The 566847-nt window shown below is 41.4% G+C and overlaps 6 protein-coding genes and 1 non-coding gene across 18 annotated transcripts; 4 read left to right on the top strand and 3 right to left on the bottom strand.

The window, feature by feature from the left end:
• The first annotated feature begins 5288 nt into the window (after positions 1 to 5288).
• pgd (phosphogluconate dehydrogenase) lies at positions 5289 to 16012 on the top strand. The gene is made up of 13 exons (XM_029664550.2): positions 5289 to 5397; positions 6065 to 6140; positions 6383 to 6562; positions 6932 to 6997; positions 7098 to 7216; positions 7458 to 7527; positions 7632 to 7766; positions 8050 to 8239; positions 11541 to 11671; positions 13142 to 13275; positions 14141 to 14240; positions 14843 to 14965; positions 15444 to 16012. The coding sequence occupies exons 1-13, from the start codon at positions 5390 to 5392 to the stop codon at positions 15561 to 15563; spliced, it is 1452 nt and encodes a 483-aa protein (XP_029520410.1). The 5' UTR covers positions 5289 to 5389; the 3' UTR covers positions 15564 to 16012.
• Positions 16013 to 28876: 12864 nt separating this feature from the next.
• tardbpa (TAR DNA binding protein a) lies at positions 28877 to 33341 on the bottom strand. Of its 6 annotated transcripts, XR_003864039.2 has the most exons (7): positions 32579 to 33341; positions 32095 to 32258; positions 31844 to 31999; positions 31570 to 31740; positions 31339 to 31450; positions 30419 to 30565; positions 28877 to 29699 (listed from the first exon to the last, which is right to left on the bottom strand). XR_003864039.2 is itself a non-coding variant. In XM_029664547.2 (6 exons), the coding sequence occupies exons 1-6, from the start codon at positions 32817 to 32819 to the stop codon at positions 30471 to 30473; spliced, it is 939 nt and encodes a 312-aa protein (XP_029520407.1). In that variant the 5' UTR covers positions 32820 to 33341; the 3' UTR covers positions 29763 to 30470. The 6 variants fall into 6 exon arrangements, 5 of the variants coding, with proteins under 5 accessions (XP_029520407.1, XP_029520408.1, XP_029520409.1 ...); XM_029664547.2 differs by lacking the exon at positions 28877 to 29699 and having other exon boundaries at positions 29763 to 30565; XM_029664548.2 differs by lacking the exon at positions 28877 to 29699 and having other exon boundaries at positions 29763 to 30565; positions 31366 to 31450; positions 32579 to 33340.
• Positions 33342 to 138846: 105505 nt separating this feature from the next.
• Positions 138847 to 391899, top strand: casz1 (castor zinc finger 1). Of its 7 annotated transcripts, XM_065020716.1 has the most exons (23): positions 138847 to 139031; positions 140861 to 140917; positions 202896 to 202999; positions 274453 to 274505; positions 351726 to 352307; positions 361340 to 362273; positions 363829 to 363894; positions 365541 to 365627; positions 367011 to 367101; positions 369920 to 370084; positions 372529 to 372701; positions 373230 to 374122; positions 377794 to 377929; positions 378462 to 378525; positions 379531 to 379685; positions 379826 to 379948; positions 381099 to 381422; positions 381972 to 382170; positions 383131 to 383302; positions 385027 to 385175; positions 385825 to 386056; positions 387016 to 387333; positions 388215 to 391899. In XM_065020716.1, the coding sequence occupies exons 5-23, from the start codon at positions 351770 to 351772 to the stop codon at positions 389510 to 389512; spliced, it is 6117 nt and encodes a 2038-aa protein (XP_064876788.1). In that variant the 5' UTR covers positions 138847 to 139031; positions 140861 to 140917; positions 202896 to 202999; positions 274453 to 274505; positions 351726 to 351769; the 3' UTR covers positions 389513 to 391899. The 7 variants fall into 7 exon arrangements, with proteins under 7 accessions (XP_064876788.1, XP_064876786.1, XP_064876789.1 ...); XM_065020714.1 differs by lacking the exons at positions 138847 to 139031; positions 140861 to 140917; positions 202896 to 202999; positions 274453 to 274505 and adding an exon at positions 297873 to 298306; XM_029664541.2 differs by lacking the exons at positions 138847 to 139031; positions 140861 to 140917; positions 202896 to 202999; positions 274453 to 274505 and adding an exon at positions 334547 to 334716.
• Positions 374149 to 374231, top strand: trnaa-ugc (transfer RNA alanine (anticodon UGC)). The gene has a single exon. It is a non-coding gene; the product is annotated as a tRNA-Ala (tRNA).
• A 16347-nt stretch (positions 391900 to 408246) lies between the features above and the next one.
• pex14 (peroxisomal biogenesis factor 14) lies at positions 408247 to 511726 on the bottom strand. Its single transcript, XM_029664538.2, has 9 exons — positions 511619 to 511726; positions 502042 to 502086; positions 465561 to 465645; positions 444953 to 445078; positions 439857 to 439942; positions 433399 to 433501; positions 418783 to 418880; positions 412271 to 412362; positions 408247 to 410795 (listed from the first exon to the last, which is right to left on the bottom strand). The coding sequence occupies exons 1-9, from the start codon at positions 511652 to 511654 to the stop codon at positions 410306 to 410308; spliced, it is 1161 nt and encodes a 386-aa protein (XP_029520398.1). The 5' UTR covers positions 511655 to 511726; the 3' UTR covers positions 408247 to 410305.
• Positions 511727 to 512115: 389 nt separating this feature from the next.
• dffa (DNA fragmentation factor, alpha polypeptide) lies at positions 512116 to 527894 on the top strand. Its single transcript, XM_029664536.2, has 6 exons — positions 512116 to 512453; positions 522711 to 522869; positions 523193 to 523350; positions 523598 to 523793; positions 524066 to 524193; positions 525314 to 527894. The coding sequence occupies exons 1-6, from the start codon at positions 512360 to 512362 to the stop codon at positions 525524 to 525526; spliced, it is 948 nt and encodes a 315-aa protein (XP_029520396.1). The 5' UTR covers positions 512116 to 512359; the 3' UTR covers positions 525527 to 527894.
• A 1047-nt stretch (positions 527895 to 528941) lies between these two features.
• On the bottom strand, positions 528942 to 537380 carry masp2 (MBL associated serine protease 2). The gene is made up of 6 exons (XM_029664537.2): positions 537295 to 537380; positions 536266 to 536488; positions 535751 to 535928; positions 533049 to 533180; positions 531622 to 531818; positions 528942 to 531440 (listed from the first exon to the last, which is right to left on the bottom strand). Exons 1-6 carry the CDS (start codon positions 537300 to 537302, stop codon positions 531276 to 531278), a joined length of 903 nt encoding a protein of 300 aa, XP_029520397.1. The 5' UTR covers positions 537303 to 537380; the 3' UTR covers positions 528942 to 531275.
• Between the last annotated feature and the right edge of the window lie 29467 nt (positions 537381 to 566847).

Below are 566847 nucleotides of genomic sequence, written 5' to 3'. Positions count from 1 at the left end.
TCTGGTATGGGCAGGCATAAGCTACAGACAACGAACACAATTGCATTTTATCGATGTCAATTTGAATGTACAGAAATACCGTAACAAGAGTCTGAGGCCCATTGTGAGGCCCATTTTTTTAAGGTATCTGTGACCAACAGATGCATACAGTTGAAGTCAGAACTTTACATATACCTCAGCCAAATAAACTTGGCAATATAATCAAATCAAATGTATTTAAATAGCCCTTCTTACATCAGCTGATATCTCAAAGTGCTGTACAGAAACCCAGCCTAAAACCCCAAACAGCAAGCAATGTAGGTGTAGAAGCACAGTGGCTAGGAAAAACTCCCTAGAAAGGCCAAAACCTAGGAAGAAACCTAGAGAGGAACCAGGCTATGTGGGGTGGCCAGTCCTCTTCTGGCTGTGCCGGGTGGAGATTATAACAGAACATGGCCAAGATGTTCAAATGTTCATAAATGACCAGCATGGTCAAATAATAATAATCACAGTAGTTGTCGAGGGTGCAGCAAGTCAGCACCTCAGGAGTAAATGTCATTTGGCTTTTCATAGCCGATCATTAAGAGTATCTCTACCTCTCCTGCTGTCTCCAGAGAGTTGAAAACAGCAGGTCTGGGACAGGTAGCACGTTCGGTGAACAGGTCAGGGTTCCATAGCCGCAGGCAGAACAGTTGAAACTGGAGTAGCAGCACAGCCAGTTGGACTGGGGACAGGAAGGAGTCATCATGCCAGGTAGTCCTGAGGCATGGCCCTAGGGCTCAGGTCCTCAGAGAGAGAGAAAGAAAAAGAGAATTAGAGAGAGCATACTTAAATTCACACAGGACACCGGATAAGACAGGAGAAGTAATTCAGATATAACAAACTGACCCTAGCCCCCCGACACATAAACTACTGCAGCATAAATACTGGAGTCTGAGACAGGAGGGGTCAGGAGACACTGTGGCCCCATCCGATGATACCCCCGGACAGGGCCAAACAGGAAGGATATAACCCCACCCACTTTGCCAAAGCACAGCCCCCACACCACTAAAAATAAACATCCTCTCACTGTCAACTGCATTTATTTTTAGCAAACGTAACATGTGTAAATATTTGTATGAACAAAACAAGATTCAACAACTGCAACATAAACTGAACAAGTTCCACAGATGTCACTAACAGAAATGGAATAATGTGTCCCTGAACAAAGGGGGGGTCAAAAGCAACAGCCAGTATCTGGTGTCTCCACCAGCTGCATTAAGTACTGCAGTGCATCTCCTCCTCATAGACTGCGCCAAATGTGCCAGTTCTTTCTGTGAGATGTTACCCTGCTCTTCCACCAAGGCACCTGCAAGTTCCCGGACATTTCTGGGTGGAATGGCCATAGCCCTCACCCTCCGATCCAACAGGTCCCAGACGTGCTCAATGGGATTGAGATCCGGGCTCTTCGCTGGCCATGGAAGAACACTGACATTCCTGTCTTGCAGGAAATCACGCACATAATGAGCAGTATGCCTGGTGGCATTGTCATGCTGGATGGTCATGTCAGGATGAGCCTGCAGGAATGGTACCACATGAGGGAGGAGGATGTCTTCCCTGTAACGCAGAGCATTGAGATTGCCTGCAATGACAACAAGCTCAGTCCGATGATCCTGTGACAAACCACCCCAGACCATGGTGTAACGATCATTCCTTTGAAGATGAACTCGAATTCGACCATCACCCCTGGTGAGACAAAACCGAGACTTGTCAGTGAAGAGCACTTTTTGCCAGTCCTGTCTGGTCCAGCGACAGTGGGTTTGTGCCCATAGGCAACGTTGTTGCCGGTGATGTCCGGTGAGGACCTGCCTTACAACAGGCCTACAAGCACTCAGTCCAGCCTATTGCGGACAGTCTGAGCACTGATGGAGGGATTGTGCGTTCCTGGTGTAACTCGGGCTGTTGTTGTTGCCATCCTGTACCTGTCCCGCAGGTGTGATGTTCGCATGTACTGATCCTGTGCAGGTGTTGTTACACGTGGTCTGCCACTGTACGTCCTCTCTCCCTGTAGCGCTGTCTTAGGTGTCTCACAGTACGGACATTGCAATTTATTGCCCTGGTCACATCTGCAGTCCTCATGTCTCCTTGCAGCATGCCTAAGGCACATTCACGCAGATGAGCAGAGATCCTGGGCATCTTTCTTTTGGTGTTTTTCAGAGTCAGTAGAAAGGCCTCTTTTGTGTCCTAAGTTTTCATAACTGTGAACTTAATTGCCTCCCGTCTGTAAGCTGTTAGTGTCTTAACGATCGTTCCACAGGTGCATGTTCATTAATTGTTTATGGTTCATTGAACAAGCATGGGAAACTGTGTTTAAACCCTTTACAATGAGGATCTGTTGAGTTATTTGGATTTTTAAGAATTATCTTGGAAAGACAGGGTCCTGAAAAAGGGACATTTCATTTTTTATTTGCTGAGTTTACATTTAAACTCAGTTTTTCACAATTCCTGACATTTAATCCTAGTAACAATTCCCTGTCTTAAGTCAGTTAGTATCACCACTTGTCAGAATAATAGTAGAGAGAATTATTTATTTCAGCTTTTATTTCTTTCATCACATTCCCAGTAGGTCAGAAGTTTACATACACTCAATAAGTATTTGGTAGCATTGCCTTTAAATTGTTTAACTTGGGTCAAACATTTTGGGTAGTCTTCCACAATATTCCCACAATAAATTGGGTGAATTTTGGCCCATTCCCCCTGACAGAACTGGTGTAACTGAGTCAGGTTTGTAGGCCTCCTTGCTCACACACGCTTTTTCAGTTCTTCCCACAAATATTCTATAGGATTGAGGTCAGAGCTTTGTGATGGCCACTCCAATACCTTGACTTTGTTGTCCTTAAGCCATTTTACCACAACTTTGGAAGTATGCTTGGATTCATTGTCCATTTGGAAGAACCATTTGCGATCAAGCTTGAACTTCCTGACTGATGTCTTGAGATGTTGCTTCAATATATCCACATAATTGTCCTTCCTCATGATGCCATCTATTTTGTGAAGTGCACCATTCCCTCTTGCAGCAAAGCACCCCCACAACATGATGCTGCCACCCCCATGCTTCACGGTTGGGAGGACGTTCTTCGGCTTGCAAGCCTCCCCCTTTTTCCCCCATACATACCGATGGTCATTATGGCCAAACAGTTCTATTTTTGTTTCATCAGACCAGAGGACATGTCTCCAAAAAGTACGATCTTTGTCCCCATGTGCAGTTGCAAACCGTAGTCTGGCTTTTTTTATGGCGGTTTCGGAGCAGTGGCTTCTTCCTTGCTAAGCGGCCTTTCAGGTTATGTCGAAGTTGTACTCGTTTTACTGTGGATATAGATACTTTTGTACCCGTTTCCTCCAGCAACTTCATAAAGTCCTTTGCTGTTGTTCTGGGATTGATTTGTACTTTTTGCACCAAAGTACTTTCATCTCTAGGAGACAGAATGCGTCTCCTTCCTGAGCGGTATGACGGCTGCGTGGTCCAATGGTGTTCATACTTGCGTACTATTGTTTGTACAGATGAACGTGGTACCTTCAGGCATTTGGAAATTGCTCCCAAGGATGAACCAGACTTTTGGAGGTCTACAATTTTCTTTCTGAGGTCTTGGTGGATTGCTTTTGCTTTTCCCATGATGTCAAACAAAGAGGCACTGAGTTTGAAGGTAGGCCTCGAAATACATCCACAGGTACACCTCCAATTGACTCAAATGATGTCAATTAGCCTATCAGAAGCTTCTAAAGCCATGACATTTTCTGTAATTTTCCAAGCTATTTAAAGGCAACTTAGTCACTGTCAATTTAGTGTATGTAAACTTCTGATCCACTGGGATTGTGATACAGTGAATTATAAGTGAAATAATCTGTAAACAATTTTTGGAAACTTACTTGTGTCATGCACACAGTAGATGTCCTAACCACCTTACCAAAGCTATAGTTTGTTAACAAGAAATTTGTGGAGTGGTTGAAACACAAGGTTTTATGACTCCAACCTAAGTGTATGTTAACTTCCGACTTCAACTGTATCTGCATTCCCAGTCATGTGAAATCCATAGATTAGGGCCTAATGAATTTATTTTTATTGACTGATTTCCTCATATGAACTGTAACTCAGTCAAATATTTTAAATTGTTCCATGTTGAGTTTATATTTTTGTTCAGTATATTTTCGTGGAATGAACCAGCCTCTACCAACTCCCATTGTTTTGCTGTTATTCTAATTATGTCTATGGGGGTTAGTCAATAAAGAAATCTAAGCCATATTGTTGGTCATTCTCTCTCAGGATCAAAATATGACAAACATTTTGTTGATAAAATTAAGTATATTTAAAATGTTTTATGGTGTCCTGAAAATAGATTTATATGTTGCTTTGATTCTTGCTATATCCAGTAGTTTCTTCTTGGTAATCCATGTATGTAAAATATTTTGGTAGTCTGAGGGTTCTTTAAAAAACGTTACACATTTTCTAACACAAATGCTATTCAGAAAAATTATGACGATACTATTGGATCACATACATTCTTATTTAATCGTTCTGAAGTTCTACATTTATATGACATTTCAGTCATTTAGAAGACACATTCAGAGCATATGGTAATAAAAAAATAAGGCTCATAGTTATATAATCTTATGATGATCATGGAAGAGGATAATATTGTCCCCTCTTTGATTTGTTCAAATCAGTGAAACGATCTCAAATGAATGTACAGATGGGGACATTTCTTTCATGAAGACTTTTTTGCCACCTATTTCCTGTTAACGTTTCCTTATATTCCTCAAGTTTCCCAGCTCTCCTGCTCTTTGTTAGGAAGAATGAGTTTCATATTACATTTCTGACACCACATAGGCTACATAGTTCTGCATGATAAACTACAATAATAGTTGTGTACAGGTCCGGCAGTATCATTTTTACATGTCGTGTTGAAAATATTGTCCTCAAAGGAGAGAAGTGAAGATTGGGTCAGGCAACAAATATAACTTTAATAGTAATGTATAACATTATTTGGAATTAAACTCAAAGTGCGTTTGGAAAAAGGTTGTTAGATTGTTTTTATATTTTTATTGGGGTCAAACATTGTGGAGCCAAATGATTAGATTTCAATGTTGTCTTGTCGTCTTGAAATTTGTGGGAGTGTAACAAAGTTATAAGAGTGACAGGGGGTTTAAACCAATGAAATATTTGATATCTCTGCTCAGTTTTTCTCCACGAATGAGAACTCGAGAACAATATGGCTTGAGCTCTTTGACGTCATCTCACATAGGCGATCCTTTGGTTTGGTTGAATTTGAGGTTTCCTCTTCAAATTGAGAACGAGGAAGTACTGTGGAAATCTCAAGAAAGTCCATTGGCTGTGTGTGTTACTTGAAGACGGATTATTTTCCTTACCAGAAACATGGCAGAGTGAGTATTGCACATTATCGTCTCTGAGAACTGAATTAATATTATTTCAAACAGCTGGCGATGGATAAACCATCTATTTGTGCTAGCTCACTCCACTTTTTATTTCATTCACTTTAGCTAGCAAGCTAGTTAGCTATCCAATACCACCCAGCAGTGTAATATGGCTAGCTAACGTTGCATGCCTGGAATTAAAAGGGCAGTCTGCCTTAACTCTCTACTAACTCTCTACTCTACTAACTAGCCTAGTTAGCCACCTAGCCACAGAAACCTCTCTGTTTTTACTCTTTGATTTAACGTTAGCAAACGTTGTTAACTAAGTGATTTGACGATGCACGCGACACATCGACATAGGTCTAGTATAATAACATTAAAATGTATCATCAACCTTGAATAGTAAATGACATGGTAATCGTGTATAGTTAAGTGAATCCTGGCTATTTAATTAACTCTTTCCTACATGATAATTTCAATCAACTTTATATAGACATGGCTTTAAAATATGCTACCTAACGTTGTAGAATTGATTCAGAGTAGGCACTAACATTACAATATTGGACAGGCTCGTATTTCTTGCTTGAGAGGCACCCTATCGTTTGTTCAGTCTCTATCCAGATGCCCTAACTAACAGATACCAGGACTCTTGACTAATATGATTTTCTTTCCACAGAGCAGATATTGCGTTGATTGGTTTGGCTGTCATGGGCCAAAACATCATCCTGAATATGAATGATCATGGCTTTGTGGTAAGTCTCATATTGCAGTTTATACAGTTACATACCCCCTAAATAGTCTGCAACATAAGTGGTAGGCCTAAACTTTTTACAGTCTTTCCCTTGCCTAAACTGTCTTACATCTATCGTAGGGTTTCAAAATTCTGGTAACTTTCCCAAACTTCCCAGATTTCCCCAGGATTTCTGAAAAACCTGGGAATTTTATTAACGTTACCAGAATTTTGCGATCCTAATCTAACCTATTCTTTCCATAGGTCTGTGCATACAACCGCACTGTCTCCAAAGTGCACGATTTTCTGGCCAATGAGGCTAAAGGCACCAAGATAATAGGAGCTGAGTCGTTGGAGGACATGGTGGCCAAGCTGAAGAAGCCAAGGAGGATTGTGATGCTGGTCAAAGCCGGCCAGGCGGTGGACGACTTCATCGACAAGCTGGTCAGTGGCACAAACAGAAAAACAGGATAGAAATTATGGGTCATGCTGTGGCTGTCAAATGTATCAAGGCTTTTTCAGTTCACCAAATCAGGTAATGGCTGGCTTGGATGCATTTGGGGTATTGAAATGCCACAAAGAAAAAATGTAGAACTAGTGAAATTTAGTCCCAAGGTTTAAAATCTCCGGTAGCTTTCCCAAAATTAGGAGGGAAAAAGCAGGAAATCCGTAATCCTTAAAACAAGATTTCTGGAAAATTTTGGAAATTTACAAATTTGCAAACATACAGTCCCTAATGTGGCTCATTTGGTTGTGCATGGCACTTGCATTAAAGTAGATTGCCCCCTTCTACCAGTCCATTTTCCTTCACAGGTCCCTCTTCTTGAGGCTGGGGACATTATCATTGATGGCGGCAATTCAGAATACAGAGACACAACAGTAAGTTTATCAGAAACACCCATTTCAAAGCTATGGTAGTGTCATTGTCAAGAGTGTGGTCTCATGGTAGTGTCGACTGTGTGTGTGTATGTGTGTCTAGCGGCGCTGTAAGAGTCTGAAGGAGAAGAACCTGTTGTTTGTCGGCAGTGGAGTCAGTGGAGGAGAAGAGGGGGCTCGCTATGGACCTTCACTGATGCCAGGGGGACACAAAGAGGCCTGGTGAGCTTTTGGGACTCTACCCTTCCCTCTGATATGGAGGGGTTGGGAATGATGGTTGATTATGACTGTGTCCCAAATAACACCGGAGTACAGACTATAATGAGGAGGAGTAGTGATCATCTGTGAGAAAATTGTCTTAATCATACTGTATTTTTAAGCTTTCCCATATTGTTCCGTGTGTCCACAATCAATGATTTAATTATTATGAACTGTTAAAATGTGAGTTTTTTTACTCCTACAGGCCACATATTAAAGAGATTTTCCAAAGCATCGCTGCCAAGGTGGGGACAGGAGAGCCGTGCTGTGACTGGGTGAGCGGAATTTATTTTTCATGTCCACAGGATTTGGCACAAAATTGCACAACTTTCCCTCTTCCCTGGCTCTACATGTCATTTGAAATGTGCTGTTTTGACAGGTTGGTGATGAGGGTGCAGGCCACTTTGTGAAGATGGTCCATAATGGTATTGAGTATGGGGACATGCAACTGATCTGCGAGGCGTACCACCTCATGAAGGATGTCCTGGGAATGGACCACGACGTGATGGCACAGGTGAGCCATTCAAAATGAATCAAAGTTTATTTAAATTATGAACCATTCCAGACACCCCTGATGACTTTCTGCTTTTGACTCCTCCGCCAGTCATGTAATAGATATGTCTTTTAGAAAAGAGGCTGAATGTCTTAGGACCGTAACTTTAATAGCATAAACCTCGCCATGAAATGGTCTCCATAGTAGCTAACTATAACAGCTGTTGATACTATATGATGTCATGACGTATCTTAGTTGATTATTCTATTTGTCAGGTTCACTTCTGCTCTTGGGTCTCCCTTAGGCTTTTGAAGACTGGAACAAAACGGAGTTGGACTCCTTCCTTATCGAGATCACAGCTGGCATCCTCAAGTTCAGAGACACCGACGGCACTCACCTGCTGCCTAAGATCCGGGACGCCGCCGGGCAGAAAGGCACAGGGAAGTGGACGGCTATTTCGGCTCTCGAGTACGGCACACCAGTCACCCTGATCGGTAAGAGAGAAACAGACAATAGTCATGAAGTCTCCATTTGGAAATTAATCGTCCGCAGTGACGTTTCTCTCGGAGGCTAAAAGTTTAGATTGCCAACAATTTTGACTGACATTTTGAGTCAAATCAAACTTGTTTTGTGTGTATGCTCTCCTTTGGTGTAGTCTACACCTTGTCGGCAAAGTGGTTATTTTCTTTTTTTGGACACGGTTTATTTTCAGTTGTACCACTCTTTATTAACTTCTTGGCGCATCCATCCCGTTAGCGGGATCATTTTCATCAACATCCGCTGAATTGCAGAGCGCCAAATTCAAATTAAATTACTAAAAATATTTAATTTTCATGAAATCACAAGTGCAATATAGCAAAACACAGCTTAGCTTGTTGTTAATGCACCTGGCGTGTCAGATTTCAAAAAAGCTTTACAGCTGAAGCAAACCAAGCGTTTATGTAAGGACATCTCTCAGCAGACAAAACATTACAAACAGCTAGAAGCAAAGTAGATTGGTCACGAAAATCAGAAAAGCAAGAAAATGAATCGCTAGCTTTGATGATCTTCGGATGTTTGCACTCACTAGACTCCCAGTTACACAATAAATGTTCCTTTAGTTCCATAAAGATTATTTTAAAATCCAAACACCTCCATTTGGTTGGTGCGTTATGTTCAGAAATCCACAGGCTCTAGCGGTCACGACGGGGCAGACAAATTCCAAATAGTATCTGTAGTTCGTAGAAACATATCAAACGTTTTTTTATAATCAATCCTCAGGTTGTATTTACAATAAATAATCGATAATATTTCAACCGGACCTTAGTTTTTTTAATAGGCGAGAGAGAGAATGTCTGCTCCAAGCTGTTGCGCATGTAAAACTCTGCTGGCACCCAGCAATCCACTGATGTGATGTGATCATTCCCGCTCATTTTTCAGAATAAAAGGCTGAAACTATGTCTAAAGACTGTTCACACCATGTGGAAGCCATAGGGAAAGGAATCTGGTTGCTATTCCTTTAAATGGAGGGAAGGCATGCAATGGAACAGGGAGCTTTCAAAATAAGAGGCACTTCCTAGTTGGATTGTCCTCAGGTTTTCACCTGCAGTATCAGTTCTGCTATATTCACAGACAATATTTTGACAGTTTTGGAAACTTTAAAGTGTTTTCTATCCTAATTATATTAATATTCTGGGCCTGAGAAATAGACAGTTTCATTTGGCTACGTTTTTCATCCAAACATCAAAATACTGCCCCCTACACTCACACTCAACAGGTTAACCTGGGGCAGTTAACAGCCTGGCCAAGAGACTTGTATCTCAGCAATGTTGGCGTAGTCATGATACAGGGTTGTGTTCATTAGGGCAACGGAAAATGAAACAAGCATTTGTTATTCAATAAGTTCAGATAGTACCTCCCCGTTTCACTCTGTTTCAGAACATTGGCTTCCATTTTGTGCATACTGAATCATTTTTATTTATTGAACCTTTATTTAACTAGGCAAGTCAGTTAAGAAGAAATTCTTATATACAATGACGGCCTACCCCGGCCAAACCTGGACGACGCTGGCCCAATTGTGCTCCGCCCTATGGGACTCCCAATCACAGCTGGATGTGATACTGCCTGGATTCTAACCAGGGACTGTAGTGACGCCCCTTGCAGTGATACCCAGCCCACAAACTACTTAGTACTCTTGTAGTGGTTTGTTTAAGAGCTGCTAATGTTTAGGCACATTAACTGACCCCCACAGTAGTGGCCCAGTCTTTGTTCTGCTGAACGTGATCAATGAAGTGTCTGCAGCCTCCCTAAGAAGATTGGAGGCTTTTCTAGTCACACCACCTAATTTCAAGTGACATAAGGGGGATTTTCAGTCTGCTGCTGCTGCGATGGGCAGTGTCTCCTAAAGGTAGCATCAGGTGGTGTGGTTATTCCAGGACAAAGCTGCCTCCAGCTAAAGACTAAAGTAGTGGAGAGATACGTCTCCTAAGTGATATTATCAAACTGGTTTACACTTGAGTTGACAACCATGTCATAGGCCTGTTATTCAGTCTTACTCACGATTTGAAAATGGAACCACAAGATTGCTATAGAAAGGGCTACTTTTTTCTGCAACAGAAAAGGAAGACTTTATAAAAAAAATTGCGGTGTGTTATTGGTATTTAATGTTGTCCCTGTATCATCAGTACAGGGAGCTCCTGTGGGAATGATAGCGGAGAGAACAAAAGGGCTCATTGTGAAAGCAGAGAACTGGTGTGGGTGGCCATGGGCCAGGGAGAGAGTGGACACACCATACAAGGCAGGCTTGGGGGGTGGATTTCAGCTCTCAATAGGGTTGCGTTCAATGTGGAGTCGGGCGCTTCGTTTAGCCTTACTCATTGTGACATCTTTTTTCTCTTCTCTTCCCCATGCTCGCCATTGCATTGCATCACTGTGGCAATATTTAGCAAGTCATGCTTACCCAACATATTTTTTTCATCATGTGGTGGGAAGTTGTTCCTTTTTTTTGAATGTGGCAAGCCCTGCTTTTACAATATAATGATGGTTACTAACGCTGAGTCATAGGGTACCTTTGTGTTGTGGGCGGCATTGTGTTAACTTTGTCGGCTAGGAACTGTGCCAGCTGTAGGCTTGTCATTATGTTTGGGATTAGTATTAAACTTGATGATGATTAAGGTATAAACGGGATGCCTATTCGATCAAAGATATAGAAGGGCAGAATTTTGGTGGTAAATATTGGAGTTGTCTGTCAGTGTCTAGTTTACAGCGTGTACAATACAATCCCTTAATGTCTAATTCATGAAGGAAGGAGAAACCCGCACTCACCCTTTCCTTCAAATATATGCCTTTTGAACCCACTACCCAAAGACCTTTTGTCACTACAAACATTTGAGCTGAGCATGCCAATTTCAGCTAGGCTATCAATTATCTTTGACAGATCACAGCTGTTTACTGGGTCATTCCTCACGTAACTAGAACAAAGAAAATACCAGGATTTGGGAGATTTTTATTAAATGTAATCCATAGTAGGGTCTTTTACATTTCATGAAAATCCCCCAAATCTTGTTGTTTTCTTTGTTCTAATTTTGTGAGGAATCACCATACGAGGACTAGAAATGAAAAGGGAGAACATGTTTTGAGGTAGACCTTGACCACCTACTTGATCTTGTCCGATTTCCTATTGAAAACATTTTCCCCATTTTGTGCCCAATGACCACGACCTGGTTTGTGACCAAATGTGTTGCTCTGTAAAGAAGCTGACTCTCTGCCTCTCGCTCGCTCTCTCTCGCTCTCTGCCTCTCATCCTCCCTCTCACAGGAGAGGCTGTCTTTGCCAGATGTCTGTCGGCCCTGAAGGACGAGAGAGTGGAGGCCAGCAGGAGCCTGGCCGGGCCCCAGGGAGCCAAGTTCAACGGGGACAAGGCCTCGTTCCTTGAGGACATCAGAAAGGTAGCCAGGCTACAGATGTCTGGGTTTCTGGGGCAATGCTGTAAAAACAAGAGTTCATCCACATATCACTATTAAAGCGCTTGTCATGTTTTCTCACCAATAGCTGAGGAAAATCACATGTTTTATTTGTAATCAGTCAAACAGAGTATTTTGAACATGTTGACTCATGCTCCCGAGTGGTGCAGCGGTCTAAGAACTCAGTGCAAGAGGCATCACTACAGTTCCTGGTTTGAATTCAGGCTGTATTCCATCCGGCCGTGATTGGGAGTCCCATAGGGCGGCGCACAATTGGCCCAGCGTCGTCCGGGTTTGGCCGGGGTAGGCAAAACAAAAAATGCTATAGCTAATTGGTGGACTCAGTTGGCTTCCTCAGTTATAGACTGTTCCCAAATAATTTATTGCATATTGTTTTCTGAAGGCTTGTGTGCCGATCCAAATCATGTCCAATCAGTTTAATTTACCACAGGTGGATTCCAATCAAGTTGTAGAAACATCTCAAGGATGATCAATGGGGGCCTCCCGGGTGGCGCAGTGGTTAAGTGCGCTGTACTGCAGCGCCAGCTGTGCCACCAGAGACCCTGGGTTCGCTCTGTCGTAACCGGCCGCGACCGGGAGGTCCGTGGGGCGACGCACAATTGGCCTAGCGTCGTCCAGGTTAGGGAGGGCTTGACCGGTAGGGATGTCAGTGTCTCATCGCGCACCAGCGACTCCTGTGGCGGTCCGGCCGCAGTGTACGCCAACCAAGGTTGCCAGGTGCACAGTGTTTCCTCCGAAACATTGGTGCGGCTGGCTTCCGGGTTGGATGTGCGCTGTGCTAAGAAGCTGGGTTGTGTATCGGAGGACACATGACTTTCAACCTTCGTCTCTCCCAATCCCGTACGGGAGTTGTAGCGATGAGACAAGATAGTAGCTACTAAACAATTCGATACCACGAAATTGGGGAGAAAAGGGGGTAAAATAAAAAAGGATGATCAATGGAAACAGGATGCACCTGAGCTCAATTTCGAGTCTCATAGCGAAGGGTCTGATGTCACACACACATCTGAGTCCGTGTGGTTCCTCATTCTGAAATTAATCTGTGGCACAACCTCTTCCAGGTCCTAATAGGCCTATGGTTATTATGTGTTAAGAGAGGATTTCCTTGTTACAGAAGTCTAGTTTCACCAGGTCATCTAACTGCAGGCATTTCAACAGCACCAGGGAGACATGCAAATCCCCTACTTTAATCTTGAAATAATCTTGTGACTTTATTCTCAATTTTGACTTTATTCTCTAAATATTGCCACTTATTCTTGAAATATTGCCACTTTAAGTGCTAAACATACAAAAATATGATCCAAGTACCACCACTCATCAAGTAAATGTTATTTTTTTAACTCTTCCGTAAATTAATCATGGAAAAGGGAACAGAATTTCTCTGCTAATTATCAGTTACTTCAAGCAAATGGTTTTGTCTTGTGTCCTGTTCAGGCCCTCTATGCCTCCAAGATCATCTCGTATGCCCAGGGCTTCATGCTGCTCAGACAGGCGGCCAAAGAGTTTGGCTGGTCCCTAAACTATGGCGCCATTGCCCTGATGTGGAGGGGAGGCTGCATCATCCGAAGGTAAGACCTAACATACCATCATCATTAAAAGGCTGTCTCCATTTACGAACGTGTGGCCACAGTGTGAGGCCATTTGTTTTATTCTTGCTGCCACAGAGTGTTGTAAAGCAGGGTTGACGAAGCCACAAGGAATGTGAGATAAGATTTCCTGGAAAATCGGAGTGGGACAAGAATGAGGAAATGTCTCCTAATCAGGGTTGCAGTCAGTAAAAAAATTAACTTTTGAAATAACTAGCTTCTCATTTTCAGTGTATTGAGAAGTCATTTAATAATGGATGCCGTTTTGTAAATTATTGAATTGGAATGTCAGTTTACATCCTGAATTGACTCAATTTGATATCACCCTAACTCTGGTGTCAAGTCATATTTGTTGTATTCTTGCTGCCACAGAGTATTGTAATGCAGCCAGCTGGTGAGTCAACCACAATGAAGAAGAGAAGGATTCCTGGAGAATCAGAGCCATACAAGAATGAGGAAATGTTGGTCTTAATGCGCAATGTGGGAAAGATGTTGCATAAACCTTGAGCAAACAGAAACCATTCATCATAACGTCTCTCAGCCCTGTGCCAAACTACACCCGACATTACTTTTCAAAGTGCAATGTGTTTTAACTGAGAATATGGTCTTGGTCAGTAGAGCAGAGCCGTCTAAAGTAGATCGGTCCTTACACTCCTGTCTGAAATGGTTTTATCCTTTTTCAGGGATAATAAAACAGTGACCCTGGGTCGTATACATTAGGACACACTGTAGCAAAATGTTTGGCACCAGAAAAGGAAAATAAACGGTCTTGTAGTCCCTCCCTGTTTGTCTGTTTTGTTTGGTGAGTAATGATGCCAGTATCTCTCTCACCATCTCTTTTCTCCAGTGTTTTCCTGGGAAAGATCAAAGAGGCCTTTGACAGGGATGCTGAGCTGCAGAATCTGCTGTTGGATACCTTCTTCAGTAATGCTGTACAGGACTGCCAGGTACAGTAAAGGAGAGTAGGGTTAATCTGCTCTAAAATGCTGAACTTGGGTCATTTTTAGCATTTTCCCCCCATAAGGGTTAAGTTTAGGATTGGGGGAGGGGAAGCTGATCCTCAATCTGCACCTAGGGGAGTAGGAAGTGATGAAAGAAAGCCCACCCCTTTGTGGCCACGTTAGCAACAAACACTCACGGCTGTTACCACCCCACCGCTATAGTAATACATACCATTTCCCAGCCCACAAAAGGAGAATATATTGGGGCTGTTAGTTATTGGTGGAAATGTGTTTTTGTAATATAGATGACATGTCATGGGCTTCTTATTCATACTGCATTTTAATTGCAGTGTTGTACATGGTATGGCCCAAGACAGGGCAAAATTTACAAAGTTATACTGTATTTGGTCTCTGCGTTTAAATAAATAAACCCCTTGTAGCTATCTAATTATGTGATTATAAGTGTTCATGTCATATTGCTTTGCAATGATCTTGTCTAATAAACTTGAAATAACTGTATTCACCATGATGTTCCCAAATCCCAGAGGGTTAGAGATTATTCTGTGTGCTTTTGCTCATGCGTGTGCTTGTCTTTGTCATGGCTGTAGGACTCGTGGCGCCGGGCAGTCAGCATTGGAGTGCAGCAGGGGATCCCTATGCCTTGTTTCACCACCGCCTTGTCCTTCTACGACGGCTACAGACACGACATGCTCCCGGCTAACCTCCTCCAGGTAACAACACATTGGATGCCACGGTGGAAGCGTCTCCTCTTACCATGCTTAAGGAGCAACTCAGTGACACAACACACCACTCTCTTCAGGGCACAAACCTCCCCCTACAAGAACATATGTCAAAGTGAAAGAGATTAAAACGGTCTTGTCACGTGTGGATGTTAGCTAAGGGTAGTGTGTGTTTGGATGCAGGGGGAGGCGGGTGGACTTTTAAGACCCTAAGACGATGATGTAACTACCATATTTAAATGGATACTGCAGCATTTAGGCCCACCCATATGCCCAGCTAGCAAGGAAATGTTTTACAAAGTTGTGAAAACGTTGCAGAACATTACAAAAACGTTATGTGCCAGCCGGGCTGTTCTGGCACACACTCTTCTGCGAGAGCATCTTGCGTCGCTTTATTGGCAAAAATATAGAAGGAATAAAACAACATTTTACTGAGGCAACTCTTATCTCTGTGTGTTTGTCACTTTAGGCCCAGAGGGACTACTTTGGAGCACACACGTATGAACTTCTGTCAAACCCTGGCAAGTACATCCACACCAACTGGACAGGCCACGGTGGCAACGTTTCCTCTTCCTCTTACAACGCTTAAGGAGCAACGCCGTCTCAAACAGGCGCAGAGACGGAAGGCCAGAAGAGATGAGGGGCATTTTCTAGCTCAAGAGGATTTATGTTAGATGTTACTTCTCTAAAACCAAGCATCAATATTTAAAGACCCCTTCCTTCAATCAGACGTATTGTATCTTAAGATTCTTAAAAGGGGTTCAGATGTACTATTAGTTTTTATTTATGATGAAGTGGGAAAAGTAATCAGTGTATGTCAACACTTCCCCTATGAGGTTGGTAGTGCAGTGCTTAGTACTGTAGGGCCCATTGCCACAGACGCGACTTCCCTCTTTGGTTTCGCCCCCAAAATTTACACCATAAACTGTCGGCTAGTTTCTCCAATCATGTTCGACCCAGAGTTCTCACAGTTGACACTGGATTAAGGTTAACCATGGTACTGTATTAGGCTAAATAAAGATTTAAATCCCTTTTTAATTAGCTTTTGTGGTCCTTACACTCCAGCCTCGAGCGAAAAACAGGATTCAGGTTTTGCTCTGTTTTATAACTGCCCAGGGTTACATTGGGCAGAACGAGGCGTCAACTGCGGCGGTGGCCCATGGTACAGTAATAAACTTTGATAAAATGACCCTGTTAAATCAGTGAGAGCATCTCTCTTTCATGAAATCCATTGAAGCCTTTGCTTACCAAATTAGCACAATTCAAACCAATTGAACAATCTTTTGTTTATTTGTAGCCTGTGTAATTTCAAGCCATTTCCAGTAGGTGGCCCTAAGACACTTGTCCCTGTGGTTCCTGGATATCAATCATGAAAACACAGATTGAACATAGACTCATATAGTCTGAAATGTGTCTTGGAAATTATTTAGTGGTTTAGTCAAGTCCATCTTGTCAGTGCATGTTTGTTCTTACTTTGAGAAGGTGTTGAAGGGTTTTGGATTCTAAGGTTACTGAACTTTTTCAAACGATTGATAATGCATCTAATTTGTTTACAACTTTACAGTATGGAACACTGAGCGGAAAAAGTTAATCACATTTGTGGAGAGAGCGGAATTGGTATCTCACCTATTGGCGATGGCAATATAGTTAACGTGTTGTTCAGATCTCAATTCACTCTGCTCAGATCTTCTCAGTGTTTTTGGCTTATAAGTGAGAAACGTTACATCTCAAGCAGGCACACAGTTTGTTCTTCCTTTAATATCAGCTGTAGCACTCACCTGTTGAAATCCGTTGGGCAATTCAAAGCTAATTTGCCAGTGCACCTGTAGCTTTGATCTTTGACGCCTTTGTTTTAGGCCTTAAATTCCCCTCATTCAGCTTCTCTAGCCATCCACCGTCACTTATTTTGGGCAGTTAGGTTCTTCCAAGAATACCTTCATTGGCCCCCATTTTAGCAATTGGCTCCTGCTTAACACTGGCACTGGCCATATCTGCCATGTTTCTTTCAACTATCTAATCCTTTCAGATCAAGATAAAGGGTTTTGGAAAAGTGCATAGGAAATGTAGCCTGGTCCACCAAAATGTAAGATCAGGATGGTCGAACGAGGCTATAAGAAAGGAGTCCACTGTCGAGTATTGACATTCAGTATGGAAGATGTACTGCCATTGTCAATCCTTTTGATGGTTAAAGGAGCCTTTATCTCTGTAGGCTTGTTGTAAATACATTCTGGTGTTCCTGTTTAGTTGACTTAACTTCTTAAAATGACAAACAAAGCAACAGTGTTTTTGCTATGTAGGCCTACAGATTAGTTATCATAAAAAGACAACATGGGTCTTCCATTATCAAAGTTAGGATCGTCATCACCACTCAACCCATTTAGCATAGCTTTGCTATTTGGATTCAGCATTGACTTTGTTAATGATTTAAATAAATATTTGTCTGGGTCGATCCTTTGTTTATGCCCACGGCTTAATTAATCCATCGGAAAAAGGAACATCGACAATTAGGGGCTTGCTGAGGAGGAAAGTGTTCTAAATGACTTAATGTTGGGTTGTAATAAAACATATGAGGCTATTATAGCTCTTTGATGGCAGTGCAGCTGGGTGTTGGTGCCGAGTCATCCTTCAGACAGTGAGTCCCAGATGGCACCCTATTGAGTACATTATGTTTGACCAGGGCCCAGATCAAAGTAGTGCACTAGGGTGCCGTTTGGGATGTAACCTGTTCAATAATGCATTATACAGTTGTGTTGAGGAAGACACGAGAAGAACCCATATTCCCAAAAACTTGAATCAAATTGGGTCCTGCAGCATACCACCTTCTTGTGGTTTTTGTATTACACATATTGTTGGGGAATGTATAGGCCTGCAATTCCTTCCAATCTGAGAAAGAGGAATGGGTGAAAGCTATATAGGGTTTAAGCCAGGATTAATTCAGATCAGCGTTAACCCTTGTTAGCCACATGCATAGCTTTTCATTGCTTTTGTTGAGGTGGTGTCAGAGGTGCGTTTAGAGCTGTCATATCAGGTTGGTCTCAGACTAGACGTAACATAGTCAATGTAAATCCATGGCATTCATGTTACATTTGGTATGGTTACATTAGAAAGAAGGTTCCTTAAGGCAAAAACAAAAGTAGGGTGGTTGGTCAGGTTGGGTGTATAATGCGTACATCTAACAACCCAAAGGTTGCGTGTTCAAATCTCTTTACAGACAACTTGGATATTTTAGCTAATTAGCAACTTTGAAACTAATTTTTAGCTACTTTGCAACCACATAGATTGCTAGCTAACCCTTCCCCTAACCTCAACCCTTTAACCAAACTCTTAATCTTAACCCCTAACCTAGCTAAAGTTAGCCACAACAAATTGTAATTCGTAACATATCATACGAAATGGATGACGGACATCCCCAAATTAATACATACCAAACATAACATATCATACTAATTTGAGTGTGACGGATTTTCATTTACAATGTTACGTATACCCGAGTCCAGGTTGGTCAAATTGGTGAGCAGCTGCTCCTGTCGTCATTGTCACGAAACCACAACCGTCCTATCCCACCCACGTTAGAAGTTCAGAATGAAAAAGAGTAGGCTATATATAAATAATGACACTCATTTAAAACCATTAAACGAAAAAAAAAATCAGCCTTATCAACATGCCAGTGTTCGAACTTGTAACGCGGCTGCATGGGATTTTTACTGATGCGTCTTGGTGCATCCAATGGCAATGTCCGTGATAGGTAACGCCAGGAGCCACTTGTGGATTTGACAGCTCTAACGCAGTTAATAGGGCTATGTGCAATCCATAGCGCTGAAGATCCCGCTACAGCGCAATTGAAATGTAAAGGGAATTTCCAATTGAGCCGACATACGTTACCAAAGAATGCCGTAAACCTAGATTCAATCAGATCAGCATTAACCCGCAGTAAACGACAATTCTATAGCATATCATTGTTTTTCGTTAAGGTGATGTCGGAGGTGCAACTGGAGCTGTCATATCATTGAGCAGCTGTTCCACATTGCGGACATTTAGTGTTGCAGCGTGATAAATTTTTTTCAAGCGAATGTTCCTGTTCTTGCATTAGCGGAGACCACATTAACCGTAAACACTGTATATTTCGGCTCAATTGGAAATTACCTTTACAAAATGAAACATTGGTTTCTTTACCCTCTAAGTCTATAGACAAGCTATGACAGAAATTCATGCTTCGGTTTAGTCTCCTTGGCACTGTTTCCACATGCTTTTATTTTATTTAACCCTTATTTTACCAGGTAAATTGACTGAGAACACATTCTCATTTACAGCAACGACCTGGGAAATAGTTACAGGGAAGAGGAGGATGAGTGAGCCAATTGTAAACTGGGGATGATTAGGTGAATGTGATGGTATGAGTGCCAGATTGGGAATTTAGCCAGGACACCGGAGTTAACACCCCTACTCTTACCGGCCATGATTGGGAGTCCCATAGGACGGAACACAATTGGCCCAACGTCGTCCGATGTTGGCCTTCATTGTATAAACGAATTTGTTCTTAACTGACTTGCCTAGTTAAATAAAGAATGACAATAAGTGTCATAAATAAGTGTACCCTCCAACACCACTTCCAGCAGCACCTGGTCTCCCATCCAGGGACCAACCAGGACCAACCCTGCTTAGCTTCAGAAGCAAGCCAGCAGTGGGATGCAGGGTGGTATGCTGCTGGCTTACCATCCTAATGTTTTAGCATTTGTGATATAAATTCCATTCAAGGCACGGGGCCAATGATTTGGACATGGTGTGCAAAAAAATGCAAATATGGGATTTGTGCCACAAACGCTAAAACGCTGACATGTTGAAATGGTGCCAGGGGAAACTAAACCAAACCATGGATTGCTTTAGCATACAGATTGAATAGAGCCCTTAGTTTTGAGATCCTTTCCTAACTTTCATCACACTTTTGTTATTTTGTCCTTACCATTTATTTTTACAATTATGGAACACATGGCAAATTGATACTTAATCAGTGCATAATTACTTAGAGGAGAAGATGCTACAAGTTGTGGTGGAGGGAGGCTTTTAAAGGAAATTACATCCACTTAATTGTGATGTCTAATTCAGAGAACATACTGTCTGTTTTTTTTTTATGTACTACAGCGTATTAACAGGAAATGGGCTCATATTGGTAATTACTCATGTCTGCGTCAAACGCTCCTGTTTGTGTGTGTGTATGGGGGTCTATAAAAATGTGGCTTGTGCCACGAGACCTGCAGCAGCTTCAAGAAAGTGATGATCATGAGGGTGCTGGTGAGTTTAGTACCCTTCGTCCTCATGGTGTGGTGTGGACAAGAGACAACGGCACTTCCCGTAGAGGATAACCTAGGATTGCAGCACAACCGGGTGAGTTGATAATAATCACTCCTTATTAAACTCAATAGCGTTTTTAAAGGTTTGGTATGAAAATGTTAGTTTCTACATATGTCAATTTAGACTTTTGGGGACAGCTCATAGTTTTGTGGTACAGTTCTAAAGTTGAGCTATGACACCACACTTGATGTTGCATGTTTGTTGTGTTGTAATATCAAGCATGAGCCATGAATTGCAACCACAAATGCCGATATTCAGGTCAACTACAGATAGTTGTTACTGGATACACGCTTAAAGTCGGTTTGAGTCGCAGGGCAACGTGTCCTGGCTGGTAGTAGTTGACACGTGATTTAGGCCTCTATTCAATCTGTAACGCTGAAGCATTAGATTCCGCAATAGAAATATAAAGGTAATTTCAGATTGAGCCAACATATTCCGCGTTTACGGTGAATACAGTCTCCTCTAAAGTGTAAACATTGCCGTTAAATTCCAATCACGCTGTAAAGCTAAAGTCCCGCGATGTGGATCGATTAGAGCCCTTAGAAACCGTTCCGACAGCAAACCTGGCTGAGAGGAAGTCATCCATTGGATGCAACCTAACAAGGACTTAATCAAGTGTCAACTCCCTCCATCCAGGATCATGCTGTGCAAATCAAATTCACCTATATAATTTATTTAATAATACATGACAAAAATGTAATTTTGGTCCAGGAGTTGACCGTGGAGCAGAGGGACCTGTTGAAGACGTTGTCGGGGCTGAATGAGCTGACGTCCAAGTATATGTATCCGGATCAACAGCTCCACAGAGAGCTGCAGGACAGATCTCTCAGAGCTCAAGTTCCTGCCAAAGTGAGATCCCCCTGTAAGAAGTTATTTTGGAAGACCTTCTCATCCTGCAAGCAAAGGCACTGGCAGACAGCTGCTGGCAGTCACAGTCCACACCCTGGCCTCTTAACCGCATTGCATGAGTAATACTCAAATTACTATGAATAAACTGCAACTAAAGAAAATCGAATTCTGATTGATGACTGTGTGATGCAGTACCTCTGCCTATACTGCATCTCTCCTAGAATGTAGGGCAGGCAAGTGGTATTATCTTACAATTGCAGTGGTCTTTCTTTATTATATTTATTTTCAGGGAATGTTTGAGGTGAAGAATTACAATTCCTTGCTATTAACTTTTTTGCATGGATTTAACATGGTTTATTGTTACTGTGTCAGCAAAAGACAACACTATGAAGCCTTCATACTGTCATTACTATTAACATCAACTGAATTACAATGAGAAAAGGCTGCAGCCTAGATAATTGCTTACCTCACATTTTGGCTTCTTGCCTTGCCTAGACGTTGCCTTCGGAAAGTATTCAGACCCCTTGACTTGTTCCACATTTTGTTACATTACAACTTTATTCTAAAATTGATTGAAATATTTTTTGTCCTCATCAATCTATACACAATACCCCATAATTACTTTTATTTTATTTAACATTTTTGCTCATTATAAAAATGAAATATCACATTAACATAAGTATTCAGACCCTTTACTTTGTTGAAGCACCTTTGGCAGTGATTACAGCATCAAGTCTTCTTGGGTATGACGCTACAAGCTTGCCACACCTGTATTTGGGGAGTTTCTCCCATTCTTCTCTGCAATCTTCTCAAGCTCTGTCAGGTTGGATGGGGAGCGTTGCTGCACACCTATTTTCAGGTCTCTCCAGAGATGTTAGATCGGGTTCAAGTCCGGGCTCTGGCTTGTCCCGAATTCACTCCTGCATTGTCTTGGCTGTGTGCTTAGGGTTGTTGTCCTGTTGGAAGGTGAACGTTCACCCCAGTCAGACCCTGAGGAGTGCTGTGGAGCAGGTTTTCATCAAGGATCTCTGTACTTTGCTCTGTTCATCTTTGCCTCGATCCTGACTAGTCTCTCACTCCCTGCTGCTGAAAAACATACTCACAGCATGATGCTGCCACCACCATACTTCACCATAGGGATGATGTCAGGTTTCCTCCAGACATGACGCTTGGCATTCAGGCCAAAGAGTTCCATCTTGGTTTCATCAGACCAGATAATCTTGTTTCTCATGGTATGAGTCTTTAGGTGACTTTGGCAAACTCCAAGTGGTCTATCATGCCTTTTACTGAGGAGTGGCTTCTGTCTGGCCACTCCGCCATAAAGGCCTGGTTAGTGGAGTGCTGCAGAGATGGTTGTCCTTCTGGAAGGTTCTCCCATCTCCACAGAGGAACTCTAGAGCTCTGTCTGAGTGACCATAGGGTTCTTGGTCACCTCCCTGACCGAGGTCCTTCTCCCCCGATTGCTCAGTTTGGCCGGGCGGCCAGCTCTAGGAATAGTCTTTGTGGTTCCAAACTTCTCCCATTTAAGAATGATGGAGGCCACTGTGTTCTTGGGGACTTTCAATGCTGCAGAAATTATTTGTACCCTTTCCCAGATCTGTGCCTCGACACAATCCTGTCTTGGAGCGCTACGGACAAGTCCTTCGACCTCATGGCTTGGTTTTTGCTCTGACCTGCACTGTCAACTGTGGGTCCTTATATAGACAGGAGTGTGCCTTTCCAAATCATGTCCAATCAATTGAATTTACCACAGGTGGACTCCAATCAAGTTGTAGAATCTCAAGGATGATCAATGAAAACAGGATGCACCTGAGCTCAATTTCGAGTGTCATAGCAAAGGGTCTGAATACTTATGTAATATTTTTATTTTATATATACATTTCCAAAAACCTGTTTTCACTTTATCATAATGGTGTATTGTGTGTAGATTGCTGATTTTTTTTATTTAATACATTTTAAAATGAGTCTGTAACGTAACAAAATGTGGAAAATGTCAAGGGGTTTGAATACTTTCAGAAGGCACTGTATTTGGGTCATTTGCATTTCGTAACTCATGAAACCACACTATCCTTAGTTTTATGCTAACAATATTTTGCCCATGGTGTGCCCCTTTCTGTCCCATAATTCGGTCCATTTACCATACCTGTTTGACTCAAAAGCACTCCAAGGCAAAAGAAACCGCTTCAAACAATGGGCAACATTCATGCATGTGATCTAACAGACCACGAGCAAAGAGGTCAAGTTTGAATGTCTACTGAATTACACCATAGTATCTTGTTTATCATACAGCCTATCCAATGGATGGCCCCTAGTTATTTTATAGATGTCCACACAGAAAATTATACATCTTAATTTCATTAACCTCATGCCTCCAGCACTCATATTTAGCCTGAAATCATCATCCCTGAGATCAGTTAGAAGATTGAATCCAACATGTCATGTCAGCAGCATGACAATCAAGCCCAGCATACAACCCACTAGACCAGTCCACCAGCTCTGGCGAGTTTAATGGAATGTAATTCCTGTTGTTTGCACTTCTCCCTCTATGCATATTATGACCCTGAATTTAAGCATGCTAATACCATGCTATTTGTTTGGGGTGGAGATTAAAGACATTTAAATGTGGTGTGTGTTTACAGATGCACGGTATTCTGACCTTGATTTAATTCCCTAATAATTCCATCACATTTACACGTGATGAAACAATGGATAAGGAACATATTTCTCTCTATATATATAGAGAGAATGGTGTTATTTACATATCTATCTATCTATCTATATATATATATATCTATATCTATCTATCTATATATATATATATATAGAATGGTGTTTTATATATATATATACAGTGGGCAAAAAAGTATTTAGTCAGCCACCAATTGTGCAAGTTCTCCCACTTAAAATGATGAGGGAGGCCTGTAATTTTCATCATAGGTACACTTCAACTATGACAGACAAGATGAAAAAAAAAATCCAGAAAATCACATTGTGAAATAAGTGAAATAATCTGTCCGTAAACAATTGTTGGAAAATTGACTTGTATCATGCACAAAGTAGATGTCCTAACCGACTTGCCAAAACTATAGTTTGTTAACAAGAAATTTGTGGAGTGATTGAAAAACGGGTTTTAATGATTCCAACCTATGTGTATGTAAACTTCTGATTTCAACTGTACAATCATTACCTTAATAAAATACAAGATCAGAGTATATTTAATCTACCAATTGGTGCTGAAAAAGAGACAAATATGCGTGTATTTAGGCCTACATGGCTTTCTTTCATTGATCCCTAATATTCTGAACGTTCTCTCCATATAGTCTAGTGAGCCTGTCGAGAAAATGTTACTGAAAGATACACCAAATTTAAAGGGATGGCTTTAGATAAATGTACTAAAAACCTGATTGAATGAAAACTCCACGAGAATGTCTGTTAGCCAGCAAGTGGGAGGGTTTTCAGCAGTTGAATTAGTGTCAGTGCTATTCGGCTTCCTTGGGACATCCCTATCACAAACCCTAACCTTAACCCCTACTTTAAACCATTTTACATTTCAGGGGACGTCCCAAGACTCTCTGTATGAGTCTGTATTACCAACATGTTTCAAGCAGACCACAATACTCCCTGTGCCCAAGAACACTAAGGTAACCTGCCTAAAGGACTACTGACCCGTAGCACTCAAGTCTGTAGCCATGAAGTGCTTTGAAAGGCTGGTCGTGGCTCACATCAACACCATTATCCCAGAAACCCTAGACCCACTCCAATTTGCATACCACCCCAACAGATCCACAGATGATGCAATCTCTATTGCACTCCACACTGCCCTTTCACACCTGGACAAAAGGAACATCTACAGTTGAAGTCGGAAGTGTACATACACCTTAGCCAAATACATTTAAACTCATTTTTTCACAATTTCTGACATTTAATTCCAGTAAAAATTCCCTGTCTTAGGTTAGTTAGGATCACCACTTTATTTTAAGAAAGTGAAATGTCAGAATAATTGTAGAGAGAATGATTCATTTCAGATTTTACTCCTTCAATCAAATTCCCAGTGGGTCAGAAGTTTACATACACTCAATTAGTATTTGGTAGCATTGCCTTTAAATTGTTTAACTTGGGTCAAACGTTTTGGGTAGCATTCTACAAGCTGGGTGAAATTTGGCCCACTCTTCCTGACAGAGCTGGTGTAACTGAGTCAGGTTTGTAGGCCTCCTTGCTCACACATGCTTTTTCAGTTCTGCCCACACATTTTCCATAGGATTGAGGTCAGAGCTTTGTGATGGCCACTATTTTAATTTCATCATACCAGAGGACATTTCTCCAAAAAGTGCCATTTTTGTCCCCATGTGCAGTTGCAAACCATAGTCTGGCTTTTTTTTGCTGTTTTGGAGCAGTGGCTTCATCCTTGGTGAGTGACCTTTCAGGTTATGTCGATTATAGGACTCGTTTTACTGTGGATATAGATACTTTTGTACCTGTTTCCTCCAGCATCTTCACAACGTCCTTTGCTGTTGTTCTGAGATTGATTTGCACTTTTCACACCAAAGTACATTCATCTATAGGAGACAGAACGCGTCTCCTTCGTGAGCAGTATGACGGCTGTGTGGTTACATGGTGTTTATACCTGCGTACTATTGTTTGTACAGATGAACATGGTACCTTCAGGTGTTTGGAAATTGCTCCCAAGGATGAACCAGACGTGTAGAGGTCTACAATTATCTTTCTGAGGTCTTGGCTGATTGCTTTAGATTTTCCCATGATGTAAAGCACAGAGGTACTGAGTTTGAAGGTAGGCCTTGAAATACATCCACAGGTACACCTCCAATTGACTCAAATTATGTCAATTAGCCTATCAGAAGCTTCTAAAGCCATGCCATAATTTTCTGGGAATTTCCAAGCTGTTTAAAGGCACAGTCGACTTAGTGTATGTAAACTTCTGCCCCACTAGAATTGTGATACAGTGAATTATAAGTGAAATAATCTCTGTAAACAATTGTTGGAAAAATGACTTGGGTCATGCACAAAGTAGATGTCCTATCCAACTTGCCCAAACTATAGTTTGTTAACAAGAAATTTGTGGAGTGGTTGAAAAACGAGTTTTAATGACTCCAACCTAAGTGTATGTAAACTTCCGACTTCAACTGTATGTGAGAATGCTATTCATTGACTACAGCTCAGCGTTCAACACCATAGTGCCCTCAAAGCTCATCACTAAGCTAAGGACCCTGGGACTAACACCTCCCTCGACAACTGGATCCTGGACTTCCTGACGGGCTGCCCCCAGGTGGTAAGGGTAGGTGACAACACATCTGCCACGCTGATCCTCAACACGGGGGCGTGCTCAGTCCCCTCCTGTACTCCCTGTTCACTCATGACTGCACGGCCAGGCACGACTCCAACACCATCCGATCACACAGCAGTGGTAGGCCTGATCACTGACAACAATGAGACAGCCTATAGGGAGGAGGGAGGATACCTGACCGTGTGGTGCAAGGACAACAACCTCTCCCTCAACGTGATCAAGACAAAGGAGATGATTGTGGACTACAGGAAAAAGAGGACCGAGCACACCCCCATTCTTATCAACGGGGCTGCAGTGGAGCAGGTTGAGAACTTCAAGTTCCTTGGCGTCCACATCATCAACAAGCTGACATGGTCCAAGCACACCAAGACAGTCGTGAAGAGGGCACGAGAAAACCTATTCCCCCTCAGGAGAATGAAAAGATTTGATATGGGTCCTCAGATACTCAAAACGTTATACAGCTGCACCATCGAGAGCATCCTGATGGGCATCACTGCCTGGTATGGCAACTGCTCAGTCACTGACCGACCGCAAGGCACTACAGAGGGTAGTGCGTAGGGCCCAGTACATCACTGGGGCCAAGAATCTTGCCATCCAGGACCTCTATAGCAGGCGGTGTCAGAGAAAGGCCCTAAAAATTGTCAGAGACTCCAGCCACCCTAGTCATAGGCTATTCTCTCTGCTACCGCATAGCAAGCGGTACCGGAGCGCCAAATCTATGTCCAAGTGGCTTCTAAACAACTTCTACCCCCAAGTCACAACACTCCTGAACATCTAATCAAATGGCCACCCAGACTATTTGCATTGCCCCCCCCCCCTGTTGTTACTCTCTGTTATTATCTATGCAGTCACTTTAATAACTCTACCAACATGTACATCCCTCAATTACCTCGACTAACTGGTGCCCCCGCACATTGACTCTGTACCGGTACCCCCTGTATATAGCCTCACTATTGTTATTTTACTGCTGCTCTTTAATTATGTGTTACTTTTATTTATTTGTAGGTATTTTTCTTAACTGCATTGTTAGTTAAGGGCTTGTAAGCATTTCACTGTAAGGTCAAATACCTGTTGTATTCGGTGCATGTGACAAATAAAATTTGATTTGGTAAATAGCTCAGGATGAGGCTGGAGGCTCTATTCAATCTGTAGCGCTAAAGATCCGATTTATAGCACTACTGACAAATAAAGGCATTGTTTCCGCAGTTGTAGAGACTGCATTACCGGCTTGATTGGAAATTACCTTTACATTTTGGCACGGATCTTCTGCAATATGGATTGAATCCAACCCTATGTCAAAGGTCAAATAAGGGATGCTTATTTTTGTCCTGTTTCACACATGTACAAGTGTGTGGTATGAAATGGAAATGTGTTTTTTGCATATCCCACTCCCCCGAGACGACCTCAGAGTGGGGTCACGGCCAGGGATCAGCCATTATTGATGGCGACCCTGGAGCAATTAGGGGTAAGTGCCTTGCTCGAGAGCAGATCAACAGATTTTTCACCTAGTCGGCTCGGGAATTCAAACTTTAGGTTACTGGCCCAACTTTCTAACCCTGTTCCTGGAGTGCTACCCTCATGTAAGTTTTTGTCACAAACCCAGTTGTAAATAATTCAATTGTTTATCAATCAGCTAATTATTAGAATCAGGTGCGCTAGATTAGGGTCAGAGTGAAAACCTACAGCAGGGTTTTCCAAACTCCCACCAATCATCAAGCTCTGATTATTTGGAACAGCTGTGTAGTGCTAGGGCAACAACCAAAACATACACCCAGGGAGGGCCCCAGGACCAAGTTTGGGAAACCCCGACCTACAGGACAGTAGCTCTCAAGGAACCAGGTTGGACATTTGAACTAAGCTCACGAGGCATTTATAAATTGTATACTTCACAAATCAATGGGTATAGATCATGAATTTAATAGTCAAAATGTAGCAAGTGCAGATTGACCCTTTAAATCAACACTGCCTTTAGCTGACATTTTGCTGTCAATTAGTTTACATTATTTGAATGATTTATGCAATTTCAAAAGTTCTTAAATCTATTAAATGAATGACTCAGATGCCACATGAAAAGTTGTGGGCCAGACTTTTGTTACAATTTGCTACCACCTGGAGGTTGAAATGTTATTAGCCATATCAAAGACAGTCAATTGGGTATGAGCCATTTAATAAGCAAATTGCACCCATTCTAAATGAGATTGGAGCATGACAGCCAGGCAATAGTCTAAATTCAACAAATTACAGAGTTGATCTATAAAAGATATTGCTCCAATGTTGCCTTAGGGCTGCCACACTGACTCAAATTTAAGATAGTGAACTTTGCAACAATTTCTGACTCTGCACCAAATATGGCGCTGGCTGCTAAAAGACATAACCTTGTCTAAACAGAGAAATACAACAAATTATTACAAATTTAAAACTTTATTTTACACTTCAGTGAACTAAAAATAAGAGTTCCATATCTGTACACAAGTGACAATTCGTGAGGGGTATACTACAAAGTAGGTTCAATTAGTTAGCCAGCTAACTTTGATAAAGAATCAGAAGCTAAACATATGTGTTTTTGGTTGTTGAGTCAATTAGAACATGCCCAAAAATGTGGGAAATATATAGTCAAGTTAGCTGGCTAACTCATTGAACCTGCTGCTGGCGAGTTCAAGAATTTTCCAAATATCTAAAACCCTGTAAAAAACTGAGTGGAGTCACTCCCCTTTACAGCCTTAAAATAATTTGAAGGTCCCATAAATCCAACAAAAAAAATTGTACATTTCGAACCACATGAAAAAGAGATCAACGGAATACTTTAACTTAAATCTTTACAATAACCGATGGCTGTATTGGGACAAAGCATAAATGAATGGCAAAAGGAATCTTTCAAAAGTAAGACTTAAGAGTCGGGTCATTCGTAAAAAATAAGACTCAACAAAAACATGGTCACTAAATAGCAGGTAATTTGTTACATAAATTAAATGTTGGCGTTGCTTTTAAAATGTACTTGTTTGAAGGTATAAAACTAAATACCTCTGCCCAATTTGAGAATGGTCTGTTATAAATTTCAGTGGGGTGATCCAGGGGTCTTGTTAGTGAGGTGAAGAAGTCCCTTTCCAGGCATAAGGCATTCTTGCAGCCCCCAACCAACAGTGCAAACTCCAGTCTTCAGCTTCCCGAAAATTGACTTCACTCTGGGGTTCAGATGTAAACCTGGGCCAGCCGTGTCCAAGGTCCCTATACATGCGAATTAAAGTGTTGGCAGTACAATTAATGTTAAGTAAAAATAAAAAGTCACTGTAAGGTAGGCAAAATACCTAGTCAAATTTTATTTGAGAATTCCCTTTGATTCACAAAACATATAAAATGCATTCAAAAACACTTCAACAAACTTTCAATAGGGACTCGTCAAACGCTCGCCACTGCACCCTCTTAAGACACACGAGTTCACTTGCACATCACGCCTCCAAGCTCCCCCAGTGCTCTCAACACAGAATCACCAACAGGTCACATTTTCACACAAAGGGGTAGGTAGGAACAAGAAGAAAATAAAGCACACAGCATTCACATCAAATCAGACAGCAAGAAAGGATACAAATATCCATAGCACTAAACATTCCACTGTATTTAAGATTAAGTTTGATAGAAATATTAGAGAAAGGAGACTTTGGGGATCTCAATATGCGATAAATGTCCTTTTGATGGTCATATGGAACACACTCGTACTTGCTTCTTCCTTTCACACTCGCACAAAGCCACAGGTTATTCTTAACTCTCGCAGACATCTGGCCCTTTAGCATCGCACAACCAGTCCTCTTCACACTTGCTTTCTTTACCGTTCGCTCACTCAGTCTCACTCTTTGGCCACCACCAATCGCATTGTTCTCAAAAGCGATACAAAAAGCAGACAAGATTTGTATATCCATGAAGAGGGGAGAAAAAAAGGCAACACCCACCGTCTAACACAGTATATGCAGAGTGAAGCTGTGTCTTTTGATGGCAAAGCATTTACACATGGGAAGAGGGGTACCGATACTGAGTTCGGTCGAACATTGCTGCCAACGAGGGGCTTCTTCCCGGGAAATTCGAAAACAGTTGGTTAACTGTTGAAGAGATTTTCATGAAGGTGTTTCCATAAAATGGTAAACAAAGATACAATCAACTGCATACAGAGATTAAACATCAAATCCAATTCCATATACACATGGTTGGGGGGAGGGGGGGCTGTCGTGATACTCAAATATCTACTTAGCATGCAGTCATCTGATGTCTTTTACAAAATAACTTTTTCTCAAGAAAAATAAAAAAAAACTACATGTGTAGTAGTTTACCACTAACTATACACTTCAACCACTCACACTCATTTCCTACAGAATTAGTCACGCACACAATTAATGTCTTCTTAACAAAACAACAAAAAAGGCAATAGTTTTAAATAGCAGAGACATGTGATATGACTAACTCTTTCTTGCCCCTCAAAATACTTACCAGATTAATCTAGAAATAAGACTTTCAATCAAAGCTCTCTACATTCCCCAACCTGATGACTTTGACTCCATAGTGCCAAAGCCAGAGCTGAACCCACTGCCGGAGGCAGAGTTAGTGCCTGCAGCCCACCCAAGACTAGCTGCGCTGGGGCTGCTGTAACTGGTGCTGCTAGAACTATAGACTTGGCTTTGATCTCCGGTGGCACTTGTCTGCCCGGCGATGGCAGTGCCTGCCACATTGGTCTGACCCTGCTGGTTAGCCAGCATACTTTGCAGAGCGGCAGCCATCATGGCTGGGTTAAGGCTAAAGCCCCCAAAATTCACCCCGCTACCGCCACTGGTCGGTATCCCTCCACGACCACCGCCATAGCCCTGACCCCCGAACCCACCAGCCCCACGATCCATCATTTGCCTACTATTATTGTGCTTAGGCTCGGCGTTGGAGATGTGCACGCTGACACCCTTGATGATCAGGTCTTCTCCGCACAATGCTGAGGCAACCTAGAGAGACGGGGACGGGTGGAGGAGATGATTCAACACTCAAACCAACCAGAGTGTAATCTGCGTACCACGTCAAGTCTTGACCCAACAGGTTGAGGAATGGCCATATGAAAACATACCTGGTCATCTGAGAAAGTGACAAAGGCAAACGCCCGGAAGGGTTTAGGAATGAAGACGTCGGTGACCTCGCCATACTGCATGAAGAACTGCCGGAGCTCATCAGTGGTAATGTCCTCTGTGCAGCGGCCAACAAAGATTTTACAGTTGCGCATGGGCTCATCAGGCCCTGCCTAACATGAAAATAAAAGAGAAAGCACTTGAGTATTTTATCTGCACAGGGAATAGAACAAAATGGAGACTTAAGGAAAATATTAAAATGAGAGTACTCCTTACATATTGATTAAATACCTTAGAGTTTGGTAGTTTGCAGTCACACCATCTTCCATCGATCATGTGTCGCTGAGAAATCACTTTGGATTGAGTCTCATACTCAGTGAACCGAACAAAGCCAAACCCTTTTGAGTTCCCAGTCTTGACATCTCTTTTGACCTGCAGAGAGTTAAGAGTGAAAATTATGATTATTGACATGTATGGTTACCTTTATGACACAACCATTAAAGCAAATCTTGATAAGGTTGTGTTACCTGCACCATGATGACTTCTCCAAAAGTGGCAAAGTAGTCTTTCAAATCTTGCTCAGATGTTTTCCATGGCAACCCAAGGATAATGAGGTCTGATGTTCTATCAATACCTCTCTTCATTTTTACAGCAGAGACGGCATCCATTTCATCCATCTTCCTTTTGTTATCTGACACAGGAATACAAAATGTAAGATACAGCGATAAGACAAAATCAAAAGGCAGTCAAGAAGAATAATTGGTCATTAGCCTAAACACGAGCAAAATAGCTAGCTTGGCAATATAAATGTTAAGTAGTACTGAAATAGTCTAGTTAACTAAGGCAAATAAACTTTTCGTACACCAACTTTAGTTAATGGGTAACTCCCTAAATGAGGCTGCATAGCTACTGTTACAAGTAAGGTTACTAGCTAGTTACGCATGACTGTGCACACTGTACAGTCAGTCAAACGTAGCTAGCTAGTACTGGTAGTTAGTTAGTATACCTTACCTTTTGGGTAGTTGACGACGTACACCAGACTACCCCAGTCATTCTCAGGTGCATGCAAGATGCCCTCAACTAGACGGACGCCTCGCATGCACTGAGACGCAGGGCTCCTGTAACGTAGGCCGCACGCTCCGGGAAACTGGGCTGCTACTGTTGACAGCAAAACAGTGCCATCATCCTCAGATGGGATCTCCATTGGCTCTTCGTTTTCATCCTCTCCCACGCGAATGTACAACTCTGCCATGGTCTCTAAATTAGATTAGCAAGTAACGTAAACTAGCTAGCTAATGGCTAATTCACGTTCACAAAGCTGATGGCGCACGCGGGGTTGTCAATTGTTAGCTAACAAGCCAGTTGGCCTAGCTAGATTAGACGCGCTTTGGAATATTGCTATCTTAATAAAATGACAAAGACACAAGTTATAATTTATACGTTCACGGGCCATGCGTCTATTTTGAAGAAAAAAACTAGATTTGGCGTCTGAGAGCTGAAAGGGCCCTCTTTTAACGGGCTAAAAAACAACGCACACTTGCAAAATGACGGGCTAGCAGCAGGATCTTGCCCGCATACGATACAAAAATATTGGACTCAACTTCTTTACTAGTTCAAAGAACGAGGTCGACCCGGTTCTTGAATTAAATTATAAAACCAGCATAACTACACCTCAAATTTGTGAGACGAAAATATTATATGAAAGTCGTCAGCTAATCTCCTTTACCTTCAAACTTCTAAAATGTCCGCTTTGCTGGTACACAAATTATGACGTCAGTTTCGTACAGTAACAAAGGAACCTTCAAAATAAAAGCCCACATTTCAACCAGTTTTGCCCACCGGGTAGATTATTAGGTCATTAGTTAGTTAAACTAGGATAGTCACCTTCAATTCTTAGGGCCCGGAAGGAGAGACAGAGTCTCAAGCCCTCTTTTCTCATTCTGTGGACCCACACCTCCATGTACTCTGAGAAACATTCCACATCTCCCTCTGAAAATACATTTCATTTCAGTGGGTTGGTTCTAGTGTTGCAGGCTACCTGTAATTTACCAAAGTTACCAGAATCTTTGGTAATTTAGGTAATTTATACTTGAACCAATTTGTAAGTCGCTCTGGATAAGAGCGTCTGCTAAATGACTTAAATGTAAATGTAATAACTTTTTAAAAAACGTATAGTATAGTATACATTTTTTGTATGGCTTGTGACAGCAGCCACACTTTAGATGTTGTAAGAATTATTTCTGATTTATAGTTATTATTTATAGTTATTATTATTCCTCTTCACCGTTTAAACTAGAAACGCCGTTCAAACTTTAAAAAGTGTAGACTGGTCTGGAATAGTATGCTTGCATAAAACTTTGTATACTTTAAACTATTACATGTTTTGTCTCATGGGATTTCCTCAGTATTCTAAAGGTCACATTGTGACATCATAACACCCAACATTCTATTCTATTCACTGTAAAAAAAAAAGGTACCTTTGACACAAATCAGCTACTTTGAATACTTTCCCAACAATTTAGAAAACAAATTAGGGCATATGAAATCTGCCTCTACTTCTCTGCTATTCAATTCTGAAACAACAACAAAAAACGACAGCTGTTTTAGTTCCGCATCAACTACTTTTCGTCTACACTTTTACAAAACAACTGAAATGTTGACCACTTACCCAGCACTTTAGACAAAAACTTAAATGGTATGACATCTTGGTCTACTTCTCTGCTATTTAAATCTGGAATCAGAACAGAACCATCTACTACCGATCAAGAGATTGTTTTAAAACAGATCAGCTGTTTTAGTAACCACATCACCTAATTTACCACTGCCATGAATTAACTACCATAGAACTTTTCAGAACTTACAAATGATAACAATGGGGGATCACATAAGAGTTATTATGCCACACAGTACTGTTTGTTTACATATAGTTAGTTATCTTTTACCTTAAGTACTGGTCTGTAGTCTGCCTTGCACAGTAGTAAACCCCCATCCAGCTGGCGGCGCTGATGTGCAATTCTTTGCTCGCCACCCCAAGCAATTTAAAACAATGTGTTGATTAGAACACCAAAGTACGGTTGAAAAATACTTTGTTTTGATTTCAAACATTCTTTTTGTGGAGTAAAGAAAGATATAATGACTTACACAACACATTCACAAACACATTCATATCTTATTAGACCGAGAGTGTATACAAGTGTAGTAGTCTTATTTGTGATGAAATATGTGATCCAACTGCCCCACACTCCAAAGTAATAAGGTTGATATAGTAGTCTATCAAAGTAATCAGATCAGCTATTTTAACATATTTAACTTTGACAAAATTTCACTGCTTACTTAAGTAAAACATTTTAAACTTCTTACACTACCACAAAAATACTTTGTGATGTCGCAAAAATATTTGTAATGGAAAATTACCATCTAGTTTATATCTGTGTCCAAGAGTTTTAAGTGGCTAGATCATATGGTTCAAGAGAAAATAGCCTAAGCATCTAATCAACAATGGCATTGTTAGGTGTGCTTTCTGAAAGCAAAGCACAACTTTAAAAACTGTTCATACTTCTTCTTATTCCGCTGGAACCTCTAGTTTCAAAACTGTTAAAGCTACCAACACTAAAACCAGGAGCAGGCTGGCACTGGTCAGTGTACTTAGAGAATGTTGGTACTACTACTACTAATAATAATACTTTTCACACTACAACTATATTTGCATAAATCTCAATGCATTACAATGGCAATAGACTTGAATGGGAAAATGCTGCTCCCTCTGGCTCCCCCACAATTCGTATCTGATTGTAATCAATGGCCATTTTTATGGTGCTTATAAGCAAATGCAAGAAGGAATTTGTGATTTTTAAAATATATATATACAGTACCAGTTAAAAGTTTGGACACACCTACTAATTCAAGGGGTTTTATTTAATTGGACTATTTTCTACACTGTAGAATAATAGTGAAGACATCAAAACTATGTAATAACACATATGGAATCATGTAGTAATGAAAAACTGTTAAACAAATCTAACTATATTTTATATTTGAGATTCTTCAAAGTAGCCGCGCTTTGCCTTGATGACAGCTTTGAACACTCTTGGCGCTCTCTCAACCAGCTTCATGAGGAAGGCTTTTCCAACAATATTGAAGGAGTTCCCACATATGCTGAGCACTTGTTGGCTGCTTTTCATTCACTCTGCAGTCCAACTCATCACAAACCATCTCAATTGGGTTGAGGTCGGGTGATTGTGGCCAGGTCATCTGATGCAGCTCTCCATCACTCTACTTCTTGGTCAAATAGCCCTTACACAGCCTGGATGTGTGTTTTGTCTGTCTGTGTCACGATCATCGTAAGAAGCAGACCAAAGCGCAGCTTGGTGTGAATGCATCATTTTAATGGATGACGAAAACACAACGTAAACTGACCAAAACTATAAATGAACAACGACCGTGACGCTATATGCAAAATGTGCTGACACAAACACTACACATAGACAATCACCCACAACCCACACTGACAAAACAGGCTACCTAAATATGGTTCCCAATCAGAGACAACGACTAACACCTGCCTCTGATTGAGAACCATATCAGGCCAAACACAGAAACAGACAAACTAGACATACAACATAGAATGCCCACTTGGATCACACCCTGACCAAACAAAACCTATAAACTTACAAAGCAAACTATGGTCAGGGCGTGACAGTCTGCCCCTGAACAAGGTAGTTAACCCACTGTTCCTAGGCCGTCATTGAAAATAAGAATTTGTTCTTAACTGACTTGCCTAGTTAAATAAAGGTAAAATAAAAAATAAAATATACCACGGTTGTCAATCAATCAGCATTAAGGGATTGAACCACCCACTTTATAAACATATATGTTTAAAAAAACAAATAAACAATTAAGACCACTTGAAAACTACAATGTACAGACAGGTATATTCACAATATTGGTCTGTAGAATCTATATATGGTGTCATTTCATGGGGGACTGGATAATCAAAAGTGTTGCTGGGCTTTTACTCCACCCATTCCATTGCCCTCAATGCAATACACTGTCTATGAATTCAGAGGAAGCTGGTGGGAGGATCTATAGGTGGATGGCTCATTATCAAGATTTAACCATGTGTTTGATACTGTTCCATTTATTCCATTCCAGCCATTCCAACCCGATCAAACATCTCTGGAGAGACCTGAAAATAGCTGTGCAGCGACGCTCCCCATCCAACTTGACAGAGTTTGAGATGATCTAGAGAAGAATAAGGGGGAAACTACCAAAGTACAGCTGTGCCAAGCTTGTAGCATCATACCCAAGAAGATGCAAGGCTGTAATTGCTCCCAAAGGTCCTTTAACAAAGTACTCTGTAAGGGGTCTGAATACTTATGTAAATGTGATATTTCAGTGTATTTTATTTTGATACATTTGCTAAAAATCTAAAAACCTGTTTTTGATTTGTCATTATGGGGTAATGTGTGTAGATTGATGAGGAAAAAAACTATTTCATCCATTTTAAAATAAGACTGTGGTAAAAGGGGTCTGAATACTTTCCGAATACACTGTATATCAAATCAAATCAATTGTTATTTGTCACACGCTCCGAATACAACAGGTGTAGGTAGACCTTACCGTGAAATGCTTACTTACAAGCCCTTAATCAACAATGCAGTTCTAGAAATAGAGTTAAGAAAATATTTATTAAATAAACTAATGTAATTTAAAAAATAAAAAGTAACACAATAAAATAATAATAACGAGGCTATATAGAGCGGGTACTTGTACCGAGTCAATGTGCGGGGGTACATGTTAGTCGAGGTAAATGGTGTTATTTCATCGGGGACTTAGAAACTTCCTTGTTTTCCATGAAAACATACATGAAATGAGTTGCAAAATGAATAGGAAATATAGTCAAGATGTTGACAAGGGTATACATATTTTTTTTAGCAATTACAGCCTTGCAGACCTTTGGCATTCTAGTTGTCAATTTGTTGAGGTAATCTAAATGGATCTCACCCCATGCTTCCTGAAGCACCTCCCATAAATTGGATTAGCATGATGGACACTTCTTACGTACCATACGGTCAAGCTGCGTCCACAACAGTTCAATAGGGTTGAGATCCGGTTACTGTGCTGGCCACTCCATTATAGACAGAATCCAAGCTGACTGCTTCTTCCCTAAATAGTTATTGCATGGTTTGGAGCTGTGGTTTGGGTCCTTATACTGTCGTAGGAGGAAATTGGCTACAATTAAGCACCGTCCACAGGATATGGCATGGCATTGCAAAATGGAGTGAGAACCTTCCTTCTTCAAGATCCATTTTACACTGCACAAATCTTCCACTTTGCCACCACCAAAGCACCCCCAGACCATCACATTGCCTCTACCATGCTTGACAGATGGCGTTACGCACTCCTCCAGCATCTTTTCATTTATTCTGTGTCTCACAAATGTTCTTTTTTTTTCAATATTCCTCTGTCCAGTTTCTGTGTTCTTTTGCCCATCTTAATCTTTTCTTTTTATTGTCCAGTCTGAGATATGTATTTTTCTTTGCAACTCTGTCTAGAAGGCCAGCATCCAGGAGTCACATCTTCACTGTTGATGTTGAGACGGGTGTTTTGCGGGTACTATTTAATGAAGCTGCCAGTTGAGGACTTGTGAGGCGTCTGTTTCTCAACTAGACACTCTAATGTACTTGTCATCTTGCTCAGTTGTGCACCGGGGCCTCCCACTCCTCTTTTTATTCTGGTTAGAGCCAATTTGCTCTGTTCTGTGACGGGAGTAGTACACAGCGTTGTACCAGATCTTCCGTTTCTTGGCAATTTCTCGCATGGAATGGCCATCATTTCTCAGAACAAGAATAGACTGATGAGTTTCAGAAGAAAGTTATTTGTTTCTGGCCATTTTGAGTCTGTAATCGAACCCACAAATTATGATGCTCCAGATACTCAACTAGTCAAAAGAAGGCCAGTTTTATTCCTTCTTTAAACAGCACAAAATAATTGCAAAAGGGTTTTCTGATGATCAATTAGCCGTTTAAAATGATAAGCTTGACAATCGAACACAGGAGTGATGGTTGCTGATAATGGGCCTCTGTACGCCTATGTCGATATTCCATAAATAATCTGCTGTTTCCAGCTACAATAGTCATTTACAACATTAACAATGTCTACACTGTATTTCGGATCACTTTGATGTTATTTTAATGGACAAAAAAATAGCTTTTCTTTCAAAAACAAGGACATTTCTAAGTGCCGCCAAACTTTTGAACAGTACTGGCTTCTAGAGAAAAAACTATTCATTATGCCGATGTAAAAGTGGGGTTCGGTTGGTACTGGATAAAACGAGGTTAGTACTGGATAAAATGACGTGTTGCTGGGCTTTTACTCCACCCACTCCATTGCCCTCAATGCAATACACTGTATGTGAATTACATATTGGCTTATAGAGAAACAACTATTATGTGCTGATGTAAAAGCGGGGTTGGGAGTTCTCAGTAGGGTCTGTAGAATCTACATATTGTGTTATTTCATGGGGTACTAGATAATACGGAGTGTCGATAGGCTTTTACTCCAACCATTCAATTGGAAAATCTGTATCGATGTCAGTTGCATATTTCTATTTGATATTGATATCATACATATGTTAGCTAGCTGGCTATGGCTATCCATCCGTTGAACTCTTCCAAGTCAAGGCAAGCTTTTTTTAACTGCTAAACTGCTTGCTGACTGTACACTATACTGCATGATTGTAGCGAGTTTACTAATGTGTTAGTTTTAGTAGCTGTGTTGACTATGACGTTACTAACATTGTTAGCTAATATGTTGACAGTGATGTAGGCTGTGTGTAGCGGTTAGCGGTTATGATATGAAGGTTTGGCTTGGAAAGGTTTCTTCGTCTGGTCACAGACAACTGATGTGTTGTGCACTGAAGTCCACAAGCGAAGGAAAAAGGTGAGAGGAGGAGAGCGCGTAGGTGCGAGAAGGAATTATACAATGAGCAAAATGTTCATGCTGTTTGTATGTGGCTGCTATGAAAGTGAACTGTGTTTGCGTGTGATCAGGGGTGTATTCATTTAGCTGATTCTGTTAAAAAACGTTTCTTAAACGGAAGCAAACTAAATGTGGATAAACATACCTGAATTTGTTCAATAGAAACTCTCGTTTACAACTGTTGGATTAATGATTGCACGCTAGATCAGCTAGATGCAGGCATGAGTGTGAATGGCGGTATTGAATGTGTCACTCTGATTACTATACATTTTTCTCTCGACCTGTGAACCCACATTATAAACTTTCATTCGTAGGCTAGGTTGTAGCAACCTCATGATGGGTATAGGTAAAATTTGAGTGTCATGTAGTAGCCTAAACCTATCGATGTAACACTGAGCTGGGTGAATGGAATATGAATGACAGTCATCCAATTTGCTGTAATTGTCACGTTCTGACCTTAGTTCCTTTATTATGTCTTTGTGTTAGTTTGGTCAGGGCGTGAGTTGGGGTGGGTAGTCTATGTTCTTTTTTCTATGTTGTATTTCTGTGTTTGGCCTGGAATGGTTCTCAATCAGAGGCAGCTGTCTCAATCGTTGTCTCTGATTGAGAATCATACTTAGGTAGCCTGTTTTCCCCATTTTTGGTTGTGGGTGATTATTTTCTGTGTCTGTGTTTTCCACACGGAACTGTTTCGTTTTAATTTTGTGTAGTGTTCAGTTTTAATAAAAAAATATGATGAACACTTACCATGCTGATCCTTCCTACTTCTCCTCAGAAGAGGAGGACGAAAATCGTGACAGTAATAGAAATAAGGCCATGCTCATCAAAAATATTATCGTCCTCCCTTACCTTAAACGTCACCAACCGCCACTGCTCCCATATACGCTACATTTATCAATAGATGCAGTGTAGATTATGTTCCTTTTATGCAAAATTGACTCAGTCGGCAAATGAATTTGAGAGAATTGTCCACTTTATTCATGAATCATGCCTTTGCCTATACTTTATTGAGATTATGATTACAAATATAAACATATTGCTTAACTTTGTACATGCTGTTAAGCAATGAGATTTATTAAAGTAATGTATCAAAACATCCCTACAGGTGTAGCCCTATGTAACGGCTTTCTTGTGGAGAAGGAGAGTCGGACCAAAATGCAGCGTGATGATGATTCATGATATTTTAATGAAGGAAAAAACCACGACAATACAAAAACAACAAACGGAACGTGAAAACCTATCTGGTGACAACTAACACAAAGACAGGAACAATCACCCACAAAACACTCAAAGAATATGGCTGCCTAAATATGGTTCCCAATCAGAGACAACGATAAACACCTGCCTCTGATTGAGAACCACTCCAGACAGCCATAGACTTTGCTAGATACCCCCACTAAGCCACACACCCAATACCTAACAAAACCCCAAGACAAAACACACCACAATAAACCCATGTCACACCCTGGCCTGACCAAATAAATAAAGACAAACACAATATACTTCGACCAGGGCGTGACACCCTACTACACCTGGCTTGTCATAATCACTTCGCCCTTTACATTCTTCAAATGCCCCAGGTGAATTTTCACACTTGGATATATCTGGTGACTGCTCTGATCCTTTGCTTTCATTTCCCTGGTATTTACGTGTTATATTTCAAGACAAACACAGCTGAGAATGGACTGCACCAATAAAAACCCATGCAACAACAGTTTGCTTACCTCAATCACAAAGTGCCATGGATTGGACTATGCTTGGTGTCATCCTTACTATGTAAGTACTGAAGTTTAAAATTGATACTCACTTTTATTTGTGTTTCTTTTTTGTTTTTAATTACCAATATTTTAGGCTATAACGTTGGCCTAGGTGTAAAGTCGATATAAATTCATCAGAGTCATTCTTTATTAGATTTTATGCCAAAATGGCTATTTGCTGTATGTTAGATAATGTCTTGGCCTGCATGTTTTGTATAATCTGTTTATCTACACAGGAATGCTTGAAGACTTCAAATTAAAGTATTTTCTTTTTTTACAACAGTGACTATTGATTTATTTGACAGTAGGACTACCCTATTTGTCTCAACTATTCTGCCTTGTTTTCTGTAGTTGTTTTGTCCTGCCTATCAAAGGGGGTGTCCTGAAAGTTCAGAAAAGAGACTGGATGGGGAACCCACCAGCAACATTAACAGGTATGGTTAATTTATCTATGAAGGGTTTTTCCCTTTCTAAGCTATATTTAGTTTTATGTAAGAATTGTATGTCAGTGTTTGACATTGGACAACTGAGAGGCAGGAAAAATAACTAACTAGGGTTGCAAAGGGAGGGTATATTACTGGAAACCTTCTAAGTTTACCAATAAACTACCAGCATTTTGGTATCTTTCAAGTTTTTATTTATATTTTATCAGATGATATAGTGACCCTTTTGGGTACTTCAGATTATCACAGGTGTCTGCAATTATCGCTGGCCCTCTGTGTGGCCTTATCATATTTAAAATATGTCAAATAAATATTATTATCAAATAAGATTATTACAAAAATAAAAATAGAATGACAAAGCTGTAAAAAATTATCCTAAATTTAAACCACCAATTTAGTGAATACCATTGGTGTTTAATATGAGGGTTTCAGCATGAAATATCCTTTATTTTTTGTACACACTTATATTCATTTGACTATGTCAATATATATTATATAACAGTTTTGTCGCCAAACTGGTGTCAGTTGTGAAAAAAGTCAATAGTTGGAAGAGTTGCAAAGTTAATTGAAACCTAGAAAAGTACATTTACTGAAGTAAATGTGGTGTGCTTGGTAGTCTTGAAATATTTATGGTTGTGAAATAGTAGTGGTAGTGATGGCAGTATTAATTATAGGAGTAGTCATGGTAGTAATAGGGTTAGTTATAGTGACCTATTTTGGGTGGTTTGTTGCTGTGGAGTTATTATAGTGGGTTATAGCAGGCTAGTATAGTGTGTTTTGAAGCTATCAAATGTATCTGTGGCAGTCCCTTCAGTTTAGAATCCTGAAGCCTGCATTCTGCCATACAACAAGCTTTATAGTTTTGAAAGTACCATGAATTTGAACAAAAAGCTGTGTTTGAAGCTATCGAAGTTGAGTCAGTTTGCATTTGAACTTTGTTTTGTTGCTTGTAGCATAAACACCTCAGTGGCAAATCCAAATGTGGCCTTTGAAGTCTATAGAGCTTTTATGCCTATTTAAAATGGTTGTGAAGTCAGTATAAAGCCCCAGGTAGCTCACTTTCTGAAGTGATTTTGTTTTTGACAATCAGATGAAAATATCACGACTGGTTGTGCTCATGCCACATTAAAATGTAATGAATTGTTACTGCTCAATGACGTCTTTACTATTAGGCCCATACATTATTTGAATCAGCTGTGTAGTGCAAAAACCAAAACGTGCACCCCTTGGGGTCCCAAGGACTGAGTTTGGGAAACACTGCACCACTGAAAAGGCACCTAATTGGTGTAACGACCCACGTACATGTCAACGCTGGTTTGGTGTTTGTAGCAGTTTGTAACAGTTCAAGAGCAGTGACGAATCCAAATATTTCCTATTCAAGCCTATGGAGCTTTTATGTACATTTAAAATGGTTATAGTCAGAGTGTAAATTATGGGGGATACACTCTGGTTATGGTTCAGAAATGATAAATGGTATCAAAAAGCTGTATACAAGCAACCTATTCCAGACCGGTCTGCATGTTTTAAAGTTTGTGTGGCGTTTCTAGCTTAAACGGTTGAAGGCCTGAATGTTTCCCATTCAAGTCTATGGCAATTGAAATGCATTGGGATCTATGCAAATGTGGTTGTAGTGGAAAAAGTATAGGTAGTATCAATTTTTAAAATGTTTTTCAAGCAACCTGAAGACAGTCAGCCTGCCCGTTTTAAAGTTGTTTTGGTGTTAGTAGCTTCAATGGTTCAAGAGCAGTGGCGAAACCAAATACTTCCCTTTCAGGCCTATGGAGCTTTTATGCACGTTTTAAATGGTTATAGTTTTAAAAAAGTATAAATGGTATCAAAATCTGTATACAAGGAACCTATTCCAGACCGGTCTGCACATTTTAAAGTTTGAATGGCATTTCTAGCTTAAACATTTACCCATTCAAGTCTATGACCTCTGAAATGTACCCATTCAAGTCTATGACCTCTAAAAATGCACTGAGATGTATGCAAATATGGTTATCTGTATACAAGGAACCTATTCCAGGCCGGTCTGCACGTTTTAAAGTTTGAATGGCGTTTCTAGCTTAAACTGTTGAAGACCAGTTACATGTCAACATTTACCCATTCAAGTCTATGGCCTCTGAAATGCATTGAGATGTATGCACATATGGTTATAGGGTCCAAAGTATTAGTAGTATCAAAAAAAAAAAAATTTCAAGCACACACCAGTGCCAGCCTGCACATTTTAAAGTTGTTTTGGTGTTGGTAAGTTTAAGAGTTTTGGAGCTAGTGGCTTTATTTCCAATGAAATAAAAAGAAGTATGAACAGTTTCTAAAGTTTGGCTTTGCTTTCAGCAAGCACACCTAATAATGACATTGTTGATTAGATGCTTTTTTCACTTACCATTAGGCCACCAAGGCAATTCATTGCCTGGGGCTTCACATCATCAGGGGGCCTTGTGAAAAAAAGTCGCAACTTACTGTTGAGAGTTAGAATAGTAGAATACACAATATTGCAATTTAGGGAGTTGGTAGTGCATCAGCAGTTTTCCTCTTGTTATGTCAATCACTGACAGTCACTCAATTGGCTCATGTCAGCTAACATTTTATAGATTGCTAGGCAAATTAGTCTAGCCAGCTATCTAAACTTGTAGTAATCATGGCTAAATTACTGACCAGTCAGGAAGGGCTCCAGGGAGCTCCCATCTAGCCTTTTGGCTTGTCAACCAGTTAGTATGAACATGGCAGAAGTCTAGGTAAATTTTGTAGAATAGCAGGACATATGGTTTATCCACTAGAAACTCATGGACAATACAGAGACATAGAACATGAATAGGTCTACTAGGCCTACTGTATACACATATAGTTTTTTTATTCAAGTATAAATTACCCTAGTTACCATAGATTGCCATAGATTGCCTGTTAATGACCCCAAATTACATAAGATTCCGATAACTTTGGAAAATTACAGGTAGCTTTGGAAACACTAGAACCAACCCACTGAAATTAAACTTATTTTCAGAGGGAGATGTGGAATGCTTCTCAGAGTACATGGAGGTGTGGGTCCACAGAATGAGGATGGAGGGCTTGAGACTCTGGCTCTCCGGGGCCCTAAGAATTCAAGGTTACTATCCCAATTTAACTAACTAATAACCTCATAATCTACCCAGCGGGAAAAACTGGTTGAAATGATGTCATTGCAACCATTAACTGGTTGTAATGACGTTATTATGTCAATTCAACCAGATTTGCACAGTTTTGCCTGCTGGGTACCAGCTATGTTACAGCTTTCAAATATACCTTTTGGCATTAAGCTACATCACATATTTGTTTCATGAACATTTCACATTTTGTATTCTACATGAGCAGTTGTGTCACAATCTAGATTAGACTGCATTGTTATGATGTATTGCCCTTACGATTGTTTTGCAATGCCTTTTCATCCCTTTGTCCTCAGTAATCAGCCTTGCCTTCCTGGATCTGCTGAACCTCCAGCTGTCTGCATGTGGATTCTCACTACACAAAGATCCTGACAAGAACTACATCTTTAGAGTTATGTACAATGGCTGTTTTGTCCAACATCAGGTAAGATAGCAGCAATGTAGGACTTTGGCTACGTCCCGATTCTGCACCCTTCCTCCTTATTCACTTTGAGATGATCTTGTAATGAAAAGTTCTTTACAAATGCAATAAATTATTATTATTATTATTAATTAAGTGTTATCTTGCACACTCTTCATCAGACATGAATTAACAGTGGTGGAAACTCCCTTCAGCCAATGCTCAAATGTGTTTACATTTGTGATGGGATGTGTGCAAGATACATTGTAGCTATTAGGCTACCTTTGCCGGACCCAGTATAACCCCTTTCTGTTTTGTGTGATGGTTACATCCTAGCAGCATGGCGACAATGTCCTTGTGCTGAATTTGGTGAAAAGAATCAACCGGTTTGGAGGTCGAACTCACAGCTTCATAATGAAGTGTCCAATGGTTCCTGCACCACCCAACAGAGAACACATTCAGTGTGATCCAGACTACATCCAGGTAAAGCTTTACAATTCTGTGATGTACGTTAGCAATATCTCTCTGAATTCAAATAAAATATTTAAGCGTGTGTGTGTGTGTGTGTGTGTGTGTGTGTGTGTGTGTGTGTGTGTGTGTGTGTGTGTGTGTGTGTGTGTGTGCATGCGTGTGTGTGTGTGGGTGATTGGGATTGGGCAGGGAGGTGGCTGTTTTGTACATAAGTTTACGATACCTTGAATAAAAGGCACATTATCCTGCACCAAATCGTATCTTTGTCAATGATCATTGTTATTGTGACCATAGCTGAAAATGACATACAGTATTCCCACAGGTGATCAGACAGATCCCACTGGACAGCTGGAACAATGAGGTTAACACGTTATACATACACTGTACACTCTGTGTGTGTAGTCATTCATTTACTGTATGCATCAGATCGTACAATGTGCTAACATTGTGTGTGTATGCATGCATGTGTGTGTGTGTGTACGTGTTGTGTGTGCACATGCACGCATTTGTCCGTTTACAGCTTCAATGGTCGCTTTCCTTGAGGGGTAATCTAATTGTAGCCCTTGAGGATGCTAGCTTGATCCAGGTATACGCTGTCATGAATGGAGCAAGCATCACAGTTCAAGGCAAGAGGAGAGAAATCTTGAGTCCAGTGACGGTAAGCTGCCACATTGTGGCCATTCAAAAAATTACAATGGAAACCAATAATGTTACAACCTAGTGGAACCAGCCTGATCGCTGTGTCCACCATTCTGATTCCACCAAGATAATAATGTTGGTGAACTGTGGAGAATTATTTGCATTTCAATGACTTATTTGGCCATCCATAAAAGGAAAATACTTATTGTAGTTCTCAAATGGATGGGCAACTTCAGATTGTTGTAATTGTTTGTTCTTGAATTAACTTGAAATGACAGGTAATGGGAAGGACAGGGGAATTTCTTGCCTTGAAGTTGGTCAGTGGACAGTATGCCTACAGTATGGAAGCTACCTGTCCAAATGGTGGGTCACGAGAAGCAACAATCATTTACTTTGCTTAGAACATCTGGTATCAGTCTACTTAAGCTATAGCCTAGAACTGTCACAAGTGTGACATGATGTTTGTCATAAATTATGGGTAAAATTGTATTTTAAGGTAAACATATTAGCCACTAATTTGTCATGTAAGTGTCTATATGATTAGCTCATAAGGCATTTATTATTGTATTAAAAGTAGTTTAAAATATGTCAGCCATGTCAGTGTTTTTCACTGTCATAAACTGTCACAGGCATGATATCATGATAGTTATGCAGCTTGTATCCCTTCAAGTTTGACTGAAAATCCAAAACAAATTGATACAGTTGTGGGCACTAAAACATTAGGTTGTGCTGTACCATTGGCAGAACAATTGCCACAATGCACAATGCATTCTATTGTCTCCTAGTGATAGCTTGCCACAAAAACCTGTACCAGTTTTTTTTCATGGACTCATTTTTTGATGCCTGCAACCACTGAATGAAATTGAACACAAACGTAATGTTAACTTCAAGTGTCTCTATGCCCACAATGTAATGCCACCTCCTCACACACCCTCACTTTTAATGTCCATAGTTGTGTCAGTGTCCAGCCCAGCAGCAGAGGACACTATAGTGCACATTTTTAAACGGCGCATGGGTTTGACAAAAAGAGGAGGCTACGAGAGTGACTCCCTAACAGTTAGCAGTGTTTCTGTGAACCAGACAGAGAAGTTCACTGTCTATGAGACCCATGACTTTATCCAAATCAGCGTCCCTACTGCCCTTATCCTACAGGTCAAGGTAGGTGTGTTTCTGTAAAGTCTGCCACTTAGCAGACGTTTTTATCTAAAGCGATTTACAGTTCATAGTGACACGTGGCTGATGTGAGAGTCACACTCACAACCCTGCATGTACTAGCATGCACACAAGACTGTAAGTCGCTTTGGATAAAAGCGTCTGATAAATGGCCCATCTTCTTCTCTAACCGACTGAGCCATAGCATTTTGACCTAAATTAATGCAATCTACACTTATCTACACTTATCATACAGTGCTTTCGGAAAGTATTCAGATCCCTTGACTTTTTCCACATTTTGTTATGTTACTGTTCAATCTTGTTTTCTTCAGACCAAATAATTTTGTTTCTCATGGTATGAGAGTCTTTAGGTGACTTTTGGCAAACTCCAAGCAGGCTGTCATGTGCCTTTTACCGAGGAGTGGCTTCCGTCTGGCCACTTTACCAGTGGTGTGCTGCAGAGATGCTTGTCCTTCTGGAAGGTTCTCCCATCTCCACAGAGGTACTCTAGAGCTCTGCCAGAGTGACCATGGGGTTATTGTTCACCTCCCTGACCAAGGCCCTTTTCCCACGATTGCTCAGTTTGGCCGGGCAGACAGCTCTTGGAAGAGTCTTGGTGGTTCCAAACTTCTTCCATTTAAGAATGATGGAGGCCACTGTGTTCTTGGGGACCTTCAATGTGCAGAAATGTTTTGGTACCCTTCCCCAGATCTGTGCCCTGACACAATCCTGTCTCGGAGCTCTATGAACAATTCCTTTGACCTTATGGCTTGGTTATTGCTCTGACATGCACTGTCAACTGTAGGACCTTATATAGACAGGTGTGTGTCTTTCCAAATCATGTCCGATCAATTGAATATACCACAGGTGGACTACAATCAAGTTGTAGAAACATCTCAAGGATGATCAATGGTAACAGGACGACCCTGAGTTCAATTTCGAGTCTCATAGCAAAGGATCTGAATACTTATGTAAATACGTTTTTTTATTTTTTTATTTTTAATAAATTAGCAAAAATAAATAAACTGTCTTTGCTTCGTCATTATGTGATATTATTGCTGAGGATTTTTTAATGTGGAAAAACGGAAGGGGTCTGAATACGTTCCGAATGCACTGTATAAAATCATAATGGTCTTTTACAGAACTGCCCCACTGACGACCGGCTTGCACAGCCTTTCTATAGGGTAGACGTTGTGCTCACGTTCAAGGAGACTAACCACAAGATGTACTGGACTATGGAGAACACTCTGCCATGCACAGGTGAGGGTGTGCTCAGTAACAGTGACAGAAACGTTATGATCAACATTAAGCCTCTGATGTAACTCTTACAATTGAAATAAAAATAGTAAGAAATATGCAACATGTTAGCTACAGCAGGCCTGCCACTTGTTTTGTTATACAGCTGAGGAATTGAGCTGGGGTAATGTAACCCCTTTCAAATATAATTCACTTGATAGTTTTAACATATTTTGAAGCTATACATTCTTTGTTTACATTGTTGTTTGTAAACAATGGAGTAATATAACTATGTATTGGGTTATGATAGGGCAAGACAGTTGTGCTAAGCTCATGAGGCATTTAAATCTTATATTCTTCAAAAATAAATATCAATCATTTAAACTACTTTTTAACAGATTCCTTGATCCAAGACTGTGCCTTTAAAGTGTCCTTTTGTAGCTAATGTTTTTAATTCTGCCTTTTTGCAGATTCCCCCAGACTGCTATCAATCTCACCTATATATTATCATACTTCAACAACATTGGACCCTATTTTGACATACACTACATCAACCCCTGCTTCCTATACCACAGTGCCCCTTAGCTCGTACTCAACAATGGACCAACAGTTTCGATCAACAGAGAAATCTCAGGAGGGCACCTCCACCTTCCCAGAAACAACATCAATTGAGAGGACTCAGGCTGAGGAAACAAGAAGAAATACATCACCCACCAGTTCCTCACATACACAGGCCTCTGGTCCCATTATCTACTGGAGTAATGTGACGTCAATGACTCCAAGTACAACAAACAAAGCAACACAGGACAAATACCAACAGACAAACAGCACAGGTAGAGTGCCAAGGATCGTCCAAGGATCGTTCGTTACAAGTCAAACAGAACCAGTAGAATTCCAAGGAGCAGCTGCCACAACTGCCACAATGCAGGCAGAATTCCATGGAACAACCAATAGAAATGAAACAGCACAAGTAGAACTCCAAGGAACATCTGTTACAAGTGAAACATCAAATGTGGAATTTAAAAGAACAACCATTGCAAGTGAAACAAAACATGTGGAATTCCAAGGAACAAACACTACAAGTGAAATAGGACAGGAGGAATTCCTAGGAACAAACACTACAAGTGAAATAGGACAGGAGGAATTCCAAGGAACAAACACTACAAGTGAAATAGGACAGGAGGAATTCCAAGGAACAAACACTACAAGTGAAATAGGACAGGGTGAATTCCAAGGAACAACAGTTACAAGTGAAATAGGACAGGAGGATTTCCAAGGAACAAACACTACAAGTGAAATAGGACAGGAGGAATTCCAAGGAACAACAGTTACAAGTGAAACAGGAGAGGTGGCATTCCAAGCAACAACCATCACAAGTGGAACGATGCAGGTAGAATTCCAAGAAACAACCAGTACAAGTGACACAGCACAGGTAGAATTACGATGAACAACCATCACAAGTGACATAACACAGGTAGAATTCCAATGAACAACCATCACAAGTGACACAGCACAGGTAGAATTCCAATGAACAACCATCACAAGTGACACAATACAGGTAGAATTCCAATGAACAACCATCACAAGTGACACAACACAGGTAGAATTCCAATGAACAACCATCACAAGTGACACAACACAGGTAGAATTTCAATGAACAACCATTACAAGTGAAACAACACAGGTAGAATTTCAAGGAACAGCCGCTAGAAGTGCAACATTGCAAGTTCTTAGAAACAACCACTAGACAGGTAGAATTCTAAGTATCAACCACTATTAGTGAAACAGCACAGTGAAGCAGCAAGTGAAAGGATGCAGGTGTAATTCCCGGAACAGTGGCAATTAGTACAACAGATCAGGTACCATTCCAAGAAGTGACTGTTACAGTTGAACAGGTGGAATTCAAAGGGACAAATGTAAGATTGGGACAAATGTAAGATCCAGAGAGACAACATGTAGAAGTGAGGCAACACATTTGCAATTCCAAGACAGCAAACAAATCTGAGGTTATTTTCCACTCATCCCCAACAACTGAGACAAAACCACAGTTCTTTTATTTTTTTTTTTTTTATTTTTTTATTTCATCTTTTTTAACCAGGTAGGCCAGTTGAGAACAAGTTCTCATTTACAAATGTGACCTGGCCAAGATAAAGCAAAGCAGTGCAACAAAAACAACAACACAGAGTTACACATGGTATAAACAAACGTACAGTCAATAACACAATATAAAAAAGTCTATATACAGTGTGTGCAAATGGCATGAGGCGGTAAGGCAATAAATATGTCATAGTAGCAAAGTAATTACAATTTAGAAAATTAACACTAGAGTGATAGATGTGCAGACGATGATGTGCAAGTAGAAATACTGATGTGCAAAAGAGCAAAAAGTAAATAAAAACAATATGGGGATGAGGTAGGTAGATTTGATGTGCTATTTACAGATGGGCTGTGTACAGCTACAGCGATCGGTAAGCTGCTCAGATAGCTGATGTTTAAAGTTAGTGAGGGAGATATAAGTCTCCCTATAAGTTGTTACAGTTATTATTCCAAATTGCTGTTCAAGTGAAGCCAACCATACATCCCACTGTGACTGCATCACCACCTCAAATCAAATCAAATGTTATTGGTCACATGGTTAGCAGATGTTAATGTGAGTGTAGCAAAATGCTTGTGCTTCTAGTTCCGACAGTGCAGTAATATCTAACAATTTCACAACAACTACCTTATACACACAAGTGTAAAGAAATGAATAAGAATATGTACATATAAATATATGGATGAGCAATGGCCGTGCAGCATAGGCAAGATGCAGTAGATGGTATAGAGTACAGTATATACATATGAGATAAGTAATGTAGGGTATGTAAACATGATATAAAGTGGCATTGTTTAAAGTGACTAGTGATACATTTATTACATCCAATTTTTTATTATAAAAGTGGCTAGAGATTTGAGTCAGTATGTTGGCAGCAGCCACTCAATGTTAGTGATGGCTGTTTAACAGTCTGATGGCCTTGAGATAGAAGCTGTTTTTCAGTCTCTCGGTCCCAGCTTTATGCACCTGTACTGACCTCGCCTCCTAGATGATAGCGGGGGGAACAGGCAGTGGCTCGGGTGGTTGTTGTCCAGGAGGGAGGTAGTTTGCCCCCGGTGATGCATTGTGCAGACCTCACTACCCTCTGGAGAGCCTTGCGGTTGTGGGCGGAGCAGTTGCCGTACCAGACAGTGATACAGCCCGACAGGATGCTCTCGATTGTGCATCTGTAAAAGTTTGTGAGTGTTTTTGGTGACAAGCCAAATGACTTCAGGCTCCTGAGGTTGAAGAGGCGCTGTTGCGCCTTCTTCACCACGTTGTCTATGTGGGTGGACCATTTCAGTTTGTCTGTGATGTGTACGCCGAGGAACTTAAACTTTCCACCTTCTCCACTATGTCCCGTCAATGTGGATAGGGGGGTGCTCCCTCTGCTGTTTCCTGAAGTCCACGATCATCTCCTTTGTTTTGTTGATGTTGAGTGTGAGGTTGTTTTCCTGACACCACACTCAGAGGGCCCTCACCTCCTCCCTGTAGGCTGTCTCGTTGTTGTTGGTAATCAAGCCTACCACTGTAGTATATTCTGCAAACTTGATGATTGAGTTGGAGGTGTGCATGGCCACTCATGGGTGAACAGGGAGTACAGGAGAGGGCTGAGAACACACCCTTGTGGGGCCCCAGTGTTGAGGATCAGCGGGGTGGAGATGTTGTCTCCTACCCTCACCACCTGGGGGCGGCCCGTCAGAAAGTCCAGGACCCAGTTGCACAGGGCGGGGTCGAGACCCAGGGTCTTGAGTTTAATGACGAGTTTGGAGGGTACTATGGTGTTAAATGCTGAGCTGTAGTCGATGAACAGCATTCTTACATAGGTATTCTTGTCCAGATGGGTTAGGGTAGTGTGCAGTGTGATTGAGATTGTGTCATCTGTGGACCTATTGGGGCGGTAAGCAAATAGTCTCTCAAAGCACTTCATGATGACGGAAGTGAGTGCTACGGGGTTGTAGAAGCCACAGATTGGACAAGGCAAACAGTAACTACCCCACCATCCTCTGCATGGTCCTTTGGTAAAGGAGAGGCCCAGATAGCACAGACTGTACCAAGGTCTGAAATCCCAAACTCATCCACTGACAGTGCCATTTCGAGTACCAAGGATACGGAGGGGACCAGCCTTTTTCAAATCAAATTGTATTAGTTACATGCGCCGAATACAACAGGTGTAGACCTTATAGTGAAAGTCTTACTTACGAGCCCCTAACCAACAATGCAGTTTAAGAATAAGAAATAAAAGTAACAAGTCATTAAAGAGCAGCAATAAAATAATAATAGCGAAACTATACACAGGGGGGTACCGGTACAGAGTCAATGTGCGGGGGCACCGGTTAGTTGAGGTAATATGTACATGTAGGTAGAGTTATTAAAGTGACTATGCACAGATGGTAACAACAGAGAGTAGCAGCAGTGTAAAAGAGGGGGGGGGGGTCAATGCAAATAGTCTGGGTGACCATTTGATTAGATGTTCAGGAGTCTTATAGCTTGGGAGTAGAAGCTGTTTAGAAGCCTCTTGGACCTAGACTTGGAGCTCCGGTACCGCTTGCCATGCGATAGCAGAGCGAACAGTCTGTGACTAGGGTGGCTGGAGTCTTTGACAATTTTTAGGGCCTTCCTCTGACACTGCCTGGGGTAGAGGTTCTGGATGGCAGGAAGCTTGGCCCCAGTGATGTACTGGGCCGTACGCACTACCCTCTGTAGTGCCTTGCGGTCAGAAGCCGAGCAGTTGCCATACCAGGCAGTGATGCTCTCGATGGTGCAGCTGTATAACTTTTTGAGGATCTGAGGACCCATGCCAAATCTTTTCAGTCTCCTGAGGGGGAATAGGTTTTGTTGTGCCCTCTTCACGACCGTCTTAGTGTACTTTGACCATAATAGTTTGTTGGTGATGTGGACACCAAGGAACTTGAAGCTCTCAACCTGCTCCACTACAACCCCGTCGATGAGAATGGGGGCGTGCTCGGGCATCTTTTTCCTGTAGTCCACAATCATCTCCTTTGTCTTGATCATGTTGAGGGAGAGGTTGTTGTCCTGGCACCACACGGCCAGGTCTCTGACCTCCTCCCTATAGGCTGTCTTGTCGTTGTCAGTGATCAGGCTGTGCCATCGGCAAACGTAATGATGGTGTTGGAGTCTTGCCTGGCCGTGCAGTCATGAGTGAACAGGGAGTACAGGAGGGGACTGAGCACGTACCCATGAGGTGCTCCTGTGTTGAGGATCAGCGTGGCAGATGTGTTATTACCTACCCTTACCACCTGGGGTCGGCCCGTCAGGAAGTCCAGGATCCAGTTGCAGAGGGAGGTGTTTAGTCCCAGGTTCCTTAGCTTATTGATGAGTAGGGGCCTGAGGTCACACAGTGTGCTGTGAAATCTGTGAATGCATTATAATGTTTTTAAAATTGTATAAACTGCCTTAATTTTGCTGGACCCCAGGAAGAGTAGCTGAATGGGGATCCATAATAAATACAAATACAAATACAAATGACCAGCCTTTCAAAGCACTTCATGGCTACAGATGTGAGTGCTATGGGTCGGTAGTAATTTAGGCAGGTTACCTTAGTGTTTTGGGGCACAGGGACTATGGTGGTCTGCTTAAAACATGTTGGTATTACAGACTCGGACAGGGAGAGTTTGAAAATGTCAGCGAAGTCACTTGCTGTGAAGACCTGGCAGCAGGTTGGTTACAAAGGTAGCAGGCAGCTTATCATAGACCAACCCTAACTGCAATTCACTAACCCTAGTCATTAGTTCCTATAGCTTAACTAGCACGTAGCCTAACTACAGTAGCCTATGTAACGCAAAATTGTAGCATTGCAAGCACTAGGCAGCTGGTTTGTGATTTGAAAGGTGCTGTGGTGGTCACTAGGCCTACTGTTGAGGGGGGATTACACAAGCAGAAGCATAGCAACCTCTCTCTGCCAGCCACTGCCCCGAGGGCAGACATTATCCAGACACATTCAAGCCTGTAGTTTAGTAAACATGTCTCAATTCAACATGGCTTGGAGCTTGAGGGACTGATGCTGAGAGGAAAGCTCCCACAGTGGTGGGACTAAAAAGTGGGACTAAAACGCCTGAAAAGAAGTCATGGAAACTCATTCACGGTGATGTTTTATCCATTTGGATTTGTAATTGTAGTTCATTATAATCATGTTGAATATTTTTCTTGTGATATTACTGAAATGCAATGGTGCATATTGTTTGATACACTATATCTCCTTGCAATGCATGGACAAATGTGTTGATTGTGTTGTATTGCCTAATGATAGTAGCCTACAGTGGATTTCATACCCCTCAATTATACAGTAGTGCATATTATTTTAGGGTTATGCATCCTGAGAGTAATGTTGGCAAACTATTGCGTAAGAACATTTCAAAGTCAAGATAAAATATTAAAAGACAATAAAATGCTCCTGTTTTCTTGCATAATCCAACATCTGCTTTGAAACAGTAACATGTAAAGTACTAGCTTATTTTTGTTTTTAATCAAATAAATTAAGCAAACATCTGGTCTACATTTCACGTTTGAGGAACTGTATGATTTTGCAGTAGCTGCAGTCAATTTATTGGACAAAAGAGGGCGGTATTGTTCATATTTTCTCTTGATTTTAAAGATGAATGGGTTGTATTTCCAGAGGGAAGCTCACAATTCTGCTAAAACTGAAGGTATTTTACATTGTTATGTAATTTTGACCTCAATTTTGTATTTCATTTATTCTTTATTTTTAAAAAAATGAACAGAAAAATACACATTTGATTGAACTGAAAGGTTTAAATGAATAGATCTATTTTATTGATATTGTATCATGGCCTATTATCCAGAATTTTCATTAAAGCATCCAAATGAATAAATAATTACTTTAAGAAATCATTTATGGTAACATTTCCTGACCATTCATAGTGAACCAAATCCTGTTAATAAATCTAATTGGTCTTCGTCATGACAAATTTGAGTGAAACATCCTTATCCATTTTGTACACCTTGGTTATTTTGCCCTCATCCTACGCACTGGAGGCTCCATCCATTATACCAAAGCACTGTTACGCAGTAAAATGCATCATATACAATGGGCTGTCAAGCAGAAAATCTAAACTTCCTTGTGCCTTTGGTCCCCATCTGGCATATGAACTTGTGAGCAGGAAACATGATAGTGCCGCAAAGTACACCAACATCCTATGTCCATGTGGCTTCTCTCTGCCATTATGTCCACCAGTATCCTTTGTCCATGTGGCCTCTCTCTGCCATTATGTCCACCAGTATCCTACGTCCATGTGGCCTCTCTCTGCCATTATGTCCACCAGTATCCTACGTCCATGTGGCCTCTCTCTGCCAATATGTCCACCAGTATCCTACGTCCATGTGGCCTCTCTCTGCCATTATGTCCACCAGTATCCTACGTCCATGTGGCCTCTCTCTGCCATTATGTCCACCAGTATCCTACGTCCATGTGGCCTCTCTCTGCCATTATGTCCACTAATATCCTACGTCCATGTGGCCTCTCTCTGCCATTATGTCCACCAGTATCCTACGTCCATGTGGCCTCTCTCTGCAATTATGTCCACCAATATCCTACATCCATGTGGCCTCTCTCTGCCATTATTGTATCCGTATAGACTATTAACTGTCTTTACAAAGTAAAAAATCCCTTTCATGTGTTTGTGTGTCTTTTTTGTGTTTTCATTTCAGTCAAAGCATATGGTTTGCACATCTGGGAGATATTCAACATGATGGCACCCAGCCCCCACACTGCGGCTGTGAAGTGATCCATACGTGGTCTTCACTGCTATCACAAACAATCCTTTTCTTGATGGGCTATGTTCTCAGAGGGATTTTAATGTGTTAGGTGAATAAATAAATGTACACAATTATTGGCATATTTACAGAAATAAAGTTCAACTTAAAACATCCACTCTCAAAGAAGGGCAAAAAGCTTCTACAGTAGTAGTTTTGTTAGTGCACTGCAACATAAACATCTACATTTTAGCCTTTGAGTTTGAGAGAGTTGAAACAATGCACAGGCGTCTTCAGTCTAGTGTGCAATTACATTTTCCAGGCACCTGTGACTAATCTGGATGTGCTTACATAACCTATTTCACTTATGTCATCATTTCTTGAAACTGTGGATGTGCTTCTACTGTAAAGAACTGACGTGGGATGTCTTGAGATTGCTCTGGTAGCCTACTGTGCATCTGCTTTTCCTCATATCTACAGGCCTGGCTGGTTGGTGAAACCAATGAACATACTCAATCTACTCTGCTGCAGCCTAAGGACTAATACCATTTATCCAAGACAACAACACTACATAAAGATAACAGTAACATACACAAAGATGTTGGCTGTGCCATATTTCCTCCGCTTTTATTTTGGTGCCCCCCCCCCCCAGAAGTCAGTGGAGTATCACAATGTTGAGTGAAGGTCGATTGGGGATCCTGTTCAGCAGCTCACAGCTCAGTGGAGCAGCTTGTAGTGCCATTGCCTCACATGTTTTGGAGAGGTGGATAGGGATCCATGCCACGGGGGGAATGAGGGAGAGGGGAGGAAGGGGATGTGGGGGTTTTCGGTGGTTTCACTGGGCCTCTTCATCTCGCTTGGAGGGTAATTACAAAATCACGGGTCAACCATGCATGTAACCACGGTTACGTTGCACAGTAGCAGATGTGCTCGTGGCATTATCGGGTGCGAGCGCAAAGGTAAACAAAAACAGATGCAGCTGGTTGCTACGGACCCTCGCCAAACTTACGCAGCCTAATTGTTCCCATGTGGGGATGGCAGAGCTGAAGCAGTAGTAAAAGGGGGGATATGCCCCGTTTAAGAGATGCCCATTGGTTTTCAATGGGAACATTTGTGAATGGACACGGGTTGTTCTTGAATTGCTGTGGCATATGCATCCCTTGCCTTTGCAACCATGAAAAACAGTATAACGTGACAAATAGTTATACATCATACATGTTTCAGTTATATTGAACTGTGTATCATTGATACAACATAATGCCTAATGACCTTTATATTGCAAACAAAATGTTATGCATTGTTTATTGTACTTATGGCAAGTCAATTGGGTTGTCCCAGTAGTGATGAGCAGAGTTGTATGACATGTTGAGCGGCAGGTAGCCTAGTGGATATAGCGTTGGACTAGTAACTGAAAGGTTGCAAGCTCGAATCCCTGAGCTGACAAGGTAAAAATCTATCGTTCTGCCCCTGAACAGGCAGTTAACCCACTGTTCCTAGGCTGTCATTGAAAATAAGAATTTGTTCTTAACTGACTAGCCTAGTAACATTTTTTTAAATGTATTGGGGATTTAGAGATATTTTTTACAAATATGAACACCCACTGGCCACACCACATCATTTCAACATGGATAATCTGGTAATATTTGGTTGAAACATTGATCAATGAGATTTCAACCTAAAGTGTATTCACTCACTCAAAAGACAGCCAAAAGTTTTTTTATCACTATGCTTTCATCCATCTAAAAGCACAATCAAATTCCAATGGAAAAACAATGTCTGACTTTCAGTTCAGTTGTCACCTGAATGTCTATCACTGCACTCTCAACCATTTAAAAGCACAGCAAAGTTCAACTGGTAATACAATGTCAGATATTTGTTTTATTTATAAAACAGATTCATGCGATATCACTGTGTTTCATCTAATAGTAGAACCAAATGACCTGGACTGCAGTTGAGATTACATTAAAAGTACAAGGTACAAGTGATCATTTTCGTTTGAGATTATGCACAGATTATTACAGCAAGTGTGAAGATCTCTACAGACCTGCAACGACCTATGCTTGCTATCTTGAACATGCACACTTTATATGATTACATAAGAAGAAGTGTATAGTTACAGTAACCTCAAAATGTGGCCATGGATTTGGCCATGGATGTGTTTAAGGTTGAATGTAACATTAGTTTGTGAGATAGCCTAAATGTAAGGCTATTTACTGTATTACAAAGGTAATATTGAATTTTGTTTGGTTGACAACACAACCAAAAATCAACATTTAAAGATTTGGTTGAGTTGGAGATGTGAATCCAACATATTTGTTAACTTATCGACAAGTTAATAGGCTATTGATATTGAATTGTGTTGGTTGTCAATGCAACCAACAATATTTATCTTCTGCTTGGATAGTGCCATCTATGCCACTGACTTAGTCTGGCTTTAATTCCTGTTTGTCTACACATTAATAATTGATACAGTGCCTTCAGTACACCCCTGGACTTTTTCCAAATGTAGTTTTGTTACAGCCTGAATTTAAAATTGATTAAATAAGATTTTGTGTCATTGGCCTATACACACACAATACCCCATAATTTCACAGTGGAATTATGTTTTAGATGTTTAAAAAAATGTCAATAAAAAATGAAAAGCTGAAATGTCTAGAGCCAATAATTATTCAACCTCTTTGTTGTGGCAAGTCTAAATAAGTTCAGGAGTAAAAATGTGTTTAACAAGTCACATAATAAGTTGCATGGACTCTCTATGTGCAATAATACAGTTTAACATGATTTTTGAATGACTACCGCATTTATGTACCCCACACATACAATTATCTGTAAGATCCCTCAGTTGGGCTGTGAATTTCAAACACATATTCAACCACAAATACGAGGGAGGTTTTCCAATGCCTCGCAAAGAAGGGCACCTATTGGTAGATGGGTAAAAATAAAAAAGCAGACATTGGATATCCCTTTGAGCATGGTGAAGTTATTAATTACACTTTGAATGGTGCATCATTAAAACATTTGCATCCCGTAGCTCTAACTCCAAAATGTTTTGGGACACTGTAAAGTCCATGGAGAATAAGAGCACCTCCTCCCAGCTGACCACTGCACTGAGGCTAGGAAACACTGTCACCACCGATAAATCCACGATAATCGAGAATTTCAATTAGCATTTCTCTACGGCTGGCCACATTTTCCTCCTGGCTACCCCAACCCCGGCCAACAGGTCCGCACCCCCCGCAGATACTTGCCCAAGCCTCCCCAGCTTCTCCTTCACTCAAATCCAGATAGCAGATGTTCTGAAAGAGCTGCAAAACTTGGACCAATCAGCTGGTCTAGACAATCTGCACCCTCTCTTTCTAAAATTATCCACCACCATTGTTGCAACCCCTATTACCAGTCTGTTCAACCTCTCTTTCGTATCGTCCGAGATTCCTAAAGATTGGGAAGCTTCCGCGGTGACACTCTATACACAAACTGTTACAGACATATTTCCATCCTGCCCTGCCTTTCTAAAGTCTTCGAAAGCCAAGTTAACAAACAGACCACTGACCATTTTGAATCCCACCGTACCTTCTCCGCTGTGCAATCTGGTTTCCGAGCTGGTCACGGGTGCACCTCAGCCAAGCTCAAGGTACTAAACGATATCAATACAGCCATCGATAAAAGACAGTACTGTGCAGCCGTCTTCATCGACCTGGCCAAGGCTTTCGACTCTGTCAATCACCGTATTCTTATTGGCAGACTCAACAGCCTTGGTTTCTCAAATGACTGCCTCGCCTGGTTCACCAACTACTTCTCAGATAGAGTTCAATGTGTCAAATCGGAGGGCCTGTTGTCCGATCCTCTGGCAGTCTCTATGGGGGTGCCAGAGGGTTCAATTCTCGGGCCGACTCTTTTCTCTGTATATATCAACGATGTCGCTCTTGCTGTGGGGATTCCTTGATCCACCTCTACGCAGACAACACCATTCTGTATACATCTGGCCCTTCTTTGTGATAACAAACCTCCAAACGAGCTTCAGTGCCTTACAACACTCCTTCCGTGGCCTCCAATTGCTCTTAAACGCTAGTAAAACTACATGCATACTCTTCAACCGATCGCTGCCCGCACCCGCCCTCCCGACAAGCATCACTACTCTGGACAGTTCTGGCTTAGAATATGAGGACAACTACAAATACATAGGTGTCTAGCTAGACTGTAAACTCTCCTTCCACTCATATTAAACATCTCCAATCCAAAATGAAATCTAGAATTGGCTTCCTATTTCGCAACATAGCCTCCTTCACTCACGCTGCCAAACATACCCTCGTAAAACTGACTATCCTACTGATCCTCGACTTCGGCGATGTCATTTACAAAATAGCCTCCAACACTCTACTCAGCAAACTGGATGCAGTCTATCACAGTGCCATCCGTTTTGTCACCAAAGCCTCATATACCACCCACCACTGAGACCTGTATGCTCTCGTCGGCTGGTCCTTGCTACATATTCGTCTCCAGGTCATCTATAAGTCTTTGCTAGGTAAAGCTCTGCCTTATCTCAGCTCACTGGTCACCATAACAACCCCCACCCGTAGCATGCACTCCATCAGGTATATCTCACTGTTCATCCCCAAAGTCAACACCTGCTTTGGCCGCCTTTCCTTCTACTTCTCAGCTGCCAATGACTGGAACAAATTGCAAATATCGCTGAAATTGAGACTTATATCTCCCTCACTAACTTTAAGCATCAGCTGTCAGAGCAGCTTACCGATCGCTGCAGCTTTACACTATTTACATCTGTAAATAGCCCATCCAACTATCTACCTCATGCCCATATTGTTTTTATTTACTTTTTCTGCTCTTTTGCACATCAGTATTTCTACTTGCACATCATCATCTCCACATCTGTCACTCTGGTGTTAATTTGGTAAATTGTAATTACTTCACTACTATGGCCTATTTATTGCATTTACCTCCTTACGCCATTTGCACACACTGTATATAGACTTTTTCGATTGTGTTATTGACTGTACATTTGTTTATTCCATGTGTAACTCTGTGTTGTTGTTTGTGTCGCACTCTTTGCTTTATCTTGGCCAGGTCGCAGTTGTAAATGAGAACTTGTTCTCAACTGGCCTACCTGATTAAATAAAGGTGAAATAATACAGGCGTCCTTACTAACTCAGTTGCCCGAGAGGAAGGAAACCGCTCAGGGATTTCAACATGAGGCCTATAGTGACTTAAACAGTTAAAAAACAGTTACAGAGCTAAGAACAGGCAAAATCCTAGCGGAAAACCTCTTTCAGTCTGCTCTCCAACAGACACTGGAAGACAAATTCACCTTTCAGCAGACAATAGCCGAAAACACAAGGCCAAATATACACTGAAGTTGCTTACCAAGACAACATTGAATGTTCCTGAGTGGCCTAGTTGCAGTTGGACTTAAATTGGCTTGAAAACCTATGGCAAGACTTGAAAATGGCTGTCTAGCAATGATCAACAACCAACTTGACAGAGCTTGAAGAATTTGAAAAAGAATAATGTGCAAATATTGTACAATCCAAGTGTGCAAAGCTCTTAGAGACTTACCCAGAAAGACGCACAGCTGTAATCGCTGCCAAAGGTGATTCTAACATGTATTGACTCAGGGTGTGAATACTTAAGTAAATGAGACATTTCTGTAATTCATTTTTAATAAATTTGCTAAAACTTCTAAAAACATGGTTTCACTTTGTCATTATGAGAAAAAAAATATATTTAATCTATTTTGAATTCAGGATGGAATTCAACTAAATGTTGAATAAATAATGGGGTATGAATAGTTTCGGTTGGATTCATGTCTCCATCTTAACCAAAAATCTAGAATAGGACTAAATCAAATCAAACTTTAAAATGCACTTTAAATAAAGTTTGATTTGATTTAGTCCTATTCTTTAAAGCTGCTATATATAACTTTTTGGGCGACGCCACCAAATTTACATAGCAATGTGAGTTATAGATCTGTCATTCTCATTGAAAGCAAGTCTAAGAAGCGGCAGATCTGTTCTACGTGTGTTAAGTTTTGCTTTTGCGTTTTTAAATTTTGATGTTGTACACCAGCTTCAAACAGCTGAAAATACAATATTTTGGGTTCCGGAAAATATATTTCACAGTGGTTTAGATGACACAATAACTCTCTACACTATACTTGTTAATTTTGTCACATGAACTGAAATTAGGCTAGTAGAATATTAACAGATTTGTAGACAAACTGGAATTAAAGCCAGACTAAGTCAGTGGCACAGATGGAACTATCCAAGCAGAAGATACATATCCTACATATGTTGATATTTGGTTGAGTTGACAACCAAACACAATGGAATATCACTAAATATCATTACATTTTAAATCAGCCAGAGCTTGAAACCCTATGCCTATTGTATTGTCTATTTTTAGTTTAATTCTGGGTTGAATTGAAACAATAGCTGTTGATGATTTCGCAAATACTATATGGGCCTAAGTAGTATCATTGATGATATACAGTATGAGTAATAAAGTATGGTCACATTTGATTTGCTCTGTAAACCTCTCCTTTCGAATGACTTCGATAGCAACAGAGAATCTATTTAGTTGTGTGTGTGTGTGTGTGTGTGTGTGTGTGTGTGTGTGTGCATGCTGATTTACCAGATCATTAGAAGAGGGGAAAGAGGCTTGACCTAATATTTCCTTTGTTGTTTGGTCAGGAAAGGGACGTTATTGTAAAAGTACCGTAAGCATAAATAGTCCTCCCGTTTCCATGACAAAGTCACAAACATTGAGCACTGAAAACAAAAGACTAGAAGACTATAAATCCAACCACTGTCAATTTTGTTTAGTTTTCAGTGTTTCAAGATAAATATGGTTTCAAAACAACACATCCACTTTTCCAAGGAGAAAGGGAAATCTGATAATTTTTTCCATTATTTTTTTCTTGGCCAGTTTCATATTCTATATTTTCCAGCCCACTCTGCCCTGATTAGTAATGGGAATATCTGATACCTTATTTTTTTACCATTGGGTCAGGAAACTCCTACAGCTGTAAACTTGTTTTTCTAACCGTTGAAAGAAAGGGCATTGTCTCAAAGTACCAAGGAGCAGATAGTTTATTATAGCCTGTCCAACCATCAAAATCAGGCATGCCAACAAAATATCTCTCCAGCTCTGCCTTTGGTAACAATGCACCATGGGTAGGATAATAAACAATGTGTATGTGTGACCATAGGGTCAGCTGCGATGAATGATCAAGAGAGGATATAATTTAAATGGCCTTTCTGTTTCCTATTGCAAAAGCTTTTTTTCAACAGTTCAAAATCTGAAAGTAAAGAATTGTTGAAATTGCAGTAAATTGTAAGTTCTGTTTGAAGGCAATGTTTGGTTGTGGGTTCACTTAAATTACCAATGAGTTGAGGTTTGATTTGGGTCTGAAAGGATATTGTACCAACCTTAGTAGGCCTGCAACAGCTTGCAACCTCATCAACAGGTTCAAGCCTCTTCGTGTAATAGCTAAGGTGTTGGATTGACAATCGCAGGGACCTGGGTTTGAGTCCTGGTCAAGCTATCCCCAAAATTCTCTACAATATCATGTCCCAAATAATTACATCTCCATGTGCTGTTCATTTCAATTTCAGCCAGCTTTCACTGTAAAAACCAAGCATGGACACAGCAGGGCAAACATGGACAAGAAGGAAATCATCCCTCTCTCAATCACTGCATCACTGAGTCATCTCCTCATCGCTGAGGGAGACGCCCGTTAGAACCCAGACAAGAGCTGCTGCCTTATCACTTCTAATACGAGAGCAAACACAGGAGTCTTTACAGCATGTTGTCTAAGCGAGCAACGCTGAGCAAGATTACTGGGGCTTTTTAGAAGCCAAGAAGAGACACCATGAAGTAGTATTTTATCTTTGCTTGCCTTTCTGTGAAGCCCGGGGATAAAAGAGCAGCCTCCGCGAGCTGCGTCTGATTACGATCTAATTGTTAACATTCACTGTGTCTTATTATCTGCCTGTTGTTGCCATACACAGAGCAGTTAGGGGCCTTTTTAGTGTTGGCAAAGATTTGAAACGAGAGACTCGTTGTTACTACCCTGTGCGTTACCGAAGTACTAGTTAGCGCTAAGGTGGCAGGAGAGGAGCCCCCAGCTCGACAACAACAACAACAACGAGAGCAACATCAACAACAAACAGGAATTGATGGCGAGCGTTTATTATCTGGTTTAATTGCTCGTCATCTGGAGGATCTGACAGTCGCGGTTAATGAGAGAGAGAAGAGGCACGCGCTGTTGGCAGCAGGCTTCATAGAGAAAGGGTGGTGTGTGGGGAGTGGAAGGGGGTTCTTGGGGAGGGAGGGCAGAGAGCATTCCAGCTCAACAGAAGCAACGGAGGCACAAGCGGAGGCTGCCAAATCATTTGTTTATCACATTATCAAAACAGTTCTGAGTTTGAGTTTCAAGGGCTTTTCGAGCATCGTGTTAACCTGTGTGTCGTTAGCCCACGTCACCACACACACACACACACACACACACACACACACACACACACACACACACACACACACACACACACACACACACACACACACACACACACACACACCACGTCAGCCCTGATGTATACTGTAATCAGATGGTGAGCATAGACAGGATATCGCAGAAATGTAGCCCCTTCCTCAATTTCTCATCTGGGCTGCAGGCCTGGCCAATGTCCAAGTAGGGACCTCCCTGACATTGTGCAGTGTCACGCACACACAGGCAGGGTTCACCAGAACAAGCATCAGGACCAGACCCATGACAGCAGGCCTATAGGGCTTAAGAGCTGTTCCTTCCTTTCTGCATTTACACATTTAGTTGTCTTGTTATTTTAATTTAGGTCATGGGAAACTAAAATGCTTTGAACCCTATTTAGCCATATTCTAACTAGTTGCTGGGTTTCAGGGAAAAGTCAAAGACACCACTTATCCTTCACAGCGAGATAGCATGTTTGAGGTTAGGAATACAGTTTCATTTTGTTTCATGCAATGGGAATGTTATTTTCTGTAATGTTTCCATGACAGCGTCGTGAGAGCTGTAGTGTGGAGACTGGCCAAGACACTAGGTGGAGACAGAGGAGCCAGTGACTGTCCCATTTCTCTTCACTGTAGATAGCGGTGTACTCTGACTCTTGCATCTTTCTTGGGCAGGTGCTCTAAGAGGAGATGGTTATTCATTTGGTAATGCAACGTCAAACATTTTAACACATTTTGTAAGAAAGCTCAAATTTGTGTTTCTTTTTAAACAAGTCCATGGAGACCCTTCATGTTTCAGTCTGTTTACGTCCATTTGGTGCCTTAGGAACACAACCCTGGTTCTAACACACATGTTCTATGGGCCTCGTTTATAAATATAAATATAAAAACTGAACTTGGCGTATTTGTATTTGTATTTATTACGAATCTGCATGCCAAGGTAGCAGCTACTCTTCCTGGAGTCCAGCAAAATGAAGGCAGTTATACATTTTTAAAAACATTACAATATACTCACAACATATTAAGAGAACATATGAAGTGTGTGCACTCAGGCCCGTACTCTACGACCATATATCTAAAACACAAAATCCATGTGTATGTGTGTGTATAGTGTGTATGTTATCTTGTGTTTGTATGCATGTGTCTGTGCCTATGTTTGTGTTGTTGCACAATCCACGTTGTTCCATAAGGTGTATTTGTATAATTTTTTTCCCAATCTAATTGTACTGCTTGCAGGAGTTACTTGATGTGGAATAGAGTTCCATGTAGTCATGGCTCTACGTAGTACTGTGCACCCCCCATAGTCTGTTCTGGACTTGGGGACTGTGAAGAGACCTCTGGTTGCAAGTCTTGTGGGGTATGCATGGGTGCCTGAGCTGTGTGGCAGTAGTTCAAACAGACAGCTAAGTGCATTCAACATGTCAATACCTCTCACAAATACAAGTAGTGATGAAGTCAATCTCTCCTCCACTTTGAGCCAGGAGAGATTGACGTGCATATTATTAATGTTAGCTCTCTGTGTACATCCAACGGCAGTGCTGCCCTGTTCGGAGCCAATTGCAATTTTACTAAGGCCCTCTTTGTGGCACCTGACCACACGATTGAACAGTAATTCAGGTGCAACAAAACTAGGGCCTGTAGGACCTGCCTTGTTGATAATGCTGTTAAGAATGCAGAGTAACGCTTTATTATGGACAGACTTCTCCCCATCCGAGCTACTGTTGTATCAATATGTTTTGACCATGTCTATTTACAATCCAGGGTTCCTCCAAGCAGTTTAGTCTCCTCAATTTCCACATTGTTCATTACAATATTTAGTTGAGGTTTAGTGAATGATTTGTCCCAAACACAATGATTTACATTTTTTAGATATTTAGGACTAACTTATTCCTTATCATTCTGAATAACTGCAGCTCTTTGTTAAATCAGAGAGGTGCATAGTGTTGAGTCATTCGCATACATAGACATACTGGCTTTACTCAAACCCAGTGGCATGTTGTTAGTAAAGATTTAAAAAAGTAAGGGGCCTAGAAAGCTGCACTGGGAAATTCCTGATTCAACCTGGATTTTGTTGGAGAGGCTTTCATTAAAGAACAACCTCTGTGTTATGTTAAACAGGGAACTTTTTATCCACAATATAGCAGGGGGTGTAAAGCCATAACACATATGTTTTTCCAGCAACAGACTATGTTCGATAATGTCAAAAGCCGCACTGAAGTCTAACATCACAGCACCCACAATCTTTTTATCATCCATTTCTCTCAGCCAATCATCAGTCATTTGTGTAAGTTCTTGTGCTTGTTGAATGTCCTTCCCTATAAGCATGCTGAAATGCTGTTGTCAATTTGTTTCCTGTAAAATAGCATTGTATCTGGTCAAACATTTTTCCAAAAGTTTACTAAGGGTTGGTAACAGGCTGATTGATCGGCTATTTGAGCCAGTAAAGGGGGCTTTACTATTCTTAGGTAGCGGAATGACTTCTGCTTCTCTCCAGGCCTGAGGGCACACACTTTCTAGTATGCTTAAATTTAAGATAGTGCAAATAGGAGTGGCAATATCTTCCGATATTATCCTCAGTCATTATCCATCCAAGTTGTCGGACCCTGGTGGCTTGTCATTGTTGACAGACAGCAATCATTTTTTCACCTCTTCCACACTTACTTCACGGAATTCAATATTACAACGCTTGTCTTTCATCATTTGGTCAGATATACTTGGATGTGTAGTGTCAGCGTTTGTTGCTGGCATGTCATGCCTTAAGTTTGCTAATCTTGCCAATGAAAATATTATTAAAGTAGTTGGCAATATCAGTGGGTTTTATGATGAATGAGCCATCTGATTCAATGAATGATGGAGCGGAGTTTGCCTTTTGGCCCAAAATGTCATTTAAGGTGCTCCAAAGGCTTTTACTATAATTCTTTGTCATTTAGCCTTGTTTCATAGTGTAGTTTCTTCTTCTTTTTATTCAGTTTAGTCACATGACTTCTCAATTTGCAGTACGTTTGCCAGACCTATTTGCCATTTTTATTGCCTAATCCCTCTCAACCATAACACTTTTAAATTCCTCAACAATCCACGAGGATTTAACAGATTTTACAGTCATTTTCTTAATGACAAACACTTATGCTATACCCTCTGACGAACCATCAAACAAGCAAAGCGTCAATACAGGACTAAGATTGAAAACTATTACGGACTACATTTACATTTACATTTAAGTAATTTAGCAGACGGGAAGCACAGCCGCAACTTGACCAGTGACAAGAGCCTACCAGATTAGCTAAATGACTTTTATGCTCGCATCGAGGCAAGCAATGCTGAAGCATGCATGAGAGCATCAGGTGTTCCGGGTGACTGTGTGATCACGCTCTCCATAGCCAATGTCCGAGTAAGACCTTGAAACAGGTTAGCATTCACAAGGCCAAAGGGCCAGATAGATTACCAGGATGTGTAGTCGGAACATGCTCTTCACTAACATTTTCATCCTGTCCCTGACCGAGTCTGTAATACCAACATGTTTCAAACAGACCACTATATTTCCTGTGCCCAAGAAAAAACAAGGTGACCTGCCTAAATGACTACCAACTCGTAGCACTCATGTCTGTAGCCATGAAGTGCTTAAAAAGGCTGGTCGTGGCTCACATCAACACCATTATCCCAGAAACCCTAAACACACTCCAATTTGCATATCGCCCTAAAAGATCCACACTGCCCTTTCCCAACTGGACAAAAATAACACCTACGTGAGAATGCTATTCTTTGACTACAGCTTAGTGTTCAACACCATAGTGCCCTCAAAAGCTCAACACTAAGCTAAGGACCCTGGCAGTGTGGTGCCAGGATGACAACCTCTCCCCCAAAGTAATCAATACAAAGGAGATAATTGTGGACTACAGGAAAAGGAGGGCCGAGCACACCCCAATTCTCATCGACAGGGCTGTAGTGGAGCAGGTTGAGAGCTTCAAGTTCTTTGGTGTCCACATCACCAACAAACTATTATGGTTCAAACACACCAAGACAGTCATGAAGAGGGCCCGACAACGCCTATTCCCCCCCAGGAGACTGAAAATATTTGTCATGGGTCCTCATATCCTCAAAAAGTTAGGGCCTTCCGGGTGGCGCAGTGGTTACCTGGTAGCTGTGCTACCAGAGACTCTGGGTTCGCACCCACGCTCTGTCGTAACCGGACGCGACCGGGAGGTCCGTGGGGCGACGCACAATTGGCCTAGGGAGGGGTTGGCCGGTAGAGATAAGCTTGTCTCATCGTGCACCAGCGACTCCTGTGGCGGGCCGGGCGCAGTGCGTGCTAACCAAGGTTGCCAGGTGCATGGTGTTTCCTTCGACACATTTGTCGGCTGGCTTCCGGGTTGGATGCGCGCTGTATTAAGAAGCAGTGCGGCTTGATTGGGTTGTCTATACCAGACAGTGTAAGAGGAAGGCCCTAAAAATTACCAAAGACTGCAGCCACCCTAGTCACAGACTCTCTGCTACTGCACGACAAGCGATACCGGAGCGCCAAGTCTAGGTCCAAAAGGCTTCTTAACAGCTTCCACCAAGCCATAAGAATCCTGAACAGCTAATCAAATGGCTACCCGGATTTGCATTGTGGCTACCCGGACTATTTGCATTGCTATTATTAACAATTATTTTTCTTAACAGGTTGGTTAATGGCTTGTAAGTACGCATTTCACTGTAAGGTGCATGTGACATATACAATTTGATTTGATTTGATGTGAAAACATATGGTATGACCTCTTATACACTATATTAGGCCTAGCCTCTGGAACTGTGGTTTTCCTAGATATGGTTACTATATTGTGATGACTACATCCGATGGATTTGGATACTGCTTTCAAACTAATTTCTGCAGCATGAGTAAAGATGTGATCAATACATGTTGATGATTTAATTCCTGTTCTGTTTGTAACTACCCTGGTACAGTGCTTTGCAAAAGCATTCACCCCCTTGGCATTTTTCCTATTTTGTTGCATTACAACTTGTAATTTAAATGGATTTCTATTTGGATTTCATGTCATGGACATACACAAAATAGTCCAAATTGCTGAAGTGAAATGAAAAAAAATAAAAAATAAATAAAAACTGAAAAGTGGTGTGTGCATATGTATTCATCCCCTTTGCTATGAAGCCCCTGAATAAGATCTGGTGCAACCAAATATCTTCAGAAGTCACATAATTAATTAAATAAAGTCCACCTGTGTGCAATCTAAGTGTCACATGATCTGTCACACGATCTCAGTATATATACACCTGTTCTGAAAGGCCCCTGTCACGCCCTGACCTTAGTTATCTTTGTTTTCTTTATTATTTTGGTTAGGTCAGGGTGTGACAAGGGTGGTTTGTTTAGTTTTTGTATTTTCTAGGGGGTTTTGTATGTCTATGGTTGCCTAGATTGATTCTCAGTCAGAGTCAGCTGTTTATCGTTGTCTCTGATTGGGGACCATATTTAGGTAGCCATTTTGTCTAGGGTTTTTGTGGGTTCTTATTCTATGTTTAGTTGCCTGTCTGCACTAGCCATATTCACAGTTCGGTTTGTTGTATAGTTTGTTCAGTGTTCTTTCTTTCATTAAAGAAGTACGTACTCTTACCACGCTGCGCCTTGGTCTCCTCCATATGACGACCGTGACAGCCCCAGAGTCTGCAACACCACTAAGCAAGGGGCACCACCAAGCAAGTGGCACCATGAAAATCAAGGAGCTCTCCAAACAGGTCAGGAACTAAATTGTGGAGAAGTACAGATCAGGGTTGGGTTATAAAAAATATCCCAAACTTTGAACATCCCACGGAGCACCATTAAATCCATTATTAAAAAATGGAAAGAATGGCACCACAACAAACCTTCCAAGAGAGGGCCGCCCACCAAAACTCACGGCCCAGGCAAGGAGGGCATTAATCAGAGAGGCAACAAAGAGACCAATGATAACCCTGAAGGAGCTGCAAAGCTCCACAGCGAAGATTGGAGTGTCTGTCCATAGGACCACTTCAAGCCGTACACTCCACAGAGCTGGGCTTTACAGAAGAGTGGCCAGAAAAAAAACATTCCTTAAAAGAAAAAAAAACAAGCAAACACGCTTTGGTGTTCGCCAAAAGGCACGTGGGAGACTCCCCAAACATATGGAAGAAGGTACTCTGGTCAGATGAGACTAAAATGTAGCTTTTGGATGTTCTTTTTGGTGTTCTCGGGGTGATGAGAGTTCTCGGGGTGATTTGTCTGGCACAAACCCAACACCTCCCCACAGTGAAGCATGGTGGTCATGCTGTGGGGATGTTTTTCATCGGCAGGGACTGGAAAAGTGGTCAGAATTGAAGGAATGATGGATGGTGCTAAATACAGGGAAATTCTTAAGGGAAACCTGTTTCAGTCTTCCAGAGATTTGAGACTGGGATGGAGGTTCACCAGCAGGACAATGACCCTAAGCATACTGCTAAAGCAGCACGTGAGTGGTTTAAGGGGGAACATTTAAATGTCTTGGAATGGCCTAGTCAAAGCCCAGACACCAATCCAATTGAGAATCTGTGGTATGACTTAAAGATGGTTGTACACGAGCAGGAACCCATCAAACTTGAAGGAGCTGGAGTAGTTTTGCATTGAGGAATGGGCAAAAATCCCAGTGGCTAGATGTGCCAAACTTATAGAGACATACCCCAAGAGACAAGAGACTTGCAGCAGTAATTGCTGCAAAAGGTGGCTCTACAAAGTATTGACTTTTGTGTGTGGGGGAATAGTTATGCACATTCAAGTTTTCTGTTTTTTTGTCTTATTTCTTGTCTGTTTCAGAAGAAAAAATATTTTTGTGTAAATCAAAAATATACACACCCACAAAAAAATCCATTTGAATTCCAGGTTGTAAGGCAACAAAATAGGAAAAATGCCAAGGGGGTGAATACTTTTGCAAGGCACTGTAGGTTGATTGATAACCTGAACCAGGTTGCAGGCTTTCTCTTTAGTGGGCAGCCTGATGAAAGCCATACAATATTTAAATCACCCAGAAAATATACCTCTCTATTGATATCACATACATTATCAAGCATTTCACACATGTTATTCAGATACTGACTGTTAGCACTTGGTGGTCTATAGCAGCTTCCCTCCAGAATGGGCTTTAAGTGAGGCAAATGAACCTGTAGCCATATTACTTCAACAGTATTTAACATGAGATCATATCTAAGCTTTACAGGAATGTGGCTCCGGATGTAAACAGCCACACCTCCATCTTCGGCATTTCTGTATTTTCTGTTGATCTTATAATCATGTATTGCTACCCCTGTATCATAAAAGCTACTATCTAAGTGAGTTTCAGAGATTGTCAGATATGAATGTCATCTGTTACTAGCAAATGATTGATTTCATGAACCTGGACTATTAACGTGGGCTAATTTTTAACACTTTTCTGGGATGCATTATTGTTTTCATTGCTTTACTGGGAAGCTTAGCGGAGGTAGAGATGCTCGGGTTATTTATGTTAGTGCAGAGTGAGCTGCACACAGTGGACTTCCTCCTAGGGCACACCCCCTCAGTGCTAACAGTATAACTCTGGTTCATAGGCATATGATTACTGCATACAATAGCTGTAAAAACTGCAGAGGCATTCGAGGCAGTAAGAGGGATATAAATTAGGTTTACTTACCTAATCTGTGAGTCTTCCAACTCCCCTGGGATAATGTAGATTTGCTGAAGCATTATGACAACTCAGCAACACAATGGTAGGGATTAAATGAGCTGGACTTGGGTCATTGGTTAGTCATTGTCTCAACATGTCCTTATAAAGCTGTGAAGGGATCCAGGAACCCAAATGATTTGGGTGGATGCCATCCTCCTTATAATAGAAACTTTGTCTCCAGAAGGTATCAAAATTGTCAATAAATGTTACACCCACAGAGCTGCAATAGTGAGAATGTGCATGAGAATGTGCTTACCTCCACGCAAACTTTAGACCATACTCACATTTTCTAATGGTTTAAGTATTGATTTGCAAGCAGGCAAGTACTGTAGGTAGGCTATTTTTCTAAATGGGGGATATGATGACACGCTTTCTTAAAAATATAATAGGAAAACATAATAAGAAGATGTAGACGTTTGCCGTTAGTGAGGAGAGCGAAAATCAATGTTTTCTGTTCTTGGAATCTAAAATAATTATACATAGGAATCTATTTCCTATTATTTATTTTATTTTCATAACCATTGCATAATAAATATAGTGGAAACTCGCCTAGCCAGAGTAGCTTTGCCTTCATGTGGGCGCTAGCAAGCATGCTAGGTAGTGCTAGGTATCAATGGCCATTGTCAACCAATCCTGTAGGGGTTGGAAGCTATGATGAGCTTTGATTGGTTACTCTCGCTGCGATATTGGACAAGATTTGCATTAAGTTCTGCTTTGCCCAACATTGGTCCTGCCCTGTTCAGCTCCCTCGCCCATTGAAAAAGAATGGGAAGCCGTTGTTTCACTTCGATGCAGTCACTAGTGTATAGGCCCCACAATTCCCCATATGTCCCATATTAAGTGTGAAATTTATGCAACGGTTATAACTAAGGCCACAGGGCTGTGACTTTTCTCCCAGTTCACTGGAATACAGAAGCCAACTGGTGCACATTGGTATTGCATCCTAAAGAGATGTGGGGCCAACCCTGCTCACAATTAAGTTGCTACTGTACCTTCATCATTGGTCAAAGAAATCACATTTAGGAGGTCCTTTTATCCAATTGATTATTTTATTGATGTGACAGTGTGGCAGATCAGGATATGTATATACACTACATGACTAAAAGTATGTGGACACCTGCTCGTCAAACACCTGCTCGTCGAACATCTCATTTCCTGTGGCGGCCGTCACGAGAGATAGTTTCATCGTAGAGCTTGATGTTTTTGTGACTGCACTTGAAGAAACTTTCAAAGTTCTTGAACTTTTCCGGATCGACTGACCTTTATGTCTTAAAGTAATGATGGACTCTCGTTTCTCTTTGCTTATTTGAGCTGTTCTTGACATAATATGGACTTGGTCTTTTAGCAAATAGAGCTATCTTCTGTATACCACCCCTACCTTGTCACAACTGATTGGCTAAAACGCATTAAGAAGGAAATAAATTCCACAAATTAACGTTTAACAAGGAACCTGAAATGCATTCCAGGTGCATGAAGTTGGTTGAGAGGATACCAAGAGTGTGTAAAGCTGTCATCAAGGCAAAGGGTGGCTATATTTGAAGAATCTCAAATATAAAATATATTTTGATTTAACACTTTTTTGGTTACTACATGATTCCATATGTGTTATTTCATTGTTTTGATGTCTTCACTATTATTCTACAATGTAGAAAATAGAACAAAATTAAGAAAAACCCTTGAATTAGTAGGTGTGTCCAAACTTTTGACTGGTACTGTATATATACTGTATTTTCCTGCTGTAGCAAACGGGGTCAAATTAAGAACCCCTATATATATTTGAGCTAGTTTTCTACAGCAGGAAAATAATCCTGCAGCAAGAGGACATTTGAATTATTATGTGTATTATATTTCATTTAAATTTTTGTAGGGGTTGATACATTTTTCATTATGGGAAATCAACTCAAGTGGAAATTACCAACTTCAAAAGTCTTTTTAAAACTCAAATACACTACAAATGTGCATTTCCTGCTGTGCAGGAAAATTCTTAGCAACAAAAGAGTGATCAAATTAAGATCCTACATCTGCACCACAGCCATTGAGTCTGAATTTAACTTGCGTTGGGTACATACCCTGCGAAAATGACAAGATGGGAAATAGAAGATTTCAAATCAAGTCTTAAATAAATCTGTATGTACTGCACAAGCAACAACGGTGAGAAGTAATCGCTTAACTTTGAATGGAACAAAATATTGTTGTACAGAAATGATATTTTTTCACTAGCTTAAATTTGTTAGTTCGTTATAAATTTTGCCTTACTAAATCTGATACATTTCCAGACTAAAATATGCCTTGTACAGGTACCTGTCTATGCCTCACCAAACCCTGTGACTTGTGCATGTACTCAAGTATACTTTAGCTGTCTAGTGCTGTCCGTTTCAGGAGCTAGACACCCAATTACTCCTTTTAGGGAGATGTTCTCACAAATGTTGCCTCCGTATATGCAGAGTACTTTGCTCTATGCCCATAAACAGTGCCAATAATAGACAAAACTGACAATTTAGATGAAGAGGAATAAGCATAAAAGCATGAGGTGCGTAGAAAGTGCATGTCATAATCAAATGACTTAATGGGTGAGGGTCCCCAGATAGATCACATGCAATTTACATCAAGAGTCAGTGTAATAAAGACTTTGTAAAACTTACATTGAAATTCAATTAGACTGTTGAATGCATAACCAAAGCCGTGAAAAATGAACTCATTGGGGGTCCCTTTTCATTTTTGCCCTCAGGCAAAAGAGACCATTAATTTAATACATTACAATTTTTTTTCACATTAGCATTTTTAAGTTACTGCGCATTTCAGTACTAATGTACCCTAATACAATAACAGAGGCTGCCAGAGACTGCATTATACAAACCAAGTAAGAAACTCAGCTACAGTTGTTACCTTGAGTAGTCAGGCCACTTTCAATGAGTGAAGCTTGAAAAACGCCCAGCCAACCAAAAAACAAACAGCGGAAAAGGACTCTATTGTTTCATTGATTCATCGTATGTTAAGTTATTATTTTGCTGCAGGCACCGCTCATGTTTCAGAATTTGGAGAAAATAGCATCGACTTCAGTTGCAAGCAGTTGGCACTTCTTCATTTAAGATATTAGCGTTTTATCTCACAATAGTGGATCTGCACCCTTCAATCAACCAGAAAGTCAAAACAAAGCATCGAGCCCTTTAGATCCTCAACCCTTAAGAGAGGCTGTAATTAAAATATATTTCATTAACTGTTCCAGCATGGTAAATATACATTTACACAGGGTCAGTACACTTTATAACACATAATGATTCCAAGTATAATTACTGTGTAACAGTAGCTATGAGAAATGTGGTAAAACGAAGCAAAGTTGTTTACTGGTTGGTTCAAGTGTGGCCAATAATGTCAAGCAGGTCAACAGCATCCTGAGGCTACTAGCTAGTAGCAATTGGATGTACAATCTATATACAATCTTTCCATGTTATGGCCCTTTTAATGGTATTGCTTTAGAATATATCATTTGTTTAATCTTGACTTAACCAAGTGGGTTAATTAAGAACCAGTTATTGTTGTCCATAATGACATTTGCCAAGGGTTTGTTGCAAGGAAGATTTCAAATAAAATTGTTCAACCAATTCACATACAATTTCATTCACACACAAAGGAATGGGCCAGCATTAACTTACTGCAGCTACAACAGGTGTACAAGACAAGTCTAGTTTGATACAGAGAGGATGGTGAACCACAATGGTACAGACCATATTCATTTGGGAGTGGTTTGAGGCAAGACTGGTATGGGGAGATGTTATGTGTGTGCACATTTTGAAGTTGACATTTTGTTTTCCAAGGGGGCCGTATTAAAATATATCACACAGATGATGAATGTTTTTCAGAAGTTTTTAGTTTTATTTCATTCTCTTATTCTCTTATTGTCCCTTGCCCAACAACACTCATTCCCAGAGAGAGAGAGAGAGAGAGAGAGAGAGAGAGAGAGAGAGAGAACAACAACTCCATTTGAGAACAATGTACAGGGCATGTTTTGGACAGGCAGTGCTGGAGATGATTTAATAGTAAGTGGACAGCTGTAGGGAAATGCCCCCCAAATTAGTTTTCCGGTATAAGACAAGAGGAGGTTTGAACACTTAAGCCAATCTGGATGACTCCTCCATCTAAGGGACAAAGGAAACCAACACAACCATTTTCACACATCTCTAAAAATAACAGCATGGGGGACGTACACGTGTGGCAGAAAGAGGGGGAATAGAGTTGTTAGTCAGGGAAAATCATGTATTATTAATGGAAACACTGTGAATGTAGTGCTTCTTTCCCTTGTTTTCCACACGCATTTTTCCATTTGTCTTATGTTGCTAAATTTTTTACGTTTTTTTTTCTCCCCACATCGGAGTGATGTTAGATATAATTACTGACTTTGCACCAAAATCACATCTGACACCACTTGGTTAGCAAATTAGAACATTTCAGAGAGGGAATAAATCTCCTGGGACAGAAGGGCATTGAAAGAGTGAAAGTAACGTAAATATTACATGCACTTCCCCCGGAAAAGTGACAAAATCATTTGAATTAACAGAAAAGATGTGAAGCCTAATTGAAAAGTTCTTATTTATATATTTATGTTTAGAGAGCTCATCAAGTTTTCGAGAACAGGATGCTCCTTGGCCACAAACACGGCATCATCATCTTCCACAGAAAAAGGCCAGGAAATGCTGAAGTGCGTTTTTGATTTATTTATCTTAACCCAGACGGATACTCCAAGCATTAGTAGGATTTTGCCATTTGGTGGTTGAAATAATGGATGGAATGTTCATTCATTTTTTATCCCCGCATGTTGTGTGAAGGGTAAACATGCTGTTTGAGATGTCTTTTCTCTGCTCAACTGTGTTTTCTCATTGTTAGAGTATAGGGTGTAGAACCTAGTCACAAAAGTGCATACAATGTATTCAAACTGAACGTGGAAAGCATTAGATGCCAACTTGACTTTCCAATAATTCTCAAGCATCTGTTTTCTTGACTAAAAATATTTTTATTTTACAATACATTGTAGGAAGACCCATGCCATCATGGAGCAATGTCAGTCAGTACATGAAAAGACAATTGTTAATTATTAATAATTTCCATGGGGGAAGCTGTTGTGAGGGCCCCATATCTCAATGTTGTTACAATGTCATATAATTAACAATCTTACACTCATTGCTAACCTTCAGTCAAGTTCAAAGCAAGCTGTTTAGTTTAATTGAGTGTTAGATAACTCTGTGTGGTCGCTAACTTTAAAGCTAAAATCTGGAAAATGGCACTTAGGACCACCACTAGTTTTGGTATACAGCTGAAGGATATGGCTGGGAAAGGTTATTCTTCAAGAATCAATAGGTGAATATCAAGAATGTAAATGACCATTGAACAGAGTCCCAGATCACATTTAAAGCAATTGCTGTTTCATAATAACTACTGTGTAATATAACAATGGCTATACTGTTTAAATGACCACTGAACAGATTTACAGATTTTTACCTTTAATGTCATTGTTTCATAATGCTCCAAGTTGTTTTACACTATATTTTTTATCTCAGAGAGCATTTCCGCAAAGAAATGTAAACAACTAACTGCAACAAGCAGGACTCATCATCCCAGATGGACTAAGTTATGCCACACCCGTACCTTACCACCAGTCATGCAATACAATGCTCTCACTCCGGACCCAGACTCCAACCCACGCACATCTTCTGATGGTGTGTTCTGAATCATTTTAATATGTCCTAATAACGCAGAGGGTATGATTGTGCTTTGCAAGCCCTCGAAGATGAAATATGTTACATTGGGGCCTGATAGTAAAGGATATTGCTTGCCGTTCATACATAATTTAACAATCTTGAATGTCAAACCAGTGGGAGCAAATGCAAGAGAAGCAACAGTACACCTCACCACAAGGTACACAACATCCTCTCAATTCTGAGTGAATGAACAGAAAAGGACATGTGTTATGTGGTATACCAAAGAACCGGGAGGAGCTTGACGTGAACCGGTACAGCATTTGAGAGCCATTGGCAAAGATGTAATGGTCTTCTTATAGCATAGCCTTTAATAAAGCAAATGTTTCCCTGGCCTGACCCTACTGTTATTGAGAAATGTGTTGCTGGACATTTTGAGGATTGGGGTGCAAGCCACTAGTGATGTGTTCAAATCAATCAAATAAAATAACATGTAAAATATTAGTCACATGCGTCGAATACAACAGGTATTCAGTAAAATGCTTACTTACGAGCCCCAACATTTTTCCAATTTTCCAATACTTACGAGCCCCCAAATTTTTCCAATTGTACTAGAATGTAAACATTTAAATTCCAGCTGCATTTTATTGGCTGCTAAACCACAGGTGAAAAGTTTTAAAACATCTTGTTGGATTTAAATCTCTCAATCTTGCAGTTCCACTTCCCCTACTCATGTGTGTGCCTAGCTCTCCTACATAACAAAAATACTACAGTTTAATATAGAATACTGTAGAATTCTGTGTAAACTGTAGTATACTGTAGAATTCTATACTACACACTGTAGCATCCCTCCATCGTGTAGTGCCTACTATAATATTTTTTTGTATACTGTAGAATTATATACTATACACTGTAATATCCCTCGATCAGGTAATGCTTACTTTAGAAAAATGTAGATTGATTGGACTGCTAGCTAGCTTTACTGCTAGCTGCTTGCTTTGGCAATGCTGGTTTAATTTGAACGTGCTGGTCTTGGGGAGCTCATGCCCGGGATTTCCTCTTAGGTTCCCCTTCGATGATGTAGTGTTTACTGTAGTATGTTGTAGCATACTGTAGAATAATTTACTCAATCCCTTGATTGATTGATTTTATTTAACTATTTAAAAACACAATACAACCACAAATGTGGATACAATGCATTTAGAAATCTGTCGAGCATAACCCTAAAAATTAAACAAAAGTATTTATATTCTGGTCCTGGTTCAAACATCCAATGTTACACATATACAACTAACTCACATGAAAAAGCAGTATAGCATACTATGGCATAAATACTTTATTATTACTATATTTATAAACTATAGTGTTTTGACTGTAGTATACTATAGCATTGACTAGTGTTTTTGCGGACATGACTGAAGTAAACTATAGTATTCAGTGTAGTGTTTTTGCAGACATGACTGTAGTATACTATATCAAATCAAATGTATTTATATAGCCCTTCTTACATCAGCTGATATCTCAAAGTGCTGTACAGAAACCCAGCCTAAAACCCCAAACAGCAAGCAATGCAGGTGTAGAAGCACAGTGGCTAGGAAAAACTCCCTATAAAAGGCCAAAATCTAGGAAGAAACCTAGAGAGGAACCAGGCTATGGGGGGTGACCAGTCCTCTTCTGGCTGTGCTGTGTGGAGATTATAACAGAACATGGCCAATATGTTCAAATGTTCATAAATGACCAGCATGGTCAAATAATAATAATCACAGTAGTTGTCGAGGGTGCAACAGCTCAGCACCTCAGGAGTAAATGTCAGTTGGCTTTTCATAGCCGATCATTAAGAGTATCTCTACCGCTCCTGCTGTCTCTAGAGAGTTGAAAACAGCAGGTCTGGGACAGGTAGCACCTCCGGCGAACAGGTCAGGGTTCCATAGCCGCAGGCAGAACAGTTGAAACTGGAGCAGCAGCACGGCCAGGTGGACTGAGGACAGCAAGGAGTCATCATGCCAGGTAGTCCTGAGGCATGGTCCTAGGGCTCAGGTCCTCCGAAAGAGAGAAAGAGAGAATTAGAGAGAGCATACTTAAATTCACACAGGACACCGGATAAGACAGGAGAAGTACTCCAGATATAACAAACTGACCCTAGCCTCCCGACACAAACTACTGCAGCATAAATACTGGCGGCTGAGACAGGAGGGGTCAGGAGACACTATTGCCCCATCCGATGATACTCCTGGACAGGGCCAAACAGGAAGGATATAACCCCACCCACTTTGCCAAAGCACAGCCCCCACACCACTAGAGGGATATCTTCAACCACCAACTTACCATCCTAAGATAAGGCCGAGTATAGCCCACAAAGATCTCCGCCACGGCACAACCAAAGGGGGGGCGCCAACCCAGACAGGAAGATCACGTCAGTGACTCAACCCACTCAAGTACCGCACCCCTCCTAGGGACGGCATGAAAGAGCACCAGTAAGCCAGTGACTCAGCCCCTGTAATAGGGTTAGAGGCAGAGAATCCCAGTGGCGAGAGGGGAACCGGCCAGGCAGAGACAGCAAGGGCGGTTCGTTGCTCCAGAGCCTTTCCCTTCACCTTCACACTCCTGGGCCAGACTACACTCAATCATATGACCCAATGAAGAGATGAGTCTTCAGTAAAGACTTAAAATGTTGAGACCGAGTCTACTGTAACATTTGAGAACTTTACTGTAGTATTCACTGTAATGTTTGTGCGGACATGACTGTAGTATACTATAGAGCCTTGCACAGGCATGAATTTTAAGCCCGAGCCCTACCCATGTCCGATTGCTTCAGTTAAATTTAAAGCACTGCCTAAAATAAGAAATAACTTCCTGTTAGTAACTCCTTTAGCTGCTTCTCTCTGTCATGAGAGAACAGTTAGCTACTTTTCTTCACTCTAAACTCTTGACAACTCAAGGAACATTATTATTTGCTGTGAAATAATCTCTCCTGTATTTGACAAGGTTGAAGCGCTTGACACCATGTTATGATCTTAGATATGACTGTACTGCGCAGCAGAGCACGAGCAAATGGCTCAACTTCAAAATGTTAATGATCAATTTAGTGATACCCGAGCCCTAACCGTACCTTAGTCATTGATGAAAAAACAGGCCCTACCCAGATGTATATTGTCGGGGCGTCGGTCTCGGGTAGCAAAGCTATAGTATTCACTAGCGTTTTTTGCGGACATGACTGTAGTATACTATAGTATTCACGGTAGTGATTTCGCGGACTTCATTGTTGTCTTTTAACAGACATGACTGTCACGCCCTGGCCATAGAGAGGCTTTTTATTCTTTATTTTGGTTAGGCCAGGGTGTGACTAGGGTGGGCATTCTATTTTTTTGTATTTCTTTGTTTTTGGCCGGGTATGGTTCTCAATCAGGGACAGCTGTCTGTCGTTGTCTCTGATTGAGAACCATACTTAGGTAGCTCTTGCCCACATGGTTTTGTGGGTAGTTGCTTTCTGTTTTTGTGTCTGCACCAGACAGAACTGTTTCGGGTTGTTCTCTTTGTTGTTTTGTCATTCAGTGTTCTGTTCTATTAAATAATGATGAACACGTACCACGCTGCACCTTGGTCCTCACCTTCTTCCACCAACAGCCGTTACGATGACTAGTATACTATACTATTCACTGTACTGTTTTTGCGGACATGAGTGTAGTATACTGTTGTAACACCTGACGACTAGGTTTAGCTAAAATGGCACAACCACCAGACTACACCAGTTACTGTTTAATGTAATTAATCATTAATCTGGCCCTTTGTACTTCTGATGGTATAAAAGAAAGAACAGTTAACCACTGTATTTACATAAACCATAAATATTTTAGAATATTGAAAAAGGTTGCCGCTATGTCGTTACGTGTCCTACGTACACTTGTAACAACCTAATCATTACGAAACTTCTATTTGATCAAAGTCACACTTAGCAAATAAGCAATTACATTTTTTGTTGTCCAAATTCAATACTCATTGACCTCCATACAAAAACTCCTCACTTGTGTTCGAGAAAACACCCCTGCTGGAAAAGACACATTTTGGGCCCCAGTTACCCTTCCAGTGTCTTCACTTCCCCTCTGTCTCGCCTGAACATGACCAACGTGTGCTTATACATTTCCTGCATGTCCTCCCCTAATAAGGGTGCCCAGGGAAATAGTGAACAGAACTTTGGTACCTAGCCTGTCACACAGTATTCTTCAGTTACAAGATTGTGACTGACTGAGGTTTAGGTTAGGGTTATGGTGATGCCCATCTACTATGGGACTCCAGTTAAAGAGTAGGCGGGGGCAAAGATGCAATTCAGTTTAAGAGTCTTTATAAACCCAGCAAAAAAAAATAAACATCCCTTTTTCAGGACCCGGTTTTCAAAGATAATTCATAAAAATTAAAATAACTTCACCGATCTTGGTAAAAGGTTTAAACACTGTTCCCCATGCTTGTTCAATGAACCATAAACAATTAATGAACATGCACCTGTGGAATGGTCGTTAGGACACTAACAGCTTACAGACGGTAGGCAATTAAGGTCACAGTTATGAAAACTTAGGACACTGAAGAGGCCTTTCTACTGACTCTGAAAAACACCAAAAGAAAGATGCCCAGGGTCCCTGCTCATCTGCGTGAACATGCCTTAGGCATGCTGCAAGGAGGCATGAGGACTGCAGATGTGGCCAGGGCAATAAATTGCAATGTCTATATTGTGAGACGCCTAAGACAGCGCTACAGGGAGACAGGACGGACAGCTGATCGTCCTCGCCGTGGCAGACCACGTGTAACAACACCTGCGGGACAGATACAGGATGTCAACAACAACTGCCCGAGTTACACCAGGAACGCACAATCCCTCCATCAATGCTCAGACTGTCCGCAATAGGCTGAGAGAGGCTGGACTGAGGGCTTGTAGGCCTGTTGTAAGGCAGGTCCTCACCAGACATCACCGGCAACAACGTCTCCTATGAGCACAAACCCACTGTTGCTCGACCAGACAGGACTGGCAAAAAGTGCTCTTCACTGATGAGTTGCGGTTTTGTCTCACCGGGGGTGATGGTTGGATTCACGTTCATCGTCAAAGGAATGAGCGTTACACAGAGGCCTATACTCTGGTGCGGGATCAATTGAGGTGTAGGGTCCATCATGGTCTGGAGCGGTGTGTCACAGCATCATCGGACTGAGCTTGTTGTCATTGCAGGCAAACTCAACACTGTGCGTTACAGGGAAGACATCCTCCTCCCTCATGTGGTACCCTTCCCTCAGGCTCATCCTGACATGACCCTCCAGCATGACAATGCCACCAGCCATACTGCTCGCTCTGTGTGTGATTTCCTGCAAGACAGGAATGTCAGTGTTCTGCCATGGCCATTGAAGAGCCCGGATCTCAATCTCATTAAGCATGTCTGGGACCTGTTGGATCGGAGAGTGAGAGTGAGTGAGGTAGGGCCACCCCCCCCAGAAATGTAAGGGAACTTGCAGGTGCCTAAGTGGAAGAGTGGGGTAACATCTCACAGCAAGAACTGTCACAGCTGGTGCAGTCCATGAGGAGGAGATACTCCAGAACTTGATGCAGCTGGTGGCCACACAAGATAGTGACTGTTACTTTTGATTTTGACCCCCCTTTGTTCAGGGACGCATTATTCCATTTCTGTTAGTCACATGTCTGTGGAACTTGTTCAGTTTATGTCTCAGTTGTTGAATCTTGTTATGTTCATACAAATATTTATACATGTTAAGTTTGCTGAAAATAAATGCAGTTGACAGTGAGAGGACGTTTCTTTTTTTGCTAAGTTTAGATTCAGGTAAGATGATACATGACAGGGAATGATTGACTGTGGATGACATGAGACTCATCTTGAAATAAGACTTGGTTGGCTTTGTATATAGTATGGTTTATCTAAAAAGAGACAGAAAGGTGCAAATAATAATGGCAATAACAGCAAAGAACATACAGTTAAATCAGCTATTAATGGCAATAATCAATGACAATATGCAAATGAAATGAGCATATAAATTGGTAACGCTATGCATAAAAGTAGCAGTGATTAACAATGAATGGCCAGAGAAGGAGTGCAATAGCATGCAGCATGGTAGGCCAAAACTATAGCAGGCTAATTTATCAAAAGCTACATAGCACATCATGGCAAGCAAACAAACAATATAAAGCTAACAGAAGTAGCAAGCATAGCCATAAAGCAGGCCTAGTCAGCATAGGAAAGGCAATGCAAAAAAGTGCAACAATTTTTAACGTGTCCACTAACACTAGAAATACCAAAGAGAACAGATCAATAGACTCAAAATTGCTGTTTGACTGAGCCATTAGCATTTCACAGCCATTAGTGTCCGATATCAAATACACAAAACAAACAATACCCTCTTCTATAAGATAAAAGGCTTGTACTTACATTTCAATGACGCATACTGGTTGTTGTTTGAGAGTTGTTTGTCATGCTCAACTACTCAGCTCTGTCTGGGTGAAGGATCCAGATTGATAGGAGGCGCCCACGAACCTAGTATTTATTTATTTATAGGGGACAATGCACATTAATCAACATCAATATTACAATAATGCAACATCCATGTTAATGTGCCGGGGTTAGCCAAAAGCTCATTTGCACCTGTAGTACCTGGGCAGGTAAGGGCCTTTACACAGCCACTATAGAATTACTCACTAAAACAATACAAAATACAAATACATTACATCCAATAATATATCATTCTAACAACAACAACACCATCATCATCATCATCAACTGTCATCTTACCTATGAGGAACCACAGATAATTCATGTGTACAGGTTGATAGATTTGAGCCATGTTTTCAAATTAAATTTAAAAAATACAATAATCAGTGCAGCTTCTCAAGTCCATGGGCATTGCATTCCAGGATATTGTAGTTCTAACAGAGAAGGCCGATTGGCCGATTTTACTGTGTCAAAAAGGAACAACACAATCCCCTCTAGTTACTGCCCTTGTTATCCTGGAAGTGCTTTCCTTGAGCATGATATGCCGCCATTGGGGTGGAGGGGCAAGACCATGCAGGATCTTAAAGGCTTGCATCTGCATATTGCTTAAAGCTGAAAGCTATCCAGACTAAATCAATTATGTTTGTAAATGATTTGACAGTGGTGGTAACTGTTTGGTTTGTTATCAAAAATATTTAGTGTTTGTTTGTAGAGTGATTCAATTGGTTTCAGAAAAATAGCTCCTGCTCGTGACCAACATGTGAGGCAACATCAGAGACTGCAACGTTCTCTGCTTCACAGAAACATGGCTAACTGGGAAGACGCAATCCGAGGCGGTGCAGCCAACGGGTTTCTCCACGCATCGCGCCGACAGAAACAAACATCTTTCTGGTAAGAAGAGTGGCGGGGGCGTATGCCTCATGACTAACGAGACATGGTGTGATGAAGGAAACATACAGGAACTCAAATCCTTCTGTTCACCTGATTTAGAATTCCTCACAATCAAATGTAGACCGCATTATCTTCCAAGAGAATTCTCCTCGATTATAATCACAGCCGTATATATCCCCCCCAAGCAGACACATCGATGGCTCTGAACGAACTTTATTTAACTCTTTGCAAACTGGAAACCATTTATCCGGAGGCTGCATTCATTGTAGCTGGGGATTTTAACAAAGCTAATCTGAAAACAAGACTCCCTAAATTTTACCAGCATATCGATTGCGCAACCAGGGGTGGTAAAACCTTGGATCATTGTTACTCTAACTTCCGCGACGCATATAAGGCCCTGCCCCGCCCCCTTTCGGAAAAGCTGACCACGACTCCATTTTGCTGATCCCTGCCTACAGGCAGAAACTTAAACAAGAGGCTCCCACGCTGAGGTCTGTCCAACGCTGGTCAGACCAAGCTGACTCCACACTCCAAGACTGCTTCCATCACGTGGACTGGGACATGTTTCGTATTGCGTCAGATGGAAATATTGACGAATACGCTGATTCGGTGTGCGAGTTCATTAGAACGTGCGTCGAAGATGTCGTTCCCATAGCAACGATAAAAACATTCCCAAACCAGAAACGTGGATTGATGGCAGCATTCGCGTGAAACTGAAAGCGCGAACCACTGCTTTTAATCAGGGCAAGGTGTCTGGTAATATGTCCGAATATAAACAATGCAGCTATTCCCTCCGCAAGGCTATTAAACAAGCTAGCGTCAGTACAGAGACAAAGTGGAATCTCAATTCAATGGCTCAGACACAAGAGGCATGTGGCAGGGTCTACAGTCAATCACGGACTACAAGAAGAAACCCAGCCCAGTCACGGACCAGGATGTCTTGCTCCCAGGCAGACTAAATCACTTTTTGCCCGCTTTGAGGACAATACAGTGCCACTGACACTGCCTGCAACGAAAACATGCAGTCTCTCCTTCACTGCAGCCGAGGTGAGTAAGACATTTAAACGTGTTAACCCTCGCAAGGCTGCAGGCCCAGACGGCATCCCCAGCCGCGCCCTCAGAGCATGCGCAGACCAGCTGGCCGGTGTGTTTACGGACATATTCAATCAATCCCTATACCAGTCTGCTGTTCCCACATGCTTCAAGAGGGCCACCATTGTTCCTGTTCCCAAGAAAGCTAAGGTAACTGAGCTAAACGACTACCGCCCCGTAGCACTCACTTCCGTCATCATGAAGTGCTTTGAGAGACTAGTCAAGGACCATATCACCTCCACCCTACCTGACACCCTAGACCCACTCCAATTTGCTTACCGCCCAAATAGGTCCACAGACGATGCAATCTCAACCACACTGCACACTGCCCTAACCCACCTGGACAAGAGGAATACCTATGTGAGAATGCTGTTCATCGACTACAGCTCGGCATTCAATACCATAGTACCCTCCAAGCTCGTCATCAAGCTCGAGACCCTGGGTCTCGACCCCGCCCTGTGCAACTGGGTACTGGACTTCCTGACGGGCCGCCCACAGGTGGTGAGGGTAGGCAACAACATCTCCTCCCCGCTGATCCTCAACACGGGGCCCCACAAGGGTGCGTTCTGAGCCCTCTCCTGTACTCCCTGTTCACCCACGACTGCGTGGCCATGCACGCCTCCAACTCAATCATCAAGTTTGCGGACGACACAACAGTGGTAGGCTTGATTACCAACAACGACGAGACGGCCTACAGGGAGGAGGTGAGGGCCCTCGGAGTGTGGTGTCAGGAAAATAACCTCACACTCAACGTCAACAAAACTAAGGAGATGATTGTGGACTTCAGGAAACAGCAGAGGGAACACCCCCTATCCACATCGATGGATCAGTAGTGGAGAGGGTAGCAAGTTTTAAGTTCCTCGGCATACACATCACAGACAAACTGAATTGGTCCACTCACACTGACAGCGTCGTGAAGAAGGCGCAGCAGCGCCTCTTCAACCTCAGGAGGCTGAAGAAATTCGGCTTGTCACCAAAAGCACTCACAAACTTCTACAGATGCACAATCGAGAGCATCCTGGCGGGCTGTATCACCGCCTGGTACGGCAACTGCTCCGCCCTCAACCGTAAGGCTCTCCAGAGGGTAGTGAGGTCTGCACAACGCATCACCGGGGGCAAACTACCTGCCCTCCAGGACACCTACACCACCCGATGTTACAGGAAGGCCATAAAGATCATCAAGGACATCAACCACCCAAACCACTGCCTGTTCACCCCGCTATCATCCAGAAGGCGAGGTCAGTACAGGTGCATCAAAGCTGGGACCGAGAGACTGAAAAACAGCTTCTATCTCAAGGCCATCAGACTGTTAAACAGCAATCACTAACATTGAGTGGCTGCTGCCAACACACTGTCATTGACACTGACCCAACTCCAGCCACTTTAATAATGGGAATTGATGGGAAATGATGTAAATATATCACTAGCCACTTTAAACAATGCTACCTTATATAATGTTACTTACCCTACACTATTCATCTCATATGCATATGTATATACTGTACTCTAGATCATCGACTGCATTCTTATGTCACTAGCCACTTTAACTATGCCACTTTGTTTACTTTGTCTACATACTCATCTCATATGTATATACTGTACTCGATACCATCTACTGTATGCTGCTCTGTACCATCACTCATTCATATATCCTTATGTACATATTCCTTATCCCCTTACACTGTGTATAAGACAGTAGTTTTGGAATTGTTAGTTAGATTACTTGTTGGTTATCACTGCATTGTCGGAACTAGAAGCACAAGCATTTCGCTACACTCGCATTAACATCTGCTAACCATGTGTATGTGACAAATAAAATTTGATTTGATTTGATTTGATATCTCAGATGTGAGAAGATCATAGCATACATAGTTTGGTCGCCTCCAGAGGAAGGAAAGGTCTTATAAACCTAAAGTTGGATAATCCAAACTTGACCGTGTTAACCACCTTCTTCACATGTTTCTTAAATGTCAAGTTGTCCAAATGACACCGAGATACCTGAAGTAAGACACAACTTTCAGATTCTCCCCATTAACAAGATCAGCTTGTTGGGAAGAATCAATGGATTTCTTAGAGAAGTACATAGAAAGTCTTGTCGATATTTAAATGCAGGCAATAATTAGTATTCCATTTAGAAACATGTACCATAGCTTCAGCTGTCTATTTTTTTAGTGTACATACAGAACTGTATCGTCTGCATGTTAACTTGTGGGCAAGCAAGTGGGAGATCATTTATAGATAGTAAACAGAAGGGGACCTAATATTGACCCTTGTGGTACCCCAGTGTTATAGTAAAGAGAGTCCGACTGAGTGTCCCCCAAACAAACCCTTTGACTTCTGTTTGTCAGGTAGGAATACATCCAAATAATAACTTCAGTGGACACATTTAAGGGAGGATAGTTTGGATAGAAGGACCTCATGATTCACAGTATCAAAGGCCTTTTTAATATCCAAAAAGACTGCTCCAACTTCACCACTTGTATGTCCACTTTAGATTTAATGCACTCCAGATTATAACAATTGGCTGTTTCGGTAGAATGGTTTGTTCTGAATCCAAATTGCATTTGATGTATGGAGTTTCCCTGAATGAGGTGATCAGTCAGATGATCAGCCACCCATCTTTCAGCTACTTTTTATAGCACTAGAATAATTCTTATAGGTCGGTATTTTTCCACCAGTGTTAGGTCATCAGATTTTAAAGCAGGTATCACTGCAGCAGACTTCAAGCATTGGGGAAGAACACATATGATGGGAAGATTAACTAATGTACAATAGTGGCAAACAGAGAATATTTGTGTCTCTTCAGGAATACAGTGAAAATACATATTTTGTTCTAGAGCTCCTGAAGAAGCTAATAATACTGTCCACTGCTGATGCTGAAATTTCAGGAATTCGTAATATTGTTTTTTAAATTATCTATGAGGTGAGAACTGTGGTCTTGAAAATCTTTGAGCCAGTTCCCTGACAGAGTCAACAAAACAAATTGTTAAAGGTGGTGGACATGAAATCGGAGTCTTGAATTAGAATCAAATTAACCTTCAATTCAGGATGGTTTTTGGACTTCTCAGCTCCTCTCCCTGGTAGTTTTCCAAATCACTTTGCCATTTCCGTTTGATTCATTGATCACTCTAAGAAAGTCTGCTTTTGCTTTTTTTATATACCTTACCATCTTATTTCTCAGTGGTGTAAATATACGTCTGTCATCCTTCTGACCAGACCTCAATGCCTTTTTAAAGGAACGATCCCGTTCTCTCATCTGCATCCAGACGTCCTCGTTGAGCCATGGTAGAGAAGTTTTCCGTCTTGGCTTATGTTGAACTTTCCTTAGTAAAACAGGTATCCGCTTTATCAATAGCTGTTAGAAATGTTCCGTATCCAGACTCTGGGTCTTCATTTCTTAACAGATCAGAGCAGTCAATTTGACTTATAGCTGAATCGTAGTTACTCTGCTCACTTTTCAGTATTTTTTTATCTTACTGTTGCACATTAATATGGTTCTTACTACAGTATATAATGTCTGCAAAAATCCTATAGTGAATAGTACAGTATACTGTAGTCATGTCCGCAAAAACACAACAGTAAACTACAGTCATGTCCTTAAAAACATTATAGTGAATACTACAGGATACTAGTCATATTCACAAAATCACTGCAATGAATACTACAATAAAGTCTGCAAAAATCACTACAGTTAATACTACAGTCATGGCCGCAAAAAAAAACTCTACCGTGAAAATTATAGCATACTAGCATACTAAAATCTGCAAAAACACTACAGTGAATACAATAGTTTACTTCAGTCATGTTCGAAAAAAACACTACAGTGATTATTATAGTATACTATAGTCATCTCTGGAAAAGCACTACAGCAAATACTATAGTAGTCTGCAAAAACACTACAGTGAAAACTATATTATACTACATTCATGTCAGCAAAAACACTACAGTGGATAATACAGTAACATTTGAAAAAACACTACAGTGAATACTATACTATACTCGAGTCATGTCCACAAAAACACTACAGTGAATACAACAGTAAAGTCGGCAAAAATCACTATAGAGAATTCTAGAGTATAGTACAGTAATGGCCGCAAAAATACTACAGTATACTACAGTTATATCCACAACACCACTACAGTCAAAACTATATTATACTATAATCATGACCGCAAAAACACTGCAGTGACCACTACAGTAAAATCTGCAAAAACACAACAGTAAATACTAGAGTAGAATCTAAAAAGAAACACTACAGTGAATACTTTAGTATACTAGAGTAATGTCCACAAAAATGCTATGGTGAATGCTACATTAAAGTCTGCAAAAACTATACAGTATACCACAGTTATGTCTGCAAAAACAGTATGGTAAATACTACAGTAAAGTAAAAATAAACACTAAAGTGAATACTTTAGTATACTAGAGACATGTCCACAAAAACACTACAGTGAAAACTACACTAAAGTCAGCAAAAACACCACAGTGAAGAAAACAGTAACGTGTACAAAAACACTACAGTGAATACTCAAGCATACTACAGTAAAGCCAGCAAAAAGACTACAGTGAATACTACAGTAAAGTTAGCAAAAACACTAGTCAATATTACAGTAAAGTCATCAAAAACACTAAAGTGTATATTATAGTATACTACAGTCATGTCCACAAATACTACAGTAAATACTGGTTATGTCCGCAAAAATGCTACAGTGTATACAATAGTATACAACAGTGATGTCTGCAAAACGACTGCAGTGAATACTATAGTATATTAAAGTCTTCAAAAATACTACCGCCATGTCCGCAACGCTACACTGAATACTATACTACATTCATATCCGCAAAAACAGAACAGTTAATACTACAGTGAAGTCTGAAAAAAACATAAAGTAAATTCTTTAGCGTACTAGAGTCATGTCCACAAAAACACTACAGTGAATGCTACAGTAATGGCTGCAAAAAAACACTACAGTGAATACTACATCATGGCCGCAAAACTCGACAGTGAATATTGGAGTGGATCTGGTTTCCGAGCTGGTCATGGGTACACCTCAGCCATCCTCAAGGTCCTAAAAGATATCATAACCATCATCAATAAAAGACAATACTGTGCAGCCGTCTTCATTGACCTGGCCAAGGCTTTCGACTGTCAATCACCGCATTCTTATCGGCAGACTCAAAAGCCTTGTTTACTCAAATGACTGCCTCGCCTGGTTCACCAACTACTTCTCAGATAGAGTTCAATGTGTCAAATCGGAGAGCCTGTTGTCTGGACCTCTGGCAGTCTCTATGGGGGTGCCACAGGGTTCAATTCTCGGGCCGACTCTTTTCTCTGTATACATCAATGATGTCGCTCTTGCTGCGGGTGATTCTCTGATCCACCACTACGCAGATGACACCATTCTGTATACTTCTGGCCCTTCTTTGGACACTGTGTTAACTAACCTCCAGACGAGCATCAATGCCTTACTACACTCCTTCCGTGGCCTCCAACTGCTCTTAAATGCAAGTAAAACTAAATGCATGCTCTTCAACCGATCGCTGCCCGCACCCACCCGCCCATCTAGCATCACTACTCTGGATGTTTCTGACTTAGAATATGTGGACAACTACAAATACCTAGGTGTCTGGCTAGACTGTAAACTCTCCTTCCAGACTCATATTAAGCATCTCCAATCCAAAATTAAATCTAGAATAGGCTTCCTATTTCGCAACAAAGCATCCTTCACTCATGCTGCCAAACATACTCTCGTAAAACTAACTATCCTACCGATCCTCGACTTCGGCAATGTCATTTACAAAATAGCCTCCATCACTCTACTCAGCAAACTGGATTTAGTCTATCACCATGCCATCCGTTCTGTTACCAAAGCCCCATATACTACCCACCACTGCGACCTGTATGCTCTCGTTGGCTGGCCCTCACTTCATATTCGTCATCTATAAGTCTTTGCTAGGTAAAGCCTCGCCTTATCTCAGCTCACTGGTCACCATAGCAGCACCCACCCGTAGCACGCGCTCCAGCAGGTATATTTCACTGGTCATCCCCAAAGCCACCTCGTCCTTTGGCCACCTTTCCTTCCCGTTCTCTGCAGCTAATGACTGGAACGAATTGCAAAAATCACTGAAGCTGGAATCTTTTTTTTTTTTAAAGTTGCCAATCCTTAAGAACTGACATGCCTAGTTAAATAAAGAAACAAAAAATTAAAACACTCCAGTATACTATAGTCATGTCCACAAAAATGCTACAGTGAATGCTACAGTAAAACCTGCAAAAACACTTCAGTGAATACTACAGTAAATTCTGCTAAAATACTGCAGTGCATTATAAAGTATACTATATTCATGTCTGCAACTACACTACAGTAAATACTAAAAATGCTACAGTGAATGCTACAGTAAAGCTTGCAAAAACAGTACAGTTAATACTACAATCTTGGTCGCAAAAAGTCTATAGTCATGTCTGGATAAACACTACAGTTAATCCTACATTAAAGTCAGTAAAAACACTACAGTGCACACTATAGTATACTAACGTCATGTCCGCAAAAACACTACAGTGAATATTACAATAAATTCTGCAAAAACACTACAGTGAATACTATAGTATACTAAAGTCATGCCTGCAAAAACACTACAGTGAATACTAAAATAAATTCAGCAAAAATACTACAGTGCATACTATGGTATACTACATTCATGTCTGCAAAAACACTACAGTTAATACCACAGTCATGGCCGCAAAAGATATATAGTCAATGCTATGGTATACTACAGTCATGTCCGCAAAAACACTACAGTGAGTAATAGAGTAAAGTCAGCAAAAACACTACAGTCAATATGACAGTAAAGTCTGCAAAACACTACAGTGAATACTATAGAATACTAACGTCATGTCTGCAAAAACACTACAGTGAATACTAAAATATATCCTGCAAAAATACTATAGTGCATACTACATTAAAGTCAGCAAAAACACTACAGTCAATATGACAGTAAAGTCTGCAAAACACTACAGTGAATTCTAAAGAATACTACAGTAAAGTCTTCAAAAATACTACAGTGAATGCAACATTGAAGTCTGCAGAAACACTGCAGTGAGTACTATAGTATACACATATAGTAATACTACACTATTTAGACCACAGTATGCTATAGGATTTTTTTTATGTGGACTCTCTCTCTCAACCTCACTCTCTCCCTCTCTTCTCTGTGATAGCCATGCACTGACGGTCCGGGGAAGAGCTGTCTATGAAGATATAGCCTGACTTTGGTACTAAATGAAATACAGAAGAGCGCTGGATGGAGGCTATTTATTTCCTTTTGAGACCTAGTCTGTTCAAAGATAAATGACTGCCTGTCTACCAAGCAAAGAGCCAGCTTTATATTTCTGACGTTTTCGTGTTTAATGTGCTGTATATTTTATATGGCCCATCTTTATGCACTCGCTGTTTAAATGTTATTTTAAAGCTCAAATGCAGTTATTGATGCTCTGGCTCGAGTACATTATGCATTATTTGTTAGTAAGCACCATTTTTGCATATTGACGGTAACAAGAAAATGCATGTATGGAAATTCGAATATAAATTGACTTATGTTTACGGGGCCCGGATTCTGCTCGCTAAGCTCTTTCTCAGAATAATATATAGTTCTTTAAATTTCTATTCCTGGGGACCACTCTTAAAGACACCCGCTTGAGGGAAAGGACACATTTCTGGACCTTTAGTTTTTAAAGAGTTTTATCTTATATTACAGGAGTGACAGATTGTGCCTCTTTCTATGGCTTTTATGCTTTGTTTCCAAAGCCACGCGGAGAGGAAACGCTATGCCAGGAGGAGAGAGCGTCTGATATTGATAAGGATGGAGGGTGGAGAAGAGTGTACTCCAATGTAATGCAGCTTTATGGTTTCCTTTTTCATTTAGCATGAGCAGTTTTTATGATTTCATGGCTTCGATGAACGGGAATGGGGAATAAAGCCAAAGGGTTGATGCAAAGACTTAGGACTCACTGAAACCACCCACAGAAAACAGTCTTTTAGCCGTGATCCAAGCCAGGGGACTCACTATATGCAGTGCCTAGTGAAAGTCTACACACCCCTTGCACAGTCTTCACATTTTGCTGCCTTAAAATGTTATATTAAAAGGGATACAATTTTTAAAAAATCCTACCGATCTACACGACCTACTCCACATTTTCAAAGTACAAAACAAATTATTGAACATTCCCCCTGGGGCATGCGAATGTCTTCTCACCTCAGAGTTAGTACTTGGTGGAAGCACCTTTGGCTGCCATTACAGTGGGTAATCACTTTGTATAAGATTCTACCAACCTTACACCACATACAGTGCATTCAGAAAGTATTCATGGACTTTTTCAACATTTTGTTAAGTTACAGCCTTATTCTAAAATTATTTAATTGTCTTTTCCCTCATCGATCCACACACAATACTCCATAATGACAAAGCAAAAACAGAAATATCACATTCACATAAGTATTCAGACACTTTACTCAGTACTTTGTTGAAGCACCTTTGGTAGCGATTACAGCCGCAAGTCTTCTAGGGTCTGATGCTACAATCTTGGCACACCTGTATTTGGGGAGTTTCTCCCATTCTTTGCAGATCCTCTCAAGCTCTGTCAGGTTGGATGGGGAGCGTAGAAGCACATCTATTTTCAGGTCTCTCCAGAGATGTTCGTTCGGGTTCAAGTCCGGGCTCTGGCCATGCCACTCAAGGACATTCAAATCAAATCTAATCCAACTTTATTTGTCACATGCACCGAATACAACAACTGTAGACCTTACCGTGAAATGCTTACTTACAAGTCCTTAACCAACAGCACAGTTCAAGAAGAGTTAAGAACATTTTTAGTAAAAGTAAAAAATTATAATAAAAAGTAACAATAAGAATAACGAGGCTATATACAGGGGGCACCGGTACCGAGTCAGTGTGTAGGGGTGAAGTGACTATGCATAGATAATAAACAGCGAGTAGCAGCAGTGTAATGTAAATTGCCCGGTGGCGATTTTATTAATTGTTCAGCTGTCTTATGGCTTGGGGTAGAAGCTGTTGAGGAGCCTTTTGGTCCTAGACTTGGCACTCCGGAGCAGAGAAAACAGTCTATAACTTGGGTGACTGGAGTCTCTGACAATTTTATGGGCTTTCCTCTGACACCGCCTATTATATATGTCCTGGATGTCAGGAAACTTGGCCCCAGTGATGTACTGAGCCATTCGCACTACCCTCTGTAGCGCCTTACGGTCAGATCCCGAGCAGTTGCCATACCAGGCGGTGATGCAACAAGTCAGGATGCTCTCGATGGTGCAGCTGTAGAACCTTTTAAGGATCTGGGGACCCATGCCAAATCTTTTCAGACTGCTGAGGGGGAAAAGGTTTTTTCTGGCGGCCAGCTCTAGGAACAGTGTTGGTAGTTCCAAACTTCTTCCAGTTAAGAATGATGGAGGCCACTGTGCTCTTGCGGACCTTTAATGCTGCAGAAATGTTTTTGTACCTTTTCCCAGATCTGCGCCTCGACACAATCCTGTCTCTGAGCTCTATGGACAATTCCTTCGACATCATGGCTTGGTTTTTGCTCTGACATGCACTGTCAACTGTGCCATTCCTATGCATTTAAATTTACCACAAGTGGACTCCAAGCAAGCTGTAGAAACATCTCAAGGATGATCAATGGAAACAGGATGTACCTGAGCTCAATTTCGAGTCTCATAGCAAAGGGTCTGAATACTTATGTAAAAAAGGCATTTCTGTTCTTTATTTTCAATACATTTGCAAACATAAAAAATAAAAATACAATTTTCGCTTTTTCATTATGGGGTATTGTGTGTAGATTGATGAGATTTTTGGGGGGTTAATCCATTTTAGAATAAGGCTGAAACGTAACAAAATGTGGAAAATGTGTCAAATATTGCTCAAGCTCAGTAAATTTGGTTGTGAAACATTGATGGAAAGCAACCGTCAAACTTTGTCTCTGATTTTCGAGCAGATTTAAGTCAGGACTGAGACTGGACCATTCAGGAACACTCAACATCTCTTGGAAAGCCATTATGGCATGTCTTTGGCATTAACATTTGTGTAATTGTCACTTTGAAAAGAATCTCAGGGTATTTTTGATTAATTAGGAACATTTTCTATAATGTTCTTTCCCTTTGAAAATGTGGAGTGGGTTGTGTAGATCTGTAGGATTTAAAAACATGTTTTATCCCTTTTTAGATTTCATTTTAAGTTAGCAAAATGTGCAAGGACTGTGCAAGGGGTGTGTAGACTTTCAGTAGGCTCTGTACATACAGGTTTTCATTCCAACCAATATCACCAATTAACAAGGCTCATTTATGTACATGGTCTCAATCTGACTATTTGATCAAAACTAACCAAAAGTTAAGGTTAGATTTTGAAATATGTCATCTTTTTCTGACTTGGGTTCATATGATTTCCAACCTAATTTATTCAATCAATGTCCAACTGATGCTCAGCTAGAGTGAAAAGTAAAGAGCTGTTGCTTTAAAGCTAGGTTCTGGGATTTGAAGACAGGGTATAGGGCTTGCCTTTCTTATACAGAGGGCAAGGGGGGGTGGAGTTGTTTTTTTACGACAGTCAAAAGATGCTTCCACAATGAACAATAAACAATTAATATTCTATTTCATAAGGAGACACATTTTATTATGAATGTTAATATGTATTATAATCCACTACTGCAACATAATGTCCTCTGATACAAAACATTGCTGGTCTCACTTTAAACTAACAACAACTTTAAAGGAATAGTAGCTGCAACAACAACAAAAAATAGTTTATAAAATGTGTATAATTATAACACAGATATTTATTATTCCTCCACAGTTTTCTTAATCTTAGCCTATCTACTATTGTAGAATCACCCAAGTTTGGTAGCCTATGCTGTTGGATGCACTTTCTGGCCAAGGCCATGGCGAGTGACAGCTCTAGCCGGGGACAGGCCACCAAAATTGTGGTCTGTCCCCGGAAATCAGGGACGTCTAGTCACCCTAACTCCATTTCACTAAAAAATTACTTCAATATCAATCTGTGATTGCTAGTGATGGCTAGCTTTGCTATCTATGCTACCAGTCTGTCTTATTGAGTGTTAGCATGCTAATAGCATACCATGCACACACAAAAAAGTATATTTATAAGGGGTATCCAGTAGGTTGATAACAATATCAGCCAAATTACCGTATATTGTAGTTTAAGAGAATTAACTAGATTTAACCAAGGATTTGATCAAGCTTGGGCTAATTTGAATAGATACCATCCATTCCCCAGTAGAAACTACGTGACCGCCGTGAAACGTCAAACTTTGTTAAGCGATCCGAGTTCACCAATGACACTAGCTAACTTTACTAGAACCAAAATTTGTCAAAACAATACATTCATGGCCACAATGTATTTCATATTTAATCAATACATTAATTTGTTTCTCTACAAGGCAAACACCCTCAGCTAGCTGCTACTACTGTAGCTAACTAAGCCGAGTAGTTAGCTAGCCCACAAACAGCGGTGAAACCAGATGGCACAAAGTAGCTAATATAACAGCTGTTGCCTGGAACACATTTTAACTAGCTAACATTAGCCAGCTACACTGTAGCACATGGGAAGAAAGCTAATAGGTGCAAGAAAATACTTTTATTGCCACCACAACGTCTTTAATGTTTCATCCATACATTCATTGGTTTCTCCCATTGACTGTACATGGATTATCCACGAGTCAAACACCCTCAGTTGGCTGATAAGCTAAAGCTAAATAAGCCAGATATCTTTTTATCCAAAGTGAATTACTGTCATGCATGCAAACATTTTACATTCCAGGTGATCCATGGAATCAAACCCACTATCTTCGTATTGCAAGTGCCATGCTCTACCAACTGAGCTCGGTTTGGAGGTGGCAAGAATGCCCTACATACATTACCCTACAAGCTACAAGTTATATTAATGTCCAGTACACCCTTGGATATAAAGTTACTTGAGTTCGAGGGATGTCTTTACTTCAAAGGGAAAAACATGTTTTATTTGTATAACTTTACAAACAGTTTAAAAAATATATTTTTTTAAACATTTTGTTTATAAATTTAAACATAGACAGAGACAATACATTTTTTAAAAACTAAAAACTAAAACATTTATCAATGTTGATATGCAAATATTATTGGGGCACTTTTTGGAATGAATGAATGTGTAGCAGAAGAGAGAAGAAGAAAGATAGAATATGTCCACAAGACACATTAAATAAAGCCTATGGCTGCATCCGTCCCTTGATCCTCACTTAACAAACTCAATTGCGATCCCAATACCGATACTACTGTTTTCAGCATCCTCTCCTCAGAAACAGAACCCCAACTCTCTACCTTTGAATGAGGGTCTATTTTTTTTATTGTCTGCATCTTGGATGCATAAAGGCTTTATTAGGGGAGCTTACAGACATAATTGCGCAGAATCAGACTTTTTGAATCTGTTTAAATGATTTTAAAGGCAGAGTGGAGAGCCCTGATTCCCTGATTTATTGTGCTCTTACCTTGGATTGATGCTTTGTTGTCCCTTCTCCATCCCTTCGCCGCTTTTACGACATCATGTTGTATCTAGAGATGTGGCGTCCCAATAAAGAGCCTTTAAACATTTGCTTGGTTTTCTATAAACAAAGTACAAAAAACTGTTAAAACAACTTATGTAAATGACTTTCCGAATTTAACAGGATTCCCAGCTATTTACACAGTGTTTATAATATCCTGAGAATATCATATGCATATGAAATGCTGACACACCTTTTTGAACAAATGTTTAAGTTTAGGTTATATACCATGTACATATTATATGAAAATATAATTAAAGATATATTTTTAAGCGTCTTTCACTCTCTTCATGAAAACTGTACTGTATTCTTATTGGAGCTTCAAAGGCACACAATGTTGGATATAGCATATCCATGCCAACTACTGTGAATGCATTAGAATACATATCTTAACCCCCATTGTCATTTCTAACTTCACTTCAGTCAAGGGCTCTGCATTGTATTGGTATCTAAATGAGGACATGGCCTGAAAGCAAGAAAAAGAGTTACAGGGACAGGTAGGGCACCAAGTAAGACATACATTTTAATCAAATGTTACACAGAACAACTCCAAGGCCCTAATACAAGTGGGCTTATTGTGAGGGGCTCTCATTTGGACAAACAAGATGACTGCATCATTCTCTAACTATCAACTCCAGCCGAGAAGCGCCTTGTGATACAGGCCTGTAAAATAAGTGATGTTTGTAAAAAGGGACATTTCTGCTCACTAAGCACTTCTACAGGGACGCTCCGGAGTTTTTATGTGCGGGTTCATGAGCTCCCAAAGCTAATGCATGCTGACACAATGTTTTGATATCATTACAACATTATACTCACCATTTTTTGAGTGAAAAAATTCCAGTAATTCATAAATATATTTATGTCAACTGCACTTAATATTGATTTTGTTAGTGTACAGATTCAATAATAAGGTACAGAGTGCATGAATATTTAAATATAATCTTCATTTCTGCATCTCCTAATGGCTTCTTCTCCTCTACACTCAATTTAAACACAATTTGGGAACTATAATGTATTGAAAATGACTGGAATTCGGCTATAAATCACATGGAGGAATATTGTGGACCTTTTATAAGATAGTTCAATATTAGTCCCCAGAGGGACCAGCACAATTAGATTCCTGTTTTTCAACTTCTCAATTATCCTCCCCCTGCTATCATTTCAGGAGATAGTGTTCTCACCCTTCTTCCTGCCGCCCAATTTCCCCTGTAGAAATGTAAAAAAAGTCCTGCTAAATGGACTAGACAACAAAGAGGATTGTTCCAAAGGAGCAAAGGTCAAGTCGCAGGCAAAAATCTACGTTGCCTCAGCTTTGCCATGCAAATATTGGTACAGATCTAGGATCAGTTTCCCCTCCCCCTCCCCCAATCCTAACCTTAACCATTACAGGGAAAATGCAAAACCCAAATTCAGTGTCTACACACAAATCAACACTGGATTATCTCTCTCATGCCGTCTTATTGTTTTTAAGGAAACCAATGGTAGGTATACAGTCAGATATTATTTAAAGCTAATGAATAAAAGTTAGAGTGAGGAGATGGATGCTTCAATTCAAGCTAGTGTAAATGAACACAACCCCTCTAATAGGTGCGTGGAGCCACAGTGTGCAATCCATATGATGCCTATCAATAATTCATCCATGGTTTGCCCTTTTGGGAGGCATTAAGGTAATGTGAAGAGCAGTCAGTCCAAATGGTTTGCAAATCCTTTTTAAAAGTATGTATGGTAACACTGAACACTGTTTTTGGTGCAATCAGCATTTTCAAGTGGTTTAAAAAGTTGGTATCACATGTATTATTTTTATTTCATCAACATTACAAAGTACAATTGAACTACAAATGATGTGAACACGCATATGTACGAAGACTCTGTAGACATAGCGCTCAGTTAAATGCAGACATGCCCAGTTCAAGAGACGCACAGTTAAATGCAGTGTTTAGATGCACTACACATATTTTTATTAGCAATGTGGTTCAGGGTGAAATGCAATGCAGACAGAAGAACATAGACAGAAGAGTGTAGTGCTAGCCTGGCCACTAGTCTGTTTCTGTTCTCTTGCCAGTCTGGCACCCAGGCTATGGTAGTGCAAAGCCTCAAAATGTATTACTACTGGAACATTAATAGGTACCCTCAATATGGCCGCCGGTCCACCCATCACAGAACCTTTATTTGAACGGGAATATCCATTCCAAGTGGACTAAAATGAGTAGGCAGTCACAGTCCCCTCACGTAGAAACCACGACTCACGTATTTCACACTTTCTCAATCTAACAGCTGATAATGGTTTGTTGTTGGAACTTCCTGTGTATGCATCATCATCTCCGAACATGTGGTTCCTGTTCACAAATCACACTTTGTTGTCTTCACTTGCCCTTCCAAAAAAAGGCCTGCTTCAGCATTAGTAAATTGGCAGTTCAGAGATAATCTTATGTGTCTTTGTGTTATACTCAAACATGTGGATGTGATTTGAGTGAGAAACAGGCTCTCATTATCACCTACAAACAATCACTAGCTAAATACTAACCACTATCAGAGCAACCAGTGTGGAAAGGATGTTAAGTGTAACCATGTACAGTGCAGTCACAATTGGCTCTCAGTCCAACTTAGTTATGATGTTCTCAAATGTACTGTGTATGGATAGGATGTGATATAGGCCCAGAATTTGTATGACTCTAGTGCTCAGTGATTAGGATAGAGCCGTATTATGTAAAGGTGGCCAGCTCAGGCGGCTAATGGGCTCCCTGTCTCTATAAGTTATGGATGTAGCCTTTTGTGCAGCAGGGTCGCACATAAAGCCCCCCCTTTTTAATTCACAGTCACCCACGGTCATGCTAAATGGTTGATGGCGGAATTGGAGGCCCTGCTTTATTCCAGTACACACACAATTCTTTCCAAAAATGGCTATTGACATTGATAAAGGATTACAAGGTGTTTCTCTGGGGTGTTTTCACAAGGTTAAATATCTCTACTGATAGTGTCTTTCTGCTGGTGTTCTAGGAAATTCTATAACAGTGGAATAAACTCCTAGAAAATATCTACAATTTCATTGCATACTGACTGATATATTATTACATCACTCATTTGTATGATGTTTTTATGTTGGATTCAGCCAGGTCACCTGTGATACAAGTCAGTATTCGATGTCCATCCATGTCTGAGGACGTCAGGAGACAGGCCAACTCTGGCAACAGTGAGCACTGTTACGTAGGTTTCGGTTTTGCTAGGGTGTTGTGGATGTGGATGGAGGATGGGCATGAAGGTTATGTTTGAATCCAGTGATATAACGTTTTTTTTAAGCCTATCCCAACCTTAACCTTAAAAATGCGGCATTAATGCCTAAAATTAACTTTAAACACTTTGAAATTTGACGTTTGGAACAACTTCGGAATTTGACATTTGAGAAACTTGGAGGGACGTCTTATTCTGATGTCAACTATCACTTAGAAGGATTGTAAATATGAAAATATTGTAAATATACAGAAAAGAAAGACATCACACATCCAACAATATTTTAGGAGGTTGAGTTGTTTTATTGACAGTTGAGTCTAATGCCTCAAACACATACGGTTTTGCTAGCTGGCAGCAGTGGTCAATAGCATTTCTAATTCTAGCTTCATACTGTACTGGAAGCCTTTCATGTTAATTGTGTCTGTGTTTCTGAAAAGTTCCTTAAAACAAAGACGCCAGGCCGGCTTCCTCTGCCAAACACTGATTGTACAATAGTTCCCTTGTACAGCACTTCATTTTTCCTTTCTTGAGTAGATTATTAAACATTTACCATTCTTTGTAATAGCCTCATTTCTGTCAGTTTTCATATTTTAATCTGGTTTTAAGGAAAACAAGATACATTAATCAAATATGACAGAACACACTCTTAATGTAATCATGCAAGGGAATATGAATTGCAAATGCCTCGCCACCCCCTCCCCCTTCCCCTCTTCCCCCAAATGTACTTCCATTAATGTTACAAAATAAAATAATCATGACCATTTTAAATAGAAATCAACTACATGGAATATGGGGGAATATTTTAAAACTGGGTTTGGGAGAAATGCGCTGAATGCGGCGGCTTAACATCAAAAGCTAGCAGCTTTGTGCTGTATGAACAAGGACTGGCGTCCGGGGAAAGGGACTCAGGACAAATGCAAGATGACACATGCATCGTCAGGCCCCATTTCCTCACCGATCGAGATGGAACACAAGTTTCCTGTGTCAAGAACAAAGATTCTCCTTTGCTTAAATGGCTCCACTAATGGTACTTCAGCAGTCCCTGGCCTCCCCTGCTGCAAACTGGATTGACAGTTGCTGCTAGCTGGGTTACAGAGGAACAAGACTGCCGAGATTTCTCTTGTATACAGCTCGGCTCAGATGGGGAGTGCAACCAAGGGTAAAGGCCTTGTTCACTAACAATCAGTAACAGGAAAGTTGTGAACAATCTGCATGGCAAAATGCATGTTTGGATTCGGTTGTTAGAAAAGATCATGTTTACTGGGTAAGACAATGAGAAACTCACCTGGATATTGGTTTAAACACTCTCTCGCAACAGGGAAATGGAGCGTTGATGTTGATTTCTCTGAGTCTAGAAACTACTGGTCACTTTTTAATTTTCTCATATTTTTTTATTGGACAGAGGATAAATAGTGGGAAAGACAGGAGGAGAGGGTGTCGAACCCACGTCAACACAGGTAGGTAGGTGAGTTCTAGACCATGCAGACCACATACTGGTCACTTGTCTTGATTAGAAAACCTTGCAGGATACTGCATTTAATAATGACACTATCTAGGGCCTATCTAGATTTGTTTTCTAAATATCACAGAGACATGTAATCAAATATGTCACTGCTTGTTTTCCATGGTTGTAGACTGGACACAAACCGAGGGCTATTGTAATACAATGGACACCTCTTGATGTACTGCATATGGCAGTGCATTGTGTTCTGAAAGTCTCCAATATTGTATCCATCCACAATCAAAACGTTGCCTTAAAGGGGAAAGATGTTGCGACGGAACATTTCAGAGACATTGTCTTTAACTGGAGAAGCACCTTTCACAACAAGTCAATATCCAGCACAGAGGAAAGGGTCGCTAATTAGATTAATTTGCCTCTTGGATCAATGTTTTCCTAGGGATGTGAGTTATAAAGGCAGAGTGGGGCATCAATAATCAAAACCAAATAAAGATGCGTGTTTGAAGAAATATATCTGAAAGTGCTCATAAACCCTATGCTAAGCACGCAAAAAAGAGATATGAATATTTAAAGATGGAGGGAAAGAAAATAGCTCAGGTAGGAAGAAAAATAGGCAGTTTTTAAAAGGCCCGACCTTGGCCGGGGCCGGACGGGAGTGGAGGAATCCTTTAGAGGGTACCTCGTCCATACTTAGCGAAAAGCAGATAATTCGTTAATGTCACGCACTTGTTGGAAATGGCAGATAAATGGATTTCGGCCATTATTTGCTGCCTAAGTGAAGTGAATGAGGAAGCGTCGCCGAGAGGACAAACTCAGTTATGACTGATAAGTGTCTAAAAGCTAATGAAGGCTGGATAGACCAAGGTCAATGGCTGCCAGTGAGGGACCTGCGTTGCTCCGTTGTCCTGCTGCTTAAATAAAGAGGGAAATATACATTGAGCTTTTAACACCTTGAAACATAGGAGAGACTGAAATATGAAATATGGGTTTGTAATGGCTTTTTAATGACCGCCCCCCAGCCCCCTATTCTGGCCCAAGATTGGAAATCGGAGGTGAACCTTGATATCACTGCGCTAAGTGCTTGTAATGCACCGTAACTTCTGGCCATCCTGTTGAGTGAGACAGTTCTGCCTTAGGAGATAAATGCTGTGGTCCCGGACAGGGTCCTCTCCCCTGTGGGGCCTTATTCAGTCGAAACAGCTACTTACTCAGACAGTTTCTGGGGTTAGGAACAACAACCTTCTTCATAGCCTGGGAGAAGTGATCATTGTACATATAAGGGCCCTTTAAAAAACTATTTTGAACATTTCCTAGAAGTTAATATGGTGTTGGATTCAATAGGTCAGATCAAGAAAGGAGGTGAGCAGAACACACAATGATGTAGGGTCTATAATGCTTTGGTTGTCACTCACTTTTTGTAAGCCCTCGCTAGAACATAGAAACTTTTCGATCAACCTTTTATGCAAAGTCCAGTTAAGAAACCATCAGTCTGAACAATAATAGAGTGAGAACCTCACATTGGTGTAATTGTTCACCTTAGGTCAAATATCCCATATTCCTCTGACTCTTAGCTGGACCCTCCTTTTGATGTGCTACACTAACAAACAGACCAATTAACAAAGTTGTGGTGAATAATCACAAAATGATTACAACGATGATGTCCACAACGTCATTTTGGTTGTGGCTTCCCTTCGTGCCACCACTTGTTTAATGTCCTCTGAAGACCTATATTACACCCCAATTAGATGGCACTCTTGTTTCCTTACATCAAGGGCTTGACTCTGCTAGCTTGTCACCCTCCCTCGGCCCAATCAATTTCATTACTCCAGTTACAGCCCCAGCCCCGGCAAAGCTGTGCCCTTAAACTTCAGCCCCTGCGCCGATCGATCAATAGCCCACGTCCCTGCCAAGGTTCCATTTAAAGTTCATTTATTTCAAGCCATCATATAAAACAAGACAGAGCATCGATGCAGCCCCACTTTGTTTTATTTGACTGAAGATTTCCAGCAGCATGACACTCCAATCTGCTCCCTTTCCACTCTAAGGGCTGTTCTGAGAACAGGTGGAAGGAGGGTCCTTTTAGAATGGAGCATGTGCTTATTGAATTTCAGTAAGACCTGGATTCATCTGTATGGATGGTTCATTCCCTTTGCATTCCTAGGATGATTAAAAAGGCTCACATTATATGGCCTTTTTCAATCAGGACTGGGTCCCACTCCAGTCTTTTTTTGATTGTAAGCACTAGTGTCTATGAAATGATGTGTCTCAAGAAAGCACTGTGACCTAGGCGAGTACGGCATGCTGTGCTGTGACCCGTGCGGGGGAAAAAAGACTGCATCTGTATAGGGTGTTATACTTATCACTGTCACCTAAAGTGTGACGTCTGGGTTTAGGCATGGCTATCGTTTAATAGCCATTCCATGACGTAGCAATAGGACTTCAACACAAAGTCACAGAAGTTAACAAAGTTATGAACCCCGATCCATGAAATATACAGTACACACTCTTGAAATGAGCTTAACAATAAACTATAATGTGCTCAGAAACTCCCAGAATTCAACACACCTTCAGTGAGCCATATATTTCCCTGTACACCTCTCCCTGTGGATTCCATAAGTCACCAGTTAATTAATTTAAAAGATGAATGGAATATAGTTGGATCTGTCTCCTCTATTACATATATAATGTCTATGCAGCTTTGGTGCACAATTACACACAGCATTTAGTTTAAAATTCATAAGGCCTAGATAGGAGATGATCATCCTTAAATAGTAAAAGCCTGCATTTCCAACCTACCTCCTTATCATTCATAGCTTGATAAATAAGTGGCAGAGTTAGGAGAGTTTTGGGACCAAAACTAATATTGAGAATTTGCCTTGAATATTGTGATCATTCCTAGAATTCACTCATATCAAAATTAAAAGTAAAAAAAAAAGATTCAACCTCCCAAGTGGCGCAGCGGTCTAAGGCACTGCACTGCAGTGCTTGAGGCATCACTACATGCCTGGGTTTGATGCCAGGCTGTGTCACAGCTGGCCGTGACCGGGAGACCCATGAGGCGGTGCACAATTGGCCCAGCATCGTCCGGATAAGAGGAGGGGCTGGCCGGTAGGGATTTTCTTGTCCTATCGGGCTCTAGCGACTCCTTGTGGCTGTCCGGGTGCCTGCAAGTTGACTTCGGTAGTAAGTTGAACGGTGTTTCCTCCGACACATTGGTGCAGCTGGCTTCCAGGTTAAGCGAGCGTGTGTTAAGAAGTGCAGTTTGGCGGGTCATGTTTCGGAAGACCAGCTTGGTTTGGCTTGGCTCAGTAGTGTGAAAAGCCCTCTAGAGAATGCTGTTTGTAATGGTGAGTCATAGTTGACTATCTAACCTGGGAGGCATCCCAAATGGCATCCTATTCTCTATATAGTGCACTACTTTTGACCGGGACCCATATGGCTCTGGTCAAAAGTAGTGCACTACAAAGAAAACAGGGTGCCATTTGGGACGCACAACTGGCAGTGAAGCTTGAGAACTCAGCCTTCCAATCATTGCCTAATTTCTGACACATGAACGTGACATCACGGCCTATCACTGCACGTGTCTCGAAGTTCACCTAGCATTTTTCCCTTAATTATAACTGTCACTAACAATCAAACAATTCCCTCAGTGGAATGTCACTTCTCGCCCTGAATGGCACGGTAACTGTCTAATCTGGCTCATTTCCTTGCAAACAAAAATGCCACATTTCTGTCTCCAATCCTCACAATTCTGATGGGGATCAGGTGAAGGGGTTTCTTACTTCAGGTGTTGGATGGTATATGCTTAATTGAATGGGAAGTCAGAGAAAAAAAAGGTATGTTGTTGGAGTGTGTATTATGTGTGGCTGTGTGGCTGTGGCTGTGGCTGCATCACACGGCTAACCCTACTGTATTAGACTTGGCAGTGAAATCCAAATCTCTGGGAGTGATTTCTTGCAAAGCTGGCCCAAATGAAACCATCTTGTTTTGATCAGGGATTCTGGCTGCGATACCAGCAGTGGGAGCTGTGAGGACTTGGCAGTCGGTTAGCATCGCAGACTGTGGCACTCGTACAAAATACACAAATATTTCCACAGTAATTATGTGTCAAGTTAAACACGCAATTGAGGGCTTGGGCTGAATGTGTTGGAGGAGGTGGGGGGACTGGGGTGAGGGCACAGTGTTAGTTGGACGCCAGGGATTGAGTGAGACCCCTAGCAAGACAAATTAGGCCATCAGACTTTGATGGGGTTCAGAATTTTTGGCTACAGCAACGTAATGGACCGCATTGTAATTGTGAACGCTCTATGGATTGAGTAACATCATGTGGTCTTGGCACGTTCCTTCTCAATGGAGAGAGGCTCTTCCAGTTCACAAGATTTCCAGTTCAACTTCAAAGGTTGGGTGGACAGCCAAGGGGACTAAGTAATCGTGAGATCATTGACTTGTCTTTTTTGCGGTCCCCTGTTTTTACAGGCACATTTGTAAATCTACATTGGCACCAGTGCTCTACACTGAAATACGATCACTGTCTTGTTCCACAGTTCAACTAAGGCAGCTGGAATACGGAATGATAGAAAGTTAGAAAGATGGACTTCAGAACCACTGTGTTCTGACATATCAGTCAGAATAATAAAGGAATGAGACCACTGAGACTAATCCCACTTCCCTGTATATCTTTGTGTATATAAGAGATATTCTATCATAAAAGGAAACAAGTAACACGTGACTTAAACTCAACATTCAGTATCAACGCAATAAGGATGACATAACAGCCATACTAATGGCCCAAGACAAATGACCATAAACTTAAACTTAAAGTAACCCCATAGATATATATCACTGATACAGTATATTGTCTATGAGTAACCCCGTTGATAACGTATGAAGTCGCGACAAAGGGCCTTGATGTGTTGTGAAAAGTGTTGTGTCATTCCTAAGTAGCATTATATAGGCTTTATGTAGGCTCTATGATCTGAAGCTGTGCCCAGGAAGCTTTTCTAGTCTATGACGCACTCATTACACCGGCAGCTACAACTCTAATCCTCCTCTACTCTCTCTCCTCACTCAGATGGATCCGGCACTGTGACAACGCTCCTCGAAAAGAATACGCTCATTAGCAAAAAAACAGCCAACAGTAGATCTCCCCCTGTCTATTAGTGTTACATTTACTTCACATATGACAGTGATTCATCACAAATACTAGCTTGGATGGCGAATCCTGTCGCTTTACACTTCTATTTCTGCTGTGACAACCATTAAATCACCTGCCACAGCTACACTACACTAATGCCACTATACCTCAGATGTGGAACCTTTATAGGGCTTCCTCATAGGCCCCGTACACACTCATGTTGTACAACTGGTGCACAACGCATTTGATGCAATGGGTGGGATACAATTGATATGTTTGTGATCGGGGAAAACAAATGCTGTTGTATCACAACCATTATAGCAAATGTGTTGTACATCTGTTACTACTTCCAACAAATGCCTTCCATGGACAGACTGACTGAGTTAAGTCTTAAATTCTTGCAGAGAATATCACGAACAGAAAAATATATTTGTCAACTTTTATCTTCAATATCTTCAGAACAGAGATCTTAAAGTTAGCCTGATATGAGAGAACAGCTGATTAGAGAGGAGTTCAAGAGATTGTTGCCAAAGTGTCCTCAGATCCTCAAAAGGTTCTACAGTTGCACCATCGAGAGCTGTGTAAACAATGTGAAATGGCTAGCTAGTTAGTGGGGTGCACACTAATAGCGTTTCAATCGGTGACGTCACTCGCGCTGAGACCTTGAATTAGTTGTTCCCCTTGCTTTGCAAGGACCGCGGCTTTTGTGGAGCGATGGGTAACGATGCTTTGAGGGTGGCTGTTGTTGATGTGTGCAGAGGGTCCCTGGTTCGAGCCCAGTAGGGGCAAGGAAAGGGACGTAAGCTATACTGTTACAGTTGCATAACTGACTTGTATGGCAACTGCTCGGCCTCCGACCGCAAGGCACTACAGAGGGTAGTGTGTACGGCCCAGTACATCACTGGGGCCAAGCTTCCTGCCATCCAGGATCTATATACCAGGCCGTGTCAGAGGAAGGCCCTAAAAATTGTCAAAAGACTCCAGCCACCCTAGTCATAGACTGTTCTCTCTGTTACCGCATGGCAAGCGGTACCGGAGCACCAAGTCTATGTCCAAGAGGCTTCTAAACAGCTTCTACCCCCAAGCCATAAGACTACTGAACATCTAATCAAATGACTACCCAGACTATTTGCATTGCCCCCCCACCCCAATATTTTACACTGCTGCTACTCTCTGTTACTATCTATGCATAGTTCACTTTAATAACTCTACCTACATGTACATATTACCTCAATTACCTCAACTATCCGGTGCCCCGCACATTGACTCTGTACCACTATTGTTATTTTACTGCTGCTCTATAATTATTTGTTACATTTATTTTATGTGTTTTTTTATCTTATTATTTCTTCTTTTCTTAATTATAATTTTTTTTCTTAAAAAAAAAACTGTGTTGTTGGTTAGGGCTTGTAAGTAAGCATTTCACTGTAAGGTGTTGTATTCGGCACATGTGATAAATAAAATTTGATTTGAAGTGAAGTGAAGTGAAAAATAAACAAAAGTATGTGTTTGAGTACCACTGGAGCGCATATGGTACGCTGACATTCTGCATTCACAGGCAGCCTCGAGCCTCTGTTCCCTCTACCCCGTATGGTGTGGAATTTTGTATTTCCTGAGGTATTTGTCTCTTATTCTTGAAAAAAACATTGTCTGTTTTTGTTTTCCTCCTCCTTTTTGTGTTTCTTTCAAGAAATGGTATGGGAATTGAGAAACAGTAGGACCCACTCTATTTCTTATTTAAATGCTCACATTGTCTATGCCAAAACACTGATTTCTCTCATTCTGAATCTACATAAAGACCACCTTCCCAGGTGTCTGCTACAGATGGTGATAAAATGGTATTTGCCTTTTGAAGGGTGTTGTCTTGGGTTTTCTTAAATCCATTATTTAGGATATCCTTGGCTAGATTTCTATTATTATGTATTTTCCTCAAACTTACTAAGTTCCTGGTTGAATTGTCCCTCTAGAAAGTTTAGTGCAAGGTATAAATTGTTTTTGAAGAGTAAATGGTAACTGTCTGGCTGAATATTCACCTAAATATTTTTTCTTTTACCCATTGATCAACATTGAGCAACGTCAAAATGAATCATCGCTGTGATAGATGTTTAGACCAATGTTCTCAAGCCCTGTGAAGCCAACAGGAAGACCCTGAGACCCCCAAGAGGTCCTAGAAAAAGCAGAGGGATAACGAACATTTACAAAAACGACAGAATGCCATCAGTAAGCCCAGAATACCTAACATGATATGGAAGAGCACTGTTGGCACACTAACATGTTTTTGAAAAATCTAAATCAAAATGCAATTTCATCCTTGGGTGTCCACAATAAATGCATGTTTATGGCTATAGCACAGCGGTTCCCAAACTTGGGGTCAGGACACAGTGTTGGATCGCATGATCTATTAATGGGGTTGCGAGGGGAAAATATAACAAATCTTTGTAATTTCATAAAATGCAATGCCTTGCATGTTGCAATGTTTAGAGGTTTGAATCCATTCAATCAGATCCGTAAGAATATACTTGGACCATGTTCGTATATGTGTTAGGAGGGCACGCAATAGCCTAAAAATGTATGTAAGCGTATACTATATAACTTTTCAAATGGTTGAGGTCTCTGGAATTTCCTTACGCCAATTTGTGTCATGCAAACCTTTGCATAACCTTTGCTCTTTGAAATGTTGTAGCTGAATGTTGCGCTTGCATTTTCCCAGAGTCTCAGGGCACCAAAAAAGAAAAGGTTGAGAACCCCAGGTCTTTATTACAGTCCAGATTTAGCCAAGCCAATGCTCATCCATCTTAAACGTTTGGGGTAACAAAACGCATCCTATCAAACGCTTCCTAATTAGGCCTACAATCTTGTCCAATACTTCGAGTGTCTATGTGTGCTATCATTTTCATTGTCCACTGAACCAGTGTTAATGAACAACATCATCAGAGCAACATATCACTTGTGAAAGATTTTCAAACCTATGTCTGCTTTAGGCCTACAAGCCAATCATTCAATCTGGCTGTCCACAGAAACTCCATGCTGGGAGTTTATGGGCTGTGGTGTATTAAATTATACCAGTAGGGGTCGCTTTAGCCGTACAATACTATGTTCCTTTATAGGTGTGAAAGGGCTGCCTTTTCACCCCTAAAAACAAACTTTCACCGGAGGCTTCTTGATCAACAATATTTTCCACACAAAAAGTGCAATTTTTCCTCACAACTTAACCTATAAACTAACCTATAAATGTCACATTTTACTGAAATTAATGTTATTGACTATTCAAGTAAAATATTATTATCAGCAGCCTACATGTGCACTTTTCAAACATACTCAAACTTTATGTAAAGATGTAATGAGCTGATTTGCATATTTTCAATTAATTGCTATTATTTTCAACACCAAACATGACCATAAATAGCAAAGCAATCGTTTTACCCTCAAATCCATGTAGCTTGTGCCATCCAGGTCTTGCAATGACATGTGGAGCTCTGATATACTTTGAGCACACTAAACTGTTTTTTGGATGCAAGGGTATGCAAGGTTATTGTGAGTTACGGGTTGCAATTAGTTTAACAAAAAATATGCCTTCAAATGCGGCTTTTTCTATGTAAATCCCGGTAGCCTACTAACGCTCTAATCTTTTAAACAATTAATAAGGCTGGCTCGTGTATGGTGACGCGCGCGGGTCAGGGTCAAGGTGTTACTCAAATTTCGTTTCATTTGCACAAAGACAGACAGACGCCCGCCCTAATGATAGTCAATATTGTTAATGACAAAGAAAGGATCCTTTTAGGACACAGACGTCCTTAAAGTTGTCTGTCTCTGCTTAAACTCGCAAATGTGGAGAGCTAGGGTGTTTTTGCAATGCAGCAATCTGCTGATTTGTAATTTAAGATACAGTAGGCTACTTTGAAAAGGTAAACTTGAAGGACTCGGCCATTTAGCAGTTTACCTGTGTAATCTGAGTGGCTGAGTTTGTGCCTTGCGATTTCCAGTCGAGAGGGGAGAAAATACAGACTAGTTTTTTTTTCTCCTTGTTTAGCATTAAGCAGTTTACAGAAAATGAAGCATTTTAAAATAGCTGTAAAAGACTGAGGTGCATCTGTCTATTCTATATTAAGCCATTCCTATCAAAACAACGCAGGGTAATGTATTTAAATACAAGTCCTATTATTTTTATTGTTATTTTGCATTTTCTCATTCCCTGCCTCGCATCTTTGGCCACCAGATGTGTCTCCACATTGAATAATTATTTCTCCTCCCCAGAGTCAAATAAATGCAATCAATATGAGTATTGCTCTCAGGCCTTGAAATATTACATTAATGTTCCATGTGGTGACATTTTAGCTGGAATTTTCAAATACATCATGAAGGCTCAAATTAATATTTATCAGCGAGAGGCTTTTATGCTTTGCAAAACAGTATTAGCGTGAACTCGAATAATCTCGTCCTATAGTCTGAGCATGGTAGAAATGGCATTTAGGCCTACCGTTAATGCATTTTAAGCTTTAACAGCTCTATGTGTAAGTTTTCGGATATTCTCAATGCTATTGCTGCATATGCATAGCCTATTAGTTGCAGAGGATTCAGTTTCTTATTTCTGTAATTTAGCCTATATTTCTTCCAATAAAAATGGTTTGTTATCCTCAAAATGATAATTCATTTGCTGACATTGTTTGTAGATATTGTATGAGTAATTCTATAAGAAATTTAGGCTACTTCTTCAATAACAGACACCAGTTTGTGCTTGTGATTCCAGAAATCTTTGAATATTTAACATCACATAGATGAGCGGGTCTCACTAGAGTGAGGGGAGGGGGACTGTGATGATAGGGGGAAGGTGATAGCCCATGTCAGGGGACGCGCCGTTGAGAATTATTTATTCAAGTATGTTAAACTATTTGTCCTTCCTATCCTTGCTGATCAGTGCAGAAAAGCGCAGGAAATTCAAAAAAGATCAATTTCTCGATATGTACTTGAACTCTGAAGAGAAAGGCGGATCCACAACACAATGCTCTTGCACACCACTCAGCAAAGACATTTGATGAAGATTGTGTTTTACGCACGGTTCCTTTGCAAGGCATTGCAAGAATCATGCTGTCAATCTAAGGAAATTGTTATGCATCCTTCACCTCAAGGAATTGCATTCTATCGTTTATTGATCTGTTTTAAATTATTCTTGTCATTGAACCCAAATTTATTCTACCATTGATCTTACAGGGAAAATATGAAACGATTTGGGGTTGCTCTTTGGTGACCCCCAGGTCAAGGAGATTTTAACATTGGTCGTATTGAGCGTAGCTCTTAACTGAAGCTGCGTTTATGCGCTCCCACCTTTCCCGCGCTGCCCTGCACGAACGCACAAAATATCCGTTAGGAAGTTAAAACAAGAAAGTCCAGCGAATCCCTACAAAAACTCTATAAAGAAAACGTCTGTCCATCAATAGCTTGTATGAGAAGGAAATGTAGCTGTCTATGGGTCATTTTTGCTTATACCCCTACTCTTATTATTCCCACTGGCATCGAACTGCTGTCCTCCCCAGACAATTCCAAATGCAGGACTAGAAAGGGGATTCGAAGGTGCTTTTGGAGAAATTGATCAGGCAACTACTTGCCTGTGCTGCCCACTTACTTAGCAGTCCCCTATATTGTCTCTATAAACTAAAGTGTGGTAGGCCTATGTGTTAGGCCTATTATGAATGAATTCACTGGGCTTTCATATCACCCAAAATCCCTAGGAAAACTATACATAAAATAAAACATGACTTTGTCAGGTTATGTGGCTATGCAAGAGGTTTTGTGTGATGCTGGGTGTAAACTTGTATTTTTACGATGTGTAATATGGAGATTAAACCCACCCTCTTTGCCGCTGAGGAAGTACCCCCTCTCAAAGGCAAGGCATGAATTACATTGTGAATATATCCCGTTGATATATTGATTGAGTGGTTAGAAACGGTGTCAGAATCCACCAAGTGTGTGGAAGTCAATAGCCTGACAGCATACAGTATGTGCTCCACAGTAGCTATACAATGATATTGGGTCATTTTTGCATTTCCCCAGTAATGGTTAAGGTTAGGATTAGGGGAGGTGAAGCTGATCCTAGATCTGTACCTATGGGAAACGTCACCCTGGAGCTAGCCTTGCTGCAATAAAGCAGCATCTCTGTGCCTCTAAGAGCTTGTACACTGAGCCAGGTGTTGCGGTAACAGAGTTCCCCCGTGGCCTACTGATGAAGAACATCTGGAGTGCTTCTGTTCCGCCACTTCTTTCCTGTCCCCGATATGACCAGGCGATGTAGCTAACAGTGCGATGCATGTCGACACATGGCTCCAAGGTCCCTTGACAGGGTATGAAGTGCTCCAATAGTCATACCTGGCAATGCTGCCCTGTTGACATTGTGCACCGGGTTTCCATATGTGTGGGACTGGTGTCAGGTGCTGGGGCTCAGAGCCTATTTCAGTGAGGAAATCTCAGGGATGCTCTTGGAACTGTTTCAGGTCCAAATGGACATCAGACACAGAAGTAAGAAAGAAGCTGGAATGACCCGTATTCATAAAGCATCTCATAGTAGGAGTGCTGATCTAAGATTCATTTTTGCTTCATAGATCATAAAAAGATTACATTGGCAAGGGTGGACCTTGCAGCACTCCTACTCTGAGGCTGCATTTAGACAGGGTGCCCAATTCTGATATTTTTTCCACTAATTGATCTTTTGACCAACCAGATCAGCTTTGAAAAATATCTGAAAATATATCAGAATTGGACTGCCTGTGTAAACGCAGCCTTTATTAATATGGGTCCTGATGGCTAAGGATCAGACTCAGGTAATAGCACAGGTGAACACAACGCCTTAAATGGCAGTTGTTGTGAAGAGAAAATACCTCAAGAACAGTGGCGGTTGGTGCCGTTTAAGATGAGGGAGTACAATATTTTTTTTATGAGCACGGCCTTATTTCTATTACAGTATTTGGACGACTGTCATTCATATTCAATTCAACCCAGCTCAATGTAGCCTGGAGCGGCAGGTAGCCTAGTGGATAGAGTTCTAGTAAAAAAAAGATTGCAAGATTGAATTCAAGAGCTGACAAAGTAAAAATCTGTTGTTCTGCCCCTGAACAAGGCTGTTAACCCACTGTTCCTAGGCCGTCATTGTTCTTAACTGACTTGCCTAGTAAAATAAAAAAAATGTAACATCAATAGGTGTAGGCTACTACATGATACTCAGATTTTCCCTATAACCATCATGAGGTTGCAACAACCCCAGCGGAAATCTAATTAGCCTAATACAAAAACCCAAAAGGTGACAGAGCTAGAGCAGTGTTTATCAGACCATGAGACATCATGAAAATCAGTCTTCCACAAGCATCTTGGGACTCATAATTTTTTATCAAATACTAGTTTCATATATTTTTTTTATGACACATCAAGGGGTCTTAAAATTCAAAATAAAATTGCAAAATTATTATTGGTATGAACTTCTTTAAAAAATTATATTTAGCTTAGTAGAGCTTACACAATAATTATGACCGGTGGACGTCCTCCAACCTATCAGAGATCTTGCAGCATGAACTGACATGTTGTCCACCCAATCAAAGGATCATAGAATTAATCTAGTACTGAAAGCATCAACTACAGCTAGCTAGCACTGCAGTGCATAAAATGTGGTGAGAAGTTGACATAAAGAGTGAGAAAGTCAAATGTTCAAAAGTTTTGAATAAATGTATTTATTTAAAAATGAAAGAGAAGCAAGAGAGACAGAGAGAGATATTTTGTTGTATTTTTTAAACTTTCACTTTCATTTAGCTAGCAATTGCAGCTAGCTAGTTTAGCCTACCCAAACACCCGGCTCAAACAGAGAGGGATGCTACACTATGTATACAAAAGTATGTTGAAACCCCTTGAAATTAAGGGATTCAATTATTTCAGCCACACCCGTTGCTGACATGTGTATAAAACTAAGCACACCGCCATGCAATCTCCATAGACAAACATTGACAGTAGAATGGCTTTACTGAAGAGCTCAGTGACTTTAAACGTGGCACCGTCATAGGATGCCACATTTCCAACAAGTCAGCACAATAACTGTTCGTTGGGAGTTTAATGAAATGGGTTTCCAGGGCCAAGCAGCCACACACAAGCCTAAGATCACAATGCACAATGCCAAGCGTCGGCTGGAGTGGTGTAAAGCTCGCCGCCTTTGGACTCTGTAATAGTGGAAACGCATTCTCTGGAGTGATGAATCACGCTTCACCATCTGGCAGTCTGACGAACGAATCTGGATTTGGCGGATGCCAGGAGAACGCTACCTGCCCGAATGCATAGTGCCAACTGTAAAGTTTGTTGGAGGAGGAATAATGGTCTGGGGCTGTTGTTCATAGTTAGGGCTGGGCCCCTTTGTTCTAGTTAGGACTGTTACGGTGACCATTTACCGCCAAACCGGTGGTGAGGTGTCATGACAGCAGTCAAATTCCACGTGACCGTTTAGTCACGGTAATTAGGCTTCTCTAAGCTCTGCTGCTGCTGATGATCATTAATAGACTACCAAACTTGCTAACCACCTGGTATTCAGCACTCTATTGTCCCTCTAATCACTCTGACATCAATGCAAATGTAATCGAAAAGCTAATCAAACACTTCATAAGAAGGCTATAGGCTATGCAATTCTGTGAGAAAATAGAGTGATAGCTTCTATTAAAAAGAGGAGGTTCCCATCAGCTTTCTATAGGCTAGGCCTACTATATTTCATTTCTCAACTTTCCTAATACTAAGCACATTGCTTCTCTTTACAACAGGAGTATAGCCTACCTGGCTGGCATGAAAATGAACCACGGGAAAAGCGTCATCCATTTGCTATTTAAGTGCATAGATGACATATTTTTTCCCCCGCATTCAAGTTCTTCCTTTTTTTTCAATATGCACCTCTGAACTGTATAAGGACAAATATGTCTGTCTTCACTTGTAGCCTGTGAGAAAGACCCGTGACGGAGAGCCATCTGAGTGAGAGGTGCTTTGAGCATGCAGCCAGCAAAAGGAAATTATAATTATTATATTCAGCCCAAGGGCACAACGGCCACTGGCCGCAAAAAGCATGATTTTTTTAGGGGGCATTATGGCCACACAAAGGGGATACCGTCTGGAAATTCGAGGCATTATCAAGTGCTTGTCGAATTGTGAATGAGAGTGTCACTTTCTGACCTTAGTTCTTTGGTTATGTCTTTGTTTAGTATGGTCAGGACGTGAGTTGGGTGGGTTGTCTATGTTCCTTTTTCTATGATTTGGGATTTCTGTGTTTGGCCTGGTATGGTTTTCAATCAGAGGCAGCTGTATATCGTTGTCCCTGATTGAGAACCATACTTAGGTAGCCTGGTTTCACTTTTGAGTTGTGGGTGATTATTTTCCGTGTCAGTGTTTTTGCCACACGGGACTGTTTCGTTTGTTTCGTTCTTTCACTTTGTTATGTTGTATTTTGTAGTGTTCAGTTGTACATATTAAAATGGACACTTACCACGCTACAAATTGGTCCGATATCTCTTACTCCTCGTCGGAAGAAGGAGACGAGCGTTACAGAAGCACCCACCACCAAAGGACCAAGTAGCGTGGTAACGGGCAGCAGCAGCGATCTCAGGACTCCTGGACATGGGAGGAGATTCTGGACCCTGGGCACAGGCTGGAGAGTACCGCCGCCCCAAGGCAGAGCTGGAGGCAGCGAAAGCCGAGAGGCGGTGGTATGAGGAGGCAGCACGGCAGAGCGGTTGGAAGCCCGAGAGGCAGCCCCAAAAATTTATTGGGGGGCGGCACACGGGGAGTGTGGCTAAGTCAGGTAGGAAACCTGCGCTAACTCCCCTTGCTTACCGTTGAGAGAGAGGGACCGGGCAGGCACCGTGTTATGCAATGAGGCGCACGGTGTCCCCGGTGCGCAGGCATAGCCCGGTGCGGTACATAGCAGCGCCTCGTATCGGCCGGGCTAGAGTGGGCATTGAGCCAGGTGCCATGAAGCCGGCTCAGCGCATCTGGTCTCCAGTGCGTCTCCTCGGGCTGGGGTACATGGCACCAGCCCTACGCATGGTGTCCCCGGTTCGCCAGCACAGCCCAGTGCGGGCTATTCCACCTCGCCGCACTGGCCTGGCTACGGGGAGCATTCAGCCAGGTAGGGTTGGGCAGGCTCGGTGCTCGAGAGCTCCAGTGTGCCTTCACGGTCCGGTCTATCCGGTACCACCTCCACGCACCTGCACGTCTCCTCCCTACAGGTGCTCCCGCCTGTCCAGTGCTGCCAGAGTCTTCCTCCTGCCCAGCGCTGCCAGTCTTCCTCCTGCCCAACGCTGCCAGAGTCTCCCGTCTGTCCTGAGCTGCCAGAGTCTCCCGTCTGTCATGAGTTGCCAGAGTCTCCCGTCTGTCCTGAGCTGCCAGAGCCGCCCGTCTGTCCTGAGCTGCCAGAGTCTCCCGTATGTCCTGAGCTGCCAGAGTCGCCCGTCAGTCAGGAGCTGCCAGAGCCGCCGGTCAGTCAGGAGCTGCCAGAGCCGCCCGCCAGTCAGGAGCTGCCAGAGCCGCCCGTCAGTCAGGAGCTGCCAGAGCCGCCCGCGAGTCAGGAGCTGCCAGAGACCTCTGTCAGTCAGGAGCTGCCAGAGCCGCTCGTCAGCCAGGAGCTGCCGGAATCGCCCTTCACTCCGGAGCTGCCGGAGTCTCCCGCCTGTCCGGTGCTGCCGGAATCTCCCGTTCGTCCGGTGCTGCCGGATCCTACCGTCCATTTGGGACCCATTGCTAGGGTCCCCAGTCCGAGGTCGGCAGCGAGGGTCGCCGCTCTAAAGAGGCCACGGAGGCGGCTAAAGAGGCGAACAAAAACTGTGGTGGAGTGGGGTCCACGACCCACCCAGACGCTCCCCTATAGATACAGGTTTTGCGTCCGGAGTCCGCACCTTGGGGGGGGGGGGGTACTGTCACGTTCTGACTTTAGTTCTTTGGTTATGTCTTTGTTTAGTATGGTCAGGACGTGAGTTGGGTGGGTTGTCTATGTTCCTTTTTCCATGGGATTTTATTTTCTATGGGATTTCTGGCAGTCCGATATCTCTTACTCCTCGCCGGAAGAAGAAGACGAGCGTTACAGAGAGACTGATGAAGTGTGTAAAGCCTGCGCAAAAAAACGAAGCAGAGCTCATGCCTTTCATGCAACTTCAAATCATGATTAGAGTCACATCATGCAGCCTTAGTTTTTATCACAACTACAGTGACATAAATAACTCTAAATTAAGCATATAGGAGTACCTGTTTCTTTGTTAACCGCTCAACGCAGAATATGTGCATGTGCCCACTCCCTCAAATAATTTGGAGAATATCCTTTCTATTTTATTCAGCTATGTTGTATTCTTCATTAAAAATATATATAAAATAATGCCAGAGAATTCTAAGCAAATCTTGTCTGTTAAATGAACTATTGTAAGCCCATAGCCATATGGCATAGCCAGATCAGCGCCTAACATAAGGACAACTCATGGTATGCTATTCTGTTCTTCTAAAATAGACAACATTTTCTTTAGACCCGTCTAAAATATATCATGAATTTTTTTCAAATGTAGAAGTTCCAAAGGTCTGTGTCAGTGGATGGTAGGCAATGTGTGGAAGCCAGGAGATTCTAAATGTCTTTATGTTAATTAACGGTCAATTACGGTGAGACCAGCAGTTATTTGCTTGACAATCACCAGCTGACAAGATTTCATGACCACCACAGCCCTAGTTCCAGCATACAATGACATTCTAGACGATTCTGTGCTTCCAACTTCGTGGCAACAGTTTGGGGAAGGCCTTTCCTGTGAAATGGTTCGTCAAGATCGGTGTGGAAGAACTTGACTTGCCTGCACAGAGCCCTGACTTCAACCCCATGAAACACCTTTGGGATGAATTGGAACGCCGCCTGCGAATCAGGCCTAATCGCCCAACATCAGTGCCTGACCTCACAAGTGCTCTTGTGGCTGAATGAGACAAAGTCCCCGCAGCAATGTTCCAACATGTAGTGGAAAGCCTTCCCAAAAGAGTGGAGGCTGTTGTAGCAGCAAATAGGGGACCAACTCCATATTAATGCCCATGATTTTGGAATGAGATGTTTGACGAGCAGGTGTCCACATACTTTTGTTCATGTAGTGTACAAACAGCATGATCATTTTACTCATTAATTCCTTCTCACATCTACGCGCTCTCCTCCTCTCACATTTACCCTTTGCTTGTAGACTTCAGTGCACAACACATCAGCTGTCTGTGACCAGGCAAAAAACAAAAAAGCCAAACCTTCATATCATAACCTCTACACACAGCCTACATTGTTGTCAGCATATTAGCTAACGGCATAGTCAACATAGCTACTAGAACTAATGCATTAGCAAACCTGCTACAATCATGCAGTACAGTGTACAGTCAGCAAGCAGTTTAGCAGTAACAGCCGGGCCCCAGGTGGCAATAAATTAATAAAACCAAAAGCTTACCTTAACTTGGAAGACTTCTAGTGTTGGATAGCCATAGCCAACTAGTTAACATAGCATCCCTTTCTGTTTGAGCAGGGTGTTTGAGTAGGCTAAACTAGCTAGCTGCATTTGCTAGCTAAGTAAGTGAAAGGGAAAAAAATACAACGAAATATAGCTAGCGCTCTCTCGCTCTCTATTGCTTCTTCTTCACTTTTGAAGAAATTCATTTGGAAGAAATGAAAACTGTTCAACAATTGTTTTCTTCCTCTTTGAGTCAACTACTCACCACATGTTATGCACTGCAGTGTTAGCTAGCTGTAGCTTATGTTTTCAGCACTAGATTCAATCTCTGATCCTTTGATTGGGTGGACAATATTTCAGTTCATGCTGCAAGAGCCCTGATAGGTTGAGAGGACATCTTATGGAAGTTGTCATAATAATGAATGTACCCAGAGGAGGACGGAAACTATCTTTCCTCCGGCTACACCATGGCGCTACCATACAGAGTGCTGTTGAGGCTACTGTAGACCTTCATTACAAAACAGTGTGTTTTAATCAATTATTTGGTGACATATGAATATATTTAGTAAAGTTTTAATGTTTCATTATTTTTATTTTCATGTAATTCACCGAAGAAGGTGGTCCTCCCCTTCCTCCCCCGAGGAGCCTCCACTGTTCAAGAATACCTCAAGACAGTTACAAGGAGACCATTTTGGTATGGATTATAACATTCATTTACACACACTACCAATTGTCAAACAATCAGCCTGTTTCAAATGCACATTATACAAAGTAGGTGACCATCATGCACTAATGCACACAGATACATGCGTGTTACTCTGTTCTGCAGATATAGGGTCGAGTTGTATGAAGTCTCAGACAAGTTGTTAATTGAGCAGTGAATTAACGTCACATAATTTATTTGATGCCAGGTGATTTTATTCATTTAAAAAGAATAAGGAGACAATTTCAACAGAACAGTAGCATAAACGTGGTATACCTGAGAGCTGGTATTAGGTAGCACTGTTTCTTATTTAATCATTAGTTTCAGAATGTTTTTAATTCAGACACTCAAAATGACATTAAAAAAGTAAAGGTTCTCAGAAATAAAAAAGTGGATGTATAGCACTATAGCAAGTAGCAGAACAATTCAATCGTCATTTCTGATTTCGGTCAAAAATATCGGAACAGAAAGAATAAAGGATTTGCACAAATGTTAGTTTAGGTCACGTGTTGGCTTTCTTTCTTTGCTAGAATTGCTTTTTGACGAGAGTGAAACATCAAGATCTAAGACAAAAAAATTGAACTCTCCCTTTAATGCTCTCTCTTAGCTGCCATTCTAAGCAGCTGAGGTTATAAAAGGGTTAAATTTCTTGGAAACTTGTCCTGCATGCTACCCAATTGAATGGCAAGCACTGTGGCTCCAAAACAGCCTGTGCGGAAATAAAACAATATATAGAAATGCACAATAGTGGGATTTAATTTTCCTACTACCATCCATTTATATAATACATCAAATGAAGCCCAAATTAATTTGTACCCAGGCTCTAAAGTAACAATGTAATCTCAGTGCTGTAGCACAGTTGCAAATGGATTTCTGTCTCTTGTAATTTTATAAGAAACACTCTGGGGGTCACCTTAAAAGATGTCGCTATTTTTTAAAGCCAAAACTATCCTGTGGCCTGTCAGCAGAAGGAATGTCGGCGATGCAATCTGTTTTGTGCCATCGATTTGTCTGGTATTGCGTCTTGTCACATGGTCGGGCTGTTAGGTCCACTGGTATTGGCAGAGATGACTAATTTTATACCCAGATGTCCATAATAAAGTTGGAGTATCTGCTTACTTGTGCTCAATCTAGTCCTTTCGAACTTCCTGACTGGTGCAGAATGATTTGAACTCTGCTAAATGTTAAAGGAACTACATTACATAGCACAGCATGAATGGAGGAGATGGGCTCAGCAGAATATGATGATCTTTCTATTAGTAGGCCTATCCCCTGGTATGCATTTAAATTTAAATGTTAGTTATTTAGCAGACGCTCTTATCCAGAGTGACTTAGATGAGCCATTAGGGGTTATGTGCCTTGCTCAAGGACACATCAACAGATTTTTCACCTAGTCAGCTCAGAGATTCAAACCAGCGACCTTTCGGTTACTGGCCCAATTCTCTTAACCGCTAGGCTATCTGCCACCTAGCCCAATGCACACTAATGAGTAAATTTGTTATTTAACGAAACCGATAGCCTCTGCCTTTTCTATTAGATAACTACAGCCTCTCGCACATGATGCTGTCAACATGAAAAGTTTGTTCATGTAGAATGCATATTCAGAGTGTAATTTATAGGGAGCAATATAAAGGCATACATGGTCAAATGATTGTAAGACCGAAGAAAAAGTTGACAGTTGACCCCATCCAAAAAAGCCACTTTTGGTCAAAACGGGTAAAGCATATATATGTATTTTGCTCTTTGTGTGCCTGCCTATACACACACACACACAGACACACACACACACACACACACACACACACACACACACACACACACACACACACACACACACACACACACACACACACACAGACACACACACACACACACACACACACACACACACACACACACACACACACACACACATCTAGGATTATAAAACACAAAAAGTGATACACAAGCATGAAAAGGTCAGAAACTTTTTTCCCATTTCTAAATGGGACAATCATCTGACACTGTGCGTCACCCAACACCTGTCAGGCTATCCCTCAGTACTGAGAGCTCCCCCACTGCCATAATATATTGCCCCTTATACTACAAATCCACTCAGCATTTTCCAAAATCTTTCATACGTCACATGATCTTACCCAAATACCCAGAGGGCCATAACTCAGTACACAACCCCCCCTTCCTGGACCACCCCGTTTTGCCTCCTTTTGGGAGCAAAGCTCACTGTTTAACCTTTGTGGAATGGAGGAAGCTCATGTATTTATTTTTTCAAACAACAACAAAAGACTCTTGTCATTCGTAGAGGTCACTTTGGATATACAATGCGCCATGATTTAAGGTGTGTTTTAAGGAACACAGGCGGTACAGACCGAGTAGCTGCCAGAAAGGGCAGTTTGGGGACATTGTGTTCATGATGTAGCCTAAAATAGAGAGGTAGTTCAAGAAGAAATGCCCCTCCAACCCCTCATATGATAGTCCAAATCACCACATCCTCCCTCAACTCGTTGCCCACCAAGCAACCCGATCAGATGGCTTGTTAATTTCCTCATTTCAGAGTTTTATGGATTTTCCAGTTGCTGCTCTGTTCATAAACAAGCATTTCAGCTGACCCCCCCTCTCCCCGCGCCTCTTTGGATGTCAGCGTTTTCTCTGAAGGAGGAATCTCGAGCCCTGAAAGTTTATAAATAAGCCTTCTATCAAGTTCCACAACAGGTGTGACCTCTCCGTGTCCTAAAACTGAACACTTTCAGTGTGTGCTATCTCAAAAGCGGGCAAAGGGATCAACTATTTACTGCCATAATACATAGAAACATTGTTCAGGCACTGAGGTCACCTAAAATACACTGCACGTGCATTAGGTTGTTTTAGAAATAAAGTTGCCCTTTTGCAAGACCCTGCCTTTTTTTGCGAGAGCCTGCCCTCTACATTTTTGACACAGTATTAGAACGCTATGCCAACATAGCAGCTGTAGCAGAGACAGACAGTCATGTAGAGTTCTGTCCCTACCAGGGGAGTTTGGGATATTCGACTGGGCTTTCAAGGATACCCCTATATCAGTTGATATATCAGTTGATATAGGCCCAATAGCCCTCATCACAACAAAATGTACAGAACTCAGCCCATGTCTCTTCAATGAACAACCAATCACACAATGTGTGGAAGTAGGATAGTGGGTCAGGACAGTTTGTGCCGTACCGCCTTCTTTTCAACAACTACATTACACATTTTGCAAGAACTTAAATTAGCTTTGGTTAAAGTCAAACATTTGATTAGATAATACAATGATGTTACATAAAGTGTCATTATGGTGGATCATAATTTATTATCTGTCCTGAAAATGTTGGTGAACAAAGTTATTGTATGTCAAATGATGTTGACATGTACTGTCATTAACCCCTAGAAGATGGAGACTCTCCTTAAGAGTCCAGTTTCTTTCAAGTTTTTTTAAAACGTAAGTAACTTCAATGGAACCTTCTCCTGATGGTTACACTTAGCCTGCCTCTAGGGGGTGGTGCATGGCCTATACACTGTAGACCTGGGTGATTTGGTAAGCATTCATTCAGTGCCAGAAGATAGAAAAAAAAGTGCCTTAAAAATTGTAACTTTTTATAACCGAGTTTGTTTGTAAATATAAACTGAGAAACAAGGGATTATGCGTAATGTTGGGTAAAATGTGCTCCTCCATGTTACTCCCATGTCCTTAAATGTTCCTTGTCTCTGTCCCTAACCGGTGTCAACTGAGAGCTGGCTTTTTGAACAGGGAGCAGGTGAGCAAAGAATGAAAGCTTGCTGGATTACTTTACATTATTCAGATGTCTCCATTGCACCCCATGATGACTTGATGAGACATGCCAAATAGTGACCTCTCCCCCAATATGCATACAAGCGCACCCACACGTACACACAAACACACGCACGCATGCACACGCACGCGCAAAAGCACACACAAACACACATGCACCTGAGTGTGCAAATGCACATGCATACAACCACAACAACAACAACAACAACAATATGACCTTACATTCATCCCTGTTGATTGAGTCAAGCCACGGAGGGATGTTAGATCTGGGTCAACCTGTACGGGGTCAACACCAGCGGGTAATAAAGCTAGTCAAGTTTAATGTGTATGTGGCTCTTGTCACAGATAAGCAGCTGAAACAGCTATTGGTGTAGGAGTGGGAAAGATAGAAGCAAACAAGTGCAAGAGGCACAGAGTACCCTTTGTCCCAGCCCTCGACATTAAAGAGTGTCAAAAGCTAATAAATATTTCAGAATTAGGTGTGTGTCAGGGGCAGGGCCCACTCTATCGGCCGTCTGCTCTCTTTACTCTCCGAGGGGGAACAGGTGCAGGCGCATGAAAGAAGATTTCATTTCTAAAATAGCATTTAGCATTTTAGCCCTTCTGGAGACCCTCTCTGGGAGAAATGATCATGTAATCATACACCGAGCTGGCTGAAAACTTCTATAGTTGATCCTCAGAGACATATGGTGGCTTAAGCAGAGAGGGGGAGAGTAGGAGAGCAGTAGGAGGAACGGTTGAGGGGGATAAAAAAAACAAAAGGATTAGGACATTTTTTTTCTTCAAAGATGGGAAGCACATTTCAGGCAACATTGCGTAAATGACGTCTATGTTTCATAAGTTTGAACATCAAAGAACAGCACAGTAGAGCTTAGTAGAGTACAGCACAGCACAGAGCTGTACAGTAGAGTAGAGTACAGCACAGCACAGAGCTGTACGGTACAGTACAGTACAGTACAGTTCAGTAAAGTACAAACATATTGTACTCAACTCTAGTATGCTCTACTGAACTGTATAGTGAAATATACTCTATTCAACTTTTTTAAACTTTACTGTACTGTAATCTACAGTGCTTAGCAAACTTTTGGAAAAAAAAGGTATTTGACCATAGACAATGTTTTTTTTATAACAGAAAACGAATTAACAACAAACTTTCAGCATGCTTATTGGGAAAGGCAGTCAACATGCTCGGCACTGATACTAATGACTGATGATTGGCTGAAAGAAATTGATAGCTTTCGATATCATTGATCATTGATCATAACCTATTGATGAAAAAACACAGGTGTTATGGATTTGCATGTCTTATCATGGATTGAGAGTAAACTATTTAATAGAACACAGAGTGTTTTCTCTAATGGAAATTCAGAGTGTGGTATGTGTGGTAAAGTGTGGTAAAGCCTGTGTGTGTATGTACACTGACGACCGAACAGTATACATGTCGGCTATGACAGTAAAATAAATAACTGACCCCCTTAACATAGAGCTCCAGTCAGTTTTACACTGGGTAACTAGCTGGTGCTAAATAAGTCGCTCTGGATAAGAGCGTCTGCTAAATGACTTAAATGTAAATGTATCTCAAAAACGAAAAGCATTGTTTTTGGGACAAATCACTCGTGCAACGCTAAACTTCATTTAGATCTATTATTGAATAATGTGGCGAAACACATAGACTCAATGGCTGCTAAAATTGGAAGAGGTCTGTTTACGATAAGGTGTTGGTCTGCTCTCTTGACATCTAAGTCGACCAGACAGGTCCTACAGGCCCTAGTTTTGTTGCACCTGGATTACTGCCCAGTTGTGTGGTCATGTGCGGCAAAGAAGGACATAGATAAATTGCAGTTGGTCCAGAACAGAGCAGCACGTGTTGCCCTTAATGTACACGGAGGGCGAATGTCAGTTACATGCATTTCAGTCTCTCCTGGCTCAAAGTTGAGGGAGAGATTGACTGCAGCACTATTGGTCTTTGTGCGAGGTGTTGATGTGTTGAAGGTACCGAACTGTCTGTTCAAGCAGTTGGCACACAGTTCGTACACTTATCGGTAACGCACAAGACATGCAATTAGAGGTCTCTTCACAGTCCCCAGGTCCAGAACAGAGGCTGGGAAACACACAGTATTAAATAGAGCCATGACTACATGGAACTCTCTGCCACCCCAGGTAACTCAAGCTAGTAATAAAATCAGATTCAAAAAACATCAAAAGAACACCTTACGGCACACTAGGGACTGTGAAGAGACACAGACATTTTTATATACTTTGAATTGTAATTTGCATTGTATTATGTATTGTATTATGCAGGTGGGTGGCCTTTCACGAGCCTTGGCTTGTGTGAGCAGGACCGGCTCATAGGGCAGGAGCTATCTCCTGTTTCTGAAGCGTGACGCAGAGGCAGGAGATGATGTAGTATTATGTAGTGTTATGTATATTATGTTTATTATGTATACTATGTATTTTATGTATTTTGTTGTTTTGTTTCCTGTTTGGACCCCAGGAATAGTAGCCTCTGCATTGGCAGCGGTTAATATGAGATCTCAACAAACACTACTGTTACTATTGTACTCTACTGTGCTGTGCTGTACTGAATTATACTATATTCAAAGGGAGAGAGAGAGGGGGATGGGTTGTTCAGACTGTTTTCACACTTTCTTTCACCACCGGACGACAGAAAGAGAATGAATACAGTTGTGAGAACATAAGAATATGCCAGCGGAAGAGAGGACTGTAGGTGTTTGGTAACAGAATGACGGCACAAACAGCGCAAACCGTCATTCTGTTACCAAACTTGGCATCTGCTCTGTTCTTCAACTAAATGTGTTTCTGTAAAATGTTCAGTGGAAATTGTTAAAAGTAGTCCTTGTGCATACATAGAGTTGTATGGTTTGTTTAACTTTGCAATCGTTGGTTTTTGTTTGACATGCATTTTAAAGTGAAAAATTGGAGTCTCAGTTTCACTCTGTTATCGTGGAACTGCCCATATGGCAAACACTTCAGCCATCACTGAAAGCAAATACACCCTTCCTGATATTTTACAGTAGGCAGGTTTTAAAGCACGTGAATATATTTAAAATATCTAATATACATGCTAGATTGATAGGCTTATTTTACAAATCGGAGGACCATATGTCTTGGACCCACTCCACTTCAATCCATTTAAAGGGGCTATACATAACTTTTACCTCTGGGGGTGCCCTTGAGCCTAAACGGGTCCCCTAAATGGACAGAAATATTGTCCAGAAATGACCTCAATAGAAAGAGAGCGACAGGCAGCTTTAAGCAATGCAGTATGTGCCACTAAAATGAGACAAACTAGATACAACAGGGCCAGGGGTCTTCAGTACCTTTTGCAAAGAGAGGGTTGCGTACATCAAGACAACAAAATAGTTATGTGGTCTCTTGCTCTATCCTGCTTTGCGAATTAAAGTGTTGTGGTATTAAGACTAATATCTTTGACATTGTCTTGTGATGGCTCTGTTTAGAGGGCTCTGTTTATTTTCATCATTAGAGGAGTGTGCTGTCTCTTGAACAAGCGGGTCGAGCTTGCACTCGCGAGCCTCTGCGTCTTGTTTTTGAGTTTTTCCATTCGAGTCATCAAATGCTGCTCGCACATAATGAGAGATGTGGCAATTAATTTTCTTTTAATCAAGGTCGAAATGAAGTAAATTGGTGCAGCCCGGCGAGCCCTCATTTTCTATTTTTTTGCAGTGATGCAAAACAAATAGGATAAAATTATGGCCCTCCTCACCTTCTGTAATTATAAAGCGTGAACGATCAGAGGGAGATGATATGTGATATACACTACCTCCAACTCTCCCTCTCTCCCCCAGAGATCAAATTTCAGCTCTTTTGAAACAGATGACCATGTTTTCCTTCCTTGCTTCCCTAATTCGTCTGTTCTTTTCTCCCTCTGCTTCGGTTACAGACAGAGGGAGCAGCTCAACATGACATTGACTGCTGTGTTGTTCTAATGCCTTTCAAATCTTATTAAAGGCCCAATGCAGCCATTTTTATATCAATATCAAATAATTTCTGCGTAAGAATTAAGTACCCTGCTGTAATAGTTTTCCATTAAAATGGGCAAAAATGGCTTTTTACCCCCCCCCCAATTCTCAAGCAAGAACTTTGCTAGGGATGTCTGGGAGTGGTCTGAGTGGGGAGGGCAAAACTGAAAACTAGCTGTTATTGGCAGAGAGGTTTGGAACTCTCTTTGTTATTGGTCTATTAACATGGTTCCAATATGTACTGGACATTCTCCCTTTTTCTTGGATCTTTGTCCAGCTATGTGAAAAGTTTGGATGTGTGTAAAACCCCTACAGAGTCTGCGTTGTTTTAATATAATATGCCCACAGCAAGCAATTATGGTGTCTGTAAGTATATTTAGTCATAGCCTATTTAAAACAAGTTGTTTAGTTTTTGTTTAGAATTTGATTCGAAGCATTCGCTCTCTTTTTAGTGAATTTGCTTATTGACAACATTTGACATGTCCATGCTCAGCCATAATACAATTTACAGTAGGCCTAGCCGCTATAGTTTTTTTATTTTACCTTTTTTTAACCAGGAAAGTCAGTTAAGAGTGGGTTAACTGCCTGTTCAGGGGCAGAACAACAGATTTGTAACTTGTCAGCTCAGGGGTTTGAACTCGCAACCTTCCGGTTACTAGTCCAACGCTCTAACCACTAGGCTACCCTGCCGCCCCAGTAGTGTCAATAGTGTGAATGCTATGTATATATTTCCACATTGAAGGCATGCAATTACTTAGAACAATGTGGACTGCAAACAGGTTCAAGTTAACATATTTAGGAAAGACGAGATAGGTCTAAATGTTTTTATTTTGTTTTTGTAAGATATTTAAACTATAATGGACTAACATTGGAATTGGAGTTGATTCCAAAGCAATACATAAAAGACCGTAAATACACAACTTGAAGCAACCACATATTTAGCCATGGAGCACATTCTGATTGGCCAGTGAGGGGCCAAGCCTGGATACACCCACAACTTGTTTATTCATCAAAACCCAGCAACTGCACTGATAATTGTGCTTGTGAAAATAGCAAAAATATTTCGGACACTCCCCCAAACCTCTTGCGCTACCGCCCAGCAGTTAGATGGACCATTTGCGTTAGGTTTGTTCAACTAGAACCCGTAGTTTCATCACAAAAAAGGTTTGATGATGTAATCTTTGTTTAGTGTCTTTTTGATTCTATTAAAGAAAATTATGCATTTGAGACATGGGACTTTTGCCACTGTTGTTTGTTCAGGGTTTTGATTTTGTGATACTGTAATGCTCAAAGAGGGCCCCACAACTCCATTTCCTCTTGGAAGTGATTGAGGAAGTAACCACCTACCTCTTATTGTCCACTAGATAAGAATGTAAGTACTGTAAATTGAGAAAACACATTGCCACGGACAAAAGTACCAAAACATTGCATTTAACATGTGCATTGTTTCCTTTCACCTGTTTTCACGCTTTAGAGAAGCACTGTTCAAGGCTGCATTTTTAACAGAGACCGTCATTTTTCAGCGTTGTCGTGAGAACTGTGCGAAAATCCCAAAAGTTTTCATAGTGAGAGTAACTCTCTGGCTAAGGAATCCACAGCTCCTGCCCTCTGTTGCTCATGTTGCGTGCATCTGTCACACCAAATGTGTCTTGGCGCAGCCTTAACCATGAGGTGGATGTGCAGTGTTGAAATGCATATAACAAAAACATATACAAAGGCTTCATAGAGCATTAGCTCTTAAGTCAGCACTGTTAGGTGGATCCGGCAACAGCTGTCCAATCTGCTATTCCCTTACCCCTCCCCAATATCCCCCATCACCTTTCAAAAATGCTCCCTGTTTACCATACATAGGCAGCTGCCACCGCTGTTAACTTCCAGAAGACAGCCGCCTGCTAGAGGACATTTGTACATGTCTTTATCTAATTAAGGTGAATGCCAGTTCCCTGGCCTCCCATGCAATGTGACTGGAAATAACAGTCGACCTTGATCAGGCTCTTGCCACTGGAGAGCCAGGAAGCGTGTGAAGGGCATGTGTCTTAATTGATCAAAATGTAAATTTTGCCAAGGAAAGTTGCCCCTTGTCTCATAAGACATTTCACGTCTCTACCACGTCAAAACAATTGTCAAATGTTATTGAGGTGGAGAGACAGTGAAATTTGAGGTTAAATGTCTTAAACTATCTCAGGGCTCTGTGACTTGACATAGCTCATGCAACCTTTGTTGTGAATTGACCCAAATTAGTGGTACAATGGCTCTCTACTCTCTCTGAATGGAGCAGTTTAGTCCTACTATATCACAATTTGCACCTTTAGTCAATAGTATTGATGAGCATAAACCATGGTGGAAAGTTAGATATCAACATTTAGCAATACAATGTCACCTGGTTCATGTTCATTAGGCACCAAACGGAAGATAACAAACAAACAAACAAACAGCAAGGCATACTAGGACTTGTCCAATGAGAAGCGCTCATTTTCAGTCTTCTTTGCGTAATGTTTTAAAACATTTTCCGCTGTGTGCCCTAATGAACATGACCCAGGCAGTGGTAGAAAAAGTACCCAATTGTCATACTTGAGTAAAAGTAAAGATACCATAATATAAAATGACTCAAGTAAAAGTCCCCCAGTAAAATACTACTTGAGTAAAAGTCTAAAAGTATTTGGTTTTAGATATACTTAAGTATCAAAAATAAATTGCTAAAATATACTCAAGTATCAAAAGTAAAAGTATAAAACTAATTCCTTAAATTAAGCAAATCAGACAGGCACCATTTAAAATGTATGGATAGCCAGGGGCACACCAACACACAGACATAATTTACAAACGAAGCATTTGTTTTTAGTGAGTCCGCCAGATCAGAGGCAGTAGGGATGATAAGAGATGATTTGGACCATTTTCCTGTCCTGCTAAGCATTCAAAATGTAACTTGTACTTTTGGGTGTCAGGGGAAAATTTATGGAGTAAAAAGTACATTATGCTCTTTAGGAATGTAGTGAAGTAAAAGTAAAAATTGTCAAAAAATATAAATAGTAAAGTAACTACATAAGTAGTACTTTAAAGTATTTTTAATTAAGTACTTTAGACCACTCCTCAGGACTGGTTAGTTTAATCTGTAGGCCTAAACTTCACCCCATCAGTTATCCTCAGGAGCAATATCATGTAAGCTATTGTATGATCACAAGAAGGGTAGGAAAAAAAGAGAAAGCTCTTTTGGATGGTTTAGCAAAACTGTTTTTTTCAAACCTTGTCCTACCATATGATTAGTTTTTAATGTATTATAATTAGTGGTGGCGAAGGAGGAGGAGTCAGTAGGGCAGGGGTGTGTTGGCTACACCCTAGAGAGCAGACCTTATGAATCAATGGCTGGTGATAAATGTACTGGGTCATTACTGAATCAAGTGATCTGCAGAATAATCTATAGATTTTTTGGTCTTCCTTAGTGTACTTCTTTATTATTCTGCATGGCAGTATTGCAACGTCAGGGGGAAGCCTTGATGGATGGCTGGGTTCTCCCTCTGCAGTGCACTGACCATGGGGATATGTTTAGGACTGTATGCAAAAAAAACAACCCAAGGCTCTTGGACTGTTAAAAATTCAGTCACCTGTTTGTTTCTTACAAACACAAAAATTACTTTTTTCTGATGTTTTGCTCTACAGTGGGATGTGCCTATATATATCACACATGGGATGCTATTTTAATCTTAAAATGTTTGCTTATTGTGTGTTATTTTTATTCAATGTTAAAATACAAGTTGATGTACTCTAATACAGCAGTCTTAACATAACATTTAAGGTTAACATTTGAAGTGACCCACTGGGCACACACTGGTTGAATCAAAGTTGTTTCCACGTCATTTCAATGACATTACGTTGAACCAACGTGGAATAGATGTTGAATTGATGTCTGTGCCCATTGGGGAGGAACGGACTGGATGGCACCAGCAGTAATGCACTGTATGGCCACATTAAGCATGTAGGGTATGTCACAATATCCAGCCAACGATAATAGGATGTGGACTTGAACTTTGAACATGTCTTTAATATTTATAAAAGACTACAATTCAAAACTGCATTTATTTCACTTGAATCACTTAACGTGATAAAGGCTATCAATTTATTGAGAGAAGTTTAAATGTAAGTTATGAAACACCATTAATACCCCCCAAAAGGCATAAGGTGAAAGTAGTGGTGGGGAATTATTCAGGTTATCCTAACCGCAAGTTGAATTGAGTGAAATCCCTAGTTTTCCTCTAGTTAAAGAGATAATGTTTTCAAGCCTAACTTGCCTGGAATCGCAGCTAGTAGAGCAAGGCCACAAAGTGTGAGTTTACAAATCCTTGCAGCCTAAACCCTACAATGAGCCTAGAGATCAAAACACTACCAACCTGTTAAGTTGACTGTGCTATCGATCCTCTAGATTCTTTATTATGTAGAACAGGGTGCATCACAAAACTGCTAATTGGCAATAATCTGTTTGTCAATAGTTCACAAGACTGCAGAATTTAGATAAGGAAAAGTTCAGGTTTAAAATACATTATCATAGCTCTTCTATTCCTATGGGCTTTGATCCTGGAATACCTTCAAGTTGTCTCATGCTCAGAATATTTGACAGAATAATGATACATGGATGGTAGAGAGAGAGGATGGAGAGAGGAGGTGAATGTTTTGCTTTTGAAAGTAATAGGTGATTGTGTGTTAAATGAAATAAATCAGACATTTTTCCAATTATAATCATTGTCAACCAAATTAATGAAACAAATTGATCAGAATGGATTAACCTGATGCCAACCCCCCTTTTTTTAAATGATAGTTTGCAAAAAGATAACCTTTCATGCCTAGATGCTTTGTCATTACTTCCATGCCACTAATACTCTATCTACTATGTAGTAGACAAAGGCTATACCATGGCCCTATCCTAACACACAAAGTAGGGTATATCATGTTGATCTGAACATGACATTGAAATGGAAGCTTCTTTTTGCCCATGTGGTCAATATAGGCTTCTCTAATTATCCAAGTAACAAAGCTGCCACCCCGCCTCTGTTTTGGTAAAAAGCTGAGGGATGGGCCTGGAGAGATGTAACCACTCTCAGACAGAGCTATGGGTGCAAGGAATGACCAGCCATGATATAAAAATGATAGTTTTTACCGTGTTTTGAGGCTGTAATGGTTGTTTACATTTACATATATTTGGGATTCTGATGGGGTCCGACATTGAACTAAGCTCATGAGGCATTTACAGTGCATTCAGAAAGTATTCATATCCCTTGACTTATTCTACATTTTGTTGTGTTACAGCCTGAATTCAAAATGGATTAAAGATTGTTTTCATCACCCATCTACACACAATACCCCATAATGAAGAGACAACATGTTTTTAGACATTTTTGCACATTTATTGAAAATTAAATACAGAAATATCTCATTTATATAAGTATTCACACCCCCAATACTTCGTAGAAGCACATTTGGCAGCGATTACAGCTGTGAGTTTTTTTGGGTAAATCTAATAGCTTTGCACACCTGGATTGTACAATATTTGCCCATCATTATTTTGAAAATTCTTCAAGCTCTGTCAAGTTGATTGTTGATAATTGCTAGACAACCATTTTCAAGTCATGCCATAGATTTTCATGATATACAGTACCAGTCAAAGTTTGTTCAGTCTGCTTTCCAACAGACAGTGGGAGACAAAATCACCTTTGAGCATGAAAATAACCAAAACACAATAACAAATCTACACTGGAGTTGCTTACCAAGACAACATTTAATGTTCCTGAGTGGTCTAGTTACAGCTTTGAATTACAGTACCAGTCAAAAGTTTGGACACACCTACCTATTCTTTATTCTTTTTACTATTTTCTACATTGAATAATAGAATAACAGTGAAGACATCAAAACTATGAAATAACACATATGGAATCACGTAGTAACCAAAAAAGTGTTAAACAAATCAAAATACATTTTATATTTGAGATTATTCAAAGTAGCCACCCTTTTACTTGATGACAGATTTGCACACACTTGGCATTCTCTCAACCAGCTTCAACTGTTATGCTTTTCCAACAGTCTTGAAGTATTTCCCACATATGCTGAGTACTTGTAGGATGTTTTTCCTTCACCTGCGGTACAACTCATTCCAAACCATCTCAACTGGGTTGAGTTTGGGTGATTGTGGAGGCCAGGTCATCTGATGCAGCACTCCATCACTCTCCTTCTTGGTCAAATAGCCCTTACACAGCCTGGAGGTATGTTGGGTCATTGTCCTGTTGAAAACAAATGATAGCGCAAACTAGATGGGAATGGCGTATCACTGCAGAATGCTGTAGTAGCCATGCTGGTTAAGTGTGCCTTAAATTCAAAATAAATCACTGACAGTGTCACCAGCAAAGCACCCCCACACCATCACACCTCCTCATCCATGCTTCATGGTGGGAACCACACATGCGGAGATCATCCGTTCAACAACTCTGAGTCTCACAAAGACACGGCGGTTGGAACCAAAAATCTCAAATTTGGATGCAGACCAAAGGACAGATGTCCATCTGTCTAATGTATATTGCTCGTGTTTTTTGGCCCATGCAAGTCTCTTCTTCTTATTGGTGTCCTTTAATAGTGCTTTCTTTGCAGAAATTCGACAATGAAGGCCTGATTCACGCAGTCTCCAATGAACAGTTGATGTTGAGATGTGTCTGTTACTTGAACTCTGTGAAGCATTTATTTGGGATGCAATCTGAGGTGCAGTTAACTCTAATAAACGTATCCTCTGCAGGTAACTCTGGGTCTTCCTTTCCTGTGGCAGTCCTCATGAGAGTCAGTTTCATCATATTGCTTGATGGTTTTAACGACAGCATTTGAAGAAACTTTCAATGTTCTTAAAATGTTCCCAGATTGACTGAGCTTCTTGTCTTAAAGTAATGATGGACTGATGTTTCTCTTTGCTTATTTGAGCTGTTCTGGCCATAATATGGACTTGGTATTTTACCAAATAGGGCTATCTTCTGTATCCCCCCCTCCGCCCTTGTCACAACACAACTGATTGGCTCAAATGCATTAAGGAAAGAAATTCCACAAATTAACTTTTAACAATGCACACTTGTTAATTGAAATGCATTCCAGGTACTTCATGAAGCTGGTTGAGAGAATGGCAAGAGTGTGGCTACTTTGAAAAATCTCAAGTATAATTTTATTTTTTTAACACTTTTTTGTTTACTTCATGATTCCACATGTGTTATTTCATATTTTTGATGTCTTCACTATTATTCTACAATGTAGAAATAGTAAAAATAAAGAAAAACCCTTGAATGAGTAGGTGTGTCCAAACATTTGACTGGTACTGTAAGTCAAAACTGTAACTAGACCACTCGGGAACAAGTTGTCTTGGTAGATTTGGGTTTAGGTTATTTTCCTGCTGAAATGTGATTTTGTCTCCCACTGTCTGTTGGACAGCAGACTGAACCAGGTTTTCCTCTAGGATTTGCCTGTGCTTATAGCTGTATTTTGTTGATTTTTATCCCAAAAAAACCTCCTTAGTCCTTGCATTCCCATAAAATGATGCAGCCACCACCATGCTTAAAAATATGAAGTGGTACTCAATGATGTGTTGTGTTGGTTGCAAACAGGATGCATGCTTTGGAATATTTTCACTCATTTAGGTTCGTTTTGTGGAGTAACTACAATGTCATTTTTATCATATCACAACCATTAAGCTCTGTAACAGTAGCAGTTTCCTTCCTCTCTGCCAACTGAGTTAGGAAGGACGCTTCTATCTTTGTAGTGACTGGGTGTATTGATACACCATTCAAAGTGTAATTAATAACTTCACCATGCTCAAAGGGATATTCAGCTTCTGCCTTTTTTTCCACACATTTACTAATCGGTGCCCTTCTTTGCGAGGCATTGAAAAACCTCCAAGGTCTTTGTGGTTGAATCTGTTCTTGAAATCCACTACTCGATTGAGGGACCTTACAGATAACTGTATGTGTGATGTACAGTGATGAGGTGGTCATTCAAAAATCATCTTAACCACTACATACAACTTATTATGCGATTTTATGCGAGCACATTTTACTCTTGAATTTATTTAGGCTTGCCATAACAAAGGGGCAGCTTCAATTTTTTAAATAATAAAAATAAATAATTCTACAAACAAAATTCCACTTTAACATTATGGAATATTGTGTGTAGATCAGTGACACAACATCTCACATTTTAAATGCAGGCTGTAACACAACAAAATGTGGAAAAAGTGTGAATACTTTCTAAAGGCACATAATAAGTTAGACCAATATTCTTCAATAATTAATATATATTATAAATGTATAAAAAGTCCAGAAATGGATGTAGCAACTAAGCATTCAAGTTTTAATGTGGCCCTTTTCTTGAAGAACAGTTTACTACACTAGAGCGACAACTATGATTTCTAAAGCCTGTCAGGCTGAAATAGAGAATGACATCAGGATTCCGTTCCAGCTTTTCCAACCGACAATTGCTACCGAGAAATTCAATTAAGGACTCCTCTTCCCACTTCGAGCCGGTCTCCAGGGCAGATCTTCCGGGCAACTCGCCCCATGTAAGAAATTGGAAAATGCAACAATAAAACAAGAAAAACTGAAAAAAGGTGCCAACTTTGATCAAGCATGCTCTCTCACAGTCCACCCTAAACACACATACCCCTTAGTTGGAATTGGAAAGTCACCGAAAGACAGCGAAGTAGCCTACAGGTAAGAGTTTTCATTTTCACCTCACTATTTTTGCATTTCCAAAGATATCACTTAAAACGCTGAGCAACATCAAAGTAGCCTACTCTTTTCTGCGTCGCTGTCTTTGACGCCAGTAGGCTACCTGCCATTCGGCATGAAAATACTCTCAAAATGATACCTTTAGCAGACGAATGGTTTAACGGTGAACAGCTTGCTTCTACAGTGTAGCCCCTACCTCAGCGCGCGAGCTGGCGGACAGGAGCAGTCGAGCGACTCATAGGTAGGCTGCTGTGCTTTTGACAGTGTCGAGCTGGGCTTTCCAAAACTTTAAAACAGACCGCTGTCAAATTCCAAACTTTCGGAAAGACTAAAAGATAACAATGTAGCCCACCATTCAATTGCCAAGTCAACTTTCTTGTGACTGTTTATTTACGCCATCTCTATCGCACTGCCAAATTATACAACAGAGATGGCTTCTTCCTTCTTTTTCATTATAGGTCAACCAACAAGAAAATAACACAGCATCAGTGGCATAGCGCAGGTTCGAGGGGTCCTCGCACGGTCGAGCAAACCCCCCCAAGAAAAAATATATGAATACAATTTTTTTTTTGCCATGGGGCAGAGGGAAGAATGTGCAGTTTTATAGCTAATCTCATGCTATTTTAAACATTCTGCCATATCTTTGAGAGAAAATGTTGCTGATTTAGAGCTAATTTCCTGCTATTTTTTTTCATGGCTTATGACGCGTTCATATGCTGTCTGGTGGGCGGACCTCCAGGGCTACTGTATTTATCAAACTAGTAGGCCTAGCAACAATGCATGGAAAAGCATTCCATATTCAATGGCAATGCAACAGAATGCCAAAGTTAAGCATGCATTTGATGAGGGTTGTCTTATCTTATCCACCCCATTGTATAATGATTAGCCTACAATGTTGCCATTATGTGTCTGCATTTTTTGTTGGACTTTGTAGGCAAAAAAAAACAACAAAGCCTCACATCGTAATGCCAACTCACAGGCACACATATTCCACCCTTTGCCTTATTAAAGTTGTTGAAGCGGCACATGACACACACACACACACACACACACACACACACACAACACACACACACACACACACACACACACACACACACACACACACACACACACACACACACACACACACACACACACAATCTACACTCTTCATAGCACATAAAATAAGACATCAGCCACATAGTGGTATTCAGTCCTGAAAGAGGAGATTCATTATACTTGTATGGCTAGAATAAACACGATTTCTCATCTTATAGTTAGTAGGTTTCTTTTACATTCAAAATATTTGCCATTTAGCAGACACTTCTTCCAAAGTGACTTAATCATACATGCATACAGTTTATGTATGGGTGGTCCTGGGAATTGAACCCACAATCTTGGCTTTGCAAGCACCATGATCTACCAACTCAGCCATACAGAATGCCTTATGGTATGATTTTTGCTCAAATATCAATGAACTGATCAGTACAATAAGCCAAGGAATATGGTGGATAATACTGTATTTACCTTAAGTCTTTACCTCATTTTCAAAGCATTGTTTCAATGATATCTTTGCATATGCCAGTGTGTATGTTACGTGTAAATGATCCCCATACAGAGAGACTAGAGAAAAGATCACTGGTACTTTAAACCCAGGAGTTCTCATATTCTCGCCGGATCTTTCTCCTTTGCTAATTATTGTGTTGTTTTCAGGGCAAATATGTCATATCCATGGCGACCAGGCAGGTTAATTGTCTTTCGCGTGCAAGGCTCCCATAAGTAATTAATTACCCTTTTTTTCCCCTTCTCCCCTGTCTTTGGTTAAACAGATCATCCAAGGGAAGCCATCTCCCATATTAAAAATGCCAGTGGTATTAGCGCACAAGGTAAACATGAAACTTTTTTTCCTTCTCGTCAAGCATTGGGGATGTTCGTTTTATATTTTATTCTGTGTGTTTTATACACATGCCATATGTGTATGTGTATAGGCATGGTTTCATTGTGCGTATCAAGCTTCGCTATGGACCAGTAGTGTAAATGCAATAGGTTTATTCCTTATTTATCTCCCATACGAACACAACAGATGAGTTTAGATGCTATTATGATGTAGGCCCATTTGTTATGAAGCTAGGGAAAACACTATCCTTGTTACCAACATATTTCAGTCTAGCAGTTTATTAAGCACATGTTGAGGAATATTATATAGTAAGTTTTGTCTTAAATGATTACAATAGTAAGCTCTCGCCAGATAAAAAGGCAAGGTACATCAGCTTCTTACAATGGCATAGTTTGAAACTGCAAAGGAAAGTTTATGCTGTTTAGTGGTGCGATGGTGCACCTGTAATTGTTGACAAAACTCTGTGATGTGGAGTTATTACGGGCTTAGTGTGCTTCACATGATCAACAGAAGTTGCAGTGCAGTAAAGTGTTGTTCAGGAGTTAGAGAGAAGAGTGGGTTGAAATTAGGCTAGATGCTGATCTTGGGTCAGTTTAGCATTTTCCTCACTAATGGGGAGAGGAAGCTGATCCTAGATCTTTACCTAGGAGAAACTTACCCCCGGAGCATCAGAGAGACCCCACAGAGAGAGAGAGAGACACACACACACACACACACACACACACACACACACACACACACACACACACACACACACTTTTCTTCTTCCTCTACTTTCTCCAAATGTACCCCCTTTTTTTGTTGATTGTGTGAAAAAGTGAACAGAAAGACAGGTGAACAGAAGGAAGGACTAAAACAGTACAGTAACATACATACCGTTTTAAGTAATGTAACTTCAATTGTTGGTGTATGGGTGTAATACATCAGGCCTCTTGATTGGATCGCACCATGCCGACACAGGAAGTATTGACTTGTATGCAGTGGCCCTTGGTCGACAGGGTGGTTGAGTCTTCTTGCGTAGTCGGCTGTCTATTGTCATACCTCCAACCTATACATATTCTGTAGACCTATCAGTCAGACAAACATTCAGGTGTCTAATTCAATCAATCAATCAAATGTATTTATAAAGGCCTTTTTTATCTTAGCAGACGTCACAAAGTGCTTATACAGAATCCAGCGTAAAACCGCAAAGAGCAAGCAAATGCAGATGTAGAAGCTCGGTGGCTAGGAAAAACCTAGGAAGAAACCTAGAGAGGAACGAGCCTCTGAGGGGTGGCCAGTCCTCTTCTGGCTATGCCCGATGGATATTATAAGAGTACATGGCCAATAAGGCCAGATCGTTCTTCAAGATGTTCAAATGTTTCTAGATGACCGGCAGGGTCAAATAATAATCACAGTGGTTATAGAGGGTGCAACAGGTCAGCATCTCAGGAGTGAATGTCAGTTGGCTTTTCATAGCCTAGCATTCAGTGGATGTGACAGCAGGTGCGGTAGAAGGAGAGAGAGGGTCAAAACATCAGGTCTGGGACAAGGTAGCACATCCGGTGAACAGGTCAGGGTTCCATAGCCGCAGGAAGAACAGCAGAAACTGGATCAGCAGCATGATCAGGTGGACTGGGGATGGGTACAGCCAGAAGTTGTCCGGCCAGGGAGTCCTGAGGCATTAACCTAAGGCTCAGGTCCTCCAGGAGGGGAGAGAGAGAGAGGGCAGGAGAGAGATTGGAGAAATAGAGGGTGCAAACTTAAGTTCACACAGGAATTACACCAGATAAAACAAACTGACCCTAGCCCCCCCGGCACAAAGACTATTGCAGCATAGATACTGGAGACTGAGACATGGGGGGTTGGGGGACACTGTTGCCCCGTCCGACAATACCCCCGGACAGGGCCAACCAGGCAGGATATAAACCCACCCACTTTGCCAAAGCATAGCCCCCACACCACCAAATGGATATCAACACAACACCAACTTGCTACCCTGAGACAAGGCGGAGTATAGGCCACAAAAATCTCCCCTACCATACAAGCCCGAGCAGGTGCAAAACCAGACAGCAAAATCACGTCAGTGACTCAACACACTCAAGTAGAGTATAGTGAAAAAGCCTGGCACGAAGTGATATACCCCTCCTAGGGACGGCATGGGAGAGCACCAGTGACTCAGCCTCCGTAATAGGGTCAGAGGCAGAGAATCCCAGTGGAGAGAGGGGAGCCGGCCAGACAGAGAATGCAAGGGCGATCCGTCACTCCAGTGCCTTGCAGTTCACCTTCACACCCCTGAGCCAGACTATACTCAGTCATAGGACCTACTGAAGAGATAAGTCTTCAGTAAAGACTTAAAGGTAGAGACTGAGTCTGCGTCTCTCACATGGATTGGCAGACCATTCCAGACCATTTCACGAAAATGGATTGGAGAAAGCCCTGCCTCCAGCTGTTTGCTTAGAAATTCTAGGAACAATAAGGAGGCCTGCATCTTGTAAACGTAGCGTACGTGTTGGTATGTAAGGCAGGACCAAATCGGAGAGATGGGTAGGAGCAAGTCCAAGTAATGCTTTGTAGGTTAGCAGTAAAACCTTGAAATCAGCTATAGCCTTAACAGGAAGCCTGTGTAGCAATGGAGTTAGAGGCTAGCACTGGAGTAATATGATCGGATTTTGAGGTTCTAGTCAAGATTCTAGCAGCCGTGTTTAGCACTAGCTGAAGTTTATTCACTGCTTTATCCGGGTAGCCAGAGAGTAGAGCATTGCAGTAGACTAATCTTGTTTTTGTCTTTTGCAGAAAAACATTTCAGATTCTTGCAATGTTACAAATATGGAGACAAGCTGCTCTTCGTATACTTTTGATATGTTTGTCAAAAGAGCGATCAGGGTCCAGAGTAACGCTGAGGTTCTTCAGAGTTTTATTTGAGGCATCACATCAAACAGCAGATCTCTTTGTTTCTTGGGACCTAGAACTAGCACCTCTGTTTTGTCCGAGTTTTAAATGTAAAAAATGTATTCTCAAGTAAGTATCTGTCAAGGTTTTGCAGAATGAACCCTGTGTGTGTCAGACCTGTGGTTCAAATGCTATTTTAAATCTTTCAATGTTCGCTTTAGCATTCCTGCAGTGCCAGATGGGCAGGGTTTGCACTTTTGCAACTACTCTATTGGTTCCATTGTGCCGGACAAGCTCAGTCAAGCTCAGCTCAAGTATTTAAGATGATTTCAAATAGTATTTGAATCCAGGTCTGGTGTGTGTTCCTTTCCAGTTTGACCTTGGCTCTGGACCTGCAGGTCTTTGATGTCAAAACAAATGTTAATAATCTCAGGCTGCAATTTGACAGGCCTCAAGAGCTAATACTATTGTTTTCTCACACTTGAACTCCCTCAATTGCCCCATGTAATGATTTTGTATCCAAATTCACACCACACAACAACGTCCATTCGGTCTCGACTTGTAAAATCTACTGCCCTCGACACATACAGTTGTACAAGTGCAAATAGTGCTTGTGTTTTTAATCATCATTATTGTTTTTATTTTAGTGCTGGGGAAATGTCCTTTTTGCATGCTTGATCAACCAGTAGAGAAATCCATTATAATAGAGGCTCAAGGTGAATTGCATCCCGAGCAATCTTTCCCTCTTCGAGTGAAGGAATTTTCCCGGGCAAAATAAACAAATCACACAGACAACAGTAATATAGGGTTGATTTTGAAGGCATGAAATAACTATCGATTAAATCCTTCAGTTCATAGATGGTAATGGCCTTTTTGGTAATTTGTTCTAGGCCCTTTCAATACAGAGGAGATAGGGAGAGAGAAGTGGAGAGAGAGAAAGATGGAGGATGCAGGGGTGTGTGTGTGTGAGAGAGAGAGAGAGAGAGAGAGAGAGAGAGAGGGGTAGAAGGATGCAGGTTAGAAAAAAAGAGAGCGACGAGGAAGAGAGCTCACAAGACCGAGAAAGGGACATGCTGCCCCTTTCCGAGCTCATTATCATTCTTAATAAGTCTTAAGGAAAGAAGGAGCATTGAGTGTAAATGCACGGTAATCCTAACACTGGCCAAGGTTAGTGGGGACGTCAGCACATGCACACTGTTCCCAGCTGGCTGCTTTGGGACAGGGGAGGGGAAAAGGAGGAAGAGAGTTAAGCATAGACGCTCAAGGAGAAAGGTGTCATTAAGGTCCTTCTTTCGAGCGTGTGCCTTTGAGTAACACTTATCATAAGACCTGCCGGTATAATGCGTTATGATGCAGTTATAATGCATTGCATCATTTATAATTTATGCCCTTATGTCTTATAATCATCTCCTAATGACACATAGACATAACATATGATAAACTTTTTATAAGACGTGAGGTTCAAACAACTTATAAAGCATTCGTAAAATGTCACCTGCCCTTCCGACTGATGTATGACCTGGAGCTGATTAACGCGGTGGCAGTCGATGATCTTACCTAGCAACCATGTAGTAAACAGTCCCGTATCAGATTTAAATCAATTGGTTTAGAAGATTTGTCTTGGCTGTTTTCCCTACCAATCAATTGCATTACTCGTTAATCATATAGATATTGAGGTCACTTCTGTTGGATATGTGTATGTACTTTGAATGTAACTTTATTCTGTAATAGGTGAATATCTATATTCTTATTCCTATACCAGATGTTACATTTGAGATATGTTAAAGGTGAAATCTGGGATTCAAACAACAAAGCGCCCCCCCCCATTATTTCGGGGTAAGCAGCAATGTAACCAATTTCAAATTCATAGTCAGAGCTATGGATGCAAGGACCATCCATGTGATCAAAATGATCGTTTTAACAATAAAAAAAAAACAATAGAACTATATAACGTTCACAATAACGTTGATTTCAAGCAATGGATTAAAACAAGCTTAGCCTATATTTTGGGTTCTGATGGGGTAAGACAGTTGAACAAAACCCATGAAGCATTTATACGTTCTATTCTTCAAGAGTCAATGTCTATAGTAATTCATTTAAAAGTTTAAATGGATGTACCAATCCCAGATTGCCTCGTTAAAGAAAAAAAAAAGAAGCAAACCATGTGACTTCTTATAAGGCTTTAAAGAAGTGGCAGCAACTACATGCTTATGCCAAGCTGTTGGGTGTGGTCCAAAAGGTGAGTGGTAAAATGTGTTGGCTAAATCGGTGCCAAATTAACTCATTAGACGGATTGCCAACCACTTGGAGTGTCCAATTGCTGCATTTGTTTAGTGTATAGACACAAGGTCAGCCTTGAATTCCGGATATTGTTTTATACACCCCTCCCTCCCCCCAAATTCAAGGCAGTGCACGTGCACAACATACTGTGTAATCTGTGTTTCGTCATTCATCAGTTAAATGAATCAGACATCTGATGACATAACATGACAGGCTTATGTTAAACCATGTTATAACCATCCCAGTTCACGTAATTCTCTTTTAGCACCAACTTATAGCAACTACTTGAGTCGACTGAAGCTTTGGAAGTGCTGAGCTTAATAAATCTCCTTATTGTATGCAGTCACTGGACGAAAGCACCAGGTATATGAGCAAAACTGTCAATATCAAACTAGCTAAACTTTTGAATTATCATATCACATTAACTGTTTATTCTAGACCTTGAATTAGTTTATAGCTAAATTGTAATGTAATGTTAGTGTTCATGTTTGGTTGAAGTGCTTTGTCTTTCTGTCACATATCTGTGAGGCAGTACTGTTGAGAGTTTAGTTGGTCTGTTTGAGAATGAACAGGCAGGGAGGGTAACAATCAAACAAGCGAATGAAAAATGATCCGATGGGCTAAGAATGAGAGGTGCCCTTTTGTCTTGTTCCAGAGTAATGACATCTCTGCATCTCTCTGTCACGTAAAGATGATTTACCCACACACAGATGTTCTCAGCCTAGTTGCTCGTGAACCTGCACCATTTTGTTCTATTTTTTGCCCTTTTAAAGGTTAGGAGTGAAATTCAAAGACTTCCCCCACTGTAAGTTTAACTCCCCTCAATCATCATTGTGCCGTTGACGTGCTGTTATTGTCTTGACTGGGAATGTGGAGAGAGCACGGAGCAGGTAGACTGGGATTGGGCAGGTATGGCTGCTGTGTGTGTGCACACGTGTTGAGGATGTTACATCAGTACTAAGATACCTGTAGGAGTATCTCTCTGGCAATAGTTACCCACACCCCACCTCCACCCCCTCCTCAGTTTTGGTTGTTGGTTGGGGCTCGGTTGACAACCGGCTCCCTTGCCCCGCCCACCCCCCAACCCCAAGGGAGCCTGGGAGGCAAAGAGACATCACCATGGTGATTAGAAACACAGCACCCCCACACAGTGGCAGTGGTCCATTGTGACTGGCGTGCGTTGAGGTGAGAGGGAACAAAATGTCACATCAACAGGTTTTTTCATGTGTTTTTGTTTTTGCCATAATACTCAGTGGGATTGTTCGGGCTCGGATTCATCTGCTCAACTACACACCGTAGAGACTGCCGGAGCGAGGGGAACTAGTGTAAAAAAATATGAAATAAAGAGAGGGAAATGGAAAATCAGCGAAATCAACATTACAACCACTGGACAAACATGCATGTTTGTCGATTGAACAAAGTATCATTTTAAGCCAAGGTAAAATAATGAAACCAGATTGATGCGATAATGGTTAAATTAATGAATCGTAGTGTAGAATCGAACCCATGCGCGTAACATTGACAACTCTACAAGGTGTCAAAAGCATTCCACAGGGATGCTGGCCCATGTTGACTCCAATGCTTCCCAAAGTTGTGTCAAGTTGGATGGATGTCCTTTGGGTGGTGGACCATCCCTGATACACACGGGAAATGGTTGAGAGTGAAAAACCCAGCAGCGTTGCAGTTCTTGACACACTCATACCGGTGCACTTGTCACCTATTAGCAGGGCTCCCAAGTGGCGCAGCGGTCAAGGCACTGCATTTCAGTGCAAGAGGCGTAACTACCGTCCCTGGTTCGAAATCCAGGCGGTGTCACATCTGGCGGTGATCAGGAGACCCATAGGGCGGCGCACAATTGACCCAGCATATCAAATCAAATCACATTTATTTATATAGCCCTTCGTACATCAGCTGATATCTCAAAGTGCTGTACAGAAACCCAGCCTAAAACCCCAAACAGCAAGCAATGCAGGTGTAGAAGCACGGTGGCTAGGAAAAACTCCCTAGAAAGGCCAAAACCTAGGAAGAAACCTAGAGAGGAACCAGGCTATGTGGGGTGGCCAGTCCTCTTCTGGCTGTGCCGGGTGGAGATTATAACAGAACATGGCCAAGATGTTCAAATGTTCATAAATGACCAGCATGGTCGAATAATAATAAGGCAGAACAGTTGAAACTGGAGCAGCAGCACAGTCAGGTGGAACTTGAAACTCTGCATCCATCAAATGAGTAGATAAAGCATGTGTGGTTGGAGGGGTGTATGCTGGGTGAAGAACATTCAGAAATCTCTTCCATTGCCTGTGAGCATCAGTGGTGAACCAGTTGTATACACAGCTCGAGCAAGACATTCCTCTGACTACGTTCCTCCATTGAGTCAAAAAAAACGCCTTATTCCAGGAGGACCATGAGCTGTTGCTATCGATAAGGTGTCGATAGCACCTCAAATGGAAGTAGATGGACTTTTGTCAGAGGTTGCTTGTTGTGAGCGCAGAGGGAACTTTATGCACGTGGCCAGATGATTCTGCATCTTTCTTGCATTCTTCACATATGATTCAGATAGTGCCCGTGGCATTTTCCTGTGAAGATTAAAAAACAAATAGTTAATTTCTTCGAGATAGGGGGCGCTCTTTTAATTTTTTGATAAAAAACGTTCCCGTTTTAAACAAGATATTTTGTCACGAAAAGATGCTTGACTATGCATGTAATTGACAGCTTTGGAAAGAAAAAACTCTGACGTTTCCAAAACTGCAAAGATATTATCTGTGAGTGCCCCAGAACTAATGCTACAGGCGAAACCAATATGAAGTTTCATACAGGAAATGCCCCAGATTCTGAAGGCGCTGTGTTCCAATGTCTCCTTATATGGCTGTGAAGGCGCCAGGAATGAGCCTGCCCTTTCTGTCGTTTCCCCAAGGTGTCTGCAGCATTGTGACGTATTTGTAGGCATATCATTGGAAGATTGACCATAAGAGACTACATTTACCAGGTGTCCGCCCGGTGTCCTGTGTCGAAATTATTGCGTAATCTCTTGGTCCATGCGCGTTCCATTTCTTCAGAGGAGAAAGTCAACTGCCACAAAGGATTTATCATCGATAGATATGTAAAAAACACCTTGAGGATTGATTCTAAACATCGTTTGCCATGTTTCTGTCGATATTATGGAGTTAATTTGGAAAAAGGTTCGCGTTTTAATGACTTAATTTGCGGGTTTTTTCTTACCCAAACGTGATGAACAAAACGGAGCGATTTGTCAACACAAATAATCTTTTTGTAAAAACTGAACATTTGCTATCTAACTGAGAGTCTCCTCATTGAAAACATCCGAAGTTCTTCAAAGGTAAATGATTTTATTTGAATGCTTTTCTGTTTTTGTGAAAATGTTGCCTGCTGAATGCTAACGCTAAATGCTACGCTAGCTATCAATAGCTATCAATACTGTTACACAAATGCTTGTTTTGCTATGGTTGAGAAGCATATTTTAAAAAACTGAGATGACAGTGTTGTTAACAAAAGGCTAAGCTTGAGAGCTAGCATATTGATTTAATTTAATTTGCGATTTTCATGAATAGTTAACGTTGTGTTATGCTAATGTGCTTGCGGATAGATTTACACAATCCTGGATACAGGTTTTTTTCGTATCTAAACGTGACGCAGAAAACAGAGCGATTTGTCCTAAACAAATAATCTTTTTGTAAAAACTGAACATTTGCTATCTAACTGAGAGACTCCTCATTGAAAACATCCGAAGTTCTTCAAAGGTAAATGATTTTATTTGAATGCTTTTCTGGTTTTTGTGAAAATGTTGCCTGCTGAATGCTAACGCTAAATGCTATGCTAAATGCTACGCTAGCTATCAATACTGTTACACAAATGCTTGTTTTGCTATGGTTGAGAAGCATATTTTGAAAATCTGAGATGACAGTGTTGTTAACAACAGGCTAAGCTTGAGAGCTAGCATATTGATTTAATTTCATTTGCGATTTTCATGAATAGTTAACGTTGCGTTATGGTAATGGGCTTGAGGCTGTAGTCACGATCCCGGATCCGGGATGGCTCGACGCAAGATGTAAAAAAATACAATTCCATGTACAGATAAATAGTTAAGCAGTTAGATTAAACATCTCCTTTGTAAGATACATGTTTTAAAATGAAACATGTATGGAAACAGGTGAATTAACACTCCTCAGTTAGCAGGCTCAAGCAAGCTAAAACCCACATGGAGGCAAAAACTAACTAGCAGAAATTGTAACTAGTTAGAATTGATTTTAACACACTTTGATGTAGGGTATTATTTACTAGTTAACAAAAAAATAATGTATGTCATATAAAATATATTCACCCCTCCCAGTACTGTAATCAAAACTTACCAGAAAGCATGTAGTCCTTGGCTCAGACAGTGTAGTAGTGTGGGCTCAATAGCATATCATTAGTGTGTAAGATCTTGAGAATCAGCTGTACATGTGATGAGAGAGTGCACTGAACATGTGATGAAAGAATCCACTGTTCATGCAGAGGGTTGCAATTCCATTGAATTGGGGAAAGTTTAACCAAAATATGCCACAAGAACTAGAATTGCCTTATGTGTATCCCACAAAAAAGGTTCACTGTTATAAGCTAACTTTTTTTAATGGATTTAAGCAAAATTCCCAAAATACCAGGATTTAACTTTCCATGGAAATTTTACGGACAGTTTCCGACCCTTTGCAAACCTAATTTAAGCTAGAGATATCAGGTTTTTTTGCATTAGATTTGTCTCTGTCCACTGCATCTTGCAAACTTCTGGATCTGCGGTGAAAGGTGGCAGAGCTGGTGTTTGTCGCACCATGAGACATCCCTAAAATCTGTCTTCTCACGAAAACGTCTGTTGCGTCCGAATGGTTTGACCTCTAAAATGACCACTCTATGACCACCCCACGACACCCAAGTGTCAGGAGACTCATCTGAAGTTGGTGTCGAAGGAAAGAAATTTCACAAATGAACTTTTAACAAGGCACACCTGTTAATTGAAACGCATTCCAGGTGACTACCTCATAAAGCTGGTTGAGAGAATCCCAAGAGTGTGCAAAGGTGTCATCAAGGCAAAGGATGGCTACTTTGAAGAATCTCAAATATAAAATATTTCGATTTGTTTATACTTTTTTGGTTACTATATTATTCCATATGTGCTATTTCAAAGTGTTGATGTCTTCACTATTTTTCTACAATGTATAAAATAATACAAATCAAGAAAAACCCTTGAATGAGTTGGTGTGTCCACATTTTTGACTGGTACTGTATATACCTGTATACCTAAAGGGGTCCTAAAATTACAAATCAAATAGCTTAATGATCCAGAGTATGGCCATCTTAAAACAATAACATTTGTCAGTTTTGAACCACCCCCGCCCCACACTTAGATTTACAGGGGTTAATCTTTTGTCTTGCCCATTCACCATCTCAATGGCGCTCATACACAATCCATGTCTCAATTGTTTCAAGGTTTAAAATCCTTCTTTAACCTGTCTCTTCTCCTTCATCTACACTGATTGAAGTGAATTTAACAAGTTTAAACATCAATAAGGGATCATAGCTTTCACCTGGATTCACCTGGTCAGTCTATGTCATGGAAAGAACAGGTGTTCCTAATGTTTTGTACACTCAGTGTATATAGACAGGGTGACCTAATTCTAGTTCATGGCCCCTGTTCACAAAGAGTATGAGTAGGAGTGCTGATTTAGGATCAGTTTATCCTTTAAATCACAATAAATAAGTCAAGAAGGACCTGAACTTAGATCAGCACTCCTACTCTCAGACACTATGAATACAGGCCCATATAGTTCCTCCACTAGGGGCAGCAGGCCCAAATACAAGCACCCCGAGCACATCTAATAGATACAGAGACCCCCACTCTAGCTGGAGCTCACTTGTCAATGACCTGGTGAGGAGACATTAGTCTCCTCAATAAGACATTGAATATGAAACAAAATTAAAAATGTGTCTGAACTCAAATTGGTATGCAATGAAAAAAGGGGGTATGACACATTCAAATTCACTAGTTTACACAGGTACAGGGCAAACAAAAAGTATAGCCCCAGTCATTACCACTGAGACTTTTCAATAATGATTTAGATGTTAATATTGATAATCGTTGGTAATATTTAATAACTCTATACTGCTACATTTCAAATAGTTTTTGCCTGACTACTCACAGCAGCATGCCCTGCTATGTACTACTACTGTGGCAATTCATTAGTGTATGTTAATATCCTTCAAACTCTCACTTGATGCTGACCTTTGGCCTTTGGGAAGGTAGTAGGGCAGTAGGTCTGTGGCCATAGAGCCAGGGTGGTGAGGGAGACTAGTTGAAGAAAGGCAGCAGGTTTTGCCGTAACCCCAGGGAAGATGGGGTCCGTTTCCTGTGACAGGCGCATTGATGCCCTTGGCCCCTAGGGTTGGAAGGCGAGGTCACCTCTCTGCCAGAGGGCACTAGGGGGTGGCATCAGACACACAGCTCCACGTCTGGCACGCTGGCACCATGTGGCATTGCGTGGCACCGCTCCTGGCCTCTGGACCTATAGTTGGAAGCAGACCTGTTGTTCCTATATGAATAACCTAGTGTCATCTATGTTTTCTCTCGGGGTCTACACAAGTGTTACTTTGTGTTTGCCAGTCATAATGGTATTGTCACGGTCGTCCTCCTCTTCATCTGAAGAGGAGAGGCGAGAAGGATCGGAAGACCAAAATGCGGCGTGATATGTGTTCATCATGAATTTTAATAAAGAAAACACTGAACACTGAAACACTATACAAAAACAGTAAACAAAATAACAACCGTGAAGCTAATGCGAGCTGCGCTGAAACAAGCCATCAACATAGACAATCACCCACAAACAAACAGTGCAACCCAGGCTACCTAAGTATGATTCTCAATCAGAGACAACTAATGACACCTGCCTCTGATTGAGAACCATACTAGGCCGAAACATAGAAATACCCAAATCATAGAAAAACAAACATAGACTGCCCACCCCAACTCACGCCCTGACCATACTAAATAATGACAAAACAAAGGAAATTAAGGTCAGAACGTGACAGGTATTACCATTATTTGAGGAAATAAATGTTTCTATCTGAAAATAGTTACATTTGAATCTTTCAGTTAGTCGTTACCATGTTTGTTAGTGATTAACGTGCACAGTAAAATTGCAAGAGTTGATTTAACTTCCATGGAGTCAAATTCAACTCTATTTTGTGGTTTATATTGTCCCACCCCCATCTTGAAGAAGAATGACTGGTCAAAGTGTATATTTTTATTGTTGAGTTAATAACTAAATAGAGTAAATATCCAACTCTCAGGGAGTTCATTAATTTGAACTCCAATTGCCATTTCATTAACTCCCATGCCATTTTACACTTCTCTGTGTTGTTTTGAATTAAGAATCAACTCCATCAGAGTACACTCTAGTTTAGTAGTTTACTATCTTTTAACACTAGTGAGTTAGGCCCTGAGTCAATTGAATGTTAGGGTTAACACCAGTAATCATGATGTCTAATACCTTATGATATCCAGCCTGATTGGACATCCAACAATCGGAACTTTACATCTGCCAGAATATGCTGTCAAAGTGATTGCTAAACTGGAAGGTACAGCATACTCGAGACGGACGACCTAGTCCCATCACTCAACTATTTTGAGAAACAGGAGCGGGGAGGCGGTTTGTAATTGTTTTAACCACTGATTGCCCTTTTAAGAATGGGAAGTATGCAAATAGCACACAGAACGGATCTACCACTTCTCTGGCTTGCTTTCTTTCAATGAGAATGACAGATATATACTCTAACTTACATATCAACATACTGCGATCATACTACATATTGCGGAAATGAACACTGTCGAATCAACTCTGATTTTATTTTTAAATGAGTTAATAAAAACATTTACACAGTGAATTGAACACATGTAGTGAGGAGCTGTGCAGATTTGATTTGATTTGATTTGATGTATGGGGATACTGACTCTGGTTACTCTTAATGGAGTTAAAAGTACTCTGTCCCAATGACCTCCAATTATCAACACGAGCTCCAGGGAATATTCACTCTATTGAGGGGCTAAGATAACTCCTGTAGAGTCAATTTAACAAAGAAATAAATGTTAAAACTATGATTCCAACTTGCCTTGATTTACTGTGTGTGACTCCTGTACTTAAACCGCTTCTTCATGTATAAAAATACACAATTCTGTCTAGGGAGAGCCTGTTTTGAACCTCTCCAAACCCCCACCCTTACCAAATAGATGCAGAGATGCAGGTCCTGGGAGAGTTTTCTATTTGGAGGCCTGATCCTCTCTGTTTTGACTTGGACCTCAACCACAACTGAGCCTGTCTCAATCAGCCCTGTGTTGTAATCCCACTTCCTCTCGGTTCAGCAAGTAAATAAAAAATGTTGCGTTTATTAGAATACAGCTTGCCAGAAGGGACTCTTCTCTCTCCCTCCTTTCCTATAGCTGCTCCAGTAATTAGCAAATTGATTAGGAGAACTTCAACACACCTCCTTGGCTTCTTATCTTGCCGTTCTAGGACAATATTGTTGTGCCGTGGGACGGCGTAAATATTTTAAGGGAAACCCTCGGCGAATCTCATTAAATGGCTATGGGGCAGAGCAGCTGTCTCCTGCTGAAGGTCCCAGCCAATTTTCTAAACTGTGATTAAAGAAAAGTTTTGGATTATTTAAACATGCCATGTCCTGTGGGTTTTGCTCTGTGCCACTGAAGTCCTTACTGACTTTTCAGAGACTCTTCTCTCCCCCTCCTCGGTAGTCTGTATCTCTCCTCCTCTCACATTGGATACATTAGTCTGACATCACCAGGGTGATGAAGCTTTGAAAGCGGTGGTCATTCTGTAATGGCGTGTACGAAATGTGACAAAGACCTCTTTTTTTTTATGTACAAATGCTAATTCTTTTTTTTACCCCCATCCCAAAGCTGCAGAGGGAAAGACTTGGTAGCAATTTGGCAGATAATCAAATTGCATTTTAAATGGAGCCGTTTAAAGATGACTGGAGTCTGCTCTCAGGAAGACACAGTGGCACAAATTAAGATGGAATAAGCTGCTGTGTGCTGAAAGGAACAATACAACAAAATCCTCATCACAATAGTTGGATGCATTTATGTAAATGGACAACTTACAATATTGGATTTGTGTTTTTTAATTAGTTAAAAGGAACCCAGGTATACAATCAAGCTTGTTTTTGTAAATGCAGACAAGAATACTGTTTTTCTTTTAATTATGATTTTGCCCTGGTGAAGTGTCACTTTTTCCTCTGTGTCCTCACAATTTAACTAATTGAAGGAAAATGCTAACAAACAAGACATGATTGGTTAACGGATGTGGCACCTTGGAAACATTCTGCTCTTAATTTCAGATTTCGGCCTGGCAGAAACGGCAAACTGCGCTCGAGTATGTTTGTCTACAAAACTGTGCTTAGGAGCTGTCCCCCCACATTTGGTATACATCATTAAGTTCTTCATAGCCAATCAAATTGTCCATTCACACGGCATTCCAGAACATATTAGTGACATCTCGTTAGCAGAAAACAGATAACTGACACACAAAAAATTGGGAAACAGGCCTGAATTGTTTATCCCTCAGAATAACTAGAAAGGGTGATTCTCACGAATTGATGAAATGTGATTTAAGTTCCCTCAAAGCCCGTCTTCCTCTGTTGCCCTCTTTGTCCCTCTATGTCCCTCTGAAAAGAAAACACTCACCAAATGAGCTGTTTACTGTTCAACACCCCTCTTGCTCTGGCTATATTTCCTGTTCACTTTAGCATTTATTCTGGGAACCAATACAGCCATCAAAACAGTTTAATATCTATAAATAAGCTATAACGGGCATCACAACAAGTGGTGCTTGACTTGTAAGTTTAAAGGCTTCTTAATTGGCTGTCATTTTCCGACTCTTCAGCAGCCGCTGCTGTAGAACTGTCTGTTTTAAGGCCTGTAAAATGCATAGGATAACAATGTGCGACAGAAACTCTGTACAGTACATAGCGAATGATGTACTGTATTTCCTCGGGTGTGTTTCAATCTTAGCCCTGTTTCCATTTGAATTTCCTAATTGACTGGTAGCTATAGTGATATGTTTGACCTGAACTCAGTGATGCACATGAGAGGAGACCATGTCAACCCCGTGACCTCATACATTGATACCCGGATCCAGGAGAATTCCCCTGAGATCCTTTACTATGATACAACTAGACAGTGTCTATGTTTTTACTTTTGAATTTGTGGTCAGAATTACCTAAATAGGCTCCAAAGTGCATAATGAGACATTGATTCCCCAGAGAAAAGAGTAAACTTTAGGAAAACTAGCTGTCAGTACTAAGTAACAGTGTGCAATCAGCATTAGGGCTCTAACCACCCAGTTTTTAATACAGTATATACATATGAGGTGAGTAATGCAAGATTATTAAAGTGACATTAAAGTAACTAGTGTTCCATTTAGTAAAGTGGCCAATGATTTCAAGTCTTTGCAGCAGCCTCTCTGTGTTAGTGATGGCTGTTTTCACAGTCTGATGGCTTGAGATAGAAGCTGTTTTTCAGTCTCTCGGTCCTAGCTTTGATTCACCTGTACTGACCTCGCCCCAGTGTTGAGAATCAGCCAAATGGAGGTTTTGTTTCCTGCCTTCACCACCTGGGGCGGCCCGTCAGGAAGTCCAGGAACCAATTGCACAGGGCGGGGTTCAGACCCAAGGCCTCGAGCTTAATGATGAGCTTGGAGGGTGCTAATGATGTTAAATGCTGAGCTATAGTCAATGAACAACATTCTTACATAGGTATTCCTCTTGTCCAGATGGGATAGGGCAGTGTGCAGTGTGATGGCGATTGCATTGTCTATGGACCTATTGGGGCGGTAAGCAAATTGGAGTGAGTCTAGGGTGACAGGTAAGGTGGAGGTGATATGATCCTTGACTAGTCTCTCAAAGCACTTCACGATGACAGAAGTGAGTGCTATGGGGCGATTGTCATTTAGTTCAGTTACCCTTGCATATTATTCATATTAGTCCGTATTATATGGCAAGAACAGCTCAAATAAGCAAAGAGAAACGACAGTCCATCATTACTTTAAGACATGAAGGTCAGTCAATACGGACAATTTCAAGAGCTTTGAAAGTTTCCTCAAGTGCAGTTGCAAAAACCATCAAGCGCTATGGTGAAACTGGATTCTCATGAGGTTTGCCACAGGAAAGGTAGACCCAGAGTTACCTCTGCTGCGGAGTACAAGTTCATTAGAATAACTGCAGCCCAAATAAATGCTTCACAGAGTTCAAGTAACAGACACATCTCAACATCAACTGTTCAGAGGAGAATCTGGCTTTCATGGTTGAGTTGCTGCAAAGAAACCACTACTTAAGGCCACGAATAAGAAGAAGAGACTTGATTGGGCCAAGAAACACGAGCAATGAACATTAGACCGGTGGACATCTGTCCTTTGGTATGATGAGTCCAGATTTTATATTTTTGGTTCCGACTACCGTGTCTTTGTGAGACGCAGAGTAGGTGAACAGATGATCTCCGCATGTGTGGTTCCTGCCGTGACGCATGGGGAGGTGTGATGGTGTGGGGGTGCTTTGCTGGTGACACTGTCGGTGATTTATTTAGAAATCAAGTAACACTTAACCAGCATGACTACAACAGCATTCTGCAGTGATACTCTATCCCATCTAGTTTGGGCTTAGTGGGACTATCATTTGTTTTTCAACAGCACAATGTCCCAAAACACACCTCCAGGCTGTGTAAGGGCTATTTGACCAAGAAGGAGAGTGATTGTGCTGCATCAGATGACCTGGCCCCCACAATCTCCCGACCTCAACTTAATTGAGATGGTTTAGGATGAGTTGGACCGCAGAGTGAAGGAAAAGCAGACAACAAGTGCTCAGCATATGTGCAAACTCCTTCAAGACTGTTGGAAAAGCATTCCAGGTGAAGCTGGTTGAGATAATGCCAAGTGTGTGCAAAGCTGTCATCAAGGCAAAGGGTGGCTGCTTTGAAGAATCTAAAGTATATTTTGATTTGTTTAACACTTTTTTGGTTACTACATGATTCCATATGTGTTATTTCATAGTTTTGATGTCTTCACTATTATCATTCAATGTAGAAAATAGTAGAAATAAAGAATAACCCTTGAATTAGTAGGTGTGTCCAAACTTTTGACTAGTACTGTGTAAATATATATATATATATGTTTGTGTGTGTGTGCATTTATAGTTTGGTACTGGTTTCCTATGTTATCGTAAGCTGTGAAGTTGTGTTATAGGCCTACTGTTTATGTTTTGAATGACTCAGCAAGAACCAATAATGATGCAGGAAGCAACCGGCCAGACCTGCTAGTCATGGGTAAAAAAACGAGTATTCTATTTACCTCCCTGAATGTTTTTCTTTTACTTGTACGTATTGTTAAATCCACTTCAATCTTTGTAGATAAATGGGAGACCGGTTAAAGAAGGGTTTTTAAGTCTTGAGATAATTGAGACATGGATTGTGTATGTGTGCCATTCAGAGGGTGAATGGGCAAGACCTAAAGATTGAAGTGCCTTTGAACGGGGTAAGGTAGTAGGTGCAAAGTGCACCAGTTTATGTCAAGAACTGCAATGCTGCTGGGTTTTTCACGCTCAACAGTTTCCTGTGTGTATTAAGAATGGTGCACCACCCAAAGGACATCCAGCCAACTTCACACAACTGTGGGACGCATTGGAGTCATCCCTGTGGAACGCTTTTGACACCTTGTAGTGTCCATGCCCCGCCGAATTGAGGCTTTTCTGAGGGCAAAAGGGGTGGGTGCAACTCAACCTTAGGAAGTGTTTGGTGTGCACAGTGTTTTAAACTGGAAGAACTTGTCCCGATTGGTGTTTTTAAATCACTGATGAAGGATTTTGAGGCTGATTCCCTGACCTTTTTAATTTGCTGTTTTGTACTCTTGTGAATTCAATGGTTTTTACTAGATTACTTGTAATTTTTCATGTTGTCTGTCTGTCTGTAATTTGTTTTGTAATGACTTGGTGCTGCCTATCTTGTCCAGGGCGCTCTAGAAAAAGAGATTTTAATCTCAATGAGCCCTTCCTGGTTAAATAAAGGTTAAATAAAAAATAAAAAATAAAAAACAAGTGTATATCACTGACATTTAGTGCCTTTAAATGAGAGATTACCATATCTGGACTGTGATACATATGATTTGCATTTGACACAGCTCTTTCCTTATGGCATTGATTTGAAAATATTGTTCCAAGGATAATGGTACAGGGGGAAATGGATTGATCAAGTGGATGATCATAAAACTGAGATCAATATTGGGGTGTGAATTTATTTTTGAACCTGAATGTAGCGTCATTTATGATGAATATGGATACACTTCCTATTAGAGACAAAGCATGGACTATACTGCACCTTCACAGAGATAAATAAAGATGAATGAATGCATATATTAGCAATCAGGGCATTTCCGGATGATGTTACCTTCCAGTGTATTTAACCTGCCATACCTGCTGCTAAGTGACTTTTCTATAACATAATGCAGGTAATCCTAAGCATTTATCAATGTTAATGTATTGACTATGAAGGTATTACTGTCTGTAGTCTAAGTTATTATTCTGATACGAGGTGATACCAGATAGAATATGCTTACATCTACACGCTACAGTATTACCAAGGGCAGCTAAGGGCTGAAAATCTTGTGCTGGAAATCTTCCTCTAATTACTGTGAAGATCTTCAAATCCCAGACCCACTGCTGCAAATGAAGTTATTACAAGTATTTTTTTTATTCATGGAAAAAATTGTAGCTTCTTAGACGAATAGGCTCTTGTTTTACAGGGAGGAAGGCACTCTTTTTAAAATAGAAAAATCCTGACTTGGTGAAAGTTTTATGTAATAGGGACTTAAAGCTTTGGGATTTGACCTTTATTTAACTAGGCAAGTCAGTTAAGAACAAAATCATATTTTCAATGACGGCCTAGGAACAGTGGGTTGTTCAGGGGCAGAGCGACAGATTTTTACCTTGTCAGCTCAGGGATTTGATTCTTGCAACCTTTCGGTTACTAGCAAAAATATAAATGGGTTTTAAATATTTTGCTTCAGAATCAGGCAAAGACCCAGTCCTGGCTCTTATGAATTTGTATTTGTTTCAGCAATAATGAGTTGGGAAGACACTGTCATTGTTTGAAGTTATGAGACAAAGACTAAAGGTAATGCAGTGGGAGGTTTTCTAAGTTCTAAATTGTCTGAAACTGAAGAATGAAAAATCACAGTTTCTAAGAATTAGTTTTATTAATAGTTTATTCTTTGATAGCTGGTGAACATGCATGCAGTATTAATCTTGGCTCAGCATCCCATTGATGTTTAGGGGCAGTGTGTGTGTTTGTGTGTCTCTACACGTGCATAAGTGCGCATGTGTGTGTGTAACACAAAGCTCTGTCAACAACGACCACACCCTCTGATCCACCTCCAGGATATTTGTTTTCCTCGTGCATTAGAGGCCCCAATACCGGGCGCCATATGACCCTGCTGGCACAGTCCCTCACTTGCCATCTCCAATCCTGTTACAGGAACAAAATAGAAGGAATTGCCTCTTGATCCCCCAAATGCCATCAGTTTTGTTAGTACCAAGATATACTGTGCAGTGTTTATTTTAATGTCTTAATAGACACTCTCACACACAGTTATTCCAAGGAAAAGTGTCCTTCATTTTGGGCCCCTGGTACACTGACAATAAAATATGGGCAATTTTCAGGTGGGGATGGCACTGTGGGAACGACGGTCAGGTAACCGCTGACGAGCTGTGGTCCTCTATAATGAACTCCCTACATTGGAGATGGTCGCCAGGAGTGTGGTTCTTCTCTGTAGGCAGAAGGTGCAATAGTGGGTATTAGATGAGGATTACGTAACTGTGGCCACAGTGTAAGAAGTTTCAGGCGCTCTGCCCAAAACATGTCATGGACTACTGCCATGTACAACAGTGTCGAGGTGGCCTCACGACATGGCAAGTGCTTGGTTAAATGATTGGTTCCAGGAGATTCTCCAATGAATTAATTGTTTCCACTCCATGGTTAAGTATGTGCTACTCTTCCCAATCGAGTGCCGGTACTTGGTTATTACACTTTAATAGCTTGCTTGCCAAACTAACGATATATAACTGCATGTGCAGGCTCAGATCAGAGAAGATGAATTGGCTATTAATTAGAGTTACGCTGAGAGGGCACAGGGGAGAGACTACTCATAGCCCTGCAATCAGTGTCAACGGGGGCCCTATTCTGACTGGGCGAGCCAGGGCAGGGCCAGGTCAGAAAGGCTCAACGTCAAACCCCTGGGAACAAGGGGTGGCCCAGCACCAAACATGGCCAATCCGTTGTTGAGTCAAACCCAGGACATGTCGGTTTAACGTCGACCGGCCACAAGTTCATCAGATAATCTGAGTCAGCACTGCCGGAGAGGCATGAGGCCGGGTGGGAAATGATGCTTGACTTGTCCGAGCCTCCTCAACAAAAGCCTCACGTCCGAAGGACTTTGAATTACAAAGTTATGGTGGAAATATTTGACGGCAGATATGATTTGTGGGGAATATTATTGTTTGGCTCACTTTTCAAGAGCTGTCTCGGAATTAGCCCTTTTATCACAATTAATTAAGATAGCCTATAGGAGATGTTCCATCTTGAGCTCATCCACGCGGGATAAATAAGTCAAGGCAGCAAGATATATGTCCCTTTATTGGCTGACATGATCTCGGCAGCATCTGTACCGGGGGAAGGCTGTCTCTGTGGCGCGACTTTGTAGAGGAGTCTCCGTCATCACTCACTCTGAATGCTTCTTTTATGACTCGTTTTGTTAAAAACCTATTTTTTTAATGCAAGGTATAAGGAGTTATGGCCTGTCTATGCAAATGAGGCAATTTTGACAGTTTGTTATTCATGTCATCGCCTTTTTAAACACTTAAAGGTATAAATTCTGTGGTGACAGGCTGCTCCGAAATTGCCACTAAATATTATTAAATATTTTAACAAGTTCCTTGTAAATATGCCTTAAATGTTTGAACGATGGGCAGAAAGAAAAATGGCCTTGCATCAACTTATTAGAGGCAATAAAATGGTGGTGATTTACCATGGATGCAGAGCAACTTAGGGCATCTTTTTTTTGTTTATCCTGTTTGCTTCCTTTGTCCTGATGTGCACATTAAACAGCCCGGCGTTGTATTAAAAGCTCACGCTTTCACAAGTCGTGAAACACCGGCGTCGGACATTCTTGAACTGGCGGTCCCTCAATGGCTTCAGGGCAATACATCACAGCAGCAGTTTTAAAGTTTTAAAGCATCCCTTTCTCCTTTACTGTTGAAAGTGTTAAATTTTGTGTTAAATTTTTGTGTGTTAAATTTAGTGTTGTCTGTGGTTATAAGAGTTAAAGGGCTGCTTCATGTGTTTATTTAAGTATCTCAGGAAATACCATCAACTTGATCTAACTATGTGTGTATTTGCTGTGATATATGCCCATTGTAACAACAATTTCAGTGTTCCTACGGAACTTTCACGGCATTCATATATCTGTCCACAGCCAAACAACCTGAATTTCAATGTAAAGTCATGGCTGCAACACGCTTGATGTTTACTGGGGGAAAAAAAGGGTTTTGCATTGAACAGCACCATCAGGCAGTTTGCAACATTCCTTTTTACTAATCTTTTCCAAGTTGATCTCATTGGTTATATTATAACTTAGCCTATGTGCTGTGCTTTTTTGACTCCATTGGTTTTGAAAAAGTTCACAGTTATAGTTATACACTGAGTGTACAAAACATTATAAACACTCTTTCCATGACATAGACTGACCAGGTGAATCCAGGTGAAAGGTATGATCCCTTATTGATGTCACTTGTTAAATCCACTTCAATCAGTGTAGATGAAGGGGAGGAGACAGGTTAAAGAAGGATTTTTAAAGTTGTGAGACAATTGAGACATGGATTGTGTGTGTGTGTCATTCAGAGGGTGAATGGGCAGGAGAAAACATATTAAGTACGTTTGTGTCAAGAACTGCAACGCTGCTGTGTTTATCACACTCAACAGTGTGCATCAAGAATGGTCCACCACCCAAAGGACATCCAGCCAACTTGACACAACTGTGGGAAGCATTGGAGTCAACATGGGCCAGCATCCCTGTGGAATGCTTTCGACACCTTGTACATTCCATGCCCCAACGAATTGAGGCTGTTCTGAGAGCAAAAGGGGGATGCAACTCAATATTAGGAAGGTGTTGTTAATGTTTTAGTGTATATTGTTTTATGTTCTAAATCATGTTATATGTTCAAGAAATCCATGTGAAATGCTCCTAAACTAAGAGGTGGAAAAAGGAATTGTCCCATTAATAACCCTTCAGACCAGCACCTTGACATCAACACCAGACCTCTCTGCCAGCTACAGCACTTATCAAAGTCAACAGACTACTGTGACTAGTCTTGTAAACCTTTACACCAGTTTAAGGAAATAGAACCCTGAACTTTAAAAAAATAGTTGTCAGTTGAAGCTGAAAACCCAATTGAAGTCACCATTGGAAAGAAATGGACAATAGTCAACTGGCAGCTCTCAAATTGACTTGGTCCCTTTCTGATGTTTCATAAAGTCCAATGTTCTCTCATGGGATGGGAGACTGCAGTTGAAGTTACTATCTATTTGATTAAAAAGTCAGGCAAACTACACTGTCAAATATTTTTTCAGTCTATGACACAATAATGCAGTGGTTTGTGGTGCACTTTACAATTGGTAAAGGCTATCCAGCAAACCAAAACTGCTTTTGTGAACGTTCCCAGAACATTTCATGAAGTTGTGGGAAAGGTGGAAAAACATTCCCCCTAAAAGTTCTAATGAACACAATCTGTCCAGTTGTGTTGATGATAAAATGTTGGTATTCGGGGTGTTGCAAGTATGTTAATAGAACATGTGTTTTATGTTATTTTAAAGTTTCCAAAACATTTCATTACGTTGTGATAACAGTGTGGGGACATTATAAGAAATAGGTTACCAAAACACAAGATCTGTCCAGTTGTGCTGACGTGTATAACATGTGTATTAGTGTGCACAAAATGTTCGCTCAATGTTTTAAGAGTGTTATTCCTATGTTCCTAGAATGATCAAATTAGGTTTTGAATTGACCATAGAGGTACTTTCATGTGTTTGTGCTATTTTATTGTTGAGGAATTTGTTTGTGTAACAGTTCATGTAGGAACACATATGGCAACATATACATTTTTTTTTTGACTGTATTTGGTTGGTAGTCACAAGCAGGGATTGAACCTGTGAGCTTTGGAGTGTTATCCCTGAAATGAATCGACTGCACCACTGGGAATAGGATTTACACAGATATAAAGCTGTTTATACCTTTACCCTGACTTCCAGGTCGGGCTCTTTGTCTTTTGCAGAGAGAAAAACAAGTATTCTCTATTATTTCTTTACCAATCCTCTTTATACACTGTAAAGTTGGGATGTTTATAGCTTGTATTTTTCCTACAAACATTATGTTCAATTATTGTGGTGAGGTGAACATAGGTGTGCATATGTACTAAGACATATAGCCATAGTTTGAATCCTCATTTAAGGATTTCAGTGCAAAGACACATCCACTGGAAACATAATGATGCTGGTGGCGCAGCAGACTAAGTAGCCTATAGGCCTGGAAGATGGCAGATTGCTGGTTCAAATGTACTTTCTGACGTTTCTTTAAAAAAGCTATAACTAGGTTTGGACAATACCTTCATCCGATATCACGATGGAAGAAGATTGCAATGGCATTTGTTTAAAAGGTTGGCGTCTTCAGGTGATAATGTTGTACACATCCATATTAGCAGGACATTATAGCAATGTTTTCAGAACTACCATTGTCGTTGAAGTATGTTTTTATTACGTTATTCGAACATCAAATGTCATAACTTTATAAGTCTCACAGGAATGTTTGTTGTTAAATGTGTTCGGAGGAATGTCTACATCAACATCAGCTGAATATTCCTGGAATGTTTTTTTTCAGCACAACTTCTATCGCTCCAAGTATGTTCATATCAAATCACACTATAACTATATGACAGTCTAGCAGGAATGTTCGCTGCATGTTGTTTTGGGTGTTTTGGATGAGGTCTTCATAAACATTAGCAGAGCACCCCTTCAATGTTTTCTCAGAACCAAAATGTAATTGAATCCAGACGTAACTGCTGATGTATGTTCAGGGAATGTTTTTGGAACATCATAACGTCACACTATAACTTTGGGACCAGTGTAGGAGTATTCCCTGCTTGTTGTTATGGGTGTTACGGATAACATATCCCATTAACGTTAGCAGAACGTTCCTGTAACGTTTCCTCACTTCTATTGCGCCCACATTTTGTTTGCGGCAGTATGTTCTAAGAACATTACAGGAACGTTGCGTTATTAAATTCCCGGGAATGTTCTGCGGTAGTTATTACAGGTGTTACGAACAACATTTGAGTGATTGTTAGGAGAAAATTCCAAGGACATTTCATTTCAAACATTTTCGGAGAAAAAATATTTGTTAATCATAAACAGTCTTTGAATGTTTGTGGGACGTTATCGTCCTAATGCTGGCTCTAATCCCAACTGGAATTGATTAGGAATGTTAGCTAATGTCCTGGGAATGTTCCCGGTTTGCTGGGTGGGTTTTGAAACAACAAGAAAAAAGGGATATTCAAAGAAACATATGTCTCTTACAGTGCTTTAGTAGGTTTATATTTTATAATCGCCATTTACAGATTTTTTTATCTGCCTGGTTTCTAATCTGACATTCAAAAAACATCAGCCCTTTTAGAGCAACCTATCATTTTGCAACTTGAAGTGGTTCATTAATAATTTATTGTACTCCAATGTCATATAAACATAGAGTTTGGCAAACTGTGAGATAATTTGTCTTCAATATTACATTGACAGTCATAGGCCTCAATGCTGAAGTTTTTCTTGTTAAATTCACGTTTCCTTGTTAAATTCAAGCTCACTGTTACCAAGTCAATCGTTCTCCATGCAAAACATACACAAACCCCTTGCTGGTTGGGTGTGGAGCCCCCGTTTCTCCAAACCTCCAGTGCTTGCCAGCGCTGTCTACGCACATCAGTCTTTCTGGTTACTGTGACGTGACGGCTGCCTTGTCAGCAACACAGCGCATCTCTCTCTCTCTAAGCCCTCTGCAAGTTTTCCCTGGGGTTGGCAGAATACGAGTGCCCCTTGTCTGACTGGCTATAACCTTGCCACCAGCTTATGTGCATGCATGCGTGTGTGTTTTTTTACTCTAAAGACTTGAACAATGATGACTCAAGCCACACAGAGTACACCTCAGGGAGAACGGAGTGAAAAAACAAGTGGATTTTGGACTGCAGTTAGATGTGAGACAAGGCAGCCGGGCAATGGGCTAAAAGCCTGGGCAGGTTTTTCCTACCGGTTCATTAGATTATGCCGTCTCGTGTTCAGGAAGTGCTGAAAGGCATTGGAGATTGTATCAGTGGGCGAAACGCAGTCCTTTGGTCCAGAGACAGTTGCCAGTCCTTTTCTTTGAAATGCCAAAGTAGTCCTCAATCCGGTTAAGGCGAGATATGATGTATGTCTATCCCCGGCCCCCTCCCCTGTCACAGGTTCCTATTAGCAGGTTAGGTACGAGGACGCCTGTGTTGGTATTTCTGCTGTCGCTCGCCTGTGTACCGCACATTAATTTTTTTTGAATTATTTATTTTCCTGACACCACCATATGGTGCTTGCAATTTGTTTGTCTTGCAGTGTGCCGAAATAAACACGAGGCCTCGATTGGCTTACCCTTGGAGTGTTTACATACGAGGCTTTCTTCAAACAATGCATATTTTTTTTGCTCTTTCTATTGGTGGGCGGGATCTATTGATGCAATTATGAGCAACCCGCTACACGCAAGATACCCTTTCTTTCCTCCAAATGAGGGAATAAATGATCAACGTAATTGGGCCAAACCGCGGAGATGTATCAAGGAGGTGCACAGAGTGAGACCCTACACTCTGTCAGTCACCGGAGAAGGCAGGAGAAGCTTCTGGAAGGGTTCTGGAAAAATGGGGTCCTGATCTTCTTGGAAATGCCACAATAAATCGCCTGGGCCATCTTCCCCAACGCATGGATGATTAAATGTGCTCCTAAACTGCCCTGATTTGTGGGGGCACCTTGCCGATTTTATTTGCCACTGTTAACATTTTCATTCCTGCATTATGCATGGTGCTGTGGGGCAAGAAACTGCTGCAAACAAATGGCCTAAGGGATCGGTGTCAACACAGTGCTGCCGTGAGGAGGGGAAAGACTAACAGCGCTGTCCCTTCTCTTTTCTACCGGTCCTCACTGACAACAAGGCAGCCTGTTGGCCAGACAATACAACGTAAAATGACCAGCAGAGAAATGCACAGCAACACTTCAAGTGTAAAGAATAAATTAAAATCATGATGCTCAATATAGGCTAGGCTTAGGTTTCTTTGGGTCTTCGTCAATGTTTCGATTAATCGATAAGGAATGGATGTTTGATGGAGTGTTCTTATGTGATTGGATAGGATGCTACTTCCTACTGCATGTATTCATTGGGGTAATTTTTACTAGTTGGCTCTGACAACCTTTGTACTGTATCGCTGATTCCTTTGTGCTTTGGGATTTCAATGTCTCCTAGCAATAACAAGTGAGTGATTAAAAACCAACTGTTTGAAAAATTCTAACTTAATGCCAGTCCTGATCTTTAAAACCTTAAACACTCAAGTGGAAATCTGTGTTTTTACATTTGTCCTATTTAGGAGTGCTATTGAAAGCGTATGGCTGGGTTGGGTTGGGTTGTCAGCTGTCTTTGCATGGGCGCATAGTCCTACACTTAGCAGGTATCCATGCTCTCACCTCCAAATGACAATGCAAATACATACAAATGACATTGGACAACGTTGTATTCCGATGTAAGAATAGATATGCAAGTAGCTTTGTAGTACGAATTCAAATTCCAATACAGAGAAAATGATATACATTTCACAAAGCTGCAGTACAACATTTGGACCCACTTGCACCATCATCTTTAAAGGCTTTATGACGCCTTCAAAAAACCTTAATAAGGCCTTCAAAGATGTTTCACTAAGGGTGGGAAAAAAAGGTTATGCCACACTTGGCAAAGGGCCATATGTAAAGACCTGTTTTTAACAGTTTTTATATAGTATGCATCATTTGTGAAGCTTCTATGTAGCCCTTATAACGGTTTTATGTAGGCTTCATGAAGCCTTTGTAACATCACCATAGCTCTACATGCTATTATGTAGGACACTATCTCAGAGCACAAAAACTCTTCAAAACAATGATGCTGGAACCATACATCATACAAAATAGTACATCTTTATCAGACATATTATTCTGGTAGTTAGGTAGACTGTATTCAATGCATCCATGGTTGCCTACCATGGGCTATAGTGTAGTCCATTGCTTCAGTTCAGTTCCATCTCTCTCCCCTGTGCCCTGCCATCAAGGAGCTCTCTGCTTTGCTTTATTAACGTTAACTAATGCACAAGGCATTGGAGAGATGGCAGATATTGTCTTTTTATGACTTGACCTTTGAGATATTAGTTTCTTTTTTGATGAATAACTGTTGTCGTGGTGGCTCTGAATGAGGGAATTACATCTCGGGTAAACAACTCGGGAGTTTTCCGATGGTTTCAAAGGTGGCTGCTGACACAGGAGAGGAAATAAGTGTACACCATCGGCCCCTTTTCCGTGCGTAACCACAGCAGCACACGATGGGGAAAAGTAGGTTTTTAGTGACTCGACTAGGAGAGTTGCACTCAATAGATGGAAAGCGGTTCATTAGGAAGGGCTTTTAGAGCATGGAAAATGACCTTTTACCTTGTAATTGTAGTCGAGGTTCATAGATAGTTGACTGGAACCATGGCGTATGTTGACAAGGATCACTGGAAACAATTAGCATTACATCTTCCCAATGTCTTCGACGAGTGGCTTTCAGTCACCACTTTATTCACACTGCTTTGCTCCACTGCCATCTCGACTCGATTATATGTGACAAATATGTAAGACAAATAAGATTTAATACACTATTAAATTAATCAAACACTGTGAGCCACAACTAAGCATAGGCTACTACTTATGTTTCTTCTCTTATAGGAAATAAAGTACAGTATGAAGTATTTTGTGAATGACAATGACAATGTCCCATGCAGTACTGGTAGATTTCAAACAGGAGGGAGTTACTATACCTGTACAATTTAACTGAATTGTCTCGCATTAAGTCGCATGGCATAGCTTCCTGGCATGAGGCGGGAGCATCCAGAAATGATGTAATATAAATGAAGTTTCATCTTATTTCTCGGCCTATGATTTAGATTTTATTTTATTTTACAATTTAAAATGCATAAAGAAGCCACACCAGGCAACCGATACATGTACCAAAATTGAAGAGGATTATATACACAAAAAGTAATGGCTTGTTTTCATTGTAGTACTCTATTTGTAAGCAAGTGGCTGTAGGGCAAAACATTTTATCAATGTGTATGTGTGTGTATATAGTGTGTGTGTATATAGTGTGTGTGTATATAGTGTGTGTGTATATATATATATATATATGTATGTATATGTATATGTATGTATATATATGTATGTATTTGTATATATATATATATATATGTATAAATGTATATATATGTATATATATGTGTATGTGTGTGTGTGTGTGTGTGTGTGTGTGTGTGTGTGTGTGTGTGTGTGTGTGTGTGTGTGCAGTGGGGCAAAAAAGTATTTAGTCAGCCACCAATTGTGCAAGTTCTCCCACTTAAAAAGATGAGAGAGGCCTGTAATTTTCATCATAGGTACACTTCAACTATGACAGACAAAATCCAGAAAATCACATTGTAGGATTTTTTTATGAATTTATTTGCAAATTATGGTGGAAAATAAGTATTTGGTCACCTACAAACAAGCAAGATTTCTGGCTCTCACAGACCTGTAACTTCTTCTTTAAGAGGCTCCTCTGTCCTCCACTCGTTACCTGTATTAATTGCACCTGTTTGAACTTGTTATCAGTATAAAAGACACCTGTCCACAACCTCAAACAGTCACACTCCAAACTCCACTATAGCCAAGACCAAAGAGCTGTCAAAGGACACCAGAAACAAAATTGTAGACCTGCACCAGGCTGGGAAGACTGAATCTGCAATAGGTAAGCAGCTTGGTTTGAAGAAATCAACTGTGGGAGCAATTATTAGGAAATGGAAGACATACAAGACCACTGATAATCTCCCTCGATCTGGGGCTCCACGCAAGATCTCACCCCGTGGGGTCAAAATGATCACAAGAACGGTGAGCAAAAATCCCAGAACCACACGGGGGGACCTAGTGAATGACCTGCAGAGAGCTGGGACCAAAGTAACAAAGCTTTACCATCAGTAACACACTACGCCGCCAGGGACTCAAATCCTGCAGTGCCAGACGTGTCCCCCTGCTTAAGCCAGTACATGTCCAGGCCCGTCTGAAGTTTGCTAGATAGCATTTGGATGATCCAGAAGAAGATTGGGAGAATGTCATATGGTCAGATGAAACCAAAATAGAACTTTTTGGTAAAAACTCAACTCGTCGTGTTTGGAGGACAAAGAAGGCTGAGTTGCATCCAAAGAACACCATGCCTACTGTGAAGCATGGGGGTGGAAACATCATGTTTTGGGACTGTTTTTCTGCAAAGGGACCAGGACGACTGATCCGTGTAAAGGAAAGAATGAATGGGGCCATGTATCGTGAGATTTTGAGTGAAAACCTCCTTCCATCAGCAAGGGCATTGAAGATGAAACATGGCTGGGTCTTTCAGCATGACAATGATCCCAAACACACCGCCCGGGCAACAAAGGAGTGGCTTCGTAAGAAGCATTTCAAGGGCCTGGAGTGGCCTAGCCAGTCTCCAGATCTCAACCCCATAGAAAATATTTGGAGGGAGTTGAAAGTCTGTGTTGCCCAGTAACAGCCCCAAAACATCACTGCTCTAGAGGAGATCTGCATGGAGGAATTGGCCAAAATACCAGCAACAGTGTGTGAAAATCATGTGAAGACTTACAGAAAACGTTTGCCCTCTGTCATTGCCAACAAAGGGTATATAACAAAGTATTGAGATAAACTTTTCTTATTGACCAAATACTTATTTTCCACCATAATTTGCAAATAAATTCATTAGAAAACCTACAATGTGATTTTCTGGATTTTCTTTCTTCTCATTTTGTCTGTCATAGTTGAAGTGTACCTGTGATGAAAATTACAGGCCTCTCTCATCTTTTTAAGTGGGAGAACTTGCACAATTGGTGGCTGACTAAATACTTTTTTTGCTCCACTGTATATATGTGTATGTATGTGTATGTATGTGTGTATATGAGCATATACACTGAGTGTACAAAAAATTAGGAACACCTACTCTACGACAGACTATCCAAGTGGAAGCTATGATCCCTTATTGATGTCACCTGTTAAATCCACTTCTATCAGTGTAGTTGAAGGGGAGGACACAGGTTAAAGAAATATGTTTAAGTCTTGAGACATGGATTGTGTGACTGCTCTTCAGAGGGTTAATGAGCAAGACAAAATATTTAAGTGCCTTTGAATGGGGTATGGTAGTAGGTGCCAGGCGCACTGGTTTGAGTATGTCAAGAACTGTAACGCTGCTGGGTTTTCCATGATCAACAGTTTCCCGTGTGTATCAAGAATGGTCAACCCCCCCAATGGACATCCAGCCAACTTGACTCAACTGTGGGAAGCATTGGAGTCAACATGGGCAGCATCCCTGTGGAAGGCTTTCGACACTTTGTAATCCATGCCCCGAAGAATTGAAGCTGTTCTGAGGGTAAAAGGGGGTGCAACTCAATATGAGGAAGGTGTTCCTAATGTTTTGTACATTCTGTTTATACACATCTAACAAATCACTCCACTAGCGTAGATTGCTTTCATCTTCAGAAATCTCCCTCCCACTCCTTGGCGTGTTGATAAAGCAATTGTGGTTGAAGAGAGCAAATATTTAAGGTATCTGCAAGTGTGATACACATCTGTCAGGCAGCCCAAGGGCGAAAACCAGCACACAACAAGGCAACAAATGCTGATCCGGGACTTCTCTGCGGCAAAATAAAATATGGCTCAAGTTTTCATTAAGGTGCTATTGATTAGCTTTTCCTGGCAATGAATTATGGGCGACATTAAATAAAAAGGAAAATATTTTTATGACTTTGCTTGGGCCATGCCAGAATCCCCCCTTGCTTCTCTTTACACTCGCCCTGACAGGCGTTTTGTTTTCTCTTGAATTCTTGTGGCTCTCATGAAACCTACAGTGAGGGTTTTTTTTCCTCCAGAAAAATAGAGGTTTGTTCGTTTTTATAATCCTTGATCTTTGAATTGATTGTGACATCATGAGCCATGAAGGACTTAGTTAGGGTTTAGTGAGGTTTGAGTACGGCCCTGTGTGAGATGGGTGTTTCAGTCACAGAAATAGAATGATTAGAATAGATTATATTTCTATGGTTTCAGTGGCAATGTGTGGACCATGCCCAAATACTGTGCAGTAAGCTCTACAATCATTTCGGTAGCAAAGGAGTTCCAAGGAACACATTGAAATCTAAGTTCAACTTTTAATCGACAGGACAGGAGACCATATAAACTACCAAAATCAATAAAACCTTTCTAATACTGCAGATTGAGGATTGTTTAACATTTATCATTTCAGGATGTGATGTGCAAAAATAGTTTTTTATTTTACCTCTCCTTTCAAGTCTTAACCTGAAGTTAACTTTTTCGTATTTTTATACCCCCTCTGTACACACATCGCATACCATATCACAATTAAAAGGTATGCAGCGGGAAGCTTAGGGAATGAAAGCGTAGGTGAAACACAGACATTATGTTTGAATAGATGAAAGAAGAAGTGTGGTTGTGAAGAATTCTCCTTCCTGGGTGTTTAAAATGAGCCATAGAATTCTATGAGCATAATGACCCGTGATTTAATATCTTGTCAAATGTCTACTACCATTCATGTATTGCAGAGCGTCATTGTGTGTGTGTGTGTGTGTGTGTGTGTGTGTGTGTGTGTGTGTGTGTGTGTAACTCTGCATGTGTGTGTGTGAAAGTGTTGGTGTTTGAGTGTGTATGTTTATGGCTAGAGGGCAGGTCATGTAGGTTGCGATGAGAGGATATATGCAACATTTAGATGTATAGTTTCAATGCTTTTTGCCATAGCTAATTCAGAGAAAGGCATTGCCTAAGTAATATGAATTATGACAAAGATTTAGTTGCGATATGGTATCGTTTTGCAGAGTAGTGGAATGTTTAAGAGTAGAAGTTTCCGTTGAAGGTAACTGACGACCGAATCGTCACACTTTTAACTCTAATTAGATAAATAAAGAATCACATTTTTAAATTGTGAGCGAGAGTTGCGCCTATTCCTGTTTTGGGGAAAATGTTTTCTGGAAAATGGCATTGGACCGAAGTGGCAAAAACAGGCACTTTTGCTGACAGGGTTGGAAGATGAGTAAAGAGGTGTGAGAGAATGAGTAATCCATTTTGGGCAGGAAATTGTGATGATATTGTTGATGATGTTGGCAAGGTTTAGAAAAAACATCCCGTGTTGACAAGTCGGGGAATGCTAGTTCCATGTGATACTGTTTACTATAAGCTGTTATCAGTATATTCTAAATCCATTCTGTACAGGAACATATTGTTAATTTCTTAATTCTCTTTTCAATTTAAAACATGTCACTGAATTTGTAGAAGCATATGCATTTGTTTGCTGTCAGATGAACTAACTCTCTCACTCCCTCTCTCTCTGCACCTTCTCTCTCTCTCCCTCTCATTTTGTCTCACTCTCTCTCTCACACTCTCTCACACACACACACCCACAATAATTCACATATTCTTATACACAAAACATTAGCATAGGTTTCAACTTTACTGCGCATCTTTGGAATGTCGGGATAATTACATCTATTCTAATAATTATATTTTTCTTAATAAGCCTTGAACCAGTCTGTCTTGTTTTGTGTTCTCAAAGACATTTTGTCTCCTTTTTTTTCTGACTGCTAGAGGTTACTGGGGTCAATTTGTATTTGACCTGGAGTGTGTTTTTTTAATTGTAATTTTCATATTTTGATTCTTTAGACTCTAACAAGCTAAAGTGATGTGGATTTAACAGGACATAAGTTAAATATTTGGATATCGTACCATTTTTTGTGTGCCCGTGCATCGGGCAAGGGCTGAGGGGCCCTTGAGGCATAGAAATCTGAGGCCTCAAAGATACCATTTCACACTCAATAGTGTTGCTGAGCCGTACAGCCCACTTGATGTGAGCCCGTAGCTCTTGAGCTTGCTTTCACTCTTTGGCTTGTTATCCCTACTGACACTTAAAGTAGAATAATTTTTGCGAGTCATATCTTAAAGAGAGCATTCCAGACATCGACTGTCCTTGCCAAGAAAAAAAATGTATTCTGTCGCTGACAGTCCTACTATTAAAACAAACATCTTGCACAATGTGTTTGTAGAGAAATTTGAGCCACACCAACTACAGATATACAGTACCAGTCAAAAGTTTGGACACACCTACTCATTCTTTATTTTTACTATTTTCTACATTGTAGAATAATAGTGACTATATCAAAAGTATGAAATAATACATATGGAATCAGGTAGTAACCAAAAAAGTTTTAAACAAATCAAAATATATTTGATATTTGAGATTCTTCAAAGTAGCCACCGTTTGCCTTGATGACAGCTTTTCACACTCTTGGCATTCTTTCAATTAACAGGTGTGGCTTCTTAAAAGTTAATTTGTGTAATTTCTTTCCTTCTTAATGCGTTTGAGCCAATCTGTTGTGTTGTGACAAGGTAGGGATGGTATACAGAAGCTAGCCCTATTTGGTAAAAGACCAAGTCCATATTATGGTAAGAACAGCTCAAATAAGCAAAGAGAAATGACAGTGCATCATTAGTTTAAGACATGAAGATCAGTCAATCCCTACCATTTCAAGAACTTTGAACGTTTCTTCAAGTGCAGTCGCAAAAACCATCAAGCGCTATGATGAAACTGGCTCTCATGAGGACCACCACAGGGAAGGAAGACCCAGAGTTACCTCTGCTGCAGAGGATATTTTCATTATAGAGTTACCAGCCTCAGAAATTCCAGCCCGAAGAAATACTTCACAGAGTTCAAGTAACAGACACATCTCAACATCAACTGTTCAGCGGAGACTGCATGAATCAGGCCTTCATGGTCGAATTGCTGTAAAGAAACCACTACTAAAGGACACCAATAAGGAGAAGAGACTTGCTTGGGTCAAGAATCACAAGCAATCACAACCAATGGACATTAGACCGGTGGGAATCTGTCCTTTGTCCTCTGTCCTTAGTCCAAATTTGAGATTTTTGGTTCCAACCGCAATGTGTTTGTGAGACGCAGAGTACGTGAACAGATGATCTCCGCATGTGTCCTTCCCACTGTGAAGCATGGAGGAGAAGGTGTGATGGTGTTGGAGCTTTGCTGATGACACTGTCTGTGATTTATTTAGAATTCAAGGCACACTTAACCAGTATGGCTACCACAGCATTCTGCAGCAATATGCCATCCCATCTGGTTTGCACAAGTCCCACTATCATTTGTTTTTCAAGAGGACAATGACCCAAAACACATCTCCAGGCTTTGTAAGAGCTATTTTACCAAGGAGAGTAATGGAGTGCTGCATCAGATGACCTGGCCTCCACAATCACCCGACCTCAACCCAATTTGAGATGGTTTGGGATGAGTTGGACCGCAGAGTGAAGGAAAAGCAGTCAACAAGTACTCTGCATATGTGGGAACTCCTTCAAGACTGTTGGAAAAGCATTCCAGGTGAAGCTAGTTGAGAGAATGCCAATAGTGTGCAAAGCTTTCACCAAGGCAAAGGGTGGCTACTTTTTTGGTTTCTACATCATTCCATATGTGTTATTTAATAGTTGTGATGTCTTCACTATTATTCTACAATGTAGAAATTAGTAGAAGTAAAGATAAACCCAAAACTTTTGACTGGTACTGTATACTGTGGGATTTCTGACATTCGTGGGCTGATATGAATTGAACAAATGCAACGAACACACAAACTTAAAGAAATTGACTGTTCCTTGTGTGTAAAGTAGTCACTTGTTTTTCAAGCTAAATTGCTGGGGGGAAAACATGACAATACAGGTGAACATTGACACTTGCAGTAGGCAGGAAAGATATTCCTTCGTCAAAATACATGTTTGTCTTGTGTTGTAGAGCCCATCTGGACTCATCTTCTTAGAGATATTAGAGCACTTTGAGAAAGGAAGACCACTGCAGGAAGAAAGAGCAAGGATCTGTTCCATATGAATAATTTATTAACGTTGTTTTATTGAGATTCCTCCACAGGTCATGTGACTGGGTATCTTGTTAACTTGTTAAACATTATGACAATCAAGATTATGAATAGACTGATTTGAAGTTGCATTACTGTGTCAATAGAACTGTTTTAGATGCGACAGTACGTTATATAACAGCCCGATGACTGCTGGCAGTTTTTTTAGTGCTCATACTCAGGCAGTTAGTGTACCAGGTGTTTTTGTCAAAGGTTTTTCCACAAGATAAATGGAAAAGTGCCATGCCTCTCAGACTTCTTATCCTATTAATATGTCCTATAATCCTCTCACCATCACCAAAAGCTGAGTTTTATGACAGAAACATGTTTTTGTCAGGCATAACTTCCAGTTTACGTTTTCGGGTAATTATAGTATTGTGCACACTGGAGTGGCACAAATTAGCACTTTGGGCGATAGATCAGTTGGCCGGGTGCCCATCACTACCTGTGTACGGCCTGGACATGAGCAGGGGAGCAGACACACGCAGTCCCACTAGACTCAAATGTTGGAAAAAGACAGCCAAAGCGTGAGTCAACTGTGGGAGTTTTTGGTTCTTTCCGTTATGTTGTAAACTAGGGGTGTATTCCGTAGGAACCAAACGGAAGCAAATGGGACGAAACGGGGAGGGACCTACCTGAATTTGTCCAATAGGAAACTTGTTTTTGTTGCAAAACATTTTCCTACAGTGTGCATGAATTAATACACCCTGACCGTACATGTATGACAGGATTGGAAGTGTTTGATCCTCTCCCTGCCCCTTCTAGAACCAGCCTGAAATAAGGATTCAAACCCGCAACACAGATGATCTGTTCAGAATTATGATGAAGAGGAGCAAGGAGCAATCAATCTGCCATTTTAGATCTGATTGGTCTGAAACTCCTATAGCGGGCCAACCCCGTATAAGATACTGTGGATTCTGTAATGAAGGCACAGGGCTGAGATAAAGTTCTCAATGAATTGTACCTGGCTACCATTTCTCAAGACTAGAGAAACCAGGGGTGTATGGAAGAGTAATCAAAACATTATCTAGGTCATCAAAGCTGCTACCACTGTTGGGATTCATCCGTAGGGTTCAGTTGGGGTCTGAAGGGTTGTGCTCCCTCCCAGAGATGTCATGAAAGAGGAGTTGATGTCGCTGCTCCCTGCTCCCTGACAGCTGAAGCCCATGGAAGGAACTGGAGGATGGAGAGCAGCGATTAAAACCAGTTCCTCCTTATTACAAGTGGAATTTCCTCCCAGCTGATTGAAGTTTGAACATATTGCTGCCATATTCCCTCCCACAAGAGGCCTGAGTTGTAATATTTTGCAGAAAGGAGGGGGCGGATGAGAGACTATCAAAGTCTCTCGCTTTCAGCATTTATTTTTTATTTTTTGCACACCATTGACCCAGCTGTGAGTTGAATTTCCAAAGCATTTAGTCATTTAGCACAAGTCGTCCAGGATAAATGGAAGGCTATTATTAGTATTTCTTACCAGAGAAAATGTCATTTCCAAACAGACTAGCCTACAGTTAAAAACAATGTGAGGAACACTACGATGAAGTCAAATATTTACGCAGTGATCTGATCAATACTCGCTCAGAATGAGTATTAATATGTAGAGTATTTATAATACAATGTGGGGGGGGAACCACAGTATGTAATCCCATGCCATTTAGCTGTTCTATGCTAAATTAATGCAATCCCCTAATGTTTAGTGTAAAGAATCAATCATGCAAAAATCTATTGTTGCATTAGCCTTGAAAGAACAATAATAATAAAAACGCTATAATGGTTTTAGCTTCCTTTCCATAAATCATGTTGGCGGGGGGGACAGAAGTGGGGGCATCTTAACTTGCGGAGTGTGCCATTTCAGTCCTTCTGAGGAGTTGAGGTGATGCTGAATATTGATATCATATTGAACAATAATCCAACATAAACTTGAGCCTTTTTTCAACCTTAGGTGTCGTGAAATACGGCGTGACAGTGAGAGTCACTCTACTGTATCTACCGGTAACTGAATTTGACCCGACACCTCTCCGCGATGACATAAAGCAGTTTTGTGTTCGATAGCCACTCAACACCACACTGTAAATCAACATGAAATGCATAAAAAAGGTGTCGGGCGTGAGATTTACTGTAACACTGAAAATCCTTTTAAACAAATATTAAAATAAAGCCCAAATCAGTCTGAAAGTCGTTTAAGAGGTCATCGCACTTCAGTTTAGAGCTGGGCACTGAAAGCTGACAGGCTGTCGGAATTTACATTTGGTATTATCATTTGATTGATGACATGTCTCACAGTCTCTTGTCTCGTTGCGTACTGTAGTGCTGTGTGTCTATGGTACAGTGTGTCTAAGGTACTGTGTGTCTATGGTACAGTGCGTCTATGGTACTGTGTGTCTATGGTACTGTACGTCTATGGTACAGTGTGTCAATGGTACCGTGTGTCTATGGTACCGTGTGTCTATGGTACCGTGTGTCTATGGTACTGTGTGTCTATGGTACAGTGTGTCTATGGTACAGTGTGTCTATGGTACAGTGCGTCTATGGTACAGTGTGTCTATGGTACAGTGTGTCTATGGTACAGTGTGTCTATGGTACCGTGTGTCTATGGTACCGTGTGTCTATGGTACCGTGTGTCTATGGTACTGTGTGTCTATGGTACTGTGTGTCTATGGTACTGTGTGTCTATGGTACTGTGTGTCTATGGTACTGTGTGTCTTTGGTACTGTGTGTCTATGGCACTGTGTGTCTATGGTACAGTGTGTCTATGGTACTGTGTGTCTATGGTACTGTGTGTCTATGGTACTGTGTGTCTATGGTCCAGTGCGTCTATGGTACTGTGTGTCTATGGTACAGTGTGTCTATGGTACTGTGTGTCTATGGTACTGTGTGTCTATGGTACTGTGTGTCTATGGTACTGTACGTCTATGGTACAGTGTGTCAATGGTACCATGTGTCTATGGTACCGTGTGTCTATGGTACTGTGTGTCTATGGTACTGTGTGTCTATGGTACAGTGTGTCTATGGTACAGTATGGTACAGTGTGTCTATGGTACAGTGCGTCTATGGTACAGTGTGTCTATGGTACAGTGTGTCTATGGTACCGTGTGTCTATGGTACCGTGTGTCTATGGTACCGTGTGTCTATGGTACTGTGTGTCTATGGTACTGTGTGTCTATGGTACTGTGTGTCTATGGTACTGTGTGTCTATGGTACTGTGTGTCTATGGTACTGTGTGTCTTTGGTACTGTGTGTCTATGGCACTGTGTGTCTATGGTACAGTGTGTCTATGGTACCGTGTGTCTATGGTACCGTGTGTCTATGGTACTGTGTGTCTATGGTACAGTGCGTCTATGGTACAGTGTGTCTATGGTACAGTGTGTCTATGGTACAGTGTGTCTATGGTACCGTGTGTCTATGGTACTGTGTGTCTATGACACGGACCAAATGGAAATGGTACAAACACCGGAAAGAAGAAACACAATGCAGCTTTGAATAGTCACCCCTTAGCTTTGTGAGAGATATTGAAATGTACCAATAACTAAGCAAATGTCACTTTTGTACAGTAGCATCATTATACAAACACACATATAGCCTACAGTATGTTTGAACCAATAACGTGAGTGAGTTTCATGAAGGTTTACAGTGAAGTTATGGCAACAGATCAACATTTAATTGTCGCATACATAGATTAGCAGATGTTAAAGTGTGTCTAGCTCCAGCAGTGCAGTAAATGTCTAACAGTACAATACTAATATACAAATAATCCAAAGAAAAAAGTAAAGATTATTATTATTTTTTTTAAATATCAGAACAAGCAATTTCAGAGTCTGGAATATAAATATGTGGTGTGTATAGACAGTATGGACAATATATAATTAGGAAAAAGGTATGTACAGCAGTAGTTATAGGATGAGCTATGTTGAGAATACAGTAATACAGATTAAGTCGTCCGTGGATCTGTTGGGGCGGTATGCAAATTGTAGTGGGTCTAGGGTGTTGGGTAAGGTGGAGGTGATATGGTCATTACGCACTTGAATGTCTTACTCCCATCGTCTACAGAAATCGGGAGCACACAGTTCTTGTCAGTGGCGGCTGTCCACGTCGGCTGCTCTGTGTTGTTTTCCTCAAAGCGGAAGAAGAAAGTGTTTAGTTTGTCCGGGAGTGAGGAGTCGGTGTCCGCGATGTGGCTGGCTTTCCCTTTATAAGCCTTGATTGTCTGGAGTCCCTGCCACATGTGTCTCATGTCTGAACCTTTGAATTGCGACTCCACTTTGCCTTAAGGAGGTCCATGTTGCCAGTTACCTTGCCATGGTTAAATGTGGTGATTTGCGCTCTCAGTTTTACGCAAATGCTGACATCTATCCACGGTTTTTGGTTTGGATGAATTGTAATCGTCACTGTAGGAACAACTACCTGATGAACCTAGTCACTGAGTCAGTGTGTATGTCGATACTATTCCCAGAGGCGACCCGGAACATTTCCCAGTCGGCATGATCAAAACAATCCTGAAGCAAAGATTCCGATTGGTCCGACCAACGTTGAACAGTCCTTACCACGGGTGCTTCCTGTTTAAGTTTCTGCCGATAGGCGGGGAGGAACAGGATGTAGGCTTGATCTGATTTGCCCAATGCCAGAATTCATTCATGACAAAGGTATTGTATGATAGTTTTAGGAGTAGGTAGACCTAAGAAAGTGCTTTCTATAATGTAGTTCCAGCCTGAGGCCTGTAGAAAAGGCTTTGCAAGTTAGCCCCATTTGAAGAGGCATCTCCATTACACAGAGAGAATACCCTCTCTTCCAGGAAGTGGGTGGAGAAGATAATACCCTGAAAGAGGGAGGAAAGAAGAAAAACAATCAAATTAATGAATATTTTTGTTGCCATAATCAGTCATTTTGAACTTAAACCAAAAAGAGCAACAAAACAAATAGTTTTTTTGGGAAAGAATACACGTATTTAATGCCTTCAAGCAAAACTAATTAAAGACCACACCTCATTTACATAAATAAGCATTATAATTTGCATGGCGGCACGAGAGAAAGGGGCGAGAGAAAAGAAAGCAATATTTTGCAGTCTGCTAATTTCAATTTATTTAAGATTTAAGCTTAATAAAGATTCATTTTGGAGGGGAAGAGAAAATAATCAAAGAGGAAATGTGAACTATCTCCAAAGATGCAGCAGCCCTATTCAAAGGGCCATTTCCGAGTCACTAGATGACTCCTAATCTGGAGTGGCACTTGCTGGCCTGCCTCCAACACAACTCCTTGAAAGGTAAAACATTTTAGAGCCCAATTTATTAGTATGCAATTCTGGCATCGGGTAGAGAATTAATGGCGGTGACTGATAATGACTGTAATCGTGGCACAAATGGGGTGTTGAAATAGCAAACAACGGGCACAAGGCATGTAATGGGGATTTTATTAATTACCTAAGGTCCCTAGCATGAGCAAGCCTCCAGGATTTACTGTGGCCGTGCCAGCCGGTCGACGATGGGTCGCACGGCCTAATCTGAGAATGAAGGGGTCAGTCCAGAGGTGATAACGGGGTCAACGTGGCACGCTACTGCACTCAGTCTAAAAGAGCTACATAATACCGTCATGGCTGGGAAGCAGGGTCTCTAGCACTTAGAAGATGAGGGGATTCCAATCAGTTGCCCCTGATATATGCACTTAAGCAGCAGGATCGTATAGGCCCCTATTCAATCAGAAGTGCATAAACAGGAAGTGATGGGTCAAGGCAAAACAACATTTTCCTCACACTTTGAGAAGGTGTTTTTGAATCGAGTTTGTTTTTGTTTCACCTAGCAAACATTAAACCGCCCATCAAATGATTCTGAAGACGTACATTTTGACAGAGTCTGACAAGTATCGTTAATTTACATTCACCTGCTTTCATTTACCTTTTCAAACAGCAAACAACACAATGCCAGTACGGTGAATTGTATCTCATTTTTCCTTTGTTCTCAGTCAGAAAAAAAGGACTGTCAGGTAGGGAGGCCCATTCACACATCAACTCATCAACAAGAGAGGATTGATTAAAAGTCCCCTTTATTACCTCCTGCATCCTTAATGGACACTATACTTTCAAAATGGAAGAAACAATTAGAGTTTTACTGCTTTGTGGGCACTACTGATTTATATAAATCACAGCACGGGTGTAAATTTTTCAATAAAAGACAGAACCACTCCTCGCATGCATAATCAGTGTGTCTACAAACACACTGTAGGGGAGAGTGGGGTATGTTGAGCCTTTTTTCAATTCAGCAACACTATGTCAAGGGAAATATAGTATTCTTTCTAATTAAGATATTGTATCCACATATATTTCAGGATGTTGTGTATCTCTGGAAATAATCAGAATTAATGTAGACATAACAGTTTTGAAAACATAGCTTGTCCATAAAAGTGGTCTCGTTGCACAATTTACCTGAGGTGTGGGGAAATTGAGCATAGGGACAGGATACGTTGAGCTGCCTTGGGGTAAGTGGGTGTTTGTGTCCTATGACAGTGGGTGATGATGCTGCTATGTCAAAGTTGAATTCATGGGATGGGGGTGTGGTAGATTGTCTATATTAAATGTATGCCTACATTGAGATACAGATCTCTCTGTTCAATATCACTTACCCTTCCATTTCTTGACCAGTTTTCTGGGACAGTGATGATATTTTGCTGTGCTAATGCATAGGCAAGTTCTCTGCATATGAGGCTACTAAGCCCACGAAACTGGTCCATGAAATTCTTGATATGTTTAGCGAGCTCAGACTCCGATAGAACCTTGTGTGCCTCTGCTACTCTATCATAGCCCCTCTTTCATACAGGTACATGTTCGTTTTCTTTTTTTGTCAGTGTACCTCTTCAGTGTCATTGTTGATCTTTTCATCCCTTGCTGCTGCTCATATTGACTTCTTCCCTTCTCTCAATTCCTTGGCTGCTACCTCAAGAACCTCAAGGAGGGCCAGACCCCTGCTTGTTTTACATTAGAATACATGGGGCACATTGCAAAAATACTATGCATAAAACTGACTAAATGTAATCATAATCATCATAATCGTATAGGGTATGGTGGCCATTTACTAATTGGCTCAACTTACCCCAAGGCAAACATTTTGACTATATTCGACCACACAGCTACAATGATACACTTTCATGCTAGGTTTAGGACCTCATATTGTAGCTTATAGAGACCCCCAGCTGATGTACAAAACTATCTACTTTGGTTTAGATACAAGCATCATGAAACCTTAACACAATAAATTGATTTGACTTTGTGAAAATGTTTTTTGGAACTAACTTACCACTTTTTTAAATGTAGTTTCTTCCTTCACAGATTCCATGAAATGATGATCACTTCCTAAATATTTGGTCACATGATTAATTTTGTTTATGGTTCCCAGGAACAATGGTTGGTTCAACTAACCCTTTGGCTCAACTTACCCCACTCTCCCCTCCAGTAGTGCACATGGCAAGTTCACACTCTTTTAAATTGGTTGGGCCCCACTGGTAAGAGCAGCAGCTTGAGGGAATATGTAAACAATTTGTATGCTTTACTACCCCTAATATTTCTCTATATGTTTGAGCCCCAAATATTTGAGAGAAATAAAAGTGCAACTGCTGTTTGGATTTTGGATGTGTGTTTTTTATGAATTAGAGGCTTCTTCCAACATTATTTTTTATTCTTAAGGATGCACATGTGCGTACACACACACACACACACACACACACACACACACACACACACACACACACACACACACACACACACACACACACACACACACATAAAGAGAGCAGCTGGGTTTTATTTCAGAGAATAAAAGCAATAATGGTTGGAAGCCTTTGAAATCATTAATAGATAAAAGAATGAGAGATCACATGACATCTGGAGGGAGATTGAAGTTTGATCGCATCTTGCGTCTGATCCATTATCCAGCAAAAAAGAGACGGATTACAATCTTCTTCTAATTAACCGTTTTGAGGGAAGCATAGTTTAGGTGTGGGATTTGATCTACACAATAATTTCCAAAGAGTCAAAATATATATCTATATTTGTCTGGACAATACACTGAACATAGATCAGTGTAAGAGGAGAGCCTGTATGGTGCTTTCAAACTGCTTCAATAGAAAATGGGGTATGCTTACGTATGTACTGGATTTGCCTATAGTATGTACCTCTCTGTCAGGGAGTGGGCACGGTACATTCTTGTGTTTAACCGATGGGAGGGATGAACATGGTACAATAGAAAATCTTGCCATTCAGGTTCAGAGGTTTTAACCCGGTCCTCAAATGTGAGAACTTGCACATACTGTACATAAGACTTTTTAAAGCTTCCGGAACTCCGTTTGACATTTCTCAGGACAGGTTGCCCCTCTTACTGTCTGAAAACTAGTTTGGCCTCCTCTGTCCTGCTGTACCGCTCTGGTACTTTTTTTTCCAAAGAAAATGAATAAAACAGCTGTAAAAAGGTCCATAAAAGAGTCCGACTACAAAGAGACGACTTCTCAAAGGACTCAAACAGATCTTCAGATACCTTAATCTAGATTGTCATCTGACTTTGTTTGATTTGCGGCAAATACGAGTTCCAATTAGCAATGGTATCAGATCTGACCTAAGTATGAGCAACTAAGAGCTTTTAAAGAAATGAATAAAGGAAAAGTGAATTAAGAGTAATTTTGTGTAATTTGTAGCCTTTTCATTCAACAGTAGTCGTCACTTTGTTTTCAGATCATATGTACAGAGATTAGGGTACGCGTTGATTACTTCAATTCAGTTGACAGGTTAGCTCGGCTCAATAGATGAAAAGGTATTTTATCAAAAGACTTGAAAAATACTTTAATTTGAAGCGCAGCGTGTACAGTCATTGACTGGGTTAGTGTCTTATAGTTTCTTGTGATCCTTTTTATCAGCAGAGTCAAAATGGTATGCGTCACTGTATTCACAAGTTCTGACTAGGTTTTCAAAACAGACATAGGTAATATTTCAACTTTTTTTAACCTTGCTTTTTCCCCTATCAAAGGCCTAGCTTTTGATTGTGTCTTTTTCAACTTCAAAGGCCAAATCCGTTGTTTGAGGAAAAAGTAGTGTAATTCCTTGAAATAGAGATCCGAGTATCAACGTCCCCTTAACACTACAGTACCGTACTGCACTTTCAGGATATAGACTGTATGGAAATATGTCCAATAAATGTATCAATTTATACAGAGTAAGTGTACATTACTGTCCGGGAAACAGAAACCTAGAGTCCCTTTCGTACTCAAAAACACTTGAAAGGAACTCCATATAAGCTATGTGTCCACTTGTAAACTGTAGACATCATTGTTGGGGGTGGGGGAGAGAAGAGGGCGAGTGAAGGAGAAAGCGAGACTAAGAGAGACTGAGAGAGGGATTGTGCCACATATCAGATCCCATCTTGGAGACTGATTGACATCTTCCATAGTGCATGTAAACAGTAATTCTGTGGCAAGAGTACTATAGGCAGTTATGAGTACTTTATAAGCTTAGCCCCTGACCTGTACCTTTTTAGCAGTGTCCAGCTGATCTCTGCCTGCTCGTCATGCTGCCTCTCATCCATTTGAATCTTTATAAATACAGTGCCTTCAGAACGTATTCGCAGTATTCACCCCACTTTCTCCATATTTTGTTGTGTTACAGCCTGAATTTAAAATGGATTAAATTGAGATTTAGTGTCACTGGTCTACACACAATACCCCATAATGTCAAAGTTTAATTATGTTTTTAGACATTTTTACAAATTAATAAAAAATGGAAAGCTGAACTGTCGAGTCAATAAGTATTCAACACCTTTGTTATGGCAAGACTATATAAGTCACAGAATAAGTTATGTGGAATCACTAATAGTGTTCAACATGATTTTTGAATAACTACTTTGTCTCCGGACCCCACACATACAATTATTTGTAAGGCCGCTCAGTTGAGCAGTGAATTTCAAACACATAGATTCAACCACAAAGACCAGGGATGTTTTCCTGTGCCTCGCAAAGAAGGTAACCTATTGGTATATGGGTATAAAAAAAGCTGACGTTGAATGTCCCTTTGAGCATGGTGAAGTTATTAATTACACTTTGGATAGTGTATCATTACACCCAGTCCCTATAAAGATAAAGGCATCCTTCCTAACTCAGTTGCCAAAGAGGAAGGAAACTGCTCAGGGATTTCACCATGACCCAATAGTGACTTTAAAACACTTACAGAGTTTAATGGCTGTGATAGGAGAAAACATTGTAGTTACTCCACAATGTTAACTTAAATGACAGAGTGAAAAGAAGGAAGCCTGTACAGAATAAAATATTCTAAAACATGCATCCATCCTGTTTGCAATAAGGCACTTAAGTAAAACTGCAAATAATGTGGCAAAGAAATACATTTTATGTCCATATTACAAAGCGTTATGTTTGAGGCAAATCCAACACATCAATGAGTACCACTATTTACATTTTCAAGCATGGTGGTGGTTGCATCAAACAGAATAAAGCTAAGCACAGGCCAAATCTGGTTCTGTCTGCTTTCCAACAGATACAATTCACCTTTCAACAGGACAATAACCTAAAACACAAGGCCAAATATACACTGGAATTGCTTACCAAGACGACATTGAATGTTCCTGGGTAGCCTAGTTACAGCTTTGACTTAAATTGGCTTGAAAATCTATGGCAAGACTTGAAAATGGCTGTCTAGCAATGATCAACAACCAACTTGACAGAGCTTGAAGAAATAAAAAAATAAGTAATGTGCAAACATTGTGTAATCCAGGTGTGCAAAGCTCTTAGATACTTACCCAGAAAGACTCAAAGCTGTAATCGATGCCAAATGTGATTCTAACATGTATTGTGAATACTTATGTAAATTAGATATTTATCTATTTCATTTTCAAAACATTTTCAAATATCAGTTCTAACAGGTTTTCACTCTGTCATTATGGGGTATTGTGTGTAGATGGGTGAAGGAAAACATTTATTTAATACATTTTTAATTCAGGCTGTAACACAACAAAATGTGAAATAAGTCAAAGGGTATGAATACTTTCTGAAGGCACTGTACATTTTTAACATCTCAGTGTGCATTTATTTTTCTTTATCTGGTTAAACACCTGTTTTGACCAAATATCCCTCCAAATCTCATGTATATCTCAATAACTATTTGGGTACACTATTTGTTTACACTTTTGAACGAAATAAAGGTAAACTTTGATTAAAAAAATAAATGGACAAAACCTCTATTAAAAAAAGAACATGACATGCCATGAACTACCTGTCCCATTCAGACGTGAACCATCTTTCAACCTGGCACTTATTATTTGTGTTTTTACCTCAATGTGCTTGTCCCATGGGTGTGTACATTTTTGCAGAATGTGAGGTCATGCTTGAAAAATGTAATGAAAAGCATTTCATGTCATGACACATCAAAACCTGTTTTTACATAAGGACCTGCATTTTTTATATCCGTGCAGTCGTCAAACGAATGTTCCTCTCTGGTCTTGTTTGTTTTTTTCTTATTATTTTTTTCCTCTGCCCTTTGCTCATAACCGGATCTGAACACAGAGAGACGGGAACAAAAACTGACAGCATTCTTTCACAGTGACTTCACCCATTTTCTCTCATCTGATACCTTTTTGGAAATCATGAAACTAATTCCCTAATTCCCTTTTCATGTACACAGTCAATCCACCCTTTTCAAATGAATTCTGATTAATTGGTACAAATTGAATGACGTGTTCGATATAAGTACACCACCTGGACAGGACGCTAATCTATTGCAGGACCTGCTATGAAATGAGTTGTATAATACATCAAAAAGTACATTTTAACTCCAGTCTAGTTTGTCCTGTCAAGTGTGTTGGCCCATGATGTATTTCCACTTCACAACAAAGTTCCATTCTACTTCCAAAGTAGTGTTCCTCGGGGCATTCTCTGTGCAGATGCCCCAGTGTTTAAGAGATGTCTGAGACAGGAGTGTTACCTCACCTGGTCTTATATTTACCTCAGATGGTAGGATTAGGAAGTAGCCATGTGGAAGATATGGCTCTAATCCACTCTTCCTCCTACTTGGCTAACACACACGCACGCATGCACCCACACACAGGCCGATTGGCCTTCTGGCAAATGCCAGATGCCTGGACCAGTTTTTAGTAGGGTGTGTGTCAAAATGGACATATCTTTTTTGATGTAAAAATAAAACATTCAAACATTTGAAAAAGGGGACCCTTTTGTGCAATTTCTCTGTTATGCAATAATGAGCCTGTGGCTGATCAGTGGTTAATGGCCGGACCCCCTATCAAGATGGTTTACTGATAGACAGCTGAGGTCAGCAAAGAAAACTGCTCTGACTCTGAACAATTCCTTTGACCTCATGGCTTGGTTTTTACTCTGACATGCACTGACAACTGTGGGACCTTATATAGACAGGTGTGTGCCTTGTCTTGTCCAATCAATTTAATTTACCCCGGGTGGACTCCAATGAAGTTGTAGAAACATCTCAAGGATGATCAATGGAAACAGGATGCACCTGAGCTCAATTTTGAGTCTCATAGCAAAGGGTCTGAATATTTATGTAAGTAAGGTATTTCTGTTTTTGATTTTTAATACACTTGCAAAAAATGATATAAGCCTGTTTACGCTTGTCATTATGGGTTATTGTGTGTAGATTGATGAGGGGAAAACAATTGAATACATTTTAGTACAAGGCTTGTAATGTAACAAAATTTGGAAAAAGTCAAGGGGTCTAAATGCTTTCGGAATGCACTGTAAATGTAGAAAGAACATATTTTACATTGTTCCCCTCAATCAAAACATTCTGTTTTCTGGGCGACTAAAACCACGATCAGGCCAAACCGTAAATTGCAATATCCTCATGATTCCTGTAATGAAAGTTTTTGCCCTGCCCCTGTGCCTGTGCCCTTGCTGGGGCCTGCTGTTGTGTTGAGCGAGCCACTCTGTTTTCCTCCTATGCACTCGAGAGAAAAATGCGTTCTGATTGTGTACTAATTCCAAATTGCGGGAAAAACACAGCTTTGGAAACTTCACCCCCTTGTTCCTATCAAAGTGAGGAGGGTCTCAGCTTTCTGTAGGTATCATTTTTGTTTCTCAACTCTCAATATTCAGCTCAATAACAACTATTTTACAACCAGTATATTTGATATGGCTTTGAGAGCGGTGCGAGCATGAATGTGCACCGGTCATTGCCAGGGCACAAGCCTAATAGGCCTCGTGGGCAGTAGCCTACAACTGCAGCATTTGTTTAGGACATGACATTTACTGTTGGATGAATAGATGGCTACTAGCAGTGGGTATTATAGGTAACACTACTTACTTCAGTCAAAAAGAGGGTGTCTTGTACTGCACCTGAAATCTGCTCCTGCATTCATCCCAGTCATCAGCAACAGACCATTGGGGTAGGTGCATGTCTGACATAAATGTGTGCGCAATTACAATGATAATTTAATATGTTAAATAAAAAATATATAACATAAACACACTTTTGGCACGTAGGCCATGGTGAAATCGAATGTTTTACCTTGTGAGGTAGGTTTTGTGGGTTTCAACATTTTTATCTAGGTCTCATAACCAGCCATAAAATAACTACCTTGGTAGTTTTATTTTATTTTCTTAAGTCTTATGTAGGTGTAAAAGCCATAAAATAACGCAATATATGTCACAACAGGTCTAAATATATGTGTCATGACAATGTTATGACCATATTATAACAGGTTATGTCAGCTGTTATGACATATTATGCTATAGTTCTGACCGTGTCATAACGTCTTTCTAACGCTGGGTGTAAAGTGTTACCGTATTATATTAACAGTTAATGATCTAGTGTTTTGAGTTTCAACTTCCTCAGGTGTTGAACCCCAAATGAATTAGCCTATGGTGTTAGTTAGTGCACATAAAGATGTATGGATTTAATCTCTATTGAACAAAAAACAATCATGCAACTATAGTCTAATTGTCAACCCAAAATTCATGACAATCACTGGATTAGGTTGCATATCAAAATACACTACATGACCAGGATGTGTTTACTTGCCCGTCAAACATCATTAATATGGAGTTGGTTTCCACTGGATGTTGGAACATTGCTGCGGGGACTTGGTTCCATTCAGCCACATGAGCATTAGTGAGGTCGGGCGATGATGTTGGGTAATTAGGCCTGGCTCGCAGTCGGTGTTTCAATTTCCCTCTCTCTCCAGATGAAATCTCGCGTCTTGTGACGGCCGGCCGCCCAACAACCTGCCCGCTTGACCCTATTCCCTCCTCTCTTCTCCAGACCATTTCCGGAGACCTTCTCCCTTACCTCACCTCGCTCATCAACTCATCCCTGACCGCTGGCTACGTCCCTTCTGTCTTCAAGAGAGCGAGAGTTGCACCCCTTCTGAAAAAACCTACACTCGATCCCTCCGATGTCAACAACTACAGACCAGTATCCCTTCTTTCTTTTCTCTCCAAAACTCTTGAACGTGCCGTCCTTGGCCAGCTCTCCCGCTATCTCTCTCAGAATGACCTTCTTGATCCAAATCAGTCAGGTTTCAAGACTAGTCATTCAACTGAGACTGCTCTTCTCTGTATCACGGAGGCCCTCCGCACTGCTAAAGCTAACTCTCTCTCCTCTGCTCTCATCCTTCTAGACCTATCGGCTGCCTTCGATACTGTGAACCATCAGATCCTCCTCTCCACCCTCTCCGAGTTGGGCATCTCCGGCGCGGCCCACGCTTGATTGCGCCCTACCTGACAGGTCGCTCCTACCAGGTGGCGTGGCGAGAATCTGTTCTCACCACGCGCTCTCACCACTGGCGTCCCCCAGGGCTCTGTTCTAGGCCCTCTCCTATTCTCGCTATACACCAAGTCACTTGGCTCTGTCATAACCTCACATGGTCTCTCCTATCATTGCTATGCAGACGACACACAATTAATCTTCTCCTTTCCCCTTCTGATGACCAGGTGGCGAATCGCATCTCTACATGTCTGGCAGACATATCAGTGTGGATGACGGATCACCACCTCAAGCTGAACCTCGGCAAGACGGAGCTGCTCTTCCTCCCGGGAAGGACTGCCCGTTCCATGATCTCGCCATCACGGTTGACAACTCCATTGTGTCCTCCTCCCAGAGCGCTAAGAACCTTGGCGTGATCCTGGACAACACCCTGTCGTTCTCAACTAACATCAAGGCGGTGGCCCGTTCTTGTAGGTTCATGCTCTACAACATCCGCTACGACCCTGCCTCACACAGGAAGCAGCGCAGGTCCTAATCCAGGCACTTGTCATCTCCCGTCTGGATTACTGCAACTCGCTGTTGGCTGGGCTCCCTGCCTGTGCCATTAAACCCCTACAACTCATCCAGAACGCAGCAGCCCGTCTGGTGTTCAACCTTCCCAAGTTCTCTCACGTCACCCCGCTCCTCCGCTCTCTCCACTGGCTTCCAGTTGAAGCTCGCATCCGCTACAAGACCATGGTGCTTGCCACGGAGCTGTGAGGGGAACGGCACCTCAGTACCTCCAGGCTCTGATCAGGCCCTACACGGAAACAAGGGCACTGCGTTCATCCACCTCTGGCCTGCTCGCCTCCCTACCACTGAGGAAGTACAGTTCCCGCGCAGCCCAGTCAAAACTGTTCGCTGCTCTGGCCCCCCAATGGTGGAACAAACTCCCTCACGACGCCAGGACAGCGGAGTCAATCACCACCTTCCGGAGACACCTGAAACCCCACCTCTTTCAGGAATACCTAGGATAGGATAAAGTAATCCTTCTCACCCCCCTTAAAAGATTTAGATGCACTATTGTAAAGTGGCTGTTCCACTGGATGTCTTAAGGTGAATGCACCAATTTGTAAGTCGCTCTGGATAAGAGCGTCTGCTAAATGACTTAAATGTAAATGTAAATGTAATTCATCCCAAAGGTGTTTGATGGGGTTGAGGTCAGGGCTATGTGGAGGCCAGTCAAGTTCTTCCACACCGATCTTGACAAACCATTTCTGTATGGATATTGCTTTGTGCTTGGTGGGCATTGTCATTCTGAAACAGGAAAGGGCCTTTCCCAAACTGTTGCCACAAAGTTGGAAGCACAGAATCTTCTAGAATGTCATTGTATGCTGTAGCTTTAAGATTTCCCTTCAGTGGAACTAAGGGGCCTATCCCTAACCATGACAAATAGCCCCAGACCATTATTTATCCTCCACCAAACTTTACTGTTGTCACTATGCATTGGGGCAGGTAGCGTTCTCCTGGCCAAACCTAGATTTGTCTGTCGGACTGCCAGATGGTGAAACGTGATTCATCACTCCAGAGAACGCGTTTCCACTGCTCCAGAATCCAGTGGCGGCGAGCTTTACACCACTCCAGCCGACGCTTGGCATTGTGCATGGTGATTTTAGGCTTGTGTGCGGCTGCTCAGCCATGGAAACCCATTTCATGAAGCTCCCGACGAACAGTTATTGGGCTGATGTTGATTCCAGAGGCAGTTTGGAACTCGGTAGTGAGTGTTGCAACTGAGGACAGACGATTTTTACGCACATCAGTACTCGGGGTCCCGTTCTGTGAGCTTGTGTGGCCTACCATTTCGTGTCTGAGCCATTGTTTCACGTAGACACATTTCCAATTCACAATTACAGCACTTACAGTTGACCGGGGCAGCTCTAGCATGGCAGAAATTTGACGAACTGACTTGTTGAAAAGGTGGCATCCTATGACGGTGCCACGTTGAAGATTACTGAACTGTTCAGTAAAGCTATTCTGCTGCCGATGTTTGTCTATGCAGATTGCATGGCTGTGTGCTCGATTTTATACGCCTGTCAGCGATGGTTGTGGCTGAAATAGCCGAAATCCACTAATTTGAAAGGGGTGTCCACATACTTTTGTATATATAGTGTATCTTGAATAATGCATTCCTGCTTGGACGTGTTAGAGGAGACCTACTTATTTCTTGAATACCCCAGTAGTCTTTTTATCATACTTCCTAATAAAGCACTATGGATAACTTTATAAGGGTCATGGGCTGGTGCCACCAACTGTAAAAGTTAGTGGCACCAGTGACACCAGGGGAAAATTAGTTGGCAGGTCGCGCAGTGATGTGTGCTTGTGTGGATAAAATGCCAGGGCCAAATTCTTCACACACACACACATACACACCTACCTCTACAGTGCAACAGAGGTGGAGACCAGTATTTCGGTACTCCTAATATGTGGCAATGTTTTGATAAACATTTGTCAGCCTGAACTCAATGAGTATGTTTACAGGCACATGAATATTTCGATATTAAACAGATTATGGCAGTAGTCATGTAAACACCTTACTTTGCTTTTCTTATTCGGCGTAAAGTCACCGTTTTGTTTTGGTTAGCAATCTTTTGAATTATTATACTGAACAAAAATATAAACGCAACAATTTCTACGATTTTACTGAGTTACAGTTCATGTAAGGAAATCAGTCAATTTAAATAAATTCATTAGTCCCTAGTCTATGGATTTCACATGGCTGGGAGTACAGATATGCATCTGTTGGTCAGAGATACCTTTTTTTTAAAGTAGGGTTCCAGAAGTGTATATGATCTGTGCATGTGCTAGCACCAGCTGAGCGAGCCTCCCTCTTTAGTGCCAGTGAAGTGAGTTGGGAACAACTGAATGTTTGAGTCTTAGAAGTGGTTTTCACATACAAACTTCATATGTTCAAACTCCGAATCAAATTTGCTTCACAAAAATAACATGGTCGCTGTGGCAGAATGTTTATTTTGATTGCCAATTTTCTGCATTCATCAGAGTGCCATCAGGTCGCCTGTTTTCAGATGTGTCCATATAAACAGAATTTTTAGGGAAATCGTTCTTGAAAAGCATGTGAACGTTTGAATCAAACTATTATATTAATCTGACTATCCACAATAAACACATTAATGTGTGCATGTAACCGTACTCAATGTACCTTGCACCTGTCATTATAGCTGTTGGATTTGGCTGTCCACACTATATTACACTTGGAATTGTTGTATATCATCAATCTGTTGGTGTGGCCGGGATCATTCCGCAAAGAAAGATCATAAAACGTTGGATTTGGATCTTTACAGTGTTGTGTGTTTTCTTTTAATGCATCTACACCCACTGAATAACCAGTAGCTGAATTTCAGATCAAGTTGACCGCTGTCATTTAAAAGTCAGCCCAGCCGTCTAGATTAGATTTCCACTGAATATCACATGCAAATGGACAGAGAAATATGACGTTAACATCTGAAATATAGCGATGAATATGATTTCCATATCATAATAGCATCATCATGCTATCACTTGGATGATTGATGTATACAATGATACCCTTAACAAATCATTCCTATCATTCCACTCTAGGACTTTATCACAACTACCATCATCTTAAATGGCCTAGTGGAAGTCTCATTGTGTTATATGTGATGCTAAGTCCATCTCATTAGGGATATAATGGGAAAATGTAATTAGCACTGGTAATAATTATTGTATTTATTACGTTTTCTGTTTATTTATCAACTACATTTCAACTGGTAATTAGCAGTAATTAGGAGTGGGTTCATTTCCTTATCTTAACTCATTATGCGTATTGTTAGCAGTTTTATCAAAACTGCTCATAATATGAGAATCTTTGGATTTACCCACTGTATTGAAAAAGGGTATTGGTTTATCATTAGCTGTAGAGTTTAAATTGTAATGGTTGTTCCTCTTAAAGGAGAAGTTCAGTATTTTACAACTTAATGTTAGATGGTTCCTCGCCCTCAGAGGAGTATATGGGGCATGCAGCACGTTAAAAATTTAATGATCAAATTAACTCAATTATTTGGTTTGACGTTACTTCAAACCATACATTTTTTACCTCATCACTCCCATGTATTTTTAGATGTTTAGCTATGGTGGCTACAGTTAGTTTGGACACACCTACTAATTCCAGGGTTTTTCTTTATTTGTACTATTTTCTACATTGTAGAATAATAGTGAAGACATCAAATCTATGAAAAAACACATATGGAATCATGTAGTAACCAAAAAAGTGTTAAAACATTTTATATTTGAGGTTCTTCAAAGTAGCCAGCTTTTTCCTTGATGACAGCTTTGCACACTCTTGGCATTCTCTCAACCAGCTTCACCTGGAATGCTTTTCCAACAGTCTTGAAGGAGATCCCACATATGCTGATCACTTGTTGGCTGCTTTTCCTTCACTCTGTGGTCCCAAGTCATCTCAATTGGGTTGAGGTTAGGTGATTGTGGGCGCCAGGTCATCTGATGCAGCACTCCATCACTCTCCTTCTTGGTCAAATACCCCTTACACAGCCTGGAGGTGTGTAAGGGGTATTTGGTCATTGTCCTGTTGAAAAACAAATGATAGTCCCACTAAGCGCAAACCAGATGGGATGGCTTATCGCTGCAGAATGCTGTGGTAGACATGTTGGTTAAGTGTGCCTTGAATTCTAAATAAATCACTGACAGTGTCACCAGCAAGGCACCATCACACCTCCTTCTCCATGCTTCACGATGGGAACCACATATGCAGAGATCATCGGTTCACCTATTCTGCGTCTCACAAAGGCACAGAGGTTATAACCAAAAATCTCAAATTTGGACTCATCAGACCAAATGACAAGTGTGACTGACTGGCTCAAATCGGTCTTATGTAGCTAAATTTGAAATTGGGTTTCTTACATTGGATAAAAGTAGAGATGCAGAGCTACAAAATGGTATATCATACACTGCATATCAGGAACAAAGGGAAAGATATTCTGCTTTGAAAGTTGATAAACTTGTAAACTCACTTTTGAGAAAAGGGCCTTTGAATGTTTTGGTACCTACTGGAGAGCTCTCCGTTGTCTACACCCATTCAGCATGGTTCACACCCTCTTAAACCAGCCCCACCCATCTCTTTAAGGATTCACATGTAAGATCATGTGCTAAACCGTGAGTACTGTAGTAAAGATTAAGACTAAAAGTGGTAGTAGCCTACAATAAGGAAATATTCCAGGTAAACAGTAATTGTCCAGATACAAATATTTTATAAATATTAGATGACGCTTCCCCAGACACACTTGTCTAAATTGATGGGTCATGGGAAAGAAATGTTCTAACCCCCAACCACATCCAGTGGTGGAAAAAGTACTAAATTGTCATACTTGAGTAAAAGTATAAATCATTTCAAATTCCTCATATTAAACCAGACGGCACAATTATATATATATTTTTAATTTTTTTTTACTGATAGCCAGGGGTACACTCCAACACTAAGACATCATTTTCAAACTAAGCATGTGTTTAGTGAGTCTGCCAGATCAGATCCAGATCAGACGCCGTAGGGATGTTCTCTTGATAAGTGTGTGAATTGGACAATTTACTTTTGGGTGTCAGGGAAAATATATGGAGTAAAACGTCTTTATTTTGGAACGTAGTGAAGTAAAAGTAAAAGTTGGCAAAAATATAAATAGTAAAGTAATGTACAGATACCCCCCAAAAATACTTAGTAGTACTTTACACCACTGCCCAAATGCCTTCACACCAGTACAATGCCTTCACACCAAATGCCTTCACACCAGTACAATGCCTTCACACCAAATGCCTTCACACCAGTACATTAGCATCCTTTATATACTGTTACACACACACTTATCACATAGTATTCCATACATAAGTTAAGGCCATGCAACCTGAGTTAGGTGCACATGTACAGTACATAAACAGATGCATGCGCTATATATTTATCTGGTGGACACTTGATAGGGTCACATGATATTGCTGTGGTATGTCACAACATCATGTTACGACCACACATATCAATATTCATTTTATATATCAATATTTTGCTAAGTCTTGCTAAGTGGATGGGTCTCTACAGAAGGTGTAAACGGTACAGCCAAATGGTTACTTGCATAGTAGCAATGTCAGAAATAGATAGTGTCAGTATAAATAAAATAATATATAGTATGTACAAGAACAATATCAATAATGATATCAGTGATAGATGAGGTAGTTATATGCATACAATCAGGGGCAAAGTGGCTGAGCAGCAGGATACAAAAAAAATAGTAGCAGCAACGTATGGTATGTGTGTTAGGAGAGAGCCTGTTTCTGTCCTGCCCTTGACTTTGGTACAGGGCATGTGATGTCCATAGCCTCTTCGTCACAAAACTGATCATCTCAAAAAGATATGTTTGTCTAGCTGTGTCGAGTCCAGGTGGTGCTTGTATAGGCAGACCATCTATGGGAGGATGGATGTCAGCATTGCGCAGCAGCTGAAACCTGGTCTTGACAGTCCGAACGCTCCTTGTTGACACCACGCTCCAGAGCATCGAAGGGAATAATAACAACAACAAAAAAAATCAGAAGACATTACAACCCTGCACAACATCAATTCACCTCTCAAGTTTAGATAAGAAGAATAACCTCATACAATGAAAATGATTTTCATCTGAAGTGCTGGTGCTGCTTGATCTGTGGCAGTGGACTGAAGTAGGGAGTCAGGTGTTGTTGCCAGCCATAGCTTTCCACCAGCACCGTACCATCCTCCAGTCCAACCAGCTGTGGGATGTTGACCCCTGTCACAGTGCTGTCCAGCACAACACCAGCAATCTCAGACAAATTATTCACTGTGGTCTTGGTGTGGCCTGTGATCAGGAAGTGAAGGTCCAGATTGTGGTGGAGCTTGTGAATGGTCCGCCAGGCACAATACCAGAGCACAAACTTTGTCATGTTTTGGCCACTGCAGTTATCACAATTCAGGTCCACACGTGTTTCCCCAAGCTCCGTAGTTGGTGAAGAAATGGTGTATGTAGTTGATGACTGCGCTGCTGTCTTTGCTTGCTTGGGCCAGCTCTCTTTTTGATGGGAGGCATTAGACCATTCTCCTTGTATGACTGGTGGAGGAGAGTCAGGCGTGTTCTACTGATGCTGAAAGACAAATTCCAGATACAAATATTTTAGCATTATTATACAATAGATGCAAAATGGCATTCTGAGATAACACAGTTCATACATGTAATGTTAGCTAGCTAGCCAGCCATCTAACGTCAGCTGGCTAGCTAACAGCAAGCTTTAACTAGCAATACAAAATGATTTTCATAGTTAGCTAACGTTAACCAAATAGGTTCAATGTTAGCTAGCAAGCCAGCCATCGAATACCAGCTGGCTAGTTAACAGCAAGTTTTAACATGCAATGAAAACAACTTTCTTACAAAATTAGAAACGTATAATATCTGAATCTGTAGCTAGACTTTTACCCGTATACATGGATGAAAGCTTCACGGCAGACCGCAACCCCTTTTATTAATTAAGACGTCCTGTGTCCTTTCCGTTTTAGTTTGTACAGCTTTTTTGGCCTGTCGGGTTCCACTGATTTCTAAACTCAGTCAACTTCTTCCGTGACAACACTGTTGATTGCTGTTTCTTCCCAATCACTGTCACCAGAAGACTCTACAATGTCTTCTTCAATTAAAATGTGTTTTTTCCTACCTAAATCAGGGATTTCCTCATCGTCTGAGAGTGTCAGCATGGCATGATCGTTTTCCAGAAAGTATTCCATCACAACTTTTTCCCACGGACCTTTGTCAGTAGCGCCTGATATATTCAGGGCAGCAATGTTATTGAGAGCAGTAGCAACACATTTGCTTATCCTCTGCAGCATAGGTAACTCTGGGTCTTCCTTTCCTGTGGCGGTCCTCATGAGAGGCAGTTTAATCAGGGCGCTTGATTGTTTTTGCGACTGCACTTGAAGAAACGTTCAAAATTCTTGACATTTTCCTTATTGACTGACCTTCATGTCTTAAAGTAATGATGGCCTGTCATTTCTCTTTGCTTATTTGAGCTGTTCTTGCCATAATATGGTATTTTACCAAATAGGACTATCTTCTGTATACCACCCCTACCTTGTCACAACACAACTGATTGGCTCAAACACATTAAGAAGGAAAGAAATTCCACATATTAACTTTTAACTTGGCACATCTGTTAATTGAAATGCATTCCGGGTACTTCATGAAGCTGGTTGAGAGAATGCCAAGAGTGTGTAAGCTGTCATCAAGGCAAAGGGTGGCAACTTTGAAGAATCTCAAATATCATTTTATTTGTTTAACACTTTTTTGGTTACTTCATGATTCCACATTTGATGTTTCATAGTTTTGATGTCTTCACTATTATTCTACAATGTAGAAAATAGTAAAAATAAAGAAAAACCTTGGAATGAGTAGGTGTGTCCAAACCTTTGACTGGTACTGTACTTTCAGGGTAAGAAACCATCTAACACTAAGTTGTAAAATACTGAACATTTCTTAAAGATACAGTATTGAAGAATATTTCAATTATTTCTCCTTTTTTAAAAGGCGCCTCAACCACAGGAGGTTGGTGGCACCTTTATTGGGGAGGACGGGCTCGTGGTAATGGCTGGAGTGGAATAACCCCATAGTGGAATGTGCCACTACACAAATTAGGTATTTTTAGGAGAACGATACCCCTTAGTTTTCTGATTCAGAAGTGGGTGGTTTCCACAACCTGTAGCTTTTCAATTCTCATTTTGCCATTGAACAAATGTTCATTAAACACTGAACGTTTTTTTGTCCTTTTAAATATCATGTCTTAACCGAAAACAATGACAAGATACTGGAGAATTTACTTAATTATTTAAATATGTATTTTTTAGGGCATTTTAGATTTTATTCAGACAGATTAGAAACATCAAATCAAATCAAATGTATTTATATAGCCCTTCGTACATCAGCTGATATCTCAAAGTGCTGTACAGAAACCCAGCCTAAAACCCCAAACAGCAAGCAATGCAGGTGTAGAAGCACGGAAACATGACCCGCCAAGCCGCACTTCTTAACACCTGCTTGCTTAACCCGGAAGCCAGCTGCACCAATGTGTCGGAGGAAAGACTGATCAACGGACGACCGAGGTCAGCCTGCAGACACCCGGCCCGCCACAAGGAGTTGCTAGAGTGTGATGAGCCAAGTAAAGCCCTCCTGGCTAAACCCTCCAATAACCCGGACAACGCTGGGCCAATTGTGCGCCACCCAATGGGACTCCCAGTCACGGCATGTTGTGACCCAGCCTGGGATCGAACCCCAGTATCGAGCCTGGGATCGAAAGCCCCTTCAAGTGCAGGTCAAGCAAATACTAGAGAAAGCAGACTGTATTGCAATCATCTCTGGTGGGTGGTTGAATGTTCGTGGGCAAGGAATAATTAACTACATCATCTCCACCCCTAAAACCAGTATTCTACAAGAGCACAGACACAAGGGACAACACACATACCGGTCTCTACATTGCAGATGAGCTGAAGGCAGTCATCAATGACCTTGGACCACAGAAGGTATTTGCACTGGTGACAGACAATACTGCGAACTTGAAGGCTGCTTGGTCTATACTGGAGGAGTCCTACCCTCACATCACACCCATTGGCTGTGCTGCTCATGCATTGAATCTGCTCCTCAAGGACATCATGGCACTGAAAACAATGGTTATACTCTACAAGAGAGCCAAGGAAATGGTTAGGTATGTGAAGGGTCATCAAGTTATAGCATCAATCTACCTCACTAAGCAAAGTGAGAAGAATATGAGCACCACATTGAAGCTGCCCAGCAACACCCGTTGGGGTGGTGTTGTCATCATGTTTGACAGTCTCCTGGAGGGGAAGGAGTCTCTTCAAGAAATGGCCATATCACAGTCTGCCGATATGGACAGCCCCATCAAGAGGATCCTCCTGGATTATGTATTTTTGGAGAGAGTGGTAAGCAGTCTGAAACCCCTGAAACCTACAGCAGTAGCCATTGCACGGATTGGCGGAGACAAATCCATCCTGTCTGATGTTCAAACTCTGCTTGCAGATGTAAGAGAAGAAATCCGTACTGCCCTGCCCACTTCACTGTTGCTCCAAGCAGAGGAAACTGCAGTTCTGAAATACATCAAAAAGCGTGAAGACTTCTGCCTGAAGCCCGTACACGCCGCAGCGTACATGTTGGACCCCAAGTATGCTGGCAAGAGCATCCTGTCTGGTGCAGAGATCAACAAGGCCTATGGTGTTATCACTACCGTGTTTCACCACCTTGGCCTGGATGAGGGCAAGGTTCTTGACAGTCTGGCGAAGTACACTTCCAAGCAAGGGCTTTGGGATGGAAATGCAATATGGCAGCCGTGCCAACATATCTCATCAGCCACCTGCTGGAAGGGGCTTTGTGAATCTGAAGTCCTTTTCCTTGTTGCCTACGTCATCCTCCAAATCCCACCAACATCATCCACCTCAGAGCTCGACTGGTCCTTGTTTGGGAACACACACACCAAAGCACGCAACAGGCTGACCAATACAAGGTTTGAAAAATTGGTAGCCATCCAGGCAAATTTGAGGCTTTTTGAGCCGGACAACAAGCCATCCTCAACAAGGTTGGAAAGTGACAGTGAAGATGAGGCCTCAGACTCTGATGTTCAAGAGGTGGACATTGAGGAGGTCCAGGGAGAAGACATGGAAGCCTGAGAGGAAGACAACCAAAGCTTTAGTTTTTAGACTATCATTTTACAAATGTATGTTGAAAACGTTTTTGGGAGATGCGATGGATCATTGGGGATCATTCAGTATTCCCTTTCTTTTGTTGTTCAGTGAAATCATCCCATGTGAAGAGTCCACTCATTGAAATCAAGTTCAATTAGTAACTAAATTGTGTTTTTTTTGTTTGTTGGAAGGATTTAATCCTGTGCAATTATTTCTACTTATGATAAGGTAAAAGGTTTATGTTTCTGTCTCCATTTGATATGGTAAATATATCCAATGCAAAAACATCTACATTTAAACGGTATTAATATACATTTTCATATATTTCCATTAATTCCCTAGTTGCAACCCCCCTTTTGCCCTCAGATCAGCCTCAATTCGTCGGGGCATGGACTCCACAAGGTGTCGAAAGCGTTCCACATGGATGCTGGCCCATGTTGACTCCAATGCTTCCCACAGTTGCCAAGTTGGCTCGATGTTCTTTGGGTGGTGGACCATTCTTGATACACACAGGAATATGTTAAGCATGAAAAATCCAGCACCATTGCAGTTGTTGACACAAACCGGTGTACCTGGCACATATTACTATACCCGGTTGAAAGGCATAAATGTTTTGCTTATTCACCCTCTGAGAGTCACACATACACAATCCGTGTCTCAGTTGTCTCAAGGCTTAAAAATACTTTTTTAACCCGTCTCCTCCCCTTCATCATCACTGAGAAGTGGATTTAACAAGTGACATCAATAAGGGATTATAGCTTTCACCAGGATTCACCTGGTCAGTCTATGCCATGGAAAGAGCAGGTGTCCTTAATGTTTTGTACACTCAGTGTATGTGCATATTAGGCACCTCTGGTATACGAAATGAATTGTACTGTAATGTGTAAAGAAGTCGCAAATAACTCAGTTGATATACAACTCTCTCTTGTATCCCTTTAGGATCCAGCTGCCAAATGATTGCCCATCAAGCAGCCATGAGCAGAGTCCAGACTGTAGCTCAACGGTAGGCTGGAGTTCAGACAGAGGTGCTTCCCAACTGACATGTGAGTCTTATTTCTCCTCCACAGTAATTCAGCATTTTTGCATGCTACACTGCCTTCAGAAAGGTTTCACACCTCTGATTTTGTTGTGTTACTGCCTGAATTTAAAATTGATTAAATGTAGATGATTTGTCACTGGCCTACACACAATACACCCTTAATGTCAAAGTGGAATTATGTTTTCAGAAATCTTTACAAATTAATAACAAATTAAAAGCTGAAATGTCTTGAGTCAATAAGTATTCAACCCCTTTGTTATGGCAAGCCTAAATAAATTCAGGAGTAAAAATGTGTTTAACAAGTCACATAATATGTTGCATGGACTCTCTCTGTGTGCAATAATATCTGCATTGTTTCCCACCACCCGCCAACCCCTCTTTTTACGCTACTGCTACTCCTGTTCATCATATATGCACACACTCTAACCATATCTACATGTACATACTACCTCAATAAGCCTGACTAACCGGTGTCTGTATATAGCCTTGCTACTCTTCTTTTCAAATGTCTTTTTACTGTTGTTTTATTTCTTTACTTACCTACACACACACACACACACACATACTTTTTTTTTCTCTGCACTATTGGTTAGAGCCTGTAAGTAAGCATTTCACTGTAAGGCCTACTACACCTGTTGTATTCGGCGCACGTGACAAATAAACTTGGATTTGATTTGATAATAGTGTTTAACATGATTTTTGAATGACTACCTCATCTCTGTACTCCACACACAATTATCTGTAAGGTCCCTCAGTCCTGTGCCTCGCAAAGAAGGGCGCTTATTGGTAGATGGGTAAAAATAAAAAAGCAGACATTCAATATACCTTTGGCCATGGTGAAGTTATTAATTACACTATGGATAGTGTATCATTACACCCAGTCACTACAAAAATACAGTTCCTAAGTCAGTTGCCGGAGAGAAAGGAAACCGCTCAGGGATTTTACCATGAGGCCAATGGTTACTTCAAAACAGTTACAGAGTTTAATGGCTGTGATTGGAGAAAACTGAGGATGGATCAACAACATTGTAGTTACTCCACAATACTAACGTAATTGACAGAGTGAAAAGAAGTAAGCCTGTATAAAATACAAAGCATAACATTTGGCAAATCAATTACATTTTTGTCCTGAATACAAAGTGGTATGTTTGGGGCAAATCCAATACAACCAATTACTGAGTACCACTCTCCATATTTTCAAGCATAGTGGTGGCTGCATCGTGTTATGGGTATGCTTGTAATAAAAAATAAACATAATGGAGCTAAGCACAGGCAAACCCTAGAAGATAACCTGGTTCAGTCTGCTTTTCACCAGACACTGGGAGATGAATTCACCTTTCAGCAGGACAATGACCTAAAACATAAGACCAAATCTACACTGGAGTTGCTTACCCAGAGATACTCACAGCTGTAATCGCTGCCAAAGGTGATTCTAAACATGTATTGACTCAGGAGGTTGAATACTTATCTAATTAAGATATATTATTGTTTAATTATTTTTAATTTTACAAATGTTAGAATTTTTCATCCACTTTGATATTACAGAGGATTTTGTGGATCATAACAAAAATATATTTTAATCCCACTTTGTAACGTACTTTCTGAAGGCACTGTATATGGGATTGTCATTGAATGTCATCTACAGTGCTGCTCTCAAGAGAGTCTTGCCCTCACTGGTGTCAAGGTAAGTCAACACTGCATGTTAGATTTTGCAACCATACTATAGTCATTTGAATCCACTTCAATATAGCATACAGTGTTACACATCTTTAAAGAGTATATTTTAGGTAAGTAACATGTATTAAGTGCCACGCACAATTGGAGTATCATTAAAGTGTCTGAATTGACCTGGCTATGTCTACTTAAACATGGGCCTGCTTTGTGATATTGCAAGCTATGGAGACTAATCATTGAGTAAGATACTTAAAGGAATAATCCACTCAAAAACTATCTTTTGGTATTTTTTTCATTAGTCCACTGTGATACAGTTCCAAAGATGTTTTGCATACCAGCAATCAAGTTTTCAAGATATAGGACTTTCAATCAACAAATTGTAATTTGTCACTTATCACGATGGTGCGTTTTGGCAAGTTACAATTTGCTTTTTGAAGTCCTATATCTTGAAAACTTGATTGCTGGTATGGAAATGTATCAACAATGAACAAATGAAAAAAATACCAAAATATAGATTTTGAGTGGATTATTCATCTAAGTGGGTTGGGAAATGCAACATTTCAATGAATAGACAGTTATTCATATGAATAAAAAAAAATGTTATGAGTGATTTGGATCGAGTATGTTTTTATTGCCTCTTTTTTTATGCAACACATAAAAGCTCTTGTATAGTACAATATCGGTGTCTGTGCTCGGTGTTGAAGTTGCACCTCTGCTTCTTGAAACAACTTAATTGTCTCAAACATGTACGCAAGCAGCACACACGAGTCATGATACCCCAAGGCCTAGATTAATTAAGATATGAAAGCCCATGAGCAGGGAACATTCAGCAGGTGCCTGTTTGCCTTGGTATGGGACTTGGTTTTGGCAGTGGTGCAGTGGCTCATTATAAATCCATAATTAAGTTACAATTTTATTTGCTTTTTTAACATATAGTCATCAGGGATTGACATGGTTTAAACTCAGATTTTGTTAAGTGCACTCTTGGCTATATTGCTACGTTATGCCCTATTCTACTTCAATCATTTGATTCTTTATTGGCTTCGTGAATGAGAAGTCATGAAGCATAATATGGTCGTGCCTTTGTTGGTTTTGACCCTTTTCCTATAGGTGTTAAGATTCAAATTTGCCATAGAGTCGTTTCTGGTGAAGCTTACATTCTCCTGATTCACTCTTAATCCTAAACAAGCTGATTTGCCCTCCCCCTCTTCACCTCGGCACAAAACAAACACAGTGGCACCCTACTAGGTGCAGGGATGGTCTCCTGAACCCCTACTGTTCAACTCATCCTGTTTTGTGGTCTGTTAGCTGTACTAAGTGAATAGGGAAAGGCAGGTCTCTGTGGGTAACGTCTGTCTTTCGAGTCACCTGCCAGGAGAGAGGGAGGGTGAGAAGCCCAGCGGGGGGGGCCTCTAGGTGGGATGAGCTGGGCTGTGGGAGAGAATCCCCTGCACACTGGGTGGTCAGCCCCAAATGAGAGGCTCCACCAAACGGGTAACGTATGCCAAGAGCTTGTTCAGGCTAACCATGCAGCCTGTGGAGGGGGGATTGGGCAGGAAATTGAGGTTAATAAGCGTGCTGTATATTAAGCAGTGGTGGGGCGTCCCCAGCCTCTGAGTGCTCAGGTCCAGCACCTCTCTTAGAGACGTTGCCAGCGAACTACAGTTACGTACACCACAGAATACTTCAGCAGTTATGCAGTGACATTATTTATTATGTAGCACAGCATGCATGCTCAAAAGAGGATTTGTTAGACAAATGCATAAAGATAAACATTAGAGAACTACCGATAATCGGTCATGCCAATATTTATGGCTGGTATTAGCCTTTCTTAGTCCATCGGCTATCAGCCCTTGAGTATCGGCGCAGCTGATTTCCCTTTCATAGCGCGAGTGCACTTGCCTCTCGTGTAAAACCCTGCAAGCCGGTGCCACTCATTGCTAGTTAGCCTGTCGTCGAGGATCCTCTGGGCTGCTTGCTAGCTACCCACTTATGCTGCATATACATTTAGCACACTTTAATAATGCCACACGAAATGGTGGAACTTTGTAAGTGATAATTAATTTACTGTTAGGCAAAACAATGTCCAAACTGGGGTCCAGCACTTTACAAAGCAATGTAGGTTCAATGCCCTAGAACTTTGTCATAGTAATGCCAAATATGCTAATTTCAAAGCCGATTGTCACAAAACATTTAGTTGATTCACTGAGTTCGCTAAATGACTTGTCTTTCCTTTGCTGAGCCGATCTGCTGCCCGAGCCGAACTGCCTGGCTACATGAGACACAATCAGCCTTGTAGTATTTGATTTTTGTAGACATCTGCCAGAAGTATATTCATCCACAAACACGAATATAATATCTTTCATATGACCACGTTTTCATGAATTTTATGATATAATTGTCAAGCCAATTCAAATGACCAGGGACATGAACACGGAAGTACAGTATGACTTAGGAACGCGTCACTTGCACACGGTATAGGCTACTTCAATGAAAATGTTGTAGATCAGTAGACCTAACATGGTCCCAAATGAAAGGGAAACTGATTGTTTGTCGTCTGTAGCCCCATAGACGAATGAAATCAGCTCAAAAACAGAATGTATGCACAGTCCTATTGAATATGAATTCACCTGTATTGTGAATAGGTCTATGCCATCAGGGGCGGCAGGGTAGCCTAGTGGTTAGAGTGTTGGACTAGTAACCGAAAGGTTGCAAGATCGAATCCCCAAGCTACAAATCTGTCGTTCTCCCCCTGAACAGGCAGTTAACCCACTGTTCCTAGGCTGTCATTGAAAATAAGAATTTGTTCTTAACTGACTTACCTAGTAAAATAAATAAGAAATTAACTTTACCCAGTTTATCAAGAGATTTATCATCAAATAAATAAATACTGTTATGCAGTTATATGGTTAAAACAAAGTCAAATGGATTATATGGTTGTATAATTAATTTGTTAATGCTTACATGGTTGCCTCTGGGAAATATTTTGCCCCCAAAAAATTGGTATCGGCATCGGCCCTTAAAAACCCACATTGGTCGTTCTCTAATAAACATCCATTATTTTGACCCATTTTGCATGCCTTATTATCTTATCTGACAATATGAAACAGAACTAGTAATCATTTTGTTGTTGTCGCTTTATTCATTTAAAAAATATATATGCAGTTAAAAGTTTGGACACACCTACTCATTTCAGATTTTTAATTTATTTTTTCTTAATTTTTCTTTTCTTTCATTTTACTATTTTCTACATTGTAGAATAATAGTGACGACATCAAATATGACGATCATCGACATCATGTAGTAACCAAAAAAAGTGTTCAACAAACAAATCAAAATAGATTTTAGATTCTTCAAAGTAGCCACCCTTTGCCTTGATGACAGCTTTGCACGGTCTTGGCTACTACATACTACAATATTTTTGGTTACTACATGATTCCATAGGTGTTATTTCATGGTTTGATGTCTTCACTATTATTCTAAAATGTACAAAAGAGTAAAAATTAAAAAACATCCTTGAATTAGAAGGTGTGTCCAAACTTTTGACTGGTACTGTATATCCATATTGTAACAAATACACAGGGAGAAAAAGGTGTAGATTCACGCGTAGAGTGGCAGGTGTTTATTTCGCCTTCACAGAAGGCAGGAATCGTGGTCGCAGGCAATGGTCATTCACAGGTAGGCAAACAGGCAGGTGAATCAAATCTAAGATTGAAGGCTATAACTGGTTCTCACAAACGAGCTAGGAAAAGGAGAGTCAAAACGAACAATACCTCACAAAGGCATAAACAGAATGAGCTGAACTAAATAAGTAGCTGATGAGACCAGGTGAGTAACTAACATATCTTAATATCTGTTATTTGTATTCATTGCCATTATTTATTTTATTTTAGTGAGGTACTTACTCGCCATCTACCTGCAATGTATGAAAAGCAATGATCCCAACACCGAGCCTTGTGAAAAACCACATTAACTTAGAGGCTTATTTTTCCTATTTCACATTGCTTGCAAATGAGTAAGATTAATCCTCAGAGACAGATTGGCCAGGAAGACCAAGGAAATTTGTTCAGGTGAACGGAGTGGTCAGCAATCTCAACAGTAGGTGTTCATTGTATATTACAACGCGCTCTCTAGTTTGTGTAGTGCATAACAAGCCATACCATTGAAACTCACGGCTTTCTCTTATTCTTTCCCCCACTGTGCTTGGCCCTAGGGAGAGGCGCGTTCAACGTGTTGTAATAAGGGTAGCTGATATAATGAAGGTCATTGTAATCAGAGCTAATGTGCCAAGGAGTCAAGACACTGTAGCTTTATTTGCCAGCTAGGCCCAGCATTTTGTGCCCATGGGGATCAGGCTGATAGTGTTATCTTTGCTAACCTGACTCTAATACAGGCCTTGCTCCGCTGTTTGTGTCAGCATCGCAGCTGAACTTTTCCCAGTGATACGTTCTGTGTGAGGATGGGGCAAGGATTGGGCTCCACTCAGCTCCATTCTGGTTAAATCCCATCCCTAGGTGTTTGGCTACTCTTAATTCAGATATTTAGAGAGCCTACTTCTCTCTCTCTCGCTCTGATTCCTTGGGAGGACAGCAGGGCCTTACATAGTCTTCCGTTGGATGTATTTGACATAAAAACAACAACATTGCATTGACGTCTGGTCTTGAAGACTTACGTTCAAGCGATGACCTCTAAATCTAATCCTCTCCTTCACGATATGCAAATGACTCCAGTTCAAACTCGATTTGTTTTTGGTAGTCTGGGACACTGAGTGGTTTATTTTCAACTATTACTCTGCAGTGTAAATATGTGAATAAGAATGCCTTCTTAAACCTAGACACTCTTCATATATATATATATAGCATATTTTGCTTCAGCCTTCATTTTATTTTCTAATAATTTTTTTAGCTTGTTTGAAATGACAGAAATAATGAGAAGTACTGTATGCAGAGCCATGTGATTTAGCGAAACCAAGACTTGAACTTTGTCTTAATGTGATATCTGAATGCGCCCACAGTGGGCGTCTGGGAATGATTGATGGTAGTTGTATTCGTATTCAAATATAGGCATTTATGTGGTTGTGATGAGAGTACAGTACTATATTTCTACCATTTCCATGATTGCAGAGGAGAATGTAGCTACTGGCAGGGATAGCCTATTCCTTTCCTAATGTCCCATCTTTTAATCATTTATTTTCCAAAAGTAGTTTTAAAAATGGACTTTAACTGCAATGACATTTATTTGATATGTAAATTAACTTGCAATAGATTGCTTATTTGTCAAGCAGTATTTGATAAGTTCAAGGAAATAAATATAGAAGGAATAGTGACTTAGGCCCCTTTTACCAAATGTACGTTTCTAAAGGAAGCTACAGATCATTGTAGATTTTCTTGTTTTCACCATTTAGAGTTACACATCACATTTATCAAGAGTTTCCAAACTCCAATGTTTGACTCGGTATTCTTTTATCCACCCCAAAGTCTGTAAAAGTGAAACAAAACTCATGCCAGTGGGCTACCTCCAATGGAAACTGAAGGTTGGCTCACAGCTCTTTCACTTTTCATAATTGCCTTTTTAACTTAACAGTGCATGCCGCCTTCTGTGACAAACATCAAAGGCCCTTCCTTATTCATTCGAGCACCTCCAGAAAAAAGAGCTGCCCATATCTAACCCCGTGCTACTCCCCTGGCCCTATCATTCAAACTCCCACCCCGGCTCTTTGTGGCTTCCAGAGGACCACAGTGAAATGATCTCTCTTTTGTTGCGCATCATTAGTTCCATCTGTTGTGCGAGCAGGCCTGTCTGTTCCGGAGCACGGCAACGTGATGGTCGCCAGGGGCGATCGGAGACGCCACTGTCCCAGCGGCTCGTGGCACGACCTCCGCTACCACGGCTGCCTCCTCCACTGCCCCCCACCGCCTCCCCTCTCTCCTCCATGACACTTTTACTCTCTGTCCTCTGTGTTTACTTATTTATTTATGCATCTGGGGAAGAACGTAATCACATACACTTTGTATTTCTCGATTGTGCATTGTATTGTTGGACGATGACTGTAAAGGACAGAAGTTAGCAAGGAAAGTGTTTTTGTTTCTCATGCTGTTATTTAAAAGTGTAATATACAGTATACTGTTATGACAAATATTCTTACTGGAGATACCAGATAAACAGATATACAGTGGTTGCTCCACTAAAAGTTTTGCAATTATGCTGCAGGACTTAGAGGTAATTTGTGGTTTAGTACGGTACCCTGCGTCACCACTTAATTGCTCCAGACCAGCGCAAGGGGGAGTAAGAGCATGGATTATTCTTTGGGGTCCTACTGTGTCTCTAACTGACAATGAATGAGTGACATAAACCCAAGTAGAAACTAATAATTGAGCACGATTTCAGTATACTTACTAAAACTGTTGTTAAACAAAGGTTTTTATTATTTTATTTTGTTAGGATTATTTTGCTCTTACTGTAGTAGTGTAGCCCACTCCCGACCGGTTATGTTGTACAGTTCCTGAGTGGCACAACGGTCTAAGACACTGCATAGCAGTACAAGCTGTGTTGCTACAGATGCTGGTTCAATACCCGTACCGGCCTCGACTGGGACACCCATGAGATGACTGTAGGTTTTGGTTTCTCTCTCTCTAAAAACAGAAATACATATAACAAATTGGCATTATTTACAAATTAGTAACAATGTCTCACCCCATGTTCAAGAATGGCCTTTTTCTCGCTCATTTTACGTTATTTGAAAATGAAGTAATCTCCAAAATATTGTTATTTTTTAAACAAATTGATTATTATTATTATTATTAATTTATAATTATATAAAAGCCCCTTGGATATTTTAGCACAGATATATTATTAACCCTGTTATTAGCAGGACAATATATATTGGTCATATTGGTCATGGCTCCCGAGTGGCGCACAATGGGACTGCCTTGCGGTTCTCCAGCTGTATCCACTGAAAGCGCGCAGGTTCAAGGCACGAGGGCAGGGGGCACGGGATGGGCCGCAGAGCCACGCAAAAGATGGGGTGGACCCCCACCCTGCCACATTGGATATGGCATCGTTATGCTTTCATTAATAAACTAATGATAAAAATACTATTTACTAAAATACTATTTTAAAATAAAATAATTAGAATAGCCCATTATGGGCTATATGCAGGACAATATACCTTTACCAACACCTTTCTGTATTCTGATACTTTTCTTTTTTCTTCTTTTTTTTAGCCCTCCCACAGTCCCCCCCCCAAGAATAAAAATACAAATAAAAAATACAATGAATTCCATTCCCCCCACTGCACAAACAACCAAGAGAATGAACTAAAGAGAAAAAAGAAAAAGGCAGAAGAAAACAGCAGACAACAATGCAAAAATAAATAAATAAATACTTTTTTAACCACTCTGGGGTAGGTGGGACGCTTGGGTCCCACATGGCCAATAGCCAGGGAAAATGCAGAGTGCCAAATTCAAATAAATTTCTATAAAAATCTAACTTTCATTAAATTACACATGCAAGATAGCAAATTAAAGCTACACTCATTGTGAATCCAGCCAACATGTCAGATTTCAAAAAGGCTTTTCCGCGAAAGCATAAGATGCTATTATCTGATGATAGCACAACAGTAAACAATGAGAGAGTAGCATATATCAACTCTGCAGGCGCGACACAAAACGCAGAAATAAAATATAAATCATGCCTTACCTTTGGCGAGCTTCTTTTGTTGGCACTCCTATATGTCCCATAAACATCACAAATGGTCCTTTTGTTCGATGAATTCCGTTGGTATATATCCAAAATGTCAATTTATTTGGCGCATTTGATCCAGAAAAACACCGCTTCCAACTTACGCAACGTCGCTACAAAATATCTCAAAAGTTACCTGTAAACTTTGCCAAAACATTTCAAACTACTTTTGTAATACAACTTTAGGTAATTCTAAACGTATATAATCGATCAAATTGAAGACGGGATGATCTGTGTTCAATACAGTAGCAAAACAAACTGACGCTACTTTTCTGGTTATGCGCCTCTATCAAAATGAAGTGACGTTCGTTCTGAGCTATGGTACTTCTTCATTACACAGAGGAATAAACCTCAACCAATGACTTCCAAAAAAAAGAAAATCTGAATGGTTTGTCCTCTGGGTTTCGCCTGCTAAATAAGTTCTGTTATACTCACAGACATGATTCAAACAGTTTTAGAAACGTCAGAGTGTTTTCCATCCAATACTATTAATAATATGCATATATTAGGATCTGGGACAGAGTAGGAGGCACAGTTTGGGCACGCTATTTATCCAAAAGTGAAAATGCTGCCCCCTAGCCCAAACAGGTTAATAAAATTAAAACAAAGGACATCACGGACAACTAAACCCATAACAGCAATGCCAACTGTATATGTTTGTGTGCATGTCTGGCACTATTACATGTACAGTTCAAGTTTCTTGTTAAAAAACTACAGTTGGCCTCCCGGGTGGTGCAGTGGTTAAGGGCGCTGTACTGCAGCGCCAGCTGTGCCATCAGAGACTTTGGATTTGATCCCAGGCTCTGTCGTAACCGGCCGCGACCGGGAGGTCTGTGGGGCGACGCACAATTGGCCTAGTGTAGTCCGGGTTAGGGAGGGCAAGGTCGGTAGGGATGTCCTTGTCTCATCGCGCACCAGCGACTCCTGTGGCGGGACGGGCACAGTGCGCACTAACCAAGGTTGCCAGGTACACAGTGTTTCCTCTGGCACATTGGTGCGGCTGGCTTCCGGGTTGGATGTGCGCTGTGTTAAGAAGCAGTGCGGCTGGTTGGGTTGTGTATCGGAGGACGCATGACTTTCAGCCTTCGTCTCTCCCGAGCCCGTACGGGAGTTGTAGCGATGAGACAAGATAGTAGCTACTACAACAATTGGATACCATGAAATTGGGGAGAAAAAGGTGTAAAAATACAATTTTAAAAAACTATCGTTTTGGCCGATCGGTTAGGACATCTACTTTGTGCATGAGACAAGTAATTTTTCCAACAATTGTTTACAGAGAGATTATTTAACTTATAAGTCACTGTATCACAATTCCAGTGGGTCAGAAGTTTACATACACTAAATTGACTGTGCCTTTACAGCTTGTAAAATTCCCGAAAATTATGTCATGGCTGTAGAAGCCTCTGATAGGCTAATTGACATCATTTGAGTCAATTGGAGGTGTACCTGTGGATGTATTTCAAGGCCTCTTTGCTTGACATCATGGGAAAATCAAAAGAAATCAGTCAAGACTTCAGAAACACAATTGTAGACCTCCACAAGTCTGGTTCATCCTTGGGAGCAATTTCCAAACGCCTGAAGGTACCACGTTCATCTGTACAAACTATAGTATGCAAGTGTAAACACCATGGTACCACGCAGCCGTCATACCGCTCAGGAAGGAGACAAGTTCTGTCTCCTAGAAATGAACGTACTTTGGTGCGAAAAGTGCAAATCAATCCCAGAACAACAGCAATGAACCTTGTGAAGATGCTGGAGGAAACAGGTACGAAGTATCTATATTCACAGTAAAACAAGTACTATATCAACATAACCTGAAAGGTCGCTCAGCAAGGAAGAAGCCACTGCTCCAAAACCACCATAAAAAAGCCAGACTGCGGTTTGCAACTGCACATCGGGACAAAGATGGTACTTTTTGGAGAAATGTCCTCTGGTCGTCTGATGAAAAAAAATAGAACTGTTTGGCCATAATGACCATTATTATGTTTGGAGGAAAAAGGGGGGATGCTTGCAAGCCGAATAATAACATCCCAACCGTGAAGCACGGGGGTGGCAGCATCATGTTGTGGGGATGCTTTGCTGCAGGAGGGACTGGTGCACTTCACAAAATAGATGGCATCATGAGGTAGGAAAATTATGTGGATATATTGAAGCAACATTTCAAGACATCAGTGTTGAGGTTAATGCTTGGTCGCAAATGGGTCTTCCAAATGGACAATGACCCCAAGCATACTTCCAAAGTTGTGGAAAAAATGGCTTAAGGACAACAAAGTCAAGATTTTGGAGTGGCCATCACAAAGCCCTGACCTCAATCCCATAGGAAAATTGTGGGCAGAACTGAAAAGGTGTGTGCGAGCAAGGAGGCCTACAAACTTGACTCTGTCAGGAGGAATGGGCCAAAATTCACCCAAATTATTGTGTGAAGCTTGTTGAAGGCTACCCGAACCGTTTGACCAAAGTTAAACAATTTATAGACAATGCTACCATATGCTAATTTAGTGTATGCAAAATTCTGACCCAATGGGAATGTGATGAAAGAAATCAAAGTTGAAATAAATCTTCTCTCTACTATTATTCTGACATTTCACATTCTTAAAATAAAGTGGTGATCCTAACTGACCAAAAACAGGGAATTATTACCACGATTAAATGTCAGGAATTGTGAAAAACTGAGTTTAAATTGATTTGTCTAAGGTGTATGTAAACTTCCGACTTCAACTGTATGCGTGTGTTCTTGTATGTGTTTATATGAATGAGAGTGTGTATATGCATGTGTACAAACACCTGCACGGCATCAGCCTCAGGCAAACTCGCAATTGTTGTAAAGACAGTGCCCCTTAGTGTCATTCAAATGTACTTTTTTGTTATGGTTTATTTGAACTTTATTTTTTAAAATTTGACAATCATTCTATCTCCCGCAGAGCAACTCCACTCCCACTTCTCTCCAATTCCACATCCCAACCCTCAGCTTCCCTCAGCCCATCCCATCTATCTCTGCTGGCCACCCTCTTCGGGTTTCTACGCAACACATATCTTTCAACTGTGCTGTGTTGTTTAACGTACACTTTTAATCTATCTAATCGAATAGAATCCACAGATTGCGAGTTGAAGATAAATACTTTTTCTAAGAGTATTAGTTATTGACTGACCCGGTCTCTCCAGATCTCCTAACAGTACTATTTCTAGGATCTAGATCAATGCTATGCCTTTTCAGCCATTCCTGAACCTGAGACCAGAAACAGGCTACCTGAGGGCAATAACAAAATAAATGGTCTATTAATTCTGTATCCTCACAACAAAATCTGCAGAGCTTTGATAATTTTATGCCCCAAATATTCAACATTTTGTTGGTGGCAAGAATTCTATATAATCATTTTAGCTGTAAAGCATGAAGTCTTGAATCTTGCATTGTTTTATGTATCAACTCATACATCCTGTACCATGGAATCGCTACATCAAAAATCTCTTCCCATCTATTTAGCAATCTGTATGGCACAGTTGTCAACATTCTGGTCTTCAAATGAAACTGGCATACTTTCCTATTTATGCTATTTTTATTTCTCCGCCAGTTTTGATCCTTTATATTGGTCAGACAGACCAGTTCCCTACCTCCTCCCGTTGCCACTTGCCTCCTCCATTTTTGTGGTGTTGCTGTAATCAATTGGTTGTACTCTTGGATTGAGCAGACCGTCCCGTACAATTCTGATAACTCCATGAAGGACATAACTCTACCATTCCAATTTACAATATCATTTAAGAACAAAATACCCCTTTCAAACATCTTTCCCATAAATGTTCTATATTTTCAGGAGGATGAAATTAAAATTGTAGCCAGCTCGGCAATGCTTGTTTGAAAAAGAGAGATACTTTGAAAAAAGTATAATTTTCAATTAATCAAAAATGAGACATGGCAATCTGCACAAAGGCAAAAAGGTAATTTTTAAGCAATGGATGAGCTTTTCTTAGTATTCTACTTGAGAACCATTTAGGGTTCAAGTAAAACTTTTGAATAAGTGAAGCTTGTAGAGAGAGGTTTATTGCTTTTATATTTAATAATCTCAACCCACCCAATTCCTATTCATTTTATCGAGAGGCACACTTTTATTTTGTCTGGTTTAGCAGATAAAGCTAAATATTTTTTACTCATATGATTTTAAAAAATGAATCATCAGAAGTAGGCAGCGCCATAAGTAAGTGAATGAACTGAGATATGACTCAGGAGTTAATCAGGGCAATTTTTCCATAAATAGACAGGTATTTAACTCTCCATGGTTGCAGGATCTTGTCTATTTTTACAAGTTTTCTATTGAAATTCATTGTGGAGAGCTTATTTATATATTTTGTAATATGAATACCAACTATGTCTACTTCATCATCAGCCCATTTTATAGGTAAACTGAAGCGTAATGTAAAGGTTGCATTTTTTAAAGGTCCAATACGTAATTTTATACTCTTATCATAATTAGGTTTTAGTCAGAGAGTACAGAACAGTTATCTAGATCTTCAATGAGACATGGCAGAGATCTAGCTTGCGGACTTAATGTAAAACTTGAGTCATCGGCATACATGGACACCTTTGTTTTTAAGCCTTGGATTTCTAATCCTCTAATGTTGTTATTGGATCTGATTTTAATAGCTAGCATTTCGATGGCCATAACGAATAGATATGGTGATAGCGGACACCCTTGTTTAACTCCTTAACAATTCAAAACTCTCTGAGAAGTAGCCGTTATTGACTATTTTACACCTGGGGTTACTATACATTATATTTAATCATTTAATAAGAGAATTACTGAAATTGAAAAAAATCCAGGCATTTATAAATAAAATCCGGTCTTACTTTATCAAATGCCTTTTCAAAATCCGCTATAAATACCAGGCCTGGCTTCTTAGATGTTTCATGATGTTCTATTATTTCTAGTAGTTGTCGTATATTATCTCCAATGTATCGTGCATGTAAAAAACCTGTCCGATAAGGATGAACAATACCTGGTAAAACCCTTTTCATTCTGATTGCTATGCATTTCGCTAGTGTTTTTGCATCACAACATTGAAGTGTAAATGGCCTCCAGTTTTTTTTTAGATAGAATGGGTCTTTATATTTGCCATCTGGATCTTGTTTTAATACTAGAGAAATCAGTCCTTCCGGCTGAGTACCTGACAGACTACCATTTCTATAGGAGTAGTTAACTTCTTCGAGATAGGGGGCGCTCTTTTAATTTTTGGACAAAAAACGTTCCCGTTTAAACAAGATATTTTGTCACGAAAAGATGCTCGACTATGCATGTAATTGACAGCTTTGGAAAGAGAAAACGCAGACGTTTCCAAAACTGCAAAGATATTATCTGTGAGTGCCCCAGAACTAATGCTACAGGTGAAACCAAGATGAAATTTCATACAGGAAATTGTCCAGATTTTGAATGTCCTGTGTTCCAATGTCTCCTTATATGGCTGTGAATGCGCCAGGAATGAGCCTGCACTTTCTGTCGTTTCCCCAAGGTGTCTGCAGCATTGTGACGTATTTGTAGGCATATCATTGGAAGATTGACCATAAGAGACTACATTTACCAGGTGTCCGCCCGGTGTCCTCCGTTGAAATTATTGCGTAATCTCCAGGTCCATGCGCGTTCCATTTTCTTCAGAGGAGAAACCAAACTGCCACGAATTATTTATCATCGATAGATATGTGAAAAACACCTTGAGGATTGATTCTAAACGTTTGCCATGTTTCTGTCGATATTATGGAGTTAATTTGGAAAAAGGTTTGCGTTGTAATGACTTAATTTTCGGGTTTTTTCTTACCCAAACGTGATGAACAAAACGGAGCGATTTGTCCTACACAAATAATCTTTTTGGAAAAAACGGAACATTTGCTATCTAACTGAGAGTCTCCTCATTGAAAACATATGAAGTTCTTCAAAGGTAAATGATTTTATTTGAATGCTTTTCTTGTTTTTGTGAAAATGTTGCATGCTGAATGCTAGGCTTAATGCTATGCTAGGCTATCAATACTCTTACACAAATGCTTGTTTAACAATGGTTCAAAAGCATATTTTGAAAATCTGAGATGACAGTGTTGTTAACAAAAGGCTAAGCTTGAGAGCAAATATATTTATTTCATTTCATTTGCGATTTTCATGAATAGTTAACGTTGCGTTATGGTAATGGACTTGAGGCTATAAATAGGATCCCGGATACGGGATTGCTCGTCGCAACAGGTTAAAACAATCTAACAATGGAGCTTTTTGTATATCAAAAAAGGCTTGATATACCTCTACCAGTATGCCATCAAGCCCTGGGGTTTATCCAGACTGAAAGGATTTAATAGCCTCAAAAAGTTATTCCTCTGTAATTTGGCCTTCACACTGATCTTTCTGTACATTTATTAATTTTCCATTTTTTCCATTATTTGGAAAGAATTCCTTACCTTAATCTTCATTCAGTGGGAGAGGATGAGATGGAAAAGAGAACATCTGCCTAAAATAATTAGCTTCCTCTTATAAAATATAATTTGGAGAATCATAGATGACTCCGTCTTCAGTAACGAGTTTCTGCAAATTATTTTTGTTAGCATTTCTGTATTGGAGATTCAGGACATATTTTTGCATTTTTCTCCATATTCCATCCAGTTTGCTTTATTTTTGTAATAGATTACATTAGATTGTTCATAAATAAGTTACATTTATTTTTGTTTTTACTCTAACTTATTTTGTATCTCTGTAGTATTGTTTTTATTGCTATCTACCTGTACTGTTAGTTCATGGATTTCCCTTGTTCGTCTTGTCTCTTTAGCCAGAAACAGTTTTTTAAATTATTGATGAGTATTGAATTGAATGACCTCTGAAGGTACATTTAAAGGTATCACAAACAATAAGGACATTTGCTGAACCTATATTATACTGGAAAAATTCAGTTATAAATTATTTTGTCTTAGTTAAAAATAAGTTGTCCTCCAGTAAACTTTGATTAAATTTCCAATATCCCCGTCCACGTGGAAAATCTATAAGAGTTATGTGAATGCCAATTATATGATGATCTAATCGCATTCGGTCTCCTATTAGAAGACAAGAATGTAGTCAAGACGACTAGCTTGATTTAGTCTCCTCCATGTATATCTCACTAGGTCAGGTTTTTTAGTCTCCAAATATCCACTATTTCTAACGTGTCCATAATATTTGTGATATCCTTAAGGGCTCGGTGATGATAGTTTGTAGAGTGATGACCTTTACAGTCCATTGAGGTACTTAAAACTGTGTTATAGTCTCCTACCATAATGATTTGATCATTTGTTGCCTATAAGTTTAATAAATTGGTATAAATGTTTTTGAAGAAGTATGGATCATCCTGATTTTCGTCCACTTTCATATTAAAAAAGATCCACCTTCCTTGCGACTCATTCCTGACTATGTGCACATTCCGATCTAAAATTGTGTTAATTTAATATCATCACACCTTTTGAGTTGCTTTGTCCATGACAGAAAATTATTTCACCATCCCATTCATTTTTCCACACAACTTCATCTAAGGATGTAGAGTGAGTTTGCTGTAAACAGCATATGTTCCTTTTCTTTTAGCCATGTAAAGACTGATTTTCTTTTTTTATAATCTGCTAAATTGTTACAATTATAACTGGCTATACTTATTTCAACCCTTACCATAACTAGATACTATTCTCAGTCTAAATTGACCATAATTTGTGCTTGTAAAGTTACTGCCATCAGAGGTATTTTAAATTAGAGCTTTCAAATGTCTAATATTTAGAATTCAAGAAATAGGTTCTAGCAATATTTGTTTGATTCCCTTGCCTGTTTTCCTGTGAGCCAATGCCACAGATGTTAGAAAATTGAGACAAGATATTATGTGTGTAGTAAATCTGAGTAGGTTGATGTGTATGGTATTGGATGTGATTTGATGAGAGTGTGTACGATGTCTGTATAAGAGTAAGACTATAATGTGTGATGTCCAAATAAATAATAACTCTGCCAATTTGCATGGTTGAGTGTCTAGGTGTGTAACATGTAGTGCGAATACCCTTAATATTCATGATGATAATTGTAATCCTTATTGTATCACTGTCATTGTTGCATCAACATGACCTTTAACCTTCATTGAAAAACACATCCCAGCAATTGACGTTTCACATGATCATGAAAGAGACCTTGCATTACTCTGAAGACGGCTTCACTACAGTACAAATGTCTTCCGTACAATATGTTATTATTCCCCAATGCCCCTATTCTGATATCTTCCCCATGCATGTTGTAAACATATATAAACTTGTAGACAAATACATAAAAAAATAGACAAACAATAAACACATTAATTTTGAAAACAGTTCTCGACAATAGAGAGAGAGGGAGAGAAGAGAAAAGAGAGAAGAGAGCGAGATCAGGTGTGTGTGTGTGTATGTATAAGTCCGTATGTTTAAGCGAGCATGTAATTGAAGATTGTTCATATCCACTTCATAGTGTTCAGATATTTTTACAGTTCCTGTACTTTATTTTTTTCGTAACCTGAAGTCCCTGTAGAATTTAGTACAGGTGTTATGGAGCTGTCTCGGAATAGCTGTCCATCTATAAAGAGTTTGTCCACAATGAGAAAGGCACGCTTACCCTTCTCCCTTTGTTGCCTTTGTACCGGATACAGTCTCTTACGACATTCGTTTATCTCCCTTGGAAATTGGTCATTGAGACCAAATTTGGTCCCTTTAAACTCCCTTCCCCTGCTTTTGATCAGCTCCTTTTGTTGGTAGTGTTCAAATTTTGCGATGATCAGTCGGGGACCCTTGGTCTTGTCGCTCCGAGCTCCAAGTCTGTGTACTTGGTGGAATGCCACCTTGTTTACAGTAGAAAATTTCAAGGCGGATTTCATGAATTCTCTGATCGCGCCCTCTGGATTATTTGATGCGTCATCAGGAATCCTAGGGGGGAAAAATGATTTTCACGCATGCTACGGCTTTGTATGTTTAGTAGCGACTCCTTCATCAACCTGTTTTCCCTGAGTAGACAATCCATGTTGGAATCGTGGATTTTTACTTGGCTGTGAGTGCCTTGTTTTCTCCTTGGAGCGTTAGAATTTCACTCAGGCTAAACTCCAAACTTCCCCTCAGCCCTGCTACCTCCTCACACAACTTTTCCAGTGTTGCATGGATTCCAGCCAGAGCACTAGCCTCTACTTCAATGGTAAGTAAATCGTCCGTGTCTGTAGATTAATCTGTTTTTCTTTTTTTGTTGGGTTAAAGTTATTTTGTGAGGTAGTCAGATCTTTCCATGATGGAGTATGTTGTTCCTCCATAGCGTAAAGCTGTTGGTACTCATCAATTTCCCTCAGGATCTCCTTAGTATCCAGGTTGGCTCTTTACTGCAACCAGTTGTTTCACGAAATGATAACAATGAGTCTTTCCCACGACGACAGGTGTCTGTAGTACAGCCAGCTAGCACTTGCGGAATCCATGCAAAAAAATGGAACACAAACTTGCAGTCCCAGCTGTAAAGGCTAACCACGTAGTGTAATCCTTAGCAACAAAACTTTAGTTCTGATTTGTGATTGGGGCCTCTCCAGTGGCACGTTGCTACAGATACCCGTGCCGGCCGCCACCGAGAGACCCATGAGGCAGCTTTTGGTTTTAATTTAGAATCCTCAACTCTATATGTAATTATTGCCGGAAAGTCACGTCATATTTCTTGTTATACTATAGGCCTACCGTAGGCGACATGAGTCTCACTTGTGTTGAGTAATGTGCTGTTAAAAGTGGTGTAGGTCTTATTTATTTAAAGAGCATATTGAAGTTAGAAGCAATAGGATTTTAAGCAATAGTCTACTATTTTAGCACCGTTTCACCCTGCTCTGAGACAAGCATGTGGACTGGTCTTGATAAATCAATGAGTTTTTTATTTTGACTGAATCTCCGTTTGGGTATTGGTTAGACTACAATTAGGGTGTATAAATGCTATGCTCTTAGTGTAACCTTTATTTAACTAGGCAAGTCAGTTAAGAACAAATTCTTATTTACAAGGACAGCCTATACCTTACTCCCCGTCGGAGAATTGAACCCCGCTCTCTGCATGCCCGCACGACACGGGATTCTTTAGCTAAATAGCCAAGTACTGTAGCCTACTCCCGACTATCACGTTGTACAGCGCCATATTTTCCATTCCATCTTAACAGAAACCCAGAGGGTTTTTCATTTTTCTTGGATATATAGAAACATTTAAAGAAAATGTATTAACCTTTCTGACACAGGCGTTTCGCTAGTGACCCACCTCGACAGCATCCGGGGAAATTGCAGAGCGCGAAATTCAAATTACAGAAGTATAAATATTTGACATTCATGAAAATACAAGTGTCAAACAACAAAATGAAGCTTAACTTCTTGTTAATCCAGCCGCTATGTCAGATTTCAAAAAGGCTTTACGGCGAAAGCACACCATGCTTGAAAAAAAAGCATGAAACATTTTTCATCCAGGTAGGTGTGCCTGGCGAAAGTCAGAAATAGCGATATAATAAATGCCTTACCGTTGAAGATCTTCTTCTGTTGGCACTCCAAAAGGTCCCAGCTACATCACAAATGGTCCTTTTGTTAGATATATTCCTTCTTTATATCCCCAAAAACTCAGTTTAGCTGGCACGCTTCATTTAATAATCCACCGGTTTCCCTCCTTCAAAATGCATACAAAATGAATCCCAAACGTTACCAATAAACTTCTCCAAACAAGTCAAACAATGTTTATAATCAAACCTCCGGTACCTTAACTTCTTAAGGTATAGGGGGCAGCATTGTCACTTTTGGATAAATTGCGTGCCCAATTTCAACTTCCTGCTACTCATGCCAGGAATATAAGATATGCATATTATTATTAGTAGATTTGGATAGAAAACACTCTGAAGTTTCTAAAACTGTTTGAATCATGTCTGTGAGTCTAACAAAACTTATGTAGCAGGCAAAACCCCGAGGACTAACAGTTCAGAATTTTTTTTTTTTGGTCTCTTTCTATTCATTGTACTCTCATTGGCAAATGATATTTCTCAGGAACCTGTTTTCAGTTCCTACCGCTTCCACTGGATGTCACCAGTCTTTGGAATTTGGTTGAGGTTATTCATTTGTGCAGTAAAGAAGAAGGCCATCTAGGAACTACGTAACATTGTTGAGAGTGCACAAGACGTGAAAAGTAGCATGGTTTGTATTCTTCGTGTATTGAACACAGATAGACCCGCCTACAATTTGATCAATTATTAACGTTTAAAAATACCTAAAGTTGTATTACAAAAGTAGTTTGAAATATTTTGGCAAAGTTTATAGGCAATTTTGAAATATTTAATAGTGACGTTGCGTTTTCTGGAAGCTCTTTTTTTCTGGATCAAACACGTCAAATAAATGGACATTTGGATATATACAGTGGGGCAAAAAAGTATTTAGTCAGCCACCAATTGTGCAAGTTCTCCCACTTAAAAAGATGAGAGAGGCCTGTAATTTTCATCACAGGTACACTTCAACTATGACAGACAAAATGAGAAGAAAAATTTCAGAAAATCACATTGTAGGTGGAAAATAAGTATTTGGTCACCTACAAACAAGCAAGATTTCTGGCTCTCTCAGACCTTCTTTAAGAGGCTCCTCTGTCCTCCACTCGTTACCTGTATTACTGGCACCTGTTTGAACGTGTTATCAGTATAAAAGACACCTGTCCACAACCTTAAACAGTCACACTCCAAACTCCACTATGGCCAAGACCAAAGAGCTGTCAAAGGACACCAGAAACAAAATTGTAGACCTGCACCAGGCTGGGAAGACTGAATCTGCAATAGGTAAGCAGCTTGGTTTGAAGAAATCAACTGTGGGAGCAATTATTAGGAAATGGAAGACATACAAGACCACTGATAATCTCCCTCGATCTGGGGCTCCACGCAAGATCTCACCCCGTGGGGTCAAAATAATCACAAGAACGGTGAGCAAAAATCCCAGAACCACACGGGGGGACCTAGTGAATGACCTGCAGAGAGCTGGGACCAAAGTAACAAAGCTTACCATCAGTAACACACTACGCTGCCAGGGACTCAAATCCTGCAGTGCCAGACGTGTCCCCCTGCTTAAGCCAGTACATGTCCAGGCCCGTCTGAAGTTTGCTAGAGAGCATTTGGATGATCCAGAAGAAGATTGGGAGAATGTCATATGGTCAGATGAAACCAAAATAGAACTTTTTGGTAAAAACTCAACTCGTCGTGTTTGGAGGACAAAGAATGCTGAGTTGCATCCAAAGAACACCATACCTACTGTGAAGCATGGGGGTGGAAACATCATGCTTTGGGGCTGTTTTTCTGCAAAGGGACCAGGACGACTGATCCGTGTAAAGGAAAGAATGAATGGGGCCATATATCGTGAGATTTTGAGTGAAAACCTCCTTCCATCAGCAAGGACATTGAAGATGAAACGTGGCTGGGTCTTTCAGCATGACAATGATCCCAAACACACCGCCCGGGCAACAAAGTAGTGGCTTCGTAAGAAGCATTTCAAGGTCCTGGAGTGGCCTAGCCAGTCTCCAGATCTCAACCCCATAGAAAATCTTTGGAGGGAGTTGAAAGTCCGTGTTGCCCAGCAACAGCCCCAAAACATCACTGCTCTAGAGGAGATCTGCATGGAGGAATGGGCCAAAATACCAGCAACAGTGTGTGAAAACCTTGTGAAGACTTACAGAAAACGTTTGTCCTCTGTCATTGCCAACAAAGGGTATATAACAAAGTATTGAGATAAACTTTTGTTATTGACCAAATACTTATTTTCCACCATATTTTGCAAATAAATTCATAAAAATCCTACAATGTGATTGTCTGGATTTTTTTTCTCATTTTTGTCTGTCATAGTTGAAGTGTACCTATGATGAAAATTACAGGCCTCTCTCAAATTTTTAATTGGGAGAACTTGCACAATTGGTGGCTGACTAAATACTTTTTTGCCTCACTGTATGGACGGAATTAATCGAACAAAAGGACCAATTGTGATGTTTATGGGACATATTGGAGTGCCAACAAAAGAAGCTCGTCAAAAGTAATGCATGTTTTATATTTTACTTCTGCGTTTTGTGTAGCGCCTGCAGGGTTGAAATATGCTACCTTCTTTGTTTACTATTGTGCTGTCATCAGATAATAGCTTCTTATGCTTTTGCCGAGAAGCCTTTTTAGAATCTGATGGATTCACAATGAGTATAGCTTTAATTGAGTATCTTACATGTGTAAGATGTACATGTGTAATTTAATGAAAGTTTGATTTTTATATCATTTTTAAAAATTTGCCACGCTGCATTTTCCCTGTTTTTTGCCCAAGTGGGACGCAACCGTCCCCTAGCATCAAGAGGTTAATACGTAAATAAACGATAGTATTTAAGACGGAGAACGCGCTCTCATCCACGCACATGAAAACACTACAGCCTAAATGGGAGCCACTTAGAAAAACTACAAATTCTTGCTCATTTGTCCAAAAACAAGTCTGAAACTCTTTCTAAAGACTGTTGTTATCTAGTGGAAGCCCTAGGAACTGCAATCTGGGAGGATTTTGCCTCATAATAAACATGACAGCTATTGGAAACAGTGGTAGGCTGAACATGATTATTTTTTGATGGTTTTACCTCGGGGTTTTGCCTGCCATATCAGTTATGTTATACTTACAGACATTATTTTAACAGTTTTAGAAACTTTCAGGGGTTCCTATCCAAATCTACCAATCATATGCATATTCTAGCTTCTGGGCCTGAGTAACAGGCAGTTTACTTTGGGCACGCTTTTCATCCGGACGTCAAAATACTGCCCCCTGGCCCAAAGAGGTTAAGCAAAATTTCTTAAAATCAGTTGCATATACTATGTTCTTACAAAAAAGGTTTTAAATTCTCTAGTACAGCCACTATTGAAGGCTATCAAATACTTCTCAAAGATGCCCTCTGGTGGTCACACTAGCACTTACTAGCATTAATGGTACCAGTGATTGGCACTTAAATAACATGCCATGGAATTCTGCGGCTCCACGCAACATGTGCTGCAGTACGCTGGAACTTTTAAAGGACGAACCACTGTACAGTGCATTTGGAAAGTATTCAGACCCCTTCCCCTTTTCACGTTTTGTTACGTTACAGCCTTATTCTAAAATGGATTCAAAAATGTCTAAAAAACAGTTTTTGCTTTGTCATTATGGGGTATTGTGTTTAGATTGATAAGGGAAAAAACTATTTAATCAATTTTAGAATAAGGCTGTAACAAAATGTGGAAAAGGTCAAGGGATCTGAATACTTTCGGAATGCACTGTACATACAGCAGATAGTTGTGTTCTTAGAGTGCAGTATGCAATAAGGTTGCTTCGACCGTTAGTTTAACGTCCAAAAGACACGGCATTGGCTCAACGTGGGGTAGTTGGCAGTCCAGCATTTCTAGTGTTAATTGGTGCTATTGAACAATGTTTCCACTTTCGGTTCACTTAGGCCTTCGAATGGTCAGTTTTCCAACTTCCATTTTCTTGCAGGAGGGATTCTACACTGCACCAAACAGATGTAGCATTTTCTCTACAACAAGCAAATATTTTATTCATGATTTACATGAATGATAAATCTTCAGAATGTCTAAGTGCTGATGGGCATACACAATTTAACATCTGTCTTCCTCAGAATAATTAATAGCATAGCAGAACATTTTTTCATCTCACTTTTACTCGATCTAAATACATCTAAAAAAACAATGCAAGTGTGTATACTACATTGAGTAATGGGGAAACAAATGTCACACAATTTGTTGTTGTTGTAGTGCACTACTCTTGACCAGAGCCTTATGGTCCCTATTCTAAAAGTATTGGAATATTTAGGGAATAGGGTGGCATTTGGCATGCACTTGCTATGTTCATGTTCAGTTCATTTAAGAAGGAGATTCAGAGATCGAAAGAGATTCATCAACGGATACTTGCTCCCCAGACCTCCCCAGATCACATGTAAATGGGATCTCATTTTATAATGGTCATATTATTGCTATTTTTTGAATGGTGATAATGCACTGGCCTTATCACCCTAGTGGGCGGGTGAATGTACAGGACAAGGACATCTGTGTGCATGTAAATGCGAAGATCACCAGATCATTTTCATTCAAGATGGAGGTCATATCTGTTGAAATGACCTAACCTTGCAATGTAACACCTGGGTGTAAAAGTGGAGAGTGTAATGTACCTCTAATGTCTAAAGTGCGGAAATAAAATACGATTTATAGGGGGGTAAGGAGCCTTTGTGTAGACTGGAGGATCCTGTAACTCTATAGTGTGAAATACTGTAGCTGTGTTGGTATCACCCGAGGTGACACTCTATTGCCAGAGTACTGTATTTGTTGGAGCCATTATGAAATAAAGGCCCAGAAAAAGGCCACTATTCAGTTTGAATTGATTCCCTGAAAACTCCAGAAGTGAATATGCTTTCATTTTGATGGTATTACTATGGACAAAATGTGTTGTCAGTTTCACCTGTCAGTTTGGTCCATTACGATGATTTTATTTTTCAGAGTGTATTTTCTGTGATAAAATGGACATTTGAAAGCTTATTAAGTCTGAGTGACACCTAGAGCTGTGAGCCAACAGGAAAGTAAGTAGTCTGGATCTGGTTTCAGTTCATTTTTGCTCAATTTCCCTGCCCTGATCAAATACTGCACTTTCCAGTAGGGTCCTAATGGGAGTGTCAAGTTCACTGGGTCTTCCTCGTGGCTCCATTACCTGCTAAGGATGGCTGTTAAAAAATGTACATCATTTAACAGAGTTTAAACAGTGTGTATCCCTGTCTGTAGGTAGCACCCAATAGGCTACTGATGTCATTTCAAAGGAATTTTCTCTCTGAATATGAACTCTAGGAATGGATAGAGGGTCAGCAATTACTAATACATTGTTCTTAGGACTTATGGAATTAAGTTAATTTGAATACTGCAACATTCCTCTGCAGGCTATACGAAGCCATACAGGCAAATCTGTCTCCTGTTTTCCTCCTCTGTCCCCAACTTTCACGGTTTGAATTGCTCTTTTCAAAAATGCCTTTAATGCTGCTTCACTCTAAGCAGAGTAAACATGACCACTGATGTCTCGGGTTCAGGAGCCTTCAAACGGCCCTTTCAATAAAACAAGCTCAGCTGTGAGACCCAACAGGATCTCCCATGCAGGGCAGCCCCCCATGAAAACCCTCTCTCCTGCTACAAAGCCATGTGCTTTTGGTTCCCCCAGGGGAGGCGGCATTATCTTATGGGCTTTATTTAAATTTGTTGGGAAGGTCTTGCCTTTTTTCATATACTGTAATAAAGTACTGTATTTGGCATTTAGGGGTACTATTAAACTGTAATTTCTTCCCTCAAACACTCCCCACTGTCTGTCTTATGCGGAGCCTGGATGGAGGTTCACTTGAGCCAGTTTCCCGGGTCAAGTAAATAAAGGCAGGTGTTTGGTATGGCACACGCGGAGCTGGGTGGGCCACACCTGCTTGCCCCATCTGCCTCTGGCATAAGCATGGGACGACCGGCGCTGAGAAGCCTGGGAGGCCTGTTGCGGATGCCAGCTCTTCTAGCACTTTGTGACTGACACTAATCTGAAGGGTGAGAGAAAGAGAGAGCGGGGTGTGCAGGGGAGCGAGGGGAATAATAATAACACACGCATCATGTGACTGAACTGGTCTTTTCCATTTCCCCCCCATCTTATTCTTCATGGAGTAGTCTTTTTTGTGATGAAAATAAATTGTATTTAACTATTGCTGGCTTCCTATGACACGTTCCTCTTCCTGTAACACAAACACTTCTATCTTGGAACACTTTCATTTATCCTTACTGGTAGAACTGGAACTGGTCACACCAGGTCAGAGTTTGAGTAAATAATGTCTTATACTGTGTGTCACTTTTTATCGCTCTGTCTTAACTTTCTCTTAAATTGTCAAAATGGTGTCTACTTAGTGTATTACTTGTTGTGCCATCTTGGGCGATGACTGAGCTTTGGCCAAGACGTTATTGGACCATTAAACCGCTCCCTGTCAAGCACCCTCTGCTCAGTGTAAATGCTTTGAAATGACTTTAAGCAGGGGACGGTGCAAAAATGAACATGGGAAAGACTACGTATTCTCTTGATGATGCCTTGTCCATTTAAACGTCGTCATGCTCATTCATAAATGGATACGGACTGAGGTCATCACAGTCTCCTTGTCCGAACGCAGGAAGTAACTTTGTGTGAATGGACCCAGGACAGTTGAGGTATATGGCTAATGTATGTGATATTCTGCATCTCTAGCAGACCAGATATAGAACACATACAGTGGGTTCCGAAATTATTGACACCCTTGATAAAGATGAGCAAAAATTACTGTATAAAATAAATAATCCAAATACTGAGCAATATTTTATGCAACAAAGAAATTGGGAAATTGTATTGTTTTATACTAATACAGTTTCTCACACAAAGTGATTTTGTTTAACAAATAATATATATATTTTCTTCAAAAAGGTAGGGCTCAAAATGATTGACACCTCTGTTTTCAATACCTTTTCTTTACTTCAACTTGTGAGGATAACAGCACTGAGCCTTTTCTAAAATGTTTAATTCATTGGAGAACACATTGGGAGGGATCTTAGACCATTCCTCCATACAGCAGGAGCTGTATTTTAATGTCATCTGACCAAAGCACAGGTTCCAATCCAAGTGCCAATGCCGTTTAGCAAGTGCTTACATTTGTTGGATGACATGAAAGTGGAGCTCTTTGGCAAAGCACGCCAGTGGTGGGTTTGGAGTCAAAATGAGAATGCAAGAGCAGAAAAGAACCTCACACCTACTGTAAAATATGGTGGTGGATCTTTGATGTTATGGGGCTATTTTGCTTCAACTGGTCCTTGGGCCCTTTGTAAGGTCAACAGCATCATGAACTTTACCTAGTACCAGGATATTTTAGGCAAAAACCTGGTTGCCTCTGCAAGGAGGCTGAAACTTGGCTGCAAGTGGAGCTTCCAGCAAGACAATAACCCCAAGCACACATCAAAATCCACAAAGAAATGTTAATTGGCCACAAAATCAACATTTTGTAATGACCATCTCAGTCTCCGGACTTGAAACTCATTTAAACCTGTGGTTTGAATTGAAGAGGACAGTCCATAATTACAGACGAAGGACATCAAGGATCTGGAAGGATTCTGTATGGAGGAATGGTCTCAGATCCATCCTGATGTGTTCTCCAACTCGTAAAATATTTGAGAAAAAGCCTCTGTGCTGTTATCCTCGCAGGTGAGGTATTGAAAGGTATTGAAAACAGGGGTGTCAATAATTTTGTCCCCTACCTTTTTGAGAAAAAAAGCATTACTTGTTAAACAAAATGTATTTCTCTGAGCAATTGCGTTAGTATAAAATAATACAATTTCCCCCAATAAATGTGCTTTCATTTTATACAGTAATTGTTGCTCATCTTTATCAAGGGTATCAATAATTTCAGACCCCACTGTAAGTTCAATTCCAAAAGCAGTGCAAGCTGCTGTACAGGGAGGTGTGAAAAGTGGAATGGTTGTGTCCCAAGGTCTAGTTTTAGAAAGACCATCTTAAATTTGACGACTTCCCGAAAAACTATTTACCAAGACACCCAAAACTGGTGTCTTATCCCTCCCTCCTTTACAGCATTTACAGTAAACTGTATGTAAAGGCGGTGCATTGTGAAAGAAGTCATGGGGAAAAGGTTTCTAATGGGAGTGGTACAAAAAAGATCATCTTCCTTTGGCAAGCTTCTGGATTAAAACATTTACACCCGTCTACTGTGGTTAGTGTCAGGGTTGCAGAAAATAATTGCCAAACACTTTTTTGGGGACAAACATCAGAATACAGAAAAGTCATAGTCAAAGAAAAATCTATCGAGCATATATGGGATTTCTTGTCACATGTTGGGTATCTCTCACTCCAAAGTGATACATTGCAAGGAAACATGCCTATAAGGCCTTGTGGACTTTGTACGATGTGGCCAGTGTATGGTGAAATTGCCCCTAGATGCTGATCTTGAATCAGTTTAGCATCTTCTCCACCACTAGTTACGGTTAGGATTGGTTGGAGGGGAAGCTGATCCTAGAGGAAACTTCACCCCGGATAGCCTCAGTTTTGTAGTAGAGTTTTCACTCACAGCCTCTGTGAGTCGTCCGGCAACAGCCTACAACTTGCTGTTTGTAGTCTCTCTCTTGTTGCGTTGTGTGAACTGTACACCCAATAAGGATGCCACTCTTGTAGTTCAATTAATACAATGTAATGCACATTCAGCTAAACCAGGTGCAGTAAAATGAGTTTCTTTACAGGGTCAGCCATAGTAGTATGGCGCCCCTGGAACAAATTAGGTTAAGTGTCTCGCTCAAGGGCACATCGACAGATTTTCACACAGTTGGCTCAGGTATTCGAACCAGCAACCTTTCAGTTAGCGTTGTTGTAGCAGATATTGAAAAATGTCTATTCAAGAACCGACTAAGAGACACATCGAGTGTATTAGATTTTGTCAGTGATATATCCCTTGGGGCAGCCCAATTTTGTAAATATCCTTTCCCACAAGGTTGTCTCACTGCCTATGTCTTTGTGGATGGAACAGAGACAGCGCGAGAGGTTCCTAAATATTGTAGCTCACCCCATAGAACTGAACCAAGCTGTTTCTAGGGGTTTCCACTTTTCAAGCTTAACATTAATCAGTAATGTAGATATTTAGGTAAAAGTAATATTTATCTTGTTTTCTGGCAAAATCAACTGGAAGAATCAGTGATGCAAAGGGGAGGTTTTAGTGTGAAATTCTGGTGAAACAAATCCATCTGGCATATGAATAATTTAGATGGCTCAAGTTGGTTCCTGTTGCTGTTGTTTGTGCTCAGCTTTCTCTCCCCCGCTCGGTTCTTCCCCCCTCCCTGACATCACTCCTGAGGCTTGTTAGTGATGCTTAGAGGGAAGCCGTGCCACATGAGGGATCGCGGGGAGGAGATATTCTTTTTTTCTCTCTCGCACTCACACACTCACGCACTCTCACACACACACACACACACACGAATGCATGCATGCACACACACACACACACTGGCTGTTTAGTGAACTAAACAACTATGCAACCTTTGAGATTTGAGGCCCATTTTAGTGATCAAAAGCTTTAAGTGTGCATGTGGTAACTAGGCTGAGGTGTGGCCAGTAACAAATGTTTTCTTAGCACTTGTTGTGAATGTGTTATGCAACACTGATGAAGGTGTAGTATGTTAGTGTTATTCACAGTTTTAAATGTTAAACATGCATATGGAGAAATTAAATTTACACACACACACACACACACACACACACACACACACACACACACACACACACACACACACACACACACACACACGCACATCTAACCAATATGTGTCCTGTATTTATTCTACAAATGCAAATATGCTAAGCTATGGTTGAGTTGTCTCCTCTCATGTAATCCAGTCCCTGTCTTTACAAGAACCAGCCGGGATGAGGGGGGTGGCTGTCTGGAGGTAGAGGGAGAAAGGAAGGGAGGGAGGTGGGGGGGATGGGGACGTGACAGACCCTTGGAATCCCAACCTCTCTCTCCTGGCGCCTGCACTAATCAACCCCTGTAATTTATGCAGAAAATATGATTTATATTTAATTTCACTACACTTGCATTGTTAATTTGAGATGTAATTAACGCGTCGCCACGGCAACTAATTTCTCAATGCCGTAAATTATCGCCGCCTTTTCATCAAAATTCAGTTACTTTGGCTCCTATGTACTGATGCAATTAGGTTACCGGGGCAACCCGAAAGTGTTCATTTTCTTTTGTGTAATTGCAATGAGGCAAGTTTTTATACCACAAGTCTTGTTCACTTTTTTGGTTTAATAGAGAGCACACACATTTTGGTACTTCGGCAAAAAAAGACTGGAAATCAACTTGTGTAACAAACAGAGGTACACACAGGCATACATTACACAAACACTCACACACACTCACATGCATAGAGTTGTGAAGTAAATTAATTGATTACCGACAATGCTCTGCCATAACATCTATATTTGTTTCAAAGTTGTCCTTTGGACAAGGACATGATGTGGGAAAGGGAATCCATACATGTGATATGTGCTCATTGTTCAAATTAAACAGGAGACACACACACACACACACACACACACACACACACACACACACACACAGCAATATTCCCAGTACCCACTGTCCCCTTTATTCCCCCTACATTGGCTGTGAAATGACTCAATATTTTAATCAACTGTAATTTGCACTCAAAGACAAGACAGGGCCACGTATGTGCCGTTGTCGCCCCGGCTGGCATCGAGTATGCCCACCGGATGCCTCTGAGCTTCCCCGCGCTGCCCCGCGCTGCCACGCATGCCAGTCTCGGTGGCTGATTCGGTGCGTCCAGCTCCAATCCATCCCCCTTAGCTGGTCTTCAGTGGAAATATCAGGTCATTGGCTGCTAAGCTCTGGTTAACTGAAAAGGTAATTAAATTTGTAAGCAGGCTTTTTGAATCTTTTTTAGCCTCTTCAGTAATACCAGCACGGATTTACAATCCTGTTTGAAGCGCAGCTGTAGTTTGACTCCTCAGCAGTAAGGGGCTAACCCAAGTCCCAGCGACCAGAGCAGGTCCAAACACTGAAACCCAATAATTGACTAGTGGATTTTCAGTCAAATGGCACCATATTCCTATAAAGGGCACTACTTTGGCCCAGAGATCTATTGGCCCTGGTCAAAAGAAGTGTACAGTAAAGGATACAAGGTGCCATTTTGAACACTGACATGTTGTCTGCTTTTATTCCAGTTATACACAGACATGTATAAGACAGTGATTGTTTATTAGATATAGCTGCCCTACTATTTAGATGCATATAACGAAAGTAGTGCACTGTATTCTGTTAACGTTTGTGTATCGGTTTACAAAGGTATCGTGATACTGTAGAGTTGAAGCATCTTTTTCTTTCTTTCGACGTCATCTGCTACCCCCAAGGCCACATACACAATACTAACCGAACCATGTGGTCAATACTTAGATTTGTCACACACCCGTTTGATTTTATGGAGTGCTACCAAGGGATTGATTTGCCATATCCGTGTCTTGGAAGAGAAAGAGATCACGGTGAAAGATTTCTTTTTCTGTCGCCAGCTTTATTGTCCCCGCTGACATGAAACAACAGTTTGACATTATTTGCAAAGACAGGGTAATGTACGAGGATTCAGAACGCGGCCTCTCTGGGGGGGGGGGAGCCCTGGGAGAGCCCTGTGAAATGCACTCTTTAAAAGCATGCGTCTCACCACGCTACTGACACGTTAGATTTCCACAACAACATGTTTCTGATATCCTTTTTCCTTTTTAGCACACTGCGTAGCAACTGCAAGACTGGGGTTATCGGCTCCACTACTGTAACATTGAATAGCTACTTTTCCCCCTTTGACCCCGCCCTGATCATTTAACCATACTTTTGCTTTGAGTAGAATTGAGTACAACTACTATTAGGTTTTCCATTGCACTTTCTCAACAGTCACTTTGGGCGTAAAATAAATGTTTGTAGTCAATGCCTTTAAATTCTAGATGCTGATATACTTGATTTGATTGGCAGATCTATACGGTTTTGGTTAAAATGTCAGTTGACCACCTAAGAGCCTGTTTGTGAAACTTTCCTAATAGTGCATTCAGGTCTTAGTCCTGCTACAAGTAATCAAACAAACAAACTGTCAGCCTACATTATATTCCAAGAGTGCTGTTACTTTGACTATGGAATCATACAACTACAGAACTACAGACATGATTAGGGATCTGAGGAATCTTCCCCTACCTAGATACTGAGTCCTGATGTAAAGAACACAATCAAAAACATCCCTGTCTCTGCAATGTAGGTTGAAAGTATACGCATAATGAGGAAAATGGTCATCAGAGAAGTTTTGATGTAACCCATTCTGCAAAAAAACACAAAGTTGATTATACTTGTTTATTTATTCAGGTCTAAAAGAGTATTTGCTTTTGTCACATTTATTCCCATTTTGCCAGCGCGAGGGGCCTTGGAAGACGAGTTACCAAGGAACACAAAATTTTAATTAGTGTATTTTAATCATTCAGGCTTTTCGAGCTAATCCACAGACCCCTGAGAATTCCCAAGATGCAGCTCTGTGCTGCTTTACCATTTATTGTTGAGTCTATTATAATTACTGTTAGCAGGTGGGGGCAGGGAGACGTTTATTATGTTTTTCCGTCTTTATTATAATTACTGGGGGAAAAAATTAAAGGATGCGGTTTCATTAAGTTTAGAGATGATGCCATTTTCCCCCTGTTTTTTCCTCAATCTCCTTCCTCTCTTTGTTCGGTAATACCATTGTACTCGCTTTTCAGTCGGGGGCTTTCATACGTTGCACTGCATTATGTGAAGAAAACAACCAAATGAAACAGATCTCCTTTTAAGAAAAGCAGAGGGGGGAAAGATGCTGTTAATGAAGTGCATTTCTGAGGCTGTTTTTCCAAATCCACCCGATGCTATGAAAATGATGTAGATGGATTCCTCTGAAAGCACTGTTTGATGAAGTTGGACTGGGATCAGAACACAATTGCAGAAACTAGCGTATGTTTTCCTCACTTTCAGAGTCAGTCAGTAAACGAAGATAAGAGGCCTTGAGTAAATCGTTAAGCCCCGAGCTTTGGGTGCTCTACAGGGATTTTTGCATCTTCCAGAAATATTTTATGTGGTTGTCTGTTTGTTTTAATGCCACTTACTTCTTCTTGAGTGAAAATTTGAACAGAAAATCTAAGGCTTTGTCTCTGTTGGATTAGTGGCAGCATTGCTAGTTTGAGTGCTTCATGGGAAGTTATGTGGACAAGTAACTTTTAGCACAAAGTCTTGCTTTTAAATGAGAAAGACACAAACTGGGACAGACACAGACATGGGCCCCCACATGCAGACACACACACACACACACACACACACACACACACACACACACACACACACACACACACACACACACACACACACACACACACACACACACACACAACCAGCTTCATCAGTTTCTAGAGTAGGCCATATGGGTTGGCTACTCAGGAAATGCTCCATCACAGCTTCTAAAGCAGTTATGCTGGAGTCAACTACTGCACATAAAGCTTAACGCTCGCCATCATTTCAATGTCTGTCAAGGGCACCATTTGGGCCATGCACTGCATCTCATCAATTTCTTTTGAGACCAGATCTAAAACTGTCAATTGCCATGAGTGAATCTCATACCAGCTCCACAGCAATGAAACTACTTTGGCTTATGTCATTGTGCCACATAGTACGACAGGTGAAGGATCACCTTGTGGCCTTCATTTTCTCTCCCAAGGACCCTTGGACTTTAAACACTACTTTGCAAAATCCTCCATTTCTTAAATACTTTCATGTCCAACTTGTATTTGGCACTGAATCATTGGGCTATTCTGGGACCTTTTGGATGGCAGAAAGAAGCCAAAAGTAATGAATCATTCTGAGTGGCTGTTTTTCATGTTTTCGTGAAGCATTCCACATCTCCCCATGAGGTGGGTTTCATGAGAAAGCAGAGATATATTTCAGGACAGATCCCTGGAAATATTAATTAATAGACCTTTGAAGTGTGCCAAAGGCCAGCGTAATGCAATTATAGAGTCTTTGTGATGTGTCAGGATTTTGGAATTATAAAATAACCCCAGATTGGCAGCAGTAATTATGGTCAGAGAAAAATACATTCTTTCATGCTTTTCGCTGATATTACCAAACCAACAGCTACATTTTAAGTGCTCTTTTTCCTCAGACAACTAGTCATCATGTTCAATGCTACTCTTTTAGACCAGGTAGTATTGAAATATGTTGATTGACAGTATGATAGTCACATCTTGTAAATCGAACTGCTTTACTGCCATTATTGGTGTATTTTCTAAACCTGCGCAATAATTCATCCGACCCATCCAAGTTTCCAAAGTTTTGCTTGTAAATAAGGAAATCACAGTTGATCATCTTTGACATTAGAGGGCAACTTTACCTCATTGTCGTCTCGTAAACATGTAAACTCTCCTGAATATGTTACAGGTCTTATCCTGTGGGAGTTCCACTTGCCTCTGGCCTCTCATGATGTGTATTTCAACTGCTGCATAATCATGAGATCCAAAACAGGGATTTTGTTTGGGCTGAGTTGTTACGAGGGCTGGCTATGCTCCTTTCTCTTGAAGTGTGCACTCGTTCATTACTTCCCACAAATGTAAGTGTTGGGCTACAAATGTAAGTGTTGGGCTATACCGATCATTTCCTTTTCATATCAGTGAAGGGGAGTGAAAAAAGTGTACACTTTCGGGGCAAGGAGACATGATTGGGACCTCGGCAAAGCATTATGAGGAGGGCTAAGTTCTGTTTTCTCGGATAATAACCAAAGGGAGGCACTAAAAACTGTAGGCAAACCTCCTCATTCTAACCAGTGGGGTGGAACTATTGTTATTTCTGAGGAGATCTTGTGACTGAGGTGCTGGCATGACCACAAACAACACCTTTTTAGGGTACGAATTTCTTGTTGGATTTGGTCTGTTTATAAAATTGACAGATGAAATTATGCCTCTCTTGGCAAAGTCATCCTCAACGATGTTCCATTCAAGGGTTAACTCCTATACTACTGTCTCAGAACAACCTATTGATGTTTTCTTCAAAATAAGAGATTTACCCAGATTAGTTTGTTGACAATCAAAGTGGATCAACAATACGCATATGTCCTTTTTATAATGGCAAAGTTAAACTCGCACATTTTCTTCTGACCTCAAAGTGTGCACTATTGATTAATTGATTCTCCCACCTCTTAAAAAAAGACTAAAGTGCCTGAAGAAATCTAGAATTGGTCTCCATAGAGCCGAGGCTTCCTTTCAGGCCTGAAAGGAAGACTTTATTGTACCCGAGGTGGGCCAGATTATGAAAAACAATGTTTTTCTTCTCTCTTCCGAGAATTGTATTTCTAGTTGTAGTTAATGTATAGAATTCATCATATCTTTGTAAGCAGTCTGTATTGGTCATTCTCAGTAGCATACCTCCGATAAGCTTTGTGGAATAACAATTATTGCGTCTGTGTCAGAGACCGCTTGGCATAGTTTTGGTGCCAAGTCCAAGGGGTGGGGAAAATGCTCCATTAGCATCCATGATGGGTCTCACAGGGGTGTGTTTGCAGGACGAGGGGATGATGTGAAGGCTGGCGTGTTTTCGACAGAGGCCTCTTTTCCATTGGGGATTCAGAAGTACAGAACCCTGTTTTTTTCAGCATGTTTACATTTACATTACATTACATTTAAGTCATTTAGCAGACGCTCTTATCCAGAGCGACTTACAAATTGGTGCTTTCACCTTATGACATCCAGTGGAACAGCCACTTTACAATAGTGCATCTAAGTCTTTTAAGGGGGGGGGGGGGGTGAGAAGGATTACTTTATCCTATCCTAGGTATTCCTTAAAGAGGTGGGGTTTCAGGTGTCTCCGGAAGGTGGTGATTGACTCCGCTGTCCTGGCGTCGTGAGGGAGTTTGTTCCACCATTGGGGGGCCAGAGCAGCGAACATTTATTTTGACCTTTAGTTGATGGGGAACACATTGTCTTTTACAGCAGAGAGGGGATGAATGAGCCAATTGAAAACTGGCCACTGATTGGTTGAATTCCGGGGTGGGGGGGTATTGGCTCTGTACTCCAGCACCTTGGATTTGAAACAATACAATGGCTATGAGGTTAAAGTACATACTGTCAGCTTCAATTTGAGGGTATTCTCATTCATATTGGGTGAAGTACAGCACTTTTTGTACAATATGTTTCTGAACACTTCTTCATTAATCTGGATGCTACCATGATTATGTATATTCCTGAATTAAATGTGAATAATGATGAGTGAGAAAGTTAGACGCACAAATATCATACCCTCATGACATGCATTTTGGGGGGGTATGATATTTGTGCGTCTGTAACTTTCTCACTCATCATTATTCACATTTAATTCAGGAATATACATAATCATGGTAGCATCCAGATTAATGAAGAAGTGTTATTATTATACATTATTTACTATACATTTTATTGGGCACAAAATAATCTGAAACTCAACCAAATCAAACAGAAAAGGCATCTAACAGTTTGTAGAATCACAAGCTTGATGTAATGGCTGGGGGAACAAAAACTCTGTTGCGAATTAGGCACACAGACAAAAAGGTTTTGTCCTACCAGATCTGCGAGAAGGTTCTAGGCAAGCTAGTATATCCTTCTGTCCTTGGACTTTTGATGGATGTGGATGTCTGGTTCAGGTCCCAATGACTGTCATGATTATGCAATTTGCTCTTTACTGCCATCTGTTCAGCACCTGATAGAGCAGGCTCAGAAGACCTGGATGTTCATTTCAACCAGTGTTGCCAACTATTTTTCGGTGAGAATCACTATTAGTTCATTGTTTTGTCGCTAGATGACGTTTTGACATTGCTGCCATGACGTAGCAGCACCAATTTACCTTGCTGCGGTCCCCGACGTAGCGTTTTTGCCAGAACACCAGGGTTAACTCCCAAGTGGCTCAGCGGTCTAATTCACTGCATCTCAGTGCAAGAAGCGTCACTATAGTACCTGGTTTGAATCCAGGCTGTATCACATCCGGCCGTAATTGGGAGTCCCATAGGGCAGTGCCCAGCGTCGTCTGGGTTTGGACGGAGTAGGCCGTCATTGTAAGTAAGAATTTGTTCTTAACTGACTTGCCTGGTTAAATAAAGGTTCAATTTTTTTTTTTTTTTAAATAACACCCCCCACTCATAGAATAAGTGCCATGGGATCTTTAGTGACCACAGAGAGTCAGGACATCCGTTTAACAACCCATCCGAAAGACTGCACCCTGCACAGAGCAATGTCCCTTCACTGCCCTGGGGCATTGGGTTATACTTACACCAAAGGCAAGAGTGCTCCCATCCAGGGACCTACCAAGACTGATCCTGCTTAGTTTCAGAAACAAGCCAGTAGTGGGATGCAGGGTGGTATGCTGCTGGCATGGTTCATCCACTAGCTCTGGTTCAAGGGAGAGTCTGTACACCAGTCGCCTGTTTTATCAGTGTGACATGTCACATGGTTCATCTACCAGCTTTGGTTTAAGGGGCTTCAGTACAGAAATCGGTTTTTTTAAGCATAGCATGTCACCTGGTTCAGCCACCAGCTCTGATTCAAGTAAAACGAGTCAAACAGGCCTGACTAAAAAAATGACATTAAAGCGTCAACAGAAGGTTTCTGTTGTACTTCACCTCTCACATAGCACCAGGTCTGCATCATACAAATTACGGCTCAATTTGGTTGCAATCATGCTCTTAACATGGAGCTGGTTTGGAGAGGGGCTTTTCTAATTATGGGCAATCTGTAAAAGATTGTTGTTGTGATTAGAACACAGGTTGTGTCCCAAATGGCACCCTCTCCTTATATAGTGCACTGCTTAGGGAATGGACCTTGGTCAAAAGTAGTGCACTATGTAGGGAATAGGGTGCCATTTGGGACATTAAAACAGGCATATGCGATACTGGAAAGCACAAGAGTAAGTAGACCTCAACAGACCAATACCCCCTAAAGGAAGGCTGTAGTCTGTTCCATTGTTGTAAAGCTACAATTATAGAGTTATGCTATACATATCCATCTATTGATGATGATGATAATGCACATTGACCAATTTGATGTCTGGTTCAGTATTATCTTTGAGTTTGAAGCTACATCACTAATTTGTTTGTTTTTTACACAGTTAAAATGGGGCGGCAGGGTAGCCTAGTGGTTAGAGCGTTGGACTAGTTCAAGTTCAAATCCCCGAGCTGACAAGGTACAAATCTGTCATTCTGCCCCTGAACAGGCAGTTAACCCACTGTTCCTAGGCCGTCATTGAAAATAAGAATTTGTTCTTAACTGACTTGCCTAGTTAAATAAAGGTTAAAAATAAATAAATTAACCATAGGATCCACCATTCGGGATTTGGCCATATTCCACAATGATTGAGATATCTGATCTAGAAGAAACATGTTCAATGTCCAAAATATCCCTATGTGTACTCACTGTGATTACATAGAGGTGATATAACCAAGCAGGTGGAAAAAGCACATACTGTATCCATTAATTAGACGCCCACAAAGCGGGTTATGGCTTGTATCAATGCCATGCTTACAGAGGGAGTTTTGGTGTCAGTTGTTGAAAAATAGTGAGTCTCAAACTATATTCCTCTAATCCAGAAATGAGTGAAGAGGAAAAGCCTCTGAGTGACCTTTCTGTTCGTCAATAGCAACCACAATTTAGTGGCAGGGTGAACTTTATTTCAAAGGTTACCGAATTAGCTTAAAATTACTTACCAACGCGATTTAAAATGCTGAGCTCTCTTTTTTGTGTTGTGGCTGTAAATTAATTTAAAACAGCAGCGTTTTGAAATTCTGAGAGACATGTCCCCCCAAAATTGAAAAAGAATGGGAGAAGTAGGGCTGTTTAAAGGCCCAGTGCAGTCGAAAATGTGATTTTCTTGTGTTTTATATATTCCTCCACATTATGAGGTTGGATTAAAATATTATGACATTATGAAAATTATGATAATGCCTATTTAGTGTAAGAGCTATTTAAAAAAAACAACATTAAACGTAAGCCTGTTTTGGTGGGATGGAATTTTGGCCTGCCTGGTGACATCACCAGGCGGTAAATTACTCAATAGACCAATAAGAAAGAGAATTCCAAACCTCTCTGCCAATAACAGCTAGTTTTCAGTTTCCCCCTCCCCACTCAGACCAATCCCAGCTAAATTCTTGCGTGACAAATTGCTCTTTGCTAAAAAGCTATTTTTGTTTCTGTCTGACGTTTTTAATTGAAACAATCACAGTAAGATACTTAATTGTTACCCAGAAATGATTTGATATTGAGATAAAAAAGGCTGCATTGGGCCTTTAATGCTTTTGGCGAGGGGAACGCATGTCTTAAATGATGAGAAAAATAATTTAGGCTTAACTGAAAACATATGGTATTCCACTGGAGAGGAAGCCTTCTTAAGAGGATCATGGCTGAGTAATAAACGTAGACACAAAAAGGGCACGTGTGGCGGTTTGAGTGGAGGAAGTGTTTTTCTAAGGCAAGATGAAGCCAAAGTTTCTTTAAAGGGGCAGTGGTGGTTCATTGAACCCTTCGTAATCAGAGCACTCAAAGCTTAAGTGGCATCAGGACACTCTCAGACACACGTGTGTGCATACACACGCACACACACGTAAAATCACATGCATACTCACATGAAGTCGATCATTGGAGAGCCCTGGAGTGCCATAAGCCACAGTGCTCTCACAATGCCATATTTCTTATTAGTGTTTTATGTCTGTAATTATTACCATTAGAGCAGACGTCCTTATTGTACCCTATGTAATTTTGTAATTATAATTAGGATATTTTGATCTTGTCTCTCCCCTTGTTCTTCTTGATATGACTGCTGAATTGAAATGTGTCTAAGTTTAATCATAATACCCTCTGGATAGAGCGACATACTGCACTCGTCTTTTGCAACAAATATGTTGTGAGGACCCTGGCTCTCTCCACTGGTTTTCAATACAGAATGTACAGTGCATTTGGAAAGTATTCAGACCCCTTGACCTTTTCCACATTTTGTTATGTTACAGCCTTATTTTAAAATGATTGACGTTTTTTCCCCTCACACAATACACCACAATGACAAAGCAAAAACTGTTTTTTATAAATGTATTAAAAATATAAACTGAAATATCACATTTACATAAGTATTCAGACCCTTTACTATGTACTTTGTTGAAGCACCATTGACAGCGATTACAGCCTTGAGTCTTCTTGGGTATGACGCAACGAGCTTGGCACGTCTGTATTTGGAGAGTTTCTCCCATTCTTCTCTGCAGATCCTCTCAAGCTCTGTCGGGTCGGCTGGGGAGTGTTCCTGCACAGCTATTTTAAAGTCTCTCCAAAGATGTTAGATCGGGTTCAAGTCCGGGCTCTGGCTGGGCCACTCAAGGACATTCAGAGAATTGTCCCAAAGCCACTCCTGCGTTGTCTTGGCTGCGTGCTTAGGGTATTTGTCCTGTTGGATGGTGAAGCTTCGCACCAGTCTGATGTCCTGAGCGCTCTGGAGCAGGTTTTCATGAAGGATCTCTCTGTACTTTGCTCCGTTCATCTTTGCCTTGATCCTGACTAGTCTCCCACTGAAAAACATCCCCACAGTATGATGCTGCCACCAACATGCTTCACCATAGGAATGAGGCCATGTTTCCTACAGATGTGACGCTTGGCATTCAGGCCAAAGAGTTGTTTCTAGGTTTCATCAGACCGGAGAATCTTGTTTCTCATGGTCTGAGAGACTTTAGGTGCCTTTTGGCAAACTCCTGTCAGGTATATTTTACTGAGAAGTGGCTTCTGTCTGGTCACTCTACCATAAAGGCCTGATTGGTGGAGTGCTGCAGTGATGGTTGTCCTTCTAGAAGGTTCTCCCATCTACATAGATCTGGGGTCTATGTAACTACATCTGTAAGTTATTTGCTTCGCCTCACAGTTAGCCATGATGGTTAACTAGTTAGCTAAATGTGTTTACCGCAACTGCTCATACACTCGTTTGCTAGCTCATCTAACACTGATGAAATTCTGTCCATAGTGCTTTTCTCAAATTTTAAGGTCAAAGACTGTTTAAAGTCTGAAACACTGGATGTTTATTTCCTAGTTGTTTACGTCAGAATTTGTTTTGACTTGAATGTTGGCTGATGGGTAATATACAACGGCATAGCGCAGTTTTACGAGGCCCCCTGCAAGGTGCAAGCTGCAAACTTCTTGCAATTCTACACTTTCTGCCAAGGGGCAGAGAGAGAAATGTGCAGTTTTATAGCTAATTTCATGATATTATACACATTTTACCATGAGAATGAGAGAGAACTTTGCAGTTTTAAAGGTAATTTCCTATTAGTCTTCACATTTTGCCATGAGGCTGAGAGAAAATGTAGCAGTTTAGTAGGCCCCCAACCGAGCTTTTGGGGGCCCTTCGCGAGGTCTGCGGGTGTGTGTCTTACACCACTGGTAATATATGGTAAAATATGAATACAGGTCATGAAACCACACACACACCTTGAGTTTTAGCAAAACAAATGTGATTTTGCTCATGGATGTGGGGAAATGTGCCCCTTTTTTTCAAGTGAGATTATTTCTGGACAATATTTCAGAGCCCTTTTAGCTCAAAGACTATCCCAGACACAACAGTTATGTATAACTTCTTTAACTAAAGCACACTGTATAAGATTCAAGTCAAAAATGTAATTGCAATGGCTATAACAGAATAATTTCATACAACTCACAGAGCTTTAGACGCATTGTCTTTGTTGTACCACATTGACTCATCCAGATGAACATAGATGAACAATAAGGAGAAGAAATCATCTAACAATCAGTAACACATTTCTCATCTGCTTTGTTTATTCTCAATGATTAGTCCCTCTAACTACTCTCTACCGACCAGTTCATTCCCTCTGCACAATAGTTCCCCATTCTACCATTCCGTATGGAACAACACTCAACTCGCAGTGACGTTTTCTTCTTCATTATATATTAAATTATATGATTGCACAGGCTGTGGTGGTGTCACCTCTCCTTTTTAGTGGGAATTTCCCCCCACATTAAATGCACGCTGTTATAGGGCCCAAAGGGGCTCAGCAGTCTATTTTCCAATGATGTTGTCAGCCATGTGGCTTACACCCCTGAGAGGCAAAAGGTAATCAGCCTCTTCATCTCCAGAGGAGGGGCCATGTCATAGTTCTGGCTGACTCCATCTTTCCCTCAACCACTGCTTGTCCTTGCTGAACAGTGCTTGCAACCCCCAAAAAACTCTTGCACTCTTTTGGTCTAGTTGGCCAAAAAAATGAAGTGTTTGCTTCTCACTTCAAAGTAGCATTCATGCATTCTGTAGTGCAATATGTGTTTAATGGGAGGTTAATTTATTGACATGTGGTGCATATTAACAGGGCTTCTTAAGATTTACATAGCATGTAGTCATTTGTTTGTTATCCTTGGAGTTAAGAGAGGAACTCAAAGCTGGGGGAGAATGATGCAGCTGTCCTGGAGAACCTTGGTTACTAGGGTTTTGTTTAGAAACACATCTCTGATGTTCTCTGTACCTGTATTTCTTTGAGGATGATCAATAAGAACATAATGTGAAAACATAGATTTTTACACCTACAGATTCCTTAGCAGGATAAGGTTCTCTAATATTTTGCTAACCATGCTACAATTGCTTCCTTTGATGACTTTATTGCCTGTACTATAACTACATTTTCATATTTCAAAAAAGACAAAAGAAAATAGAGAAAGCAATTAACAAATTGGCTATGTGCTTAATAGCATGGAAATGTTAACATATCTAGTGTCATAATGAATACCATATGTACAGGAGAAAAAAATTAGAAAATACATTTTAAAAACACGGATGTGCTGTTTATGTTGAGCTAATATGAACTAAATGAACCAGTGAGGGAAAAGATCAAAACCCAGTTATGTAAAAGATCAAAACCCAAACTCCCCTTATTAAAGGGCAAATTTCTTTCAAAGCTTTGAAATCCCTTTTCCTTTCAGAAGGCAGAATCACGTTTGCGTTTCCTTCCATGTGTAGGTGTTGAAACAATTGCTTTGTTCTTTGCGCCTCCCTAAAATAGCAGACGTACCAGGCTTGTAAGAAAATTAGTGAATTTAATTTCCTTGAGTAATGAAAATGTCATGCACCATTTAATAAAACTGTATGAAAAAAGTCAGCGTTTCACACATCGCAGATAGCTGGGCCCCATGGATTTGAAAGTTCGACAGTTGCCCCTTTTGATGTTTTCTCAGAGTTTTGTTTCTTTTTTCTTGAGATGTGATTTCAAATTAATCTCTACAGCTTGGATGAACATATGAACATTAGAGCTGCTTGCTGTCTCGCCCACAACTCAGGGCACTGCAGGGTGAGGTAACAGATATCTCTTTCCCCTTTAAACAGCAAATTATTTTACGTTTATGAGTTTGTCTCATCTTCAAGGTCAAAAATGTAATTTTTGGTCTTTCAAAGGGTTATAACCTTAAAAGAGAGCCTCCATCCTCCCTGATTAATGAGAGACTCATGCATTTGATGTTTCAACGGTGACATTTTAAACTTTAAATATTTTATATGCATACCTATGAAAAAATGAAGATATGCATTCATGTGGAATAAACGGTATTGCAGAGAAGAAAGGCTGGGCTGGGTATCATTTTAATAGAACAGTTAGAGTGCAATGGTTTTTCTTGGTGATTTTTATTTGAGGTTTTTATGTGTGCGCAAGCTGATTTAAAGGCACACTAAATCATTGTGGATGGGGAGTAGTGGGTTATGCATTTAATCAAGGAGTAGGCTTTGGGAGAGTGGCTGGTCGAGTTAGTGAGAGCTTGCCACCATAGCATTTAGGCCTATCCTTTTTGTTCCTGTCAAAATAATGGCCTGTTTTTACTTCATTTGTGAGGAAAAAATGTAATCGTGAGCAAGCAACAATGACGCGGAGGGATATGAGGTTGACCTTTTCACACATTCAAAAGCAAATTATGCACCATACAGTACTGGACATGTAGATGTACAAGTTCATACGTGGACATCTCAAGTTAGGCAAACCTAGTCCTGACTAAGGAGTCCTCACAATATTCCCCCAACCATAGACCAAAATACAATAAATCATTTGTGAAGATAAATGTTTGCATAATATACTCATCAAGAATCGGCCCTTTGTTATGTCTGATGTAAGAATGCCCATTTTCGAACGACAATCACGGAATTGGAAATGATCCAATTTGCATCATGCTTTATCAAAGATGCAGGAAGGGGGTGTGTAATTGTGATTTTTCTTGATTTACGTTTTCCTTTTCCCTCATATTTTCTCTAGTCACATAGGCTATCTAAGTGGAAGGCGTTCATTATTGCACAGTAGGCCTACCACAAATCTACAGTGAACTCTTTGTTTGTGTCATCTGGCTCATCTCTCTACCTACACTGTTCCCCATGAAATCTAGTCATCTAGTCATTGGTTGTGTCTTTAGACATGAACTGGCTTATGTTCTGTGTTTTCCTGAAATATTTGGGTATTCCACACAGCAGACATAGAGACAACCAAGATTTTTTGGCCTTATATGTTTTAGCACACATTTAATGGGGAGTTGCTTGTCAGTCGAGGCAACAGAGCTGTACTGTTTGTAAGACATTTCCATTATCAGTGGTTCTTTGAAAATTAAAATGTGTGCTTAATGCTTGATGACTTGCTTTCCTGCTGAACGACCAAACTCAATATTTAGGTCATAAGTGACAGTGCTTCGTGTCAGAGCTGTATAGTTGTCTGAGGTCTTAATTGGAATGATGGCCTCACAAATTAAGAATGAGTTGAATAAATGAAAAGTCACAGAAACACTTCAATTTGTGATGGTATGTGGTTCTTATGGACAAAAAATTATACATGACTGTTCTCATGTTGGTCATTTTCATATACTTTGGAATAGTTATGGTTTAATTGTCAAGTGTTTTTGACCCTTTTACTTAACACTAGAAGCACTGAGGCAGTCACTGAGGCAGTCATGCATTTTCATTTCAAATATGAATATCTCATTTTTCAAGTTATCCCCCCTCCGTCCTTCTCTTTTCCTAAATATGTTAGAATTTCGATACTACGAACAGAATTTGTAGTTATATGCAGTTTTAAGAGGACGTAATTAACCCGCTCCTCATTCACCACCATTCAGCCTGCGCAGCTGAACTATATCGAAACTAATTTCACGCATATAATAATAGAGTTAGCTTAAAGACAAGATTAACTTTGACAATAGTCTGATGGGTGACAATATTATCAATTGTTAAATTGTACATGAAGAGGTAGTACAGCGCAGCTTGGAATTGAGGCAGGGAAACGGAGCGCCATACATGGACCTTTTCAAATCCTTCTAAAGAATCACATGCAGGTATTAGACTGTCTGTTTATTAGACTGTTAGAATGTTGCAGTCCAAATATCTGCTCATTGGCTCAAAGCGGGGTCCCTCGAGGCCCAGCTTTTGTTGTGTGTGATATAGACAAAGATATCACTAAAACACAATTATCTCCGGGGCTGTTTGGCTGTTTGAAACAATAAGTGTCCAAATCAATGAATTAAATTTACTTACACCCCCAAAAAGCATCTTGCTTAGTGCAGTACTGCACTTACTGTACAATCAGGCGGCCGAAATATTTAACCAAAGTAGGATTTCAACAGGGACATGTTTTCTATAAGGGCACAGTTTGTTTTCTCCTCCTATTTGCTCCTGTGGGGGATTAATACTGTCAATCACGTTGATTGGCAGGCCTCAAATCACATCCTCGCAGCAAAGTGGCAGATTTTTGTCAGCACTCGTCAGGAGGAGAATGGCCTTATCAGGAGAACCTTGTTTGGAGACGCACAAAACCGCTAAACCCGCAATTCATGGGAGATCTGTTTACAATCTGCACCGGCCATTGACTGCTAAACAGCCCGCGCAGAGCCATCCTGGGCCACTCCGAGGACGAGAGGAGCAGAGCAATTACATTCTCAAACACCAATCTGAGTCTAGGTCGGCATGCAAACAGACGTTGAGCTCGCGCACACACACAAACACTGACGGCTTCAGGCGGAGAAATACGTTTACTCACAAATTAAACGTAAAGTGTTAACCATGTTAAGTGTTAAAGTGTATGTTCTTTTTTTGCACGTTTTTTTCTGCTAGTAGGGTTTTCTGTATGCGTACTTGGGGACAACGTAAATCCATTTTGAATTGTGTCAACTCTCACACCGAAATCCTTTTTGTTAATAGAAAGGCAAAATCAGAAATGTGTCAATGAAGTTTGCAATGGTGTCTGTCTACTTGGTTAGCTGTTTCCCCAACTTGGCTGTTATCAAAATGCTTGAAAGTTATATTTAGGAAGACTTTTAGTGACTGTCACCCTCCGAACAGTTTTTGCCTGAAAAAAGCTATGGGTTTGTTTGAAGCAACTTCTGCTCACTTTGTAACGGCGACTTTGAATACAGTAGGCCCTGTCATAATGCAGACATACAGTATAAGCAGTACACTACATAATCATTCATGTCACCAATGCAGCTTTTTTAACTTAATTTAGACAACTAGCGGGGATTTTATAGTTTTCTGAGCAAAGAATATACATCTATTTTCTTATTGTTGGACATAAAAGACTGTAAAAACACCAGCAAATCAGCTCTCTCAAATCAGAACAATCCATGAATTAACAGCCCCAGACCATTATTCCTCCTCCACCAAACGTTACAGTTGGCACTATGCATTCGGGCAGGTAGCGTTCTCCTGGCATCCACCAAACCCAGATTTTTTCGTTGGACTGCCAGATTGTGAAGTGTGATTCATCACTCCAGAGAATGCGTTTGCGTTTCCATTGCTCCGGAGTCCAATAGCGGCGAACTCCAGCTGACGCTTGGCATTGCGCATGGTGTTCTTACGCGTGTGTGCGGCTGCTCGGCCATGGAAACCCATTTCATGAAGCTCCCGATGAACAGTTCTTGTGCTGATGTTGCTTCCAGAGGCAGTTTGGTGAGTGTTGCAACCGAGGACAGGCGAGTTTGCACTTGGCGATCCCGTTCTGTGAGCTTGTGTGGCCTATTTTAATAAATATATATATAAATGTTAAAGGTTAAATAAAAATAATTTAAAAAATATGTATATATTATTATTTTTTAAATTATTTTTGATTTAACCGTTAACCTTTATTTAACTAAGCAAGTCAGTTAAGAACAAATTCTTTATGTAAGCCAGGTTTGAAATGATTATGTTTTAGTCCAATATTATATCTGTTTGGTCTGATTCCGGTCAATTTGCAGACATAAATATTCATATTTATGTTCTGGCCCCTGACCATCCTTTCAATAAAAAATCAGCCCGAGGCTGAATCTACACTGCCTTCAGAAAGGATTCACACTCCTGGATGTTTACCGCTTTTTGTTATGTTACAAGTTGAATTTAAAATGGGTTAAATTGCGATTTGTTTTGTAACTGGCCTACACACAATACCCCATAATGTCAGTGGAATTGTGTTTTTCAAAAATTGTGCAAATGAATGAAAAATGAAAAGCTGAAATGTCAGGAGTCTAAGTATTTAACCCATTTTTTATGGCAAGCCTAAATAAATTCAGGAGTAAAAATGTATCTAACAAGTCACATAATAAGTTGCATGGACTCACTCTGTGCAATAATAGTGTTTAACATGATTTTTGAGTTACTACCTAATCTCTGTACCCCACACATGCAATTATCTATAAGGTCCCTCAGTCTAGCAGGGAATTTTAAACACAGATTCAACCACAAAGACCAGGGAGGTTTTCCATTGCCTTGCAAAGAAGGTCACCTATTATAGACATTGAATATCCCTTTGAGCATGGTGTAGTTATTAATTACACTTTGGATGGTGTATCAACACAACCTGTCACAACAAAGATACAGACATCCTTCCTAACTCAGTTGTTGGAGAGGAAGGAAACTGCTCAGGGATTTCACCATGAGGCCAATGGTTACTTTTAAACAGTTACAGAGTTTAATGGCTGTGATAGGAGAAAACTGAGGATGGATGGCAACAACATTGTAGTTACTCCACAATATTAACCTAATTGACAGAGTGAAAAGAAGTAAGCCTGTATAGAATATAAATATTCCAAAACATGTGTCCTGTATGCAACAAAGCACTGAAGCAAAATATTTGGCAAATCAATTACATTTTTGTCCTAAATACAAAGTGCTATGTTTGGGGCAAATTCAATACGTCACATTACTAAGTATCACTCTCCATATTTTTAAGCATTGTGGTGGCTGCATCATGTTATTGATATGCTTGTAATTGTTAAGGACTAGGTCAATTTTCAGGATAAAAAAGAAACACTTAACCAGCATGGCTACCACAGCATTCTGCCACGTTACTCCATCCCATCTGGTTTCCCATCTCCAGGCTGTGTAAGGGCTATTTGACCAAGAAGGAGAGTGATGGAGTGTAGCATCAGATGACCTGGCCTCCACAATCACCCGACCTCAACTCAATTGAGATGGTTGGGGATGAGTTGGCTCGCAGAGTGAAGGAAAAGCAGCCAACAAGTGCTGAGCATATGTGGGAACTCCTTCGAGACTGTTGGAAAAGCATTCCAGGTGAAGCTGGTTGAGAGAATGCCAAGCGTTTGCCAAGCTGTCATCATGGCAAAGGGTGGCTACTTTGAAGAATCTCAAATGTAAAATATATTTTGATTTGTTTCACACTTTTTTGGTTACTACATGATTCCATATGTGTTATTAGTTTTGATGTCTTCACTATTATACAATGTAGAAAATAGTGAAAATAAAGAAAAACCCTTGAATGAGTAGGTGTCTCCAAACTTTTGACTGGTACTGTATATATCGCACCAATGAGAATGGTTTGTCACTTACAAAGCTGCGCTAAAAGCTAGAAATATTTCACAGGAGAATTAATAGCATTATGGAGGGTGTCAGTGGATGATTTCTTTTTGCCCACCCCAACTGCCAGTCAGCATCTTTTTTTTTAATGTTGTTGTTAAAAAATATTTAATCTAAAGAGGCTGATTGTTGTTTTTACGGGCCCAGAAGTGTTTCTCGATTGGGATGTACTAAATCATCGTAGCCTCACTTCTCTTTGGCCTCTCAATGATCTTATATGGAAAAAGGGGGAGAGTTGCTCAGAGGAGTTTGTACACCAATTTATGGGATCTGTTATCAGGACAAAAGCAACAACAGGTGTCACTATCCATTGAACATTCTGTTCTTGGTGGAGGGCCCAATCAGAATTGGTAATGCCAATCACTTTTCACTGTAGATATACTTATCACAGTACTCAGTCTAGCTAGCTGTTTCTAAAAGTTATTTTCATTGGAGGGACTTGATTTATATAGTGTCCAGGCTAGCAGTTTTTGATTGATATAGTGATTATTATAGGCGTACAAGTGTAATGTTCTTCTGCTTAAAATTTTCTAAGCTCAACTATTGTATTTTAGTTTATTCCTTATATTAATCAAAAGTATAAACGCGTTAAAAAAGTAGTACGTTATATGATCTTTTATGGCACTCATTCTCAACTATTCTTGTCTGTTCAAGCTACGTGTCAATCACACTTTACATTACTTGAAATGCAAGCCATATACCATGTATAGTGCCTTGGGCATTAAAGCTTGAGGATGATGCAAACAGCAAAGTACATTGCTCCATCCATTAAAGGATTTTAATAGTGGAGTTACATTAGTGATTTTATTTTTACAGTAATAAATACATCATTGATTGAAGCATTTTCCTTGTAGGAGATGAATTGCATTAGTCTAGCAATGCAAGGAGCTGAGATATTGAATGGATGTACGAAAGCCATAAAATCTATTTTAACATGGCATACAATATGGGTATATGGGCATTCATTTCTAAAGGCCCTATTGGTAAAACTTGAGATTGAGTGTTTAAGAAAATTAGCATCAGCAGTAAGGAGTTTACTCATTATGTGCATATACTCCAATATACTCCATATCACAATTTACTCTTGCACATTTTATTGCATCACAGTTTTTCTCAGTTGATGCAGAAAATGTAATCAACACCTGGTAATAGCTGTATCTAGTGGCTTGAGTCAATTGGAAATTCATGTACAGTACACATGGTGTGTTCGTAAAGTACAAGCATAAAGTACATTCTCAATCTTATATCCACGGATATATTCATGACACTTATTGATACAATAGATATGTGGGTGTTTAGAGTTTACTAGATAACCATGTGAATACAGATCACCAAGATTGAATTAACGCACAGTAAAGAAGATTCAAAAGTCTTGGGTACATTTTGTATCATTTTTTCCCCCACCACCTCAGAGCAGTGGGAATTAGACAACGATTAGAGAGGGAGGGAGGTGGGTTGTTTATTCCTAAACTCTTGTCATAAAAAGAAAATACTGTGTACTGTGCCAGGCACTTTGATATATATACTACCCCTTTGTAAATAAATCCACACAGTGCAAGTGAGAATTTTCTCTGGAATTTGGTAGTTAGGAGATTCAGAGTGAATGATGATATGTGACAATCAGTCACAGCAATTAGTGTTACTGTTAAGAAGCTTTTTTGTTTTCTCTCACCCATTCAGAATGTCACAAATAAATCCTCACTTGCATTTGCATATTAATTGGATCTGAGACGTCAAGCATCTTTCATTAAGCAAAATGATCTGCATATTTGGAGACATGAAATAGTTTATTTTGACGTGGGAAAAGAAGTCATTGACAATTGACCGCACATAGGATGTAAACTTTGGCTGGATGTCGCCTGGTGTATTAACCCTTTAGCGCCTGGCAGTAGTGGAAACATAAAGCAGCAACGGGCTGATTAAACAATATCATTTAGCATTACACACTTTAACATGGCTAAGCCAAAGACAACACAATATCTAAGTGCCTTATAGTATGGTTATCATTGTATCATTTTAAACGCTCTCACGATTTGCATTAATTCCTTTTGTAACTATTAGGTATCATATTTTAATAATCTTGGATTATTCATTGACAGGTCAGCTAGAGTCTTGCTTAATTTTGGATATAGTTTTCAGGCCTGGATTATTTTAAGTTATTTGACAAAATTAAATGTGATCACAATTTATTAGATTTATTCCAATTGCTAAATTAATCAAAGAATGTCTGGCTATTAGGTTAATGCATAGCTAACCCAGCTACCTAGTACCTAGCTAGTAGTCGTAGCTAGAAGTAACTAACTAGTAGTAGCTAGCTAGTTAATGATTAGCTAGCTACCTGTCAGCTAGTAACAATGTCTGGGAACACATACATTTTTTTGGTCCCACGCTATGCTATATAGAGGGTTGGAACAGGCACATTTGGCAAAGTGCCAGATAACACCTTTTTATCTTGTATGAATTTGCTCCTAAATGATTTGTGAAGCATCTTTGAAGTGTTTCTGAAGCCTTTAGTTGTTTGTTTATTGGGAACATTTCTTCTTATTACGTGTTTCCGAGAACTTGTTTATTCATTAATTCAAGCGATGATCACGTGTAACGTTTACTATTATTATTATTATCTACTTTTAAAACACAAGAGCCACCCATATTCTTTGAAACCTCTGACATAATGTGTGAGTGTAAGTTTATGAGTCTGCAAGTGATTATATTCTCTCTTAAAGTGTACCCTGTACTTGAAAAGTAAATGTAATCCCGGGATAGTTTGAAATGCCAAACAAAGTGGACGAGAGGGGAATATGTTGTTTGTCTGAAATCTTTGTGTGTCAGACACAACCGTGCTTTGTTTGCTGTGACTGTTGCCCATTCTAAAGGGAAATTCACATCGGTTGGTTCGATACGATTAAGGCACAGAGGCTGGTAATGGAAAGGCTGTGTATCGTGGGGTCTACATGGTTAGGGGCTAGACTTGTGAATAATTTGATTAGGTTGCAGGGGAATATATCTGGAGGATTATGTTAATGGCGTTGCCCCCATGCAGAATTCTTTTGAACTCTTCAGAACTCACATCTGCTGGGGTCGACAGCTAGACAGGACGGCTGCCTTCTTGTAGCCTGGTTCCTTTGCGTTCGAGGAAAGTGTTTAAAGGTCATTCCCAATACAAAGACTAGCTCTCTATTCTAAAGAACTTCCAATTTATTTTTTGTTGATGCCCATGCAATTATCATTTTATTTTAATCAACAATAGCTTAGCTTAGTAGAATGATTACCGTATCCTAATTAGCTGGTCTGTGACACTAATAACCTCTTCCTATCATACACATTGAAATAGGTGTTGCCTGTACACTGTATTTTACGGTATATTTCACTCTCCCTCTCAGCCCTCTTGATTATGAGATTTTTCCCCAATCCTTATTGGGTATATTTCTGGGTGTGGATATGTTTGTGTTCAGTACTATGGCAACCAAAGTCAAGGTGACCAAGACCATGTTGAACACATTAGATTACCAGAACACAGAGGCAGGAGACAATGCAGTCAGCACAAAATACAATTTATCTGGTGCCTGATTGTGGGGCTTTCGGAGACCATCCCCTGACTGGTTGTGGATTTATTGGCTTGGTGAGTCTGACTACCACACTCCCTAACATCCCCCTTAGCTGTGTGCAGGCGGATAGGGTGACAGCATGTTTATAGTGCATTTCTAGACAGGCGAAAAGGCACCTCAACAAGGGCTGTCAGGTGAATATTGTAATTTACAGAAAGCTGAGGCCCCTATTCACTCTGTGTGGTATCTGAAATGTTTGAAAAATATACAGTACCAGTCAAAAGTTTGGACACACCTACTAATTCCAGGGTTTGTCTTTATTTTTTACTATGTTCTACATTGTAGAATAATAGTGAAGACATCAAAACTATGAAATAACACAATCATGTAGTAAGCAAAAAGTGTTAAACAAATCAAAATATATTTTATATTTGAGATTCTTCAAAGTAGCTACCCTTTTCCTTGATGACAGCTGTGCACACTCTTGGCATTCTCTCAACCAGCTTCATTAGGTAGTCACCTGGAATGCATTTCAATTAACAGGTGTTCCTTGTTAAAAGTTCATTTGTGGAATTTCTTTCCTTCTTAATGTGTTTGAGCCAATCAGTTGTGTTGTGACAAGGTAGGGGTGGTATACAGAAGATAACCCAGAAAATGTTAAGAACTTTGAAGGTTTCTTCAAGTGCAGTCGCAAAAACCTGCAAGCGCTATGATGAAACTGGCTCTCATGAGGACCGCCGCTGGAAAGGAAGACCCAGAGTTCCTCTGCTGCAGAGGATAAGTTCATTAGAGTTAACTGCACCTCAGAAATTGCAGCCCAAATAAATGCATCGCACAGTTCAAGTAACAGACACATCTCAACATATTCAGAGGAGACTGCGTAAATCAGGCCTTCATGGTCGAATTGCTTCATAGAAACCACTACTAAAGGACACCAATTATAAGAGACTCACTTCGGCCAAGAAATACGAGCAATGGACATTAGACAGGTGGAAATCTGTCCTTTGGTCTGATGAGTACAAATTTGAGATTTTTGGTTCTAACAACTGTGTCTTTGTGAGACGCAGAGTAGGTGAACGGATGATCTCCGCATGTGTGGTTCCCACCATGAAACATGGAGGTGGCGGTATGATGGTGTGGGGTTGCTTTGCTGGTGACAATGTCTGTGATTTATTTAGCATTCAATGCATACTTCACCAACATGGCTACCACAGCATTCTGCAGCAATACGCCATCCCATCTGGTTTGCGCTTAGTGGGACTATCATTTGTTTTTCAACAGGACAATGACCCAACACACCTCCAGGCTATGTAAGGGATATTTGACAACGAAGGAGAGTGATGGAGTGCTGCATCAGATGACCTGGCCTCCACAATCATCCGACCTCAACCCAATTGAGATGGTTTGGGATGAGTTGGACCGCAGAGTGAAGGAAAAGCAGCCAACAAGTGCTCAGCATATGTGGGAATTCTGTTGGAAAAGCATTCCAGGTGATGCTGGTTGAGAGAATGCCAAGAGTTTGCAAAGCTTCTCAAGGCAGCAGGTGGCTACTTTGAAGAATTTCAAATATAAATTACATTGTGATTTGTTTAACACTATTTTGGTTACTACATGATTCCATATGTGTTATTTCATAGTTTTGATGTCTTCACTATTATTCTACAATGTAGAAAATAGTAAACATATAGAAAACCCTTGAATGAGTTGGTGTGTCCAAACTTTTGACTGGTACTGTATGTGGTATACATGTGACAGCTAATCTGGCAGACACAAATTAACCTTAAGAACAAGACATTGGAGACATTGGAGACTTCACTTTAAAACGATTTATTGTCACTATTGTCATAATTGTGTGAGAGGATTCGTGAATTTCAAATGTGGGTTGATCTCTAAGTATTTTAACTTTTCAATATATTTTAAACTTAGTCAAAGGTGTACCATTTTCATACCATTACAACACCGTAACAAATTAAGTATAGGTGTTAAACGTTAACACCGCTTATGATGTGTTGACTCCACAGTAACAAACAAAAAAGCAGAAGAATTTGCGTAGTTTGCATATTTTTTTTTCTTTTTCAATGGCAACTGTGTTGGGAGCACTCTGGACCTATTTGATCAATTTCCAAAACAGCTGAATGCTCTAATTTTAGCAGCTGGTTTGAAATCTGGCATCACCTTAACAGCACATGTTAAATAACACTCATAATGTATGCTCCCCCTGTGCTGGCCCTCAGAGATGAAGTATTGTGGGGAGGACTGTCTTCCAGAAACTGAAGCAGCTACACCAACACTGTAAAAAGAATCACATTGGCAGGCTGTGCATTTGCGGGATTCAGGCCTGCAAAACAAAATAAGGGGAAAAAATGAGAACGTCTACGTTTTACAGTAGAGTATGCTACATCATGTTTTGTTGAATCCATCTGTCTATATCTCTATCGGTTTCTCTCCCTATATCTCTGTCTACCTCTCCCTCTCTTTCTTTCTCTTGCTTTCTCTCTCTCTCTCTCTCTCTCTCTCTCTCTCTCTCTCTCTCTCTCTCTCTCTCTCTCTCTCTCTCTCTCTCTCTCCCTCTCTCTCCCTCACCCTCCCTGCTTCGATTGATATGTGAGATATGGCAACGTGACAACAGTGTCTCCTCTGGCTTAAACCTGCTCTCCCACCTTCCTCTTTAAGCTCTGAGAACTACTATAGCATTCAAGCTAAAATAAAGCCAAACTTCCTACTTTCCATGTCCTTGTTCTTTTTCAGGAATTCCCGAGAAGCAAACATGTATTTCTCCAACAGGAAGGATGACACAAAGGCGTACTGTAATTAAGTTCAAAAGATCTCTAATCTTCCCAGTTTTCACTTGTAAAACTAAAGCAATCAGTTGAGGAATCTAGAAGCAACCTCTTTTGTGGTTCTCTTGTGCTATTGAAATAGTCTGGATTGCCCTGGCTTGTGACCACTTGCTGAAGGGGTTGGGAGTGATTTAGAGGGGACAGCTGGATAACAGAGATTTTATTTATCTATTCTGAGCCCTTTCTTTTTTGCATGCAGATATCAGCTTGCAGTTGCTGTTTTCGCGTCTTTCTGGCATATTTGGGCAGATTGTGTGAAACTTGTGTGACTAAAGGGAGCAACAGCTGAGGGAAGATGTGTGTGTGAAGAAAGGAACAAAATGGAAAACTCCAGAAATCTTAACCAGAGGGCAAATTGGACCTCTGGAGTTTCTGACTTCCTCCTTAAAATGTCAATGAGAAAAAGAGAAAATAGAGTGGAATATCTTAGTAGCAAGGGCAGTGCTTGAAGTGGAATGAATAAGGTGCCGGTAAGCCTCACTGAGCAAGGGCCAGGGACTGGTTGTTTTGTGTAGTTGCTTTCACCTCAGATTTGACAAAAACAAACATCCATCATAAACCTGTGATAGATAAACATGAAAGCCATGTTGGATATGATACTTTTGTTGTGTTATATAGCGTATAGAGCTTTGTTTTCTTTAATAATGTTTAAAAAAAAGGCTTTATTAGCAGTTGCATAACACAAAATAATTGTTTCTCTTTCAGCCCAGGTTGTTTGGGATAGTTCCCCTGTGCTTTGCATCTACTTCTCAGGCATGTGAATATTTGGCTGTGTTGTGCTGCCTGCTATGTGTGCGAGGGGAGATACAGAGGCATTATTACCCAGGAGAGGTCATAGGTCAAGCATTAAGCATACTGCCTGCTTAGAGCTTGGCATCAGAGATTTCACTCTATTGGCCCAGGAAATACTCCTGTGTCTTGTCTAAATAATCAAGGAGTCCTTTGGTGGAGAACTTTCCAAAACTGATAAATTAACACAAGAAACTAAGATTAAAGGGGAGTATGGTTGCAAGGAGCCCAGAGTGTCAAATTGAAGATTTTTCCCTCTTAATCACAGTGACTGCTCATTGTATTTTCTACCTAACTATTCACTTGACTGGTTTTGCTTTGGGACAGAAATGCCCTGTTGTTGGTCACATACTGTTACCTTTAGTCTCATTTATGAAGCGTTTCATAACAATGTTTTTTGACCTTCTACATAGGAACAGTTTGTATTAACCTCATTCCTCCGAAAAATTGGGAAAACAATGGAACAGGCAGGAGCAGGAAGTCAGATCACACAGTATCAAAACGAGATTAGAAACTGAAGAAAAGGCTAAAAACAACACTGAAGGCAAGAAAACAAAAGTACTGGCACTGAAAATGAGAAATGCCGTTTCACTGAATGTAAGGACCCGCAAGTTATCAATGGTATGTATCAACAAAAGAAATCCTACTTTGTCTTGATTAAAAGCACTAGACTGGACATGATCCAATAGCCTTAACCTTTTTGTTGTATATTACACAACTCTTGCTTTGTACTGCAAACCTACTCCACTGACATTTTCCATTGAATTTTGCCAAAAGTACACAGTAATGGCATGTACATATAATCAATTGCAGCCCCTTTTGACCTGCTGTGGCTTCTGAACAAATATGCCACACTCAGAGCCCCCCCACCTCGCCTACTATTGGAATCTATGGAGAGGGACAAGGTTAGAGAGTGAATATTATCACACATACTCAAAATAACCCAGAATGCAGCCAGTGCCATATTAGGTAATGAATCTGCAATGGAAAAGCAAGTGAACGATACATTTATTGACAAGCCAGTGTTACAGTGGCTCTGAAGGACACCATAACCTACTGACTGACTGACGACACATATTGTGTCATGTAACCTTTTAAACATATATCCTGCTGAGTTAGATGATATATGTTGTTTGGAAGGAGGGATTTAAAACACTTTTACTCAGAGTTTGATTGTATTAGTTAAGGTCAAATTACATGAGCTTGACTACTTATAAGAGAAACATAGAAAGGCGTCTTCGGTCATTGCCTGCGGCTCATCTAAACGCATCACCTGGTTCCGTAACTGAATAACATACCATGATATTGATAGCGAAGCACAGTGGAGTATTTAACACAAGTCTTTTCCCCCCAATCCTTTGCCTCTATGTTATGTGTTAAAATCGTTTGGTGTGTAAAGTTGCATCCAACTATGGACACATTTTCAGTACATTTTCAGTCATTTTATAGATATGAACCATTATTCAGTCATAGGCTACTTCTCTTAAGCCAAATAATTTGTTTGAATGAAGTTGTATTATTCCAAGTTGAACGAGTTACAAGCAAGTTAAAAGTTATATGAACGTCAGAACCAAACAAACGACCGGTGGGAGTCAGTTGACCATTATCACTCCTTCACTTCAACAACAGAAAAAAAGCGGTCTGTTCTGTAACACATCTCACTTGTGTTTCATTCTATTTTGGGCCCAATTCTCCTTCTTTGAACAGAGGGCAGAAAGAAAAGGCAGTGCGGGGGTTCAGCAGGGAGTGTGTGTGTGGGCTCAGGGGCGCTCCGGTTTAGGAAAAGTGACACTTTGCCTGGAAATACTCTCCAGAGCAGTTAGATAAGGAATTTAGTGGCTTTATCACAAATGCCACTGTTTAATTTAAAAGGGTGAGGCACTTAGGATCTGGCACCGGCCTTTCGGTCTAGTGATAAATTTGCAAGAAAGTGGAAATGATTGGAGCCCAGGGAGAAGCAGATTAGCAGGATACAAATATAGAAGTGACATTGTAGTGGGTATTAGTCAGGTGCTCCTCGGAACAAGTGGCTGCTTTCTGATAGGCCTGAGAGTGGGGCCTGCCCGTGGCTCTCGGCAGCTGGATTGATTGCGGGGCTAGATTGATTGGAGCAGTGAGGCATGGGCCGTTTGTGTTTCCCATAACTACACCCCACCACCAGCCCCTCTGCCTCTCTCTTTTTTCTCTCTCGCTCTCTCCACGAGGCACATCTCTGCCTCTCTTTCTCTCCTCACCTCTTTCTCTCTCACTCCATTGACCCTCCCCCTCCCTCTCTTGTTCTCTTCCTCCCTCTCTTTTCATTCACTCCTTCCCTCTCTCTCTCCCTCCCTCCCTTTCTTTTCATATACTCTCTCTCTCTCTCTTTTTTTCAACAATTGGTGTGGCGTTCGTTTTGGCACTTTGGTGTAGTTTCCAGAAGTCCTGAACTGCAGTCCCTTGCCACTCTTTCTGTCAATGCTAGACCTGCTGTCTCTTTAGCCTCTATTGACTCCTTTTAACCTCATCCTATCTTCCACACATTTAAGCAGCTGCTTACCTTCCCTCACTCAGTTGCTCCACTCCTTCATGGAAAATGATCAAGTTCCTCTTATTTAGTAGCAAGGTAGATTTGACTAGATATAGGCTGTGCACACAAATAATTATTAAGATGTTTGGCTTAAGATGTCTCTCAAGAACATATGCCAACAAATTGGATTACAAGTCCGACGCTAAGAACAGTTCATGTCATTAAAAACAAATAATTTTCTCAGTTACCCGTCAGGAAATTAAAGACAAAGAATAATTATACATTTTAAATTATGTTTTGTCTTATTTTTCTTTTAATTTCCCAACACTCTCTCTCTCTCTCTCTCTAGTTAGAGTGAGAGAGAGAGAGAGAGAGAGAGAGAGAGAGAGAGAGAGAGAGAGAGAGAGAGAGAGAGAGAGAGAGATTCATTCACTGGCCTGAACTCCGTTGTTTCAGAGGGGGCCTCACAGAGGAGAATCAGTGACCCTACATGGGCGCCTTTCCTGCATAGACCAGCATGTCTAAAGGGAAACTGATAGGCTAGTGAAATATCTCCCACTTACAGAAAAGGGGGAGAGAGACTGGGAAGGGCAGACAGGACAGAACAGATATGGATTGGGTCACAAGGCTGCACAAGGTCTACCTAAGGAAATTAATATTCAAAGTACATTTGGTGTCACTTGAGTGGAAGGGCACGACCTAAACAGCTACCCCAAACCATTCCCAGTGTTGGTCAGGCATACATACTGTAAGCACTACATGGATATTTGTAAATGTGTACATATATCGACATATGTTGTGGTCAGTGACTGCTATTTATAAACACTTGGATATCATAGTACAGTACAATCTGGAAAGAGGGTTATACCTAACCTAGAAACTTGAAGGGTTCTTCCTAGAACTTCTTCCTAAAATAAAAGGTTCTACATAGAACCCTATGTAAAAGGTTCTACCCAGAACCTTTTCTAGAAGGTTCTTTCTATATAGAACTATTCGTGGAGTGTTCATCATGAGAGCATTCTGAATAGCCCAAAAAAGGATTCCTCGGTTCTTTACAAATTATTATTATTAACCAAGTTGTGGAATGGGGATGTGTAAGGTGTTATGCACATCAGTTATTATGTAAAGTATGTTAGGTATTAGGAACAGTTAAAGGAATAGTTCACTCAAAATCTATATTTTTGTATTTTGTTCATTAGTCCACTGTTAATACAATCCCCAAAAAGTGTTCATGTCAGCAGTCAAGTTTTCAAGAGCACTTTTAGCACAGGGCAAAAACTGTGATGCATTTTGCACAAAAATCTCACAAATAATCAATGAACGTCTGTTCGTGTTACACATCCAAAAGAAGTTTAAGAATCCGTTTCTCCCATGTCAATAGAGTTATTTCACCTGGACGTCCCCTCTCTCTGTATCAAATGGTGGACATGCGGTGGGAGTCGAGATACACTAAACATGCCCAGGGGGCTGCAGGGAAGCCGCTGTCTCGTTTTCTGGGGCAAACAAACACATACAGGGAGCAGACATGGCTGTCACTTCTCACATAGCTCCCTCTATCACCCCAGGGCAGGGGGGCAGGGGCAACCTCTGTAGTGTAATGATGCCACCTCCATACACACACACACACTCACATGTTTGCACACGCACACGCGCACACACACAATCTTCATGCTGTACTTATCAGACACGTGCTTGCCGACCGTAGAAGTGCACTAAATCAAGATACTACATCATATATACAAAATCTGATTTGTATATACTTTCTTTTCAAACTGGCCATGTGACCATCCCAGGATGAAAAGCAGATTTAAGACCATGGCCTCTTGCTCCATTTTTTACTTGAACAGATTGATCAGTGATTGACTGTGCTGGCGCCTAGCAGTAGTTTAACTTTACATGGCGAGGATGAGGTTTAGCAGTTTTCAATAGTATTTCAAGATAGCCTTACTGCTGCTGTTTTTGTCAGACTAACAGCTGCCAGCAGCATTAGTGTACCAGCAGACACTTCTGAATGTTCCCCAGACCAGGCCTCATGTGTCACATGGACCCATTCCAGCCTCCCCGAATGCCAGTTCACATTCAACAAGACTGGTTGAAAACGGTACATCTGCATCTCTGAGTCCATCACAAATGGCACCCTATTCCCTTTATAGTGCACTACTTTTGACCAGGACCCATAGGGCCATAAGCGCTTGTCTCTTTTAGACTTGGAGGCGTTCAAGACTATCCAGTGAATACAACCTTTTGCACGTTTTTAAAGCCCCTGTTTCTCTTTATTTCGTCCCCTCACTCCGCAGTATTATATTGACAGGTCAAAGATAAGAAGTGTATTTCAATTACTGTAGAGCTTTTTAAAATTCTAGAACACTGTAGACCAAAGGGAATGAGGTATTTAACCCCACTCGCTCCTGCTTTGACAACATTGCTTTGAATTCATTCGGATGTAAAATTAATTCTTGCAAATGTTCTCATTGGGACTTTCTGTTCATATTTGCATTGCTCGACATTCAAAATTGGAGAAAGATACAAATGATTGGGCTTGGCTCAGTAAATTCATTGTACTGAGAAAAACTGCAAAATGGACGGGGTTCAGTGGTTTTTAGGCCTTTTGAGGGTTTGTGTGTCAGGATTTATGTATTTAATTACACACTCATTCTCCTAATGTAAAAGGAAAAAGGGATAAAACACACACCCAAGCCTGTAAGCCCAGCTGCCCTTGCACTGAAAGTTGGCCACAGTCACAGTTTAGCTCCCCTTGAACTGGGCTAATACTTGTCTATTCTGATTAGGATTAGTATGTGTAGTAGGGACTCAGGGACCCAGGACTGGTAATCTAATAAATCAAGATAAAAAAACTCGGAGATTGGTTTACTGAGGGCTTGGATTTACTATTGGCCATCTCAGAGAGACAGGGATTAACACAACATTTGGTGCTGCTACACAGGTCCAGGCCTGGACACAGGGAGAGAGACGGACAGACACAGGAGGGAGGGACAGAGAGGAAGGACAGAGAGGAGGGAGAGAGGGAAGACGGGAGGGGGAGAAGGCCTGGCAAGGGCTTTATATTGCCGAATAGACGGGAAGTTTAACTCAGAGTGACAAGGTCAGGTTAGCCCTTGTACAAAAGGCTTTGTTCCATAGGCAGATTAAATGGCTCTTCGACAGTTTTTACACTTTTGGATCTTGTTGAACATGTTGGGAGTTAATCCTGTAGGTGATGGAAGCCCAGTTGTCAGGGCGATGAGTGGAACCAGAGAGGTATAAAGGAGAAAGGTCCACATAGGGCGATATGAACAAGTACTTTACCCGTATTCTTAAATAACAATTGCAATCTGCATGAAAATTACGTTTTGGTTTTATACCACGTTGTGGTCTACATACTGGCTTGTCAGGTCTTCCTTTTTGTAGATGGGGAACCGTGGGCCTACCTGCTATTGCATCCCACTCATACTCCAGGCACCTTAATGGCTGTTGAACAATCGAGACTTCACTGTAACTGACTGGATATTGTCTTGGTTGGCTAGTGGATTATCATTGATATGTATGAGATTAAAGGGATAGTTCACTTCATTTTAGCTTTTGAAAGCACTGATAATTGATACAATCTGTTTCCACTAGGATCACAACATTCCAGACATTGAAAAAATAAACAACTAATGAACTTAAAAACTGTTTGGATGAAACAACAACACCCCACAGTGTAAATAAGATGACTAGCTAAACTAATAACTAGTCTAATAAACTAGGTGATGTATCACGTTAAAGCTGGTCTGTAAATTGTTCAAAAATGGGTAGCAACAGTTGTTAGCTGTGAAAAAGTAGAGGAATCGTATAAATGTAAGAACTAATATTAATAGTTCTGCCTTCATGCCAGGCTGAGAAATATGATCTATTTGTTTAAGTGGAGGCAATTTCTGTGAAGCTCGTCCTCTGGCAAGTGATTTTCTGTGAAACCCTGAACTAAAATAGTTTCCTTACCTGATATTTGAGCAACCTCTGTTAATAACTCGCTAATAACTCGCTAAGGTTAGCGTTTCACATTCATCAAATGCGGAAGAAAGGCTTATCTGTTTGCCTGACTTGTTAGCGAATATCAAACACAGTGAAGTCTCTTAAGATTCCACCAATAGAGGTAGAGAAACTTCAGTAAGACATCCCAGCTTGTCCAAAATAAGCATTTTTCTCTTTCTGAGGGAACTGTTAGCAATATCACTGGGCAATTAACAAGGAAACGAGAGAGAAATGGAGAAGCCAATTACTTCTACGAGTTAGCTAAAGGCCATTTTAAACTGTGTGCCCATGACATAATAATGTTTATGGTAAATATTATAGTCGGAGACGGCGAGTGCTTGGCGTGAGAGGGAGGGAAAAAAAGGCATCAATCTCGGATCGAGAATAATTTATTAAGATCTGAGATGCGGCAATTACGTGGAAAGGACCAAAAAGAAAAAAAAAAGAGCCAACTATCCAGGAACCGCATACATGATTGCAATCTTGATTAAATCCCCCTGGATCTAATGAGTTGATTTTCTGCTGTTAATATTGCATTGGCTTATGATGGATTCGTTAAGATAATGGAACGAAGCTAAAATATAAATGACTCCCTGTCAAGGAGCAGATTTTCGTCATTTTCCGTCTGACACCTCCGCCGTGGGGATTTGGCGGGGCCTTTTTGTGTTTAGAACCATCAGGATCTAGAATACTAATTTTTCATGTGCAGACGACTCTAACAAAGCTTCCTGCTTCACCCTCTGTTCTCTCTAAATACCTCCTCTCAAGGTAGGAAGAAAGGGAAAACAGGATCCAACTTGCCTCTTACCAGCGCTATATCCTCTGTGTTCACCAATGATACTGTATCTCACACAAAATCAGAACCATACACCAAAATATTTAATATTATCCTTTTTTGTGTCTTCAGTGCCTTCAGAAAGTATTCATACCCTTTGAATTATTCCACATTTGGTTTGTTACAGCCTGAATTCAAAATGGATTCAATTGATTTTACAGACACACCCAAGACGACTCAAAGCTGTAATCGCCGCCATAGGTGTGTATACAAAGAATTGACTCAGGGGTGTGAATACTTATGTAAATTAGATATTTCTGTATAACATTTTCTATCAATTAGCTAAAATGTCAAAAAACACGTTTTCACTGTGTCATTATGGGGTATTGTGTGTAGATAAGTGTGGGGGGGGGGGGGGGAGTCAAGGGGTGTGAATACTTTCTGAAGGCACTGTATTATATGACACACAGAATACAAAGATCCATTCTTTAGAAAAATGCAATGAATCTGGCAAAACATGTAAGCAATGAAGTTTTTGTATTGACCTGTGTTTTTGAGATGAATTAATAATGTGGCCTCTCCTTTGGCGCTTGCCAGACCAGCTGAGCCAGTCTCGCTCTCAGTTTAAATGGTCTGTCACTTAGGTCAACGAGAGGAGTGAAATGTTCAGTGCATAGCATATTGATCCCATATTACACATGAGTAACAACAGAACATGGATAATTTTGCGCTCAAGTGTGGAGGAAAGCTTATGCAAAAAGCATTAATAATCACCGAGGGGGGATACTACACTGTGAATAAGTAGATATTACATACCATCATTTGTTGTGGCTGGGTGAGAATCATACACCAACAAGAAGTCAGTGTTACACTTGACTTGGTTGTGATATATAGCATTCATAAAACCTTTATATGCATGACATACATAGTCATAATGCCCTGCATATGTTTATATGCTATGCCCTACATATGTTTATGCAGCATTGACATAAAACATTATAACACTCAAACCATAAGAACTGTTATAAAGCACACTTCATAAGAAAAATATATGTTATAACAGAGACATGGACATATAGGTTTTCAGCAGAGACAAAGTAGTGTGCTTCTAAAAGTTATGGAGTGTGTGTTATGTTTCATGTCAATGCATTGGTACAGAGTATATCAACATATGTAGGGAATTATGACTCTTTATGTCATGCATATAAATACTTTTTGAACGCTACATATCACCACTCTAAGTAAAGTGTTACCAGAGTCAATGCTGTTAGGTTTACCTTGCTAGCAAGATCTACATTTCTGGGGATGTTTTTATATCAGACAATATACCACTGGTATGACGCAAAACTACTTGTTTACTGTTCTAATTACGTTGGTAACCAGTTTATAATAGCTATAAAGCACCTCAAGGGTTTGTGGTATATGGTCAATATACCATGGCTAAGAGCTGTTCTTAGGCACAACGCAATGCGGAAGGCCTGGATACAGCCCATAGCCGTGGTATATTGACCATGTTCTATAACGTTGTACAACAAGTGTGTTGGATGAGTATCACAAAGGCCATATGGACTAAAAGCCTGATCATTCCAAAAAGAAAATACTGTGCGGTTATAAATGTTGTATAATTCAACCTACCAACCCACATCACTGGCTTTTTTTTATCATCATCTTAATCACTATTGTTGTCAAGTTTCATGCTTGGCCTGACCCTTCTTTTGTGGTGATTATAATATTGTTCTCCTTTTTCCGTGCAATATTACCAGGGAAACCGTCTGATTGGGCCTTTCTTCTGCGTGTCACTTTTTTTGTCCTTTAACATGGTTTTCCTAAAAAGTTTTTTTTTAATCAATCAATTTGGAGGCAGAAAATAGGCTTTGTCACGGCCAGGCCCAGGGTCGTGTGATGCTTGCTTTGGCCAGTGACAGGTCCTCAAAAGGGATAAAAATGAATATTTTGGGGGGGAAACTGGGGTTTCCATGGCGCCGGCACTTGTTGCACATTGCTCACCATTCCACAGTCCTGCATGGTTTCAAAGGGAGGGACAACAAAAATGAGTCGAGGAGCGGACGGCTGGGTATGGCTGAACTGTAGATTTGGCTGCCCCTGAGCCCCCGCTCGCTCCTCTCCTTGGAGAATAGGAGGGAGAAGTGACAGCCCAAAAAAGGGGGCCTACTAGGTGTTGTCAAATATGCATGAGCAGTGTCAATAAGTAAATGTTCAATTTCTCATTGTGCCGCGGCCATTCAAAAAGTCACTTGGGAAGGACCACGTAGCATTAGACAGAGCAGGAGAAACTGAGGAGAGGGTCATTTGTTGAGAAGGTTATTCTTGTCGTATGCAGCTTCTGGTTTGTGTAATTAGCGATTGCTTGTGTTTGGGCTGGGGTCATGTAAACTGTACGTTTCTAAGTTTATGTGTGAGAAATGGAACCAGGAAACAAAGACAATAGTTTGGCAATCATTACAACAAAGAGGATTGTTATCTTAAGTGGTTCAGCTCAGTGGAATGACTGTGTTCCTGATTTTTATGTTCGATTTGTGAACTCACACACACTCAGGTACAATATATAAGCTTGACTTGTTCACAGACTTAATGTTTTAAAAGAAAAAATATTTTAAATATTTAATGGAGATTTGGTTTGCATTAGGTGTGTTCATGACATTAACATAACATGCACTCTGGGTGTGTGTGCACTGGTATACTTCACTCTCGGATTCATTGGAGCTATTTTTGTACAAAGTAATCTTATAGCAAGAATGTTGTTGACCGTGATTACCGCTCGCTCCTCCTTCGGTTCCTCTTACAATTATGTATTCTTCTGTGTTTGGGAAATGGCTTCATGAGGTCAAGGTTTTTGCGTGTCAGGACTCCTTTAAACAATTTGCTATAATTTCCATAACATCACCACCACCCACAATAACAAACAAGGTTATACGCTTTGTAATCGAAATAGCATTCATTCCCATGTCATGGTGAAAGACCAGATCTGTACACATTTAGATAAATGTAGTAAGATAGTAAAATGCTGTTAAAGTGCTTTTACTCACTAATCAATATATTCTCCTTTGCTCAACCAATTCAATAAGCGAAAGGTTGCATCTGCATGTTATTTTATACTGTCAGCTGTTATGATGCTGAGTATCCTTTCAAAAGAAAGGCCTAGCTATCATTTGAAAACCTATTTTTTTGTCTCTGAGATTCTCCACAGTATGCTGTCAGTCTGTCGGAAAGGTTTAGAGAGAGCCAGGATATGCTCCTTGATGGGATTTTATCATGCTAGGCATGCCCTGTTTCCTGATGAATATATTAAAATTATTACTGTGCAAACAGAGTTTCTAATTACTGACCTGCTTGCCATTGTACTGCGCCTTCTTTATGGTCCCCCCCTCTTCCATGCCTTGTTTATTTATCTGCACCAGTGAATACAGAATAGTCTGTGCAATGTAATTTCCATCCACATGAAAATGCTTTTGAAAATGCCAATCTCGCCTATTATACAGTGTAATTACTCGTCTGCTTTTCACATCTTCAGCCAGTAGGGAGATTGTTGGAGAGGGAGAAACAACATCTTGGTGGGGCTTCACTTCTGTTGCTTTCATAGAAGAATGTACTGTTGTTTTTCTTGAGGCCAAGGACAATGTTTGTCAAATGTAATTAACGTGCTATTGATAGTGTAATTTAGTGTAGTGCCTACTGGTTACAATACTGTCTGTGGAGCAAAGTGTTGTATGAGGAATACCTTCAAGTCATAAAAATATATCATTTTTGTTAACTCAGCGACAGTAGATACAGTATATATACAAACGTATGTGGACAACCCTTCAAATGAGTGGATTTGGTTATTTCAGCCACACCTGTTGCTGACGGATGTATAAAATCGAGCACACAGCCATGCAGTCTCCATAGACAAACATTGTCAATAGAATGGGCTTACTGAAGAGCTCAGTGACTTTCAACGTAGCACCGTCATAGGATGTCACATTTCTGCCCTGCTTGAGCTGCACCGGTCAACTGTAAGTGCTGTTATTGTGAAGTGGAAACTTCTAGGAGCAACAACATCTCAGCTGTCCCCGGTTGCAACACTCACTACCAAGTTTCAAACTGCCTCTGGAAGCAATGTCAGCACAATAACTGTTAGTCTGGAGCTTCATAAAATAGGTTTCCATGGCCGAGCAGCCGCACACAAGCCTAAGATCACCATGGGCAATGCCAAGCGTCGGCTGGAGTGGTGTAAAGCTCACCGCCATTGGACACTGGAGCAGTGTAAATGCGTTCTCTGGAGTGATGAATCACGTTTCACCATCTGGCAATCCGACAGACGAATCTGGGTTTGGTGGAAGCCAGGAGAACGCTACCAGCCCCAATGCATAGTGCCAACTGTAAAGTTAGGTGGAGGAATAATAATGGTCTGGGGCTGTTTGTCATGGTTCGGGCTAGGTCCCCTAGTTCCAGTGAAGGGAAATCTTAACGCTAAAGCATAAAATGATATTCTAGACGATTCTGTGCTTCCAACTTTGTGGCAACAGTTTGGGGAAGTCCCTTTCCTGTTTCAACATGACAATGCCCCCGTGCACAAAGCGAGATCCATACAGAAATGGTTTGTCGAGATCGATGTGGAAGAACTTGACAGGCCTGCACAGTGCCCTGACCTCAACCCCATCAAACACCTTTGGGATGAATTGGAATGTCGACTGCGAGCCAGGTCTAATCGCCCGACATTAGTGCCCGACCTCACAAATGCTCTTGTGGCTGAACGGAAGCAAGTCCCAAGTCCCCGCAGAAATCTTCCAATGCCTACTGGAAAGCCTTCCCAGAAGAGTGGAGGATGTTATAGCAGCAAAGGGGGGACCAACTCCATATTATTGCCCATGATTTTGAAATGAGGGTTCAACAAGTAGGTGTCTACATCATTTTTGTCATGTAGTGTATAGTGTATGACTAATATGTGGTGTTGGGACAACCTTGTCACATTCCTGTGTTTTAGACGTCTTCTGAACCTTGCGTTTGGTGTGGTTCAGCAGGTTTTTCTACTTACAACGCCAAAAACTTATGTTTCAAGTTCTGTTTCATTGTTACTGCCATTCTGACATCTCACGCTAGTTTTCACTCTGTTAGCCTGTATTTTATACTGTAGGGCTATGTGTGGTATAAAGGTGTCACCTATTTACCGGGCGCATTCTGTCCATGACCCCGCCGTGGAAAAGGGCAACCCTGTTGTTTACTCGTCTGTCTGAGATGTTGCACAGGGGTTTGATCAGGGGAGTTGATAGGAGCTGCAATTTAAAAAGAGGACACTGCAGCCCTGAACAAAAACAATTAAAGGAAAATGAAAGACGTCCCCCAAGGGTTGAAAATAGAAAATTAGCAACATGCATGCTGGAATCCACAGCCCCCCCTTGCCCACCCCTCCCTTTCCAAACTTACTGGGCCTGCATTGTTATGTATGATCAGATCTGCCAGTTCCTCCTCTAAGCTCCTTGTCACATTTTGACTTAATGAAGTGCAACTTAGAAGGGAATTGGGTTCATCATGCTAGTCGCACGATGCTCCCTTGTTGTAGCAAACAGGAGCGGCATGGGACTGAAGCGCTACAGTGCGAGTCGTTATCATTCTGGTCAGTCTGTTTAACACAAAATTAAACAAAGAACTAATTAGTGCCTTATGAATTAATAACTGCACTGTTGCCGAGTAGAAGTTAGGTTGCTGAGGGGAGATAGAAAATAAGTAGGAAGATCAGGTTAGAATTATTATTGCGTTTTGGCCTCACTTGTGCTCTCAAGGTTAGGAAACTTTGTTGAGAAGTTGCAGTGACTCAACTGGTTCTGCCTAAGTAAGTTTCTGTCTTTGCCAATGGCTGGGTACTATACAGTTCAGTGGGCTTTGAATGTCATTCATGAAGTATAGCCAACTGTACGCTTAAATACACATATTCATATTTTTAAATATTTTTTGTTATAGGCGTTATATGGCTGGGTCATAATCCTTGTTTTACATTTATAGCAGGATTTTCCAGAAACCTCTGGATTTTCTAGAAATTCGCACCCTTCAAACCCCTGCTTAAAGTGTCTCTTCTGTATAACGTTATGACCTTACCATGTCTCACATCTACAATGTTGCACCATGTCATTTGAAATGTTTTGCACATGTATCATATGACTGTTGCCATAAGGGAAAGAATGTGTTGAGCAGGCCTTGGCTAACTAGACCTTCAATGTTATTGGCAAATAAATTCACACCCTTCAATCTGATTGTGGGATTACTGATTCTAAGTAAATTATCATTGGCAAGCTGTGCTGAAATATTCACAAAACTGGTTAACCGGATATCGCACCTGCTCCCCACTGTTGAATTGAAGATGGGACTCTGTCAACTGTTAAACCATTCCCCCATCCCCCTCCCTCTTTTTATCTCTACATTCTGACTCAGTGTAAAGGGCCATTCAGCTGAAGTACACCTTCCTTGGTAACACTTTAAATGAAGGGTACTGACATAAGGACTTCATAACACATTCATAATCCATACATACTTCGTTCATAAGAAAAGCGATGATTAAAATATTCAGTTGTCCACAGTCATTTTAACATGCTTATGTACTGCTTAAGAATGCTGTATGCATAGGTTATGATTAACATTTAGTCTTAACATTTTAATTTGCCCATCAGAGATGTGCAGAGAATGGACCTTCTAATATATATATTTCTTTATATGTACAGTACCAGTCAAAAGTTTGGAAACACCTACTCATCCAAGGGTTTTTCTTTATTGTTACTATTGTTATATTGTAGAATAATAGTGAAGACATCAAAACTATGAAATAACACATATGGAATCATGTAGTAACCAAAAAAGTGTTAAACAAATCAACATTTATTTTATATTTGAGATTCTTCAAAGTAGCCACCCTTTGCCTTGATGACAGCTTTGCACAATCTTGGCATTCTCTCAACCAGCTTCATTAGGTAGTCACCTGGAATGCATTTCAATTAGCAGGTGTTCCTTGTTAAAAGTTAATTTGTGGAATTTCTTTCCTTCTTAATGTGTTTGAGCCAATCAGTTATGTTGTGACATGGTAGGGGTGGTATACAGAAGATAGCCCTATTTGGTAAAAGACCAAGTCCATATTATGGCAAGAACAGCTCAAATAAGCAAAGAGAAACGACAGTCCATCATTACTTTAAGACATGAAGGTCAGACAATCCGGAAAATATCAAGAACTTTCTTCAAGTGCAGTCGCAAAAGCGCTATGATGAAACTCACTCTCATGAGGACTTTAGACTGGTGGAAATCTGTCCAAATTTGAGATTTTTGGTTCCAACCGCCGTGTCTTTGTGAGACGCAGAGTAGGTGAACGGATGATCTCCGCATGTGTGGTTCCCACCGTGAAGCATGGAGGAGGAGGTGTGATGGTGTGGGGGTGCTTTGCTGGTGACACTGTCAGTGATTTATTTAGAATTCAAGGCACACTTAACCAGCATGGTTACCTCAGCATTCTGCAGCAATACATCCTCCCATCTGGTTTGCGCTTAGTGGGACTGTTTTTCAACAGGACAATGACCCAACACACCTCCAGGCCGTGTAAGGGCTATTTGACCAAGATGGAGAGTGATGGAGTGTTGCATTAGATGACCTGGCCTCCACAATCACCCGACCTCAACCCAATTGAGATGGTTTGGGATGAGTTAGACTGTGGAGTGAAGGAAAAGCAGCCAACAAGTGCTCAGCATATGTGGGAACTCCTTCAAGACTGTTGGAAAAGTATTCTAGGTGATGCTGGTTGAGAGAATGCCAAGAGTGTGCAAAGCTGTCATCAAGGCAAAGGCTGGCTACTTTGAAGGATCTCAAATATAAAATATAGTTAGATTTGTTTAACACATTTTTGTTTACTACATGATTCCATATGTGTCATTTCGTAGTTTTGATGTTTTCACTATTATTCTACAATGTAGAAAATAGTAAAAATAAAGAGAAACCCTTGAATAAGTAGGTGTGACCAAACTTTTGACTGATACTGTATATGTAGATACTGTAATAGATGATTGTTGGGCTTTAATGTTACCCCATCACACACACACCTCTCTCCCCTCTTTCTTAGATGAAGTAAGTCTATATGGAGTGACTTGGTCCCATGCTGGAAGAGAAAACGAGGTAGGACAACTATACCGCATGACTGATTACTGCCACCACATTCTCCCCTGTTCATATCTACAACAATATCAAGCATCTTCATTAATCACCATGGATCAATGTGTCTGGGGTTGTAAAAATTGACAAATTACTTATTAGAATCCCACCGTTTTATTTTCCAGCTGATTAACTCACAGTGATGTCGTACACTGTACATATGCCCTGATGTATCGCTTTTTCCAGGAGGCATTCACAGCATGAAATGGCTGGGGCTATGATCATATATGCAGTCAGTGTTCTTCTGCTCTTGGTACCATGTAATATGGTGCAGACAGAGCTATTACCTGTGAGTGTACCCTTATATGACCCTTTCCAGGTAGTGCTAGAGCTGGAAACATAGTGGTATAAGGACACTCCACCCATAAATGTTTGACTTTTAAAAAAATACATAAGGCTACATACAGTAAAAGATACATTAGTGCTCATCTCTTAGTGATAGTGCTTTATCAAGTCAAGAGAACGAGACATACTTGAAGCCCTGTCATAAGAGGATACATAACATCTGCATAGTAATGACATAACAGATGCCATACGCGGTTGTGTCCTCTTATGAAAACTGACTTATGTTATGACACGTGTTATGTTATGGCATTGCTCTGACACAAACCATTGTTTAGGTTCATTAATTGTCATTGCTATAAGTTGACATAAGATGCAAAGACTCTTTAGGATAGAAGGTCATTACTAAGAGATTGTTATGTGAGCTACATTATGAATGTTCATGAAACAACATTTACATAACAAACATTCAAAGTATGCAGTATGTCACTTGTCACTTGCAAGGTTGGTTGTCATAATGACAATAGTTTTCGTTTGCCTGGTTTTGGGCGTTTTAGGGGTAAATTGTAACTAAGCATGCTAGAATATTACATGCAGGTTACCTACTTAAGGACTTCATAAGACATTCATATCCCATACCTACAGCATTCATAGCAGTACATAAGCATTTCATACAACTTATCACAGCAACTGCAAGTTGATGTTGTCGTTAGTTTTTGCGGTTGTTGAATATACTGCTTATGAATGTGATATGTGCAGGTTATGAATGTTTTATGTAGCCCTTATGTCAAGTGTTACCCCATAATCTCCCAGACATAATTTTCTAATGGTTCCATTGAATGTCATTCACTAATTACTAGTAATTACTCCAACCATTAGATGCAGAAGGGTAAATACAGATGACTTTTGCCACCATTAGTAGTCATTATGTTGTTATAAACCTTTGAGTCAATTTACAACCTTTTAACCAAGAAATAAGAGCCACAGTATTAAATAGTTGTCCCTAACTTGTACGCCATTGTCAGAAACTCACAATACTATCTAACCAATCAAAAAACGAGCTTGTACAAGTTGATTGTTCAGAGGACGTTAATGACTTGTGACTTGTAGAAACTGGGTTGCTTTTTTTTCTGAAACAAAACCTTCTGTGCTAATGATGTTAGCTGGTAGAGCACAATGCTGATGTAGGAGTCTGTCATGAGGATGCACACAACAGCCCTTGCCCCTGGCTTCCTAGTCAAGAGGGATCTGTACATTCAGAAGTGACACCGTGGGCTGTCTCATGTCAAAGTGAGGACCCTTAATGTCACCGGGGGGTGGCATGCCTGTGAATTAAGACGGGGCTGCACCACACTTCTTTGTCTTGGTGGCGTCAGTCAAAGAGTGGAGGGAAGAGACACTCTCTGCATCAATCAGGGCCCAAATACGTCTCCAGATTGATGTTACTTTAATTAATCCATATTAATGGATGCACCAACTAGAGGCATTATAATTGTAACTTCTATGACTATATAACACCTTCATAACCACTGCGTACACATTCATGAAGTCTTATAGAGCCTTGAAGCATAGCCTACGAGAACCTGTATCTTTCAACTTACAGGATATACTAGGTGTAAAGTGAATGTTAGCAACACAGGTTGAGACTAGGACAAGCCATGGTGTCTTTCAAATTACAGGAATGTTAGTAGTAGGGCTGTCAAACAAGGATTTTTTTTTTAACCCAAATTTAAGATGTTTCAAGTAAAAAACACATCACATTGGGTTGTAGGTTTATATATATGTGTGTGTGTGTGTATATTTTGATTATAGGGGAAGAAAACACAAAATAAACTATATTCCGAGACAATAACAACAGATCAGCCAGGTCTGAGATCATTTCAAATATAATAGAGCTATTATATCGAGCCTAGGCTACTTATCCATTTTCTTCAACATGAATTAGTCACAAGCTGCAACTAGAATTGGGATCATTTGCATAAATATTTTGACCTGATAACTGCAACAAAAACAGTAGCTAAATGGAATGGATGTCCTCTTCTGATTAAAATCATTGTGGGAAATTAGAGTTTAAACTAGAGGCATTCAGCCATGGCATTCTAAACATTCTCGTTTGCTTAGATAACTAGCAAAAGTTAGCATAACTAACTAGCTACTTCTGTGCAAATGAAGTGTTTGCCATTATCTAAAGAAACGCCTGGGAATGTGTTCATGGTTGAACCTTCTGTAAGTTTTCCTTCAAGATTGTTGCTCAAAACTGCGCGCATAGTGGATGTTTTAGCACCGCAGTGAGACAGACGCTCTACAGTTGCTGTCTTTCGAGAAGCTTTTTTCTTAATTTCTCTGCCGATTTGGAAAGGTTGATTAGCCTGGGAGACTGTAATATGAAGGGGAGGATGATTTCCTTCTCTCCAATACGCAGGGTGCTTTGGGAGGCCCAGTGAAGCAAGTGTGTGCCAACTACAGCAGCCCTCGCATCCTGACCCGACTCTCCCCTCGCCTTCAACCTGAATAGCTGGAGTATAGTTAGCTTAATTGGGTTTTGATATATTTAATTCAGCTAATCAGAAAGCCCAACTGGCTCCAACATCGGGCCTGCATGCCTTTCCCCCCTTCCACAAAGCTCCCAGAGAACTGGGGTGGAGGAGAAGACTCCCAGACTGGATTCCCCCTCTCTCTTAAACAGTGGGAGGAAAATTAAACTGGCAAATTTGTTTTCATTGGTTCTGGGGCTTCCTTTGGGGAGTCAGAGGCTTTTAATTGTGCTCGCTGTGAAGAATTTTGTAGGGCTGCTTACCAACAACAAAACTGCCGGCTCCCTTTTCTCTCCTCTTTGCCGTTCTTGAACGCTCAGGCTCTCAAAAAGGAGTGTGCGAGTTTGTTAGCGAAAGGCTTGAAGTGCCGAAAATGTGGCTTTCTTTTGCATTGCGCAGGCACAGCTCTCCTTTAAGGTTTATTCCTTTATGTTACATTTCTTAACAAAAGCATAAGGGGTAAAGTATTGTGATTTAGAACATTGTAATAGTGTTGGGATAAGTTGTATGGTTAATAACATCATCCCTCTGAAATGGTGGACTTTTTTTTGTCTTTAGATACTGGTCATTGAAGGTTATTGTGTATTAGACTCATGATTCTACAAAAACATCTGTGGCTTATTTGTTTGCCTAGTCATGAACTGGAGTAGCTAAATAAACTCCATCGTCCTGCAGGAGAAGCATACCATTTGTCTCTCAGAGACAGAGAAAAAGTCGATGTAATATCTCAACGATAACAACAACAAAAAGAAGCCACCGCCCCCTCATTTTCCTATTTTCTCTCGCTCTTCCATTTTTTGGCCTTTTGAATTTTTCCAGTGTGTCAAAACAAGCAAAGGCTACATGGAAACGGCAGCCTTGTGTAAATATTTATGATGTAACATCTCCATGTGAATAGACTTTCCTCCGAATCCATCCATCATTACGGGCACGTGATGAAAGCCCACCTCCCGGTGGCGGCTCAGGGCCTTAGGAAGCCTCAGACAGGAGCGGCGTGTCCCCCTCTCGTTCAAAGTATTTGTTTTTCTTTTGACTGGGGGCCGCCCAGCTGTGAGGGCATTTCATGTGTCGGCCCCTCCGCTTTCATTCAGCCTCGACTTCAAAGCCCATTTTGGCCCATTGTTTCTGTGACGTGGCTGGCGGCCCCGAGAAATGCCCAAACAGAAAAATGTGATGTAGGTCAAATTACAGCAGTTGTGCCTCTGAAAAAGTGAAATATCTTATGGTCCAAATGTAAAGCCCTGGTTACCGCGTAGCCCTGGTTACCGCGTAGCCCTGGCTTTTGTCTTTCGATGTCCACCTCCTCACTTGCACACACCAAGTCTGAATGCTGTAGTTGTTGTTTGTGGAAAAGAGCTGAAAGCATTGTGTAGAATTGACATCTAAACAACCGTTTTAATCCCAGGTCTTTATGAATGATTTTAGTGCCATGTCTATGATAGAACAACACCAACCAGACACAATGCTTTTCCTGCAATGCTTTTCCTCCAAATTCACTCTTTCCTTGTAACATTTGGAACACCGACAGACTTAAGTTGGAAAGGTTGTGCAAATGTAGGAAATTGTCTTCTCCTTTGCCAGTTACTCAAGTAGACACTGACTGAATTCTAAACGTTGTTGCAACAGGTCAATTAGTAGTGGAAAACCTTTTAAGGGAGGACATTGTTCTTAGTACTGTACTTTGAGGTCTTTTGCTTGTGCAGGTATGATCAAGATTGTGAAATGTTAGTTCTGTCTGGGCCTTTGAGTTGTGTAATTGTATGAAGACATGGCACATTGTCGTGATGTTGTTAGAAACGAGAGGAAAAAGTATTCTGCTGTCTTTTCTCCCCCAAGCCACAAACTGCTGAGTATGTTTATTTTTCTATATATATATATATGTGTGTGTGTGTGTGTGTGTGTGTGTGTGTGTGTGTGTGTGTGTGTGTGTGTGTGTGTGTGTGTGTGGCTATTATCGTGATGTTGTTGTCCTGTTCCGTACTTGATTACCAAGATTTTAGGCTTTTCGTCTTGCATCTGCAAAAAAATTGGTGTGGCAAATGTTAGTGAAGTATTGCCAACCCAGCCTCTAATAATACTAACATTAGCCACAGAGAATGTGATTAATACATCAGCACTCTGACAGACTGAGCCACAGTCTAGAAAAGGTAATATGGATTATTACAACGGTTGCAAGAGCTCAACGCCGCCATCCAAGTTTATCCATTTATCTGCAATGATGAGACTCCTTTGTGTTGTGTAGGATTGTAACATCTATTTAAATAACAAAAGATATAATTCACGTGCACAGTTGTAGACCCCAACTGTTGTTTAATATTCAATCCACGCAACAACACACAAAAAGGAAGTATTGAGCAAAAACCTGACTTGGAACGTCCATAGAACATCCACAGCATTATACATTTTCATTATTAATTGAGAGCCATGCTTCTAGCATTGGATACATTTTCATTATTAATTGAGAGCCATGCTTCTAGCATTGGATCCATTTTCCAGAGCTTAGTGTGTCCGATTAGCTTCAAAGACAAGTGTTGTTCCTTTTTGTTAAAGGTACATTTGTCAAATGCTAAATGATGTAATTCACAATTTGTGTGTGTGTGTGTGTGTGTGTGTGTGTGTGTGTGTGTGTGTGTGTGTGTGTGTGTGTGTGTGTGTGTGTGTGTGTGTGTGTGGTTGTGCATGATGGTGGTGTGTGTGTGTGTGTTTGTGCGTGTGTGTGTGGTTGTGCATGATGGTGGTGTGTGTGTGTTTGTGCGTGTGTGTGTGTGTGTGTGGTTGTGCATGATGGTGGTGTGTGTGTGTTTGTGCGTGTGTGTGTGGTTGTGCATGATGATGGTGGTGTGTGTGTGTTTGTGCGTGTGTGTGTGGTTGTGCATGATGATGGTGGTGTGTGTGTTTGTGCGTGTGTGTGTGGTTGTGCATGATGGTGGTGTGTGTGTGTGTTTGTGCGTGTGTGTGTGGTTGTGCATGATGATGGTGGTGTGTGTGTGTTTGTGCGTGTGTGTGTGGTTGTGCATGATGATGGTGGTGTGTGTGTTTGTGCGTGTGTGTGTGGTTGTGCATGATGGTGGTGTGTGTGTGTGTGTTTGTGCGTGTGTGTGTGGTTGTGCATGATGATGGTGGTGTGTGTGTTTGTGCGTGTGTGTGTGGTTGTGCATGATGATGGTGGTGTGTGTGTGTTTGTGCGTGTGTGTGTGGTTGTGCATGATGATGGTGGTGTGTGTGTGTGTGTGGTTGTGCATGATGGTGGTGTGTGTGTGTGTGTTTGTGTGTGTGTGTGTGGTTGTGCATGATGATGGTGGTGTGTGTGTTTGTTGCACAGAGTTGGCTTTGAAGGGTACACAGAGTAAATGCTATTTTTCTCTCTTTTTGAGTGCCTCTTTTCTCTCAGCGGATCCATTCAAGCTTTCAATACCTTTTCTCCACCCTTTTTTCCCCTGTCTCTTTTTTCAGCGAGCAGGAGGGTTTTACTTTACTCCTTTGTCATCCTAATTGATTGCATTAACCTTTTGAGTATTGAATTTCCTGTGCATCACGCCGAGCACAATGTGGAATATTATCATAATCCCTCCAAGTAATGGACACAGGGCAATCAACAATGCTTTGGGAAACGTACATCTTTGAAAGATGGAGCATCATATTATTTTCAATCAAAAGGGCTAGCTGCACAGGCCTGGCAGGCGTTGGGAAACTTTGACAATGTCTTAAGTGGGGAGGGTTTCATCTTTGAAGCACACGTTTGCCACTTTGAACCTTCACTCTCTTCACTGTCTTTGGAAATGGTTCGCTTAACGGTGTGAAAGTGTCCCTTTTAATCCTTTCATCTTGATGAAAAGAATGTACCTGTATAAGCCTATCTAACAAGGCTGCAGCCGTAATAATATCAGCCATGCGTGATTTGTCTAGTCGTGTCTTCTATTTTTCAATTACTGTAGAAAGGATGCTTTTGGTACAGATGCTGATATCTATGGTGCTGGAATGTCATTTCCTCAATATTGGCGTGTCACAAACAAAATGCATTAATAGATCGTCATTTTGTAAACGATATGAACAAGTGAAAACGCTTACCTCCTGTTATTGAAATGTAGTGTGAAGTTGAAGTTGTTACGTTGTATTTGAGAACCAGTTGTGATGAGCTAGAATAAGGAGATGATTTGGTAACACTTTATTTGATGGGTACCTGCATAAGGACTTCATAACACATTAATAACGCATACTTGTCTAAAGAAGCCCTAATAAAGGTACCCTTCAAATAAAGTGTTACCGATTATTGAAAGTGGCAAATTGTCTATATAGCACTTAAGTCCTATGACAAACCCCTGCTTTACTGCACCACAATATATGTCAATTATAGATCCTCCTCACCTGAAGTCACTTCTGTGAATTTTCATCCTCAGGATGAAGTGGCTTTAGAGACAGGAATAGCCCTTGATTTACTTTGCTATTGCTGGGTCACGTCATTTAATCTCTTTACCCACTTTAGATTAGCCTTTTTTGGTTGAGGAGGACATGTACATGGATTTGCCTGCTTTTAAAAAGACTCTTTGCAGGAGTCAGAAATATTTGTAACCTTTCTTGAGTGTTGTCCTGTAACCCTACGGCATGATGTCACAAACACTGTTGGTCCAACAATAGTTGTTCTATTGCATGTTTCAGTCAATTTGTGTCATACTGAATACCCTCACGTCTGGGTTCTCTCTAGGGCATGTCTGACAGAAACAGAAAGGGAACACTTTACATGAAGCGTATCCACACATTCATAACCCATACATAACACATAAGCAATACGCATGTCTAAAATACAAATGTATCATTGCAGTAGGCACTACTGTGACATCACACATACATGACATTGACATTGACATAAGCAGGTATTACATTATTATGCACTTCTTATTAATGGGTTATGCGTGGGTTATGAATGTGTTATGAAGTCCTCATGTTGGTACCCTTCAAATAAAGTGTCACCAATTAAACACTTAACTAAAAGCCTACAGACATAAAGACTACACACATCTGTCATAAGGACACAAACTGTAGGTCATTACGGTTCGACCATATACTTCTCACGCCTTCAGCACTTACACTCTTGTAAAGATGCATACAATGGTTAGAAGCACAACTAAATCCGATGTTTATAATGTCATGCTTCATAAGTGTTAACGTCATAGGTCATAAGCATAATCGTGATGCCGTTCTTATGACCGCCTTATGAAGCTTAATGTCAGTAATGTCATTGAGCTTAAATGGAAGTGTCACGGAAATTACACAGATCAACCTTGAGCCTAAGTATGCCTAACTATTAGAGGCAGTGGACGTTTGTAAAAAAACAAAAACATGACGACCAACTGTGCCAGTTTTAAGTGACACCTGATCGGTCACAAGTTCTTTGCAGCACAATAATAGCTACACCGCAACCACATGAAATAAGTTTGAGATCCCAAACATAGTGTACTGAGCAGAATTCAACAACATGCTCAATACAGCCACAGCAACAACAAAAAAAGCAGGAGTTCTAGCAAACACCAGGCAGTAGGTTTGGATTAGCAGGGATAAAAGTCACAGCTTTGTTTGGGCCTTCATTGGTGGAATAAAAACGGTCTTTTCAACAAAAACCCTGTGCATATTTGCAATGCTTGTTGGATTGCAGGGTTGTTGAATTTCCGAACCTGACAAAAAAGCCTGTCTGTATATGGCGCTGTCCTACACTAAAGCCACCTGGCTTTTTTAACAGTCTCTTTTGTGTTTCACTGTAAACACCAGTATAAAGGCATTCAAGTAATTGATTGTTAAGCAACAGATAGAATCTGTGTTATCATGTTTCCCTAGCAACAACATCTATTGTCTGAGTCTGCTTAGATGAATTGAAGCAAAACACTCCTTAATTCATATCAACTCTATTATATATTTTTTTCAGCCAGGGTAGGAAAAAAAATCAATTGAAAGAGGCCTTTATGTACAGACAGATGCTGTTTTTTGATCAATAATTGTTTTAAACGGGGATGGAGTGTTTTGGTTTGATGTTGTCTGGTTAGTTATTCAAACATATCATGTCCTCTGGTGCTCAGGAGTCCTTATGTAAAAAAAAGAAGAAAAAGAAAAGAAGAAATATTTCAAATATAGAAATGTCACCTTTTAGGCCTAGCACATCACCTGTCCCTTATTGATCAAAACAGAATGGTGTGATTGAGTGGGTCAAAAGATAGGTCAAGGTCAGTGAATGACGCAAAGCCCTCACCCTGTCCATCTTTTGTATTCCATCAAGCTTCGCTGATATTCCACTGGGGAAACGGTTTGTCCTAGGCATATGGAAACTAAAGGCCTTAAAAATGAATGCACCCATTAGTTAAATGAAAGCACCCATTGAGTTGCCTTAATATTGACATATCCTCGTAATTCTCTGAATGTCATGGACGATGATCAACCATTTGATCAATGTATGCTTCAATGTAAGCAAGTGAAGTCTCAAGGCATACTAGGTAGTCGATACAATGAGGATGAAAACTCTTGACACAAGGTCAAGCTCTGTTTACCTGTCTCAAAGGGGAAGTGGCCAGTGTCCTCACAGATTATTCACAGTCAGATGAACAAACCACACAACACATCCAGGACCATCATCACCATAGACCTAAAGTTGTCGATTTAGTGCATATGTAGGGGCCTTGCAGGACCCAGCTGCATGCAGTTTGTTTGGCTGTGTGATGGGTTGCCAGACAGGGCTTAGTAAAATATCTCGTTTTGAAAGTCTACGTAGTGAGTACATTAGAGGATCTACTTCATTACTAGAGCCTTGGTAGGACGACGGGCACTTTCGACATCAATATCTGTTATCCTCTGATAAATTGCGTCAAACGAAGCTACAGTGAATAGGCTTTCGTGGACGTAGCCATCGTGTCAAACATGCCTCAGTAGGGGGATTCTGAGTTCTGTGGCTACATACTGTACCCTAGAACTGCTGCTAAAGACATCTCTCTCTCAGGGTCTCAGTTTCATCCCTAGATTTGGGTGCCGGCAGAGCTGGGAGCTGGGATTTTTGACATTTATTTACGCGACTGGCAATCGGTGTCCTGTTTCTTGGCTCCTGTGACTTAGCCAGCTGTCACTTATCAGTGTACACCAAGTTCAAGCTTCCCAACTGGCACCCTATTCCCTACTTAGTGCACTACTTTGGACCAAAAGCCTATAGGACTCCAGTTATCCGGTGATAAACCAATGTAAGGGATGATCCCGCAAGTGCAATATGTATGCTGCATGTCCAGTACATGTTTGGTAAATATAGCTAGCGCTCTGCAAATGGAGCTGGCTTGAAAATTGTCCCTCCCAATAATTTCCCTACCTTGAAACTTGTTGCGTTAAGGCACATGTGTCAAACTCATTCCACGGACGGCCGATGTCTGCAGGTTTTCGCTCCTCCCTTGTACTTGATTGATGAATTTATGTCACTGGTTAGTAAGGAACTTACCTCACCTGGTTTTCTAGGTCTTAACTGAAAGTTAGGACCAAAAATTTGCAGACACTTAGCTCTCTGTGGAATGAGTTTGACACCCCTGTTTTAAGGCCTGAAACTGACACTTTGGTTGTCACTCTCGTCCTCTCTCATTTTCTTCTTTCCCTCTGACATTAGCTCTCTGTCTCTCTCTCCTTCTCTCTCCGTCTCTCTCTCTCTCTCTTTCTCTCTCTCTCTCTTTCTCTCTCTCTCTCCATGTCTCTCAGTGTCTCTCTCTCTCTCTCTCTCTCTCCGTCTCTCTCTCTCTCTCTCTCTGTCCTATTCACAGACAGATATAGAAACAATCCTTATTGATCTAATCTGGTTACGGCCTGCTATTTTCAACAGTTCCATCGAAAAACTCCCGTCCTCCCCCTCTCTCTCGGTCTCTCTCCATCTCCCTCCCTCCTTCCCTCCCTCTCTACCCCCCATCTGCCCTGACCTACATGGCAGTCACATGGCCCCGGCTCCCTGGCTCGGCATTTTATGGAAAATCTGCAGGAGAGATAAAGCCACAGGGTTATAAGTGTTATCCCTGCCTGTCCTTTGAGGAGGGCTAAAGACTGAATGAGGTGTTATTCTACCAATGCTGTTGGACACACACAGGCAGTAAAGAGGATATCTCTCTCTCTCCCTCCTTCCCTCTGTCTCTCTCCTCCCCCCTCTCCCTCTCCTCAGTTTGATTGGATTTAGTGGAGTGCCACCGCTGTGACTTTGGGGGATTTATCTTTCCTTGTTGCTGTCGTCTGCAGCCTGGCTCGTGTTATTTACTTAACTTGTCTAGAAATGGACCCCCGATCTGGAGCTTACCCCGAAGCGAGCGAGTGAGTGAGAGAGAGGGCGAGTGAGCAGCTTGCACTAGTTAAGATGTACCAGGCCCTTGCTGTATGCTTGCTTGCCCCCTCGTTCGTCTAGCTCCCTCGTCGCTGCTGAGGGGTTAGTTTTGCGCTGTGACCGAGTCCCCTTCACACTGTCGCCTGCCTGGACATTTTCTGCTGCCCTTGCTATTCAGCCAATTACACCAAAAGAGCTTTAGCGATTTTTACCCCCCCACCTGGTCGTGGATTTATTTATTTATTTCACAGACGAATGTAAAGCATCTCTGAAGGTTAAAAAAAATGCTGAATTTCATAGTGCTTATAATGTCAACTTTTTTATCGGGATGAGCTAATCAATAGATGTCAAGCCTGCCTTGCGCAAAACAAATGCCCACACAATAGATAAGACCTAATAGGGCTCTTTGCCTTTTACTCTTCCATTTGGACCCATTCTTAATGTCAATATCAATTAGTCGAAAACATAAGGAATTCCATGAAAGTAAATAAGCACGGCGAAACAGCACCGCCTTTAGAGGATAACATATCACTTTCACTCTAATACAAGTAAGAGTGTTCCAAATAAGCAGTGTGCAGAATCCCCGCTTGTACTGTGGGTCAACGCTATAACATATTTGAGCCTTTATTGAAGCTTTATTAGTCCATTTTGGGTTTTATATTCTCTTTTGTGAAGGCCACAGTTATGTCCCAAAGTGTACCCTATTCTCTATACAGTGCACTACTTAGGGAATAGGGTGCCATTTGGGACGCAAAGTGTACCCTATTCTCTATACAGTGCACTACTTAGGGAATAGGGTGCCATTTGGGACGCAAGGTGTACCCTATTCTCTATACAGTGCACTACTTAGGGAATAGGGTGCCATTTGGGACGCAGGCAACAAGGAAGTTAAAGAGCTGCAGTTGACCAGATAAGAGACACAGGCTCCAGGATGATACAATCCTTGTCTGTTGATTGAATAAATGGTCAATGACCCTGGTTTATCTTGAGTTAGGAGCACATGTTAACTGCCCCAATCCTGATAGAATGTAATTTTACACCGAGAGTATTCCCAATAATACAACTTAAATAGCAAATCCTACCATGAAAACCATTTAAAAATAGGAATAGAGAAGGTCAGGTCAAAGTGAGTGGAATTAAGTCAAATACGTCTTATTAAACGCAGGTTAAGGTAAAGAACTGTGAGTATCTTACTGTATACTACAGTGTATGTCTATGTTTTATGGAGCTGTGTTAGTCCCCTATACCTCTATGCTGAGAGGTAATAGTCTCTGTCTGTCTGTAAGCCCTGACATTAATCTGGTCTGTCCCTCACTGTCTGCTTCAGTCACGTTACGGTCTGTCCCTCAGTGTCTGCTTCAGTCGCATTACATATTTAATAGTTGGTTTAGAAAGACGCTCGCCTGCGGGTAGGAAGTATATTACCTCTTAAAAAGCTGAGCTGCCATGTTAACAGTGCCATTTTACAGACTCACAGAGGCCTCCTTTTCATTTAGAATACTGGTCTTTCCTGTTCTTGTCATGTGTTTGGTACCTTCTTAGAAACGGGTGGCTTGTTGAAGCTAGGACGGGGAAGCTAGGACTCAGTCATATACAGTGTATAAAGTACATGACCTAGTGTATGTGAAAACTTGAGATAACTATCAATAGAATGTTGAATGTAGTCAAGACCTCCACAGCAGATGAGGAATGTATTCATAGCATTCTGCCATCTTGCATTCTGGTGCTAAAGTGCCCAGAGCAGATATGTTCTGAAATATTCGATTAGCAGCTTTGCTCCATTTGTCATGACGTCTTTGAGAAGAAATGTGTCTAATGATCGGTTTTAGCTCCATAGTGAGCAGTGTATTAGAGGCGACTTGGCCCCTGGGTTGATATTCAACCCCGTGGGCCAAAAAAAAAACATAAACTAAAGTTGTTTTCACGTCTCTCGTAAAGAAAACCAAGAGTTACCCAAATTATAATTGTGTTTAAAAGGATTGACACACCACAAAAGCACAGTGTGCCAAAACAAGAAAGCAACTTGAAGAAAGGGCTTTTCTACCAGTGTCAACTGAACCACGCCTAACAGTGGGAACGGAAAGCAAAAGTGCTTCATGTGACAAAATCAAGACAAAAACACTCCAAGGGGAGGTTAGAATTAGGATCCTAAAAGATTTATGCCACCATTTTATTTATCATTTGTTTTCTTTACCTTATTCGAATTGAAGACTTGAAACTGAATATTTGATGAGCACAGCCCAGAACTAAGGATGTTGTGTTGGAAAGGCGAAAAAACAAAGAGGAGCAACAACAAAGAAGTGTATTTTGAAAAGTTGTTACTAGAGAAAATTCCCGGACCGGCTAACGCTTGCACAAATGGCTTGTTAATTATGTTTGGGGCGTTAGCTATCCGCAGGTTTGCGTTGAGCCCTGGTGAGGCTAGCCTGCGCCTTCCCGTATGCACTGCTCTCTGTGCTGGGCACAGAACACCATCTGCATTTCGCTGTTAACGCGCCTTCACATCGAGGGAGGATTAGGAGGAAAATCCCCAGGTTTTTTTCAACCGGTTGACAAATATCAGATTTGTCTCAAAAAAATGAGCTCCATCCATATCTTCCACCATATGACACACATAAAAGATTATCTCTAATACCCGGCCAGCTTGAGTATGGAAAAAGCAGATTAAAGTTTCAGTTTGGTCATATTTACAGATCCACTTCGAGCGTTTGGCTGTCTGCGAGCAACGCCAGACAGACCTCTTCAAAAGGAGCGAACCCCTCTGTACTTCTCTGAAACTAGACGTTTGTTTCTAAACAATTAGAAGTCGTATTTATCCAATACATCACCGCCCAATCCAGTCTGAAGGTTGTCTTTCTCTTTTGGGCCTTTTAAACAAACAAAGTCAGCCGTTAAAGAGCCTTAAAGTGAATAACAGCAGCAGGTGTCTTTTCAGACAGAGCTTTGTAGTGTTTGCAGGGCATGCTGAGCTGTTGTTTTAGCCGCCCATTGGTGAAGGAGAAAGGGGTGGCTGGGAAATGGGCCTAGTGGTGACCTGAGACCATAGCTGGTGCTGTCCTTATTATCATCATGAATTTGCTCTGCCGTAATTCCTAGTTTGTCCTATTCTATGCATATTGGACAAAAAGTTTTAATTGACTTAAACACAACCTACTTGCATGGTCTCTTTCATCTCTGGATGTAGACTACTCTCTGCATACTGAACATTTCCATTGGTCACTGAATGCCTTTGAAAGGAAGTTTTCCCGACAAAAATAAGCTACTTGAGCTTCAAGGGGGTCAACTCTATGGCCAGTGAAAGGTATTCTTGCGTGGCTGCACATGAAGCGTTATTCCCATCGCGATGAATCAGGGGATTTAAACATATGAGGACAGTGTTCCTTAAGCCCTGTCCATTATCAAATCCATAATCGGCATCTGCTACCGGTGAGAGAGAAAGGACCTTACAGGCCTAAGGTCTACCTGTATCACTGATGTGGCTGCAGGCACCCTGCTTCTGCTTTAAGACCACTGGCCCACCCAGATGTTGCCTTATGAGTGCAGGAGCCCCATAAATGAAATTAAGGTGTCAATTAGTAAATGACGGTGTAATAACTCAGAGGGCAGACATTTAGAGACAGAGAGCACCTCGACTAAGTTCATTTCCTTCGGCCCAGGAGCTTCGAGTTTGGCACACGTCACTCTCCACCCCAGACTCGCTGAACAAGGGCCCCAGCGCTCTTCCCCTAATTTTATTTTCCCCTGGATATCTTTTTTTGATCAGCAATTTCCTTCTGTGGGTTTGTTTTTTGAATGCGAGGGATGCACTTTTTCTCTCCCCAATTTGGCTTGGGAGAATTTTATAATTTAGTAATTAAAATCTTTGTTAGGCTTTAGAAATTGCGGCTAATTGAATTTAATGGGAAGATGAATTTCAATTTTATTTGATTAGCGGGACCCCTGGCATAGGTATTTATGGAAAAAACTCTACAAAAATATGCTGTGTGGGCTAAAATGGCATAATAGAATTACGGATAATCGGATTTCTCCGTCATGAATTTCGCTCTAATTTTCCATTAGATAGCTGGTTTACAAATATTTGCTCATCTGCGATGGGAAAGGCTATCTGTCTAAAATGATTATGGACCGAGCCTTCAGAAATATGTCCCTTTTTTTCCTTCCCTTTTTTCCCCTTCCCTTTTAAAAACCAGATTGCGAGGGATCAAAATTAGGAAGATTGCATTATGGATGTCTGCATCCGGGAGAGAACTGCGGAAGATATGATGATTAAAGGCAGGGGATGAAAGCACTGTTTTGAAAAATGTATTGACAGTAAAACACATTTTATCCACATAATCTCTGCTCTCAGTAATATCATTTAGCACTGTATAATACAAGACAAAATATCTTATGCTGACAAACATACAGTACCTCATACCAGCTTGTGAAAGGGGACATTTTAATATATCCAGACAAGGATTTACCATATCAAATGAATATCAATACTCAATCATAATTATGAAGGCCAAATCCACATAAATTAGTGACACACATCATCAAGATGTTGATCATTAAGACTTTGGTGCATAGCCGTCACCAGTATGCTAGGTATGCCAAAGTTTAATATTCAGCACCTTCTCTGCGCAAAAATAAATATATAACGCTATATAAACAGACGTGAGAGGGAATAATATCCAACATCACAGACTCCCTAGAACAACACAAGGGCAAATGCTTTTGTCAAAGCCCGCTTGAAGCCTGAATTGAGCTTTGGCACATTCAATTTCCTGCCAATTTTACAAACTCGTGACAGTAAGTGTCAGAATAAACAATCCTTGATTATCTGTTAAAAAACACAAACTCTTAACTTTTTTCCCAGAGTAAGACAAACTTTAAGGACACCATCCCTCTGTGACCAACACATTCCGCCCATACCCTTGGTCATGTATCCTCCACTAGCCAACCTCTTAGCACAGTCTACCCCCCCCCCACACACACACACACACACACACACACACTCTCCCCCTCCTCACATTAGCTCACTCACTCTTTGCCCTGAACTGCCAGAGACAGCAAGAGGGGTTCAAAAACACAATCTAACTCTCGGCAAAGGTCAGATTTCTCACTCGGCATGTCCCTGAGCTTTGGGCACAAAAGCCCCTGAATTCACATCTTTCAACTGGGCCCTGGCTTTTGTCCTAGTGGAATGGAGGCCTGCGAGTGGCCCTGCACCAGACCAGCCCCTCCTGGAGTGCGCAGTCAGGGGCGACCAAACGTCTGGCGCAGCGGCCCTTTGACTGATGTTCCCCTGCCATGTCACACCCCCACACACCCCTCCCTACCACCACACCTCATCCTCAACACTCTCCAGCATGCCCCATACAATACTCAGAGACCACATCAAACGAATGGCCCCCTCAGTTCTTATTGAAAAATAATGGTATCGCGCCCAAATATGGCAGCTAGAGTCCCGAGTGCCTGCAATGCCCATCCTTCCTTTTGCAGGGTTTTACATTGTTTTACATTACAGAACTGATCCAACCGGCCCGTGTTCGGGAGGCCTATAGGGCGGCGCACAATTGGCACAGCGTCGTCCGGGTTAGGGGAAACCGGGGTAGGCCGTCATTGTAAATAAGAATTTGTTCTTAACTGTCTTGCCTAGTTAAATAAAGGTAAAATAAAAAAGTCAAGACAGATTTATGCTCGAATATCAATCAGCATTATAACCACCCGTGTTCTGTAAACAGATGATGATGTCAGGATATTTTCGAATTCTGAGGCAATGTGTGAGGCAATGCACTGTACTGGACAATTCATTTTTGTTGCACGGGTCTAAGTTCAATGTGGGACTGTCTTCAAATTGCATAAATCATTGGTACTGTAGTTTACTTTACTGTTATTGTTATGAGTGGGGAATTTGGGCCTTAGGCCTGCCTTAACTACAGATTGAACAAGTTGTACATGTACCTATAATTTCCCATAGTGCATTATACGACTTGTTATAAGCATTCATAGCTGCTCAAGGTTATTTATATCCTTTACATAATGGCTATAAATCCATTCAGAATGAAATAGACACACAGGAGATTTATACATGTATAAATGTGTATTATCAAACTTGCCATTCATAACCACTAATCCCTCCTTATTATAGTTCACCCTAAGTACATTTAGAAATGCTTATAACACAGTTATAATGATAATGCACCACACACAGGGTGTTCATAGTAGTGATGAGAAGTTCGGCTCTTTCTACTGACTCTGTGATCTTTTCAACTTGTTCAGTCAAAATAACTCAACTTCCGACTGATTTCGTTCATTTGAGTCAGTAATGCAAGAGAGCACAATGAACGGAAAACTCAAAATATTCATGATTCTACAAGCCTCTCGTTCATATGTCGTTCACCATAAGGAGCTTATTGAAGCTGTCATTTGTGACTGAGACTTGTTCAAGTGGGCTTTAAACAATCTACATTTGTTGATTGCTAGGCATATGAATACGATTATTTCTTGGTACATTTGAAACAAGGTCTAGTTGTGGCCGCAACCGGACTAGATTGTAAACGACTCTTGGCAGAATGCATTGCTTGACTGCTGTGAGGGTGATAAGCACAATATCGTTCACGAATTACAGCACCCCAAATGATTCCTTTTCAAGTTTGAGTTTGTTGAGCAGAGGCTGTGTATGTTTTGCTTTTACAAAAGCTGTGTCCATCATAACATTCAGTTATCAATTGATTGTATTCATTCTTGCACCATCCGATCAATTAACAGCTCTAAACATGTCTTTTTCTTCTCTATGCTGCCTGCAGCGTGATCTAATTTGCCTGCACGCATACTGTATATGACAAACAGTTGTTGGTTGGAGCACGTCTCCGGACGAGCATGTATTAATCCTGCTGTGTAGAACTCATTGTGGCCAGCTGGTCAAACTAAATACAAAAATACGAAAATGTACGAGTCACTCAGAAAACGGACTCTCTCGAGTCAGGAAAAAGAGTGGTTCAAAAAGAACAAATCCTTCACAAACTAAACATCACTAGTTCATAGAAAGTGCCTACACTCTGTAACCAACTATACTGAACAAAAATATAAATGCAAAACGTAAAGTGTTGGTCCCATGTTTCATGAGCTGAAATAAAAGATCCCAAAAAATGTCCATACGCAAAATGCTTATTTCCCTCAAATTTTGTGCACATATCCCTGTTAGTGAGCCTTTCTCCTTTGCCAAGATAATCCATCCACCTGACAGGTGTGGCTTATCAAGAAGCTGATTAAACAGCATGATCATTACACAGTTGTACCTCGTTCCGGGGAAATGGTCACTCTAAAATGTGCAGTTTTATCACACAACACAACGCCACAGATGTCTCAAGGTTTGAGGTATCTTGCAATTGGCATGCTGACTGCAGGAATGTCCACTAGAGTTGTTGCAAGATAATTGAATGTTCATTTCTCAACTACAACAATTTGGCAGTACATCCAATCGGCCTCACAACCACAGACCACGTGTAACCACGCCAGCCCAGGACCTCCACATTTGGTGTCTTAACCTGCGGGATCGTCTGAGACCAGCCATCCGGACAGCTGATGAAACTGTGGGTTTGCACAACCTAATAATTTTTGCCCAAACTGTCAAAAACCATCTCAGGGAAGCTCATCTGCGTGCTCGTCGTCCTCGTTGACCTGACTGCAGTTTGGCGTCGTTACTGACTTCAGTGGGCAAATGCTCACCTTCGATGGCCGCTGGCACGCTGGAGAAGTGTGCTCTTCACGAATGAAACCCGGTTTCAACTGTATTAGGCAGATGACATGGTGTCGTGTGGGCGAGCGGTTTGTTGATGTCAACGTTGTGAACAGGGTGCCCCATGGTGGTGGTGGGGTTATGGTAGGGGCAGGCATAAGCTTCAGACAATGAACACAATTTAAATTTATCGATGGCAATTTGAATACACAGAAATACCGTGATGAGATCCTGAGGCCCATTGTCAGGCCATTCATTCGCCGCCATCACCTCATGTTTCAGCATGATAATGCATTGCCCCATTTCACAAGGATCTGTACACAATTCCTGCAAATTAAAAATATCCTAGTTCTTCCATGGCCTGCATACTCACCATACATGTCACACCATTGAGCATGTTTGGGATGCTCTGGATCGACATGTACGACAGTTCCTGACAATATCCAGAAACGTTTTTGTTCATTGTAGTTATCACAGCTTATTGTGAAAATTACTTTGTGTCACAAGTTTCTTCATAATGCATTTTTGTACATTACACAATGTTCTTACAAATTCCAATTTGTCGTGGCTAAAGTGGCTAAGGGGTTAGGGTTAGAGATTAGGATTAGGGTTAGTTAATGTGCTAGCTAAGTAGTTAAAGAGTTAAGGTTAGGGTTAGCTAACATGCTAGCTAAGTAGTTGGAATGTAGTAAGTAGTTGCAAAGTTCCTAATTAACGTGATTGAAATGCACTGTATACAAAATCATGTACTGTACATTAAAACATTTTTTTAAAAATTGTGTTTATTTCGCAATCTATGATAATAAGTTGCTGTAACAGGTCATGCTTGCTATTGGCATTCTTAACAGCTCATGGCTCATTATTATAGTCCTATGTAACTATATTCATGCTTATGATACATTCAAAATGCATCACACAGGTTGTTCATAGAAAGTTATTCTACTTACCCTCTCTACATTGTTTAAACAGTGTTATACAGTGGGGGAAAAAGTATTTAGTCAGCCACCAATTGTGCAAGTTCTCCCACTTAAAAAGATGAGAGAGGCTTGTAATTTTCATCATAGGTACACTTCAACTATCCAGAAAATCACATTTTTCACGGATTTGTAATGAATTTATTGGCAAATTATGGTGGAAAATAAGTATTTGGTCAATAACAAAAGTTTATCTCAATACTTTGTTATATACCCTTTGTTGGCAATTATTTTATTTTATATTTTACCTTTATTTAACTAGGCAAGTGAGTTAAGAACAAATTCTTATTTTCAATGACGGCCTAGGAACAGTGGGTTAACTGCCAGTTCAGGGGCAGAGCGACAGATTTGTACCTTGTCAGCTCATGGATTTGAACTTGCAACCTTCCAGTTACTAGTCCAACGCTCTAACCACTAGGCTACTACCCTGCCGCCCCAATGACAGAGGTCAAACGTTTTCTGTAAGTCTTCACAAGGTTTTCACACACTTGCTGGTATTTTGTCCCATTCCTCCATGCAGATCTCCTCTAGAGCAGTGATGTTTTGGGGCTGTTGCTGGGCAACACAGACTTTCAACTCCCTCCAAAGATTTTCTATGGGGTTGAGGTCTGGAGACTGGCTAGGCCGCTCCAGGACCTTGAAATGCTTCTTACGAAGCCACTCCTTCGTTGCCCGGGCGGTGTGTTTGGGATCATTGTCATGCTGAAAGACCCAGCCACGTTTCATCTTCAATGGCCTTGCTGATGGAAGGAGGTTTTCACTCAAAATCTCATGATACATGGCCCCATTCATTCTTTCCTTTACACGGATCAGTCGTCCTGGTCCCTTTGCAGAAAAACAGCCCCAAAGCATGATGTTTCCACCCCAATGCTTCACAGTAGGTATGGTGTTCTTTGGATGCAACTCAGCATTCTTTGTCCTCCAAACACGACCAGTTGAGTTTTTACCAAAATGTTCTATTTTGGTTTCATCTGATCATATGACATTCTCCCAATCTTCTTCTGGATCATCCAAATGCTCTCTAGCAAACTTCAGACGGGCCTGGACATGTACTGGCTTAAGCAGGGGGACACGTCTGGCACTGCAGGATTTGAGTCCCTGGCGGTGTAGTGTGTTACTGATGGTAGACTTTGTTACTTTGGTCCCAGCTCTCCGCAGGTCATTCACTAGGTCCCCCCGTGTGGTTCTGGGATTTTTGCTCACCGTTCTTGTGATCATTTTGACCCCACGGGGTGAGATCTTGCGTGGAGCCCCAGATCGAGGAAGATTATCAGTGTATGTCTTCCATTTCCTAATAATTGCTCCCACAGTTGATTTCTTCAAACCAAGCTGCTTACCTATTGCAGATTCAGTCTTCCCAGCCTGGTACAGGTCTACAATTTTGTTTCTGGTGTCCTTTGACAGCTCTTTGGTCTTGGCCATAGTGGAGTTTGGAGTGTGACTGTTTGAGGTTGTGGACAGATGTCTTTTATACTGATAACAAGTTCAAACAGGTGCCATTAATACAGGTAACGAGTGGAGGACAGAGGAGCCTCTTAAAGAAGAAGTTACAGGTCTGCGAGAGCCAGAAATCTTGCTTGTTTTACTTATTTTCCACCATAATTTGCAAATAAATTCATAAAAAATCCTACAATGTGATTTTCTGGATTTTCTTTTCTCATTTTGTCTGTCATAGTTGAAGTATACCTATGATGAAAATTACAGGCCTCTCATCTTTTTAAGTGGGAGAACTTGCACAATTGGTGGCTGACTAAATACTTTTTTGCCCCACTGTACATATATAGCCTCTACTTGTACACACAGCATATTACTTAAAACTGTCCGTGAGCAAGTATAAACACATGAATTAAGCAGTATTGCTAAACTTTAGACCAAAGTTTGCTTTGCTAATGCTCCACATGAAGATCACATCTCACCAACTCCAGTTAATCCTCAAAACAAATAAATTGGCATACTATACATTCATATGCTATAATCTTTTTCCTGTACCATTAGGCTGTTCTGAGAGAAAATGTCACTGAAGACCCTTAGAAACCTGAAAACATGTTGCTTGTGGTTGCAGTTCAACTTCACCTAAAACAATATTAGTCAAAGAATCTTTATCTAATGTCTACTCTAAAATTGCTGTGGATTTATTGTTTACCTAAGGTAGTGAATGTATTTTAATGGCAGGATCAGGGTGTAGGCCTTTGATTCCATTCCTTGTAAGGCCATTTTCCCCTTTAAGTGCTGTATTAAGGAGGAGACATTTTTCCATTATTTACTAGGATGACTCATCGTAATTACAGAATCAACCAAAACCTGTTTTATGTACACACTTTGGACTTTGCTGCCAGCAATCAGGAACTGAAGCCTTGACTCATGTCATAGAATTATGTTTTTTTTATAACCATACACAAGTATATTTCCCCTTTTTCAAAAACATTGAACGCTAGTGTTATTCTTTCAAACGCTTTCTTTGTCATAAAAATTGTTGTTACTTATTCGTCATTGAAGTTGTTTGTGTTAGAAAGCACACTAATGTCTCAATGTTTGTCTTGGTTCATTTCTAGTACGTTTGAATGATCTTATACTATGTGTATGACATGTGAATATTTTCTATAATACACTGGTAATATTGAACATTATGTTCAGAATGTCCAAAGGCAAACTTTGCATGCCACTGCGGAAGAAACTGCCAGGCAAATAAGCTAGGGGTTTGTCTTATAAAGTATTGATTGTCACCTGGTAACGGCTGTCGTTTATAATTTCACCTGAAATTACAATGAAAACTGATACCTTATCAGATGTAGGGAAGGAAAGAGGTAGAGAGAGTGAGAAAGGTGAGAGAGAGAGAGGGAGAATGAAAGAGAGAAAGAAAAAAGAAAAGAGTGCGAGGAAAGAGAGAGAGAAAGAGAATGAATTAAAGAAAGACTGCTGAAAAAGAGGCATGTTTGTTTGTTGGGGTATCTGGGAGAAATATTTAATATACCTGTACATTTCTAAACCAACAGTGCTGGATAAAGTTTCATAACATATGTGAATCTGGTCAGTACTCTTGTTTTCTTCCCGTAAGGGACTTCAGTCAATGTGATATATTTCTAACAGTCTTCAAGAAATGTTGTGTTCATAATCTCCATAATCTCTCATAATGCACATTTTATTTTTCCACAAATTCCACTTTTTAATTGTTATACAATAAAATATATAGGTATCATGCAAAACATTGGTTTATTATAGTACTACAACCGGAATAATATCAATAAAATTACCTGATAAAATGTTGAAAAAAATAATAATCTTAGTCTACCTTTGAAAACCATAAAAAGTCAAGTTTCTGAGCAATATCTTAAAAGTGTGTAATATTCTATATGAACCACTATTCCCCCTAAACCTCTTTTTAATGTTGCTGCCTTCCTCATTTGAATAGAGCCAGGCAAGGCTCCACCCCAAGAGAGTTGAAAGGCTAGTAGACCACAAAGATGGAAAGGGCCAGCCCACTGAGGGGAGGAAAAAAACTGCTCCGGTTCCTGCTCTGCCGTAATTTCCTAGCCTATTCAGACAACATCACCAACAGCTTGGTGTGTGTGTGTATGGGAGCGAACCAGAGGGAGAGAGCGAGCGCACGAGAGGGAGCAAGCAAGCAAGCAAGCAAGGGGAAGGCTCTATATTCTTTCACCCACCCCCCCATCAAACTACAGAGAGGAGGGGCCAGACCCCAGCTGCCAATCAAATTCACTCGTGGCAGCCGGCATTATCTCAGCAACAAACTATTGACAGATTACATGTCAAGGAGTTTAGTGCATGATTGAAGGAAGCCTTTTTATCTAGTTACTTTTCCGCTCTGCTTCCCCCTTCACCAACCAACCATTCTAATGATTTTCTAACAGAGTTTAGTAATATTATGAAAGTTACATGTCTGAGAGGATTTAACTTCGACTTCCCTGAATATGGTGAGTACTCTTCTTCTTCTTCTCCACTATCTTGGTCAGATGTTTTATTAGTTGACAGTTAAAGGTGTGCCTTTATCAGTGACTAAATATACCGAGAGGGGGGAAGTTGTCCAACATTAAACTACACATGCTGTGTAGATATACACCCGAGTGTACACCCTTATTTATAGATCTTTGACAGTGCCCAATGGTGGTTGCAATATCAAAATATGATCTCTGAGTTCACGAGCACACATTAGTGTACTCATAACACTGTGTAGCACATTCAAGTGGGGGAAAAAAGTTAGCTGAGCCAGTTTCATTTTCTCCTGTAAGAGTCAAAGTGTATATCTGTGCTCTGAAGTGAACCAGCATACACACTGCAAGGCATTTTCACTTCATTTTTATCTTTTCTAATGTTTGGTTCCTTTATTTGGTTTTAGGATTTTGAGTAGATGAATACGCTCCATACTGTAGAAATACAGACTGGGTTCACCCTCGTAGGTATGTGAAATGGCATTAGGGTGTATTGAATGGCCTAAGGGCTTGTTGCCAAGGGGACAAAGCAAACAAACTGTTGTGTTCCTTATGTTGTCACACATGTAAAGGGAGCACAGCAACAACTACTATCCCTGTTTTTGGTTGCTCCATTCATTTTGAATTGAGTTTAGGCATACATAACTAGAACAGGAGACAACACAGAATATATACACATACACAGTACTATATATTCAATGATTTATCAAATGATGTTTATGTCTTAAATATTGTAGGAATGTTCAATATTCATATGGCGTGAAATATCTGATCCAGAGTTTTCTAGACCACAGCTTGTGCTGAAACATTTCATGGTGTCATTCTCCCCCATGCTTTTTTTGGACTAACCTGTTTAAAAAAAATCCAATTGATTACATTTCTTACTTAGACTTTTCTATTCTAATCTGGGATACTTTTAAAGTCAGTTAACAGATTGAATGAAGCCTCGTCATATTCTTCAATATCCACGAATTTGGCTCGTCGTATAGCTGTGTACTGTATGTTTGTGTGTTTGTTTGTTGCGCATGTGTGTTTTTGTTCTCCTCTCTGTATCTGAGTGTGTGTGTGAGTGTTTTTCCTATGCGTAATGTAATTATTTTCACCATTGATACATATGACTGTGTTACTTTTCTGTGAGTCATTCTGGACTCACACTGACTGTAATCTAACTTATTTCTGTTTCACGCAATTAATTTAAACAAACACTGAAGATAGCAATAAACATAGTAAATTCCTGTTTATAAGTTCCTGAAATCACTATTTTGGTGAAAGATTGTTCATCATTTTGAAAGCAGCCTTTTGTATGGCTAAAAATTACAGAACATTGCTGAGAAAATTTGGTTGATGAAATTGTTTGATATATTATTTCACTTTCATATTCATATAAACTTAACTGAATTATGCATTTTTACTACCGTTTATTTAAAGTACTTTTTGATATAGTGTACAATGGGTTTTGCTATAACTAAGCAATGTCCTTTTCCTGTATCATATTTGATACCTTACCTTCGAATAAGAATTCATTTTTTCTCTCTCTCTCTCTCTCTCTCTCTCTCTCTCTCTACTGCACCTGTCCTTATATGTTGGAGGGCCCTACACAGTTTCATTCAACATTAAAATAACGTGTTTGAGGTAGAAGCAAAGGATGCTAATACTTGATAATACAATTGTTATGAACTGTGGCGTTCAGTGACAATCAACTTGTAGACCATTTTGCCGACAAACTCGCACAAACAGACCTAAGGGCTTGGCTATTATCTCGATGTTACCTTGGTTGTCCTGAATTATAGTTTTGAAACTACCAGTAAACAAGTATAACCCTCGATCCACCCAGACACACCCTAATTTCAAACTTTTCACTCAGCTCAGAAAAGGTTTTTTTTTTTTTTACTTGTTTATGAGTCATAATAGCGATTGCCTTCTCCCTCAGTGAGTTGTCTGATTAACCCTTGGTGGGTCTTTCTCCACCTTTTACGGCCCTCTACAAAAAAAGGGTGAAATGATGGGGGAAAACAAGACCCGAGGTCTTGCAGCCTTCCATAACCTTTTATCACAATTTAGCCATAACCCGAATCAATTTGATGTCTTAAGCAATAAAAAATGCTGTTGCTGTCCTGATTCTCCGGCTCCTCGGATGACAGTAAATTTACATTTTTTAATTAAACTAGCTGGAATTTTTATGAGGGGGCTGGGTTATGCTAATGAGAATGTTGTGTACCACAGATTAACAGAGTTTTGAAATAAATTTAGCAGGGCGACGTTTGGAGGGGAGGGGGGGTGGAATGCAAGCCATTGTCTTTAACCCCTTTTATGCCGATTTCTTCTGGGGGACTCTGGTTATTCTGTGGAGCCCTGTCAGGCAAGAGTGCATTTTAGCAATGAGGTGATTAGTATCGCCATGTCAACCGAGGCAAAACATTAGAATTCCCAATATATTATTTACATCTTGCTGAATACAACACATAAAGGTGTGCTTTTCTTATCACTGACATATATCGGAATATGTCATTGTGATGACTGACTGTTTGTAAATGACAATGAAATTCTGTATTTTCAAGCACAACAAAAGTTCATACTTCAGTAAATTTTAAAAAACAGAGTTATGCAAAACTGTGAACGATTTAAGACGTATATTCACTAGGCTATTTATCTACTTAATTTGTTCACAATTACATTTCAATAATTTCCATATTGTAGTTTTGCCACAGGTAACTTTCATATCAATTAGTTAATTTTAATTTCAAATCAAAACACACATGTACGAACAATTATTGGGGCATTGTAAAAAGAAAAAAGAAAAAAGTGTCATAGTTAATCGCAATGTATATGTTTGTGTAGTTTTATGGTCCGCTCTGAGTGAGTGTGTGATTGATGTTATGTGAAGCTGTGTGTGTTATACCAGGCTTTAGAACAGCTAGAGGGAGAGAGTGAGGGAGTGAGGGAGGAGAGAGAGAGAGAGAGAGAGAGAGAGAGAGAGAGAGAGAGAGAGACAGCTGAGTCCTGCCTGAGCATGTCCCCCGTCATCAGACACAAGCCACCCTACACCATAATTACCTTAGTCCCCCCCTAATACCCAATTCGCACCAACTCCCCTTTTTTTGTACCAGCAGACAGGGAGGAACATCCGAGATCAAACGCTCAAATGCTTAAATCAAGTCCAGATGCACATGGACGTCCATACATCTCCCGGGCAGCAGTAGGCAGGCAAAGCGTTCAGGGGGGCTACTTGATATGGGCCAGGAGCAGGGGCAAGTGGCATGGCCGCCCCCTTTCTTCACTCCTGTGCACTCATGCAGTGGCCAGCACCTAATTAAAACCTCAAAGCTCCCCGTCACCAATCTGGAGTAATGGCCTTATTAATACTCGGAGAGGAAGTACTCCAGAATAATAAACAGGTTGCACCTTTAGGCCTTCGTTATGTCTTTATTATCCTCAAATCCACCAAGGCAATTTAAAACAATAAATAATAATATTACTAAAAACTTATTTGTCCCAGATAAAAAAAGATTTAAAAATATGTATTATTATTATTATTTTGAATTATATTCTTTCAGTAAAAGTATAATTGCAAATATGTTTCTTTTGTGTCTTGAGTGTCTCATACATTTACAAAATATGTCGAATTTGCCTGAAAAAAAACATGACATTTGATAAATTGACATCTTTATATTTCTCAGAATTGTGTGTAGGTTGAGTTGTATTATATTCTTTCTGCTATAACCCCATGAGATAAAATATGAGGAGGATATCATCTCAACTTGTTCATCTGAAGCCCCAATGTGCAATGTCATGTATTCACATGTGCAGAGTCAATAGAGAGGCTTCTCTCTATGGCTTTTATGCTGCTCCGTTTCATTCACAATTTTACATATGAAATTATAATTTCATGCAAAGTATGGGAGAAGAATCATCTGGGCTCGTTGATATGCCATATAAGAGAGAAAAGGAGGAGAAATGTGGAGACAATTAGCAGTGTGAAAGACTATGCTGCATTTGTCTGAAAAGCACAGGCTCCACTGGCCTCGAATGAATTTGCATGCTTCGCTTATCGAAGCACACTTATTAGGCCCGTCTGAAAGAGAGATTAAGCCGGCACAAAACACGTTGACTAATCCTTTTAAATATGGCAGGGGGGTCTCGAAGGTGTGAACCACCCCTTATGCAGGTTAGGGTGGCCAGGATGGGTATGGTATGTGACAGTGTGTGAGTAGCATGGAGGACCTGGGACAGAAACGTTGGGTTAACTGTTTAATGATAGGGACAGTGATTGACATAGTTTATCTATCAGCATTTCATCTCTCTGGAGAGTATCTCAACCTTCTCATCTCTGGGACAAATACAGGGGAAGGGTCAGCAGGGTTGGGTGGTCGTAAAATCACATTTTGTCATGTAACATCAGTTGTAGTTTAGTTGTAGTTTCAGTGGAGTGGGGTTGGGGTTATGAGGTGTTGTTTTGAATTTGTCCTCTCCTTCCGTTTCGATACAACTTTTTGATGGGGAAAAGAGAGAGAGAGAAAAAGAAACAAACATGTACGTCTCTTGTCTGTCACCTTCGTGTTTGCACTGCCGAGCTCCAGAGCCAATACCCCTGTCCTCTTTGGTAATTGACTGCAAACAAGGACGCCGGTGGCTTTCAGACAACCGCCCCCAGTCCCCTCCCTCCCTGCACCTCGTGTCCCCAACTCACCACGTCCCCAACCCACCACCCCTCAACCCCAGGTTCCCCTGATTCGTCGTGTTTTTTTATTTTGACATTCTATTCACTTGGGTCAGTAAAAGGCAGCACCAGCAATAATTACTGTCTGTACATGATAAATCTAAAGCACAGCTGTTCAATTCTGTCATTTGAGAGAGAGAGAGAGAGAGAGAGAGAGAGAGAGAGAGAGAGAGAGAGAGAGAGAGAGAGAGAGAGAGAGAGAGAGAGAGAGAAAACAGGGGGCTCAAGAGTTTGCAGTTTGCCTGATTTTTTTTATTTTTTTTTACTCTGTAACTTGATCGGATTACATGGTTCTAGGGCCCACACCTGTTAAGAGGCTGTTAGCGGAACAGTTGGCAGTCCTGTGCCCAGAACATTTTTTTTTTCAATGCTTGTTTTTTTCTGAGACCCCTTTTGGGGATTTCTCCCTCTATGTATGACATAAGTTCTATCCTTTGAGGGGGGGGGGGCTTTGGCCTCAGTACAGGTTAATGAGGGGAGCGCATGGTGTGTGAGGCTGCGTTAATGGTCGTGTGTGTGCTTGTGAGAGAGAGGCCAGGTCATCTGACATCTTTCCCCCTCCCTCTCCTGAGACAGGTTGTGTGCCATCAGTTTTGCTTCACTCCCAGACCTCAGTCAGTCTGGAGCCGGCCACGAACGATGTCCACACACACACAAGTAATGCGGCAGCAAGTGAGAAAATAATTGGATTTGCTTTGTTCTGCTGCAAAGGGATGGGGGACAGGTGTCGTCACTGTGTTAAAATGGTTTTGGTTAAACCAGACAAAAAGAAGACGTTTGGTTGAGAACATTACATTTACATTTAAGTCATTTAGCAGATGCTCTTATCCAGAGCGACTTACAAATTGGACATGTGTTCCGTTTGTTTAAAACAAACCTCAATACTGGCTAAATGAGGCAATTCATATGACACCAATTAAACATCTGAAATGCACATACACCTAAAAAGAAAACAGGTTCATTTGATAGTTGTTCATGCTTTAAAGCAGTTTGTGGAGTTTCTGCAGCTTATGTATGAAGTTCAAAATGAGATTACATTTCTAGGTTGTTTTTCTGTCTTACTGCGATGTCTCACAATTACCTTATTTGGCAATCCGCAGTAACACAGCTCTTCAGCTTAGTCGCTGTATGTGGAAAACATACAGCGAATGCTACATATTCCCTAGCTGTGAATAGGACATTATTGGACAACATGATACAACTTGAGAAGACTATGAAATATTTCTCACCGTGCCTCATAAACGTCACGTTTTCGCCCCCACATGTTATTGACACACAGCAGTTGCCACAACTGCGCATTGCCTCGATGACTCCCAAAGTCAAAAAATAAAATAAGAAACACAAGCGAAGTTAATAACTATCATAAAGTAACTTTTTAATTGTCGTGATACATAATAGTGATACGACAATAAAAAAAAGGAGCAATGCGACATTAAGGCTTTTATCTTTCTCATCTGCTCTGTGCCCAGTGTCATGTCTAGAACCGTACCAGCTGATCTTCAGAGTAACATAACCAGTAAGGGCTTATTGTTTTAACAATATTGGAGGCCCCCTCTCATGCCCCTCACCCACGTTCCCTCTGTTCTCTCCCTTGATTCATTTCACCGACTGTCCTCGGCTGCTGGAAAATGGCGTTAATTTTTTTATTACCTGTTTGACTCTCCAGCCTTATTACTGGAGCCCCTTAATGTTCTCCGTAACCGTGGAAACCAGATGAATAAATGTCCGCCAAAGAAAATTAGATGATTAAACAGGTCACCCTTGCAAAACAAATTCGCTTGGTCGAGCGCAATTTGTGTACCGAGTGGCTGTCTTAACAGTTTGCTAACAAGGGAATTGTTTGTTGGGCTAACTGAGAGAACCGAGAGGAAGGGGACAATACAGACATCTGGAAAGGGGGGACTTGAAAAGGATTGAAAGAAACGCTTGTGATAATCGTTTAGGTTTAGAATGCAGATCTTAAAATAATTTATAAGTGGCTAGAATACACACGTTTCACAAGTGTTTTAGCTTTCTTTTCAGTCCAGACACACGTGTTCTTATTTTCATTTTCATGTACCAAATAAATGTTCCTTTTATTGTACAGTAACTCTGCCCCTCGGATCCTTTGTACAGAACCTACAAATATGACAGTTAGAATGTAATACTTTTGAACTGTACTACTGAGCACGAGAGCCTCCTCAGTTTGAGGAAATGCTCCTTTCCAGTGTGTATTCATATCAAACCTCACCACAAACATGCAGAAGTAACGTTTAAGTTTAAAGGCACCCATGTGTGTTCATCATCAGATCCTTCAGGCTTGTTGTCCGCAATCAGTGAAGAGCAATGGCAAATAGAATTTCCCTCATTTACCAAGCAACCAATCATTACTGGTAATTGTCCTTGAGGCCATCTGTATGGGATAGATCGTCCTCTGTCCCTGTTATAACAGAGTTGTCCCTTGTCCCAAATGGCACCCTATGGTCTTTATAGTGCACTTCTTTTGACCAGGGCCCATAGGGCTCTGGTCAAATGTAGTGCACTATTTAAGGGATAGGGTGCCATTTGGGACATAGGGATGGTCATGAGCTTGCATTGACATGTAGCGGCTAGTACCGCTCTAATATGCCAGTCACAGCACCAGCAAGTCAAAAGGAGACTACGTAACCCTTTCATAAGCAATGCAAAACATCCTGTTTAATGCACATCCACGGCAAACTGTAGGTGATGATTTAGGATGTATAAAGCATGTCGTTTTTTTGTTGTAAAAATGTTTTTTTTTTTGTATCATCTGTGAATAATGTTTTGAAGGTTTTCTGTAGAGCCACTCGCTAGTGTCACCAAGTATTTTTCCCATGTAACTCCCCCACCCACCAGCTCTAACCCCAACCCCCCCTTCTCATAGTTGTTTTACCATCCTACAACTCATTGTAGACAAAAATGGCCATATCATACAGTTTTTTTACTGTTTGGTGTTTTCATGTCCTGTAAATAAGAGTTGGCCTGGGCGGATTTAGCTGTCTAACGATAGGGCAAAACACGCAGACTTGGACTTAAAACCATGGCTGCGATTCCCATTGTGACCACAAATCATAAATGTTGGCGACTTAGCGGTGGTGTTGTTTATGGAAGGACGCCATGCTTACGCCACTCAAGGGTGTTGGCTGTTTACACTGAAGCGCCACCACTTTACTTGCATTCGCTCTAAAACAACACCCCCCCCAAACCATCCTTTTGGTCCCATCTCTAAAGTTGACCCCACATTTATAAACAAAGACTAAGGGGATGGTCCACTTTAAGGGGAGGGGTTGTTTATGATATCTTTTGATCCATCAGCAGGACCAATGGTGGTGAGCTAGGATGCATTTTTTTTTGGGGGGGTATTTCTACGTCTGAAACTGGAAAGCACTTGTGCATTATTGATGTTTTAATTTGTGCAAATGCCTGAGTCTTTGTTAAGTGATTATAGTGCTAGAGAGATAACAGGGAGCTACTTATCTTCTATGAAACAAGAGCTCGCTCACTGCCCACACCGAGAGGAGCTATTGGAGTAAATCTAACCAGTTCCGTGCAGTAGCCTACCCACACTTTGGCTTGGCAGAGAGGGGGGAGGTGAGCGGGAGAGAGAGAAAGAGTCGAAAATATCAACGTGTCCGAGATATTTAAAAAAAGTCAGTTTATCCTTTGTACTTATTTCAGTCTTGCCTCTCCCATTTATGATGCTGTTGTATAGGCCTTTCACATCCCTTATCAAAAATGATTTGCTGTAAATATAATAAAAGTGACCTGAAAAGGCCAATAAGCAAATATTCTGCGTGACACCCAAGGCAACTGACCTTGAAAAAGAATGCAAAGTTATAATGCCCCATGCATGCAAAACAAACCAATAAAAGAATGCCCATGGAAAGAGAGGGAGTTTAGGCAAATATAAGAAAGAGCGGAGAGGGACTGGTTTTTTATACCCTGATTAACTAGGAACAAAGGTTCATAAATGTTTCCATGACGTGGTTTTGTGCCATTGGAACCCAATCATTTATAACTGCCCTACAGCAAGACAACTCATCAGATAAACAATAACTGCCCTACAGCAAGACAACTCATCAGATAAATAAAGGAAAATAAAGTATGACGATAATGTTGTGCCGACTACATTTAGTTGTTGTGCCATACTAATTCTAGTTGAATCTTGCCTACTAAATGTGCATAGTGTATATATTAGAACAAGTATGAGCAATTTTTTCACATCTGAGAGAAAAATGGAGTTTGTAGATAAAGTTGCATCTACTACATTTAGTTGAGTTGTGTCTACTACATTTAGTTGAGTTGCATCTACTACATTTAGTTGAGTTGTGTCTACTACATTTAGTTGAGTTGTGTCTACTACATTTAGATTGGTTGTGTCTACTACATTTAGTTGAGTTGTGTCTACTACATTTAGTTGAGTTGTGTCAACTACATTGAGTTTGTTTGTGTGTACTACATTTAGTTGAGTTGTGTCTACTACATTTAGTTTAGCTGTGCCAAGCAAAAAGATACTTTTTCTATTTTACATCTGAGAACGATCAAGTCATCCATAGCACAAAGTCACATCAGTGGTGCTTCACTGTGACAGGCTTGTCTCCTTGTATGCAAACGCTGTTTGGCGTGTAGGCCGAAGGTCGCAGTAGACGGTGGTGATGAGGTTACAGCTCCTCCTCTGCTGTTTGCTGTCTCTATCATCACCGTCTCCAAAACGAGCCTCTATCGTCCTCCTGGTCTCCCTTTCTCCTACAAAGGGCTCCGGCTCCAACTTGCAGCTGTTCACACACAACCTGTCTGACTATACCACACAGCTCATACCTGGGAAACACGCTACATTCACCAAACTGGAACCTCATACAGCTTCTATCAATGCCTATGATCTTTTTGAGAGCCATAGACTTGGTTCAGTCCTAATTCATTACTTTTTGTGTTATGGCCGTTTTCTTTGTAAATATCATCAGTTGGAGGCTGGGGGGATAGCTGTTGCCGTCTGTTATGAGCTCCCTGGTGGAGTTACTGTACAAAAACGCACGCACGCACGCACACAGACACACACACACACAGCCACACACCACACACACACACACACACACACACACACACACACACACACACACACACACACACACACACACACACACACACACACACACACACACACACACACACACACACAGCCACACACACACAGTCACAGGCTTCCCCAGGCATTTACTGCTTTATGAAGCTGTCTCATGAACCCACCAGCAGAACATGAGAATACAGTGGGGGTAAAAAGAAAGAAAAGCCCACATTACTTTGATGATTTGGTGTCATTTGTGGACTACAAAATGCTGCATTTATTGTGTTGAGGGAGAGGAGAGAAATTCTGAATTTCAATTAGCGTACGTAATCGGAACCTGCCCGCTTTGATAGGCATTTTCTGAAAAGGAATACAGCGGCACTTGTAAAACATTAATTAAGTGGGGAGTTTTTTAAAGGAACGGGTAAAGTGTGCTTTATGCGGGAATAAAGGACATTTACCTCACACAGAGGCCGTTTCAACGCCTTGAGTGAAGAGAGAGGGGAAAAAGGCTTTAATTTAGAGCTTTCAGTCATGCTATAAAGTAGACGATATCATATATGAATGCCAGCTTTTTCTCTGAAGAACAGAAATCTATCCGTGGCCGAGTGAAACCCGAGCCAGCCCGAGGAAAACAAGCCTCTATTTTAACGACTTTCTACATGACAGATGACATTTAGGTCGTCTTTTGGATCACATTGCCCTGACATGATCTCTTACTTTGCCAGACCTTCGATAATTAATGGTTGATATGAAATGTTAATCGTAACTTGATATCAATTATTTTTTTGCTATTATCCCGCATAAAGATGATTACGGAGAGCACACAATATTGCATTTGAGACTGGAGATTTTTACTATCATGGTTGGCGAATGCATTCTCGAAACATTCCGAATGTAAATGGACACTATAATAGAGTGCTGTGGTTGATTGTACATGTCCATGTTTGATTGAGACTGTGGTATGATTGTGTATGTTGTAAGGGACTTAAAGTCCTTACTCCAGTCTCCTTTTCAGCTCACTTATTAGTTGATTTACTTAACAATAGGGCACATCTCAATAGGGGGTCCAGGTATCCTCATGACATGACACAAGTGGGAGGGTGGGCCTTTCCTCTTTTGTTTTCTATTGCTCCTCAAACAAAGGGGGATGCCGATGACATCACAGACCAACTCCTTGAATGGCCTACTCCAGGAAGTTAGCGCTTGTGTCTAAAAAAACAACAACACAATTTTGCTCAAAACATATATTTTTACCCTTAAGTATGTGTACATTATTTAAACGTAGGATATTGTTTTTGAACAGGAAACGTAAAAAAAATTGTTATTAAGCTTTAGCGTCTATTAAGCTTTCTTGGAAATAACACTCTGTGTTAAACAAGTCTTAGTGGCGTTGCTAGCTGAAATGTATAACCATACCTGCACTTGTTGTCCCTATAGGGTTGTTACAGTATCTCATGTTGTATACCTTTTTACCTCGTTTTTGTTACAGTATCTGTCATTTTGTGTGCTTTTTGCCTATTGTTTGTGTTTTATTTTACAATGTCTCTTATTTTGTGTGCTTTTTGCCTAGTTGTAGTTACAATATCTCATTCCCTATGCTTTTTGCCTAGTTGTAGTTACAATATCTCATTCCCTATGCTTTTTGCCTAGTTGTAGTTACAATATTTACATTTACATTTACATTTAAGTCATTTAGCAGACGCTCTTATCCAGAGCGACTTACAATATCTCATTCCCTATGCTTTTTGCCTAGTTGTAGTTACAATATCTCATTCCCTATGCTTTTTGCCTAGTTGTAGTTACAATATCTCATTCCCTATGCTTTTTACCTAGTTGTAGTTACAATATCTCATTCCCTATGCTTTTTGCCCTGTTGTAGTTACAATATCTCATTCCCTATGCTTTTTACCTAGTTGTAGTTACAATATCTCATTCCCTATGCTTTTTGCCTAGTTGTAGTTTATGCTTTTTGCCCTGTTGTAGTTACAATATCTCATTCCCTATGCTTTTTGCCCTGTTGTAGTTACAATATCTCATTCCCTATGCTTTTTGCCTAGTTGTAGTTACAATATCTCATTCCCTATGCTTTTTACCTAGTTGTAGTTACAATATCTCATTCCCTATGCTTTTTACCTAGTTGTAGTTACAATATCTCATTCCCTATGCTTTTTGCCTAGTTGTAGTTACAATATCTCATTCCCTATGCTTTTTGCCTAGTTGTAGTTACAATATCTCATTCCCTATGCTTTTTACCTAGTTGTAGTTACATTATCTCTCATTCCCTATGCTTTTTGCCCTGTTGTAGTTACAATATCTCATTCCCTATGCTTTTTGCCCTGTTGTAGTTACAATATCTCATTCCCTATGCTTTTTGCCCTGTTGTAGTTACAATATCTCATTCCCTATGCTTTTTGCCTTGTTGTAGTAACAATATCTCATTCCCTATGCTTTTTACCTAGTTGTAGTTACATTATCTCTCATTCCCTATGCTTTTTACCTAGTTGTAGTTACATTATCTCTCATTCCCTATGCTTTTTACCTAGTTGTAGTTACATTATCTCTCATTCCCTATGCTTTTTACCTAGTTGTAGTTACATTATCTCTCATTCCCTATGCTTTTTACCTAGTTGTAGTTACAATAGCTCATTCCCTACACTTTTGACCTAGTTGTGGTTACAATATCTCATTCCCTATGCTTTTTACCTAGTTGTAGTTACAATATCTCATTCCCTATGCTTTTTGCCTTGTTGTAGTAACAATATCTCATACCCTATGCTTTTTACCTAGTTGTAGTTACATTATCTCTCATTCCCTATGCTTTTTACCTAGTTGTAGTTACATTATCTCTCATTCCCTATGCTTTTTACCTAGTTGTAGTTACATTATCTCTCATTCCCTATGCTTTTTACCTAGTTGTAGTTACAATAGCTCATTCCCTACACTTTTGACCTAGTTGTGGTTACAATATCTCATTCCCTATGCTTTTTACCTAGTTGTAGTTACAATATCTCTCATTCCCTATGCTTTTTACCTAGTTGTAGTTACAATATCTCATTCCCTATGCTTTTTACCTAGTTTTTCATCATAATGTCATATCAGGACAGACTATGTTTTATACCCTAATAGATCATTTACTGTGTACATAAGCACCACAATAGGGCTGAACTGACTGTGAAATGGGAACTTCCTACTATCACTGGTATCAGTTAAGGCCAAGGTTGTCGAAGGTAGAATATTCCCACATATGCAAGAGAGTAAAGTGCAATAGTTGATGATTATTGAAGTTTATGACGAGCATATCTCTCAACAAAGAAAAAAGAGAATGTAAGGGCCTCTTCACATGTTTTTTGAGTTGTCGTGAATGTTGTCCATATGCATTTTCCACAGACAATTGTAAATCCTTTTTCGGTTGGCGACGATGAGTACACATACAGATGATGCATTAAAACTCCCATAACTCGCACACCCAGCAAAGCTCAAAATCAATTGGAATGGATAGTTAAGCTGGCCCCTAAAAATCAATGAGCAATTCATGTCCTTGATCAGTGTGTCATTTCTCTCAATGTTAGAGGCTAAAAAGCTATCAGAGCAGGACACACACACCCTTAAAAACATTTGTGTTGATGAAGAATAAATACACGTACATAGGGTTCTGTGTAATTAACAATGATTTCTGTTTGATTAGTTTAAATATAGGTTTTAAGCATGTCATCGTGCCAATAGTTGGTTATACAGGACATTGCTTTAGACTGTGTGTGTTATTGATATTTGGCCAAGGCCTCACATACAGTATACTGATACATTCTTTCTGGCTATAAATCCTGTATGAACCCACATTTACAGAAATACAGTTAAATGACGTTGGGAAATGTTATCTGGGTTGGACTCCATTGGTTAATATCGCAATCAAGCTATCAAACAATATCAAAGGGTCAAATTTCAAGGCTTGCATGTTTTTTTTGTCCTGCAAAATGTCGCAATCAATTTGCATGGCATACCAAGCCTGAAAAACAGAAAAAGCTATAACCGCACACATACACACACACACGTCTCCCTTTCCGGTATAGAGGGTAAGGGGATAAGGTTGACCAGATTAAGAGGAGAAAAAAATGCTGTATTTCAAAATAGTAATTTTGTCCTTATTAATGCCATTAGTGTAACAGTCAGCATGGATCAGATCAACGGATGACCGAAGTAACTCCTCTGTCTCGGCGCTGTGACGGGATCATGTCGGGAACAATTTGAGCATTTTGTGTTGACGAGTGAAGTTTCAAGTGCTGCAGTATATCCTGTAACCCCCCCCTAAATTATGCCTATAGTCTCTCTCGCTCTCTCTCACTCTCACAGTCACTCACTTGGTCACTTAGTCTCTCTCTCTTCTTTCTCTCTCTCTCTCTCTCTCTCTCTCTCTCTCTCTCTCTCCCTCTCTCTCTCTCTCGCTCCTTAAATACTTTTATTTAAATTCCCTACTAACATTAAGTTCTAGATGTCATTGCTGGCCAAGTCTCTCATTTTAGTGCTGTATTTTCAACCCACATTCAAGTAATGACAATGTGACTGTCCTTTCTGATTCACAGGACATTCTCTGAGGCTAACCAGCCACACTGTGATTCCTAGGCTGGCGTTTAAGCACAGTATTATTGGTTATATCACTTCTGAGAATGTTATACCAGTGCCAAATTCCAATCCTAGAGTAGAAATGGACAGCAATGTGATGCTGTTTCTAAAAGCAGAACTATCTATGCTCTTTTCCTATTATCAGTCTTCCAGTATCTCTTTCCCTCACTCTACTAAGCCTCTAAGTTCGATAGATATTAGCACAGAATAAACTGCCAGTTCAGTCCAGTTGCTCTTGCTAAACAGGTGGGCCTCCTGCGTGCCCGTGTTCTTGGTAACATTCTAAGGGGTATTCAGTCCATTCTGTCCCTAGCTAGGCTAAATGCCTCAGATTTGGGCGAAGAGGGCCTTCGAACCAGTTGTCACCTGTCATAAAGTTGGAGAGTTATGGGAGCAGTGGAGCAGTTGCTCGTCTCTCCTGAGGTGAGAAATGTTCCAGCAGCTGCCCTCAACTCCCTCCTCCGCCTCCTGTTTTTTTAAGGGGAGGATATTTTTTTTGTCATTTCCAATAAAGCAATAAATGAATGTTTGTGGCAACTGGGGCTGTAAGGGAGTGAATTCCAGCGTCGCACACTGTCACTCACAACCCTTTCCATCACCAGTCATAAAAACACACAAGGATTATTCCTTTTTTAAAAGTAGGAACCTTTACGATTGGTCCATGCAGCTTCTTTTAGTTCTTGCTCCTTTTTACTTGTCTACCTAGCTGAACATGACTTATTCCGTTCGTGCCACTAGCCTTGTTGTCTTTTCTTTTCTCTAACGTAGTGGCACACCTCTGTGTATGGCATGTAGCCACTCTTCTGCTTCTCTGCTGCCTCTCTTTCCATCCTCTCTCTCTCTCTCTCTCTCTCTCTCTCTCTCTCTCAATCCATCTGCATCATGTCAATCTGTCAGACTGCCAGTGTCTGTTCCAATTAGATTCCACTTAATACATGTAACCTCGATTAACATGCAATCAAGCCCAGATAAATCACGTCCTTTAAGTCCCCCCCCCATCCTCTCCTGTGTTGCTTTGCATCATTCTGTTTTCATCAACTAGCTTTACTGCCCACAATGTTTTGTCACACTGTATAAGATCACATGTTGACAATACGAGTCGGTAAAGCTTAGTCAACATTGAAAGAAGGTAGGAGAAAAGGAGGTACAGTATATTTCTCCTCCGTGGTGGTTGTTCATTTTGTTTTGCCCTGGCATGCAATCATTTCACACCTCTGTTTGCAGTAATGTAAAAACTTCCTCTTGTGGTTCAAACTCTTTTTTTTGTGCCATTTCGGGCTTCAGTGGGTGTAAGTTTCTTGATTTCATCACTTAGTTCAAGCATACAACACTCACTCACTGGAGTTCTACGATGCTTGAGGATGCAGAGGCAGCACTGTACTATAGTCTAATCAGTGATCCCCATAGCCTGAGAGTGTTAGCATCCCTAGATTGGTGGTCAGGGTACAACACAAACAAGGCCATAGTATCAATCCCCCCCAAAAACCACACGAATGAATGCAAAATAAATCAGGCAACTAAATATAGAGATGCATGTTCTTTCTCTGCTGACAACTGAAATACTTATCTGCCTCTGTATTAGCAGTAAACAAATACACAAAAACTAACATTCACCAGGGGATTGGGTAGATAGATAATAATTATTTATCTAAGTTAATAATTCACACTGTTTATGCTAATACCGTGGGGGACTGTTGAATTAACAAAGACAAAAACCTAAAAATACAAACTGATGCAAAACAACCTGGGGCAGTAAAAAAGCACACACAGCACTCTGGGGTCTTGTTTTATTAATCGGTGGCTAAAAGTGCTAACATTGACACGTGGAACAGATTAGCTCTTTAATAACCGGGGAGGGTCAAGATGGCGGTAGGATCGGTGAGAATATCCTTGTCTGAGACTAGCGGCCTCTGTGTTTTATATCCCTGACTCCTGCCTCCAGGGGCTAGCCTCATGCTAACTATAAACAATGACCTAGCTTTTAGCTTTAGTCTGAGGAGACTTGAACCAGAGATTATAGCTTCACCTCAGCAATAGGTTTTTTGCAAGCAGTGGGATGGTTCCGAGGTTACAAATGTTGGTTCCCAGAACATTGTGGGGAAGTAATTTTTCAAATAACCGAAGGAGAACCTTTAGGGAACATTCTGTGTTAGCTGGGTTTACTATGTTAACTCCAACAATCATGACTTGAGAGTTTCAATGTACCAACACTATTTAGGATGGTCTGCCTGCCTGTTTCCTAATGATACAGTAAACTACATTTAGAGTGATGTATTATTATTGCGTCTCGGCTTGTCCCGCTCTGTTGTATTTAAAGTAGAAGCTATAGTCTAGTTCGAGAAAAACAGCTTTGTTTCATTCATCCGGCCCTACATGCTCAGGGTGAAGCTGTATCCCATTAATCGTTTTAAATATCTCAATGCTCCTCCATAGTCGACACGGATTGCCAGTTTGCAGAGTGTAAATAGGGCTGGGATTTAAATTAAGCTATGAGAAAGGCTCAGGTTGATCCATTTCTTATCTGCTGACTTGTCAGCCCCAAGCCTTTTATGGGACTTTGGTAAATCTTACATGGACAAGGAAATTCACCAGTCCTGGCAATGTATTAGTAGCTTTTACACTTGTTCCCTTATAAAGGGTGTATCTTGTTACGCCCAGAATTGTGTACTATCTACTTTTCAACTTTTGTCAGAAAACATGATGAACTACCATTTAGTCTTTAATTTCATGTACTACATTTATGAACTTTTGGTAAGAACAGAAGTCGTCCTTTGTCTGATTGAGTATTCAGTGTTCACCCAATAACCTCTGTCTCTCTTTCTTTTTCTAGCTCACCACTACATCCATAACAATGTTGCACTGTCCCTTTAAAGGGGATGACAGTTTTGACAAAAAGTTTGGATTTTTTTTTTTCTTCTTCTTCTCGTTCCCAGAGAAAAATAGCGAATAACGCTGATGAGTTTTAGCAGCTTCAGCCAGGCGATGGGCAAATATAATAAGTGTTTTCCTAGACGTCACCCGTGATTATCTCATCTTGGCATTTTGGGTGAATGTGGTGGATTTAGAGGCTCGCCTCCCATTGTGCTGACATCACCCTTTAACAAACGAAATTAAATCATGGCTAAAATCATTTGAAACTCTCCCAGAGTCTGTCTGAAATGGCTAAACAATGAGTGTCTGGGACATTTTTAAGGGAAGTGTGTGTGTGTATTTAGGCATGGGGGGATGGGGTATACTGTGGAAATGGGGGCAAATTTAGCCTCACACTGAATAATTGGATGAGGGGGAGCCAATATTTAACCATTTCTGGGCTGTCGCAAGAGCATTTAGAGGACAGTGTTCTGGCGCAGTACTTTGTGCTTTATGTGTGTGTGTATCTCTTTCTCTACTTATTATATTTATACTCATATAAATAGTTAACACTTACAGACATTTTATCCAAAGAATTAAACTATAAAGACTACAAACTACCTTAGACTTAGTGTTGTAACAAATGTTGCTTTGCTATCCATCTGTGAGAAATATACATTATGCTAATATATAGAATTTTACATTGAAGGAAAAACAGTCAAACTTGATCCTACATCAATCAAATTGTCATAGACAATTTTAGCCTATGTAATGATTTTCATGAGAGTATATTATCACACATAAAAATGTGGTTTCTTGATACCGTACAGCTAGACATTTATAGATTCCTCAAATTAAAGGGCAATTTTCCAGTTGCTCGACCCAGTCTAAGGGCCCGACCCAGACTAATTAGTTAAATATTTGTTGCTGGGACATTTTTAGCTCTGATGAAACAATAATAGTGTCTTAGGCTATGCTATGCTATTAGCCTGTGCTAGCCTGGCTGAGGTACAAGCAGGCCAGTGGACTGTCCAGCCATCCATTCTCTCCCCTCGCATGCCGTGACTTGCCACCCGTGAACCAGGGAAGTGAGCGAGGAAATGAGGGAGAAAAAAGGAGCCGGTGAAGGAGTGCAGTGGTGGAGTGTGGAGGTGCACAGGGCCGCTGTTCGAGGCCTCAGGCCGGCTGGCGTGGGCCAATGTGACAGGATTAGCCAAGCCCCGGTGAGCATGGCTGGTAGTGTGAACGTGTGTGTGTGTGTGTGTGTGTGTGTGCGTGGCCCAGGCAGACAGGCAGGCAGCGTGTACAGCAGAACAGGATCCAGAACTGCTGCTTGCCACCAGCATAGCAAAGACAAGAGAGAGCAACAGTGTATCCTTCCCTCACTGCCAAACCTACCACTCATCCTCACCCGCCCGCCCTCGACCAATGGCAGACTCCCAGCCCATGAGAGATAGGGGGTGGAAAGTGTGTGTGTGTGGGGGGGCTAAAGTGAATGTGAGTTGGGAAATTATCCTATTAAATTGAATTAAAGAGGCAGTCTTCATTTACCCCAAGAATGATGGATTTGGATAATTAACAGTGTTAATGGGGAATGGTTAAAAAGGGCAGGGGAAGTGGTTAGTGCAGACATGGAAATAGTGTGGGGTAAACCCCTGTATTGTATCTCTACTTGGACCAGGCAGGACAACGGGTCCTTTTACGAGGAGCCAGCCAGTGGTCACTTGCGGGGATTGTTTTACAACGATTAAGCGTTGAGAGAGTGTCACGTACCATTAAGGGGTGAAACGCTACAAATCTAAGTTCCTCCGTTTTCCAAGGTGTTCCTTTCTCACCCTCCACTTTTCAAAGGACGAGATGGGGAAACTGTAAGGTGATCTTATCCCTTAGTCAGACAATAGGAGACCACATCAAAGCCAATTAGAGTTGTTGTGGTTTTACACAGGCCCTACAGTATATACAGTATTCATGTGTACAGGAAACCATAACATGCTCAGTAGGAGAACGGTCAGCAGCACTGCGTGTGTAGGCCTATGGGAGTGTTTTGCATGGCGGGCCAGCTATTGGTTTAAGTGTTGGTACTCTTTAGTAGTAGTGAAATACATCAGTGAGTGCATACACACACCCCACTCAAATCCACCATCACCGTCTCGGGACCTAGTTAAACGGCTAGGGGGTGGGTCCATGGTCAGTCAGCGCACAACACTGTATCTCTGTATCTGCATGTCCTTAATTCTTGATGATGTGCAGGCCTTGGGCAGTGTGTGTGATGGAGAGGGAGAACGCCCGCCTTCCGAGTTGAAATGATCGTGTGGGCCAGGGCCTCTACAATGAAAAAAGATAAAAATCACGTTGTGTCCCCAGCAGCAGCTGACGAGCTCTGGCGCTACCACTGAGCCGAGGTGACACCACGGTGACACCCAGCCACAAAGAGGGGCCAGATGTATAGGCCACAATGTGTCACTGGGTAATCGGCAGCTTTTCTACTGCCCGGTAAAGTAATAGCTAATCCCATGCCGAGGAACTAGTTAGCATTCGTTGACATTTACCTATTGGCTTGCTTCAGTCAAGCTTGGCCATTCTGGTCATCTTTCATAAACACATGGAATATACAATGTACTTAGATAGATGCCTTTTAAGGGGAGGGCAGTGAAAACTCTCTGTTACCCTGGATGCATTGCACCTATTTGCACACCTGAACTCCTTTTCGATGCGGAACATCTTAAGTGAGGGATCAAATCATTTTATGCTACTTTTCTCCTTTAAAAAAAGAGAGAGAGAGAGTGGGAGAGAGAGAGAGAGACTAAAAAAAACAATCTCATCAAGCAGGAGGCCGTTTGCTTAGCAAGAGCTGACAGTCTTTGTGTATGTAAATGAAGAATTTAGACTAATGGAGTTGAACCATTTCTAATTTTGTGATGGCAAGAGGATTTTGATTGAAAGTAATTAAGCAAGCTAGCTGTAAAATTAATTAAAGCAAAAGGAGGGGGGGGGGGACTTTTATTGGATTGGATAGCGATATAGCTGCTGTCAGGCAGGGGGACAAATGGGGGTGACCTGGATTCTCTGCCCTCCCTCCTCCCACACAAGACTTTTATGTCACTTTAATCTCCTGAGAGCGGCTGGTGTGCATTTGTTCGAAATAATCAAGGAAATATGGTCAGAAATTGTCAGCTTTCAGATCTAATTTACCTGACAGCCTCGCAAGTGAGTGGGTGTGTGTGCGTGTGTGCGCGCGCATGGCAGATCTTCCTCTTGTTTTTACCCCTCTCAGCTCTCTGGAAAATGCGTTTGACAGTCTTGAAACGTCTTGGTTTGTTGTCGGGGAAGAAAAGGAGGCAAGGCACTTGGTGGGGTTAACATGGACGTTTCAATGAAGCAAATTCATCCCAGCTTAACACCTCTGTTGTTTATACACATGCGCACGCACGCACACACACACACACACACACACACGCATCATTGTTTCAGTGCCATCCTTGCCTCGCAACTCCAAACTTTCCGCTTGAACTACCTACCATGGTTGCTCTGCTTTCCTTTGAGTTTCCAAGTAGCAAAGGAGCAGTAGATGCATGCTCTGATAAAGCTTGCTACATTATACTGTAGTTTATATGCTACTTACATATATCATACAATAACCCTACTAATATCCTACGGCATCAATCTGACTGTGCTCTGTGTGAGAGTGATATTAAATAAAAAAGCACTACAGGGCACCTTGGCTTCCAGAGTGGGTGAGAGTCACACTTCTTCCTCTCCTGGGTTGGAGATTTTAAGTGGCGTTTGTGACACAGGGCCTACGCCCCACATGGCACTCTATTCCCTACGTAGCTCACTACTTTTGACCAGAGCCCTATGGGTCCCGGGCCAAAAGTAGTGCACTACATAGGGAATAGGGTGCCATTTGGGACAAAGAAGGGTCTCGGCATGGTCCTCCACACCCCCTAAAGAGACACTTAATTACAGACTAGCCCAGCCGGTGCTGCTAGGACTCCCCACCCACCGTTACTGCTTCTACCGCTACCACCATGCACCGCTAGATCCACTCTCCAGGCACAAGGGCCTCTGGGAAGCCGAAATGCCGTAGGGCGACCGGGGGCCCCCCTAACAGGATTAAAACGCCCTCTAAAAATAGGGCCTGAGCGCCTTTCTCCCCCTCTCCACCAGGCTCATCTGCCCTGAGGATCCCCCCTCCACCCCTTCCCCCCTAAAGCTGGCCCCACCCGGATCCCGTTTTATCAATCCATGTAATAAAAGGTGGAACAAAGAGCTTTCTCTCCCCCTTTCCTGTAATTAGAAGTGGGGCTCTCCAGAGGACTGACATTCCTTGGGCCCTAAAACATGGTTCCCCCACCTCCCCCTCATCTCGCCACTGCTCATCCATAACACGGCTTGTGCCGATAATGTAAATGCAGTCTGCTAAGGGCTAACCAGCCCTTAGCAGACATTTGCTATAGTGTTATCAGAGTGCTACAAATGAAGGTTACATTTAAAGTGATACATTATTAACCCTAATTGATTACTTATAACACGTATATGTTCACTGTCACCTCCAGTTTCACTCCTTACTGGTGTGTGTGCCAAATCGCTTCTGTCACTGGCCCCCAGTCTAAAACGTTAAGTGTCAACCTATACTGTTAACAAAACCGTCGAAACCACCTGAATTGAGAATATCAGGTATATCCTGGTGTGTATGGCTGTTGAAGTGAGATTGAGAGAGAGAGAGAGAGAGAAAGCCGCGTTCACAGCCAGTCACGCTTTAAAGAAAAATGTGTTTTATACAATATGCAAATTTCCGGGTCTTTAAGTGACAGGTTGATATGTGATTAAAGGACAATTAGAGTGCTGGAAATAAGCGACGGCAGACGGGTCAAGTGCTGAGCTGCCGAGCTAAAAGGTAGCAGACTATTGAGGAAAAACATTCATGGGGGACGCTAGAAACAGGACCCAAAACAAATTAGATGCAAGAAAATGGTTAGCATAGTCTGCCAATAAACCCAGAGAAAGAGGGAGGGGGAGAAAGGGAGAGAGAAATGGAGAGAGGAAGATCGAAGTCCATTCTGGTCCATATACCATATGAAAGTGATGCGTCAATTTTACTTCCGTATTCCTCGTTGGCTAAGAATGCATCATCAAAGTCATAAAAATGTGGTCATTTAATATATACGCTCAGGGGCCAGTTTATTAGGTAAACCCATCTAGTAACGGGTCGGACCCTCTTTGCCTCCAGAACAGACTGAATTCTTTGGGGAATTGATTCTACAAGGTGTGGCATTCAAACGTTGCTCAATTGATATCAAGGGACCTAATGTGTGCCAGGAAGACATTCCCCACACAATTACTCCACCGCCACCAGCCGTTGACACCAGGCAGGATGGGGCCATGGGCTGCTCACATCAAATCCTGACTCTGCCATCAGCATGACTCAACAGGAACCGGGATTTGTCGGACCAGACAATGTTTTTCCACTCCTCAATTGTCCAGTGTTTGTGATCGCGTACCCACTGGAGCCGCTTCTTCTTATTTTTAGCTGATAGGAGTGGAACCCGGTGTGGTTGTCTGCTGCAATAGCCCATCCGTGGCAAGCACTGACTAGTTGTAAGTTCCGAGATGCCATTCTGGACACCACTGTTGTACTGCGCCATTATTTGCATGTTTGTGGCTCCACAAACCCGAAACGTTTGGCCCAAATTAAACAATTTAAAGGCAATGCTAACAAATACTAATTGAGTGTATGTAAACTTCTGACCCACTGGGAATGTGATGAAAGAAATAAAAGCGGAAATAAATAATTCTCTCTACTATTATTTTGACATCCTAACTGACCTAAAACTGAATTTTTACTAGGATTAAATGTCAGGAATTGTGAAAAACTGAGTTTAAATGTATTTGGCTAAGGTGTATGTAAACTTCCTACTAAATTGTTTAACTTGGGTCAAACGTTTCGGGTAGCCTTCCACAATAAGTGACAGAGCTGAGTCAGGTTTGTAGGCCTCCTTGCTCGCATAGGCTTTTTCAGTTCTGCTCACAATTTTTCTATGGGATTCAGGTCAGGGCTTTGTGATGGCCACTCCAATACCTTGATTTTGTTGTCCTTAAGCCATTTTGACACCACTTTGAAAGTATGTTTGGGGTCATTGTCCATTCGGGAGACCCATTTGCAACCAAGCTTTAACTTCCTGACTGATGTCTTGAGATGTTGCTTCAATATATCCACATAATTTTCTTGCCTCATGATGCCATCTATTTTGTGAAGTGCACCAGTCCCTCCTGCAACAAAGCACCCCCACAACATGATGCTGTCACCCCGTGCTTCACCGTTGGGATGGTGTTCTTTGGCTCACAAGCCTCCCTCTTTTTCCTCCAAACATAACGATGGGCATTATGGCCAAACAGTTCTATTTTGTACGATCTTTGTCCCCATGTGCAGTTGCAAACCGTAGCTTTTTTATGGCAGTGGCTGGAGAAGTGGCTTCTTCCTTGCTTAGCAGCCTTTCAGGTTATGTCGATATAGGACTTGTTTTACTGTTGATATAGATACTTTTGTACCTGTTTCCTTCTGCATCTTCACATTGTCCTTTGCTGTTGTTCTGGGATTGATTTGCACTTTTCGCACCAAAGTACGTTAATCTCTAGGAGACAGAACTTGTCTCCTTCCTGAGCGGTATGACGGCTGCGTGGTCCCATGGTGTTTATACTTGCGTACTATTGTTTGTACAGACGAACGTGGTACCTTCAGGCGTTTGGAAATTGCTCCCAAGGATGAACCGAACATGTGGAGGTCTACAATTGTTTTTCTGAGGCTTTGGCTGATTTCTTTTGATTTTCCCATGATGTCAAGCAAAGAGGCACTGAGTTTGAAGGTAGTCCTTGAAATACATCCACAGGTACACCTCCAATTGACTCAAATGATGTCAATTAGCCTATCAGAAGCTTCTAAAGCCATTACATCTTTTTCTGGAATTTTCCAAGCTGTTTAAAGGCACAGTCAACTTAGTGAATGTAAACTTCTGACCCACTAGATTTGTGATACAGTGAATTATAAGTAAAATAATCTGTCTGTAAACAATTGTTGAAAAAATGACTTGTGTCATGCACAAAGTAGATGTCCTAACCGACTTGCCAAAACTATAGTTTGTTAACAAGAAATTTGTGGAGTGGTTGAAAAACAACTTTTAATGAGTCCAACCTAAGTGTATGTAAACTCAATTCAACTGTAGTTCAAATGAGATTTTGTTAACTTTTTTGTCTTACTTCTTTTGTGTCAAATATTTGAATTGAATTCATTGGGTATGAGAAAATCAATACACTAATAGAAATATAATTTTATATATCTTAAATTACGTGTTTTCATGAATTTGATGATAATGATAATAATCTTGAAGCGTATTCAAAATACCTGGGACATGACCCAGGAAGTACAGTATGACGTAAGATGAGGTCACTTGCACATCGTATTGCAATACCACGTGCAATACCATGTGATCTATTTGGTTCCAGTGCTTCCACTCGATTTCATTGGACACATTTTCAACGCTCACTCAGCCTATTCATGACATCACCTTGTCCTAGTACGAGTAATGTCCTTAACCCCTTCATCTGAGGCCAACACGTGGTTCTGACCCAGCCCTGGTTCACTCCACTCCCACTTCTACAACTTAGGGAGGTATTGCTTTTGTCCCAAATGGCACCCTATTCCCTATGTAGTGCACTACTTTTGACCCGCCTGGTTAAAGGTAGTGCACTACATAGGGATAAGGGTGCCATTTGGGATGGAGCCATGGTCTTGAGGTATTGTCTCTCTCTCACTCTCTGTGCACACGAGCCGAGACATAAAAGGGCTTGCGCCGGTTCTGGCAACAGATGGCCTTGTCCCCATAATCCCCTTTGATGCTGCGGTGGGCAGTTGCTCCTGAACATCTCGTGGAGCCAAATCTCCCCTGCAAACTTGAGCTACTTTTCCTTTAACTGACCCCAATTGTCAAGGAGCTGGCAGCTGTCAGAGTTGGTTAAGTGCGTCTTTGCTGGGAGACTGAAGGCCACAGGTTCCTCTCTCTCTCTCTCTCTCTCTCTCTCTCTATTGGCGAGCGGCAAGAGAGAGAGCCTTCCTTTTTGTTGTCAGTTGTGTCGGGTACATTCCACGGTTAAGGCCTGACTGCGAAAGCACGTTGACCTGGGGATTCCTACTTAAAGTCCATTACTCCGTCCCTCTTTGGAGAGTAAGTGATGGACAGTAGGAAGGTTCCCAGGGTGCAATATTGTGGGCACAGATGGCACGTGTTCAGCTAAGAGGCTTAGATTTCATCAAGGGCTAACCTTCATTATTGTCATTTGTAAGAAATCAGAGTTGTTGTTTCTCTAATTCATGTCTTGGTTACTGTAATGTACGGTGTTTCAAGGGACAAACATAATGTAGGCTATGTATTTTCATCATAAATTCTGTGGTTTGAGAATTAAGTAACAAAAATGTGGAAAGAGAATATGTGTATGAGTAAAAGGCAATATCCGTAAAGAAATATGTAGGTTTTCTATTTTCATACCTGTTGTCTCTTTTGTCCTTGTCCAGTATTTCCTGTCCTCTTAGCCATCTAAATGGGTGCTTAAGTTTAGAGAGCTGTCCATTTGCAGCCTATGCTGATGAAATAAGTTTGGTTGCTCTAAAGAAAGTGGTTCTCCGATAAAATCCCACGTTAGCAAAGAGCTCACTAATGGAATTTTTAAAAGAATTTAACGAGTTCTCTTAACCTTCCTCTCCACATCTTCACTTAAAAGTAGATCGGTGCTGTCAGGATTCTGTATTCCGTTCTAAACACAGATATTGGAATATTGGGGGACCAGTATGAAAATGTACTAGTGTAAGTCGCTCTGAGTAAGAGCATCTGCTAAATTACTGACATATAAATGTAATATACTTGGGTATTTAGGCAGTTATAGGGATCGTGAGAAAGAGCAGTCCATTGCTTGATGTGACCTTATATTTGTATTTTGTTTCAAAGCATTGGAAAAGATACAGGAAACACAGGTCCCTTTTGATTGCAATGCCTGGGTACAGACTTGTCCCTTTGATTCAATAAAAAAATCACTCAGCCTTAATGTTTGAGTGTGCTAGCACCATTATCACCTTTAGCTCTTATTAATTCTCCTCTGTAAATAGAATCAGGGATGAACTTTGTCTTAACCCGTGACGTTTGCAATTTCCCTCTCCCCCTTGCTTGAAGCCCGATTCACAGCCTTCTAATCAGTGGACAACTGTTAAACTTCTACTTTGTAAGTAGAGACGATTGATTGTGATCGCATATATTCCGCCGTGAAATGCCAGTGTTCGAAAACCAACAGGATGCAAAAATGTGCCCTTGCGGGCTGTACGATTTTGGAAGACTACCTTTCAATCATGTATTGTTTTATCATGTATTGTTGTATTGAACACACAGGGTAATCATCGGTGAAATCTGCTCACGTTTCAGTAGGACTGCCTTCCAAAGTGCACCCTATTCCCTTCATAGTGCACTACTTTTGATCAGAGCCAAAGTAAAAAAGGTCCCTGGTCAAAAGTAGTGCACTATATTGGGAATAGGGTGCAATTTGGGACGTAGATTAGGTCTTCTGAGATGCAAATACGTAATAGCTAATGGGATTCTGGGATTTTTTTCTCCCAAGGCGTTATGGGGCTGGCAGCTGAACTTGAACAGGACTCAGCGCATGATGCTGAGTCGTGTGCAGGACTATTTCAAGACTGAAATGCGATTGTTTTAATACTTTAATCCACCTGTCCTTGGCATTCGGGATGTTGCAGAACTCGCCTAATTATTCCAGTGCCCTCTATCCATACAGTGGAATATCATTCAGTAGGGCACCCCCCCTCCCTCTGAAATGCTTATTATTTCAGGCATTGTAATGAAATAGGGCTTTTTCTTCAGAAAACAGGCACATGATGATTGTCCTCCTTCAGATAAAATGAAGTATTGTCTGTTTGCTTCTTTGAGAGTTTCTAACTGTTAATAAACTTAGTTCCCCATTTCTCTACATGAACCTAATGGAAATGTTAAAAATGCATGCTAACGTAGAAGCCCTGAATTATTCCCAGAGCAAGTGATTAAACATCCAGAATGTGCTCAATCCTCCCAGGTTTCAGCCACGGTAGTATGCAAACACAAATATTTTATTTTCATTAAAAAGCCCTCCTCTCCCTATATCCACCAACTGCCCCACCCTTTCACACAAAACCCCAAATTCACAAAAGTGATTATTTTAATTGTTGCCCAGGAATGGATTTGTCTTGACTGGATGCTAATCTGTCAGGGCCTGGTTGTCAATTGCGAGTCGGGGACACCAGCAGTGATGGCTGCCCAGTGCAGTGATAGCCCCCTAAGGGACAGTTAACCCTCAAATCTCCTCCCTCTCTCCTTTCCTCTCCACACCATCCCAACCCCCTGTCTAGCCCAGCTGCCTGAACCCATGGTGGCACTGAGAGGTGTGGGAGGGGGGCTCGGGTCGGTGGTGTGTGTGTATTGGAGGGGAGGGTTATGAGATCAGGGGGCAGGAGCTTGATAGTAATGCTTGTTGATGGTTTCAGAGATACTTCATTTCAGAAACAGGGGCCTCATTAACTGCAGTCTTCATCAGCCGGCGAGCGGGCACATTAGGGGTCCACAGGAAGTCAGAGTACAGCAAGAGAGTGCATTAGGGAAGCATGGAGAGAGAGAGAGACGCTCTTTTCCCCCCTGCGTTCCTTCCACGTTTCTATATCTTAATGTACCTTTCAGAGGAATTCAAACAAGGGTCAATAATGATGCATTATTCAAGCAGTGTCCCTCCCTTAATTGTGCTTTTTAAAGCCTTGGACATTGACAGCATCATGGTTTACTGCCCAGTACATCTGGGGCACAGATCGGCCGGATGATGGTTCACTGTGTGTGTGTTTCAGTGGATACTTGACTCTCGTCATTGTAATTAGCTGGTGCATAGATTGACAGACAGGCAAGTGAGGGTTTAAGAAAGAGGCCCAACTGGACATCTACCCCAGTCGTCTGTCCTGATGACCCCATTTCCCGGAGACATTAGTCTCGGAGACCAACCTTAGCACTTTTCACAACAATGGATGTTAGAATGCTCTTCGTTTCAATTGAAATTGTAAATAATATGCTAATATGTATTTGTGTGACATTATAGTGTCATATACTGCATATGGCATATTAACATGTATTATTTATATGAAACTCTTACATTTATTGTGAAATCTTTTGTTAAAGCTGCTGCCTTTGGGGATCCATAATAAGTACAATATAAATACAAAGGTCTGGCTGAGTTCAAAAGCCAAGTCCAAATGCCCAAACTAAAGCAAACAGTGCCTTTTCAAGCAGGAAGTGTTGGGCCCTGATCAGTGCAGTGTGAGCGTATTGCTATTAGAGATCTAGCCAAACGCAGGCTATAGTGTGGGAATGTTTAGTTTGGGACAGAAGCCTGTTATTTTTGCCACATTGATGAGGGGGGAGGACAAACTGCAAGGATAGCAAAAAGGTTCCCAACTTTTATTCAAAGCCGCCATGCAATGTTTTGCATCACACGATACATACCATCCAATCGTATTAGTCTTATTTTAGCTTCAAATGATAAACACATAAACCCTGTTTGTCTGTCATCAGGTGGTAATATTTATATTTATCGGCTTAGGGGAAGCATCGACAAACATGTTACACACCTGCAATTTTACAGTACATGGCTCTGCAGTGCGGTGTCAAGGAGGTGAGCCTGTACAGTACCGTTTTGCCGGGAGACAGAGAGAAACACTGTAATTACTGTCTTGCGATTCATCTAGTCTACTGCATAAAATAGTGTTTATCCAGTCTACCATGTTTCTGTCTTTGGCCGAGGGAGGGAGGGAGGGCCGTGTTTTGCACAATAGACAGCCAGGGCAATCAGGAGAAGAATCGTGACTCCGAAACGTTCAATCTATCTGCTCTCAGTTCGGTTATACGACGCCTGGAAAATGAGCTGCCCCCAACCCCCCCTTTTCCGACACACCCACACACAAATAAACATAAAAGGCTAATTTGTTAGCGCCCTCATTTCGGAGGCCCAAGCAGCGGAATATTGTGGTGGAAAAGTAATGCTTTGTCAAATGTTGACATGTGTACCAAACACAGGGCCCTCAGTGCTAGTGGCAGCCCTGCATTGGGAGAGAGGAGAGGGGTCCAGGCGAGGCACGCTGTCTGTCTGTCTGCCGGCACATGAAGTGAAAATGCTTTGAAATGAGATTAGCCTTCCAACCAACTCAGCCTCCCCTTATGCTACTGTGCATAATTGGAGATGAGTGCGTGTGTGTGTCTGTGTGCAGGGATGAACTGGGACCAGAAATCGGCCAGGGCATTTCTGACACACCAGCCCATTTTTCACCTGAAGGCCCCTTTTGCGTAAAACCCTCAATGTAGACAGGCCCACTGGGCTAAAAATGGACCAGCCCATCTGGCATTCACTAGAATTCCTCTATGACCAGTTCTTCCCTGTCTGTGTGTTAACACGTATGTGCGCGTGTACAACAGACCCATTGAAACGGTGGACATATTTAGTATAAACATTTGAAGTGTGGAAGTTACTCTCGTAGGGTGACAGGTCTAGTAGGGCAGTCATATGATGAAGACTGAGAACATTTTCTTTGTTTTTAATTGATGTTGTCTCTTTTGGTGAGGGACCATGTCTCTCTCTTCTCATCCATATAGCTCCACCTTTTGTCCTCCTCAATGTCCATAAGGGCCCTCACCACAGTGTCTGTGACATATGTATAGAAAGACCTTTGTAGGCCCCTTCAGAAGCCATACTTCCTGCCACTAAACCTCCACTTACCTTGGTACAGGTCAGGGTGACACTGGACAAGGGGAGGGTAAAGTCCCCCCCCCCCCCTCCAAAAGAATACAAATTGAGAAACAACAAGCAAGGTCCTCCTAATACACGAGCACTGTGCAATATGCTGATGTTTTCTTTTGCACACTGTGTTTGCTAAATTGCCTTTGACTGTGTGCATCGTTAATGAAACTTTATGTCCTTGTAGAGAGGGCAGCAAGTCCGTTCCAGTTAGGACCGGGACCATCTTCCCCTGTCTGGCTTTTGTAAGACATTTTTATTATTTTTTTATACCCGTCCTTATGAATAAATGAAGCACACAAAGCCATTTTTTTCCATATTTGTGTAAATTGCTTTAAAAGCATTTTATCATGTCATAAAAGAGAGCAATTGATCTGCCGAGCTTAGCCCATTGGACAGCTGTGTGTTTTGTTAATGGCCACTTTGCTCCGAGCAGCTTATTAAAACATTTATATATAAATGCTAAAATTGCATAAATTATTTAAGCACAAAGTAAGCATTTTTTTTGTTTTGGTCAGGTTACGGGTGGCGGGGGGGTATTAGTATGGAGATTTGCTTTACTTTATTATCTCCTGAAATATATTGTAAAATCTCTGCTCAGACACATATAGTGCCTTCAGAAAGTATTCATACCCCTTGACCTTTTCCACATTTTGTTGGGTTACAGTCTGAATTTTTTTATTCATTAAATTGAGATTTATTTTGTCACTGCCCTAAACACAATACCCAATAATGTCAAAGTGGAATTATGTTTTTCCAAATGAATTAAAAATTAAAAGCTGAAATGTATTGAGTCAATAAGTATTCAACCCCTTTATTAAGACAAGCCTAAAAAAGTTCAGGAGTAAACATTTGCTTAACAAGTCACATAACAAGTTGCACGGACACAGTCTGTTTGCAATAATAGTGTTTAACATGATTTTTTAGTGACTACCTCATCTTTGTACCCCACACATACAATTATCTGTAAGGTCCCTCAGTCGAGCAGTGAATTTCAAACACAGATTCAACCACAGACCAGGAATGTTTTCCAACGGCTCGAAAAGAAAGACACCTAAAGCAGACATTGAATATCACTTTGAGCATGGTGAAGTTATTAATTACACTTTGGATGGTGTATCAATACACTCAGTCGCTGCAAGATACAGGCGTCTTTCCTTACTCAGTTGCCGGAGAGGAAGGAAACAGCTCAGGGATTTCACCATGAGGTCAATGGTGACTTTAAAACAGAGTTTAATGGCTGTGATAGGAGAAAACATTAGGATGGATCAGCAACATTATAGTTACTCCACAATACCAACCTAATTGATGGAGTGAAAAGAAGGAAGCCAAAAACATGCATCCTGTTTGTAACAAGGCACTTAAGTAAAACTTAAACAAATGTGTTAAAGCAATTAACTTAATTTATACAAAGGGTTATGTTTGGGGCAAATACAACACATTACTGAGTACCATTCTCCATATTTTCAAGCATAGTGGTGGCTGCATCATGCTATGGGTATGCTTGTAATCGTTATGGACTGAGGAGTTTTTCAGGATAAAAAATGCATGGAATGGAGCTAAGCACAGGCAAAATCCTGGAGGAAAACCTGGTTCAGTCTGCTTTCCACCAGACACTGGGAGATTAATTCACCTTTCAGCAGGACAATCTAAAACACAAGGCCAAATCTACACTGGAGTTGCTTACTAAGAAGACAGTGAATGTTCCTGAGTGGCCAAGTTATAGTTTTGACTTAAATATACTTCAAAATCTATGGCAAAACCTGAAAATGGTTGTCTAGCAATGATCAACAACCAATTTGACAGAGCTTGAAGGATTTTGAAAGTAATAATGGGCAAATGTTGCACAATCCAGGTGTGGAAAGCTGTTAGAGACTTACCTAGAAAAACTCACAGCTGTAATCGCTGCCAAATGTGCTTCTACAAAGTATTGAGTCAGGGGTGTGAATACTTATATGAATTGAACATTTTTGTATAAAAATACATTTTAAAAAGCAATAATTTCAGAAAATACGTTTTCACTTTGGAGTATTGTGTTTAGATGGGTGAGAAAACAACAACAATTGAATCCATTTTGAATTCAGGCTGTAACAGAACAAAATGTAGAATAAGTCAAGAGGTAAGAATACGTTCTGAAGGCATTGTATGTGTCCTCCTCAGCACACTCACACATGCAGAGGGAAAAAAGTATATATTTTTTGATGACTTCGTTTCAGCAACCACGGAATGTCACCCATATCCTGGTTGATTGTACTTTCGAGTTTTATGATGTTTTTTCATTGATTTGTTTCCCCGGCGCAGCTGCCGACCTCTATTGAGGGACGAACGTAATCAGCGCTGACGCAAATTAGATGGTTATTCGTTTCGAAAATTGACAGAAAAACAATAAAAAAGATGAAATGCTCCCAAATCAATAGATATAATGAAATTCAAATAATCCGAGAGATGAGGTCTCCATGGCAACTGATAATGTGGAAAAGAAAACAATTTAATAAAGGACAGACACGCTTTGAAAACAGATTGGGGGGATAGCTGTAAAGCGGGGAGAGGAGAGCAGAGGAGAGAGGGAGGGAGGGGGCGAATGGAGAGACAGAGGGAGAGGGGGGATGTTTGTGGCTGTAGTGGTCGGTCCATAGCTTGTTTCCCCTCCCGCGTGTGAAGGATCTGTGTCTGTCCCAAGGACACGGGAATAATTAGAAAAGCTTTCAGGCCAGAAAGTGCAGATTCAGGTTTTAATACACAAAATTATTTCATGGGCAGTGAATCGGAAAACCATTTGTTGGTGACCTTCCTGAGAGCCCCCCCCCTCTCAACCCCCGGTACAGGGCAAGATGGAGGCTGCGTGGCAGTGCAGCCTGAGTTATTGCATATTTGTATTTTTATAGTGGCAGGGGGAATGGAGTTGGTGAGGGGGTGTGTGTGTGTGTTTTGGTGGAGTGGGGGCCAGGGGGGTGGGAAGGTGTCAGATAGAGCTTCACTGAGGTGGGGGCATTGTGTGTGTCTGTGTTTGTGTGTGGCTGTTGGGTCCGGGTTGCTGGCAAGGGAGAGACAGAGCATAGGAGAAAGAGAGAGAGAGAGGGAGAAAAGGGGAAGTTGCAGATCTGGCTGTATTTACAGATCAGTTGTCAAAAGAGCCATTTAAGGGGAATGCAACCATCCTTGCATAATGGCAGGAGAGATGTCTGTTTATTAAAAGGGAAAGACAACGGTAAAACACAGAGAGTCAAACAGGGTTTTTTATTATTGAAGACAGAGCAGCCAGGGAGGGAGTGTCAAGGAGTGGGTGTGGAGGGACTTCATTCTAGTCTATGGAAGGTATGTTTTAGGTGCCTTTTCACTCTGTTCACTTGTTACAGGGAGAATCATGAGATGACTATGGTGGCATTTTATTTATTTGAAAACATTGTTGTTGCTTTCTCTATTTAAGCAGGAGGGTTGCAACTTATTTGTCTGTTGCAACCGGTAATTCAAACGCAAACGATGATAAGGATCGATAGTCTCCTGAAAGTACGATAAGGATCGATAGTCTCCTGAAAGTACGATAAGGATCGATAGCCTACTGAAAGTACAATAAGGATCGATAGCCTACTGAAAGTACAATAAGGATCGATAGCTTACTGAAAGTACAATAAGGATCGATAGCCTACTGAAAGTACGATAAGGATCGATAGTCTCCTGAAAGTACGATAAGGATCGATAGCCTACTGAAAGTACGATAAGGATCGATAGCCTACTGAATGTACAATAAGGATCGATAGCCTACTGAAAGTACAATAAGGATCGATAGCCTACTGAATGTACAATAAGGATCGATAGCCTACTGAATGTACAATAAGGATCGATAGCCTACTGAAAGTACAATAAGGATCGATAGCCTACTGAATGTACAATAAGGATCGATAGCCTACTGAAAGTACAATAAGGATCGATAGCCTACTGAAAGTACAATAAGGATCGATAGCCTACTGAAAGTACAATAAGGATCGATAGCCTACTGAAAGTACAATAAGGATCGATAGCCTACTGAAAGTACAATAAAGGATACTGATAGCCTACTGAATGTACAATAAGGATCGATAGCCTACTGAAAGTACAATAAGGATCGATAGCCTACTGAAAGTACAATAAGGATCGATAGCCTACTGAAAGTACAATAAGGATCGATAGCCTACTGAATGTACAATAAGGATCGATAGCCTACTGAAAGTACAGCGTTTCTTTTCTTTTCAAAGTGCCAAACCAAATTCACTCCTATATTACCTCATTACCTTATCAACAAAAGTGTCTCGACCTTCGTTCTCTTAGTTTAACATCCGTATCCCATTATTTAACATCCTATTTCTCTAATTGCTCATTGTCAACGTATTGGAGACTCCCTGAAAGGGCGGTGCACAAGCTTGTCTGTCAAATGTGCTTACCTTCCATTTTTGTGTCATTAAAAGCGTTTGTTTGAGTCAAATAAAGGGCGATACACCCTCTGTTTAAACAATGCCAACCGCACGTCGTCCAGGATATCGTATCTTAACAACAGATAATCTTATCCTGTTCCACCCGAGCAATAAAAGAAAAGACGCCTGCATCATAAGGCTTTGGCTGATAATCCCCCCCCCATTATTTGAATGACAGATGAGCTTAATTGGGACCTTTGTATTGCCTCAATACACGCTCGTAAAAATAGTTGAGCAATATTTCATATAAACTTGTAGGATCAGATTCTGTTGTTGTCAGCAACGTCCCTTCCCTTAATGAGAATTGGGCTGAAATCACACTAAAGATATAAACTGCCTGGCACTCATATAGGACATCGTTCGTCTCATATCATATCATTAAGAGCCTTGTTTATGGTTCAATTGCAAGCACGTCGATTAACAATAGCGTGTCTAACTTATCTTTTTAGTTTGAGACTTATGTTAATGGTCAGTTGTAGTCCAGCGCTTGGTGTTGAAGGGATAGTTCCCAAAAAAGTATCATCATCACAGTTTTTGTTCTTTCTTGAAAACTTGACTGCTGACGTACCATGTTTTGGGATTTTATTAACAGTGGACTAATTAACAAAATACTAAAAGATAGTTTTTTCTGTGAACTATCGCTTTAATTTGGGCCTAAAATAGTTAATTCCAGACTTTGCCTGTCTTGTAGTTTACTTTGTCTCATTGTAATGAGTGAGTACTGGGGATTTGGCATTCTCTAGTGGGCCACCTAATATTCTCCCAGTGCTAGAAGTGCCCCACAAGTAAGAGAGAAAATAGAAATTCCCCACTGTAGAATTACAGAGAGCTTTCAGATTTAGCGTGCCTGTGTCAATGAAGGGTGTTTTCTTTTCTGTGTTTTTTTCCTAAATCAATCTCCCGGGGACAAAAAATGGATTGAGACCTGAAACGTGAGACCTGATAGACGTTCACTTTCACTGTAGGGGAGAGGGTGTGTGTGTGTGTGTGTGTGTGTTTGTGTGTGTGTGTGGCACATGTGATCAGTATCAACAACAGCCGTAGCAGCAGTAGTCGCTGTGAGTGTGTGTTTCTGTGTGTCTGTGTGTGTGTGTGTGTGTGTGCGCGCCTGCCTGCTTCCTCCCTCCTCCGGCTGTTGGCTCTCACTGATACAGTGTAACTCAATCTGTGCCACCACACACACACACACACACACACACACACACACACACACACACACACACACACACACACACTATGGGGGCTGTGCCAGGACTGAGCCGGGCCAAATAGGGCTGAACAGGGCCAGGGAGCAGGCCATGAGTTTACCACCCACCACCCACCTGCCACACACACACACACACACACACACACACACACACACACACACACACACACACACACACACACACACACACACACACGCACACACACACACACATACTCTGCACGGCACAGGCTCTCATTGTAAGCAGTGACAAGATGACGCTGGTTAAGTGGCTCCTCTCTCTTCCCTGGGCCTGCTTTTCCCACTGTAGCTGTGGGGTGGAGAGGGTGGTGAAGGACCCCTACTGGTTAAGTGGGTAAACTCGCACAGCCTTGACATCTGTGCTGAGGGAGGGAGGGGGGAGGGGGAGGGGAAGGTGGAGAGGGGAATGAGAGCGAGAGAGAGACAGAGAGAGTGTGAGAGAGGAAGATAGAGAAAGAGAGAGGGGAGTGAGAGAGTACAGCCCATGCAGGCATTGAGCCGGTTGAGGAGAAGGAGGGAAAATGCCTTGCTTTGTGGAGAGAATTCTTCCAGAGCAGGAGGGAGAGGTGAGACATAACACAGAGGGCGGTCTCCTGCCAGGTCTCCTGCCAGGTAAGACACTCTCTCTCTTTCTCTCTCACACACAACACTCTCTCACAGACACTGGGGGTAAAGATACGTTGAGGTACACAGGTCTGGTACTGGTGGCTGTCAGTGTGAGGCACGCATGTGTAGTGACGGGAGGGGGGAGGGTGCGTGTACGCGCGCGTGTGTGTGTGTATTTGTTTTCAAGTTGTTATAAAGATTCTTATTGTATAAGTTAGACTATGTAAGACCTGTATATTTCACCAACAAAGAGTATTTTCAGAATTGGCCAAAAGTGATTGAAGTTATGGAATGTGACTGGGTTAAATTATTTTTGGGGATAAATGTTTGATGTTTAGTGTTACCTCTGTATTCCACAGGTGTACTTCTAACTAGATTACACTGTTTCACTTTTGAAAGGATTACATACAGTTTACATAGCCAATGGTTATCATTTACATTCATTAATAATGAAAGAATGTTTGCAGTTTTCAGCAACATTCACAGGCTATTGGGACACAATAACAAAAAAATCTAGAATTTCGCGACAATGTTTGCTAAGCTAAAGTGAGTGACTTGTGCTATTGGGCTAGATGTATCACTGTGTTTACTGATGTACGGAGGAAAGTTTGTCAGCGGAGGGATTTTCTACAGCTTCGGGTGCAAACAGTGTCTGTGGAGACTGTGTCCCTGCAGACAAGTATATCCTCCTCTAGTACAATAAAATGTTCCCCTTTTGGTTAAATAAATACTGGGTCTGTGAACCTAAACAGATTTGCATGTGGCCCTCTCGTTCTCTCCTCTCTCTCTCTCTCTCTCTCTCTCTCTCTCTCTCTCTCTCTCTCTTTCTTTCCTCCTTCTCCCCCTCTCTCTCTGTTGCTTTCTCTCTCTTTCTCTCTTTCCCCACACACACTACATGGGCCTGACATCCCTCGACGAGGCCCTCACTCGACGAGGCCCTCACTCAACGAGGCCCTCAGAAAAGAAACAAGAGACAGAAGTTTGTTGGCTTTTATTTTCCCAATGGTTGTTTATTTGTTTTGATAACAAAGCAAACAGGCTGAAGGTGAAGTCACACAATTTAATTTGTCTTGCGTTACCGTGGCGATGTGGCAACCATTCTTCCATCCCAGGAGGACTGCTATGGTTGCAGCTTCTGTGTGTGTGTGTGTGTGTGTGTGTGTGTGTGTGTGTGTGTGTGTGTGTGTGTGTGTGTGTGTGTGTGATTTTACTAAGCAGATATTTCCCCCTCTGTTTTCACTCTGACCCGGTAGGAGGTTGATGACTGAATTGTGGAGTACATGTTAACAGTAACTGGTGATTTATAGAAATACTTAGGGGAAGTGAGGCCGCACAGACTGGAAGGAAAAGCATAAAGCCTTTTAAGTTAATGCAAAAATACAGCCTTTTAAGTAATAATTGTTGTTACTACTGGTGAGCCAGGGTGGGCTAGAAGTTTGAGGTGAAGTATGTGTGTGAAGACCGATCTCTCTCTACTCTATTGAACAGAAGTCTCATTTTGGTCCTTTCTCATTTGACAATTTTACCTAATTTTCACTTTTTAATACCTGTTTCTGTGCAATTTGCTTCAAACTAAAACCATTCCATTTTTGGTGTACCGGTCAACTACAGTGCTACAAAGCTTTTGGATGAACTACTGTACTGCAACAAGTGTGCTCCTATTGATGTGTAGAAAGCTGCGTAGCTACAATCCGTCACAAAACCTGCATGCAATTTCAGAGGAATCAGGCTCTTTCCTCCTTTTGGCTCTTGAATCCCCCAGATATTATCTACTTGGGGAAATATGCTACTATTCAAGTACTGTTTAAAGATTCAGGCCACTTGAATGTGCTCTACAGTTAGATTTTTTTATTTTTTTATTCTTCCTTTTGTGGAGTAAGGAAAAGTGCTTACCTAGGAAGAGGGATGTCTTTTATTTTTTCAAGCCACCTTTTAGACTGAGTGAAATGTTTCCCCCAGTTCGCTCACGGACAACTTTATTTCTTACCAGGGATTTAACACTCACTCAGTCCCCCCATAAATACAGCGTCCCTCGGCTCTTAGCTAACCATAACTCATCCCGCTAACTCTCTGGCTAACTAAACTCAAATAGCAGAGCGGAGCTTGTTTGTATTTTGTCTCCCCCTCTCTCTCTCTCTCTCTCTCTCTCACCTGATTAGTAAGGGATGCTGAGGTGCAGAATACTTACTATCGTCTCAACAGTTGGCCTTCTGTTGCTCCTCTGATATCTTTGGCCCCACTTGTGGACCAGGTTTTTCAGAGAAAATGCACATTTGAACAAGAGCCAATGCAATCTCCTGGAGGCTATTTAGAGTGAACCTAATGCTCAGGGAATGAACGTGACAACACAGGAGAAATATGGACGTCGTCTTTACATGTCGTGACCCAGCTCAGACCTAAAAAAGCCTGAGGAAAATCTTTGATATCTCTCAATGAAGATCTCTTTGTATGAAGCAAAGTTGAGTTGAGAGCCTAGCTTTCTAGGCACCTGTTGAAGGCCCCAGTCCATGGAGTGGGGGAGACAGTTGAAAAACATATGCTTAGCTGCCAGTTGCTATTTAGGCCTGTCTTCCTGACAGTCTTCCTGAATATCAGTTGAAATCATATGAGCGGAGAAATTCAGAGGACAGTAGAAATGTTTACTGATCTCGTGCTGATCGACAGGTTGGAAGAGACATAGTTTTTTGCCGAGCTGCTGAATTGGTTATGATCTTCTCTGCCTGTATCTTCTGTTCTCAGCCGTTAGTCCCACTGGTTGGCAAGAGCTGACACTGACAACTCCTCATGCATCTGAAGGCCTCTTTAAAATCAACATCGCACATTTTGATGTCTCGTGGCGGCTGCTCGTGTTTTGTTGTATTTGCGTCTGAAAACAGGGGCTTGCTTGGAGAAATCCCCCTCCTCAGTGGCACGGGGAGGCAAATCCCTTTCTGTCTCACTCTCCTCCTCTCCTCCTCTCCTCCTCTCCTCCTCTCCGCACTGTCCTTCTCTTTTTGATCTCACCATCAAATCTTTCTTATGACTGACACTCGCCGGAGAGCGGCTTGGGAAATGCGCTCCGGGAAGAAGACGTTTGAGAAAATGCGCCCAAGCAAGCCATCACCTTTGATAAAGACGCGGGTTCCAACAGGGGAGGGGGAAAAAATGAACATTGTTAGTAATGAAAATGCCATCCAAGAAGGCAGCACTCCTCTCATCTCAACCGATTACATTAACCGCGTACACACAGAGTCAGTTGCATTTTGACAACATTTGGAAAATAATCCATTGAAGTATAGGCCTAGATATCAACACATAAGAACTCATTTATAATGTTGAAATAGTTTAAAATCAAAATGTTCATTATATAATATTTAATATGACCCGTAGTTGATATGTCTGTGTTTTGGAGCATTGAGCGAATGGCTCCTAGGCAGTGCGGTGAGGTAACTCCGGGCCATGCTTACCGGCTCCACAGTTTGGCGGAGACCCCGGGGATTGATGTCTGTGGACCTGTGGGATCCTACTGTACCTTTATTACACATCAGCTGGGTACCAAACTAATTTGATAAAATGCCACTTAATCGCTGGCACACCGTCAACTGTGTCACTGGCTGGTAAACTGACTGGCACGGCATTCGAGTGTGTATCGCACAAGAAGGAGGAAAAGAATGGAGGAGGGGGTGCAGGAGGAAAAGAGGAGAGCACCAGAGATGTTAGCTTTAGTAATTGCTACCTCCATGGAGGAGCAGGGGAGAGGACAGTGAGGCAAGCTTACAGAGAGGGCCCTGTGCACAGATAATAATGGGGTAGTATTGCAGCTCTGACAGTGTTAATATTAGAGCATGCCGAGCGTGTTTCTCTCTCTCTGTGTGTGTGTGTGTGTGTGTGTGTGTGGAGATAGGGTGCCTCTGATATTTACCCTGCTGGTAAGACTGTCAAGCCCACCTGACAACACAGTTTACCCACCCGGCTGTCACCCCCGCCTCTCCCTGCCACTGTAAGACACTCTCCGAGCGCTCCAGTACGTCCTCGCCCTCCTTCCACACAACGCAACTGCGCTGGGATCAGCTATCAGCACCCATACTCATCTTCCTCTCTTCCAGAGAGGGGGGAAGAAAGAAGAAAAGGGAGCACGGGCCAACTTCTTTGGCTTTTTCTTTCTTCTCTCTTTCTTTTCGTCTTCTATTTGAAGTTTGCGAGGCACTTGTTAAAGCCTGGCTGCATCCCGACACACTGAGAAAGGTTATGAATATGCATCAAGGCACCATATGGCTCCCCTAGCGCTGGGACTAGGTGTGTCCAGAAGGTAGAGCGGGCGTTGATGCATTATTCGCCATTCAAATTACAGACGCCGGTGAGAATCCTGCAGGAAGTTAGAAGTACTAGTTCGACACCACTTTAGACAGGGTAGAGCGACTACAGTACCTATGGTACTAAATGGCGTGAAGCAACAGTAACGTAAAGCTGTGGATGAGCACAGTGGAGGGCCTAGGCTGCAATTCGGTTCTTTTTTAACAGAGTTCCGACCTGTACCCTGCCACCTGACACGAGTGTGATTAAAAGTGATATTTCTGACACGTTAGGATACGCACGGGAAGTAACCTTCTCTAAAGCGTTCATTATTAGATGCATGACAGACCTGAATATTTATAAAATAGGCTTTAATAATTAATAACAGCAATCTGCTACCGTAATTCATCAGATTTGCACTTCAACGGAGTATCCGTTTTCACTTTAAAATAATAATAAGAGGAATATTAATGTTGCAGAAATGTAAAACGGGCAGCTGTATAGCATTCAAACATGCAAGCTTCAATGTTCAGTTTTGTGGTGTTTTACATTTTTTTTGTATCTATAATTATTTATTCAACATTACGTTACAACCAACAACACTATCCTTTCTCAAGACCTATGTGTTTGATGCTTGACATTTTGTCAGTTGTTTCTGGTGAAAGAAGCAGATGATGTTGAGAAAATTCAGGAAACCAGGTGGGTTTTGGTGTAGAATGCAAAAGGAGTTGTTGTGGTTTTTATCAAAAGCATATTATTTGTTTGAGTCAGCTAGCAACACTTCCTTTTGTAGCCTATTCTGTGTCTTGGACCAAAATAGAAAGCTCTTTTTCTCTGTAAAGCAGCTTTATACCCGCCTCATGGTTTCACAGTCACTTTTTGTTTCAATGCGACTTTCAAATCCAACCAAGACACATTGTTCTTTCAACAAAACTCTCAAAGACATGACTTTTCTGTTTTAGGTGAAATAGAAACATTTAGTTCTTCCTTTACTTCCACCTCTAGTTTAGTTTTAACCTGTGTTTAACTATACAGCATGTTGTGTTGTTGAATTGTTTTACCCATTTGAGCTGAACTGTGTAAACATGTTTCATGTGTGTAGAAGTGTCACTGTACATATTTGAGAGTGTGTGTGTCAGAGCCTGTGACGTGACCTACAGCCAGTAGTCAGAGGAGCAATGTGATTGGAGGGTACCATGTTGTCTAAGGGCCTGCAGCCACCTCAGACTCTCTCTCTCTCTCTCTCTCTCTCTCTCTCTCTCTCTCTCTCACTGCCGACTGAAACGTACACTATCGAACCCTGTTGTCTTTCTAACAACTGACAAACCCTAGCTGTGACTACACTCACCTCAGCCCCGTGCTGTCAGAGGTAAATAAGAGTCAACATACTGCAGTGTTCACTGAGGGGACCCGTCTGTCTTTAATATGCTCTCTGCATCCACACCCCAGGCCCCAGATTGGGATTTTCCACCATGAGACTTTCCACCAGTGTTTGGTCTACTGGCTCAGACTTTTGTGTTTCGCTAGTGAGGCCCAGAAAAGAGACTTAGGCAAGAATATCAATTCCCTTCAACCAAATATGATACTCATGGTCTTACAAAGAAGGCTATTTCTCTTTCCCTAAATATCTTTGACTGCACTGTATGCGAAGGGAAAAACTTAAAAACATTTTTTTTTTTACTGAAAGCGTAAATGATAAATACCTTTCGCAGGCTTTCTTTTTACACAGCTTTCGCCTTTCAGATAGAGGCTACAGTAAAGCTACAGTAAAGGTCTTATCGTATATTTAGGTAGCTACCTGTGCTAGATGACATTTAGGGGGCACCTGTGATTCATTCTGCCGCACTTAAAATCCAAAAGAGGAAAAATCTGTCAAGCAGAGAAAATGCTTTAATGGTGGCCAGGGATCAATGTTGTCAGCGCAGGCATCCTATCTGGAAATGTACGCTTTTTGGTTAATGTCACCTCCTCCCTCTCTCACAGTCTCTCGTCTCAAGGAGATCGGCAGGAAATCTGATGTGAACAATCCGAAGTAGGCCGAATTTGAGGAAATTGCTTGAAAAACATTGACTTGCTCTCCCTCGAACACTCACATACACACACACACACATAAACGAGGCCCCTTGTATCTGAAAAACAAATTTGAAAAGTAACCTTGGAAATCAATTAAGCCGTCCCGGGAGCTGTAACGTTTCCTTGAGAAAGACCACCTCCCATTTCTCTCCTCCCCCCACACTCACACTGAGTTGGTACTGGCCATTAAAATTCTGCCATATGCAACGAAGAAGCTTTGTCAGGCTCACTCGGTGTGGGCCTTTATTCATATTTTTTTTTTAGCTGCAAAGTGCCTTATAGGCTGTCAAAATGTCTTAACAGTCTTGTTAAAGAAATGCCACAACTCAATGTTATTCATATGGCTGGTGTGAGAGGGGGCATGTCTGAACATCTAAACAGGCCTGCTTTTTAGGTTTCACATTAGGGGGTTATCTTGGAGGCCTTGTCATTGATTGACATTATCTGGCCTGACAGGGCCTCATATCAAGGTTAACCTCATGGACAAAAGCAAAGCGCCACCCGGACACACACACGCACACACAAGGCCCTCTCCCCTCCGACTTCCTGTCCAATGGGTGTGTGAGAGAAAGAGAGCGAAGGTGTCCAGGCCTCATCTGCGTGTGCGCGTGTGTATGTCCGTGCACCCGCAGTGGAGATTTCCGCACTCTTAATTGATAACTAATGGAGCGTCTTGCGCTGGGTTTCCCCTAGAGGACAGGCCCTCCTGATGGCAGTGGTAGGGGTGGGGAGGGGGAAGAGACTGACTTACTCAGCAGTGTGGTGCCGGAACCCGGTAAATTAAATATATCCCCAAAGATAATGACTTGGAGTGACAGACACCAGTCTGTCTGGGGGGCCTCCCTCTCTCCCGACCTCTCCAGCCGTGTGCCCTCGCCGTGGAGAAGAGCCTGCACTAACCCCCACAAGCTTCCACACACACACACACACACACACACACACACACACACACACACACACACACACACACACACACACACACACACACTCACCCTCTCCCTTCCCACAAGCCTTTGCAACAAAAGCAAAAAAAGATCCCCGTGACTAAAATACAACTCAAGCAGTTAATCTGTACAGATATTAGCTCAAGGGCCCTCAAGTGGCGCACTGAGCTCGAGCCCCCTTCTTCCATCATATTACCCACACTTCCCCGGTGCGGCTCGCCGTGGTGCCAACCATCACACACTGCCGCCATGAGGGAGAGCCAGAATCGTCGCCTCGCCCACGCTAATTTTGACTTCTTATTCGGTTGTTGGTTTTTATTTAGAGACTCCCGATTTGTGGTCTCTAGAATACAGAGAAATTGTCTTTATTTGAAACTACAGTGCCGGCTGGTAGGACAAATGTTATGTGCAATTTTAGAAAGGTACTGTAGATGTCAGTCTGCTACGCCACTAGCTGAGGAATCACCCTCTGCGGCAAACTGAATATAAAGTTAGTTGTTTTGGTTCTTCTTGCCTGTCAGAATGGCTCACGTCACCCACGTTATTTTCCTTGTCTGATAAACCGTTTGGCTCGTCTGTTTTTTGTTCTAGAAAATGTCTGTAATTACCGTTTGTGATCGAGCCAGGGGGCATATTTGTCCTCCCAAAAATGCAACGTTACTGCCTGATTGCACCCAAGTTCAGCGTCTTTCCCCTTCCGTTTGCACTCAAGATATACATTGTTTTCCGTATCCCTTGTCCTGTTTCCCGAGAGAGTGTGTGGGTGTGTCAAGACTCGTGTGTGTGTGTGTGTGTGTGTGTGTCAAGACTTGTGTGTGTGTGTGTGTGTGTGTGTGTGTGTGTGTGTGTGTGTGTGTGTGTGCGTGCGCGCGGTTCTGTGTTCGTGCGTTTCTGTCTGCGTGCATACATGTGTGTATGTGTCTTTGTTTATGTTTGCGTCAGGCTGGCGATACAGGGTGAGTATTGGGCGCATGGCTGGGGGGCTGCAGTGTGATAACAGCCCAGGGGTAGTGCTGCTGTGAAGTCCAAACGGGTCCCTCAAGGTCAGTCCCTAAAAGACATCATGCAACATGCAAGGTCACATCCTAGACTAAAAGCAATAAGTGCTTTATTGATAGAAAAAAGACAGCAAGCAAGCAGATGTGCAACCAACTGATTAATAATAAAATAGATTTGTGAGAGAGCGGTACCGACAGAAAGAGAAAGAGAGAGAGGAAGAGCGAGAGACAGGGCGGGAGGGAGAGCTTTGTCCTGTGTGTGTATGTGTGAGTGCATGTGTTTGTGTGTGTGTGAGACTAGTATGTGCTTGTGCTTTGTTCATTTTGCTCTAAAATAGCATTTAGTAAACTCTGGGTGGTTATTGTATTGACCTGGCGTGTATCTTTGAAGTAAAAGATTGATCCTGCAGTGGAATCTAAACAAGAAAAAAATCCATTTGAATCCAGTGGTAAAAAAGAACAGAATGTGACAATGTGACACATTAGTGCTCATGGCAGTTTTCCTGGTGCACGACCTTTCCTTTTTAAGGTCATCGCAATGTTTTGCGTAATTTTTTGCTAAGTGAGTGCTGCCTGAAAGGCCATTGGGAGGCACAGACCTTGTGTTTTCCGTTTACACATAGTTTTGTTTGACAAGGGAGACAAATCTCATGGAGTTTTTCCATGTATCTGCCTCTTGGAACAAAAGTGCGTTTTGTGCTGGCTAACTATTGTTGGATTATGAAAATGAGCTGAGGACAGTAGTGCATACAAGTCATCTCCTTTACGTCCTTTTATCTTTTATTTTCTCTCACTCCCTCTAACACAGCCTGGCAAACCTGCCTAGTGAGTAACGTTCTTGGCTAGCTGAGTGACTGCCTGAATAAGTGAGTGGTAGATATCAGGTGGTGGGGAAAGCTCAGCCCAACCAACCTGTTTCTTCTACGCCAGGACCCCAGAGGAGAAGAATGCTGGGAAAATTCCATCTGCCCTCCCCCTCTCTTCCTCTTCCCCCAGAGCAATCACCCTGTGATCCCCCATCCCCGCCTCAACCCCTCTGGTACAGTACATCCCCTTCATCCACCTATATCCCCTCCTACATAAACTTCTCTCTCTCCTGCCCTCCTCTCTCTCTCTCTCTCTCTCTCTCTCTCTCTCTCTCCCGCTCTCTCTCTCTCTCTCCCGCTCTCTTGAATAGTTGGCAATGGCATTGTTTTTAATCATCAGAACCTCCAAAATTATTATTATCGCTTCTGATGCGGCAATTAAAACTTCAGGTCAGAGGCACAACGAGCGGTGATCAGCAGCCGAGCCGAGAAGTTTTAATTAGACGATCAGAACCATTAATGCACAAAAAAAAAGGTGTGCGCTGGGAAATTAACGGGAACGTCTTAATCAGGGTTAGTGACTCCGAAGAGGAGTCAAGTGAACAGAGAGCAAAAAACAAATCATTTCCGCACCACTGGGACAAAACTCAATTAAATATGCATGCAGAAAATGGAAATTTGGAGCTTCGGCAGCACTGCACTGTTGGGGAAACTGTGGCAAAATCTCGCGGCGGAGGTCGCAGACCTGCTTATTGTTATTCTTGTGTAATAAAAATTAAAGAGGGGCCAGATGCAGGGGCCAGGTCTGGGTGCTGTGGCGTGTTTGTCCATCAGTGGCTTCTTTCTGCCTGGCTTCCCTGGGCTGCGGCAGCTCACCTTCGGCCGTGCGAAGGAGAGAGAGAGAGAGAGAGAGCGGGGGGAAACACTCTCTTCCTGAAAGCTGTAAATTAGCAAAATATAAAAACCAGAGGACTGTTTTTGTGTTAAGGTGCGTGTGTGTGTTTGTGACTGTGTGTGTGTGTATCGCACAATGCATTCAGACCCCCCCCCACACACACACACCACCCTGGAGAAACAGAGACACAAAAGGCTCACTCAGCCACACACCGGGAGTTCGGGCCTTGTCGATTAATCTGCCTGAGGTTTGCAAAGTTAGAACTGGTCTTTTTTTCCCAGGAGCTAAAAAACTGGGTTACATATTGAAAAATAATCCCGAGCTGTTCAGTCTTTTCCCAGGCCAGTTTTGGATTAATTAAATTCAAATATTACCAAGGTTTTTGTCCCTGTGTCAGTCAAGATGTTGGAACCCAGCAGGAACCTACCAAAACTCCTTTGCCAATGTTTGATTATACCTAAGGAGATAAGCTCCCGTTTTACAGGTCATATCTACTCTTCTCAGACTGGTTCTTAAGTATATCCTCCATAGAAATGTACAAGGCAGCATGTAATCCTTTACTTTGCAATACAATACATAGTTGGAGTGAGCTATATTCTTAGCTAGACTTCCTATTGACCCTTTATAGAACATATTAGCTGTATAGTAGTTAGATATCTTCCAGTACTATAGATAAGAAATAAGCCAAAAATAGAAATAAGCCATTTTGGTCAGCTCCCCCTGTGTAATGTGTACCCCCCCCCCCCCCTCTTGTCTGTGTGGCAGAAATGGGCCCTGCTTGACCATTCACGCCCCCATGTCCACATCTCTCTCTCTCTCTCTCTCTCTCTCTCTCTCTGTCTCCTCTCTGTCTATTCTCTCTGTCTCCTATCTCTCTCTGTCTCCTCTCTGTCTCTCTGTCTCCTCTCTCTCTCTTTCTCTCTGTCTCCTCTATCTCTCTCCTCTCTCTCTCTCTCTCCCCCTCTCTCTGTCTCTGTCTCCTCTCTCTCTTGCTGTCTCCTCTCTCTCTGTCTCCTCTCTCTCTCTGTCTCCTCTCTCTGTCTCCTCTATCTCTGTCTCCTCTCTCTCTTGCTGTCTACTCTCTCTCTGTCTCCTCTCTCTGTATCCTCTCTCTCCCTCTCTCTGTCTCCTCTCTTTCTGTCTCCTCTCTCTCTCTCTCTCCCTCTCTTCCTCTCTCTGTCACCGCTCTCTCTCTGTGTCTCCTCTCTCTCTGTCTCCTCTCTCTCTCTTTCCATCTCCTCCCTCTCTCGCTCCCTCTCTCTGTCTCCTCTCTCTCTGTCTCCTCTCTCTCTCTCTTGCGCTCTGGCAGCCTTTTTTACAGTCGTTGCACGTACATGCAAATAATGCACTTCCAACAGCGTTATTAGGATTTGAAACACCACTTGATTGGGCATGATATCATTTTGGCACGTAAACAGAGGGGCTCGGCATCAAAAAGACACAACAAGACACGCCGGGGTTCGGAAAGCTCAGTACCGAGAGTAGATTTGAACGTGAGCCCTGTGTTGCATGTAGTCATCCAGTTCTGAGAAGAAACAGGGCTTACAAATTGCTTTGATGCACATCTTCTTGACTTGGAAAAGATCCCCTGTCCCAGTACAAATAAGTGGATGCGTTCAAAAATAGTTTCTTGACTTTTTCGTCAGGTTTTGGCCTTATACAGTCAGCGTAGCCCCGCTGTCTCAGCCCTGCACAGTTTCCAGTAAAAAATCTTGTCACAGTTACAGTAAACAGTAGGAAACATACGTTTCATTTGGTAGTGCTCCGATTCAACTCTTATTTGTCTTCCCGAGCTCTTAGTGTTTTGTGCGACCGAGGTGTGTGGCTTTGACAATTAGAAGTCTATTCTAAAACAGAGGAGCGATGCATCCAGTCTTGTTTTTCTCCCTTATATTCATTAATGGCTGAGATTGCTTACTGGACTCTTGGGAAGGGGGAGTTGGCCCCAAAGGAAAAAGTTGTTCTTTCATGTAGGTCCCCACTGATTTTATCTCATTGTATGCTGTCATGCACACAAATGACGTGAGGCCAGTGTAACCATAGCAATCCCTGTTGTAAGCAGTGGCAAAAGCTGCTGCGTGTGGACAAGCGTTCTCTACACTGAAAACAGCAAGTTGTACTGTAGAGTCCCCAGGCCACTCCAATCCACAAAGACTCTTAATTTCCAGTTGGATTCCCAATCTCTTCCCGTAGAGATTCCGGTCTTTTAATAAAGGTCTCCATATGTATTGTATTAACCACATAGTTTTTTAGAGCATATCTAGTCATTAAAACATTCAGAAGATTTAGTGTGAAGCCTATTGTGCTTCTCAATCAGTAGGAGTTTACCCCAGGAGTCGAGCTCTATGTTGTTGGGGGAAAATGTACATAAATAGTCAGTAATGGAAAGAAACAACTCGGCAGGGGTCATTTCCTACAAGGAGCAGGAGATTGCGATGCAAAGGAAATCGGTAGTTAAAGCATGAAATACTGAGCACAGTAAACAGAAAAATGACCTCCACTGCAACGCCCAAATGACCTCAATCTTCCTTCGGAGGGGTGTTTCTGAAAAAATACCCGAACATTTATGTCTTCCACTTCCTAATAGTTTTTCCAGCTGATTTTTTCAAAATTGCTGTCCTCTAAAAATGTGACCTTTTCACCCCGGCCCGCAATTGTCTAACACAAAATTGTACAGTAATGTGCCACTGATATACGGCGAGCTCGAGACTGCACATAATTCCACAAGTCATTGTTTCAAATGAGGAAGTCCACAATGTAAATAAAGTAACTGAGAAAGCATGTGTGGTGGGCAGCGCTGGGTGCATTGTATACTAGCGAGGTAATATCTGTAAACTCACTCACACTAGGGCTGTGTTCCAAATGGCTCCCTATTCCCTATATAGTGCACTACTTTTGACCAGGAAACTGGTGCCATTTGGGAGGTAGCCACAATGTATCTTCGAATGAAAAAAATGAAAAAAGGATTTTAAGGGCTGTCTGTGATTTACATAATGCCAGCAATGGCTCACGCATAATTGTGCTTGATCTTCGCTTTATGTTCTAGATGTAATGAAGAAGCCTATACTAGCTCTGACTTGGCTGATAAATACTTTATTGAGGGAAAATGTACTTCTTACGACTGTGATATGTGGTTGTCTCACCTAGCTATCGTAAGATGAATGCACTAACTGTACGTCGCTCTGGATAAGAGCGTCTGCTAAATGACTCAAATGTAAATGTGATTATACACATTTTTATACAAAGTCTATTGAAATAGAACTTTATTTCCTCTCCCATAGTAATATCTTGTTTTTTCCTCAACAAAAATAGCATACCCAGTAAAGTACAATGTATTGATAATGATAGTGACAGACTTTTGAGTAAAGAGAAATACAGTTTCAGTATTTGGTACAAAGAATACAACTTAAAGTGGACGACACTGCAGAAGATTTGACCTTCTCCTTGTTTATGTCAATTGAAACATTGACAACTTTGAAGAGTTGGGCACCAAATTAGCCCTGGTGGTCTTTTTAAAATGGCAGGAAATAATTCCAAAAGTGGTTAAGATGATGGACAGCATATTATTCACTAACGTCTAAGCTTTGCCCGTGATATAAGTTATTTACAACATGATAAAGATCTGGACATGATTTTTTTGCCTGGAACATCTGCTCAAGGTGAACTTTGGTGGCTCTTTTCATCAAGTGAAAGGTAACAGTGTGCAGTTTCTGCCCTAAAAAGGCAGCTCTTAATATGGAATGCTAGAGGCAGCTGCACTTGCTTTAGCCGAGGACATGTTTTAAAGATTGCCTGGGCCTAGGTGAAATAATGCCACCCACTCCTACCCCTAACAGTCACTCTGTCACTGTTATTGTTCGGTGGAGCTTCTTTAGAGAAATAGAGATTATACTGTATCTCTCAGTTTACAACGTGTATTTTCACTACGGAAACAATAACAAACCATTTTGGTAAACATACAGTGCATTCGGAAATCATTCAGACCCCTTGACTTTTCCCCCCAAGAATGTACATTACAGCCTTATTCTAAAATGTATTAAATTGTTTTTTCCCCCTCATCAATCTATACACAATATCCAAAAATGACAAAGCAAAAATGGGTTTATAGAATTTTTTGCAAATGTATTAAAAATAAACTGAAATATAACATTTCCATAAGTATTCAGACCCTTTACTTTGTTGAAGCACCTTTGGCAGTGATTACAGCATCAAGTCTTCTTGGGTATGACGCTACAAGTTTGGCGCATCTGTATTTGGGGAGTGTCTCCTATTCTCTGCAGATCCTCTCAAGCTCTGTTAGATATGATGGGAAGCGTCGCTGCACAGCTATTTTCAGGTCTCTCCAGAGATGTTGTTTCTCATGGTCTGAGTCCTTTAGGTGCCTTTTGGCAAACTCCAAGCGGGCTGTCATGTGCCCTTTACTGAGGAATGGCTTCATTCTGGCCACTCTACCATAAAGGCCTGATTGGTAGAGTGCTGCAGGGAATGTTGTCCTTCTGGAAGGTTCTCCCATCTCCACAGAGAAACTCTGGAGCTCTGTCAGAGTGACCATGAGGTTATTGGTCACCTCCCTGACCAAGGCCCTTCTGCCCCGATTGCTCAGTTTGGCCAGGCGGCCAGCTCTAGGAAGAGTCTTGGTGGTTCCAAACTTCTGCCACTGTGTTCTTGGGGACCTTCAAAGCTGCAGACATGTTTTGGTATCCTTCCCCAGATCTGTGCCTCGACACAATCCTGTCTCTGAGCTCAACGGACAATTGCTTCGACCTCATGGCTTGGTTTTTGCTCTGACATGCATTGTCAACTGTGGGACCTTATATAGACAGGAGTGTGTCTTTCCAAATCATGTCCAATCAATTGAATTCAGCACAGGTGGACTCCAATCAAGTTGTAGAAACATCTCAAGTGTGATTATTGGAAACTTGATGCACCTAAGCTGAATTTCGAGTCTCAGAGCAAAGGGTCTGAATACTTATGTAAAAAAAAAATCAAAAAAATTCTAAAAACTTGTTTTTGCTTTGTCATTATTTTTTATTTTATTTTAATTTTACCTTTATTTAACTAGGCAAGTCAGTTAAAAACAAATTCTTATTTTCAATGACTGCCTAGGAACAGTGGGTTAACTGCCTGTTCAGGGGCAGAACGACAGATTTTTACCTTGTCAGCTCGGGGGTTTGAGCTTGCAACCTTCCGGTTACTACTCCAACGCTCTAACCACTAGGCTACCCTGCCGCCCATTATGGGGTATTGTGTGTAGATTGATGAGGAAAAACATACATTTAATCAATTTTAGAATAAGGCTGTAACGTAACAAAATGTGGAAAAAGTCAAGGGGTCTGATTACTTTCCGAAGGCACCATATATTTGAGTGGACGAGAGTATTTTCAACATACTTGTTGTCATGTTGGCTATGAATTCACCTGCAGAATGAAAAAAATGTCAACTATACATCTAATCAGCAACAAATGCATGTAAATGTATATATGTTGTTTTCATGGCCAGTGCACCTACCACCTTACCAGTAATATTGTTTGATACCGGCCAACAACACAAAGCAACAGGCAGCAGCAGTGCAGCCTACTGAGAGCAGAGGAGAGGACCACTATACCAGGTGGTGTCAGAGAAAGGCCCTAAAATTTGTAAAAGACTCCAGCTACCCAAGTCATAGAATGCTCTCTCTGCTACCATATGGCAAGCGGTACCGGAGCATCAAGTCTGAAGGTTCCTTAACAGCTTTTACCCCCAAGCCATAAGACTGCATAACAGTTAATCAAATGGCTACCGGGACTATTTGCATTGACCCACTATTTTACACTGCTGCTAATAGCTGTTTATTATCTATGCATAGTCACTTTACCCCTACCTACATGTACATACCTCAATTACCTAGACTAACCTGTACCCCCGCACATTGACTTGGTACCAGTACCCCCTGTATATAGCCTCATTATTGTTATTTTATTGTAACTTTTTTTTAAACTTTAGTTTATTTAATGTTTTAGATTTTTTTGGAACATATTTTCTTACTTAAAAAAAAAATCTGCATTGTTGGTTAAGGGCTTGTATAAGTAAGTATTTCACACCTGTTGTATTCGGCTCATTTAAAATTTGAGAAGAGAAGAGAAGAGCAAAAGAGGGGTTTAGAGTTTGCTGGCTAGCTAGCTTACTTCTGCTAAAACTACTAGGAGGGCTGGAAGTAAAGCATGGACTCTTGCCTGTCAGGGTTAAAACTAAGCAGCCCCCCACTCATTGGCAGAACCACAGCCTCTTTAGGTAAAGGGGAAGATTGGAAGATAACATTTCAGGAGGGTCTCTACAGAGCTGTCATGTGAAGGATTATGTAGCTTGTGTATTGGCTGCTTGTAGTACCTTAGGGGGTCCGATACTGATCTGGATGTGGTTTTCCTATTCAGCTCTCAGAGAGTTTTTTCCTTCTTTTTTCTGCAGCGGCTAATATGTTAAAACTCTGACTAAACTGACTGTCAGTGGTTTGGCTAACATATGCCCACTGTATGGGGCGGCAGGGTAACCTAGTGGTTAGAGAGTTGGACTAGTTACCGAAAGGTTGCAAGTTCAAATCCCCAAGCTGACAAGGTACAAATCTGTCATTCTGCCACTGTTCCTAGGCCGTCATTGAAAATAACTGACTTGCCAAGTTAAATAAAGGTAAAATTAAAAAATGTATGTATCTATCTCTTTGTCCTTGCAGTCTTGTGATTTCTGTTATTATTATTTTTTAAAGGCACTGCTTTGGGGCTATTTATAGAAGCTGTTAGACTGTTTTTTCTATGGTGAAGCTCAAATAATCACGTGAATGACACTTGATCGATGGCCCTTTGTTGATGAAGCAAGCTGGCCTACAGCTCTCATCTGATAAACAAACGTGTTCATTGAGGGAAATTATGATGACATTTGAAGAACACAAATATAATTCCATGGTAGAACGTTTGATAATAACATATGGTGGTTCTTAAACATGTGAATTGACATTCAACAATTTTCCTTTCTCTCTTTTCTTTTTGTCCAACAGCTGAAAGGACTTTATGCACTGAAAAGAGCTCAGGAAAATCCAACATGGCCGGTAAAAGGAAAGGTGGCCTAAAACTCAACGCAATCTGTGCCAAGCTGAGCCGTCAGGTGGTGTACGACGGCAGCTCCCAGCATGCTGAGGGAGACCACAGCGTGGCGGAGAACAGCGAGCGCGGGAGCTCCCATTATGACGACAGCGGCGAGCGATTCGAGACCAACTTCCCCGAGGGCCTGAGTCTCGGCCAGAGCCTCGATGAGGACCAGAAACGGCGCAAGGCCATTGAGAAGTGGGTCAACGGGGAGTATGGGGATGAACCACCACCCTCTGCCCTGGACTGTGGGGAGGAACAGCAGCAACAGCAGGGACTCAAGCCCAACAATGGCGAGGACGGACCCCCCGAGGGTGTGTACATGGTACAGCCCAAGGGCTGTAGTGACGAGGAGGACAACGCGCCTGATGAGCCCGAACCCATGTTCGACTCTCGTCCCGACGACAAGGACTCGGAAGACGGGCCTCAAAAGGACGCCTACATGCCGTTGATAAGTGAGCCCCCGAGTCGCCAAACATCTTTCTCCTCTCCAGGTACAAGGTTCTCTTTCTTTTCTCGTTGTTCTGTTCTTTTCTCGTCACTCCTCTCGATGAATTCTGTTCTCGCTTTAACTGCCCTTCAAACCTTCCATTCCTTTCACTAAAGTGTTAAGTAGCCAAGATATATTAGGTGGGGGACATAGCCACATCCAGGACCTGTCCTGAACCTGTCCCTGGAAAGAGAGACTGTAAGGTTACAATGAGATTTCATGGGTTGCAAAACAATATTGTTTTGAACAAGATCTGATGCCTAACTGAGTGTTCTGCCCAATGCATTGTCAAATAGCGCTGATGAATATTTCATCAAAAGTGCTTTACAGAGGCTTGGAAACATGATGATATTTCAAAATGAGGCAAATAATAAGTAGGAAAACCTTTTGTCATCATTGTGATGTTGCCAGATTGACTATAGATGCAGTATAACTTAAGCTAGCTAGATAATATTGAAGGAACAGCACCGATTTTTAACTAGCTATCGTTAACATTGCTAGCTATTTTTGACAAACTTTGCTAGCTAATGACAACATTGCTAACTTGACGACATCATAAGGATGGAAAAGTTGCTTCCTACTAATTACTTGTGTACTTTAGCAATGTAATCATATTTTCAAGCCAGCGTAGTGTAAATTAGATCTCTTTCAGAAGGACTGGGCATTAGTCATCAGTCGGGCATCAAGAGCGGCGTCTGTAGAGCGTTGATAACAATGGCAACGACGCGACCGAGGGATAGCCAGTGACGGTATTACTCCACAGACAGATGGAACTGACTAACAGGCTATTGGGAAAACAGGAACCTGTGTTTGTGTGTGTGTGTGTGTGTGTGTGTGTGTGTGTGTGTGTGTGTGTGTGTGTGTGTGTGTGTGTGTGTGTGTGTGTGTGTGTGTGTGTGTGTGTGTGTGTGTGTGTGTAGGCTTACACTGCCTGCTCACTCTGTGTAGGCCAAAAGAGTTTGTCAGTCCAAGGATAAGCTTCATATTACACCCAGAATTACATTTTGAGTTTTAGATTTTCCCTAAGCTCACTAAACTTAGTCACTGCCCAAGCCCACTATTACATACAGTGGTACAGTGGAGGAGTATAGGTCTCCATCGTTGCTGAGGAACGATTAGCTCTTAGCACTTGAATCCAGATAATCGGTTGTCAAATAAAGTCTGAAATAGAATAAGAACCTATTTCTTGCCATCTCCATTGAATCACAGTTGAGGGTACATTATTGTTCATGAACTTAACATTTGATGAAAGCAGATATTCTGTAAGTGTATTTGCTTTAATTAATTTATTCATCAATTGATTTGCTGTGCATTAGTGGCTTACAGCAACAGCCTATTAAATGATCTGTCTCTTTTTACATGATGTTCCTCTGGTAGCACTGAGGGACAATCAAATAGATTAGGTGGCATATACCTTAACGGTGTGGTCTTGATGTGGCAACAGCAACGTGTTAACTGCACAAACAATCTCCAGAGAATGCACCGTTTACAGACTTGAACTTGGAAACCAGGAGGAGGCACATTGCTATCTGAGAGACTGGGCTATATAGCTACAGTAGAATTCAAAAACACAGAGCAGTAAAAAAAGAAAAAAGAGAGAGAAAAAAAAAAGACAGAGACAGAGAAAAGATTAGTTTCACAGATAACCACAAAATAAGTGACAGAACAAGACACAGTTGGAGTCGTGTTGTTGTCGTGTGGTACAAAACAGGTTTTGTTTAGGTCTGTTTTCTGCTTGCTCACCTCACTTTTCACAGACATTCTTTGGTCTTTCATCTCGTGTTTCAGTGTCATGTACATGTGCTGCAGAAGGTTTTTTTTCTTCGTATTATTATTCTTTCCTTTTTTGTTTACACCGGTGGAGCAGCCGTGGCTGTGGCCTGTCAGAGAAGTGGGGCCAAGGGCTTCTCAGAAAAATATATTTTTTTTCCGGCAAATGCAGGGGCTTTGTGGTTTTAATTAGTCATTTTGTGTTTATTTGGTGCCTGTAAAAAAAAAAAAAACTGTCTGTAAATGTGTGTTTGTGTTGTGAAACAGGCTTACACCTTTCCCTCCGTTGGGTCCCTGCTACTTTACATCTCACAACAAAGGCAAACTGTTTGAAGACTGTGGAGAGAGCATCCTGCATTAGTAGCAACTCTTGTCTTTGTTTTTTTTTTGCATTGCTCTTTGTTGATTGTAACTAGGGCATCTATATTGCCATGTTTCTGTGGCGCTCACAATTAAAACATTTTCCCCCCCTCTCGCCGCTGTCTTTCAAAGGCTGATGCGGAGCGCGCATAATTATGCATATAAACATAGTGGCTTAATTATCTCTCACAACATCAGTGACAATGTAATTAACAAACATTGCAAGATCAATGAGAGAAACTGCGACCTTCAAAACATTTAACTCCTCACATCGAGGCACCGTGTGGATTTCCTATCAGTGCAAAACCCCAGAATACTTTTCCTAGATCATTTAGATGTTGCATTATTAGGCCTCTCATAAGCTATTCAGTGAAAAGAACTGAATAAAAATGATGAAGGCAATGACAAAGATGCTCATCGAATCAAACACAACTGACCATGACTTCCAATTGCACTGCTATGTTCTGTGTCAAAGGCTATGGGTCATTTTCAAAACATTCTATTCTATTTATTTTCTATTTATTTATTTCAAAATAGCAAGCATGTTAACTTGCAAGAATTTGAGGAATCGTTCTGCAACTCATTCGTTTCTCAGTCATCCCAGACATTTGATTCCACTTAAACAAAATGCTCAATTCAACAAACCTACAATGCACTGTCACTTCACCCAGACGAGAGCTCAGTAAAATCCTTTTTTTATTTTTTATTCTAGTCAACATTGTCTAAGTTGTCACATTAAAGCTCATTAAAGCGATTTTTCCTCAGGCCGAGGTGCCAATACCATCATCCTCATTCCATGTAAGGACTTGAGACATCAGCTCAACACATAGAATTTAGTGATTTTGAAAGACAATGATTGACCGAACGATTAGCATTGGAAATGTCCTGCTCTAAAACCCTAGGTGTATTTAAAGTGAGATTATAGGCCATATATAGTCTCAACAGCAAGCTGAAGCCTTATCATCTCCAGCACCTCACCGTACTCTATCTGTGACCCTCAGAAGACATGGTGGCACGCTGATATCCGTGTTTGGTCAGCAAAAAGGAGATATAATGCCCATTTGTTGTCACATCAGGGGAGGAGGGAAATGTGGTCCTATATTGCCTCAAACACAGACAAGGCCCTGGGTCTGTGTCACGTGTTGCAATTTGCCAGGCATGAAGTGCAGAGATTACACCCACTTCTTTTAATACTCTCCAATGACACCACAGTGAGAGAGGGGGAGAGGAAAGAAGAGAGGGAGGGGGGAAAAAAGACAGAAAGCACAGTAGCAGCAAGGGCCAATCTCACCTTAACCTGTAAGCCCCGGTCTCCCTCACAGGCATTCGCATGACATCATTAAGAGGGTGCGAGATAAGGCTGGAGAATAAAACTCATTTACATGGTGTTTCACAAAGGTTATCTGCTGTCGGTTCCAGGCGTAATCCTTTCAGTTCAAGTCCAATTATTGGCCTGCCATTGATAGTCCGTCACGTGGTCTGAGAGCGGAATAATGTGACTCGGCTAATTTTAAGAATAACTTCTATAAAAAAACAACAACAATAACTTACATTATAAACCTACTACTGCTAACACTGCAACTATTACTACCACTACTGCTATCTGCTAACTACTTAAGCAATAAGGAATGAGAACTCAGGGATTATCGTGTGTTATACCACAACATTGTTGAGTATTTGTTTCTGTTTGGCTAGAAGGGCATTCTAGAATGGACATTAAAACCAGATAACGTGACAGTTGGAAAATATATCGGGACACCTTGAAATCATGACGCAATATGCGCCTACACATGCAGACCGTGCTTGCTACAAAGTTACAGAAAGCTAAACAACTAACTTTATTTTAATGAGTAATGATTAATTTGATTTAATCTTTCCACCAGACGATACAGTCTGGGCAAAAGTTCTGAGGTTCTGAAGTAGCTAACGAAACAGGCTGGCTAATTATTTTTGGGATGTTTTGACCCAGTCGTTAATTCTATTCATTCCACGTTGCTATGCTAAACAAATCACTGGCATATAGCTAGCTAGCGGAAGTTCAATGATGACAAGAGTCAAGAACTTCAATAAATAATGATTGAATAAATTATGTATAAATAGGCAGCAAGAACTACAGCAAATAATGATTTGATAAATAATGTATAAGTAGGCAAAAAACTGCTTATTGTCATGTCAATAATATAGTTATGGAGGATAGCTAAGCAGCTGAAATGACAGCAAACTATGAATTTTCATTTGTTTTACCTTTGTTTCCATATGACCATTTCTTTGGATATATCCATTATAATGATCCTGATAAATAAATTCACCTGGCACAGAGAAGCTGACAGTCTAGTCACATTAATATGCAACATGTTGCACAAGTCAGATAGGCTCCCCGCAGTAGCAAACCAAATGCTAGGCTAGTAGCATGGAAAAATATTGTCTTTACGATTTTTTCAGAGGGAAATTAAATTTATAAATTGACTGGCTGGGCTATGGGACAGTGGATACGCATTGATAAATCAAATGGAACTGTTAACAGGCATTACCTTTGGATTGTGGTGCTATAACTCCTTGTTATCAACCAATCCGCACCCAGGATCCAAACAACCCGTTTTATACACTGAACAGAAATATAAACGCCATGTGTTGGTCCCATGTTTCGTGAGACGAAATTAAACATCCCAGAAATGTTCCATACACACAAAAAGTTTATTTCTCCCAAATGTTGTGCACATTTTATTTTTTTACATCCCTGTTAGTGAGCATTTTTCCTTTGCCAAAATAATCCATTCACCTGACATGTGGCGTATCAAGAAGCTGATTAATCAGCATGATCATGCAGTGCTTGAGGCGTCACTACAGACCCGGGTTCGATCCCAGGCTTTGTCACAACCGCCCTGCCCACACACCCCATAGTGTGGAGCACAATTGGCCCAGTGTCGTCTGGGTGAGGGGAGGGTTTGGCCGGGGGTTCTTTACTTGACTCATCACGCTCTAGTGACTCCTTGTGGCGGGATGGGCGCCTGCAGGCTGACTTCGGGTGTATGACTCGACCTCCGCCTCTCCCGAGCCCTTTGGGGAGTTGCAGCGATGAGACAAGATGGCGGTGGGTTTCTGATATGGGCAGACATAAGCTACGGACAACGAACACAATTGCATTTTATCGATGGCAATTTGAATGCACAGAGTTACCGTGGCGAGATCCTGAGGCCCATTGTCGTGTCATTCATCCGCCGCCATAACCTCATGTTTCAGCATGATAATGCACAGCCCCATGTCGCAAGGATCTATACACAAATCTTGGACGCTGACAATGTCCCAGTTCTTCATTGGCCTGCATACTCACCAGACATGTCACCCATTGAGCATGTTTGGGATGCTCTGGATCAACGTATATGACAGCGTGTTCTAGTTCCTGCCAATATCCAGCAACTTCGCACAGCCATTGAAGAGGAGTGTGACAACATTCCACAGGCCACAATCAACAGCCTGATCAACTCCATATGAAGGAGATGTGTCATGCTGCATGAGGCAAATGGTGGTCACACCAGATACTGACTGGTTTATTGCTTCACACCCCTACTTTTTTGTAAAGGTATCTGTGACCAACAGATGCATATCTGTACTCCCAGTCATGTCAAATCCATAGATTAGGGCCTAATGAATGTATTTCAATTGCCTGATTTCCTTATATGAACTATAACTCCAGTAAAATCTTTTAAATTGTTACATGTTGTGTTTATATTTTTGTTCGGTATAATATACTAAAACCACTGCAAAACAATGATAATAAAAGTACTACCTTAATAATAATACTAAAATAAAGTTAGGATTGTGCAAGTGTAAGGTTGTGTTTTTGTCATCAAAATAATAATAAAATAAAAATGATATTAAAAGATCACTTTTAGAATCAAGGCTGGGAATAGCAATAGTAGGCTATGTGCTAAAAATACTTTTACGTATTAGGACTATGAGAAAGACAATCTGAAGAAATGTGTTTTAAGCCCCATTTTAAAAGCTCTGATTGATGGAACGGCTCTACCCAGAATATTGCTTACCTCACAATAATAGTAGTAAATTAAAAAGATGCATTACAACAAGAAATGAACATCAATAAATACACATACAAGACATCAACTATTTAAGATACAGTGCAGTGCAACCATATTATAATTAGCATGTTTAGCAGACTCACCACTTGGGGGTCAAAGCTGTCCTTTTACTTGGGGTTAAAAGCGGTCCCCAGCTGAACATTTTGTCATTGAAACTTTTTGACTCATATACTACTATTCCTGGAACCAGTGGAATTTCTTGTCCCATGCTTCGAAGATGTGAAGACGGTCCTATCATTAGAGCTATATGATATGACCTGAGGCGGCCTGGCTAACCATGCTAGACGTCATGACCCTGCTACAGTAGAAGCCCATGGATGTAGAGTACAGTAAACGCTCCCATGACTAAACCACACACTAATGTCAAGGTGTATCTTAGGACAACACATTTGGTACATGTCTGTATAAGTAGATAATGATATGATCATGTATTTAGCAGACACTTTTGTTGAAAGCGACTTACAGTAGTTTTCATATTGGGGATCCCAGCAGGAAACCAACCAGGATCTTGGATCTACCAACTGAGCCAACAGAATTACAGAAATGATATTTTTTTGTATGGAGGTCCTCCTGAATTGAGAAGTAGGTGAAAGTCAACGGGCTGCTTGATAAACTCAGATAAATCTAGTGCCCATTAATAAAGTACTATCTTATCTACGTTATCTTATCTAGCTCACTCAGTCGTCAAACACAAATGTACAAACATGCTGGATTGATCAGATGATATGTGACAAAACAGGCAGGAATTTCCTCTCAAATACAAATACCTGATCCATTTCTCTTACATTTTTCATGCCCTTTCGATCCACCAGATCCCCTTTCATACCAATGTGCCACAGAGAGCAGTAACCCCGGCGACGCTGATGGAAATTTGGGGATTATTTTACACTCTGTGAAGGAGATGTGAAAAGGCATGTGGGGGAGAGGCGACCGATTTAGCAATAACACAGAAATCCGAGACGAGAGCTGAAATCTTTTTGTATTAATTACCAGGACGGCGGCTGGTATTACCGCTGGCCCCGCCTTGTGTGTGTGCGTTAGCGATGAAAAAAGCAATCAAATAAATTAAGAAAAGGTCTGGAGGAGCGGGGTCCTGGGCCCGTGGCCAGAATGGAACCAAGAATGCCAAAAGTTTTACATGACACCTAAGTGAAGTTGTCATCTGGAGCGTAGTGGCTGTGTTCATGATATCTTATCTGACATCCAAACTGACACCAGGCAAGATTTTTGGAATAGATCTGGATCAGTAAACACTACTGTTAAGAAAGGAAAAGCTGAATGCCCAAGGGTTTCATCCTCTCTGTATCATCTCTCTGTATCATCTCTCTCTCTCTCTCTGTATCATATCTCTCTCTCTCTCTCTGTATCATCTCTCTCTCTCTCTCTCTCTCTCTCTCTCTCTGTATCATCTCTCTCTCTCTCTCTCTCTCTCTCCCTCCCTCTATCTCCCTCTCTCTCTCTGTGTGTCATGCTCTCCCTTTCTCAGACGCACGCATACACATATACATACACTCTCTCAATCTCTTTCTCATACGTACACACACACACACACACACACACACACACACACACACACACACACACACACACACACTCTCTCTACTGCTAGTGGCGTGTCTTAATAAGGGATAGCTATGCAGTGCTCTGTCTTCCCCCTCTTTTTTTCAAGCACATTTTTTCCCTCCCTTTCCCCCAACTTGCTGACCTCTTGCGCTAACCTGGATGAAAGTTAATGAGCCATAATTAATCTCCACATAATGCAATTAAACTATACATTTACTACATGTCCCCATGTCCTTGGGGAGGTTGTTCAATTTAATGGACTCTTAAAATAAAAAAGTGGCGTTTCAGTTCACAAATATGTAAAAGCACATATGTGGCTTCCGTAGATAGAGACGCGATGGACTTGAAATAATGTTTTTTACTAAAGGGAACACGTTTCTGGAATGTTGTCATAATCAGAAGGCCCATTAGTAAGGTCTTTCACTGAGAAAAATGAAACCTTGTAACCTATTTCAAATTCTCAAGCATTCAACAATATACAAGAGATTAAATGGTATCTTCTCTTTCCATGACATCGACTGACAAGTAAATCCAGGTGAAAGCTATGATCCCTTATTGATGTCACTTGTTAAATCCACTTCAATCAATGTAGATGAAGGGGAGGAGACAGGTTAAAGAAGGATTTTTTAGCCATGAGACATGGATTGTGTATGCGTGTCATTCAGGGGGTGAATGGACAAGACAAAAGATTCAAGGGCCTTTGAACAGGGTATGGTAGTAGGTGCCAGGCTCACCGGTTTGTGTCAAGAACCGCAACGCTGCTTGTTCCCCTGTGTATCAAGAATGGTCCACCACCCAAAGGACATCCAGCCAACTTGACAGAACTGTGGAGTCAACATGGGGAGTGCTTTCGACACTTTGTAGTCCATTCCCTGACAAATAGAGGCTGTTCTGAGGGGCAAACTCGATTTGAGGAAGTTTTGTACAATTGGTGTGTATCTAAAGTGTTAGGTGAGGATAGTAGGACAGGTAATTTCCAAGTCAGAAGACTGACTGGGGAAGTCCCATGGAATGTTTTAGTTCATTTCCCATTACGTTCGGCATAAAATGACTGACAAAGAATCAGCCCTTTTCAGCTTTGTACAGTGCTTTTGCTTCCCCTTTCTTGGTTTTATGATTTTTGGATAGAAGAATCTATTGACGGTCAATAGAACATGACACTTAGACAAAGAGGTCATACAAAAACGGTGTATCACATATCTTACCTAAGGGCTCTGTTCTCTCTGCTCCTCCCTGTTCTGTGCAGGAGAGGCGTCCACTCTGCGAGACTACGCAGCCAACACAATGAACGAGTTCCTGGGCATGTTTGGCTACGACGACCAGCAGGTGAGGGACGAGCTGGCCAAGAAGATCAGCTTCGAGAAGCTCAAAGCCGCTACCTCAGGCTCTGACCCATCCTCCCTGAGCAGCGAGGAGGCCACGCGGCGAGCCCGCTTTTCCAAGTATGAGGAGTACATCCGCAAGCTGAAGGCTGGTGAGACCCTGCCCTGGCCCATCCACACCAACCCCAAACAAGAGGACCTCAACTCCAAGCTGGCCCAGGAGAAGAATGCCCTGCTCCAGGCCCAGATGGCCGCCTCTGGGGGGTGCCATTCCGGGGCCGAGGGCCAGATTTATCACTCCAGCCTGGACCACAAGCAGGGGCAAGGGCAGGGGCACAACCTTGGGCACAATCCCCCACCAACCAACCCCACCTCCCACCTCCAGAACATGGCCTCCCGAGCCTCCAAGTATGACTTCTTCATCCAGAAGCTGAAGATGGGTGAAAGCCTGCGGAGCCAGCAGAATGGCAATGCTTACAAGAAGCCATCCAAGTACGACCTGGAGAATGTTCGGTACCTGCACCTCTTCAAGCCCGGCGACGGGAACACTGACATGGGGGGCGCCATCGCCTATAAAACGGGGAAGGTGGGCCGCCCGTCCAAGTATGATATCAAGAACATCCAGAAGCTGATGCCGGGGAGGCCCGAGTCCTCGCTGATGCCCAGCGTTCTGCCTGCCACACCTGGGAACCCGGGGACACCAGTGGCTGCCACCTCGGCCTCCTCCGCTGGGGCCACGGGCCCCCCAGGACTCATCATGGATCAGACAGGCCACTTGGGCTTCAACACCTCCGACTACATGAAGTCCAGCTTCTCCAAGACCGACTCCATCACCACGGGCACTGTGTCCTCTGTCAAGTAAGAACCTCTTCAGATGACTTGAATGACACTTTAGCTGAACGACACCACATAGGTACAGAAGATCTGCATGAGAAACATGCTAAGCTTTTCTCACACAGCAATATTAATGTGTGTACTGTATACTATATATTGTATATTACGCGTTTATTCAAGTCATACATTTTCTTGAATGAGTTGTGAGATCCCAGTAGTGAAAATTGGCCGCTCATGACAAAAATAGCCAAGGAAATAATAAAAATCTCTCACAAAATTATGTCATTGCACCAAAAGTTGCCTATGCAAACCTCCCTGAATTATTAAATCAAATAACCCGTCAACTGAATCCTCCCCCGATTTATTTAGCTTGCGTTTTGAAATGATTCCAGGTTTTAATATTGCACAATTCTCCTAAATTGTCTCTGTGGGACACCTGGGAGATAATGGGCGTCTCACATACACTTAACTGCCACTGCGAGTCAGTTAGCCTAACGCAAAGGTAATTGCCACCTCCACAACAGCCGATGCGAATGTAGTGTGAAATAGCGCATGGTGCCAATAGATCCACGATGTGATGAGTAGCGAAGGCCCATGAAGTGTTTACCTGCTGGGCGCTCTCTTCGGAGACTGATTTAGCACAGTCATCGCAAAGTGACTGACTTCCTCCTTTGGCTGGGGTGGAACAACTGTCCCTTTAATGACTTTGCAGCTGTGACTAACTTACCAGAGAGTCACAGGGCCTAGGCTGAACACTAAAAGACACTACATGGTCAATCCGACGTCTGAGGTGACCATACAGCGTTGAGTGCGATGCAGCCAACTCAGACTTCAGGGCTTTCATATTTCTTGCGCTTAGCAGAGCAGAGCTATTGGGAAAGAAGTTGTCAGGAAGTGAGTTTGTGTTAATACAGGACGTACCGCCCCCACCTACCATCAACCAATCATGTCAATGTGGAGCTATACGGAGCCCTCCGCATTGTTAGTGCTAGCAAACGAGGGGGTTTGGGAAGCTAGCCCTGGTTAAGCGCTAGGAAAAAAGTGGGTCCCTCTCAAGGCAGGTCACATTTCAGTAGGAACCATGCAATGTTTAAACTTAATGTGTTTCTGATGATTGGACTCAGTTCATTCACCTCCCCCCAGTCTAGTTCTATTGGTTCTACCCAACTTGTCGCTAGCTGAACCAATGCCTTCTGTTCCATCGAACCCTGTCTTCTCCTTCTGTTTGAACTCAGTCCATACTCCTGATGAGACATGACAACAGCCTTTGGAGGCAGGGTCCTTAGGGACCTTTAGAAAAGATTTTGCCTATCCCCATTATCTAGATTTGCATATGAGCACTCTCCAAAATAGCGCTTTTCCACTGCCTTTTGCCTTTCATTGTTGGAAAGCCATGCAAAAGTGTGTTCATACCTTCCTGATTCAAACCCATGTGAAAACCGCTGTCGCGTCACAGAAAATGTATATTAATTGCCGTAGTTTGAAACAGGTTGTAGGTAAATATTGTGGCTGTAGTTTTTATTAACAGTGCACCCAATACCCCATTAATCCTGTCTCTTTCTGTGTTTGCTTGTATTAGGAACGGCTTACCACCTGAGAAACCTGTCACAGAGGACGTCAACCTGTACCAGAAATATATCGCCAGGTATGCAAATCCTCCCTCTCCGGTGAAGCAAATGTTGTCCCGGACGTTGAGACAAAGCTTTTTTATTAACTGATGGCGTATTTTACACAGTGATGAAACTAGATGTGTAAAATAGTGGTAGAGGTCAAGTTCTGTGCTGCAAAGTGAGGGAAATAGTAAGAGGCCGAGTTTATGGACTGAAAGGAAGTGGAATTCTGTTAGGAGGAACAAGGCATGAGATGGTTTCTATGGTGGTGAGAGGTGTGCTGACAAGATGGTTGTACTTACTCTGTTTGAGGTCGAGAAGTTCTTACAAAGTTACTACAGTATACTGGAACACTTTGCATGTCAGTCTTGAGTAGTTCAAGCGTACTGTGCGGCGGTGTATGTAACGAATATAGAGTGAAACTGTTGGTTACATGGCTGCATGGTCACTGAATTGTCCTCTTTATCACTCACAAAACCCGGAGGCAAAACATTGCAAGGTAATCTCATATTTCAATAGACAACACAGTGTCCCATTCTCCAGTCATTTTGAACTCCACACTAGAAAGGTGATTGTCACTCGTTTATTTCTTCACTTTAAAAAGAAAGGAAAAGCACTGTTTCAAAAGCCCAAAGTGGCATTGGCGTTAATGATTACTTCTCCAAACCGTAACATGAAGGGCACAAATCAAAAGCACTGTCACTGACAGACACACACATTTTCATCATGCACACACACATACACACACACACACACACACAAAAACCTTCCTTGGACTGATTACATTTTGCAGATTTAATTAAGGAATTTTTAATGAGGCTTCTGCTGGCACTGCCAAGAACTGTTTTGATATTTGCGCTGCATAATGCATAAAATTTGTCTAAACATCTCGGTAGTTGATGCACGGGGAGGCTGCAGATAAGCCCAGATACAGTTTCAATTTCCGTGTTGGGGAGAGAGAGCGAAAAAAAGAAAGGGAAGAGGAGGGAGGAAAAAAGACAGAAAAGGAGGACTCATAAAAAGGGCAAATGTAGACTGGGGGGAGGGGGGTAGGGGTAGGGGGAGGTTCATCTCTCTGGAGCCACAACTAATGAGCGCACATTTATGCTAAAAACCCAGCTTTGTAAATGTTGTTGACTCCCACCTTCCACCCCCCTCCCCCTCACCAACCAAGGGGGGAAAAGTTATTTATCTCCTTGCCGCGCACCAGTTTGATGTTTTAAAGAGCTTCCCTGGTAGTGTTTAGTCGCAGTTTTCCCTCTTTAAATGCTTTCATGCACCCACTATTTCCGCGGCACTTTGATCTGCGTTGACTCTATTGTAACAGGAGATGTGCCGCAATCTCTGTATCGTTGTGATATTAATATTTAATCTGCAGCTGAATAGCAGCGGCCCATTAGGCCCCCTGACGCGGCAAGTGGGAATTGTCCATAGGCAAAGTGATACAGCTGGGCAATGAGCAGAGGGGTGGGCCACAGTCCCAGGGGGGCTGTGTGTGCGTGTGTGTACGTGAGCGTGTGCGTGTGTCCGAATACGTGTGTACATGCACAGTCCATAGAGGAGTAGGGCTGAGAAAAGCACCGATGGTGGGAGAGTTGGTTGGTGTGTGTGACCGTGTGTGTGTGTGTGTGTAATGTACTCTACTGTTAGCTCCATTTCTGTTTTTTTTTTTTTTCTAAAGAAGCCGTCAAACCTTCCCGAAGCCCCTACCACCACCACCACCACCACCATACCCTGAGCCCCCCACCACACCACCAACTTTTAAAAGGTAGTGGATTTGCCGTTCAATTAGCCTAATGAACTCCGCAAAGTGATCTGTAAATGCAGCCCTAGGATAGTCATACAGGCTACAGGCAACAACAACAAAAAAACAGAGAGAGAGAGAGAGAAAGAGAGGTAGAAAGAGAGAGAACGAGTGAGGGAGAGAGGTAGAAAGAGAGAGAACGAGTGAGGGAGAGAGGTAGAAAGAGAGAGAACGAGTGAGGGAGAGAGGTAGAAAGAGAGAGAACGAGTGAGGAGAGAGGTAGAAAGAGAGAGAACGAGTGAGGGAGAGAGGTAGAAAGAGAGAGAACGAGTGAGGGAGAGAGGTAGAAAGAGAGAGAACGAGTGAGGGAGAGAGGTAGAAAGAGAGAGAACGAGTGAGGGAGAGAGGTAGAAAGAGAGAGAACGAGTGAGGGAGAGAGGTAGAAAGAGAGAGAACGAGTGAGGGAGAGAGCAGATGGTGCTCTTGGCAGCGGCAGTGCAAATGTTTATTTGTGTGTTTTCAGTCGTAATTGGAGGTTTTTTAACAGTCATCAGTAAACGCACAAGGAAAATGGTGCCCACTCTTTTACCTGGATAAGTCTTTACCGAGTCAGACTCTTACAGTCAAGAGGAGGAGGACGGGGACGGGAGGGGGCGGCAGTAGCGTGTAGATCCACTCAAGCCTCTCAGCAGAACCTAACCTTCCTTTGATTAAAGCAAGCGCCGTTAACCTGAGAGAGAACTCCACAACATTGATTTGGCAAGGTTTAAAAGGCAAATGAGGGGAATCATGCGTGGGGTTTACAGTTTAATAAGTGTCTGTGTACCGGCTGCTTTTGAAATAAACGGAGCTAATTTGAGTCGAAATTGGTGTGACAGGCGAGTCAATTGTGGCGGTGTGCGGAAAACAGACGTATTTGCGTGACGAGATGAGTTGTTTTGGAGGTATGGTTAGGATTAGGAGGTAGTTCTCTGTGAGGTGATTGGATTTCCTTTTGGTAGTGACAGACACCTTGAATGTTAAAGGGGGGAAATTTGGGTTAGGTTAAGTTTCGGGAATAGAAACAAGTGTTTCCCTCCACGAAGGTGATGTTTTTGTCCATTTGCTCACTAATCGCCAGAAGAAAAGGAAGGATGCACCCAAGAGAATTAGGGAGGGAGTATATATTCAGACAATACTATCATTGCAAAATAGCATGCATGATTTTATACCACAATAACATAATTTTTCAGCCCCTTTTTTGTGAAGATAACGTCTGCTCTATGACTGTCTTCTATGAAGAAGCATTGGAGTGTCCACAGCTTTTACACCTGTACCTTGATTAGTCATGACAAAATCACTCAGTGTAAAGTCCACATGGCCCGTGATGTAACTCTGTACCCTTTTTCTTTGTCACTTGACTTCCAGGTTCTCGGGGAGCCAGCACTGCGGACATGTGCATTGTGCCTACCAATACAGGGAGCATTACCACTGCATGGACACGGAGTGCAACTACCAGGTGAGTAGCTGTGTGCTGAACGCCCCATACGTTATACATTTTAGGACACCCCTACAGCACTATGACAAAAGTCCCTTGCTATGACACGTTTTGTGAGAATGTCCTACAATATTCACCATACACCCTGGTGAACAACTCTTAAGGTGTACGTTTTAGGCTATTCCTATGACTTAAGTCCCTACTCCCTCTGATAAAAGTCCCCACTCCCTATGACAAATGTCCCCACTCCCGATGACAGAAGTCCCTATTACTTATACAAGGTTTTGTAATGTTGACCTAAAATGGACACTGTACACCCCCTATTTAGGTGGCCTAGTCAGACACATGTTTGCCTTGTTTCCCCATCTCCCACAAATTGCAGGCTTCCCCTCTCTCTAGTCTAGGCCTTGCCTCGTGTCACCATGACAAACGAGATAACAGCAGTGGGGGTAATGCTGTACTCTTAACAGCCATGGTTCAGTGCCTCCAAATGTACTGCGCTGTGCTGTACTCTACTCTACATCCCCTACTGTCTCAACTTCAGCTAGCGAGAACCCATAGAGACGGTTTCGCTGGGTGATTCAGAGACGTCTCTATAACTCAGTGTCCCGTTCACAAATACGGGGAAGTGTATGAGCACAGAGTTTGAATCCTCTTCCGTGTCTTCCTGACCTCTTGACGGGGAAAACGAAGGGTTCTAGGATATACAGAGATGAATAATATGTCATCACTTCATCTCTGCTCATGCCCAACAAAGGCATGCACAGATGAAACGTTGTTGACGTGTGTCCACCGAACAGGTTATGACTGCTGCCACCTGTCCAATTGAGAGCAAAGGCTTTTTTTTTCTCTCCCTAAGCTGATTCCGTGCACAGTTGGTCTTTGACAATTGGCCTTTTATCCTGGGTTAATTGTAAATATGCTTGAAATATGGTTCCTTTTCGATGTGTTTTTTTATAATTTTCCTGGAGACATCTGCCGTTGCTCTGGGTCTGCTTTTAATCCCCTTTCACGTTATTAATCTTGTCCCAGTCCCAAGAGTTATCATGTACGGCACAGGGAGGGAGGGAAACAAGTGTTAAGGAGATCAGACTACCGGCCTGTGTGTTTGCCTTAGCATATGGTCTAAAAGAGTTAGACAAACACACGTGTATTTGTCAAAGACGTCAGATCCTCACGCAACTTGAGCGGTATGTTTTTCCGTCCTTCCCGTCCGTTTTTCCGAATGAAGGCATCTGTAGCTCCAATCACAAAGCATAACATCTATGACTTGTCACAAGTCATGCTTTCACCGTTCGACAGGATGGATACTTGGCTGAATGTATTGGAGAGAAAAAAGGCTTTGAAATGATTTCAAGTCGTCCTTTAGAATTTTCGTTGGGGTTATCAGGTCAAGTCCCCATCTGTCATTGACTTGAAGTGCAGAGCTCAAAATCTAGACATTTGGGTGTACATATCCGGCAAAAAAACGGCCTAGCTAAGATAAGCACCTCCTTTGGTAGTGATAATTCATGAAATGTTACATGACACACTCCTGGAATATTATCCTGCTGCCAGGCTCAGTGGCATTCTCCTTTCATGGGCCTGTGTGTGCATCCTCTACAGTGGTGGGAATCCTAAAATACATGGTGCATGTCAAGTGGCTTCCAGCTCCCAGACTTCAACTGAAAAGAGGCTCTTCTACCCTAGTCAGCTATCACCAGGCTTATTTTGGCTTCCATGGCGGATCAAACGCAGTGGGACATCCGCAGCTCAACTTCTCATCACGTCCTCATTTACTGCCAAAGATAATCATTTCCAGAATGAAAAATGTTTCTATGGAAAATCAATAGATCAGTTATTGGTGACAAATCCTCAGCCAGAATGATACAGTACTACTGTAAGTTACAGGGTTGCAGAAGATAAAACTTCAGGGGTGGGAAATGGGTCAAGAACTAAGGAATGGCAGGCAACCAGCTGCCATTCATTTGGGCCTTGGTGATACAAATGCTTGATACACCAGGAATTACCATACTTTGTAGGAGCAATTGTATGTGTTTTAGAATGATTGAATTACATTTTCCCCCTGATCTATCTCTCTACTGTACATAAATATGGATATAAGTAGCTCCAGAGTCATTGATTCAGGCTTCTCTAGTTACAGTTCCTGTAACATCAGCTTAAGCCCAATTACTGCAGATTTGGTTGCTCTAGGTCTCTCCAGAGTCCCTTTTCTGTTTTTCTTCTCCGCTCCTCCGTGTAGGAGGCTTTTTCATTTTGAGGAGGGTATCGTAGCATATTCCCTCCTTATTACAGCCAAAGCCGGCGCGAAAACTGCACTGTTAATGCTTTAATTAAAAATGGAATCATATCTCGGTGAGGGAATTGAAAGGGGAAACGTTTTTTTTTGGTTAGCTTGTTTGTTTGTTTGTTTTGTTGTCTATTTTTTTTCCTCCAGTTGCACGTCTGAGAAACCATCTGCACGGAACATAATTTTGCAAAAGCCAGGAACGTCGGAACTGTGATCTTGCATGTCAAGTGATCCATCTTAATTGAACAAAAACGGAGGAAATGGAAAATAATAGAGATACGAGCCGAAGACTTCCCACTTCTTAAATATGTCTTTGTTGCTACCTATCAGTGCCACATACATAGCCCTGGACATATAGAGGCCATGTATGTAAATATGAATAAAGTCCCGAGAGAGTCTGGCCCTCTCCATAACAACACACACAGCCTCATCTTCTACTTTGCAAGTTGGCTCCTGCGCTTTGCAGCTGTTTCCAGAGCAATAGTGACTTGATTTTGTGACTATTTAAATAAACACCAATCTGTTGCCGTGCGTTTTGTCCCTTGGCAGAGGTTCACCAGCAAACAAGACGTGATCAGGCACTACAATATGCACAAGAAGAGGGACAACTCCCTACAGCATGGCTTCATGCGCTTCAGCCCACTGGACGACTGTAGCGTCTACTACCATGGCTGCCACCTCAACGGGAAGAGCACCCACTACCACTGCATGCAGGTAAACACACATGCACACATACACTCATACACACACGCCAAACACACACGCACGCACACTCCAAAGATACGCTGCTTGCTTAGCCAGTACTACTTCCTCCCGATTGGGCTTCCACTGAGGCTGGAACCCAGGACTTCTGCTTTGCTAGAACACGTGACCGCCCTCCTGAAGAGTCTTACCAGTCGGCACCACGCAAAAAGCTAGCTATTCGCTGGCGCTAGTGGGGACATTTCAGGCTGAGGAGTAAGTTCCACACATTCCAATGTGCTACATTCACCCCTGAAACTTACTCAACAGTGACCCCAGCACAACTGTACATCTGGGTCACGGCATCAACTATAAAGGACGTCACACTGCTTGCTTAGCCAATACCACTTCCTCCTGTTTCGGCTCACAACGAGGTTCGAAACCAGGACCTCTGCTTTGCTAGCACATGTGACCGCCCTCCTGAAGCGTCTTACCAGTCGGCGTTACGCGAAAAGCTAGCTATTCGCTGGCGCAAGTGGGGACACTTCAGGCTCAGGAGTAAGTTTCACACATCCCAATGTGCTACACATATACACACTCTTGTTTCACACACAAACACACACACACACGGCACACATTACAGACCCATGACCATTGTCACCTATGGAGATCTGAGGCTTCTTGTGAAATGGGATTTTGTAGAGTCATGCATAATTCATTGATGTTGCATTCCAGAGCCACACACCACAGTACCGGATATACGGTACATACTGGAGTCGTTTTCTAGAATTGGCTAGCTATACAGATTCAGTGTGTCTGTCCTTTAAAGGGATAGTTCACCCAAATCTACCAGAAGCCTATAAGGAAAATGATTGTCATTTTTATTTCTCGAGTGATACCATTTAGGGGAAAATTTGGGGTGGCATGGAGAGTATAGCATAAACTCCTCCCACCAAAAACATGAAAAAATTTGTGAGCAGAGACATGGCCCCCATGCCAAGCCCAGGGAAAACCAGGCCACTCAGGCATGACAAGATGCACACCAATGAGCTCTGCGAGTCTTGAGAGCTCTGCACTTTAACTGTATCTATAAAAGGGAATTACACTTCTTCCACTTTTTTCCATTAAGCCCAAATTGCCATTTAAGAGCAGTTTTTGTGCGTTTAACAAAAGGTGTCATAAAGTAAATAAAATAAAAATGAAAGGGATGAACCCATGTCGTTGCAGCAGCGGCGGCAGCACTCTTCTCTCCCTCCCCTACTCTCTCCTCGCTCCTTAATTGGCATGGGTAAAAATTCACTTACTTGTTTATATTAACTGAAAATTTTTCATCTTTTAGTACCAAGCGACGAGTTGAAGATTATTCCCCCCACCGGATTTGTTTAATTTTTTTCCACATCTGCTTATTTTCAAGGTGTCATCGCGCCGAGTGCTTTCTCACCGGCAGGCCAGCAGCCCAGGGCTTGGATGGCCAGAGATATATTCTTTTTTAAACCCCCCTAACGGCGTAATTGTTATTAAGACGTTTCAGCCCTTGTTTTAACAGGCCTGAGAACCTGCAGATGTTGGCATCAGGCACCTCTGATTTAGTGGGGAAAAAACAGAGTGGCATTTTTTTCATTGTTTGACTCAATATGGAGAAGTTGCCCCTTTTGCGCCGGTTAAAAAGTGCCAGGGATGATATACAATTGCTGCTTTTAATTCAAACATTAGCTGTATTTTCCTCCGGGCCCCGAGGGCTCCTGAGTACCAGAACATTTTAAACTAAAGAAAGTGACAATCAACCTGCCCACCTCTTACCCCCTCCTCCCCTCAAGTTGCTCTGTGAGTTACAGTTAGGTTGCGGTGATTGCATACTGTAGCGCTCCGAATATGAATAGCATCAGCTTAAAAGAAAGCCTTAAATGGAAGGTATTTTTTAACCACACACGACCCTGGTAGTTATACCACTGTCTCTTACTTAAGTTTGTCACGTCGCAATGTTTCAAACAGAGCAGGCTTGCCTTGTTTTACTTAACATGATGTTTGATAAGGTCTCTCGACTTGTCACACAGACAAGTAGCCTAACTTGAAAAAAATACCTCAGTCCGTCTTACAATTTCTAGGTCACCAGAGACTCTTTCTTACCACACTGAGCTCATTTCTCAACAGAGCCTTTCTCAGTTCTCTTAATGGCCCCGCTGTGAAAAAGTCTGACTTAGTCACTGTTCTAAACCACTGCTATTTGAACAAACAAAAACAATGTAAATCAATGCTAGGTTGTCTCTTAAAGATTGGTGTCGGAGATTTATTCATTGATGTCAATAAAGTTGAAGGTTTGTCTCCACACCTCTTTTAGGTCCTTATGGTAACAAATGATGTTCTCAATACCATACCTGGTTAAGTAAAGAATAAGTTGATGAATGAATCATTAATATGTCGATTGATTTGCCTATTACTGAGAAGCTTCAATCCCACACTGCCCTCTCTGTCTGCAGGTGGGTTGCAACAAGGTATACACCAGCACCTCCGATGTCATGACTCACGAGAACTTCCATAAGAAGAACGCCCAGCTGATCAACGATGGCTTTCAGAGGTTCCGCGCCACTGAGGATTGTGGGACGGTGGAGTGCCAATTCTACGGGCAGAAGACCACCCACTTCCACTGCAGGTCAGGAGATCAGAACAGGGTACCCCCCGTAATCGAGAGAGATTGTATTTACAGGTGTCTCTTTTCACCAGGTCTCAACACTATTTGAGTTTAACTCACACCAACCACTTTGTTTAATGTGTGCATCCATGATTGCCCAAAGAAATCGGAATCAATGTCTTTTTTTCATAGACTGCAGTTTGAATCTGCTTCATACTATGGGTTCGATGAGCTAGTAGGCTCCACATAAAAAATTGGATTGTAAGAATTGAGATTGAAATCGAAAACATGTTTGGTTTTGCCGAACAGTCATTTGGAATGGGTCCTTAGCTGGCACTGTTTAAAACACCTCTGGTAAATTGTGAAAGCGATGATATCTCAATGGAGGTTTATTGTGTCACCTTCCTCCATTATGAAGTATTTTGATTATGTGGCTTCAATCCACGACTGCCTCAAAACTTTTCCACTGTACAGAAAAGGCCTTGTAACTTAGCATCTTAGGTGACATCTTTTGAACTTTTCTCCCTGCTTCCCTCCCTCCTTCCACAGGCGCCCGGGGTGCACCTTCACCTTCAAGAACAAGTGCGACATTGAGAAGCACAAGAGCTACCACATCAAGGATGACGCATATGCCAAGGATGGCTTCAAGAAGTTCTATAAGTATGAGGAGTGCAAATACGAGGGCTGTGTCTACAGCAAGGCCACCAACCACTTCCATTGCATCCGCTCAAGCTGCGGCTTCACCTTCACCTCCACCAGCCAGATGACCTCCCACAAGCGCAAGCACGAGCGCCGCCACATCCGCTCCTCAGGCGTGATGGCCCTCTCCTCTGGCGGCTCCTTCCTGATGCCCAAGGAGGAGCCCGGAGACGAGTCGAGCAACGACGACCTCATGGACTTCTCGGCCATCAGCAGCAAGAACTCCAGTCTGAGCGCCTCGCCCACCACCCAGCAGTCGTCCAACGGTCCCGGCGCCCACTTGCTTGCCACACCCACCACGGTGATGTCGTCCTCCGGCGGTGGCCACAGCGGCCTCAAGCCCACCTCCTCGCTGCCGCACTCGGCACGCATGTCAAGCCTGCTATCCCAGGCGCTGCCCAGCAACATGCCTGTGGCACTGGCGCTGTCCAACAGTGCCCTCGCCAGCGTCAACAATCCCTTCTTCCCGCTCATGCCCCGGCTGCCCATGCAGCTGCCCCATTCGGCCGCCAGCCTGATCTCGGCCGTGTCGTCTGGCGCCCACTCCATGCCCACCGACTCACTGTCCCAGGGCGGCTGCTCCTCGGCGGGCAGCGATGGCGCCATGGCATCCACGCCGACCTCCTACGCCTCAGCCTCTTCCATCATGGAGAAGATCTCTGCTAGCAAGGGCCTCATATCCCCGATGATGGCCAGGCTGGCAGCAGCTGCCCTCAAGCCCTCTGGCAACCACCAAGACACAGGTGGGTGTTTTTATAATGTTGTAGTGTCCCATGTGGCTCAGTTGGTAGAGCGTGGTGCTTGCAACGCCAGGGTTGTGGGTTCGAGTCCCACGGGTGGCCAGTTTGGAAAAAAGTATATAAAAATGTATGTACTTACTCTAAGTTGCTCTGATTAAGAGCATCTGCTACATGTCTAAAATGTAAATATTTTTTGTCTATGGTAAAGGAATGTGAGATGGCTCAACACATTATTACACAGCTTGTTGTAATAGTAGCAATGCTCTAGTGCAGTGTTTCCCAAACTGGGGACCCCAAAGGGTGCATTTTTTGGTTATTTTGGTTATTTGAATCAGCTGTGTAGTGCTAGGGCAAAAACCAAAACATGCATGCCTTGGGGTCCCCAAGACTGACTTTAGGAAATACTGCTCTAGCGTATGTCGGCCATTTTTTATACCTCTTTTCTGGAGGGGGGGTTGAGCTAGCTACTGCACAGTTCTGTAAAAGTATAAACACTTTGCTCCTCAAAAAGGGGTGTAGCTAGAGTCTGTCTTTCTTCACAACGTTTGTGGGGAAGACGCAACCCCCCCCCCCCCCACACACATTAGTGTGTAGTCACTCTACTGCAGCAAGAGCTAAAAGAGTGCACACTTAGGTCACCTAACCAATATCACTGGCCCACGGTGGATGAGAACGTAGCAGTCACAAACTGCTAGTTCCAGGCTTGAAGGGGCATACTGAAGGCGTGGTTCACTGCTCCACGCTTGTTATTGTGCCGATGGTTAGCTAGATACCTGCAATCCATTTGTAGATAAATGCGCTGACAGAGAGGAGAGTGGGCCCTGTAAAAGTCTCTTACGGCGTTCGGAGGGGGCTCCCGGGGCTTGTGTTGTACATGTTTCCTCATCATTGGTCTCTTATCTGTGCGTGCGCTCGTTCCAAGCAAATGGAGGTGGAATGAAATTAAGTTCAGAAATTGCAAGAACAAAACCCATTTTTTTCTCTTGCTCTCTCTCTCTCTCTCTCTCTCTCTCTACAAACTGATATAAAAACAGAAATCGCTCAGGCAGAAATGACTCAGCGCACCCGAGCATTCACAGAGAGGGTGTTTTTTTGCAGAATGCAAGAGCAGACACAGATACACACACAGGCACACACATGTACACAGGCACACACAGATACACACACAGGCACACACAGATACACACACAGGCACACACAGATACACACACAGGCACACACATGCACACAGGCACACACATACAATTTGGGCTCACAAACAACAACCTCATTGTCATGCATGCATACTCCAAAGCACACACACACATACACATACACACATACACACACACACACACATACACATACACACACACATTCACACACTATTTGGGCTCGGACACAAACAACCACTACTCATTACAATAGTAGCAAAAATAGTAAATAAAGATGTCTAAAAGACAATAAAACAGTCTCACACTGTCACAACTAAGCAAAAAGAAGACGAGGATACAGGCCCGAGCTGAGACTTTAGCAGGTGCGGTACAGACTGGAAAATTGGGCTAAGACAGGAGAGCGTCTCCGCATGCTGTTGGGCTGGAGGATTAGTTGCCTGGTGGTGTTGTTGGAGAAGGACGGGGCCCTGGGAGAGAGCAGGGCAGCTGCTCGGGGGAGGTGTGATCAGGTAGCACAGGCTGTCAGTCGGAGCTCCACCTCTGGGCCTCCAGGCAGCAGGTAACAGGGGGAGAGAGAGATTGAGAGAGAGAGGGCTTGACTGGGAAGGAGGGCCTCCTCAGATGGGGCTGGCTCCCCTTCCGTCTCTCCACTGCACCAGAACATGAGGGGAGCTCAGCACACACAGGGCTACGCGTTCACTTTTTTAAACAGCAGTAATAGAGAATATAGACGTTTTCAGAGGCACTTAGGTTGTTAGGTTTTCTCTGAAGTTTAACTTATTGTTCGTAAAATATGTGTGAACAGGGCATTTCAGCTAAATTGAAGAGGAAGTGGTTATGGCTCACAGTGTCAAAAATGTTTGAGAAACCTTTTAGCGTGTGGCTATTTTTATATGTTTTTTTTGTGTGTTTTTACGGGCCTATCTCTTCCGTGGTAAACTATGTATTATTTTTTCATGGGTTCAGTATAGACTGCTTTTTATCAGTGTTTCTCACCAATTTACCCCTAAATGTTTTTTTGTTTTTTTAAGATCCAGGCCTCTGAAGGGTTTACTAATTAAACACAGAGTGCAAATGATCTTTCACGACCTCTGTAACTTAGCCAGAGTAATTACATTGTGGTCGTTATTCCTGGAGAACATCCAGAAAAAACACCACGTTGAAATCTACACATTTTCTTCCTCCTTTTTTTCATGACAAGAATCTTTGCCAAGATCTCTAAGCATTTTTTTTTGTTGATGAACATTCACTACTAACTTTTCTTTGATGTGATTAACTAAATGTCTATGTGTAGGTCATATATTCCTCGATATGATGTGCTCTCATCAGGTCTTTGACTTGATGTAATGTCCAATGACAATTTGTCTGGCTAGTTAATCACTGGGTTTCTTTTTTAGGGGAGTGACCTCACCCCAGCCACAAAACGGCCTCTCTTCGACCCCCTCCTCCTTGTTTCCCCATCCCCCCCACCACCACACCATTGTCAGCTTAAAAGGCTATGACACTGACACATCCCCATCTCCGTCCCTTAGCTTTGAGCTGACAAGGCCCAAGACTGGCTTTTCCACTCGCATTGCCTTTGATATGTCTCTGGGTCATTTTCTAGTCAGGGACGCTGGTTCCAACTTCCCACTCACATAGCTGCTTTCTTGCAGGGCACATAGTTGGCCCTCCCGACCTTGCCCGTCACAATACGTCACTACCAGGCCCTGTTTCCTAAACAACATGGCCCCACACAATACCAATCACAGGCGATGCACTCACTCAGCACAAGGGCCTAAAAGCCCTTGCCAGGCACTCCTTCACTCTCATTCGTTCTTCTTTTTTGAAGAAAATACCACTTACTGTCTACCCAAAGCCCGACTTTCTCTATATCGCCCGAGGAGAAATTAATATTTCAATCACTTGGGGATTGGGGGGGGGGGGGGGAAGCTCACCTTCCTGTCAGCAGTCTTTGCCCCCGCCCCTCTCGTCTTTATTTATTTATTTATCATGCCGTTGCTGTCCTCACTCACGACATCATCTGCTGAATACCTATTCAGAGGAGAATCCGATCTGGAGGTCACGCTATTTGAACTGATCTGATTGGCTGTCAGCTCCAATCTGACCGACATAGCCCTGTTCCTCTTGGGCATGCTCAGTTGGCATTGGCTGCCTGCCGTTGTCAGGCCAACAAGGACCAGGGAAGGAAGGAAGGGAAGGGAAGGAGGGCGGGGGGGAGGGCAATCGGAGACTGCCACTTTCTCTCAGCATTAGCATCCGACTTAATGACCAGTTAAGAGGCAGCCTAGCAAATGAGTTGTGACAAGTGCTGCTGAAAAAGGAGTATTTTCCCCTCATATCTCCTGCCTCTCAATCACCATTTAAAGGCCTTGACGGCCTGACATCATTTCGCAATAATTATCACTCTGAGTATTCTTTTCGGCTGGGACAGGAGTCAGATTGGATCTTGTCACAGGGTAATAATGCTGACCAACAATAACTTTGTTGTCGCTCTCTCTCTCTCTGGCTTCTCCTCAGGGAATGGGCTGGCTGGTTCTTCAGCGAGTCTGTTCAATCTGGTTCAAGTGAAGCAGGAGCCAGTCGACCATACCTCCGGGGCCTCCCAGGACTCCATCCAAGAGCACAGCCTGGACCTGAGCAAAAAAGACCACAGGTAGAGTCACAGGGACACACTCCTAAGGTTTACCCCTTAAAAAGCAGGTTTACTCTTAAAGAAAGTAGGTTTACTCCTAAATAAAACAGGTTTACTCCTAAATAAAACAGGTTTACTCCTAAATGAAGCAATGTTACTGTATGAGAGTTGGTGTGAGAGTACTTCATAGAAATGATGAAAGTGTGACTGCAGCTTTGCGAAAGGGATGCGATTTGTTCACTGACTCGTATTTCTGAAAGCAGTTTTGACCCCATTATGATTATTAATTTACTTTTTATTTTTTATTCCTCAAAAAGGACTATGTTATCTCAATTTGCATCTCAATATATGGCCTCCAACACGTTTCGCCATCTCTCACTGATCTCACACCTCGGATGTTGACATAAACCACAACTCCAATCTTCCCTGCAAATTTGTTTAAAAGCTGCGTTTTTGCTCTTCATTAAACATGCACACCCTCCTGTGATAAATAATAATATTTACTGTTCTTATGCAAATCTTGACTAAACATTGTTTATTTTCCTTGTTCCAGTAATGAATCAAACGGACACCCTGTACCGGGAAATACATCTCTTTTATCCTCGCTTATGAATAAGGTAAGATCCATCCATCAAACGCTTTTCATCCCCAAGACAAATTAGTGGGACGCACAGAGCCTCTGTTTGTTTTTTAATGTTTCACTGCTAATAAGATGAGTTTGTATCATTTACATTTTCCAGCCATTTTTCATGTGGTGTAATTCCACCGTACCTCTCACAAATTAATATAATGAACCAGGAGCTGGGTGCCATGCCAGATATATAGAGATGTTTGTTTTTTGATGAGCTGTTTTGAACTCGACATCCATTTTTTCCCCTCCTCCTTTCTCCTTTTTTCTTCCCCGGCTTCCTATCACTCTATATTTATTCATGGAGTTTGTAAATTATTTGATTAAAAACTCGGGGGGGAAAAAGAGAAACAGTCACCCTCATTTTTTAAAAAGAGTAAATGTTTGCTGAGGGATATTTAAATGTGTGATTTTGTGAAGATTGAAATGGACATTGTTTTAATCATAGATATTTTCTGACTAATACAAATGTGCGGGTGGTTCCCATTACCTTGATGATTTAAAGAGTTTTCTGGCTCCATTTCTTTGGCAAACTCACTCACACTACCGGCTAAGGGGGTTTTCTTGCCCTTCTGCTTGTATTGTTGTATCAGGAACACACTCAAACACACTCATGAGTGGTTTCCACAAAGAGGCCGTTGAGGCCTGACGGGAGAGGGGCTTGATGATCAGATGTCCTACAGCTCTCCCCTTCATGTAGGCCTTTTGGGGTCCCGTTCCGAGTCACCACATCACATAAAGCACAGTCGCTCACAGTGGACACTTGGCATGCGCACTTGGCCTGTGCTCAAGCAGAAGCCGGCTGTTTGTAAACTCGGCTGAGCTTCCGCTCTGCCAAAGTGTGTGTGTGCGTGTTTGTTCGCGTGAGATTGTGTGTGTATGTGTTTGCACGCCTGTGTGTGTGTGCGTGTACCTATGTGTGTGTGTGTGTGTTTAGGCCCGCGCTCAGCTAACACTGCCGCCGGTGGTGCTTTATGTGCTGTGTGTTTTGCAGATGAATGCCGGCTTCTTCAGTGCCCTGAACCTGAAGACGGAGATGGAGATCGGCCAAGGGGCCGACACCTCAGAGGCAGCACAGTACCTGAGCCGCATCATGAAGAGGCCCATGCCAGACAAACCAAGCGAGCTCTGGAGGACATATCTGCGCAGGTACTTGAAGAGCTCAAATATAATGCTTCAGGGGGGTAAAATGTCATTGTATTTCTTGAATTATTTTCCCCTTTTTTTATTATTATAAAAACATTTTTTATACTAATTGTATCTCTTCTCTGTTTTGTTGCTGGGTGCAGGTTTGACACGGAGGACTTCTGCGAGGCTCAGTGTGACTTCCTGCAGAAGGTCCACTTCCATTGTCTAGTGGAAGACTGCGGGGCGCTCTTCAGCACGATGGACGGAGCCATTAAACACGCCAAGTGAGTGTGGTGGCACTGCACCAGAAGACTAGTCCATGTGATACACTGTGCCATAGGCATGTTTCTTCTGACTCTGCAGAATCAGCATCAGCCATAGGGCTCATCAAATCAAATCAAATGTATTTATATAGCCCTTTGTATATCAGCTGATATCTCAAAGTGCTGTACAGAAACCCAGCCTAAAGCCCCAAACAGCAAGCAATGCAGGTGTAGAAGCACGATGGCTACGAAAAACTCCCTAGAAAAGGCCAAAACCTAGGAAGAAACCTTGAGAGGAACCAGGCTATGAGGGGTGGCCAGTCCTCTTCTGGCTGTGCCAGGTGGAGATTATAACAGAACATGGCCAAGATGTTCAAATGTTCATAAATGACCAGCATGGTCAAATGATAATAATCACAGGCAGAACAGTTGAAACTGGAGCAGCAGCACGGCCAGGTGTCATCATGCCAGGTAGTCCTGAGGCATGGTCATAGGGCTCAGGAACTCCGAGAGAGAGAAAGAAAGAGAGAATTAGAGAGAGCATACTTAAATTCACACAAGACACCGGATAAGACTGGAGAAGTACTCCAGATATAACAAACTGACCCTAGCCCCCCGACACATAAACTACTGCAGCATAAAAACTGGAGGCTGAGACAGGAGGGGTCAGGAGACACTGTGGCCCCATCCGATGATACCCCCGGACAGGGCCAAACAGGAAGGATATAACCCCACCCACTTTGCCAAAGCACAGCCCCCACACCACTAGGGGGATATCTTCAACCACCAACTTACCATCCTGAGACAAGGCCGAGTATAGCCCACAAAGATCTCCGCCACGGCACAACCCAAGGGGGGGCGCCAACCCAGACAGGAAGATCACATCAGTGACTCAATTAGGAGGTCTGCGTCTTGTGACCGTAGCGTCTCATGCATCTCAACGGTCAACCCAACCCATGTTGATACAATAAAAGAAGCATACTGTATATTTAATAATGAGGCAAATGTATTTTATCATGATGATCATTATAGTATTGGTTGTTTATTACAGTCCATTGTGTAAAAGCAATTTTGCTTAGAAAGCTTTATACAAATGTTAAGCCGATAATTTGAGTCGATGACTGAATGAAAGATCTGACTTAGTGTGTCCCCACCATGTCCATCTGTTCAGCTTCCACCTACGAGCCACGCTGAAGGTGAAATCAGAGCCTCACTTCAACAAAGTCAAGGACTGCGGCGACGGAGCATCCCACCAGTCCACCGCCCCTGTCTCCATGGCTAACAACCCCGCCATGGACGTGGCCAACATGTCATCATCGTCAGGCGGCGGCTATGGCTCCTCCCCCTCACTGCTGGCATGGAAGCAGCTGACGGGCAGCATCCCACAGCTCAATGCCTCCATGCCTAACCTGCCTGCCAATTCGCCGCTGGCCACCACCTCTCTGGAGAACGCCAAGCCACAGGTCAAACCGGGCTTCCTGCAGTTCCAGGACAAGTAAGGGACCGTGAGACTTGCAAATAACACGCATGAAACACTTTGACTTGAGCACCTTTATTGAACACGTTCAGGAAAAATCACTGACCACTGACATGACAAGTTGTATTTTCATTAGGCTACACAAAAAATACAATTATAAAATGAAAGATAGTTTTAAGAATCGTAGGTTTAAGCAATGTAGGTTGTCATGACCTGTCATGGCAATATACTTTAAATGAAATGTTATATATGTGTGGATTTTGATATTCTTGGACATTGGAGATCCTGTATTCCAGGGCTATTCAATTACCAGCCCTCGAGTGCCAAAGTACGGCTGGTGTTCCTATCTACCTGGTAGTTAATTCATCTGGTATAACTAATAATGATATATTTGATTGGTCAGAGAGTCCACTCCCCTGGCGTCCCAGGTCCCTGATTAGACGGACAGAATGAAAACCAGAAGCATTTCATCCCTCCATGACCGCAGTACAGAAGCCCTGTCCTATTTCTGTTTAGAAAAAGGTATTGAACATACCCCCCTTTCTTTTATGTTTTTTGTTCATACAGTGACCCTTGCCTGGCCACTGACTGTAAGTACTCCAACAAGGTCCACTTCCACTGTCTCTTCGGGAACTGCAAGTACGTCTGCAAGACCTCGGGGAAGGCCGAATCCCACTGCTTGGACCACATCAACCCTAACAACCACCTGGTCAACGTTCGAGACCAGTTCTCCTACTTCTCCCTCCAGTGTCTATGTCCCAACCAGGTAGGTCCCCACCTTCCCTCTCCAAGCACCAGCAAATGACTGTCATATCATCAAGTTTTCTAACCATGAAGTATACAATCTATTAGACCTGTATTTGAGGTGATTTAACTCCAGTCTTTCAGAACCGCTCCTCGTCTGTCTTCTGTCTGCTGGGAGACGACAGTCGACTCACCCCGTAATGTCTGTTTATATGTCAATGATGTCATTTTGACTGCCGCATTCTCCCCTCAGAAAAGGCCAATTTAGCTGATATTACCTAATAAATCATTGTCAGCCGCACAATAAACAAGGCTGTCTTGAATAGGGCAAAATTTGGCAAATGTTTCTCAAATTAAACCCCTTAATGGAGGCTCCTGCCTGCCTCTCGTGAGCCAATATTTGGAGGATTTGGAGGATTTTATTTCATTAATAATGTGTCTAAAATCATCCTCTCACTTAGCCCCCCCTCCCATATCCACCTCCTCCCCTCCCTCCCCCTACCCACCTGAACTGAGATAATCCTATATAGCCTGGCTCCTATGGGGGACACAGGCCAGAAACAGATAGTGGTGTGGAGACAAGTTTAAAAAAGGGAGGGGTGGGTTAGAGAGTATTTGATAGACCGATCCTTCCAAATGTACAAGGGGGTAGTTGGTATCAAGGTGTGAATTGTTGGTAGAGTAGAGTAAAATAGATGTCCATTTGAGCAGTCAGCAGCACCCCAAAATCTGTTTATTGTAGGACCTGCAGTATATATATAAATAAATACAAATAGGGAAACAGAAGATTCGTTGATCAGACATCAGAACAGAAACTGGTTGGGAATTCAGCAAGCTTATCTCGCAACATTTTGTTCTGTAGTTTGTATCCACAAGTCAAGTCGATCAGCAGCAACTTAGGTTTAAAGTCATTGTTCTAGCCTGTTTCCCAGTCTTACATTAGGATGACCGCCCCTCTGTCTCTCTGCCTTCCTTCCTCCAGCACTGTGAGTTCAGAATGAGGGGCCATTACCACTGTCTGCGATCCGGCTGCTACTTTGTCACCAACATCACCACCAAGCTTCCCTGGCATGTCAAGAAGCATGAGAAGGCAGAGAGACGCGCCGCCAATGGCTTCAAATACTTCACCAAGAGAGAGGAGTGTGGCAGGCTAGGTAAGCTTTCAATTTAAACAAGTCTCTTTTTCTCTGTCTCTTTGTCTCTCACTCTCTCACTCCCTCTTTCTCATTCTCACTGCTAGGCCAGTGAGAGATGTAAGGGTTAAGGGTGTGAAATCAAGAGAGATGTAGTGATGTTTCCACATTGATTTTCTGTGGACGCTCCGAGCAGATATTCTCTCTATACGCCTCAACTGTCACAGAGAGAGCTGCTCCCAATCCTGGCAAACACATTGTCACGCTATCACAGAGCAATTCACATGGCATAAAACAAGTCTGGCTCGTACTCAACTTTTTATGGAATGTTTTGCATAGGCACTATGAATGTGAAACCTTATTTTCCTAGTGATTACATTGTCGGCGCTGTAACATATATATTTGTTGCTTTCTTTCTCATATAACTTAAATGTCTGGCTATATGTTATACTAGACTTGAATGTATATGTATATATTTATAAGGGACAAACCCACTAAGGTTGTTTAAAAAAAAAAAATATTGTCAGAAATGAGCGATTACATACTTGTTTGTGTTTGCTGTGTACTTTTCTCAGTCACCCCTCATCGTCATCATTCCCAAATCATTTTAAAAGTCTTCTCTTATTTCTGGCTGTTCTAAAAAGTTATTCTGAACACAAATGAAAAAGACAAAAAAGGAATTCCTGTCCTCTATCCTGATCAGCCCCGTTGTATTTTTTTGTATTTTAAAGGTAAAAGGGATCACTAAAGCAAGCACTCAAGTTATAAAACATTTATGGGTTTGGTGGTATCCATGGCAGCAACATTCAACTGAACACGGCCGATTAAGTTACCTGGAAGGGTCTCATAAAGGCCCTGAATGTCAGTGGCTACAGTTATTGACTCAACTTTGCATGGTTAAAGTATATGTGCAGTGTTACTGTGTACAAAAGCTATTGTTTCGTGCACCTGGTCCCATGGTTACTGACATGCTAGCACCTGCCCAGCATTTTGCTCTTTCAATTATTTCTGCCTGCTTTTATATAATGATATTTGGAGGAGCCGACGTTTAATTTGAAATCATGAAGCGATTCGAAAATGGCTCCCTAAAAGTGAGGAAAAGAATAAATGAGGAAGAATCCAACAACAACACAACAGTGCCATGGCACAAAAAAAATGAAAAGACAACAATGGCTCGATTTTGAAAAATGAATTTAATATGGGAATAATTGTATATTTACTTTGGTTTGCAGGGGTGTGTGCATTATTGGCCTACACTGCATAGGATAATGTATTTATGTAAATTCCTAATTGAATAAAGGATGTCACTGTAATAAAAGAGCTCCACAGGTTTAGTCCACGGCAGCCTAGACTGGCTCAGTGTGACACTGGAGTCATCTAATCTAATATGCCTCCTACATATACGGTTGTTTTTGTCCCTGTTATGTCATGATGCTGAATCTAAACCAAAGTAGAGCTTCTTAAAGACAGGATTTTACCAGGTTTTCAGAGCTAGTTAGAGGACATCTTTAAATGGACACTTACACTTCACATTGTACAATAACTGACATTTACAGCTGCTTTGAATTGTAGTTTGGGCGAATCTCTGAAATGTGCCAGGCAATACCAAATTCATATGTGAAAACATCACATTTCTCATAGCATTGAGCATTGAGTTCAACTCTGTGAAAACGTCATATGTAACAAATTTAAAAAAGTTGATTTCTTCACCTTGTGATAGAAACCGTGTCATTGTCTCTTTGCAGGCTGCAAGTACAACCAGGTGAACAGTCACTTCCACTGCATCCGCGAGAGCTGCCAGTTCTCCTTCCTGCTCAAGCACCAGATGACCTCGCACTCCCGCAAACACATGAGGAGAATGCTGGGAAAGAACTTTGACAGGGTTCCATCCCAGGTAACGAAAAGTGTGTGTGTGTGTCTCTGTGTGTGTGTGTGCGCACGCCACATAATGTTCTGAACAGTGCAATTATTAAGACAAATATGTGGGGAGTTTCCATAGAACCATTGCCGGTGATAGTTTGCATATTGAAAGTACACACACCCTTTCACTGAAAAATGTGACTGTGGCAGATCATGTCATAAGGTTTTGGGTTTTATAATTTTCCATTGTGCTTCCTGATTCTTGAGTCAGATGCATGGATAATGAGTAATGAACACCTTTGGTGACACTGTGCATGTTTTACTTGTTTTAACCTTCATGTTACAGTGTATCTATGGGATTTGCCGCTAATATGCTGTCGTTCTCAAAAAAAGTATCATGGAGGTACATTTTTTCCACTGAAAGTGTCTCTAAACAACTGTGTTTTTACATACTTGCAATATGCAAACCACCGCCAGCAATGTCATTGTTAAATCAGTACTCTATGGTGATGTAGTGCCAGTATACGTATGCCTGACAGTTGGTGCCCCATGAGAGAATATCTTACATAAATGGGGAATCCCTACATTTAAATATGTCAATAAATATAATGTTTAAAAAAGAAGAATCCTGTGTGAGGAACATTCCCTACAATATGTATTCCCCCCTGTGTGGTCCTCTATAGGTGGTATCCCATGGCCATAGGGCCGATGACATGCAGCACTTGTCGGGCATGGGCTCGGGCCTCATGGGCAGCCACCCGGGGATGACCCATGGGTTCTCCAGCATGATGGACGAGACGGATGACTACATGGACTACATGGGCGGGGGCAGCCCCCTGTGCCTTTCCTCTGAGTCCTCCAATCAGGACCGCAGTTGCAGCAGCACCCCCGTGGGCAATGAAAGCTCCCCAGCAGGTGAGTTGAGGAGCGGGGGCAGGATATAGAGGCTAGGGTTAGCCAGACTGGTTGAGGAGTGAGTATTAACATTGTGGCCATAGCAACTTGCATACAAATGCATACTGTAGAGTTGATAACAAGAAAAACAATGGATTTATGGACGGTGTTGCTTAGTGAAATGATGGCGATATTGTTTAATTTCAGTGAAAAGTAAATAGTCTATCAAGTTCTATTAAAGAAGCAAGTAAAACTTGGTTATGAAGTTAGAATGAAGTAGTGTGTTTGTATTGTAAATCCAGCGTCATTTACAGTACCATTAGAACTCACAGGACACAGCCATGTCAATTCATGTCCATATCTCATCAAAATCATAATTTCCTGATTTCGTAGTGGATTCCATTTTTACAACAAAAAGAATCTAACAATAGGAAGAGTGGGAAACCAATAAAAATCCATAAAGTAACTGTTCTCTTATTCGGAGGCCATTTATTTTCTATTATTCATTTTCTACAGTAATAACTTATGGCAATGTAAGTTTGATATAGTAGACTACATTTCCCTTTTACCTGAAAGCTATCCCTGTGGCAACAAACTTCTCAGATTCTCTGCTTTTCAAAATCTGATCTTGCCTTCATCAAATGAGTTTCACATTTCCATTATTTTGTGTCAAATGTTATCCACCATTTTCATCATTGTTGCTTTGGCTGGTGTTTGCTTTCTTGATTCGGCTTCATTTTGTATCATTCTCTTATCTTTTCCCTTTTTCCCTTCCTTCCCTGTGTGTTTGAATGGGTCTGTGTGTGTTTGAATGGGTCTGTGTGTGTTTGAATGGGTCTGTGTGTGTTTGAATGGGTCTGTGTGTGTTTGAATGGGTCTGTGTGTGTTTGAATGGGTCTGTGTGTGTTTGAATGGGTCTGTGTGTGTTTGCGTCTACCCTTCCTGTCTTTCTACACTTCCTGGTCATCCTGTCTTTCCAGGACCAGGCTGCCCGGTCACTACTGCTCCCTCTACCCCCGCTGACACTAGCGCTCCCCAAAACGCACCTCCACCACCACCTCCTCCTCAGCCTGGACTTCAGTCTCAGGCTCCATCTTTCCCTCCTGCCCTCCTCCGACCTCCTCTTCCCTCGCTCCCATATCTCGTCTCTCCATCCTGTCTGTCATACTCTCTGCTCAGCGCCTCTCTCGGAGCCACTCGGAGTGTTGTCATGCCAACCAACACGCCAGCTTTCAGCCCCATCATTGCCACTCCGTCTCCGGTTAAAAATGACGTCCCTATAGTGCAGGATGCTGCAGGTACTTATCCCCACGCAAACCAACATTGTAGCTGTCAGTGTCAATTGGTGTAGATGTAGTCTACTTCAGTGTGTACTTGTTTGATCCAGTATGACTTTTCAAAATGGTTGTTGAAGCTCGAAAGAAAGTCAATGGGGAAAGTCACCATACAAACATTATTTGGGAAAACTGTGAAAAAGTGAACATTTGGGAAAACATCTGTAAGTTAGCCTGAAAAGGTCAGGATATACGGTCTAGATGAGACATAGAAACGTTTTTGTTTGCTTAATCTTTATTTTCCATTTGAGCCATTCCCTTATTCTCATGGAGCTTGGTCTTACGTCTCCATTACACGCAGGTTATGCACAGTGTCCCCCTTTGGTATTTACAAGGCTGTGGAAACAGCACTGTAAATTCAGCACCTGTAGTCCAAAGCCGTGGCCTTGTTTAGCTTCCATTAATGGGCAGAGCATCAGCCGCCTCTTATTTTAATCGTGCCCCCACTTTTATCGAGGCCCCTGCTTCCTGTCGAGCCGAACAGGGATCACATCATTAGCAGTGACTCCAGGGGACTCGGCAAGGTAGGCTACCCCTCGTAAACCAAAGGCAGATAAGAGGGGCCGCCAAGATCCACATCTCTGCCACTGTTTGGAGGCTGTAGACACCCAGTAAAAATGTCAAGTACCGATTAGCAGCAAAGTCAATCTATCATTTAACCCCCCCCCTTCCCTTCTTCTTATTCAATAATTTGTAAAGACAAAACAATATACAATTAGGAATGTAGGACAGCCTCTCAGAAATTCCATAAATGAAGATCTCCCCTTGGCCCAGCTTGTTTAGTGTGCTGTACCACTAAACGTTGATCAGTTGTGGAGTCCTAATGTTCTTTCCTCTCTCTGTAGGCAACACCATCTCCATCCCTACGGCCACCGGCGCCAAGAAACGCTTCTGGATCATCGAGGACATGTCCCCCTTCGGCAAGCGGCGTAAGACGGCTTCTGCTCGCAAAATGCTGGACGAGGGCATGATGCTGGAGGGCTTCCGCCGTTATGATCTGTACGAGGACTGCAAGGACTCCGGCTGCCAGTTCTCTCTGAAGGTGACCCACTACCACTGCACCCGCGAGAACTGCGGCTATAAGTTCTGCGGCCGCACGCACATGTACAAGCATGCGCAGCACCACGACCGCGTGGACAACCTGGTCCTGGACGACTTCAAGCGTTTCAAGTCATCGCTCAGCTGCAACTTCTCCGACTGCCAGTTCTCCGGCAACAGCACCCACTTCCACTGCCTGCGCTGCAGCTTCCGTTGCACGGACAGCACCAAGGTGACTGCCCACCGCAAACACCATGGCAAGCAAGATGTGATCAGCGCCGCTGGCTTCTGCCAGTTCAGCTCCAGCGCTGACTGCGAGGTTGCCGACTGCAAATACAAGCTCAAGTGCTCACACTTTCACTGCACCTACCCCGAGTGCAAGCACACTGTAGTCGGTATGTCCCAGATGGACTCCCACAAGCGCAAGCATGAGAAGCAGGAGCGCGGCGAGCTGCCGTCGGTGTCTCCCCGTCAGGAGGGGGCGCACCACATGACGGGAGGAGTGTCCGCGGTGCCCCACGCCTCCATGGGCCTTCTTCCAGCCTCGCCCGGTGGCCTCCCAGGACTCTCCCACCACCACCATCATCATCATAACAACAACAACCATGCCCCCTCCATGCTCTACCCCCCAGCCAGCGTGGCATCTGACTACAACCACCCCTATCCAACCTCCTTGGTCAGTCTGGACAGCTCCCTCAACCTGGGCACCGACACCAGCAGCTCCCTGTTCTTCCTGAAGAACGCCGCTGGCCTGGGCCTCAATGACTCGTTGGACCTGAGCAAAAAGATGCAGCATCACCATGACCCGAGCCTGACCATGGCTGCCGGGCCCAACCCCATGCCACCGCTGGGCTTGCCCGCTCCTCAGGATGACACCACGGGAACATCGGGCGACCCCGAAGATGACCAGTCACCCGAGGAAGAGGCCAATGCAGAGGAAGATGAGGAGGATGAGGATGAGGCGGAGGAGGATCTGAACACTGACTCGTACGAAGATTCGATGCCACAGCCCGACGGCGACAACAAGGACAATGACGAGAGTTTTGACGCTTCCTTAAACCACACTGACACTTCCCAACTGGAAAAGCAAGAGGCCAACCCATGAAAGATACCCTGACACTGAAGAAGAAGTATCCTGTATACTATGAACAAACAAATTAAAGTGGCCTCATTTATCAAGGTTAGAGACACTGCAGATGACAACAAGAAGACAACAACAACAACAACAACAACAAGAAATTATGGCCCAAAATGATTTATGATGATGTTTACAAGATGACCAACAATAGAAATTAAATTATGCATAAAAAAATGAACAGAGAAACAAACAAATTAGGCCCTGTTTTACACGTGGGGCAGCAATGTAAACATTTTACTACACAGCAGTCTTTTTGTGTGCGTGCATGTTTGACTTTTAATTTATTTTACTTTTATTTTTAACCTTTTTTGTGCGTGGAAAAAAACTATAAGAAAAAAAAATCTCTATATAACTATATACGTAAGTGTGTGTGAACTTTTCTATACAAAGGAAATGACTGGTGCAGTCTTTACATGAGCTGCAGGACCCTTGTTAACAATGAAAGGGAAAGACATCACTGTTAAATTACATTGAGGAAAAGTTCTAAAGCAGAATGTGTTTGAACATTTGATCCTATTTCTGTATTAATATTATTATTATTACTATTATTATTATTATTATTACTACATTAAGTGCAGGGGTCTGCATTAGTGTTTTGGCTTGTACCCTTCTCTCTTCATCCTTTGCAAGGTTCTTTTTCGTTCTCAATGTACATTTTCAAATAGAAGTGACCAGTGACTGTGTCCTCAGTCTCAACTGCAGATGGGCATAGATCTCTGAGCGAGCATTTCTCTGTGTATGCAGCTACCTGGGAAATTATGTTAAATTCTCACCAAAATCAAGCTTGTGGACTTGCAATTGTAACCCTTACCCCCTGCCGAGGAACCTATTAAGTTTGCATTTGGATAGTGCACTTTTATATAAACGATGATAGATATTCAAACATATTTTTGTTACCATATGCATCATTGCATTACGATTGCGTTATACTTGCATAGTAAAATCAGACGGCTCGGAATATTGATTTAGAACTAGGCGAGGAACCATCATGACTAACTAGCTGGGGGTCTGAATGAACTGACCAGAGGAAAAGATGAGTCACTCAGATGCAATGAGGAATGACAGAGGTAGCGTCAGGGAGTGTTTGTTTGAAATGTACAGACAGAAAGCAAAATGTGTCAATGTTGGACATTTTGTTTTCCATTTACTATGGCTGTGGTTTAGCGCCTATTGTAACGGTTTTATTTAATATTTATGTGACCTTGCAATGAGACATTTTTAGGGTGTTCTAGCACTTTTTTAGATTTATCTTCAGAAAAAAATATGGCATGCATCTTTTAACAGGGAATTTGCTTTAAGATGTCGTTTTAGTTCACTTTGCTTTGATGCACAAATAGTTGTTAAGTGTGACAAAGAACTGTTGTTCTGTGTTTTATTTAAAGTAAGGACTGATTTGATTTGCTTCTGTGATTGGAGGATTTAAATATGAAATGGGCATGCCCGAGTTATGGTGGCCTAATAACGACACTAATAAGAAGAACTGTGATTTCAATTAATTATTAAAAACATGACAATGCTCAGATACTGTAGTACTAAATTATCACACAAAACACGTTAGTCTAACCTATCTTCAGGTTTACTGGGGGGTGAAAATTGTTATGATGAATTATTTCTTGAATATGGCTTTGGAAAAAATAATCATAATATAGGGAATTATGTGTGTAGATTGTTATCCACAAAATATTGTTTAGAGAAGAAAAAAAGGTTGTACAGTATTTTCTTCTGTAAAAAGACTATATATGAACAAAATGCTCTTTGATGAACAGCTTCCTTTAAAAATAAAACAATTAAAGGAGAAATGAATAATAAAAAGTCAAACATTGAAATAACCCCACTATAGTTTGCTTGTGTGTGTGTGACCTTTTTTTAAAATAAAATTTTTCTCCCCCCCTTAGATTTCTAGAGGAAGTCAGTAAACATTATTAGGACCCTTGCCACACTGTAGCACTGAAGGCAGTAAGGGGATTCCGTTTTTTACCTTGACATTTTCAAAGCTAATACAAAAAAAGAACACTGATTTAGACCTACTAATGGATGTTTCTGGTTTATTTAACACTTTGTTTTATTCATTTTTCTGTTTGTCATTTTTCTGTGTGCTTGTAGTTTTTCCTTAATTTGATATTTTTTTTGACATTTTACTTTGCTGTGGGCATACATGCCTCTCTCACGGACTCAAATGCAAGGCAGTGCATCACTTTTTATTTATTTTAGTTTTTCTGACAACATTTTGGGAATAGCTATTGGGCTGGAAGATATTGTGCACTTGAATACAGTTTATGTGTGTGCCTGTGTGTGTGTAAAATAGCAGGATTTGTAAAAAGTTGAAAATAAAGAAACCATAATTATTATAACGATACATATGTTCTGCTTAGTAGTGCTGTAGCCCGATGACGTCTGGGGTCATGTGTTGAGGGGGAAGTCCCAAAATACTGACACTATCAAAACCTCATGGGGAGAGAGACTAACCCATATACGGTAGCTGGAGCAAGTCATGAGGGCAGAGAACTGGTCTCTCGTTCTGTGATAATACTTAGTGTCTGGCTAGTCTCTCTCCCCCCGGATAGAGACCGCTAATAGCAGAGAGACCTGTGGAACTGCTCTGGTCGCTAAGAGCTACAAAGCCTCGCTTCATGTGACCTTTCCTCGTTCTATTCTTCCAAATGCTTTTGTCCCAGTAGACATTGAAGTAAAAGTTTGTCCCAATAGACATTCAAGTGAAACATCTGCATCGTTGCAGATAGCAGAGAATCAACAATATTTGTTGTCAGGCCGCCCAATGAGGGCTCGCCTCTGGTCAGAGATTAACCAATCAGAACCAATACAATTCAGAGTTTGAAATGGGAATAGTCTGGGGATGAAAGGAGAAATTTGCTGGTGCCAACAAGATGGGTCTCTGTGTCTCTTCACGAAAGGAGTACACTTTTAGTTTCTGGTGTTTTTTTTTCTTTGTGAGCTTTGTGCTGTTAGGTCCCTTCCTCTCGTTCAGTGACACACAATGACCAGCGCGCCGCTCTGGTGGTGTCTGTCCTCCCTCAGCCTACAGCTGTTGCCGTCTCTCCTCCTCCTCTTCCTTGTGATGTTTCTTTAAATAAAAAACGGGTAAAGGCATCACCATCTGTCAGCCAGCTGGCATCCTGTATATAATCTACGAGAAGGAAAAAAATAAACATGAAAATTATATTACACAAAAACCAGACGGAAACAACCTCCAAATCCTACATAGGCTGCTGCTGAAACGACAGATTGCTTTACCGTTTTAATTAACGGGGAAAAAGATGACATGAAAACAGAAAGAAAAACTAAATGAGATGTCTTTTCTCTGTTGCGTAATAATGTACTCCAAAAGCAGTGTACTACTACGGCTTGGTGGCAGACAAATAGAGAAAAGTTGTCAAATATTTTGCACTCCAGGACTAAAAGCCATCTCTAGCTCATTTTCTTTTTCGTTTTATTTCACAACCACACAGGGAGACAAATCAGACATTTTGTATGAAAAGTAGACAGTGAAGTTAATGGAAAAGTATTTTAAATTACTTGAATTTGCTGCCCTCTGCACTGGTGTTCATCACTGCATATTTACCACTTTGATTTAGTGCTGTTTAGTCCTTCAATGTGCTATATTAGTTTTTTTTCTTTCTGCATGTCTTATGCAAGGGTTGAGCTTTTCACTCAATAAAATAAAGATGTATTGAACAAAAATAGATGTATGGCCTGTTTCAATGTTGTCTTTTAACAGTCCAGTAAGAACATGAAACGTTATTTAATGATGACTTATAGGCTACCACGCTTGATTGCATGACATGTTTGGGCCAATGTGAGTGGAGCACATGCATGTATACACGTGTGTGCGTGCGTGCATGTGAGTGCATGTACGTGTGTGTGTCTTTGCCTCAGCTTGTCCCAGGTTGATGTGCCAAGAACAGTTTGTGCAAGGGGACAGCAGCAGTGAAGAAACGATCGTCCCTGGGAACACACACGACAGGTGTGCAGTGCATATGTGGTCACATGATGGCTGTGAGGCAGATTAGGCCCCAAACAGATGAAGCGCTCCTTAATGGCAGCTTTTATTAAGTTCACAATGTGAGGGAGGCAGGCAGGCAGGGGGGGGGGGGCAGAGGAAAAGCAGGTGGCCTTGTCTCTACAGTCATGGATGAAGATACATCTTTGTACAGCCAAGTCCGAAGAGGACGGCCACTACCGAAAGATTTATTGATATTTGATTGCCCTGGCCTTACTGTCTGGTTGTCCTGAGTTCAGCAGTAATGGCTGTAAAGGAACTACTGCAAATGCTCTGAGAAAAATGTCCCATCTAAGAAATATTGCACTTGCCACTGATCATATCATGTAGACCCATGTATGATGGAACACTAGCTGCACCATACACATTCTATATAAGTCGTACAAACCATTTACGAACAAGAGAGATTACATTGTGAAAGGAGCGGCTCATTTTCTTTCTCCACCCACCCTATCTTCTTGTTGCTTCTCTTTTAATCCACTGCCCTTTGCGTTCATTTATCTATTTTGGCACGTGTATGGGGTTATTTTCAAGTACCTCTGGTCATGGGGTAAAAAAGGCTTGGTGTGCATTCCAAATCCACCCTATTCCCTATATAGTGCACTACTTTGGGCCCTGGTCAACAGTAGTGCACTTTATAGGGAATAGGGTGCCATTTGGGACGTAGCCTCTGAGGAAGGCTGCTTTGCCATTGGTAGCAGCTGTTGCTATTGAGAGACCCCAGAGGAAATAGAGAATTGGACACACATTCAGCCAATTTAACATTAACTAGACCTTATTGGAGGCTGGAACACATGGCAGAACCATGCAGCGCTACCGTATGGGGTTCTGTTTATATATGCTCTTACTCTCCCTTAAGGAGTATTACGGGGTTGTGTGATGGCATTTCAAGATGAAAAAGAGATGTTGGAAAAGTGCACTTATAAGGTCACTAAGATCGACTAACAGGCAAAAGCAGACGGAATGTGTAAATGTGTAAAATAGAATCACAAATGTATATCTAAGACAAAAGTACACAAAAGAAACAGTTCAATTGTCAATCTGCATTTATTAATATACTTTTTCCTCGCTTGTGTATCCTTTTGACCTCTTATTGAATCACATATAAGGGACTTGAAAGTAACCAAAATAACTTTGACTGCATGAACCTTGGAGTCTAATATGGAAGAATAAAAACTTTGAGCAGTTTTAAGATGAGATCATTTAAAATATCAAACACTGTTGTTTTACACTGATCTTAAAAGAGATTTCCCATCCGCTATTTGACATTTTTTCCACTGTTCAATCAAACCACAACATTAAATACTGTTTTTAAGGTTCCGTCTTAGCAACCATTGCCCAGAGGGATCGTGACTTTAAGATTCAGTATGATTTCATCCTGTAGCTTTAAAATAGATACAGTATATAATTATTTATTACAGTATGTATTATTACACATTTCTGGAAGTGTACAGTACATATTACATGTTATGTCCACAAGTTTTTAGGCTTATGCACAGTATATGTACTGCATTTAGAGCTGATGCTTTATTAATTTTTTTGGACAGACCTGAGTTTTGACAAGTTTCAGGTTGGGTAACATTTCTTTTCAGTAACATGACACATTCTCTGGGAGTGGTGAATCTATAAATATTTGCCTTTCAATGTATTGTTCTTTTCAGACCTCAAGATAACAAGACATTCTTTTCTCAGCTCAACTAGAATATTCTTTCAGTTCAACACCTGCATGTGTACTTATTTCCTTGAAAAACTGGAAAGAAAAGCGGAATGAGAGAAACATCAGAAAATCTACCAAAGTGTTTACTTTTTTTCTTGAAATGAGAAACAGGACAGAACCCTTCACTAAAAGAAGCATGAATACTTGTGTGTTCCGTCATTTGGGTCGTTCCATGAAATGAGTTCCTTTTGCGTCCCTTTGATATTTTAAGTAGAAATTCCTTCCAAATATAGAATTTTAAAAGCCTGTTATATTAAATGAAGTGCACTTTAATATAGACCACATGGATAATTCAATAAATCAGATTTAAAAATATATATAAAGACTTGCTTAAGTAGGAATATTCAGCATTTTGACATGTCCCTCCGTCAACCCTGTGTCACTTCTAGGAACATTTCAATCCACTTATCCCAAAATGTCTCATTGCTGCTTTGACAGTCATTTCTGAAGATTATTATTTATTTTCATGTGATTAGTTATGCATTTTCATCTGTCCCTCATTTGAATGTAAACCCTGTTATGCAAACAATTAACCACTTTAAAATAATGTACCATTCTACCAAGTTAAATGATTCACAGCAGGTGACATCGTTTGGGTCTTCTGAACAGCATGGTGGAAAAGAGAGTAAATCTTCACTCTTTTCGGTCTATTTATAAAAGAATGTATCTTTGACTGAGGTGGTTGAGTTCAACACGTCAACCCTGTTTGCTTAATTAATGTTAGGACTTGAATCATATCTGGAAAATATGTATAATTTCATGAACACCATGTGGTCCCATGATTTTCATCACTTGAGGAGTAGTGGCCGATCTTCACCTAAAACCTCAACCCTGTTATCGTCAACCCTGTTAGAGGCCCAATGGTAACTTTATCAGTTTGATGTGAGTTTATTTGTACAAGGCATACTTAAACAATGAGAAAATGTTGGATTTATATCAAACAGGCTTTTAATTAATAGTCAGAAAGCTACATACGTATCAGTGACAGGGTTGACAGACAGTGTGGTAAAAGTGAAGCTAAAATGCGCTTAGTTCATAGGATTTTAATGCCTCAGATGGGAAAATGCTTTTTTTTTCTGTAAGCTAAACATATCCTCCGTGCAATTGAATGTTGAAAGAGAAATATTTGTAAGTTCATTTCTTAAATGTTTGCATGTCCAAAAGGCACCCATTTTGTGGAATGACCCATCGATTTAATGTCCTTCTGCATCATGTCACTGCAGCAGATGAGAATGTACATTTGATGATTCAGAAAAAAAGCGAGGCCATTTATCGATATGAGCAAAATATATTGTAAAAATTGATTATTCTTGCTGTTAACCTACACTATTATGTTAAAGAGCATACATGACTGTTCTTGTAGGTACAAAACCCTCTCACAGGCTTGCAATTCAGAATACTTAACTGCCTGCTGATGGGCCATCAACTGGATTCCCATTGTATTCAAACAGGTTGGGTAGGTTCTCAGAATAATCATACTTGGCCCAATGGGCAAATCAGCAAGCAGTTCACAAAGCAGTGGAAAAGAAAAGGAAACCATCACACAGTTGCAGTGTTATTCATAACATCAATATGATATAGATATTGGTTCCAAAAACTACAGTGCCTTCAGAAAGCATTTGACACTCCTTTTTCCACATGTTGTTGTGTTACAGCCTGAATTTAAAATGGATTGAGATTTTGTGTCACTGATCTACACACAATAGCCCATAATGTCAAAGTGGAATGATATTCAAAACATCATTATTTATTTATTTTTTACAAATGTATTAAAAATGAAAAGCTGAAATGTCTTGAGTCAATAAGTATTGTTATGGCAAGCCTAAATAAGTTCAGAAGTACAAATTTGTTTAACAGGTCACATAAGTTGAGGGGTGTTATGTTGCAGTGGGAGTATTTTATTTGGTCAACAAGCAGTTGTCCGCATCTGTCAAACACAAACACAATCCAATGGAAAGATTAGTGTAGAGGCCCTATAAACAGCATTTGAAAAATGAGACGCCTGTCAACTCCGTTACATAAATGTTTACCAAGGAATACCAAACATTGTGTTCTATTTGTTTTAGTTAGCCCGAAGTTTGCGCCTCACCGTAAATTAGTTTTACCCAGTGTTCAACAGGACTTTACAAAGAGAACAAACAACTAGCATCGAACAGCGATGAGAAACAAGCACATAAAATGGTTAATCCTCCGTGGCGAGGAGCCAAGGAGCCATTAAGTTTCAAGTAGTTTGCTTAAAAAATCTGACGGGAGGTCTCCAGAGCGGAAAGGAGAGTGTTTCATCACTTTATAACTCTGTCCAAAAAGGAGAGAGCTAGGAGCAACAATCAAATGCCCAGAGCTAGCAAGCAAAGAGCCAGAGCCATTCGCATTCAGCTTGAGCCGCCACAGCGCACCACTCACTGACGAGAGAGAGAGGCCCGGTTTCTTGGCAAAGGAAGAAGTTCTTAAGTGCTAAGCTGTAAATTTGCTTAATTTGACGTGAGTCCGAGGGGAATGGGATCGTTTTCTTTCAGGGAAAAACCCTGGCAGATTGGCTGACAATGAGCTGCAATGGTCCAACATGGTGTATTGCTGTGTGATGATGGGAAGAAAGCAGGACTGGCAGCATTTGACAGGGCAGTAAAAGACTTCGACCCTGGCACCAGCCTCTTATGACTCACTGGGACATGGATACTGTAAAAAACTGATCTGGCTAATTCCATAGTAAACAAACCTGACTATTTACTTCGAGTGGCTTCTTTCTGTAAAAACATTTCAAAATACTGCCATATCCATCATAACATGCTATGACAGTTTACACCGATATAGTTTTTACTACATACTGACAGCCTATTCTTAAATGATTTGTGGGCATCGATCGGATTTCAACTTAAAAAATGTGATATTTTTCTTCTAAGCCACTTTTCTCTTCGTCCTTGCCCAATATGAATCCTAAAACAGCGACCCATGACAAGAGCCTTTAAAAATACCGGTTTCAGTGACAGCTGCGTCCTTCATAAAAAAGTAGATGGACAACAGGTGAGCATGATGTGTGTGCTAATCTTCTACATTATGGCTGTTGATAACACTCTGCCTCCAGCAGCTCAGTTATTAAAACGCTGTAATTTAATACGGAATACATCAGCAATGTGACATTTGTATCATGGAAGAAGGAAAGGTTTCAAAGATTGGACTGACGCTAATAATAGAAAATATCTATCATTGACTTTGGTTTCTGTTACCAAAGGAATTTTGCGAGTACCACGCTCCTTCCAAAGTCAGACGTTGGGCATCCAGTGAGGGATTGTGGGATTCTTTTTTTCACTTGCTCTGCCTCTCTCTGAGGGCTCAAAAATGAGGATTGTATTTCGCAGTGTCAATCCATGCCAATTCTGTAGGACAAGGTCGTCAAATCTACATCCCTCCCCCTTTTCCTAGAGACCACCCTTCTCTACCCATCAGCGCTTTGAGGGGAGTTCAGGAAAACGTGGCATACAAAACAACAAAGGATTCAACAGTTATGATTAGGAAGACACTACTGTACAGTATATCAAGAAGTTAGCATCAGCAAGCTACATTTATTTACTACATGCCTACTACATTTAGAATACATTATTAGGGATCAGGTGCAATATAACCAGAACAAGTTGTTGAATCCTGATGACATTTGGAATGATGAGGGGTGTTACTCATATCCTGAATAACCATATATGACTCTGGGTGTATTTATTGGAAGCAGCAGTTTGAGTGTGTTGCTCAGGTTGTTGTAGTGCTTTATTGCCTCTATGCAGAACATAGTCTCAAGGGGAACGTCACCACTACTGTGCATTGTGTGAAGAGGAGAGTCGTAAAGAGGGAGTATCTACTCCATTTTAATTTCCTCTTGTTCCCTTCCTTTTTATTTTTTTCCATCCCTGCCTCCCTCCCTCCTGCCTGGCTGCAGTCAGGCCCTGTGATTAGTGTAATTTGCAAAAACGTTGGCGAGCGCCGCACCTGTTGCCCCTGCGCTGCCTGCAGCCCTGGGTCCTCGACAGACTGACAAGCACACCCCTGGATAATCCATTCTTCTCTCCACCAGTGCAGGACAACGGCAATTTTTCTCCCCCCTCTCCTTCGTCTCAACCTCGTGTTCTCATATCTGCCACAATCCTGATGCCTCATTACTGGGCCATTCATAAATATCGCCGGCAGTATCCCCTACTTCCAGGGGCTTTCGGTGCTTGAAAGATTTATCGGCCTCTTTTACAGCACCGCTATTGTTTTTCCTAACACTTTCCTCTCTCTGTCGCTCTCCACTGCAGACACCTTCACTTACCTGCCAATAAAGCGACAAAAGCTTTCCACCTGGTTCACATACAGGGGCCCCGTAGCTCCCCCACATGACAACCCTAGCGGTATATGGTGTGTTCCATTTGGATTTGACACGGTGCCAGGAGGAAAATCAAGTGACACGGGCCACACAGGAGGGGAGAAATGTGATCCCACTCCATTGTGGAGAGTTTATATAACGAGTGATGACAAAGTACTTTATGACTTTGCAGTGTTTGTCGGGCTCCGACTGTGATAGAGGCCTTATACAAGCAGGCCCCCGGTGACCTTGACTTATCAAGCGTTCTCATTTTGATCAGAAAGAAGCCCGTGTTCAGCTGCTGTTGAGAATTGTTGTGCTGCTTTTAGAGAGACAGTGATGGCTACAGTACAAAGGACTTTTGGAGGTTACCGGGTTCTCCCCACCCTTTCACTTTGAAATACTATTGACTAGGAGCATGTCTGTCTGAGCAGGTAGAAGCTTTTGGATTGCTTGAATGATTTCAGGGGCTATGCCAAATTTACTTAGATATAGGACGCTCCCATGTGTCTCAACAGCCTATGCTGGGAAAGTGGCATGCAAATGGTACAGTACCTGCTTATATAAATAAAATAGTTAAAACACACGAAATTCAAGTGCACTCCATACTGTTATTTCAATCTTCAGATGCATACATTCCCGTGATATTCAATAAATTATAGGATTTTGTCATATTTTTGACTGTGTACAGTACCTGCTTATATCTATTCTTTCCATTATACTGCTTTTTTAAACATACGCACCTGTGACTAACATTTTGCATTAGGTAGTCAAAAATAACTATTTATTTAACTAAATTGTAACATTCTGTCATAGATAGTGGATGTTCAACTTCATAACAAACATGTTTTCCCATACATTTTTTGGGGTTGATGATTTAATCTTAAATCAGCCATTACTCCCCTTGTGACATGTGGAATGGAAAAGTGTGCAACAGGGAGGTGAAATAGAATGCAAGCCTAATAAACATATTTGAACTTGATTAAACATTTCTAGCCCATCTATGGGTCACAGGGTTGACGTGTTACGCCCGACGTACTTTGTTTTCCACCACAGAACACCAGTTAAATGGCCAAAAATAGAAGGGCCAGGATTCAATTTGGTTGCTGAAGATCCGTGTTGTAGTGTGGTTGACATTTAAAGGTAATATCTGATTTATTCAACATCTGCAGCATTTACTGTGAATGTGATCTCTGCGACTGCGGTTACATTGCCTTTAATGGTGCATAGTCAAAAGGGGGGGGGGGGTCGTATTGAATCGCGGCCAACAACCAGCTCACCTGCTTTTACACTACAGATGTAGAATCTTAATTTGATCAACCTGTTGCAGGAGACCTTTCCTGCAATGCAGGACATTTAAAACATGTAGTGTATTTGAGGTTTTTAAAAGGCATCTTAAATTTGAAATGTCAGACTTGATTTCCCCTTGTATCAACCCATATAATGTATAATCCACATTTTCTGTTGCTGCAGGATTATTTTCCTGCTGTAGAAAACTGGCTCAAATGAAGATCCTACATTTGTATGATGTGACTATTAGATGTTTGTTTATTTAGATTTAATTTTTTAAGGAATAGCTTTACCATATTAAAACGATAGTTCAGTTCACATTACAGGGTTGACCTTAAGCCTGAGGGACAAATGTAAATTAATCACTAATCACATTCAAAAAGTAACAATCTTCTGAAATTACTTTCCCAAAGCAACAAAATAACTAGGGCTTTATAATGATGGTGAAAACTTGGTAAAATATAGGTTCAGTGGGGCTAAAATCATCCCAAAAGTCAAACAAACATGATGTGGGATATTCCAAAATGTAGATTTTGCTGAGAAAACAAATATTTATTTTATTGAAGATACACTGCTATTGGAATTCTTAACATGATTTTGTTCAGTTAGAGTGTAGATGTACAGGAACTGCCAAAATAATGGAAACACTTGAGCAAATGAGGGATACCTAGTATATTGAAAGCAGGTGCTTCCACACAGGCGTTTTTCATTAGTTAATTTAGCAATTAACATCCAATCATGCTTAGGGTCATGTATAAAAATGCTGGGCAGGCCATTACTATGTCTACCGTGGCTATGACCCCATAGGATGACATTACCCCGATCCACAGGGCATGAGTGGTCACTGAATGGTTTGATGAGCATTAAAGCGATGTAAACAATATGCCACGACCGTCTCAGTCACCAGATCTCAACCCAATTGAACACATATGGGAGATTCTGGAGTGGCGCCTGAGACAGCATTTAATAACACTTTATTTGGATGGTACATCTGTAGATGCTCTACAGAACATCAGCAACATTTCATCTAACTATCTACTAACCCTAGCCTTAACCTAAACTTAACCTTTGTAAGCAGTTGCTTATCAACAGAATGTTTCTTGATAGTATGAACCTCTGTAGAGCATATGGACTATCCAAATAAAGTGTAGTTCCAGAAACGTGTAGAATCTACACTGAGTGTACAAAACATTAGGAACACCTTCCTAATGTTGAGAATGACCCTATTAATAAGGACTATAAAAGAGTGCAGACCTTGTTTCTAAAGTCATTCTTCCCCAGAGAAAGCAGCATAGTGAATGATCTCATATTTTAAATAATAGCCTCAGCGCGCCCTTCAGATTACGATACAATCTACCCAAACACGGATTTCCCGGGTGTAAGAGGATTTTTCGAGAGGAGAGAGAAGCCCCCCGGTGATGAGAAGGGCCTAGATCCACATAAGTGTGAACATCAAAGAGTTCCAATTCCACCCTCTTGATGCTGCGATCCACATACATCTTATCTCAGAGGGAAGAGGAAGAGTATTCCACCATCACACCATTGGTCTGATTGTCTGTGACCTTTCCAATGCAAAGTGTTTTAGGCCACTTCACTTGCACTGGTTTGTATTCATTAGACCATACCTTAGCAAAAAGTATTGCAACAGAAAATGAAAAAGAGCTGTTATGTTTCTTAACTTCGACAAAGTTCCGTTTTCTTCCATTTGGTGCCTAATGAACACAGTCCTGCTGTGGTAGATACTTTAAATTAGTGGATTCAGCTATTTCAGACACACCCGTTGCTGACAGGTGTTTAAAAAAAAATTGAGCACACCGCCATGCAATCTCCATAGACAAACACTGGCAGTAGACTGGCCTTACTGAAGAGCTCAATTACTTTCAAAGTGCCAATGACATTGGATGGCACCTTTCCAACAAGTCAGTTCGTCAAATCTCTGCCCTGCTAGAGCTGCCCGGTCAACTGTAAGTGCTGTTATTGTGAAGTGGAAATGTCTAGGAGCAACAACGGCTCAGCCGCGAAGTGGTAGGCCACACCTCACAGAACGGGACCGCCGAGTGCTGAAGCGCGTAGCGTGTAAAAATCGTCTGTCCTCGGGTTGCAACACTCACTACCGAGTTCCAGGAAGCAACGTCAGCACACTAACTGTTCATCGGGAGCTTCATGAAATGGGTTTCCATGGCCGAGCAACTGCACACAACCCTAAGGGGGCGGCAGGGTAGCCTAGTGGTTAGTGCGTTGGACTAGTAACCGAAAGGTTGCAAGTTCAAATCCCCGAGCTGACAAGGTACAAATCTGTCGTTCTGCCCCTGAACAGGCAGTTAACCCACTGTTCCTAGGCCGTCATTCTTAACTGACTTGCCTAGTTAAATAAAGGTTAAAAAAAAATGTAAAAGATCACCATGCGCAATGCCAAGCGTCGGCTGGAGTGGTGTAAAGTTTCATTGGACTCGAGTAGTGGAAATGAGTTCTCTGGAGTGATAAATCACGCTTCACCGTCTGACGGACCAATCTGGTTTTGGCGGATGCCAGGAGAATGCTACCTGTTCATAGTGCCAACGGTAAAAGTTTGGTGGAGGAGGAATATTTAATGGTTCAGGCGGCTTAGTTCCAATGAAGGGAAATATTAATGCCACAGCATACAATGACATTCTAGACAATTATGTGCTTCCAACTTTGGGATGAATTGGAATGCTGACTGCGAGCCAGGCCTAATCGTCCAACCTCACTAATGCTCGTGGCTGAATGGAAGCAAGTCCCAGCAGTAATGTTCCAAAATCTAGTGGAAAGCCTTCCCAGAAGAGTGGAGGCTGTTATAGCAGCGAAGATGGGACCAACTCCATAGTAATAGCCATGATTTTGGTATGAGATGCTCGACATTCAGGTGTCCACATACTTTTGGTCATGTAGTGTATGTATGGTAGCCAGAAGTGAATGGTGACAAGCCTTCTTCCAGGCTGATGTTGCCCATGGCCTCAGATCAGTTCAGCCGATCGAATCCTATCCTCAAGTCAGTAGGATTAGAAAACAGACCTAATCCTGAATCAGTCATTAGAGACAGTCATCCACCAGCACTTCAGCAAAGAGCCTCCACAAGCAGCAGTCGTGTGTGTCTGACAGTGCGTGTGTGTGTGTGTGTGGCAGGCAGCACCACAGTAGCCCCCTCACAGACCAGGCTGGTAAGGGCTAACAACCCTCGCATTGATCCGAGGAGACACTCAGCCCTCTAACCTGCTGAACAATGGAGTTCAGAGGCGCGTCGATACACTATCCTATTGAGTGCTCTCCGTTTAGCAGCAAGATTGATGAGGTTAAGTCTTCTAACCGGGTGCCAACCAGTGTCAAAACCAAGGTGCTGCTTGGACAACAAATTCGGAATTCCTAAATCTGGAATGCTAATGTGGCTGTTTGTTTGAGGATTCTAGACCCTTCACAGTTGTTCGCGTTATTTGGTGCTGGCAATTAACTCGTTTTGAAATGAGATGCAAACTGGGGTTGAGTGTGGCGACTGACGGACGGGCCAATGTCCCCTTCAGATGGAGATGAGAAATGAAGATTAGGATAGATGAGGGTAATGTCCCAAATGGTACCCTATTCCCTACAGAGCCTATGGGTCTTGGCCAAAAGTAGTGCACTATGTAGGGAATTGGGTGTCATTTGGGACGCACACCAGGATAGACGAGGGCTTTCTGGGCCAGGAATGCAATGCAGGTCCCATAAGACACTAAATGACGTACAAGCGCATTTATTACAGTAGGCCTCTATAAATCTAAGGTTGGCCTGAACTCCAGGGAGAGGTTAATGGATTACAAAGGGATGCCGTATCGAGCCACCAAGAAGTTTCACCTCATCAATATGTGAAAAGCTATTGATCATTCAGACCTTGACAAATGAAATTCATAAACTTGATAATGCACTGGAATATTCGTATCACCTGAGGAATGGGATTTTTTTTAAATAACGTTTTGTTGTTGTTGGGGGAGTCAGTATATTAATAATTCTGGAGATCAAATAGAAAATACTGATTAGGAATGATATATTTTATGTGCTGCATTGTAAACAGAGTAAAACACCACTCAGCATGGCCATGATTCAATCCAAGGCGCAGCGCACCAGACAGCTGACAATACGCCTTTTAAAGGCATTTTCCCTGACTTTCGCAGAGACTGCATTCACGGTAGTCTTCGCATTTTGTCTCGAGCGTAAATTACTTTTAAAAGGCTGTTATAGTGTGCTGCTCTATGAAACCTGAAACACACAGCAAGGTCTTTTCCATGGACCACTGTATATACTCTTACCACTGCTACACAATACAAATAGACCTTTACATTTAGAAAATCCCACCGAGCCTAGAGGAACTGAACGCATCGACTCAGAAACATTTATTCCAGTGCTAAAATTGACTGAAACATGTAAGTATGATATTTTGGTCAAAGGCAGCATCTTCTAAAACTGAGGTCGTCACCATTTATAATTGAGTTGGGTTTGGATTACAACCTTGCCCACTAACATGAGATGAAACAGATGCACTGATTGTGCCCTTTCCAATTGTAGCTTCCAGACAGTAAGACAGACCTGCCCACTGCGCAGCGGACTAGTTTACATAAGACAACACCTCGCCAATATTATGTTGAAAGAACTCTTGGCCCCTAAGCCCTTTATGGAGGGCCCATTTGCTGATGTGGATAGGGATCACTCCAGTCTGCCATTGTTTTGGGTAAAATGAGAATTGAGACTATGCACACCTGCATCCCAACTGCCACTTGTCAATATTCCAGAATTCTAAACCCATTCGCAAGTGACTTGTGTCCCTCCGCGACCTGTTTTGTAACATTATTCGCTATGAAACACTGCCAGACAGAAGTACACTCTGGTAATAGATAGAGAAAGTTGTAAAAAAAACAAAATGGAACCGAAACAGACGTTGCCACTCGCCAGTGACTTCATAAACGGATTTAGCTAACGTGGTCTGCCTGCTCAATGTGCCTGCTAGCTACTACTAGCTAACTTCATTGACAAACACAGAGATGGAACTTAGCTAGCCATCTAGTGATAAACAGCATGTAGCAAGCAGCTTGTGCTTTATTTACAATAGTTTGACAGCTTGCTGATGAAGTTGTACACAGGTTCTCAAAATCAGTCCTGAGCACAGCCAGAACCACCTGACTCGATACTGTCTGCAGTGCACTAATCTCGGTTAACCCAGAACAAAAATCTTGCGTAATTTGTCAGACGCTCAATTGAGTTCTGGGTCCATACAAGTTAAGATAATAGATAGAACGTGGATTGGAGATGGAACGAAGAGTTCTACCCTCTCTCTTTGCAAGTTAAGTCTATGGGTCAAATGTTCACTCACCTTTCGAAATTCGAAAGATTCTAACAACTGCGAAATCGTGATTTGTCCAAAGCACTGGAACTAATCCTGCATCATTTAATTACAGATTTCTTGATTATCTTAATTCTGACTATTCTGAGGAGTGTTAGTGGCTATGTTTTTGCTACAGTAACTGCCAGGGTACGAAATGCGAACATAACACACCCACATCAAACCACACACCCCCAAGACCAAAATAGTATTTTTCTTAATAATGAGCAGCAGAAAAACAAAAACATGCTAACATGTTTGTTTGAATTAATGTAGCAATGTCTTTGTTACAAAGACATACGACTGGGGCCGGGATTCAATTTGATCGCCCTTGTAGACAATGCGGCTTTTAAAGGCAACGTTAACTCATTCACAGATGTCGGCTCAATTGGAAATTACATTTTATATGACAAGGGTGTAGGAGTGTAACGGTTCGGTATGTATTGCGGTTTTGTGGTCACTGTTCGGTTTCGGTGCAGTGTGAAAATTAAATGCCATTCAATGTTCAGTATTCACAATGTTCCTAGCATTGTCTGTTGTGAGAGGATTGTTGGGCCTCTCTGCATCTGCCAACACCTCAAATGTGTTGATACATTTACGCCAACATCACCGCAGTATACTGGAGCAAGATGGAAACGCAAAGAAACTACACAACATCGTCTCCCCTCTGCATTACAAGATCGATGGGTAGGCTATGTTTATATATTTTACAGGCTTTGTTTAATTGCCGCGGATATGTGCCCATTCTCGGTGGTTGAGAATAGAGGGTTTCGGCACATTGTGAAAGTGCTCAAGCCATGATATAAACTTCCCTTTTGCGCCAATTTCAGCAAACCGGTTGTATCCGCTCTATATAAGCAAACCAAAGCCGAGTTTTGCAATGAATTGACCAATGCACCCTGTGTTATGTTTACTTAACAGTGACAGCCCATCACGTTACCCCCGAGTGGGAGATGTACCGTGCTCCAGACATGCCGCCTTTATGAGTCAAACGTGCGCATCTGGACTAAAGGAGGCAGTGTCATGGTGCGTTTGTAACCAAGTGTGAATTTACCATTTGGCTTGGAAAAACCACTTGAATGGTCCTCACACTGGTCATTTAAAGTGGGAAACTCTCCTTTCATCCTAAGAACCCACTTCTCCCACACGTTGACCTCTGACGTCATCTACTAAGGAAATGGCCTCTATAACAGCATTTTCAGCAGTTAAATGCAACAACAAAGCAATCAGTTTTTTTAAACTATTTTTTTTTTTACAAGCATTATAGCTGATCTTTTTAGTTTATGGTTAATGCAGCTTGTTGGCCATTAGCCAATCGGCGTTTCTCAAGTTCAAATCACATGAATGTATCCAACTGGTATTTACAACTTCACAACTGATAAATTCCCACCTCCCACATGGTTACAAAAGCAGCATCAGAGTGGAAAAGATGCATAGGCAATTTTCATTGAGAGTGGCGACATACTGTTAAACATTTTATCCAATTTATCTCTGTCCATCGCCGTTGTAATCCAAAATGTTCCCAAACTGGAGATTAAACGATGATTGAGGATCCTCCAATTCTGGTTTATTGACCCCACCACTCGCCATGATCGTACAGAACTAGTTCTCGGCTGCGTCTCACAAATAGACAGTTTGAAATGCGGCAATTACGATTAGAATGATTTGCTTACAACCTGCGCATAAATTCTAGTTGTTTTAACGGAATAGCCTGAAATGTGTTTTTTTTCTCCGCTCAGATTTACTCAAGAATCAGACATACAACGCAGTGTAGACATAGCCTATAGGCCTAGTGTTATTATTTAGTAATTTAAAAAATAATGTATTCATTCAGGTTCACGGTGCGAACCGAACCGAAGTCCCCTTACCAAACAGTTTGGTACAAATATGTGTACTGTTACACACCCCTACAATGGCGCTGTACCCCAGTGTCAGATTGAATCACGGCCTAATTGATTCGATAAAAAAGTGGCAATTAAAGTAACTTGAGATAAACCAAATTTATTACAATAATATACATTTCTGTTTGATATCAGAAGCTCATACAGTCACAATTATAAGCTGGGTACATTTTATACATAGAGGACCAGTCAGTGAAACTGCAGTAGTTTAAAAGGCATGAGTGACACTTGGGGACCTCTCATTTTAGCAATTCTGCCCACATTATCAGCCAGTGGTCTTCATTCGCAGACAAATTCATAGATCAGAATGTCAGATCATGTCCAATACAATTGCAAACAAAAGAATCTCTCATGACAGTATCATACTTCAGATTCTTTACTACCCTGTTACTTCTATTCTAATAGACACAGCGTTTGCGGAGTATGACTGCTGCCACTTAGAAAGGTTCACCTCCCTCTACCGGTGTGTTACTTTGAAGGCCCTTTGATGCAAGTTAAAATACCACAAGAGAGCTGATACCCTCATTTTCACGTGGACCTTTTTTCTCTATCTCATCAGCTGGCGAGTGAGTAATTTAATAATGTAAGTATTCATACATTACTTTCAGTTCCCCCTCCCGCCCCCACCTCTGCCTTCAGAGCTAGATTCCCACCTGCCACAACATCCATGGCGACATCCATTGTTTTATACGGTTTAATTACAAAATATTGGCGCTGTTTTAGCGTAAAAGATTACTCACTGTAGGAGGCCTATATAATTTGGACCGGAGGGTTTGTCATGAAATAAAATATAATACAACAGGGCTTTCACGATTAGATTTCCGCTTTTAGCCTCCTTGACATTTCAAGCTGCATGAACTAATACATCTGTTATTTGTTGATCATTTGATTATTAACATACTTCATAAACCAATTCAGCTAGCCCTGCTGGAGACTGAGATGCAGCTGAAGAGGCAGGCTGGGATCTCTCTCACCACATACAGAGTGACAGAATGCACGAGGCAGCCCCTTTAGAAAGAGGTAAAAAAACACATTTATCTTCCCTTCCTTTCAGCGCTCTTGAACGCTCGTGGAACAAAACCCGTCATCGTGTTCTAATCTCAAATTTCAAGGCTTTTATTTCAGCCCAAATGCCACCTCCTGGCCTTTCTGAATTATTGACAGACTGACACCAATGTGAGGGGACACATGAAAGATCCTAAACGTTGCACTAGCCTAACGCTGCCCTAGCCTAACTCTGCTTGTCCTCTCCCTCGGCTCTGTTGACAGGCTGCGTCTGAAATGGCACACTATTCCCTATGGAGTGCCCTACTATTGGTCAAAAGTAGTGAATCGGATAGGGAATAGGGTTCTGTTTCAGACGCAGTCCCAGTAATATTTTCAGTGATCTCTGGGGTGACTTTGAGACGAGTACAGGGGGACAAGCCGTCTGACTCCTTACATAGAACTGAAGAATATAGGGGAGCATACAATTTCTTTGGTGTCCAGAACAGGTTACTCAGGCTGAGTACCAAATGGCAACCTATTTCCTATATAGTGCAATACTTTTGACCAAAGTTCTACAGACCCTTGTCAAAACAGAGAATAGGGTGTCATTTGGGACACAACCCACATAGGGTGCCATTTGGAACACATCCTACATAGGGAATAGGGTGCCATTTGGGACACACCCTCAAATGATTCTTCAAATGAGCTCAGATACATTGGAAACCAAGCTCACTACACCAGGTGATTATTGTCAGTCATGAAAATTGACAGTACCAAGTGCCACACAAGAAATAAGAGAAAGCAGGATTGCAAATCATTTTTGATAGTAATTTGTATTGAATATTGCTCTTATCTCCCCCATCCTGCTGAAACTTCACATTACTTTCCCAGGCATGCAATCGTTTTGTTTGAATGATGAAAAGTAAATTGATGTGCTTACAAGGGCCAGACACATCAACATTAACCTTTTTTTTGTTGCTATGTTTCTCAAACCTTCGCTCATAATTGAGATTGTTCACTATATAACAGAGGCAAAACAGTACAGTTACAGAAAGGATGGTCAAATGGGACCAGACTGAAACAGGACCTTCAAATGAAATGAGAACCATAAGGAAAAAGGGGTTTTGTTGTGCTTTGTGCTCACGGTCTGGTCTAATCCACCTCGCTCTCGTTGCTGGCCCCCTCAGGCCTCCTCAGCTTGTCCACCTGTTCGTTGATCTGTCCGTCCCCCCCTCGACGATCCTCCGCTGGCACGCTCAGATGCTCCTCCTCCTCCACATGGCTCACGTCATCTTCCTCTTCTTCCTTCACATCCTCCTCTTTCTTCTCCTCCTCACCCTGCACCTCCATGCGGACCTGATCCTTAAGGTCCAGGGGGGGCAGTGTGGCTCCTCCTCCCAGCCCCACGCCATTCTCTCCGTTGAGGCCGTGGGCTCCGTCGGGACCTCCCAGGGCGTCTTGGGGGCTGTGGCGGCCATCTTTGATGGGGGAGGAGGAAGCCGACTCGTTGCTGACGGGGGATATGTCGCTGCTGCTGTTGGTGTGGTTGATGGAAGGAGAGCTGGTGGAGATGGTGGCCGGCTTCAGGGGCATCTGCCAGGAGGGAATCTTTGGGACGGATGGTGATGCGGGGAACTGCCTCCTGGAGAGAGATAGAAGGCAGGGATATTCGTTCAACACACATCATGTCATCCAAATCAAAATGTTGTCATCACAATCAAAAACTTGTACACTGGAAAGATCACTGTTTCCCATAGTGGGAACACATATACACTACCGTTCAAAAGTTTAGGTTAACTTAGAAATGTTATTGTTTTTGAAAGAAAATAACATTTTTAGTCCATTAAAATAACATCAAATTGATCAGAAATACAGTGTAGACATTGTTAATGTTGTAGATGACTTATTGCTGGGCACGGCAGATTTTAAATGGAATATCTACATAGGTGTACAGTGGACCATTATCAGCAACCATCACTCCTGTGTTACAATGGCACGTTGTGTTAGCTAATCCAAGTTTATCATTTTAAAAGGCTAATTGATCATTAGAAAACCCTTTTGCAATTATGTTAGCACAGCTGAAAACTGTCGTTCTGATTAAAGAAGCAATAAAACTGTACTTCTTTAGACTAGTTGAGTATCTGGAGCATCAGCATTTGTGGGTTCGATTACAGGCTATTCCATGCGAGAAATTGCCAAGAAACTGAAGATCTCGTACAACGCTGTGTACTACTCCCTTCACAGAACAGCGCAAACAGGCTCTAACCATAAAATAACGTGTGGGAGGCCCTGGTGCACAACTGAGCAAGAGGCCAAGTACATTGAGTGTCTATTTTGAGAAACAGACGCTTCATTAAATAGTACCCGAAAAACACCAGTCGTCAACAGTGAAGAGGCGACTCCGGGATGCTGGCCTTATCAGTGTGTGTATATATAAATAAATAAGAGAAAAATAGGTAGTGCTTTTTTCAACAGCCAGATGTTCTCCACACCTGCTAAAGATTGGCCAAGATATTAAATTATATTCATTAATTCTTTCAAGATCAAAAAGAAATGGTTACGCCTTAAAAGGGATCTGCACTAAAGGAATACAAAATGTTTACTGCCTAATCAGGTCATTTGAAAATAGGGAAAGAGAGAGAACAAGTTTGGCGACAGATGGTGCTTCTGTGTTTTTCTTCGCTGATTAACCCCTTACGCAAAACTTATTGTGAAAGTCAGGCAAAGGAGAGTGAAACAAAATACTTAAAAGCTTATTAGGATGTACACAGGAAAACAAAACATGTACAACCTGACAGTTCTGAGGCAATTTTCATCTGGCTGATTTTTCCGACGTAAACTGTTGCTTTGAGCCTCATTAGCGGCACTGAGTACATAATCATGCATGCTAATGACTATTACAAAACAGAATCCATTTTCATGCTGTGACAGACAGACAGTGCCAAACGGGGTAGAGCTGAAGGCGCTGCGGAGGAAGTTAGTAGGATGAGCGATAACCATTCCCTATATATTTTTTATTTGATTTAACAAGGCACGTCCTACTACCTTTCACCAGTGGTGCACTAGATAGGGGATAGGGTGCCATTTTAAACGAAACCACAGTGTTTGAGTTATTACCTGCCGAGAAGCAAGCCCTTCAATGACCCTATTTCAGCTTTCAGATCGCCGATGGTCTGGGTATCCAGGATGCGGTTGGTTGAAGAGGATGCCTATTGGAAGAAGAGGGAAGATAAACTATCACATACCATGGGTCAGGGAGCATACAGTACAGTCTAGGTCCATAAGCAACATTAAAAGAGGACAGAAAGCTACTTTCGTCAAGCATGTTGCTACATCTCTGTGATCTTCATTTGTTCATGCGACCTAACAGGATAACACTTTCAAACGAGAGAATGGTTGAGAGGGCAGCGATGTAAACAAACAGAGCAAATGCCTAATGCCACACAAGCTGGTGTGTAATCATATCACAACAGCTTGTGAGTCTACATACAAGTCCCCATGTGACGGGAGAGGGGTGGGAGCAAACAACAAGCCTCTGGACTAAAGTTCATCTTTGTAGACAGGATCGTCACAAAAAGGTAGTGGTATTTTCCCAAATGGCACCCTACTCCCTATATAGTGCACTATTCTTGATCAGAGCCCTATGGGCCCTAGTCAAAAGTCGTGCAGAAAAAAATTGGGTTTCACTTGACTGTGGATCATTCCAATTTTTACATAGTTTTCCATATTTCCCAAAATGGATTAGGGCAGGATGGCAGTTTTGGATAATGAACCTTATCCTGAACAATAGGGGCATTCATAAGGCAACCATAAGTTGACAGCTATTTTTCTTCTTTTATCAAAGGTGAGTGTTATCACACACAGCCTGGCATGGCATGAATTGCGACAGGGAATGACGGCTAATTGTAGTGGCCTCTGGCAATATTTGAATAGCAAATAATAAAAAATAAAAAATCCATCCATTGTATTTCTGTTCCAAGCAGACGTATGAAGTCATTCGTCAAAAGAAAGACAGAATATGTGAACATGTAGCCAATAGCGTCAATTTTGTTTGTTTCTATGACATTTCAGTCCTTCTATGCAACTGCAATAGCCAGCGTGAACCGAATTGCTTTTAGCTATCACTGTCTTAGCGAAAATCCACATTTGGTTAAAGACAAATACACTTTAGCATTTGTAATGGACACTCCTCAACCGGGAAAATACTCTTAAAACCAGCCCATATTCACCTGGACAAGCAGGTGCTTTTGGACCCTTGGTAGTCTAACCGAACAGACCTGCACCCCTATCCTTTTTGCTTCTGAAGGGGAGAAGGGCGGTATATGGATGGGACCAGAGAAAAGGAGAAAAACAAAGTGGGGAAAGCAGGATAAAATAATACAAAAAAACTGTAATTAAGAACTCCAGACTCACTAGAAGCAGCTAGTTAGGAAGCTGAGACACCCTATCACGGTGAGACGGATAACTTGGTCTCTTTCAATTGTAATTACATCTAAGAGAAATTAATTGAATCACATCTGAGAGGGATCAGACTCATTTACATCGGAGGGGGGGAGGGTGCGGTGTTTCCCAGGGAACATCAGGGGCCGTATGTATCAAGCTTCTCAGAGTAGGAGTGCTGATCTAGGATCAGGTGCCCCCTGTCCCATGAAATCTTATGAATTGTGATCTAAAAGGCAATACTGATCCTAAAATCAGCAATCTTACTCGAAGACGCTTGATACAATAAAGCCCCAAAACCGTCCTGGGTGTGCATCGGTCGGAGCCTTGGTGAAGACATTCATGGTTCACCTCATTAGAAGCATCTTAATCCCAGGTCTCCCCAAGGCCCCCCACACAATAAGGTTGGAATGTGCTTCTCTCTCATTTTACCTTTGGAAATATATTTTTTTATTGCTCCACAGGCTGAGGCTTCTTCTAGACTTCCAAGACGTAAAACTCTTACCTAAGAAACAGGGAAACGCTTCACAGTCATGACGCCTACTTAAAACTGTGGATACAACCCAAATGGCACCCTATTCCCTACGTTGTGCACTACAGCGAAGGTTGACGCAACCGTATGGTAGTTTTGTCCGCAGACATAATATTCCTGCATTATAACCACGCTTATTCATGGCAACATGACATATGTCAGCTGGCATTATACACCATGCTAACTGAACATAAGGTGTTATGTCATGTTGACATTGTGATTTCAGAAATAGCCATGTGGTCATTTCCTTTGTCAAGTGTGGCATGACACCATGTTCATAATAAAGTAATGTACAGAAAGCATTATAGCAGCATAGTAAGCATTACATGCACATAATTGAATCTTCTAATTCTATTCATATGATTATAACTGCCCCTATAATCACTTTGCATACTCTGGCTTAAGAACGGAGACTTTGATCTATGACCAGTGCTGTTAAGCGCTATACAGTTTCCTCTTAACTGGTGTAATAGCTGTGTTCCTAATCTGTCTTGAGTGGTTGCTTGGGTGTGATAGGGGTCAGCCCCTTTCTGCTGCTTAACTAAGTGGTTCCAGAAAAATATATTACGAGCAAAAGAGAGAGAAAAAATCTAACAACTCCTCCATGGATGGCAATGCGTGAAATAAATGAAGATAAAATGCCTACGGACCATTAGCAACAGATAGGATCTTAACAAGCCTTGTTTCAAAATGTCTAAAGGCAAATTAATTCACAGTTACTCCACCAGCCGACTGTGTTGTCTTTTTCCTTGTAATGCATGTATATTTATGGTAGAATTAGCTTCAAAAGAAATCCCCGAGGAGCGTTTTCCAGGGAAAACACGGGCGCAATTGATTTCAGTCTATTTATTCTACTTTCCCAGTGCCGGAGTGCTTCTTCTGGTACAGAACAGCAGTTTCTTAATCTTCTATGTGCAGCCACTAATAAAGAGAACTATCACTGAATTGAGACAGCGGAGCAAACACAGTTAACTGGTAGATTTGTAATGATAATGGGACCAAAATAGGGGGATACCCCTCCTGTTAACATTGGAGACGAATTACCCTGAAGCCTATTCATTCTTCACCGAGGCATTTAACAGTAGTGGTATGATGTAGCTAGGTGATCATTTTCAAAATAAGTCATGATTATAGAGTAAATACCCACAGAGTACATTTTGCTGGGCCCTCTGAGGTTTGTAGGCAGAAATATATAATATGTGTGTGTGAGTGTGTGTGCGCAATCTCTCACTTGTATAATGACATCCCCAGTCAGTTTGTGTTGGGGTGCCATATACATTGCAATTCAGCGGTTTCCAAACTTTAAGAACTGTTTACTTAGCAGCTGATGAAACAGAAGTCGGCATGTGTTTGGGTTAAATGCACATTTCCGCGTTGAGAGGTATAATTGCCAAGAGTGGCGCACTTTGAGCGGCGAGGGGAGAAACCCAGAAAGCCGCTAACTGCAAACGATAAGTAGCTCGGCAGCTCCAACATGTGTTCTTAATCACACGCTCCGGACCTGAAAACAATTTCCCAATTTCCCATATGGCCTGGGAACAACAGGGCTTCTACGTCTCTCTGTGGAAAATGTAAGATCAACACTATAGCTATAAAGCAGAGTTTATGATTTGTTTAATGGGTGTTTTGATGTGAAATATACTTTTTATACACTGCCGCCTTCCAACAAGGCACTCATAGCAAATGAAGCGGGCACTTTTTAATCCAATCTGTGTTTTGGCAAAAAAAAACATCTCTTGTTCTCCAGTGCTGCAGATGTAGTTCATTGTTTAAAGTGGGCTTAACAGTGACTGGATCGGACTGGGGCTTGCCAGGACAAAGAAAAATGGTACACACAAAGTTCTGTTTGCATAGTGGCTCAGTTAGGGTTTTGTCCACCCCCTCCCTCCCTCCCACCCAAAAACACAACTATCCTTTCTACTCAGTTTAGGAAGCGGCGTGGGGGCAAGAGAGACTCACTCGAAAATGAGCTATGAGTCGGCGGTTTTGATTAACCTCATCCAGGGGAGAGATTCATATTTTTCTCTGCCGTTTGCAGAAACAGATGCGTACGCATATGTTTTCCTGCGCCATCCAGATGCTACAGACGAACACCCCATGTGCTTAACAAGCTGTGGACATAAAACATTGTCTGAGATGGTCTAGATTCCAAGGGAGTTTTTTGGGCCGATGATCATAAAACGATTTATGACAGCGTGATAAAGAACAAGTAACATTTCATACTTGCACTTAAGTTCACCAATTTTTTTTGACATGACGAGTTTTAAAACAATCATTCGGCCCTTAGCACCTAAACGGTTGTAACTGTGGATTGTGAAAGTGGACGATAAAATTTAAGCCAAGAACAGAGTTATGGCAGAAGATGATAACATCATGGATGTCATGATGAGATGACAAACTGAATTGCTTTCATGGAGAACTGGCCACACAATTTATTTTCACCAAAGTTGCTAAGAAAATGTTGTGATCCATTTAATAAAGACTAGAGACCAGCACAATTTATAAAAAGGTGTGGCAATAGCAGGAACAGCGTCATCTAGTGGGCGAACTTCGTACTTCATTTATGGAAAATAATGCAAGCAACTTCAAAGGATTATTTCTCTATAAAAGGGAGAAGAAAAAAAAGCATCACCAGATTCACAGGGAATACATTACATAGGATGAAGAAGCAATACTCCAAGCCACACCACCATACTACTTGTGAGACAGAGAACTAATACGGTATACTGGTTGTTGGGTTGGGATTGAGGTGTGGGGGATCCGTGGACGGCTTTTGATCATTTTATTGGATTTTCATGCGATACTCATCGTTAGGAAGAATTATGGTCCAAATCAGATGTTAGGTACTATATTTATTGAAGATTATATGAATCCTATAAATGAATATGAAAATGTTTTGTTCAATCAATTTGCTTAATTTTCTCAGAGATCAAATTATATTTTAACAAAAGAATGTTTCAGGAATGCTAATGTTATGTTTCTAACACATTTTGCAAAATCTGAGATGGTGGTAGGGATATCTATCCAGATATCCAAACGGACGTTAGTAATCAATTACTTGAGTGAGTACATTTGGTAGCAAAGAAATGTGTAGGCCTATTTGGACAATTGAAAAGCTTTGTTATAAATGTAATTACCATTGTGTCATTGTTACCTACATGGATATACCATGACATTTGACTTAATTTAATAAACAAACCTTTGAATGTAGATTTTATAACGTCTTGAGCTAATACTGTGCATTTAGCCCTCCAGTCTGCCCTGACATCGGTATGCTATTTTCGGCGCTTCAAATAGCAATTACAGGTGTTCACCTAACCGAGTTTCCACAAGACTAGGCACAGAGCAATGCAAAACACTCATCAGAAAACCTTTTTTGTAATAGAGTCAAATCAAAGTTTATTTGTCACGTGCGCCGAATACAACAGGTGTAGGTAGACCTTACAGTGAAATGCTTACTTACAGGCTCTAACCAATAGTGCAAAAAAGGTATTAGGTGAACAATAGGTAAGTAAAGAAATAAAACAACATTAAAAAAGACAGGCTATATACAGTAGCGAGGCTATAAAAGTAGCGAGGCTACATACAGACACCGGTTCTATCATGGCGAAATTCAGACTTCTCTTTCCCCATAGTGTTTGGCTAAAACCAACAGTGAAAAGCAGCCTGTTCGCTGTTTACAATTGCCATGTGCATTTGAGGCAGTCTGATTGGTCAAGAGAGCTGAGAGTTTTATTTTTATTATTTAGACTATTCTGATATCTGAAAAAATGTCATGACATTATTTGAATTGTAAAATAATCTCAAATGCCCATCCCTTAGATGGTGTCGAAATTCTCTTGTGCTTTTTTGTTGTTGTTATTGTTGGTAAGGGCACGTTAAGTAAGCATTTCATTGTTTGTCTACACCGGTTGTTTTACAAAGCATGTGACAAATAAAATGTGTATTGAACCACCTTTTTCGATCTTATCTCATCGCTGCAACTCCCCAACGGGCTCAGAAGAGACAAAGGTCGAGTCACGTATCCTCCAAAACATAACCAAACCACACTTCTTAACACCGCCTACTTAACTCGGAAGCCAGCTGCACCCCCAATGTGTCGGAGGAAAAACCATTCAACTGACGACCAAAGTCAGCCTGCATGCGCTCTCCCCACCACAAGGAGTCACTAGAGCGCGATGAACCAAATAAATCCTCTGTCTTGGGTCATGTTCATTACGGCATGCATCGGAAAACATTTTCAAATGTTTCACAATGGAAAACGAAGTAGTCCCTCCCTGCGTCAGTGCGTTGTCTTTCATTTGGTGCCTTATGAACAAAACCTTGAACTTTCCACTAAAAACAGCAGACAGGTGGAGTGTGTTCTACTTCTTTTTACCACTGGCTGTAGCCAGACCAGACCTGGTTCAAATACTAAGTCAAACACTTTCAAATACTTGCATTGCATTTTTTGTTTTCCCAGTAAAACAGAACCAATGAAATTGTTCCAAAAGTTGCAAACTAAAAAATCAAGCACCACTCAAATACATATAAAGTATTTGATCTACGTATTTGACCCAGGTCTGAGCCAGACTAGTGTGTACGGCACCAGTAGCCTGAGAGACAGGTGAGATTAAGCATATGTGTTTGAGTGTGTGTGAATATGATGATGTCGTACCTCAGAGGTAGATAGCTCCTGAGACAGGTCATGCATTTTCTGCTGCTGCTGGACCAGGAGGTCCTGTACTGTAGCCAGGGTCTGCTGGAGCTGGGTCACTGCAAACAGAGACAACAAGTACACTTAAAACGCTAGATGTCAGCTGATACTAAAGTTTTATTTAGTGGAAGCATAAAGTAGAGGAAGCTGGAACATTTTTACTTTCAGTTAAGTTAGTCCAAAGAAGTCCAACTCAAATACAATATCTGTAAAAACAATACAAAAAATAAAAAGTATAGGCTAAGTCATTTATTAAAGTTGACCTCTGATATTTATAATGATATCCAATAACCAGTCAAATTGGCCCCAGCTTTTCAGTCATAGATGCTTTGGGATATTTTTGACGTGTAAAATAAAGATATTAATCTCTGGTGTCTGAACTTAAATCAAATAACAGTCTCTAACCTTCCATTATCCATGCAGACACTGGCTTCAAATGCATCTTAAATCCTCAAACGATCAACAAAGGGGGAAAAAATGCCTCATTTGGGTGGAGGCTGCCAGACAAAATGTCCCGCCTAATCCCAATAAATATTGCTCTTTTCTCATTGACTTTGAAGATTGAATTATTTCAAGTGTTGGTGTAAGAAGAGGGTGTATGATTTCAAATAACACGAGCCCCAGTTTGTTGGCCCCTTGCTTTCCAGTCGCACGTGTATTACCAAACAATGCATTAAGTTTCACCGACTGATTCTATTACCGAAAGACAATAAACATTCATATAAATCACTGTCGTGCAAAGTGTTAAATCAAGCCTAATTGCATTAACATCAACAGATATTGTAGCTGCCTACACTTGAGGTTGGTGTCAGTGAATGGTTAAAAGCTTGCCTACTGTGCAAGACTGGACAGACACCAATGTGCCAGTGCTGAGCTATAAGCATCCGTTTGACGAAAATGGGACCCTGTTAAGACATGACGGAAGAACTTTAGGTCACCTGACATACACTCTCCTCTGTATTTATTTGGACAGTGAGGCAATTTATTTTTACATTTGGCTCTATACTCCAGCATTTTTGATTTGAGATCAAAATGAGGAGACAGTGCAGAATGTCATCTTTTATTTGAGGGTATTTTCATACATGGTTTAGTAGAAACAAAAGCACTTAATGTATTTACTCCCCCCCATTTGAAGAAGTCATAAGTATTTGGATAAATTCACTTATAATGTATTAAGGTGGTCAAAAGATTAGTATTCGGTCTCATATTCCTTGCACACATTGAATACATCAAGCTTGTCACTTTACAAACTTGCAATTGCAGTTGGTTTTGGTTGTGTTTCGGATTGTGTTTTGCCCAATAGGAAATGAATGGTGAATCATGTCATTTTGGAGTCACTTTTATTGTAAATAAGAATATAAGATGTTTCTGACCTGTTTCAGAACACTACAATAACGTGGATGCTATTTTGATGAGAAATAATCATGAATGAATTGTGAATAACGATGAGTGAGAAATGTACAGAGGCACAAAGATCATACGCCCCCAAAACTGTTAACCTCTCCTGTTATTGGTAATGGTGAGAGGTTTGCATTCTTTTGAGGGTATGATATTTCTTCATGATTGTGGGGGTATGATCATCATTATTCATGATTCAGTCATAATTATCAGTAATCATGGTAGCATCCACATTAATGTAGAAGTGTTCAGAAACAGCTTCTATTCTTATTTACAATAAAAATGACTCAAAAATGACAAAACATTAATCCCCACTCAGTTCCTATTGGGCAAAACAAAATCCAAAACACAACTGCAAATGCAAAGCAAACTGCAAATGCATCAAACAAGTTTTTAGTCACAAGCTTGATCTAGTCATTACATGCTAGGAATATGCAACAAATACTACACTTTTGACTACTTTAATACATAATACATGAATTTGTCCAAATACTTACGACTTCTTCAAAAGGGGGGACAAGATATATAAAGTGCTTTCATTTCTAAATGTTAAAAACAGACATGTATGAAAATACCCTCAAATAAAAGGTGACATTCTGTACCGTTGGAAAATTCTGGTTGAAAGACTCCCGGAATAATGTGGGAATAAGCAGGAAATCTAAAATCCTCATACCACTATTTTGGAAAAACTATTTCTGGGTCAATTTTCCAGAGCCCACAACCTTGCCCCCCCCCCCCCCAAAAAAAAGTGTTAGTGACTTCAGAGTATGTAAACTGCACATTTAGTTGCCCAATGCTCATTACTGTAAATGGCTACTGCGACACCGCAATACATCAACAGTTCCAGATGTTGGAGTGAAGTCGCTAGCCACTACGACTATACTTTCAAAATGATCATTGAGACTGAGGCGCAAAGAGTAAACTGCTTGTGCAGATCTTGCATGCCGCCATTTTAGTCCATCCAGTTCTTAGCCACTGTGTATTGTTACCCCTCGCTATCGCAGATAGAAGCCAAGAATAATGAGGTCAATGACTTTGGCTGGCTTGAATCATCAGAAGGAGACTTTGTAGCTTGGGCAAGAGCATGAATTTGAGAGACAGAGCAGGGGCTCGCAGCTGCTGCCGAAGTGGCCGACATTGTGTATTCAGTAAATTATTCAGTAAATACCTCCATATAATGTACACTACATATGTCCAGGCCTGTCTCCGCCTTTAATGGCCAGCTGGTCACCAATATGGTTCCCACTGACAAAGAGGGCCAAACAACCGCACAATTCCATTACAGGCTGTGTGTGCTGAAGTGCTTCCAAGACCCATTCATTAATTGTCCGTGTGAAGTTGTAGGGAAATCATAATGGGAGTCAAGGCCCTACTCTGGGCGAAGAGAGTAATGCAGTTGTATTCAAAAGGATACATCACTTCATTGCGCCCGGCACTAGAGCAATACATGAACTTTAACAAAAGGGGTTCAAGCAATTGGCAGCCAGGCAGTCGGACGCTATTACTCAGCGTTGTGAAGAGAAAGAGGGAGAGAAGGGGTGGGGGGGCTCTCAGTGTAATTGCAAACCCTCTCCCCAACTGTTAACTGCAACAGTCATTAACTACAATAGCAGCTTGGCTACTGCAGTCACAGCAAATTAGTTTGCCGTGGTGACTGAGGGAAACGACAGTGGGTTTTCCATGAGAGGGCTTAAGGTCTGGAATATCAGCTCCCTACGGAATACAAGGGACTCTTATCATGGAATCGGTTCTTTAACAATAAACAAAACAGGACTTATGTTATACGGAGGAAATGTGTTTGCATAGCTGGGGCCAAAATGACAATAAAATAACTAATTTGTTAATCAGATTGCGGGAGGCACACCTTGCACACAATCTCATACAATCGACACGCACCCTGCTAGCTATCCACCTTGCTAAAACACAATAGAACGGTAAGATCCGAACAAACTGACAGTATGAGCACTTTTCCATTCATATTCCTTCCTTGACTGTACGTAATACAGTTTGTTTGATTGGATGATATAAACTCAGCAACAACAAAAAAACGTCCTCTCACTGTCAACTGCGTTTATTTTCATCAAACTTAACGTGTAAATATTTGTATGAATATAACAAGATTGAACAACCGAGACAAACTGAACAAGTTCCACAGACATGTGACTAACAGAAATGGAATAATGTGTCCCTGAACAAGGGGGGGGGGGGTCAAAATCAAAAGCAACAGTCAGCTGCATTAAGTACTGCAGTGCATCTCCTCCTCATGGACTGCACCAGATTTGCCAGTTCTTGCTGTGAGATGTTACCCCACTCTTCCACCAAGGCACCTGCAAGTTCCTGGACATTTCTGGAGGGGAATGTCCCTAGCCCTCACACTCTGATCCAATAGGTCCCAGACGTGCTCAATGGGATTGAGATCCGGGCCCTTTGCTGGCCACGGCAGAACACTGACATTCCTGTCTTACAGGATATCAAGCACAGAACGAGCAGTATGGCTGGTTGCATTGTCATGCTGGAGGGTCATGTCAGGATGAGCCTGCAGGAAGGGTACCACATGAGGGAGGAGGATGTCTTTCCTGTAACGCACAGCGTTGAGATTGTCTGCAATGACAACAAGCTCAGTCCGATGATGCTGTGACACACCGCCCCAGACCATGACGGACCCTCCACCTCCAAATCGATCCCGCTCCAGAGTATAGGCCTCGGTGTAACGCTCATTACTTCGAAGATAAACGCGAATCCGACCATCACCCCTAGTGAGACAAAACCAAGACTCACCAGTGAAGAGCACTTTTTGCCAGTCCTGTCTGGTGCAGCGAAGGTCGGTTTGTGCCCATAGGCGATGTTGTTGCCGGTGATGTCTGGTGAAGACCTGCCTTACAACCGGCCTACAAGCCCTCAGTCCAGCCTCTCTCAGCCTATTGCGGACAGTCTGAGCACTGATGGAGGGATTGTGCGTCCCTGGTGTAACTCGGGTAGTTGTTGTTGCCATCCTGTACCTGTCCCGCAGGTGTGATGTTCGGATGTACCGATCCTGTGCAGGTGTTATTACACGTGATCTGCCACTGCGAGGACGATCAGCTGTCTGTCCTGTCTCCCTGTAGAGCTGTCTTGGGCGTTTCAGAGTACGGACATTGCAATTTATTGCCCTAGCCAAATCTGCAGTCCTCATGCCTCTTTGCAGCATGCCTAAGGCACGTTCACGCAGATGAGTAGGGACTCTAGGCATCTTTGTGTCCTACGTTTTCATAACTGTGACCTTAACTGCCTACCATCTGTACGCTGTTTGTGTCTTAATTCCACAGGTGCATGTTCATTAATTGTTTAGAGTTTATTGAACAAGCATGGGAAACAGTGTTTAAACCCTTTACAATGAAGATCTGTGAAGTTATTTGGATTTTACGAATTATGTTTGAAAGACAGGGTCTTTTTTTGCTGACTTTATACTGAACAGAAATATGAAAGCAACTTGCAAGAATTTCAAAGATGATATGTACTGTAACTCATTACAAAGGAAATCAATCAATTGAAATCAATATTTAGGCCTGATCTATGGATTTCACAACTGGGCAGGGGCTCAGCCATGGGTGGGCCTGGGAGGGCATAGGTCCACCTAATTAGGAGCCAGGCCCACCCAATGGGGAGCCAGGCCCAGCCAATGAGATTCTCGCCACAAAAGGGCTTTATTACAGACAGAAATACTCCTCAGTTTCATCAGCTGTCCGGATGGCTGGTCTCAGACAATCCCGCAGGTGAGGAAGCTGGATTTGGATGTCCTGTGCTGGCGTAGTTACACGTGGTCTGCGATTGTAAGGCCGGTTGGACGTACTGACAAATTCTCAAAAAAGATCTTGGAGGCGGCTTATGGTAGAGAAATTAACATAAGAATTCTCTGGCAACAGCTCTGGTGGACATTCCTGCAATCAGCATGCCAATTGTACACTCCCTCAAAACTGAAGACATCTGTGGCATTGTGTTGTATGACAAAACCTCACATTTGATTGACCCCAGCATAAGCTGCACCTGTGTAATGATCATACTGTTTAATCAGCTTCTTGATATGACACACCTGTCAGGTGGATGGATTATCTTGGCAAATAAGAAATGCTCACGAACAAGGATGTAAACAAAGATATGCACAACATCTGGGATCTTTTATTTCAGCTAATGAAACATTTGCCATTTGATTAATTTGATTAATTGTTCAGCAGTCTTATGGCTTGGGGGTAGAAGCTGTTAAAGGAGCCTTTTGGTCCAAGACTTCACGCTCCGGTACTGCTTGCCGTGCGGTAGCAGAGAGAACAGTCTATGGGTGACCAGAGTTTTTGACCATTTTTTGGGCTTTCCTCTGACACCGCCTAGTATATAGGTCCTGGATGGCAGGAAGCTTGGCCCCAGTGATATACTGGGCCGTACGCACTACCCTCTGTAGTGCCTTGCGGTCAGATGCAGAGCAGGTGCCATACCAGGCGGTGATGAAATACGTCAGGATGCTCTCGATGGTGCAGCTGTAGAACATTTTGAGGATCTGGGGACCCATGATAAATACTTTCAGTCTCCTGAGGGGGAAAAGGTGTTGTCGTGCCCTCTTCACAACTGTCTTGGTGTGTTTGGACCATGAAAGTTTGTTGGTGATGTGGACACTAAAGAACATGAAGCTCTCAACCGGCTCTACTACAGCCCCTCCTTTTCCTGTAGTCCACGACTTGCAGTCCTTTGTCTTGCTCACATTGACGGAAAGGTTGTTGTCCTGGCACCACTCTGCCAGGTCTCTGACGTCCTCCCTATAGGTTGTCTCATCGTTGTCGGTAATCAGGCCTACCACTGTTGTGTCATCAGCAGACTTAATGATGGTGTTGGAGTCATTTGGCCATGCAGTCATGGGTGAAGAGGGAGTACAGGAGGGGACTAAGCACGCACCCCTGAGGGGGCCCAGTGTTGAGGATCAACTTGGCAGATGTGTTGTTGCCTACCCTTACCACCTGGGGGGGCCCGTCAGGAAGTCCAGGATCCAGTTGCAGAGGGAGGCGTTTAGTCCCAGGGTCCTTAGCTTAGTGATGAGCTTTGTGGGCACTATGGTGTTGAACGCTAAGCTGTAGTCAATGAACAGCATTCTCACATAGGTGATCCTTTTGTCCAGGTGGGAAAGGGCAGTGTGGAGTGTGATTGAGATTGCGTCATCTATGGATCTGTTGAGGTGGTATGCGAATTGGAGTGGGTATAGGGTATCCGGGATGACGCGGTTTTGCTGAGCCATGATCAACCTTTCAAAGACTTAATGGCGACCAACGTGAGTGCAACGGGACGGTAATCATTTAGGCAGGTTACCTTCGCTTCCTTGGGCACAGGGACTATGGTGGTCTGCTTGAAACATGTAGGTATTACAGACTCGGTCAGGGAGAGGTTGAAAAGTCCCGGTAATCTGTCTGGCCCCGCGGCTTTGTAAATGTTGACCTATTTAAAGGTCTTGCTCAAATTGGCTACCAAGAGCGTTATCACACAGTCATCCGGAACAGCTGGTGCTCTCATGCATGCTTCAGCGTTGCTTGCCTCAAAGCGAGCATAAAAAGGCATTTAGCTGGTCTAGTAGGCTCACATCACTGGGAAGCTCGCGGCAAGGTTTCCCTTTGTAGTCTGTAATAGTTTTCAAGCACTGGCACATCCGACGAAAGTCAGAGGCGTAGTAGTAGGATTCAATATTAATCCTGTTTTGAAGCTTTGCATGTTTGATGGTTCGTCTAAGAGCGAAGCAGGATTTCTTATTAGCGTCCGGATTAGTGTCCCTCTCCTTGAAAGCAGCAGCTCTAGGCTTTAGCTTGATGCGGATGTTGCCTGTAATCCATGGCTTCTGGTTGGGATATGTACATACGGTCACTGTGGGGACTACGTTGTCAATGCACTTATTGATGAAGCCGATGACTGAGGTGGTATACTCCTCAATGCCACTGGATGAATCCCGGAACATATTCTCATCTGTGCTAGCAAAACAGTCCTGCTGTGTAGCATCCGCATCATCTGACACACACCCCGCCCCTCGTCTTACCAGACGTAGCTTCTCTGTCCTGCCGATGCATGGAAAATCCAGCCAGCTCTATATTATCCGTGTTGTCGTTCAGCCACGACTTGTGATCATTGTTAGATGATAGCAAACTAACTAGCTGCTTGGCATCACTCTGCAAGAAGAGTTTGTCATATTAACAATGTACCATTGCTGAAGGACTGGCATTTAGAAAATTAAAGGGATAATCCACTCAAAAACTATTGTTACTTATGTTAATACAATCCCAACTGCATGTCAGCAGCAACGTTGTTATAGTGTGTTTTTCTATCAGTTTTTATTTCTATTAATTTAAAGATTTTTATTTGAAATTCAGTTTAGTTTCAGTTTGTTTTCAGATAAACTAAATTTAAAAAACAGTGTAAGTTTTATTTAAAAAAATATATTTAGTTTGTATATTGTAAGATGGCGCCGATGGGGTTCCTTCGGAAACTGTGAGGTATTTTCTTTTTTTAATGTATTATTTCTTACATTGTTAGCCAAGAAAACCTTAAGTGTTATTACATACAGCCGGGATGAACTATTGGAAATCAGGGAGACAACTCTCTGAGAGCACAATGACCAGGAATACGACTTTCCCAAAGCAGATCCTTGTCTTCACCTCCCAGGGCATTTGAACTGATTCCAGAGGCTAACCGAAAACAACGGCGTGGAAGAAGAAGGTACCGGAGCGGTCCCTAGTAAACAAAGTCAAAGAAATTAGGGCAAGAGTTGCTGTCCAAAGAGATATCCGGATTGTAACATACTCTGTTTCACAGACACATGGCTAGCTAGTCCGTACAGCCAACAGGATTTTCAGTGCATCGCGCCGACAGGAACAAACATTTTTCCGGTAAGAAGAAGGGTGTGGGTGTATGTTTCATGGTTAATGACTCATGGTGTAATTATAACAACATACAAGAACTCAATTCCTTTTGTTCACCTGACCCAGAATTCCTCACAATCAAATGGCGACTGTATTATCTCCAAAGAGAACTCTACTCGGTTATCATCACAGCCTTGTATATCCCCCCGCAAGCGGATACCAAGACGGACATGAAGGAACTTTATGCAAACTGGAGACCATATATCGTTACAGCCTTATTCTAAAATTGATTAAATTGTTCCCCCCCCTCAATCTATAGACAATCCTCAATAATGGCAAAGCAAAAACTGTCTATATTTTTTGCACATTTATAAAATAAAATAAAACAGAAATATCACATTTACATAAGTATTCAGACCTTTTACTCAGTACTTTGTTGAAGCACCTTTGACAGCAATTAAAGCCTTGAGTCTTGAGGGGTATGACGCTACAAGCTTGGCACACCTGTATTTGGGGAGTTTCTCCCATTCTTCTCTGCAGATCCCCTTCAAGCTCTGTCAGGTTGGATGGGGAGCATAGCTGCACAGGTATTTTCAGGTCTCTCCAGAGGTGTTCGATCGGGTTCAAATCCGGGCTCTGGCTGGGTCACAAGGGCATTCAGAGACTTTTCCCAAAGCTACCCTTGCGTTATCTTGGCTGTGTGCTTAGGGTCGTTGTTTTGATGGAAAGTGAACCGTCGCCCCCCAGTCTGATCGTCCTGAGCACTCTGGAGCAGGTTTTCATCAAGGAGCTCTCTGAACTTTTCTCCATTCATCTCCATTCAAGGAGGCCTTGGGCTAACTAGCCGTGCTGCCTGGAGTAAGGCCACGCACCAGAGCGGCGGAAGATGGTAGTGCAGGAAGTATGCCATCAGGAGGAGGCTGCAAGGTGGACCAAGGCAGTCTCTCTTGCCAAACAGGGACAGTGGACTCGATGGGACAGTGTGGAGAAGAGGAAGATCAGCTGGAAGGATCTGTGGGCCATGGAAGCGAGGCGGTTGAGCTTTTCCATCAGAGCAACATATGACGTCCTTCCAACACCAGTTAATCTTCACCAATGGTATGGTGAAGATCCGGACTGTGCCCTCTGTTCCATGCCAGCCAACCTCAGGCACATTCTCACAGGGTGTAAAACAAGCCTCACCCAAGGACGCTACACTTGGCGTCACAACCAAGTCCTTAAAAACCTTGCGTCCGCCCTGGAGGACAAGCGAGCTGCCACCAACTCCCTACCACCCCCAGCAGCATCACACCCCTTATGGACAACCTTTGTCCGCGAAGGGGCTAAACCACCGAAGAGCGGCTCTACACCATTAGAATGAGACCAGCTGCGCTTGGCCCGCGACTGGAAAATGCTAGCCGACATTGGCCGGCAACTTGTGTTTCCTCCGGAGATCGCAACCACCACCCTGACATGGTGCTCTGGTCCCGTTTGCTCAAGAAGGTCTTCATCATTGAGCTCACAGTACCCTGGGAGGACGCAGTAGATGAGGCTTATGAGCGAAAACATCTGCGCTATGCCGATCTAGCTGCCGAAGCACGGCATCATGGCTGGAACACAGAAGTCCGACCAGTGGAGGTGGGCTGCAGAGGTTGTGTGGCAACATCTACAACCAGACTGCTTAGAGACCTGGGAATTAAGGGCCAGAGCCAGCGTTCGGCAATCAAAGCTGTATCGAAGGCGGCAGAAGGCAGCAGAGGAAGATGAAGAGGAAAGACCCCAGCTGGGCCCCGAAGTGAGAGGGCCAGGAGGTATGCGGTCAACAATGCTTGACTCAGGGAGGAGGACACCCCTGCCATGCATAGTCCCATGGGATGTTGGCTATCAACAACAAGGCAACTCCTATGACTAATTGGGAATGGGACGCAAGCGTAGGATTGATCACCCTGTCGCTGGCTGCCTTTGGGGAGGGTGTATAGTGTGAATGGCCGAAACACCCTAGGAACCAAAAGGTACACTACTGACGATGCGCTCCCCAAATTTCACCAGGCTCACTGTTCATGAACTCTTGGAAGTGCTTGCACAAAGGATAGTAACATCTCATCCTGTGTTCTTGGAATCTGTCGATCCTGACTAGTCTCCCAGTGCCTGCCGCTGAAAAATATCTCCACAACATGATGCTGCCACCACCATGCTTCACCATAGGGATGGTGCCAGGTTTCCTCCAGACGTGAAGCTTGGCATTCAGGCCAAATAGTTTAATCTTGGTTTCATCAGACCAGAGAATCTTGTTTCTCATGGTCTGAGAGTCCTTTTGGTGCCTTTAGGCAAACTCCAAGCGGGCTGTCTTGTGCCTTTTACTGAGGAGTGGCTTCCATCTGGCCACTCTACCATAAAGACCTGATTGGTGGAGTGCTGCACAGATTTGATTTATTTAACTAGGCAAGTCAGTTAAGAACAAATTCCTATTTACAATGACGGTCTACCCCGGCCAAACCCAGACGATGCTGGGCCAGATGTGCACCGCCCTATGGGGCTCCCAAACACAATGTGATTTAGCCTGGATTTGAACCAGGGACTGTAGTGACACCTCTTGCACTCAGATGCAGTGCCATAGACCGATGTGCCACTTGGGAGCCCTTTAAATGACAGTTGTCCTTCTGGAAGGTTCTCCCATCTCCACAGAGGAACTCTGGAGCTCTGTCAGAGGGACCATCGGTTTCTTGATCACTTCCCTGACCAAGGCCATTCTCTCCCAATTGCTCAGTTTGCCTGGGTGGTGGTTCAAAACTTCCTCCATTTGGCTATTTCAGCCACAACGGTTGCTGACAGGCACTCAGCCATGCAATCTCCATAGAAAAACATTGGCAGAAGAATGGACTTACTGAAGAGCTCAATGACATTCAACATGGCAATGTCATAGGATGCCCCCTTTCCAACAAGTCAGTTTTGCAAATTTCTGCCCTGCTAGAGCTGCCCCGGTCAACTGTATGTGCTGTTATTGTGAAGTAGAAACGTCTACGAGCAACAACGGCTCAGGATGCCAGGAGAACGCTACCTGCCCCAATGAAGTGCCAACTGTAAAGTTTGGTGGAGGAGGAATAATGGCCTGGGGCTGTTTTTCATGGTTCAAGTTAGGCCCCTTAGTTCCAGTGGGAAATCTTAACGCTACAGCATACAATGACATTCCAGACGTTTATGAGCTTCCAACTTTGTGGCAACAGTTTGGTGAAGGCCCTTTCCTGTTTCAGCAGGACAATGCCCTGAGCACAAAGCGAAGTCCATAAAGAAATGGTTTGTCAAGATCGGTGTGGAAGAACTTGACTGGCCTGAACCAAGCCCTGACCTCAACCCCATCGAACACCTTTGGGATGAATTGGAATGCCAACTGCGAGCTAAGCCTAATCGCCCAACATCAGTGCCCGACCTCACTAATGCTCTTGTGGCTGAATGGAAACAAGTCCCCGCAGCAATGTTTCAACATCTAGTGGAAATCATTTCCAGAAGAGTGGAGGCTGATACACAGCAGCAAAGAGTGGACCAGCTTCATATTAATGCCCATGATTTTGTAATGAGATGTTCGGCAAGTAGGTGTCCACGTGATATTTGAGGCCCTCTCTCACTAAGTGAGGTACACAAATCCCAGCTAGCATATAACATTCTGAGAACCATATGTTTCTTAGAGATTGGTGAGTGTGTAATTGTCCTATGGTTATTTTGTGCAGCACATCATTTTGTGAGAACCATATATTTCATAGGTGGGAATTTCAGTACTTCAGCATAACCTTTCAAAAGCTTTCCCCATGGTTCTATTTAAAGGCATGTTTTCAGAAAGTTAAGAAACTACATTTTCTGTGGGAATTTCAGTACTTTTCTGCAGGTTTCTCAGAACATTAAGACAACTTTCCATAACAAACTAATTGGCCAAACCTGATCTTAACGAGTGCTTTGCTTTGAAATGTGGTCTGTTTCAATAAACTAAAATTAACAGTTTTGCATGTGTACAAAAAATGTACATTGCATGCTAGCTCCATCCTGGTGGCACAGTTGACTAATTCTATGTATAAAGAAAATATCATAGGTTTGAATGTCACTGACACTGTGCCACAATAAAAAATAAAATGTGTCTGCATGATTAATGCCTAAGAAAATGAATTTCCATGTGTCCTATCTGTGCTTGGAGTTCAAACAGTGAACCCAAACTAAGCTAATAGTGTTACTCAAAGTCTTATTGAACCATGTTCTCGGATCGTAATTTAATACCTTCAACTAACCTATCATTTTTGTTCTTAGAACCTCCCTGCAACCTAAAAATAAAGGTTCCCAGAGCAGGAGAAATCCCTTTTGTTTCCCAGAACGTATTAAAACAAACGTTCATTTTTAACAGTCAGCAAACTTAAGGCTTCGTTCCCAGAACCAATGAGAAACCAAAAACTTGCGTTACAACAACTTCCAAGGAACCAAATGTGGTAGCTGGGATTATTTTATGATTTCAGTTTGTGAGTGTGTGATATGGGTGTTAGATACAGTACATGTTTATTTCGACATTGTGAAAGAAACGCACACCTATTTAGGCGAGGTGCTAGCTAGCGGAGTGGAACACTTAAAAAATAAAGGAGAGCCGCACACTCTAGGAGCACAGATGCAAAGTTTCGACAGACATTACAAAGAAAACATTTTTATAAACGATGCAGACCTGGGTTCAAATACATGTGTATTTGAGTATCTGGTATTTCAAATACTTTTTATGTGTATTTGAGAATTTTCAAGTACTTTTAAATGCATGGGAGTGTATTGGAGTCAGTGTTTTTGATTATTTTAATATACTTTCCAAGTGTATTTTCAAATACATTAAAAGACAGATAAAATATAAATCGGAATACTTTCTTTGAATGTATTTGGAAGTTGAAATATTTTTGAAATATTATTTGAACCCAGGTTTGAAACAATGGCAACACTGCCATGTTGATCTGAGCCTTGCTGTTGGAAAACCACATAGTGTCTTACTTTTGGCTGTAGCAGATGCACACACCCGACTTCACTCCTGGACTTCTGTCTACATTCAAATATTTAAAATGCGGCCAACATATACTGGCTGAGTCTACCTTTAAATGATAAAGTCTTTCTCAATGTGGCCAGCCAGATTCAGAAGCTTGAGAACCCCATTGAAAAACCCATTTGACCCCCCCCCCCCCCCAAAAAAAAACATTACATCGTTTTTTATTGTAGTTAGTTTTGGAGTCAAAGTTAATAGTTTCAGTATAGTTTTAGGTTTTGAAACAGGTTTGTTAATTATTTTATTTCAGATAACTTTTTTTTAGGTGAATATGCAAGTAAAATAGTTGCACTGTAGAGCCCTGGTAAAGGGTTAATTGAATTGTCAGCAAACGTGAACCCTACTTGAAATAAACCTACCCTTGAAATCTTGTTGTTGATTTGTGGTTGAACATGCACGTGACAATTTGCATTTTTTCAACCCAAAAATCCATTGATGTTCAATGTCGGTACGTTGAAAATAAATTACATGAGGTTGATAGGTTGGTTCAACATACTTATGCCCTGTGTGGGTATAGCTTCTACTATGCTTTTGATTCATCAGTACCTCCTCTTCTCATGATTCAACCGCATACCTCTTACGGGACTATTTCACTAAGTGTGATCAACTCTTCTGTCTCAAACCAAGAGATCCATCTCGCTCAAATTAAAAGAGACGGGGGAAAAACAGCCCAGAGTTGAACAACGCTACGCTAATAAGACAAAAGTTGCTCTCTGAGGTGTCCCTCGTTCACGCTTCTTCCCACCATGTTTAATTACACTGACGCCGAGCGAGGGATGCATCTCTTTCTTCCCTCCCCCCAACGTTCTCTCACTCTCACACTCAGTTTCTGACAGCCAGGTTGAGATTCCTCACCTGTCCAACATGGGAGACGCACCTGTCACTGCACACTTAATCACTAGGCCCTGCACTGAGACCAGCCGCCAAGCATCACACTTCCCAGTGCAAAATTAAAATGAACTTTCTCACCACCGAGAGAGAGAGAGACAGGGCGAGACAGCGATATAGAGAGAGAAAGAGGGTGGGTGGGAAGGAGGGAGGTAGGGAGTGACAAAAAAAAGTTGTCATTTCCCAACCCCTCATTAATATTCTGAGGTTAAGAGCTTTTCAGCGAAACGTAATTAATTGAGGCCGAGCCTGACAGTAAACAAGCAATTTCAAATTAAAGCAAAATGACAGCAGAGTCGTTTGTTAAAAACACGCGGCGGCGATTTTGGCGACAGATAAATGACGGAAAATGTTAAGGAGGGAGGGAGAAGTGATGAAGATATTAATCTTCACCTGTCTGTGTCAGCGTGCCACTCATCTCGGCGATGTTGCTCTCGATTCTCTGCAGATGCTTCTTGTCCTCTTTGCTGCCCATAATGAGGGGAAGGATGTATTTCTGCAATTAAAAACATGACATGCTATTACACTTCTTGCCAGGAAGGGAGAGAAAGGGTGTGTTCTAAATGGAACCCCATTCCCTATATAGCGCACTACTTTTGACCAGGACCCGGGAGGGTTCTAGACAAAAGTAGTGCACCATATAGGGAGCCATTTGTTACACAGATTGAGAGGCAGGGAGAGGCATGTTAAGCAGTTTCAACTCTGAATGGACAAAGTCAACGTCTTATGTTATCACAGTGTGGCCTAAACTGTCTAAAGGTCAATGTTGTAGATTCAGATTTTCACCTGAAAAAAGGAACCAATAAACAAATGAACTGCAGACTGCTTAAGGAAATTCAACTATTGGTGTGGAAAAGGATACTGAGGGGAGGAGGTAACATCTGACAAAGTGACGGAAAATGCTAAACCTACAGTATACCCAGAATATCAATTTCTCACCACTGTTTTAATATCGAAAGACATGATTGAATTGAGCGATAGCACATGTACAGTACCATTCAAAAGTTTGGACACACCTACTCATTCCAGGGTTTTTCTACATTGTAGAATAATAGTGAAGACCTCAACACTATGAAATAACACATATAGAATCATGTAGTAACCAAAAAAAAGGGTTAAACAAAAAGTGTGCAAAGCTGTCGTTAAGGCAAAGGGTGGCTACTTTGAAGAATCTCAAATATAAAATATATTTCGTAAAAAAAAAAAAGAAATTGGTTACTAAATTATTCCATATGTGTTATTTCATAGTTTTGATGTCTTCACTATTATTCTATAATGTATATAGTAAAAATAAAGAAAAACCCTGGAATGAGTAGATGTGTCCAAACGTTTGACTGGTACTGTGCTTCATTGCTAGTTTAGACAAATCTTTGTGATCCAATGTGAATGTGGTGGCCAGATGAGACATGAGAAGGCTGACTGAGTCGATGACAGTCATAGGTTGGCTTCATTATTAGACTACACAACGTTATAATGTTTCGCAACAGACGATGAAAAGCATTGAACAAGTCTAGCTAGTCCCTCCCTGTTTCAGTCTGTTTTATTTCATTTGATGAATGAACACACCCTAGAAACGTGTGTAGTTGAACTCTGCACATGTTAAATGGGCCTCTAGACCAGGGATATTCAAATACACTGAACAAAAATATATGCGCAACATGCAAAGTGTTGGTCCCATGTTTCATGAGCCGAAATAAAAGATCCCAGGACATTTCCATACGCACAAAAAGCTTATTTTTTCCATTTGTTCACAAATTTGTTTACATCTCTGTTAAGTCAGCATTTCTTGACAAAATCCTCCATCTACCTGACAGGTGTGGCATATCAAGAAGCTGATTAAACAGCATGGTCATTACACAGGTGAAATAAAAAGGATGCTCTAAAATGTGCAGTTTTGTAAGATAACACAATGCCACAGATCTCAAGTTTAGAGGGAGCGTGTAATTGGCATGCTAACTGCAGGAATGTCCACCAGAGCTGTTGCTAGAGAATTTTGTTAATTTCTCTACCATAAGCCGCCTCCAACGTTGTTTTAGAGAATTTGGCAGTATGTCCAACCGGCATCACAACAGCATGTGTAACCATGCCAGCCCAGGACCTTCACATGCATCTTCTTCACCTGTGGGATCGTCTGAGACCAGCCACCCGGGCAGCTGATGAAACTGTGGGTTTGCACAACTGAAGAACTTCTGTACAAACTGTCTCAGGGAAGCTCATCTGCGTGCTCGTCGTCCTCACCACAGTCTTGACCTGACTGCAGTTTGGCGTCGTAACCGACTTCTGTGGGCAAATACTCACCTTCGATGTCCATTGGCATGCTGGAGAAGTGTGCTCTTCACGGCTGAATCACGGTTTCAACTGTACCGGGCAGACAGCGTGTATGGCGTCGTGTGGGCGAGCGGTTTGCTGATGTCAATGTTGTGAACAGAATGCCCCATGGTAGTGTTATGGTATGGGCAGGCATAAGCTACAGAAAAAGAACACCATTGCATTTTGTCCATGGCAATTTGAACCCACAGAGATACCGTGATGAGATTCTGAGGCTCATTGTTGTGCCAATTCATCCGCAGCCATCACCTCATGTTTCAGCATGATAATACACAGCCCCAAGTCACAAGGATCTGTACACAATTCCTGGAAGCTGAAAATATCCTTGTTCTTTCATAGCCTCCATAACCAGACATGTCACCCATTGAGCACGTTTGGGATGCTCTGGATCAATGTGTACGACAGCGTGTTCCAGTTCCTGCTAATATCCAGCAACTTCGCACAGCCATTGAAGAGGAGTGTGACAACATTCCACAGGCCACAATCAACAGCCTGATCAACTCTATGTGAAGGAGATGTGTCGTGCTGCATGATCAAATGGTGGTCACACCAGATAACTGTTTTTTAAATCCACGCCCCTACTTATTTAAAAAAAAGTATATGTGACTAGATTAGGGCCTAATTGATCTATTTCAATAGACAGATTTTCCTTATATGAACTGAAATTTGGGGTGGCAGGTAACCTAGTGTTTGCAGCGTTGGACTAGTAACCAAAAGTTGCCTACTTAAATAAAGGTCAAATAAAAATTGTAGCATGTTGGGTGTATATTTTTGTTCAGTGTAGATTAGCAAGAGGGCCACATTTACAAAATCACAAGAGGTCGGGGGCCAATTATTTAAAAAATATATATAGTGAGCTACAAAAGTATTGGGACAGTGACAAATGTTGTTGTTGTTTTGGCTCTGGATTTGAAATGATACAAAGTGCAGACTGTCAGCTTTAATTTGAGGGTATTTTCATCTATATTGGGTGAACTGTTTTTGTACATAACAACCACCCCCCCCCCCGGTCACTAAAGTAGTCAAAAGAGTAGTATTTGGTCCCATATTCCTGGAATGCTATGATTATGTCAAGCTTGTGAATCTACAAACTTGTTGGATGCATTTGCTGTTTGTATTGGTTGTGTTTCACATCATTTTGTGTCCAATAGAAATTCATGGTAAATAATGTATTGTCATTTTGTAGTCACTTTAATTGTAAATAAGAATATAATATGTTTCTAAATACTTATACAGTCATGTGGATGCTACCATGATTACGGATAGTCCAGAATTAATCGTAAATAATGGTGAGTGACAAAGTCACAGATGCACAAATATCACACCCCCAAGACATGCTAACCTCTCACCATTACAATAACAGGGGAGGTTAGCATTTTTGGGGGTGTGATATTTGTGCATACAATTTTTTAAACCTTCAAAGTTTATGTTTAGGTAAGTCCCACAGATGGATTTACTGAAATGTCTTTCTCTTTGGAACGGAGCGAGTGGCCGTCAGGACCAGGTTGTCCCTGCAACACCTGAGGCTGGGTGACGCCAGTCCTAGTAATAAACACTTTTAAGTTGAAAAATATTAAATTAGTGTCAACAGCGAGTAATTAATAAGTAGGCTACTGGGAGGGCTGTGTTTACATGGCGCCTTTTATAGCATAAATAAAGTATGGGCAGACGGAGCATATGGTGTGGCTAGCACTCCGCTCCTGTGACATGACAGCAGGACGCAGCTCCGTTAGGGAATCCCAACTCCCATGCTACGAGCTGGTGGGTCTCTCGCTCGATAGAGAGTAGGAGAGACTGGTACAGGTAGGGTGTGAGAGGGTGCGAGACAGAAAGAGAGAGAGAAAGAAAGATAGCGAGAGATATTTTAAAAAGTAGAGCGAGTGAGCAGGACAGCGGGTACGGAAAGGTAGGGTGTGAGGGAGAAAAAAAAAAATAACCGAAGAGCCCATACTATATTATAATGCTGTGCCTCTCACTAGATAGAGAGCAGGAGGGGCAGGTAGGGTGAGAGATAGACGGCCAGAGGACAGGTAGGATGAGAGACAGAGAGGGCCAGAGGACAGGTAGGGTGAGAGACAGAGAGGGCCAGTGGACAGGTAGGGTGAGAGACAGAGAGGGCCAGAGGACAGGTAGGGAGAGAGATAGAGAGGGCCAGAGGACAGGTAGCGTGAGAGAGAGAGGGCCAGAGGACAGGTAGGGAGAGAGACAGAGAGAGCCAGAGGACAGGTAGGGTGAGAGACAGAGGGCCAGAGGAGAGGTAGGGAGAGAGATAGAGAGGGCCAGAGGACAGGTAGCGTGAGAGAGAGAGGGCCAGAGGACAGGTAGGGAGAGAGACAGAGAGAGCCAGAGGACAGGTAGGGTGAGAGACAGAGGGCCAGAGGAGAGGTAGGATGAGAGGCAGACAGAGGACAGGTAGGGTGAGAGACAGAGAGGGCCAGAGGGCAGGTAGGGTGAGAGACAGAGAGGGCCAGAGGACAGGTAGGATGAGAGACAGAGAGGGCCAGAGGACAGGTAGGATGAGAGGCAGACAGAGGACAGGTAGGGTGAGAGACAGAGAGGGCCAGAGGGCAGGTAGGGTGAGAGACAGAGAGGGCCAGAGGACAGGTAGGATGAGAGACAGAGAGGGCCAGAGGACAGGTAGGATGAGAGGCAGACAGAGGACATGTAGGGTGAGAGACAGACGGCCAGAGGACGGGTAGTAGGGCGAGAGACAGAACTAGACAGAAGGAGAGTTAACAAGACACCAAACTATTTTATAAAACTGTAGATTATAATTTCATGAAGTGCTACAAGTGGAGACATGCTATATGGATGCTACTGGACAAGCTCAATGTAGAATAGTGATCATTACATCGTAATGGAACATATTGTAGCTTAAGGGAACTTGAGAGTAAAGTAGTCACTTGAAGGAATGTAGCAGAATATAGGATAAACTAGTCTTCAGATAGCATTACTGTACTTGTTAATTTCACCTCTATAATTAGAGAATATATTGAAATAGAATAAAACCCCAGTACTCTATTAAGGAAGGTTATTTTCAGATTTCCTTTGGTTCAGAGTAGTAGATTTATTATGGCATATAGATCATGTACTGCTGGGGCTGGCTCCATAGACAACTCCATGGATGTGTCCCAAATAGCACTACATTTGACCAGAGCCGTATGTGCCCTGGTCATAAGTAGTGCACTACATGGATAATAGGGTGCCATTTGGAATGGAACCCATATGCACAAAGTCCTGCCATGGCACCCGCCATCCACAAGAAACAAGTCTCAGGCCCTACACCCCCAGAGTCATGACATCATGGGAGCGTTGTGATCCAGCAGCTACACACACACACACACACACACACACACACACACACACACGATGGCTGGTCATACTGGTTGTAACGGCTACTGCTAAACTCTCAGCCACCTATAAAAGAGAGTAATGGCTTCCACATGCCACTCACAGCAATACGAACAGCTACAGAGGGATTCATGTCAGTGAGGAACAAGGAGCCTCCCAGGCCCATGTTCAGGGGCTCTGGAGCGTGATAAAAAACCAAGGGCGATTATTTTTGGAGGGCGTAATATCAAAAGAGGGTCGTGTGCTGTGCTGGCAACTTTCTTTTTTTGCAATAAGGAAAAAAGGATTGAGAGAGAGAGACAGAAATAAATATAATTAAAAAGAGGGGTTCAAATGAGATCATGTGATTGGGCAAGCCAGACATGGGCTTTTAACAACCAGACAAGACTGATGTACGGAGCGTTTGGCATTAGAATCTAACAAAGTTACAATTGACTGATGTACCAACAAACCCCACTAATATAAATGTAATATTGGGGCAAACTGCGTTGACAGAACTCACTGGACTGTGTAAAATAAATGGTTGGATGAAATAGATCCTCTAGATCAGAGTCTTGAAATCCGGAATACTGCTAGTTCTTTTCTCCCTGGTAATTATTTGATGAAATGATTGATTAATATCACTGATTGGCCAAAGAAGCAAGTGGCGCTGCAGACCTTGAGGCCCAGTCTAGATTATGGAATATGATATCAGCCACCTTTCAACCTTAAATCCTTTGATTTCAACAGGAATGTCAATAAATGCTTACTCAAGGAATAAGCTGACAGAATGCAATCAAGGGCTGAATGACCACCCAATTAGGAGATAACAGAACAGGTCCTTAAAGTAGATATGTTTAAAGGTACAGTCTGGGATCTGGGAATCTGTTCAACGGCCATCTCAATTCTTGATATTTACCCATTGATTACTGAAGATCATAATCTAAAATATAAGAACACAACAAAACGTAGCCAAACATTGTATATCTTCAAAAGATGGTTCAACTATACTTTTGATCTCATGGATTGTCAATCCTTGCATCCACAGCTCCATCTAAGAATTTGAGAATGGTTACATTTCTCCAGCCCCAATTCTCAAGTTTTTACCAAAACAAGTATGCTCCCCCCAGACAGTAGCTTTCACTTCCAGCCTACCGGAAGAGACATTTCTGGACCGAATTAAAATGGCGTACCTTGTAGAGGTGATGGAAGCCAAAGGCCATGCCCATCATGATGACAGTGAGGGCACCGTAGTCTCTCCATCTGTAGCCACGGGGACCTGAGGAGAGACAAAAACACAACATCAAATCCCTGAGTAAAGGTTACACCCTGTCATGGTGAGAAGACCATGTGCTTTGTACTGAGGTAACAAACTCATGGTAGGTTGAATTCAGTATTTTAATAGTTGAAATCAAACCCAAAAGATCTTGAAAACAGGGATGGAAATCTGCAATGTTTCCAATCAGAAATCGAATAAAACATTGCAATTAAATCAATTCTGTAATTAAATCAATTCTAAAAGTAATCTCTCAAGTCAAGACAATGCCAGACAAAACACTTATGTTATATGTGTATGGGTTGAGAAATCAAATCACAGAGCAAAAAAAAAAAACATCTTAGATTGTGCTTCTATAAACATCTAGGAGAGGAAGAACCTGTAAGGGTTGAAAGGTGAGTGTGTCTGTGGGACTGGAACTAGACAGTGTGTATCTCTGGAGGACAGAGTGAAAGTGTGTAATTGTTTCATTGTTTGAGCTGTCATCTGGGTGGGCCTGCTGTTTCGCTGAGTGGAATTTCCCACATCACAGCAACATTCAACTGAAAATGTCCCTAAACTACAACTAGTAGAGTGTTGTTTCCCCTAGATGTTTTTCTAGGCGGGAAACAGAAATCTTAAAATGGAGGGGATGAGGACAACTAGGCTAGTTCAACAAGTTTAATGTGTGTGTGTGTGTGTGTGTGTGTGTGTGTGTGTGGTGAGCGAGTGTGCTGGGGGAGTCATGTACCTGTATCTATAGTACATCAAGATGAACCATTGACCTAACATTCAATTGCAAATTCTATAGCAAGACTAAAACCCCGTAGGACATGACTGTAAATACCATATTTCACTTGGGTGTATCACCAGGGCCTGCGTTATGGGCATGCCTTAGGGGACCTGGCTCGCCCTACCGTACCTCCTTGCCCATCCAAATAAAATATTGAAATATTGAGAATTTATTTGACCAAGACGCGCCGACAGAAAGACCCATCAATCTCAGTTAAAGCATCCGAGCGAACGAAACAGCGCTCCTCTGTCTCAGTATGTGTAGACCACGTATCTGATCCTGTCTGGACCAATAGAGTATGGAATGTAATACTATTTCTGTCCAGACAGCATCAGATACGTGGTTTACACATACTGAGACAGAGGGGCGCTGTTTCACTCGCTCGGATGCTTTTTCCAGGGATATAGGTTCAGCAGAGAGGAAGAGGCGCTCTCACCAAAATCTGTCCACTATAAGCCCAATGCGTTTCTATAGGAATAATATGCAGACCTAAGCTCGTCGCCTGCATTCCCACCTTTGTGACAAAGACTCCTGAGCGTATTTGCAATGTGTTTACAATTGCAGCAGTATTTTCTTTTTTTCTATGATCAGCTTGTTAAAACAATTGACTGTAGCCCGATTGTCCATTCCATATTGTCCATTTAACTTTGACCTGTCCTATTTTTAGGATAGGCTGTTGTTTGTTAACATGTAATCACATTCTTTATTTGATTGGGTGCCATTTAGGTTAGGTATTTGATCAGAGAAACTTGTATGGATAGAAACATTTCTCATGACATTGTCTCTCCAGCCTGTAGGCTACAGAAAAGGACACATGCTCTTTCTACCATATGCTATATCTGCTACATGATTTACGTTTGATCATTTTTTTGATGGAATGTTGGTGGAGTGTACAGCGATGCATCTCTCCAACAGCACCATAGAGAGGCACGCTGGGAATGGACAAGATAAATATTTAGCGTCCCTGCCACTTGTTGAGAGAAATGTTCATTGTTTTTGGGCAGAATTATGTGAGGTTTTATTATGTTGCTGGAGCTCAGAAAATGCTGCTCTCATCAATCTGCCACCATGGGAGGCCGCCTAATCCTCCCTAATGAGTGGGCCGGCCCTGCACCCATTTAAAAGATGCGTGTACACATAGGAGTTCCTGTGAAAAAATGGTCCCACCTATGGAAATGAAATTCCCGTCCAACTGATTGGTTCTGGCGCCGGGTCTGTGTATTACACATTAAATGATCAGAGCATCCAGTTTTCGTGTCATTCTACAAGGGATTTGATTGATCTTATTGCTTTGCCACTTGTGTGATTTGCATGTCAAAAAACCCACTGCTGGTCTACTGTACATAGTCAAGGTGAAAAGGACGGCCCTCTCCTTGGTCAAGGGCACACGTCAACACAAATGCAGTGACGACAGGAAGAACCGGCAACCTTTCCCATCAAAGATTCAAAATCACTCTCCCATTGTCCATATGGTATACCACATACATTTGAGTCATCATCAACATTATGGCTCCCGTGGATCGTCGCGTCTCGCTATAGCGTGCCGCTCGGCAGGCGGAAGAGTCCTTGAGGTGGATGGTTGACCCTGGCTACCCAGTAAACCTCTGCATCAACTGGGGGGTCTCGCCACTCACCAGTCTCTCTTCCACCTCTTAGGTCCCCCCATTACCTCTCTCTCCTCCTCATACTCTTTTCCCACCATCTCCATCTCTCCTTTTTTATTTGGTCACTTAAGCCATGGATGGAGCTCGAGTCTCCATCCCCCGTTTTTCCAATCTCCTCTCAAATTTATTGGGTTCAGAGGAGGCCTTCCTGTCCTTCCGCCGGTTGGAAATAGAGATCAGAGGATCCATTACTCCGACAGAGATGGATGCAGGCCCCTGTGTGGCGTCCCCATAACAAGGATATCAAAGAGAGGTAGCCCCCTCTTTTAGGCATGACCCCCATACAAGACTCCCCGGCACTCACCTCATTATGCAGCTTCCCTTATAGCCATTTTGATATAAAAAAAAAAAACAGTATGGAATGGTCCGAGCCAGAGCCCCTAACTACATGGCCATCCCATCAACATCACTTCCATTACAAAACATGAGATGCCGGGGGAGTCAAGGACAGTGCGGTAATAAATGAGGGTGGAATACATTGGGAATCATTGTCATATGGGTTAAGCATTATGCGGACTTCATTCTGCATTGGTAAATCAGTGGACAGCACTCATAACCCATGCAGTAATAAAGATATAGGTTGTACCAGGGCCTTGCTTGGGGTGAAACCCCCTGGTATGAAACATCATTGGGAGAGATTTCACGTGATGGAGGGGCGACGATTTTGGTGAAATAATTACTACGCGAGGCAAATGTGTTGCTTCTGCTACTGGTAAGCACACTTATCATTGGATTGAGGGTAAAAGGGTAAGAGTGCATGTTGACACAATGAATATTACATGTTGTGTAAAAGGCGGTTTTACACCCACATTCACTAACTTCCATCCACACTCCACTTTTACTGTAGCATCTTGTCATGCAAATGGTCTTCTGTTTGCAGTTCATGGTATCACAGAACATTGAATACTGTGAGTTACTGAGTACAGAGTAGTAGTCAGTAGTAGAGATTGTGTATATATACAGTTGAAGTCAGAAGTTTACATACTCCTTAGCCTAAATACATTTCAACTCAGTTTTTCACAATTCCTGACATATAATCCTAGTTAAAATTCCCTGTTTTAGGTCAGTTAGGATAGTTTACGTTTAAGAATGTGAAATGTCAGAATAATAGTAGAGGGTGATTTATTTCAGCTATAGTTTCATTCATCACATTCCCAATGGGTCAGAAGTTTACATACATTCAATTGGTATTTGGTAGCATTGCCTTTAAATTTAACTTCGGTCAAACGTTTCGGGTAGCCTTCCACAAGCTTCTCACAATAAGTTGGGTGAATTTTGGCCCATTCCTCCTGACAGAGCTAGTGTAACTGAGTCAGGTTTGTAGGCCTCCTTGCTCGCACAGGCTTTTTCAGATCTGCCCACAAATTCTCTTCAGGAAGGAGGTCAGGACTTTGTGATGGCCACTCCAATACCTTGACTTTGTTGTCCTTAAGCAATTGCCACAACTTCGGAAGTATGCTTGGGGTCATTGTCCATTTGGAAGACCCATTTGCAACCAAGCTTTAACTTCCTGACTGATGTCTTGAGATGTTGCTTCAATATATCCACATCATTTTCCTCCCTCATGAAGCCATCTATTTTGTCAAGTGCACCAGTCCCTCCTGCAGCAAAGCACCCCTACAACATGATGCTTCCACCCCCGTGCTTCCCAGTTGGGATAGTGTTCTTCGGCTTTCTTCGGCTCCCCCTTTTTCCTCCAAACATAACGATGGTCATTATGGCCAAACAGTTCTACTTTTGTTTCATCAGACCAGAGGACATTTCTCCAAAAGGTATGCAAACCGTAGTCTGACTTTTTATGGCGGTTTTGGAGCAGTTGCCTCTTCCGTCCTGAGTGGCCTTTCAGGTTATGTCCATATAAGTACTCGTTTTACTGTGGATATAGATGCTTTTGTACCTGTTTCCTCCAGCATCTTCACAAGGTCCTTTGCTGTTGTTCTGAGATTGATTTGCACCAAAGTACGTTCATCTCTAGGAGACAGAACGCGTCTCCTTCCTGAGCGGTATGACAGCTGCATGGTCCCATGGTGTTTATACTTGCGTACTATAGTTTGTAATGATGAATGTGGTACCTTCAGGCTTTTGGAAATTGCTCCCAAGGATGAATCAGACTTGTGGAGGACTACAATTGTATTTCTGAGGTCTTGGCTGATTTCTTTTGCTTTTCCCATGATGTCAAGCAAAGAGGCACTGAGTTTGAAGGTAGGCCTTGAAATACATCCATAGATACACCTCCAATTGACTCAAATGATGTCAATTAGCCTATCAGAAGCTTCTAAAGCCATGACAATTTTCTGGAATTTCCCAAGCTGTTTAATTAAAGGCACAGTCAACTTAGTGTATGTAAACTTCTGACCCACTGGAATTGTGATACAGTGAATTATAAGTGAAATAATCTGTCAGTAAACAATTGTTTGGAAAAATGGTCATAAACGACTTGCCAAAACTATAGTTTGTTAACAAGAAATTTGTGGAGTGGTTGAAAAACTAGTTTTAATGACTCCAACCAAAGTGTATGTAAACTTCCGACTTCAACTGTATATATGTGTGTGTGCATGGAGGGGATGGTGTACTCACTGTAGGGTATAGGTGCCAGCTGGGGGGCAAGGAGAGGGTACTGGGGTCCCACAGGGGTAAGGGCCAAGGGCTCGTCAGTACTGCCCGAGCGCTGGATGGCAAGCTCAATCTCCTTATCATTCAAACCTGGAACAGAACAGACATTTACCACACAGGGTTTCATCAAAATGAAAGAAAAGTTATCTTGCAAATTCAGCAGGCTATGGTGTGAAATAGGCTATTAGAAGCGCTGTCTTTCTTTTATTACATATCGTTAATGCAGTCTTTGGTGTGCTTATCAATGCACAAGCACCTTTTTTCCCCCCACTCCTATCAATAAAATAAATATATGATGTCATACAAAAGTTTTACTGTGCGTGAAGCTTCAAATGCATTCGGTCATTACTAAATGTGTAATGTGATAGGTATTTTAATATTACTATTTTTTAACTCAAAAAACATTTGATTACTAAAATATTTTGGTCTTCCTCAAATGAAAGGAATGATGACGCAATCTTTGCAAGAGGGAGGGAATCTGATTCCATTGGCCCTCAACTCACGGCTCAGAAACTTCATTCAGGATGAATGGAGTTAGCCCTGAGTTAGCCAACGCTTCATTGTCATAGAAATGTACCTGGCCAAAAGGAGAGCAACATTCATGTGACTGGTTGAACTCAGAGTTGACCAAAGTTACCTCGCTCAGTAGGCCTTTCCACTCACAGCCCCGGTCAGTCCGCATAGGGGTTGAAAATGGAAGATTTGGTCACCGATAAGCGCATAAATAGAACATGTTTCATGACCTGAAATAAAAGATCCCAGAAATGTCCTATATGCACATAAAAAATGTATCTCAAATTTTGTGCACAAATGTGTTTACATTACTGTTAGTGAGAATTTCTCCTTTGCCAAGATAATCCATCCACCTGACTGGTGTGATTAAACAACATGATTATTACACAGGTGCACCTTGTGCTGGGGAGAATAAACGGCCACTAAAATGTGCAGTTTAGTCACACAACACAATGCTACAGATGTCTCAAGTTTTGAGGGAGCGTGCAATTGGCATGCTGACTGCAGGAATATACAGCAGAGAATTTTATTTTAATTTCTCTACCATAAGCTGCCTCCAATGTCATTTTAGAGAATTTGGCAGTACGTTCAACCGGCCTCACAACCGCAGACCACGTGTATTTTTTAATTTAATTTATTTAACTGTGTGGTGATGTGTGGACTAGTGGTTTGATGATGTCAACTTTGTGAACAGAGTGCCCCGTGGTGGTGGTGGGGTTATGGTATGGGCAGGCTTAAGCTACAGACAATGAACACAAGTGCCTTTTATTGCTGGCAATTGGAACGCACAGAAATATTGTGGCAAGATCCTGAGGCCCATTGTCGTAACATTCATCCACCGCCATCACCTCATGTTTCAGCACGGTAATGCACTGCCCCATGTTGCAAGGATCTGTACACAATTCCTGGAATCTGAAATGTCTCAGTTCTTCCATGACCTGCATACTCACCAGACATGTCACCCATTGAGCATGTTTGGGATGCTCTGGATCGACGTGTACAACAGCTTGTTCCAGTTCCTGCCAAATTTACCACGGAACCCGCACTTGAATGCACTCCCATGACTCCCATTCTAGGCGCACCAAAATTTCCAATAGTTTTTCCTGAAGTGCCTTGTGAAAGCCTAACACTGTAAGATCGCATTTTATGACTTAGCTAGTCATGTTGGCAAAAGAATACCCAGATTGCGATTTATAGTGTATTTCGATTGCGTAAACAACAACAGTTATTGTGTGATCGTGGGGAGGCATGGCTATGTTCTAAACAAAAAACTATAAGTGTGCTTGCTTCAGTTCCTCAACGACACAGCTAGGAGAGCAAAAAAAAAAGAAGAAGAATAATTTAAGTCTTTCTTTGAGTCATAAAAGTGCATTGAATTACTTAGGAACTGATCATTTCCCCATAATCTCCATGGTTATGCATATGCTTTCTATATTTATTCTGTTAGAATTTTTTTTATTTGGCACTGTCCATGTAGGCCAATTCCCAAAAGAGTAAAGGGTTAACTCTTCAAACCTGATTTGTAGTATAGGGCCCTGGGCTGGCTGGGTTATGCTTCCACCATGGTAGCTGGAATTGTGCAGTAAAGAATCATGTAAAAAATTAAATATCTTAGCTAGCACAGTACGGTTAGGGTACACCCTATAGTGTGAATCAGGCATTGGACAGCACCTCTTCAGTTACCCAGACATCTGCCTACAGCAGACAGCAGAGCAGGATCAAACAAAGAAAGCTGAAACCCTGTTCTCACTAACGGCCACCAAAGGCAAAGAAAATCAGTCTGTCCACTTCTCCAGTTATATTTCCCAGGTGGAGATCTCATACACCCCAGACAGAGAAAATGCATTATTTTAATTTCCTCATTGTGATGTAAATGTATTACATAATTTTGCAAATGCCAATATAACTTAATCTTCAGATCTTTTTTAATGATTTTAGTGATGATTAAATTGCAAAGAGCTCCCTAATGGAGAATGGGAGGGGGCAGGGAGTCTTATTTTATTTTGTGGACTGAAAGGATTTTATTTCCGTCGCCATATGCTTCCATGGGTATGTGTCTCGTCTTTAATGAGCATCATAATCTAAACAAAGACAACTTTCAATGAGCTTCTGAAAAAAGTCTGGCATTGTTCATTCCGAGATCAACCAAAACACAACAGTTGAGAACTAAAATCAAATATACTGATGTGACTCACTAGACAAAAGAACAGGGTCGTGTTCAGTAGTACATACTGTAGCAAAACACTTTGCAGCAGAAAACGAAAACAAGCATCTCTTATTGGATACGTTCAGTTAAGTACCTCCCAATTTCAAAACTTTTCCTCCCTACTGACCATGACTTTAAACACTTCCAATCAGATGGCTCCATTGAGGCTTGTTGCTGGGGAGAGGTATAAGGGCTAAGGTGTGGACCATAAGGCACTTTCCTCTGTATTGCAATGTGTAGCATCACTGGCTTGCTCCTGCTACCATTTTACCTCCATTTCCCCGTGTGATTTCCCTGAGTGTGCTACTGGGCTTCCTGGGTTTCCCTTCCTCCTGCCTTCTGACAGAAAATCCCCATTGCCGAGATGGCCTTTTAACTTGGGCCATTCCCCTGGGCTTTGGACCATTCTACTCCACACAGCAGGCCTCCCTGCAGTGCTGTGTCATCCCAAATGGCACCCTATTTCCTATTTAGCGCATTACGTTTAGGGCGCTGGTCAAACGAAGTGCACTAAAATAGGGAATAGGATGCCATTTGGTACGCACAACTGAGTTGCAAGAGAGTCAAGGGGGATGAGGTTTGCTTCATTTGAGACCGCTATTCTTATTTGCTGTACTATACAGGGCTGTGGGAATGGCGGAGAGATGAGAAGAGGGTTGAGAGAGGAGAAGAAGTGATTTGTTGAGCCATCTGTACACACATCAGAGTCTGAAATCCATGTGGAGCTAATCATTACAATATCAACATGTGTTGTGTGACATTAACACACACACACACCATTTCTTCTATTAAATGTCTATGAAATGAGAGAGCAATGACTGCCTGTTAACCAAATCATTTGAGAAGCATTGTGTCACCCAAGTACCTGTGTGAGTGCGATGCAGAAGACTCATAATTGCGGTCCCAAAAGATGTCAAATGAGTATTTACTGCCCATCTACAAACCCATCTTGATGAACAAGAATCAACCACAATCTAGCCCTCTTTTTGACATCTTCATGAGGGGCTCTAAAGGTTCTTGGAGAATCAACATGTGTGATGCTGAGAGGCACCTACAGTATTTAAATGCACCAAGGGCTTCAAATGGCCATGAAAATGGTTGAATAATTTAATGCAAATATTAGCCAGCCTGTCGTCAATGGCGGGCCCTGAGTGCCAGGAAGTGGCCACCGCCATGTGCTGAGCTCGTGCAGTCAGGCTGCACTGTCCAATAAGCAATAATGTGTCCCTGAACTCCGGATTCATCTGACCACAGCAGACACAACAGTGGCAGATTATTGAGTGAGACATGCAAGGGTTGCATCCCGAATGGCACCCTATGCACTAGTTTTGACCAGGGTCCCTACAGGCTCTGGTCAAAACTGGTGCTCTATACTATATATAGGGAACAGGGTGCCATTTGGAGCACAAGCCCATATTTCCATTTCACCATAGAATGAAAAAACATATTTTAGTACCCTGGGAGAGGTTCCAATTTTCCCTTTTCACCTTGAAATGTAGTTTCTCCAAAATAACTTTATAAAATGTCCTCTTAAAAATATGTGCATGTTAATGGTGTTGGACCTCTTTAATGTTGTTGTGTGTGCAGCACTATGAAAGGGCTTATTTACTTTACATCAAAATAAAATGCATGGAAATTCATAAAGCTGTTAGGTTTTCTTGTCGAATTAAAGCTTGCTCCACTATTGTGTGCTCTGATCCGTTGATTGTTCAGAAAAAGGCGACGACAAATGAAAGACACCTCATATCCATTTAGAAAAGAGAGAACAAGGTGAAACAGATTTTTACATATAAAAGGAAAAGCCTACAAAAAAGGATTGCGGAAATTTATTACGGGTTTCCAAACCTGTGGAATGACCCCTGGACCCCCATTTCGGATCGACCTGGCGAGGAGATGAATTTTTTAAGACATAAATTACATCTAATGACGACACCGTAAAAAAGAACAATAATGGAAAGCTATTCTGTATTTCATTATACTGTATTTGGTGCACCTGATACACGCCGCGCCTGTTTATGAGTCGCCGTATTAGCAGATGCTCAGCCGAAGCATTTGCTGTGACCTTGCCATTCTCATTGGGGCATGAAATTACGGTGCTGGCACCTCGATATTACAGCTATAAATACTGTAAACCGCATATCTGGCCTACGTTTTCTATTGTCTTTCAACATAAACCTGATCGGTATTTATTTAAAGGAAAACCCATTGCTCGTCACATTATTTACGCCTCTATTTTCAGTAGGCTCTTATTCTCAGGGCATTTTTTTAAGGGCAAAGGAGGCGGCGAGGCCCAGCCACCATAAAACACATTTTTCCAATTCTGGCACATCTGAACTTTATGGGTTAAGACCCGGCCCGGACAGCCAATTATAAAAATTGCTTACTAAAATATTTTGGGTGCTAAAAGGTGAATGCTTTTTTACTGTCCTACAAGGTGAATTATTAAGTTGCCCTTGAATGAAAATTACTTACATTATGAATATGAATTCTTTTAAATATATGTCAGGGGTCATAAATAGATGGAGGTCAATGGGTTATTGAAAGCCGGAGTGCAACTTTAACCTGTTTCTCATGCTGTGCTGGAGGAGATTCTAGTCATGTCATTTGGTGTCCCCGAGAATGGCACTATTGCTGCTTGAAAATGGCATGCCCTAAATAATGACCACTCTCATAGCTTATTCATTTATGTATTAAAAAAGAAGACTCTCCTCTCATTTCCCTGCTTTATCGCCTTGTACTGATGACAAAGTGGGAGAGAACTGGGGCTAGGTGGCGCCGTGGAGTAATTTATAACCACATCAATCCCTTTACCTTCTATGCAGGCCTTGGTCATTGCCATTTTTGTCCGAGAGGTGAGTCGCATAACCCCACTTGCAAACAACATCCTATTAATATCTGGAATGATGAACCTTATCCTTACCCTTCATATCAATAATGGTAATCAAATGTTCCCCATGACCCTCTCTCAATGGCCCACTACTCAGGGTGAAACCTATTATATATAGTTACCTGCTGTATTACTTCTTCAGCTTATCGAGCCAAACAACTACTGGAAGCTTATTTTCAGAATAAAATATTTTATTATTTTAAAAAGTCTATATGATTATTCTGAATATGATGCCACAGTAGACATATCCCCAGTCTACCAGTCATTTTGCAACGTAATCAGGGCAGTTACTGCTTCCCTTCTGGACATGTATCAGTGTCTCAGCTAAAGGCCTGCTTTCAAAACATGTCGAAAGAAGGCTAAGGGGTGTTTTCACTGTTGCCGAAATGAGATTTTTTTTGGGTCGTTACATGTAGCCTACGTGTGCACTTGCTAGTTGCAAAGGGAAATCGTTGTGCCAAAATGAGGCACAGAGCTCTTCAGGTGCTGCAACTGTTAATTGTGGGGCCTAGATAGCACAACAGCCAATATGAGTCAGGAATACATTACCGCTCATTACAAAAGAGAAAACATAACTTTTAGATGGCAATTTCCCCCAAATCGTGCCTGTTGTGATTGGAAAACAACCATTGATGCGGACTATGTGGACTTATTCATCTTGACCCAAAGGGGGGTCGTTAAGCCGATGTACTGTTTATGGCACTATATAGCTTGGCACTGATTATATCCCTTATTTTGCATGTAAGTAGGGACAACATGAGTGGTCTATTATTCACTATATCAAGTCAAATGAAGGTGGAAAGGATCCGTTTGAAAATACCCCTCTATGCATGCTGTAGGTTTAACGTTCAAGATCTCAAAACAAGTCAACTACCTGACACATAGCCATCAGCGAACATGCATAATTGCATATTGATCTCAAAAATACCTATTTTTACTAGTTCTGGAGAGTCTAAGTTTCTAACATCTCCTAGAATAAGATATTTTAGACACTTTATTAATCAAATAGTCATATCGGGGCTGTGAGAAATACTTCAGCACATTTCCCATTCATTCAGTGATATTGACCGTATGCAAAACACAAAATGACATTTTTTTTCTATGCATATTGAAATAGACCACATTATTACGATCTCCTTGGGGGAAAAAAAGCTGAGAAATAACAAGAGGCATCCTTCAGCGTAGATTAGGGCACAAATCTGCAAGGAAATAATAATGTGGAGGCGAGATTATTGTGTAAAGAATCTGCAACATGCAATCAAAGTGTGCCCTGTTTTCCCCTTCATCAGCTGGCCAGCATAAGTACTGGCAGAGAGAGGAATCCAATTTAAATTCCACTCTACCGGGTGATGGTATTGTTTCATTTTATGTGTGCTTTGACATTTCTGCCTGTTAATATAGAGTAAAATCGGGAAGTATTTACATAAATATGACATTAAACTCTATTAGAAATTAAGAGTGACATATATTTGTGCTCATAGCAGAAGGGAGGAGGTAATTGAGTTCCAGGGTCAAAAGGTTGAGAGAAGTGTTTGGTAGGCTGTGGATACATGGAGAGAGGAGGAGGAGGCAGTGACTATTGGACTGTCATCTTGTCCATCATCATGTTTGCCTTTGCTCGTAAAGGATGAGACAGACAACGGGCCAATAGTCACCACATTCATTGGTATGGGGTGTGGCCTTCTGCAAATTAAATAGGAGTTGACTCATTTCAATGCTGCTCTTACATGTGAATGTAGGCCTACTCATGAATTGTTTTTAGCAGAATAAGTGACAAACATATTTAAAAAGAATATACATTTATTATGAAAGTATATTCTCTAACTGAACATAACTAAGATAAAAAATATCAATGAACAATGTACCTTTATTTAACTAGGCAAGTCAGTTAAGAACAAATACTTATTTTCAATGACTGCATATGAACAGCGAGATAACTGCCTTATTCAGGGGCAGAACGACAGATTTTTACCTTGTCAGCTCAGGGATTCGATCTTGCAACCTTTCGGTTACTAGTCCAACGCCCTAACCACTAGGCTACCTGACGATCCTTTAAAAAAAAAAAAATCATTAGCTTGCTTCTGACTTACCTAGGATGTTGTCTTTTCAACCAAACCGTTTTACATATCTGTTAGTTGGTTATTTAGCAAAATCCAGAATAATCTGTTTAGCATTTTTTGAGAATTTAGCAATGCTAGTGAAAACAGATTGTACCAGTTAGCGAGGCATTCAAAAGCATGATTCAAGCAGGAATGGTTCAAATCTGCATTTCTTACTACTGAAAGCAGAGCTGTTTCTCCACGCTTTTGAATGAACCACTAACTGATGCAATCCACTTCCAGTAACATTGCTACATTATCCAAAAATGCTAAGCAGGAGATTCTGGACATTGTTGAACCAACTAACAAATGTAAAAATGGTTTCGACAGTAAGTCAGTCAACACCCTAGGTAAATAAGAGATACAACTTTTTTAAAGTTAACTATCACCATAAACTTTAAATATGCCTTTGAGCAACATTATCCAATTGTTAGCTTATTATTTTAATCATATCAACACCAGTAGGCACCAGTGCCTAAAAGTTTGTAAGAGAATTCTAAATTCTAACCCACTGACTTTGAATTGAGTCTGTTCTTCGGAACATTCCAGATCAACATCAATTGACATTTGGAAATGTTCTTGATATGATTTCAAATTCTAATAGTAGAGAAAATAGTGAACAATTAGTACAGTTTATTTTTTCCCTATCATGATGGGAAAGGATTCAAAATGGCATGACAATGATTTGAGATTCAAATATGTTTTAGTCTTATATCAAACCATTTGATATACAATAGGACATATCACATGAAAGACACATTTTACCCCTTGAAGAAAATGTACTTTGTAATAATATGAGAATTCTACCTTGTGTTGATAAGGTTTTAATAACCTCTGCATTCTGCATACCTAATCAATGAGTCTTGCAAATAATGCAGGCGACATCATCAAACGTAAGCCTATTATGCAGACCTTTCTGGCTCGGAGCTTTCTTTATTTGAAACTCTACCCCCCCCAAAATATGTGCTAAATCTAACAAGAGCGAGAATGATGGGCATAACTCATTGGGAAGTCTTCTGCAATAACATGAATAAGGGCAAGGCGAACTTGCTTCAGTGAACTCAGCAGGACCATGAAAAAAGGAACATTTTATATGAAATTTAATAAACTGAAATTGGTTTAAGATTAGTCAGCACTTTGTCTAGAAGATTAGTTTCCCTCCTACCCTTCAACACATGCAAGGCGCTCACAAAGTGATACAGCATTGTGACATAATTACATTGTTCAAGGTGAAGCTCAGTAGAAATGGCTTTTTGCTTACAAGGCAATTTGAGAACATGCACATTTACAAATATCATAGTAACCTGGTGTTACTCAAAGGCAGTCCAGGGAAAAGAAACCAAAAGAAAACAACACTTGCTTCAATCCAATTTTGGGGTCACAGGGAAAAAAGACCCTGGACCAACTGATGTCTGCTTTGCGATATTACAGTCGGGGTGTGAATTGGCTGAAGTGCTCTCTATTGGTAACATTACCATATACACTGAACAGAAATATAAACGCAACATGCAACAATTTCAAAGATTTTAAGGAAATCAGGCAATTGAAATAAATAAATTAGGAGCTAATCTATGGCTTTCACATGACTGGGAATACAGATATGAATGTGTTGGTCACATATACTGTACCTTTAAAAGGCACTTGATTGTGGCCACACTCCTCTTCAATGGCTGTGCGAAGTTGCTAGATATTGGTGGGAACTGGAACACGCTGTCGTACACGTCAATCCAGAGCATCCCAAACATGCACAATGGGTGACATGTCTGGCGAGCATGCAGGCAATGAAAGAACTGGGACATTTTCAGCTTCCAGGAATTGTGTAAAGATCCTTGCGATACGGGGCTGTGCGTTATCATGCTGAAACAAGAGTTGATGGGGGCTGATGAATGACATGACAATGGGCCTCAGAATCTCGTCACGGTATCTCTGTGCATTCAAATTTCCATCGATAAAATGAAATTGTGTTCGTTGTCCGTAGTTTATGCCTGCTCATACCACAACCCCACCGCCACCATGTGGTACTCTGTTCACAACGTTGACATCAGCAAACCGCTCAACCACATGATGCCATACATGCTGTCTGCCATCTGCCAGGTACAGTTGATACTGCGATTCAACCGTAAAGAGCACACTTCTCCAGTGTGCCAGTGGCTATTGAAGGTGAGCATCATCTCCCACCGAAGTCATATATGACGCCAAACTGCAGTCAGGTCAAGACCCTGGTGAGGACGACGAGCACACAGATGAGCTTCCCTGAGACAGTTTGACAGTTTGTGCAGAAATTCTTCAGTTGTGCAAACCCACAGTTTCATCAGCTGTCCGGGTGGCTGGTGTCATATGTTCCCGCAGGTGAAGAACCGATTGTGGAGGTCCTGAGCTAGCGTGATTACACATGGTCTGCGGTTGTGAGGCCGGGTGGACGTACTGCCAAATTCTCTAAAACGAAGTTGGAGGCGGTGGTAGAGAAATTAACATTGCATTTTCTGGAAACAACTCTGGAGGACATTCCTACAGTCAGCAAGCCAATTGCACGCTTCCTCAAAACTTGAAACATCTGTGGCATTGTGTTATTGCAAAACTGCACATTTGAGAGTGGCATTTTATTGTCCCCAACACAAGGTGCACCTGTGTAGTGATCATGCAGTTTAATCAGTTTATTGATATGCCACTAGTGTCAGATGGATGGATTATTTTGGCAAAGGCGTAATGCTCACTAACAGGGATGTAAATACATTTGAGAGAAATAAGCTAATGTGCTTATGCAACATTTATGGGATCTTTTATTTCAGCTCATGAAACTTGGGACCAATATTTTACATGTGTTTATATTTTGATCATCATCCCTCAAGCATGTCCAAATGACTATTTTGCCCAAAGACGAAACATGCCAGGTTGTGTGTTTTATGTTTTCTCCCAATTTCTTGTGGATCCATGTGCCTTTACTATTTCAGTACTTAAATGACTAAAACCAGATAAAATTATGAAGAAAAGATAATGGACCTATATATGTTTTAAATAAGATCATATTTGAGAACTAATAATCACCAAAATACAAACTAAATAGTCAAGGAGAATCTAAAATAAAATAAAAACTATGCATTTGTTAGATTTTGTTACAATGTTTATGTGACCCATGGCAAAATGTGTAGAATTGCAGGAAATTCGTTTTAAAACCGCCAAAATGCGTCACTGCAGTCAACTGGAAGGCTTCTAAAATGTTACGTCAGCGACCATTACCATTGGCCAGGCCCATGACCCTGCCCCCAAACATTTATTTCTTGCACAGAATAGAATAGGCTGACCTTTGTACTATGGGGGATAGTACAGTCGTGGCCAAAAGTTTTGAGAATGACACAAATATGAATTTTCACAAAGTCTGCTGCTTCAGTGTCTTTTAGATTTTTTTTTTTCAGATGTTACTATGGAATACTGAAGTATAATTACAAGCATTTCATAAGTGTCAAAGACCTGTATTGACAATTACATTAAGTTGATGCAAAGAGTCAATATTTGCAGTGTTGACCCTTCTTTTTCAAGACCTCTGCAATCTGCCCTGGCATGCTGTCAATTAACCTCTGGGCCATTCTTGCATAATCAGTGCTTGGCGTTTGTCAGACTCTGTGGGTTTTTGTTTTTCCACCCGCCTCTTGAAGATTTACCACAAGTTCTCAATGGGATTAAGGTCTGGAGTTTACTGGCCTTGGACCCAAAATACCGATGTGATGTTCCCCGAGCCACTTAGTTATCACTTTTGCCTTATGGCAAGGTACTCCATCATGCTGGAAAAGGATTTGTTCATCACCAAACGGTTCCTGGATGGTTGGGAGAAGTGGCTCTCGGAGGATGTGTTGGTACCATTCTTTATTCATGGCTGTGTTCTTAGGCAAAATTGTGAGTGAGCCCACTCCCTTGGCTGAGAAGCAACCTCACACATGAATGGTCTCAGGATGCTTTACTGATGGTATGACACAGAACTGATGGTCTTCTCCGGACAAGTTTTTTTCCGGATGCCCCAAACAATCGGAAAGGGGATTCATCAGAGAAAATGACTTTACCCCAGTCCTCAGCAGTCCAATCCCTGTACCTTTTGCAAAATATCAGTCTGTCCCTGATGTTTTTCCTGGAGAGAAGTGGCTTCGTTGCTGCCCTTCTTGACACCAGGCCATCCTCCAAAAGTCTTCGCCTCACTGTGCGTGCAGATGCACTCACACCTGCCTGCTGCCAATCCTGAGCAAGCTCTGTACTGGTGGTTCCCAGATCCCGCAGCTGAATCAACTTTAGGATGCGGTCCTGGCGCTTGCTGGACTTTCTTGGGCGCCCTGAAGCCTTCTTCACAACAATTGAACCGCTCTCCTTGAAGTTCTTGATGATCCGATAAATGGTTGATTTAGGTGCAATATCCTTGCCTGTGAAGCCCTTTTTGTGCAAAGCAATGATGACGGCACCTGTTTCCTTGCAGGTAACGATGGTTGACAGAGGAAGAACAATGATTCCAAGCACCACCCTCCTTTTGAAGCTTCCAGTCTGTTATTCAAACTCAATCAGCATGACAGAGATCTCCAGCCTTGTCCTCGTCAACACTCACACCTGTGTTAACAAGAGAATCACTGACATGATGTCAGCTGGTCCTTTTGTGGCAGGGCTGAAATGTAGTGGAATTTTTTGGGGGGGATTCGGTTCATTTGCATGGCAAAGAGGGACTTTGCAATTCATCTGATCACTCTTTATAACATTCTGGAGTATTCTGGAGTATATGCAAATTACAAATTGAGGCAGCAGACTTTGTGAAAATTAATATTTGTGTCATTCAAAACTTTTGGCCACAATTATGTAAACTCCCGACTTCAACTGTATTTTCACACTACCGTTCAAAAGTTTGGGGTCACTTAGAAATATGCTTGTTTTAACCACGAAAACATACATGAAGAGAGATGCAAAATGAATAGGAAATTTGGTCAAGATGTTGACAAGTTTATAAATAATGTTTTTTTTTGGAGCTGTGCTTTGGGTCATTGTCCTGGTTGTGGAGGAAATTGGCTCCAATTAAGCACAGATCACAGGGTATGGCATGGCGTTGCAAAATGGAGTGACAGCCTTCCTTCTTCAAGATCCCTTTTACCCTGCATATATCTCTCACTTTACCACCACCAAAGCACCCCCAGACCATCACATTGCCATGCTTGACAGATGGCGTCAAGCACTCCTTCAGCATCTTTTAACTTTTTCGGCATCTCACGAATGTTCTTCTTTGTGATCCAAACACCTCAAAATTAGATTTGTCTGTCCATAACACTTATTTATTCCTCTGTCCAGTGTCTGTTATTTTGCCCATCTTAATCTTTTCTTTTTATTGGCCAGTCTGAGATATGGCTTCTTTTTTTAAAACTCTGCCAAGAAGGCCAGCATCCCAGAGTCGCCTCTTCACTGCTTTTTTTGCGGGTACTATTTAATGAAGCTGCCAGTTGAGGACTTGTGAGGCGTCTGTTTCTCAAACAAAACACTAATGTACTTGTCCTCTTGCTCAGTTGTGCACCAGGGCCACCCACACTTTCTATTTTGGTTAGAGCCAGTTTGCGTTGTTCTGTGAAGGGAGTAGTACACAGCGTTGTACGAGATCTTCAGTTTCTTGGCAATTTCTCACATGGAATAGCCTTCATTTCTCAGAACAAGAATAGACTGACGAGTTTCAGAAGAAAGTCCTTTGTTTCTGGACATTTTGAGCCTGTAATCGAACCCACAAATGCTGATGCTCCAGATACTCAACTTATCCAAAGAAGGCCAGATTTTTGCTTCTTTAAATCAGCACAACATTTTTCATCTGTGCTAACATAATTGTAAAAGGGCTTTCAAATGATTAATTAGCCTTCTCAAATTATAAACTAAGCTAACACAACGTGCCATTGGAACACAGGATTGATGGTTGCTGATAATGGGCATCTGTACGCCTATGTATATAAATATATATATATAATTTTTTAAATAAGCATTTTCCAGCTACAATAGTCATTTACAACATTAACAATGTCTACAATGTATTTCTGATCAATTTGATGTTAATTTAAAATCTTTCAAAAACAAGGACATTTCTAAGTGACCCCAAACTTTTGAAGGGTAGTGTATAGAAAACAGTGGACTGCATTTGGACTTTCAAAAAAAGGTGTTCCCTAACGGATTCAAATAAATGCTAGAACGCGCCAATTGGATCGCACTAGCTCGTGCTTGGCACTGCCTACCTCCTTGCTTGTTCTGCCCACTATGATTAATTTGCTCCCATTGGAAACAACAGGCTCTCATCTATCTCGGGTTAGTTATAAAAATCTTTGGTGCGAGCATCAAACAAACAAAGGATTTTAAAGAAGAAAAGAAAGTGGATACATTTATTCTCATGAAGAGTGGAGTAAATGGCACTGGATTAAGAATAGTCCTTAGTTGCTGCTAATGAGAAGCACAAAGCAAGTACTTTTCAAAAGATATTGGAAGTCATTATAGCCTGCTGATGTGTGTAGTAGCAGCCGGTAACAATGGATTTGGTTTCGGGTTACCTCTGGTCATGGAGCTTTTAGACTCACTTTTCACTGCTTTGCTGCTCTAATGATAGAAGCCAAATCCCTGAGCTCTTACTATGAATTAGTCCCCAAGTAAACAACTGTTTTGAAAAGAGGGCTCATAAAGAAAATGGGCTCATAAACAAGCAGTGATCAGTTGTAGAACAATCTAAGCCAATGTCCTGGGTGCCACTGCCAACAATTCATGAACTACTTAAGGGCCCAAGCCATCTCAATCATTAAAAAGTCAGTGCAGCTTGTGAAGTTGGGGTGTCTTTCTTATTTCTTATTCTTATTATGTGATTTAAATATTGACTGGCTATCATCAAGCTGCCCACTCAGGAAAAAACTACAAACCGTAACCAGTGCCTGCAACCTGGATCAGGTTGTCAGTCAACCCACCAGGGTAGTTACAAACAGCACAGGAATTACATCTTCAACATGTATTGATCACATCTTTACAAACACTGCAGATATTTGCTTTAAAGTAGTGTCCAAATCCATAGGATGTAGGAATCACAATATAATAGCCATATCTAGGAAAAGCAAAGTTCCAAAGGTTTGGCCTAATGTAGTGTATAAGAGGTCATACAAGAAGTTTTGTAGTGATTCCTATGTTGATGATGTAAAGAATATTTGCTGGTCTGGTAGAGAGAATTATTTATTTAATTCCTTTCATCACATTTCCAGTGGGTCAAGTTTATATAAACTCAATTAGTATTTGGTAGCATAGCTTTTAAATTGTTTAACTTGGGTCAAATGTTTCAGGTAGCTTTCCACAAGCTTGCCACAATAAATTGGGTGAATTTTGGCCCATTCCTCCTGACAGAGCTGGTGTAACTGAGTCAGGTTTGTAGACCTCCTTGCTCGCACACACTTTTTCAGTTCTGCCCACAAATGTTCTATACGATTGAGGTCAGGGCTTTGTGATGGCCACTCCAATACCTTGACTACGTTGTCCTTAAAAACTTCTTATGGCTGAAATCCCGTTAACGGGATCGAATTTGACAACAGCCAGTGAAAGTGCAGGGCGCCAAATTCAAACAACAGAAATCTCATAATTAAAAGTCCCCAAACATACAAGTATTATACACCATTTTAAAGATAAACTTGTTGTTAATCCAACCACAGTGTCTGATTTCAAAAAGGCTTTACGACGAAAGCATACCATGTGATTATGTTAGGTCAGTGCCAAGTCACCAAAAACACAGCCATTTTTCAGCTAAAGAGAGGAGTCACAAAAAGCAGAAAGAGATAAAAATGAATCACTAACCTTTGATGATCTTCATCAGATGGCACTCATAGGACTTAATGTTACACAATACATGTATGTTTTGTTTGATAAAGTTCATATTTATATCCAAAAATCTCAGTTTACCTTGACGCGATATTTTCAGTAATGTTTTGCCTCCAAAACATCCAGTGATTTTGCAGAGAGCCACATCAATTTACAGGAATACTCAGGAATACTCATACATACAAGTGTTATGCATAGAATTAAAGATATACTTCTCCTTAATACAACTGGTGTGTCAGATTTTAAAAAAGCTTTACAGCAAAAGCACACCATGCGATAATCTGAGTACAGCGCTCAGTCAGCATACAGATACCCACGATGTTGTTGGGTCAACAAAAGTCATAAAGAGCATTATAAATATTCCCTTACCTTTGATGATCTTCATCGGAATGCACCCCCAGGAGTCCCAGTTCCACAATAAATGTTTGTTTTGTTCGATAAAGTCCATCATTTGTCCAAATACCTCCTTTTTGTTCGCGTGTTTAGTCCAGTAATCCAAATGCACAAGGCACAGGCACAAAGTCCAGACAAAAATTCAAAAAAGTTCCATTACAGTTTGTAGAAACATGTCAAACGATGTATATAATCAATCTTAAGGATGTTTTTATCTTAAATCTTCAATAATATTCCAACCGGACAATTCCTTTGTCTTTAGAAATGAAAGAAAATGGAGCTCGCGCTCACGGGCGCACGCGTGACTAAACTAAGCTAAAGGCTTTCAGCCAGACCTCTGGTTGAAACAGCTCTTATTCGCTCCCCTTTCATAGTAGAAGACTGAAACAACGTTCTAAAGACTGTTGACATCTAGTGGAAGCCTTAAGAAGTGCAATCTGACCCCATAGACACTGTATATTGGATAGGCAATCACTTGAAAAACTACAAACCTCAGATTTCCCACTTCCTGGTTGGAATTTTCTCAGGTTTTTGCCTGCCATATGAGTTCTGTTATACTCATAGACCTTATTTGAACAGTTTTGGAAACTTTAGAGTGTTTTCTAACAAAACGATGGTCATTATGGCCAAACCGTTCTATTTTTGTTTCATCAGACCAGAGGACATTTCTCCAAAAAGTACAATCTTTGTCCCCATGTGCAGTTGCAAACCGTAGTCTGGCGGTTTTGGAGCAGTGGCTTCTTCCTTGCTGAGCGACCTTTCAGGTTATGTCGATATAGGACTCGTTTTACTGTGGATATAGATAGTTTTGTACCTGTTATCCTCCAGCATCTACACAAGGTCCTTTGCTGTTGTTCTGGGATTGATTTTCACTTTTCGCACCAAAGTATGTTCATCTCTAGGAGACAGAACGCGTCTGCTTCCTGAGCGGTATGATGGCTGTGTGATCCCATGGTGTTTATACATGCGTACTATTGTTTGTACAGATGAACGTGGTACCTTCAGGCGGAAATTGCTCCCAAGGATGAACCAGACTTGTGGAGGTCTACAATTGTATTTCTGAGGTCTTGGCTGATTTCTTTTGATTTTCCCATGATGTCAAGCAAAGAGGCACTGAGTTTGAAGGTAGGCCTTGAAATACATCCACAGGTACACCTCCAATTGACTCAAATGATGTCAATACTAACTCAAAACTACAACACTAACTCAAAAAAGTTCTGGGACACTATAAAGTCCATGAAGAATAAGAACACCTCCTCCCAGCTGCCCAATGCACTGAAGATAGGAAACACTGTCACCACTGATAAATCCACTATAATTGAGAATTTCAATAAGCATTTTTCTACGGCTGGCCATGCTTTCCACCTGGCTACTCCTACCCCAGTCAACAGCACTGCACCCCCCACAGCAACTCGCCCAAGCCTTCCCCATTTCTCCTTCTCCCAAATCCAGTCAGCTGATGTTCTGAAAGAGCTGCAAAATCTGGACCCCTACAAATCATTAGGGCTAGACAATCTGGACCCTTTCTAAAATTATCTGCCGAAATTGTTGCCACCCCTATTACTAGCCTGTTCAACCTCTCTTTCGTGTCGTCTGAGATTCCCAAAGATTGGAAAGCAGCTGCGGTCATCCCCCTCTTCAAAGGGGGGGACACTCTTGACCCAAACTGCTACAGACCTATATCTATCCTACCCTGCCTTTCTAAGGTCTTCGAAAGCCAAGTCAACAAACAGATTACCGACCATTTCGAATCTCACCATACCTTCTCTGCTACGCAATCTGGTTTCAGAGCTGGTCATGGGTGCACCTCAGCCACAATCAAGGTCCTAAACAATATCTTAGCCGCCATCGATAAGAAACATTACTGTGCAGCCGTATTCATTGATCTGGCCAAGGCTTTCGACTCTGTCAATCACCACATCCTCATTGGCAGACTCGACAGCCTTGGTTTCTCAAATGATTGCCTCGCCTGGTTCACCAACTACTTCTCTGATAGAGTTCAGTGTGTCAAATCGGAGGGTCTGCTGTCCGGACCTCTGGCAGTCTCTATGGGGGTGCCACAGGGTTCAATTCTTGGACCGACTCTCTTCTCTGTATACATCAATGATGTCGCTCTTGCTGCTGGTGGGTCTCTGATCCACCTCTACACAGACGACACCATTCTGTATTTTTCTGGCCCTTCTTTGGACACTGTGTTAACAACCTTCCAGGCAAGCTTCAATGCCATACAACTCTACTTCCGTGGCCTCCAATTGCTCTTAAATACAAGTAAAACTAAATGCATGCTCTTCAACCAATCGCTGCCTGCACCTGCCCGCCTGTCCAACATCACTACTCTGGGCGGCTCTGACTTAGAATACGTGGACAACTACAAATACCTAGGTGTCTGGTTAGCCTGTAAACTCTCCTTCCAGGCCCACATCAAACATCTCCAATCCAAAGTTAAATCTAGAATTGGCTTCCTATTTCGCAACAAAGCATCCTTCACTCATGCTGCCAAACATACCCTTGTAAAACTGACCATCCTACCAATGTCATTTACAAAATAGCCTCCAATACCCTACTCAACAAATTGGATGCAGTCTATCACAGTGCAATCCGTTTTGTCACCAAAGCGTCATATACTACCCACCATTGCGACCTGTACGCTCTCGTTGGCTGGCCCTCGCTTCATACTCGTCGGCAAATCCACGGGCTCCATGTCATCTACAAGACCTTGCTAGGTAAAGTCCCCCCTTATCTCAGCTCGCTGGTCACCATAGCATCACCTACCTGTAGCACGCGCTCCAGCAGGTATATCTCTCTGGTCACCCCCAAAACCAATTATTTCTTTGGCCGCCTCACCTTCCAGTTCTCTGCTGCCAATGACTGGAACGAACTACAAAAATCTCTGAAACTGGAAGCACTAATCTCCCTCACTAGCTTTAAGCACCAACTGTCAGAGCAGCTCACATATTACTGCACCTGTACATAGCCCACCTATAATTTAGCCCAAACAACTACCTCTTTCCCTACTGTATTTATTTTATTTATTTATTTATTTAGCTCCTTTGCACCCCATTATTTTTATTTCTACTTTGCACATTCTTCCACTGCAAATCTACCATTCCAGTGTTTTACTTGCTATATTGTATTTACTTTGCCACCATGGCCTTTTTTTTTGCCTTTACCTCCCTTATCTCACCTCATTTGCTCACATTGTATATAGACTTGTTTATACTGTATTATTGACTGTATGTTTGTAATACTCCATGTGTAACTCTGTGTCGTTGTATGTGTCGAACTGCTTTGCTTTATCTTGGCCAGGTCGCAATTGTAAATGAGAACTTGTTCTCAACTTGCCTACCTGGTTAAATAAAGGTTCAATAAAATAAAATAAGTAAATAAATTAGCCTATCAGAAGCTTCTAAAGCCATGACATCCTTTTCTGGAATATTCCAAGCTGTTTAAAGGCACAGTCAACTTGGTGTGTGTAAACTTCTGACCCACTGGAATTGTGATGCAGTGAATTATAATTGAAATAATCTGTCAGTAAACAATTTTTGTAAAAATTACTTGTGTCATGTGCAAAGTAGATGTCCTAACCGACTTGCCAAAACTATAGTTTGATATCAAGACATTTGTGGAGAGGTTGAAAAATGAGTTTTAATGACTCCAACCTAATTGTATGGAGACTTCAACTGTACACACACACACACACACGATATCATACTCACTATACATACACATGGATTTAGTACTGTAGAAATTAGGTTGTGGTGGAGTAGGGGCTTGAGGGCACACAGTGTGTTTTGAAATCTGTGAAAATATTGTAATATTTTTAAAATTGTATAAACTGCCTAAATTTTGCTGGACCCCAGGAAGAGTAGCTGTTGCTTTGGTAGCAGCTAATGGGGATCCATAATAAATACAAAAATGTAACCTATGGATTAGGGATAGTGCATATTAAAAAGAGAGATAAGACAACTCGCTGATGCTGTTCGCTGGGAGCATAAAATTACTTACAGTAGACAAACAGACATATGATCATATCTAATAATCATAATGTATTGTACTAACAAACTGATGAGCCGGCAAACGGACTCCCTCTCCCTACCTAATTCCACCTTCTAATGTCGTACCTCATATTTATGGTAACGACTAAATTAAGTAAAAGGCTTAAAAATGCTGAAAGGTAATATCATTGGCAATTCCAGTGTAAGTGCAGGAGGGTTTGTCAATATTAATTTTCCTGAGCCCAAAGAAGCGACTGGTGGGTCATTTATCCACAGAGCTTGAATCATGCACTCCACAGCAAAATCGACCACGATCCGACGCCCAGGGCAAAGAGCTATGGCCTTGACCTTTGACCCCTAAAAGCCAACCAACCTCCCCAAAAAAGAACATTGCATGAACATCTCTGGCCAATGTCCATCAGATTCCCGGCTTCAGCATCAACATGGATTGTGTGAACATCAATGCATATAAAACGGATATACTGTAGAGGCCCTGTTGGGACTGATTAGGCTTTTGCGTTTATATATGGTATTGAACACATTTGAGAGACATTACTGGGGATTTTCAATACAGTATTACAACAATAATTAACTAGTATTTACATCAAAAACAAAATGCGCCACAAACGTCGCTCACCTTTTTTCTTCAGGAAAACTTTTCTGGTTTCCAGTGGACTTTGACGTACTTTATGGTTCTGTAAAAATTTCACAGCTGTGGCTATCTGTGGAAAACAAAGAAAGAATGTAGAAAAGGTTGGATTTCAACTTCAAGAATACAAAGATTATCCATCTTATGGCTGTATACAACAGCAAACAAACATTCTCACTCAGTCTAGACAGAAGTGGTAGCCTAGATTTGTTAAAACCCAGACATGGTATAAATTGATTTGTTTGAAAGTCACTTCTGAAAACTTCCCTGCACCGAGTATTAAGACCACCTGACCACTTTCTAGATAATTCCGGAGAATGACCAAATCAGCTGTTATAAAATTAGCCCATCAAAGAGTGCTGGACAAATGGAGTATGGAGCTTAATTCGCTATCATCCTCTTACAAGACAAACTTCCAGTCTTAAGTGCGTGGGGGAAGAAAATCTATACTTAATGCAGAGGTGATCATTTGTATCTAATAACTTAAGAATCCTTGGCTGAAAACTTCTGTAATTCTTCCAGTTAAAAACGCACCATGATCAAATCACTAAAGCCTAAATGTTGTAATGACTCGAGACGTTAATGCACTAGAACGTTAAATGGCATCAGAACATCAGTAGTTTCAAGTGGACGGCATTCATCAATTCTATTATGTTTTCCTTCGAGATGCACCTTAATTTCCCCCACTCCAGTTTGCTTTTCCAAGAATAAGAGAAAAAAAACATCCTTAAATGCTATTAAAACATACATTTGAAGTGGGTGCCTTGAAGTGGTGCCTCTTAAAACAGATAAACATGAAATAACATGGAGAACGGGGGAAACACACACTGGCAAGGAGGGCTTAGATGACTTGTTATCTCACCTGTGGTCCCCTGTGATTCAATTGTAAAAGTCATCCCTCTAATAGGTTAAAAGGTTTTGATTACCCTTCCTTTTCCTGGAGTGTTCAAAGAAAAAAAAGTGATTGAGCACACTGCCAGTGGGTAATTCATTTTGGGTAATGCATTGCATATACTAAAGACCTGTTTCAATCCAAAATAATTACATTTTTAAACTCATCTAAAAAAAGGGGCAGCTATGGCAGGGAAGCAGTCTAAAAAGCCATATTATTCTGTGACAAAACACAGTGTGGTGTGGGTGTGATGAAAACGTACTACTCCTCACCATCTAAGTTTGGCCACGTGAAATGCATCCAAACTCAAATGATAGTGATCTATTATCAGCCTTAGACATCTGTGTTGTATGTCAGAGAGGTTGAGATATCTTTGAAAACATGACCATTATTGTTTAGTTATTCCTAAAGTGGCATAACATGACTTATTATAAAATACTAAGTTTAAAATGGGGCCAAGTTGTATCATTTTATCAAAGGAGTAGACAAACCGTTCAGAAATATTTATTATCCATTTATTCACCATAACATTAGCATGACCTTTGATGTACACAAGGGTTGCACAAGGGGTGTGGAAATTCCTGGATCTCTATATGCTGAGGGCTTATTAAAGTCAGTCGCCCGGAACCTTCATTGTGACAAGCAGATTAAACCATTTGCATGGTGAACCACCGACTGATGTTTGAGGAGAACATATATCTGTTTGATAACAAGATGGGAATATTCTGGCTTTTAGGATTCTGAAAGATCATTTACTGATTCAGTGAGTGAAAAGGCCATAAAAATGTGCAGCTAAATGAATCCAGGACAATAGGTAATGAATGAAAACTAGAAAAGAATGGATAACATATTGCTAATAAACTGAGGCTAACACGGCTATAGAACCGCATTAATTGTAGTGACTGAAAGATTGAGACGTGAGAGGAAAATAACCTAAATGTGGAAGAATACGCTACATTTGTTTACATTATTTCCTTAAAATATAAATATTGTACAATTGACAAGTATCTTGTCATCTATGTTAAAACAAGAATGTTGTAATCTACAGTATGTGTCGACATAAAAAAAGAAAGAAAGCACAACATCAAAAAAAATCTAAAAACGAATAAGTCAAAATGTCAATTTTAGTAAAATGGTTGCAGTGTATCTTCAGGGAGGGTAAAAGTGCTGTTCTTAGCAGATGACATAGCTGGTTTGCACAAGTTCCACCCAGACATCTCAATCAATTATAACCACATTGCACAGATTTCAGTCTTGTCTTGTTATTGACTTATAGATCATCCCTGCTATAGTGTACGGTAGCACATAATTGGGCTTTTAAGGGGTGGGCTGTATGTTAGTACAAGGCACATTTGGTTTGGCAGGATAAATATCAATTGAAATTAAAATGGTGGGTGTGTCTGGCTTTTCCGAATACCGGTAAATACCTTTTGGTTAGTTGAACAATCATTTTCTAATGCTTCTTGTAAAGCTAAAATTGCTAATGCACCAAAGTGCTCCATGTACTGACCAATAATCTTTACAAATGAGATAACCAATAAAGTGTCAGGTACAGCCGAAAAAGAGGCGAAAACTCAATCATAGAAAGAGATGAACACTAACCAATGTGCTTTAAGAGAGTGAAGTTGATGAGCGGACAAGATTACAGCATCATTATTGAGTTTGAATTGGCACTTTTTTTTAAACCTTGAATCTTTACTTTAACATTTTGAAAAATGTCTAGCAAACCTAATTATGTTTGAACTAACCAGTAGAATGTTTTTTTCTCTCACTAGTAACAGCATTGAAGTAAAATATTGGTATAAACCTATGAACATTTACCAATGCACCATTATTAGTTACATTTTTGAAAAATAAAACACTTGGAAAATACTGACTAACTGGCTGGGAGGGCACTGTGTTTTTATTTAATCATTTCCTTTTTGTTGGTGGAGGTTTTTTGATGTTTAACTGTATGAATATATGAAACAATAAAATATATTTTTTAAAGTGATGCGTTGCTTAGAAATGCTGCCATACAACGGCCATATTGAAAAATAGGATTTCCTGACTGACAAGTGGGGTTTCAAGAGTTTTCATTTCACTTTTTAGTTTTCCAAGAGAAAAAGCACTCTTACAAAAGCTGAGAAGTGTAAAAGACTTAACACAGAAAACTTAAGGGATCAATGTTACAAAAGTAGAGGTGGAAGTGTGTGAAGATTGAGTAAGAATTGTCATATAGAATGAACAGGAATAGATTGTTTCCAAACTGATGGTAGTCTATACTAAAGCTATATCATACCCATGAAGGCACAGATGCAAAGTGAGGGAGGTGCTGAATTGATTTCATTATCAGAGTAAGACCACCAATAATGTGAACTTCGATAGCAACAATTCCACAGATCGTTGCTGTAAATGAGAATGTGTTCCTAGTCAACTTACCAGGTAAAAAAAAAGAAATGCCCAACATTGTCACTGAGCGCTACTGTAACTAGTTAATGTTAAAGGACCATCGTATCAAATAACATTTTATTTGTCACATGCTTCGTAAAGAACAGGTGTAAACTAACAGTGAAATGCTTACTTACGGGTCCTTTTCCAACAATGCAGATTAAAGATATTTTTTAATTTTTAAAAACATTGAAATAGTGACACGTGGAATAAATACACAGTGAATAACAAATAACAATAATGAGTAAAATTAAGATGGTTATATAGAGGGAGTACCAGTACTGATAGTCCTGAATGACAGTTCAGAATGAATCGTGAATAGTGATGAGTGAGAAAGATAGACACACAAATATCTTACCCCAAAGCCATGCTAACACCATTACAATAACAGGGGAGGTTAGCATTTTTTGGGGGGTATGACATTTGTGTGTCTAACTTTCTCACTCATCATTATTCAGATTAATACATGACTATCCGTGATCATGGTAGCATCCACATTAATGTAGAAGTGTTTAGAAACATTTTATTCTTATTTACAATAAAAGTGACTCCAAAATTACACAACACATTATTTACCATTGATTTCTATTGGGCAGGTAGCCTAGTGGTTAGAGCGTTGGGCCAATAACAGAAAAGGTTGCTTGATCGAATCCCCAAGCTGACAAGGTAAAAATCGGTCATTTTTCCCTTGAGCAAGGCAGTTAAACCACTGTTCGCCAGGCGCCGAAGACGTGGATGTCGATTAAGGCAGCCCACCGTACCTCTCTGTTTCAGAGGGGTTGTGTTAAATGCGGAAGACACATTTCAGTTGAAGGTTGTTGTACAACTGACTAGGTATCCCCCTCCCTTTCATTCAATGGGCACAAAATAATCTGAAACACAACCAAAACAAAAATGTGTCCCAATGCATCCAACAAGTTTGTTAAGTCACAATCTTGATGTAATTATTGCGTGCTAAGTGAATTTGTCCCAATTCTTTTAGTCCTACAACAATGGGGGGACTACGTACAAAAAATGCTGTAATTTCTATACCATATACTGGTATTGATGCATGGACCGGTTTGGGTTTTTACTTTATCTTCAATAACAGTATTTGAATGTTTGGTTTGTTAAATGTGATATGCCGTGTGTAACTTACATTTTTATAGTTTACTACACTACTTGAGTCATCTCTCTCAGCTCCCTCTCTCCCATGCTGCTTTCCACACAGACCTAGCCCGTCACTCAAGGAGCGCATTTGTTGTTACTTCAACACAAGACACTTGCGTTCAGTCTGCATGGTCAATGCAGCCCATGCAACAATGTTGGTGACAACAATGCTGTTTACACTTGCTTCTTAGCCGCTAATGATAATCGCTAGTTAGCTGGTCAGAGTAAACGTAGCTAGCTATACAGCCTGATACCAATGAGGGTGTAGAACTAAATCAGCATGTTGTCTGTGTAAAAGTATCTTCTAAATCAAAGAAGAATAAGCAAAGCATGAATATGTTAGCTACATGAAGTAGATAAGAGAAAACATTTAATGTAGCCAAAGAATATAAGGTCACCCAGGAAACGCTGACAAACACTTTGGTTCCTACCCTGTCACATGAACTCCTCCCTGGCATTTTTTGTCATTGTGATGTAAAATAACACTGTTTTTAAAGTGCCCACTATTACACTACATGGCCAAAAGTATGTGAAACACCTGCTCGTCCAACATGCCATTTCAAAATCATGGGCATTAATATGAAGTTGGTCCCCCTTTTTCTGCTATAACAGCCTCCACTCTTCTGTGAAGGCTTTCCACTATATGCTGGGACATTGCTGTGGTGACTTGATTCCATTCAGCCACCAGAGCATTAGTGAGGTCGGGTACTGATGTTGGGCGATTAGGCCTGGCTCGCAGTCGGTGTTCCAATTCACCCCAAAGGTGTTTGATGGGGTTGAGGTCAGGGCTCTGTGCAGGCCAGTCAAGTTCTTCCACACCCGTCTTGACAAACCCTTTCTGTATGGCCCTTGTTCTGTGCACAGGGCATTGTCATGCCGAAACAGCAAAGGGTCTTCCCCAAACTGTTGCCACCAAGTTGGAAGCACAGAATCGTCTAGAATGTCATTGTATGCTGTAGCGTTAAGATTTCCCTTCACTGGAACTAAGGGGCCTAGCCCGAACTATGAAAAACAGCCCCAGACCATTATTCCTCATCCACCAAACTTTACAGTTGGCACTATGCATTGGAGCAAGTAGCATTCTCCTGGCATCCGCCAAACCCAGATAAGTCCGTCAGACCGCCAGATGGTGAAGCGTGATTCATCACTCCAGAGTCCAATGGCGGCGAGGAATACACCACTCCAGCGGACGCTTGGCATTGTGCATGGTGACCTTAAGCTTGTGTGCGGCTGCTCGGCCATGGAAACACATTTCATGAAGGCCCCAAGTGAATAGTTACTGTGCTGACGTTGCTTCCAGAGGCAGTTTGGAACTCACTAGTGACTGTTGCAACTGAGGACAGAAGATTTTTTTACAAGCTATTTACTTCAACACTCAGCAGTTCCATTCTGTGAGCTTGTGTGGCCTACCACTTCGCGGCTGAGCCGCTGTTGCTCCTAGGCGTTTCCACTTCACAATAACAGCACTTCTAGTTGACCGGGCCAGCTCTAGCAGTGCAGAAATTTGGTAAACTGACTTGTTGGAAAGGTGGGCTCCTATGGCGGTGCCACGTTGAAAGTTACTGAGCTATTCAGTACGGGCCATTCTACTGCCAATGTTTGTCTATGGAGATTGCATAGCTGTGGCCTCAATTTTATACATCTGTCAGCAACGGGTGTGGCTGAAATAGCCAAATCCACTCATTTGAAGGGGTGTCCACATACACTACATGGCCAAAAGTATATTTTCAACTATAGAATTAGAATAATCATTATTTTTCCATGATTCCAACCGTTCGTTCACTCAAGGGTTTTGATCTACATCTCAAGTCAAATCGCAATTGCAACATTTGGTTAAAAATAAGGCTTAGGTGTTTTGCCCATATCATGCAGCCCTATGTTGCAGTGTGGAAATTATCTTAAATGAGAGCAGAAAATGCAGAAATGTATGTAAATGCAGAAAGATATTTTGGGTTGAAGTTTAATTGAACAGTATAAAACAATCAAAATGGAGAGAGACCAATTGAAATCACTTTGAATACTTTCCGAATGCACTGAATATTCTGACCCCTTGACATTTTCCACGTTATTACTAAAATGTCTAAAATGAATTTTAAAAAAATAAATCAAATCTACACACAATACCCCATAATGACAATGCAAAAATTGATTTTATACATTTTGCAAATAAAATACTTCACATTTACATGAATTATTCAGACCCTTTACTCAGTACTTTGCTGAAGCACCTTAGGCTTTTTTTGGGGGGTCTGAAAACTTTCCGAATGCACTGTACATGTTGCCATCCTAGGGTTATGCACTACTCAAAACAAATTTTGAACTGTTATTATTCAAAAACATCAAATACAGTCAATAATTTTAAAAACTGTGATATGATATATTTCATAGTTTAGAATTTATTTTATTATTAAACCTTTATTTGACTAGGCAAAACAGCTAAGAACAAATTCTTATTGGTGGCCTACCAAAAGGCAAAATGCCTCCTGCGGGGATGGGGACTGGGTTAGAAAATAAATGAAATAAAAGTATAGGACAACACACACATCACGACAAGAGAGACAATACATAAAGAAAGACCTAAGACGACAACATAGCATGGCTGCAACACGTCTTCACTATTATTCTATAATGTAGAAAATAGTAAAAATAAAGAAAACCCTGGAATGAGTAGGTGTGTCCAAACTTTTGACTGGTACTGTATATATAATTAGGCTACTTCAAGGAGAGGATCTGCTGATTTCCGCCTAAGTAGACATACCCAAGCTATTTACTTAAATTTTTCATGAGATTTCCATAAACAATAACTGGTAATGTTGCAGTCTTAGAAAGGTCTGGAACTCACCTTTCTTGCAAAAATGTTTAATAAATTGCTGAGGTGTACTTTTGAGGACACAATCTCAAGTACATAGTGCAAATACTATAAAAATATGAAAAAGCATATATTTTTTCCCATTCAACAAAAAGTAGGGCAATAGGGCTTGAAATGACTGAAATGCTTTCTAAATACAGTGACAATCAAATGATAAACAACTTACTGTAAGATTTCACATTTCTTGCAACTGTCAAATAAATATGATCATACTTAGTGACTACATCATTGGCACTATTCATATAAGTGACAAATGTTCTTTCTCCTTAACGTCAACTGAGTGGCACAGAGACACAGTTCAAATGTGTGCAGACTCGTTATAACTTCAGCTTTAAACATGAACAGATTTTGTCAGTCTGTGACGAAGAGAAAGTGGTCTTGTTTCAATTCTATGAAATTATTTCGTATTTTTTTGAGAGCTCTAAATCCAGCTGAGAACATCACAGCGAGATGAAACCACAACGGCTGGGTGGAGAAAGAGAAAATGTATTATTTGTCTGGATAGGAGCAAAGATTTGACATGTCACTCACTATGCAAATGTTGGGTCCGAAACCTGACACTTCAAGTCAGCTCCGTGGAAATGGAGAGCAGACCGATGGGGATATCTGGCACTATAAGGCACGGGACTCCACGGCATTCCCAGAGCGCTTTGTACACCAAAATGTCAGTAGGAACTGGTCCCGAACTGCACAACATCTAACACCAGCACCAAATTGAGTTACACTAAAACACTAAAACACTAGTCGTACTTTTCAGAGCAAATGTTTGGGCTTTTTTTTCTCCAAATAGTGGAGGTTTAGCATAACTGCCAAGGTCTAAACCGCATAAAATCTGCTCAAGTCATGGGGTAAATAAACAAGATGTAAGAGGCATTTCAGTAAGTGAAAATCAATTCATAAAATGTTTCATTCATTAGAAGTTAACTTGCTCACATTAAACTCTGAGCCAAGTCATATATTCTACAAAAAAGGTATGTGTACATTATCTGCAATAATGAACACTATGAGAAGGACAGAACAACTAGCGGCCAGGAGAGCAACAATGGAGGGCTAAAATGAAATCATTAGCAAGTATAGGATTCAGTCTCAGTGCGAATCAATTCATTTCAAATTGGCCTGTACATTTGTGGAGAAGCACCCCTGATACTATAATAGGCTAATAGACATGGACAAAATTGTGTTAGGCTGGTCTCAAATTTCCCCCAAACAATAGTTTGCAGGACTGAAAAAAAGAGAAAGAAGGAGAGGGAGAAAAATTAAGCTTATATTAATTAGGCTATATGCTTTCAGGGGCGATTCACTAACATGGATGGTTGTCTTAAATGCTTAACCCAATTGCTTTGTGTTACCAGAACCCTGCTAAAAGGAATGAGGTTTAATACAATTAAAGTATTTCCTTTTCTCTCTTAACTGGTTGATATACCCAACAGTGCTTTAACTCCATTTTATAACTCCATCTTTAAATGCCCTTCTAATTGTTACATCTTTCCCGCCTAATGTGACCTTTAGCTAAGGAAGCAGAGCCTCATGGGAGCAGCTGTGTGAAATCAGTGACCCTGGGAGACATGGAAGAGTGTGGCGAAACAGAACCATCTATGTGGATATCAATGCCAGCGCCACAAAGTCAACATTATCTACAACTGCAGCTCTTCCAAAGTTTAAACATCCGAATGGTCAGGCAATGGCAATACCGGGATCTTTGAAATTGGACCTTTGATTTCATGTTCTGCGTTAAACTGTGGTTTAACTGTTCGGTGTCAGCTTGTTTGACTGTTTTGGATTGTTGAGGCATTCCCCGTTATTCCCTGTTGTTACCTCATGTACAGTGCATTAGGAATGTATTCAACCCCCCACAACATGTTGTTGCTTTACAGCCATATTTTTTAAATGATGGAGAAAAAAAATCTTCACCAACCTGCACACAATACCCCCAATGACAAAGCCAAAACAGGTTCAGAAATTTTTGCAGATGTTTTAAAAATAAAAAACAGAAATGCCTTATTTACATTATAATACAGTAAGTATTCAGACCCTTTGCTATGAGACACAAAATTGAGCTCAGGTGTATCCTGGTTCCATTGATCATCCTTAAGATGTTTCTACAACTTGATTGGAGTCCACCTGTGGGTAAATTCAATTGATTGGACATGATTGGGAAAGGCACATATATATAAAAGATCCCACCAGTTTTAGAGTCCATGTCAGAGCTAAAACCAAGCCATGAGGTCAAAGGAATTGTTTGTAGAGCTCCTAGACAGGATTGTGTTGAGGCACAGATCTGGGGAAAGGTACCAACACATTTCTGCAGCATTGAATGTTCCCAAGAACAGTGGCCTCCATCATTCTTAAAAATGGAAGAAGTTTGGAACCACCAAGGCTCTTCCTAGAGCTGGCCGCCTGGCCAAACTGAGCAATCGGGGGAGAAGGGCCTTGGTCAAGGAAGTGACCAAGAACCCGATGGTCAATCTGACAGCTCGACTAAACAGGCCTTTATGGTAGAATGGCCAGACAGAAGCCACCCCTCAGTAAACGGCACATGACAGCCCACTTGGAGATGCCAAAAGGCACCTAAAGACTCACCATGAGAAACAAGATTCTCTGGTCTGATGAAACCAAGACTGAACTCTTTGGCCTGAATGCCAGGCATCATGTCTGGAGGAAACCTGACACCATCCTTACAGTGAAGCATGGTGGTGGCAGCATCATGCTGTGGGGATGTTTTTCAGCGGCAGGGACTGGGAGACTAGTCAAGATCGAGGAAAAGATGAACAGAGCAAAGTACAGAGAGACCCTTGATGAAAACCTGCTCCTGTTGGAAGGTCAACCTTCGTCCCTGATCTAACAGGACAACGACCATAAGCACACAGCCAAGACAACACAGGAATGGCTTCAGGACAAGTCTCTGAATGTCCTTGAGTGGCCCAGCCAGATCCCAGACTTAAACCGGATCGAACATCTCTGGAGAGACCTAAAAATAGCTGTGCAGCGACACTCCCCATCCAACCTGACAGAGCTTCAGAGGATCTGCAGAGAAGAATGGGAGAAACTCCCCAAATACAGGTGTACCAAGCTTGTAGCGAAGAAGAATCAAGGCTGTAATGGCTGCCAAAGGTGCTTCAACAAAGTACTGAGTAAAGGGTCTTATGTAAATGTGATTGCAAATGTATTACACATTTATTTTGAAATAACACTTCCAAAAACCCATTTTTGCATTGTCATTATGGGGTATTGTATGTAGACTGGATTAAATGTTGTTTTTCTCATCATATCAGAATAAGGCTGTAACGTGACAAAATGTGGAAAAAGTCAAGAGGTCTGAATACTTTCCGAATGCACTGTATGAATCAAAACTGAAAAAGGGGTAACGACCAACTTGTTTAAATGTGTAACATGCTCCCCTGCTAATGACAAAAGTATAATATAGTTCCCGTTTTACATCTGTTAAGATGCTCAAGAGGTATGGTGGGGTTGGTTTTCCAAGATATAGAATTTTCCAAACGTGGTTAATCTTTATTGAATAATCTTAACTTCTGAAATTGAAAAGGTCAGCGTGAACGTTTCAATGCATAAAAAGGGCCATGGAAAACTTCATTGACGTTTGGTTGGCAAAGGTTTAAAAATAACAGACAGGCTGCATGTGTGACAACTTTAGCCCCATGGGCAAGGCTACAAACATGACATCAACATCACATTACGCAATTTTAAAGGGGGGGTGGTGGACGGAAATCAGTCTCTTTTGCGACCAGTGCACATTCAGACCAAACTTTCCATTCATAAGTATTTGCCTATCAGATGTTCTTCGTCACAACTAGGACTAACAGTTGAATTGGTCAATGCAATGGAACTTTGCAGGCTGGAACTCGTGTGAGGCCAGATCTAGACCCTTCAATCAAGCTGTCCCTCACAAAATAAAGCTTTTAGATCAGCACAGATTATATCAGGCCTGTGGACTCTTATTCTAGAAATCACATTTTTTTATGAAATGTGTAAACACCCCCATCCCATTCATAGACATATTTCCTTACGAAAAAAGAATAGGGATATATCTACAGTTGAAGATAGAAGTTTACATACACCTTAGCCAAATACATTTAAACTCAGGTTTTCACAATTCCTGACATTTAATCATAGTAAAAATTCCCTGTCTAAGGTCAATTAGGATCATCACTTTGTTTTAAGAAGGTGAAATGTCAGAATAATAGGAGAGAGAATGATTATGCTTTAGTTGCTTTCATCACTTTCCCAGTGGGTCAGAAGTTTACATACACTCAATTAGTATTTGGTAGCATTGCCTTTAAATTGATTGGATCAAATGTTTCACAAGCGTCCCACAATAAGTTGGGTGAATTTTGGCCCATTCCTCCTGACAGAGCTGGTGTAACTGAGTCAGGTTTGTAGGCCTTTCCAGTTCTGCCCACACATTTTCTATAGTATTGAGGTCAGGTCTTTGTGATGGCCACTCCAATACCTTGACTTTGTTGTGCTTAAGCCATTTTGCCACAATTTTGGAAGTATGTTTGGTGTCATTGTCCATTTGGAAGACCCATTTGCGACCAAGCTTTAACTTCCTGACGGATGTCTTGAGATGTTGCTTCAATATATATCAATATAATTTTACATCCTGGCCATCTATTTTGTGAAGTGCACCAGTCCCTCCTGCAGCAAAGCACCCCAACAACATGATGCTGCCACCCCCGTGCTTCAGGTTTGGGATGGTGTTCTTCGGCTTGCAAGCCTCCCCCTTTTTCCTCCAAACATAACTTTGGGCATTTTGGCCAAACAGTTCTACTTTTGTTTCATCAGACCAGACTACATTTCTCCAAAAAGTACGATCTTTGTCCCCATGTGCAGTTGCAAACCGTAGTCTGGCTTTTTTTATGGCGGTTTTGGAGCGGTGCCTTCTTCCTTGCTGAGCGGCCTTTCAGGTAATGTCGATATAGGACTCGTTTTACTGTGGATATAGATACTTTTGTACCCGTTTCCTCTAGCATCTTCACAAGGTCCTTTGCTGTTGTTCTGGGATTGATTTGCACCTTTCGCACCAAAGTATGTTCATGTCTAGGAGACAGAACGCATCTCCTTCCTGAGTGGTATGACGGCTGCATGGTCCCATGGCGTTTATACTTGCGTACTATTTTGTACAGATGAACGTGGTACCTTCAGGCGTTTGGAAATTGCTCCCAAGGATGAGCCAGACTTGTGGAGGTCTACAATTGTTTTTCTGAAGTCTTGGATGATTTCTTTTGATGTTCCCATGATGTCAAGCAAAGAGGCACTGAGTTTGAAGGTAAGCCTTGAAATACATCCACAGATACAATGATGTCAATTAGCCTATCAGAAGCTTCTAAAGCCATGACATAATTTTCTGGAATTTTACAAGCTGTTTAAAAAGGCACAGTCAATTTAGTGTATGTAAACTTCTGACCCACTGGAATTGTGATACAGTGAATTATAAGTGAAATAATCTGTCTGTAAACAATTGTTGTAAAAATTACTTTGTGCATGACACAACTGACTTGCCAAAACTATAGTTTGTGAACAAGAAATTTGTGGACTGGTTAAAAAACGAGTAATGACTCCAACCTAAGTGTATGTAAACTTACGACTTCAACTGTATCTATTAAGGGACGTGTTTCAGCAGGTTGAAGACGTGCTAGCCTAATACATGGCATTTCATGATGTTAGGATCATTACATTGAAACTTAGGACAGTGTCTGAAGTTCTCTCTTTGTCTGTTACAGTTCACATACATTGCATCATTCACCTCCTAAAAATGGTGTAAGTTTGATGAGAAATATTGATAAACAATCAACATTTTGATGATCCGGTTAAGTTACACATTCAAAACAAAATCGGGTGTCTACTATATAAGGTTTACAGGCTATAACCCATTAAAAAAAACATCCATCTAAAGTCTACAGTTCCTTGAGTAAACAAAAACTACAGTATTCAAATAAAACATCATATTAATGTTATTTTTTTCCAATGGCTGCATAGGGTCGAGTTAGCCTCACCAAAACATATGACTGCTTGGATAAATACATCCACATAGTGGTAGGGGCTGGGTCTGGTGCCGCCCCCATGACTAAAGACCACTACCCCTATCAGTGACACTTCACTTTCACTCACTTTGGCCAAAAGATCGGCATATATATCCCACAAATGTATTTTAATTCAGGTAAAAGGCCTAAACAAGAAGGCTGGGGCCGCTCTGACAGATAAGGGTCATCAGAGATTAAACTGTGGCACTTTAGCTGGAGAAAGCAGCAGCGGTGTAGCACAACAAAACTACTCAGCCACCACAAACATTCAAGCCCCTTCTCAGCAGCAATCCAGTAATGGATACTTCCTTGGCTTCTCTATTGGTCAAAATGTTTTCATACAATAATTTAATTCAGAAACACTTTTACAAAGCAGGAGTGATCAATTTTAATTAGTTGATTTTTTTTCTCAATCGCATAAAATGTAATGTACTGCCATCGATCTCCTTTGTTCTTTAATGCAGTGCCTCTTTCCTGTAATTTGAAGCTTTTTTTTTTTTTTTTACTCTTACAGTCAATGATGACATTTTGTGACAAGCAGCTCCACTTGTCTTTTATGAGCATTACCGGAAACAAAGACACATAAACGCAAATAGAAATAATTTAAAAGAATACAGTAAACTGAATGTGTTGGCACAATAATAATTTCCATTTTAAAAACGAAAAGTGCTCACAGGAATACATGTACACTGTACAACAGGGGTATTCAACCTGGGATCCGCAGCCCCCTAACTTTGAAATCCTTTCTAATGATTTCAACTCCTAATATTGAACAAATTACACTCACTGGAGTATCTGACATAGTGTACAGCGCGTTCAGAAAGTATTCATACCCCTTCACTTATTACACATTTTGTTATGTTACAGCTTGAATTCAAAATAATTGATTAAATATATTTTACACACACAATAACCCATTATGGCAAAAGTAAAATGAAAAGGAAATACAGAAATCTGATTTACTTAAGTATTCACATCCGCGAGTCAATATTTTGTAAAAGCTCCTTTGCCAGCAATTACAGTTTTGAGTCGTCTTGGGTATGTCTGTATCAGCTTCGCACATTTTCTCAAGCGCTGTAAAGTTAAATGGGGATCTGCGGTGAATGGAAATCTTCAAGTCTTTCCATAGATTTTCAATGGATTCCAGTCTGGTCTTTGGCTGGGCCACTCAAGGACTTTCACATTCTTGTTCTGAAGCCATTCCAGCGTTGCATTGGCTGTGTGCTTGGGGTCATTGTCCTGTTGGAACGGAAATCTTTTTCCCAGTCTAAGGTCGTTTGCACTCTGAAGCAGGTTCTCATTTGATTTATTTCACCTTTATTTAACCAGGTAGGCTAGTTGAGAACAAGTTCCCATTTGAAACTGTGACCTGGCCAAGATAAAGCGTAGCAATTCGACACATACAACAACAAAGAGTTACACATGGAAAAAACAAAACATACAGTCAATAATACAGTAGAACAAAATGAAACAAAAAGTCTATATACAGTGAGTGCAAATGAGGTAAGTTAAGGAAATAAATAGGTCATGGTGGCGAATTAATTACAATATAGCAATTAAACACTGGAATGGTAGATCGGCAGAAGATGAATGTGCAAGTAGAGATACTGGGGTGCAAAGGAGAAAAATAAATAAATAAATACCAGTATGGGGATGAGGTAGGTAGATAGATGGGCTGTTTACAGATAGGCTAAGTACAGGTGCAGTGATCTGTAAACTGCTCTGACATCTGGTGCTTAAAGTTAGTGAGGGAGATGTGAGTCTCCAGCTTCAGAGATTTTTGCAATTTGTTCCAGTCATGGGCAGCAGAGAACTGGAAGGAAAGACGACCAAAGGAGGAATTGGCTTTGGGGGTGACCAGTGAGATATACCTGCTGGAGCGCGTGCTACGAATGGGTGCTGCTATGGTGACCAGTGAGCTGAGATAAGGCGGGGCTTTACCTAGCAGAGACTTGTAGATAACCTGTAGTCAGTGGGTTTGGCGACAAGTATGAAGCGAGGGCCAACCAACAAGAGCGTACAGGTCGCAATGGTCGGTGGTGTATGGGGCTTTGGTGACAAAACGGATGGCACTGTGATAGACTGCATCCAGTTTGTTGAGTAGAGTGTTGGAGGCTATTTTATAGATGACATCACCGAAGTCGAGGATCGGTAGGATGGTCAGTTTTACGAGGGTATGTTTGGCAGCATGAGTGAAGGATGTTTTGTTGCGATATAGGAAGCTGATTCTATATTTAATTTTGGATTGGAGATGCTTAATGTGAGTCTGGAAGGAGTTTACAGTCTAACCAGACACCCAGGTATTTGTAGTTGTCCACGTATTCTAAGTCAGAGCAGTCCAGAGTAGTGATGCTGGACAGGCGAGCAGGTGCGGGCAGCGATCGATTGAAAAGCATGCATTTAGTTTTACTTGCGTTTAAGAGCAGTTGGAGGCCACGGAAGGAGAGTTGTATGGCATTGAAGCTCGTCTGGAGGTTAGTTAACACCGTGTCCAAGGAGGGGCCAGAAGTATACAGAATGGTGTCGTCTGCGTAGAGGTGGATCAGAGAATCACCAGCAGCAAGAGCAACATCATTGATGTATACGGAAAAGAGAGTCGGCCCGAGAATTGAACCCTGTGGCACACCCACAGAGACTGTCAGAAGTCCAGACAACAGGCCCTCCGATTTGACACACTGAACTCTATCAGAGAAGTAGTTGGCAAACCAGGCGAGGCAATCATTTGAGAAACCAAGGATGTCGAGTCTGCCAATAAGAATGTTGTGATTGACAGAGTCGAAAGCCTTGGCCAGGTCGATGAATAGTCATCAAGGATTACAGGGGGCTGCAGGGGTGCGTGCTACGCAACTGCTTATAACTAACTAGACGTTAAGTATAACTATAAGAAATCTAAGACATGTTAAATAAAAAGACATCCACAGCTCAGGAATCCAGCTTTGCTAACTTGCTAGCTAAGAGGCCAGAAGTCAAGATCAAACTTCTTGGTTGCAGCAGAGACAGTCTAGCCTGAGTTCCAGTCTCTTAAGCTAACATTTCTCTCCTTGCCACTCATTGTCATTGCCAAAGAGACTGGCATATCTACCATCTTCAAATATGAACATTCTATCATTAATGAGCTTGAGGAGAATAGAGGATTCGATAACCCTCACAGCTATCCTCCAACAATTATCCAAATATTGGAATGTTATCACTTTTCCTTCACAGAACACGTTGGTATCTGGTTGCTAAGCAATCCATTTTTTGTTTGTCCAGATGAAAAAAATTTGCTAGCTCACGTCTAAATACATACTGCAATTCCAATCACAAAATCTATTTGCTTTGATTTTAAGCCTCGAAATACAACTTGCCTAACAGCTAAATGTTTGTTTTTGACTTTGTCATAATTATAATTCTATGAAGCTCTACATGTTGTCAAATGTTAATGTTATTTCCAATGAGCAACTCCACCGTAAATCCAGCTGCATATTAAACATTGAGGTTACCAAAGAGACTGGCCGTTTGGCAATGACAATGGACTGGCAAGGAGTGGAATGTTAGCTAAAAAGACTGGTACCCAGACTAGACATTCAATCCCTCCTGGATCGAGATCCCTGTCCCAAATTGTTTTGTAAGTAAAAAATTATGATTAAAATCATTATTTTTATAGCACCCATTGTGTGCACATTTGGTAATACCGTATACCCTGGTATAGTACAGAAACGGTATGAACTTCTGGATACCGCCCAACCCTAGTGGACTCCAAGTTGTAGTGACATCAAGAATGATCAAATGAAATTGGATGCGCCTGAGCTCAAGTTGGAGTGTCATAGCAAAGGGATATGAATACTTACAGTACCAGTCAAAGTTTGGACACGCCTACTCAATCAAGGGGTTTCCTTTTTTTCCTTCTTTTTTTCTCTACATTGTAGAATAAGTGAAGACATCAAAACTATGAAATAACACATATGGGATTATCTAGTTACCAAAAGTGTTAAACAAATCAAAATATATTTGAGATGAGATTTTTCAAAGTCGCCACCTGTTGCCTTGATGACAGCTTTGCCAACTCTTGGTATTCTCTCAACCAGCTTCACCTTGAATGCTTTTTCAACAATCTTGAAGGAGTCCTATTGAAAAACAAATGACAGTCCAAGTAAGCGCAAACCAGGTGTAATGTCGTATTGCTGCAGAATGCTGTGGTAGCCATGCTGGTTAAGTGTGCCTTGAATTCTTTAAAAAAAATCACTGACAGTGTCACCAGCAAAGCACCCTCACACCTCCATGATTCACGGTGGGAACAACACATGCAGAGATCATACGTTCACCTACTCTGCGTCTCACAAAGACACACGGCAGTTGAAGCCAGATTTCCACTGCTCTAATGTCCATTGCTCGTGTTTCTTGGACCAAGCAAGTCTCTTCTTCTTATTGGTGTCCTTTAGTAGTGGTTTCTTTGCAGCAATTCGACCATGAAGGCCTGATTCACGCAGTCTCCTCTGAACAGTTGATGTTGAGATGTGTCTGTTACATGAACTCTGTGAGGCATTTATTTGGGCTGCAATCTGAGGTGCATTTAACTCTAATAAACTTATCCTCTGCAGCAGAGGTAACTCTGGGTCTTTCTTTCCTGTTGCGGTCCTCATGAGAACCAGTTTCATCATTGCACTTGATGGTGTTGGACGACCACACTTGAAGAAACGTTCAAAGTTCTAGAAATTTTCCGGATTGACTGACCTTCATGTCTTAAAGTTATGATGGACTGTCGTTTCTCTTTGCTTATTTGAGCTGTTCTTGCCATAATATGGACTTGGTCTTTTACCAAATAGAGCTTCCGGCGCCGACAGAGATGGCCGCCTCGCTTCGCGTTCCTAGGAAACTATGCAGTTTTTTGTTTTTTTACATGTTATTTCTTACATTGGTACCCCAGGTCATCTTAGGTTACATTACATACAGTCGAGAAGAACTACTGAACATAAGAGCAGCGTCAATCACGGATTACAAAAAGAAAACCAGCACCGTCACGGACCAGGATGTCTTGCTCCCAGGCAGACTAAATAACTTTTTTGCCCGCTTTGAGGACAATACAGTGCCACTGACACTGCCCGCAACTAAAACATGCGGACTCTCCTTCACTGCAGCCGACGTGAGGAAAACATTTAAACGTGTCAACCCTCGCAAGGCTGCAGGCCCAGACGGCATCCCCAGCCGCGCCCTCAGGGCATGCGCAGACCAGCTGGCTGGTGTGTTTACGGACATATTCAATCAATCCCTATCCCAGTCTGTTGTTCCCACATGCTTCAAGAGGGCCACCATTGTTCCTGTTCCCAAGAAAGCTAAGGTAACGGAGCTAAACGACTACCGCCCCGTAGCACTCACTTCCGTCATCATGAAGTGCTTTGAGAGACTAGTCAAGGACCATATCACCTCCACCCTACCTGACACCCTAGACCCACTCCAATTTGCTTACCGCCCAAATTAGGTCCACAGACGATGCAATCTCAACCACACTGCACACTGCCCTAACCCATCTGGACAAGAGGAATACCTATGTGAGAATGCTGTTCATCGACTACAGCTCGGCATTTAACACCATAGTGCCCTCCAAACTCGTCATCAAGCTCGAGACCCTGGGTCTCGACCCCGCCCTGTGCAACTGGGTACTCGACTTCCTGACGGGCCGCCCCCAGGTGGTGAGGGTAGGCAACAACATCTCCACCCCGCTGATCCTCAACACTGAGGCCCCACAAGGGTGCGTTTTGAGCCCTCTCCTGTACTCCCTGTTCACCCACGACTGCGTGGCCACGCACGCCTCCAACTCAATCATCAAGTTTGCGGACGACACAACAGTGGTAGGCTTGATTACCAACAACGACGAGACGGCCTACAGGGAGGAGGTGAGGGCCCTCGGAGTGTGGTGTCAGGAAAACAACCTCACACTCAACGTCAACAAAACTAAGGAGATGATTGTGGACTTCAGGAAACAGCAGAGGGAACACCCCCCTATCCACATCGATGGAACAGTAGTGGAGAGGGTAGTAAGTTAAGTTCCTCGGCGTACACATCACAGACAAACTGAATTGGTCCACCCACACAGACAGCATCGTGAAGAAGGCGCAGCAGCGCCTCTTCAACCTCAGGAGGCTGAAGAAATTCGGCTTGTCGCCAAAAGCACTCACAAACTTCTACAGATGCACAATCGAGAGCATCCTGTCGAGCTGTATCACCGCCTGGTACGGCAACTGCTCCGCCCACAACCGTAAGGCTCTCCAGAGGGTAGTGAGGTCTGCACAACGCATCACCGGGGGCAAACTACCTGCCCTCCAGGACACCTACACCACCCGATGTCACAGGAAGGCCATAAAGATCATCAAGGACAGCAACCACCCGAGCCACTGCCTGTTCACCCCGCTATCATCCAGAAGGCGAGGTCAGTACAGGTGCATCAAAGCTGGGACCGAGAGACTGAAAAACAGCTTCTATCTCAAGGCCATCAGACTGTTAAACAGCCACCACTAACATTGAGTGGCTGCTGCCAACACACTGACTCAACTCCAGCCACTTTAATAATGGGAATTGATGGGAAATTATGTAAAATATATCACTAGCCATTTTAAACAATGCTACCTAATATAATGTTTACATACCCTACATTATTCATCTCATATGTATACGTATATACTGTACTCTATCATCTACTGCATCCTTATGTAATACATGTATCACTAGCCACTTTAACTATGCCACTTTGTTTACATACTCATCTCATATGTATATACTGCACTCAATACCATCTACTGTATCTTGCCTATGCCGCTCTGTACCATCACTCATTCATATATCTTTATGTACATATTCTTTATCCCCTTACACTTGTGTCTATAAGGTAGTAGTTTTGGAATTGTTAGCTAGATTACTTGTTGGTTATTACTGCATTGTCGGAACTAAGCACAAGCATTTCACTACACTCGCACTAACATCTGCTAACCATGTGTATGTGACAAATAAAATTTGATTTGATTTATCTTCTGTATATCAGCCCTACCACAACACAATTGATTGGCTCAAATGCATTAAGGAAAGAAATTCCACAAATGAACTCTTAACAAGGCACACCTGTTAATTGAAATGCATTCCAAGTGACTACCGTTGTGAGAATTCAAAGCGTGTTCAAAGCTGTCATCAAGGCAAAGGGTGGCAACTTCGAAGAATCTCAAATATAAATATATTTTGATTTGTTTAACACTTTTTTGGTTACTACATGATTCCATATGTGTTATTTCATAGTTTTGATGTCTTCACCAATATTCTACAATGTAGAAAATTGTAATAATAAAGATAAACCCTGTAGCTGTGTACAAACTTTTGACTGGTACTGTACGTAAATGTGATATTTCAGAATTTTAGAGATTTCTAAAAACATGTGTACACTTCGTCAGTATGGGGTATTGTGTGTTATTTTTATCCATTTTGAATTCAGGCTGTAACAACATGTGGAATAAGTCAAGGGGTATGAATACTTTCTGAGGGCACTGTAGGCTATGAAAAAGGACCAGCAAGAAACATTGGCTGCTAGTAAGCTTTCTTGACTTGACATTTTTGCCAACCTTTGCTTAACCTGCTAAACATGTGCAATTAGCGAAAACGTGTTTAGAGTTAGCTTCCAAGTTAATAGGATATGTAAGGATAACCCTAAATAGGAAAATATTGCCGAAAATTAGCTTTAAAACAGCAACATTTTCGCTCAGCCTCGTGGAAAAATGCGTAGAATAGCATGAGATTAGCTAAAAATCTTCAAATGTTTCACGCTGCCCAATGGAAAAATTTGTAGGATAGGCTAATTGACATCATTTGAGTCAATTGGAGGTGTACCTGTGGATATATTTCACGGCCTACATTCAAACTCAGTGCCTCTTTGCTTGACATCATGGGAAAATCAAAAGAAATCAGCCAAGACCTAAAAAAAAATGTTTTTAAATGGTAGACCTCCACAAGTCTGGTTCATCCTTGGGAGCAATTTCCAAACGCCTGAAGGTACCACGTTCATCTGTACAAACAATAGTATGCAAGTATGAACACCATGGGACCATGCAGCCGTCATACCACTCAGGAAGGAGATGCGTTCTGTCTCCTACAGATGAACATACTTTGGTGCGAAAAGTGCAAATCAATCCAAGACCTTGTGAAGATGCTGAAGGAAACAGGTACAAAAGCATCTATATCCACAGTAAAATTAGTCCTATATCGCAAGGAAGAAGCCACTGCTCCAAAACCACCATAAAAAGCCAGACTACGGTTTGCAACTGCACATGGGGACAAAGATTGTACTTTTTGGAGAAATGTACTCTGGTCTGATGAAACAAAAATAGAACTGTTTGGCCATAATGACCACCCTTATGCTCGGAGGGAAAAGGGGGATGCTTGCAAGCCGAAGAACACCATCCCAAACGTGAATCACGGGAGTGGCAGCATCATGTTGTGGGGGTGCTTTGCTGCAGGAGGGACTGGTGCACTTCACAAAATAGATGGTATCATGAGGCAGTAAAATTATGTGGATATATTGAAGCAACATCAAGACATCAGTTAGGAAGTTAAAGCTTGGTCGCAAATGGGTCTTCCAAATGGACAATGACCCCAAGCATACTTCCAAAGTTGTAGCTAAATGGCCTAAGGACAACAAAGTATTGGAGTGGCCATCAAAGGTATTGGAGTGGCAATCACAAAGCCCTGACCTCAATCCTATAGAAAATGTGTGGGAAGAACTGGAAAAGCATGTGTGAGCAAGGAGGCCTACAAACCTGACTCAGTTACACCAGCTCTGTCAGGAGGAATGGGCCAAAATTCACCCAACTTATTGTGGGAAGCTTGTGGAAGGCTACCCGAAACGTTTGACCCAACTTAAACAATTTAAAGGCAATGCTACTAAATACTAATTGAGTGTATGTAAATTTTTGACCACCTGGGAATGTGATGAAAAAAATAAAAGTTGAAATAAATCACTCTACTATTATTCTGACATTTCACATTCATTTCACATTCTTAAAATAAGTTGTTATCCTAACTGACCTAAGACAGGGAACTCTTACTAGGATTAAATGTCATGAAATGTGAAAACCTGAGTTTAAATGTATTTGGCTAAGGTGTATGTAAACTTCCGACTTCAACTGTAGCTGTTTTCCTATAAACAAATGCTTTCTTAAAACTTGCTCGGACCGTACGGGGGGCAAATACTGCCCCACACCACTGAGTTAACACTTCCTCTTCCAATTATGAAGTGGGATAATCAAAATAATAAAATATTTACCATATCTTTTCACCAAATCATTTAAAAATGTTGACTACTTCTCCTTGCCAAGCCGTGACAAAAAAATGTGTTTCGGTAACATATGATGGGGGTCCCTGGGTTGCCACATTGCCTGGGCGGGGGTCCCTGGGTTGCCACTTTGCCTGGGCGGGGGTCCCTGGGTTGCCACTTTGCCTGGGCGGTGGTCCCTGGGCAAGTAAAAGTTGAAGACCCCTACTGTACAAAAAACTACAGTAATATAAATTGTGATCATCACAGGCAGAAAACAGTTTGTAAAAGTGAAATTCCAAACAGAAGAAAAACAGCTGCAAAATGCACTGCATACCTACATTAACGTATTAGATTTATATTACATAAGTAAAGTGAATATACAACAGTATAATTGTGAAAAATATATATATATATATTTTTTAAATACATAAATACAACAAACCATTGCACACAAAAAACATACTTGGTTATTGTCCAACACATCATGCAAACAAACACAATGGCATTTTTTAACTGCCACAGTATCTTGTCCTTCACATCATCAAGAAACTATAACCCTTCACATGCAATTAGTTGATTGAAGCAGAACGTAAACGGCACCAGTGGCAAACAATGTGGAGCTTGTGTCCAAGCGACGCACCACAGAAGTTGTTTTGTGGCGGCACAAGAGCCACCCTGTCACATGCAACTAACAGTGACAAGCCTATCCCCCTCCTCCGTCAGCCCCCTGAAACGCACACACGCGGGCACGTACGTGCACGTGACACCGATACGCACACATGCATGCAAGCACACACACAAACATACAGTACACACACACAGACACAAGGGACACATTGTGATGGGCATATAAAGCATAGTGCATTGCTGGACACGCAGCAGGTTGGCATCAGTTTGGGACGAAGTAGCCTGGCCTGCCAAGACGGCTAATAAACATACAATGGAGGGGCAATTGACAAGAGAGGTGTCGTGCTATTGATCATATGATTCCTTTCTGAAGGGCACCGTGACACTAGGATGAGGGGATGCCCACAAAGACGACGCACTGACAGATTGTGACATTCCGGTTGACATAATCTTGCGTCTCCCTCGCGAGTCAATAGCCGAAGATGCTAATCGTGCGCCGTCTTGGATCAACAATTTCACGGTCTTCAGAAAGGGGAAAGGAATTGGTGGCATGACCCTCCACGCAGGGGTGAGAGCACTTCTCCTCAGGGAGAGCCACAGAGGGAGAAGGATGGAAGCCAGGCAGGCAGGCACATCGGGGCCTGGGCTGCGCCTGAATAGATTAATATCGCCATCTACTGGTCAGGAGTGGTTGGAAGCCGAAACTGGGAGGCCATGACGGCTCAGTCTCTCAGTAAGAGCCGTCAGAAGCGGTTAGGCACTCACCAAGACAATGGGCCTCGCATTATAATAGGTACCTGGACAAAAACCACAGCCACACCATCAGGGGGGAAACCCAGGCAGTAGACCTGCCGCAGCACACTGAAGTAGTGAGTACGCTAGGTCTGTTCCTAATCAAACTAACTGACATGGAGAAAAATGTTGGCAAAGTCTCATTTCTGGAGGCTTCTCAACTGCCAGTGTCTAACCTTAAGCGTTGGATTAGGAAGCAAACATTGCCATGTTTGAGACAAATGAGATGACAGCATCTGAGGAAAAGCAACAATCAGAGTCACAGTTATGCTAGTCCTCGCTTCTCAATCAAGATAAATTGGGTCATTGCATGCCTAAAAGGCTTGTGAGCATTAAAGTACACCCCTTTTGCCCTCAGAACAGCCTCAATTCGTCGGGGAATGGACTCTACAAGGTCTCGAAAGCATTCCACAGGGATACTGGCCCTTGTTGACTCCAATGCTTCCCACAGTTGTGCCACGATTGGCTGGATGCCCTTTGGGTGGTGGACCATACTTGATACACACAGGAAACTGTTGAGAGTGAAACACCCAGCAGCATTGCAGTTCTTGACACAAACCGGTGCTCCAGGCACCTACTACCATACCCCATTTAAAGGCACTTAAATTTTGTCTTGCCCATTCACCCTCTGAATGGCACACCTACACAATTCATGTCTCAAAACTTAAAAATCATTCTTTAACCAGTCTCCTCCACTTCATCTATACTGAACAAAATTCTAAACAGAACATGCAACAATTTCAAAGATTTTACTGAGTTACAGTTCATATGAGGAAATCAGTAAATTGAAATAAATTAATTAGGCCCTAATCTATGGATTTCACATGACTGGGAATACAGATATGCTTCTGTTGGTCACAGATACCCTAAAATAAATGGACCTCACAATGGGCCTCAGACTCTTGTTACTCGTTACGTTTTTTCTGTGCATTCAAAATGCCATCCATAAAATGCAATTGTGTTCACTGTCTGTAGCTTATGCCTGCCCATATCATAACCGCACCGTTAGCATGGGGCACTCTGTTCACAACGTTGACATCAGTCCACACAACGCCATACACGTGGTCTGCAGTTGTGAGGCCGGTTGGACATACTGCGAAATTCTCTAAAACGACGTTGGCGGCGGCTTATGGTAGAGAAATTAACATTAAATAGATCATAGCTTTCACCTGGATTCACCTGGTCAGTCTAGGTCATGGAAAGAGCAGGTGTCCTTAATGTTTTGTACACTCAGTGTATACACTCAAGTTGAAAATTAAAACCAGTCCACGTAGCATGCCAAAGCTGAAGTGATACTCATAAAAGTGTGATATCGAAGGCGGAATCTCATTTTTCCCCTAAGTTCAGCCAGAATGCTCCTGATTTACTATATACTTTCAGAAAGCCTGTAGGCCTAGACAATGGTGCCAGCCTACTCTTTCCACCACAGTAATAAGATTATAAAATCAGCACTATTGCTTCTGTACTTGATGCGTCTAACAACTATCAACTTGAACTGGCATCTCCACCTCTATTACATAAAACTGTAGGAGTATATTGTAAGGTAGCAGATTGAGCATATCATTTGCAATAGCACTGCGGTTGACGGCACAAGGCGAATTTTGACAGTCACACGCCACGAACTCAGCACACACTGTTGGTGAAAGTACATGTTAAGATTTCACTGGGCCTCAATAGTATGAGCCGAACAGACAGCCCAGCCAGCCACTCTAATATCACACAGGGTGGCATGTTACAGCAAAGGGGCTGAGTTGGCAAGACGCTCGACAGCAGACGCCCCACCTGTTCTGTCATTGTGTCGACCTAGACACATAGTAACACAACAATACCACTCTCCGCATTTCAAAAGCAGAGGCATTTGACGAACCCCCCTACTTCCCTTTTCCTGCCGCGCGATACTTAAAACCACTTTCTACAGGCTGGCGGGGGCAAAAAGCATGACAGGCTCACACAGAAATGCGGAGGGACACACCAGGGAGAAGTCACGTACTTATAATGAATTAGTCGGTCAAACAGGTTCTTGTTGAGCTGGTGGGAGAGATGGATAGAACAAAAAAAACATTTCATATATAGCCTGATCTACATGCATATCTTGGTTTCATGATCAAAATTCTGTGTCAAAGATTGATTTGCTTTGTCGGGTGCAGAGTGTTGAGGTGAAAAGTTAGAACAGATAGCGGTGACAGGAGAGGGGCAATGGAAAAACATGTCTTTCTGTCAAACCTTCAATTTTGAAGATGACTCGCACCAGAAACACTGCCACTGGGGCCCAGGGAAGTGAGCCAGTCCAGGTGTTTAATAATTGCGCAGTCGTGCCAATGGGTTGAAGAATGTGTCAGCCTTTGTTTATCTGCTGGTCTGGACTTGTGCCACACCTTGATGACAGCTCTTAACACTGCTCTTTCCCTATAGACTGCCTGTGGGCACATACATCTCCTGACAAGAGTCAAGTAGTCTACACTGAGAGTATAGTGGGTCTACCATATTATGGGGTGGCTGGCTGATGATGACGTCACGTCGGGCTACTGACAATGTCTGCTCTTCTCTATGTCCCCCAAAAGTGTGGGAAACAAAATGAGACAGCTCCCTGACAACAAAGATCCAGCCTAAGCTAAGAGAATGAGACAGTTTTCAGAAAGCAAGTCTATACAATGACCCTGTCCGACTGAAAATGAAAATGATGATTTGGAACTGTCAGAAGTGACTTTGCCAGAAGGGCCCCAAGTGCTTCGTTCCAACAGTGTAAACCAACAAACGCTTAACTTCAAACGTTTGAATTTAATGTAACGCAGATCACCTCATGGTACAGGTGAGTGTTCGGTACGTACAGTATCTTGTCTATTGGCCATGGTAGCCTAATTAAGGTAAAACATTCAAAATATTCTATTTGGAATGTTTGCATTCATTTTAAGCAGCAGACCTGAATTTCTAGTCATTTATAGAGTGCTATCTTATTCTGATACCCTTGATAAAGTCATAATCTCGGGGCACCACACACAGAGAAACTCCAAAATCCTATTAGCGTTTCCCTTTCATTATTTTTCATCAAACTGAGAAAACTGACACGTATTAATTAATATCCATTACGTGTTTTTTTTCCTCTCTCCCCGAGAAGACGTTGTGGGGAAAAGAAGCAATTAGCTTAACAAAATAATCAAGAAAATATGTTTCAGAAATCCCTGATAAATGTCCTATGAGGTCCCATCTAAATGTAAGAAGTGTAATACATTCTTGCTGTCATATTCCATTAAACTGCTATTACAGTCTTGATAGAACTATTAGTCACTACATTATTAATAACATTAATGTATTTACATTTTTGGTGTACAAGCCTGCTTTCAAGCAATAATTTATGAACTCGACGTCAGATATGTTATAATGTTCCCCATCTACGGTCTTTTGTGTTTATTATTGATTGTGAAAACAGTCCGAATTCTAAGTTAAATCCCCCACCCGACTCCCCCTTTGTCTTAATGTATTGGAGTGGGGTCTTTGCATTAAGGGACTGAAATAAAGTGCATTTACATCTGAAGCATAACTTCATAATTTACATTCCAACATTTATTAGAGGTGACAAACGAGCGTTTGGTCCACTCATGCTTTTCCACAATGCAGCACTCATTCAATCCATATAAATTACAGCTGGGGTAGTGAGTGCAAGTGCAAATTATTTCATTATATTTATGCAGCACATGTATGAGTCTGTAGGGGGTTACCAGCATGAACAGACTCTGGGCTCTAGTGAGACTAACAAGGGCATTTCCCTTAAGTCATTGTGTAAATCTAGTAAAGACTGACTGATATCTGACTTTTAGATGGGGCCTGCATGGTCTAAAAAGACAGTTGTCCTACATGGTGTTAAAGGGGTAGTCTTAATAAAAAGGCAGTCTTCTCAAATTTCAGTATTCTTTCAAAACTTAATTTAGAAATGTGTGGATTTTGAGATAATGGGTTACTATTTAATTTGCAATATGGCAAGCCTTTGGCCTTTAGTTAGCAACATATGATCTCGCTTCTGAACATACATGTCAATTTTCCTGTCTGGAAAACACTTTAAAGGGAAATTACATATTTAGATAGTGTACCTAAATATGCAATTATAATTATACTGAACTAGCCCTTTAAGTGAAGTGACTTTTTAGCTCTCCTTATTCATAGCTCGGCCTAATATTCTCCCACTAACCAGCACTAGCATTGCGTTACGTAATTAGAGAGAGCTCAGCAGCATTTTCAGAAGTATACAGTAGTTACAATTGCACTGAGGGAATCCCACCATTTAAACAAATATCTGGCGCTGCAGGGGAGCTGGCAGACAAATTAACATCTAATAACTCACTGGGAAGCCAGATAAAAAATATGAAGAAAAAAATCCCTGAAGTGTAAATTACTAATCATTTCTCTTATTTCCACAAAACTGAAAAAAGCCGTGCAACAGTGTAGTACAGGCAAAAGGCAGCTTTCAAGATTATGCTTTTTACAGACTTGATCAAACCATCAGAAGAAACAGAATTCAGCATCAGTGAGTGGCGGCATTTGGAATATGGCCTGCAAAACAGTTTGGGCCTCCCCTACTGACAATGCTTTCAGGCCAGAGAAATGAACGAATGAACGAGAGAGCTTCAATCACCCTCCTGTTCATTAAAATCAGAGGACATCGCCAAAATGAAAAAGATGCTGACAAATCAAAGGGTCTCAGTACCTGAATTACCATAGTCATTTACTTATTAAAGCCAGGATGCTTGCTGTCAATCAAGAGGCATCACATCCCCCATTTGCGGCGGAAAGCCGGCGTAATTGCATCTCATACTAATCAACACAACTTGTGTAATTATGCCTTGAAAGTGACATTGGAGGCTGAGAGCGATGTGAGCAGTCTTGACAGCGTAGACATCTCTGATTCATCTGGAGATTTCAAGTCTCGCTGTGAGAAACGAGCCACTCACAGACCCAGGTTTCCCTACTCTCCGATTCTGCACACAAATGTGACGCAAATGGTAAATCAAGCCGAAATAATTACAAAGTGGAACAGTAGTGAGTGTTAAAACCCAACTCAATGATGATGATTCTTTCCCAAGCATATTGAGACAAACTAACAACGCCCTAATTAAAAATGTTTTAAAATTATATAATGTTAAGCAAACATATGACAGCTCACAAATTTATGAGAGAATTTGGAAATTATAGCTTTGTTACCATGTTGTTTGCATTAGTGTATTCGCTATGATTAACATTTCTGCAAATAAATTCAAAAGTACTAATTAAAGTTGATGGAATTCTTCATAAATCATAGACTTCAATGTTTGAAAATGGAACTTTCCAGAAAGTGTCATTCTTTTGGGCTGCATCTGCCATTGCACTGTAACTTAGCCCACGGGTCAACGTGAGGTCAAAACTACTACAGCGAACAAGAGGCTCTGAACAGTTTACAATATGAAATCAATACAGCCTTACAATCAATCCTTTACATGAACAATGAAACATATGTGCTAATTATTAGCGTAAACATTTTCACAGTTTAGAAAGAAAAGAGGCAGCATTGGAAAAAAAGTGTCCCACTGCATTAGAGGGATTAAAAATCCACATCCCTAGAGATGAACTCATGGATAACATTTTTATGTCTCAGCATCCAGTATGAAGGAAGTTGGAAGTAGTTTCGCGAGCCAACGCTAACTAGCATTAGCGCAATGATTGGAAGTCTACAGGAACAGCTATCGTTAATTAGCAAATTTGTTCAAACTGCACGCAGAGACATAAAAATGCTATCCACAAGTTCATCTGATTCTGGGTAAGTAGATAAAGGGCCTCATTGCCAAAATCCCGAAGTATCCCTTTAAAGGAAGTGAGGAACACAGTTCTGGTGCAGCAGAGCAGAAACCACAAAACAGTAAACATTTGGCTTGGACTCCTCTCTATTTATCCTTTTCAAAGAGCAGGGTGGAACCATAAGAAAATCACCAACATCAGAAAGACATTTGGCACACAGAAATAAAGAGGAAAGATTTATTAACAGACCTTTTTATAAGCGCAAGAATCCTTGCTTGTGTCATCCCTTCATCATGACCTCAATATTTCTCACGTTCAAGAACCCGCTGGAGAAAGAGCATTTTGTGGCCAAAAGGGATGGGGGTGGGGAAGCCTGTCTGATTCACCCACATTCTGGTCTAATGAGTCAAAAAGTGTGACCTGCACTTAAAGGCCCAATGCAGTCAAAAATGTGATTTGTGTTTTATAAAAATGTGTTTTATATATACATTTCCACACTACGAGGTTGGAATAACACTGTAAATTGTGAAAATTATGGTAATGCCTTTTTAGTGTAAGAGTTGAAATTTCAGCTTGTTTTGGTGGGATGGAGTTTTGGCCTCCCTGGTGACATCACCAGAAGGAAAAGTTAATAGATCAATAACAAAAAATAACAAACAAAAAAATCACACCTCTCTGCCAATAACAGCTAGTTCTGTTACAATTCCTTCCCATTACACAAGTCCAATAAGGCCACTCACTCAGACTACTCTCAGACTAGCAAAATTCTTGCATGAGAAATTGGTCTTTGCTAAAGAAGCTATTTTTGTTTCTTTTTAACCATTTTAATAAAAACTCACAGTAAAGGTACTTAATTGTTACTCAGAAATGATTTCATATTGAGATAAAAACTGCTGCATTGGACCTTTAAACAAGAAGTCCAAGCCAGGAGCAGTAAACTCATTTTGAGAAGCCAGCAGTGTCGGCAGACCTGGAAGATGTGCTCCGAGCATGCACGATAAATCTGACGTGAAATCATAATCATAAAAGCAATTAGCTGACCCTGCGCCACTCGTCCTTGGACATGACAGTGAGAATTCATACAGAGTCCTCTAAGGAGGCTACCAGGGGGGTGAGAGGGGGGAAGGAAAAAAGTGCAACACAGCAACAATAAAACAGTGGGTCCTTCCTGTATCATTAACCACTGACACAAACACATCGAATAGATGCACAACAAGAGCGACTCAGAAAAATTGAGTCTCAGAGACAGGTTCACCAAGACCTAAGAAGTACGCTCAACTAAGTGGACAACATTGACAAGTGTTACAAAATGCACTGAAAGAAATGAGAAAAAAAATGTTTTTCACAACACAAACTCCATATGGTGTAATAATATAGCATTATGGTATATTGTGTGCCCCACAAAATACCATAGATTGTGTTCCCTAGGGAGGCTCTGCAAAACAGTTTTTTTTCTGTTCAATGTGCATGAAACCCCCACTCAATACGAAGGACAGATCTATAAAGCAAACACTAACATAGCTCGTCAGAACAAATGTCAGACGTACAATACATAGAGCATGAGGCGTCAGGCGTTGTTCAGATGCTTTTGCACTGAATTTGGATCTTTTTAAGCTCGGAGAGTGTTTGGGTAGAAGCAGCTAGAACCACCAGCTAACACACATACTCAGTCTCTCACACAATCATCAATTCCCAACCCAGTAATCACAGTAAGGCCGAAATACTGGCTGCCACCTAGTGACCGTCTTCTCCAATAATCATGAAATATCTCTGTGGCTCGCGCCCCCACTCTGACCATAATTCTCCTTTACTGCAGACAGCTCCAATAAAGGATTACAATTACAATTAAAGTAATGAGCAAAGAGGAAAAAAGAAAAATCTAAAAGGAAGGTTCCCTAGACAAACTAAATTGCAGCCTAGTTTTCTGACAGACTAAGTAACACCCTACTGGACCCATTACTGAATATCATTGCTTATTCTGTCAGAATAAGGAATATGGAGTGTTGTAACAGTTTGTTCAATATGAAAACACATAGGCCTTTCTAAATAAATTTGACATCAGTGAGAGGCTTCTTGTTTTCAGACATGTTGTCTTATGTTGTTTTTATTAAAATCGAGAAGATTTTCCTCCATTACAAAACTAGTACTGTAGCCTAGTAGTTAGCTAAATGTGGCAAGCTAGGTGACTTCAATGTGTCGGCTATTATTCACCCATATCTGATTGGTGTCAGATTTGTAGTCCTCAATTTATAGCTTGCCGCTTTAAAAAGGGGGGTGGGGGGGGGGATCACAAGTTAGGCTCCTGGGGACCTCATGACTTCCTGATATCACTATCATGTCACATGGTCCTTACAACCCCAACATTATCAAAATGTTGTTTTCAAAACAGGCATTTGAAGAACATACATAGCCTTCAGCACGTATTCAAATTTTGTTGTGTTAAAGCCTGAATTTAAAATGGATTAAACTGAAAAATGTGTTAATTATTATTTTTATTATTACAAATTAAAAATTAAAATCTGATTCGTCTTGAGTCAATAATTATTTAACCCCTTTGTTGTGGCAAGCCTAAATAGTTTCACGAGTAAAAAAAATGTGCTTAACAAGTCACATTAAGTTGAATGGACTCACTCGGTTGTGCAATAATAGTCTTTAACAGGATTTTTTAATTACTACCTCAACTCTCTACACCACACATACAGATAATTGTAAGGTCCCTCAGGTTGAGCAACAAATTTCAACCACAGATTCAACCACAAAGACCAGGGAGATGTGCCCTTTGTGAGGCATTGGAACCTATTGGCAGACATTTAATGGCTGTGACAGGACAAAACTGAAGATGGATCAACAACATTGTAGTTACTCCACAACACTAACCTTATTGGCAGAGTGAAAAGGAAGCCTGTTTAAGTAAAACTCTAACATTGGTGGCAAAGAAATTAACTTTATGTCCTGAATACAAAGTGTTATGTTTGGGGCACCACTTCATATTTTCAAGCATGTTGATGGCTGCATCATGTTATGGGTATGCTTGTCATCAGCAAGGACAAGGGATTTTTGGGTGGGATAAAAATAAACAGAATAGATCTGAGCACAGGTAAACTCCTAGAGGAAAACCTGGTTCAATCTGCTTTCCAACAGACATTTGCTTTTTTTAAATTTTTTTACCAATGTTAGAATTTTTCTTCCAATTTGACAGAGTAATTTGTGTAGATTGTTATTTTTTTGTTAACTATCTATTTGAATCCCACTTTGTAACAACAAAATGTGGGGGTAAAATGGGGTGTCAATACTTTCTGATGGCACTGCATGTCTGCCAGGGCTCATGGGAACAGGGAAGAATAGCAGAAGAAAAGGGGAAAATGAGGAGGAGAGGTAGAGATAGACCAGGGGGAACAGAAGCAGTCTTGACCCATGCCACTGGCAATATTTCCAACGTATACGTTGGCATCTCTTCAGCCCCCCCCACCCAACTCCTAGGCTTTATGCATTTTCATTTTCTCTCTCTCTCTAGCTAGCTAGCATGATGGTGATAGCAGAGGGGCTACGGAAATTCAGAGACTGCTGAGCCAAAACAGATCACTTCAAAGCGCCTTATTTAACGCTCGCTAAATTTTTCATCACAGTCGCTTAATATCCTGGGGAAGGGGAGCTTTTGAAGTTGTGTGAGACCGGGATGTTCTTCTTACAACTTTCCCCCCCTCCCATTACCTCCTCCCTCTGCTCCTCCAACCCACCACCCCTAAACACACATGCGCACATAGGCCTACTGTACACACACACACACACACACACTATACATGCACCCACACACATAGTTGCATATACACACACACACACACACACACACACACACACGGTTCCCTGAGGGCCAGCTGTACACAACACTTCCACAGCATCATGTAGTGCCCCAGCCTATGCAGAGACACAGTATGGGAGACACAGCAGCCAGCCAGTGAGATTGAAACAACCTGCTCCTCTTCTCTTTCTTTCCAGAGGTCATGCCCGTTAGCATATCCACATTGAATGGTGCGAGCTGGGGTTGACAAACAAACATGGTTCTATTTTTCTGATGACAATGATTGGAGTTTTTTTTCAGAGAACTAGATATAATTGGGAGGGGGAAGGACAGATTTGATGGGGGGCAATGAGGGTAAAAGAAGCAAGATGGCGAGAAGGAGAGGCAGTGAGTGGCAAAGCGAGGACAGGGACGGGGGAGTGAATGAGAGGGACAACCCCAGCCCCCAAGGCAACAGCGGTAGCTGGGAGCGACTGACTAGTACTCCAGTGAACCGGAGGGAGCGCTCAGTCTATGCCAGCCCGCTGAGAGAAAAACTGCAGGTCCAAACCTGCTCCTTCTCAGTGTCTCACCCTGGCCGAGGCGGTGGTGGCAGTGGCTTCACCCGAGCTACCAAGCCGTTCGGTGAGCCAGGGCCCGCTGATCGGGCGAGGTGAGTCAGAACCTGTTAACATTGACTGGTGTCCCTAGCCTGACAATCAGACGCGTGCGTGCACGCACACACACACACACACACGCACGCACGCACACACACCTAGAAGCCTCCTCCCTCCAACCCCTGCCAGCAGTCCCCTTCCTCTCATCCAGATAAAATGCTTTCAGACACAAATTTCAATTATTCACCTCATCCAAATAATGCCATGTGACAAGAATTATCCCTACTGTAATAATCCACTTAACTGGGAAAGAGCAGCTCATCAAAAAGAGAAAGGAGAAAAAGAGGAGGAGGGGGGGGGACATGTCAACCATGTCTTGAACCAGGACCTTCATAACAAGAATATATCCTCTTTTTAAGAATGGGGGAGAAGGGGGGGTAACACACTTGGATAAAGATGAATTAAATTGAAATAAAGCCTAGGAGAAAACTACAACAATCAATGACCCCATGACAGGATTAAATCAGCCTCGGTAGTAGCGAATGAGAAAGGTAAGAGCGAACACTAAGACAATGTGTCACAGATGTATTCAAGAATACATATCGGATCCCTGTTATGAGGCGCACCAGTGCGTTGACGTGTGTAAGATATTAGGCTACTAGTGCCACTAGGTTACTAGTGCGGTGGGTACAGTACGCGGACCCATAGCAAGCACCCAGAGTGCCCAAACAGTCTCACAGACTTCAGTCATGAGCGTATCTAAAGCAGTTTAGAGACCTTTCACTCCACTTATCACTTTTGGCCAATTCCACAGTAACAGAATGATGTTGAAACTCAGATTGGTTTGTTTAAAATGTATGCCAAACAAACAAAAAAACTATTATTGCAAAAAATGGTTTTACTTTCTGTAAAGTTTTCTGTGGAAGTCATTAAAAGTAGTCCTTGTGCATCGAGTCGTATGGTTTGTTTAACTTTGCAATCAATGTTCTTTTGTTTGAAATACAAAAATCTGTCTCTGCATCATTCTGTTACTGTAGAATTAATCTTACTCACAAATTAGAACCACATTCGGACCACAATGGTAGTAGATCAAAGCTTTGTACAACAATTCAAACATCCAATCGACCCCTGACTTTAAAGAGACGCATCAATGTAGCAGAACAGTTCAAAAAGTCCCTTTTTTTATTCCTCAAAGACAAAACACTAGTATCATCTTATTAAGAAGCCTATTAGATAGTCACTGGTTCCAAAGTGACTGTCAGATAATTGGTCCCCTTGAACAATGAATGATAGCTGGACAATCTTCCATCTTACAAGCCACAACAAAGTTCATGATAAGAATGAACATTCACTGCTTTTTTCTTTTTAAGTGGACTGATATGTGGACTGATATGTGAGCTGCATAGCTCACATACTGTATCTGTGTGACAAGGTTTGTCTTAACTTAAACGTATCCTGTAAGTGACACCTTGTGTGGACAGGAGGCTACCTAAACAAGAATGACTACAATAAATATCCTTGAATACAACATTTAAAATGCAAGCAATATCCTATGTGGTTGTTTGGTGTTGAAATGACCATTTACCTATTCCACTGTATTTGTTTTAATGGCCAATTCATCATGCCATTAAATTGTTGCACATCATGCCATTAAACTTACAAAACAAAAACACAACAGTACTTTAACAGCATTATGAAAGGTTTGAAAGGAGCACAGATTATGATGCAAAATAAAATGAGGCCTAACGGACTTATTTGTTAAGAATAAACTAACTAGCAAGGAAAACGCTTTTCATCTGTGGTTTAGGAGGAAAATCATACATGACATAAGGGAATAAAAAATGGAAAGATGCAGGGCGTGGTAGTGGGCAATTAAAATGTAGGCCTACAGCCCCTTTGAAAGAGACTTACAACAGCTAATAAAAAGATAAGCTATTCAATACCAATCTGTAACACACGTTTACAGAAAATAAGAAGCATTCTTCCAGGAAGGGGTCATTTAATTTCACATTGCTTCATTTAAAGTCAACAAAACAGTGTTGAACTATCTAAACATGTTCATGAAAAACAGTATTTTTTGACTTATCTAAAAATTTAAAAAATCCTGTTTAGCCTTAGTTTTGATTGAATAGGGCTTTGTGTTCACTCTCTGCCTAGTGAAAATAGGACTAGAAATAAGCTGGTAAACAGTGGAGGGTTTCACTTGGTTAGTTGTGCAGAACACAGTGATGTCATCTTACCAGTGCTTCTCTGGGGGCAACTTCATCTCTGGACGGAGCACGAGGCTGAAAACATGAACAGATGCCTGGATTAGAGCTCCACCTACTGGCAATGTGGAGTGTGCGGGTTGGATTTGTCTAATATTTCAGCAAATGATACTCAGAAGTACACTGCCACAGGGGACATTCATGTAGCCTGAATAGCCTATCTCTGTACACAGTCGGCACATGCTTGAAAATCCAAGATGCCAAAGGTTAGATGAACATGTGAATTACAGCAGCCTGAACAAAATATCTATATAGTATAGAAAAGCAGGTTAAGGACCATTAGATCTTTAGTCTATTAGTCAGATAATACTAAATAGCTTAGGCCTACATCATTTGAAGACTAAATATCTTAGTACAAAATCTAGGCCTAATTTATCAAAAGGGTTTCTAAAAACAACATTAGGCATGGGCCTAATAGCCTAATTAGAACAACTTTGTATTAAGAGGATATTGACATAGTACAATGGTAACATTTACAAAATGGAGAACAAAACATCCTTAACATTGTCAGGACATTTTATTTAGTGTATAATAATACAAATGTAATATGTAAGATATGTCCGTTTCGAGAGTCCCATGCCCAGAGGCCCAGGTCTGCCTGAAGGGTATGATAGGGTAGAAGACGACATTTAAGATAAGGTCTGAATCATTTACGTTTCGGAAATCAAATTATGTTATCTTGTCTGTCTCAGTTCCGCATGTAGGCCTGACACTGTTAGTTCAGTCTTCACAGCAATGGATGACAAAGCAAATGTTGCACTAATTCCTGGGTTGCTGATGTAAAGTAAGCACATTATTGAGGGCCTAAAACATTTAGGCTAATCTAGTTGAATCATTTGGGGGAAAAAATCTTCAGACAGTTCCATTCACTTGTCACATTTCGGCCATAAACCTGATAAACTCCTGTAATACAGCACCAGCTAGATTGTATTTGTAGTTCCTGAAGCATAGGCTTAATCTCCATTTTGACATTCTGTAGGAAACTGTTACATGACACGACTACGGCTCGGACCCAGGTCCACTCCAGGCAGGCTACAATACAGTGTATTCGGAAAGTATTCAAACCCCTTGACTTTTTCCCACGTTACATCCTTATTCTAAAATGGATTAGACCCCCCCCCCCCATCATTCTACACATAACTCATAACCAAGCAAAAACAGGTTTACAGAAATTTTTGCAAATGTATTACAAATAAACTGAAATATTACATTTACATAAGTATTCAGACCGTTTATTCAGTACTTTGTTGAAGCAACTTTGGCAGCGATTACAGCCTCAAGTCTGCCACTCCTACATTGTCTTGGCTGTGTGCTTAGGGTCGAGAGTCCTGTTGGAAGGTGAACCTTCGCCCCCAGTCTAAGGTTCTGAGTGCTCTGGAGAAGTGTTTTCAAGGATCTCTCTGTACTTTGCTCCATTCCTCCATCCGGGCTAGTCTCCCAGCCCCTATCGCTGAAAAACATCCCCACAGCATGATGCTGCCACCACCATGCTTCACCGTAGGGATGGTGCCAGGTTTCCTCCAGATGTGACACTTGGCATTCAGGCCAAAGAGCTTAATCTTGGTTTCATCACACCAGAGAATCTCGTTTCTCATGGTCGGAGTCCTTTAGGTGCCTTTTGGAAAACTCCAACGGGCTGTCATGTGACATTTACTGAGGAGTGGCTTCTGTCTGGCCACTCTACCATAAAGGCATGATTGGTGGAGTGTTGCAGAGATGGTTGTCCTTCTGGAAGTTTCTCCCATCTCCACAGAGGAACTCAAGAGCTGTCAGATTGACCATCGGGTTCTTCATAACCTCCCTGACCAAGGCCCTTGTCCCCCGATTGCTCAGTTTGGCCAGACAACCACCAAGGCTCTTTATAGAGCTGGCTATAAACTTATTTTTAATAATGGAGGCCACTGTGTTCTTGGGGAACTTCAATGCTGCAGAAATGTGTTGGTACCATTCCCCAGGTTGGTGCCTCGACACAATCCTGTCTCGGGTCTCTAGACAATTGCTTCGACCTCATGGCTTGGTTTTTGCTCTGATAGGCACTGTCAACTGTGGGACCTTATATAGACAGGTGTGTGCCTTTCCAAATCATGTCTAATCAATAGAATTTACCACAGGTGGACTACAAATCAAGTTGTAGGAACATCTCAAGGATGATCAATGTATACAGGAGGTACCGGAGCTTATGTAAATAAGGTATCTTTGACTTTGAATACTTTTTTTGACTTTTAATCCATTTTAGAATAAGGCTGTATTGCTGACAGGTGTATAAAATTGAGCACACAGACATGTAATCTCCATAGACAAATATTAGCAGTAGAATGGGCTTACTGAAGAGCTCAATGACTTTCAACCGTCATAGGATGCCACCTTTCCAACAAGTCAGTTCATCAAATGTCTACCCTTCTAGAGCTGCCCTGGTCAACTGTAAGTGCTGTTATTGTGAAGTGGAAAAATCTAGAAGAAACAACGGCTCAGACGCAAAGTGGTAGGCCACATAAACTCACAGAACGGGACCGCCGAGTGCTGAAGCGCGTAGCACGTAAAAATCGTCTGTCCTCAATTGCAACACTCACTACCGAGTTCCAATCTGCCTCTGGAAGCAACTTCAGTACACAACCTGTTCGTCAGGAGCTTCATTAAATGTGTTTCCATGGCCGAGCAGCCGCACACAAGCTTAAGATCACCATGCACAATGCCAAGCGTCGGCTGGAGTGGTGTAAAGCTAGCTACCATTGGACTCTGGAGCAGTGGAAACGTGTTCTCTGGAGTAATGAGTCCCGCTTCACCATCTCGCAGTCCAATGGACGAATCTGGGTTTGGCGGATGCCAGGAGAACGCTACCTGCCTGAATGTATAGTGCCAACTAGGGTTGCACATTTTGGGGAATATTCAGAGGTGGAAACTTTCCGTGGGAATTAACAGAAATATATGAAAAATAATATGAATATAATTTAAATGTAGATGTTTTTTTGCATTGGATATACTTGCCATATCATATGGAGACAGAAACAAACATTTTACCTTACCAGTAGAAATAATTGCAAATGCTTAAATCCTTCCAATAGAAATTTTACTAATTATTTAGTTATGGATTGAACTTTAATTAAATGAGTTGACTCTTCACTTGGGATGATTTCACTGAACAACAAAAAGGGAATATTAAATTATCCCCAATGATCCATCGCATCTCCCAAAAATGTTTTCAACATACATCTGTAAAAGAAAACTAAAGCTTTGGTTGTCTTCCTCTCAGGCTTCCACGTCTGCTCCCTGGACATCCTTAATGTCCACCTCTTGAACATCAGACTCGGAGGCCTCATCTTCACTGTCACTTTCCAACCTTGTTGAGGATGGCTCGTTGTCAGGCTCAAAAAGCCTCAAATTTGCCTGGATGGCCACAGATTTTTTAACCCTTGTATTGGTCAGCCTGTTGCGTGCTTTAGTGTGTGTGTTCCCAAACAAGGACCAGTTGAGCTCTGAGGCGGCTGATGTTGGTGGGATTTGAAGGATGATGGATGCAACAGGGAAAAGAGCCTCAGATCCACAAAGTCCCCTCGACCAGGTGGCTGATGAGATATGTTGGCACAACTGCCATATTGCATCTCCATCCCAAAGCCCTTGCTTGGAAGTGTACTTCGCCAGACTGTCAAGAACCTTGCCCTCATCCAGGCCACAGTGGTGAGACAAGGTAGTGATGACACCATATGCCTTGTTGATCTCTGCACAAGACAGGATGCTTTTGCCAGCATACTTGGGGTTCAACATGTACGCTGCGGCGTGAATGGGCTTCAGGCAAGAGTTTTAGGCTGCTTACCACTCTCTCCCAAAACACATCATCCAGGAGGATCCTCTTGATCACCCGATCCATTTTGGCAGACTGTGATATGGCCATTTCTTGGAGACTCCTCCCCTCCTGGAGACTGTCAAACATGATGACAACACCACCCCGTCGGGTGTTGCTGGGAAGCTTGAATGTGGTGCTCTTTTTCTTCTCACTTTGCTTGGTGAGGTAGATTGCTGCTATAACTTGATGACCCTTCACATTCCTAGCCATTTCCTTGGCTCTCTTGTAGAGTGTATCCAATGTTTTCAGTGCCATGATGTCCTTGAGGAGCAGATCCAATGCATGAGCAGCACAGCCAATGGGTGTGCTGTGAGGGTAGGACTCCTCCACTTTAGACCAAGCAGCCTTCATGTTCGCATCATTGTCTGTCACCAGTGCAAATACCTTCTGTGGTCCAAAGTCATTGATGACTGCCTTCAGCTCATCTGCAATGTAGAGACTGGTGTGTCTGTTGTCCCTTGTGTCTGTGCTTTTGCAGAATACTGGTTGAGGAGTGGAGATGATGTAGTTAATTATTCCTTGCCCACAAACATTCGACCACCCATCAGAGATGATTGCAATACAGTCTGCTTTCACTATGATTTGCTTGACCTTCACTTGAACTCTGAACTCTGCATGCAGCAAATGAGTAGATAAAGCATGTCTGGTTGGAGGGGTGTATCCTGGGCAAAGAACATTCAGAAATCTCTTCCAATACACATTGCCTGTGAGCATCAGAGGTGAACCAGTTGCATATACAGCTCGAGCAAGACAATCATCAACATTTCTCTGACTACGTTCCTCCATTGAGTCAAAAAAACTTCTGATTCCAGGAGGACCATGAGCTGTTGCTATCGATAAGGTGTCTGATTCATAATTTTCACCTCGAATAGAAGTAGAGTGACTTTTGTCAGAGGTTGCTTGTTGTGAACGCTGAGGGAACTTCATGCACTTGGCCAGATGATTCTGCATCTTTGTTGCATTCTTCACATATGATTTGGCACAGTATTTGCAAAGGTACACAGCTTTTCCTTCTACATTAGCTGGAGTGAAATGTCTCCTCACATCAGACTGTGGCACTTTCCTGTAAAGATTAGAAGAAAAAAATTGTAACAAAACAAATACAATTCCATGTACAGACAAATAGTTAAGAAGTTAGATTAAACAACTCCTTTGTAAGATAAATGTTTTAAAATTAAACATGTATGGAAACAGCTGAATTAACACTCCTCAGTTAGCAGGCTCAAGCAAGCTAAAACCCACATGATGGCAAAAGCTAACTAGCAGAAATTGTTAATAAGTTATAAATGATTAAAACATTTTTCTGTAGGCTACTATCTACTAGTTAACAAAAAAACATGTATGTCATAACATATACTCACCCAGTATTGTAATCAAAACTTACCAGAAAGTGTGTAGTCCTTAGCTCAGACAGTGTAGCAGTATCTCATTTGTGTGCAAGATCTTGAGAATCAGCTGTACATGTGAAGGAAGAATCAGCTGTGCATGCAGAGGGTTGCAATTCCATTGAATTGGGGATAGTTTATGCCACAAGACCTAGAATTGCCTTGTGTATCCACAAAAAAGGTTCCCTGTAAAGCTATTTTTTAATGAATTTAAGCAAAATTCCAGGACTCAACTTCCCATGGAAAATTTCCAGAAAAACCCTAGAGCTAACTGTAAAGTTTGCTGAAGGAGGAATAATGGTCTGGGCCTGTTTTTCATGGGCTAGGCCTCTAAATTCCATTGAAGGCAAATCTAAACGCTACAGCATATAATGACATTCTAGAAGATTCTACGCTTCCAACTTTGTGGCATCAGTTTGGGGAAGGCCCTTTCCTGTTTCAGCATGACAATGCCCCTGTGCAAAAAGCAAAGTCGATACAGAAATGGCATTCTCTCAACCAGCTTCACCTGGAATGCTTTTCCAGCAGTCTTGAAGGAGTATTGCTGCAGAATGCTAAGGTAGCCATGCAGGTTAAGTATGCCTTGAATTCTAAATAAATCACCGACAGGGTCACCAGCAAAGCACCTCCATGCTTCACGGTGGGAACCACATGCGGAGATCATCCGTTCACCTACTCTGCATCTCACAAAGACACAGCGTTTGGAACCAAAAATCTCTGGACTCATCAGACCAAAGGACAGATTTCCACCAGTCTAATGTCCATAGCTTATGTTTCTTGGTAGCAAGACGACCATGAAAGCCTGATTCACGCAGTCTCCAATGAACAGTTGATGTTGAGATGTGTGTTACTTGAACTCTGTGAAGCATTTATTTGGGCTGCAATCTGAGGTGCAGTTAACTCTAATGAACGTATCCTCTGCAGCAGAGGTATTTCTGGGTCTTCCTTTCCTGTGGCGGTCCTCATGAGAGCCAGTTTCATCATAGCGCTTGATGGTTTTTGCAACTGCACTTGAAGAAGCATTGAAAGTTCTTGAAATTTTCCGGATTGACTGACCTTCACGTCTTAAAGTAATGATGGACTGTCGTTTCTCTTTGCTTACTTGAGCTGTTCTTGCCATGATATCGACTTGGTATTTTACCAAATAGGGATATCTTCTGAATATCAGAACATGATCAGAACACAAGTGATTGGCTCAAATGCATTAAGGAAAGAAACTCCACAAATTAGCTTTTAACAAGCCACACCTGTTAATTGAAACGCATTCCAGGTGACTACCTCATGAAGCTGGTTGAGAGAATGCCAAGAGTGTGCAAATCTGTCAAAGGCAAAGGGTGGCTACTTTGAAGAATCTCAAAGATAAAATATATTTTGATTTGTTTAACACTTGTTTGGTTACTGCATGATTCCATATGTGTTATTTCATAGTTGTCTTCACTATTATTCTACAACTTAGAAAATAGTTTAAAAAAAATGAAAAACCATGGAATGAGTAGGTGTGTCCAAATGGTACTGTATATACTGTATTTTAGTCTTGGCTCATCCTATATGTACACACATTTTCTATTCATATACTGTCCACACAGTCTATATACACACCATTCACATACAGTACATATATATTTATTTATATTCCGGATTTTGACATCGATCGTTTTGATAGGTCTTAATTTCTTGTTCTTTTTTCTACTTTTGGATAATGTGTGTATTGTTATTGTATTGCTCAATATTGCTGCATTGTTGGAGCTAGAAACATGAGCATTTCCCTGCATCTGCAAAACTGTGTATGCGACCAATAAACTTGGATTGGAATTGCTTTCATAGAGGACTATTTTTAATTGTGAGGATGAACACATACTTTGTTTTCATCATGAGCAAACGTTATTGGTTTTCTACCCAAAGTTGCAAATCCATTTTATAAACACAGGAGACCAGGAAACTGGATAAAAGAGTGGGGCAGTATAGCAGGAACAGCTCAATTTAAAAGGTCAAAACTTGATGCTATCATACTGTATAATGGGATATTAAGGTGAATGACTTCATTGACTAACATCTCTGAACAGGGAAAAGGACCCTAACCATCACCACATTTAAGGGAAATGCATTAGGCCACATGGTATGAAGAAACAATACTCCAAGCCACTGCTTCATACTACTTGTCAGACAGAGACAACTCCTATTGTATACTGGTCTTTGGGATGGGATTAGTGTAGAGTTTGAGTGGGGGGGATGGCTTTTATGTGGGTGGCTTTTGACCATTTTTGGGAATTCCTCATGTCTTAATTATGGATGTTGGGTACTATATTTGTTGAATATCATATGAATCCTTTAAATTATGATGGCCAATTTGGGTGCAATCGATTTGCTTAATTTCTAAAAGATCAAACTATATTTCAACAACACACTTAATCAATGTGATTTCTAGCTGGGCAAGTGGGAGTGCGGTGGTAGCTCACCTATTCGTTTTCTCATCTATCACTGATCAGAAATATTTAGCATGCTATAACGTAGCCTAAATCAAGTGTAGGCCTATCATTTTGCTCGATCGCATATAGGCAACTCCAAAATCCTGCGGATGGTGTGAAATATCAACATGAGACTAAAATGTGTTAGAAATTATAGCAATCTATACTTTCAATCTGTATCTTCACGAAGATACCCTCGATGTAAGACCCTACACCACAAAGCAGAGTGAGGGTAGGAAATAGAGGTTGACCGATTATGATTTTTCAATGCCGTTACCGATTATTGGAGGACCCAAAAAGGCCGATGCCATTTGAAATCGGATGATTTTTATATATATTGTAATAATGACAATTACAACAATACTGAATGAACAATGATGTTTATGGTTAGGTACATTTGTGCAAAGACTGTGCTTTTTTCAGCAATGCGCTTTTCTTAAATCATAACCCGTTTGGCGAAGTTGAAGTAGGCTGTGAATCGATGATAAATTAACAGGCATCGCATTGATTATATGCAACGCAGGACAAGCTAGTTAACCTAGTAATATCATCAATCATGTGTAGCTAACTAGTGATTATGTGAAGATGTATTGTTTTTTATAAGATACATTCAATGCTAGCTAGCAACTTACCTTGGCTCCTTGCAACCTACTAGGTCCTTTTGACACTGCACTCGTGTAAAAGGCAGTCAAGCCTGCCACAGTTTCCTCGTGGATTGCAATGTAATTGGCATCGAAAAAGGAAGATTACCAATTCTTATGAAGACTTGAAATCGTCTCTAATTAAATCGGGATTAATCGGTCGACCTCTAGCAGGAAAGAGATGAAACGTGGATCAAAAAAGCATGTGCTTGCCTTGGGCTCTGTTTCAACATATCCCTTTATTATATGACAGGGGTTCCACACGTTGTCGTGACACAAGTTGTGTGGGAAAAATATGATTTGTATTTTATTTTTTATATTTCCATTATATTCTTAGCCTTTGGTGTTGACTGTGATCATGTTAGCCTAAGTCTGTCTTGTCTATTTAATTAACAAAATAACTATTGATTTCATGTGAATATGCCATTCTATTCTTTTGAAAATACATTTTATTATCGGTTTTCTTAGGACCTGCCTAAAATGAATTAATAATGGATTTTTTTTGGTAATGGTGTATATTCAATGGATTTATTCAAATAGTCCACCCACATGGGACTACATCTCCTCCCACTCCAGCCAGTATATGCATGGAGATATAAAATTATTATCCTGGCAAGAATGTGGTAAATGAATTGGGCTCTAAAAGAACATTGACCGATTATACTTTTTTTTTTTACAGGCAACATGCCGTAAAGTCTGTCTGTAAAGGGCATACGTGTGTCTTTTTTATTTTAAAGATTATTTCTCGCTGATATGAAAGATAAGGGGCATGTCAACATATGTTTACAAAACCAGTTTGAAAGCTTTGACTATTTGCTTTTTTTTTTAAACACAACGTCGAAATTGTAGTTCGCATGGGGCCAAATGTGGGAAAATGTAAACGCTGAAAACCCTATATATGGAGAAGGATTTTCGAGCGCTATTACTTCGCTAGCTAGAGCATTGATATTTTCGATTCTCGTTGAACTATTACCTACCTAGACACCATGATAGCTACATGACTTTCACATGTATAGAAAGTATGGGTAGTGTCGTGGCCTTCACCTGTCAACACAGAAACATTGAAACTTTTTCGAGCTAGCAAGCTAGACCAAGCTAGCAACTAACATTAGCTGTCTAGCTAATTCATAGGTTCAAGCAAATGTAATTCATAGGTTCAAGGAAGTGCAATATGCAACTACAAACCATTATATAAGGTATGAAAGTATAAATAGAGACCTGTGTTTGCGGATCAGGTTGTTCAGAAGATGCCATCTTTCCCAGCCTACTCCTCTTCAAATCGATTCATTCGGGAACGATTGCTTAGGCCTGAATAAGGACGACTGGACTAAAACTCCTACATTATGTTTTTTTTTTTTTTTTCGTTCCTTCTATTATGTTGAGGCAATATAGTAAATATTATTTTCTGATTGGATCGAGATAGATATATAGATATAGATATATAAATCAGTGGAGATTGCTGGGGGGAGTATTTGATACTATTTGATACTCTATTCTACTCATTCCTCTCCAGCCATTACCACGAGCCCGTCCTCCCCAATTAAGGTGCCACCAACCTCCTGTGATATATATATATATATATATTTATATATATTTTTTTCCTTATTCAACTTTGTTCAAAATCAGGTCCGTTTGACTTTAAATGGCAAAACAATACATTTCCCATGAGGGCTTAGTTCTAAGCTCAGGACTTCCGTTTTTGCGGATATGTCAAGAAGGTGCATACCGTAAACGACTGTTTGGTTTGGTTTAGATATATATATTTTTTAAATTTTATTTTATTTTTATATGCATTTATTTTATTACTTTTCAAAATCAGAACTTTGACTTTAAATCGCATAACACTACATTTCCCATGACATCATGTCAGGACTTCCGTGTTCGCGTTTGAATCTGCCAAGAAGGTGCATGCAGTAAACTTCCGTTAGGTTATTTAACTTTCGGCATAACAAAAGAGTGATGTCTGAACTAAAACCTTGTAAGGTGTGTAATTTTACGCGACAACAATCATACGGTTTGGTTGTTCCTTCTCTGGACCAACTAAAGATTAAAGGTACGCTAATGAATGTTGTAAACAGCTGTCTAGCCAACCACAACTAGCTAAGTTAGCTAGCTAAGGTTAGATAGCTACAGAAAAGTTAGTTATCTTTGCGTGTGTTATAATAGTTTTGGTAGCTACTATAGATAGTATTCCTGATGAGCTGGGAACATGCATTCCTTCTTAATGAAGACAAGTCATTGTAACTACGTGTCATATAAATAAAACCCAAATGCAGAATACATTTTGCTAGCCTAGCGCCAGGTATGTAGGTATCTGTATGTAGCAGCATACGTTGCCACTGTATCAGCTGTTAAATCATATAATGTTTACAGTATATATTATTCGTTCATTGGGAAATCAACTGGCAGTCAACTATGATCTCTAATCTTCGTGAATCATCACTACATTCTGGAAACTGTATGAGCAACATTTTGCTCTGTGTGCTCTACATATTCGACTTGTACAAACTTGATTGAATTAGATATGGCACCTCAGCAGACCGAGGTAAAATTAGTTGTATACTGGATATTCGGTGTATATCTGTGTTCTCTAGTCAATGGCTATTGAACCAACCATGCCATGACTATGAAGATAGTATATTCGGAATCAGGGGTGGATGGAGAACAATCCATACTTTTTTTCTTGTTTGTTTTTTGGGATATCGCCAAGGTCCTATCTGATAAGGAATATTTTCTAAGTAAGAGAACATTACACCTTTTAATTTGTTTTTACATTTAACCTGTCTTCTCTTGAGATGAAAGTATTTTACTTTAAGATATGAATTGCCACAATTATGTTTGTTCTTAAAATTATGTATTTTATTAAAACATAAATAAAGTAAATAGCCTGAATTATCTTGAAAAAAAGTTACATTTTTAAATCATACAAATAGGAAAACGTGTCTCTAAAATAAACAGTTGTTCATTTAAGTTCTGGGCCCATACATGTTAAAGGGAAATGTAAAAAAAAAAAAAAAAAAAATCATAATCTCCAGTACCACCCCAACTACCACCCCAACATCAACATCCAATGACATCGGTGTGCATAGTGTGCTTTTAACCAGTTACAAGTAGACATTGCCTACTAATTGTCTGCTAATTGGTTTATATCATTGGAAGCACTTGTCTTCCTCTATTGTTTTACTACAAAACATAGACATGTGCCACTTTAACATATGTTGATGTTGGGGTTTTGCTGGAGATGACAAACATTAAGTTGAACTATTTAGACATTTTTATTTATTTTTTTATTTCACCTTTATTTAACCAGGTAGACCAGTTGAGAACAAGTTCTCATTTACAACTGTGCTACCGGTGGGTGTGGTTATCGTGACCATTGAGCTGAGATAAGGTGGAGCTTTACCTAGCGAAGACTTCTAGATGACCTGGAGCCAGTGGGTCTGGCGAACGAATATGTAGCGAGAGCCAGCCGACGAGAGAGCAGTGGTGAGAGTGGTATATGGGGCTTTGGTGACAAAACGGATGGCGCTGTGATCAACTGGATCCAATTTGCTGAGTAGAGTGTTGGAGGCTATTTTGTAAATGACATCGTCGAGGATCGGTAGGATAGTCAGTTTTACGAGGGTATGTTTGGTGGCGTAAGTGAAGGAGGCTTTGTTGCGAAATAGGGCGGGTGCGGGCAGTGATCGGTTGAAAAGCATGCATTTAGTTTTACTAGCGCTTTAAGAGCAGTTGGAGGCCTCAGGAGTGTTGTTATGGCATTGAAGCTCGTTTGGAGGTTTGTTAACACAGTGTCCAAAGAAGGGCCAGATGTACACAGAATGGTGTCATCTGCGTAGAGGTGGATTAGGGAATCACCCGGAGCAAGAGCGACATCGTTGATATATACAGAGAAAGGAGTCGGCCCGAGAATTGAACCCTGTGGTACCCCCATAATGACTGCCAGAGGTCCGGACAACAGGCCCTCCGATTTGACACACTGAACTCTATCTGAGAAGTAGTTGGTGAACCAGACGAGGCAGTCATTTGAGAAACCAAGGCTGTTCAGTCTGCCGATAAGAATACGGTGTGCAATCCAGTTTCCGAGCTGGTCAGCCATGCTCAAGGTGCACCTCAGCCACGCTCAAGGTACTAAACAATATCATAACCGCCATTGTGCAGCCGTCTTCATCGGCCTGGCCAAGGCTTTCGACTCTGTCACTGTACCTCGACAGAGTCGAAAGCCTTGGGCAGGTCGATGAAGACGGCTGCACAGTACTGTCTTTTATCAATGGCGGTTATGATATCGTTTAGTACCTTGAGCGTGGCTGAGGTCACCTTGAGCGTGGCTGACCAGCTCGGAAACCGGATTGCACAGCGGAGAAGGTACGGTGGGATTCAAAATGGTCAGTGATCTGTTTGTTAACTTGGCTTTCGAAGACTTTAGAAAGGCAGGATGGGTTTGGGTCTAGATTGTCACCCCCTTTGAAGAGGGGGATGACCACGGCAGCTTTCCAATCTTTAGGAATCTCGGAGGATACGAAAGAGAGGTTGAACAGACTGGTAATAGGGGTTGCAAAAATGGAGGCGGATCATTTTAGAGAGGGTACAGAGGGTACAGGTTTTGCAGCTCTTTCAGAACATCTGCTATTTGGGTGAAGGAGAAGCTGGGGAGGCTTAGGCAAGTAGCTGTTGGGGTAGCCAGGTTGAAAGCATGGCTAGCCGTAGAGAAATGCTTATTGAAATGATTGATTATCGTGGATTTATCGGTGGTGACAGTGTTTCCTAGCCTCAGTGCAGTGGGCAGCTGGGAGGAGGTGCTCTTATTCTCCATGGACTTTAGTGTCCCAAAAAAAATTGGAGTTAGAGGATGCAAATTTCTGTTTGAAAAAGCTAGCCTTTGCTTTCCTAACTGACTGCGTGTATTGGTTCCTGACTTTTCTGAAAAGTTGCATACTGCGGGGACTATTCGATGCTAGTACAGGAAGTTTTTGTGCTGGTCGAGGGGGGTCAGGTCTGGAGTGAACCAAGAGCTATATCTGTTCTTAGTTCTAAAAAAAAAAATGAAAGGGGCATGCTTATTTTAGATGGTGAGGAAATTACTTTTAAAGAACGACCAGGCATCCTCTACTGACGGGATGAGGTCAATATCCTTCCAGGATACCCGGGCCAGGTTGATTAGAAAGGCTTGCTCGCAGAAGTGTTTTAGGGAGCGTTTGACAGTGATGAGGGGTGGTCGTTTGACTGCGAACTCATAACGGATGCAGGCAATAAGGCAGTGATCGCTGAGATCAGCAGAGGTGATAAGAGCAGTGGATTTGGAGGGCAAGTTGGTCAGGATAATATTTGAGGGTGCCCATGTTTACGGATTTGGGGTTGTACCTGGTGGGTTCCTTGATCATTTGTGTGAGATTGAGGGCATCTAGCTTAGATTGTAGGACTGCCGGGCTGTTAAGCATATCCCAGTTTAGATCACCGAACAGAACGAACTCTGAAGATAGGTGGGGGGCAATCTATTCACATATGGTGTTCAGGGCACAGCTGTGAGCTAAGGGGGGTCTATAACAAGCGGCAACATTGAGAGACTTATTTCTGGAGAGATGGATTTTTTTAATTAGAAGCTCGAACTGTTTGGGCATAGACCTGGAAAGTATGGCAGAACTTTGCAGGTGATCTCTGCAGTAGATTGCAACTCCTCCCCCTTTGGCAGTTCGATCTTGACGGAAAATGTTGGGGATGGAAATCTCCGAATATTTGATGGCCTTCCTAAGCCAGGATTCAGACACGGCAAGGACATCAGCATTAGCGGAGTGTGCTAAAGCAGTGAGTAAAACAAACTTAGGGAGGAGGCTTCTGATGTTAACATGCATGAAACCAAGGCTTTTATGGTTACCTCTCTTACTGTCATTGAGTAACGATAAGAGAGCTTGCATCTCTGGATGCACTAGTTATGCTGGGTGAGGTCACTGCATGTGTGGGAGGTGGGACAAAGGAGGTATCTGAGGCATGTTGAGTGGGACTAGGGGCTCCGCAGTAAACTAAAACAATGATAACTATCCTAAACAACAGTATACAAGGCATATTGATATTAGAGAGAGACATAAAGCAATCACAGGTGTTGATTGGAAGAGCAAGAGGAAGAGAACAACATCAGTTAAATCAAATAATTTGTATTTGTAACTATCTTTTTGAATTGTAGTATGTCATTTATACAACATTTTAAAGAAAAACCTGTAACAACTAACCCACATTTCTTCTTAAATAATCTTGTAAGAGTCTGCAAACTAACGCAGGCTTCAAGCTTCCTTTTAATTAATTGTTTTGCAGGTAATCGCCATAAAGACTACCAGTATGCGAATTAGGCAGTCAAATGAATGACTATCTTACCGATGCGATTCGTTAGGCTACTGACGAGTCACTAAAATAGCAACCAAAAAACAGCATTGTGTGTGTTTGTGGAAAGAAAGACAAAGATCATAGACCATAGCTATGATTGTAGCTGATTGTCCTTGTTATGGGGCAGCACTGGATAATTTCCATAGTCATGGCACGCCATTTATATAAGAGCTATTAACGATACTTACTTTTTTTTAAATATTTGATGTAATGAAAACATTGAATTGTTTTCTATCCATCCCTGAATCAAAATATACCATCTTCATAGCCATGGAAGGCTTGGTTCAATAGCTAGTGATGAAGTGAACCGAAAATCCAATATAAAACACATTTTACCTCAAACCTCTATGGGACATCCCTTAAATTCCTAAAATGCTACTCACTAGGCGTGGTGCTGTCTTAACAAAGCTCACATCCCTGGCCTGGACACAAGATCTAGAATACTACTAGATAATAAGTATAATCATGTGTTTTGTGGAAATACATACAGTGCCTTCAGAAAGTATTCACACTCCTTGACCTTTTCCACATTTTGTTGTGTTACAGCCTGATTTTAAAATGGATTAAGTTGAGATTTTGGGTCACAGTGCAATAATAGTGTTTTAATATGATTTTTGAATGACTACCTCATCTCTGTACCAGACACATACAATTATCTGTAAGGTTCCTTAGTCGAGCAGTGAATTTTAACCACAAAGACCAGGGAGGTTTTCCAAAGCCTCGCAAAGAAGGGCACCTATTGGAAGATGGGGGATTGTTATTTTAAAAAACAGACATTGCACATCCCTTTCAGCATGGGTGAAGTTATTAATTACACTTTGGATGGTGTATGTATACACCCGGTCACTATAAAGATACAGGCATCCTTCCTAACTCACTTGCCGGAGAGGAAGGAAAACTGCTCAGGGATTTCATCATGACGCCAATGTTGACTTTAAAACAGAGTTTAATATCTGTGATAGGATGAATCAACAACATTGTAGTTAGTCTACAATACTAACCTAATTGACAGAGTGAAAAAAGGGAAGCTTGTAAAGATATTCCAAAACATCCATCCTGTTTTGAATACAAAGTGTTATCTTTGGGTCAAACACATCACTGAGTACCACTCGTCATATTTTCAAGCATGGTGGTGGCTGCATCGTTATCAAATGTATTTATATAGCCCTTCTTACATCAGCTGATATCTCAAAGTGCTGTACAGAAACCCAGCCTAAAACCCCAAACAGCTTGCAAAACAGATGTAGAAGCACGGTGGCTAGGAAAAACTCTCTAGAAAAGTGGGGTGGCCAGTCCTCTTCTGGCTGTGCTGGGTGAAGATTATATTAGGACATGGTCAAGATGTTCAAATGTTCATAAATGACCAGCATGGTCAAACAGCAAGGAGTCATCATGCCAGGTAGTCCTGGGGCATGGTCCTCCAAGAGAGAGAGAGAGAGAATTAGAGCGAGCATACTTAAATTCACACAGGACACAGGACACCGGAAAAGGCAGGAGAAATACTCCACATATAACAGACTGACCCTAGCCATAAACTACTGCAGCGTAAATACTGTAGGCTGAGACGGGAGTGGTCAGGAGACAGTGGCCCCATCTGATGAGAACCCCACCCACTTTTCCAAAGCACAGCCCCCACACCACTAGAGGGATATCTTCAACCACCAACTTAACATCCTGAGACAAGGCCAAGTATAGCCCACAAAGATCTCCGCCACGGCACAACCCAAGGACAGGAAGACCACATCAGTGACTCAACCCACTCAAGTGACGCACCCCTCATAGGGACGGCATGGAAGAGCACCAGTAAGCCAGTGACTCAGCCCCTGTAATAGGGTTAGAGGCAGAGAATCCCAGTGCAGAGAGGGGAACCGGCCAGGCAGAGACGGCAAGAGCGGTTTGTTGTTCCAGTGCCTTTCAGTTCACCTTCACACTCCTGGGCCAGACTACACTCAATTATATGACCTACTGAAGAGATGAGTCTTCAGTAAAGACTTAAAGGTTGAGACAGAGTCTGCGTCTCTCACATAGGTAGGCAGACCATTTCATAAAAATTGAGCTCTATAGGAGAAAGCCCTGCCTCCAGCTGTTTGCTTAGAAATGGATACATTTTTCTGAATAATTTTTGGACTAAAAATGTCTGATTTTTGCAATGTTACGTAGATTAAAATAAGCTGTCCTTGAAACAGTCTTGATATGTTCGTCAAAAGAGAGATCAGGGTCCAGAGTAACGCCGAGGTCCTTCAGTTTTATTTGAGACGACTGTACAACCATCAAGATTAATTGTCAGATTCAACAGATCTCTTTTTGTTTCTTGGGACCTAGAACAAGCATCTCTGTTTTGTCCAAGTTTAAAAGTAGAACGTTTGCAGCCATTCACTTCCTTATGACTGAAATGCAGGCTTCCAGCGAGGGCAATTTTGGGGCTTCACCATGTTTCATCGAAATGTACAGCTGTGTGTCATCCGCATAGCAGTGAAAGTTACCATTATGTTTACGAATGACATCCCCAAAAGGTAAAATATATATTGAAAACAATAGTGGTCCTAAAATGGAACTTTGAGTGACACCGAAATTTACAGTTGATTTGTCCGACAGATAAGATCTAAAACAGGCCAGAACTTGTCCGTGTAGACCAATTTGGGTTTCCAATCTGTCCAAAAGAATGTGGTGATCGAGGGTATCAAAAGCAGCACTAAGGTCTAGGAGCACGAGGGCAGATGCAGAGCCTCGGTCTGACGCCATTAAGAGGTCATTTACAACCATCACAAGTGCAGTCTCAGTGCTATGATGGTGTCTAAAACCAGACTGAAGCATTTTGTATACATTCTTTGTCTTCAGGAAGGCAGTGAGTTGCTGCGCAACAGCCTTTTCTAAAATGTTTGAGAGGAATGGAAGATTCGATATAGGCCGATAATTTTTTTTATATTTTCTTGGTCAAGGTTTGGCTTTTTCAAGAGGTTTTATTACTGCCACTTTTAGTGAGTTTGGTACACATCCGGTGGATAGAGAGCCGTTTATTATGTTCAACATAGGAGGGCCAAGCACAGGAAGCAGCTCTTTCAGTAGTTTAGTTGGAATGGAGTCCAGTATGCAGCTTGAAGGTTAAGAGGCCATGATTATTATCATCATTGTGTCAAGAGATATAGTACTAAAACACTTGAGTGTCTCCCTTGATCCTAGGTCCTGGCAGAGTTGTGCAGACTCAGGACAACTGATCTTTGGAGGAATACGCAGATTTAAAGAGGAGTCCGTAATTTGCTTTCTAATAATCATGATCTTTTCCTCAAAGAAGTTCATGAATTTATTACTGCTGAAGTGAAAGCCATCCTCTCTTGAGGAATGCTGCTTTTTAGTTAGCTTTGTGACAGTATCAAAAATACATTTTGGATTGTTGTTATTTTCTTCTTCGATACTGCACGGTACTGTCTTTCCAAGCTAGTCGGAAGACTTCCAGTTTGGTGTGGCACCATTTCCGTTCCAATTATCTGGAAGCTTGCTTCAGAGCTCGGGTATTTTCTGTATACCAGGGAGCTAGTTTCTTGTGACAAATGTTTTTAGGGGTGCATCTAGGGTATTGCGCAAGGTTAAATTGAGTTCCTCAGTTAGGTGGTTAACTGATTTTTGTCCTCTGACGTCCTTGGGTAGACAGAGGGAGTCTGGAAGGGCATCAAGGAATCTTTGGGTTGTCTGAGAATTTTATAGCACGACTTTTGATGATCCTTGGTTGGGGTCTGAGCAGATTTGTTGCGATAGCAAATGTAATAAAATGGTGGTCCGATAGTCCAGGATTATGAGGAAAAACATTAAGATCCACAACATTTATTCCATGGGACAAAACTAGGTCCAGAGTATGACTGTGGCAGTGAGTAGGTCCGGAGACATGTTGGACAAAACCCACTGAGTCGATGATGGCTCTGAAAGCCTTTTGGAGTGGGTCTGTGGACTTTTTTTTGAATGTTAAAGTCACCAAAACTTTGAATATTATCTGCTATGACTACAAGGTCTGATAGGAATTCAGGGAACTCAGTGTGGAATGCTGTATATGGCCCAGGAGGCCTGTAAACAGTAGCTATAAAAAGTGAGTAGGCTGCATAGATTTCATGACTAGAAGCTCAAAAGACGAAAGCATTGTTTTTTTGTCAATTGAAATGTGCTATCGTAAATGTGGGATGAGCAGGGGATATGGTCACTAGTGTAACCAGGAGGTGAGGCCTCATTTAACCCAGTAAATTCATCAGGCTTAAGCCATGTTTCAGTCAGGCCAATCACATCAAGATTATGATCAGTGATTAGTTCATTGACTATAACTGCCTTGGAAGTGAGGGATCTAACATTAAGTAGCCCTATTTTGAGATGTGAGATATCACAATCTCTTTCAATAATGACAGGAATGGAGGAAGTCTTTATTCCAGTGAGATTGCTAAGGCGAATACCACCATGTTTAGTTTTGCCCAACCTAGGTCGAGGTACAGACACGGTCTCAATGGGGATAGCTGAGCTGACTACACTGACTGTGCTAGTGGCAGACTCCACTAAGCTGGCAGGCTGGCAAACAGCCTGCTGCCTGGCCTGGACCCTATCTCATTGTGGAGCTAGGGGAGTTAGAGCACTGTCTATGTTCGTTATGGGTATGCTTGTCATTGAAAAGGACTAGGGAGTTTTTTTAGGATAAAAATAAATGGAATAGAGCTAATCACAAGCAAAATCCTAGAGGAAACTTGACAAATTCACCTTTCAGCAGGACCATAACCTAAAACACAAGGTCAAATATACACTGGAGTTGCTTCAAGACAACATTTAATGTTCCTGAGTGGTCTGGTTACAGTTTTAGCTGAAATCGACTTGAACATCTATGGCAGACTTGACAATGGCTGTCTAGCAATGATCAACAACCAATTTGACAGAGCTTGAATAATGTGAAAATGTTGCACAATCCAGGTGTGCAAAGCTCTTAGAGACATACCTAGAAAAGACTCACAGCTGTAATCGCTGCCAAAGGTGATTCTAACATGTATTCACTCATGGATTTGAATACTTATGTAAATGAGGTATTTCTGTATTTGATTTTTCAATACATTTGCAACAGTTTCTAAAAACATGATTTTCATTATGGGGTATTGTGTGTGTGTGTAGATGGGTGAGAAACAAATCTATTTAATCAATTTGGAATTCAGGCTGTAACACAACAAAATGAGGAGTAAGTCAAGTGGTATGAATACTTTCTGAATGCACTGTAGCTAGATAATAATGCAAGTAAGTACTGTACCAAACTAACAGTGATGTAAATAGGGGCGGCAGGTAGCCTAGTGGTTAGAGCATTGGGCCAGTAACTGAAAGGTTGCTAGATCGAATCCCCAAGCTGAAAAGGTATAAATCTGTCGTTCTGCCCCTGAACAAGGCAGTTAACCCACTGTTCCTAGGCCGTCATTGTAAATAAGAATTTGTTCTTAACTGATTTGCCTCGTTAAATAAAGGTTAATAAAAAAATCTTCTGGGGTGTAAACTCGGATCGCTGGTCTGCAAAAAGTAGAAAATTGATGGGCAAAAAGAAAACGTTGGTAACCTGTGTTTACCCTCCGCTACACAACTGCAAACTACAAATGAAAGATAGCAACACACTTCATCTAGGCCTATTACACTCCAGTGAGCATGCAGCAATGCAGAAGTGCAATGTTCCACTTAACTGTCTCTCAACCACAAATGGTGCCCTATAAGTGCTCATGACACTCATGCAGGTGGTATAATCAGGGTGTCAAGGCTAAATACTGCTACGCATATAGATGTCATTACATTATTACATTTATAATTTCTAAGTTATGAGTGATGCATGCTATGAAGCTCTTGTTATGGTGGCAAGTTCAAGTAAAGTGTCAGTAATCATTCATTCCATATACATGTTTATGTACCTGCACTTTTCTGTAATTCTACCTCCCAGGAAGCGAATCTCTTGGGTTTAGCCCAAGTACCTCCGTCTCTGTGGTATTAGAAGATGATGGGACAATAGTTGAAGATGAGGCCTATTTCTTGTGCTTACCTACAAACACAAAGTTTATGCTCTTGCATGAAAAAGAGACGTGGGCCCCACTACGAAGAAGTAAGCTTTTTCTGTTCTGTCAATGCAAATATGTATTGTCATATTAGGCTATAGTCATTGTTTAAGCCTACTATTGTGTGATCTGTCATTTTGCGGTTTCTAAGTTGATCTATCTGCAGTTTGAGCCAACCTCTTGGGAAAGCACATCCTCTGACATTCTATGCCTATATTCCAAGAGTATGTTTTTCTTTGCTTGTTTTTTGGGCTAACTAGTTAAAGACCAAACTCTGTTCTTTGTTTACGTGGCATTGGTCATCTGTCTTAGCTCTCCCAGGTTGCATTCCCATACTAACGCATAGTGATTTTATACCATGCTACTATAGTTGATGGCGGCACAGCTTGGATGACCAGGGAGTCTGTGAATCTTGAGAACGATGCTGTGGACAGCTCAGTCAGTGGGATCGAGCCCTGGTTCTACCTGGCCCAGCAACTCAAGAAGGACCTGGCCAGCATCATACTGATGTCGGAGGCAGAATTACAAGTAGGGTAACTTCAATAACATTTCCACCTCCATCCCCCCTCTCACATTTAAATGTATGAATATAGAATATCTTGTTAAATTTGGATCCTATTCCATCAGATAAAAACAACATTTATGACTACAGCGGGTATGGTATAAATATTGTGTATACTACTTCAATACAAAGCCCTCTTTGCATTATGTTTATGTGCTTGAGGATAGCTGTATGTGTAATAGCGAGAATAACTATACATGTTGCATGTTCCAGACCTTAGTGGACGTGCCTTGTTTAGAGCTGGCCTCAGCCCTGGGCTTCCCGGAGAGGAAGGCCCTGAATCTCCAGGACACTCTACAGAGAGTGTTGGACCGCAGGGAGGAAGAGCGACAGTCCAAGGAACTGCTCCAGCTCTACCTCAAGGCAGTGGAGAGAGAAGACAGTCAAGAGGCAGAGCCTAGAAATGAAGGTGAGAGCGCTATCAGGAATAAAATGGGATCAATCTGTTAGAAGATCCACCTATGTGAGTGGAAATGCCATTTGAAGTGAGGGAAGGCATTTTAACTTCAACTCAAAAGTTGTGGTAGTTTATGTAAAAACAGTGTGTGGCTTTTTTGTCACTAGATGGAGCCATTCTTTAAGCAATAGACAACTAGCCCTGAAATATTGCCTCTAAACCTCTGGCTCAGCCAAGTTGTGTTGTGAGAGTGATCGTGTTCTACCATAACCCATGTCTCACAGGGTCAGGTGATGGGGATGTGACAGACGGGATGGCGGTAGATTCGGCATCAGGATTCATGTCCAGAACGCTGATGGTTCTCAAGGGTAAAACGAGCCCTGAGACCAGGCTCTCCAATGAGGAGCTGCAGGTATGTCACAAAGACCAACAGCTAAACGCTGCATTTGGTTATACAGGATCATATTAATAGACTAAAGTTGACCCCTCACCTTGTCTACTCGCTCCTTGTCTACTCGCTCCTTGTCTACTCTCCTTAATCTGCATTGATATGAAAGGGCATGCATTGTGAAAACAAAGTCCCTGGTAGGTATCCACAGTATTACAGTGATATGTCCTAAGTTATTCAGTTTAGTGCACAGAAAAAAACGAACAGGAGAGAAATACTTTCCATTATTGAGATGCACTGGATTGCGTCCCAATTCTCCTGAAAGGGTTCACTTCTCCCCACGTATTTTCAAGCATTGGATTAGTGTAAGCATAGGTTAGAGGGAGTTTATTACACAGCTCCTTCCCTTTTAAATCCATGAAGGGAAGTGAACAAACACACAGTTAAGGTAGAAGTGTAGAGAATTTGGATGCATGAAATTGTTTCCTTTCCACCACATGAGGGAAATGGGAAGGCTACAACTACAGTATATGTGAGAATTTCTATATTCTGTCCACTTGGTGGCACTATCCCTCTGCACTCTTGATTTCAGTATACACAGCATATGAAAATGGACTGCCTACGTACATCTTTTATCAAGCTGTTAACTCTATCACCAAACTACATTTTTTTAAAAATAGTACAAGTGTCTGTAAATATGCCAAGTAATCCTGACAACAAAAAACAAGTTTAGAGCAGTTCTAATAACATCACTGTATATCAAGGAATTGCATTTCTTGTATTGAATACCATTTTTGTCCCAACTGTATCTGTTTGAAATCCAAGATCAAGGGCTTTTCACACCACTAAGTATACTCTGAGCCTCTTATCTCCCAAGTCAATTATCTTTGAAAACAATATCAATTACATTGAACATAATGAATGTAAGAACATTTACTTATTAAGTCCGCATTATATTATTCCAATGTGATCCATTGACATTCATGAACCATGAGCAACTAATGCAAATCTGCCATGTCTATACAGCGCAGAGACTATCCTATCCCCCATCTCTGCACTTCTGTCTTTCTCAGAATAGATTGCAGTTCTGATTTTAGCTGTATACAACATGAAATAAACCAAACCAAAATGTTGTCAACTGCAGATGGTGGTGAACAAAGGTGCACGGGCCATGGAGCAAGTCCTGGGCTGGGACTCTGAGAGGACATTGGTGCTGCTGCAGGCATGCGAGGAGCAACTGAGCAGGCGGCTCCAGCAGGTTCAGGCCATGCAGTACCTCCGTAGCCACACACAACAACAGGACAGCACGCAGCCCTCCGACAAGAGCCAAGCCACACAAGCCAAGCGCAGCAAGTAAGGAGTAGGGGGAAGTTGCCACTACACGCTGATCTTTGGTGAGTTTAGCGTTTTCCCACTTATGGTTAGGATTAGGGAAGGGGAAACTGATCCTAAATCTGTACTTAGGGAAACTTCACGCCAGAGCCAGCTAGTAATACCCCTCTGTCTCTGACCACAGAACACACACTATCTGCCTTAAGACTGAGACGATAAGTATTTGGATGGTAAAGCATTTTTTCTTGAAATCGAACAATGACCATGAGGTTAAAGTGCACACTGTGAGCATTAACTTGAGGGTATTTATCTATATCGGGTGAACCATGTAGAAATTCGGTCACTTTTTGTACATGGTCCCACCCAATTCACTTATTTGTGTGTTTAAAGTAGTAAAATGTTAAGTATTTGGTCCCATATTTGTAGCACACCGACTACATCAAGCTTGTGACTACAACTATGTTGGATTATCCTGACTGAATTGTGAATAATGATGAGTGGGAAAAAATATCATTCCCCCAAGGCATACTAACCTCTCACCATTATAATAACAGGGGAGGTTAGCATTTTTTGGGGGGGTATGATATTTGTGCATCTAACTTTTTCATTCACTGTTCACGTTTCATTCAGGATTATCCATAATCATGGTAGCATCCACGTTCATGTAAAAGTGTTAGAAATTCAGAAACAAATTCTGTTTTTATTTACAATAAAAATGACGCAATACATTATTTACCATTCATTTCTAATGGGCACAAATAATCTGAAACACAACCAAACCAAAAAGCAAATGCATCCACCAAGTTTGTAGAGTCAAAATCTTGATGTAATTATTGCGTGCTAGGAATATGGGACCGAATACTAAACTTTTGACTACTTTAATAAACATATAAGTGAATGTGTCGTAATACCTTTGGTATCCTAGAATCGGGGGACTATGTACAAAAAGTCCTGTAATTTCTAAACAGTTCACCCGAAATGGATGAAAATAACCTCAAATTAAATCTGACAGTCTGCACTTTACCTCATAGTAATTGCTTGATTTCAAGTCCAAACTTTGAGTATACAGCCAAAATAAGAATAAATGCTTCACTGTCCCAATAATTAAGGAGGGCACTGTATATCGCCTCCTGGTATCAATAAATGCTCATAAACGCTGACATTATTTGCCAAATGGCTTTGGTGCCCCTTTTGTGAGTAAACCACATGATGGCTATCTCTTTAGGTACATTAAGTAGAAGTGTTATTAGCATAGGTAGATGTTAATGACCAGAACAATTAGGGATGGACCAACTGTGCAACCCTTTTGATATGTTGTCTTGGTCTACTCCTCCGGTACTTTACCTACTCAGGAGCAAAGTGTGACACTACCTGATTCTTGCCCCTGGAAGCTGTAACAAAATTATGGTTGATGTTAACTTAAATTGTAAGCAAATACCTTGGACAATCCATTTGTGGTCAAAGATTAGTAACCCAGTAATCTGTTGACATTATATTTAATCCTATTTTCCTGAAGATTTAAAATGAGAGCTAATTGTTCCATTCCTGTCAATTTTGTATACTGAATCGTTGATATGCCTCCTAAAACCTTGCCAAATACTTAGCCTATTTCTTCTGCCTATTTTGCTTTCCCTTTTGACTCTACTTGTTTTGACTGCTCTGCATATTATTAACCAATATACATCAAATATAACTTAGAATTCATTATTTTTGGGAAACAACCAGAATTGGTTTATCTATCTGTACTTAAACCCTGTATATTTAGGAATGTTAATGTAAGAAAGGATATCAGATTTGATATGTAATTGTGATGTAAGCGTGCATCCGTGTAGTGTGGGCCCATGTGAGCTATCTGGTTGTATTGACAGGACATCCTTGTTAATAGGACAGACTTAAAGGGCTGTAAGATCACATTTGAAACCAGTCGTTTACAACAAGGACATGGGGCCAGCAAGGAGGCACATGTCATGACAATGAGATGTCAACAGCTTTATATATACAGAAAAGTGTATTGAAGGCATTTATGGTGACAAATGGATGGGGAAACATGTTATCTTCACCTGTATTATGATGTGATTCTTGTACTCCACGTGAATATTAATTGAAATGCTCTGAAGTCCGTTACGCACTTGTTATTGCTTCCAATGTTCCTTGAAAGAAAAAGGTGTGTGTTCGGTTTGAAATGGTGCATCTTGGGAGCCCTCTGTATGAAATGAATTAACATGTACGTACTGTACATATATTTTATCATTGAGCCACAGAGTTGTGTAATCAAAGTTTTGCATTGTGATTAATGAGGCTTTTTTTTATGGAACTGTTTCAAATGGAACTGACGTGGCAAGCGGTGTGTGTTAAGTATGACAGCTTTTCTACAATAAAGCGCACAATCCTGACATCACTGTGTTTTCATTCACAACTTTTTCATTTACTGCTTGTTATTTTTTCCAGTGTATATAAAAATGTGCTTCCCATCCATGGACAGAAGGATGTAATGCTGTGTGTTTTTTAATGAGCTAAAAGATATAGAGGATTGCCTCAGGAAGACTAGAGGAAGGATAGGACATTTGATCCACCATTAAATGGTCAACTTAACTCACGGCTTGTGATGCCAAGATACTCTTCTCCGTATCGTCGATATATTGGTCCAGAAGAAAAACGTTATGGATTGTTGATATTCAATGAAGTTATTTTATATGTCATGGCGTGTACATTGTTTGGCCCTAAGATACAATTGTAAAGGAATAATGATGGGTGTGAGGGAAAAGAGGTGACTGGCTATGTACTGTTGCTGTATGTGTCTGGACAGTCAGTTGATGGGTTTTATGGCGTGCGCAATTCCTGTGACATTACCTCCACTTAACCAGTGTTCCCGGAATGAGCAGAAGTGACATGTAAGCAGTGTGTGAAGTGTCTCAGCATTTTGGGGGGTTTCGATTGGGAATTTAATATGGTTATATTAATTTTATTATCATTATTTCAGAATATTTCCCTTTGTTTTGCATCAACTATCAATCTGAATGTAAACCAAGTCTTTCAACCATGTTCTTTAGTGGTAGACATTAAACAAAACAATTATGGCATTTGTGAGGTCTGAAATGAGGTGAGTGACTTAAAGGAGGCCTTCAAGCACAATAGATCCTTTTCTTCTAAATGTCAAGGTAATGTCATCTGATGGGTCATTGTCCATGAGAACTCACGCAGCTTATCACAAGAAACTGTTGGCCTTCAAATGATAAAGTTAGGCTCATGCTAGAAGCAATTTGTGAGAACTACAGTTCTCTCCTTCCAACAATAGCAGTTCATTTAAAGAGGCAATCTGGGATTGCTACATCCATTTTTGGACTGTTAAGTTAATGATAGCCTATAGCCATTGATTGTGGATTGAAAAGATAAATGCATCATGAGCTCAATTCAACTGTCTTACTCTATTGCGACCCACAATTTAATTGTTTTACACATTTTTCTGTAAACAATGTATTTAAAAACACACTGCTTTGATTCACATGATTTAAAACAACTAATTTGTTCTCATAGAATAGAGATGGTTAATTCCTGCATCCATAGTTGTAGCTATGAATTTGAGTGATTACATTTATCTAGCCCCATCCCTTAGCTGCTTGCTAAAGTGTCTGAGAACAGGCAATTTCATCAGACTGAAGCACCGTAGAATATCAGTTTTTATAGATGAGTAGCTAGGGAGCACGAAGAATAAATGCATATTGTATGAAGGTTAAACAACGACAAATCATTGCTTCTTAGACGGAAGACATAGCAGCAGCTGATTTGACTTTTAAACTACTTTTACTGCATTAATTTAATGCTTCGAGTGCCTGTTTGTGTGGAAAATATCAGACCGAGTAACTGTTTGCATATAGTAATTGTGAAGTTCTGGCTTTGAGGGTCACTACAATATCTGCTACCTTCGGAAAACCATTGGATATTACAAGGACAGTATTACGGCAGTATTTTTATTTGGGAGGTACATGTTATATCAGAAACCAGAGGGCAAAATTGTGAATATGGGTATTTATCTGAATGCATTGGAACTATTTAGAGGTGTCCCGCAAGGATGACCAGTGTCTCTTTAGTTATTATACTAGCTATTGAGATGTTGACCATCTCTTTGAGGAACTCATTTATAGATATGAGAGTTTTTTGTTGTAAGGTCATGTGATCGGGTAAAACTCTGGGGCCTTTGTTGCAGTAACATTGGATGTTCATTGAAGTCTAGGTAAAAGTGGACACGTCTAGGGTGCTGATGTGCTTTGATCCGTAAGATTTTGTTCTCCTCTGCTTGGCAGTGTACTGCATGACAGCACCCCATTTCAACGAGTCCTGTTAGTCTGTCTCCAAGTCATTGTTGCACTTATATTGTTTAGTCTTTCTTCTGACCTCTGCATCTGTACAGGCACACAAAGATTGCTCTAAACAAAATTATTTTAAAGCTACAGTCTGGGATAGTAGTAGACTGCCCTGACTGAAGCTGTGAAGATGCCTGGGGGAACAACAGGACAGAAGTTGCTACTGTAGCATCACATTCATAATCTTCATAGGAGATTAGCCTCCACCTTGGTCTCCAGAGCCTTCACTTTGGTCTCACTGGCATTCAGTATGTCCTTCAGAAGTATTAGGATCTTCAAGAGGACCTCAGGTTTCTCCTCTAGGGCTTTGAACCGGACCTGAAGGAAATTGGGATCCTCAGCCTTCACCCCACAGACACAACACTGAACAGCAACAACAGCACAGCTACCACTGACTTCATAGTCACATTATAGAATATAATTGAGTAGAATAGATTAGAATAGTCCAACAACAACATCCTGGGGATAGGGGGGTTGAAAACCCCAACAGCAATCACAAACACACACTACTAATTATCAAACTAAGCAACAGAAAGCACGTGATAAATACACCATTTCACCATCTGCCAGAGTACAAACAACATTCAAAAATAAATGTAGTACTGGGGGAATGTAGTACTGCAGGATGTAAGTTAAAGAACTGCTCACGATTACAGTAAACTCTAAAAAAACAATACCAGAGGGGTATCCTATGAAGTACGCTTGATCCACTCAGGATTTTATTACCTATTGTTTATGCCGTCTTTGGTGTGGTTATCAATGCATGAGCACCTTTTTTCCCCACTCCTATCAATAAAATAATTTCATCATAATCATTTTATTTTTCAATCAAAAGTTTTAATGTGTGTGAAGTTTCAAATGCATTCTGTCATTACTATCTTCTTCAATGAAGGTGATGATGACAATATTTTTGCGATATCAAGGGAATCTGATTTCATTGGTCTTTTAACTTGCGGCACAGAAACGTAATTCAGGGTAAATGGAGTTAGCCCTTAGTTAGCCTGCCCCAGAGCAGGTTAAGGATTCATTGCCATAGAAGTGTACCTGGCTAAAGGGTGAGCCACATTCGTATGACTGGTTATACCAAGTTGAACTCAGAGTTGGCCAAAGTTACCTTGCTAACTCCTCAAACCTGATTCGTAAGATACCACTCTGGAAAAAAAAATAGTCAATGTTTTGATTGATGGGAAGTTAACTTATCTAATTATGACTAGAGGGTAATGCTCTATTTGAAAGGGAAACCTACTTGCCAATAGTTTCCTGTAAATTACTGGAAAATTCACAGTAAGCCCTTTACAGTGTTATGTAATTAACACTGGAGTTTGCTTGTTGAATTAGGCCTTTTATATCATGTGGATTATCAAAGATTTCAGACAAGGTATCACATTGGCATAGCATGTGATTTAAGTTCTACTATGCTTTTTGAACTCCCAAGCTGGTATACTTAATCTTCCATCCCTTGTTTTTCCCTGAGAGGTCCGACCTGAATGAGACATGTACTTGGTAACTGCCCGTGTCTATCTTGCCAGGAGGAGATGCTCCACAGAACGGTCCGTACTCTTGTCCTTCCGTAAAGATCTTGGAAGAGAAGGAAAACTTGGTCAGGAACTCCAAGGCCATACATCTTCCAAGGGGGGACAGCAGACAAAGACAAGTTGCTTCTAGAGCATGAGTAGGAATACATTGTGTATTCATCAGCCCTTGTGTCTTTGATTGGTTACTTTAAAGGATGGCCCTACGCTAGTATGCACCGGCTGACCTTCAAGACATCATATGGACAGGGGACGTCCGAGTGGCCCTCTACGTCAAACGGTTCCTGGAAGTCCAGTAGCACTCTGAATCCCTCTGGTAGGAGTATGGTGTAGTTACAATGACTCATTGTGGGGTATGGACTGGGATAACCCGGGCTGGTCAACTCTCCTGACCTCTCCGTCAGCACCTGACCTCTGCAAGGCACTACAGAGGAAAAGACACAGATCAAATCAGTGTTTGTATTTATTTGTTTATTTTAAAGCAGTTTATTCTCATTATTTGAAGCACTTCTAAAAGACAGCCTAGTTAATAAAAATGGATAGTAAGTGCAAAAACATTGAGAAGCTTTCCATTGTCTTGTCATAATTCACCCTTATTATCTTTTAGTGGACGCAAAAACCTTCTGGCATAAGCAATCGGGCTCATTTAAACTGAATTATTACTCTAGTAAGTACACAGATGTTGTAATAGACAACAACAAATCGATATCTCAAGGAGGCAGAGTTGCTGTAATTTATATAATTTGAGAAATTTGAAAGCGGATAATTGTTTTTGTCTATTCATCCCCTGATATGTGGTGTCACTTTATCCTCTGGCTAAGAATACCAATTTAAGGCACGTCCACGTCGGTAATTGTGATTAATTACCTAGCATCAGTGCGCTATTAGCGTTGAAAACAGGTATCAATTTTCGACGCCTTTTCCAGGGAGCTTTTCCCTTAGGAATCTCTAGTAATTAACCTAGCCTTGCGCCAGCTGGCAGAGATCAACTACTTTCTACAGCTCTGTGCTTCTTCACTCTGAAATTACTTTGTAATCACTCCACTATGCTGTAATAAGCTGCTGTGTGCGTACTTATTTCAAACACGTGGCAGCAGTGTGCCCTGCTCTGAAAGTGCTGTAAATTATCTTTAGAGATGGACATAAAGTCTGTTCTGTGTTCATGGGATAAGTGAAGGACAAATGGACAGTCAAATGACTATCCTCAGGTACACTCCCAATTTTCTGTTCTTTGGGGACATTAGAATTCAGAAAGTAAAACATACATTCAATATTGTTTTTCTTTCTTGTGAAGACATATTTCCCCTCAGTTTCTTTGTGCTGTATTCCGAAACATTGGAGAACTTCTTTAAGTGGTATGGATAGGAAAGCCTTTTAGCTGTGTAATGGTCTAAAGCCAATTCTAATTAAATGTGCTATCTCTTTGTAGTATTCATGAATATATACATGTATTCATGTTTGAAACCATTCCAAGCTGAGAGGAAAGCATTGCATTTGTATAATGAATTAATCAAAAATGTAGCCTAAACTATGTAGGCCCTATAGGTTCACAAACACTGCTATCAGTATTAGACCAACAAATCAAATCGTATGAATAATACTCCCTCATTCATTGGATTTCCTGTTTTTTTTGTCTAGTTTAAATCACCCTTACCAGTGCAGGACCTTTTGTTGTCATGGAGCACGTATCCCAACCTGCAAGTGCAGTAATAACCACCAACATAATTGTGACAATAATGGTCACACACAGACTCCCCATCTACCGTGCTGAGGCACTCATTGATGTCTGTGAACAGGGAGAGAGAAGCCAGTTAATATAGACCTACAAGAATAATGTTACATTTGGGTTGCAGATACAAACATACATTCAAAGATGGGTTCCAGGTCATTGAGGATGCATTGATAACATTTCAGGTATACATAATTATGTATAATTGATAATTAAGGGGTTTACAAGCAGTTTTAGAATAAACGTAATTATTAGTGTATAGATGATACAAGTAGAAAAACAAGTAAAGTGAAGTTCATATAATTAATTTCCAGAAGTAATAATTTATATTTCACATTCATAGGCACATTTATATTGGTCCAACGCAGGACAATTTAAGTACTACTATATAGGCAATGGAGTCTGAACAGTCATCTCGGGTCAGGGGCCTTTTTTCCTGATTCCTCTACTGAATTGGGTATTCTGAGATCATTATACCTACTGTTTTATATTGCTAGTTGGTCGTTGTGAGGAAAATTCTGAAGATTTGGGGTTCTCTGTATATACGTATCTTCTGTAGTCTGTCCCCAACAGCAATGGTCTGACAGCACCATTGTCAACATTCGTCTACTAAAGAATATATATATTTTATAATTGTTTCCCAAGGGGTTGTGCTTGAATTAAACCAATGTGAGTTATTCAGAGTCTCCTGTTTCTTGACCCAGAGTTAACCCTTGAACATTTCTCCTCTATCTTGATTCTGTTGGTGGATAAACACACACCTTTTTAAACAATTTAGTCAAGAACAGATCAAACCCTCTGATCTTTCAGAGTTTATTCAGATGAGGAACCAGGTTTAGGCAAAAGTAATGAAAACTGACTAACAGATTAGCAATCTATCAGAAAATGTAGAAACAGATTTATCTCGAGAAAGCTAAATCCAGTTACTTTCTAAGCTCCATCTCTGCTGGTGATCCTTCTAAATTTTGGGAAACAGTTAATTCACTGAAGTGTACAAAATCCTATTCTTCCCTACCTAAGCAGGTTCTGTTTGACTCTGGCATCATTGCTGAAAATAAGGATATAAGGGATGCTTTTAATAATAATTGCATCTCATCTTCTTGGTAAGCAACTCCAGTGTAGATTTTGCCTTGTTTTTTAGGTTATTATTCTGCTGAAAGGAGAATTCATCTCCCAGTGTCTGGTGGAAAGCAGACTGAACCAGGTTTTCCTCTAGGATTTTGCATGTGCTTAGCTCCATTCTGTTTCTTTTTTATCCTGGAAAACTCCAAGGTGCTTAACGATTACAAGCGTAGCCATAACATGAAGCAGCCACCACTATGCTTGAAAATATTGAGTGGTACTCAGTAATATGTTGTGCTGCATTTGCCCCAAACATAACACTTTGCATTCAGGACAAAAGGTTAATTGCTTTGCCACATTTTTTACAGTATTGCTTTAGCGCCTTGTTGCAAACAGGATGCATCATTTGGAATATTTATATTCTGTACAAGCTTCCTTTTAACTAGGTTAGCATTGTGGAGTAACTACAATGTTGTTGATCCATCTTCAGTTTTCTCCTATCACAGCCATTAAACTCTAGCTGTTTTAAAGTCACCATTGGCCTCATGGTGAAATCCCTTTGGTAACTGAGTTAAGAAGGACGCCTGTATCTTTATAGTGATTGGGTGTATACATACACCATCCAAAGTGTAATTAATAACTTCACCATGCCTATTTTTGCAAGGCATTGGAAAACCTCCCTGGTATTTGGTTGAATCTGTGTTTGAAATTCACTGCTCGGCTATTGCACACAGTGAGTCCATGCAACGTATTATGTGAAATTTTTACTCCTGAACTTTTTTCGGTTTGCAATAACAAAAGGGATGAATACTTATTGACTCAATACATTTCAGTTTTTCATTTTAAATTAATTATGTAAATGTTTCTAAAAACACAGTTACACTTTGAAATTTTGGGGTATTACGTGTAGGCCAGTGACAAAAAAAATGTATCGAAATGTAATACATTTTAAATTTAGGCTGTAACCCAACAAATTGTGATAAAAGTTAAGGGGTGTGAATACGTTTGGAAGGCACTGTATATGTATGCAGCTGCCACTTCATTAAAGCTGTTAGATTCAGTTTATCATAGAGCTTTAACACTGCCTACCGGTTCAATACACATCCCTGCAGTATTTTCCATGAAGTAGGCTGGCTCTCTTTGAAGTCTCATAGGTCAATTGATTCACTGCTATTTTTTTCTTTACAAAGCTCTTTTACAAAAACTCCTGCAGTACCTAACATCATGATACACCTTTAAACATATCAGTTACCATACCTGGTCTCAGGGATGGCTAACTCTAGAAATTCCTTCAGTTTCCTCAGTTAGGTAAAACAGCTTTTTGTTTCTTTGCACCCCATGAATGGAACAATCAACAGATTTCCCTATAACTGGATGTACTGGTGCCTCTTGGGTAGTTCAACATGTTGATTGCGAACCTCTTTGCTGAGGAATGTGATTGTTTTACTTCAATGTGTTTTATATATTTGTATTTTATTGTATTTTGTCAATTGTGTTCACGGAAGAGATCTTGGTCTCAATGGGACACCCTGTTAAAGTAATGGTAAAATAAAATTCTACTTCACCTTCTGAGGTGTAAAATGCTTGAAAGCCAGTGAAACGCCCCTCATTGGAGTAGTCACTTCTGAAGACTACCGACATGATGTTCCCAGCCGACAGGATAACTGTGTTACTGGGGGCGTCTACATACTCTTTCTCCCCTTCGCCACAGAAACGTAATGTCTCATTGGCCTCTGCAAACACCTAGTTCAACATGAGCACAGACAGATTTCTAACAAGTTAATGAGTGCATGCAGTTCTTGGGGGTGTTTCTCAGGACCAGTGGAGGCTGATGGATGGAGAAACCGGAGAAAGAGCGCATTGTAATGGCTGGAATGTAATAAATGGAGCGGTAGCAAAACATATGCAATAAATAAATAATTAATCTATGAACACAACTTATTATTATAAATGATCATGTGTGAATGCATAACTTTCATTTGCAAATGTTTAATACCGTTGATTCCAATGTAGCCATTAGAATGAGGTATGCCCTCCCAATTTCTCCCTTCACCAGCCTCTACTGCTCAGGACTGTTTACCTGAATATAATCATATTCACAGTGGTGGGAGGGTTCCAGACTGAAGTGGGTGAAGTAGAGTTTAACCCTGTGGCTTTCTGGGACGGAGATGTTCCACACTGTGTGATGGTTGTTGGGGTATGGGCGAGGGAAGTTGGGGGAAGTGAAGCTGCCAAACAACCCCGTCATTTCCACGCTCAGAGATACAGGAAGCAGGACGGCGAGGACAGATACACAATACGCCCTGTGTACCAAAGTGAGATGAAAACATTCAAGCTGCAGTCTAAGATTTACAGCAATTTCAGCTAATGAAATATACAAGTTCATTTTGAAGAATATGATTTATACCTTAATAAGATCAGTAAAACTGCCTTACTATATCATAACCAAAACAATGGACCAATTACCCTATTGTTTATGTTTTTTGTTGTCATTGGAGACTTTGTAAACAAATTATGTAAAACTTCAAATCATAAAAAAGTGATGTTGCTTTCAAGTAATGCCATTCCTTGAGCACTGCATGTTAAAATGTTATTGTGGGATGCATTTGCTCCATTGTTGATGTTTTCGTTGGTGGTCCTCTCTGTCATATTCATGCACTTTAAAAGGGGCAATCTGAAGTTGCTACATACATTTTTGGACTTATACATTCATTATATGTACTCATTGATTTAAAAATATACTTGTATTACTTATTAATGCCTTGAGCTTAGTTTAACTGTCGTATCTCATCAGAACCCAAAATACAAGCTTGTTTTTACTCCAATGTTTGTAAACAAATGAAATGTAAACCAATATTACAGCCTCAAAACATGGTTAAAATCATAATTTTGATCTCATGGATGATCCATCCATATTTCTGTCTATGGATTTGAGATTGATTACATTTCTCCAGCCCCATCCGTAGCTTTTTACAGAAACAGGGGCGGGGAGTTCACTTTGTTATTGTTTCAACTGTTGATTGCCCATTTAAAACAAGTGTGGCTTCAGACTACATTCTTCAGATCTATTCATTTGATTCCTAATGAAGAACTCGCAGTGATAACTTACCAGTTCATCTCGGCTGCAGAAGATTCCAGAGGAGCAGTGTCATAGGTTTTGTTCAGTGTCTCAGAACGTTTGACTATCTTTGAACCCTTGTGCTCTCAAGGTTAATGAACTAGCGTCCTGACTAGCCGACTTTGGGCAAACAAACAAAGCAATGATGGACTCATGATTTGTTCTATCTACAACACCCTATAACCCTGTTGACTTTTACAGCATCAATCTGGTGCCAACAACTGTTCTTAGACTATTCCTCACTTTATATATATATATATCTACTGTACCAGTCAGTACCTGTCATTACTGTATATGTTCAGAGCCATATTCCTATAAAAATGAGAGAGGGTCAAATGTTGTTTAAGTGTTCACCTGCCTCGTATTCTTTTGGGGTGCTGCTATACGCCACCAATTGCTAACAGTCAGTATTTGGATAATATGTGTGCAATGCTTGATAGTGTGTGATGTTAACAGAAAAGTCTATTTTATGGGTGACCTGAACATTGACTGGTTAGCAACTTTCTGTCCTCTCAATAGGAAGCTTCTAACTGTGACGAATGCCTGTAATTTGAGCCAGGTTATCACTCAACCAACTAGAGTGTAAACCAATAGTGTTGGATCTATTGAAAGGACAGCTTTTTTCCATCTACGTAACATTGCAAAAAATCAGAAACTTTCTGTCCAAAAATGATGCAGAAATATTAATCCATGCTTTTGTCACTTCTAGGTTAGACTACTGCAATGCTCTACTTTCCGGCTACCCGGATAAAGCACTAAATACATTTCAGTTAGTGCTAAATACGGCTGCTAGAATCCTGACTAGAACCAAAAAATTGGATCATATTACCCCAGGGCTAGCCTCCATACACTGGCTTCCTGTCAAGGCAAGGGCTGATTTCAAGGTTTTACTGCTAACCTACAAAGCATTACATGGGCTTGCTCCTACCTATCTCTCTGATTTGGTCCTGCCGTACATACCTACACGTACTCTACGGTCACAAGACGCAGGCCTCCTAATTGTCCCTAGAATTTCTAAGCAAACAGCTGGAGGCAGGGCTTTCTCCTATAGAGCTCCATTTTTATGGAATGGTCTGCCTACCCATGTGAGAGACGCAAACTCGGTCTCAACCTTTAAGTCTTTACTGAAGACTCATCTCTTTAGTGGGTCATATTATTGAGTGTAGTCTGGCCCAGGAGTGTGAAGGTGAACGGAAAGGCTCTGGAGCAACGAACCACCCTTGCTGTCTCTGCCTGGCCGGTTCCCCTCTTTCCACTGGGATTCTCTGCCTCTAACCCTATTACAGAGGCTGAGTCACTGGCTTACTAGGGCTCTTTCATACCGTCCCTAGGAGGGGTGCGTCACTTGAGTGGGTTGAGTCACTGATGTGATCTTCCTGTCTGGGTTGGCGCCCCCCCCTTGGGTTGTGCCGTGGCGGAGATCTTTGTGGGCTATACTCGGCCTTGTCTCAGGATGGTAAGTTGGTGGTTGAAGATATCCCTCTAGTGGTGTGGGGGCTGTGCTTTGGCAAAGTGGGTGGGGTTATATCCTTCCTGTTTGGCCCTGTCCGGGGGTGTCATCGTATGGAGCCACAGTGTCTCCTGACCCCTCCTGTCTCAGCCTCCAGTATTTATGCAAACTACTGCAGCAGTTTGTGTCGGGGGGCTATGGTCAGTTTGTTATATCTGGAGTACTTCTCCTGTCCTATCCGGTGTCCTGTGTGAATTTAAGTATGCTCTCTCTAATTCTCTCTTTCTTTCGCTCTCTCGGAGGACCTGAGCCCTAGGACCATGCCTCAGGACTACCTGACATGATGACTCCTTGCTGTCCCCAGTCCATCTGGCTGTGCTGCTGCTCCAGTTTCAATTGTTCTGCCTGTGATTATTATTATTTGACCATGCTGGTCATTTATGAACATTTGAACATCTTGGTCATGTTCTGTTATAATCTCCACCCGGCACAGCCAGAAGAGGACTGGCCACCCCACATAGCCTGGTTCCTCTCTAGGTTTCTTCCTAGGTTTTGGCCTTTCTGGGGAGTTTTTACTAGTCACCGTGCTTCTACACCTGCATTGCTTGCTGTTTGGGGTTTTAGGCTGGGTTTCTGTACAGCACTTTGAGATATCAGCTGATGTATGAAGGGCTATATAAATACATTTGATTTGATTTGATCTGTTACATCCACTTGTATTGATCATATCTTCACTAATGCTGCAGAGCTTTGCTCCCAAGCAATATCTGTTTCCATTGGCTATAGTGACAGTAACATTGTGGTAATAACAAGGAAAGCCACAGGTTGGATAGTAAAACGCACACTCTGCACTCTGATTGGACCAGCAAACTAGCAGTCAACACAGGTCAGGTGGTGAGCTAGTGCTTTTTTCTCTTGTTGAAATGTTTGCTCTTGCTTTAAATGCATAGGCCCTATGTGGTACATCTATATTCTATCTAATACTACAAAAAATGCTTACGTTTCATAATTCCATCCCCATACCATTTATTGCAACACGTAGATATTTCTGTTTCATATTTGATTGGTCTACGATACATTTTCATTTAGTCCTACCATTTCTTACGCTCTGAGTGGGAGCAATGTTTATTGTGCACATGAACGTTCACAAGACTCATGAGGAAGAAATGTTGTTTATTTAATTCAATGTATGGTTAACTTTGTTCATATTTCATGGGTTATGTCAGAGTTCCTTGTGTCTGTGTTCTATGTCTCTGTCATTCTGGTTGTGGATAATAGGCTCACATAGAAATAGGCTACCTAGCCTGCGCGGCACGCTTTGGAGTCAGAACATTGAATAAGAGAAAATGATTTTTCCATGTATGAATGGTGTTGAAATGTCATGAATAATCATTAAGTCTGATTAAGTGAAATATACTGTACATTGGAAATTGCCTTTTACATTGTAGAATCAGTTTATTGGTTGTAATTGCCAATTGAGTAATTGTATGGTCTTGGGGGCAAAGTGCTTATATTATGTAGGCCTACCTGTTTGAGCTCCTGTTAGACAGATTCGATTTGGTTTCTCAAGTGGAGGCTGTAAAGTTTTAACCTCTACCTGTGTCCGTTCAGATATGATAGGTTAAGCCTGATACAACGGCTATTTCTTTTGGACTATTGCCCGTGTATACTTGATACATCTACTTGTATATTTTGTATGATATGGCGCTTTCACAATTGGATCACCAAGACCTGTGAATACATCTATACTCTGAGCACGTCAACCTTCCTTGCCTTCTGCTGGTTTCATGCCCTTACGACTGCTACACGGTCCCTATTTTACAATTACATAGGCTAATCAAAGTGTGTTGTAGACAAAATAATGAAAAGGGCTGTCTCGTAGCCTCAATAAATAGAAAAAGATTTGTAGTGGAACAAGTCGTTGCATGTATAGATTTATTTTTTACTTGACTTGAGAAATCAATTTGACTTGCTCTTAGAATATATGACTTGGACTTGACCCGTTCTACTTGGAACTTGACTTGAGACTCTGACCTTGAGACTTGCATGTGACTCGAATAATAGTGACTTGGTCCCACCTCTGGCTATTTCACTAGTAAAGTGGAAAAACTCTGAAGTGAAATGACAACATTTTACAGTGAACCATCATACTTTTTAAAAAAAGATCTGATAATGAAAGTGAAGGATTGCGGTTCTGAATTTGGTCAAGTTAGTGTGGCAAGGTGGAAAAGCCACCAGGTATAGACAACCTTGATGGGAAACTATTGAAGTTGGTAGCAAACTGTATTGACACCCCCATTTGCTGGATCGTTGACAAAAGCCTAAAGGAGTGTGTGTGTGTCCGTTAGAAAGAAGCTAAAGTAATTACACTATCTAAAAATAGTAAAGCACCCATGCTGGCTCTAACAGCCTCCCAATCATTTTGCTGCCTGTTCTTAGTATAAATATGGAGAGGATTGTGCTTGACCAAATACAAACCTATTTTTCAGAGAACAAGTTAACTACTGACTCTCAGCATGCATAGAGAAGGGCACTCAACTTGTACCTCACTGACTCAGATGACTGATAATTGGTTAAAATAAATTGATAATAAGATGATAGTTGGAGCTGTATTTTGTTATTTTGTTAGATTTCAGTGCAGTCTTTAATGTAATTGATCATAAATTGTTATTGAAAAACTCACTCGCTTTACATCACCTGCCATCACATGATTGGAGGGTTATGTATCCAATAGAGCGCAGAGAACATTCGTCAATGAAAGATTCTCGAACATCAGATATGTACAGTGCGGCGTCCCTCAGGGCAGTTCCCTTAGGCCGTTACACTTCTCTATTTTTACAAATGATTTGCCACTTGTTACACACATCTAGAATAACTATGTATGTGGATGATTCCACACTCTACATGTCAACACCAAAACCCAGTGAGCTCACTGAAATTCTACATAAGGAGTTACAGTCAGTATCCGAATGGTTGATTAATAATAAACTGGTCTTAAATACATCTAAAACTAAAAGCATTGCATTTGGTTAAAAACATTCTTTAAGACCTGAACCTCAACTGGAGTCGTACATAAAGGGTGTGACCGTTGAGCAAGATGAGGAAGCTAAACTCCTAGGTAAACATTGGATGTTCAATTATCAAGTCATATTGTTAAAGTTGTTGTGAAGATAGGGAGGAGTATGTCTGTTATAAAAATATGTTTGGTGTTTTTTACACAAAAATCAACAGTACTGTGCTTTTACCCCCAAGCAATAAGACTGCTAAATATACTGAACAAAAATATAAATGCAGCATGTAAAGTGTTGGTCCCATGTTTAAGAAGCTGAAATAAAAGATCCAGAAAATGTTCCATATGCACAGAAACCTTAGTTCTCGAAAATGTTGTGCACAAATGTATTTACATCCCTGTTAGTGAGCATTTCTCCTTTGCCAAGATAATCCATTCACCTAACAGGTGAGGCATATCAAGAAGCTGATTAAACAGCATGATCATTACACAGGTTCACAATAAAAGGCCACTCTAAAATGTGGTGGTTTTGTCACACAACACAATGCCACAGATGTCTCAAGTTTTGAAGGAGCATGTAATTGGCATGCTGACTGCAGGAATGTCCACCAGAGCTGTTGCCAGAGAACTGAATGTTTATTTCTCTACCATAAACTGCCTCAAACGTTCTAATAGAGAATTTGGCAGAACTTACCTCCAACAGGCCTCACAACTGCGGGAGCGTCTGAGACCTGACTACCCACACACTCACAAATACTTACACTCAAACACATACACACACATAGTTACACATTCATCACGCTGCTGCTACTCTCTATTATCTATCCTATTGCCTCGTCACTTTACCCTTACCTACTGTATATTTATGAACCTTTATTTAACTAGGCAAGTCAGTTAAGAGCACAAACTTATTTTCAATGACAGCCTAGGAACAGTGGGTTAACTGCCTTGTTCAGGGGCAGAACAACCGATTTTTACCTCGTCAAGATTCAATCTTGCAACCTTTCGGTTAGTAGTCCAACGCTCTACCCACTAGGCTACAAGTTGAACCAACTTGTATATGTACATATCTACCACAATTGGGTACCCCTGCACATCAACTCGGTACTGGTACCCCATGTATATAGCCAAGCTATCATTGCTCATTGGATATTTATTCATTTTTATCATTATTATTAAATTCTTAATTGTTGGGAAGTAAGCATTTCACGTTTTTTTTACAAAGCATGTGACGATTAAAAGTGGATTTGATGATTTTTGTTGTTCAGTTGTTCAGGCTCTGGTCTTGTTTCATTTTGAATAAGTCTGATAAGATGGTCGTGCAGCAAAGAAAGACCTAGCAAAGGTGCAGCTGGCTTGTATTTAAAATGTGTGCGACTATCCTTGCCTCAGTGTTTTGTTACTTGTCATGTTTTGTGGTTTTTGTGGACCCCAGGAAGAGTAGCTGCTGCTTCTGCAAATGCTGATGCTGATCCAAATATACAAATAAACCTACCCACTGGTCACATCAATGTTGTTTTCCCACGTCATTTCAATTCAATTATGTTGAACCAACTTGGAATAGACGGTGAATTGACGTCTTTGCCCAACCTGCTCTATTGTGTTGTTTTCCCAAATATTTTAAAATATCTATTATAATGACATTAATTTATTATGATCTTACTTGCTTGATGTAGCTTTACATTTATTTTTGAACCTTTATTTAACTAGGCAAGTCGGTTACGAACAAATTCTTATTTACAATAATGGCCTACCCCCCTGGGCCAATTGTGGGCCATCCTATGGGAATCCCCATCAGAGCTGGTTGTGATACAGCCTGGAATTGAACCAGGGTCTGTAGTGACGCCTCTAGCACTGAGATGCAGTGCTTTAGACCGCTGCACCACTCGGAAGCCCCGATAAATGATTTATTATCGATGAAGTGTAAAGCAATCAAGAAAGCATTTTCATTAACCATAACGAACCCAGTTTTTTATTCAAAAGTTCACAGTGGTTAATGTCAACCTATCACAATATAAGTATATGACTCTGCACTTGTGAAAATAACAAACACCTAGCATTACCTGCAACATGCATCAAACTCCACAGAGAGTTTTTACTATCTATAATCAGACACTGACAGTGATCAAACAGGACTTGAGTGGCTAATTATTTTCGACCCTGCTATTATAATTGCAGGGCAGTGTGATGTTTTGATAAAATGTGAGAAACATAAATGCATTGTCCCCTAAAATTCATCACCTAAACATGTTTGTTTACATCTCGTTAGCACCAGGGGAGAGCAATCAGTGTAGATTTTTTTTAAATGTAAAAAATAAAAAAACAGAAAGTGTGTTTCAAATTAATTTGACCAGATTACATCACAGAGGGAGAAAAAAAAGCCCTGCACCTGTACTGTGGCAATTACCTTAAGAGCTAAATCTCTTCTAAAGGCTTTTGTAATGCGAGAGCTATTCACTCCTACATTGTGGTGCCTTCCAATAACACTGAATTTGATCTGCCATTAAAAATTATGGGGACCTTTCGACGAGCAACAAATGTATGATAAGTAAGCTTATAATAAGCCCTCCATTTCCAATGCTGTACACTGCTAATGGCTGGTGTGAATTATAATAATTATCCACATAAACGTCAATGGTCATTTTTCTTTGCAAATGACCTGTCTGATTGTGCTCTTCACAAATGTTGCTGTAACATATTCCTCTGTTTCTGATTGAGGTTTGGTTCATAGGTTGTTGAGCCACAGTTGAGGTGAACCAGAATTGCTACTTCAACATTGGTGTTGATGTACTACAATGAACCCTTTCCCTTCCCATGGCTGAACATGTTATGTGAACAAGATAAGGGAGGCTCATTTGAGTCTAATAATGAGTTGCAAATGACACTGGCCAACTCCATTGGACATAGGCCTACAGTGTCTGCATCAAAACAAGGAACAAATCAACTAGTTATGATATCCATTCGTTTTCATAAAACTGCAGGAATTGAACCTCTGTCTACTATATCTCTTTTGCGTGTCTTCGTGTGTACCATGAGTCCAAGGTAAACAGGCAACAGTGTTTCTCTCTCGAGACTATGGCCATGTCCGAAATCTGTCTTGCCTGCTACTTACTAAAACTACATACTATGTACTAATTGTACTACATACTATTTAGAATGTTCTGTTTGGTGAAAACGAATACAGTAAGCAACAAATATCAACAAGCCTAGCGGTTAAGAGCGCTGGGCCAGTAAATTAAAGGTTGCTGGTTTGAATCCCAGAGCCGACTAGGTGAAAAATCTGTTGATGTGTCCTTGAGCAAGGCACATAACCCTAATTGCTCCTGGGTAAGAGCAACTGCTCAATGACTAAAATGTAAATTAATTAGAGGACTGATTTGGTTTGACATTCTTTGTCAAATCTCACCATTAGAACGGTTCCACATTGCAAATATATCCTGACGAATGACTTCTGTAGCCTTGGAGAGAGAACTTCTGTCACTTGTTGTATCAGCTTCGTATGCATGTTGTATATGAGCAGTACATCGCTGCCTTGGCTGTGGGCCTCCATGTTTGGGAAGTTCTCAAGAATTTTGGTTTCTCAGATTGGTTGAGTGAATGCGACCAGATACAGCCGTGCCAAGTTCTTGTAATTTCCTGATGTATATATTTGATATATGCTAATTTGAAGATAGGTGCCACGTGACCATCCATTTCCTTAGCCTCTATGAATGATATTAGTATACCAAAGACAATGCCATCCCTGTAATCACTTTCATTTACCATGCTCTGATATACAGTGAGACTAAGCACTTGTTGTGACTCTATGCCTTTAGTGCAATCATATCAACTTCATAATCATCATCTCCAGCACCACCCCAACATCAACATGTGCGTTTCTATGTCTTGTTGACATCAACCAATTAGAAGACAATCAGTAGCCAATTAGTAGTCAATGCCTACTCATAATTGGTTAAAATCACATGATTCACACCGATGATACCATTGAAAACACTTACAGTGCATTCGCAAAGTGTTCAGACCCCTTTACTTTTTCCACATTTTGTTACATTACAGCCTTATTCTAAAATTTTTTTTTTTAATTAAATCATCAATCTACACACAATACCCCATAATGACAAAGCAAAAACAAGGATTCACACCCTTTGCCATGAGAATCGGTATTACGCTCAGGCTCACCCCGTTTCCATGAATTATCCTTGAGATGTTTCTACAACATGATTGGAGTCCACCTGTGATAAATTCAATTGATTGGACATGATTTGGACAGGCACAAGGTTGGCAGTGCATGTCAGAGTAAAAACCAAGACATGAGGTCAAAGGAATTGTCCGTAGAGCTCCAAGACGGAACGATTGTGTCAAGACACAGATCTAGGGAAGGGTACCAAAAAATGTCTGCAGCATTGAAGGTCCCCAAGAACACAGTGGCCTTCATCATTCTTAAATGGATGAAGTTTGTAACCACCAAGGCTCTTCCTAGAGCTGGCCGCCCGGCCAAACTGAGTAATCAGGAGAGAAGGGCCTTGGTCAGGGTGGTGACCAAGAGCCCAATGGTAACTCTGACAGAGCTTCAGAGATCTTCTGTGGAGATGGGAGAACCTTCCAGAAGGACAACTATCTCTGCAGCACTCTACCAATCAGGCATTTCTGGTAGAGTGGCCAGACAGAAGCCACTCCTCAGTAAAAGATACATGACAGCCTGCTTGGAGTTTGCCAAAAGGCAACTCTCAGACCATGAGAAACAAGATTATCTGGTCTGATGAATCCAAGATTGAACTTTTTGGCCTGAATGCCAATCGTCACACTTGGATTCAACCTGGCCCCATCTCTACTGTGAAGCCTGGTGTTGGCAGCATCATGCTGTGGGGATGTTTTTCCTTGGCAGGGACTGGGAGACTAGTCAGGATTTCAAAGATGTTGTTAGGGTTCATAGAAGGGAATCAGTCTATTGAAATAAATTCATTGGGCCCTAATATATGGATTTCACATGACTGGGCAAGGGCGCTTCCATAGGCCCACCTACTGGGGAGCCAGGCCCAGCCAATCAGAATGAGTTTTTCCCCACAAAAGGGCTTTATTTCAGACAGAAGTACAATCCCGCAGATGAAGAAATCGGATGTGGTCCTGGCTGGTGTGGTTACACGAGGTCTGCGGTTGTGAGGCCTGGTGGCCATACTGCCAAATTCTCGAAAACGATGTTGGAGGCGGCATATGGTAGATCAATAAACATTTAATTATTTGGCAACAGCTCTGTTGGACATTCCTGCAGTCAACATGCCAATTGCACGCTCCCTCAAAACTTGAGACATCTGTGGCATTGTGTTGTGGGATAAAACTGCACATGTTAGAGTGCAATTATATACATTTTGCTATGACTTCATGCCATATTAATATGATATCTGAGTGAGTGACTAACTAAATGAATATGGGCCCACTGGAAGTCAGGGCCTCTCGGCCATGATTACTACAAGTTTAGATAGCTGGCTAGACTAACTAGACTAATTTACAAATCACATATTTCTTTTTACTGGCACATGGGATAATTGTGTGACTGTCAGTGAGTGTCATTTTTGTATTTTATTATGGATACCCATTAGCTGCTGCCAAGGTAGAAGCTACTCTTCCTGGGTTCCAAACAAGATTAAGACAATTATATACTAAATAAAACAGTACATCACACAACACATTATTAAACAATGCACTACCCAAACATATCTAAAATGAATAATCCATACAGCAATATAACAATATTATAATGTACGTGTGTGTAGAGTGCGTGTGTTAGCATGCGTATTCGTGTGTGTCTGTGTCTCTGCACAGTCCGCACTGTTCAATAATGTGTTGTTTCTTCATTTAAAAAAAAAATCTGATTTTACTGCTAGCACGAGTTACTTGATGTGGAAAAGAGTTTCATGTAGTCATGGCTCTATGTAGTACTGTGCGTTTCCCAGTCTGTTCTGGACATTTGGGACTGTGAAGAGACCTCTGGTGGCATGACTTGTGGGGTATGCATGGGTGTCTGAGCTGTGTGCTAGGTCAATGTCAAAGGTGTTCATTCCATAGACTCGTGTGACGTATTTATTCTTGGTTCAGGGATTTTAGCTATAAAAAAGGGAAAACTCAAGACTAAGTTGAGACTGAGTTCCTCATTAAAAAAAAAGTTGAGACTGAGTTCCTCATAAAAATTAAAAATAAATAATGCTTTAGATTTTTATTCTAAACAAAATGTGACTCTGCCCTGGTAGGAAGAAAAGGCAGTAGTAGTGTGGCTGTTAGTGTTGTAACAGAGTAGCAGGTCAAACAATGCACTTCTTGTCACTTTACAATATATATAATATATACTTGACAATATATTTAATCATATAAAAGGTAAACTAAAGTAGCATTTCAAATCATGTCCTGCGTAGTCAATGAATTGCTTTTCTGCTCCCTTCACTGGCCTTCAGCTTTGGATGTGTAATGCTCCGGGTGTCGTGGGTGTGGAGTCAAATGCAGGAGACAGAGTTCAATGCTGTGCGTCTTTTAATAGCACCAACGCACCACAGGGTGCTCACAAAAGTTACGTTCCCAACCACAGGGAATCAAAATGTACAATGGAAAAAAATCACGACCAGGCACTAACACGTACCTCTAACACAGAGCCGAAGGTTACATAGAAATAATCCCGCACAACAACCAGGCTGTCTAATAAAGACAAACTAATTAAACATGAACAGGTGCTACCACTAAACATACAAGGAGGGGGAGGAAAAACAATCAGTGGCAGCTAATAGGCCGGTGACGACGACCGCCGAGCGCCACCCGCCCGGGAAGGGGAAACTCCCTCGGTCGGACTCGTGACAGTACCCCCCCCCCCTGACGCGCGGTTCCCGCAGCGCCGACACCGGCCTCGAGGTCGCCCCGGAGGACGAGGTGCAGGGCGATCCGGATGGAGGCGATGGAAATCCCTCAACATGGATGGATCCAAGATGTCCCCCACCGGTACCCAGCACCTCTCCTCCGGACCGTACCCCTCCCAGTCCACGAGGTACTGCAGGCCCCTCACCCGGCGTCTTGAGTCCAGAATGGCCCGGATCGTGTACGCCGGGGACCCCTCGATGTCCAGAGGGGGGGGGACCTCCGGTACCTCACTGTCCTGCAGGGGACCAGCTACCACCGGCCTGAGGAGAGACACATGAAACGAGGGGTTAATACGATAATAGGAAGGGAGTTGTAATCGATAACACACCTCGTTTATTCTCCTCAGGACTTTAAAGGGCCCTACACACTGCGGACCCAGCTTCCGGCAGGGCAAGCGGAGAGGTAGGTTTCGGGTCGAGAGCCAGACCCTGTCCCCGGTACAAACACGGGGCCTCACTGCGGTGGCGGTCAGCACTCCTCTTCTGCCGTCCACTCGCTTGTCGTAGAGATTCCTGGACGGCCCTCCAGGTCTCCTTGGAGCGCTGTACCCATTCCTCCACCGCAGGAGCCTCGGTCTGGCTCGGATGCCATGGTGCCAGGACCGGCTGGTACCCCAACACACACTGAAAAGGGGACACGTTAGTAGAGGAGTGGCGTAGTGAGTTCTGAGCCATTTCAGCCCAGGGAATGTATCGTGCCCACTCCCCTGGCCGATCCTGGCAATACGACCGCAGAAACCTACCCACCTCCTGGTTCATTCTCTCAACCTGCCCATTACTCTCGGGTGATAACCGGAGGTCAGGCTGACAGAGACCCCAAGCGTTCCATGAACGCTCTCCATACCCGAGACGTGAATTGGGGGCCCCGATCAGAAACGATGTCCTCCGGCACCCCGTAGTGCCGAAAGACATGGGTGAATAATGCCTCCGCAGTCTGTAGGGCTGTAGGGATACCGGGCAACGGGAGGAGACGGCAGGACTTAGAGAACCGATCCACAATCACTAGAACCGTGGTGTTCCCCTGAGACGGCGGAAGATCGGTCAGGAAATCTATGGACAGATGTGACCATGGCCGCTGTGGAATGGGGAGGGGTTGTAGCTTCCCTCTAGGAAGGTGCCTAGGAGCCTTACTCTGAGCGCACACTGAACAGGAGGAGACATAACCCTTAACGTCCTTAGCCAACGTAGGCCACCAATACCTCCCCTGAAGGCTCCCCACTGTCCTCGTCACCCCAGGGTGACCCGAGGAGGGTAGGACGTGAGCCCACCGAATCAGTTTGTCCCGAACACCAAGCGGCACGTACCTTCGCCCCGCTGGACACTGAGGAGGCGCGGGTTCAGCCCGTAACGCCCGCTCGATGTCCGAGTCCACCTCCCATACCACTGGGGCTACCAGCTTTGAGGCGGGAAGGATGGGAGTAGGTTCGGTGGACCCATCCTCCGTGTCGTAAAGGCGGGACAGTGCGTCAGCCTTCACGTTCTGGGAGCCCGGTCTATAAGGCAAAGTAAACCGGAACCGGGTGAAGAATATGGCCCAGCTTGCCTGACGTGGGTTAAGTCTCCTAGCTGCCCGAATATACTCCAGATTCTGGTGGTCGGTCCAGATGAGAAAAGGGTGCTTAGCCCCCTCAAGCCAGACTCTCCACACCTTCCCGGTCCCCCACATCATAGTTACGCTCCGCTGGGCTGAGCTTCCTTGAGAAGAAAGCGCAGGGGCGGAGTTTTGGTGGCGTACCCGAGCGCTGTGATAGCACGGCACCCACCCCAGCCTCGGACGCGTCCACCTCCACTATGAATGCTAGAGAGGGGTCCGGATGCGCCAACACGGGCGCATCAGTGAACAGCGCCTTCAACTTGTTGAATGCTCCGTCCGCCTCTGCTGACCACTGCAACCGCACCGGGCCCCCCTTCAGCAGTGAGGTGCGGGATTCTGTAATGCTCCGGGTGTCGTGGGTGTGGAGTCAAATGCAGGAGACAGAGTTCAATGCTGTGCGTCTTTTAATAGCACCAACGCACCACAGGGTGCTCACAAAAGTTACGTTCCCAACCACAGGGAATCAAAATGTACAATGGAAAAAATCATGACCAGGCACTAACACGTACCTCTAACACAGAGCCGAAGGTTACATAGAAATAATCCCGCACAACAACCAGGCGGGCCGGCTGTCTAATAAAGACAAACTAATTAAACATGAACAGGTGCTACCACTAAACATACAAGGAGGGGGAGGAAAAACAATCAGTGGCAGCTAATAGGCCGGTGATGACGACCGCCGAGCGCCACCTGTCCGGGAAGGGGAAACACCCTCGGTCGGACTCGTGACAGGATGACTGTAAACTACCAAATGATAGTGGAAAAAATATGTTTATCAGTAGTACATTGTAGTTCGAGGAGTAAAATATCCACAACCTATATTTGCATGACCTATATTCATTTATGCTTAGAGCGCTTCACACTTGTTTCTCTCATGCCTGTCACTTAACCTTAATTGTCCACATGTGAGTACTGTCATTTAGATATGTTATTGTGTTTAAATATTTTAACAGTGTAACTTCCTATCTTTTTGACTGGAGAAACGTTTCTAGGACCAAAGGTTCACATCATGAAGGGGTATTTGACAATATTTGAAAACATTTCTGAGAAGAAACAACGTCATGGCTTGATGGCAGGGATGAATATGGTACTTTATAATGTTCAGTACGTCCATTCAGACATCAAAGTACACGGGCCTAGATGCCCTCCACCCCCATTAGATCACAAGTCAACATTACCGTCTGAAATTATAACATCAATTGCCATCATAGAAGCCAAAGACCTTGGGCAAATGTGGAAATGTGATACCCTGTGTCATGACATGCCTCTTCCAGTTGAAAATATGTAGCCTCCACGGTCGATATTGAATGTTAACCTGTGCACAGCACATGAACACAACCATAAACACACACACAAACGTGCATATACACAAAAATGGCATGGCCCTTTTGATTTCGGCATGATCAAATCTCGTCCCTTACTTGCGCAAGACAGAGCTCTCCATGCCCGAGTTCTCTCACTCTTGCTCGCTGTACCAAAGGTAATGAAGTGCTCCCTCATAAGAAGTCAGCCAGTCATTAAATCGAGAACATGGCCGCATGTGATCAATTGAAAGGAAAGGACTACAATGACAGCAATGTTCTGATGTAAGCCAACAAAAAGCAGTCGAGAAACAGCGAGTGAGAGGTTAGGATCAATGCGAAGCAAATAACAGGTTTCAGGGACTAACAATTCTTTGAGGATGCACTCAAGCGGAAAAGGAGGTGCTGGCCCTGTGGCGACCTCACAGAATCTTTCACAGTTTCATCCTGACATTTCTGTGAACATCTGAGGCCAGGCACAAATGATACCACTAAATGCTAATGTTTTACAGGCAGAGGATATGGGTTCTTCTCCTCCATTCTCCCTCTTGTAAGAAGCAATCACGGTAGTGTCAGCCACCCACACACAGTAGTGTAAGAGCGGATGTGTCACCTCATTTGAATAACGATGAACAATACAGAGTTAATCTACTGCAATTTAAGTTGCCTACTCTGTATAACAAGATACATATACTGTTAGGTGTTATTTGGTATGTATTATACACTGAATGTACAAAACATTAAGAACACTTTCCTACTTTTGTGTTGCACTCCCACCTTTTGCCCTCAGAATAGCCTCAACTCGTCGGGACATGGACTCTACAAGGTGTCAAAAATGTTCCACAACGATGCTGGTCAACGTTGACACCAATGCTTCCCACAGTTGTGTCAAGCTGGCTGGAGGTCATTTGGGTGGTGGACCACTCTTGATACACACGGGAAACTGTTGAGCAGTGTCAACTGCAAACCAGTGCCCCTGGCACCTACTACCGTACCCTGTTCAAAGGCACTTAAATATTTTGTCTTGCCCAATCACCGTCTGCATGGCACACATACACAATCCATGTCTCAATTGTCTCAAGGCTTAAAAATACTTATTTAACCCGTCTCCTCCCTTTCATCTACACTGATTGAAGGGGATTTAACAAGTGACATCAATAAGGGATCATAGCTTTTACCTGGTCAGACTATGTCATAGAAAGAGCAGGTGTTCATAATGTTTTGTACACTCAGTGTATATGGTGTAATGGATGTAGAAAATGTTGCCAATGCGGCGTCATTGACTCAGACCCACATTGGATATGACACACACAGATGTAGGCAATGGAAACAGTTTCTGTCTTAATCACTTTCCCTCGAAGAATCCAGTGGTCTCCCCTCTGTATTCTCTGAAATAATTATTGTTCTATCGAAGGAATTGCTTTTGTCTATGGCCCAAGGCTAGATGTCCGTAACCAATGGTAAATCAAATAGAATTGATTTGCAGCCTTAATATTCAGAGTGAATTAGCATTTCTTTGTTCTGTACATAATAACTATATTCACATTCATGTTTTCTTTAATGTTACCGCCACTGGGTAACCACAAGTTTTGTTTTTCAATTATTGTTGCATTTCAGAAGAGTGTTGTTTTGAACTTTTTTTATTCAATGGAATGACAACTTTCAGGCAATGATTGATTCATTGAACAACAACCTTTTTCTGACGCAACAATCGAAATGTAGCATGAATGTTTCAAACATCCATACCCAATGACTCATCTTATTTATTTGGAGTGGTGTAAGGAGACTACCACACCACACTGTGAACATTAAACCTCATTAGGGCACACCATAGACAAAGGTTTTACCAAAAAAATGAGGGTTTCATATTGGACAAGTTCAGATAGTACTTACAGTACCAGTCAAACATTTGGAAACACCTACCCATTCCAGGTTTAATTTTTTTACATTATATTTTAAAACTATTTTCTACATTGTAGAATAATAGTGAAGACATGAAAACTATGACATAACAGACATGGAATCATGTAGTAACCAGAAAAAGTGTTAAACAAATCCAAATATATTTTATATTTGAAATTCTTCAAAGTAGCCACCCTATGCATTGATGACAGCTTTGCACACTCTTGGCATTCTCTCAACCAGCTTCATGAGGTAGTCACCTGGAATGCATTTAAATTAAAAGGTGTGCCATGTTAAAAGTTAATTTGTTGGAATTTCTTTCCTTCTTAATGCATTTGAGCCAATCAGTTGGCAAGGTAGGGGTGGTATACAGAAGATAGCCCTACTTGGTAAAAGACCATGTATATATTATGGCAAGAACAGCTCTAATAAGCAAAGAGAAACGACAATCCATCATTACTTCAAAACATTAAGGTCAGTCAATCCGGACAATTTCAAGAACTTTCAAAGTTTCTTCAAATGCAGGAAGACCTAGAGTTACCTCTGTAGAGGATACATTCATTAGAGTTACCAGCCTCAGAAATTGCAGCCACAAATAAATGCTTCACAGAGTTCAAGTAACAGACACATCTCAACATCAACTGTTCAGAGGAGACTTTGTGAATCAGGCCTTCATGAGTCGAATTGCTGCAAAGAAACCACTACTAAAGGACACCAATAATAATAAGAAACACGAGCAGTGGACATTAGACCGGTGGAAATCTGTCCTTTGGTCTGATGAGTCCAAATTGGAGATTTTTGGTTCCAAACGCTGTGTCTTTGTGAGATGCAGAGTAGGTGAACGGATGATCTCCGCATCTGTAGTTCCCACCATGAAGCATGGAGGAGAATGTGTGATGTTTTGGGGGTGCTTGCTGGTGACACTGTCAGTGATTTATTTAGATATCAAGGCACGGCCTCCTGAGTGGCGCAGCGGCCTAAGGCACTGCATTGCATGCAGCGCTAGAGGCGTTACTACGGTCCCGGGTTCATATCCCGGGCTGTGCCACAACAGGCCGTGGTCAGGAGTCACATTGGACGGTGAACAATTGGCACAGTGTCCTCGGGTAAGGGGTTTTTGCCGGTGGGGCTTTACTTGGCTCATCGCGCTCTAGCGACTACTTGTGGCAGGCTGGGTGCCTGCGGTCTGACCCCGGATGCCAGTTAAACGGTGTTTCTTCTAACACATTGGTGCGGCTGGCTTCTGAGTTAAGCCAGCGTGGTTAGGTGGGTCATGTTCCGGAGGACGCATGACTCCACCTTCGTCTCTCCCGAGACTGTTGGGGAGTTGCAGTGATGATCCAAGATCTAAAAAATTGGGAGAGAAAAGGATGTAAAATACAACAACAAAAAATAATTCAAGGCACCCTTAGACAGTATGGCTACCACAGCATTCTGCAGCGATACGTCATCCCAACTGGTTTGCACTTAGTGGGACTATAATTTGTTTTTCAACAGGACAAACAACCTCCAGGCTGTGTAAGGGCTATTTGACCAAAGAGAGTGGTGGAGTGCTGCATCAGATGACCTGGCCTCCACAATTACCTGACCTCAACCCAATTCAGATGATTTGGGATGAGTTGGACCGCAGAGTGAAGGAAAAGCAGCCAACAAGTGCTCAGCGTATGTGGGGACTCTTTCAAGACTGTTGGAAAAGCATTCCAGGTGAAGATGGTTGAGAGAATGCCAAGAGCGTGCAAAGTTGTCATCAAGGCAACAGGAAGAATCTAAAATATATTTTGATTTGTTTAACACTTTTTTGGTTACTAGTTGATTCCATATGTTTTTTTTTTAATTAGTTCTCATGTCTTCACTATTATTCTACAATGTAAAAAATAGTAAAAATAAAGAAAAACCCTTGAATGAGTAAATGTGTCCAAACTTTTGACTGGTACTGTACATTTACAGTACATTTTAGTAATATAGCAGGCACTCTTCTCCAGAGCGACTTACAGTTAGTGCATTCATCTTAATATAGCTAGGTGGGACAACCACATACAGTGCCTTGCAAAAGTATTCATCCCCCTTGGCCTTTTTCCTATTTTGTTGCATTACAACCTGTAATTTAAATTAATTTGTATTTGTATAGCCCAAATTGGTGAAGTGAAATGAAAAAATAGAAAAATGGAATAGTGGTGAGAGCATATACACTGCTCAAAAAAATAAAGGGAACACTAAAATAACACATCCTAGATCTGAATGAATATTTTTTTCTTTACATAGTTGAATGTGCTGACACAAAAATGATCAATGGAAATGAAATTGATCAAACCATGGAGGTCTGGATTTGGAGTCACACTACAGGCTGATCCAACTTTGATGTAATGTCCTTAAAACAAGTCAAAATGAGGCTCAGTAGTGTGTGTGGCCTCAACGTGCCTGTATGACCTCCCTACAACACCTGGGCATGCTCCTGATGAGGTGGCGGATGGTCTCCTGAGGGATCTCCTCCCAGACCTGAACTAAAGCATCCGCCAACTCCTGGACAGTCTGTGGTGCAACGTGGAGTTGGTGGACGGAGCGAGACATGATGTCCCAGATGTGCTCAATTGGATTCAGGTCTGGGGAACTGGCGGGCCAGTCCATAGCATCAATGCCTTCCTCTTGCAGGAACTGCTGACACACTCCAGCCACATGAGGTCTAGCATTGTCTTGCATTAGGAGGAACCCAGGGCCAACCGCACCAGCATATGGTCTCACAAGGGGTCTGACAATCTCATCTCGGTACCTAATAGCAGTCAGGCTACCTCTGGCGAGCACATGGAGGGTTGTGCGGCCCCCCAAAGAAATGCCACCCCACACCATGACCGACCCACCGCCAAACCGGTCATGCTGGAGGATGTTGCAGGCAGCAGAACGTTCTCCTCGGCGTCTCCAGACTGTCACGTCTGTCACGTGCTCAGTGGGAACCTGCTTTCATCTGTGAAGAGCACAGGGCGCCAGTGACGAATTTGCCAATCTTGGTGTTCTCTGGAAAATGCCAAACGTCCTGCACGGTGTTGGGCTGTAAGCACAACCCCCACCTGTAGACGTCGGGCCCTCATACCACCCTCATGGGGTCTGTTTCTGACCGTTTCAGCAGACACATGCACATTTGTGGCCTGCTGGAGGTCATTTTGCTGGGCTCTGGCAGTGCTCCTCCTGCTTCTCCTTGCACAAAGGCGGAGGTAGTGGTCCTGCTGCTGGGTTGTTGCCCTCCTACGGCCTCCTCCACATCTCCTGATGTACTGGCCTGTCTCCTGGTAGCGCCTCCATGCTCTGGACACTACGCTGACAGACACAGCAAACCTTCTTGCCGCAGCTCGCATTGATGTGCCATCCTGGATGAGCTGCACTACCTGAGCCACTTGTGTGGGTTGTAGACTCCATCTCATGCTACCACTAGAGTGAAAGCACCGCCAGCATTCAAAAGTGACCAAAACATCAGCCAGGAAGCATAGGAACTGAGAAGTGGTCTGTGGTCCCCACCTGCAGAACCACTCCTTTATTGGGGGTGTCTTGCTAATTGCCTATAATTTCCACCTGTTGTCTATTCCATTTGCACAACAGCATGGGAAATTTATTGTCAATCAGTGTTGCTTCCTAAGTGGACAGTTTGATTTCCAGGAAGTGTGATTGACTTGGAGTTACATTGTGTTGTTTAAGTGTTCCCTTTATTTTTTTGAGCAGTGTATGTATTCACCCCCTTTGCTATGAAGCCCCTAAATAATATCTGGTGCAACCAATTACCTTCAGTTATCACATAATTAGTTAAATAAAGTCCACCTGTGTGCAATCTAAGTGTCACATGATGTGTCACATGATCTCAGTATATATACACCTGTTCTGAAAGGACCCAGTGTAACGAGTGCGCTGAGAGTCGGGAAGAAAGTTCAGGGAGTGTTTTAATAAATTAACACAACTAAATACAAACCAAGAAACACAAACAACGCACAGACATGACACTGGAACAGAAACAATAAAGCCTGGGGAAGGCACCAAAGGGAGTGACATATATAGGGAGTCTGATGCGCAGGTGCGCATAATGATGGTGACGGGTGTGCGCCATAACGAGCAGGCTGGTGACCTAGAGGCCGGAGAGGGGGCACACGTGACGCCCAGAGTCTGCCACACCACTTATCAAGGGGCACCACCAAGCAAGTGGCACCATGAAGACCAAGGAGCTCTCCAAACAGGTCAGGGATAAAGTTGTGGAGAAGTACAGATCAGGGTTGGGTTATAAAACATATCCGAAACTTTGAACATCCGACGGAGCACCATTAAATCCATGATTAAAAAAATGGAAAGAATATGGCACCACAACAAACCTGCCAAGAGAGGGCCGCCCACCAAAACTCACAGACCAGGCAAGGAGAGCATGGATCAGAAAGGCAACAAAGAGACCAAAGATAACCCTGAAGGAGCTGCAAAGCTCCACAGCAGAGATTGGAGTATCTGTCCATAGCACCACTTTAAGCCATACACTCCCTAGCTGGGCTTTACGAAAGGGTGGCCAGAAAAAAGCAATTGCTTAAAGAAAAAAAGTTAGCCAAAAGGCATGTGGGAGACTCCCCAAATATATGGAAGAAGGTACTCTGGTCTGATGAGACTAAAATTGAGCTTTTTGGCCATCAAGGAGAACGCTGTCTGGCGCAAACCCACAGCTCTCATCACCCCGAGAACACCATGGTTGTGGCAGCATCATGCTGTGGGGACGTTTTTCCATCGGCAGGGACTGGGAAAGTGGTCAGAATTGAAGGAATGATGGATGGCGCTAAATACAGGGAAATTCTTCAGGGAAACCTGTTTCAGTCTTACAGAGATTTGAGACTGGGACGGAGGTTCACATTCCAGCAGGACAATGACATTAAGCATACTGCTAAAGCAACACTCAAGTGGTTTAAGGGGAACATTTAAATGTCTTCAAATGGCCTAGTCAAAGCTCAGACCTCAATCCAATTGAGAATCTGTGGTATGACCTAAAGATTACAAAGTATTGCCTTTTGGGGGGTGAATAGTTATGAACGCTCAAGTTTTCAGTTGTTTTGTGTTATTTCTTGTTTGTTTCGCAATAAAAAATATTTTGCTTCTTCAAATTGGTATGTTGTGTAAATCAAATGATACAAACCCCCCCAAAAATCTATTTTAGTTCCTGGTTGTAAGGCTACAAAATAGGAAAAATGCCAAGGTGGGTGGATACTTTCACAAGCCACTGTATCACAGTCATAGTAAGAAAACATTTCCTCAATAAAGTAGCTACTGTATCAGCAAAGTCAGAGCTAGTAAGGAGAAAAAAAGTCAAGTGTGAGTGCTTCTTTTTTTTCCTGTTTTTGGACAGTTTTCTTACGTTCTGTGCTTACTGAACACGACCCAGGAAAATAAAGCATGAGCACGCCCAAGAGGAAACACAATCTATTCCAGCTGCATCCAAGTGCCCCCCCAACATTCCCCATCACCTGTAAACCAAAAGCTAATGATGGAGAAATTTCTCCTGATAAATCTATGTTGAGCCTTTTGCATTGAAGTTCATCCCTGACGTCAGGTGCCCAATACTCTTTCAATTTGGTCCCTCCGTGCCTATTTTTTCACAGATTACAAATATGGCCATTTCCTTGCTGTTTCAGCCTGGCTTCAATGCACCGACATAATTCAGCAGACCGGTCAATGATGTGGGGCGAGAAGGCAATGATGAGAAATGGCACACAGGTTCTGCACTCGCCACTAGCTTCTCTTCATTATCATTCAAAGAGTGGGGCCTGACAGGATAAAAACTGATTATTAAATGATGCCAAAATATTACAGGTAACAGGGAAATGGAGCAGCCAAAAAATGTCTACCTTGTTTCACAAATGGTGTGGGACCAACTTAGATTTATTGTCCATGTTACATCAAACAATGGACATGTCTTCTGCTTTCATAACTCAACTCCTGCATATAGCACATCGCACACACACAAAGTTGAAAGGCTAAGGAAGTTTTATTCTCTTTTAGTGAACATTCTCACATTAAACATGATGCAACATTCATATTGGTAACACTACCTAACATCAACATGCAGTTAGTTCCTCCTTTTAATGTCTTAATATCATATAATAATCCTGACTAAATATGATTAGGTTAAATGTTACAGTATAGAAATGCATAATAATATAAGCTTCACAGTATAAAGTGCATACATGCATCTAAGAAAATCATTTTCAACTGGTCCAACTGATATTGAATGCCTCATTGTGCCTACCTCTAGATAATAGTATGTACTGTATCTCACCTTGAATAGCCATTCAAACGCTGACACACATCCAAGCAAGAACACATTATATTTGAGAAGTAAGCCAGAGGGCTGGTAAATATTCTGTAGAGTACAAGGATATAACGTTGAGTGACGATAGTCCAAATACTGACACACCACCAAGCACGAGCACATTAAAGGCTATTTCTCATAAGATGTTCAATCATAATTGTGACTGTATAGGACATAACGTGTATTTAAATATTGATTATAAATTATATTTAAAGTGTCACGTGGATCTGTCATCTGACAAATGACCTTTTCTGCTGTGAGGATTCCACATCATTAAACAAAAATCATGGACACTGTCAGCAGTATACATACTATGTTGACATTTAAAATTAAAATTGTTCACACCCCCAATTGTACATTTTCTCCCCTATTTAACAGTGAAGTTTGACCCGAAAGGATTGCACATTGTTAAAGTGACCACAATCAGGTGTAACATCCCACAAGTCCCAAATTGTCTTGAGTAGTAACTGCAGGTTGGGGGATAATAAGATTCTCATCCGCTGCTGTGGCAACAAATCTATCACAGGTTCAAAGGCCCGCAGTGCCTCAACTAATTCCATGCTCTAATCGTGAGAGAGGCAGCAACAGTGTGACAGTGTAGGTTATTGCACACATCATTCAGGACATCACTGCGCTTAAACAAGATGGTCGATATCATCTAGTGGCTCCCTTCGTTCCATTTTCTGTAATGACACTATGGAAAAAAAGTGTGACTAATGAATTAATGCACCCGCAGGCTTTTTATTTGTAGGCTAGGTCTTGTTTATGAGTCATGGTCAAAGACATTGAATGTTGAATGAGAGCATTGGGCAAATAGAAGATAAGGATATGATTGTTTGAATGTGCTCACATATCCAGAGTTCAAATTACAGTAGGTCTTTGGGCCCTCGCACAATGAATGAAGACAACCTTCATTCACAAATACTAGCGCGGATCCCCCATAAGCGTTGAACATGATCATGCAGGTCCAGTCCACTTAGGGTACCGCCAAGAATCAGATTATTGCAAAAAACACATTACTGGTACAGTATACGTTCACAACGTTAATTTTTTTTGTCCACATCATGGATTTTTTAAAATAAGGAGTACAAAAACCATTAAGTTTGACGACTGAACATCTAATGGGCAGTAGGATTAACTGTGGGAATTAAATAGCTTCATTATTGACCACAAATAAATTACACAAAAGGACTAAAACTAAAACAAATCCCACCCAAAACGTATCAGCAATGAATGAAATGTACTTAAAGGGTAACATTTCAAATGTTGGACCTTTTGCACAATGTCAACGCCTGTGGCAACGAGAGCAATTGCAATTCCCCCCTTGCTTTGCAAGCATTCTAGACTGACAGGGCTGTCTGACGGAGTGCCTGCTTAGAATTGAACGGACTCAAATCAAATCAAATCAAATGTATTTATATAGCCCTTCTTACATCAGTTGATATCTCAAAGTGCTGTACAGAAACCCAGCCTAAAACTCCAAACAGCAAGCAATGCAGGTGTAGAAGCACAAAGGCCAAATCCTAGGAAGAAACCTAGAGAGGAACCAGGCTATGAGGGGTGGCCAGTCCTCTTCTGGCTGTGCCGGGTGGAGATTATAACAGAACATGGTCAAGATGTTCAAATGATCATAAATGACCAGCATGGTCAAATAATAACAACAACAGTAGTTGTTGAGGGTGCAGCAAGTCAACACCTCAAGAGTAAATGTCAGATGGCTTTTCATAGCCGATCATTAAGAGTATCTCTACTGCTCCTGCTGTCTTTAGAGAGTTGAAAACAGCAGGTCTGGGACAGGTAGCACGTCCGGTGAACAGGTCAGGGTTCCATAGCCGCAGGCAGAACAGTTGAAACTGGAGCAGCAGCACGGCCAGGTGAACTGGGGACAGCAAGGAGTCATCATGCCAGGTAGTCCTGAGGCATGGTCCTAGGGCTCAGGTCCTCTGAGAGAGAGAAAGAAAGAGAGAAAGAGAGAATTAGAGAGAGCATACTTAAGTTCACACAGGACACTGGATAAGACAGGAGAAGTACTCCAGATATAACAGACTGACCCTAGCCCCCTGACACAAACTACTGCAGCATTAATACTGGAGGCTGAGACAGGAGGGGTCAGGAGACACTGTGGCCCCATCCGATGATACCCCCGGACGGGGCCAAACAGGATATAACCCCACCCACTTTGCCAAAGCACAGCCCCCACACCACTAGAGGGATATCTTCAACCACCAACTTACCATCCTGAGACAAGGCCGAGTATAGCCCACAAAGATCTCCGCCACAGCACAACCCAAGGGGGGGCGCCAACCCAGACAGGAAGATCACGTCAGTGACTCAACCCACTCAAGTGACGCACTCCTCCTAGGGATGGCATGAAAGAGCACCAGTAAGCCAGAGACTCAGCCCCTGTAATAGGATTAGAGGCAGAGAATCCCACTGGAGAGAGGGGAACCAGCCAGGCAGAGACAGCAAGGGCGGTTCGTTGCTCCAGAGCCTTTCCGTTCACCTTCACACTCCTGGGCCAGACTACACTCAATCCTATGACTCACTGAAGAGATGAGTCTTCAGTAAAGACTTAAAGGTTGAGACCAAGTCTGCGTCTCTCACATGGGTAGGCAGACCATTCCATAAAAATGGAGCTCTATAGGAGAAAGCCTTGCCTCCAGCTGTTTGCTTAGAAATTCTAGGGACAATTAGGAGGACTGCGTCTTGTGACCGTAGCGTACGTGTAGGTGTATGTACGGCAGGACTCACCATTGATGCAGGAAAATGTTTGGACTCTTGTGGAGGAGAATTGATAGCAGCAAAAGCTGCTTAGTTTGATCATGGAAATGTATGATTTAAAACACACATTAGTTAGTAAATCCAGCACCGCCTGGAGTTTGGTAAATGCATTGGCACTTGGATCGGAACCCGTGCTATGGTCAGATGACATGAAAATAGACCCATATTTTTTTATTTTTTTATTTCACCTTTATTTAACCAGGTAGGCTAGTTGAGAACAGGTTCTCATTTGCAACTGCGACCTGGCCAAGATAAAGCATAGCAGAGTGAACAGACAACACAGAGTTACACATGGAGTAAACAATTAACAAGTCAATAACACAGTAGAGAAAAAAAAGGGGAGTCTATATACAATGTGTGCAAAAGGCATGAGGAGGTAGGCGAATAATTACAATATTGCAGATTAACACTGGAGTGATAAATGATCAGATGATCATGTACAGGTAGAGATATTTGTGTGCAAAAGAGCAGAAAGGTAAATAAATAAAAACTGTGGGGATGAGGTAGGTGAAAATGGGTGGGCTATTTACCAATAGATTATGTACAGCTGCAGCGATCGGTTAGCTGCTCAGATAGCTGATGTTTGAAGTTGGTGAGGGAGATAAAAGTCTCCAACTTCAGCGATTTTTGCAAATCGTTCCAGTCACAGGCAGCAGAGTACTGGAACGAAAGGCGGCCGAATGAGGTGTTGGCTTTGGGGATGCTCAATGAGATACACCTGCTGGAGCGCGTGCTACAGATGGGTGTTGCCATCGTGACCAGTGAGCTGAGATAAGGCGGAGCTTTGCCTAGCATGGCCTTGTAGATGACCTGGAGCCAGTGGGTCTGGCGACGAATATGTAGCGAGGGCCAGCCGACTAGAGCATACAAGTCGCAGTGGTGGGTAGTATAAGGTGCTTTAGTGACAAAACGGATGGCACTGTGATAAACTGCATCCAGTTTGCTGAGAAGAGTGTTGGAAGCCATTTTGTAGATGACATCGCCAAGTCGAGGATCGGTAGGATAGTCAGTTTTACTAGGGTAAGCTTGGCAGCGTGAGTGAAGGAGGCTTTGTTGCGGAATAGAAAGCCGACTCTTGATTTGATTTTCGATTGGAGATGTTTGATATGGGTCTGGAAGGAGAGTTTGCAGTCTAGCCAGACACCTAGGTACTTATAGGTGTCCACATATTCAAGGTCGGAACCATCCAGTGTGGTGATGCTAGTCGGGCAAGCGGGTGCAGGCAGCGATCGGTTGAAAAGCATGCATTTGGTTTTACTAGCGTTTAAGAGCAGTTGGAGGCCACGGAAGGAGTGTTGTATGGCATTGAAGCTCGATTGGAGGTTAGATAGCACAGTGTCCAATGACGGGCCGAAAGTGTATAGAATGGTGTCGTCTGCGTAGAGGTGGATCAGGGAATCGCCCGCAGCAAGAGCAACATCATTGATATACACAGAGAAAAGAGTCGGCCCGAGAATTGAACCCTGTGGCACCCCCATAGAGACTGCCAGAGGACCGGACAACATGCCCTCCGATTTGACACACTGAACTCTGTCTGCAAAGTAATTGGTGAACCAGGCAAGGCAGTCATCCGAAAAGCCGAGGCTACTGAGTCTGCCGATAAGAATATGGTGATTGACAGAGTCGAAAGCCTTGGCAAGGTCGATGAAGACGGCTGCACAGTACTGTCTTTTATCGATGGCGGTTATGATGTCGTTTAGTACCTTGAGTGTGGCTGAGGTGCACCCGTGACCGGCTCGAAACCAGATTGCATAGCGGAGAAGGTACGGTGGGATTCGAGATGGTCAGTGACCTGTTTGTTGACTTGGCTTTCGAAGACCTTAGATAGGCAGGGCAGAATGGATATAGGTCTGTAACAGTTTGGGTCCAGGGTGTCTCCCCCTTTGAAGAGGGGGATGACTGCGGCAGCTTTCCAATCCTTGGGGATCTCAGACGATATGAAAGAGAGGTTGAACAGGCTGGTAATAGGGGTTGCGACAATGGCGGCGGATAGTTTCAGAAATAGAGGGTCCAGATTGTCAAGCCCAGCAGATTTATACGGGTCCAGGTTTTGCAGCTCTTTAAGAACATCTGCTATCTGGATTTGGGTAAAGGATAACCTGGAGAGGCTTGGGCGAGGAGCTGCGGGGGGGCCGGAGCTGTTGGCCGAGGTAGGAGTAGCCAGGCGGAAGGCATGGCCAGCCGTTGAGAAATGCTTGTTGAAGTTTTCGATAATCATGGATTTGTCGGTGGTGACCGTGTTCCCTAGCCTCAGTGCAGTGGGCAGCTGGGAGGAGGTGCTCTTGTGGACTTCACAGTGTCCCAGAACTTTTTGGAGTTGGAGCTACAGGATGCAAACTTCTGCCTGAAGAAGCTGGCCTTAGCTTTCCTGACTGACTGCGTGTATTGGTTCCTGACTTCCCTGAACAGTTGCATATCGCGGGGACTGTTCGATGCTATTGCAGTCCGCCACAGGATGTTTTTGTGCTGGTCGAGGGCAGTCAGGTCTGGAGTGAACCAAGGGCTGTATCTGTTCTTAGTTCTGCATTTTTTTTTGAACGGAGCATGCTTATCTAATATGGTGAGGAAGTTACTCTTAATGAATGACCAGGCATCCATATGCAGAAATGTTCCTGGCCACACACACCAGTGATGGTTTTGGCATTGAAAAAATAGACCCATATGCAGAAATGTTCCTAATACCTAAGGTAAATGGTGGTGGATCTTTGATGTTATGGAGCTATTTTGCTTCCACTGGTCCTGAGGCCCTTGTTAAGGTCAACGGCATCATGAACAAGTGCCAGGACATTTTAGCTAAAAACTTGGTTGTCTCTGCCAGGCGGCTGACACTTGGCAGCAAGTGTCTTTTCCAGCAAGACAATAACTCCAAGCACTAATCAAAATCCACAAAGAAATGGTTAATTCCCCACAAAATCAACATAAAAAAAATATTGGGGTAAAAATGATTGCCACCTCTGTTTTCAATATTGTAGCACCCTCCCATTGCGAGGATAACTACAGTATTGAAAACAGGGGTGCTAATATTTTTACCCCTATTTTTATTATTTTTTATTATTACTTGTTGAACTAAATCTATTTCTCTAAACAATTGTATTAGTATAAAATACAATTGTTTCAAATATATAATTGAGCATTTGAATTATACTGTATAATTTTGCTCATCTTTATGAGGTTGCCAATGAAGAAATTAAGAATGAAGAAATGTTACAAATTGTTCCTTTTAAGTTTTATATGAATGCCCCAAATATAAAGCCGGGTTAAATTAGTCAGTTGAGTTTACTCACTGGCATTATTCTATCCGTCTTAAAGTAGGGCCATCTGTAATGACTGGGGTTACTATGGTGACCAGCATCCCGCATCCCTTCCTCATGGCTGTGACACCTCATTTTCTCAGCCGTTGCTTTAGCATTGAGAGTGCAGATGGGTATAATAATGTGCTTTTAGCAAGCACCAGGCAGCCAAATAATCACACCACAAACCATCAGGCGTTATTAGCGCATGCTGTGGAAAATAATCGCATTTTATCCCTCTGGTGCTCAGTAACACAAAACTTGTTGGGAGAAATACAACAGAAGCAACCACATTCAAGACCCCTAAGATCAATTTGCAATGAACGTTATCATGGGTAAAAACAAATAACATTTAAAAAAAGAGAAATGTCCTTACGTCTAAACTTGATCGACTACAACTTAAGTAGAAATTATAATAGACCTTCACATGTTCTAATAATTTAAACTTGAGAACTCTTTTCAAGGCTGGTTTGGTTGCACGCGCCATTGTGTTCACCACAATCATGGGCCTTGTCTTAAAGCAACAGCATAGTAAACATTTTAAAATTATTAATTGTGTACAGCTCAATGACAATCACTCAAATAAAAGCTAGACAGTCACGGGGCATTGACAATTCCCCAAATTATGAATGAAGGAGTATTTCTTGCTGATTTGGGCAGACAGGAATTATCCCTAATTTGCAATGCAGCCCCCTGAACTTTCATGAAGACTGAATGTACAGTATCTCCCGGGAAGAAAATAGTTTGACACCGCAGACATAAAACATTGTGCTTTTACTATGGCTAGAGGGAGTTCAACCTCACCGCTGATGGACAATCTATTATGAACTCTTGACAGAATTATACATATCTATACAATACTTTTAATAAAGTATATTACTGGTAGCAATATCCTTTTCTTGATGGAATTTCATAATTTTTTCTTTAAAAATGTCTTAACTAGTCATCCATACTGTGTTTGTACAGTGCTCTCCAGCCAACCTATCTCAAATGTCACA

The sequence above is a fragment of the Oncorhynchus nerka genome, linkage group LG7 (assembly GCF_034236695.1).
Source record: "Oncorhynchus nerka isolate Pitt River linkage group LG7, Oner_Uvic_2.0, whole genome shotgun sequence".
Taxonomy (NCBI): Eukaryota; Metazoa; Chordata; class Actinopteri; order Salmoniformes; family Salmonidae; genus Oncorhynchus; species Oncorhynchus nerka.
Note: the sequence above shows the minus strand (reverse complement) of the source record. Positions and strands in the feature narration are given on the sequence as shown.

Coding starts and splice junctions, on each gene's coding strand:
- pgd (XM_029664550.2), top strand. Junction 7,217..7,457: donor GGGGGACACAAAGAGGCCTG/GTGAGCTTTTGG, acceptor TTACTCCTACAG/GCCACATATTAAAGAGATTT. Junction 14,966..15,443: donor TCCCGGCTAACCTCCTCCAG/GTAACAACACAT, acceptor TTGTCACTTTAG/GCCCAGAGGGACTACTTTGG.
- tardbpa (XM_065020719.1), bottom strand. CDS start 32,819: ATGGCAGAGTTGTACATTCGCGTGGGAGAGGATGAAAACGAAGAGCCA. Junction 31,741..31,843: donor CTAAGGTATTTAATCAATAT/GTAAGGAGTACT, acceptor TTTTCATGTTAG/GCAGGGCCTGATGAGCCCAT. Junction 31,451..31,569: donor TCACTTTCTCAGATGACCAG/GTATGTTTTCAT, acceptor CCGTCTCTCTAG/GTTGCCTCAGCATTGTGCGG.
- casz1 (XM_029664541.2), top strand. CDS start 334,626: ATGCCTTGCTTTGTGGAGAGAATTCTTCCAGAGCAGGAGGGAGAGGTG. Junction 377,930..378,461: donor CTGAGCAAAAAAGACCACAG/GTAGAGTCACAG, acceptor TCCTTGTTCCAG/TAATGAATCAAACGGACACC. Junction 383,303..385,026: donor AGAGGAGTGTGGCAGGCTAG/GTAAGCTTTCAA, acceptor GTCTCTTTGCAG/GCTGCAAGTACAACCAGGTG.
- pex14 (XM_029664538.2), bottom strand. CDS start 511,654: ATGGCATCTTCTGAACAACCTGATCCGCAAACACAG. Junction 433,502..439,856: donor GCTTCCATCACCTCTACAAG/GTACGCCATTTT, acceptor TTTTAATTGCAG/AAATACATCCTTCCCCTCAT. Junction 410,796..412,270: donor AAGGGCTTGCTTCTCGGCAG/GTAATAACTCAA, acceptor ATCTCTCTCCAG/GAGGCAGTTCCCCGCATCAC.
- dffa (XM_029664536.2), top strand. CDS start 512,360: ATGTCTGAACTAAAACCTTGTAAGGTGTGTAATTTTACGCGACAACAA. Junction 523,794..524,065: donor GGCAGAGCCTAGAAATGAAG/GTGAGAGCGCTA, acceptor CATGTCTCACAG/GGTCAGGTGATGGGGATGTG. Junction 524,194..525,313: donor TCTCCAATGAGGAGCTGCAG/GTATGTCACAAA, acceptor TGTCAACTGCAG/ATGGTGGTGAACAAAGGTGC.
- masp2 (XM_029664537.2), bottom strand. Junction 535,929..536,265: donor GTGAATATGATTATATTCAG/GTAAACAGTCCT, acceptor ATGTTGAACTAG/GTGTTTGCAGAGGCCAATGA. Junction 531,441..531,621: donor GTCCATATGATGTCTTGAAG/GTCAGCCGGTGC, acceptor TTCTCTTCCAAG/ATCTTTACGGAAGGACAAGA.